This window comes from Sturnus vulgaris, chromosome 4 (genome assembly GCF_052056855.1).
Source record: "Sturnus vulgaris isolate bStuVul1 chromosome 4, bStuVul1.hap1, whole genome shotgun sequence".
Lineage (NCBI taxonomy): Eukaryota > Metazoa > Chordata > Aves > Passeriformes > Sturnidae > Sturnus > Sturnus vulgaris.
Genome location: NC_142246.1, coordinates 61,348,766 through 61,925,481, shown reverse-complemented (window position 1 = coordinate 61,925,481; position 576,716 = coordinate 61,348,766). Strand labels below are relative to the sequence as shown.

The 576,716-nt window shown below is 41.0% G+C and overlaps 5 protein-coding genes and 2 long non-coding RNA genes across 24 annotated transcripts; 2 read left to right on the top strand and 5 right to left on the bottom strand.

Annotated features, from left to right (window-relative positions):
- Positions 1-93,607: 93,607 nt before the first annotated feature.
- LOC148224039 (uncharacterized) lies at positions 93,608-153,525 on the bottom strand. 12 transcript variants are annotated; one of them, XR_015803353.1, is made up of 7 exons: positions 139,276-152,546; positions 138,663-138,743; positions 128,115-128,690; positions 118,788-125,070; positions 114,553-116,018; positions 112,800-112,922; positions 107,631-109,645 (listed from the first exon to the last, which is right to left on the bottom strand). It is a non-coding gene; the product is annotated as an uncharacterized LOC148224039 (long non-coding RNA). The 12 variants fall into 12 exon arrangements; XR_015803356.1 differs by lacking the exon at positions 107,631-109,645 and adding an exon at positions 153,319-153,380 and having other exon boundaries at positions 110,847-112,922; positions 139,276-139,352; XR_015803360.1 differs by lacking the exons at positions 107,631-109,645; positions 112,800-112,922 and adding an exon at positions 93,608-94,021 and having other exon boundaries at positions 115,459-116,018.
- Positions 153,467-341,699, top strand: NR3C2 (nuclear receptor subfamily 3 group C member 2). Of its 2 annotated transcripts, none has more exons than XM_014880533.2 (9): positions 153,467-153,570; positions 158,391-160,158; positions 262,686-262,825; positions 291,309-291,425; positions 309,376-309,714; positions 310,112-310,256; positions 325,941-326,071; positions 329,627-329,784; positions 337,984-341,699. In XM_014880533.2, the coding sequence occupies exons 2-9, from the start codon at positions 158,393-158,395 to the stop codon at positions 338,137-338,139; spliced, it is 2,952 nt and encodes a 983-aa protein (XP_014736019.2). In that variant the 5' UTR covers positions 153,467-153,570; positions 158,391-158,392; the 3' UTR covers positions 338,140-341,699. The 2 variants fall into 2 exon arrangements, with proteins under 2 accessions (XP_014736019.2, XP_014736020.2); XM_014880534.2 differs by lacking the exon at positions 153,467-153,570 and adding an exon at positions 154,995-155,208.
- A 4,115-nt stretch (positions 341,700-345,814) lies between these two features.
- On the bottom strand, positions 345,815-483,898 carry ARHGAP10 (Rho GTPase activating protein 10). Of its 2 annotated transcripts, XR_015803351.1 has the most exons (24): positions 483,602-483,898; positions 443,368-443,463; positions 443,219-443,280; positions 430,310-430,381; positions 426,913-427,014; positions 423,869-423,979; positions 421,746-421,850; positions 418,075-418,204; positions 416,687-416,793; positions 414,942-415,036; positions 412,169-412,250; positions 411,123-411,165; positions 409,794-409,859; positions 403,546-403,620; positions 398,540-398,627; positions 397,297-397,355; positions 394,696-394,801; positions 393,916-394,075; positions 380,436-380,586; positions 365,646-365,808; positions 355,445-355,576; positions 354,383-354,474; positions 352,007-352,149; positions 345,815-346,792 (listed from the first exon to the last, which is right to left on the bottom strand). XR_015803351.1 is itself a non-coding variant. In XM_014880541.2 (23 exons), exons 1-23 carry the CDS (start codon positions 483,753-483,755, stop codon positions 346,704-346,706), a joined length of 2,340 nt encoding a protein of 779 aa, XP_014736027.2. In that variant the 5' UTR covers positions 483,756-483,861; the 3' UTR covers positions 345,815-346,703. The 2 variants fall into 2 exon arrangements, 1 of the variants encoding a protein (XP_014736027.2); XM_014880541.2 differs by lacking the exon at positions 352,007-352,149 and having other exon boundaries at positions 483,602-483,861.
- Positions 483,899-485,189: 1,291 nt separating this feature from the next.
- Positions 485,190-489,086, bottom strand: LOC148224038 (uncharacterized). The gene is made up of 3 exons (XR_015803364.1): positions 488,541-489,086; positions 487,223-487,303; positions 485,190-485,229 (listed from the first exon to the last, which is right to left on the bottom strand). It is a non-coding gene; the product is annotated as an uncharacterized LOC148224038 (long non-coding RNA).
- Positions 489,087-489,345: 259 nt separating this feature from the next.
- PRMT9 (protein arginine methyltransferase 9) lies at positions 489,346-504,896 on the top strand. 5 transcript variants are annotated; one of them, XM_014880540.2, is made up of 14 exons: positions 489,346-489,465; positions 489,749-489,851; positions 490,389-490,601; positions 491,019-491,167; positions 492,041-492,277; positions 492,785-492,952; positions 494,033-494,135; positions 495,167-495,273; positions 497,152-497,344; positions 501,027-501,210; positions 502,324-503,035; positions 503,713-503,866; positions 504,266-504,388; positions 504,582-504,896. In XM_014880540.2, exons 3-14 carry the CDS (start codon positions 490,416-490,418, stop codon positions 504,795-504,797), a joined length of 2,532 nt encoding a protein of 843 aa, XP_014736026.2. In that variant the 5' UTR covers positions 489,346-489,465; positions 489,749-489,851; positions 490,389-490,415; the 3' UTR covers positions 504,798-504,896. The 5 variants fall into 5 exon arrangements, with proteins under 5 accessions (XP_014736026.2, XP_088020216.1, XP_088020213.1 ...); XM_088164090.1 differs by having other exon boundaries at positions 489,749-489,855; positions 504,643-504,896; XM_088164087.1 differs by having other exon boundaries at positions 489,749-489,855.
- A 2,315-nt stretch (positions 504,897-507,211) lies between these two features.
- TMEM184C (transmembrane protein 184C) lies at positions 507,212-516,833 on the bottom strand. Its single transcript, XM_014880604.2, has 10 exons — positions 516,457-516,833; positions 514,559-514,689; positions 514,425-514,461; positions 513,491-513,696; positions 512,531-512,605; positions 511,669-511,762; positions 510,633-510,745; positions 510,063-510,162; positions 509,435-509,606; positions 507,212-509,014 (listed from the first exon to the last, which is right to left on the bottom strand). Exons 1-10 carry the CDS (start codon positions 516,571-516,573, stop codon positions 508,722-508,724), a joined length of 1,338 nt encoding a protein of 445 aa, XP_014736090.2. The 5' UTR covers positions 516,574-516,833; the 3' UTR covers positions 507,212-508,721.
- Positions 516,834-532,932: 16,099 nt separating this feature from the next.
- On the bottom strand, positions 532,933-565,986 carry EDNRA (endothelin receptor type A). The gene is made up of 8 exons (XM_014880589.2): positions 565,546-565,986; positions 562,264-562,765; positions 548,144-548,271; positions 542,465-542,663; positions 538,548-538,700; positions 536,645-536,778; positions 536,164-536,272; positions 532,933-534,861 (listed from the first exon to the last, which is right to left on the bottom strand). The coding sequence occupies exons 2-8, from the start codon at positions 562,663-562,665 to the stop codon at positions 534,721-534,723; spliced, it is 1,266 nt and encodes a 421-aa protein (XP_014736075.1). The 5' UTR covers positions 562,666-562,765; positions 565,546-565,986; the 3' UTR covers positions 532,933-534,720.
- Positions 565,987-576,716: the final 10,730 nt, after the last annotated feature.

The following is a 576,716-nucleotide window of genomic DNA, read 5'->3' as shown; positions in this document are numbered from 1 at the left end:
GAGCACTGTCAGGTTGAAATATAGTATTTTTCCAGGAGCTATATTTCCCTATTTTTTAAGTGATTTCATCTCTTTTTCTTTTATGCAGTGAATCATCTGAAACGAACAGGGAAAGCTGACTGCATTATTAATTAAAGGAAAATTGAAATGTAAAGTGCTATCAAGTACACAGCACTAAAAACCTAGAATAAGCATACACATTTCCACATCTCTGTCAATTACAGTAGTATTAAGAGTATTAAGAGTATATATTGCTTTCCAGTGGAAAAGGAAATCACAAAAATTATGTTTCAGTATCACAGTGACCCTTTTAGGCTTGAAGTTCTGGAAAAAGAAGTTGACTCAAAGATAGCACAATGCTGCCAGTCAGTGAGAAAAGGTCATTTTTCTGAAGAACTCTCTGAAATTTAGCCAGGTTGATTGAAAAGCACAGTGTGGGTCACCAGGTTCAAGAGCAAGACTACGTGAGCAGTCCCAGAGTGAGCAGCAGCTATTACTCTAACCACAGACAAAATGGAAAACTGAGGCTGCCCTGGAAATTACCAGCTCTTAGTTATGGTCATTTCTGATGGGAAGCATCCACAGCATCTGAGATGGGATCCTATTCTAAAATGAGCATGGGAAATACAGTGTCCATTTAAAATAAATCAAAGGTCCAGCTGAATAAATCAAATATTACAGCTGACCCCTCTGTTGAGATAAGCCCAAGAAGACACTATGGGTCCAAATCCTTCCTCACTTCTAGCAGGAATATCAATCTGAATTTGAATGCTATGGCTGGAGCCCATATCTCTTAAAAGGTTCTTCTGGTTTGGTTTGGAAAAGCATCCAAATCCCAAATTATCTGAACTTCCAATTAAGTTCGAAATATTTCCAGCAGGATTTCCTGAAAAATCCTGATGCTTTCTGATTCTTAGTAGGCCAAAGAAACGGAGGACTGGGTATTCTAGTATTTCCATCCCACTGAAAAGTGCAAATCCATGAGTCCAGGTAAAAGACAAAAATATGGAAGATTTTGTCTGAACAGTCTCAAATTTCAGCAAAAGTTTCTGCTGGCTTTCTCTTTGAGTATTTGAGTATAAATTTAACTTATTTCCTCCCAACAGACTCATACACTATGGTAACAGTCAGTCAGTGTTGGAGCGCTTCCCTCTGTATTCACATGTGCATGTAAATAATTCCAATAATTTCCCTGGACACAAATTCCAGCTAATGGTTTGTTTCTAACTATAATGTTTGTGTACACTCCCTCCCCAACCTGCCATTTCAGAGATATAAGATTTTTTGTTTATTTAATCTTGCAAACTGACAATGAAAATAGATTCCCAGGTTAAAAAAAAAAAGAAAAAGCCCAACTTTTTCCATCAGAATTCCCATCTGAAACAGTCTTCTCTACCTGAAAAGGTATAAATATGCATCTACTGGCTGAGCTAAAACCTACTCAGCATTCACTGTATAGTTTTTTCCTGATGGGGCTGTTCTACAAAGACAGAGTTATTTTGTCTATGCACTCACAGTCCTGACTCTTCAGATTCCAGTGTCCCCGAGACTGCTGGAGGCCAAAGCCTGAACTTATTGGTGAAACTTTTAAAGGATAATTTACCCTGTATCTCCATTTAGGTGTTCAGCCTAACTGCTGACCACTACTCCTAAGAGTATTTGCAATCTTTTTATAGCTGGTGAGTGACAAAACATCCTCTTTTATTCTGCTCTTTTTACATTTGCTAAAATGTCTCTGAGTTACTGGATGAATCTTAATGAGAATAATTCATTCACTTGAGGTTATAGCTTCTTATAAAAGCAGACAGATTTACTGAAGTGCTATGTTTCTATATATGAAAACTAAGCTTAAATGTTGGCTTTGAGATTGGCAGTCCAAAATGACAATACTTGCAAATGGACTGCTTGTACACCTATGTGCTATAGCTCCACTGGAATAAAATATGGTCAGGAGGGCTATTTTCATGATATACTGCATTCATAATCAATTTTTATATAATCAGTACTTCTGCTCAAAAAAAATAGAACCTTTCAGAAAAGGTAAAACACTATTGTTTAATGAAAAATATATAATAACTAGCTTGGCAAATGTTGTGTGTGAAATTTCAACAGAAACCATAAATTATATTAAATGCCCAATAAAAATGTTCAATCAAAAGCTCATTTTAAGATACATTGTTAATGAACTGTATGAAATGATGCTTAATCAAAACCCGACACTTTGCAGGGGAGAGAGATTCCACAGGACTTCAGAAGCACAACTGTTCTGAACAAAAGATAACAATAGAAGAGGGTAATTAATAGTCTGCACTCCTGTGGAATTCTCCAGGGTATTCCAATTTCTAAATGAGCTCCACTGTTTTTGAAGAAAGCAGAAATTATGCTGTATAATACCGTTAATGCCTTGAACTTGATCAAACATTAAGACATCATTTGTCAGGCAGGATTTGGTTGTTCCAGAGTATTGATCATTCCCCTGTTTAAAGTTATTGAGTGAAAAGGAGAAAAGACTTGTAAAAGCTCATTTTGCAAAAGAATTGCCCTGTCCTTATCTTTTCTGTCTGCAATTTTGTAATTCTCAAATTGCATAAAACTAGTTAAAGAAACCCTCTAGGAAGAATTCTTCATCACAGTGGTATTAATGCGAGGTTTATACTTGGTTATACTGATATGCACAACAGATTTTCATATTTGGTTCCTTTTCAACTGGCACCCTATAATGAGTATGTCATATTCATCATATATAAATTTCTAAATTTTCCTAGCCAAAGATAGAAAATGCTACTCTTCCTAGCAGAGCAGAAGAGGGGGGTAAAGTACTACAAGGACAGAATACTGAGATACTCAAGTCATCCTAATTATTGGCAGCATTACAGTTGTAAATAGTTTCAAATTCAGTTCTGTGTGTATTTTTCCTCCTCTTAAATCTTCATTCCTTGGAGCAACTTGGAAACATTCATTTTCTACAAATGCAATTTTTCAAAACAGTCATAAGCTGCTATTATTATTAATCACGATATTCATGTTAGTACAAAAATGGATTTACTGAAGAGCAGAGGAAGATATAGCCCCCTCCCCTTCTCTTCATTACAGCCTCCCACTCGGAGCTGTGTTCCTGCTTGCTCAGCCTGCAACGTTTGCGACTAGAAAGAACACAAACATACTATCACCAACAACGCCTGAGAAATGTTAATGCCTTCAAAATTGTGTTTCTTAACAGGAAAGTCAAGTTTTCACACTGGACTTGTGCTCCCTGGGACCACTAGCAGGTCCCAAGGAGAAGCTGGGGTGTGAATTTGTGGCCCATTGGCAGTGCCATGGTTCTCCTCACACTGACACTTGTTTCCCCTTTCCATGGGGACAGTCACTGACCAGAGACCAACCAACATGACACAGATTCCTTTTTCTTTACCCCTGGCAAGGTTTCTGCATCCTTAAGCACTGCTGAGATGTTGTCCCACTCTCATGAAAGTGGAGCAGCTCCACTCGGTGGGGTCAGAGGTGAGAAAGCCCCAGTGGAACATTCCTTCTTCTGGTGATTTCCAAGTCTGCCACAGTGCTAAGTGTTAAGAAAACACACGTTAAAAATGGATTTATATTAAACTACAGTTAGATGTGAGAAGTTCCCACTGTGAAAAGCCCCCCTTTAGTGCATTTTCTGCTGGACTGGAGACAGCTGTACTGAGACGAGCAAACCAGGCTGAGCCTGAGGCTGGGAAAGGTATTGTGTGTCTGCACAGGACAGCTTTCCCTGTGCCTTGATGCATGTGTCTCAGTGCACAGAAATAGCTTGGATTATTAAGCTTGAAAAAGCACGTTTGGATGTTGATTTTTTTGACAGAGGTATTACTGTGTCACTGGCACTTAACAGCTTCAGTGGTCTGAAAGCAAGCAGTGGTCTTATTTTGGTGTCTCCAGTGCTGGGAGTGGCACCTGGGGCCACTTTTCACTGTGTGCCTGGTACAGACACAGGAGATGCTCCTTCCACCCACTGCAGCCACAGCCCAAAACCCATCCCTGCAGGGAGAGGGGCTGGCTGGCTCCTCACCTGCTGTAGTGGGCATGGCAGCAGCTCTGCATTGCCAGAAGGGCTGCTCCTGCTGGCCTCCGGGGTCTCTATTCCACAGCCAAGAGCAGGCAAACCAAGTAAAACCATGTGGAAATTCAGGAAAGACAGATTAAGTCGAGGAATTACTGTGCTCATCAATCTTAGTGTATTTTTCTGAGAAGATACTTCTTTTTCTTCACTTTTGCTCCTTATAAATGAATGTATGTATGCAGAGAACTGTGAAGAGGTTAGATATGCAGCCAAGATTTAAAAAGCCCTTTGGAATGTGGCAAGGGATATCTTATATCTCAAAGCTGTCCTTTAACAAGACCACTTTTTGCTCTGTCCAGCTATCAGTTCCAACTCTTTCCCTCAAATTTCTGCATGGTAAATATGATGCCATTGCTATCTTTATCCCTTAAATATCTAATATAATTGCTGTTTATACTTTCCCAACTAATAATTTTAATGAATTTTCACGTTTTTTTATTTCCAGTAATGAATGGCACTACATTTTTTCTTATTTTTAATTTCAGGTATGATGCACCTTCCTCTCCCATTTTTAAACCTTTACTTATGATTTCTTTTTCATACCTTGCAGCATCTTATAAAATATAAAATAAAAAAATGTAATGAAACATTCAGAGGTTTCTTCTCCTTGTGGGTTTTAGGAACATTGTGCTGAATTTCCAGCCTGCACTTTATTACGTCCAAGAAGGTGCAAAGAATAACAATAAACACCTACCTGCACTTGGAAGCTGACAAAGAGAACATGCTCAAAGGTCTCTCACCTCAATTTCGAGTCACAACTGGATGCTTCCAAGGCAGGGATGAGGACATTATGTTGTGCTGTCATTCTTTTTTTGTATACGGAGATTCCACAATCATTAATTTAAATATTTACTGCTCATACAGTCTTTATTCATATTGAAGTAGACCAAAAGCTGTTGTATTCTAACCAGAATGATTTGCTGCTACCCCCACAACCCCAACTAGCCTTGCTCACTTTTCTATTTTCTTTTAAGGAAAAATGATGTTTACTGTCTGTGGTTGTCTGGGCCTCTGTGGTGATTTCATAGCATATTTTCCCACCTGTCTTGTTCCACTCCCTTTTTCCTGCCCATCAAGATCTTCATTTCAACATTCCTTCTCTTAGTCGTATGCATTTCTTCTAGGTTATTTGAGCTGTTCATTTCCACCATGAAACTAAATGAGATACCATCAGAAAACTGGTTCTGAGTAGTTCTATCCCTCTTCCTCAATTGCTCCAGGTAGGTGTTCAGGACAAGTAGCCCTGTGCAGAGAAAACAGACCCTGACAGGGAGCACACCTGTGTATGATGCTGGAAGTACCACGAGGGCACCACCCTCCACAGGAGAGATGGGTCTGACAATGAAGGACTCTGGGAATACAGCACTTCCCTCTGAAAAGGAGAGGTTCTGGATGTTTGAAGAGTGGTGCTCGAAGAGACTTCCAGATTCAAAAATTAAAAGGGCAAATGGTACTGGTTAATCTTTTTTGAAGTATGAAAAGACATTTACATGTGTATATAAGCTGAAGAGGAAAAAATAGCTGGTGGCATACCATATCAATCCTTTTAATGATGTTGTGATATTAACAGGCTTAATACAGGCCATGGCACTGGGTTTGGAATTAAATGATCTCTAAGATTCCTTCCAGCCCAAGCCATTCTGTGGTTTTATCTTCTTGGCATCCCAAAGGTAATCCCAGTGTTCAAAACAAAGGAGTCCATAAGACTGTAACATTTGACTGCCCCTGCAAAATACTTCGGGAGATAATTAAAGTTTCAAGGTCAGGTGTGTGCTTTTATTGATGTATATGAAATACCGTTCACAGAAGACAAGTCCCGTGGAAGTTTATGAGTCAATCATGAACTACAATGCATTCAAAATAAATCAAGGTTCAAATGCAACGGATTTAAATATGCCACTGTTAAAATATGTAGAATTCCACTGAAAATCCAAGTCTAAACAGAAGATAATGCTTTTCGGATTGTTTATGTAGATTATGGAAAAAAACCTATTCCAAAAGCAAGCAAAAAGTGAATCTGAAAACAAAGAGGAGGGAGAAACACAAAACACATATGAATGTGTAAAAAGGACTGGAGTGTTGGAAATGTGAAGATCTGAGAGTCAATGCAGAGGACTCAGGGTCACAGAACAGAAGGAATGGTGCCGTGGACACACAGTGGTGTATGAAATGGAAATAACAGAAATACGTAGCAGCACATCATAGCCACAATGGTTAGCAGCATAGAGAAATGGCACCAGGATAAATATTAGTTGATAGTTAATGCACATAATGTTTTAATATCCATAAAGATATTTGAACAGGTAAAACTATTCAAGCTTACCACAGTCACTGCCTAAAAACCAGCCCTATTTTGCAGATCACTCATGAATGTACAAGATGTGTGTATGCATTAAAGCAGATAAAATGTTTACAATTCTAAATTACAGATACAATGTCCCACTACTGCCTGCTTTCAAACCATGCCTGAATCTTAAATTGATCATGTAGATATTAGGACTGGGAACTATCTGACTTCCAGTGCTACCAGCATTAAACCAGAAGATGGAATGGAAGGATACAGAGATTCACTTCATAAAGCCCAGCAGTTTCCTGGGGAATACAAGATTATAGTGAATCCTCCACTATGAGCACCAATAAAATATCCTCTTGCACTAAGGCAGATAGGCCAGCAAGACTCTTTGAGACAAAAAATGTACAAAAGGTCCATACCAAAACCAGGAAAAGGCTTTCATGGAGAGCTGTAACTGCTCTAAGTCCTTAAGAATATGTCTAAATGACCGCACCTGATTGTATATACATTTATATATGCAATTTAGGCTGTGCTAAATATTTCAGATGATGGATGTAAATACAGCTCTAGTTTATTGTTCTGTGCATTACATGCTCTTAAATCTTATCGCTTGTCTGCACTGAGTCTATAAATTTCCTTTGCCTGCAGTGCACTTTCCAGAGGACACTGTGTCTCAGACACTCAGCTGTGGCAAAGCCAGCTCTTTCTTTCCAAAGGTTTTCGGTAGCACACCTTCCCTCATCAGAGGAAAGTACCCTCAGTATCCCCATCTCCCCACAAGACCATATAGCCATCATTCACCTTTGGGATAATTTAAGCAGACTGAGCTTTTAAAGCTCTTGGATTATTCACCAGACCAGGCTGACTATACACTACAGCACTTATTGGCATCACTAAACGAAAAGTCAGCAGCAGGATTGTACCCTAATGTAAGTGAAAACAGGCACCACAAATATAAGCTTATTTTATGATAAAAGCATGGAAAAATACTAAACTTGTTTACATAAAGACTTGGGAGTAAATGGGTCCAAGAGGACAGTCAGTAATTGATACAAACAAACTCCATATTTTCAGAAAAATATGATGTGCAACAAAGAGTACATTTCAGCAGCACTTCCACCAGCAGAGTTACGCCTGAGTAGGACTAAAACCTTACTCAATTTTGCAAGGCAAAATCCAGAATCGAGATAATAATGTTATGACGGTGAAAATGGAGAAATGTAGGTACAGCAATAATGAGAAATTCAGACTCAGCAATGGATATGCCTTTAAATAATGAATTAATTAATTAATTAAATTGAGGCAGAGCCATTTCTGATCATTTTAATCAGTGGATCACAACAAGGGGCTAGAAGGCCTCCAGGCTGGCCGCTGCTCCATGCCACTTCCAGGGCCTTGGGCTGCTGATGGGGTGCTGGGCTGGGCCCTTTGTGACACAGGGGCGTTCTATGGGCTTCCTGGGTGATGTTGGGCATTCTGTTGCCCTGGTGACATGGAACAGCCCCAACCTGCAGGGGTATATAAGGGGCACAGGGCCCTGCGCTGCCCAGTCCCAGGAGCGGCACTCACGCAGGAGGAAGCAGCTCCCGGGACCTCTGTGCGCCACAGCGCAGCACATGGAGAAGGCACAGGAGAGCCTTAACTCCAAAGCGGCCAGCCCCATGCCCAGCAGCCTAGAAGACCAGGCCCTCAGCGGGCAGTGGCTGGCCGCAGGCGACGCCGCGGGCCTCCCACCATGCAGCGACCCAACCACCAGCTGCCAGGAGAGAGCTCAAGGGGAAGCCTGCATTGGGCAGCTGCTTCCCCTTGAAGAGGTCTGCAGCGACCAGGACGTCTCCCTGTGGGATGAATGTGGCCACGAAGAGGTGTCCCGCAGCGATGTCACCAGCTATGAAGAACTGTCAGACTGGGAAGAATCCATCAAGCAAGCGCTTACCGTTCAGGAAGACGCCGTTGACCGGGAGGTGTCCGGAGGAAGTGGCAACGGTGCCTCGGTGGGATCCAACTGGGAAGACGACAGCAGCCCAGACCTCATGCAGCACACCTGCTGGGAAGAGAAGATCGGCGACAAGCCCCTGCTGCATGAGGAGGATGAGTGGGACGGAGTCAGCGTCCTGGAGCTCTGCGAAGATCCAGAGGAGCGAGAGCGCAGGTGGGCAGGTTTGTCCGCAGGCGGGTTCCCCGGGGCTGCCCCTCGCGATGCTTGGGTTGAGCCGGCAGCACGTGAGCCGGGCTCCCCAGGGCCGTGCTGCGCCTCCCCTGCCCGTGTGGAGGCGCCCGTGGCCATCGAGAGGCGCCCATCGCGGCTGCGGCGGGCACTGCGGGCACTGCGGGCCCTGCGCCGCCTGTGCCGCTGCCCCTGCCTGGCTCCGCACACCGAGCAGTAGGGGCCGCGGCCGGCGCCGGGCCGGGCCTCTCACATGGCGGCCGGCCCGCAGCCATGCCCGGCCTGAGCGAGCCACACGGGCTGCCTTGGCCTGCGCACGGCCCTGCAGCCTCAGCGGGGCCCGCCTGCTTTGCACCATCACAAGGCATTCACCCGGCCCCAAACCTGCCTGCCGCTCCAGTCCCACCCACCGTCTGGCACCACCAGCGTGGCCCTGAGACCGTGCCCCCAAGTGCCACAACCACACATCGGCTCCAACACCTCCCGGAACAACTTCTTCCCACGCCTGACAGCTCTTCAAGGGACCACCACACCGACATCCCTGGGGAGACAAATCAAGGTTGCCTTTTAAATAGTAGTAGGAATTAAAAAAAAAAAAAAAAAAAAAAGCAAACAGCAAACAAAAAAAACACAAAAAGAAAAAAACCACAAAAAAAACACAAAACGCTCAAAAAGAAACACACAAAAAAAATAGAATAGGGATAGGAATAGTTAGAAAAGTACGAAGAAGAAACATTAGCAGTAGATAAGGATAGGAATTAAGAATAGGAAAACATAGAAATAGAAATACAAGTAGAAGTAGAAGAAGAAGTAGAAGAAGAAGAAGAAAAAGAAGAAGTAAATGAAGTAGTAGTAGTAGAAATAAAGAATTACAATAAAAATTAAATAAAGTTCTGATGATAATAATATTATGATTCATGATTATGATTAATGTCAAGTTGAAATACACATCTTTTTGAGTCCTGGTATACTTTGGGTTGGGATCAAAAATCATCTAGTTCCATCTGATTATCCTACTCACTCTTTCTCTCCCTCTGAGTCCTCGGAACTCATTCTTGCAGGTCCACGTCCTCCTTATGCTGGGCTCCCCACACACGCATGTCGTGCTCCAGGCAGGCTCTCACAAAAATGGCCCAGAGGGCCACGCTCACCTCCCTTGGCTGCTGCCCTTTGCCCCTTTCCATGCAGCCCAGCCCACGGCTGCTTTCTGGGCTGGCAGCACCCACTGCCGGCTCGCACTCGGCTTCTCCTCAGCCCCTGCCCCGCTCGGCTTCCTGTCCCCTGCACAGCCCGAGCCGAGGGCAGCTCCAGCCCCTCTCTGCGCCATTGGCAAAGCCATTGCAGAGCCCCGGGGCCGAGGCAGAGCCCTCCCTCAGGGACACCCCTCTCATCCCCGGCCTGCACCCGGCCATGGAGACGCTGACACCACAACTCCCTGCCCGCGTCCATCCGGCCAATTCCTCTGGCCCCGCACGGCCCGGCCTGCAAAGCCAGGCCTGGCACTGTGGGGCTCGGGGGGTCTCTCCCGGGCCACTGAGCCTCACAGGCCTCTGGGCACAGCAGCGGTGTCACACGCTGAAATGCTATGGGGAACGGCTTCAACACTGCCAGGAAGGAGATTTGCACATTATGGCGAAACTGAATAAAGAGGCCGAGACCACCCAAGACCACCCCTCCTTCACCTGACTGCAGCTTTGGTCCGGGACTTGAGCTGCCTAACGGCACCTGAGGAACCATAAAGGTGACACCATTGATCAACTACCTCTGGTCTAGGGACAAGGACACAAGACGGAGGCAGGAGAATGTGTCCAAAGAAAGCCAAACCCAGCAGCCGTCCTGAAAATCAGCTTGGGCCAGACTGGGGCTGGGGGAGGCCCCAGCCCACAGGCTCATCCGCTGAGGCCACCTTGGCACACACTGCCCACAGCCAGACAGGGAAGAGGAGAGTTCTGGGGCTGTGGGGAACCTCTGCTCACAGGCAGTCAACACCCATCCTCCCTCACACAAAGTGGCTCAGCTGGAATATCCCCAGCCCGGGAAGGCCACATCCACGACACGTTCCCGTCAGGGGCAGCTGAGGAGGTGCCAGAATCCATCCAAGAGCCCCAAAGCGCTGCCCAGACTCACTGCTGGGGCCTTGCAGCAGAGCACTGCTCCTGATGCAAAGGCATGCAGCAGAGCCAGAGGCTGCTGCAAGAGCCTGTGTCAGACTTGTCCCTGCCAGCAGAGGTACCTGGGCCTTCCCAGCTGGCCCAAGTGTGTATGGACCCGCGGCACTCCGTGTTTGTGGAGGACCCTGAGCACCAAGAAGACAGAGATGTAGAGCATCCACAGTATGCCACTGGGATCCATCCCCAAGGCATCTGGGGATGCTCTCCTTCAGAGAGCAGGATTCCATTGGGATCCACAGAGTGGCGAGGTTTTCTACTTAATCTGTCTCCGTCACTCCCTTTCTCGCCCCCCACCTCTATTCCGTTTCCATTTTTCTCTCTCTCTCATTCTCTCTGCCTCTCATTTACTCTTCAGTAAAATCCACACTATTGACTTGGGCACATGCTCTCATTTGCACCCTAATTGAGGCACGGCAGCCATTTTAATCATGGATTAAAATCATGATCATTTTAATCAGTGGATCACAACAAGAGGCTAGAAGGCCTCCAGGCTGGCCGCTGCTCCATGCCACTTCCAGGGCCTTGGGCTGCTGATGGGGTGCTGGGCTGGGCCCTTTGTGACACAGGGGCGTTCTATGGGCTTCCTGGGTGATGTTGGGCATTCTGTTGCCCTGGTGACATGGAACAGCCCCAACCTGCAGGGGTATATAAGGGGCACAGGGCCCTGCGCTGCCCAGTCCCAGGAGCGGCACTCACGCAGGAGGAAGCAGCTCCCGGGACCTCTGTGCGCCACAGCGCAGCACATGGAGAAGGCACAGGAGAGCCTTAACTCCAAAGCGGCCAGCCCCATGCCCAGCAGCCTAGTACCTGGCCCTCAGCGGGCAGTGGCTGGCCGCAGTGACGCCGCAGGGCCTCCATACCCATGCAGCGACCCAACCACCAGCTGCCAGGAGAGAGCTCAAGGGGAAGCCTGCATTGGGCAGCTGCTTCCCCTTGAAGAGGTCTGCAGCGACCAGGACGTCTCCCTGTGGGATGAATGTGGCCACGAAGAGGTGTCCCGCAGCGATGTCACCAGCTATGAAGAACTGTCAGACTGGGAAGAATCCATCAAGCAAGCGCTTACCGTTCAGGAAGACGCCGTTGACCGGGAGGTGTCCGGAGGAAGTGGCAACGGTGCCTCGGTGGGATCCAACTGGGAAGACGACAGCAGCCCAGACCTCATGCAGCACACCTGCTGGGAAGAGAAGATCGGCGACAAGCCCCTGCTGCATGAGGAGGATGAGTGGGACGGAGTCAGCGTCCTGGAGCTCTGCGAAGATCCAGAGGAGCGAGAGCACAGGTGGGCAGGTTTGTCCGCAGGCGGGTTCCCCGGGGCTGCCCCTCGCGATGCTTGGGTTGAGCCGGCAGCACGTGAGCCGGGCTCCCCAGGGCCGTGCTGCGCCTCCCCTGCCCGTGTGGAGGCGCCCGTGGCCATCGAGAGGCGCCCATCGCGGCTGCGGCGGGCACTGCGGGCACTGCGGGCCCTGCGCCGCCTGTGCCGCTGCCCCTGCCTGGCTCCGCACACCGAGCAGTAGGGCCGCGGCCGGCGCCGGGCCGGGCCTCTCACATGGCGGCCGGCCCGCAGCCATGCCCGGCCTGAGCGAGCCACACGGGCTGCCTTGGCCTGCGCACGGCCCTGCAGCCTCAGCGGGGCCCGCCTGCTTTGCACCATCACAAGGCATTCACCCGGCCCCAAACCTGCCTGCCGCTCCAGTCCCACCCACCGTCTGGCACCACCAGCGTGGCCCTGAGACCGTGCCCCCAAGTGCCACAACCACACATCGGCTCCAACACCTCCCGGAACAACTTCTTCCCACGCCTGACAGCTCTTCAAGGGACCACCACACCGACATCCCTGGGGAGACAAATCAAGGTTGCCTTTTAAATAGTAGTAGGAATTAAAAAAAAAAAAAAAAAAAAGCAAACAGCAAACAAAAAAAAACACAAAAAGAAAAAAACCACAAAAAAACCACAAAACGCTCAAAAAGAAACACACAAAAAAAATAGAATAGGATAGGAATAGTTAGAAAAGTACGAAGAAGAAACATTAGCAGTAGATAAGGATAGGAATTAAGAATAGGAAAACATAGAAATAGAAATACAAGTAGAAGTAGAAGAAGAAGTAGAAGAAGAAGAAGAAAAAGAAGAAGTAAATGAAGTAGTAGTAGTAGAAATAAAGAATTACAATAAAAATTAAATAAAGTTCTGATGATAATAATATTATGATTCATGATTATGATTAATGTCAAGTTGAAATACACATCTTTTGAGTCCTGGTATACTTTGGGTTGGGATCAAAAATCATCTAGTTCCATCTGATTATCCTACTCACTCTTTCTCTCCCTCTGAGTCCTCGGAACTCATTCTTGCAGGTCCACGTCCTCCTTATGCTGGGCTCCCCACACACGCATGTCGTGCTCCAGGCAGGCTCTCACAAAAATGGCCCAGAGGGCCACGCTCACCTCCCTTGGCTGCTGCCCTTTGCCCCTTTCCATGCAGCCCAGCCCACGGCTGCTTTCTGGGCTGGCAGCACCCACTGCCGGCTCGCACTCGGCTTCTCCTCAGCCCCTGCCCCGCTCGGCTTCCTGTCCCCTGCACAGCCCGAGCCGAGGGCAGCTCCAGCCCCTCTCTGCGCCATTGGCAAAGCCATTGCAGAGCCCCGGGGCCGAGGCAGAGCCCTCCCTCAGGGACAACCCCTCTCATCCCCGGCCTGCACCCGGCCATGGAGACGCTGACACCACAACTCCCTGCCCGCGTCCATCCGGCCAATTCCTCTGGCCCCGCACGGCCCGGCCTGCAAAGCCAGGCCTGGCACTGTGGGGCTCGGGGGGTCTCTCCCGGGCCACTGAGCCTCACAGGCCTCTGGGCACAGCAGCGGTGTCACACGCTGAAATGCTATGGGGAACGGCTTCAACACTGCCAGGAAGGAGATTTGCACATTATGGCGAAACTGAATAAAGAGGCCGAGACCACCCAAGACCACCCCTCCTTCACCTGACTGCAGCTTTGGTCCGGGACTTGAGCTGCCTAACGGCACCTGAGGAACCATAAAGGTGACACCATTGATCAACTACCTCTGGTCTAGGGACAAGGACACAAGACGGAGGCAGGAGAATGTGTCCAAAGAAAGCCAAACCCAGCAGCCGTCCTGAAAATCAGCTTGGGCCAGACTGGGGCTGGGGGAGGCCCCAGCCCACAGGCTCATCCGCTGAGGCCACCTTGGCACACACTGCCCACAGCCAGACAGGGAAGAGGAGAGTTCTGGGGCTGTGGGGAACCTCTGCTCACAGGCAGTCAACACCCATCCTCCCTCACACAAAGTGGCTCAGCTGGAATATCCCCAGCCCGGGAAGGCCACATCCACGACACGTTCCCGTCAGGGGCAGCTGAGGAGGTGCCAGAATCCATCCAAGAGCCCCAAAGCGCTGCCCAGACTCACTGCTGGGGCCTTGCAGCAGAGCACTGCTCCTGATGCAAAGGCATGCAGCAGAGCCAGAGGCTGCTGCAAGAGCCTGTGTCAGACTTGTCCCTGCCAGCAGAGGTACCTGGGCCTTCCCAGCTGGCCCAAGTGTGTATGGACCCGCGGCACTCCGTGTTTGTGGAGGACCCTGAGCACCAAGAAGACAGAGATGTAGAGCATCCACAGTATGCCACTGGGATCCATCCCCAAGGCATCTGGGGATGCTCTCCTTCAGAGAGCAGGATTCCATTGGGATCCACAGAGTGGCGAGGTTTTCTACTTAATCTGTCTCCGTCACTCCCTTTCTCGCCCCCCACCTCTATTCCGTTTCCATTTTTCTCTCTCTCTCATTCTCTCTGCCTCTCATTTACTCTTCAGTAAAATCCACACTATTGACTTGGGCACATGCTCTCATTTGCACCCTAATTGAGGCACGGCAGCCATTTTAATCATGGATTAAAATCATGATCATTTTAATCAGTGGATCACAACAAGAGGCTAGAAGGCCTCCAGGCTGGCCGCTGCTCCATGCCACTTCCAGGGCCTTGGGCTGCTGATGGGGTGCTGGGCTGGGCCCTTTGTGACACAGGGGCGTTCTATGGGCTTCCTGGGTGATGTTGGGCATTCTGTTGCCCTGGTGACATGGAACAGCCCCAACCTGCAGGGGTATATAAGGGGCACAGGGCCCTGCGCTGCCCAGTCCCAGGAGCGGCACTCACGCAGGAGGAAGCAGCTCCCGGGACCTCTGTGCGCCACAGCGCAGCACATGGAGAAGGCACAGGAGAGCCTTAACTCCAAAGCGGCCAGCCCCATGCCCAGCAGCCTAGAAGACCAGGCCCTCAGCGGGCAGTGGCTGGCCGCAGGCGACGCCGCGGGCCTCCCACCATGCAGCGACCCAACCACCAGCTGCCAGGAGAGAGCTCAAGGGGAAGCCTGCATTGGGCAGCTGCTTCCCCTTGAAGAGGTCTGCAGCGACCAGGACGTCTCCCTGTGGGATGAATGTGGCCACGAAGAGGTGTCCCGCAGCGATGTCACCAGCTATGAAGAACTGTCAGACTGGGAAGAATCCATCAAGCAAGCGCTTACCGTTCAGGAAGACGCCGTTGACCGGGAGGTGTCCGGAGGAAGTGGCAACGGTGCCTCGGTGGGATCCAACTGGGAAGACGACAGCAGCCCAGACCTCATGCAGCACACCTGCTGGGAAGAGAAGATCGGCGACAAGCCCCTGCTGCATGAGGAGGATGAGTGGGACGGAGTCAGCGTCCTGGAGCTCTGCGAAGATCCAGAGGAGCGAGAGCGCAGGTGGGCAGGTTTGTCCGCAGGCGGGTTCCCCGGGGCTGCCCCTCGCGATGCTTGGGTTGAGCCGGCAGCACGTGAGCCGGGCTCCCCAGGGCCGTGCTGCGCCTCCCCTGCCCGTGTGGAGGCGCCCGTGGCCATCGAGAGGCGCCCATCGCGGCTGCGGCGGGCACTGCGGGCACTGCGGGCCCTGCGCCGCCTGTGCCGCTGCCCCTGCCTGGCTCCGCACACCGAGCAGTAGGGGCCGCGGCCGGCGCCGGGCCGGGCCTCTCACATGGCGGCCGGCCCGCAGCCATGCCCGGCCTGAGCGAGCCACACGGGCTGCCTTGGCCTGCGCACGGCCCTGCAGCCTCAGCGGGGCCCGCCTGCTTTGCACCATCACAAGGCATTCACCCGGCCCCAAACCTGCCTGCCGCTCCAGTCCCACCCACCGTCTGGCACCACCAGCGTGGCCCTGAGACCGTGCCCCCAAGTGCCACAACCACACATCGGCTCCAACACCTCCCGGAACAACTTCTTCCCACGCCTGACAGCTCTTCAAGGGACCACCACACCGACATCCCTGGGGAGACAAATCAAGGTTGCCTTTTAAATAGTAGTAGGAATTAAAAAAAAAAAAAAAAAAAAGCAAACAGCAAACAAAAAAAACACAAAAAGAAAAAAACCACAAAAAAACCACAAAACGCTCAAAAAGAAACACACAAAAAAAATAGAATAGGGATAGGAATAGTTAGAAAAGTACGAAGAAGAAACATTAGCAGTAGATAAGGATAGGAATTAAGAATAGGAAAACATAGAAATAGAAATACAAGTAGAAGTAGAAGAAGAAGTAGAAGAAGAAGAAGAAAAAGAAGAAGTAAATGAAGTAGTAGTAGTAGAAATAAAGAATTACAATAAAAATTAAATAAAGTTCTGATGATAATAATATTATGATTCATGATTATGATTAATGTCAAGTTGAAATACACATCTTTTTGAGTCCTGGTATACTTTGGGTTGGGATCAAAAATCATCTAGTTCCATCTGATTATCCTACTCACTCTTTCTCTCCCTCTGAGTCCTCGGAACTCATTCTTGCAGGTCCACGTCCTCCTTATGCTGGGCTCCCCACACACGCATGTCGTGCTCCAGGCAGGCTCTCACAAAAATGGCCCAGAGGGCCACGCTCACCTCCCTTGGCTGCTGCCCTTTGCCCCTTTCCATGCAGCCCAGCCCACGGCTGCTTTCTGGGCTGGCAGCACCCACTGCCGGCTCGCACTCGGCTTCTCCTCAGCCCCTGCCCCGCTCGGCTTCCTGTCCCCTGCACAGCCCGAGCCGAGGGCAGCTCCAGCCCCTCTCTGCGCCATTGGCAAAGCCATTGCAGAGCCCCGGGGCCGAGGCAGAGCCCTCCCTCAGGGACACCCCTCTCATCCCCGGCCTGCACCCGGCCATGGAGACGCTGACACCACAACTCCCTGCCCGCGTCCATCCGGCCAATTCCTCTGGCCCCGCACGGCCCGGCCTGCAAAGCCAGGCCTGGCACTGTGGGGCTCGGGGGGTCTCTCCCGGGCCACTGAGCCTCACAGGCCTCTGGGCACAGCAGCGGTGTCACACGCTGAAATGCTATGGGGAACGGCTTCAACACTGCCAGGAAGGAGATTTGCACATTATGGCGAAACTGAATAAAGAGGCCGAGACCACCCAAGACCACCCCTCCTTCACCTGACTGCAGCTTTGGTCCGGGACTTGAGCTGCCTAACGGCACCTGAGGAACCATAAAGGTGACACCATTGATCAACTACCTCTGGTCTAGGGACAAGGACACAAGACGGAGGCAGGAGAATGTGTCCAAAGAAAGCCAAACCCAGCAGCCGTCCTGAAAATCAGCTTGGGCCAGACTGGGGCTGGGGGAGGCCCCAGCCCACAGGCTCATCCGCTGAGGCCACCTTGGCACACACTGCCCACAGCCAGACAGGGAAGAGGAGAGTTCTGGGGCTGTGGGGAACCTCTGCTCACAGGCAGTCAACACCCATCCTCCCTCACACAAAGTGGCTCAGCTGGAATATCCCCAGCCCGGGAAGGCCACATCCACGACACGTTCCCGTCAGGGGCAGCTGAGGAGGTGCCAGAATCCATCCAAGAGCCCCAAAGCGCTGCCCAGACTCACTGCTGGGGCCTTGCAGCAGAGCACTGCTCCTGATGCAAAGGCATGCAGCAGAGCCAGAGGCTGCTGCAAGAGCCTGTGTCAGACTTGTCCCTGCCAGCAGAGGTACCTGGGCCTTCCCAGCTGGCCCAAGTGTGTATGGACCCGCGGCACTCCGTGTTTGTGGAGGACCCTGAGCACCAAGAAGACAGAGATGTAGAGCATCCACAGTATGCCACTGGGATCCATCCCCAAGGCATCTGGGGATGCTCTCCTTCAGAGAGCAGGATTCCATTGGGATCCACAGAGTGGCGAGGTTTTCTACTTAATCTGTCTCCGTCACTCCCTTTCTCGCCCCCCACCTCTATTCCGTTTCCATTTTTCTCTCTCTCTCATTCTCTCTGCCTCTCATTTACTCTTCAGTAAAATCCACACTATTGACTTGGGCACATGCTCTCATTTGCACCCTAATTGAGGCACGGCAGCCATTTTAATCATGGATTAAAATCATGATCATTTTAATCAGTGGATCACAACAAGAGGCTAGAAGGCCTCCAGGCTGGCCGCTGCTCCATGCCACTTCCAGGGCCTTGGGCTGCTGATGGGGTGCTGGGCTGGGCCCTTTGTGACACAGGGGCGTTCTATGGGCTTCCTGGGTGATGTTGGGCATTCTGTTGCCCTGGTGACATGGAACAGCCCCAACCTGCAGGGGTATATAAGGGGCACAGGGCCCTGCGCTGCCCAGTCCCAGGAGCGGCACTCACGCAGGAGGAAGCAGCTCCCGGGACCTCTGTGCGCCACAGCGCAGCACATGGAGAAGGCACAGGAGAGCCTTAACTCCAAAGCGGCCAGCCCCATGCCCAGCAGCCTAGAAGACCAGGCCCTCAGCGGGCAGTGGCTGGCCGCAGGCGACGCCGCGGGCCTCCCACCATGCAGCGACCCAACCACCAGCTGCCAGGAGAGAGCTCAAGGGGAAGCCTGCATTGGGCAGCTGCTTCCCCTTGAAGAGGTCTGCAGCGACCAGGACGTCTCCCTGTGGGATGAATGTGGCCACGAAGAGGTGTCCCGCAGCGATGTCACCAGCTATGAAGAACTGTCAGACTGGGAAGAATCCATCAAGCAAGCGCTTACCGTTCAGGAAGACGCCGTTGACCGGGAGGTGTCCGGAGGAAGTGGCAACGGTGCCTCGGTGGGATCCAACTGGGAAGACGACAGCAGCCCAGACCTCATGCAGCACACCTGCTGGGAAGAGAAGATCGGCGACAAGCCCCTGCTGCATGAGGAGGATGAGTGGGACGGAGTCAGCGTCCTGGAGCTCTGCGAAGATCCAGAGGAGCGAGAGCGCAGGTGGGCAGGTTTGTCCGCAGGCGGGTTCCCCGGGGCTGCCCCTCGCGATGCTTGGGTTGAGCCGGCAGCACGTGAGCCGGGCTCCCCAGGGCCGTGCTGCGCCTCCCCTGCCCGTGTGGAGGCGCCCGTGGCCATCGAGAGGCGCCCATCGCGGCTGCGGCGGGCACTGCGGGCACTGCGGGCCCTGCGCCGCCTGTGCCGCTGCCCCTGCCTGGCTCCGCACACCGAGCAGTAGGGGCCGCGGCCGGCGCCGGGCCGGGCCTCTCACATGGCGGCCGGCCCGCAGCCATGCCCGGCCTGAGCGAGCCACACGGGCTGCCTTGGCCTGCGCACGGCCCTGCAGCCTCAGCGGGGCCCGCCTGCTTTGCACCATCACAAGGCATTCACCCGGCCCCAAACCTGCCTGCCGCTCCAGTCCCACCCACCGTCTGGCACCACCAGCGTGGCCCTGAGACCGTGCCCCCAAGTGCCACAACCACACATCGGCTCCAACACCTCCCGGAACAACTTCTTCCCACGCCTGACAGCTCTTCAAGGGACCACCACACCGACATCCCTGGGGAGACAAATCAAGGTTGCCTTTTAAATAGTAGTAGGAATTAAAAAAAAAAAAAAAAAAAAAGCAAACAGCAAACAAAAAAAACACAAAAAGAAAAAAACCACAAAAAAACCACAAAACGCTCAAAAAGAAACACACAAAAAAAATAGAATAGGGATAGGAATAGTTAGAAAAGTACGAAGAAGAAACATTAGCAGTAGATAAGGATAGGAATTAAGAATAGGAAAACATAGAAATAGAAATACAAGTAGAAGTAGAAGAAGAAGTAGAAGAAGAAGAAGAAAAAGAAGAAGTAAATGAAGTAGTAGTAGTAGAAATAAAGAATTACAATAAAAATTAAATAAAGTTCTGATGATAATAATATTATGATTCATGATTATGATTAATGTCAAGTTGAAATACACATCTTTTTGAGTCCTGGTATACTTTGGGTTGGGATCAAAAATCATCTAGTTCCATCTGATTATCCTACTCACTCTTTCTCTCCCTCTGAGTCCTCGGAACTCATTCTTGCAGGTCCACGTCCTCCTTATGCTGGGCTCCCCACACACGCATGTCGTGCTCCAGGCAGGCTCTCACAAAAATGGCCCAGAGGGCCACGCTCACCTCCCTTGGCTGCTGCCCTTTGCCCCTTTCCATGCAGCCCAGCCCACGGCTGCTTTCTGGGCTGGCAGCACCCACTGCCGGCTCGCACTCGGCTTCTCCTCAGCCCCTGCCCCGCTCGGCTTCCTGTCCCCTGCACAGCCCGAGCCGAGGGCAGCTCCAGCCCCTCTCTGCGCCATTGGCAAAGCCATTGCAGAGCCCCGGGGCCGAGGCAGAGCCCTCCCTCAGGGACACCCCTCTCATCCCCGGCCTGCACCCGGCCATGGAGACGCTGACACCACAACTCCCTGCCCGCGTCCATCCGGCCAATTCCTCTGGCCCCGCACGGCCCGGCCTGCAAAGCCAGGCCTGGCACTGTGGGGCTCGGGGGGTCTCTCCCGGGCCACTGAGCCTCACAGGCCTCTGGGCACAGCAGCGGTGTCACACGCTGAAATGCTATGGGGAACGGCTTCAACACTGCCAGGAAGGAGATTTGCACATTATGGCGAAACTGAATAAAGAGGCCGAGACCACCCAAGACCACCCCTCCTTCACCTGACTGCAGCTTTGGTCCGGGACTTGAGCTGCCTAACGGCACCTGAGGAACCATAAAGGTGACACCATTGATCAACTACCTCTGGTCTAGGGACAAGGACACAAGACGGAGGCAGGAGAATGTGTCCAAAGAAAGCCAAACCCAGCAGCCGTCCTGAAAATCAGCTTGGGCCAGACTGGGGCTGGGGGAGGCCCCAGCCCACAGGCTCATCCGCTGAGGCCACCTTGGCACACACTGCCCACAGCCAGACAGGGAAGAGGAGAGTTCTGGGGCTGTGGGGAACCTCTGCTCACAGGCAGTCAACACCCATCCTCCCTCACACAAAGTGGCTCAGCTGGAATATCCCCAGCCCGGGAAGGCCACATCCACGACACGTTCCCGTCAGGGGCAGCTGAGGAGGTGCCAGAATCCATCCAAGAGCCCCAAAGCGCTGCCCAGACTCACTGCTGGGGCCTTGCAGCAGAGCACTGCTCCTGATGCAAAGGCATGCAGCAGAGCCAGAGGCTGCTGCAAGAGCCTGTGTCAGACTTGTCCCTGCCAGCAGAGGTACCTGGGCCTTCCCAGCTGGCCCAAGTGTGTATGGACCCGCGGCACTCCGTGTTTGTGGAGGACCCTGAGCACCAAGAAGAGAGAGATGTAGAGCATCCACAGTATGCCACTGGGATCCATCCCCAAGGCATCTGGGGATGCTCTCCTTCAGAGAGCAGGATTCCATTGGGATCCACAGAGTGGCGAGGTTTTCTACTTAATCTGTCTCCGTCACTCCCTTTCTCGCCCCCCACCTCTATTCCGTTTCCATTTTTCTCTCTCTCTCATTCTCTCTGCCTCTCATTTACTCTTCAGTAAAATCCACACTATTGACTTGGGCACATGCTCTCATTTGCACCCTAATTGAGGCACGGCAGCCATTTTAATCATGGATTAAAATCATGATCATTTTAATCAGTGGATCACAACAAGAGGCTAGAAGGCCTCCAGGCTGGCCGCTGCTCCATGCCACTTCCAGGGCCTTGGGCTGCTGATGGGGTGCTGGGCTGGGCCCTTTGTGACACAGGGGCGTTCTATGGGCTTCCTGGGTGATGTTGGGCATTCTGTTGCCCTGGTGACATGGAACAGCCCCAACCTGCAGGGGTATATAAGGGGCACAGGGCCCTGCGCTGCCCAGTCCCAGGAGCGGCACTCACGCAGGAGGAAGCAGCTCCCGGGACCTCTGTGCGCCACAGCGCAGCACATGGAGAAGGCACAGGAGAGCCTTAACTCCAAAGCGGCCAGCCCCATGCCCAGCAGCCTAGAAGACCAGGCCCTCAGCGGGCAGTGGCTGGCCGCAGGCGACGCCGCGGGCCTCCCACCATGCAGCGACCCAACCACCAGCTGCCAGGAGAGAGCTCAAGGGGAAGCCTGCATTGGGCAGCTGCTTCCCCTTGAAGAGGTCTGCAGCGACCAGGACGTCTCCCTGTGGGATGAATGTGGCCACGAAGAGGTGTCCCGCAGCGATGTCACCAGCTATGAAGAACTGTCAGACTGGGAAGAATCCATCAAGCAAGCGCTTACCGTTCAGGAAGACGCCGTTGACCGGGAGGTGTCCGGAGGAAGTGGCAACGGTGCCTCGGTGGGATCCAACTGGGAAGACGACAGCAGCCCAGACCTCATGCAGCACACCTGCTGGGAAGAGAAGATCGGCGACAAGCCCCTGCTGCATGAGGAGGATGAGTGGGACGGAGTCAGCGTCCTGGAGCTCTGCGAAGATCCAGAGGAGCGAGAGCACAGGTGGGCAGGTTTGTCCGCAGGCGGGTTCCCCGGGGCTGCCCCTCGCGATGCTTGGGTTGAGCCGGCAGCACGTGAGCCGGGCTCCCCAGGGCCGTGCTGCGCCTCCCCTGCCCGTGTGGAGGCGCCCGTGGCCATCGAGAGGCGCCCATCGCGGCTGCGGCGGGCACTGCGGGCACTGCGGGCCCTGCGCCGCCTGTGCCGCTGCCCCTGCCTGGCTCCGCACACCGAGCAGTAGGGGCCGCGGCCGGCGCCGGGCCGGGCCTCTCACATGGCGGCCGGCCCGCAGCCATGCCCGGCCTGAGCGAGCCACACGGGCTGCCTTGGCCTGCGCACGGCCCTGCAGCCTCAGCGGGGCCCGCCTGCTTTGCACCATCACAAGGCATTCACCCGGCCCCAAACCTGCCTGCCGCTCCAGTCCCACCCACCGTCTGGCACCACCAGCGTGGCCCTGAGACCGTGCCCCCAAGTGCCACAACCACACATCGGCTCCAACACCTCCCGGAACAACTTCTTCCCACGCCTGACAGCTCTTCAAGGGACCACCACACCGACATCCCTGGGGAGACAAATCAAGGTTGCCTTTTAAATAGTAGTAGGAATTAAAAAAAAAAAAAAAAAAAAGCAAACAGCAAACAAAAAAAACACAAAAAGAAAAAAACCACAAAAAAACCACAAAACGCTCAAAAAGAAACACACAAAAAAAATAGAATAGGGATAGGAATAGTTAGAAAAGTACGAAGAAGAAACATTAGCAGTAGATAAGGATAGGAATTAAGAATAGGAAAACATAGAAATAGAAATACAAGTAGAAGTAGAAGAAGAAGTAGAAGAAGAAGAAGAAAAAGAAGAAGTAAATGAAGTAGTAGTAGTAGAAATAAAGAATTACAATAAAAATTAAATAAAGTTCTGATGATAATAATATTATGATTCATGATTATGATTAATGTCAAGTTGAAATACACATCTTTTTGAGTCCTGGTATACTTTGGGTTGGGATCAAAAATCATCTAGTTCCATCTGATTATCCTACTCACTCTTTCTCTCCCTCTGAGTCCTCGGAACTCATTCTTGCAGGTCCACGTCCTCCTTATGCTGGGCTCCCCACACACGCATGTCGTGCTCCAGGCAGGCTCTCACAAAAATGGCCCAGAGGGCCACGCTCACCTCCCTTGGCTGCTGCCCTTTGCCCCTTTCCATGCAGCCCAGCCCACGGCTGCTTTCTGGGCTGGCAGCACCCACTGCCGGCTCGCACTCGGCTTCTCCTCAGCCCCTGCCCCGCTCGGCTTCCTGTCCCCTGCACAGCCCGAGCCGAGGGCAGCTCCAGCCCCTCTCTGCGCCATTGGCAAAGCCATTGCAGAGCCCCGGGGCCGAGGCAGAGCCCTCCCTCAGGGACACCCCTCTCATCCCCGGCCTGCACCCGGCCATGGAGACGCTGACACCACAACTCCCTGCCCGCGTCCATCCGGCCAATTCCTCTGGCCCCGCACGGCCCGGCCTGCAAAGCCAGGCCTGGCACTGTGGGGCTCGGGGGGTCTCTCCCGGGCCACTGAGCCTCACAGGCCTCTGGGCACAGCAGCGGTGTCACACGCTGAAATGCTATGGGGAACGGCTTCAACACTGCCAGGAAGGAGATTTGCACATTATGGCGAAACTGAATAAAGAGGCCGAGACCACCCAAGACCACCCCTCCTTCACCTGACTGCAGCTTTGGTCCGGGACTTGAGCTGCCTAACGGCACCTGAGGAACCATAAAGGTGACACCATTGATCAACTACCTCTGGTCTAGGGACAAGGACACAAGACGGAGGCAGGAGAATGTGTCCAAAGAAAGCCAAACCCAGCAGCCGTCCTGAAAATCAGCTTGGGCCAGACTGGGGCTGGGGGAGGCCCCAGCCCACAGGCTCATCCGCTGAGGCCACCTTGGCACACACTGCCCACAGCCAGACAGGGAAGAGGAGAGTTCTGGGGCTGTGGGGAACCTCTGCTCACAGGCAGTCAACACCCATCCTCCCTCACACAAAGTGGCTCAGCTGGAATATCCCCAGCCCGGGAAGGCCACATCCACGACACGTTCCCGTCAGGGGCAGCTGAGGAGGTGCCAGAATCCATCCAAGAGCCCCAAAGCGCTGCCCAGACTCACTGCTGGGGCCTTGCAGCAGAGCACTGCTCCTGATGCAAAGGCATGCAGCAGAGCCAGAGGCTGCTGCAAGAGCCTGTGTCAGACTTGTCCCTGCCAGCAGAGGTACCTGGGCCTTCCCAGCTGGCCCAAGTGTGTATGGACCCGCGGCACTCCGTGTTTGTGGAGGACCCTGAGCACCAAGAAGACAGAGATGTAGAGCATCCACAGTATGCCACTGGGATCCATCCCCAAGGCATCTGGGGATGCTCTCCTTCAGAGAGCAGGATTCCATTGGGATCCACAGAGTGGCGAGGTTTTCTACTTAATCTGTCTCCGTCACTCCCTTTCTCGCCCCCCACCTCTATTCCGTTTCCATTTTTCTCTCTCTCTCATTCTCTCTGCCTCTCATTTACTCTTCAGTAAAATCCACACTATTGACTTGGGCACATGCTCTCATTTGCACCCTAATTGAGGCACGGCAGCCATTTTAATCATGGATTAAAATCATGATCATTTTAATCAGTGGATCACAACAAGAGGCTAGAAGGCCTCCAGGCTGGCCGCTGCTCCATGCCACTTCCAGGGCCTTGGGCTGCTGATGGGGTGCTGGGCTGGGCCCTTTGTGACACAGGGGCGTTCTATGGGCTTCCTGGGTGATGTTGGGCATTCTGTTGCCCTGGTGACATGGAACAGCCCCAACCTGCAGGGGTATATAAGGGGCACAGGGCCCTGCGCTGCCCAGTCCCAGGAGCGGCACTCACGCAGGAGGAAGCAGCTCCCGGGACCTCTGTGCGCCACAGCGCAGCACATGGAGAAGGCACAGGAGAGCCTTAACTCCAAAGCGGCCAGCCCCATGCCCAGCAGCCTAGAAGACCAGGCCCTCAGCGGGCAGTGGCTGGCCGCAGGCGACGCCGCGGGCCTCCCACCATGCAGCGACCCAACCACCAGCTGCCAGGAGAGAGCTCAAGGGGAAGCCTGCATTGGGCAGCTGCTTCCCCTTGAAGAGGTCTGCAGCGACCAGGACGTCTCCCTGTGGGATGAATGTGGCCACGAAGAGGTGTCCCGCAGCGATGTCACCAGCTATGAAGAACTGTCAGACTGGGAAGAATCCATCAAGCAAGCGCTTACCGTTCAGGAAGACGCCGTTGACCGGGAGGTGTCCGGAGGAAGTGGCAACGGTGCCTCGGTGGGATCCAACTGGGAAGACGACAGCAGCCCAGACCTCATGCAGCACACCTGCTGGGAAGAGAAGATCGGCGACAAGCCCCTGCTGCATGAGGAGGATGAGTGGGACGGAGTCAGCGTCCTGGAGCTCTGCGAAGATCCAGAGGAGCGAGAGCGCAGGTGGGCAGGTTTGTCCGCAGGCGGGTTCCCCGGGGCTGCCCCTCGCGATGCTTGGGTTGAGCCGGCAGCACGTGAGCCGGGCTCCCCAGGGCCGTGCTGCGCCTCCCCTGCCCGTGTGGAGGCGCCCGTGGCCATCGAGAGGCGCCCATCGCGGCTGCGGCGGGCACTGCGGGCACTGCGGGCCCTGCGCCGCCTGTGCCGCTGCCCCTGCCTGGCTCCGCACACCGAGCAGTAGGGGCCGCGGCCGGCGCCGGGCCGGGCCTCTCACATGGCGGCCGGCCCGCAGCCATGCCCGGCCTGAGCGAGCCACACGGGCTGCCTTGGCCTGCGCACGGCCCTGCAGCCTCAGCGGGGCCCGCCTGCTTTGCACCATCACAAGGCATTCACCCGGCCCCAAACCTGCCTGCCGCTCCAGTCCCACCCACCGTCTGGCACCACCAGCGTGGCCCTGAGACCGTGCCCCCAAGTGCCACAACCACACATCGGCTCCAACACCTCCCGGAACAACTTCTTCCCACGCCTGACAGCTCTTCAAGGGACCACCACACCGACATCCCTGGGGAGACAAATCAAGGTTGCCTTTTAAATAGTAGTAGGAATTAAAAAAAAAAAAAAAAAAAAAGCAAACAGCAAACAAAAAAAACACAAAAAGAAAAAAACCACAAAAAAACCACAAAACGCTCAAAAAGAAACACACAAAAAAAATAGAATAGGGATAGGAATAGTTAGAAAAGTACGAAGAAGAAACATTAGCAGTAGATAAGGATAGGAATTAAGAATAGGAAAACATAGAAATAGAAATACAAGTAGAAGTAGAAGAAGAAGTAGAAGAAGAAGAAGAAAAAGAAGAAGTAAATGAAGTAGTAGTAGTAGAAATAAAGAATTACAATAAAAATTAAATAAAGTTCTGATGATAATAATATTATGATTCATGATTATGATTAATGTCAAGTTGAAATACACATCTTTTTGAGTCCTGGTATACTTTGGGTTGGGATCAAAAATCATCTAGTTCCATCTGATTATCCTACTCACTCTTTCTCTCCCTCTGAGTCCTCGGAACTCATTCTTGCAGGTCCACGTCCTCCTTATGCTGGGCTCCCCACACACGCATGTCGTGCTCCAGGCAGGCTCTCACAAAAATGGCCCAGAGGGCCACGCTCACCTCCCTTGGCTGCTGCCCTTTGCCCCTTTCCATGCAGCCCAGCCCACGGCTGCTTTCTGGGCTGGCAGCACCCACTGCCGGCTCGCACTCGGCTTCTCCTCAGCCCCTGCCCCGCTCGGCTTCCTGTCCCCTGCACAGCCCGAGCCGAGGGCAGCTCCAGCCCCTCTCTGCGCCATTGGCAAAGCCATTGCAGAGCCCCGGGGCCGAGGCAGAGCCCTCCCTCAGGGACACCCCTCTCATCCCCGGCCTGCACCCGGCCATGGAGACGCTGACACCACAACTCCCTGCCCGCGTCCATCCGGCCAATTCCTCTGGCCCCGCACGGCCCGGCCTGCAAAGCCAGGCCTGGCACTGTGGGGCTCGGGGGGTCTCTCCCGGGCCACTGAGCCTCACAGGCCTCTGGGCACAGCAGCGGTGTCACACGCTGAAATGCTATGGGGAACGGCTTCAACACTGCCAGGAAGGAGATTTGCACATTATGGCGAAACTGAATAAAGAGGCCGAGACCACCCAAGACCACCCCTCCTTCACCTGACTGCAGCTTTGGTCCGGGACTTGAGCTGCCTAACGGCACCTGAGGAACCATAAAGGTGACACCATTGATCAACTACCTCTGGTCTAGGGACAAGGACACAAGACGGAGGCAGGAGAATGTGTCCAAAGAAAGCCAAACCCAGCAGCCGTCCTGAAAATCAGCTTGGGCCAGACTGGGGCTGGGGGAGGCCCCAGCCCACAGGCTCATCCGCTGAGGCCACCTTGGCACACACTGCCCACAGCCAGACAGGGAAGAGGAGAGTTCTGGGGCTGTGGGGAACCTCTGCTCACAGGCAGTCAACACCCATCCTCCCTCACACAAAGTGGCTCAGCTGGAATATCCCCAGCCCGGGAAGGCCACATCCACGACACGTTCCCGTCAGGGGCAGCTGAGGAGGTGCCAGAATCCATCCAAGAGCCCCAAAGCGCTGCCCAGACTCACTGCTGGGGCCTTGCAGCAGAGCACTGCTCCTGATGCAAAGGCATGCAGCAGAGCCAGAGGCTGCTGCAAGAGCCTGTGTCAGACTTGTCCCTGCCAGCAGAGGTACCTGGGCCTTCCCAGCTGGCCCAAGTGTGTATGGACCCGCGGCACTCCGTGTTTGTGGAGGACCCTGAGCACCAAGAAGACAGAGATGTAGAGCATCCACAGTATGCCACTGGGATCCATCCCCAAGGCATCTGGGGATGCTCTCCTTCAGAGAGCAGGATTCCATTGGGATCCACAGAGTGGCGAGGTTTTCTACTTAATCTGTCTCCGTCACTCCCTTTCTCGCCCCCCACCTCTATTCCGTTTCCATTTTTCTCTCTCTCTCATTCTCTCTGCCTCTCATTTACTCTTCAGTAAAATCCACACTATTGACTTGGGCACATGCTCTCATTTGCACCCTAATTGAGGCACGGCAGCCATTTTAATCATGGATTAAAATCATGATCATTTTAATCAGTGGATCACAACAAGAGGCTAGAAGGCCTCCAGGCTGGCCGCTGCTCCATGCCACTTCCAGGGCCTTGGGCTGCTGATGGGGTGCTGGGCTGGGCCCTTTGTGACACAGGGGCGTTCTATGGGCTTCCTGGGTGATGTTGGGCATTCTGTTGCCCTGGTGACATGGAACAGCCCCAACCTGCAGGGGTATATAAGGGGCACAGGGCCCTGCGCTGCCCAGTCCCAGGAGCGGCACTCACGCAGGAGGAAGCAGCTCCCGGGACCTCTGTGCGCCACAGCGCAGCACATGGAGAAGGCACAGGAGAGCCTTAACTCCAAAGCGGCCAGCCCCATGCCCAGCAGCCTAGAAGACCAGGCCCTCAGCGGGCAGTGGCTGGCCGCAGGCGACGCCGCGGGCCTCCCACCATGCAGCGACCCAACCACCAGCTGCCAGGAGAGAGCTCAAGGGGAAGCCTGCATTGGGCAGCTGCTTCCCCTTGAAGAGGTCTGCAGCGACCAGGACGTCTCCCTGTGGGATGAATGTGGCCACGAAGAGGTGTCCCGCAGCGATGTCACCAGCTATGAAGAACTGTCAGACTGGGAAGAATCCATCAAGCAAGCGCTTACCGTTCAGGAAGACGCCGTTGACCGGGAGGTGTCCGGAGGAAGTGGCAACGGTGCCTCGGTGGGATCCAACTGGGAAGACGACAGCAGCCCAGACCTCATGCAGCACACCTGCTGGGAAGAGAAGATCGGCGACAAGCCCCTGCTGCATGAGGAGGATGAGTGGGACGGAGTCAGCGTCCTGGAGCTCTGCGAAGATCCAGAGGAGCGAGAGCACAGGTGGGCAGGTTTGTCCGCAGGCGGGTTCCCCGGGGCTGCCCCTCGCGATGCTTGGGTTGAGCCGGCAGCACGTGAGCCGGGCTCCCCAGGGCCGTGCTGCGCCTCCCCTGCCCGTGTGGAGGCGCCCGTGGCCATCGAGAGGCGCCCATCGCGGCTGCGGCGGGCACTGCGGGCACTGCGGGCCCTGCGCCGCCTGTGCCGCTGCCCCTGCCTGGCTCCGCACACCGAGCAGTAGGGGCCGCGGCCGGCGCCGGGCCGGGCCTCTCACATGGCGGCCGGCCCGCAGCCATGCCCGGCCTGAGCGAGCCACACGGGCTGCCTTGGCCTGCGCACGGCCCTGCAGCCTCAGCGGGGCCCGCCTGCTTTGCACCATCACAAGGCATTCACCCGGCCCCAAACCTGCCTGCCGCTCCAGTCCCACCCACCGTCTGGCACCACCAGCGTGGCCCTGAGACCGTGCCCCCAAGTGCCACAACCACACATCGGCTCCAACACCTCCCGGAACAACTTCTTCCCACGCCTGACAGCTCTTCAAGGGACCACCACACCGACATCCCTGGGGAGACAAATCAAGGTTGCCTTTTAAATAGTAGTAGGAATTAAAAAAAAAAAAAAAAAAAAAGCAAACAGCAAACAAAAAAAACACAAAAAGAAAAAAACCACAAAAAAACCACAAAACGCTCAAAAAGAAACACACAAAAAAAATAGAATAGGGATAGGAATAGTTAGAAAAGTACGAAGAAGAAACATTAGCAGTAGATAAGGATAGGAATTAAGAATAGGAAAACATAGAAATAGAAATACAAGTAGAAGTAGAAGAAGAAGTAGAAGAAGAAGAAGAAAAAGAAGAAGTAAATGAAGTAGTAGTAGTAGAAATAAAGAATTACAATAAAAATTAAATAAAGTTCTGATGATAATAATATTATGATTCATGATTATGATTAATGTCAAGTTGAAATACACATCTTTTTGAGTCCTGGTATACTTTGGGTTGGGATCAAAAATCATCTAGTTCCATCTGATTATCCTACTCACTCTTTCTCTCCCTCTGAGTCCTCGGAACTCATTCTTGCAGGTCCACGTCCTCCTTATGCTGGGCTCCCCACACACGCATGTCGTGCTCCAGGCAGGCTCTCACAAAAATGGCCCAGAGGGCCACGCTCACCTCCCTTGGCTGCTGCCCTTTGCCCCTTTCCATGCAGCCCAGCCCACGGCTGCTTTCTGGGCTGGCAGCACCCACTGCCGGCTCGCGCTCGGCTTCTCCTCAGCCCCTGCCCCGCTCGGCTTCCTGTCCCCTGCACAGCCCGAGCCGAGGGCAGCTCCAGCCCCTCTCTGCGCCATTGGCAAAGCCATTGCAGAGCCCCGGGGCCGAGGCAGAGCCCTCCCTCAGGGACACCCCTCTCATCCCCGGCCTGCACCCGGCCATGGAGACGCTGACACCACAACTCCCTGCCCGCGTCCATCCGGCCAATTCCTCTGGCCCCGCACGGCCCGGCCTGCAAAGCCAGGCCTGGCACTGTGGGGCTCGGGGGGTCTCTCCCGGGCCACTGAGCCTCACAGGCCTCTGGGCACAGCAGCGGTGTCACACGCTGAAATGCTATGGGGAACGGCTTCAACACTGCCAGGAAGGAGATTTGCACATTATGGCGAAACTGAATAAAGAGGCCGAGACCACCCAAGACCACCCCTCCTTCACCTGACTGCAGCTTTGGTCCGGGACTTGAGCTGCCTAACGGCACCTGAGGAACCATAAAGGTGACACCATTGATCAACTACCTCTGGTCTAGGGACAAGGACACAAGACGGAGGCAGGAGAATGTGTCCAAAGAAAGCCAAACCCAGCAGCCGTCCTGAAAATCAGCTTGGGCCAGACTGGGGCTGGGGGAGGCCCCAGCCCACAGGCTCATCCGCTGAGGCCACCTTGGCACACACTGCCCACAGCCAGACAGGGAAGAGGAGAGTTCTGGGGCTGTGGGGAACCTCTGCTCACAGGCAGTCAACACCCATCCTCCCTCACACAAAGTGGCTCAGCTGGAATATCCCCAGCCCGGGAAGGCCACATCCACGACACGTTCCCGTCAGGGGCAGCTGAGGAGGTGCCAGAATCCATCCAAGAGCCCCAAAGCGCTGCCCAGACTCACTGCTGGGGCCTTGCAGCAGAGCACTGCTCCTGATGCAAAGGCATGCAGCAGAGCCAGAGGCTGCTGCAAGAGCCTGTGTCAGACTTGTCCCTGCCAGCAGAGGTACCTGGGCCTTCCCAGCTGGCCCAAGTGTGTATGGACCCGCGGCACTCCGTGTTTGTGGAGGACCCTGAGCACCAAGAAGACAGAGATGTAGAGCATCCACAGTATGCCACTGGGATCCATCCCCAAGGCATCTGGGGATGCTCTCCTTCAGAGAGCAGGATTCCATTGGGATCCACAGAGTGGCGAGGTTTTCTACTTAATCTGTCTCCGTCACTCCCTTTCTCGCCCCCCACCTCTATTCCGTTTCCATTTTTCTCTCTCTCTCATTCTCTCTGCCTCTCATTTACTCTTCAGTAAAATCCACACTATTGACTTGGGCACATGCTCTCATTTGCACCCTAATTGAGGCACGGCAGCCATTTTAATCATGGATTAAAATCATGATCATTTTAATCAGTGGATCACAACAAGAGGCTAGAAGGCCTCCAGGCTGGCCGCTGCTCCATGCCACTTCCAGGGCCTTGGGCTGCTGATGGGGTGCTGGGCTGGGCCCTTTGTGACACAGGGGCGTTCTATGGGCTTCCTGGGTGATGTTGGGCATTCTGTTGCCCTGGTGACATGGAACAGCCCCAACCTGCAGGGGTATATAAGGGGCACAGGGCCCTGCGCTGCCCAGTCCCAGGAGCGGCACTCACGCAGGAGGAAGCAGCTCCCGGGACCTCTGTGCGCCACAGCGCAGCACATGGAGAAGGCACAGGAGAGCCTTAACTCCAAAGCGGCCAGCCCCATGCCCAGCAGCCTAGAAGACCAGGCCCTCAGCGGGCAGTGGCTGGCCGCAGGCGACGCCGCGGGCCTCCCACCATGCAGCGACCCAACCACCAGCTGCCAGGAGAGAGCTCAAGGGGAAGCCTGCATTGGGCAGCTGCTTCCCCTTGAAGAGGTCTGCAGCGACCAGGACGTCTCCCTGTGGGATGAATGTGGCCACGAAGAGGTGTCCCGCAGCGATGTCACCAGCTATGAAGAACTGTCAGACTGGGAAGAATCCATCAAGCAAGCGCTTACCGTTCAGGAAGACGCCGTTGACCGGGAGGTGTCCGGAGGAAGTGGCAACGGTGCCTCGGTGGGATCCAACTGGGAAGACGACAGCAGCCCAGACCTCATGCAGCACACCTGCTGGGAAGAGAAGATCGGCGACAAGCCCCTGCTGCATGAGGAGGATGAGTGGGACGGAGTCAGCGTCCTGGAGCTCTGCGAAGATCCAGAGGAGCGAGAGCGCAGGTGGGCAGGTTTGTCCGCAGGCGGGTTCCCCGGGGCTGCCCCTCGCGATGCTTGGGTTGAGCCGGCAGCACGTGAGCCGGGCTCCCCAGGGCCGTGCTGCGCCTCCCCTGCCCGTGTGGAGGCGCCCGTGGCCATCGAGAGGCGCCCATCGCGGCTGCGGCGGGCACTGCGGGCACTGCGGGCCCTGCGCCGCCTGTGCCGCTGCCCCTGCCTGGCTCCGCACACCGAGCAGTAGGGGCCGCGGCCGGCGCCGGGCCGGGCCTCTCACATGGCGGCCGGCCCGCAGCCATGCCCGGCCTGAGCGAGCCACACGGGCTGCCTTGGCCTGCGCACGGCCCTGCAGCCTCAGCGGGGCCCGCCTGCTTTGCACCATCACAAGGCATTCACCCGGCCCCAAACCTGCCTGCCGCTCCAGTCCCACCCACCGTCTGGCACCACCAGCGTGGCCCTGAGACCGTGCCCCCAAGTGCCACAACCACACATCGGCTCCAACACCTCCCGGAACAACTTCTTCCCACGCCTGACAGCTCTTCAAGGGACCACCACACCGACATCCCTGGGGAGACAAATCAAGGTTGCCTTTTAAATAGTAGTAGGAATTAAAAAAAAAAAAAAAAAAAAAGCAAACAGCAAACAAAAAAAACACAAAAAGAAAAAAACCACAAAAAAACCACAAAACGCTCAAAAAGAAACACACAAAAAAAATAGAATAGGGATAGGAATAGTTAGAAAAGTACGAAGAAGAAACATTAGCAGTAGATAAGGATAGGAATTAAGAATAGGAAAACATAGAAATAGAAATACAAGTAGAAGTAGAAGAAGAAGTAGAAGAAGAAGAAGAAAAAGAAGAAGTAAATGAAGTAGTAGTAGTAGAAATAAAGAATTACAATAAAAATTAAATAAAGTTCTGATGATAATAATATTATGATTCATGATTATGATTAATGTCAAGTTGAAATACACATCTTTTTGAGTCCTGGTATACTTTGGGTTGGGATCAAAAATCATCTAGTTCCATCTGATTATCCTACTCACTCTTTCTCTCCCTCTGAGTCCTCGGAACTCATTCTTGCAGGTCCACGTCCTCCTTATGCTGGGCTCCCCACACACGCATGTCGTGCTCCAGGCAGGCTCTCACAAAAATGGCCCAGAGGGCCACGCTCACCTCCCTTGGCTGCTGCCCTTTGCCCCTTTCCATGCAGCCCAGCCCACGGCTGCTTTCTGGGCTGGCAGCACCCACTGCCGGCTCGCACTCGGCTTCTCCTCAGCCCCTGCCCCGCTCGGCTTCCTGTCCCCTGCACAGCCCGAGCCGAGGGCAGCTCCAGCCCCTCTCTGCGCCATTGGCAAAGCCATTGCAGAGCCCCGGGGCCGAGGCAGAGCCCTCCCTCAGGGACACCCCTCTCATCCCCGGCCTGCACCCGGCCATGGAGACGCTGACACCACAACTCCCTGCCCGCGTCCATCCGGCCAATTCCTCTGGCCCCGCACGGCCCGGCCTGCAAAGCCAGGCCTGGCACTGTGGGGCTCGGGGGGTCTCTCCCGGGCCACTGAGCCTCACAGGCCTCTGGGCACAGCAGCGGTGTCACACGCTGAAATGCTATGGGGAACGGCTTCAACACTGCCAGGAAGGAGATTTGCACATTATGGCGAAACTGAATAAAGAGGCCGAGACCACCCAAGACCACCCCTCCTTCACCTGACTGCAGCTTTGGTCCGGGACTTGAGCTGCCTAACGGCACCTGAGGAACCATAAAGGTGACACCATTGATCAACTACCTCTGGTCTAGGGACAAGGACACAAGACGGAGGCAGGAGAATGTGTCCAAAGAAAGCCAAACCCAGCAGCCGTCCTGAAAATCAGCTTGGGCCAGACTGGGGCTGGGGGAGGCCCCAGCCCACAGGCTCATCCGCTGAGGCCACCTTGGCACACACTGCCCACAGCCAGACAGGGAAGAGGAGAGTTCTGGGGCTGTGGGGAACCTCTGCTCACAGGCAGTCAACACCCATCCTCCCTCACACAAAGTGGCTCAGCTGGAATATCCCCAGCCCGGGAAGGCCACATCCACGACACGTTCCCGTCAGGGGCAGCTGAGGAGGTGCCAGAATCCATCCAAGAGCCCCAAAGCGCTGCCCAGACTCACTGCTGGGGCCTTGCAGCAGAGCACTGCTCCTGATGCAAAGGCATGCAGCAGAGCCAGAGGCTGCTGCAAGAGCCTGTGTCAGACTTGTCCCTGCCAGCAGAGGTACCTGGGCCTTCCCAGCTGGCCCAAGTGTGTATGGACCCGCGGCACTCCGTGTTTGTGGAGGACCCTGAGCACCAAGAAGACAGAGATGTAGAGCATCCACAGTATGCCACTGGGATCCATCCCCAAGGCATCTGGGGATGCTCTCCTTCAGAGAGCAGGATTCCATTGGGATCCACAGAGTGGCGAGGTTTTCTACTTAATCTGTCTCCGTCACTCCCTTTCTCGCCCCCCACCTCTATTCCGTTTCCATTTTTCTCTCTCTCTCATTCTCTCTGCCTCTCATTTACTCTTCAGTAAAATCCACACTATTGACTTGGGCACATGCTCTCATTTGCACCCTAATTGAGGCACGGCAGCCATTTTAATCATGGATTAAAATCATGATCATTTTAATCAGTGGATCACAACAAGAGGCTAGAAGGCCTCCAGGCTGGCCGCTGCTCCATGCCACTTCCAGGGCCTTGGGCTGCTGATGGGGTGCTGGGCTGGGCCCTTTGTGACACAGGGGCGTTCTATGGGCTTCCTGGGTGATGTTGGGCATTCTGTTGCCCTGGTGACATGGAACAGCCCCAACCTGCAGGGGTATATAAGGGGCACAGGGCCCTGCGCTGCCCAGTCCCAGGAGCGGCACTCACGCAGGAGGAAGCAGCTCCCGGGACCTCTGTGCGCCACAGCGCAGCACATGGAGAAGGCACAGGAGAGCCTTAACTCCAAAGCGGCCAGCCCCATGCCCAGCAGCCTAGAAGACCAGGCCCTCAGCGGGCAGTGGCTGGCCGCAGGCGACGCCGCGGGCCTCCCACCATGCAGCGACCCAACCACCAGCTGCCAGGAGAGAGCTCAAGGGGAAGCCTGCATTGGGCAGCTGCTTCCCCTTGAAGAGGTCTGCAGCGACCAGGACGTCTCCCTGTGGGATGAATGTGGCCACGAAGAGGTGTCCCGCAGCGATGTCACCAGCTATGAAGAACTGTCAGACTGGGAAGAATCCATCAAGCAAGCGCTTACCGTTCAGGAAGACGCCGTTGACCGGGAGGTGTCCGGAGGAAGTGGCAACGGTGCCTCGGTGGGATCCAACTGGGAAGACGACAGCAGCCCAGACCTCATGCAGCACACCTGCTGGGAAGAGAAGATCGGCGACAAGCCCCTGCTGCATGAGGAGGATGAGTGGGACGGAGTCAGCGTCCTGGAGCTCTGCGAAGATCCAGAGGAGCGAGAGCGCAGGTGGGCAGGTTTGTCCGCAGGCGGGTTCCCCGGGGCTGCCCCTCGCGATGCTTGGGTTGAGCCGGCAGCACGTGAGCCGGGCTCCCCAGGGCCGTGCTGCGCCTCCCCTGCCCGTGTGGAGGCGCCCGTGGCCATCGAGAGGCGCCCATCGCGGCTGCGGCGGGCACTGCGGGCACTGCGGGCCCTGCGCCGCCTGTGCCGCTGCCCCTGCCTGGCTCCGCACACCGAGCAGTAGGGGCCGCGGCCGGCGCCGGGCCGGGCCTCTCACATGGCGGCCGGCCCGCAGCCATGCCCGGCCTGAGCGAGCCACACGGGCTGCCTTGGCCTGCGCACGGCCCTGCAGCCTCAGCGGGGCCCGCCTGCTTTGCACCATCACAAGGCATTCACCCGGCCCCAAACCTGCCTGCCGCTCCAGTCCCACCCACCGTCTGGCACCACCAGCGTGGCCCTGAGACCGTGCCCCCAAGTGCCACAACCACACATCGGCTCCAACACCTCCCGGAACAACTTCTTCCCACGCCTGACAGCTCTTCAAGGGACCACCACACCGACATCCCTGGGGAGACAAATCAAGGTTGCCTTTTAAATAGTAGTAGGAATTAAAAAAAAAAAAAAAAAAAAAGCAAACAGCAAACAAAAAAAACACAAAAAGAAAAAAACCACAAAAAAACCACAAAACGCTCAAAAAGAAACACACAAAAAAAATAGAATAGGGATAGGAATAGTTAGAAAAGTACGAAGAAGAAACATTAGCAGTAGATAAGGATAGGAATTAAGAATAGGAAAACATAGAAATAGAAATACAAGTAGAAGTAGAAGAAGAAGTAGAAGAAGAAGAAGAAAAAGAAGAAGTAAATGAAGTAGTAGTAGTAGAAATAAAGAATTACAATAAAAATTAAATAAAGTTCTGATGATAATAATATTATGATTCATGATTATGATTAATGTCAAGTTGAAATACACATCTTTTTGAGTCCTGGTATACTTTGGGTTGGGATCAAAAATCATCTAGTTCCATCTGATTATCCTACTCACTCTTTCTCTCCCTCTGAGTCCTCGGAACTCATTCTTGCAGGTCCACGTCCTCCTTATGCTGGGCTCCCCACACACGCATGTCGTGCTCCAGGCAGGCTCTCACAAAAATGGCCCAGAGGGCCACGCTCACCTCCCTTGGCTGCTGCCCTTTGCCCCTTTCCATGCAGCCCAGCCCACGGCTGCTTTCTGGGCTGGCAGCACCCACTGCCGGCTCGCGCTCGGCTTCTCCTCAGCCCCTGCCCCGCTCGGCTTCCTGTCCCCTGCACAGCCCGAGCCGAGGGCAGCTCCAGCCCCTCTCTGCGCCATTGGCAAAGCCATTGCAGAGCCCCGGGGCCGAGGCAGAGCCCTCCCTCAGGGACACCCCTCTCATCCCCGGCCTGCACCCGGCCATGGAGACGCTGACACCACAACTCCCTGCCCGCGTCCATCCGGCCAATTCCTCTGGCCCCGCACGGCCCAGCCTGCAAAGCCAGGCCTGGCACTGTGGGGCTCGGGGACTTTGTCCTGGGGCCCACTTCTAATTTCAAAGCTATTTTCCGTTTCACGTAGGCACTGTCCTCTTGAAGTGATGATAATTTGTTCCCAGCAGGGTAGTGGGGAGAGCAGAGGCTGGTGCTAGCTCGGGGTGCAATATTTTGGGGTTTCACTAGATGGTGGTAATGCTGACACCCAGCATTAATGAATTTTGTCAGCTCCTCTTAGGCAAACTCCTCGTGCAAATCTTCAGCCCCTGTTGTTGGACCTCTCCTTTCAGAAACTGTCTATATTATTACTAAAACCTTCTTATTCTAACTTTTCTGACTATAAATTATTCCTTAGCTTTAGTTACTACCTCAGGCTAGATCTAAATTTTGAAATTTTAGTCTAGACTCTCCAGCCTTTCTTCTGTATCTCCACGAGCGAAGGAGATGCCAACTGCTCCTCTTCTGTATCCTTGGAGATACCAGATTCCCCCATGACTCTGCCATGGTTTATCCACAGCTGGCAAATAGGCCACACACAGGAGCTCCCTTACTCCCATTGGTGGAATGGGGCAGAGTAATAGTAAAAGTGAGAATTTTTGTGGATTGATATAACTCAGTTTGACAGAAAAAGCAAAATCCACATGTACAAGCAAAGCAAAGCAAGGAATTCATTCACCACTTCCCAAGGTTAGGCAGGTGTTCAGACTTCCCCAGAAAAGCTGGGCTCCATCACATGTAACAGTGACTTGGAAGACAAACTCCATCACTCCCAACATCCCCCTTGTTCCTCCTCCTCCCACTTTATATGCTAAGCATGACTGTAGGTGCTCAGGATTATCCCTTTGATCAGCTTGGGTCAGCTGTCCTTGGCATGTAAGGGTGGTGCAAGAGGCAGAAAAGCCCTTGACTTTTTGTTGTTCCAAACGCTCAGCAATACTAAAATCACCTCTGTACAGTCACTACTGTTTCCAGCACAACTGTGAAACACAGCCCCATACTGGCTGAAAAGAATGAATTCTATCCCAGCCAAAACCTGTACAGAGTCTAATCCAAAAAGTTCCTCATTTCCAACCATTTGTGATTGGAGACAGATGCGGGTCCAGAAAACAGTGATGGACACAGCTGTGCATATGGGAGCTGCATGGTCTGTTCCACACAAGGCACCACGGGTTGCCAGAGGCCACCAGTTTACACCCTGAGCAGTGACAGAGGAGGAGAAGGTGACATCTTTGTATGGAGAGCTGCAGCAATGTGGGAAACTCTAGCAGGAGCTCTTGGGGATGGTGCCTGGCTGCTGCCCCAGCAGCATATGGGCATGGGGAGATCCTCTCTGTGGTACCTGCATGGCTGTGGTGCACATCCCTTGGCTTAGACAAGCCTCATCTTCTGCACAGATCCCATTACTGCAGCAAAAAGGTACAAAAGTCTGCCCCAGCCCTGCACTTTGCTGTGGGGATTCATTCTTTTATTGTTCAACTGCACCAAAAACTGTTGTGTGTGAAGCTGATTGTGTCTTTGCTGTTTCTGTCAGTCGGGACTGGTCTTCTGGACTGGTACAGAGAATGAAAAGAAAGGAATGTAATGTATTGATTTCTTTAAAAATCTTATTTATGATCTCTTTCAGCATACTATAATAAAAGTTCTGCATCAGAAGACCATGCTTTGCTTTTTATTCCTTTCACAACTCTAAGAACTTGCTGCACCCTTTGCAATGAAGGCAGTGATCAGTCTTCCTGCTTCTGCTACAGCAGTTCCAAAGTAATTGGTTGGTTTAATCCTCCATCAACAGGCAGAGTATGAAATATGCTGTGAGGAAACAATATGTCTAGAAATGTATTTATAAATATGCTAAGTGCATCCTCAGAATTTTTTTTCTGATTCTTTAGCATTGTTTCAAAAGCAGTCTCCTTCACTGTTTCTTCAGAAATGCACATGCTTACCTTGAATAACTCATTATGAATTTCTGCACAAAGACCTTCAGGAGTTTAAAAGAAAAAAAAAATCTGTTATTCAAAATAACCTCATCTCAGTAGACAGTTTTCCTGTAGCCAGTCTGGGTGCAGTGTGAGTGTTTTTCAGGTGCATTCTTGCTGACCTTGGATGTAGCAAATAGGTGTAAATGACATTCAGGCCCCTCTGCTGCTGTCATTATGGGTTCTTTGTTATACTGCAGGAGTCACATTAGCATTACACTGAGAGTACAGTAATGCAGGTGAAAGAGAAAGCTGAACCTCATGGATATTACAGTATAACAGCTTTGGCTCAGACTCCTGAGGCAGTGAGCCAAGCGATAACAAAATGTAAGTCAAATTAAATACAAAAAACCCTCCTACATTAGCATTAAGGATTTGACTTGCACTCCTTAAGAAAAAATGTTCCAAGTTAAGTCTGCTTCTGTCTGAGTTTGGAATTAAAGCAATACAGACAATTTAAACTTTCAAAAAATGAATAATTGCTCGCTTGGTTTTGTGTTGTGTTTTGTTTTAATTCTGCTTTAGACAGTTTGTAAACAGGATATACTAGATTTTGGGTTTAAACCTTTATTTGTTTAATCATAATATTTTTTCAGCCTGGAAAAATTAAGGATCTAATCTATGATTTTTTGCAATCGAATTTAATAAACTTTGAAGCAGGAGATGACAACTCAGGAGTACACATGAAAAAAAAATTAATTGCCAAATGTATGAAAAGAATATATGCTGGAATATAGTTTCCAAAATATCTTTTTCACAGTGTTGTTCAGCTTGCATTAATTTCCAGAATTGCATTAATCCATTGTAGGTTCACATTTTTGCAGTAAGAAATATAATTTTCTAGTTGATAGAGTCTTGCTTAACCATATAATTAATTGGTAAACTTTTAAAAATGAGCTTATGTTTTAAAAGCCAGGGAATGCAAATTGTTAAGTGTATACAAATCCCCCTAAAAAGAATGGAAGGATGAAGATGAGCAAAGAACACAGTGTCAGGCTTGTTGCAAAACCGAACTGTAGATCTGATCTGCCATTCCTTTTTAACCACAGTTGCATGCACTAAAGCACAAGTAATCTAGACAGCAAGTTTTGACTTGGAATATAAAAAAAAGGGGCTGATAAAAAAGTACCTCCTCTTCTTCAAAACACGTAATGAAGAAAATACCAAAAGCTACATAATAGTCTATTCTGGTGTCAGGGAAGGAGCAGGACAAAAAGTTGTTCTCTATCCACAGGCATGGCAGGATTAAAATAGGATGCAATCAAACTATAACTCTGTGGTTTTTTGTTTTTTTTTTTTTAATTCTTAGTTTCTTTTTTTATTAATTACCAGATCTTGTGAACCGTTATATTTCAGAGAAATGAGTCAGACAAGATGTTTGCTTATAATTAAACTGATGAAGAAACATCGAAATAATGTCCCAATTCAATAAAACTTAATAAAAATGAAAATAGAATGCATGTGCTGTCAACAAACAGTGTGAACATGCTTGAAATACATCAGGTAGAAGTCAAAAAGGACACTGAAAAACCTGCAGCCTACTGATAGCCTGAACGGCCTTACACAGAGTGAAATGTTTACCTAACAACGTCTCCTATGGAAATTTATGTATATGAAGCCTCTGGGAAATGATCTCAGCTTAAATTGAAATTGTTACATCCACAGGGAGACAAAAGTGCCCATGGGACTTCCTTTGTTTATTTCCTATTAATTGAATTCTAAGTAGAAATGAAAAAGGTTGGCATTTATTAAAAAAAAAAAAAGAGGATTGACATGAAGAGAGAGAAATTTAAAACCAAAATCAATTTCTTATTGATATTGTATAACATAATTTCTCCCAACACTGTATGTATCTTCAAACTAGTGAAATATGAGAAGGGAGATTTCTGTTTCAATATTTTTACTGTTTAAAAATTTGCTTTTCCTGGCTGTCACAAACTCTCAAAGGTGACAGAAAAAAAATAGCTCTCTCTAACCAACACTCCATTTCTCCAATTGATCTTTGATCTCTTTTTTTTTTTTAATTGGGACCAAGCAGCAGACAATAAAATGAAAGTCAATAAACAGGTCAGCTTCTCTCCAGCCCTGTGGGCATTCCTGCTTTTGCCTAAAGAAACCCTAAACCTCCAGTCATATGGCAAATGTCCTGGCAAAAAAACCCAATGGTAAGTAATAAAAAAGGATTGAAGTGCTAAGAGAGTTTGAAAACCAGTCCTTGCAATAAAAGATTTCAGATTGGTGACTGTAAAATGGAAAGGCAGCAGGTTGTTTTCATGAACCGTGCACAGTGAGAGGCAGAACCAGGCGCCTGAGCCTGAAGCCATCCTGGGGCTACCTTGGCCTCATTGCCCATGGCCACATTCTCATGCAAGGGAGAATCCATGGCAATCCACGGGGTTTTGTCCATTTTTATAAATTCCAGCCGTTTAACATCCAGGAGACTCAGGACACCCCTGCAGCACGTTGTCCAAATACACACTGAAGGTGAAGTTGCGCTGACATTTCACAATCATTGACAAAAGCTCCAGTCTCCAGGGAGGTGGTGGAGTTCTTAGGTGAGCTCGTGTTTCCAGCTGGCTCCGGGGCTGACATCTCCTAGGGCATGTCTTAGATGCTTTCCTGTGTCTGGTGTGCCTGTGCCACAGTGGCTGCTGTCCTTGCTCATGCTGATGAGAGTGTGGGACAAGTCCATCCGCTGCGTGCTGAGTCACCACATTAATCAGTGGTTTGCTGCCTCTTGTCTCCTCCCTGCAGGGAGGCAGGAAACACACTTGATATCCTTGAAACTGGAATCCAAGATGTGAACAGGATGTTGAGCTACTCATCCTCTGAGCACCCCGATGCATAAATCTTGGAGCATCAGCTGTGCATGAAAATCCTTTTTCACCCACGTGCTTACAGTGGGTGAGCACTGATGTCTCACTGATGTCATTGCTCTGGAGCCAGATGAGATGCACTGTTTGGCTGAAGGAAGTCTCTTGGTTGCCAGCTGATTTGCAGGTAGCACTGACCTACAAAGCCCCAAACAAGCCTTCTCTGTGTTCATGTCTTCTTCTCTCCCTCTATGAGTCAAGGGCAGTGAAATAATTTAGGCATATAATTAAGAAGAGCTTCTGGGCTTGAGCAGGCTTTTTTACTCTTTTACACAGGGATACTTTGATCATTCATACAAAACGAGGAAGGAACAGACATTTCCAAAATTGAAATAGAGGCAACATTGAGAGTAGAGTATATACAGATTTTTGCTCTGATTAGGTCGAGCAGGATGCAAGCTCACCCCAAAATGCAGAGATTTCGGGGAGCTGTTGAGCTGTTGGGTTCAAGGTCCCTCTCAGACACCAAGTGGGAGCTGAGAGAGATTGGGGTAGAAATACATGTCTTTGCACCAGCAGAGTGACCTCAGTGTGGAATCTCTCATTCTTCTTCTGGCCTGCACAGAGGGTTCCCCAACCAACACATCCTTAATTAAAGGAGAACCTTTGAGCACCTTCACCTACAAGCTTTGGGCTGGCCCAGGAGGCTGCTCAGCTGTGTCATGTCTCCAGGCTTTCTCCCCACGCAGCAGTTGCTCCTGTAGGTGCAACATGCCAAGCATAATCAGTTAAACTAACTATGAGGTCTTCTGAGTGGCAATCAGGCTCTTTCCACACTTTCTTTCAGCAGCAGCAGCAGGGTGAACAATCCTGCCAAGAGGAGGTGGGTGAGCTGCACGACTTCAAGTTGCTGCTGATAAATTATTAATTCTCCAAGAGGCTTCTTAGAGTTGAGAGTTGAAGAGGAGATGTAACCTCCAAGCATCTAGAGATCATTTAAGAAGGACTTGTTCCTGATAGGGACAGGGGGAGAGACAAGATTATATGCAAAGTGCTGACCTGGGGGCAAGCTGAGCATGTCTTGCTTTCCTGGAAGGTTCTGAATTCGCCAGAGTTGTGTGCAACCATATTAAAAAATAATGGGGCTTACAGACTTCGGCCAGAAATGATGATAAACCAATCCTGATATCATTCCCTTAACAGACTACCATGTAATTGCTTGTTTCCCCCTTAACAATAATTGAGAAATCCCTCAGGTACACACCACCAGAAGCTGCTCCTGTGCAAGCTGTCCATCAAGGCAGACTGGCCCTCCTGGCTCAGGCTCAACAGCCTCCAGTCCTGTATTCATTGGCACTACAAGACAATAAGGTTTAGCAAAATAAGGCTGATGGCAGCAGCTCTGGTAATCCTGCCCTAACCTGTGCTGAAATGACACTATGTGAAAATGCCAGCCCTTGCAGGCACAGGCTAGAGTGTAAGAGGTTTAGTGCTTGATGCACACTAGACTGTAGGAATTCAAATTAAAAATGGCTGGAAAATCCCCATTATCATAGTAACTGAGAAGTAGGAGGATCTTAGCTCATCACTTCCCACCTCAGCACCCCCAGCCTCAGGTTGTCTAAAGCCCCATTAAGACTTCTTTTGAACTGCATGATGGGGCTGATGAATTAGAGAATTCCTATTTCCCAATGAAGATTTCAGGGCAACTAGGTACATTAGGAAATTAATTTTGTACATTGTTTGTGCCAGATCCTGGGTATTCCCACCAGTTCATCAGAAATTCAGTTCAAGCCCCCTGCAGGAGGTAGGGTTTTCTTATACTTAGGAAGTCACCTTCATGTGTTGATGCACCACTTAAAGTTCACTCAGAAGTGCACAGTAGAACCTGTGTAACTCAGAGAGAAACAACAGAGTTAAGGCAGAAAATCCAGATTTGCCACTAATGTAAATGATGAACACTTCACTGGAGCACTCTAAAACAAAGGCAGCTTTAAAATTCCAGATCACAAAGCCACACCCAGCTTTAGTTTTCATCCTCTAAACAATGAGCCACTGTCATCGTCTCATCATACCCAAGGGAGAAGAGAGGAAAGGGGAGTTCTGACTGCAGAGCAATGCTTACATTTGTTTGTATATTCCTAATCTGAAGACAGATGGTATGTTGCTATACATCACCATATACAATTCTTTACCTTTCAAGGGCCCCTGAAAATAGAAATGTCTCCTTACTGGTTTGAACAGATGCTGAACTAAACAGCAAGTATAAGTTTGTGAATTTAATCTGGAGGAGGCAGCTACTAAAGGAAATATTCAAAATGCATTTGGAGGGATGGTACAAACTAGTAGTACAGGCTAAGGTTGTTATGCATAAGGAGCATTTCTCTTAGAATATTCATGGCTTGTAGCTGAATCAACATTCCAGCCATAACAATTGGTTTGACCAGGCCAAGTCAAGTGGTACACTGACCTGTGGCTCAAGAACTGAGCATCAATAAAAACGAGAATAGCAGCAACTGGGTGAGGGAATTCATGGTCTAGGTCTGTTGTGTCACTCACCTTGATGAGAGAATCATCTTTATAGAGGGTGTTTCCTGACTATCATGAGGAATTTAAAATCTTGTACCCCTGCAGAGCAGCTGAAGGTTGGTTTGCAGCAGAGGTAAGAGAAGGGCTGTGGTTTTAACCCAGGTGAAAAATAACAGGAGATCTTCACTGCAGTCTCAGGTAGGCATCATGGGCTGCTGGTGAGGTGCAACATCCCAGCTCAGTCTCTGCTGCCATGCCCTTGCCTGGTTGTCAGCAAAGTGAATAAAGCACACTGGAGCACAGAGGCATATCCCACCTTCAGACATGCCCTTACACACCAGGGTGCAGCTTCATGCCATCACCTGGCCAGCAGAACGTGGCAGGTGCAAATCAGCAGCTCCTTTCATGAACCTGTTGGCCGTGCACAAGATCTCTGAGCATCGCATGGTACCAGTCAGCTGGAGAGGTTCCTGCACTGCACCAACAGTGCCCAGAAGAGCCTGAGAAATGTCAGCCCTGCAGAGAGACCTGGCAGGACAAAATCATTCAGTTCTGGCACAGGAAGACTTTGGGATGAAGGCCTGACTGATGTTCTTCGTGCAAAGCTGAGCAGAGCCTAATGTCCTTATAAATCTTCTACATGATTTTAGATCTGATGAAAGCTAGACTGTCAGCTCAGCACAGGAAAAATCCATCCATGTGCTGGAGTATTCTATGTGGCTGTGTGCCTTCTGTGCCAGAATGTGGCTTCAGTGAGACTCAGAGTCACACTGGCCTTTTCCAAGCACTCTGCCCAGGGAAGAATTCCTCTCTAAATAAAAACAGCTCTCCAGTAAGTGAAACCTCCTAGAAATAGTTTGCATGACTGATGTGTCACATGGTACATCGTGTACTGTATCTCCCCCCCAGGTGATCTGCCTGAACAAAGACTTGCTTTTGTCCTCAAGTTCTTTTACCTCCTTGTATCTCATTCTTCCGCAATGCCCTCCATGCTGAAGATATGCTGTGAAGATTTGCTATATTGTGCAATGTTGTCAAATAAATGTATGGTCTAATATTTTGGTTTTTTGGAAGGCTGCTCCTCCCCTTTCTGCTTTGGTAAAGTATTTACTCTGGTCAAGGTCATGTGAATTTCAGCAGTGGGGATACCTGCCTGACAGGATACCACAGTGTGCCCCAGAAATGTATTGCCTTTCAAAAGACATGACAACAAGGAATTAAACCCATACTCAACCTGCAGCTTTTTAATTCCAGGTTTGGCTGGATTTGCATGGTATACAGATAGAAATTTGGTAGTTGCTTCAGAAATTTAAAAAAAAAAAAAAAGAGTGAAAATTGATGTTAGAATAAAAGCATGAATCCATATCAATCACTCAAAAAGGTTTATATACAGATAGGTGTGTGGGAAAACTGGAAGAACTCAATCAAAACTGATGTGGAGGAGAAATGACTGGCTATATTGACAATGAGGGATAATAACTATAGAGATACATGGCAGGAAGACTTACAAAAGGGAGCCTCAGAACTAGTGACATAATTTGAATGAGAAATGTCTCAGGAAAACTTAAATGTCATTGCTGTTCAGGTTGTCAACAGTAATGCTGTCATTTAGGCAAATGCTACATTATTTTATTACAAGCCTTTAATTACTGTTCTTGCATTCTAAATATGTTTTGTTAAGCTCAACATTAAGGTGACCCATTATTATTTATTAAAGGCAAAATGGCAGCATAATAGCAGGCTAGTCCAAAAAATCCTTAGCATTGTGATGCATTCATGGAGCCCACCCTGGACAGCCACACTGAGTGCTTCAGTAACACGTCAGGTCTGTTGTTTGTTTTGTCTGTTCCTGTTTGTCACATCTTCCCACAAGTATGAAGCTCAGCTTCCCTCCATACATCAAGGGGATGATGGTGTATTTCTAAAGACTGTGGAAAACTGACTAAAAAGCAGTGGCCATCAGTTCCAGGATGGACTCGTGGCGTGGCCCTAGCCCTCCAGGACTTGGATTTGATGGCAATCACTGAAAGCAATCAGTGTGCTTTCCAAAAGGAGGCTTCACACGTCAGCAAGTACTCCTTAAGGAGAGGTTGCATCCCGTAGCTCTCCAGGCCAGGCTTCCTTAAGGACATTAATTCATCAGTCTACTTCATAACTGACAGCTGAACTGTGAACTTTGAGGTTTTTTGCACTGTCTGTGAGATTGCGCTTCCAAACCCTCAGACAATGCAGTGGAAAAAAACTGGAAAATGCAGTTATACCTTAGTCCCATCACATGACTCTTCTGTTCTTGACCCCAAGTTCACATTCAACTTAACTAAGAGAATGAAACAGATATATAACAAGGGAAATGGGCCTGGGGGAGGGGAGTGATAATGGCCACATGCTGCAACACAAAGAAGAACTGGAGCAAAGTATTAACACGTGAAAAATCACAATTCAAGGCAGGAATAAATCAAATGGGCTGCAAAGACTGCAGTGTATCCGAGATACTTTCTGTGAGGTAGAGAAAAGAGGCCATCCAGGGATTTGTAGAAGGGACAAGTTTCAGCCCTGGAAAAAAAACCAAAACATTCTATTGAACAAGTAATAAATATCACCCTCTGATCTAGTTTTCTTACTTTGCGATTTTTTTCTTGACCTGGTGCAATTTTACAATGAGCTCTACAACTTTGTGGCTGGTCTGTTCCTTGAAACAAACTGACTCATCAAATGATGCACTTTTACTGCTGTTTGCACTACTGTAACAGCCTTATCTACAGTACAATAGTTCACTGCACTACCTGAATAAACAAAAAAAGCTACCAAGTCAAAGCTATAAGCTATTACTCAAAGCTACCAAAGACAGAAGGATATTTTCACTTTAGGGGTCCATAACAGAACTTGCATAATGCACTAGGTCCTTAATAGACTTGCTGTGTGTTTTCTATTCAAAGTACAAAGGATTCAATCCTTGATGGATTTACATATGTGGAAGACTGCATATGAGACTGCTTCTGTCTTCCAGAAGACTCAGTGTGAAACACAGAATTCAGACTGGAAAGAGGAAGGATGTCAGGGAGAAAATAACCTGAATTTGGTCATAAACTACATTTGCACAGACCATACAGAAATGACAGGGCAAAGTGGTGAGAGGAACTGCAAAGAAAGAATGCAAAGAGTTGACACAAGCTGATATATAGAACATAATTAAGTCCCTCCAAAATTTGTTCTCCAGTATCTGTACAGAGACTGTTTTTCATGACATCCTAAATACTGCATAAGACTGAGCATAATTCCTGCATGTAGCTCTGCCCTGAATCTTTCAGGCTGTTTTGTTCAGTGCTCAGCACCAGGCAGGCATTTCAAGTGTACATGAGCAGAAATAGGAACAGGAATAAGTGGTTAATGGGAAGCACTTTTTATTGCCCAATTTCATCAAATATATCAGTATTTAAGAAAGCAAATTATGAATATAACTGACAGTCATGGGTTTGTTCAAGGTTGAACACAGCCCTGGAGTCAAAGATTAAATAGCCTTTGCTTGATATGATTCATCATCATGAACCTGTGGATATAATGGCAACCAAGGTGTTTTTGGCCAAGGAGAGAATTCATAACATACGACAACTCAGCAGAGTTCCAGTTACTTTAAATATCTTTTATCTTTAAGTATAGACCATCCATATGAATATCTACTCACTGTTCCATAAGGGTCAATTATCAGCCCTTTGCAATTATTCTTCCAGCCTGTGGGGCTCTGTGATGCCTTTTTTCCTCCCACATTTGGAGCACAGTTCTCAAGTGTTCATTTACAAAGAAACCCTCTGAAGTGAACAACCACATGATTTAATTTCACATCCAGGGCTGAACTAGACACACAAAAAAAGCAGGTTAACAAATGCAGGTTTTACACATAATGATGATACAGATCCATGTAAATGGGACTTGCAACAATCAATTAGTTTGATCAGTAAGTTTTTTAGAAAATCAAAATCACTATTGATATAAAAAATAAACTAGAATCTCTTTGCTCTTGAGAGAAGTGACTGCTAAGGTCTCTGGCTCCTGAAAGCAGCAGTACTATTCCTTGCTTGGAAAAATTTTGCTCCATGAAATGTAGCTATCCTCCATGCTATGAATATCTGTTTTTCTTCTTCATTTGCATGAAGAACCTCTCTTAAAAATATGCAAAGAAGAGTAACAAAACTTACATTGGAGATTAAAAAAAAAAAAATTACATTCCTAAAATACCTTAAAATTAAAACTGAGAAGAGGTGAAACAAAGTAAATAATTTTCATTAACAGAAATGAAACCCAACCTGTTGAGTTGACACCACTAAAAAACAGCAATAAAGAGGTGTTCATACAAGGTATACTAGAATATGATGTATTAGGACATGTATGAAAAACCAAGCCAGTTCTGAATGTATGCAAGTATTACTGCAGTCTTCTCAGGTGTTCATGCTGACTTTTGAAGGGGGTATTTTCCCCTCCCAAGGCAACCTGAAAATATTACTCTATCTAGTACAAATAGGCCATTATATACTGTATTAAACAAATCTTGCAGTGTTTGGTAGACTTGATCATTGTCTACTTTTGTGTCCTTTGGAGGAGTTATGCCATAAGCTCTCATTTTCCCAGCACTCCAGGAAATGTCTCCTCCATTTATGCACTGAGTTACTTCAGAGGAGACTTCTGTGTGCAAGCCTAATGAAAGCAGCAAAACTCATTTTGATGCGCCCTTGATGTGCAGTGGGCTCTGACATAAGTTCTCACAGCCATTTCAGCATAAAGAAAAAATCTTTCTCATGTCTGCTTTTTTTATTACATATTAAACCTCAGCTCCCAAAACTGTGATCAGAAACAGAAGCAATGACCAATTCTGCTACGTGTCTCTGATAGTAATGGAAATGCAGAAGCCACACATAGATGCATCTGGAAAGAAGGAAAAAAATACAGAAATGCTCTTCTGAGTCACTTGGGTAAAATCATATTTTGCAATATTAAAAATATATATATATATTTAGATTCCATTGTACAGACTGGAAAAATATTCACCAGGTGCTCACATTGAAATTCATGCTGACATGGCTGTTTAATTACTTATGGTGAATTAAAGGATCAAAGTCGTGAGGAACAGAAAATAAGTTCTCTTGTGCTTTAGAATTATGGATTTTACTAAAACATGCTGAAATATTCAACTTCATTCCCTTTGCAAGTCAACAAACAAGGCAGGGGCGAAAGCTCCCTCTCACAGGCGTTTGTTCTTTAGTATGAAATTAGTTTTCATTTACCTTAATTTGTTCTGTTTGCTGAGAATTACTGGAGTTATTAAAGCTCAGACTTGAATTTTAAGATCAAATGATTTTCTCATTAATTTAGCAGGATAATAATCTCACACACCAGTGGCATCTTCCTTTACCAACATCTACATATCTGCTGTTAATCTCTGGAGTGGCAAGCTGCCTATATTGTCTGTGAATATTTACATTTGTCTGTAGTCTGGGGAGTGCACATAACATTCCTCGTGGCTGAGCCATCCCAATCCTTGGTCTCAACTTTCAAGTTAAGAAAGTAACTGGAGAAGTAAATTAGGTGTTTAATATCTGCTTCCCAGACTTATTAATGATAATATTAGAAGGATTTTTCAAAAGCAATAGAATGCAGGGCATAGTCTTCTCCTGAAACTGGACATGGTGAAGCGAGAGGTATTTGAAAGTTTTTCCAACAAAAAGTTCCTGCTAATGACCTTAGCTATCTTGTTTGCCTTAAATAATTTTTTATAAACCTTTTACTATCCCAAACAAGACATTCCTTGTCAAGAATGCTGACAGAGCTGGTTAAGGACTCTTTATGAATGAAGAACGATCCCTTCTGATACCAGAACAGGACTCAGGAGCTGCTGGTGGGTTCCCACTTCAGCATAATGGGAGTAGGGAAGCCCCAGGCAGGTTTTGATTGCAAAAGACAGATTTCCAGGTAACAACAGGGATGGAAGTCCCCCAAACAGTTAATTAATTCATATGACTAAAGCAAGTGCTGTTACCACATACACATCAACATCAAACCACTGACACACAGGGGGATTGCAAAAATGTTAATATAAACTCCTGAACTCCCAGAAAAGAAAAGCATGAGAGTATGATAGAAACATGACAGACAAGAAAGCACAAATCTGATCTCAAAATGAACATGAACAAAACCATCATCAAAAACAGTTAGCATGTGAAATCAAAGGATTTTACTCTTATACTACACCACTGGAGAAAACGGATGGCTTTGCAACACCTGTGGGAACAGATAAGAATTAATGACAGCACGGGAAAGATGAAAGGAATTAACTAAGTATTCTGGCAATGTGTCCTCCTCACCTTGACCTACAGTGCAATGCAATACAACTCACTTTTTGCATAAAATACTTAGCATGTCTCATAAAATGTTTATAGGGAGTGTCACCTAAGGTAGAGGAAGACTATAGAGAAATGCAATCCCCAGAGCAAGTAAGTAGTTGAGATAAAATTTGCACAATTTCCTGCTCTCCCTTTTCTGTCCCCACCTCTTGTAAAATCTGCAGATTTTCCTTCTTGTTTTCCACTCCTTTATGCTTGGTTTCACACTTTAATGTCACAAGCTAATGTGAGATGTCATGTATTTATTATTTTAATTTACTTATCGCATAAAATTTTTTATTCTGGTTGCTGCTGAGTTGAGTTTGCAGCAGAAAGAAAGTCAGATTCCCTGCACCTGGCAACCTCCCAATTTTATGTGACCCTGGTAAATTCAATGCTGAAATATTCTCAAAATAAAGGGAGATTTATCCACTCTTCTGCAAGTGGAAGTCTTACAAACAATTTTATTTGGTATCTCCTCTCTATTCAAGACCCAGAAAATGTACATACTTGGTTTCTCCTGAGGAGGAGCCTTTCTACTTCGGCTGATTCCTAAAACTGGAAGGAGAAAGGGAGAAATTGGTGGGGAGAGTGTGAGGAAGAGAGAGTCTTTTTTGTTGACAAGGTGCAGGTAAATAAGGGGACACAGGTGAAACACCTTCACCTGCCCAAGTCCTTGCAGTGAGACTGTGGAGGAGTAGGAATCTGAAGCCATTCCAGCAGCAGAGCCATGTGGATTGAGCTACAGGAAGTTTTCATTTTTATAGTATCTAAGGGCGCTTTTTACAGTTGGGTTTAGATGCAGCAGCTGTGTGGGAAACAAGTAAAGGAGATAACAAAGTCTTGGGAGGTGCTCTGCATCCACAGTGCCAAGTCCATCCTGCTATAGTGCTCCTGACTCTGATGTCAGTGGAGCTGTGCTTGCATCAAGACAGACTTAGGCCCACTTATAGCTTTTGAACATGCTAAGCTACACCTGGTAAAATGGGGAAATAAGGAGGGAAAAGTGACAGGATTGGCGATAGGCTACCATAAAAAAAAATATACATATAGCTGAGCAAGGAGCAAAAGCCCAAAATCCAGCAGTGTGTTGAAACAAGTAACAAGGCAATGGGCCAGGCCAACTCTGCTGCAGTGTTAGAAGTCTGCCCCTGGAAAGAAAAGGGTGTTTTTCACCTGAAGCAGTTTAGTTTGGATGGAGCATCCCTGGGACCAGATCATTCCCCATGCAGTTGCAGAGTTTGGGTTAGAATTTTTAGAAATCAAGTTTCATTATGAAAGAAACCAAAACAGGCCACACCATGGGCAGAAATTAACCTCAACACACGTGCTCCTCATCCTCCTGGCCCATCACCAGGATTGACAAGGGTTTGCCTGAAATCCCAGTCTTGATAGGTACCAGCCATCACATCCTTCTGGAACAAGATCTCTCCAGCTGCTGGTCATCATTTTGGGATGTAGGTGGCCTGTAATCCAGTAGTTAGCTCTTCTAAAGTAGAGCAGCAGCTCCTTGTTAAATAAACTCTAGCGGCTGGAGGAAGAGGGAGAGAAAAGATTTGTACCTTTGCACTCCCTCCATCTAAACAGGACTTTGCATACAAAAATACAGGGATCTAACCAGGAACCAAAGATCCTCCTCCATTTCAGGGATGCATATTTTGCTAATTCTACCTGCTTACCTTCCTTGAACTGAGTGGGGCACAGAACCACAGAGTTATGGGGTCATCCAGTCATCTAGGAGCATGAATTGGGGAATTAAGTCACAGCCAAATTTTCACAGTGGGCTGCAGAGCCCTGATTGTGGTACTGTAAACATGAACTCAGCACCATGTGGGATGAACACTGGAGTATTAAATGCACTCCTTCACTTAAGGCTCAGAGTCCTTTCAAGGATTGTGTTCTGATAAAAACCCCACCTTTGCAATGTCTACTAGAGATATTAATGCTGCGTAATTGTGAGATTTCATGACTTCTGTGTTGTTTTGTTGGAAAATAAAACTTCTTTTCAGCCACTAATGAGAATGAAGTATTTATATTTAATAAAGTTTAAGTGGTAGTGGAGAAAAACTGAGTCTTAAATTGAGACTTCAGCTCCTAATTGGCCTTCTCAAACTGTATGAGACCATTTATATGCTGAAGGAAGTCACTGCAGTACCAAGCCATCTGTATAACCCTCCATCTCTATTTTGCTTATGTGAATTATAATGGAGATTTACAGGAATCTGTGGTCTGCAGAATATCTATGTTTAAAGTATAATTGTCATGTATCAGCACAAGTTCTCCTCTGAAGAGGCCCAAGCAGCCAGTGCAGATAAATATTCCAGACAGCATTTCTTTTCCACCTGACATTTTCCTGCTGGGGTGCATGGAATGGGACAGAGCAAGGCAGACCAAGGAGGTAATTTGTGAGGCAGCAGAAATTAGCTAGCCAATTTAGTTATCAAATAACTATCTTAAACCACAAGTATTGAACCTCTTATGACTTTTTGGGGATGAGACATATGCAAAACAAGTTTTATACGGACAAAGGTACAATGCTTTATGTGTCTGCTGGGAAAATAAATGGAAAGATGAAAAAAAGGAGTCAACACATTTGACTTAATGCAGAGGTTGGTTTTATTTCTCACTTCATGTAGTCTCTGAGGACTTATTTAATCAATAATGGTATCCCATTTGATCACAATATTCCATCTTTTTTAATATGGGAATAATAACAACTCCCCAGAAAGTGTCTGGAAAGGAAGAAGTTTGTTGAAGGTCAGCCTTGAGTTCTGCTAAACTTTCTGAATGTGGGTCTCCTTCCTAATGCTTCTCATTAAATGGCAATCATCTGATATAGAAGAATATGTGCTTTGTGTATCCTTGCTGGAAACAATTACATTCTTATATCACATGTATATTTGTATATATATGTGTGTGTGTGAATAGATATGTAAATAAATGCATATAAGTATTGACAAGCTGTAAAACAACGTGATTTCTCCTTTGTCTTCTGAATCCTGATATATTAAGCTTGTAGTGAGCTCTTTGAAGGTGAAGAGCTCTAGTGCAAATCTTCAAATAACCTTGTTTTTACCAAGCTGTCTTGTTTTCACAGTGGTCTGTTTGAAGTATCTCATTTTACTAAGAAATTGAGTCAGAGATGGAAGGTCACATTGGTTTTTCTTTTTGACTTGCTAGTTACATGCTGCTCTACTGTAGTAACAAGGTTAAGGCCCTGGAATCAAATATAAGAGCAGAATGTTTTCTCTTTGAGGGAAAATGAAGATTCTTTTAGATTTGCTATACTGACTTGCAGGGCTTGCACACCAGGATTTTTGCCATGACATCTGATCCCATTTTATGTATTTGTCAGTGCTGCTCTGCAAAAGACATATTCAGCTTGAATGCTAAAGCACACTGATGGCTGCTGAAGGGTAGATTGATTTAGAGTCTCAAGACAGACTTCACATGATTCATAACTCCTACAAAGCAAGAAGGCTGTAGGTCTGCTAAGCCCATGCTAAATCACATACCAATAAGAGGTGATGAACACACTAAGGAAGTCAGATTTTCACTTTTTAGATACCCTTGAGCACATGGTACCAAAGTGTTCCACTACCCCGAGAGAACTGGGTGAAGCTGTGATTTACAAAGGGAATAACTTAAAATTTGCAGTGCATTTGGAGTGCAAAATCATGAATTTGGGCCCAAAGAACAGTGTAGGCATATTTTAAAATATTTAAAACAAAATTATACTTACTTTTGTGTTGAAATTTTGATTGTCTTTATCGTTTTTTCAGTGGTTGCTTATGTTTTATGATCCTAATAAGTAAAAATGCTAAATATTTTCTGCAACTGAACATTATTTCCATTACAAAAATGTTCTGGAGAGCTAAAAGATGGGGAGGAATGCAAATTCCTAAGCCCATGTGTTTATTGCCATTTTAATTGCCCAGCAAGATGCTTTATTGAATGGGTCACCTAGAGGTCTTTTGTTGCATCTGTCAGCTCTGCATAGACCTGTCAGACACAGAGGGTGTAGAAAATGACAATAAGTGTCTCTGTTAGAGTCCTGAATAGTTCTCTGGATCACCTAAAAGGTTTTTTTCTAGCAGTAATTTTTTATTATTTTTAATGCATCCATACACAAATTACCCAAAATTTGACAGAAGTAGACTACATCTAAAGACAAATTTTTGACACTTCACATTTTATTGCATGTCAAGCTTGCCCCATGACATTCCCACCTCTCCAATGCAAAAAATATGATGGTGATGTAACTTGGATGAAAATTACCACACCATTTCAGTTCTTAAATAGAATAGCATAGTGCAAGCAAAATTTTGGCTAAACAAAGTCCTTGAGTACATAATTAATCCCACTACAGAGAAACAGAACTGCTTGCGTGCTCCAAGATAAACGTATTCTTAAATGCTGCAATAAGCTGGAGCCAAAAAAAATAGGTATAGAATAGAGACAAGAAAGACATGTTCATGGAAATGTAGAATAAGAGGAAAAACCAGTGCAAGAAGGTGAAAGCAAGACATTTCAATCAATCAGCAGGAATAAGCATAGGGAAAGAACTATTTTCTGGGAAGGAAAATTTGAGAGGTTTTTTAGCTAATTCTCATTCACGTGGAGAAAGTTCTCAGCAGACAAAAGGGAGAATTTGCTGAAGAGGCATTTTTCACTAAGCTTTATGAGATTTTCCTTTGAGATATTTCATCATACGAGTTACATTCACCCCATCAATGAGCTGCAATAGCATAGGATCTGTGGAGCCCAAATAAAACAAGATGTCTCAAATCAACTAAGAAACTGAGATCCCCTGCCAGGGGACCAAAAAAAAAAAAAAAAAAAAGAAAAAATTAAAAAAAAGAAAGACAAGACAAAGGATAAGTAATGAAGCAAATCACAAATTTTATAGTAAATACACTAAGGATTAACAAGCTGTTATGTTCTCTTCACAGAAAGGAAACTCTTTGGATTTGTCAAGCAGCATTTCACAGCAAACACTTTCTTCAGCTTTTAGTTTCTGCTGCTCATGTGGTTTGTTCTGGGTTTTGCAGTTGACCCCAAACATTTCTCTGAGCAAAGGTAAACCTCACTGTCTTGGTCCATGTTTGTACTGTCAGGGAGCTGAATCATGCAAAGCTTGGGTGCATTCACATGTACTTCAGAGGTAAAGCTGAAATTCCTGTCTCTTTTTCCAGCTGATTTCCCCTCCAGCTGTTACCCACCTACCAGTTGCTGCCTGCCAGAAAACTCCTTCCAAGACTGCTTTCTAATCCAGATGTGTTAAATTATGCCTTTGGCATTCACAAACTAGCTAGAGGTCAGGTAGCAAAGCCAGAGATGGAATACTGTATGGAGGAGAAAATTCAGATTAAAATGTGCCATACAGTCATGGTAGATCATTCAACCAGCTGGGCTAAATGTCAAAGTGACTGACACTTAACTCATGCAAAACTCCCACAGATTGGAATAAGAGTGATGCATAAATAGTGACTTCAGGATCAAGTCTGTTCTCGGGAGCTACCGAACACTTCACTTCTACTGCAGTCCTGGAATACACTCACCAGCATCCAAGAATCTGCCCCAAAGCCTGGCTGTGTTTTGCAGAGCACCAGACACTGTAAAATTCTCATTTTATCTCATTGCTGAACAAAGCCCTTCTTTTGCTTTCCTTGAAAAAAGAATCACATGTATGTTATTAATGGTTTTAAGGATAATTTAACTAGTAGAGAACAACAAATACATATCACCTGGAGTTTTGTGTAACACAGAAAGAAAACATGCCACTGTTATGGTCACCAAGGGGCCGAAGTACTGTTGTGCAGAGGTTGACTGCATTATTTGTAGCCATTTGTACCTAAATCTTCTTGTTTTCTTACTAAGAAACAGTTTAAGCAACACAAGAAGTGTGTGTGTTTCATCCTGTACTGCTTTCACCATAATTCCTTCAGGATCAAAATCTTCTGGACTGAAAAAAAAGCCTCTGTTCTTAAAATAAATTAATTTTAATAACTATACACATTACGGACAATAAAGATTATTTAATAATTGTGCACCACAGCTGTGCAGTGCAAATGAAGGCCGTACATATTTCTTTGTCTCAAGTAACTAACCTTAACCTAATGCAACTCAGAAGTTTGGAACTGTTTCTAGGAGGACCCTCATGAAGCATTCTTCATTTCTGCAAAACTAGAAGAGACTTTTGCATATTTTTTTTAATATTGCCAGAATTGCTTAAGCAATTTTTCAGAACAGAAACATCAATAAAATTAATAAAAAAATATTATTCCATTTAAAGATTAAACAGCTTCTTGTATTTCAGGATAGGCACCAATAGATTTCAAATATTTCTGAAGCTGATTCCATCACCTGCAATACAAATCATTGTATTTTGCCGTGGAATGTGAGAATACATGAAGATGGAAAAGGGAAAATATTGCTTTCCTCCATTGTCCCTGCTCAAACTTTTAACAGTTTCACCTTTTTCTGAAATTTTTTTTAAAACACTTCCCTGAATATGTAGTGTCAGCCAACTGCACATTTTTTTAGAATCTCAAAGAATAAGTAAATGCTTCAGTGTTCATATGAACCTGGGTTCTTACTTTCTTTGTGAGGGGTGCAACCCTCAAAGGATTTTTTTGCTGCTTTTCATAATTACTCCTTTTTTTTGGTGCTCTTTGTAAACATTTTGACAGCAGCTCTCACTTCACACCTGGATGTTTCAGGAGCAGCAACCTGACAGCTCTCTCTGTCTTCAGCTGAATAAAAATGTATAGTCAGTTTTCATGGCCTTGCACAGAATTTCACGCAGAGCTGCCCAAAAGGAATTCATCAGCTTTTGAGTTTCACCCCAACTTACACTTCTTCAAAGTAATTTCACCTCTGATGCCCCTTGCAGGTATCTGTTGGATTCACAAACTTCCAGCTGGCCCCAGTGCTGGTCTCCCAGCTCCAAAGGCATGCTGGCAGGCAGGAGAGCAGCCAGGGACTGCTGATGGTGTCACACTTTAAGGAGGGACCAAAGTCAGATGTGCATCTCCAGCACTGCCAGCCCTGGGCATGGGCTCTGCTCTAAGTGCAGCATCCTTCTGTGTAGGAACATTTGCTCCTTGTGAGAATGTTTTATGATTAAGTCAAAATCAGAGAGATGATAAATTAACGTTTGTAAGTTGTATTGGTTTTGCATGGCCTGGTTTTTGGTACCAGGGTGGGGGAGCTCAAAGAGATGGCTTCTATGAGAAGCTGCCATTAGCTTCCACCATGTCCAGCAGAGCCAATCCCTGCTGGATCTGAAGATGGACATGCCACTGGACCAGGCTGGGCCAATTAGAGATGGTGGTAACAGCTCTGTGATAACTCGAATTCAAAACAAAGGTCATGGTGCAGTTGTAATTCCAGTCTGAGGAGAGGAGGAGGTGAGAACATGTGAGGGAAAAAACATGGAGACACCAAGGTCAGTGGGGAAGGAAGGGGGGAAGGTGCTGCAGGCACTGGAGCCGAGATTCCTCTGCAGACTGTGGTGAGACCATGGTGAAGCAGCTGTGCCCCTGCAGCCCATGGGGAGCCATGGGGGATGCAGACATCCATGCTGAACTAAGGAAAAAACCCTACTTTTGCATTAGTATCTGTTTGCTTCAAAACCTAAGTAATGAAATTTCATGTAAAGAAGAAAATAGTTTGTTCTAATTTGAATAAACATTTTCTTTTATGTATCTTTCTTTAAGCAAATAACCATGGTTGCAGCCAACACACGCAGCCCTCAATTAAATTTTCAGAGGCTGGCTGAGCATTTGTGGAGAAGTATTTGTTCTCCAGCCTGCACCAGCTCAGTGCAGCACTGTTTACGGCAGCCGCTGTGCCAGTGACATCATTGGTGACACTGAGCGAGGAAGAAAGCAAAGGTCTTGTGGTTGAGGTGCAAAGCTGTGCACCTCAGTCCTATTCTTGGCCCCACCACAGATTTCCTGTGCAGTCTGGAGACAGTGTCATAACCTCTTTGTGCCTCCACTTCTTCCTCTCTGAAGCCTGCCCATGTTTTTATCGCTGCACTTGGGGAAGACCTGCTCGGGCCAAGGCAAACAAATGCTCAGCTGCCTCAAGCTTGAAGTCCCTCCTTTATTTCAGCAAGACCCTTGGTGGCAGAGTGCAAAATGCCCTGCAAACCTCCCAGCCAGTGGGGGCTGGAGGCTGGATCAGCAGCCCAGAGTCTTCTGTGATGCAGGGGATGTGAATTCCACCCAGCTGATGACAGAAACTGTGGTGACAGGAAGATAAGGACGGTCAATATTTCACAGCTGGCTCTGCTCTCAAATAGCAATGAAAAGCTGCAGTCTTGAAAAGGTCACTGAGGCACAAATCTGACCAAGTAAATCAATTTATAGGTTGCTGTTAAAATATTTTATATCTTTAAAACTGAATGGTTTGAAGTGAAAAGAGATGGGTTTTTTTCAGTGCATTCTTGAACAGCCCCCAAAACTGAGATTATGGTAAATATAGAAGTACAGTGTAATCCAAGGCCTGAAATTTAACTTGCACATCATGTTATGCCTTTCCTATCCTTATGAATTTAAATAAAAGATCACATAAAGAAGAAAACAAACTGAAATATTTAACTGAAACATTGCTTTTAGAAAAAAAAAAAATCTACTTTGAAATAAGAATGAAGTACAGAAAATCACAAGAGTAACCTGCTCTAATATTTTCTGTTGTTATCATGGTGATTTTCCAACTGAAGGGATTCTGATATTGCACATACCATTAAGTAAATATCCAGAGTTTTGGATCTATAGCTGAAATAAGCTCTGAGTGTTGTCTGGTGATGAGTATCATTACTTCCCAGATCCTCAGTTGTCCTGAAATGACCTTGAAAAGAAGCATCACAAAAATACATTGTAGATTTTTATGAGGTCGGTTTCAATTATATCCAGTCTGTTACTTCTAACACACTTTCCTCTGAGTGCTGTATTATTTGAAAACACTCCTTTGTATTTCCAGTGATATCCTCCAGTTTTTTAATAAAATTCCTTTGAAAATGCCTATTTATCAATTGCAGGCGTAAGTCTGATTTTTGCCTTGGGAAACAGTGATATTCCTGGAAGAATTACTTTAGGTAGCTAGAAAGATTAAAAACATAATTTAGTCTTATACAAACATGAAGTATGACTATAAAAACCTGCCCTTCTAGATATATGATTTGTTCTCTGGTCAAAATTAAAACAAAGAATAAAAATACTTAGCTAAAAGGTGTGCTTCCCATCTTCTCACTCTCTATAGCAGAAATCCACTTATCTTGGCTTTCTATATAAGGTCTTTTACATCATCTAGAATTATGGCTGGGGCTGTATAAAGGTTGTGTCAGCATTTCCATTATAAAACCATATTTTAGGGGGTGTACAACTCAGTCATAAAAACTCAGTCCGCACTGAAACTCAGCATGCAAAATCCCAACCTGGCTCATTTTTTATCATAATCATATTATTTAAAAAATAAATTAAAAAAAAACCCAGACATATTTGGCTGTTTTTCAGTTTTCTGAACAACACATGAGAAGAATTTCAGGTGAGGTGAGGGAACAGTGGCTGCCTGGTGAGAATGTTATATCTGATGTCAGTGTACCCAAGATATAACTGGCCTCATACTCTGCTACTGGAAGAAGAAAGGTGGCTACAGGTAAAAATGGCCTCAGAAAAGACAAATTCCATCCCAAAAAGGAGAGGTGCATAAATCCTGACAGGGTAAATGTTAAACCTCAGGAAGGCCTGCCAATTTAGTGAGGAGCAACTTATTAAAGGAACTCATTAAAGGAATAAAAGTTAATAATAAAACCTTTTTCAAAAGTTTCAGGAGCAGGAAGTCTGTCAGAAAGTCAGTGGGGTGAATCCCAGATCTGAGAGAAGAAAAGTTCTTGGTGACAATAAAACTCTCAGAAATGTTACATGAATTATTTTTATTTGAAACTCGTCTTTGTAGAGTCAGTCACGCAGGCTCCCAAACCAGAGCTGAACTCTGGGAGAAATGAATTGAAAGACCTGACTCCAACTGGATCTGTAGAAGAAGGCTTTTTTTTTTAATTTTGAGGAAGTGAAAAGTGTTCTATTAAGAAAAATGGTACTCCTCCTGAAAAAGCTGAAGGGACAAATTCAACTAAATTGCAAACCATAGTGTGGAAATTATCACTTAAAGCAACCTCTGCATGTGCCAACATCCCTACAAGACTGGAGCTAGATTGACCTTTGCTTTGAGCCAGGATGGAGGATCCTATGGTCTACCTACTTATAAGTATTTTCTTTTTCTTAAAATTATATACCTATATCTAATGCTTTGTTCCTTTTATGGAAGCTCAGCTTCTGGTGACCTACATACTCCAGCTACACAAGATTAGAGATACCAATACAAAAAATAGATTTTTCTTCCCTAAGTCTCCTTGCTAGAGCTTCCACCTAACATGTCCTAGTCTGATTGTTTTCACCAGGAAGTGGCCATTTTTTGGTGATAATATCCAGGAGATCAGTCTCACATGTTCCAGCTGCCTTTGCACCACTGAGCCCTGTGGTCTGGAGGGAGTGAGAGTCATGTTGCTGGGAAGGGAGAATTTAGGAATGGTACATCAAAAATCCACCACTGAGCAAAGAGACCCCTTCCACGACAATATTTCTGGCTCAGAGGAGTCTGTATCCATGCCTGCCTGCACTAAAAGGGATAATTACATTAATTAACATCTTAGCCTCAGATGTGAATCTGATTCCAAAGGATCAGACTGTGAATGCAGCCCTCAAGAGTGGGCTGTACTCTGAGGTCACCAGGGCTGTCTCAGCCACCTGGGATGCTTTTGAAGAGGACTGCTGTAGTAGCAGGGCAGTGGTGCTGTGCCATGGCCTCCCCCAGCCCCTGCAGGCTGTGCCTTTGGCTTCCCAGGATGCTCCCCCTGCCCCCAGCTCTGGCAGTGAGGAGATCTCCAGCCCTGCTTCCATGCCCTTCTCCCAAGAGATGATCATCCTGGAAAGGTCATGGGTCACAGAAGCAGGCAGTTCAAAATCCTGATGCCAGGTCACTGGTTGTAAAAACTTGCCTTTCTGTTTTGAAAAAACAACTTCTTAGAGCTATGCATGTTGTTGTCACTTAGCTTCCTTCACTGTGAGACACTTAATTGCTCTGCATTCCTAGAAATAATTGTTTGAAAGGTGGGAGCATCCTCCTCCCCAGCACTACAGCACAGTGTCACCCACACAGGCAGTGTCCTGCCCATTAATTGCAGTTATTGTCACTCAGGGAGAGCACTGGGAAATCACACAGCTCTGCTGTTTCTGCCACCTCCTGCAGAGGAAAACAAAACTTGCCTCTTTTCTGATGGTGTCCCTGATTACTTCTGCTTCAAAGCAATTTCTCACAAGCTTTAGCACTTGTTTTGAGTGTTGTTTTGGTTTCCTGGTTCCACATCTGCCAAAGCTGACTCAGACAGAGGGGACAGGTGGGGGGACAGGTGGGGATCTCACACATGGAGGCTGCCTTCCAGTGCAAGACTGGACCTCACATCACTGCTGCTTCAAGTCAGGAACCTTTACTTTTTTTTTATTCTTCCCTACTTTTACTTTATGAAAGACCTCATATAGTTGTGGTACTGAGAACAACTCATATCTTCATTAAAAAAAAAAGGCTAGCCTTTTTTCTGTCCTAAATCAAAACTGTGGACAGTGTGCAAGACAACATGATGACAGGCTCTCCTTCAAGGATGGTCTTGGTCTTGTCCATAACACACTTACACTCCTTCCAGTGGGGATGTGGAGGCAGAAACAGGGACCACCAACTCTCACACCCACCCACCTGAGCAAGTCCTGACAGGGGCATTCACTGATAGTAATCCCAGTTCCTTGTTCAGCATCTCCTGAGAGACACCACGGTTTTTAATAAAGGTTTTTTGACTTATCTTCCTGTAAGAGTGTTTTTTTACATTTATGATGCAGTGTTTCTCCACAGAATTTCTCTCCCAGAGCAGTCCAATTCTTAACCCAGGTTTTCATGACCATATCTGTTGCACACTAAAGCATGAGAAAATATGTATTCCCCTCTGGTAGGGAAATTGTTCATTTCTCTACTACTGTCACATTATCTCTCAGGCAGAGGGCATGAGTTCTTCCCAGCCTTCAGGCAGGATCAATACTACCCAAGTGCAAAACACACCCATGCTAGGAAACACAAGGAGTTAAAGAAAGAGAAGTTGAAAATGCTGCAAATCTCTGAAATACTTCAGTGATGCATTTGCTGCTCAGCCTTATAGTACTGCATATCACACTGCTGTTTTAGTGCTAGCTGTGCTTTCTCTTCTCCTTCACAAGTGTTTTATGAGGAGAGTGCCAGATAGAGTTTAGCAAACACTGACACTGCAGGGATGTCATTGGGGTCATCTCTAACCTGTGCTCATCCCATGGGTGATTCTGCTTTCTTAGTGACAAAGGTCAGGTGAATTGGTGCTCAGGCATAGCGAGAGATTCCTCTGTCACAGCACTGGTGCTTCCCAAGGCTTTGAGGAATGCTCCTCTTTCCCTACAGCCTGCAGGGGCCAGGCAGCACAGGGAACTTACTAGACCCTAAGTCCTTCCCTGAAGTGATCCTGGAAGCAATGTGAACCTAGATGATGAATCTGAAGGATAGACAGAGGATTTTGTGGTTGCCCTGGAAACTGAGACCAGAGTCCAGACTGTGTGTTAGAGAAGAGGCTGGGGTTGGACAGGTGAAGACAAGAGCTGTCACGAGCCCAGGATTATCTTTGGATCACCTACAGCAGATAAAACAAGAGATGCATGGGTGGGAAAATAGTAACACTAATAGGGCACTCCACAATAGGGCTTTTCTCCTCACAGTGAATAGCATGTGAGGACAGGCTGACTGCACTCCCAAAAAGCAGTCAATGACAACCTGTGAGTAGGTTAGAGAAACCTTCCCACCTTCACACAGGGCCCAGGGATCATGGCTTATAAATCTTACGGTATAAAAAAAATACTTTAAAGATAATTTCTGTTCAAGGGGGTTTCTCTTGGTTTATACTAGTTGAATTGCAGTCCTTACTGTAGCATAGGGAATGAAAATGTTTGATTTTCTCATGACACTAGATACTGAGATCTATAAAGGAAGTCCCCTTCGATGGAAGAAAGACATAATTAACAAATATCATAAATTCTGCTGATTTCTGCTAATTCTATAGTTGTTGTCATGGACAGAACCCTATAGTACTGTACCATTTTGAGCAGAGTGTCAGAAGAAAGGCTGCATTTGCTTTTTTTCCTCATCCAGTTTGTTGTTTCCTGTATTTTGGCAGAGAACAATCTGCACAGCTTCCAGATCACAAAGCAGAAGTAGCACTTCAACAAAAGAAGTGTTGGATTGCTCATAGTGGTAAGTAGTGGCAAATCAAAGATTAAATTGGGGGGGGGGGGGGAAACAATTGAAATAAAGATAACTTCAGATAGCTATTCCCTTTATTTTTTCCACTGTGTCACAAAAAAATACTTTTCAACTTCTCATCTGCTTTCTGTGTTTCCCCAAGGCCAGGTCGAGAGTAGAACATTCAGGTTTGTATTACTTTATGATACAACTTGCAATGGTATAATTAATGTTTGCAGGGACAGTTTCTTCCTACCCACCCTGAAAAATATAATCACCAGCTGTTGAGGTGCAACTTTCCTGCAACAAATCCAGAAGCAGAAGGGTTTTTGCAGACACAGGTACATCACTGAGCCCCTCCTCCTGGCACAGGCTGTTACTGCTATGCTGGAAAACACTGGTGCTGTAGATATGGTTACATTGCTATTTGTGAGTAATTTCTTTCCTATGAACCACACCAGCATCGAGAAGAAAAGCCTCACAAAACTAAGTGAAAACCAGTCAACAAGCTTGATTTTAATTATAGGATATAAAGAAGTGCTTTAATCTTTCCTTAATATGTGGTAGAAATACAGGGAATTCTAGGCCAAAAGCAAAAAATGTTGCTGTGTTTGTTAAATTGCAGCTCAATGCATGTGAGAAGATTATTTCCACAAGAGGAGAATGGTCCCCCAGGTACTGCCAATCTCAGTTATTCCATGGGACTCAGCTGTGGAAATCCAAGTCAGATAGGAATATCCATGTCAGATAGGAATATGTGCAACAAGTAATTGATTAATCGGTATCACAGCTTGCACAGGATAGCAAATGATTAAACAGATTGATTTGAACTTTGAAGGAGCAGCAAGTCTTCTGTTTTCTTGTGATAAACCCTCTCTCCATTGTGCTATCCAAGACATTGCCCTGTATATTCCCTTCATGCTAGAAAAATCAAAAAAGTGCTTTTTCTATCAGGAGAGTATTAGCAATGTCATTAATGATCAGAACAAGAGATGTAAAAATCACTCTTGTTTGAGTTGAACATTTATAGAAATTTGTTCAATGAGATCAATAGCAGAGGTTTTTTTAAGGCCGTTGTCTTTCATGTAAAATATGTGATGACATTAATTAAAAGTTTAAAGCTGAAGTAAAAAATTAATCAAAAATTATTTATGTGCTAGAATGTTTGTCCAAAGCCAGAACTAGATAACAATAGCAGCTGTTTACTTTGCAAGTGGAAACCAGTACAGCTCAATTGACTGTAAAAGTGAATGTCAATCAAATTGCACACAGAACGCTGTGGGAATCAATGGAATATACATATATAAAAAAATAAATACTACATACACCTCTGTTAAACCCATTTTAACCTGCATTGTCTCATAACACATATGTTCACATGTACATGCTGCATTGGGTTAAGTCAAAAGGGGAGGCCTAAACGGAAAGGAAATTTATGACAAATTCAAGGGACCACGGTGGAGGATGTCATGGATTGCTCAAAAAGGATAAAGAAGCACAAAAACATTCCTGCACCCCCCTGTCCTGGTGATATTTACTTGATAGCACCAAACATTTCTGTGCACAGCTACAAGCTTTGAGGAGCTGGCAGCAGCCAGAGAAAGCATTGAGAGAAGAATGTTCATTTCCAAGACAGAGCTGTCTCCCTGCAGTGGAACTCACCACTGGCTGCAAGGAAAAACTGAGGGTTTTATTTAGAGCAGAGATTGCTACGGTTTTAATCTTCTAATATGCCTTTCAGTAAGCAAATGACTTTGCTGTCCAGGAAGGTCTTCCTTTACCCTTATCACTGCCATAAAAAATTCCCAGGAAAAGACGTTCACTGATGTCATAGCCCTCTTGTCCTGCGTTTCCTCTACTGAAATACCAGAGATGGCAAGCTGCTAGAGCTGGGGTTCTTGTCTGACACCATGAGGATGGACAAGAGGCTTTAAAGCTTCTTGGCCTGTTATTGATGACAAGTAAACTGGTGCCCCTGCTGCTCCTGCCCCAGGATCAAGTCCCTGAACCTGCCCTGTAGCCAAGGGTAGTGTGGGAATGGGAATGGGAATGGGAATGGGAATGGGAATGGGAATGGGAATGGGAATGGGAATGGGAATGGGTGCGTGCCAGGTTTCAACCAAGCCCAGCCAACCTCAGCGTATATAGGATACCAGGATAATTGCCTATAACACCCTTACACTGGAAATTAATCCTGATTATTGTAAGATATAGAAACAACACAGTTCATCATTCACACAGCTGCTACTGCCCGCTAGCTGCAACTTCTCAGGTTTGTTGAAGAACATGTAAAGGTCAAAATAAACATCCAGGAGATATAAAATCCCATTTCCTTTTCACTTGAACTGTCTCCAAAGTACTAAAACATGAACATATGTTCCAGTATTACTCACTACATAAAAATACATATGTTAGTAGATATACAGTATAGTTAAAACACAAAATTATGCAATCTACATATAGTCACATAAACCTCCAACAAAATCATCTATCAACATGCTCAGTCAATCAAATCATACATATATAAAAATAATTTCTTATTCTCTAACACGAGACAAAAAGTTAGAGAACTTTCAAATATCTTGAAAATTTCATTACATTTGTAAGTGACAGGATGTTTTTAAATCAAAATATACAGTGTTGCCTCTTCCCATGATGTCAATGATTCTCATTAGTTGATGGTTTCTACAGGCTCAGCTCATGAAACTCCAGCTTTTTAAAAACACGAGCTTTTGTCTTTATCCTAGAGAGAAACAGTTTATGTCAGTTTTGATACCTAAGCATTCAATTACCAGAAATAAATAAAAAGAAACTCAACTCAGTATTTTGAAAATCTCACTCCTTACTCTAACAATGAACTTTGTCATTAATCCACACGAATCTGCTGATTCTTTTTTTTAGACACATTTCCTTGCAAATTATTGTGGTTTAAAATAAAATCTAAAAAAATGCTGGGGTATTTTAGCTGTTTTTTTAAATTATTTATTAGAAAGTAAAGTCAGTTTTCTAAGCCTACCTTTTCCTGCTGGAAGTTCCTTTAATTTTTAAAAAGCAAAGGAGACTCGAAGGTTCAAGTTTGGCAGAAATTATCGATTTTAAACCCTGAAAAGAATTTTAAAAAATATTTTGTCATTGCCTCCACCACAGGTAATGTGCTTCCTTTCTATCTACAAGTCTTGAAACTTCCTCACTGATGGCTGAGGTCAGAGCTTTCGATGCAAGAAGAGCACTTGCAGAAGGCCAACACCTCTTTTGCATTGCTCTAGGAAGGCACAACAATGAGCCATTAGAACTTTTCCCTTACTTCCTCTCTCCTATGAATCGTCTTAGAAGAAGCTCCAAAGCAGCACCTGTGTATAAAAACCAGGTCTTACACTCACTCCAAAAATAGCAGATACTGAATTTTTTTTTTTTTTTTTTTTTTTTTTTTTTTTTTTTTTTTTTTTTAATTTGCTGTCAGGAAGTGGAACAAAATTGATATCTAGCTCATATTTTTTGAGCTGGGTCTGTTCAGAGTTTAAGCCAAAGCTACTGGAATATTTTTTGGCAATTGGTTGGATTGGCAGCCCTGCCACTGATCACCAAGGTAGAGAAGGTGGTTGAAAAAATTTAGAAATTATGGCATGTAGAAGTCTTTTTGTATTATTGGTATACCTGAGGTTGTCTTAGACTGGCTGGTTTACCAGTAATTAAAACTGCTGGAAAAGTACAGTGTAGTCAGCAGGGATGTGAGATCAGTAGGGGAAGTTTAAGGAGAGCTTCAAACATTCAAACAGACACAAGGATACCAAGTGGTTTTGAATTCTCCAGGTGAAATTTGCTCTTTAGGAATTTAGCATCTAGGAAAATGACAGCCTTCTAACAGCATTTAGGTAAATAATATTATTACCAAAAAAACCCCAACAAACAACCCCAAGTCTTTGTGTCTAATGTCAAAGCCCCACATTTATGATCAAGGGGTAAGAACCCTGAGCACTCACAAATTACATCTTCACTGCTCTGAGGGATGGATGTTTGGCACTTCTCTGAAGAAAGATGCTTATATTTTTCTTACTCAGTTTCTATTACAGAATAAACCTAAAAAAGGCAGTCATCTTGTAAATGCTGCCAGTTTCCAACTTTCAGGCTTCTCGTTCATTTATGGTTTGGATGTCATTTACTTTCTTGGGCAATTTTTAGATACTTAACGATTTTTGAGAAAACTTCAAAAAGAAACTTAAAAAGTCTTATATAGCTCTGTTCCTAGGAGTTTTTAAATAATGTGTTAATAAAATAAATAAGTGGAAATTATTAAGTGGATGGGGGGAATGTGCACAAAGCTTTTTTCCTGCAGGGAATTGTTCCAATAACCCTAGTGATTTTTTTTTTTTTAACTAGCTTAAGCAGGATTATTACATAGTTAATTCTTGATTACTTTTTTATTTTGGAACATGATTAAATAAGTCAACAGTTGCCTTTGTCTGACCCTCTAAGGCCTACAGTTTACTATTCATAATGATGAGCAATAGCTTGAATATTTGTTGCTGCATAGATCTCTTATCTTCTTGGGCACAAAAAACAATGTAAATCTTTTCCATTTATATGCCTGATCATTTTTTCAGTGTACTGAAGTACTTGAGTTTCCAGGGTCAGAAAATGATTAATCTTATTAAATGTTTGACAGAATGAACTAAGCAAAACATCTTTTGATAGCATCAAGAGAAGATAAAAAGAATGAATTCTTATCATTGTAATGCTTTAGCTGCATGACTTCAAGGTTCTTAGGCTATCATAATATAATGTTTATTAGAAGCCAAAACAAAGAATTCTTTCTTAAAGGAATATTGGGATGTAATACAGAAGGCAATCTCAGAGATGTATCCTATTCAAAAAGAAAGTACTGTGCTTGCTAAACGCTAGGAATATTAAACAAAAAAAAAAAGTTTAAAACCAGTAAAATGAGAAATTTCATTCTGGGCAAGACCCTTGTGGAGACTAATATGCTAACAATAAAGATTTTCAGTGGAATGTATAACAAATCTGAGGGACTTTTATTAAAAAATGGCCATGGGCAGCCATATTTTGGTTTTGGCTAAGCCTCAGTCATCATGTTTTGATTTAGAAGGAGAAAACCCAAACCACCTGTGGTTTTCATTTTTAATTCATGGCCCATAGGAATATAGACTTTACACTTTCCAATTTTTCCTACCCATGTGCAGCCTGTTAATCAGAAAAATAATATTATAAAGCTATTCTTATCCATGTGTAGAATTTTAAAGAGACTGAAGTGAAAATACACAGAAGCCAACGTCAGTATTGTCCATGGACACACAGGAGGCACCTTGCAAATCCAGACCTCCAACCTGTGTGTTTTCTTTCCTTAATGAATAATGTTGGAGATAAGTGAAGTAACAGCACTTTTAATAGGACCAGGACTTCTCCTAGGTAAGGCTGATTTTCTACAAGTACATGGAGTGGTTTTGAAGAGGTTTTGGGCCACAAACTGCCTCACTCAGTGATCATCCATGTATTTAGCTGAAGGAAACAGGGCCATACCCCGGAAAATTAGACAGTACAAAACAGAAAAGGATGCACAAAATCTCCAGTGGGGCCAGGGGTGAGATTTCAAGGGAAATGGGACCACAAATATTCTTAAACCTGGCAGCTGAGGTGAGGGACCCTCACTTCACAGCTGTGCCTTATGTGGTCATGCCTAAAACGATGCACCAAAACAGAAATATCAGGCAAATGTTTCCCCCTGTTTTGTTTTAAAGGAAAAAGTACATTTTGTGTGCTGATCTGCCACAGCAGACTTCCAAAACCTTCACCCTTTGTCATGCAATGAAATGCTGACACACATTTCTTTTGTCTTAACCCATATCTAGCTGGATCTCCAGCTGGCAGATGTTATTGGCAGCTCTCTTTGAGAAAATACACAGGGTGAAATACAGATCTCTTTGAAGACAGTGGGAGATTTGCCATGGACTTTAGTAGGGCCATATTTCACACACTTCTTTTTGATAAAGGCAACAAACTAATAGAAATAATTCGGTTTTGAAACCTCTGTGTTCATTTCTTCATTTCTTAGCTAAACTAAACGTCACTTTTTATTCTATAGCATTTCCACCACAAGCAATTAGATTTATATATTTAAGTATTTGTATGGATGCACAAATATATATGAATATAAAAGATGCATAAATACAGTTTACATTCAACCTCTTTCAAGAACCAAATACATTTTATTAAAATCCAGTTATGCAGGCTTTTATCTCTCTTTTTACAGTTAAACTGCTTTTATAATAAATGGTCATCTTACCCAGAGAAATTAAAAATAAAATAATTAATAAGATAGCATGTAAATGTATATATAGCCATTATTTTTATATATATAACCAAAAATATATATATATTCAGGTTTATATATATATATATATATATATATATATATATCAGGTTTATTATATAAACCCTGAATCTTTTTCACTCTCATATATATATACATGTATATATGTGAACATATACACCTGACAGTAAAATTTTAAAAAATAAGTCCTAAATAAGGCAACTTCTCTGCAATATTTTTAATGAAACGGAGAGACCATACTGGCTTTATGAACAATTCTGTGGTCAGAGGCATGACCATGCAAAAGAGTCATGACAAAATTATAGCTTCAGGTCCCCTATAAAACCACCATAAATTCCAGAGACTCCCATCACATTAGTAGAATGACTAATATTCATGTTTGTAGGTGCAGGTCCTTTGTACTAATGAATTAAAGCAGCCTTCTGTAAAGTCTCTGTGGTCTGCCTCCCAATGGCATTTTCTGAAATGCTCCCAGAAGCAAATGAGAGAATCAAACCTGTAGTTAATATTTAGATATTTTGCTACTCTCCCTGGATTGCTCCTTCATTCTTTAAGTAGACATATATCCATTGGATTTTTATAGTGATTTTGCTCTAAGTTATGTAGCAGAATGAGACTCATTACATGCACTTTCCTTTTTTAAGGTTTTCAATCAATTTGTAATCTCCAAAACAGTGAATGACATGATCCACTGACAACAGCAGCATAACAACCATTTCCCCAAAAGTACCTAAGACATAAAATATGACTGAACCCAGCAGATTTGCTAGATAGATAAATATTATCCAAGTCTCATAAATGAGGAAGTCAAAGCAACAAATACTTGACAAGTACAAGATCCTTAGGGCAGCAGGGAGGGATATTGGGAGAGCAGACTTTGGGAGTTTAGGGGTCTGCTTGGTACAACACCATGGGACAGAGCCCTGGAGGAAAGAAGGTCCCAGAAAAGCTGGTTGATATTTAAGGATCACCTCCTCTAAGATCAGGAGTGATGCTTTCCAGCCAAGAGAATTTCAGGCAAAAATGCCAGGAGATCTGCATGGACAAACAAAGAGATCCTGGGCAAACTTAAACATGAAAAAGAAGCCTACAGAGGGTGCAAACAGAGGCAGGTATTGGAACTGGAATTGGAATTGGAATACAAAGATATTATCAGAGCAGCCAGGGATAAGGTTAGGAAAGCTAAAGCCTGATAGAATTAAATTTTCCCAGTGAAAATGTGAGCCTTCTCCACTAGGAAACAGGACACCTGGTCATCTGGGTATGGAGAAAACTGATATTCTAGAACATTTTTGCCTCACCAAAAAGCATTTTTATATTCACCAGAGAGCACTGGGAGAATGAAGAACTGGTCACTGTGGGAGAAGATCAGTTCCTAGATCATTTAAGGAACCTGAAGGTTCACAGGTTCATGGGACCTGATGAGAAGCATCCAGAGGTCCTGAAGGAACTGACTGAAGAAGTGGCTAAGCTACCATCCATCATATCTGAGAAGCTGTGGCAGTCCAGTGAAGTTCCTGCTGACTGGAATAGGGCAAAGATAACCCTAATTTTAAAAAAGGGAAATAAGGAAGACCCAGGGAACTACAGGTTGGTCAGTCTTATCTCAGTGGCCATGGAGCAAATCCTCCTCGAAACAAACCATGCTAAGGCACATGGAAAATGATGAGGAGACTGGAGACAGACAAAAAGGCTTCACTAAGGGCAAATCAAGAGCAGCATGGCCAGCAGGGCAGAGGTGGTGATTCCCCTTCTCTGTTCCACTGCCATGAGACCCCACCTCGAGTACTGTGCCCAGCCCTGGGCTCCCAACACAGGAAAAACCTGGAATGGTTGGAGCATTCCGGGGAGAGCATTTTTCCAGTACCTAAAGGGAGCCTGGAAGAGAACTGGAGAGGCACTTTTTATAAGGGCATGGACAAGGAGAAATGGCTTCAAAGAGGGTAGGTTTATATTAGATATTAGGAAGAAGTTCTTCACTATGAATGTGATGGCACAGGTTGCCCAGAGCAGTAGTGGCTGCCCCATTCCTGGAAGAGTTCAAGGCCACGTTAGATGGGACTCTGGGAAACCTGGTCTGGTGGAAGATTTCCCTGTCCATGGCAGGGGGGTTGGAAGTCAATGATCTTTAAGGTCCCTTCCAACCCAAACCATTCTGTGATTCTATGAATACCTGGCAATGCCACAACAGAAGTGAAACTAGGTCCAAAATCTCCATTTCTCATGGAGGAAACGTGGGCATTGAAGTTAGTCCCACAATTTACCAGACCAGAAGAATTGTGGATATCCCAGTAGCTCTCCACAGACACCATTCAGCTGCTTACCCCATTCACATTCAAGCTCTGTTTAAACATATTTATATGCCTTTATGCCTATTATATTTAATGTATTTATATGCCTTGATCACCTTCCATAGTAAACCAGGTCTTTCAAAAGCTCAGTTTCAGTCACCATTATGCCTTTCACTTTTTGATTGTAAGTGGAGGAAAGAAACACAGAAGTGAAAGTCAAACCAATTTTTGCTTAATGAATAGTCCAGCTACTAAATTTTGGGTGCCTTCCTTAGATGGATGCTGCCAAAAGGGATGGAGAGGGAAAAGAGACAGTGCAGATTTTTGGGGGAGAAGAGTTTGAAGCTGATTTGATCCAATGCAGAAAGCAATATTTAAAAGTTACTTGTAAAGACAATAAGAAAATAACACATGTACAGAGATAAATTTATAAAACTGAAAAAAATTTTCAAGCGTGCCTATACAATATAACTGAAAAATCTCCATCATTTTTATCCTGCTGACTTGCTTATATTCATGTGGTTTCAGTCTCACAGATGTTCTGGAGGCTAGAACATGTAATATGGCTCCATAGTTTTCTAACCACAGAATATCCAAAATATATAACCAGGAAATCACTTGCAGTCTGTGTGGGGTTTGGCAGATGGTATTTCTAAAAATGCAAATATCCAATATGGAGGTAGTGGAGAAGACGGATTTCACAAGGGAACAGTGTAACTCTTTATATGGAGTGTAAACTTTACACAGTATTCCAATATAGAACTGGTGAGCACTGTTAAAAAAGTTTCCAATGAATATTCATTTCAGTTTATAAACATATTCTCTTCAACTGTTTCAATGCCCTCTTTGTGTTTGCTTACTGTGCATGTTCTAGCTATTGCATTTACTGGCAAGAACGCTTGTAGAAACAGCAAATTTTAAGCAAGTATTAGAGAATATATATGGGTAATGAATTTTTCATTTGGAAATATAGGTGCCAGCACCAGAATTTCATTCCAAAAGGTATCCTCATCCACTCTAGAGAGGGATGTATATGATCTGCAAGATTGAATTTTCACAACCACGTGCACTAGCAGCGGCCAGATGAGACAAAAATCGGAAAGTCGTGCATTCTCCTGATATGAAACTTGCATGTAAGGAAGAAAATCAGGAATTGGGATGGGGTGAGACACTGGCTGGGCTGCATTCTGGTTTCTGTTGTGATACCAGTCAATCTGGTACAGTAATGAGAGGCACAGAGCAGAAGGGATGACCTGGCCAAGGGGCAGCCTGCTTAGGCACCACTGCCTTCTCTTTGCAGCACAGTTTCAGGAGGGAGAAGAAGAAAATCCTTCCAGTGTGCTGTGCCCCTGGCAGAGCAGGAGGCACCACCTGGGAGACAACACAGGGCACGCTGCCCACAGTGAGCAGCACAAAGGATTTGCTTCTACATTTGGTGGTGGGCTGGAAAAATCCTGAGATGAGCAGAAGGACCCTCAGCTCCTCACAGCTGAAAGGATTTCTGCCACTGATGTTCCTCACCTGGCAAGCCACTCAGCTTCCAGTTCTGAGGGCTTTCAGAGCTAAATGGTAAATATGAAAATATGGATACATGAAATACGTGACATATGAAAGCTATTTGAGCCGAGTTTTGCTCACATGGGACCTGAATGGCATGAAATCCGTGGTAATGATGGCTCAGACAACAGCAAGCACAGAGAAGGCCAGGCAGGCTTCATCTGAGGGAAGATTTCATATTGCATTGCACAAGTGCAGTCACTGTCTTAATATACCATAAAACATATAAACCCACGTTCCTAACTGATGCAAGCAATTACTGCTCCATCAAGCTAATTTACAGTGGAACTAAAACATATCATTCGCCTGGCAATTCTACCATAAACAGCCTGGATTGTCTCCTAGTATAGACTAGTAGGTTTATAACCCATAAATGTATTTACTAGGAAAAAAAAAAGGAACACAGAGCAGGCAGAAATGCATGTCCCCCCATAAATTTTTTGTGAAGTTTAACAGAAATAGAAATTTTTCTACAAGCTTTTTTAGGCACATGCCATGGTTTAACTATATGTGCATGCATACACATCTCAAGCACACTACTCTGTAAAACCTTTTAATCATTTGAAAGTGAGAATGTCAAACTTAATCAAGATCTGCACCATTTTAATGTAAGAGGTTAAGTTTAATATCTACTTCTTCTCTATTCTTTTTAGCTTAACCTTCTGTATGGTTTTTCAATTCATTTTTTGCCAAAGAAAAATCATAAAACTGAGAGGGAAAAAAGTTATCTGTGTCTGAATTGCTGACTTTACTAAAGGGTCAGTTTCTTTCCAAGCCATATCAAGCCCAGACAGATTTCTGGCAATCTCAGTTCAGCTGAGAACAGCCAAGATAATACAAGATGATCCAAAAGATTCCTGAAATATTAGATATGCCTGTATATGTATATTTCAGACTAAATATTTTCATGAATGCAACCACATGAAAGAAAAAAAAAGATCCCTCACACTTATGAAAGCCCAGCTTTACACATTTTAGACTCTGCTTATGAAACAACAGGCTGTATAGATTGGATTGTCTCTTTCCTAGTGGCTTGCATGGGCTTTGTCCAAAAAAGCGTGTTCCAGCTGCACTGACCTTACATCTTATCAATAATATTTCACTACAGTGAAGGGACCACACACTCTGTTACAATGAGAATCCACCTTCTGATCCATGGTCACTCGGGTTCCTTAAGCTGAGGTCATTATGCTAATTCCTTTCCAGTGTGTAAATTGTCAGTTTCTTCCAAAAATGTAACAAAATATCCAAAGAATTTTCTGTGTATCTGTAATTAAATACTTCTTTTCTAAATTCTTGTCAGCAAAACCCATATGAACATTTTCTTCACTTTTTTTCATGCAAATAATTACCATGAGATGGAACAGAAGACTTATCCTGTATTTGTGCACGTGTAGCATAGCTTTGGTGCAAAACAAATCTTCTTTCAATTGATTCATTGTTGTATATGAGTAAATTTTTTTATTTGCGGGAAGAAAATAATCAACTCACAAAGCCATGATTCCAGGTTACGGTATTTCAAAGGGATAATTTACAGCGATGCAGTTTTGCAACAGCAACACCTGGAGAAACTCAACTTACCCCCAGGCCCAGATTCCTGGGTTTCGCACTTACACCCTATTTCTGACTCCAGTTAAGCCAGAGAGACCTGTGAGCTTCCATGGCAGTGGAGCACTGCTGGAGCTGTGCACCATTTCCCAACCCCTGAGCACTCTGTCTCCTCTGCAGCAGCTGCTCAGCTCAGACAGAAAGCCATAACACCAAATCACAGACCAGAAACACACTCAGGTAATGCAGCACTATTATTCTTGGGTTTGAAATGCATTATCTAACAAAAGAGCGGGCGCAAATCCAAAATTATTTGAGGTCATGAGTTCTCTTCTCTGAAACAGAGTAATTATCATTAGCTTTTCAGTCAGACATGAGTATCTGTGACACTAGCACAGTTTAAACTTTTCAGTCCAGCCTCACACCACGGTATTGGAATTGGAACAAAGCTTTGAGTATTTTTTTTTCCAAGAAATTTTAAAGGAAGAAGGGCTGATCAATATGAGAAGCAAAACAATCAGTACCAGCCTGACTCATGTGCTGCTAATGCAGTAAAGAAGAGTGGTGAAGAGTTACTTATATTCCATCAAACTTGATTCTCCTGTGACTTACTGCACTTTTACTCTAAAATAACACAGCTGGACTCTTTGTGAAGTTTCTCTTTTTAGACTGCAACTGATAGTGTAATCCAAGTATGGATTTAAATGCTTTTTCTGTGGATTCAAACCATTAAAATAGAAATCGATACCTTACACTAGGAGTTTTCTTTTCAGTGTATTAAAGGCAGAATATTTTTTCTTCCATAATTTTGAAAGTGTTTATGTTTTCCCATTTACACAGTGCAGAAAGGCACAATGATATTCATTTCTGAATGGGTGAAGATAAGCCAAACACAAAACAGCACCAAAGCCCTGTTCCTCCTCCTTTGTCGATGGCAAAGCACCTTGTAGGAGCATGATCACACTCTACAGAAAAAGATCTCTGTTTTTCCCCAAAAGCCACCAGCAGAGATCTGGGTACCAGCAACTGTGGAACAGCAGAAATATGTGAAGAGCTCAAAAATATAAACACTACTTAGAATCAGAATGCATCACTTTTCACAGATCTAGGACCATACCACATTCTTATTTTCTTCCTGTGGGAGGTCAGTGTTTATACAGCGGATGTGTCTGCCAGGAAGAACATTTTTGCACTTGCTCCTCTTCCAGTTGCAAATCTGCACGTTCATTTGCCTCTGCTTGAAGAATGGTCCATCTGAGCATTTCCAGCATTGCTGGCAGTAGACCCAAACATTTTCACAGAATCACAGCATTTTGTAGGCTCAGGATGGAAATGTTATCTTCCCCTGATATGCCTTTCACACAGTACCAGGAGGTGGATGCCTTCTGTCTTGTCCTGGCTGCTAGGCTGGCTTTTGGAAGTGGGGTCTGAAATTGCAGGAGCTTTGACAGTGCCCTGCTCTGACCAGGAGGCTGAGCACCAGCTTTCCTGACTGCTGCCTTGCTTCCTCACTTCTAATAAATTCCCTGGGTCTCCCCACAATTCCCAATCTAGCTGCGTTGGCAGCAAATAAAATCTCCCTCCTGCAGCATCATGCTGGTGTTTCTACAAATGCTCATAAAGCCCATTGTTACCCCTGGCAATAAGCTGGAGAAGAAACACAGCACATTATGCCTCATCTCTTATTTTGTAGCTGTTAAGCTTGCCACAGTCTTGTCTTTGCTTTGTGTCAGGAAAATAGCAAGGTAGCTAAACACTGGAATTCACTTCTAGGGATATTTCCTGGAGGTATTCAATATATATTATTCCATGCAATGCATTTTATCCCAAATTTAACTGCAGTGCAGAAAGAAATGAAAGGTCAAGGTGGTGTCTCGTCTAGGTTTGCAGAAAGCTTGGAGCAAGGACAAAATTGTCAGACCTCAGTGTGGGATTTATCCCCCCAAACTCAAGTTTTAGCTTGTCTTAGTGGAGCTAACTAGTGCTGGATGCAAAACAGACCCAAACCAGCATGTCTAGGTCTTACTTTCATGCCTTCCTCATTAGAAAACCAACCAAAAAAAGGAAGAATAAGGAGGTGCATTAACTTCTCTCCCTGGTTTCTGAGCATTTCTCACAAGTAGCATCTGCTGCTGACTCCGTGGCCACACTGCCTCTCCCAGGCTCCAGCTGCACAGCCAGAAGCTCACAGTGGCACACAGTGGCTTTTCTGAAGGATCCTGTAGACACTAAGCTACTCTCAAAATATCTGAGACTGAAACCCACGGCTTTTGCCCCTGCCTGGTGAGTGAAAACGAGAACCTGCACAGCACCGTGTCTTGCTGCTGCTCTCCCTAACTGCGGTTTGCGGGGAGACCTTAATGGAGTGTTTCCTGGTTTTCTAATGTTTGTTTGGGGTTTTATTCTCACACATCCCAGGAGGTACAAGTTGAAGGAGGCATTGTGAGAAGCTGCAGCCAAAGCTCCATCTTGATAACATTTTTATGGGCATGAAACTACAAAGAGCAACTCAACAGCTGCCAGCAGGGCTGTGTTAGCGTGAAAGAATCGCCAGAAGCAGGCGAGTAACATTCATGCTGAAAATATGATTGATCACTTCTTCTTTTCCCTGCAACTCTGCCCTGGTACAAATCCAGTCTCGGTGAGAAGTGACTTCAACTAGGGCTGAGTTCAGTCTTCAGAGGCAGCTGCACTTATTTCCACTAAATCACTGGTTCACACACCAAGCCCAGGGCAAAGCTGAAGGCTTGGGGATGGCAGGCTGCCCCGGTCTTCGGTTTGCGTAAAAGTGACAGAAGCAGACATGGGTCATTTTTTGAATTCCATCCAAAAGACAAGTCAATTCATTTCTGGGTGTGCCAGCAAGCTGAGGTATTTAACTGTTCTCTTAGAAAACAGAGCTAATAAAGGTCACGTTACCTTTGTTTCCAGAGGAGCTGAGGGATTTTCCCGACAGGTAAAGGCTGGATCACCTCACCTGCCCCTCTAATCAACATTCACACTAAGAGAAAGCACTGCTAAAGTTAAGGGCACTGAAGTGATGTGCAACCACAACTGCTCTTTGTTTGGCATGCTGATTTGTCCCTATCACAGGTACCCTACACAACTTGTGTAATTACATTTACGTAATTTGCTTAATTTAACATCTTGTTTGCGTATTCAAATATCCACCAAAGAATTTGCCACAGAGTAGAGTTTTTAGAAAAAAAAACAGTATAGAATCTGGAAAATATATTAAGACCTTTTTCTTAATTCTTTAAGTTCCCTTGCTGCTTACAGGAATTAAGTATGGAAACAACATCTGTGTAATATTGTGAAAGATTTCAAAAGGGCTCCTCAAAAAGGGCTGACACAATCTTACTCCTTTTAGAAGAGGATATGAAATGAATTGCTTACTTTGGCTATTACATGCACTCCCTTCCCCCCAGCCTCAGAGCCAAGAACTAGTGGCACGTCTGAGAAATTTTTTTTTATGGGGAGTCCTTAAAATATTTTTGACTATTTGCAATAAGACCTTAGAGTGGTCCCCTCCCATAAACATAACAAAGGAAATTGCTACACTATAGCCCCACTTAAGTGAATGAATAATAGATTAATAGAAACTTATGATTAATTATTTATGTCATGTTTTGTCAGGGCATATGACCCTGACAGATGAAAAGGGTAAATGAGTAATATATAGAGAGAAACTTTAAAAAAATCATAGAAAGATGTTAAACCTTAGTTATTCAAAACTAAAAATATTATCCAATTGAGTAGATATTAGACATATGCTGGTAACTATCAGCAAGAAATGTCATTTGACAGTAGGCAACACCTCCATCAATGAAAATATAAATGGATGCTGGCCTCCCCCCCTTCCTGTGAAAATATTAGCCAGAGTCATATAACACTGCCCTTGAAAAGGCAGATACCTCCACTCTGGCATATAAGTCCAGGTATGTTTCCAAAGTAATTAATTAAAGTCTTAATGGCAGTATGGAGCTTGATTTGAGTTTAGCTTAGCTTAAAAGCACCTTAATAATACTCTCAGAACTTGTCTGGGCCTAATTACCTTTATTTTGTATCAGCTCTGAGGTTAGTCATGTGTGAACACACAAAAACATCTCTCCTCTACTTTCCAGAAATATTCTAATTGTTTTCAAGTGAGGAGTTTGCCTAAAAAGAGGAGATGTCTTTTTGAATAGAAAGGCCACAGGATGATTCGGGATGAAGCTGAATGTTACATAAAGACTCTTCCTACCTTAGGGAAGGTAACCACGAACTTAGCACCGACTTGTAATTAGAATGACAGGGCACACTGCTCTCTTTTAAGAGAAGGTATTTGCAAATGCTGTCTGTCTGAGGTAGGCGATGTGTGTCTCTCGTCTCCCCCACGCCCACATGCAGGATTGGCTACTCCCACAGCTCCTTTTATCACAAAAGAGCCTTGCTGCGCCCAACCCTTATTGAACTGCCATGTCCTAGAAAGAGGAAATACAGCTATTTCAGGACAGAGTCTCACAGACAGGACACCAGCATCCTAAGAGCAGCTTCTGCAATGATCATATCATGTTTTCAGGTAGCCACTTGTAAACACAGACTCTACTTATCAGAAATTGGCCATGATGGCAACTCCGCCTGGATGCTGTTGCATTAACAGTTCGACCAAACTGTCCAATGCTGTTCTTTAATTAAAAGGCTGTTCTTCTGCAAATGGTGAAAATTAACCAGAGTCGTGTTGTAAAGATGCAGATTCAAATTTTTTAGGTGTTTTGACCAGCTACCCTGGAAATATCATAAATGTGAAACAGGATGCAAAACCATATAAAATACAGCCTTGCATCCTAGCCCAGGACAGCTCCAGAGTCCACTCTGCAGAGAATCTCTGTCCTCCCTGAGGACAGGGGAGGGCAGACCTGGAGCAGGATAAAGAAAGGTGTCTTTTCCAGGAGTATTCCATCAGCTGCAGCCTGGCTCTGCTTCTCTCATCCCCTACCTAGCACCAAGCACTGCTTAATGCCTGGAAAACCCATGGTGGTGAAGTTCCTTGTGCTTGGTAAGACAAGGCTGCCTGATTTTCCATGCCTTCCTTTGGTACCAGGCACTGCAGTTTGGCTCACCCTTAACTTGCCAGTTTGGCAGGAACAGTGGAGTTCACTGAAAAGATTATTTGTAGCAAGAATATTTCAGTGCACCAAGCCAGAATCCAGCAATTCTCTGCAAAAATGATGCTGTCTAGTAAAATCAACCAGCTGAAAGGCATTTTACACAGTATCAAAAATGTAAATAGAATGGACAGTTGGCCCATTATTATGCATTTGTATGTATATATAGTCACTGGGAAAATCCAAAACACACATGTAGTTTAGAAAATAAAACAGTCGTATGTGCAAATGGATTGTTTTATAATAATTTTTCTGTACAATTATGGTGCTATTGTTCCTGTGTAACAGGATAAGGAAAGAGAAGGTGTGTTCTTCCAATGGTGTTTTAAAACTCTGTGCTTGCTCTCATGAACTTATTTATGGAAAGAATCCCCACTGAAGCCAGCAAGACTAAGTCTTCCAGGATCAAGCCCTTAATTTGTGCTTTAACAGAGTTTGTAAACCTCCAGTATATTTAATCTCCCATATCTAAAAATTCCCCAATAGTATTACAAACACTTTATGAAAAATAAATATTTAGACAAGTGTAGAACCTATTTAACATTGATTTTTTTTTCTTTTCATTACAACTCATCTAGTGTCATAGGCTGACTAGATCAGGCTGCATCCACGTCAACAAAGCTTGCAATTAGCTAATTTATCCTCGGGGTACTAACTCCTAAAATTGTAACATTTGGGAATTAAATGTAAATAAAATGCTTCCTATCTTCCAGTCAACATTTAGCGCCCCCCCCCCCCCCCCATTTCAAAAGATAAAAGTAGCCTGAAAACTAAAAAAAAAAAAAAAAAAAAAAAGCCAGAAGAGCACCAGCAGAGGACTTTTTCTTCACTGGCACCAAGGACTTCAGAATCAGCAGCTAAATCAGGCAGAAAAGCAGGGCAGGACATCGACTGTGCCTTTTATCCATGGAGCCTTTCAAGGGGATTGTGGAGCCCTGCCCTCAGCTGCATCCACATGTGCCTGTCCAGACACAGGATTCCAATCTGCTCCTTGGAATAACTTCTCTGTCAGCAGCCTGGGAAAGACTGATCCCCTTTGCAGCATTCTCCCTGGGAGAGAGCAGACCTGCACCCAGCAGGGCAAGAGGAAGGACGTGTGCTGGCCACATCCCCGGGACCAGGGCTGCCACATCATCCAGGATGCTCCATGGCCTTCCTGCTGGCAGTTCTGCCATCCTACACTCCTGGGGATGGCTCCAGGTTGGAGGTGGCTCGCAGAGGCTCTGAATTGGCATCACTCCCCTGAAATCACAGCGCTGTTGGTTGCAAAGAAGAGCAAGCAAAGGGTTCTGCAATGTGGAAAAAACCTCCTCCAGGGCCCTGAGGCAAATTGTCTTGGAGTCAGAAGCCCAGATAAAAAAGCCAAAGAAGCCTCTGAGCCCAGAAAAGGATTAAATGGATTTACTGGGTCCAAAGAAAAGCCAGGCAGAAACAAGGGGAAAAAAAGTATACTGTCTTGATCTCTTCAGCTCACTGCTATTCAAGAGAGAAGAAATATGAGTTATAATAAACTGGGAAAGGATTTTTTTGAATGTGCAGAAGGAAAAAAAAATTATTGTTCATGCTTATTTTATGTTGTCAAATCTGCCAGTCTGGGAAAGAAATAGCCATACAGATTTCTGTATATTAAAAGAATGGGAAACTGGAGCAGTGGGGAGAGACTGCTTCAGCCACCTACTATAGGCTGGTGCTGCAGATACAGTTCTTTCACTTTGTCAGTGGTCATTTTCTCACGTGCAGTATTTGGGTAAAGGCTGACTGTATCATGGCCATGTCATTCAGGAACCACCAAACTGCCAAAATCCTGATTTCAGCTGCAGTGGAGCATGTGCTAATGGATGCAATCTAAGTAGCTTCTCTGTTCCTCATATAATCTCTGAATTTCTTGAGTGTCAATAAAATTCCCATGATCCCCACTTCTTAGAAAATTCACCTTTGAAATGAGTGCTTGTATGCAGGCATTCTCTTTATTTATGTTTGTATTAAATTCCACATTTTTAATACTCTAAATCTGCTAATCTGTAGGAGACGCTTGCATAATCTGATGTGAATAATACTGATACCTAAGGATGGAGGGAAATTCATGATGCTATTTTGTTATTCAAAAGTGGGTTCTGAGATCGTGCATTTCTGCCAGTGTAATCATCTATTTGTTGGAAAAGCAATATAATATGGGCCTCCATTTTTGTTTAAATTTCAGCTGAAGATAGCAAAAGATTAATAAGGACAGATTTGCCACTAATTTACCAGAAAGTGTCATAAACAGAGCTTTGTAAAATAGCAGAAGTTGCTCTATGGCTCTCAGTACTGGATCTCCAGTAAAATTTTCTTTCATTCCTGTGAAGTATTTTTTTTATTTTTTGGTCTTCCTTCCAGAATATATATGGCCCCATCATTTCTGCTGCACTTCTACATCAGTACAAATACTTTGGTGGTGTGAAAACCCGTTTGTGTGTCTCTGAAGATCTCTTTCTTGCCTTCTTTGTGCTCTTCCTCCTTTAAGGCACGGACAGAAACTTGTTATGGAAGAAATGCATGTCTGCACATCTTTGTATATTCAAGGCCACGTTTGTTTGCAGCAATTTGCTGACACCCTGCACCGTCACGTGCTTATTTCCTCATTTTCAACTTTATGTAATCCATTTCTATAAGAATGAATATCTGGACCATGAACTCTCCTTTATCAAAGCATATATTTGTAGGCTGTGATATCTCTGAGTACACAGATCCCTGATTAGGTAACGTGTTTGCATTCGTGCTATTTGTGCAGCTATTGAGCAGCAAGAGCCACTGAAGCACCGGCACCGAGTGCCAAATTTGCTGAAGTCTGAGAACCCTTTATGGCCTCAGATAGCAACGCTTTGGTTCCCACTTGTGTGCAGAGCAGATAAATAAGTTATTGTGGTGTTCTCCACCACCAGTCAAACAGAAATCATTTTGCCATTACACGGCTTTAGCAGTAGGGAATGTGCATCGGGATTGCCTTACTGACCCGAATGAGAACAATGAATGTGGGTAGCACTTCAGTCTGATCCTCCTCTTCTTTTTCCTCTCGTCCATGTACTCAGCCCTACAAAAAGTGCATATAAAAGGGCTCACACCCACTCTGTGTGCTGTATGCAAAGGCACGTGTGTAGAAAACATGTTACTCTGGAAGCATGTCTGCCTTCACCTGTGTGATTGACTCATAAAAAAACGTTGTCTTTAGAGAGTTTCAATAATTACTTCTTTTGCTTAATATATTTCCTTCAGTCCCAAAACAGCTAAAAATTGCAAAGCAACTTCTGGTTTCATGGGGGTCTTTATGTTTTTTTTTAGGTTTTGATTTTTACCAGAGACCATCAACAATGTAAGAAAAAGTAATTCAGCAAAGGTATTTTCTATTGTGCCATGCTCCTTACAGACTTTCTCCATTCCTTTTCACTCCACCTCAAAGGAATAATTAGCTTCTAAAAAATGTTTTTCATTTTGGCTGGGAGAAGATAGAGCATGTTCTTAATTAAGGAAGTGTTATTAAAATAAACTTTTCTAGGAAAATGTACATGGGGTAATATATAACATAATTAGAAAAATACTTTTATTTCTTCTGGTCTGTTTTTTTTTTTTTTTAATGGCTGACTGAAAAGTTTTCAGCCAACTTAAGTATCAGCTCTATCTTCCCTTTCTGTTCTTATCCTTTTGACTGTACTCACTTCTTTGGCTCATTCTCTTCCTCAAAAAGCAGTTTCATAGATCTTGTTACTTCACCTTCTATCTTATTGTCTCCAAATTTACATCCAGAAAAATATGGATATTTTCTTTTCATCAATGTGTGTCTCCCAGCTTGGAGTCCTGCCTCTAGCACTTGCTGGTCACATAATTTTAATGCCTCATTCTTCTCTCTGATTTTACTGCATCTGTTACAGCTGCATCCACATGCACAGAAAGAAATTCCAAGATTTCAGTAAAATCTGCCTCACGTGTTTACTTCCACCAGGTTTTCAGCACAGGATCTCTAAGCTAACCTGCATTACTTTAAGCACACTGGCGTGCTGTCATCTTCCTTAATGGCTTCACCTTTGTGCTGATTCCTTTTCTGAAGTCTGAACTCCTCATCAGTAGCTCAGGGTTGAAGTTTATACAAACCCTATAATTTGTGCAAATCTTGTATTAGCCGGGCCCCCGGGAGCCTCCAAACCACCCAGCAAACGGTGTAAAATGCAATTGAACTGTAACTCTTATTCTCCGGTGCTGTCTCATTAACTTCAAAATATTGCTTCATCCTCAGCGTCTGTGTTGGCCAGGCCTCTCCATAAAATGTTATCAGAAGGCATCAGTTTTCCCAGTGTTCTCTGGCACGCTGTCAGCAGAGCGGAGCGAGCTGCGCTGTTGGCGGCAGGCGGTGAGCGCTGCCCAGGTGGAGGCGGCGGGCAGAGCGCTCCGCCGTGTCACACCGCGACAAGGGGACAGTGCCTGGGCTCACCCCCTGTCCGGGGGAAAAAAAAGGGCACAGGTCCTCATTTTTGCAGCCAGTGTACCTGGCGGGCTTTTGTGTCTAAAGTAGCCGGGTGCTGATTCTGTGTCTAATATCAGGGCTGGCTTGTTTGCTAATAATAGATGTCACTGGAGAGTAACCGTGCTTCAGTACAGGTCTGAATGTCATCTTTAAGGTATTTGGACCTGTGATAACTTGAAATCAATGAGATGCTCACTATTAAGCATTTTGAAGACCATCTATAAATGCTTTTTGCTTTTTTATACTCCCTATACAGAGCTGTGTTTCAGTTACCATCTTCCACTTTATTTCATCATACCACACAAGTATACTGTTATTTTTAACCTTTTTTTAAAATCTTCATCTGAGAGCTTAACGAACACACTGATAAACCCATTTATTGCAAGTTCTAGCATGTTCAGAAGTCACTTTTAAATAAGCTGTGGTGCACAGAAGTAAACACACATTTTAGGCTAAAGTGATGGAGGAGATTGGTGCTGTAACATAGCATTGATGTCAGGTGCTTTGCCATCTGCCACAATCCCAAGTGCCTAAGTCACTCTGGTGGCAAAAGGAAGACTGAGGAAAATGTGAGCCCCCTCTGGAAGCAAACAGGTGACCTGGTTACCTGGGACATGGTGAAGGTTGATGTTCTCCACCATGTTCCTGCCTCAGTCCTTACCTGCAAATGCTCCAGCCACACTGCCTGAGCTGCAGATGGCAAAGCCACTGTCCAACATGCCTGAGAAGATGTGGCAGTACAGTGAAGTCCCCACTGACTGAAAGAGAGGAAATGTAACCCCTCATTTTTAAAAGGGAGGAAAAAAGGAAAGCCTGGAGGACTACAGGCTGGCCAGACTCTCCTCTGTACCTGGCAATATCATGAAACACATGGAAAATAAGGAGGTCACTGGTGACAGCAAACGTGGCTTCATCAAAGGCAAATCATGCCTGACACATCTGGTGGCCACCTACGCTGGGGCTACAGCATTGGTGGAGGAGTGAAGAGTGATTATTGTTATCTACCTGGACTTGTGCAAAGCATTTGACACTGCCCCACACAGCATGCTGGGCTCTAAAGGAAAGATGTGGATTTGCATGGGGAGATGCTGATGTGCTGGCACAGCACGCCACTGGAGGCAACAAAGCTTCGTGTGAGTGCTGAGATGAAGATTTGTGCACCTGATTGTCAGGTCAAGGTCACATGCAGGTAAATTTATGTAAATACGTGAGACAAACTAAGGTTTATGTGAATTCTGGTGCTTATTTGACCATAAACTGTGAAAGAAGCAATAAAATGAATGAAATGGCATGCTTAAAGGAATGTTAATACAGCGACTAAGTAGAGTAATAGGAAGCTTATACAATTGGCATATGTTCCTATTTGGTTTTTATTTTATAGCTAAGCAGGGCAAGGGCAAGGCTTATTATTTCATCCAAAATACGGTTAAAAGTGACTGTAAAAATGGCATTAGACTGCTTAAACTTTATATTTCATTTATTTCCAGGTATAGTACTCTTTACTGTTTATAAATAAAAATACTCTCTTTCTGAACTGTCAGCTCAGCAAGCACAAGCTGGCCTCTGAGATCTGGGCATCTCCATGTCTGATATGTTCAATAATAAAAGTTACATGGTAGATCTTCAACCCCTGCTATGCTACAATTTGCACGCTGCTTTTGGATAAAGGTGTGCACTTAACCAGGGCCTTGAATTGCAAATTTTGTTTTGTGCAAACAAAGGAGATGTCAGCTATACAAATAAACATGTATGTAAATCCTTCTCACGCAGCAAAACGCCTTTGTATTTGTCAGCAGTTTGCAGAAGACAACAGCAGAGACAATCCTGCCTGTTGCTTGCCGTCAGACACATGGCCATGATCAGTATAGCAAAGGCACTGTGGTGGCTTCCCTCCTTTATTACCAGAACAAGGCTCAGCCTGCCCCTGGCCATGTAAAGCCCCATTCAGAGAAAAAGTACGGGGAGGAGATTCCAGGAATTAGTTTATTCCCTTTGTTGCCTGATATTCTGCCAGATGATGCACGTGGGGAGGGATTCACAACAACCTGAAGAGTAAAGCTAATCTCCTCCACGCCCTCTAGAGTGGTAGATGGCCTCCTCCGGGGCACAAGCAGGCATCAGCACCTTCCCACGAGGGAGCCTGCACAATTCAGGGATGATCCCTGCAGGTTCTGGCAGCAATCCTGCCCCTGGTCCCCACAGGGAGCTCAGGAGCCTGGGAGCTTCCTCACTGGACACTGCCAGAGACATTCCTCGTGCTCCCTCCCACTTCCACCATCCCCATCCACAAGAGAAGAGGGGGCCCCAGGTAACAGCACCTGGTTGGCTTGCAGTGGTCCAGGGGACAGATTTTACAAACTTTAACATTTGAGCTGGGTTTGCCTTTGAAAATGTATCCCTTGCACTTGAAGAAAATCGGTTCTCAAAGTTGCTTGAAAGAGTCAAGAGTCATTAAAATATGTAAATGGTAAAATTGTACATGGATAATAGTCTGATTACCATTTCAGTGACAGATGTTCTCACACAGAACCAGATTTTCAAAGGAGATCCGGGTTAAATTTTCAAGTATTCAGCCCCACATCTGGAGCTGAATTTTCAGATGAGCCCACCTCTTGCTGAGGCGCTAAGTGGGCAATTCTCTGTAAAGCCCTCGACGTGTAGTTCCCATTGTGGTCCTAGTCAGACTCTTTTTGTTGTTGTTGTTTTCAGTTGCAAAAGAAAATTTGCAAGCAACTGAACTTGTTTGAATATCTGGCCCTGGCTCTCAGTGCTGAGCATTTCTGGAATCCAGCTTCTCACGTGTACCTGAGCCCCACAAGCACAGCATCACTGAATCCTAAAATGCTTTGGCTTGGAAGGGACCTTAAAGATCATCTAGTTCTGACCTCCCTGGCAGGGGTAGGATTGCTGCCCACTGGACCACGTCACTCAGGGCTCCATCCAATCTGACCTCAAAGATTTCCAGGGATAAGGCATCCACAACTTCTCTGGGAAACCTGTTCCATGGAATAATACCTTGGAAGGCTGTCCCATGCACCTTCTCCTGAGGGGTTTGTCAGGGATCTTGGTCCAGCAGAGTGGGCTTGCTTGGCCTATTCAGGGGAATTGGCAAATACTACACTTCATGCTATGCACCAGTCTCTCTAGGGTATCAGAGAAAGGCCAAGAAGTGGGTGAAACAGTAAAAGCCACACTGAAACCAAAGGCAGGCTTCCAAACACTGGTGCAGTGCACATCAGGTGCCAGGATCTCATCTTAGTTGCAGTATTGGAACCACCATCAAAATCATGGGTATCTAAGTGTGACTGGGAACTGGCTTTTCTGTGTGCGTGTACACATCGTCCAAAATGGGACAGAATCTCCCAGGCAACCTCCATCTGTCTCCTTAGAAAGTTTCAGGTTAAAAAAAGGAGCCTGCAATGGCAGCTGACTTCAGGAAGAGCATCACCATTTGACTTGGGCACCGTGCAGGCATTCCCATGTAAAGCACTTCCATTCTGCCCAAGGCACTACAGAGGGAAGCCAGGATTGCTCAGCTGAGCTGCTGCTGAGCACCTTTACAAAGAGACCTGTGTCACTAAATCCCACAGCACGCAGCTATGGCAGCCCAAATGTATCCAAGAGCAAACAGCATCACCATGCTGCGGGGAGATGCTGCAAGGAAAGGTGTGGAAAAGTCAGGGAGAAGCTCCCAGAGGCCACAACCTCCCTGGGAGAGTGCAGGGCTGCCACCTGCACCATCAGCTCACGTGGTGGTATTGCCACCTATACAAAAAAAAAAAAAAAAAAAGTATCTGGGTTTCTGCTATTAAAAATAGGCATCTTTTATCAATGTATGTAAATTGCTGTAAGAGGGGGAAAGATGTTCAAGCACGAATGACTCATTTTCGCATTCATATCTAAGAGTATACGACTAATACTGAAAGTACAGAAATCGTTCTTGCACATTTGGTTTATTATGTGTTCAGTTTCTAGAGTGTATGAAACACTTTATAATCACTTACTGTCTGACTTGGGCTTCCTCCTTACTGGGAGGTACAACTCGCCCACTCCACTCACTCACTGCCTTGTCTTGCACCCGTGACCTTCACAGTTCACTCATATAATAATGCTAAATTAGTATTCTGGGGGCAGGCAATTCTGCTGAGACCTTGTTTTTCTTTTTCTTTTCATTGTAATTTAAGCAAATCCCAGAAACTAATTTCCAAAACCTGTGACTTTTTAAAACTAACATTTATTTCAAAGTGATGCATCAATTATTAAAAAAAAAAGTTTCTGGCAGGCATTCCCACAAACTCTCTGACCCTCAGTCTTTGCTGGCTGCCTCATTTTAAAAGTGAGGCATGCGTGTTTTCTACAAGAAAATCAACAAGCTTTATAACTGCAGGATTATGACCATCCTTGCTCACCATTTGTGGAAGGTCTGAAAATCTCAAATTCCGTTAATTTTTTCACCCTGAAAAAATTGTTGTCTGACAAGAAGTCTGCTGTTGGAAGGATTTAATTTTGAAAGCCTACACTCATAACCATTTATTACACTGTGATGGCAGAGGAAAATGTGTTCTATAAATGTGGCCTAGAACTCGTGGCAGGACACTTGGTAGTGTGGAGAGCTGGCTGGTACCTGATGGCTAACATCTGCATAATGCTGATGGATGCGGCAAAATGTGACATTAATGCGAGCCTTTATGACAAGCTGCTAGAGGAAGCAGTCTGAAATTTTGTTATCCTCGCTTAAGCTGCTTCTTACAGTTGGGAGTCAATGACAGGGAAGTAGGAGCTAATTAAGATGTGGGATGGGGAGAGATTAGAAAATTATTCTAAAATCCTGTAAAGGTAGGTAATTAGTGACATGGTGTCTAATTGCCAGAATTATATGCAAGTATCAATGAGAATCTCTTCCTTTCTCCCTAGCTAAATGCAAATATTTCTTGTGTTGGTAATAATTACTAGCTGTCTTTTGTCATTCTTATTTATGCCTGTGAACAACTTTTTCTATTAAAAGCTAAATCACAGCAAGAAGATGTTTATTAATTCTAAGTATGGTGAGTTTAACAATCACTGTTACCTGTTGTGAGGTGAATTTCATGGTCTGCATCTCGCTGCTGAGAAAGCTCCATCCCCAGTGTTCACAGATCTCTTATTTTGGTTGAAAGTTTTGCCTTGGCAGTGCATTTCTCAGTGTTGTGAAAAGCTGTGATGGAAGCAGGTAAATAGAAAATAAGTACCTCTAGCTAGAGACACTCCTAAAAGAGACACTGAATTGATTTCAGCCTTTAGCCTTAGTAATTACTAATGTTTTGGTGACTGAGGACAGACTTTTCATCTGAACTAGCAGCAGTTTTTTCCTATACTCTTTCCTATGAATCCAGACTCACAGAATTTATCCCACTTTATTTATTAGCAAGCCCAGACAAATGTTGCTGTTACATCTTATAATTGTTTCTGAGGATCAAACATGCAACATACCTATGATACATATGGTTTCTTAAGTAGAAATCTCCATACTTCACCCAAAATTGGTCCACTGGGAGCCTGACAAGCACCTGGTCACCTGTGCCTCTGCTCAGCAAAGCTCTCTCATGGTTAACAAGCCCCTGTAAAACGAGCTGTTTGTCGCTGAGGCTGCTGTCAAATCCCGCAGTGTTTTTCCACTTTGTCCAGGCGGTTTGGGGGGAAAATTGATCGCTCTCTGTCAGGCAGCATCAGGCTCATTCAGAGAAAGCTCACTCTGATTGACAGTAATCTGAGGAGGCACTGCTTGATCAGAAAGATACTTTCCTCAAAATGCGGGTTGAGGTGGGGGGTTTCCCAGATGTCACAGGGTAATCAGTCGCCTGCCCTGGAGGGGGAACGTGAGAAAACCAGCAGCTCTGGCAGACACCAGCCCGTGGCTGCTCCTCTGCGGCTGGGGCATCTCCTTCCTGAAGTGCTCAGCACTGCTGGGCAGCAGGTGATCCCCTAGGAAATCGTGTCTTTTCCGCCTGCGAGAAGACCACAAAGCCACCACCATCCTCAGCTCCCAGCATCTGCTCGCCTTTTCCTCAGGTGCTTCACAGAGCTCTGGAACTGAGATGAATCTGCTGGGAGCACAGAATGAAGGAAAAAGCTGTGGTCCTGCTGAGACACGTTCCAGTCAGCTTTTGCAGCACCAGCAGTGTGAATTTCTACACATGGCACCACCAGGACAAGGGGGTACCATGGTATTAGAAGCAAGCCCTGGGATGGAGGCAGTGTCCTTGCTCCAGAGAGGAAGAAAGTTGTGCCTGGCACCCACAGCAGGACTCATGCCCAAGTGTCATTGACACTGTTGAGGCCATTTTTGTCTTATTTATTTCTTTTATCTGAGGCCCACGGCCAAGAGGCAAAGGGCAGAGGGCAGTCCCACCCTGGCAGGACATTCCAGAGATGGTGAGCACTGAGCTGGGTGGGACTAGAGACCTCCTCTTTCCTGGTCCCAAGGTGTTGAGCTGCATTACTCTCTTCCTCTTATGCTTATTTTCACCAGCCATAAAATACAGATAGGGCATATTTAGCTCTTAATCATGTTGTGAGCATTATTTTACGAGAGTGTTACAGTGCTTTGAAAACTCAGTATCCCCTGAATTGCTGCTTTAATGCTGTGCTAGAGATCAACGACGCTGATAAACTGGGGTGACCTGCTCGTTAAGTCATAGGTTGGTCCATCACACAAACTGTGAGCTCTCCTCTCCATCATGCCTCCATCAGAGCAAGACGCTTATCTGTGTTTGCTGAATCATCTGCTGGAGCTGCATAATCAATGTATTTGCTCTGGATACTATTTCCTGTGAAAATAACTGCCCATGAGGCCACACCTCACACTTCTAGTGAGATAAGTGGTTAACCATTGTCTCAACGAAAGATTGGCACTAAGCTGATAAAGCTACTAAGCTAACTGAGCAGTAACTTCATTAACTCCCTACATGCCATCAACCAGGGAGTTTTACAAGCTGACCAGAAATTAAGGCCCCCTGAAATGCCAGGCAGGCCTTTCCAGCTGTTCCCAAGCGTTCATTGAGTAAATGTCCCACTGTCAGTGTACACACTGTGTCAGCTTGAAGCCTGACATTCATCTGTTTCAGCCAGCTCTGTGGACATCTGCAGCCAGCCTTCATCACAGCTGTGTGTATCCATCCCTTTGGGCATCCTGAACAACCATTCCACAGTCCCTGAAAATGCACTTCCCCATCTTCTTGTATCCCTCTTTTCTCCTGCACAGCAAGAAAAGCACAGCTCAACCACAACACGGATGGAGAACCACAGTGGTCAAGACAAAGTTACCTTCACCCAAAGGGGTTGTGCAAGTCCTCAAGACTTTTCTGGATGTGCTCAAAATGAAAATGTGGCACTTCAGCCTTTTGTCTCCTCCAGACATTGCATGCAGCTGCTAGCATGGAGACACTGCTTCCTAAAGAGCCTGAAAGAACCTTATTGAAACCCATTTGCTCTCAAACAAATCCCACTAAGCCTTTAGGGTTGGGTGGGTTAGAGGTTTGTGGTCTTATATGACAGACATAATTGTCATGCTCGTTTGCTGTCTTTCCAGAAAACCACGGTCTGAGAGGACATGCTTGTCTGACCCAAGACGTGCCTTTTCAGGTAGGATGGAGGCACAATGCCAGAATAACATAAAAAAATCCAACAAAACAGTGCTCTGAAAGTCCAATTGAATCCCAAGATTGAAGTGTCCCTCCTGCAAAACCTCCAGTCTTTGCCATTTAATCTGCTGAATCTTGGATGGTGATGAATAACAAGCTTCAGTTTCTCCAACTGCTCATCCAGAGTTCCATACAGGGCCCCAAACCTGCAAAGTGCAATTTCTACTGCTTAAAATATGGCACTTTCCCCCACCTCCCCATCTCCCAGCAGACTTAAGAACCAGAGAATCTACCTTGTATGTACTGTTTGTATTAAGTCATCAGGTGCAGAGAAAAAATATTTGATAGCTCCATCCTATCCATCAACAACTTGTCCTTGGACTACATCATAACATTTACAGTGTGCCTGTGCAAAACATACTCTGCAAAGGGATCCCTGACTCCTTGCACTTGTTATTCATACATTGTTTTCATCTTTCCTGTGAGGGAAATATTACTGAATCTTTCACACCCCAGGAGACAGGGTAGGATTTTTTTTTAAATGAGTTGCAAAGTAAGGAGTTCTGTACCAGAGCAATTATGGTTTATTGTTTCAGTTGGTAAGTGTTAAAAAAAGCAGCCGTCTCTTAAGACCATACCATAAAATGTGACTTGCACACAAACTGTAAATAAATAGAAATAATTGCTTGTGCTACAAGATCCATCTGGGGTTGGTTTCAGCTCCTCGTGTAGTCACAAACTTTCTGTGCATCTATGAGCAAACCAATTAATCTTCCCTGTATCTCATTTCCCTTTTAGTGCAATGAGCAAAGTTATCTCCACTGTCCAGAGAAAAATTCTGCAGCCTGACAGAGCCCCAGCACCCCTATCCCCTTACCCCCTGCCCCAAGGAGGACTTCAGCAGGACCAACACAAATAGCTTGCAGTGATTTCACATATTCCCAGCCCCATGGGCTTAATGGGATTTTTAAAAAGGGAATTAACTTCCAGCCAACCTGTGGTTTAGCTGTTACCCATTTATACTGAAGACCCCAGAAAGGGGTGAAGCTAAGGTGTGACTTGATTAGCAGCATTTCTTCTCACAGCCAGGTACACCACCCTCTTTTGACACTGTCACTGCCCAGAGGAGCAAAGGAGAATTTCAGAAGTCAGGGTCAACATGAGGGCCACAGACCACAGCTGCTTCTTGAAACAAGAGCAACCAGATTTACGCTCTGGTGACTTCCTATCCTTGCTCTGTCAGTTCGTGCTGGCAATCATGAAGCACTGGAAGTTAGAACCAGTGCTTGTTTGCCACCTGTTATCACATCTAACCATAACTCCCATAACTAAAGTGCATGGGCTCCTTCACCCATTTCCCCCCAACTTCTAGGATCCATCTGAAAAATCCTTGTGTCTCCACAGGGAGACACAGTACAGCCTCATGCTTGTGTTTTTCTGCAGACCTTTTCCTGCTGAGCTGGTGATCTTGTCATCTGTACAGAAAAAAAATAAAATAAAGACTCATTTTCAAGGAGAATAAAAAATGGATCTCTGCAATTACAAGGGACTCACCTCTCTGTGCTTCACTGGTACCTTCACTATCGTGACAGTGGCTACCTAGCAACCATGCCTTTTAACTCAAGCCACCTTTATTTAGATATATTTCTATTTCTACTGACATGGGGAAATGTTGGCCGTAAAAATATTAATTTACTTGGACATGGTAAGTGTCTTCTTTAGAGATATTCTTCTTTAGAGAATTTAAAACACTCCTTCAGCAGCAGCTTGAAGAAGCACCAGCAGCCCTTTTGTTGGTGTGGCAGCTGTGCCTATTTAACCTCGCTATTGAGACATGCTTCTTGTCAGGTTAGAGGGTGCAAAAAGTACTCACTGTAAAAAGTAAAGACCAAACCAAAACTAAAACCACTCCCCACCCCAAATCCCTGAAAAACAAGACCTTAAGGTTTTCTAGGAGCAAGTCCTCTTCCTGATAATGCACAGGAGCAATTAACCTGTGGGTGGTTTCTGGGCCTACCTTAACTTAAGCTTTAAATGTATGTACTTAATACAGTTACTTATTGCCTAGAAGACAGGGTGGAGTTAAATGTGCTTAAGATTTGTAGACAGAGGCAATCTAAGGCAATAAAGCTCTTTGGCCTCCCTTCTGTCTGAAGGCAGAGCTAGGTTAACCTTATAAAGCTGTGTAATTGTGCTGGTTGTTTTGTATTTTAGATCACTGCTCTCCATTTCACCCCTCCCTCCTCCCTCCCCACCATCTATGAAAAACAAAGTTAAGCAGAAGCAGTAAATCACTGTATGGGGCTTCCCTACCTCATCTCTCTTGCAGCTGACAAGAAACAAAATCTTGCTGATTTTCACATGGCAATACTTTTGTCAATTCATGGGACTAGATACCCTTCCAAAAATATTTCAATATGGTTCTGTATTCCTCCCAGTTGCCCTTTTGCTCCATGCTGTACCCTTGTCACAACACTCTTCTGTCTGGATTTGTTTCAGCCTTCAGACTGGCGTATTTAAAGCTTTTAATCATTTCAGTGTTATTTATTTAGTATTATCCCACTGACTTTGAGTTTTTCCCAGTATTTATTAATTAACCTTCCCAAAACTCCTGTGGAGCAGCAAACTGTTCCTTGTCCAATATCACAAGCAAGGAACCAGGGTTTGTATTTAGTATTACTGGGGAAAATTCCAGATTCCACTGGAACTGGGCACTGAATAAAAGGATTTTGTACAAGCAGACAGTATCTGCCTAACAGGTAGAAAGATTGAACCCAGACAGCCAGTAGGCAAATCAAAGGAAAGAGGTGAAATATGTTTCTGTAAAAGCAGACATGGTAATAAACAGATAATAAAAAAAAAAAAGAAAGATAATTCTATAGAGAGTAAGATGAGCAGGCAGTATTTTTGAACACCAGGCTACTCATCCCATATTTGGGGTGTGAGTTCAACTTCAGGCTCCTACAGGAGCTAATGGTCCTGTAAGAGGTTCACATTAACAAATAAATACAGAAAAGAAAGGTCTAAGCCAAATGTAGCCCCAGGTGAAGCGCTTGGACCCTTGAGAAGCTCTGAGCAGGATCCTAAACAGGTGTCACTTTGGGTAGGGACAGAAAAGAAACCGAGATGTGAGAGGAGGGCCACTGTCTGCCAAGGTCTGAGTCACCTCAGGTGAGGCTTTAGGAGTCACTTCTCTCCTCCTGAAACCCCCAGACCAGTGGACATATGGACTCTGGTACCTGTTAAAATTTTTTTTCTTCATTTTACATTGTTTGAAGGACAATATACAACTCTAAAATCGTGGATTATATCTCAGGTATTCACAACTAGTGTCTTAGTCATGTAACATCACTTCCTGTCTGCCTTTATGCTATCCAGCTGGATTACTCTGGAAATCTTTGTTTTACAAGAAAGGATGTGCCAGTGAGCCACCCAACATCTCCTGTGGTCTTGGCTGCTGGAGACAGAGTGAAGCATGGCCTCCTGTTGCCAGGTGCTGATCCCACAGGTCTCATCAGCTGGGTGACTCTTTAAAGAGGACAGACAGGGCAGCAGCAGAAATTTAAAACACAGCAGCTGCAGCTGTTCTCTTTGTGAGGTGCCCATCCCTTCAACATTTGAGACCTGCCCAGAGAAAGTGTTGAATTCCAGGTGAACGTTGGGAAAAAAGTTGGGATTTTTTTTGACACAAGGATTCAAAATCCATTTAAATCCTCCTGTAGGCACCAAGTTCTTGATCAAAATGTATCTTTGACAAGCCCTTGAAGCTGCATCACAAACTGTGGCCCCATTTCTTTAACAAGTCATGTAAAGGAGAGCAGTGCCCTGCCTTCACCACTGTTCTGCTTTCATTAAACCTGGTAGCAAACCTGTCGATGGAAAAAGGCAAAGAGACTCTGAGGCAAAGAGCAGGTTCAAGTTTAGCATGGGCTTTATCCAATGTCTGTCAAATGGGGGTGATATCACCTGCCTAAATCACAGGAAAGCTACAGTTTGCAGAGAGCTCTGCAGATGTCAGAAGAATCATAACAATCATTAATTAGAATATGATCATTCCACTTAGGCTTTGATTCTGGGCATACTTTATCCTCTACCCTTTCTATTACAACTGCAGAATTGAAATTTCATTTATCTTCATTGTCTGCAGTTTTGAAGTAATGGGAAAAGTTCACAGTGAAGGCTTTGAGGTGTCTTCCTGTTATCAAGGGTTCCTATTAACTACATTGAATTGATTTAAGCCTATTAGTTTATCGAGAGCATAATCCCATTCTTTAGCTTTCAAGGGAAAGCAGCAACTATCTCAGTTAATTACTGTTTCCTTGCTGGTACCCCAGAGCAAGCAAATGTTCCATGGTCCAAAGTAATTGGTAACGATTGGGAATGAATGTGTATGTATGGTCCTGCTAACTATAACTCCTAAGGTTAATTGGAAAAACTGGGAGAAGTATGGGGTGTAAATTAAGTGAATTTTCTTCACAAAAGATGAAGTTTCCAGTGTACTGAAAAAATAGACATGTTTGAATCCAAGACAGAGAGCACAGCAAAGCAGGAATCTTTCTGAATAATATTGCACTAAATTTTCCCAGATTCTTAGGAGGTTTCTAATAAAATAGTCCTGTCAACTTCAGTGAATCTTTGATTGATACTGACTGGGGATTTATCCTGCTGCTGGGGCATTTCTAAACTACCTATAATTTGGTTATACTAGCAAGTCAGAGTTATTCTGATGTATGTATTATTGGTTAATATGGACTGTCATCAACCCTTCAGTCAGCTGGCCATGATTCATGAAAGAAAATCACTTCTAATTAAACATTCATCTAATTATTCTTGCCAGAAACAAATGAAATATGCAACCAATATGTTCCATAACAGCTTCAGAAGGGTACCACTAGGATTTGTGAAGCCAGATGATTGAATGCACGGGGAAGCTTTTCAGCACATGTTGCATGAGAAAATGATCCATTCCTACCTTTTAACTGTCTTCTGAACATTTCAAGCAGTATTTAATGTCAGACTAGATTTTGGAACAAGGCACATTAATGACTACAGTAATTGCTCTTTGGGAGAACAGATTTGAGTGACAACACTTTCTCTAACCTCCAGGGTCTTACTTTCCTATGAACAGCTTAACGTTTAAACAAACTGATTTCTCAATATTTTACCAAAAAAAAAAAAAAATCTCTGCAGAGGCTCACATAACTATTTTTCTGTATTTAATTAAAAAGAAAAGCTCTAACATAACATTTCTCTTTGATGTGTCAGTGTATTGCCAGTCTGTTTCATACATACATCTAATAACAGGACATTGACCTCTAGAAAGACTTCAAAATTCCTATAGCTTATCATTCCTCTTTGTGCCTGAGACTATAAATCTATTTACCAAGTGCCTAGAATAGTTTTGTGACTCCTGCAAATTTCTTTCTTGCCCTAACATATCTTGGCTTACAACATCTTGAATATGCAGTAACTGAAGATTTTAACCCTGATGTGTAGACATACATGTTGCAAATTGCTTGTATATGTTTGATTGCAATCAGTTGAATTTCCCTAGCACTAGAAACTAGCCTAACTGAAGAGAGAAACAGAAACAAGGTTTGCCGGTATTTCCCTCATCAAAATGGCAAATGTATAAGGTTACCATTTAATTTTATTTTTTTACAGCATAATCCAATAACCATTAACTGATGAGTTGCAAAAAGAGATGTCATGCCTTCATGAAAACTACAGTAACGAGAATAAATTCTCAAGATTTGCTCACAATTGTAAGCAAATAATTTCTGTTAAGAAACCTTCTCCTTCTCAGTCTGAGAAAAAATAATTACAGGGAAATAGGTATCAAACTGGGGAGGATATGCTGTTCAAATATGTGGAAAAGCCTGGAGATTTAGCAGGTTGCTTCTGATACTGTCACATCTGCAGGTTATCAGGTTCTGGCATGCTACTTCTCTGTAATTATTTATGAAAAGACCTAAAATGAATGTTTCAAAAGGATTTTGCAGAGCAGTTGGAGTTCGGGTTCGTTTCTCAATCCTGCCACAGCTTTTATGTGCAGGGAATTTAGAACCACACTGGCTGAAGCCAGTGTGAAGGTAGGTGATGAAATCAAGACTTACAGATGTTTCTTATGAAATCAGTGGGAAGAAAACATCTAAGAAACTTCAAAAATCTCTTCTCTCTAGAATAATCTCTGGTTGGAAGCAAGCAGTGCAATGCCTGATATGGCTTGGGAGTTCAGTGTAAATTGATTGTATCTTGGGGATTTCTTGAGATCAGTTGGGCTTTTCAGAAATATCTTACTGTTACAAGGCCTTTTTCAGTAAACATAAAATATTCCAGTTTTTCACTGGAAGAGGGATATTCTAACCTATAGAACTGTTTAATGATACTTTGATTCCAAACACAATTTGTTCCATATCTGCTAGAAGCAAGTAATTCACCAAGACGAGCAGTTGTAGCTGAGAACAATTATTGGAGTCAAGATGCTGAATGGAGCTGGATGCCACTGTTGCTTTACACATGCTAAATATCTGTTCCCTGTGGTTCATGACAATTGTGTCAAGATCTGGACTCTACACTCCCTTGTCTCAGAGCCACAAGTGCATTACCTGAAGCTGGCACAGACTGCTGGCTGTACAGTATTTTATTAATATACATTTATATCATAGGGATATGACTCTTGAATGCCACCATCAATATTTCCTCTTTCTCATTCTGAAAATACAGGCAATTTAGCTTTATTTTTCGGTTTTCATAACCAGAGATTACCACTGACCTTAATGCACAAATCATGTCTCCCCGAATTGACCGGATTAGTCATCAAATAGTCAGATCTGTAGTCATCTTTCTCTCTTAGTTTCCTTATTATCATTTTATTAGCTGCAAATTTCTGCAAAACCACATCGACTTCCTTTCCAAATCTGACTACCACAGCTCCCATAATCTGGAGGAGTATTTTAGCAAGCTGTGACCACAGAAGAAAGGCAATTAAGAAATTGCCACTATGGCTGCATCCTTCTGGGATTTCCACCAGAGCACCCGAAGCAGTGAGAAGCTGAGGAAGCCCCAAAGGCAGTAAAACTGCAGCAGAGGGATGTACTGAGAGTCTGGATGTGCAGAATCCCTGGGAAGGCTGCCCCACACCATTGCTCACACATCCAAAGCACCCAGTTTTCTTCTCCTGCTGCCTCCTGCAGCTCCCAGAGGCACAAAGTGCATTTTTCCCATGGGAGATTTCTGTACTCACTTGTGCTGCAACGTGAACTTGTGAGTCACTCCTCACACAGCAAGAGCAGCACTCCTCTCCTCTCCTCTCCTCTCCTCTCCTCTCCTCTCCTCTCCTCTCCTCTCCTCTCCTCTCCTCTCCTCTCCTCTCCTCTCCTCTCCTCTCCTCTCCTCTCCTCTCCTCTCCTCTCCTCTCCTCTCCTCTCCTCTCCTCTCCTCTCCTCTCCTCTCCTCTCCTCTCCTCTCCTCTCCTCTCCTCTCCTCTCCTCTCCTCTCCTCTCCTCTCCCTGCACCTCTGGCAGCATTTCCCGATGTCCATCATCCCTCCTCCCATGGAACCAGCCTGGATTCAGACCCCATGGCACCTCCATGGCTGCCAGGTCTCTGAGATGGGCAAAATTAGGTCCATGCCCTTTGCTTACTGCTTTCAAGTTCACAGGTCTCCACTTAGCTGTGAGTGACTTTTTTTTTTCAACGAGCCCTTTCAATGTGCCTGTGTGCTGTTCAAAGGGTCCAAGCACTTAACTTCAGATTTTTGCTTCTATTCCAGGGACCAGTTGGCTAAATATTCAATTTGCAGCATGTAAACATATGGGCATCTACGTTCTTTATCACATGTAGCTGAGAGTCCACTGAGCAGTGAGACTTATTTATGCTAACTGTTCATTTTATATTGTTTTTAATACGGCAAAATAAGGATTTAAATTTGTTTGCAGACAGAAAGCAAATTATTTTTATGTTGTGCTGCCAGAGTAAAATTTTGCTGCATGCAGCTTTCCTCCTCTTTTCTCAGAAGCTATCTAAAAATAAATGTCGCACACCTGCCTTGTCTCTGTACACCATCCAGCAACTAAAGCTAGACATGCACACAGCACTCTGATAAAAGCCTCAGTGAAGCCTGGAGGGGGAACTTCACAAGCACTGCCTTTGCCAGCTATCCTCCTTGCTTCCCACATTGGAGAGCTCAGACCATCCTAGCCCAAGCTTCACCCAAGAAATGCCTTTAATGTAACACGGACAGCCTTGAAGTGATCGGGCACTTGGGCTTGATGGTCATTGCAAACCATGAAATATTTTATTCTACTGTATCCTAAACCAAAAATCCATTTCCTTGCTCTTTCCACCGTGGAGTTTTGCCCAGTGCTCCCATTCAGTTTATTTCAGGCTGGGTTCTCACCGTGGTGGCGCTGGCAGTGCAGGTGGATGCCGACGTGAGCCAGGGCCAGGAGCACATTCCAGCACTGGGAAGATCCCGCACCTCGCACCGCAGCTCCCGCTGGCAGCAGGGAATCACGAGCCAAAATGACAGATTCATTTTCCTGGGGTGTACCAATTGGCAAATTACGGTTTCTGAATCAGATTGGGCCACAACAAGTCTTGTGCTGTCAGATACACCTCAGTTTCTGGGATTTTACGTCATCCAGGTTTCTGTTTCGCACCAGTAATTTCTGTCTTCCGAAAGAAATACACTTTTTGTCTCATTCTGGAAAACGTTGTGACTGTTATGCTGCCACAACAATACGCCATTGGCTAAGAGCTATTTTGGAAATTCATGTCAGGTCTGTTCAACCATTTTCTTCTTTTCTTCTCCATTAAATCAGACTAGCATCCCTGGCCACAGAGAAATCACAACCTTTGATTTCTGACTTGTGCTAGTTAATGCAATTCCCCCCAGAACTTTCATGGTAACCTCATCTTCTCCAGTTGTTTGGTGACCTGCTCATCAGCCAAGCTGGGAGCAGCTCCTGTTGGATTTCAGGGACAGATTCTCAATGTGTGCACACCCAGCCTCTGGGCTCCTGCAGGTGGGAGACCATCTCTAAAGTTTGATCCAAGGAATACTGAGACCAGGTGGCCAAATCCCCCCACTAAACCGGGGACCAACCAGTCTGATCTGCCCCAGATGTGTCCTGCTGCCTTTGAAAGTGATTAAAAGGCAAGAAATACATAAATCTGAGGAAGTTTTTCCTGCATTGGATAGCCAAGCAAAGCTCACTACTGGCATAAAAAGCATTTTCAGGGAAAGGTTGTACTGTGGTATGGATTAAAAGTTTTTCACTTCTACCTGCTACATTGAAATGACAAGTGTCAATCCCTCAACTTTAAAGCATAAAATAAAGTCAGAAAAAGATTCCCTCAGGATGAAAGCTTTGCAAAGTTTTGTCAAAAAAAAGAGGCACTGTAGAGTAATTTTACCTTCTGATGGAATACCTATGAATATCAGTGGAGACAAGTGATTGGACTAGTCACTGGTGTGTGACATTAAGATTCCTACAGAGGGAATCACTGTAAAATTACTGAGAGACATGAGAGGTTCACGCTGTCTTCACTTATGAAAATAAAATTCTTGTAGGTATGTTATGGTATAAAACATGTAATTGCTATCAAATGAGCACAAAAAAGTTAATCTTTTATGATTATTAGCTTCTTTCGATTACATGTTTTGAGACAAGGAAATTCTTTTTGTCTTTAGTTGTTCAGATATTTTGCTTCGTAGGTCAAGAGCTCAAAAGGCACCAATAATATACTAAGGATTTATATTTTTTTCCCGAAAATGTGACAGCAAAACAATTCTAGAAAACCCACCAACCCGAATGATTGCAATAATTTATGAAAATAAAGAATGGATGTGATGGAAACTGAGATGCAGTGAGTTGCTGGAACAGTGGGGTAGAATGCAGCAGAATGCCCTACAAGCAGGACAAGTGCTGTCACCAGTCACTCAGCACAGTTTCCAGGGCAGTTAGAGAGTTGTGCCCACAAGAAAAATAAATCAGCAACGCAGTAAATGTTTCAGAAGGGTTTTGGACTGGAGTCCACAGTGTTTCAACATGCAACAATTGAATTAGCCTTCATTCTGCTCTAGAGACCTCAGAGCCCTATCCTGCAGTTGGGCAAAGTGTCTGTGAAAGCCAAGAGGAAAGTGTGGAGCTCTTTAGAATGAGGAGGGACACATAGTCTGTACTTTTTTCCTAATAAATCTACACATATCTCAGCCAAGCTTTAAATAATGCAGGCAGGCTCTTTCCTTCTTCCTACAAATTTGCCTTTAAATGGAAACACACACTTCCTAATTTGACACGGTCACTTCTAATGGAAATATGGGGTTACATCCAAGTGACAAACTTCTGATTCAAGAATTAGAGAAGCAAAAGAAAGCCTTCTCCAGAGCAAATGCAGCAACTTTAAATTCCTTCCTCGCTCATGCTGTTGTACACTGAGGGTTATCATTCAGATTTTCAACCTACCACCACAGATGAATCAACACATCGTGAGAGGCTTTGAAAGCTGTGGAAGTTGATCCCAGGTGAGGATGCACCCGGCAGTCTGTGCCTGTGTGTGGGCACCAGCACGTGCAGCCACAGATCCCCTCCAATTATTTATATTTAGCAGCTTCTCTCTTCAGCCACCCTTTAAAAGTGTAAGCTCTTTCAAAGCTTAGAGTCCTACTTTTTTTTTGAGAGACGTTTTCTCAAATGTCTCTCAAAAAGTGAGAAAATAACCTTAAAGGTGTCCACGCCTCATAAAAGAGATTTAACCACCTCTCAGTTATCACATAGTCAATCATCTAGTAAGATTTAATCCAACTATGAGACCAGCTAGGAAATTGTTCTGGGGGCAGCTCTTATAAATCAGGAAAGTATTTAGATAAATAGTAATAGTGGTGATTTAGTAGCAGTACTAAATATTTTTTGACCCATTTCTACTTTATCAGGGCCTCTGTCAACTCAATGTAAACCCCACTCTTACAGTTAAAAACTGAATTAGGAAATAAAACATAACAAAACATCTTTTTGATTACATAGGAAATGAGAGCAACCTTTCTTCTACTATTGTTCAACACCTACAAGTACTATTAACTTTAAAAGTTAAGGGAAAAAAACTGTCGTACTGAATAACTTCTATATTTAAGATGAACAAGTAACTGATTAATCTCTCTTCCTTTCTCATGGAAAAAAAAATCCACGTGAAAATAAAATTGCATGTTTCTTACAGCATGAAGCATATAACTGAATAGAAGAGCCTTCCACTAAAATGTATTTATCCTTAGGCAGAGCATAAGTACACATGGTTATGAAGGTCAGCTTGCTTTCTAATCTGAGTGAAATACACGTACCATATTTAGCAGGCACACGTACAAGTTAGCCCATACAAGAAGAGAGAGTGAGAAAAGCAATTATAATTGCTATTCTCCAAATATATAATGAATTCTCATGTTTCCATCTTATCCTTTTACATTCCAAGAACAAACCTTTGCAGGTCTTAGGGAGTGGAGGTAAGAGAGAAATTTCAGCTTCTGACAGCACTCTTGGCTTGGTTAGATGTTAAAACAAAAATTAAAACATCTTTGGTGTACTGAAAACTTTTGTGATCTTTCAAAAATTATATTAATCCAAAGAGCAAGTTGTATTCTAGGCAAAGTTGGATAGCAAAATTCTGCTCTCAGTGCAACACTTTGGATGCCCACGAATTGCGTGAATCTGTCACTGAAAGTTGAATTTAATGCCAAATATCTGTATTTTCAGCATCTATTGACAGGCCTACAAATAAGATTTCTAATTAGTCTGCTACAGAGAGAATAATCTGATCTTTGTACTTCAGGGAGCTTTTGCATTTAAAAAAGCCTTGAGGAAGACACCTTGACATAAGGATATTCGTGGTTTATGCATCCATAAAAGAAGCACCATTGATTCTCTCTTTGATCACTATTATCACTATTCGGACTAAAGCAAACCCATAATCTTCAGGCTTTTTTAGGCTTAATACCTATTTCATAGACAAGCTAAGTCCTTTGCCACGTACACCATCATTGTGGCAATGTACATGGTATGTGTTTTTAGGACAAATAGTAAAGACAAGAAGATTTTTACATATCTTGAAAGGGCGAAAATTGAATAAATTCTATGAGTGTACCAGAATGCCACAACTGTCAAGGTCTCATCTCTCTTCTCCTTCTTAATTCTATTGTAGCACAGGAAGAGTAAAAAAATTCAATAGAAAAGAATTAAAGAAAAATCATTACATTTTTTACAGCAGATGATGAACAATTGTGTGGTGTCACTGAAGAGCATGAAGTGCAGTCAAGTCTAAATGCTCTAAGTGCCCTATTATTCATTGCTACTGAAAATCCAAGAGGGCTTCTTGTAAATTCAAAATTTGTCGTGTGGCCCTTGAAGTAGGCCTTTCAAGATTTCAAAGAGTTGCTTCAGAACCCTGAGTTATTTCTGCATTTATGGGGTTCACAGCATTTATAGATGGCTAAAATGCTGTGTTAAGAAGCAAAAATACAAAGTGAAAACTGGATCTTTTTCTCTACCAGCATAAAACTACAACCCATATTCAAAATATAAACATATGGAGATTGAGGGAAAAATTGCTTTTCCTCTTCCATTTAAAGAGCTTGGGTGGTTTTGTGTTTTCACTTTTCTCTAGCCTTTGCGAGGATTACACTCGTAAACCAAAAGTCTCAATCTAATTACTGAAAGAAATTTCTTCAAAATCTGGGATATCCACAGCCCTTAGGTTAGTTCCTGATCTCAGGCAGCCCAAGCCATCTGGCTTGGTTCCTTATTGCTTGTAGTGATGGAGATGGACCTCAAGCATCAACTCGTGGCTATGCCAAATTCTGACTTTTTTTTTTTTTTTTAATTTAACTTCTTCTTCACTCTGTAATAGACAATTAAGAGCTGAAATTGCACCAAGTACATGACAAAATGCCTATGGAGATCTCTGCTTCCTAGGAAGGGAACTTAGAGCCTCAGCACCAAGCAGCAGCAGCAGCCTGCACCCATCCTGTATTCCACAATCTGTAATTTCAGCTACATATCTATTTATTCCAATGCTGCAGTATTCCATTTCTGAATGAGTTCCCACATCATGGTGACACATGCCTAGCATTATTGCATTTTAGACAGCCATCTGTACTGATATATTCAGCCAATAATTTGCCACCAGGAAATTGGTTCCTGGGAATATATTTTTTATGCGGAGTGCATGCATGCCTGTCTCTAATTTCTAAAATCCATATATCCTTGATGTGTCTTGTAGGAAGATGAAATCCTATTTCATCCTGAACCGCCCATAAAATGTAATTCTTGGTATTAATTAACGGTCAAGAAAATTTATGCCACAGCTCATCAGCAAAACCTTTGCAGCAGCATAATAATCCCCAAAAGGATAAGTAGCAACATGGTGATGCCAGTTAGCTAAATGTGGCACATGGCAGGGAAGAATGAAATGGGTCTAAAGGGACACAGATCCTCTCACTGATGAAAGACATGGGCTAAAAATATACTTCAGGATGGATAAATATAGAATAATGATTGTTAAGGAAAATAATCCAAACGTGGGTTGCAGCAGCGTTTAGTGGAGCGATCTTACAGGATCCTGGGAAAAAAAAAAAAAAAAGAAAATAAAAAAGAGATGGGTAGGTATTAACGAATAATCCTCCAGTATATTATCAGACTGCCTTATAATACCCTTAGGTAGTGAGAAATGGCCACCTAACTTCAGGTCATTAAGTCCATCTCCTGTGACACCAGAACATGGCCCACCAGATGGGAGACACATGAAATATTAAAAAGATACTAAACATGTACTTTAACTTCGGGCAGAAAGCCAAGGGTAGCAGGAGCATGGGCAGGCAGCTCACAAGGGGTCTGGGAAGGCAAGAGTTCCTCAGATGAAAACTGGTTCAAATTATATGCAATACAATGTTAATATCTGCTAAAGAAAGTGCTTTATTTTGAGGGAGGATTCCTTTTTTGGTCTGGGGAGGGTGGAAGAGGGTTAGAGGATTAAAAAGGGAAAGCTTTAAAGGATAGTTCAAAATGTTAAAAGATAAAGAAAAATTCTGTTACTTTAAGCTCAGAGAGACAGAGTTGTGGAAATAAAGTGGGTTTGGTTTTTTTTTAATTATCAGAGATTTTCCTGTCCTCACACAGACACCAGGCTGCTAATCAGGGGCATTCACAGCAGTTAATTCCACTTTGAGTAGGATTAGCTCTAATATTTAAATAAATAATCTCCACAGCTTTGCAGTTTTTGGGTAACAGGAGTTTGGGGAGGAAGAAACTTGTAATGAAGGCAAAAAATGAAGTCTCTGTCCTCTGGCTGGAAGCTAAGCAGCAAAACTGGGAGAACATCTCATAGGGCTCTACAGCCCTGGAGGAAATTTCAGAAGAAGTGGCCATCCAGTTGAAATAAATATAAGTTCTGTTTACTTTTGGAGGAGAGAAGACATTCACAAGTATCTCCATGTCTATTAAGTCTTTCCAGAGAAAAGACTTTTTCATAGCAAATAAGCAGCCTCCGAAGAATTTTTGAAACTGCATGTGAGTATTGTTTTGACTTACACAAAATTATCTTTGGTGTGGACTGATTTTCTCTCTTTATTTTGGCAAATTTACACAGTACTGCAAAAATGCCATGTTTTGCACTAGATGTCAGTTGGGTTTCATATTTCAACTAATTGTTTACTGTCAATTTAAATATTTTTACAAGAAAAAAAATAATCACTTAAATATTATTTGGGGTTTGTTCTCTTTCTGTATAGAATAACTTTTCACTTTTGTATGTTTTGAACTTCTAAGAGACCATCATAACAATGTTCTAAGTACGTCATGGTCACAAGTATTGCTGCACTATTGCCTTTTATAGTAGACTGATATTTTATGTAATATCCCTTTCCAAACACAAGAGAAAGATGTTTAAACCGGTTTGGAAAGGATAGCCCATTTCCTTGACTAACTGTAGATTGCATATAACAACAGCCTTTGAGAAGGAAGTAAATTTTGGTAGCAATTTAAATGGAATGTAAGATTTTGCAGTAGGAATCACATCTCCAGGATATTTTTATTTTAGAGCAACCTTGTTAAATGAAAATACAGCATAAGCTCTTGCCATAAGGGAGCAAGAGAAGTTAGGTCAAGAGAAGTGTCCAAGGCATGTACTTACTGAGGGCTCATCCATCCTAAACTGGCACCAGCAGAAGCTTTGGCACAGCCTTGGATTGTCTCCAGGGGGGAGTCATTGCAGATTAACCCCCCTCCCCAGCCCCACACCAGCAGGAAGAGGGAATTTGGCACCTTCAGGAAGAGCTGCAGGTGAGGGTCCTGCTGCTCCCACCTTGTCTGCTTTGCTGAACTGAGACCCAACACACACTCTCAGGACAAAAGGCAATGTTTTCTACTTTCTTCTGTCTCAAACAAAACTGAGAAAATACTGAGTCCTCCAGGATTCTTAGCTCTCCAGGGCCACAGATCCTAGGAGAATCATCCTAGAGGGAAAATTCTCGTTTTTACTGGAGTCCCCTCCCCTTATGCTGCTCTGGGTGAGGAACCATAGAGCTGATGTCAGCTACTTTTAGATTGGTTCTAAAGCCTTTTGGCAATATAAAAGAAAGAAAAAAAGAGAGAGAGGAAAAAAACCCCAGACACTCATGGGCTGACTTCTAGGTTGAAATTTGTTGCATATGTTCAAAAATACAAGTGACATTTGCTCCCATGTATTGCAGGCAGTAGTAACAGAAATTTGACATGTCAAATAGAGTACATGCCACTTAATCTATCCAGCTTGAGATCTGGAACACAGTGTGTTACAAAGACCTGAGGAAAAAAAAAAAAAAGGAACATTAAATATATGTGAAATGCTGTGGAAAAAAAGTGTAAATTCTGTTTTTCAGCCCCCAGCTTCACAATTCTTCCTTTCTGATGTAAATAGCTTCCAGCAGAAAGATTTGGGAGTGCAAATCTGTATGAAATGTTGGCAATTCAAAAAAAATGTTGAGAGAAATGACATAGTTTGTTTCCTTCAAAATTTCTAAAGTTCTTATATTTTTATGAAGTATCAGGAGAGGTTTCATAACAGATCAGAATTAAACTTCCCTTAAAAGTATATGTTAGCTTTCTGCTCAGCCCCTCAAGAGGACGATGTGTGGCAAAAGTCTAAAAACATGCTCTATATAAAAACAAATTGAAACTAATTCAAAGAGTTAACAACCACTGCAAATAGATTTACTGCACTTCATTATAAAGTTAAAATAAATGGAGCATTTAAAAAGAAATAACAGATGCCATCATCCTGGATGGATAATTAACAGCAGACTCTTTAACACTTATATTTAAATGGGACTGAAACATTTCAAAAAGATTTTTTTTTTCTGTTGCAAAACATTCAGATGAAAAAAAAAGACCATTCTCCTCCAACAACCTCTCTAGGGAAATGAACTTCTGAATAAAACTGAGAGAACACTTCAGGAGCTGCCTCTTGAGTTCCTGGGTGTAGAAGAAAGGTAAAGGTGATACCTAACCCACTTCCATCCCTGCTGGGCAGACTTTACCCTCCTCAGCCTCGCAGAGCTCAGCTTTCCTGCCTCTGGTGGGCTTTCCAAGGCAGCTCTGCCTTGCCTGCACCAAAACAGCTGCTGAGACCACGCTGTCACCTCCTGCACCATCAGCTCAGCTAGGGCTGAGTGGGGACACCATTCTTTAGCAGGTGCTCGATAATAAAAGTAATACTTGATTTCCATGTGCATTTTTCCTGCACCTTCGCTTAAACAACTCTGCCCTTTTTCCATCTCCCGGGTTTTTGGGAGATGCACAAAGCCAAGGTTTGCTCAGACCTATTCATTACAAAGCTACACCTACTTTGCAGTCACTTGGCACCTTCTTTTGGCTGCAACAGTAGAAAAACTGGCTCACGCTGACAGAAAGGTTGGAACCCTCCTCTGTTTTCTAGAGGTGATCTCTCAAGGTAAGGATTAACACATTGTTCAGACAGTCTGAGGGAACAAAGGTGCTTTTGCCGTTCTCTGTGCCATTTCGAGGCATCGGATAACACCTCTCACTTTAATTTTGAGGAACACAAAAACCTTTTAAAACACAGCAAAACCCTCAGCTGCCAGGTTATAAAACTCGCTCCAAGTTACCTCCTCTGAATGTTGAAGTTGGTGTGTAACACACGGCTGTTCAGAGGCTGGGTATAGACCCGCTGAGGGTGGATGGCCATCCAGGACCGTCAGGATATCTTTTTTCCCATCCTGGGTGCCTTCTGCACAGAGCACAGTCCAACCATCAGCTGCCTCAATACATCATTTCAGGTTCTGAGTATATGCTGCTTATAAAACGCAGCCTTTCAGATAAACACACATTTCTCACTATTTTTTTCTTTCGTTGTTTACCAGGCTGTATGTGTTACAGATTATCTTCTGAGTCAAGACACACAGATGCTCTCCTTATTAATGTGAGAAAATAATAGTGCCAAGGGGCATTAAAGATCTGTTCATTCAGGTGGGGGGGGGGGGGGGGGATTACACAATATGATAAAGTCAAAAAATACCAGGAAACTTAGGACTGCCCCTCCCTTCAACTATTTACTTGTCAAATTGATTTTGAGTATGTGGTTTGCATATGTAGTCTCCCTGCTAGCAGGTGCAGATTAATAATTGAGACTTTTGACAACCCTAGCACCAGAAAATGGATGCAAAGTGTGTGTGGCTGGGTAAGAAACTGAGCCGAGAGCCTAAACAGGAGAACAAAACAGGCTCCATCTCACAGTCAGCAACAACTGGGCTTGCCTGTGCCTACATAGAAAGCGAAGAAGCTCCAGCTCGAGGGAGGCATGCAGAGGGTAACTCATGAATATGAACATCCAAGAGCGACGATGACAGGAAGTTTACATAATGGTAACAGTATCTGTCATACTTTGCGATTCTCCCACATGTGATATCTGATGTCTGACAGTGACTCACGGGCCACGGCTCTCATGTGGCTGCTCAGTTAGGTATGAGCAAAACACAAACCCCCGGCCATGTACGAGGCACGCACGTGTGCCCCGGTGCTGACAGCGCCGTGGGCGTTTATTGGGGATGCTCTGGGACACCTGGATGCAGCACCAACGCCGAGAGGAAGGGCACACGGGCAAGGAAAGGCATCTTTTTACACACCCGAGATTTTTTGAGATGTCTGGGAAGAGAAGTGATACTCGGAGTCACAGTCTCCCCCTCCCCGTCTTGATAAGTCGATAAGTTAGCGTTTTCGTCTCATTTCCATTTTCCCAAATTTCTACGTGTATGAAATTGCTATAGGCAACTGCCCAATGCCTTTGCATCTGCTAGAGCTGTTAAGTAGCTGATGAGGTCTTTTTCACAAGATCTGGCTTTTATTTAATTAATTATTTAGATTTTCCTCTTTTTTTTTTTTTTAAACAATTTCTGAAGATATAGAATCTGTTGCAGCAATATGGCGAGTGCAAATGCTCCTATTGGAGGCTTGCTGATATCCAAGAAGATGTCTCAGTCCTGCTCTTAAAATTATCTATTTAGCATAAAGGTGTAAATAAGTACATGTAGATGCATGTGTAGAAAAGGGATATTAAGATACATAAATATCCAGTATCAGAGATTTTTCTATGTCTCCCATGACAGAGATTCATTTTAATGGAAATTGCTAAAGGACAGCCAGCTTCTTCATGAGATTGGTATTGAATATCAATGTCTTCAGTGATAAATAGGGAAGGTAGTGGGCTATATTCAGTCTTTAGTGCATGGTGAATCTACCACTGAAAATGGAAGCTGTTGACTACATAAAATTATGATTACATATTTCAGTTAACTAGAAAGATCAGGGGGAAAAAAAACCCACATGGTTTTCCTTAGTTAGCTGGATTGTTTTAATACCATTCACAGCACTTTCATGCCTCAGTGGCTTCCCAGGAATCCTATGAATTGTTATAGTTAATTTTTCAAAGATATTTTCTTACACAGGTTTAAGTTCTCTGAAATGCAGCCTCACTTCACAGGTTCCTTCCTTGTAAATTTATTTGTGAAGGGAGGGTCTCTGCGGCTCGAGGGCTGTCTGCTGGGGATGAAAGTGAGGGAAAGCACTGTAAAACAAATAAAAAAAGGGAGGAGTAAGATCAAAGTACCTCATTAAGGGCAGTGCATTACAGCCTTGTCCAACCTCTGCCTGCTGAGATTGCACACATCTGTCACCAGTTAGCTGATAGCCTGGATCTGCACCAGGGAGGAGAGGCTGGAAGCTGGAACATGTGGATGCTAAAATTGCCTGTGCTTCCCTACATAAGCTGTATTCTGAGCCATCCTTGCAGCACAGGGGCCAGCACCCTTGCTTGGTTTTTGAGCAAGTTGTGAGGCTGTTTGGGATGTTGTCGAGCAGCTGAGTTGCATTTCTACCTGAGTGCCCCTGGATATTTGTCATAACAGAGCTCCTAATTTTATTTGGTTGTGTAGTCACACATGCTTACACCTCTTCTGACAACTGCATGTCGAGGAAAAGATCTTGGAGGAGAGATCACTGATCTCTGTATTTACATCCTTTCCCAGCCAAATTAGTGCCTGGGCAGGCATGGCTGAGCTCTGCCCTTGCCCTCAGGCTTTGGCCATCCCTTGCTGATGCCAGCCTGTCCCCAGCAGGGATGTCCAGCCACATGGAGAACTTTCCATGGTGAGAGCCTGCATGAAGGAATGCCCTGCCTTTCCTGCTCTGCTCTGCTCTGCACTGCCAGAGCCAGGAGGACTTCGGACCCATCCTTCCCGCCCTACTGTTTTAATCTCTTTACAGGAGCCAGAAACTCTTCAGAACTGACAATTCCTCCTGGCAGGGCCAGTTTCACACCCACTCCTTGTGCCTGCTCCTCCGGGCTGGTAGGGTTTCCTGCAGGCTGTCACGTGCCATTAGGAAGGAGGAGGCACCCCTAGGATCCCTTTCCAGCAGTGTGGCAGGACTGGTCTAAGGAGTTTGGGTGGCAGAGGCACGTTGGGATTTGTTCCCCTGTTGAAAAGAGGTAATCGGGAGCAAAAGCAATTGGTTTTCCATTCTGCTGTGTGAGCTGGCTTCTGTCCTGCCTCGTGGAGGCACTGCACATCATGGAGCTGAATCCCAAACACCTGAGCATCTGCTCAGCCCTGGCATATATTGGCTCATGGGGCTCTGTTCATCACCTGCCACTCTGCAGATGGGCACCAGCTAACCTCAGCTCCTCTCTGAAACACAAAATTCGCGTGTCTCACCAAGAAGGAAGGGAAAGACGATGGCACAGCCAGCCGCCACTGCAGCTGCTCACTGCCACATGCCAGAGGGACACCTCCAGAGCCCCGTCCCAGAGCTGCCCCGCTGGGATCAGCTCAGGCCTCGCATGGGTGATTATGAATGGATTGCAAGTGAGGAATCTGGAGGCTCAGAAACAGGAGGTGGATTGCCTTAGGACTTGGCTGGTGGAGCAGTGATTAAGCAGCCTTGGCTGTTTGACACAAGTGGGAGAAAGGCACTTAGGTTTCTCTGCATGTTTGAATGTTGGGGTGCTGCTCTGCTTCAGATGTAATTTGATATTTATTTAGACATCTAGCCTTGGGCCCATGGTGACTATGGAAGCGAGAGAAATCACGAAGATAAATTCCTGCCAAACAGATGGATGACTAAGCAGCTTCAGATGCCTAAATTGATAAGATTAATCATATTCCTTGATGCTTCCTAGACATACTGGTTGCACCTACCCATGGCTCTTCAGCAGAGGTTCAGCAGGTCCTACATCCCTTCAAAGGTGTGGCCAGCATCCATGAATTCATTTTACACCCTACCCAAAACATTGGTGACCCAATCATCAGTGGTGCCTTGCAGACTGTATTATATAACTGTGTAATGTTATAGAATTGTATAAATAACTACTTATAACAACAGTTCAAATATTTATCAAGCTGTAAAAGTCTCCTCACCACACCCATGGGAGCATGATGTGATTCCATGGGAGTGAGATCTCACTTGTGAGCAATCACACCCTCAGCAGGTTTGCTCTGCCATGGCAGCCAATCTGGTGGAGACCAGGATACTTCTGCAGCATGGGCTAGAGGAAGATCATGTGTGGTCCTTTCTGGGTTGCTTTTTATTTTTTAATTACTTTTTTATTACCTACTAATAGCCTGGAAAAGAAAAAACTTCATTGTTTCTTCTCCAGTTGGACAGGTCAGCTTGTATTGTAATTTAGGAGAATTAGGCCTTCCATCAAAAGTGGGAAAAACAGCTCATTTGAGGTCTCTGCAGCAAAGAACTTATAAAGAGACTGAGCTCCACTTTTTAGGGAATACATCTTGAAGATGATTATGGATATATTCTCTCTCTCCATCATTCTCTTTCTTTTCCCCCCCTCTCCAGTCTCTTGCCAATCCAACTCCTCCAAGAAGACAGGAACCACTTGGTTCACATCCATATTCTCATCCTGGTGGTGGCTGTAGCACAAGGTGGCACTGGAGTGTTTTTGCATCTTTTAGGTGACTGCTGGTTTCCTTCTTATAAACCAGCATTTTTCCCATAGGGAATACAAACAAATTAGTGTACCATATAAATAATTACCTTTATGTAAATGCATGTGATAAGATAAATGGAATGTGAAATGATTAACTAACCTTCCATTTAACAGCATTTCTGACATTTGATTAGAGGAATGAAGTCCAACCAGCTTTCCTGTGCCTCTTACTGTGGAATACCAAGGATGTGTAGCTGGCATTAAAGTGACTCAGCCATGCCTTGTTCTTCTTCGTCACATAGGCTGAAAATATGTAAAACACCAGGGGAAAAAATTAAGGAAGCACACAAGCCAGCCAGTTCTGGATGTCCAACCAGAATCAGCTGCCACTAGGGCAAAAGCAACCTTCTTCTCACTGTTTGTCTTCATCGGATTCTTTTGATGTGTGCTGCAGGTTAGGCTCAGGTTGACTCAAATCCTTGGATCCCAGCACCATCCAACCAACAGCAGTGCATGGTGTCCAGCTGGGAAGTGGTGATCCAGCAGCATTTTCCCAGGGCTGGTCCTGGGCTTATTGAAGCTTGCTGTCAGTAGCTCCATGCAAGCGTGGCTGTTTTGGTTCAAGGTCTGGAGCTCGATCGTTCCGTGTTCGTCTGGGGATTTCTGCACCACACCTTCCTGCCCAGTGTAGACATGTCCCAGGTCTATCATCATTTTCATCTGCCAAGCATTCAGACAAAATAATTAACTTAGCTTTGCTGGCACACATTCTTCACTCTAAATTATTTGTATCAAAGAGCGTTATTTCAACAAAATCTTCGCATTTAAATCACGAAAAATAAACATGAAGAGATTCAAACGGTAACAACGCTGATTAAAAATATAGAAAAACTTGACTGTGTTTTCTGGCACAGACAGATAATTAAGAGGATTTTTAAGGGTTTTCTCTGTACCAGGTAGAGATTTAGTGGTATTTTGTGCTAATCACCTCTAGGCTGCAGAGACAGTACCACAGCATAACACAAAATAAATGACCAGAAGGCTTAATGTTTTTTGTGATTTTTATTTAAAGTGATTTCATATTGCGAGCTTATGCCAAAAGGTTCATTTGTTTCTGAGTTTCTGGCTCTGAGGACTGTTATCCATGCTGTGAATTTACCACTGTGTTTGTCCACACAGTTATTGCAGTGCATATAAATAGTTTTCAGGTGCCATTCAAGCTTTTCTCTCTTTTGGTCCAAAACACCACTTTTGACAGCTACCAATCAGAGCATTTTAACCACCTGCAATGCTGTATCTGCTGTGAAGATTACTGTGATTCATGAAAAAAGTCTTTTATCAGGCAAGGAACACCTTCTGCATAAGAGTATACCTGCTGTAGGAGTGTTATACAACACCTCCTGCAATAGGTGGAGGAGTCTCACCAGCTACTTCCCTACAGTGTGAATTAAGTCCTGAAGTGCTAATGCAAGTTATTTTATATACAAGAGATTTTTTTTGAGGGATCATTGGTTTTATGTTACCCAGCTGGAGTTTCAGCCACTTTTTGACTTCTGGACATTATGGTCTCACACCAAGATTCGTATGGATGCCTTTTGCCATACTCCTCTTCTGTTGCAGAGCTCCCAAAGGGCAGTCAGAGGCACCTTCAGGTAAGACACAAGGCCACAACCATCCTCAACGAATTCAGGTGTTCTTTGAGGCTGTTCCATATGCAAACTCAGCAACACACACTCAAAGTGTTTCCTGAGTATTTGAGGACCCCAAGAGTCTGGAGAGCTGGGTGTGTCACTCACTAAGTTTTCCCCTCTCTTCTCTGAAAGGCAGCACTAAACTGTGGCTCCTTCTCCTGCTTTCAAGAGTGGTAGGAAAGAGGGCACCAAAACTTTTGGGGATTCTGTTACAGGTTAATTATTTTGAGTCCTGCTGCTTGACGCCCTGCTTGTTGTGCCAGCTTTCCATAAACAAACTTTGGGAATCCTTGTTCTAATAGTATCTTTCCATCTTCTTAATGGCTATGTTTTTTCACTCCATATGGCCACTTCATCTGCATTAAGCCTCCGCACTTATAACAAAAAAAATCCTTCTGTCGTTTCTGTGTTTAGCCAGGTCTGTTGCTCAGATGGTGCAACCACTGAATGCATAAGCTGAGTCTGTGTAAAATGTTGTTTCTCTAGCTATAGGCAAGGTCAGAAATAAATATCTTTGGTACCATATCTATTTAACTGAAAATCTAACTAGACCTTCAAATCTGTGCGCTTGGCCACATATGTTAGAAACAGATCCTCCAGGAACTGATTTGTAATAGCCATTCCTACCTCCTCCTCCTCCCCAGAAGCCTGACTGCTGTTGATTATATCCTGACTGTGTCCAAGGAAAGTTGACTGGACTGAGTGAGGCTAAAAGAGAAACTTAATGTTGTTTCAATACCTTTGCATCTTGGCTGTAGTGGTCCCGTGTTTCCAACACTAGCTGACAAGGAATGTAAGTAAAACAGAGAAAAGCATCAGAGCAGAGAGAACATATGATAGTTATGTGCTATTTCCTCTGTTCCAGGTATCTCTGCCCATCCTAAGCCATGTACAATGTCCTTTCACCTGTAGGTCTTCCATGAATTTGTCAAATCACTTCTTTGGCACAATGAAATGACCAGCACACGTCAGCATGGCAAAATCCTTCATCCTGTTTGTTTCAAACTTGATGGATGATAATCTTATCTCACCAACCCTAATCTTATCACATGCTGAACAATGACCAGTTGTTCCTAATTCACTTTCTCTATTGCCACAACTAACTCCACAGATCTCTACTGTATTTTTCTCTAGGTTTTATTCTGTTATTTCTTACAGGACCTAGCCAATGTTTTTTTGTTCTTTTTTTTATCACTGTTGTTTCACAGAGGTTTCTCTTCCCCTTCTACTTCATTTTTTATGAGAAAAAGATCAAAAATGGATGTGGTAGCAAGAGCAGGAACTTAGAGTGACTCAAAGATATTTCTCTCCTCTCCTCTCCTCTCCTCTCCTCTCCTCTCCTCTCCTCTCCTCTCCTCTCCTCTCCTCTCCTCTCCTCTCCTCTCCTCTCCTCTCCTCTCCTCTCCTCTCCTCTCCTCTCCTCTCCTCTCCTCTCCTCTCCTCTCCTCTCCTCTCCTCTCCTCTCCTCTCCTCTCCTCTCCTCTCCTCTCCTCTCCTCTCCTCTCCTCTCCTCTCCTCTCCTCTCCTCTCCTCTCCTCTTTTTTTCTCTTTCCCTTCACTCCTCTTCCTTTCCTATTAACTCTAAATTAACTGTGCTCTTTGAAGTCCTTAATCCAAATTAGCTTTTACTCATGGAGAAGGTTCCCATTAACTTGGAAATGAGCCAGGTGTTGGCTTTCCTATTGTGTAAAGGTGGTAAAACAGAAGTGGGAAAACACATTATTGCAGTGATCCAACTGAACAAACATAGTATCACACCAGATAAAGCCCAATCCATAAATATAACAGACAGCCAAACCTGGATTTTACAGTGTTAACAAAATCCATGCCATTGACTTCAGTGTGGTCAGGCTTTCTCTCCAGGTCTTTATTTCTCTCTAAGAGCCAGTAGTAGAGTCATCAGGTACCCATGGCATCACACTGGTTTCCTCAGTCCCCAGGGGACTGGACATTTTCTCCATCCCTGTAAATAAGCCCAGGATATTTTAAATTCACTGATAGATTAGCTGCAAACAGACTGGTCCTTTTGTCATGGCACCCAGGATGAGAGTATTTGTTCTTTGAGGTGATCGTGACAGATTTTCTCTACAGCATAATCATCTTCTTGGTCTTTTAAAATGTTGTCTTAGATCTTTATTTTCAGCCAGCCTTCTTTTGCCTGAAGTCATGCTTACTCTTAACACATAGACTGCCCAATGGGACTTTTATTAGCAAAGGAGGCTGATTTAATTGGGCACTGGGAAGCTGTGGCAGTCATTTGGCCACTTCATGCTCAGAATTCTCCTCTCAGCTTCTGGTGATGCATTATTTCTGAATTTCTCATTGCATGCTTTCTCTTAGCAGTCCCATTTCCAGCATTAAGTTGCACCTTTATTACCTCAGAGCTGTAAATATGTCTCCAGCAGCCCCCGTGGCAAGGTGCTGCCCTAAGGGACAGTGCCTTTTCCCCTACATCACCACAGGTGTGGCTGGAAACTTTGCCTCCACTTTTCCCCCTGTCAGAAAAGCAGATTTTTCAGCCAGGGTATCTGTGCTGCAGGTTCAAAGGCAGGCTAATTCTTCAGTAGCACTATAAATAAGCCTGTCTCTCTCTCTCTGCTCCTCCAGCTCAGCAGCTCAGCCCTCCTGGTGCCATAAAAGTCACCGTCACTGGAACCTTTGCTCTGTGGCTGCACATTTTTGGGCAATAGGGCATGTAACACACTTTTGAGTCTTCATATGCCAAGATGCAGAAAATCAATTTTAATGTCCCTACAAAGAAGAGCTAGTGGAGCGAGAGGCTATCAATACTGCCAGGCACTCTCATGCGCTGGAGGTATGAGGAGAAATGCTACCAAAATAAAAAAGAGGTTCAGGGCTTTCTTTAGCCCCTTACTGCTGTGACAGGAATCAGCAGCATAACACAGCACAGAGGAATTGAAATGAAAAAGGAGTGTTGTCTTCATCACGTCCTTAAGAAATATTTGTCTCAATAAAATGGAAAATTGAATTATAATGCATTCTTTGCCTGTTATCATAGAATAATAAAATGGTTTGGGTTAAAAGGGACCTTAAATACCATCCAGTTCCAACCTCCCTGCCATGGGGAGGGTTCTGTTAGAAATTTTACTCTGCTCATGTCAGCACCAGATCAGTGATCGAATAGGAAAAGTGAAAAGTCACATCTAGAAACCTACAATGCCTGAAGAGAAAGTGTTGAGAGAAATTTCCAAAGACAGAAGTAATTAAATACTAAAGTAATGGTACTATAATGATCTCCTTGTAGTTTTAATTACAATCCATAATCAATATCAATCAGTAATAATTGGCTTTACCATATCTTGCTGCATCTGAGGCGCCAAACTATCCACATCTTGATTTTTTAAAGCCCTCATACTAGCTCCAAAACTCATAATGGTTGAACTCCACAGATGAGAAAATAGAAAGTGAAAAGGAGAGAGAGAGAGAGCACAAATCAAAGCAATCAATTCAAACGAAACTGTTTCTTACGTGCTGAACAGTAAATGTCTTCAGAATGTTTCGCTTCAGGGTCTTGACAGAGGCGAATTCTGAAATCTTGGAATACGTGGTAGAAAACAAGTCAACAGTTTTGTCAGCAAGTAACACATAAATGGGAATTATTTCAATCATATGAGAAGCTTAACCTTTGCGACTGTGCCTTTCGAGGGATATTTCGAGTAGAGCGTGAACTGACACCCTGTGGAATGCTCACACAAGGCATGTGCTTGTTCTTCCAGCTCTCCTCGGAGCGTCTGCTGCCTCTACCCTCCTCCTCCCCAGCTGCAGCCTGGAACTATTCCTCGGTGCAGCCCAGCCACCAGGCTATCTGCTGGGTTTATTTAGCAGTGGGCCAGGGTTGTGCTGGGCAAGGCTTCTCTGTGAGTGTGCAAGCAGTGATAGCCACAAAACACCAGCGCAGCTCTTGGCACGGTGAAATCCTTTCAGGCTGGCTTTATGACAAATATAAACGGGTGATCAACAGGTGGGTTTAGCTGGTCCTCTCCCCAATAACGGCTTAATTTAAGCAACTTCAGAAAAGGGATGATGCTGAGTGCAAAGAGAGAAATATAATAAAGCTGTGAGAAACACGTTCACACAGTGCACTTAAATGTGCACTGAATTATAAATGAGGTGATTCCATAGAAACATCTACAATAAAAAAAAAGTTTGGTGTGAATAGATTTTTTCTCTTATGAATCTGTTTGCAGAATTATGCAGGTATCCCTGTCCAACCTATTAAAAAATACAATATAGCTTGAGAAAAATTTAAAAAGAGCAAGTCTGAGGGATTGCATCAGGAGAAAAAAAAACTCAAGCACAAAATAAAATTCAAGATAATCACACAAAACAGGGACTTAAAATCGCTTCAAAAACACCACAGTATCCTATAGACTAACAAACATACAGACATGGTATCAGAAAAAGAAGTTAGGCATTTTGAGTGCTGCATATCCCCAAAATACATAAAGTTGAAAATAGATATTCAATATGCAATGCAAAACAATTCTAAATTATTAAATCTGTGCTGTTTCTCCGTGAGCACTGCTTGCTTATAACAGCTACTTCAACGAAGCTTCCTAAACCCACTGAAACCATCACAGCTTTTGCTACATTATTTCATAGAAGAATCATAGCTCAGTGTTCCGCTGTGGCATGTGAAATAATTTTAATATTTGCACTGCTGAAAAGACATGGTCAGTGTTCTGCTGTTACAAATGGTTATGTTTTGTTAGAAATCCACTGGAGATGGGATGATTGGTGGCTGTGAATGCATCTGTAAATAATGAACTCAGGGTGCACAGAGCTGTCATTTTCTGGAAATAAATAAATCACATGCCGAGTTATTTTACTAAATTACAGTGTGTACATCACTTTGATATATAAAGTAGTGTTATATTTTTATCTAGGATAGAGAAGAATTTCACAATAAGTATTTTAAATGCATATTGTAACTTACACATATAGCTGTGAAACACACTGAGAAATTTGGGATAGTTTGGCAAAGATGCTTTTCCCAACAATAGGAAAAACACATGTCCTGTAGATGAGGCTTTTGAAAGAAACTCCCAGAGGGAAGGGGGGGGTGGTGGTTTGCAGCAAGGGTTTAACCTCCCTGCTTCCCATCCCATCTCTGTTTTGACAAACATGCCTTATTTCCATTGGAAAGCAGTTTCCTTGCAAAATTCCTTGCAAAATTCCCAGCCGGCTGGAATTGGGAGCTATGGCTATTTCCTTCCAGAGTTTGCTTTCTACAACAAGTACAGGTTGGAAGGCTTGTGACAAATACATCTTTAACATCAATGGCGTGCCAGGCAACTGCTTTTCCCCTGTGCTTTTGCCAAGCTGTGCAGGATCAGGTGTTCGTTCTTCTTCTGCCACGTTCTAAAAGCGAGTGTTTGAGATATTGCTGCAAAACTCACCTCTGTCACTACAGGAACACTAAAAATGTGTTGCTGCTTTTCACACAGAATATTCTACCATTATGAGGCTTTCCTCATTGAGATAGACAAACTGGTTTCTGATATAAATCCAGAGACATCCAAGTTTGTTTGTTTGTTTGTTTGTTTGTTTGTTTGTGGAGGGTTTTTTCACATTAGGAAACAATTAATTTCATGGTGTTTATGAACTGCTAAAATAACTATATCCATTTTTTCTCTTTTCCACAGTCAATCCTCTGCAGAGGCTACCACATGAAAATTCAGTGATATAAATCTCCATGAACCTGCAGACACATTTATTCATGATGCATTTTAAGAGCTTAAAGCAGAAATGCAGTGCAGCTCATTAACTTTCCATTCAGTGATCCTGAGGCATATACCAACAGCTTATTACACTGATGTACTATACAGTTTGCTTTTTGCCAGTTCTCAAAAAAAACCCCACAACAAACAAGCCTATACAACCAAAATTTAAATGATAACTTTTTGGTTCACTTTCCTTTGTCTTTCTACATGCAACAGGTATGTACTGCATCACATTTGCTCTGTTCACTTGGTATTTATCAGCACTGTGAATAGCCCCCCTCCCCGACCTGTGTATTAATTTGGGTGATTGGCAGAAGCTGTACCTACCATGTTTTCAGGTGTTGAGTCAGAAATTCATCCTGTGGAAATGCCTACCAGCACTAATCTCTCAGGGCATGTACACATGACTATAGGTGTAGGCAGGATTAAGATTAGCTATTTTTTGACTCAGTGGCATCTGACAGCATTCCTTGCTCTGCCCATATACACTGCTGGGGTAGTTAACATGGTGCAAGAACTGGTATATGTGTGAGATTTTGGTTAGCCTCTAACTTAACATTTGTTACGTGTTTGCAGAAGCCTTACCAAAGTTAGGAACAAACTGACTATGTACATTTAACAACAAACCAAACCAAAGAAGTGGTGTGTCCTTTCTTTTGTGTTTTCTCCTCTCTGGTAGGTCAAATCTTATAAAACCATCGGTGAGAAATAGTGCCCGTAATGTTGGCCCAAAGGAGCAGGGAATGGATTGGAAGAAGAGAGATGGAAGGAAATTTAGAGAGTGCAGAAGACACCTGAGTGCAGCCTCTGCAGGTGTATGAGGAAAGGAATGGGTCTAAAATGGTTTCAATCCCAGCTCCCTTTCCTTTTACTGGCTTTCTTTTCAGTTTAAGAAACAAGAAAGGGGTCACAGTGCTTTATTTGAAGCTCTTCAAGCCATCAACCAGCTGTTTATCCATCAGGAGCCTCAGTGCTCTGACAGAGGCCATCAGTGAAATCAGTCACCATCCTCCTTTCTCCTTCTCAACCTGGGTTTGAGGGCATTCCTGATCAGAGGGGTAAAAACCCTTTCTAAGCATTCTGAGTCACAACCCCTCATTGAAAAGGCTCCCTTCAAAGGTGTAGCATCTCTTTATATAGCAAGAGGCTTTTTTTGATTTGGAAGGAGCTGCTTTGGCTCCAGAAAGCAGCACTGAACACTTGTCCTACATTGCTTCCTGAAAGGGAGCATTTCAGCTGTCACTGAGTCTGCAGGACCAGGGATGCTGCGGGAAGACTGCCAGAGGACAGTGAACATCAGTCCAGTGCAGGACAGCTGCAGCACCTCTGCCATCCAGCATGGATACCTGTGCATCCTGTCCTGTGGCTTAAAATATTAGAAAAATAAGAAATCTCTCTATTATTCAGAGAGAGCCTTCTTCCCTGGGTCTCTCTCCAGCTCACTGCCTCATCCGTTTTTCAGCCACTCCTCCTCCCTGCCCAGACACATTCCTTCCCAACCCCTCCCACACCTCAAGCCAAGGGCTGGAGAGCCTCCACAGGAGCCTTGGGTTCCTTGAATGAATGGCTATAAATGTTCTCAAATGTGGTGGCTCCCATACACTGAGAAGCGTTTTCTTTATCCTGAGGGAAAGATAATTATTCAGCCAAGCCTTCCCTAATGTTTTTATTCCTCTGTTTCCCACCTTACAAACAGCAAATTGAATTAGACTCTCAGACAACTGTTGATATGGGAGAGGAAGAGCAAACACTGACATGTACATACACACTTCTTAAGGATCTGCCTCTTAGTTTGACAAAAACAACCTTCTATTATTCAGCCTTAGTATGCCTGGATGATTTAAACAAAAGCTTTTGAGCATTGCTACTCATTCCCTAAGGGGGATGTGTGGAGAGCAGAAGCTTTCCATGCAACTCTAAACTCACAGTAAAGGTTTGGTTCATCGGAGAGGATGAATGGAAAAAAGCCTAAAAGCTTATTTCCAGAGCACAGACTTTTCTAGACATTTCCCATGAGAAATGAGGGACCCAGCTCAGCTCCAGAGGGTGACTGCAAAGCAGCTCCCAGAGGAACCACAGACCATGAGGACACACCATCCTGCAGCCACAGTGCAGCAAACAACCACTCACAGCCACTGCAGAGGCATGGGTTGTCCCAGACATCCTCACACCATTACCACAGATGGGAAGGTGTGGGATGGCTGGAAACATTTCCCTGGGAGACCCTTCCCAGGCAGGGCAGCCTCCCAGGCAGCACCATGCTGGGCGTCTCCTCTTCCGTCTCTCCAGAGGGCTGTCCATGGGTGTTGGTTTTTGCTTCCGTAGTTTAAACATTTCCTGAAATGTCAAAACTTGTCATCAGTAACTAGGTCAGAGTGGCTGGAGCGCTGTGTAGGCTCCTCCTGAAACCTCTCCAATGTGTCTCACCCAGTGTCCTTTCATTACTGGTCATTTTTGCCACGTCCAAACCCAAGCCATACCAATAAATGAAAGCTAACCCTGAAACTCAGACTCTAACTTTTGTCCTAATGTGGCTTCGAGCCAAAGGCAAAGAGTTAGTGCTTTAATCCACTTCACCATCTATCCCTCTGGGGGTTCATAACTCATCCATGAATGTTTGTTTTGAGCTGAAACCTGCAGTGCAGGTTCTCCTGCAGGGCAAAGGCAGCCGCTCTGCAGAGAGCACCCTGGCACTCTGGGGAGGGCAGTGGGAAAGCACTGAGGGAGAGGGAGGGCACAGCCCCTCTGCAGGGAGAGAGGTGGGCAATGAGGCAGGGTCCAGTCTGGAAGGGAAGGAAGGAGGGAAACACTACAAGACATGTATTCAATAGCACTTTCGTCTTTGACATGCATATGGTTTGTCTGGATTGACTTTTTACTCTTCAGACAGAGACTCGGACTTGCTTTGTCCCCATCCTGGTCAGGTAGTGTTGGTGACAGCATAGTGATCTGCATCATCATAATCCCAGTGATAATAATATCAGTGTGACTGTTTCATATTCCTAAAACTGACCACGTTTGAATTTGTGGGCGTACATTTTTACAGCCTTGCAAGTTTTATACAGATTTTTTAGAAGATTCAAACAAACACTGTACTTTATCTGAAGTCCTATCATTGGGATATCTGCATGTCTCGGGCTTTAGGGTATTTTTTAAATTTTTTTTTATTTTTCAATAATGCCCTTGAGAAGAGTGGGAATGTTACCTCTGTTTTACAGAAGAGAAACAGGGGCATAGAGCAGCTAAATGCTTTCCCTGAGGCCAGGTAGGATGTCTCAAGCAGAGCAAAGAATGAAAATGTTCCATGGAATCCAGACTGCTGAAGTCCTGTGGTGGATTTCCAAGCACAGGGACATTGAGATGTGAACTATGACCTCTACTGACTAAAAAATAACATTTGGCATTCTCTTATCAGAACACAAAGTACTTATATATGCCACGTTTACCAACTGTTTTCTTCAGTCCTGATTTCTAGAGTAACGTCTTTAATTGCTTTAGTGCAAATCTTGGTGGAATTATAACATTAATGGACCTAATGCAAGATTTTCCATTTCTAAAATCCTTTTTCTGACATGAACCTTCTAAACATGTCTTACTGAGCAGCTCTCTTCTTTCTCTTATGTAGCAACTCCTTATTTTAAAAGTCTTGCCATGGTTAGTAGTTAGTTAAACTGAATTTTGAAACCCCATAGGAAAATCTTTATAACCTAATATCCTCTTTATATGGGTACACCAACCACCATGCCTGATGACAGGTACACCACCAAAGATTGCTGTGGATGTGAGCATGTTAAATTATGTTTTACCATGCTTAACATTTATTTAACAGGGGCACAGTCACCAAAGCTGTAAATTTCCTGACAACTTTTTGGTTGATCCAAGCTGTTTGATTTGCAGCAGGGACCAAGTTGCAGTAAGAAAGCTCATGGAAAATCGGTGTTTTTTAGCAGCTACTGACAGTCAGTGTGAGGATATCCATGCTTAAGCAAGAAGCTGGAAAGCTGAAGGATGAACAGCTCCGATGAGAAAAGCACATCCCAGTTTCCCATGGCACCTCAGTGTCATGTGCTGTACAGGAAGGAATGACTGGCACACCCTACATAGTTCTGTGCCTTGTACAGGAAAATGGCCAAAAAAAGGTGTCACATGAACACAGCAGCCATAATCCACCACCTGCAGGGGCCCTTGCAGCAGAATGTGACCACCAGGTTTGCAGTCCTCGTCCCTGGGAGTCCCATCAGTGTGCAAACCACAACGCTGCAGATGTGGCCATGCTGATGAGGCACTCTGTGCCATCCAGCTCTGACCTCCTGCCATCAGCAAACCCACTCTGGCCAAATGCCTTGCACAAGAGTGGCTTTTGACTGATGCCATTGAGCAGATCAGGACCACAACAAGTGGTCACTCCCACTCCTTGAGCTGCTGAGTCATTAACAGGAAAAAAAGGCAGTGATTCACCCTACATGCATGGGATGGGTGCACTGCAGTGGCTACACCGTGCCTCATTACCAGCTGGCTTGCCAAAGAGAAATCTTTTCATAATTTCCAAACAGTATTTCACTACATGCTAATGACAGAAAAAGCCAGAAATCTTGCTGGGATATCACCAGGCATGGCTACAGAAGACCAAGGGGTCTGAGACTCATGGATCCTCATCTATAGGTGCTTTGCACTACAGGCACGTACACCATTGATAAATGTGGATGAGCACAGAAGAGACGTGGGAGTGTCATCCTAGGAATATTAACTTAAACTTCCTGAAAGATATGCTCATATTTCAAGCACATCTGATACTTGGAAATATAGGACTGATTTCTCTTCTGCATTTTACTCTGTCCCACTCGTGGCATTACAAAAAGTGGCTCAGCTTTACTCCCTAATGTATGCAATGTATACTTCACAACCAGCAGCCCAAGTGAGAAACTGAGCCTGCAGGCAGGCAGAAGAAGCCATTACTGAAGATTCCCTTTGAGATGGAAAAATGAACAACCATCAAACCCCAGTATTAATGTGGGATATCAAAAGATGCCTCAGCAGAGGTCATGCATCTTACCTGCCTTCTCATTTCCAAAGCCAAATTAGCACATTCTTTGAAGTACCAGTGTTTACCCAGGAGCCATTAAATCATCTCTGGGTACAGGCAAAGATCTTAATGACTAAGCAAAAACGTTTTACACCTCATTTCAGCTCTGCGTGCTGCTCTGAACTGATGCTCCAGTCACAGTGTGGGCTCTGGTCCCCTGGCACTCCACTGGGGAAAAGGGTGTGGGGCCCACCAAGAGAAAGCTGGCTCTGGGAAAGCCTTCAGGCCATGGGATCACACACGGGAAGTCACCACCCACTGCCAGCACAGGCAATCTGTCACCTGCCTGCTCTCTCACCTGTGTTTATCTGGTGGCTGGTCTGCTTTACTTTTCATTAAATAGCACAAGACCGATAAAAATTGATCTCCTTGCGCCCAGTTCCTGGTCCTCTGTCTAGTCCTCCACAGCCATGTTCTCATAAAAGAAGTAGGAATAACAAACAAAAATTATTGAGAGAGAGAGAAAGAGACAACTACTGGTGGAACCTCCCAGCTCCCCAAGTCCCAGGAACTAGCATTTGTTCTCAGAGTCCCTCTCTGAGTGCAGCAGCACTGGCTGGCATGCAGTGGGACTTTGTGCTCTGCCTTTTTCGGTGTTTTTCTCCTTCCTTTGGGGGATTATTAAGTGTTCACTTCTCCAATATTTGTCTCTTCGGTCTAGAAATAGCACAGGAATAATATTTCAGCTGAGTGAGAAAACGCTGACTTCTGATGTTTTCCACAATAGATGGGTTGATGTGAATATGAAAGATGATGTACTTGATTTGCTTCGCTTTCACCATCCTCTGGAGAGTTTAATCTATCCAGAAAAGAAGTGTCTGCTTTTCTCTTCATATGTGACTGGCAGTTCATCATCTTGTAAGAAGGAGTTATTCTAAACACAAAAAAGAAGAATTCATAAGGCAGCTTGATGAGTTTGACTCACCCTGTTTGCAGCCAACTTCCTCTACAAAGTTATGAAGGGATATGTTTAATTGCCAGGTACCATCAAAAAGGTGACACCTGAATTCTGTGCTTGGACTTTGAAAGAAAGGGGATTTCTGTCTGCTTATCAACATTTTCTGAATTGAAACTGTGAGATTCAGCTTTTAAAACTGGCCCAAAGCAACACATGTTTACTTTGTGTTTGCTTACGAATGTAAGTTTATTTTGCGTACTTCCTAAAAGTTGTTTCCAATCATTTTATTTCCCAAAGGAAAGAAGACAATTATTCAAATATCATAAAACAAAAGAAGTATTTCTCATGCCATGTTTTCTTATTTCCATAAAGTCTTTTTTGTAAATTGTCACTGTATGAAGGTTATGCACTGAATATTATTAACAAGGATGGTCCTGATTCACTTATCTGTGTGGATAAGTCTGGCCAGCACAGAAAAAGAGCTGTGAGATGGTGCAAAACAAGGGTGTCTTGCTTGATGATCACCAGCAGAGAGACTCCAGAGAGCCATGGCACCTCCTTACAGCTACAACCTGTCCTTTACCTGAGGGAGCACCACTTGCAGCCCTTCTGTCAGGCAAAAAAGGCAGGACACTTATTCTTCAGTTTAGTTCCTGGTACCTCTAGCTCAAATTCTGGTAAGTACAGCCTTTCCCTGCTTTTATCAGACACACAAAGCCTCAAATGGCACAAAAAATATGTAAGGGCATAAAACAAATGGATGTTGAGCAAGAGCTTCTGCTTTTCTTCCCTAGCCATACGAGGATAAGGTGACATTCAATTACATTAAAAATTGGCAGGTTTGACTAAAGGAGGTCCTCTTTCACATAATTAATGGATGGAAGTCCTGGCCCCAGGATGTCATTGAAAAGAAGTGCTACTCCTTGACTCGGATGGATCTGCAGGGATCTGCACATGCTCCCCACCCATCCTCGGGAATGCAATTGTCTTTCTGGAACCTCCCAGGATTTAGAGTCTGCAAGGTACAGGGATGCCTCTTTGAAGGATTTTGCAGAAAAAGAACCAGAAAAAAGGCCTCCTTTGACATGTCACTAAATGTTTCTTGCATACAACATCTGTACAGGAATTGTGGAGATTTGATTCTCTGGCAATAACAAATGATGTGCAGCTTTTCACAAGCAGCAGAACACTGACAGCTCTGCTAGGGCTCGGGGCTTCATTGCTAATGATTAAAGAATTTAAGATGATTAATGCTTTTGGACAACATTTATCAGCTACAAAATCTTAAGAAGTTCTACATTTTCATTTCCATCAGGGCCTGCATTTTTCCCGGACGTTGACGTTGGTGTTTATTTTGACGACCGAAAATCAGATCAGACACCCGCTTCAAGCAGCACATCGGCAAAATTAATAATAAAATAAGGAAATGTCTCCTGGCAGGTGGAATGTTTTGGAAGGAAAACTGAGTATATCCTGTGATTAGGAACAATAGCTAAACAGTCCTGGTTCCTTAGTTGCCAGCAACTTTTTTGCCATGCCTTAACAAATTTATTTCAACAAATATTTCCAGACACATCTATTTGCATGATAAAAGTAACATCTTCAGCAGGTTGGAAGCCACCCATGAAGCCATCCACCTTGGGTCCCCAAGACCTGGAGTGGCATGAATTTGGTCTCTTCTACAGTTTCACAGTGGTCTTTCATTTCAAATTTTATTTATAACAGAAGGAGGTGCCTCCAAGGGCGTTGGCATCTAGATAACTACTGGGGGAGATGAAACAACAGGTGGAGCCAATATCTGCCCAAATTGCAGCATCAGTGCACCAGAGTTGTTGACAGAGTGCTCTTTTGAGAGTATATGAAATCCCAGACTGGAATTTAATTTTGTGGTTCAAATGACATGAAAGTATTGTATAGCACAGTTTGGCCAAGAAGGGGAACAGATTATGTTGGATATCTGTGCTGGGCACTGCACCTATAAAAACTGGGGCACAGAAGCATTTTTAGCAGGTGTGACCAAGGTTGTGTTTCACCCAATGTCCTGCCACCACCAGCAGCTCTAGGAATGTCCACAGAAGAGTAAGACAAGCAACAGGTCCAGTACAAAGATATGCTAGCTTGGCTTAAAAGAGCAGCTCCTGAATTTCCATAAGTGTTGGAGCAGAAAGTTTTGGGAACCTCTTTTCCTCAGGAACATTCATGAGAAATACACAAGACAGATTTTCAATGCTGTACCCCAAGTAATTTTAAATAAGTACAGCTGTAATTTTAGAAGTTGAAAGGGATACATGACTTTAAAAAAAACCAAAACATCATTGTCTTCACCAAACCATTTATCATATTTTCTTCACTTCCAGGGCATAAGATAATGACAGTCTGATGAAGCAGTTGCTCCTGTCTCCTTGAAAGAATGACTCTCCAGGCTCTTTTGGACAGGGAAGAAAACTGCAGAGAGGTGCAAGGCACTGCTATCCCTGGTGCCAGCAGCAGGCACAGATGCACAAACTCACTGGACAGCCAAAAATTGGACAGTTCTTGGGAGTGTTGGTGAGGTGGGCAAACTTGTCCCAACGATCAGCATATTCCAAACATCAGCTTCTGCAAGAGCCCTCAATACTTAGGAGAACCTTATGCATATTAGAAGGGGTGGATGATTTAGGCAGAGCAGCTAAATATTATTTTAATCAATATTTGCCCTTTGTAGCAGTTCATCCCAGTGCCTGAAGTGCTAAAACACCAAGCCAAAATGCATTTGGCAGGCCAAATACAGCTGGTCAAGATAAGCACCTGAAAGCTTGGATTTCCACCCGAATTAAAGCACTTTCTCTTCTGAGGTTGGCAGCTCACTATTTATAGCACAGCTAGGTGGGTCCTGGTCTTAAGCACATGAATAGTCCCATTCACTGCTGCTGCTCAGGAGAGTGACAGCACTTTTCACTGTCTCTTTTCACCCCCAGCCAGGCCAGTGCCGAGGCTGCTGAGCAGATCTGGGATAGCCCACAGGCCGAGCTTGAGCCCAGCTCATGGGGGCAAACCATGGTTAAATCCACAGCAATCACTGCTGTTATGGCAGCACTCAAACAGCTGTGAGCTAAGTGGCATCAGGATCAGATCATCTGCTTACAGCCTCATATGTTTCCAAAACATTCTCTGATGGGGCTGAAATTTTCCCTGATTGATCTCTGGCCAAAGGCAACTCTTCTTCTTTTGTTGTTTTTGGTTTGTTTTTTTTCTTTCAAGTGTAAGCAAACCCTTCATTTTCAAGAGAGAAGATGTTGGAAAGAAGGCAGAGCAACTCTGTGAGGAACAATTCTGTAACCCACAGCCTTTTTGTTTCAGCCTTTGTATCCTCATAATGCAAAATGTGATTTATTACCATAGGATAGCTAAAAGGCTAGAAAAAGTGCAGTTGGACAAAACCACTAGTTTTATCATGCTTCTGATTAAAAAACAACTCCTACATACATTTTTTTCTGTAAGTGTATGCATTGTGTAACAGTGGAAATCAGAAAGTCATTGCTATTAGCTGTAAACAGAATGGAAGGTATTAAACCTGACTATAAAAGAAATAAATCTTTCTCTCTGTGGTTCCAAGAGTGTGAAAGCACCCTCTGCTTTGCAGAGCCTGTGCAGGGGTCTAATCCACACCAAGGAGAAAGAGCAAACTCAAAGCTAGCCATCAGAACAGACCCGAAGAGAAGGCCAGCTCATTTGCAAGTGAACAGTTTGCACAAACACCAAGAAGTGCAGACCCATGAAAAAAAGTGGTATTACTATTGAAAATAATTTTCAAAGGCAGAACTATGAATGCATCTTCTAGCATTTGCTGCTTGCTTTTGGACAAACTATCTCTTTGCTAACTCGGAGCAGAAGATGGAGAGCCTGTGTTAGTTTCCCCAGGTTTTTGTTTCCAGCTCAGTGGTTTCTGCCTGACTGCAGCCCAGATTCCCTGCGAGGTCAGCAGCCATTCAAAATCACTCCTGCTCCCAAGGACCAGCCAAGCCTCATTATATTTCTGTGCAAACATCCTCCTGAAATCGCAGCTCCACTGACAAACAGTTTTGCACAGCAGAAAACAACGGGGTAAATCACACTGAGCTACAAGTCACCACTTTAGAGTTCCCAGAATCTGAAAAAAGCATGTGACAACACAGAGGGACAAAATCCTTAAACATGACAAAAGCAGGCAGTGCCTGTGTGTTGGAATAAGGAGGTGTTCAGGAGCCACACAAGGGTTGATTTGGTAAGATAGTCACATATTTAGTGGGTTCCAAACACACACAGTGAGGACCCAGACCTGGCTCTAACTCAGTATGAGTTGCTCAGCAAAAAGTTGGTCTACAGTGGGAGCCTAACAGAGAGAGGGGAAAAAATCACCTTATTCTCCAATGGGAATCCATAGAACTGCTTGAAAGGGAGGTCTCATTTCAGAGAAGTGGTGGTAGGCACTGATGCCACCCTATGCTTCCCCTGCCTCCATCTCTCTCTGCTGGCACCCGTGGTCCCCAGGAGGTCACGCCTCCTTGCCACATTGGAAAGAGGAAGGATGGATATTTTTTTATTTCTATCCTTGAGTGTGTGCTTATCCAAAGATAGACATCACATTGCATTCAGGGCAAACACAAGAGGTGTATAGCAGACACTGTGACACAAATATTATAATCTGGCAGGTACCAATGAAGGAAACCTCAAACCTGAGGTTTGTTACCTACCTCACAGAATGCCTGTGAATTCTCAGGCAAATCCCACACCTGCCTCACAGGACCAGGGAGCAGGACTGTCCCAGATGCCTGTATCCCCAAATCCCTGCCTCACTGTCCTTTAAGCACTATTTCTGTGCCATCCCAGACTTTTGCTGTAGTGCTGATATCTTACTCTTAAAAGTCGCACAAGCTCGGCTCCTCTGACAACCCAATTAGACACATTTCACATTTTAACAGTTCTCTGAAAAGAGAGATCCAGTGAAATGAGGATTTCCTTCCCACCCAGGGATGCCATAAACAGCAGAGAGCCAGCCTCACTGACACTGAACATCTTTGTCTCTGCACTTCACTGCTTCAGCAAAGGCCACAGGGAATAAAACCTCCACAGAGCCTACAGACCCACAGATTCATACAAGGGTTTGGGTTGGAAGGAGCCTTAAAGATCATCTAGTTTCAACACCCCTGCCATGGGCAGGGACACCTTCCACTAGAACAGGTTGCTCAAAGCCCCATCCATCCTGGCCTTGAACACTTCCAGAGATGGGGCATCCAAAATTTCTTTGGGCAAGAGTTGCCAGTGTCTTAACATCCTCACAGTAAATAATTTTTTTACATATCTAATCTAAACCTACTTTCTTCCAGTTCAAAGCCATTCTCCCCATTCTATCACTACATGCTCCTGTAAAAAATCCCTCTCCATCTTTCCAAGGTTGGTGATTGTAGCCCTATAAAGTATAGGATGCTCATGGAAAGTCAAACCTTCTTCATTAAGGAAGAGGGGAACACAAAAATGCTGTGTTTCTCCCCCACCCAAAAGGGAAGAGCTGACCTCTAGGTGAAGAGCAGGAGTTGGGACTTCTGTCTGTGTGGGGCTGGGTGACAAAGGCTGTCAGGGGGTGGCCACTTGGCCACCATGGCTAGTGCCAGAGGTGTGCTGGAAGACAAGCAGGGTTGGCTGTGCCTGCAGTGCTTGATGGGCACAGCCAGTGTGGGTGGGAGAAGCAGTGGCTGCTGTGTTTGGGGGTTCTGGGAATATGGAGTGCTGCTCCTGTGATGTGAGCTGCTGCTGGAGTCCCAAAATCATGCCCAGCCATTGCTGCAGCATCACTCACATACAAGTCTTTCCTGCTGACTTGTAGATCTAATGTCAAGAGAGAGCTTGGGTTTGTGATTCTGGATTTCATCAAGAATCCTTCCTCAAGCCCAGATTGAAATTTCTGCCTTCTGTTGGCAAGCTGGGGAGAGCTGCCTGCTCTGCTGTAGGGACTGCGTGGCTCAGGGCAGAGAGGCACAAAAATAGTGTGGCAATGAGTGACCACAGGAGCACCATAGTTACACATGGTTTGTTTAGTGCCAGAAGTATGCAAGTCATTTTGCCAGACAAGAATCTTCCTCCCAAAGAGGCTCCCAAAGAGCCTATCATCAGTTTTTTAAAGTGTTTGCAGTTTGCTGGCTGGAGCTTTCCACTGGAGTTGGTCTTGCCTAGGGGCTGTAAACTTGCAGAGTTGGAAAACATAGTGTTGATGTATTCTTGCCAAATCCAGCTTGTTCCTTGGATTGTTTCCTTTCTCTAATCACTGTTTATCTTTACATGGGCCAGATTGGCCCATTTCTTCCACTCTTTCACTAGTCTCTGCAACAGATACATGATCTCTGAAATTCTTGGCTGACCACGGTTCATTCATTGGGGAATAAATTTATCCCTTCATTGGGAAATTAGTTACCACTCAGTGAATTTCCAAAGGCATTTCTCATACCTCAGCCACCTTGGATTTCCAGGTGTCACAGGAGCACTACCCTGGGTGGTTTCCCCTTTTAGCAAAACATCTGCCACCAACAGTCCACAAAAGCTCTGTATCTCTAGCTCTTGGACAGGAGTCAGCTCTTCTCCAATCCCCCCCAGTTTTATAGGCAAGGAAAAGGAAAGTGCTACCCAAAACCTGCCCTTAGCTGTGTAATTTCACTGCAGTTTTCCAAACTGCATTTGGAATTCCTACTCTCTTTCTCAAGATATTTGGTTTGATTTTTTTCTACTCACTTTGGTAATGTTCTAAATTCCCAGGCCCATTTGCTTAGTTTTCTGTTATTGTTAACTTACATTTTAGTATATATTCTACCTTGAATAGGTAAAATAGATGGACAAAATATTATCATCCCTTTTGGCAGATGGACAAGGGAGATAGTGGGAAATTAGGTTATTGCCTCACAGATTGCAGCACAGTCACAAGCAGAGCCTCAGTCCCTCGAGTTTGGTACCCTGATCCCTGATCCTGATTTTGATCCTGTAATTTTCCACCTGAACTCATTCCAGATTTTACTGATTCCAAAGGGCTAAGTGAATGTGCTTTAGCAACACCTTTATCTTCCTGGGACAGCAATACTTCCACACTGCAGAGAGGGGAAGTAACCAGCCACTAAAACAACGGGAGGCAGATTCAGCCCTTACATAAGTGAAAGCAACTCTCTTGTGCCAAGCCTGAATTTGCCTCTGTATCCATAGCATCGCATTTTTAGACATCCTCCAGCCAGCATGAAGGGGGTTTTGGTGACCCCAAGGCACCATAAAGCCCAGCTCTGAGCTGGCTCCGACACAGCCCGGCTGCCATCCCGGACAGCTGGAGAGCATCGTGCCGCGGACGCGGTGCCAGCACACGGATCCATCACCCACTGCCCCCCGTGGGGAGGCGAGGACCATGGCCAGGCTATTCCCGTCTTGCAGCCAGAAGCAGGAGGGCTGGAGCAGCTCTGCTGCTGCCTCACGCTGTGCTTCTCCCGGCCTGTCTCCGCCGAGAGCCTGCTCTCCGCTGGCGGCAGCGGAAGCCCCGCTGCGGGAACTTTCACACATTAGCCTCTGCACAACTCCCACTTGGGAACAAAAGACATCACAACTTTGGGGCAAAAAGGATTCGCCAAGACCCCCTCATTGGATGGGTTTCTGTTCAGTTTCCCAGCAGTATATTTAGATGCAATTTCTAGCTTCTTTCTTCTTGAGCCCACGTTGAACGTTTGGGGGTGCAGATCCGTATGGCAGAATAGCACTGTGACTTTATAAAAGTAAATATTGCCTGTGAAAGAGAGAACACAGGGGAGCTATGTCCAGGCAGATGGCATAAAGGGGTGGATTCCTGTCATTTCAAGAGTCCTCTCTGCCAGCAATGAGTTATATTTCATTCGAAATGCCCACATCTGCTTGCAGGTAGTAAAACCAGCAACATTTGCTTGGGACTGTCCTGGAAGTGTTCAAGGCCAGGCTGGATGGGCTTTGAAGAACCTGGGCTAGTGGAAAGTACCCCCACCCATGGCAGGGGCATTGGAACTAGATGGATTTTAACATCCCTTCCAACCCAGTCTTTCATGATTCTCTGACATCTGAACATGCTGTCTTGAAATCCCTGTGATACATTGTGTTACCCTGACCTGTGCTTCTCTCCATGCAAATAAAATTACTAAACCTACTTTTTTATATATATAAACTCTTGCCCATTTTAAAATAAATAATTAAAAAGAAAGAGCTGAGTCTATTTTAAGGCCCTTCATATAGCCTCCTTTCCATTTCCCACAGAGAGGCACAAATGCAGCATATACAAATGTGACAGCATTCACAAAATACAAAGCTCCAGCAAGCGTAAGACAGTGATCCAGAATAACTGACTCTCCAGGGAAAATGGGAGATAGAAAAGAGAAGGATGCTGAGCCCTGTGATTCTGAGGCTGACCATGAGTGAGAAGCAATGAAACCTGACCTTGGTCAGAAGTCCTTCCTGTCCTCTGCCCTACACCAACCTCAGCCAAATTCAGATACCACAGATGACAACATGACCCTTGTCCACAGCTCATGGCCAGAAGCCTACACCCTTTTGTGGCCATGGTTCCATTGGTCTCTCAGTTTAAGCTCTACAGACCACATGAAGATTGCAGAAGGTGACTGATGCACGTAGGAGGAAAGTTCCCCTGCCCCATTTCCTCCCTAAGACACCTGTGCCAGAGACAACTCTATAAAAGGCCATAGTTTTATTAAAAAGAAAAAAAAAACGCATTCAAGAAAGGGTCTAATCACATTCAATTCCTTCAGTGCTTGCTGGAATAATCATGATGAACTCTGTCAGTGTTAATGGGGGTGTTATAAGTATCTGTGTAGGACTGCCTCTGTAATTCAGCATTAATTAGCTGAATCATTATTTTAGAGTGTTACTGAATTATCTTATAATTACTACCTAACTTGGTGCTTGTAAATGAGGCAACAGAAGGAAATGGCAATTCTTTTAAATGTACTTAAAATTAAGAAGGCATAATAAACACTCCATTCTGTCCTTTTGAGAAGCTTTTTTATCTTCTGTGAGATGTAAGGCTAGTACAACTGCTTTCATCTGTGCCTTGTAGATTTATTACAATCATTATAACAAATGGAAATGAATATTATTCAGGTTTATTACCCCATAGTATATCTTTATGAGCACACAGGAAACCATGTTGCTTCTTTATCCACTTCCTACGAAGAGACAGAAAAAAATCCTGCCTGGGAAAACAGGCTATTGTGATTAAAAAAAGATCATTTTATTCTCCTAGTATAAATGTTTTGCTAATAACTTATCTGCTCTGATTCCCAACACAATCAGACCTAATTGTTGCTCACTAAGAAGCCTCATTATGGCTTGACTGGGAAGGTAGTTAGGAAATTCCATGTACATTTTTGTTGTCGCTGATTCTGCTCTGGAGGTGCTAAGTCTGTGCTACAAAGCCTATGGCACCACATCCCCCTGGCCCAAGTGTGCAGAAGGGAAGGAGAAGAAAGGGAATGTGTTTGTCTCCAGGCAAATCAGAAAGGCTGGATTGGGGTTCAGGTTCTTGGGATCATCTTTGAATGCTGGGGACAAGCCCCTTTGTTCAGACCATCATATATTCCCAAAAGACCACTCTGCATAATTTTTTGGAAGATTTTTTGATGGCACAGACACACATTTGTAAAATTATGAAGAAGCACGCTAAGACAATCTCTCCCTCTTCTCAGGCTTTTACTTTAAAAGTTCTTTTTGTAACTTCTCTGCTCAGACTACAAGAGATTGTCCAGGTCAAGAGCTCTGCTAGACCAAAGGGGAGTCAATGTTGTGCAACCAGTTGTACAAGCAACCAGACATTTCTGGCATGCTTTAGTTTTTCAGGGTGTATTCAGAGATTTGCAGCAGGCCCTCACAGTCTGCATTCTCTTACTTTTACCTCATACTTCGTATGCAGGACTCACAACTTACCTGTAACTTCCATTTTCTCCGTGTTTTGCCATCAGAGCTGAGGGCACGTTTGTACTTGACTTCTTTAGAACCTAAATGGTTCTAAATTTGAAACAAACAAACAAATATACATACATATATAAATATATATGTATATATACACACACAAAAGGAATAGAGACACTTGAAAAATCTTTGTTGTGAACAGATTTTCAGCTTGACTGTTCTCAAATGCATTGCTTCCTCAACACTAAATATTATACACAGTTTGAAATAGTGTAACAGTTTATCATGGATGACTGCTGGGAGTATGGTACTGATACAATGAAGGTGTGAAACATTAAATCACACTTAACTTTTACATCTTTGAAGAAAAGAGATGATTTTCATACCATGGCATGTTTATCGCTTTGAGACCTAGCCTGTTATTTATTAGGGTTTACTCTGTAGTTCTTAGAAATGGCAGAATATTACTATTGTTATTGCTCTTATTGCTAGAATCACGATGGCATTCAAACTCCATACAGAGCACTTTAAATCACAGCAAGAATGCACAGTATGGTTAAACAATTTTGTGGCAAAGATAGCCCACAAATAACCCCATCTTGCATGCGGTACACTTTAAGAACCTTACCTTAAGTTTCTCAGCCCTCTTAACCGAGATCAATCAATTAAAAATGTGTGCCATAGCTGGTCTTCAAAAGCAACATTCTAAATAGAGAGCAGAGATCCATTATTAGGAAATATAGCCATCTTGAGACCTAGAATATGAAACACTCAGAAGTTTAGATGATGAAAATATGATGGAAAATTTTTGGTTGGAAGGGACTTTGGGAACTGATCTCCTTCTCAAGGTGGGACTAACTTTAAGGTTTTGTCAGGCGCCTCAGGATCCCAAGTAAGAAAATTTTGCTCACTTCCCCTGCTCTCCAAATCTCCCAGAGACAAAATGCATCTTTCTGTTCAGCTTATATCCAGAAGAACCCAGTTTGGGTGCATTTAGATGTGTGACTCCTACCTGCACTGCTAATATCAGCACAGCAGTAGTTTTACATATTAATAGGGCTGCCAACCTCTTTGAAGAGCCCACTTCCAATTGGGTGTGACATTTCCAAACACTACAAAACATCTCCACAGTGAGTCAATTCTTCTCTTTGCTTTCACTTTAAAATACAAATTTCAGCTGATATAGCTGGCTGTTTCTAAGGAGCAGACTCAGGAACAAGACTCCTGCTGAAAAACCCAGTGCCCTCCCATAATTTCACAGCAAGGACAAGAAGCTCTGTCAAAGAACAGCTTCTCTGTGCAGTTTCTGTGCAAGTCCACCCACATTTGGTCAAAGGAAGAGCTTTATAAGAATTGTGATGGAAATCACTTGGTGTGGACTTGCTACAGCCTTGTACAGATGCTGCCTGTGAGGATGCCAGCCTTGTGGAGCACATCTGAACCTCTCTGCTTTTCTGGAGAGCAGAAGCCAGCTGTGTGGCAGGGTGGGATTTGGGCACAAGCAAGACAGGAGCTGACCTGACACCAGTCCCTGCTGCCAAGTACCTTGGTACCAAGCCATGGACCAGACAAGTGGGCAGAGTGCAAGGGCCCAACACCGAGAGGGGGAGCATGAAGACAGGAATGAGGTAGAAAAGACAAAGCAGGTGGAGTAATTTTCCAATCGCTACCAGTTCTGAGTACTTTACACACATCAATGATTTCATTTTCACAGCATGCTGGGAACTGAGGTGATACTATTAACAGCATTTTGAAAAAAGAAATCTAAAATCTGGGGAATAGTTCCAAAGTTTCTACTATTCTTGGTGTCTGTTCTGAGTCATTATTTGTTTTTCTCAGAGCATTTACCACTACATAATGTTTCAGGCATTCAGAGTTCATTACAGATGTAGCTGCTCATATGTCTGAAAACCAGAATTCATGGCCAAATGTCTGTAAAAGACTAAATTAAGGATAACCTGTGAAAAAATCAGTTTAAGAAACTACGCAATGTCCTAATGGGAGTCTTTGGCAGAGCCAAACGAGAACCAGACCCCACAGCTCAGCTGAGGCTCCCTGTGCTCCAGACTTTCTAGTATGCCTCCACTTTCAGCTGGGCACCTTAGAAAAATCTATTATGGGCTGGTCTAGAAGGAATTTGTCAAGATGGGAGGATAACTGAAAAAGTTATGAGAAGATAACACGGCAGGAAATATTATTAAAACGCTGATGAATGTGCTTAGTTTCCCCTGCTGCTACATCATCTCACCCTTCGGTCTGACTGGTGGCTCTAACTTACTCCAGGACAGGCACAACCCAGAGAGCTCTCCCTGACATCTTCCCTGCTCCCACAATCCATCCAGAACAAACCTCCCGGGAGACGTTTTTCTTCTCCAGCCCACAATTAAGTGACTTCTTCTTTCCTGCCTCTTCCTGTTTATGCACTCCTGCTCCCCGGCGATTGGGCTCGGCGGCTGGAGCGTCACATCTTTCTGCAAGGGATGGTCTCCTTCCTTCCCTGCCTCCCAAAACCTACTCCCTGAAGTTTTCTCCTGTGCACCTTTAATTAGCACTGTCCCTGTGTCAGTCCCAGTGTCCCTGCCAGCTCCAGGCACCGGGACACTTTCTGCTGCTTAAACCCTCCTCAAAGTACGATCACGTTACCTTGCCCATTACAGGGCATGGAAACGTTTAATGATGAAAAGCTCTTTTAAAGGTTTACTCTGTTGAACTTGATGAGATTTTCAGTGCCCCGCTGCGTTAAACCTCCGTGCACACAGACAAATGCAACAAAAGCTTTAGGAACGGAATAGTTCAGGCTACACAGTCGACATCTCAATTTGTTGGATTAGGGAAATGGCCTTGCACCTGCCCTGAGTTCAGCGCCGCGAGGTTAACTCCAGTTTCAAGGCATTAGCTTGAATGCAAATAAAATATGTTTACTCAGTTAGGTTTGAACATGTGCTGCCTCATAGTTGCCTGATAGCCTACCATGACATTTATACTTGTGTTGATTCTTACAGTTAGGGCAAATCTCTATAACTATAGGCTATTTTTTTTGTGTGCAAATGCAGAGAAAAGCAAAAAAAAAAAAAAAAAAAAAAAAAAAAAGGCAGGAATTCAGTATGTTTGATTTCTTTAAGATTCATGCTCAGATAAAACGACCCTATTTACTCCTGGGTTTCTCGTTGAAAATCTCATTTCAGGAAATATTTTACATGAATTTCACACTCTTTCAGGCACAAAACTGCCTGTGAGCTGGTAGCATCACTGAAAAATCCCTAATTTCTGATGATGATTTTATAGAGATATCCTATTTTATAGAGGGATTTACTTACAGCATAACCCATCCCAGCACTTTGCTTCTGCAGATCAGGGGTGCTGCCAGCTCTTTGCAGCCCACCAGAAGCAAAACTCAAAGGATGGTTCCTCTAAAAAACTTTGTCTGACAGATCCTCATACGTCACTTCTTGGCATCTATCTGTCAAATTATTTGGCAGTTCTCTCCACATGAATTGTAGCAGTTTAGCTGCAACAATTTCCAGATCAAAGCTGTCAATCACTAGGCAATTCCCACAAGGACATGCAAAAGGACCTGACAGGAAAATTAGCTAAAGCTGCAATAATCTAGAAGACATGAAAAAGATAAAAAAAGAAAAAGAAAGAAAAAAAGGGGAGGAAAAGAAAAAAAAAAAAAAAAGGAAAGCAAGATTTCCTGAATTATATGGATTGAAGTTCAATTACTGTTTTCCTTTGAACAATTTAAGACAGTGAGCTATCATAGCTGCTAGATCTGCAGGAAAAAATCTAGAAAGTGAGTTGCAATTCATCTGTTTCCTTGGCATTCCCTTCCTTTCCAATTAAATATGCTTTTCTTTTCTTCACCATTATTCTGAGGAGGCAGTAAACTTCAGTCTAAATGAGCATTTACATGAAAATCAGAGCTCTCCAAGGCATCCACTGAAACTCCTTTAATACAATATTTGCTTTAATTTGATTTTCTCTCTTGCCAGTGGGAGAGTTTCAATCGCATTTGGTATGATTTATAATTGCACGCCCCCTCGTCCTGCAGAGGTCATTCCTTTCCTAAAACTGCATCACTTGACCAGAAAGAATTCCTTTTACAAGTAAACAGCTCAGCAATCAATACTGTCCACAGATGATAGTAAGCACAGTGCATTTTTTAATAGACTCTCTCAAATGTCAGAAACCTCACTTTAATCTCCAAGAAATATAATCTGTTTACATCACCTGCAGCCTCTTGGTTGTCTCCTTCAGGAAAACTGCTCTCTTGAATAATCTCTTCTACTTTATTTTATGAAAAACCCAGCTTCATCATACATATTTCAAGCAACCTTTACCTTCCCGAATACCAGTGAATAGAGGAATTATATTATGTGATTCTCCTTTATTTATCTCTCCACTTCAAAATATGAAGCCATATACAAAGGGTTAGCATGCCAGCACCTTCTTAAAGATATTTAATCCTGCTTCCATGATATTGATCTCACTTTGTTTTATTAAAATAATCTGCTGCCTGCTATTGAAACTGCCTCTCAAAGAAACAAATACTTCTTCTAAAGAGGGAACATTGACCAAATGTGTCGTTCAAAGTATTAAAAATTAGTATTTATCATTGTATTTATACAGATATATTAAAACTTTACCAAATATAGAATCGTGTGCAAAAAAAAGGCTAAAATCAGCAGAAGAAAAGCAAAATTCTAATAATTTGCAAAAACCTATTATTTCTATTGCTAATCTCTGCTATGACATGCCAAAGCACTACTATGCTTGTTAGAATACTAAACCCAAAGCAAAAAAAAATCTGTTTATCTAAAACACATTCTCTGGGTTGGATTTCCTGTTCCCACATTTATATCCACATATTTTGTTGTAGGTCTGCACAATATTACATAGATACAATAAATTCAATAAAGTAAGCACCTAGGCACGTCTGCACGTGTATCTTCTGCTTAGCTGTGTATGTGTGGTTGTGTTCTTACTGATCAGACATATAACTGATGGAAAAATTGAGTCCATGTCTTTCTATACTTGTGTGTCCACAGGATCTTGGGGTTTAGATTTTGTGAGGTTTCTCTTTCTTGCAATCTGAAGCTCTTAACAAGCCATTATTTATCACCTCTCTCAGCTTCAGTACTTGGAGCTGAGGGAAAACCCAGGTGATTTCTGCATAGTTCTTTGGTTTCTTCTGAGGAACTTCAGGCTTTATTTCAGAAACGTGCATTACCCAGCCTCAGGTCAGCTATTCCATCTGTGTTGATTAATTTGGCTAAAACCATTTCCCTGCCTACACTGCAAATGATAGAAGTCATTCCAACTTTTTTTCTCTTCTTGGTCCTAGCAGAATATCCTTACAACAAAGACAGCAAATTTGCATATGCACGTTGCATGATGAAGAGCAATGTAGACACAAGTTTCCTCAAGAAACCAGGAGAGGGACCAATGTGTGTGTGGTTCCTCAGGAGTTAACATGGCCTGTAAAATAACCTGATATGCATTTCTGTAATGTATGTACTCTAACTTGTTTTACTTGCTTTTAGAGTGGCTACAGTCCAGATGTGCACAAAGTGTATATATATATATATATATTTATATATTTATATACGTATTTGCACACGGCTGTTTCACTTGACTGTATTATTAAGGGCAAGGCAGAAAACCACAGAGAAAACCTGCCAAGCACTGAGCCAGGGTAAGATCTGCAGCCTCTCAGGCCTGAGACACCCACATGAGGGGACATTCCCAAAGAATTTGCAAACACATCATCAGTCAAACATTCTCCTAAGCAGAAATCCCCTGCACTGCTCAGGAAATCCTGCCAGGCTGCGACAAAATGCCCAGAGCCACTGGCAACCTAAGAGCTGAGTGAAACCACTTCATGCTATGCCAGAGAAGCTCTTAACCCATGGCACTTGGGGAAGGGCTAAAACCACTGTAGCCCCCTTCCTGGGGCTATGGATTTTGGCTGGACCACTTCAGCAGACAGAACTTAGCAGTCACACCACGGAGGGTGAGAGTGAGACACTCTGAAATACATCACCCCCAAATCAAAGCTGAGGGTCCACGGTACAGCCGTGCAGAGGTCACTCGGAAATGAATGCTGGCAGTGAATACAAATGGATTTACACTGATAGCAAGGGGGAAATCCAGAGAAGAGGTGTCTCCTAATCCTCTGGGCCACCCATTTGTCTGACCACTGCCTGTCCCCTTAATGCACCCTGAAAACTATCCCACCAGAGCACTGGGATTTACCTTACAGCTTACAGTCTAACTGAAACCCCATCAGACTTCTCACAGTCCCAAAATGCCCCTCTGTTTTTTCATCATCCTAATAAGGTGCAGCTTCTTGTTTCCAGATGTGGCACTGCCCTGAAAACCCCCAATAGGATCAAACTTCCTTGTCCTGTGAAACTTCCTTGCCTGCCAGAAACTTCTGTGATGCATTTGATTGCCTCTATCAATGCCTTATCAATGCTCTTCCTGTGGTGAGCAGCATTTTGAACAGTGCTCATGTCCATCTGTGAGCATTAGATGTGTGGAAAAAATCTTCTGTTTTTTTCTTATGGAAAACCCATCGAAAAAAATTATCCATTCACCTGAACCAGGGCTATGCCAGAATATTATTAACTTTAAATCCAACAAGTAAAAATAGCGAGGGTGCACATCAATATCTGGAATCATATGTAATATTAGGTTCTACCGAGCCCTGAATCATTATTAGTATTATTAGAGGTATCATTATATGGCTAATGCTGCAATGAATAAGGAGTAACCATTGAACACACTTGAAGGTAGAGGCTGTCATTTACAGATGTGGTTTGGATAAGATTTTTAACATGCAAGTCTGAGTCTCCCCCTTCCTTTCAGCTATTGCAGAGGTGCAGGGAGCTGGGAAGCAGAGGCAAAGGAGGATGGACTGAATTAGATGGACTCTCTTATCTGCCACCTCCAACTGAGGTTTCTTTGAACAGCTCTCCCTACTGATTCATAACAAGAGTGGAGAGTCATGTCTTATTTTTTACCAAGGCCTCTGGGACACAGTGTTGGAGAGCCTCAAATCAAATGTTGGCTGTGAAAAAACACCTTTTTCACTTCACATGAGCCATATGAAGTTACCTCCCACCTGAGAACTGAGATGTCTTTGCCAATTCTGAAACACCTTCATGGAAATAAATTTTTGGGATAAGAGTTGTGAATGTTGCCCCTTTGTTACAACCCCTAAGGTGATACTGAAAAACAGCTGCCAGTTTCTTCCTGCCTATCTCCACACCTGAAGCTGACTCGGACCGAGCTAGAAGGAAATTATCAAAGGGATGCTTCAAATCTTGGTACTTCCCCAAGTACTGCTACTCACCTTAGTATATACCACTACTAAAACCTCCACACAGACACAAATGGAAAGAGAAAAGGACATGCTTCTGTTAGTGTGCTTCAAATGTTTATTGTCCTCTTCATTCCGCTTTTGCAGCTTAAATCGTAGCCAGCTTATAACGTCATTACTGGTATGAAAACCATCCTGACAAGTGTTTCATGTACTCTATAAAGGTCATAGATGCCCATTAATTTACACCACACTTCCTTTTTTCTCTTAATTGCCTGAATACTTTCTGCATTTTATATACACGCTTTCTGGACTTTGTGACACCAAATAACCCTTCAATGTCTGTCAAAAGGAAATGCATTCTTCATATCGCCGTAAGTATTAGAATTCTCGTATCACGTGTGGATTACCTGCAACCCTTCCCTTTCACTCTTGAATTTACAGATCATCAAACTAGATGGGCAATTTTTAAACTCTGTATCTATTTTCATGCATAAGGCAGGAGGTTGCATCATCTCTTTCATGAAGCATTCCAGTAATCTCTGGATTCATAAATTTCTTGTCCTTGTCAATTTGTATCTTTGATTAGTCTTCTTTTTTATTGTAATCAGAACTGGCATGGGGAAGTACCTTAGGCTGTTTTGACCAATTATACCTTCAATCCTTGAAATCATCTTTTTGGCATGTCTGATTAAAATGGATCAATTAAAAGGGACATTTTGCTATTCCTTGACATGAACTCCTCGTTTTTGGTCCCATCTCATATTTTAGTTCCCAAGAGTTACGGCACCATTAGAAGATATTTTTTTTCCTGTAATCAAACTATGATAATTCTTTTTATAATGGTGCAATTATCTCCTCTCATCTGGTTTCACCTTAGCTAGCTCAGTGAGTCATAGACCTTTACATCTACTGCATCTACGCCCACTGATGATCAACAAGGAGCGACAGTCCCTGGGATTCATTTGCTCTCCACAATGGATTTACAAGGAAGCAATTGCTTAGACACCCTTCAGTACAAGCTCTGAAATAAAAATGTGCAGGCAGAGTGTACTGCCTACTTTATGTATTCATTTTTTTAATGATCCTCACTAAAAGAAGGTCTAATTCTTTCTCTCCTGACAGTGTAAATCATGTTACAATCACTATTGTTGTGGTTTTATAAAAGTAGTATAAATAATGCAAATATAGCTCAGCACCTCTAGTCCCTTAACTGTCCTGTGCTTCCTCTTAGTAGTCTTTTTTCATTCTTTTTACCGAAAAAAGTAATGGTTAGGACTTGAAAAGTCCTGCAGGACTAGCACCACAGTGACAGGTGCCTTCTGCCTAGAGCAGGACTAAGTAACCACATTAAAAGGATCAGTACCTGCTCTTACATTTGGAAGTAGTCATGTCTTCCATGCAGCTGTTGAACACAAAAGATTTCTGATAGGCTCATGTTTTCAATTTTAAGTCATGCATAGAGGACATAAATGAACCATGCCAGGAGAAATTCTTGTTTGCTAAAGCCTCTATGAGTCCTGCCCTGAAACAACTTTGACTCTTAAACAAGATATCCTTTGAGTCCTGGCTGATCTTCCTTCAGAAATCTTGAGAAGGCTACATAATTTCTACTCCGTGAGTGTCCAGCCACGGCTGAGAAGAGAATGCAAAAGTAATAAGTAAAGAAAAAACTTCTGAAATTACTTTAATTTGGCCTCTTATATGCTTGTTTTATGTGTATATATGAAGGAATGATGTTTTTGGTCAGAATTACTCATGAAAAGCAGAGTTCAAAGTGGTGAGTGCTTGAACAGCATGCACAGAAGCCAAAATGCAAATGTGCATGTACAAGAATTCATGCCAGAAATTCTTGCACATTCATGGAATGTGACTCTTTTTGACCAGGTTCGAGCAGGCAGGGAAGGTAACGTCAATCTTCAGTGGCTGCTGCTAATCCATATGGTAAAATCCCCAACAATATGGGGTTTCTAAAATCCATTCCAATAATGAATCCATTCAGAGCATGGCACGTTTTGCTTCCCAGACAACAACCAGAAGTGCTTCAACTCTACGTCACTCATGCTCAGGCAGCATTCCTGGGAAGGCCATGACCGAAAAGGAACCCTGGTCCTGCAGTGGTTGGCAGTGATCTGTGATTTGGGAAGTAACGAGCTTCGTACTTTGTAACCTTCTTAGTGGCCCGAGATAAACCCTGCAATCTCTTTGTTCCTCCACTCCCTGCCTGTAAAAGGCTGATAACGCTGCTCTTCTTTCTAGAACTCAGAAGAAATGGGTCTGTGTGGTACTTGGATGCAGCAGGTGCCAGGATTGCACAAGCACTGACAGAGGGAGCACCCTTTGTGGAAACCAAGCTGAGTTGGTTGAAACCAGAAGAGAATGAACCAAAGCCAGGCAGCAGGGTTGGTGAGGATGCCTACTCTCACCTGTAAATCACTAGGGACAAACCAATCCAATGTGCCAAAATTTCTGTCGCTCCTGGCTTGTGAGCCAAGTCCTGGTGAGTTCAGTGGGAAAATGCTGGAATGCATGACTTTTCATTATCAGATATTTAGTCTAGGCCAGATAAATTCTGGTGTGACCTTGGTCTCCAAAGCCAGGACACGTTCTCTGACTTATGGTTCCTTTTTCAACCAAACCTGTGTAAATCAACGTGCATCTGACAAGGACCAACTCTCCATGTTGTGCAAGATCAACTGGCCAGTGTGGGCCCAGGGGACACATTGAATGAGCTCCTTGAGCTGGATCACAGCCTACAAAGGAAGCAAGAGTTTAATATATGAGCAAAATCAACAAAACACATCTGTTTAGGAAAGCAGTACAACTTCCACCAAAATCAATAGATTTTTTTTTTCCCCTATTCTATCTTGCACAGATTTTTTCCTCATTCTCTTAGCTTAAAGCATTGCTCTTCTCAGTCTCTTCATCACTGTATGCTTTGGGGAGAGTCCTGCTGAAATCCCTCTTCTCCAGGAAATACAGATTTACAAAAATTTAGAAAACAAAGGTTTTTCAAGTCTCAATATGAATTTGATCATGCAGGTTAATATCAAACCATCTCTCATTGCATAATATCTGAGAGCAGGCAATTTCAGGATTAGAGAAGAATCTGGAAAATTACATAAGAATTGTCCTTTTGCTGTAGGAACTTTAAAGCTGCACCTTCATTCAATCAGGAAGATAATTTCCTCTATGCAGCAAGTTTCAAATTCTGCTTATGACCTTGGTGTCATGACAATTTTGGTACTAACTTATTCCACACTTTAAGTATTGCTACTAGAACTGTGAATAATCATCAAAATTAACTAGTCTATAGACTGATTAAATAATTTCCTCCAATTTGCATTTGATATGTTTATTAAGTGCTGGAGGGTGCTATTTGCTCTTTTTACTGCTGTTAAACACTGTGTCTGGGTTTTTGGCACAGGTGCAGTACTATTATGGTTACTACAAAATTTTTATCAGATTACTGCATGAGTTACCATTTGATACTGTAAAAATGCCAGTAGGTAGTAGATAAATATTAAGATACAATTAGCTGCCACTACCTTTTATTGCTTGGGAATTCGTTAATGTTGAGATAAGGCTGCATTCTGTAGCAATGGCAATTTTTTTACAAATTGAATTTTCTTGCAATAAATAGTGCAAGAGCAAGAGAGAAGCTGATTATAAACGATGTAAACATATGTGGTAATATTAAAGCTCCAGAAAATACAAAGTACTGTCCATGTGTTATTCTTTATGTTTTGTTTGTCCTGCCACTGTCTACTAGACCTATTATCCACAGCAAGCAATTCCCTGTGGGATGTTATTATTTTGAGCAGATGAAGCTATTGGTGCTAATAGTCAATATAAACTGTGATTTGAAATGTATTGGAAATAGGTGTTTGTAAATGCATGTCTTGGCCCTTTGCACAAGCAAGTGGTTGCTAATGCCAATGTGCATTAGAAATGCACTTGTACTATACTTAGATGTGGTTCAACCACAGTTACAACAGGGCCATTAAAGAGCATTAAAAAAAAAGAAAAAAGAAAGTAGAAAAGAAAGAATACAGGTTAAAAGGGAACATGTTCTGTTGCTCAGCTAAAGGATTTATCTATAATTAGAAAACAAAATTGTTCAAAATTAGACTAAATAGATAAAATATTTATATCTCAGAGAGAATATAAACATACCGTACAGAAAACATGCTTACTTACATTTAGTCTTGTAAAGGATTCTAAAGACTTTCAGCATGGCTTGGAAAATTAGCTTTAATACAATTAACTGGAAAGTCAGAGAAGACTGTGGACTCCTCTCTTGGAAGACTCATGCCTGTTGGTCAGGGAAAGTAAACTCTCACCTGTCATCCCCAATGATTTTCCAGTGTCTTCCCAAAATGCAACTGCTTCTGACCAGCTGCAAATCTCGGCTAATCAAACCCATATGAGCCAAACGGCACAAAAATTAAATCTACGGTGAGTAATGTCGGGTAAAGGAATAATATGTGTGACCATGTGATTGCCTGCATTCCTGGGCTGGAGCTGGAGAGAAGTGGGAAATGCCCAGCTGCCTTAGTTGGAACCGACTCAAAACTTCATCCGCTTTGGTTCAGTTCTCAAAATAGGGCACATGACCTCTAAGTAAGACAGTACAGTAGGCTGCTTTTACACTTCATCGCTGCTCCTGCAGCCCCTAATACCGATTCACTCGCTTTTCCAAGCACGGGAGGAGGAACAATTTGACACTTGCCGAGTTCCAGCGTTATCTTGTTTTGTAATGCGTTATCCGTAGCAAATTTGCCCCTGTCTTTAGGAACAGAGATGACATCTGCTGCAAGAGTGCCTTAACACTTGTCTGTCTGCTGCTTTCAGTGTCATGTACCTGACATGAGTTAACCTCATACAAAATCTAATCTGAGGGAAGAGAATCGCTCATTGGAGGTGTCCGCGCTGCTCCTCTTGACCTACTTGGAAAACTATGACTCGACTCTTTGCGGCTTCCCCCATCGCAACACAGCTGCAGAAGGCAGCAAAACAGGACCACTTTCAACCAAATCTGAAATGTGCTATATATACATTGGTATGCCTTTGAATAACATTATTTCCAAACCTTGCAAAGCCCTTTCGTTACTTTATCAAGCCCACTGAAAGCATCCCCCCTTTTTTTTCCCCCCCCCATGGAATTGGCATAATGAGAAAAGATAGCCTTTTCTCTTCACAGATAAAGATCCAAATTGCATTTTATAATCTGACAATTACGTAGTCTGATTTTTTTTTAAATAAAACAGATAAACTCCCCTCCTCGTTCAAGATGGGATCGTATTTGTTAGTGACAGCTGTTAAAATGCTACTAAAAATAGATATAGTGTCAACCACTAAAAAGCTAAGTGCTCCTGTGAACCACAGGCAGAAAACAAATGAGGTTTCTACTGAATTTGTGGAAAATCTGTGAGCATCTTGCATATATCGTGAAAGGTGCTTTATTCTTCCAGCAGCCATCTCTGTCTGTACCACAGGGGAAAGGGAGGGGATCAAATGTTTGGTACTAAGGTAGTAGACTGGTATATTCCCTCAATTTCATTTTCTATTTCCTTTTTGTTCCTAAAAATATAATAAAAAAGATGATGCAGCACAAAGACTGAGGCTATGTCCAAGCATTTAAAATGCTTTTTTCATTTACAACTTCGCCCTGAAAAAAAAATCAAGAAAAGTAAAACAAAAAAAGTGCAACCAAAGAGCCAAATACACTGTAATTCTAAATTAATAAAAAATAGTTGTTCTGGCTATGCTACTTATTGAGAGAGCAGACAGTATGCTTGGATGCTTTTTGCATGGCTGTGACCAGCTGGGTTCCTTGCAGAGTTGTGTGGAACTTTCCTCTGCCTCGGAATTGCAGCCTCCAGCCCATCCGTGGTAGTTCTGTCCGATTAACAAATGAGCTGTATTCCAAACCAGATGTATGACACGAAATGAGTAGAAAGAGAACAGAATTGTTCACATTCGATGTTATAATACATCTCAGTAGGTTCATCCTTTTTAGCTAGATTATGGCTAAAAATAGAGCACTAGTGTAGGCACAGTGAAATATGATTTGCTTCCAATAATACAGTAAACTAATTGTGAAATTAAGCTATTGAATGTGCCGTTATCTCAGAGTCTGGCCTCACCAGCACTTTCTGCTTCCCTGTTTAACATTTATCAAGTTACCCACAAACTTTGGCGGATGCAAACAACAGCTGATAAAATATCACCTTTTCCAAGGCCCCGATCCTACAGACTTCGGCACAGGTAAAATTCCCGGCGAGCAGCCCTTTCCCACGTTTCAAGACTTGCATCGAGGCTATTAAAACAGGGCCAAGTTTTCCCTTCCTCCAATGCCTCATTTTTTTCCTTAAGATGTTTAAATGAAGAGACATTTAATGCCCTGAACTCAAACATAATCAGTTTTAAAAGACCTTAGCCACAAGTGAAACGTTATTTTAAAACCAGCATCGATGTTAGCACCGATTTTTCTGTTAATCGGGTTTGCCCCACCGCAGCCCCGCGAGTGCGGCGCGGATGCTCCCGCTCCTTGCCCGTATCCCGGGACACAAGGGCACGCCGGGGGGCAGCGGGGACCGGCTCCCCCCGCCTGGCAGCGCCGGGGACGGGGGGAATGGAAGGCGCAGGCCCGGCGGATGAGGGGGGGGGGGGGGGCACTGCCTCCTCCCGCAATCCCGTCCAGGGGCGCTCCGCTCCCCGCAGCCCGCCCGGGGGCCGAGCGGGGCGGTCGGAGCGCGGAGGGAGGGAGGGAGGGGTGTTCCGCCGCCGCCAGGGCCGGGAGAGACGCTCCGCCTGGGGAAGGGCACGGGGAGACACTCCTCCTCCCCCGCCGCCCGCCCTCCTTCCCTTCCTCCGGCGGCTCCGCGAACCAGGAACCGCGGCGGCGGCGGCGGCGGGCTCCGTGCGTGAGAAACCCCGCGGCGCCGGGAGCCGCCGGGAGCCGCCGGGGCGGGCGGCGCGGGAGGGGGCGGCGGGGGCGCCGCGGCCGCCGGGCGCTGCGAGGGGCCGGGCGGCACCGGAGGGGGCGGGGGGGGGAGGAAAAAGTTTACACCCTCGCCACTCTCCTCCCTCCTCTTCCTTGGTGGCGCAGATGGGAGTTTTACCTGGAATGACATAAGTTTAATTTTTTTTTTTTCGGGTTTGTTTTTTGAATTTTTTTTTTTTTAATTTTTTTGGAGGGTGTCTCTCTCGCTCCCTCTCCGCCCCCTCTTCTCTTCCCCCCCACCCCCAAAAATCCCCCTTCCTCCCCCACCGGTGCTGGATCCACCCCCCGTTCCCCTCCGCCGGCGGGCGAGGGTGTGACCCGCGGGAACACCCACCCACCTAGGCGTCCATGGTGGGAGCTGTCCGCCGATCCGAGCCGAGCCGAGCCGCGGGCACCCCGCCGCCTGCCGCCGCCGCCGCAGCTCCCTCCCGCCGCCCGGCCGCGCTCCCGGTGCTTCCTCCGCGTACTTTTTTTTTTTTTTTTTTTTTTTTTTTTTACCCTGGGTGGCGGTGCGGGCTCCCGGATGGTTCGCTGCCAGTAGCCGGGGGCCGCGCCTCCTCCCCCCGCCGCGCCACCATGTCGTAGGGGAGGTGAGTGAGTGCAGCGCGGAGCCTTGCGCGGGGCGAGCAGCGGCGCGGGGGGCAACGGGGCGGGTGTCCGGCACACCGGCCGGCGTATCCAGGTCACGGCTAGTCCCGTCCCCATCCGTGAAAACTTCGCGGGAAGGACACGTCCATTGCTCGCCAGCGCCCGCGGGGAAGCGCGGCGGCGGTGGCGGCTGCTCCTGCGCGGGTCGCGCCGCGGGCGCTGGGAGCCGCCGCCTCGGCCCGTGAGTGTGGGTCGATATCTGGCAGAATAGGAGAACGAGAGGGGCACGTGACACCCCAAATCCTGGGGATGTTGGCGCTTTCGCCGTGACTCTGGAATACGAGCCCGCAGCAGCACACGCGGGGTCCCTGCGGGCGCGCACGGGCGATTGCGGGAGAAGGTGCGCGGTGCCCGGCGCTGCCTCTGCCCGGCGGGCTCAGCCCCCCGCCCCGCTCCCGGGGGCACCGCTGTCACCCTGCGGGGCCGCGGAGCTGTCCCCGCCGGGCCGTGGGCGCACCTGGGGGCCGGGAGCGGGGCTCTCAGGGGCCGCTGACCGGGGGCTGGGGGCGGTATTTAGGGAGCGAGTTGGGAGCGCATCGCCTGAAAGTTTGCTCGGCGGCTTTTTTCTTTTTTTTTTTTCCGGCTTGTCTGGGAAAAGGGTATTCCTGCAGCCGGGACGCAGGGGGACACTGGGGAATGGGAGGTGGCAGCAACCCCGGGGCCAGGGGTCGTTCCGGCGGCTCCTCTGGCTGGGGGGAGGCAGCGGGCGGGGCGCCCGGCGGGATGCGCGGCTGCCGCGGAGCGGAGCCAGCCCGGCGGGGAGCGGAGGACGAGTCCTTGAACCCTCCTGCGCTCCGCCGCCGTCGCTCCTCCGCTCCTTCTTTTTTTTCCTCTTTCTTTTTTTTTTTTTTTGTTTCTTTTTATTTCCTACATTTTTCTTCTTTCTTTTCCCCCTCCACCTAATTAATTTTATTTTTTTAAAAATTTTCCCTGGTTGAATCACCGCTGCATCGGCGCGGTGCGCATTCATGCGCCGCTGACAGGCGGAAACCCCGGGCCGGCGGAGAGAGGCGATGCCCGGCCCTGCCGGCGCGGCGCGGGCACCGGGCGGGGGCGGCCGCGCCCCGCGCACCTCACCTGTGCGCGGGGGGCCCGGGGCTGCCGGCCCGGCCGGGGGTGCCCGGGGCGGCGAGCCGGGAGCCGGCGGGAGGGCGGGCGGAGCGCGGGGGCCGCGCGGTCCCTGCGGCTTTAAGGAGATGCGTTTCCCAGGCTGTGTCGCAGCAACTTTGTATCAGTCATGTCGCCCGGCGGGTGAGTGACGGCGCGGCGCAGCCAATGGCGCGCCCGCCTGGCCCCGGCCGCGCCGCGCTCCGCGCCGCGCCCGCCAATCCCGCCGGGCGGCGGGCGGGACGTAAACTTGAACTTTATGTGGGCATGTGACATGTTTTTAAAGGACTTGGCACCTTTTCCCGTCCCCTCCCGGGTGCCGCTCCGTGTCACCGGGCGGCGCGGCGCGCCTCGGGCGGGCGGGCAGGCGGGGGAGGCGGGGGAGCCGCGCCGCCCGCCCTGCCTGCCGCTCCGCGCCGCCCTGCGCTCCGCTCCGCGCCGCGGGGGCTCGGGGACGCGCCCCGCCGCAACAGGTACCGGGGCCGGGCCGGGGGACGCCGCGCCGCTCCCCGCACCGCGGCGGGAGGGGCGGCTGGCGGGCTGTGGTGGGAGCCGGGGGGTGCTCGGAGCGGGGCCCGGACCCTCCCCGCCGTGAAGGGCGGGGAGCGGCGTTTGCACGGGAAAAAGCGCTTTTCTGCATCGCTCGGGGGGCCGGCGGCGCGGGCTCGGCCGGGAGCGGGTTTGGGCTGTCGGATCCCCCCCGCCTCCCCCGCGCACTCCTGGCAGGGAGGGAGGGAATGGAAGGAGCCAGCTTCCGGGCACTGCTGGGCTCCCCCACGCGTGACAACCCGGGCTGCACCTGCGGGGAAGCGGACAGGGGGGCACAGCGGTGGCTGCTCCCTGGGAGCGGCGGTGATGCTCCTCGCAGCGTCGGTAAAGAGGGAAATCAGCGCTGCCTGCGTGGGTGTTAACGCTGGGGACGGGGGCACCCGCGCCCGGCTCCGCTCGGGTCCGTGGGCGGCCGTGCCGGGGCAGCGCCGCTCCGGTACCCTGGAGGAAGGGGGAAAACCCCAGCCCAGCCCCGAAACTCGGGTCCGCTGGGCAGTCTTGTGTCAGCGAGGTGGCTGGCAGACAGTGAAACTTCAAGGAAATTTCATTTACAAACACGTAGAATTAAGAAGTGGGTGGCCGATTGAGCAGCCGTTTTTGGTGGTGGTTTTTTTTTGGGTGTTTTTTTGTTTTGTTTTGTTTTTGTTTTTTTGTTTTTTTGTTTTTTTTTTTTTTGTGAAACTGGGCTTACTTCAGATTTTCCCGTATCTAGGTGACCTTTTGGTTGCAGGGATACCAGGTACCATTTAATTTTTTATTTGGCTGTTGCTGCGAGACTGGTTTCATGCCTGATTGATCGGAGATTTGTGCTGCAGAGGGCTGTGTTTGTTGATATGTTTGGGGTGAAATACACGAGTCGCAGTGTCTCCGTAGTTCTTCGGAGAGGGAGTCGGGATAAGCTGCTGTGCTTACAATGCTTTGTAAAGTGTCGGATAGAGATGATCGTGGTTCCGATATGGAACACTGCTGAGCTTTAGCTGTGGCTGTCCGTGGATGTTTTAGCCTGCAGTCAGGTTTGCTTGGCGAAAGTTTGTAAAAAGGCATGTGTGTGCAGTAGGTGAAGTGTGGATTCCGTGGATAAACGTGCTAGTCAAGTTATAATAAGTTCTACCTAAAAGAAGAAAACCAAACCCTAATACTACCAGTAACCCCTGAGATGCTTAATTTGGTTCTGGTATCCACCGAGGCACTTGGAGGTGACAGAAACCAGCACTCCCCAAAAAATCCGTTTTCTGCTGCATTCTCCCTGATTTATATCTGTCATTTTAAACTGGACTTATATCAGGCCACAAATAATCTCTGCTGCTTTTTGATCCTCTCGGCTATATTTACCAGCTTTTGCAAGTGCAGGATCAGGGCATTTTCTAATTTCTTTTCCTTTGTGTGACCCAGATTTTTAGTCACTGAAGTTTTAGAGTAGGCTTGCCTATTGATTATATATGAAGTTTGAATTTTACTACTGTGGGAAAAGTCGCTACAAAGCTCAAACACTGGTGTAATGTTAGGCCTGTAACGGAGATTTTCTGGTATGCAGTGGTTCTGCTGGTGTTTCTGAGATTTAATTTTAACTTACATCCTAATTTTAAGCCTTAACTAAGTTTCCTGGTTTTCATAAATGCGGGTCACTCACAGCTGCAATTGATTTCTCTAGGAATTAGGCTTGCTCAGCACTTAAATCAGGGGTAGGTGATTATCTGGGAGTGAGTTTGTGTGGAATTAGGCACTTCTGTCTGAAAATTTTAGACTATAGGAATGTGATTTGATATACATGATGATGTGAGACACATAATTCTAGGTTCTAATAAAATTTGTGCTTGAGGGAAATGTAGGCATTGGGCTATAGTTCCAGCTAAGTAAGGGCAAAGAAGTATTCAAGTAATTCAGTTTAAGGTTTTTTGTTTTGTTTTTATAATTTGTCTCAAAATAGCATAGTTAAGTAGTGTTAAGTAAAGGGGTTGAACACTAAATTAAATATTGAAAAATTAATACATTCTGAAAGGAAAAAATATTTGCATAATACTGGTATTGTAACTGTTGGCACTCGAGTTTCTGCAGTTCTAACGATACTATGAGCCAAATCCTTAAAAAGTTAAAAATTGTTGTTACTTATATGTGGTTTTCAGATTATTGGAGACGAGGTCATACATTTTGCTCCTCACCTCGAGAAAGCAGAATGTGGGAAGGCAGGGGGTTTTTTAGGATCCATTTTAGAGCAAGGCTTACTTTTCTTTATGTATTCCTTTTGCTGGCTGCCACGGAGGTTTGGAGAACTGGCAGAATTACGGATCTGTTTAATAGCCATGCATTCCCACCTAATCTGAGCCCCTTCCCCTGTGGCAGAAATGTTTCCTACTGATCTTCTGTCCTACTTCTCTCCCTACACTTTTGTGTCTCCTTGGGAGGTTGTACAAGAAGTCTGTACAGCTGGGAAGGGGCAAGTCATCTCCCAGCCCCTCAGAACCACTGGTTCCTTCTAAAGCATCCTGTGTTACGCTGGATGGTGAGGATGATGAAGAGAAACCCCCTTAAAACAGCAGTCTCCCTTGCCTTGTTGTCCCTGTAACATGGCAGTGGATTCTTGGAGGTTCTTGGAGGAGCAGAGCTGTAATGAGCAATTTCCACAGGCTTTGCATCCTGCCTGCTACCAGCATGTCCTTTCTGGATCCTTCCAGGACCTCTCTGGATCCCCTCCTTCCTTACTCCCCTTTTCCATTTTCAGGTGAGGGACAGTCCCTGGTACAGCTGGCACTGACCATGGGGCTGTGGCCAGCGAGGGTGGGGAGTGGTGATGACATTGCCAAGTCGTTCCTTTTGGGGCAGAGCTGGGAGCAATAATTTGGGCGTTTCCTAATTGCTGAGCTGTTTTCTCCCTGAACCCGTAGGACTGTCATATCCATGAGACCTTCTCCCTCGGTTTGATTGAAATTGGACAAATGGTTGAGAGATGATGGATGGGGCAGGGAAATGGGACTGGCAGGCAGAGAGAGAGAGGAGGATAGACAGAGAAAGCGGATACGCCTTGTTTCCTTAGGAAATTAGGAAATTTCCTTAGGAAGTCGCACTGTCCTGTCATTAATTTTACTTTTTTTATATATGTCTTTGCTAGTTATGGAGACAAAAGGATACCACAGCTACCCAGAAGGCTTAGATATGGAGAGACGGTGGGGTCAAGTTTCTCAGTCTGTGGAGTATTCTTCCATAGGTGCTGGAGAGCAGACTGATGACAGTAACTACATGGAGATTGTAAACGTAAGCTGCGCCACCGGCACTTTCGCAAACAGCAGCGCTCAAGGAAACAGCAAAGAAAAACCTGAGCTACTGTCCTGCCTGCAGCAAGACAACAGCCAGCCTGGTCTTCTGCCCTCTGACATCAAAACCGAAACGGAGTCCAAGGAGCTGTCGGCGACGGTGGCCGAATCCATGGGTTTATATATGGATTCGATACGAGACGCCGATTACCACTACGATCAGCAGAACCAGGGGAGCCCAGGAAAGATGTACCAGAACGTGGAGCAGCTGGTGAAGCTCTACAAGGAGAACGGCCATTGCTCCTCCCCCCTCCACAGCGCCAGCAGGCCCTTGAGGTCTTTGATGTCGGACTCCGGGAGCGCTGTGAACGGTGGTGCCATGCACTCGATTGTCAAAAGCCCTATCATGTGTCAAGAGAAAAGCCCCTCAGGCTGCAGCCCTCAGAACATGGCCTCCTCAGTGTGTAGTCCTGCGGGAGTGAACTCCGTGTCCTCAACCACCGCTAGCTTTGGGAGCTTTGCCATGCACAGCCCCATGGGGCAGGGCACCCCTCTGTCGCGCTCGCCGAACGTGGAGAGCCGGGGCTCCATGCTGCACAGCCCCGCGCACGTCAGCAACGTCGGCTCTCCGCTTTCCAGCCCTATCAGTAGCATGAAGTCGCCGATTTCCAGCCCTCCCAGCCACTGCAGCGTGAAATCTCCCGTCTCCAGTCCCAACAATATCACTATGAGGTCTTCTGTGTCCAGTCCTGCAAACCTGAACTCCAGGAGCTCCATTGCCAGCCCTTCCAATGCCAATAACAGGTCCACGCGCTCGAGTCCAGCGGTTAGCACTGTGGGATCATCCATGTGTAGCCCCGTAAACAACTCCATAGGGTTCCCGCCTTCCGGCACGCCAGTGGGGCCTAGCAGAAGCCAAGATACCGTTCCTAGTCCAGAAACAAAAGACAAGGGTGCTCAGGAACTCACGTTTCCTAAGATGGAGGAAATGGAGAACGCCATCTCCAGCAACAGCCAGATGAACCTTGTTCAGTTCATAAAGCCCGAGCCAGACGGGTCCTTCGGCAGCGCCTGCATCGGCGACAGCAGCAGCAGCAAAATAAGCTCCGATTCCCCCTTTTCAGTACCAGTGAAGCAAGAGTCGGCCAAACATCCTTGTTCTGGTGCCTCCTTTAAAGGGAATCAAACAGTGAATCCTTTCCCATTTACAGATGGCTCATATTTTTCTTTTATGGATGACAAAGACTATTACTCTCTTTCTGGGATTTTAGGACCACCTGTTTCTTCATTTGATGGAAATTGTGAAGGTAGCGGTTTTCCAAATCCAAGCCTGCGTGTGGGGATTAAGCAGGAGCCTGATGATGGCAGCTATTACCAAGAGAACAGTATACCATCCTCTGCCATTGTGGGTGTAAATTCAGGTGGACAGTCATTTCACTACAGGATCGGTGCCCAGGGCACGATATCCTTGTCGCGGCCGGTTGCTCGAGAGCAGACATTTCAGCACTTGAGCTCCTTCCCTGCTGTCAGCACGCTCGTGGAGACCTGGAAGTCGCATTCAGAGTTGGCATCCAGAAGAAGTGATGGGTATCCAGTTCTAGAGTACATTCCAGAAAACGTGTCCAGGTGAGCTGGCAAATTACTACTTTTTTTTTTTTTTTTTCTTTCTTCCCCTGCATTAAACAAACAAGGCGTGAATTAAAATGAGGAGCAGGGTGGTATTTCTCAGTCTGGTGCATAATTCTTTGTTTGAATTTCAGTTATTATTAGATTTGTTGCTATCTTGCTGTATTTTACTCTGCCTTTAATAAAAACAAAGTGCTGGCTTTAATATTTAAGAAGAACATATTATATTCTGTTGTTATTAGGTTTGAAGGTATAGCTTTACTATGTTTATGAGCTCTTACTACTACAAATGTTGTTTTTCCCATAATGAGAGCTTAGTAAAATTGCTCTCTTGTGTCCTATAATGGTTATTCTTTCTTAGCTAGTGCTTGAATGTGTGGTACCTCAGATGAAATGTTGAGATGAGGATAAGAAAACGATGGTGTCAGGAATCTGTTTTTGTGAAGAAGCATAGTTCTGTGTTTGCACAAGACTTTAACTGGTTAAGTTTAAAAAACTAAACGTTACAAGCCTGTGGCAACATATTATTTCTGTATTTTAACTGTAGGAACATTTGGTTTATATATATAGAAAAATGCCTCCAGAAGGAGGAGGGCTGTTAAAACTTGATGCATTTGAAAGGGAGAAATGGATAAACTGATCTCCTCACTTTTGGTGGAAGAGAAATGAGCAAGTGTCATCTTAATTTGGGTTTCTTGGCTGATCTGTGGCAGCATATCCTTCTTCAAGCAGGTGTCCTTGTATCTTGTGAGGGATGCCTACTCTCCTAAACCATCTAGATTTGGAGTCAATGATACAATTTCTGAAGCGCCTCTGATAGCATGAGTGGGTTCAAATGGTTGCAGAGCATGCCCATGTACCCAGCAGGCTCACCAAAGGCATGTGCCAAAGCTCAAATAGCCAGCAGCAGATTGGCATTTACCTTTCACAAGTGTTTTTTTTTTTTTTTTGCTCGTCATGAGCTATGCAGCTGCCCTTGGTGAATGAAGCATCTGCCTTATTCTTGGAGTGGGGTGAGGAGGATGCGTGGTGTTTTCCATATTTGTATGATACTACAGATTTCTGAAAATAGTGTTGCAGTGAAAAACATAATATCTAAAATAATGGTGCTTTTCAGCAGGGAAATCAGCCTGTCTACCCATAAGGAGAAAACAACAAAAAAAAGACTTTACCTATTTTCATTTTATTCTCAGTTCTGTCCAGCCCTGCTACAATCTCTAGCATTTTGTAGGCCATACTTCACTTTTTCTTTGGCCATTTCCAATATGCTCTCAAAAAGAAATGCACTTCTTAATATACTCAACTTAAAAGGGCTGTAACCTATCATTATGCTGAACTTTGCATGTAGCTGGATATTTGTTATCATCCAGTCTTGGCTAAAATGTACTTTCTTGGATTAAGGAAGATGGAGTCACAGGTTTCTAGTCATTTTACCTGATGAAATTTTCATAAATTGCATTATTTATATAGTGAGAAAAGTTCTCCAGAAGACTGATGGAGTGCCTGAATACAAAGACCCAATATTTTACTGCTTTTGTGGTTGAGCACTGTTGCTTGGACAGGTAGCTCCTGCCAGCTCTGAGAGCTCTTGTGTGACTGAATGCTTGTGCTGAATCAAGGCTGTTATCCATTGCAGGGGCAGGCACAATAAACAAGGAAATAATGCAGGAAGCAGCATGGTTGGCATCAATAGTTGTGTTTGGAGTGACAGTTTCTCATAAGGCTTTTAAAGGAGTCTTCTGATCTGACATTAGTCCATGGGAGCTCTAGATCAGTAAATGTAATCAGATTTGATGATGACATAGGCTGGGTGCACTTTCCTCTCTTTGGTTCTCTAAGCAGGTATCTCTGTAGGATGTGCAGGTGAGTGTAGCTGCCACTTTGCAGGATTGAAATCCTGGAATGTTCAGTGCTCAGAGCTGTTACGTGTGGAATTCTGTTCAGGTGATGGAGATCTGCAGGGTTGCAACACTCCAGGCACCCTGATCTGTACTCCAGATTAGGACATGCCATCATTTCTAATCTCAGAACTCAACCCCATTATTTAACTAAATGTTTCTCTTAATCTGGCTGCTGATGACTCCATGCCAACAGTGCAGCCAGGGACCTGTGCAAAGCCCTTAAAATTTTCAAGATTTGTGTAGAGATAATTTTAGCAGTGCAGATTTGAGTGAAGAGGTGCCTGCTGAGATATTTGTCTGCTGGTGTGACAAGTCTTAAAGGCTCCATGTAAGGATGCCACACATGTAAAAGCTCAGCCTTGCTATTGAACCTCAGGCTAATCTTTATTTTTCTCTTAATTTCTGTGCTGTCTTGCAGCTAGAACAGAGGAAATCATGCTCAAATTAGTTGTTCCTCTGAGGTGTTATAATATAACACACATAGCTTAAAACCATGCCAGACCCAACATCCCAACGTTGGTTTCAGCTTTCTCATATCCATGTGGTATGGGGATTGCAAAATACTTCCTTCATGTCATCAGAGCAGCAGCATCACACCTCTGTCCTCTACATCTAAACCAGATCCTTGCTATTTGCAGTCAGGTTTTTTTTCTCATGTGTCAATCATATGAGGCATCACACATTTTGTGGACTTCTACAGCATGTGATTTTAAGCCTTCGAAGTTTGCAGTATTTTAAAGGTTCTGGTATTCTGTCTTGGACTTTTTTTCAGGGGCACTTAGCTTTCAATCTAAATGGCTGCAAGCAAAGAATAAGGGGAAGGGGAAAAAATAGGCTACATGGTTCTCTAAAGGCTGTAGATGACCAGCATGGAATATGTCTTGTTTTAGCAGCATTATTTTCTGAACCCTGATGTCATACCCTTTCTGAACTGCCTCAGACTTGCAGCTTACATGGTGAAAAGGCGTGGGTGGCCAAAAGAAGATGACTTTGACTTTTCATATTGATAATGAATGTTTAGGATATTGCTGCATTTTTTTTTTTTCATATTAGAGCGTCCCCTTTTTTGAATCAGTTACATTTGGTGGTAGTGCCTAATAACCATAGTAGAGGCATTTAAAATGCCTTGCTACCTTGTTGACTGTGCCAATCACCCACCGCCAACTAGAACATTTCTATTTTTCTCCTTCAGTTACTTTTATTAGATGTGCATAGTTATGGTTCTTTTCAAGTTAGTTGGTAGTAACTTTTTTATAACATTGCAGCTTGTGGTGTTTGGGGAATGAGAGTCTCTTAAGCAAAACCAAATTCCCTTATTCCCTTTTAAATATTTTTCTTCTGCTAATATGCATGCAGAACATGTCTTTGTTTTTTGAAAGATTTTACGTTTGTAATTTTTAATAAAGGGTGAATCATACTTGTCTGGCTGTGCGTATGGATTCCTCCCTCCACAAATGGCATTTCTAAGAAGTACAGGTTTCTAAACTAAATAATAACTAAGTGGGCTTGAAAAAGAAGATATGTGCAATTATGTGATGTCACTGATGGAAACCTACACAAAGAATCCAGATAAGATTTCACTTTAAGGTGATCAGTGCTTGTCTGAATTGGGGTGCTAGCCTAAGCCCCATGACCGTGCCAATTATGTGATTTTTCAAAATGGCCTACGAAAATGTCATGGTTGCTTAAAACAACAGTAAAAATTGAGGAGGGTGACCTTTCTGCTGCATTAGCTCTTACCTAAAGCTTCTTCTGTAAATGTGCCTTTCCCCTCTAATTTCCATATTAACTCCTGTATGTACACACAGGTACTCACTTTTCTCAGTGCTTGTGGTGGAAACAGAGGGCTGATACTCCTACTGTTGCTTCTTCCTGGCAATTTGACTGGTATAATCCAGTGTGGGAAGAACTCACAAAGTTAGATGTGCTGCTATTCAGAAAATTTAGTGGTTTTTTTATATGAATTGCATATTCATATTCAAGAAATTCTTGATCAGACATTGATAGTGTTTTAGGGATGACTGTCTGTTCCTGAGCCATTCACATGTGTCTCTGTCTATTTCTTAGACCCTGCTTGAAAAAGCCCCCTAAAAAGCCCTTCCCACCCAACCCTAAAAAGAAAGCAACCCAACAACGTGATCTTGATTTACCTGCAGCCTTTACTGGCTTGAATTGATTCTGGTTAAAATCTGATTTCAGACTATTGCAAGTATTTTTGTAAATAAACTTTTATGTTAAATATTATCTAGAATAGTCACTTATCAGAATTATACCTGCCAGAAAGATAAAGGTCTGGTAAATATTATTTTTAGAATTTATGAATGGCCTTGACCTCTGTTTGCTGACGGACTTTATGAGAAAAGGACTGTGCTGTTAAAATATTCTCCGTGCTGGCAGGACTGTATTCCCCTTTATCTTCCCAAAAATTTACTGCGCAAACCTTTTTCAGAAATGATTCTCTAATACCATGGACCATAGCCTCAAATCTATATTTTTCCTCTATTTCAACTTGAGAAGGTATACGTGTTTTTGTAGGTTCCTGTATAATTTTGTGTCTTTTTTTTTAATGCACCTTTGGGTATAGTCTTGACATAACTGAGACCTTGGCATATTCTTTATTTCTTGCAAAGAAATTCGAAGTCTGTATTAATATGTCAGCCCAGGAGGTTGAAAGGTTCCCTTGGGCATACCAGCATGCATTGAACAGCCTTTTACTTTCTACAGCTTTCTTTGTTGTTATTTTGGTGAGGGTGTGCTGGGTTTTTGTTTGGCTCTTTATTGAGAAGTTCAAAGTCTGCATAAAGTATTTTCTCTTAGAATATGAATGCAAATAATGTCTTATTTTCCCTTAAAATTACACTTATCTTTTGCCTCCTGTGCAGTGGCACAGAGAAGTCCCTATTAATGGCAAATTATGTTCAAGGGATGGGTGGATCTTCCCCATCTGGGGAAGTAAGAGCTCTGTTGTCAAGCTGGGTGCTGGGATCTAGGGCTTGGTTGTTTCTTTGTTCAGGGGTAAATAAAGTTGTGTATTTCCAAAACATTTCAATTGCTGGTTGATACCACTAAACTTTGCAGTACTTGGCTGTTGGAAATCAGTTTGCCATGTTTTATTCTGATAGTAGCTAATGGTTGTTGCCTAGTTTTTGTATCACTTTTGGTGATATGGAATCTCACTGTGATAATCTTGTTTTGATGGTTTTCTGAAAAACAGGAAGGTGGGGTCACCTTCAATACACAGATTTTAACAAGCAGAAGAAATTTTCATTATGTGTTTTCTGACAGTGTGGATCAGTCCATTTTCATGAGGACTGGAAGACAGAAGAGGATGTACTGTATAAAAATATTATGTTCTGCCCTGTTTTATGAAATGTGTGTTGCAGCAAGGCAGGCAGGCATGCACAGGGATTGCTGCAGCACATTCAGAGCTCGTGCAGTACTCGTGTTGTCTGCAGAGGGAGTAAATTGTTAAGCTGTGGTTCAATAACCTGGCCTTACTCAACCAGCACTTAACATTAATGGAGCTACAACCTGCTGTGGAGCGCTCTGCCTGGCTGAATCAGACTGCCAGGTGCTTTATTGGTGCTTTGCTGATCCCAGGCTGGAGCAGTGGCTGCTGTTGGGTGTCACTTGTAGCTGAACAATGTATTATTTGCAGTGGTGAAAATACTCTGTTGGGCCATGCCTTGTCTGCTCTGATTTTGGTTTTGCCCTTTGACTGGGCTTGTTGTATGTGAGAGCCAGATTGGTTTCCTGATCCAATTCACTCTGAAGCTCTAAAGAACCAACAGGACAGTGCAACTTGGTGAGCAGTGTGATGTGATATGGACATGAGGACAAACTGAAGGGATGGAAAGGGAGCAGAGCCTGTGAAATATCCCAAGTGCACCTTTCTGCTGAAAGATAATGAGCCATAATCCCAACGCTGATTGGGATATTTTCAGTATATAGTTTTAAAAGGTCTTTTCTCTTCTTCAGTTATATGTATTGAGTCTTTGAACAGAGTTGTAGGAGATGGAGTTAATAATGGACTTGTTTGGATCAAAACTTATTGGAGAACAATGGAGTGCTGTGATTTGAGATTTAAGATCTCAGAGGTCAGAAAATACCACAGTTAAGGATGAATATAGAACCGTAGCTTGTTCTCTGGCAAATGTGTCTTAAAATATGGCTGTCTAAGAGTGATAAAAATGGTCCAACGAGGAAACTAAAAAGAGCGTGTGAAAAACAGGTATTAAATCCATCTAAGTTTAGTACTTTTATCAGTTTTCACATGCAGCTGGTTGCTACACAGTGCCTGGTGCTCAGCATATGAATTACTTCGGTTGCAGTCTCCTCTGAGTGAGAGATCTGCGGAGGGGAAGAAAAAAGCAGCAGTATTTCCATCGGGTGCAGTGGACCAGGTTCTCACAGTGTTATTGGGCACGTCTGAATGCACCCTAAATAGACCATGGCGTGATTTGACTGCTGCTGCCCTACTTGTGTCACTGTCTGGTGGGCCCTCCGACAGCCCTGTCCTGCCGGAGACACCGTGGCTGTGCTGCTGGAGGAGTCAGGCTGACCTTGGAGGAAGGCACACTTCTTTGGTTTAGGCTGCAGGGGAAGGGTTCCCAGGTCAGGAAGTGCCTGTTCATCCCTGCCAGCAGTTCCCAGCGTAGCCTGCTCCAGTACCACTGCTGGCAAGAGGAGTGGCAGCATCTCCTCCTCTCTGCAGGGCTTGTGTTGGACTTGGAAACAGGATTTCTGTGCATCCATGTCTTTCCCTTCAGGGACCCTGGGATTTTACAAAAACCTTGAGGGTTGGTTTGCTTTCAGGGCAAAATTTTCAAATAAATGGTCTCTTTAAATGGGAGGCTTTGTGACCTTACGTGGGGTTGTGTTATTTTGTTTTGGTTGTTTTTGTTTTGTTTTGCAGTGAGGTTTATTAATGTGGTTTATCAGAGCTTAACGGTGTGTTTTTCTGAAAGGAAGTGATCTGGGGGGTTCTCTTTCTCTCTTTTGCTGAAATCAGCACTGAAAGATTTAAAGCACAAAAAACAACCCTTCCCCCCATGCCATCCCAATCTCCCGAAAACCCTCTCCTAAAACAGCAAAAAAAGTGCAGAAAACCAAATCCATGCTGTTCATTCTGGATTCTTAAAAATATAAGTAACGCTGGTTGTTATCAATTCGGTATGTGAATAAGTACTTTTGCAAGATGCTGTTTCTTTACTGAGTCATATTATAGCAGAAGTTCCCACACTGCTGGTAGATCACAAAATAGCTTGAATTTTACTTCTTTATCTTAAACAGTGAATTGAGCACTTGCAATTACATTAGAGTTTGTTATTAGCTGGTTGCTAAATTAAATTTCTCCAAATCTGTGATCTCTAAGCTGTGTATTGGCTTCATGAAAAAAACTAATAGCTTGAATTTTATGTTTGAAGGTAGGGTTACTTGGAGTTAATATGTAATGTTATTTTTTGAAAAGGAGGAAAAAAAAGAGTAAATTTTGGTTAGAACCTTTGAGCAGAAACAGAATCCAGTATTTGTGGATAATAAGTAAAATGGCTTATAGGAATTTGTACGCTCCTCTGAGATGCATGGGTATGCTGCTGATTGTGGTTAGTGATAATAATAGATCAAAGAGTTACAGCCCTGAGGTTAAAAAGCAAATTTCAGGCTAATTGCTGAATGTTTCTGACGATTTTTATATCACTTTACTTGTTTCCATCCTCTCTCCTAAAAAATACTTTCTGCTTGCATCAAGAGGTGAAATAACTTTTTTGAGTGAGCTTTCAGGCTAAAATTTGTGCTGAGTACATTAATCTTTTCTATTGTGCTTTTCGTTCCATGTCTGCTTTCGAGAGGTGTTACCCCAAGTTTCTAAAAGTGGCAACTTTATAGACCAATTGCATAGCAATTAGGTCTTTGAGAAAAAAAAATATTAAAAACCTCATACCATCTTTAATAATGCTTTCTGAATCTTTTGGATTTGTAAGAATATCTTACTTCCTTATTTTTGTGTGTGTATGACCTTTTTCGGTGCATAATCAGCCTTAAGTCTGCAAAACAAAGAAGTATTTTAGAGGTTTATTTTGAGCAGTGTAATCTATCTGTCAGTGGTCTGAGAATTTTTAATCAGAGGGCAGAATGGGGAATTAAATGGTTTGTCCCGTCCAGGATTTTGCCCGTCCCAGCTGCCGAGAGCTGTAGAAAATGCTGAGAAATGCTTGCCAGCATTTTTGGCAGTGCCTTTCTGAGTCCTGCGTGGTGCTGAGATCGCAGTGCAGTCCTGCAGACCCCGTTGTTCTCGGGGTTTGAAATCCCTTTGTACGGAGTTTCTTCTGCTCACCGGCTCCTCTCCTGAAAAACCTGGCTCAGAGGGTGGGCAGCTGGGAGCAGTCACTGGGCAAGGCAGCGATGAATTTCAGCATCGTGCTGTGCTCCTCTTGGCTGGCAGGGGCAGGGAAGGGGCAGGCTGAGCGTGGCTGGCCCGGGCAGGGCCCAGGGTGGCGCAGCATCCCCGTGGCTTGCGCAAGGAGCCGTGTCCCCGTGTCCCCGTGTCCCGGCGGTGCGTCACCTGCCGTGTCCTCACGGACACCTGCGCTCCCCCAAGCCCTTGGGAAACGGGCTTTCACAACCGGCCAGCCCCGGTTTACTCTGGCAGCGTCTCACCTCGGAAAAATCAATTGTTTGGGTCTTTAGCTCGCCCCTAGTGCTGCTGCGGGAAGGAGAGCGGGGAGGCGACTCTGCTCGCTCTTATGGAATGGGTTGGCTTGGGAAGAGACGTCAGAGATCGTCAAGTTCCAACCCCCCTGACATGGGCAGGGACACCTCTAACTGGACAAGAGCAGAGCCCCATCCAGCCTGGCTTTCAACACTTCCAGGGATGGGACATCTATAGCTGCTCTGGGCAATGTGTGCCAGTGCCTCGCCACTGTTCAGAGCAGAGAATTTTTTCCTAATACCTAATCTAAATCACCCTCCTTCAGTTACAGCCATTACCCGTTGTCCTATCGCTGTGTGCCCTTGTAAAAAGTCCCTCTCCAGCCTTTTGCAGGTGATTCACCATATTCCCCAGTCAAGCACCACCTCTTGTCTGACAGGAGCAGTGCTGGAGGTGGGACTTGGTCTCCTAGTCAAGTTTCATCAAGGTCACTGCCCTCAGACTGGGAGCAGGAAAGGGATTGCTACTGGAAGTGCCCTAAGGTTGGGGCATCACGACAGCAACCTTTCTTTTCTCTCAGGAGGCATGAGTTCAAATATGAGCTTCTCCAAAAGGTCGGAGATCTCACTTTTAGCATTGCTGAAGACTTGTCTCTAGAAACCTGTCATGCACTTCAGCGTTTTTGAAGACTGGAGTGCCAGGGACCTTGCAAATGAAGGTGGGTGGGAAATTTGCACAGTTTCCAGGCAGACTATCTGAGCTGTCAGCTTCATTATTTTGAACTAAATTAGATTTGTGCTAGAGAGTGCAGTATGCTGGAGCAGTTAGAAAGCTCTGCCTCTAATGGTAGCTTCAGAGCTACTTTGCTAGATATAACTGTGTTAACTTCCAAACTCACCTGGATAAATTAAAACAAAACAACTAAAACCTTGCAGAGGTGTGGATCCTGGGATATGGGAAGCGTCCCTGGAAAAACTCAGGAATTCCACTTGAAGACAATATACTTTAATGTTTGGTGTTTCTAAGGATCAAGGTCTGTTATTTTTTTATGGTTTGGTAGAAACTGAATGCGTTGTCATTTCTGGCACACTTCTGGACTGCTGCACTCCTGCAGCTCCCTGAGCACCTGAGCCCAGCAGGGAGAGAACATGATGCCCTCAGGGATGCTGCAGTGGAGGTCATTTTCCCCCGTTTCCTAAGGATTGCCCCCCAGCTCGTATCCCAGTCACTTGGATTTAGTGTACACTGTGGGTTTGTTTTGTTATTTCTGATTTAATTTTGTTTGGTTTTGAGCACTAAGGCTTTCTAACGTTAATAACTTAAAACAAATATTGGCCAATAAATATTCCTTAAGGATTAGAAAAAGTTATTAAATATGACTAGCTTGTCGAAATTCTGCATTGAACCTTTGTTGCAGGCTGCCCTGCTGGAAAATCCATCAAGTAAACCCACATTGCTGCATAATTAGCTCTACAAACCCTGCACCAGCTTTACCATTCTCTTCCTCCAGATACACAGTGGCAAAAGAGAATGATTCCAGTTGATACCATTTTAGGATTTTTAAATCCTTATTTTTAATCTGGATCCATGTAAAGTATCTGGAAGATGAACAAAGTGTGGGGAGTTAGACATGTGAGCTTTTGCTCAGTGTATGGAAGTAAATGTTGGAAGTGGTCCAGAGCTTTATGGCTGCTGCCAACTAATGACATAAGATAATGTTGCAGTGAAACAATGCACTTGATTTGCATTTGTTTCCCAACTAACCTTTCTGATTCTTGGGACTGCTTGGAATTTATGTTTCTGGAAATTTGACAGTAAAAAAAAAAAGGAGATAGGGCGTTGAAAACTTTGAATGATTAAATAGGCAGTAATGACAACTTTCAAACTGTGCATGCAGATAATGAGATAAAGAATGGTTACTCACTTCATATTAAACCTATTTGGTGGAAGAAGCAAAGAGGACGAGTGTTTGGGATGGACATGTTATTTTAGAGAGGGAGAAAATTCGGAGGAGCTAATATGTATAGAAATAGAAGTGAAAAAAGTGAGTTGTTGATTTACTTTTTTTTTTATTTCTGGAATCAAAAATGCGTCTTTTATGAGTCTGCAAATTGTCCTGCATTTTTTTTCTAACATAAACAGGAGTTAACTGGTTGCAAAAGGCTAATAACAGAGGTTGTAGGGTTTTGTTTACATTTTTATTTGGATCAGAAATGTGCTTTTGAAGAGAATCTTCCAGTTGCCCCCATCTTCTGTCCTGTGGTTCACATCACTGGGCAGCTGAGGGGTGAACATTCAGATATTTCTGGGCCAGAAGGGAATCAAAAAAGCACTCCAGGAGGTACCCAGGGCATTCCAGCCTCGACTTCTGTCCATGGGACCCTGCTGGAGCTGACCTGGAGCACAACCCTTGTGACACCTATAACTGGATGGTGGATCCTCAGGACTGACCACTCCTCTCCACAGATCTCCTTTTATGCCTGTAAAATGAGTGCTGCCTGCATGTAATTGCATTTTCACCTGTTAGCTCAGGCATCTGTAATTGAGGAAACGTTCAGAGTTACAGGCAGAGGAAATTGTTCCACAGAAGAATCGGAGGCACTGTTTTCAGCAGATGTGTTTGTTCCGAAGTTGTGACCAGAATGAGCAAAGCACCTACTTACTCATCCTTCACTGCAATCTAGAAATCCTAAAAAAAAGCTAAATTAAATCCTGGAAATAGGAAATGAAACTGGAGTGACAAATAGGCTGTATCCTTTTTTTTTTTTTTTCATTAAGTGAATTTCACTTCTTTTCAGCTAGATAGGGATATTCTGATATTTATTATAATACTATTCTGTAAAGGCAAACAGAATTGTTTTGATTATAGGCAGCTGCCTGAAGTATTTACAAGCAGCTGTAACTTAGACTAATTTAATGACTTATAATTGTCATTTCAGGAAAAAACCTACTCTGTGGATCAATAAATTCTTGTAAAGTAAACCTATTGATTTGCAGCTAATTGGATATTGTGGATGTCTGATAAATTAATTTTAATATGAGGCTAACTGAGTTGACTAGGTGATGTATTAGTGGTTGTAAATGACTTAGAGTCATTAAGTCTATTTATAAGATAGCTACAGGAAAAAAAGAGTTAGAAACCTCTCTTAATTTCTGATGAATCAGCACTGTAATACCAGGGCCCAGATAACTTCTGAGCTCGCAAGAGGAGCTTCATGCTTTTCTTGTTTTCATACCCTCCATACTGCGATAAACAAGATACTCCATGTCCTCCACTAATTGTTCCATGTCCTTCCACCTGTATTAGCCCTTTCCATGATCTCAAGATGCTTCAGGTTCTGCTTGCTTCAGCACAAACACCTGATACTGTGCTTATTAAAAGAAAGTCTTGCTAAGGTTGTGGCAAGGTCCGTGTTGCTGCACAGAAGCCGGGTTCTCCCTCTGCCCGAGCTGCTGTTCCAAGCTGGAATGCTTCAAGGCACAAGGGGGGTGGCAGCCCCAGCTGTGGTTTTTGGCAACTGCAGTGGTGAGGGTCAGTAGGTGTTCATGGGGGCTTCTTTGCCCCAGTGCTGGCAGCATGGGCATTTACAGTTCTTCCTAAATTTTGCCTGAGCTACTTGAGGCTTTGAGCTTGGGTCTGACTCCATAGGAAGAGTTGCTGTTGGTTGGGATATATTTTGGCTTTTTTCCATCACGCGGCGTGCCCCAAACTCAGAGGTGATATTGATGTTGGCATGACTTAAATCAGTAATTTAATACAAGTGAATGCAGTTTTCATGCTCAGTGAAAAAAAACCAACATATTCAGGACCAAATAGGAATGAGCTTGGGATCAGGAATGCAGGGGAATAAGAAATGTGATCTAATGGGAAAGAGGATGGTTATAGGAGCAAGAAAATAGCGGGTATTGGCACAAGAAGATGTAAGCTCAGTATAGTACCCTACGTCCTAGGAAAGCTTGTGCTTTTCTCTGATGAGACTGAAAATTAGGAATATTCATCATCTCATCACTTAAGATTCCAAAAAATAGCTTTGACTGATTTTTTATAGGTATATTTCATGGAATCAGTTTGAAAGGCAGCAGTAAATAAACTAATATTTCCCATTTATTGGTTTTGGTACAGTCTAGGCTTTTTCTGGTGTTTCATATGGGCAGAGGAAGGTACCATATATCTCTGTACTAGCCGTGAGAGCTGATGGTGGAAGTTGTTAAATTATCCACTGTTCACAAAAATGTAAAAGTAATATGCCCTTTGTAGAAGACTCTGCTTTAACACTGTAGCTTATTTAAAAATGAAATTTACATAAACCCAAGGAAAAGAACTTTGTTACTTTGTTTGCTCTACTTGCAGTGTCCGAAATACCAATGCTGTTAGGGGTCTCATAAGTAACTACATACCCTACTCTTAATTATACTTCTATATTACATCAGGTCTGTGGATTAGGAAAGTGAGATGTCAAGAGTAAATTTAGGTTGGGGCTTCTCTGCCAAGTCGCCAGTGCTCCCACCAGTAGCTCAGTATGAATGGGTCTGTTTCTTTAAAGACTTGAAGTAAATATTGAGAAGGGTTTCCTAGCAACATTTGTAAGGTTAAGTAAAAATCAGACTTGCCAGGTGTTGCTTCCAGAGCACACTAGCTTTTCTATTTCAGCATTTATACTTCCAATACATTATCTGCACTACGAAATGCTGAAGAGGATCTGATAGTATTGTAAATAGATAATTTTGCAGAATCATATGTCCGAGGGCAAGTCGGCTGCAATAGTATTCTTACTTTGGGGCACAGTTTTTCTTCTGCTGTGTATTTGTACTGTACTTAAGCTAATGGAAACTAACCTTACTTGGCTTCTGCAAGTATTAGATACAGATATGTGTGTGTATTCTAAAAGTACAGTAATAAAAGCCACTGTTCAAGCCTGCTTAAGAAAAAGTTATTGTTTTTTTCATAGAAAACCAAGAATTCATGTGTTTCCCAGCTGGTTTCATGAGTTTGCAGGGGTCTGAGGTACAGGTGGTAGAATCTCTGCAGAAATCTTGATTTTCCTTCAGCTTTGATTTCTAGTGACAGGAGGGAAGATCAGCCTGAATAATTTCTACAGTGACGTAAAAGCAGAGTTTTCCTGTTATTCTAGTCTGCTCAGTAAATTGCAAGCACTCTGCACAGGTGCTTTGGGATTTGTAAGAGGTGTGTGTGCCTGTGGCATACCTGTTGTGGGTAGGATAATTCCCCCTTGAGAAACACAGGAAGTTGGGATTTAGGTTAGTCCAGGATAGATGGATAGACAGATAGATAGCGGAGGGGAGCAAGGAGTGGAAAAATTTGGTTGGCTGCTTCCAGTCCTAAGTTTTTGAGTCTATAAATAGAGTCTATCGGAATATTTCTAGTTAGTTCTGGGGAAGTCAGCTGCTGTGCTGGGGATTGGCTGTGATCCCAGAATGAGGAGGGGAAGGGAAAAAAAAAAAAAGGATGATAGGAAGCCTATTGAAAATCTACCAACAGACACCAGTGAAATCGAGAAATTGGAAGATGCTGTATTTGGGCTTCAGTTTATTTTCCTGCAGCTTCTGTCAGTGCTGGATGCTCTGCAGAGTGACTCTCTCTGTCTGCTGCTGTGAGTTTCTGAGTCAGCCAAGCCCTGCAGGCAGGTCCAACCCACCAGGGTTCATAGTTCAGAAGCCACGACTAAAGCCTGATAGCAAGAATTAGCATGGAAGTATAGGGAAGCAGCATATTATCCTCATTCCATGCTGCAGTGGTGAGCCTGAACAGCCTGCCTGGTCTCTGGGTTAGATGCATTATATAAAGGAAAAAGGAGAAATGAAACTAAAAGCTGAGTTTTTAGATAATAAAATTAAGTTACTGTGTAAACCGTGACTTTTTCAAATATACATAGAAAGGTCCTGCTGATAATTGAGAGTGCAAACTAGTTGAAGTATTTTATGGTACCAGAAATAGACATTTAAGGGAGTCATGATGAGCTTTGCAAACAGTCGATGTGCTTTCTAGGAAATGTAAATGACACACTTGAAAAATATTCTGAGTTGAGATTCAAACACAAGGTACAGCTAGAGTATAAATAGCTAGTAAGTTTAAAAAATACAGTATTTTTAGAAAATGCTTTAGTAACAGTAGTAGATAACCTTCTAGCAAAACTCCTTCTACCCTCCCTTCCCCCAGCCCTGTAACCACAGAAGGGTGATCCTTCATACTGTAAGAGGAAAAAGTAGCTTTGGTCAAATAAACAGCATTATGTAGGTAAGCTGAACCAGAGTTCTCAGAGGAGCATTTATTCACATGTCAGGGTTCAAAGGAGCTGAAATTATCTGAGCAGTAAATGAGCTTTTCCAGTGCTGAATTAATCCCAGAAAAGTCTGTGCTCACGTTGAAAATAAAAATGTTCATGACAACGGTTTTGCTGCTCAGGCTTTGCTGGTAACTCATTTTTTTCCTGTGAAATTTTTCAGAAATTGGAGAAAAGGGTTGTATTGAATGTTTATGGCAGGAGGAGAATGGATAGAGAAGTGTCAGTGTTTCCCCATAGGTGCATGCTCGCTGGGATGTCCATTCAAGTCATGCACAAGTAAGATGCTTACTGCTTCCAGATTTCCTTAAATATTAGATAAGAAGGTCCCACCCATATTTTAGTGGTTTTTTTAAAATAAGTTTAATGCCTTTTTTTCATCTTTATGTTTGCAATAAATCATGAAACTTATAATAAAGCCATTTTAGCTCTGCATCAGTTGGTGCTGCAGTTTCTCTGCATTAGCTGGAATAAAATCTTGTACTAAATGACTTCCTGAGCTCTCTTACTAAGTCTTTTTGATTATTTAAATATTAATAGCAGTAGAACCATTTTAGACATTGTTGAGTGATATTAAATGGACATGTGTAGGTAAAATTTTCATTGGATGAACAGAAAAAGGCAAATGTTTTGTTGTTGAGGAAGGGATGTCGGTACTTGGGTTTTGATAGTTCTTGAAGAAGATTAGGTAAAAAGGTAAAGAACTATATATTTTTATCTTATTGGGATGTGGCAAAACAGGTCCTTAAAAAAAGCCAAAGAACTTCTTACCATTTGAATTAATAAGGAGGAAAATCTTTCAGGAGTTCGAAATCTGCCCTTATGAGAGTTGATGACCATTCTCACTCACTTTCCATAGAGCCAGTATTATACCAGATGATGGCTGTGGAAATTAAAATTCCTAATTCATTGTGACCATATATTTTGCCTTGAATAAATCCTGAGAACCAACTCATCTGTGGAGGGAGGAGGAGAAAATCATCCTGTGTATGGCCAAGGTAGATTTAATTTGTAATAATGCACTAACAATACCAGCTATCTGTGTTGGACAGGCTCCAGGAATATTTCAGCTTACAATTCCGTTTGTCAAAAACTGAGAAATTGGAAACAGAAGATAAACAACATATTAATATTTTATTTCTTTTTGGGATAAAGTTCTGTCGTGTTTGGAAACTTCATTGAAATATTGGTCTCGTTAGAAGAAGCAGCTCAGAATTGACATTAACTGTTCATTGTGCCACTTGTTAATTTGGATTTTGCAAACCACTGTGATGAACTGATCAGGAATGTAACTGGAATGGAGTTCTAAAATTTTGCTTGTAAATAGGTCTGATGTCAGCAGATGTTTTGCCTCTTTCCAGAGCAGTACATTTAAGATGTCTGTCACATACTGAAAAAAACCCAACCAAAACCCAAATGAAGCCCCAAGCCCCCTCCAAAAGTCAAATCAGCCCTGGATTTAATGGTGAATTAGAATTCACATTTTCTGATATAGCATCTGCTCGAAGTTTCAGAAGCAGACAGAATTGTGTCTTTAGAGGGAGGATTTGATCTCGCATCAGTTAGAGTCCTGACAGCTTCTCCTGACACGTTGCTTGATGCATGGTCTGGCAGACAGGCTCCTGCATGGAACTTTTTTACTTGCAGCAGTGGCCCCATTAAAATCAGTGGGACTGGCCACATAAAAAAGGCTGCTGCAGGTTGAAAGTTCCCAGTGTTTCTAACTTACATCAATTGTTTTATATTATGCTTTTTTCCTGAGTTGTTCTGGCACTTTGATTCTTGTCATGCACAGCATGCGTCTTTTCACACTCCCAATGCCTGACTGTGATGGCTCGAATCCTTCATTATTTTGTAATTAATTGTAGAGATGCAAACATTATCAAATCAAAATCCCCGAAAGGCCTCTTTTAAAGGATCAGCCTAGCTTTTTGATTGAGCTGCCCCACAAATTACTTATCTGGTGGCTGTGTGGTTTATAACATCCTGCTAAATTTGGAACACGTCCATTAAATACTTTCTGCAATATCTGGGGAATAGAAAAGCTTGATAAGTTATTTTGTCCATTGCTTGGGTCAAGTCTTTAAAGAGATGGCAGTGCTGTGTTGAATCCATTAAGTAGGAGTTGGTGGGTGAGCAGAATCATGGTTTATATTGTCAGTGGTTGCATTAGGGTGGTCAGTGCAGATTTTCAAGTGCTAGAAGTCCAATTTTTGTCTTTCCAATGCATGTAAACTCATAAACTGCAATTGCAACTGTACAGAAGAAATTGTGATGCAGGTGAGAAATAGCACAGCAAGGAAAGTGCTTTGCATTAGTTCTTTTGTGCATTGCTACATGTGGTGGTTTTTTAAAACAGATTTTATCCCTTGGGATCTAATAAAAGGCTGGAGAGTTATTTGGTTTATAAACCTATGTGGTATATTATTTGGATATTCAGAGGGAAAAGGTCAAAGAATGTCTCCTGTGTTATCAATTCCTCAGTGGGAAACTATATTAAAAACTTGAAAATATAATACTATATAATTTAGAAACACAATATATAATGTGGGTTGAGAGACAATTACTGTGTTGTATTTCTCTGTATTTTCCATTTTACTAAATGCATTTCAGCAACGATTGGGTTTTGGCTGTAATGCTATTTGTAGCAGTTTCATGAAGCTGCACAGCAAATTACTGTGGTGTACCGGATAAAATCAACTCCTCACTTCATTCGTGAAAGTCTCATTATGAAAAGCTCTTACTGCTGGCTTATGCAGGTGACAGTGGGTTTTGTCTATGTTCATACAGTTTTGTGGAATCTCCATTATAAGTTTTAGAGCAGTTTTAAGATGGATATATTTTACATAGCTAGTCTGTCATTTTTCAGAGTTTATTCATTTCGAATTGTAGTTAATACATAGATTCATAGAACATGTCTCTTTCTCACAAAGTACTGTTGCCTGGCATGCAAATGTAACTGGAATATTCAGCAGTTAAGCCTGACAAGAAATTAAAAGTGTATTGTTTGTAAGTGTTTAAAAACATAAATAAGTTTATTGTCGGTAGCCTTCTTGGTATTAGTGTTCCAGTGCACCCCAGCTGGTAGGTATTTTCCTGGTTTTGATGACCAGCCTTGGAGTGCTAAATGGCTCACACTGATATATTAGGAAAATGAGGCAGATTGGGTTAAAAAAGGAAATTTTGGTTGCTGTCAAGTTATGCTTTATCTCAGGAGCTTGGGGAGAGCATCCTTATCGTGTGTTCCGAAGAGGAATTTTTGTCAGGAACCGTAGCGATAGCATGAGGAGTAATGGGTACAAACTGAAAGAGGAGAAATTAGGTTAGGTATTATGAATAATTTACTCTGAGGGTGGTGAGGCACTGGAACAGGTTGCCCAGGGACATAGTGGATGCCCTCCAATGTTTGGTGGTGTTCAAAGCCAGGCTGGATAAGGCCTTGAGCAACCTGGTGTAGGGGGAGGTGTCCCATGGCATGGGGGATTGGGACTAGATGATCTTTAAAGTCCATTCCAACCCTTAACATTCTGTGGTTCTGTAAGTCTGATGGATCTGTTTAGAGAAAGAAGGCAGATGTGTTAAAAATGTGTCATAATGGGTAACAGTTTTCTGCTTCAATTTTCATCTGGCAGCTGCTTAACACTGTTGTAGGGAAATGTAGAAGTAAATTGTTTTTTCTTAGTAGCAGATTCATACTGGGAATTCCTAATGACATGCTGAAGGTATTTGGGCAGCAGTGGTCACCAGCCCTCCCTCATCTTTTGGTGTCCATGGGCACATCAACCCTACTGGTGGGCTTGGGTTAGTGGAGCAGATGTTGCTCTTGAGCATTATTGACTTCTGCAGATGTGTGAGAGGTGCTTGGAAACATCTCAAAAGGTTCTTGGTGCTCTCTTCTGGGGGAGGAGACAAAGAAGGGGTATGTGGTTTGGGCACACAAGGTATTGATTACATCTGAATAAAAGTACAATGTTCATTTTTTATGATGGAGTCGAGCATGGTTTGATTGGAGTGGGCAAGGCAGATACAGGAGGTTGCTAATGACTTTGGGTAATTTGGGATAAAGTGTGCCAAGTGCAATCCATATTTATTCTATGATCTGTTTCCCAGAAATTTTCCTTTTGTTCCTGTCAGTGTCTATGGATTTCAGTCTTCCTCCCTCTTCCTGCTCACTGGTGGCTGAGAGTTGTGCTCAGGAGGAGTCTGTATCCTCCACCACATGAGTGAGGAATATAACAGGACTGTTGGGCAAATATGACCTTGGTGAATGCTGTCTCTTAGTGTCACCTTCAGTTAAGACTTTGTGTGCTTCCCACGTGTGTTCTTTCAGGTTTCACTTCTGGATCAACATCCTAATGGCCTTTTAATTAGACCAACAAGGAACTGGTCTGTCCAGATTTTCTGGTCTCATCAGAAAGGCTTTAAGAGACTTTCTCTGCAAAATTTCCACATGACCTGGATCTGAAACACACTGCAGAAGTGTATTCCCCACTGGTAAAGCAAAATATATGCACAGAAGTTTCCTGCTGGTCATAGGTCTGAAGTTTCTCTGTGTTTTCAATCAAGACAACTTTGGATACAAAAATGTGATTATTTACACGTGAGATTCTATGTTGAGGTGTGTGTGTATGTTTAAAAAATACTTCTGTCTGTCTTCCTGGCAGGAGTGAGATGAGGTTGCAGTCCTTCTGTGACCCATTCCACACAAGGGCTCATGGGCAGTGTATCCCTTTCCTGCCACTTCACTCTCCTGAACTCAGCAAATGAAGTTTTAAGGCAACTATGCAACTTTTGTTTTCCATCTAAGACAAATTTTATGATATAAAATTAAAATTTATCTGATCTTGGGAATTAGTTTTGAGTGGGTTAAGGTGGATTTTGCTGCCACCTTTATTTATATAATGCTAATGTAGTAATGCTTGTAGATAACTTTCCCCATTATGTAAACAACTCACTTTCCTGGTGATACTGACATGAAACCAAGCCTGAGGGCTAGGGGAAAGTTTGTCTTGCACAACAAATTTCAGTTCTTCTTGTTGCTCAAAGTACATTTTTACTCTTACCAAGAGAGCAGTGTTGTCTTTTTTGGTTTAATTAAACCGAATTGAATTATTTAATTAAATAGATACTTTTTTTAGAGCATTAGATAGAGTTTGATTATTCACTGTATGGAAATACATGCTCTTTGTTATTTTTATTAATGCGGAATTTGAAGTAGCTTAAAATGAGTATGTATTTTAGTGCTTAGCCTTTTCTTGATTGTATTACTGCTCCTTTTCCCCCATAATGGCAGCCCTTTTTCAATTTTTATAAACCATGGTATTATTTGTAAGAATAGTTCAGGAAGTGGCTGTATTTTTGTATGAAGAAGGGGAGAGGCAAAAAAAGGGTTAACATAAATTTTCATGACATTTTCCATTTCTTTATTCTACCAGAATGATTTTAGATAAAACACGTATCAAACCATTGCAGATCTGTTGTTCTGGTCTTACTTTATTCTCTTTTTTCTTTCACCATTTCAGTGCAGTACACATGCGTATTTCTACTAATGAAATTTTAAATGGGGAACCTATCTCAAGTTGCTGATCGCAAAACAGTAAACGGGCTTTTCCTCCCTTACTCAAAAAACTCTTCTAGCTAATTTCCCCTGTGTGTGTTGTGAATCCTCAGCAGGGCATAAATGTGTATGGCCACAATGAAGGATAAATTAAGAACTGCAGATAATACCAATCTTAGCCTGCCCTGTTTGTGCAGCTCTTTATTTCTCCGGTAAACCTTGAGAAAGATTTTATTTACTTGCTAGGAAGTCCAGGAAATGTAATTAAATGGCAATTAAAGCATAGAAGTTATTTCATGGTGCTATCGCCTTGCTTTAACTCGGTGAGTTTCTTTAAGAAAATACTGAAATACTGTGCTTGAGTGAGCTGCTGCTGCAAATGAGACAGGAATAAAAATTACTCCTGCTGGCCAAGGAAGGGATGCAGTTGGTTGAAAACTTGTGTAGTTTTGTAGGAATACTGGAGCAGATGAATGCGGACACTCAAAATACTGTTGTTGAAGAGATGATGTGTAGAGTCCCAGGCTGAAGCTAGTGTGAACAGAATTAAAAATAGCAAGTATGACAGTCCCATTAATTTTTGAACATAATTTATGTTTTGGAAAATAAAAACAAAAGCTAAAGTTTAAACGAGATTTGTCCTTGAATCGGTAATAGCATTCAAATGGAAATCTTAGCAATGTGAGGTTGCTCTATGGAGCATAAGAGGAGCTCCAATGAATAATTAAACAAGTGATAGCTAATAAAATATACAGCACATTGCTTCAAACTTAGAAATTGTAACTCTGCCTAAGGGATGAATGTTTTTCATTACTTTTTAATTGTTGCCAGTGTTGACCTTCAAGGTCTTTTTCTGGCAGATAATTTGTTATGGTAAGGATGAGATCATTAAGTATTTTAGCACAAGCCGCATGATGCAAATAGTTTCCTAATATTATAGAATGCTGATGTGGTAAGGATTTGTTTTCTCAGGAATTTGTTCTCCATATTTAGTGATATTTGGGATCATATCTTAAAAGAGCAGTTCTACTGTAACCCTGCAGGACAGTTATTGTAGGTAGTACGAAAGCAAATGCCACAAGTTTCTGCGGCAAGATTTTCGTGATGGCTTTTGAATTGTAATGAAAAGACATTTCTCTAAAGTATCAGCATCGTTTTTTGGCCCTTAATGGTATTTGTATATTCCAAAAACAAATAGCAACTCTTCTCTTTTGCTGAGTTCATGAAAGCATCCACATAGCAGCCTGCAGGTTTTCCTCATGCTGAAGCTAACCTCTGTGGCATCTGAGGCACCAGGGCCTGTATGCAAGGAATTAAATGTTACTAAATTTTGCTGATTATATACTGTAACTCTGTTTTTACTGTTTTAGTGTTTGCATAGGTAGGCACTAAAAATACGTATTGTGCAAACACCAAATGCTCTTGAATTAATGTTGACAAATTTTAGTTTAAATTCTCTACAAGTAAACGTTTAATATTGATTTTTATTTTTTTTTCATCAGAAATGCCTGCTCAGAGGGAAATGGCAGTGGGGAGGAGCAAGCTGGCATATAAACTCTTTTCAATATTATTTTTCTAGCCTGAGGTGCTTGGAACAAACGGAATCAGTTGTTTGCTCAAATGTTTGTTGTTAGAAACATTTATTGCTTGCACGGTTATGGATGGAAGATGAACAGAGCTATTGTCTCGTGTTCATCAAAGCTCTGGGCAGTCACTTGCAGGAAGTCTATAAATAATTCTAAACATAAAATTTACCTTGGTACTGCTTAGAATCTAAAGAGAAAAGCTGGTGGTGTGTGGGACTGGGGCAGAGGGCTCCAGCTTGCAGGTCGTCCATCTGCAGGCAGCTCCCTGCAGCAAGGACGCTCAGGTCCAGCCTGCCTGTTCCTGAGGAAGAGCTGGAAGGAGGGGAGGAAGGGCTGCCAGCAGAGCCTGGACGTTGATGGATGGTTAAGGGTGGCCAGGGCCAGCTGTCTGTACTGTGGGGAGGGCATGGGAGCAGTCTTGGGATCGAGAGGCGAGCTGGGAGGGTCTGGCCAAGCAGGGGGTCCTTCTGGAGCGGCGTAGGTTGTCCTGAGATGTCTGGGCAGGATAAGGGATGAATGGCAGGAACAAAGCCTGCTCCCTCTCAACCACATCCCTGTGCCTGCCCTGTGCCAGGGGCTCTCTGGGAAGAGGGTGATGCAGTGGCTGGCTTTCCTCTTTACCAGAAAGGGAGGGAAGAGGGATCCCAGCTGTGTGCTCGGGTTGTTGTGTTGTCGGTGTGCTCTCATTTCCCCACAGAGATGAACCTCTGTGGTTTGAGTCTTGGCATGCCCGCACCAACTTTCAGGTCTGGGTCCTTCTAAATCAAGGAGGGGCCTCTTATTTCTGTTTATCCTGGTGTTGCCCATTATTCAGCTGCACATTAAATGAAGGTAGAGTTTTCCAGTGCTGAGAGATGTACAGCGGTGAAGTAAGTTGATAAGAACATGTAAATGGTGGTGTTTAGGTACCTTTGCTTTATTTTCAGAAATTTCCCACTTACATGTATCTCAGAAAGATTAAATAGATATTTGTCTAACTTATTTATGATCAGAATGAAGACTAGAAGCTGTAGGTTTGTCAAAGTTACTGATAACATTAGAAGAGGAGGTATTGCTGTTGAAAATGAGCGTAGTTTATTACAGATCTCTTGCATGGGAGACATGAACACTTGCAACAGTGTCAATATGTTGTATCTGCTGAGAAAGGAAGGCAGTTTAGCCATGAAAGAACATGGTGCATTATGGAGGCCAGCAGCCTCCCTGCTCCTCTCAGGATGTCTCATCTCCCCAGAGGCTGGAGATAGGAAAATCTGGGTGATGGTGCTGGCTGTGTGCTCCAGACTCTCTCCCTCTAGGTTGGCTGGACAGGAAACCACCACAAAGGGTTGTGTTGGAGTGTAATAACTGGGTCCTTACTGGATGCTTTCTAGCCCCATTGGCACTGTAGCACTGGTGAAAAAGCAGAGATGTAAAATGGGGATGAAATAGCATTAATGGTTGGCTGTGGCTTGAGGCTGCAGGGTGTCCATCTGCCCCCATGCATTTTTGACTTAGCAAGTGGCTGTATCAGAGGACAAAAGTAAGAACTGGAAATTAAGAAGCCCTGAAGACTTCCATTGCTGTTTGGTGGTATGTTACTTGTCATACCTTCCAAGGGTTTTCTTGTTTTTGTTTGTCTTCTGCAGGTTTGCATTCCTGATCTAAATCTGATGTGTATTGTTAAATTCAAACAAGAATATCTGAGGCTATCTGAAAATGTTCTATTTGGAACAATCACCTCAAAAGAAGCCAAATGCTGACTTTAGATAAAGTTGTGATTTTGAACCCAAATGATTCAGGATTTGAATAACATATTCTGGAAACATGCTTTCTCAAGTCAGCTAGGAAAAGGGTGCTCGGTGCAGCATGCATAATGGGGAAAAACCGAAGGAGCTATCAGGAATGCAGTCTCAGAGCCTGAGCAAAATTAAACGTCATCTAACCATGTTATACACCCTGCAAAACAGTAGATTAGAAGTAATGGAAATTTTTATCAAATCTATCATTGGATTAAAAATAGTGTTAACTCCTTAAGAGGAAGCACTGCTAATCAACTTGCACTTCAACAAGGAATTCAAAAACACTTGTAGATGTTTTATTACTTGCAGGAAATACACTACTGCAAAAATCCAGGAGCATAAAGACAATGAATTGATACAGATTCTTACGTGGTAGACAACTAAGATATCTGTATTTGTTGCTTGACTTGAAGCACACTTCATAGCAATGAACTGTCATGTAGTTGCTGAATTTATTCAGAGGTGAAACTAAAAATCACTTTTAAAAATCAAACTCAAAAGGCCATAAATGACACACAAGATCTGAGACTTCTTCAGGAAACAGTCAGCAGTTGTAGAAATGTCCCATTGACACATTAACAAAGGTAAAATATTCCCTTTACTTGTGAAATTGTTCAGTTAGCCTACTGACAATCCCTACTGTTTTTGCATTTAATTCTTAAACACTGCAAAGAATGTTGCTAAATTGGAACTATGATTTTGCGTGCTGCAATTAATTTGCATTATGGTTTTCATAGGAAAAGAAGAAATTTGCCAATTGTGTGTTTACTGGGCCTGTTAAACAGTGTCTGGTTTGCTAAATACAATTTTCTCTGCCTATGGTGTTGTAGGAGAGTTACCACTTGTATTTGTCTTGCAACCTTGGGGCTACCCTCTTTATCCCCCGTGTTCACTTAATGATGGACCAACTTGTACCTGCAGTCTTATGGGAGACCAGAAATGTATTGAAGGATGTAATGATGATCACCTTTTACCTTTTTCTGTGAGTAGTTTATTATTTGTGTTTATAAAGTGAAATGAACTACCCTAGTATTTGCTTACATGCATACATATCTATACATATCTATCCAGTGTCTCTGTGTGAGGATAGATGCCTGTAAAAGTTTTTTTCAACGGCTAGAAATACATATATTAGTTCTCAGTTCATGTGATCCAATAGCTCTTTCTTCTAATAAATCACAGCCAAAATGCAGTGTGGCTAGGGAAGAGCTGCTGTCCCTTTGGAGTGTGCAGTGCATGTGCTTGAATTCCTTCAGCGTCGGAGTGGCCTGTGCAGCAAAGGCTTCGTGTTGTCCCTGGTTCCCAGCTGAAGCAATTTCTTGCATTTCCCTTATTTTGAGCCTTGGGTGTTTGCACAAGCTGAATGCTTTTTTTCTTTTCTTTTCTTTTTTTTTTTTTTTTTTTTTTTTTTTTTCCCTGCCTGTGTTTATATCTGTAAAGTGGGTGTAGGGAGAGCAAATGCTGAAGTATCAGGAACTGAAACGGGATGTCTCAAGGCTGGCTTGAGGCCAAGATGAAATACATCTCTCTTGGCAGCAGGGGTGCTTGAGGCAGCCCTGTGATACTGGAGAACTTTTATTTTTTTTTTTTTTTCCCCACGTGGTTATTCCCATCCGTACCTCGGCTGACCTGCTTTGCTGAGGGGCGGGCAGTGGGTGCTCGGCCGTCAGGCCCTGCTGGGGTGAGGGCGGGCAGGAGGAGGCGGGGGCCGCCATCTCCTCATGTGTGGTGCTCCATGTCTCCACTGGGACATGGCCTGTGCTCCTGGGGACGAGCCCAGCACAGCGCTCTGGGCCCCACCTTCTCCGGTGTGAAGATGGTGCCCAGTGGGTTTGTGGTGCCTGTCCCGCTCGGCAGCCCGGAGATGTCCCCCAGGGCACTGTGCTGTCACCTGCGGCCCTGCCAGTGACAGTGACAGTGACAGCTGTCAGCGTCTCAGCCCTCCTCGGGACAGCGTCCGCTCGGCCCGGGCAGGAATGCACTTAGAGCACGGTTCGGTTTCTGTGCCAAAGACAATCAGTCAGGGATATGGCTCAGGTCGCTATTTTCTTAGGGGCCTTTCCAGAGAAATGCAGCGTGTGGCTGCTGGCCCAGGGGAGCTGGGCAGCCCCTGTGAGCCCCATGGCTGCGAGGAGCTGTGGCAGGCCCAGGAAGATGCTGCTCTGGACTTTTCGATGAGGCAGAAAGGACAAGCAAGGATTAGTGTCAATAAGCGGCTGCAAACAGTTTTCAAGGTTCCCCCTGCCAGCAATAGAGCCGAGCGTCTGGCCTGTGTGCTTGGCACCTTTCCTCTCTAAGCTTTGAAAATGTTGCTGAAAGTTGATTTTTTTTCCCTTTTTTTTCTTTTTTTTTTTTTTCTTTTTTTCCCTTTCTTATTTTCTTCTTCTGCATATGGATGCTGGCAGGGAGCAGGATTCAGGGCAGAGCAGAGAGCTGCCAGGGGCTGGGGTTCCTGGGAAGGCAGCAGGGTCCTCTCCTGCAGCAAATCCAGATGTTTTTGCAGCTTCTCCCTTCTGCACTCACTGCTTACTGCCAGGGGCATGATCAGCCAGCCCTTAATTATTACTGTGTGAGTTTCACCTTTCAGTTGTAAAGGAACAGACCATTACATTTACGATTTTAATGCTGAAAAGAAAAGGTGGGTCAATCAGGTATTAATAAGCTATTGCATTAACCTACTGATTTTAAATAGTTTTTAGATATTTCAGAATAGCTGCTGCAGCCTCTGTGCAACATAGTCATGCACATGACTGAACAAATGAGGGACAGAACCTAGTGAGCATTTTTTAACTAAAAATGTGAACATTTTTACTCATTCATTGCCTGGGGTGAAATCAATGGCATTTCATAAAATGTCTAACTGAAATCATTAGTAGAGTAGTTAGAAGTGTCAATATTTTCAAAAATATTTCTCATGTTTCATAATAATTTATATAGATTAATACTACAACTATTCTATAATAGCAAAATGCATATATTGCCTAATTGTCTAATATAATAATGCATAGTTATTTAAGTTTTTCTAGTTTTTCTCAGCTCCTGTTTTTAAAAAATTAATTGTTGCATTTCTAGCTGTAGGGAATTCTGAAAACAGCGATTACTGGATTAAAAACAAAACTTAGTCCCCACCCCAAAGTTTTGCAAGTACAAGAAATACAAAGAAAAGATTGCTTGTTACCGGCACAGTATAAGTGGGATTTCTTTAAAATGTAAAAGCCTGCATTCATAGGGGGACACTGACAACTTGAAATTTGACAGAACAGAAACATTCCTGTTTGTTTAAAAAAAAAGTTTGACTTTTATGAAGTTGACAAAGGACTGGGGTGAAAGAGAGGTGCAGGATAATCAAAATTGTATGCTGGTAAGATTAAGTGTGTACTTTGTAGGTCATTTGTTTGTATAAACAAGAACCTGTTGCTATAGCTGATGGCATTTCAAAGAGTCTTAGACCTCGAGAAGACCAACAAGAGTAAAAAAATCGTGGATTTCATGCATTTCCATGGATTGAAGTGCAGTTCCTTTCTCAAAGCTACCCAGGTCATTTCTCGGGCAGCCTGATGGGAGGTGTGCTGAAGTCAACTGGAAGCAGGCTGTTAACTTTCAGTGTGGTTTGGAGCTGAGCTCAGGTGAATTCCTTTGTTCCTCAGAGGAGACACTTCAGCACTGTGTCAGAATAATTAATAAAAGCAAAAATCTTTTCAAGATTTATTTCTTTTTTTTTTTTTTTTTTAAATTTAAGCAGTGAGGGAAATTTGTAATTGGACATGGTTATCAAAATATGTAAAAATGGTGCCGAGAAATGTGTTCTTATCTCATGTAATTGCTCTGTAATTGTTGGGGAGAGGAATCAGATTAGGGAGCCTAAGTATTTCCAATGCTGAAGTTAATGTATTTTTGCAAATAGTGAGTCTAAGTCTGCATTCCTTGAAGTCAGTGGGAGTTCGTGTGTTTTGCAGAATTGGAGCTAGTATTTGCAAGCTCTCAGCTTTATGTAAGAAAGTTTGAGGTTTTGGTTTCTTTTTTTTAAAGAATAATCAAAACTTTTAATCAAAGAATTCATTTATGTTTAAAATATTTTTTTAAGTAGGAAGTGTTAATCTTGAAGGTATAATTTATTTTTTCTTGACTTGTCTTTCTCTCCTACTCTCCACTCTCTCTTTTAAAACTAAAATACAAAAATATTTCCATCAAACTTAAAAATCAGTAAATTAGTAAATGTTTTAAGTTATTAAAGATGATTTTTTAGTTTGTTTTTTTTTTGTTCCTCGAGTATGTTGTTATGAAACTCACCAGCACTTGCCACATTTTGTACCCGAAGTTAAAATATTTGTGGTACATTAGGAAAGCATTAACTAGCTACTGTGATTTTTTTTTTGGCCAATTTCTACCTTTAAACTAAAATGTTGTATATGTGAAGTTAATGTTTTCATGTCAATAACTTCATTTGGGAGAGTAAGTTTTTCTCTAAAGCCTGTCATTCTTCTTAGTTCTTCCAAAGATAGAAAGAGCAGGCAAACATTCAAGACTTGTGCTGTAGGTTATGCTGTAGATGAAGATTAGACAGCTGAAAACCAACCTTCTGTGGAAGTTGTGCTTCAGAAGCATCATGGAACTTCTGAAAAGCATGCTGCTTCCAGCAAAAATGGTTTCCTTGAATTTGGTACAAGAGAAAGTATTTTTGCTGCTGTGGAAGCTGGTTCAGTTTTGTTTCCATGCTAACCAAATTTGCACTTTGTTTGACACTGTGTGTGGTGCTCTTGCTGCCGGGGAGCTGCAGCAGCTCTAATGTATGTGTAGTAGATACTGTGTCTGTGAAAGCAAAACCAGCCCTGGAAACAAAACAGTGATGGTTGAGTCCTATAAAACCTGCTTGGAAAAGTCCATGGGAGCAAAGGAGCAAAAGGGAATCTTCCCCAGTTCTGTGAATGCAGAAAAGGAGACATGGAGAAGGGTTTTCCTAAAACCATACAGGGGTGACCTGCAGGTTGGAGACAGAAATAGGATTGTCAGCTCTGTATCAAAGCACTTTTGCTATCAGCATCCCTGATTTTTGATGTGAAAAGAAAGTTAGTACTTATCCTGAACTTGCCAAAAATCTAATACTTGTCACAGCAAGATGCAGGTCAGACAGTGATTTTCATGTCTTTGCAACTTTTATCGGTATCTTTTAGAACTGGGATCTAACCTGAGACATTAAGTAAGATGCAAAGCTCATTTAAACAAGGCTGTTGCTGACTTGCAGTACTCTGAGCAATTTTACATTCTTAGCTAGGAGGGGTGGGGTGGGGTGGGGGTGGTGATGGGGAAGACTGTCAGGGACTTGAAAATCACTCCTTCCAGGACTGCAAGCAAAAGCTGTCCGTTTTATGTACTCTAAAAATTCCTCCATTCTCTTCTATTTAAGTTGAAAATTCATTTTTAGGCTAGAGAGACCATGATACTGAAGTTTAAAGGTTAAATACTATTAAATTCAGATGTAAAAAAATCCCAAACCCAAAACGTTTAATTTTTGGGAATTGGGCATGGAAGTACGAGAATCAGATAGAAATGCTAAAGCTGGGAGAAAAGAAAATAACACTATTCTGAAAGCAGGTATTTTTTGGAAAATATACTGATGCTTATGGAGATATTTAGAATGTCTCCAGACATAATATGGGCAGGGTAGGAGCGGAATAGTAGGAAATTTGCAGAAAGTTTAAAGGCTACGTAATAAAACAAAGGCAGGTCACATGGATGTTCACTTCTCATAGGTGCAACCAGTGCTCCTTTTATTTTAGTTTTAGGAGTGGAAGGAACACTCGGCTGTGCTTATTTATAATCGTTGATCCTTAACTCTCATCCATATTCTCTGTATTTACACGTGTTCTCCCTCATAATGCGGTGTAGCAATTTTCTTTGTCCTTTAATGACTTGTTTCCTCTTCAGTCATGCTTCCATTCACTTCCTTTTGGCTCTTTCTATTAACTCTAGCCTATTCTAATTCTTTCTTGTTGCTGCTTTTTACCCTGTCTTTCCTTTTCTCCCCAGCCCTTAATTCCTCCCATCATTCTGTTCCTCCTTCCTTCCGGCCTGCTGCCAATGGCTCGGATGGTTTTGAGTGACCAAGATGTGGGAATATTGTGTGATGCATGCAGAATGGAGCAGTGGCCTGAGAGATTTATCCCCAGAAGTCAGTGCTCCTTTCAGATTTCCCCCCTGCTGGCAAAAAGCTACCTCTGTACACTAGGAAGCTTTAGGAATAAGCCCTCAGAAGATGAGCTTCCCTGTGGCACAATCCTGTGGAAGCCCTTCTGGAAGCGGGTGCTGTGCAGCTGGCGAGGGCATGAAGCAGTAATGTACACTCATGTCATGAGGAAACAGAAATATGAACCAAAGTGCTTAACCCAGCAGCTTATACTTCTGCTGGAGTAACTTGATTTAGTAAGTTAAAATGTCAGTGCTGGGGCTGTAGTGCTGCTGTTTCCTTTCCCTGCCTTCTCGACGACGACGACACTCCAGGGTTTTTAAAAACATCTCCCAAAAGCGGGAAAGATCACGAGAAACATGCTCTCAATTGCACGCAGTTTTTAATATTCCTGGGATCTGTTTTGAAGGGTGCATTTGACAGAGAGAAACCCAGCAGCCCCACACTGAATCCTTTGTCCTTCCTGCGGGGTGAAACAGTAGATAGCTTACTGTAAGTGTGGCTGCCTGCCAACCCGTGGCGCAGATTCTTTTTTTAATACTGTAAACTGGCAAGAAATCAAGAATTGCCGTTCTTCCTTTTATTTACTTTCCCTTCTGTATTAAAGAGCTCAGTAAATAAGAGAAAGTTAAATGTTGAGTGAAGGTTTCATACTGATTAATCATTAAATAGCAAAGAGTTATCGGTTCGAGGGGATGGATTTGCCCCATTTTTTTCCATTTCTCTTTGGTTGAAACTGGAAATATCAGTTGCTTCATCTGGAATAGATTATCACAGGGAAAAGTCTGTGCAGTTTGAAATGAGGACAGAGCAGAATGCATCCATCATGCATAGTTTAAAATAATCTGCAAGACTGCTTCTGATTTGATCCTTAGATGTACTTCCTCCCGATTTTCTTCAAAACTTGTGTTAATAATGAGTACTCTGTCTCTAGAAAAGGCTTTTTTGTAGAGTCTGCCCCCAGCCTCTGCTTGTAAGTATTTTCTTATTTGAACAACTAAGCTTCCTGAAATAGCTGCTGAGTTTTTTTGTTTTGCTGTTATATTTAAAAGTGGTAGAGGGGTGTGGAGTTCCTTCTGCTGCTTCTCAAATCCAAGGCATGCCTTGCAAGCTACTTTGCTTTCACGCTAGAAAGGGAATCGGCGTTGCTGCTTTTCTCATGGTTGTGTTGCTAAATTATTGGCAAAATTATCCCCAAGCAAAAAAAAAAAAAAAGTTTGTATTGATACGGTGCACATTTGAGTGATTTATCTTGAGAGAAATGTATTTCTATGTGCATGATGCAGGAGGCCAAATTAAATTTAAAAATTACTGTTGCTGTTAAATACAGACCTAATGTGAAAAATTAGCCTGCAACAGATTGTTTTAAATCCCAAAGCGTACTGTGGTTCATTCAGAGGTCAATCTTGCTTAAAACATATTAAACATTTAATAATATCAATATATATCTGTTGCTGACTTGATGAACCTACCACATAGGTCATGTGTGCACAGCTTTATTAAAGGCATTGTTGGAAAAAACACGGATTCATGTTTTGTTTCTTTTATTCTTCTTGGCTAATTGGAATTTAAGGTTTCTGGAAGTGATATGGAATAGTTTTGCTTTAGAAGGAGTGGATTGTGGCTGAAGAAATCTAGACTTCATCTGGCAGATTTCTTGAAATAACTTGCTCAAGTCATTAGTTGTTTTGAGGAGTTTTCTGTTGCTTGTTTGTTTTTTTCTCTCTGAGTTCTTCATCTGTAAAATGGAGATAATCCTGTTCCCTTACCAGATGGCAGTATGTTATAGATAAATTAATGAATGTTTGTGGGACAAAGCAGTAGCACTTAATGGGTTCAGCATAAGCATTCACATTAATGATTCATATTAAAGAATAATTGAAAAACTGCATTAACTTGAAAGTTGAGAGTCTGCTGTCCCAGAGACAGAGGCTTAGTTTCCAATCTGCAATGCCCAAATGAGGGACACAAGAAATATTTATTCAGGAAATTTTGTAGTTTACAAGTTTCCTTCCTTTGGTTCCTTCCTTCCTTTAGCTAGAAAGAAATTTTTTTTCAGACTCTGCTGGACAAGTCTGGATTTTTGAAGTAAATTCTCTTTAAATATAAAAGGAATAGGCACATTTTTGTGGCTATTTGTGCAGGTGATCTGGCACAAAAATTAATGAGTAAATAAACTATTTAAAGATTATTAAATTTGAGAGATGATCCAAAGAGATGAGAGTAATTTTTCTAAGCAATTATTAAAAAAACCCAACCCTCTCCTGCAAAAGCACGGATCAGAAAACATCCCATCTCAGTTATAGCCATCAGAAATCTTGCCCCCATTCTCCTTTTTCTTTTAAATATTTTTTAGATTTAAAGATTTTTAGCTCGTTCAAGATATCTAAGAAAGTTTTCTTGCAAAATGACAGGTAGAACTCTCACAAACTTGTTACTATTTTAGAGGTGTTGGATAAGATGCATAATTATCTTGAATACAGTTTCGGTTTTGCTGCCTTTTCAGTGTAGCAAGCTACAGGGAAAATAACAAATTCAGTCTTCAAGGGTCCTGGACCTCAAAGGGAGAAATAAGTAGGTAACAACTCTACTTTCACTTGTGTTTTGCAGACTATATTTTTTATAAATGGGGTTGTTTATTTTAATTTTAAGTGGCATTAGTTCATCCCTGTTTTGTTGAGGGAAAATAAAGAAATATCTGCACAGAGTTGGAGTTATAATGGGGCCGTGTGACTTGAGAGGAGTCTACTAATACGTGATTCTCTGATACTGGGAGCAGATGATCTTCGATAACTAGCGGATTTCTGTATGTATTTTTAAAATGCAAGAATAAGTGCTGATATAAATATTACTATGGCTTTATTTAATAAACAGTGCACTGCAGTAGCATTTCAGAGTTACTCTTGCTGTGTTCGGGTAGTTCTCTTGTAGATCTCAAAAGCTAGGGTTTTATGCTCCTTTAGCTATATATTTGGAAGAAGCAGAAAATGGTTTTATCACTTGCTTCCTACTGAGATACTCGGTTCTTACAGTAACAATTTTCCTTGGCTGTTGCAGTGTGTGCCAGGAGATTGCAGATCCTGTGTCTGTACGTAGACTTGATACCTCAGAAACTGTCTTTTATCCGATATGCCGGTAAGGCAATTACCATGAGTCAGATGAACCCTCCACTCCAGGTTCCTTGTTATGGGTCAGGCCAGAGCAAGACCTTTTCTGGTCAGGGAGCCAGTCTGTGAATTAATGTCAGTGAGAATTACGGGTAAAATCCCCAGCAATGGCTGGTGTCCAAAATCAGTAGCAAGACTGGTAATTTAAATGTCTGCCGCTCCTGGACAAAAATAAGCTGCTTGTATCTCGCTCTTTCTCTCATCCTAACAAGACCATTTTGGATTTGTCCAAGTAAAATCAAGAGAATAAGTTTGAGGAGCAGGAAGAAGTGTTTCTTCCTCCTTCACTTCAGTAACTTCATGTTTGTCCATGTTTTTTTCCCCAGCTCCTTAAACCAGAGGAAGGATGTCCCACTGATCGTCTCTCAGCAGGTCACGGCATAAGCTGCTCCCTGTTTTATCCCTCCAATGAGGCCATATACCACTCACTGCATTCACTCTTTCCTTTGCCAGGTCACGTTTGATTTTCTCCTCTTGAACAGGGCTCAGAACAACCCCAGCTCCTCCCTTGCCAGAGCTAGGGGCTGCTGGGCAGAGTAACACTCACAGCCCCGTGACCTCTGTGGCCGCCTCATCTCCGCTGTGGCACCTGCGGCAGTATCGGCCACAAAGGGATTTTCTTTATTGCATTAAGCTTGCAGAGAGAAGATTTAGTAGGTGTGTCGCAGTGCCATTAGCCTCCTGTGACCCAGTGTCTCAGCAAATCCTTCCATGGCTGTGTAGAATTTGTTTTAGTTTGAGCAAATTCGTCTTCATTACAGCCATTTTGAGGGAAACTGTTCTCTCTACCCACGGGGCCATCTTCTTAATTCTAGGTGGCTGGACCTACTGCTGGTATTTGAATCATTATGCCAGACTTGAGTAACATCCCATCTGGCAATGGGAAATTCAAAAATACAATTAATTGAATTTCCTTATATCATATGGTTGTGAAACTTTTTTTAACAAACTTTCACACAGAAACAGAAGTTTTATGCTTGTGGTAATTATGTTCATAAAAAAATGTTTTGGTGTGCTTAGTGCAAAATAACATTTCAACTTTTGGAGGACAACCACAGAATCTATTAAAAAAATAAGTGTTGGCAGACACATAGGCAAAGGAAATCTATCAAAGTTTGTTGATGTTTTTCTGCAGTGCAGACCAGTTAACAAACTCTTTCCCTACGCAAACGAGCAGCATCTCGTCACAACACTTCAAAATCTTTAAATAACTTAAAGGCTCTTTCCTTTGATGTGAAGTTCACTGTGCAACACCTTGGTGCCAGGGAAGATAGTTAATTATTATCTTTATTACAGGCGTGGCCTGATTCAAATATCTGTATAAAATGTCTCATCTGTGGCACACTGATACTGCTTGAGCATTGAGTGCCTGTTGTACGTGAAGTCACCTTCAGCTGGGGTGTGTTCAAAATGAAGTACTGAAAATGTTTTTCCCTCCTTCAGATCCTAAATGGAGCTCTGCTGAAATATCATTGGAAAAGTTGGAAGAGTCTGAGCCTAGCTTGGGGAAAAAAAAAGTAAACAAAATAGGATTTTTAGGTGAGGTACGAGCACAATTTGCCTGTACAAGTGGAAAAGTGAGACCTGCTAGTTTAGACCAGCAGGTTGCCTCTTGCCAAATTCCAGATGACAATGACTGGAAGTGACTTGGTCTGGGTCTTTTGTTGTGAAAATCCCTGTTTCAGCTGTGACTGCAGGGTATTTTTTGAGGGGGGAATTGCTCAGTCATAGAGCCATAGAATGGTTTGAGTTGAAGGCAACCTTAAAGATCATGTAGTCCCCTGCCATGGGGGGGACTTTCACTGTCACCTTTCACTGACCAGGTTGCTCAAAGTCCAACCAACCTGGCCATGAACACTCCAGGGGTGGGGCATCCACAACTCTCTGGGCAACCTGTGCCACTGCCTCACCATACTCAGCATAAAGATTTTTTTCCTACTATATCATCATGCCTGTGTTATTGGATCCTAAACAAATACACAAGTGAGCTTTCTAGTTTCTGTGGAAAAATGATCAAAGGAAGGAATATCAATGTTTTGGATAGATGGATGCGCTGCAGTAGTATCTGCCCCATTATTGAGATCTGAGGTCCAGCCACTGCTTCTGCTTTAAGGCGTTCACAGACCTTTCATAGACTTGACATGCATTAGCTATTGGACACAATGTGAACCCTAAGTGAAAGGATGTACTACTGAGATAACCTCTAATTGCCAGATATGGGAAGGATTTAAGACCTGTTCCCAGCATTTTAATTTTTTTTTTTTTTCTTATAGCAAATGCAAAACAGCTTTCCAGTTAGCTTGACAATTTTGGGAGGGGTCTTGGGTTTCCATTCTTCTTGTACATTGCTTAGGAAGAATAAGCACGTAATTTTTTCTCTGTGAATGCCTGTTGATGGAATTTAATGTGTTTAACTGAGATAATCAAAGGGTCAAATAATTTTGTGAATTGTTAAGTATCATTTCATCTTTAGTACAGTGACAGTGGTCCCTGGGGTTGAAGAACAGTGATTGTTATGGTTCTTTTACCATCTGGCTCTGTGACAAAAATACCCGATCTTGTGTTGCTCTACATGATGAAAAAATAGATAAATAAATAGGATTTATGAGTTTTCTTTGCAAGGCTTTTCCACAGGGCAATTGATTTTATTTTAGTCTGTACAAGACAGACTAAGACAAGAAAAAAAAGAAAGAACATATTTCTCTCTCTTGCTTTCCCAGGTCCGGTGTAAATGAAAGAAGACTCATATGTACTTAGAGATCTTTAAAAATGCCTTAATATATTTTCTTTGGCTTTCTGAAGAGAAGATTCTGTATTTTTAATTCTAAAGAAGGAATTTTTTTTTCAGTAATTTTGAATGCCCTTGGGCCCTCTTATGCAGAACTCCATAATCCTTCGTGACAAGCACCTTGCACAAGGTTTTTTGGGGTGGGAACCTTCCTTTTTAATTAGGTTGCAGATAAAGGTTCAGCTCAGTCATGTTAGTGGTGGAAGTTCTGTGACTTTTCCCACCAACTGTATACTTTGTGTCAAGGCCAAAAGTATCACTGTTCTCCAAATATTATCCCACAGCCCTTCTTTTGTTTAACGAAGCAGTAGTCTCCTATGGAAGAGTCTTATGCAAAAGATTAAATTGGTAGAATCAGGAATTCAAGATAAATCAAAAGGCTTTTTGTAAATGTGAAGACATTCCATTTAATACTACGCTGATGTTTTCCACTTTGCATGATTAGTTAAATGCAAAATTAAGTAACAGAAGTCAAGATCAGACGCATTTTGAAGGTTTGTTTGTTTTTAAAGTGTATTCCTCTTCCTAGGAGAATGTACTTCAGGTAAATATTAGATCTATCTGTAAACTGGAAAATCAACTTCTCATCTTACTTGAAAGGTGCCTTTGTAGTAAGGGCAATATAATGTCATTAAAATAGTGCTTTCCATGAAGAGAAATACAATATAATGCTATATTTAACTACTTTGTAATAGCCAAGCTGCTGTGATGAGAAAATTTCAATAAAGTTTCTAATATTAAAATATATTTTGCAAGTCTATAACCTTCTTTGGCATTTATCACTTGGAATTATATACTGGTTGTCTCCTTGAAGGAAGGCTTAGAACTGTATCTTTAATAATTTTCAAAATATAATGATATGTTTCCCATTATAACAAAAGTACCAGTTGTGGAATTTTTTAGTGTGGAAATGGTTAAGAGTTGGTATATTGGTCATCACAGATCAACAAATATGTATATTTGTTTGTTACATGAAATATAACCGAGGTTTAAAAATTCCTTAGAAATGTGCAGGTAAAAGTTTCCTCATGTCCAGCTTTGTGCCTAAAGGCCTAATTCTGTAGCTGTACCCAGAGAGCACGGAGCAGAGCGGGATATAAATGAGAAGATGCTTTAGGACCGATCCTGTAGCAAGACCTGGCTCAGCCTCAAGTCACCCTTTGGAACATGGCACGTCCTGCAGGCTGCAGGAGGGTCACTGGTTCGGGAGAGTGGTCAGACCTCCATGGCAGGGCTGTGTTTCGTGGGGCACAGGTGTATGTGCAGGAGCGTTTTGGTGTGGGTTAGGAGTGTTCTCCTGAAGCAAGTCCGCTCATTGTCCCCGCTTCCTGCCGACGTGCGCGCCTTGCCGAGCAGCCTCCGAGCACGCGGGCGGGTTTCGTTTTGGGTGCTGCTGAACCAGAAGATGTTTCCACCTGGGAATACCATTCAGTCAGCAGGACCAGTCTGGTTCTGGCTGAAAGTGAAACCATCTGATGGAAGTGTGGACATTTGTCCTCGAGATCAACCCCCTGAGGAGCTGTAGTCACAGCCTGACTGCTGTCACTGTCCCTATCTCGGCCAGGGACTAACAGCAGGTGCCTTGGGAAGACTGTAAAAGTGCAAACATGCTTTCCCAATATATTTTCCTAGCTTTCAGCAATCTGAATCTCACAAACTTCCTGAAGCAGAGATGGTATCTTTAGTTTAATAGCCTGTGATAGATTTTTCTTCCATTAGTTTGTCTTATTGTTTTGTAAACTGTGTGCATTTTTGTCATCCACAATATCCTGTGCAATGAGTCCTAAGGTAGAACAACGTATGTGTAAAGAAGTACCTTCTTTTTGTTTATTTTGAATTTACTACCTGATCCTTTCATTTAATGCTCCTTTGTTCTTATCTTGTAAGAGACAAATGATTCCTTATCCACTGCCTTTATGGTGCTCCATTTATCACGGATCTCTTTGATACTACCTTGATTGTTTGTCTTCCAGGCTGGAAAATCCATGTCTATTTAGTTCCTTGATCAGAACCTATTTCATACCTTTGATCATCCTCGTTCTCCTCTCTGCCTTCCTTTGTTCTGTTGTGTCTTTCTGAGACTGGAGGACTGCATACAAGCTAGAAAACATATTCATTGTGCAGCATCTGTTGTTTAAATGCTGGCTTGAGGATGTGTTCTGTGGTGGTCTACATTTCCCATAATTTTTAATAGTATTTGCTTTTTTATTTGACTGCTGAAGATAAACCATCAGTTTTTTATAAATGTCTCCACTGAGCACAAGATCTTTCCCTGTAGTGGTAACAGCTCACCCAGAGCCTATTCTGTATTAACAAGCTTGGGGTTGTTTTCCTCCCCACCCATCCTCCCCACCACTCCCTGCAATTCTTTATACCTGCCAACACTGAGTTTTGTCTTCCATTTTACAGTTTAGTCTTTTGCTGTGTGAGATCAGTTGCAGTTTTCTCAGTGAGCCTCCATTTGTATTGCTATGAGCGACTTGGTATCAGTAGGGTACTCTTTCTACACACCATTCTTCCTTCTTCTTCAACCCATTTATCCAGCTGTGTCCTGCAAAACTCCTGTGGAAAACTGGTAACCTATTTTCATAGAGAAACTGAATGCTTTATACCATCTTTTCTTTCCCATCTTTTAACAATTTATGTATTTGTTTGGAGATCAAACAAGTGGATTGATCTGGTCATGCTTGTCCTCACATACAACGATTCTCTAGCAATGCTAATGGGTTTATGAGGCAATTGTTCAAGTGCCATGTGGACTCTTCTTCCCCAGCACGTGGTATCTAGCTCTCTGTTCTTTGTAACAGTTCCTATCAATTTGCTCAATGTGTACATCAAATTAATTGTTTTGTAGTTTTCCGGATCCTCTTGAGAGGCCTGTTAGGAGCTTGGCAATGTGTTTGCTATCTCACACTTCTCTGGTACAGAGATGGGTCTAAATCAGATTAACACGAGCAGTAATAGCTCAGCTGTGTGTACGTGAGTTCCTGCAAAAGTTGAGTGAGCACCATCTCACACTTGTGGTCTCTTACCATTTATATTGGCCATATTTCTCTGCTGACCTCTATCGCTGATGTTTAAATTATAGGCTGATTCTCAACCCAGAGACAAAAAAACCTACTCCAGTCAGGGGACCATCTACCTAACTTTTTCCATAGCAAGCACAAGTTTTGTTGTTATTTGTGGTTTGTTTGATTTGGTTTAGTTCTATTTCTTCTTCAGCCTTTTTAGCTTTATGTAGATTTATAGGCGGATCTGTTCCAGGGTTTCTTTTCATACAGAGATAGATTACATTATCCAGAGACAGAAGGGATAGACTTTTCTTCTTTGGGACAGTCCATCAGTTTTCTGTTCCCTTTAACCCCAGGCAGCAAGAAGGGACCAGTGCAGAACTCAAGCCTAAGTCCCTGAGTGAACCTCTTTCAATGATGCTCTGGTGAGGTGGAGAAACTTGATAAACTTTTTGAGTTGTGTGGGTATTTTTTTGTTATTCATTGCTGTTTGTTTTGAGTGGGTTGTTTGGTTTTTTTTTTTTTTTTTTTTGGTAGTTGTGCTTGATTGGCTTTTTGGGATGATTTTCTTGTTTTTGTTTTGTTTTAACTCTCTTTAATATTTCCCCTAAAGAGAGCTAGGAAACTAAACATGTCAGTTATCTTAGTGCAACTTTACGATTTCATAATTAAAGTCACAATGGCAGGAAATGCAGAAGTTTAGGTTTCAGTAGCAATATTGGCCACATATGGACTGTTAACTTCCTGCCTTTCATAATCAATTCTTATTTACGTACTTTGTGACCTACATTAAGTACCAAGGGTCTGACAAAATGTGATGATTGTTATCCTAATGATGCTCCTGGGAAGTTGTGGGGAAAATAATTTTTTTGGTTAAGAATTTAAGCACGAGAAGTTTTAAGTGATTTGCTCTATTTTGTATATGAAGCTTATGGAACTTGGGAGTGAATGCAGATTTTTGAGTCCTATCCCAAGGTTAACATGCTTGATTTTGTTTCCAGTAATATTTAGTGACTTTGCTGAGATTCTCTAGAAGAAACCTCCCTGTAAGCAAGGGAGAGTGAAGTGGAGAATAAAGGTGTGTGAATTATGAATAACTCTCCAAGGACACCTGAAGGTTGAGGAAAAGGGTGGGTACTGTGAATTCTCTGGAAGACAAGGGTGTGGGCATGTCTTGAGAGAGGTCAGTATTATCTCTTGGGAGACAGCAGGTGACTTACATATAACTGTGAAGCTTTGTCAAGGGGACCAGGTAAAAATGTGCTGCTCTGTTATACAGAAGGTCATTTCAAACTATGCTAGTAAGTTAGAGATCATACACTGTAGGAAAGCAGGAAATGAAATCCCTTAATGTGCCCCGTGTGTTAAAAAAATAGGCATGAACAAAAAGGGAGGGAAAATAAGTGGATTTGAAGCACATTTTTGGTTTTGTTTTCAGTGGTTCATTTAGAGGAGGTTTATTGGGAATCTGCATGATAGGAATTTGAGTTGTATTACTCTTCACTAACTCAGCTGACAGGGCAGAACCTGAAAGTGGAGAGGTTTGTGACAAACCTGGAGCTGAAGAGTGAGGGAGAGGATCAGTTGAAGACTGACTTTGAGATTGAAATCTTTGAAGTTCAGAGGCTATGCAAGAGCTAAGATTAACTTCACCAAACCATTAGAATTTGTGAGGATTGGACATGAGGCAACAGTTGGAGAGAGTGAAGTTGCAGGTTGCAGACCAAGGTTCTTGGCAGGTACTTGGGAGGAAGGTGTTTGTGCATTGGGCATGAGGCATGAATGTGCTCATCAGCCTAGACAAGAGAAGTTCTGGTCCTTTAGGAGGTGCTTGCAGGCATGCACAGCTATTTGAAGTCTCAGAAATTAATTGAACATTTTAATTTTTGTTTAGTTAATAGGTAATTTCTGCAGTGTGTCAGTGTCGATGGTTAATTACTTGCACATTTCATTAGGAAATGCCTGGTCCTTGGCATGATCTGGTTGGTGTTGGCTGTCATGCTGTGCTGAAGTCAGAATTGATCTTCTGCCTTAATATATTGTTAATACTGCATATGGTTCTGTTGTGGCCAGGATATTCAAGTCACTGTGGGATTTTTTGTTTCGTTTTTAGTTGTTCCATAGTTGTAACTCAGCAGTGAGTCCACAGAGCCATTCTTCTTCTGTCGTCTGTCATTTTCAAATAACCTCAAGTGTGACTCCTTTATATTATGAATGGTATGTATTTCCAGTTGTGATGTAATGGTTTGGCTAGTGGCTGAGATAATGAGCTGAAGGACTCAAGCTGATGATCTCATCTTTCAGCCTGCCAGACTCTCTAAATTTTTTTTGCTAATCACTGCTCATAATGAATACTTACTAACCTAGAATATTTCTTGGTACTTCAAAATCTTTCATATCAAGCATGGGGCGAATTTAATAATTAATCAAACGGGACTTCTTATTATTTAAAACAATTTTCTCGTACCTTTTAAGGTAGATTATTTCTCTGATTTCTACTGTACTGATACCTCCCTTGTTCCCCCCATGGCTTTAGAGAATTCTTGAGCAGTGAAGACCAGGCATAGTGTTTGATGAGGTAAAAAAAGGAGTTTTTTTCTGAGCAGAGTTTACATTTGATTATGCAGAGCCTCCAAGTGCACTAGATGTGCTGTATGGCATGTTTCATAAAAGTAAGATTTTAGTAAAGGAGGATCTCATATGACATTGCTTTTCATCATTGCTGCTTTTGCAGTGCCGACGTTCCTCCTTGGGTGGAAGCCATAGCACGCAGATTTGTAAAATGAATGTTTATAAGCCCAGAGTTTTCAGGTACTGGTGGGGCTTTTTTTTGCTCATGTCTGTTTTTTTTTTTTGGAGTTGACTGGATCAAGTTGATTTAACTCTGTATGTAATATGTAGATTTTTAGGTATATTTGAAGGTCTGTATTCATCCCACGGATGGATTATTGTCTGAGGCATCCAAGTTCGCAATGCAGCTGCTGTGGTCTGCATCTGTAATCCAGAGAAGCAGGGGGGTGCTGCCAGAGGGTAATTTGCAGGTGCCTTTGTTTCTGTTCTCAGTGCTCAGATAACGAAGAGGAGAGCAAATATCTTCCCTTCTTTTTTAATTCTGAAGTGCTGTCATCTTTTCAGCAATGGGGTTTGGCATCTACCTCCAGAGAGGTTTGCTCAGTCACAGCCTAGTCTGTGTAGGATGCTGTTCTCATACTGTTGTTTTTTCTTGTTAGAGCTTTGATAATGTGACTGTCAGGTTGGCATCTTGCTCTGTTTTGTATCTACAACCAGCAGAGCTTCATTTTTGCATCTCTGTCATGTACTAATGAACTGAGTCTTGAATTCTGCTGTTGCTCCTTGAAAACTAAGTGCCAAATTTGTTTCCACACAAAGCTCCTTCACTCAAGATGTGAAGTAGATTCAGATGTGCTAGCAAATACACTTTAAAAAGTTTGTCTTTCCCTGCTTTCTGGCTACTGATGGAAAAATTTGATTGCAAACCATTTTCTGACTATGCAGACTTCATCCATACAGAGGTTTGGAAGAGCAATAGGGTGGCTTTTTATCATCAATAAAAATTTCCAGCAGCATATGGCACTTGGAAATTTTAAACACTGATAAAATACAAACTTCCAGAAGGCACTGATATAAAGAGAGATGTTAATTTCCAAGCCATTTTGCCCTTGCATTAGTTCAGAAATGGTAATATTCAGGGACGATGTCTCTACTAAGAGTATGTTATGGATTGCTTTGTTTGTGGCATGCTCTGCAAACCCAGCCATGTGACATTTTTAATGAGACTGGACTTCTTGAATTTTGCTGCTCTTTCTAAAAATGAACAATGAAAACACATTAAAGGAATTTGCAAATAGCCTTGCTGTTATCAAGTGACAAGTCTGGTGGTGGCAATCCATGGTGCTTTTAGAACCCACTGTGGAGGGCATGATGTGGTTGAAGGTCGGTTGTTTAAGGTGATGTTAGGACAGCTGGGAGACAGAACACAGAAAGATTCTCTGAGGACTGGGTTGTTGATCGGTATCAGGGGCTGCATCCTCAATGCTGCTTCAGTACTTCAATGGAAACCCAGTGCTGATCTTTTGGGATATAGCAGATTGCCTGTTTTTACCTCCTTACACACACACTACTTATATTTGTTTTAGCTAAATTAGGAGATGAGTTTAGCCTTGCCTTTGTAGTCACCCACCACCTAGACGTGCTCCCGATTAATTGAGAGATGCAAAGGTGGAGTAATTCTCTCCTTACCCTGCTTGTGCTTCTGACTGATTATGTTTCTGTAATTATTTACAATTATATGAAAATTAAACAGTGTGAGAGGCCTAATCTCTCGTAATACAGTCAGTGCATTGGGCACAGGAACCAGCCATAAGGCAATTATTCAGCTCTTGGATGAAGAACTGTGATTTCTCTTCCTAGATCGCAGTACCGGGGGTGGGAATGATTATGGCATAATGAAAGTGCAAAAGTTTGCCTCTTGGCTTGTAGCTGATGAGGTTTTAATGTAGCCCTTTGATAGGCAGAGGAACAAAAAGCTTTATAATTTTGACAGATTGATCAGATTTTATAAAAGGGATGGCAGGACAGGGTTACCTGTAGTAGCAGGGAACTGGGCTTGGTTACTTGAAAGGTCTCTGCCAATCTCGTATTTTCTGTTTCTGGCTAGAGGAGAAAGATAACCTGCCTGCCTGAGGAAGGTTTGTGTTGTCAACAGAGAGAACCTCTGAGAGGGGAGCTCTTCTTTTGCAGAGAAAAATTGAACTTTTTCCACAATTCCCTGTATGCTCTATATTGATATACACTTGATGTAACAAAATAATTGTCATGATTTCATGGGGGGGGGAAATATTTTTCCAAATATTTATGAAGGCCGTTTGTCATTTAATTATCCAGCTGTTCCGCTTACATTAGTCACAGTAACTCACAGTCCCCCAATAAATACTCAGTCAAGAAAGATTTGCCAGGGCAGAGAAGGAGCATTGAAGTGCTAAAAAATATCTGAGCCAGGTAATAGCCAGCAGAAATAAAGCTTACCTGCACCTTCCTTTAAATAAAAGAGTTTGAGACTTTTAGCATATGCTATTCTATCTTATTTATTTTCCAAGGATTTGTATTTGCTCCAGGATTTTCTTCTCTTATAGGTCATTGAAAGTTCCTTAGAAGTGTTTTTAGGCTTCCTATGCTTAATTCAGATATAAATCTCAATGGGGAAAAACGGTGCTTTTACTTACTGTAAGAGTGATATGCTCCACAAATGGAAGTTTTGTTACTGACCTTAAGGGGCCTTGATTTTATTCATCAGTTTATTGTGCTTCACACATTTTCTTCTTATTTCATTTACAGGGATCAGTTAGGAGCTGAATCTTGTCTTGAAATAAAAAAATAGGTGCCACTTTGTTTTTGTTATGTGTATCCTTATATATTCATATATATTTTATAGTAATTTAGATAATTTCATAAATAAAAGATAAAGACACATTTCAAATGTTACAAAATTTCAAATTATTTAAAACAGTAATGCATTTAAGAGTGGTGAATAAACAGTTGTATTTGTCAAGTAAAGGGAGAATGTATGATGTGATACTGCTGTATATGTAAAAGATATCTTAAAACTTTCAAGTGGCATTTGCACTGTTTTGATTTCAGTAGAAAGTCAAATAAGTTTTAAAAGAAAACGTTCATAATATTTACTGAAATGTTGATCTTTCTAATGGAATGCATTTGTGTAGTTTGTAATACCCATTCTTTATTCCACTGAATATTATATTTTAAAGTATAAAATGCAAATGCATAAAGAAAGCACGCAGTCAAAATGGTAGGAAATATTGCTGTTTGGGTAAACTGAGAAAATATTTGCATTCTCCACTTGCCAAACATCCCCCTTTTACCAAAAAAGACAAAAACATACTATCTGAGTCATTGTACTGCAGTTGCTAATAGAACATTTTCCATTAAAAGTGTTTACCAGTGAATGTAGGAACTATGAAAGTTTTCACCAAGAACATCACATAAGGGTTAATGAGATTATGGATAAAATGTTAGTTCGTAATGCTCTTTATATAATAAAGATACCCTTTGATATGAGAAAAAAATAACTGAAAGTTAATCTTGAGCTTCATCGGAATAAAAATGCAGCTTTGCTCCTTATCACTTCGGTAAAAGCTTTTCAACAGAATCGAACTTTTTTCTTTTCCTTCATATATCAGAGGGAGCTTAGGATATACTTGGAGAACTGAAATAATTTTTTATGGCAAAAACTGAAGTTGAAATAAATATTTTGAAAAAAATGAAGTACCAGCCAACATTCTTGGGTTATGTATGAGATGTTTCAGGGGGTATATTGCTTTGTTTTGAGTTCAGGTTTTGCCATGTAGCCGAGTCTTGTGCCTTCTAAGTCATATTCACTCTTACTTACTGACTGATGAAATACATAAAAGCTCAATATGCTTCCACATGAAAACTTGCTGGCAAAATTAGAGCAGTCTTTGGTCAGAGTCTGAGCCTCAGCTGTTAAGTCATATCTAAACTCATTGGAGGAAAAAAATGGAGGTCAGTTTTCAAAATACGATGAATCCATAAGTAAGCTTATTAGTTATTAATCTTTTAACCTTTTGAAGTAGATACACATTTTTTGGAGGATTGGCTTCTTAGGACCTCTTCTTAAAACTTACTCGGCAATATAAAGATGTAGAAAGCCACTAATTGTTTTTTATGGCTGCATTAAATACTTCACTTGCAAAAAACCACAGAGATAAAATACCAGGCCAGAGTAACGTTTTCACATCATTTGGTCCCCACATGTGTGTAGGCATACAGATACTGCTGTTTTGCTGGCTAGTATTTCTAATGTGCTTTTCAAAATGGAATATAAATACTGGAGTATTTTCATCTTTCATGCTGTTTCCTGTGTCTAATCCCGTGGGATGTGATGTAGAATCGCTAGTAAAGTTTGTTTTTGTAGGCTTGGGGGGGCGGGGGGTAGGTGGGGGTTAGTTGCATTTCCTTAAGCATTGTTAACTATGTGTTCAAATGTTGGAACTGTGTCAAGAAATTCCACCTCATAATTACATTTGTGGTTTAGTGGCAGAACATAATACCACTGCCTTTAATAGCAGATAGGGGAGAACACACAAAACAACCCTCTTGTCACTCTGTGAAGCACGGACCTCGGGGATAAAGGCCTGGTTTTGGATGCAAAAATCACATTCCTAAATTTATTTTCAGTGCTTAAGGGAGATAATAGAACAAGTGGTTGATTAGCAAAGTAATTTTATGAAATGTTGATTGAAATATCTTAATTCTGGGTTATACAGTAATATATTAGATTAATAATAATGAGAAGGAGGCTGTGTTGCAGGAGGTGAAGTTGTTGACTTTCAGATTAGTTCTCTTCTATTTAGACAAAAAAATATCATCATTAAAAATGCTGGAAAATGTGTGTTCAGAGTAGTACTCTTAAACTCCTCATACTAATACTAGATATTGAAACATGGGTTATTTTTCCTTTATTTCTTTGCATTTAATTTCTGGATATGATGATTCATTACACTCTGTCTCTAGCTTATCAGCTGTAGGGAGCACAGAATATCAAGCCACCAAAATGAGTTTTCCTGCATTTAATCTGTTAGCAGCTGCCACACCACATTCAGTAGGAGCCTCCCAGCTGTTGTGCCAGAGGGGGAGCTCCCAGAAATGTCATCTCACTCACCTGAAAGTCAGAATTCTCATTCTGGAGCCAGCAAAGGTAATGCATTCATAATAAAATACGGAGAGCTGTACCAAAGCAAGAGGTTAAATAATCCCTTAGTATATATTGGTTGCACAAGTGGACTATTTGTGGATGGAGCAGCTCCATCCATGGGAATACAAGGGAATTAGTAACCATTCCTAATTCTATAAACCAAAACCAAAACCAAAACCTACAAAAGAGAAAGGGTCTGTCTGTCTCAGTATGGTCCTGTTGCAGAGCCCAAGATGCAGCAGGAGCCCAGTGTTCATGGGAAGAGCAGATATTAGTTCTGCACTCAGGTTTATTTTACTGTTCTTGTCTGATGAGCTCATCTCAGGCAGGACAGTTCCCTCTTCTGCCCAGGCATTAGAAAGTATCCATTAGATACTTTTAAAGTATCTATTAGAAACTAAATATTCATGTCCCTGTGCTAGTATTACTTGTATTAACATGTGAAAAAATCATTCTCCACATATGTCTTCATCAGAATTAATGAAAAAAAAAAACCAAAAAACCCGGATGAACTTAATGTTATCTTGTAGTTAATGTTTTTAGAATTATATTGTTCTCATACCTCAGGCAGATCTTCACCTTTGTGTTGATACAGCAATAGTCTTTATCACAGCTGTATCCAAGGATGGACTCTTAGGATCTAGATTTTTGACATACCCAGACACTTGCAGATGAGAGCAGTCCTGGTCAAATTTTTTAACGTACATAAGCAGAGTGGATGTGCTTATAAGTGTTTAGGTATCTAGCCCACTTAGACTTTTCTATTCCCTATATGTGCATTTTAAGGTACCAAAAAAACCTGCAAATCCAGTCCTAGAGGCCACATAGAAGCATATTAAACATTCCAAACAGTATTTGTTACATATTTTACTTTTAGCAGGAATCAGTGTCAGTTTTTGTACCTCCTGAACTGATTGGCCTTGCTTTGGGAGATGGGTTAGATCAACCTCTCTCCGTGGGAAATGTATTTTTATAACAACAACGTGAATTTACTTGGGAAAGCCCAAGTCGCTGTAGGATTTGAGGCATAATTTACCCCAGTCTGAGCTTAATTCAGCATGTAATTAAACACATTTTTAACTTTAAGCATATGAATAGTTCTAATTAAATTAATGGCTCTCAGTGCAGTTTCATGATCGTGCCTGCCTGAAACAGAGTGTGGGATTAGGACCTTTGTTTAAAGGTTGTGCTTTACGGAGTGCCAGAGTTCATCCCTGCCCTTGCTAGAAACGTTAGACTGTTGTAGCATCTGAGAATCAATATTCCTGTTACAGAAAATGATAAATGCTGCTTTTTTGTAGCTTTTCTGAAGACTTTCACCTATTCGTTTTACAGAGTGTTGGGAAAACAGCACTGATAAGTAATAACAAATGTGGTTTTGTGGTTTTCAGTCTGCCACATCAATGCTCTGCAAATGAGTTTGGTTTGCAGCAGGCACTGCATATTGTAAGCTGTTTCTGAGGCAATATTTAAATATACTTCCCTGGCAGCATAGAAATATAAATAAACATGCGGTGTTAACTTGTAATATTATTAATCTGAGTGAACTTCAAAAGTAGCTTACCAAAACTGCAGCATTATTTTTGTTGGATTTCAAAGGAGATGTGCTGTAGAGATAGCAATGTTTTATCAATCACACAATGAAATCAAAGTGGAAACAGTGTTTGAAAAAGCCTTGTAGAGTTTTGTACTGATGTGCTAATCCATTCAAATTTTATTGTTAGCATCTGTACTGAGTGATTGGAAGAATTACCACATTAGGGGCCCTTGAGACAAGTATTATTTACATTTGTGACAGTGAATTTGATAAATACATTTTCAAATTTAGGGAATCGAGGGGTTAAGATATTAATGAAAGTTTAATATTATTAAATGTGAGAATATGATATTACTACTTATGCCTGTTGTTATTGCTATTATCATTGTTGTTGTGGTTGTTATTATTAACATTATTATTATTGTTAGTATTAAGATAATATTCCAGGTAAACAGCCCCATGTTGTTTAGCTAGAGCTTCTGCATTTATTAAGTAATAATGATATTTTTGAAGAGCAAGGAAGAGTACATTATAAATTAATTAGCTGATAGACCTTCCACCATTTCAACCAGCTGCATCGATTCACTGTTGACTTCTCTCAAAGCTGTATCTTTGCTGCTGATACAGTTTTCCTAGAGTGTCAGGGAGTTTGTGGCAAAGTGTTCTAGTGGAATTTCCCTGCACATGGTGGCAGTGTGGAAGATCTCACCACACAGAAACAATACTTGCTCTATTTGCTTTTTGTTTGATAAGCCACAGTGTAAAGAAGTGGCCTTTTTTTGTTGTTGTTTTGGGGTTGGCTTTTTTGTGTTCATGCCCACTGATGAATAAGGTGCCTGTTGTCTGTGTGTATTTGCAGCATGCAAATATAACTCTGCTGTTGCACTTCAAAGAGGTTATTTGTGTGTCATTGTGATGTTTTTAGTTAGCAGTGCTACCTGACCGGGTAAGTTAGGCTTGGAGTGATTAACTTCATAAACATTCTAAGTGTATGTGGGTATGCTTCAGCCCCAAGTGTATTCAGGAATTAGAGAGTACTGAAAATCACACATGCTGGGTAGAATGCAGGATTCCCACACCATTGTTTTGCAGAGTGGCGTTGCATTCACAGCATTTGCAGTGCGTTAAGAAAAGCGCTTAACTGAACAAAATTAAATTTAAAAGCTGTCAGAACCGACCAGATATTTTCCTGGTTTTCTCCACCACTTTTGTGGTGTCTTAAAGACCTACGTTGCTGACATTTTTAAATAAAGCAAAGGTACTCAGTGGAGAAAATGCTAATTTATGCTACTTGTGCTTTATGTAGGAAAGGGTATTTCTTTAAAAGGTTACATTTACCAAAATACTTATGACATGAAGGGGTTTTTGTGTTGATGCATGCGGTGCAGACACCCCAGGAGGGTGCTGTGCAGCTGTTGCCAGCTGTGTGTTTGGGCAGCACTAAGACAAGGGGACCTGCCCCCTCCATTATTCTTTCTGCCAATAAAGTCATGGCTGGCCAGAAATAGTTGCCTATAACACAACAGCACATGATCCAAAAGCTAGATGGACTTCATGAACAGTTGTAACAGTTACAGTGGTGTTTCTGCATTTCTTTCGGATTTTTTTTTTCTGTTACTAAAAGCCTATTGATGCAGTCGATGCATATTTTAAAAATAAGCCCTTTAAAGAGAAAATGACTGTGGCAAGATTAAACACTGAAGACTTGTGCTGTTCAGTGGACTCCTCCCTTTGAGAGACGTATTCTAATAAGAGCTGTCTAATTAAGAAATTTTGTGGGGTTTTCAGGAAGACTGGTTTATTTCATGTTATTTTCAATAGAAAAATGAATGTATTTCTGTGGTGTGTTTTATACAAGGATGAGCAGACACATGTTCCTTTTCTCAGAAGTCTTCTTTGTGGCTTTGTGAGAGGGCTGTCTGTATAACTTTGGAATACAGAAATAAAATGTCTCAACAGTGGAGTTTGGTCTTGGTGCAAATATCTACAGACTAATTATGATTGCTGCCTACACTGTATTTCCTGTGGTCGTCTGTTAAATTATGATCTCTGTCACGTAGTTTAGAAGTACCAATTGCTTTCATATGGTAATATGGAAAAGAAACATAGTTAAATAAAATGCTTCTTTGGCACTTACTCTTGGAAATACATGATTGTGTAATTCCTAGGCAATTTTGTGTTGTGTCTTTAGGTATTTTAGGGTTTTTTTGCACTGTTGAACATCTCAGTCACTTACTTCTCTCACAGCACCCTTTTTAGCCCAGTTAAGCTGTAGATCTTCCCTACTTCCACACACCTTTGTATTTCAGGCTACTGAATAATTGACTGTTGTGCAAATGTTTTTGCCTCCCCTCCTCTTTAAGAGCCTTTCAGGCAGAAGCTGGGACAGAAGAGCCCCAGTTTCACAGAGGGAGCCTGGCCTTTCCTCCTTTACCCCCAGCAGATTTGAGAACTGGGCTCACAGTAAGGTTGAGAAGGAGCTTGGTGAGCTGAACTTTTCTTTCCATGCTTTCTTAGAAATATATTTCTTCTACCTCTCAGCTTCTTAGATCTGTGCTAACCAGCTGTATGGCTCTGGTCTTCTTGAAGACTGAGCATGTTGAAAGTAGGGCACACCTTGCTCCTGCCCAGAACCCTCTGTGCATGTGAAGGAGCAGCGGGGTTAAACACCACTCCAAGTCCAGGATTGAGAATTACTGAAATAGCCAGCACCAGCTTGGAAAATTGGTTTGCATCCTGGAATTTTCAGCTGGAGTTCATCAGCCTACTGGTCTTGCCTGCTGGTGTCTTTCAGCCATTAGCCCCCAGATCCAGCATCTTTGTCGTCCCATAAAAATCTTTCTTTAAGCGTTTTGATTACTCTCTGCAGAGAGATTGTAAATTCCCTCCTTGAATGAGCAGATAGAAATGATGTAACAGATACTTAATTGCCTAAAAGCTTGCAGAAGGTTTAGCAAACTACCGAAAATTCAACAGTGAAATAAATAACTGGAAACATTACACTTTGGTGCACCTGTTTTATTTGAACATAAAGTTACTGTTTTGAAGAGTTTATGTCTATAGTTTAAATTGCAATATGTAAAACTGTTTTGTATTAAAAACAAAACAGTACATTCTCACAAACTGGGCATGTTACACCAGAACTTTGACTAAGCAGTGATTCACAGCTATCCTCAAAAAACTGTGTCATGAGAAGTTGTAAAAAAGTATCCTACTAAAGTTTCATTTGGCAAGCAGAAATAGCTCTGCTACATTAAAATTTGTTTCTAAGTTCTGTCTAAAATGTATGGTGTGGTGTGTTTGTAGCATATGCTGTAGTTCAACTGTATTTTTAATAGCTTTGTAACTGTTTTTCTCTCTACTTTGCCATATGAATTCTTTTCAGTTTGAAAACTGTTTTGCTTGCATTCATCCCAAGAAAGGAATTATTTTGGGAAAGTTGAGAAAAAAGTGTTTAAGCATTCTGTGGAAAAAAAAATCAGTTTGAGTCCTTAATGGTTGTAATTGAAAGTTTCAAGGAATAAAGGAACAAAGTCTCTGGCCCTCCTGGAGTGGGAGGATGTGAGATGAAGCACAGCTATGGGTGTGACAGAGCTTTGGTCCAGGTAGTAGGAGGGTCTCTGGATGCTGCTGTAGGATAAACCCTCACCACAGCAACCTTGATCTCCAGTCCTGAGAACGGGCCAGGACTGACAAAAGGATTTTGTGTGGCATGGACTTAACATGAATGGACTTATGTCACTTCTTTTGGGCTGTAAGTTGTGAGGAAGACTCCCTCACCACAAGGACTTTTTCTTTTGTGTGCTGCCGTACAGGGATGTAGGAAAAACCTTCCAAGAGTCCAAGGAAAATCTTGTAGTCCAGTGGTCGTGAATAACTGAAGCTATAGCTTCTGAACCACCTTTGGGTTCCTTGATTTTTCTTCTCCTTTTTCAGGTTTTATGGATGTTTGGATGTTTTCTAAGTCTGCTCTTTTAAGATACTCTGCAGTCAGGAGAAGTGACTTTTTAATTCCCATGGGAATTTTCCCTCTCAAGGTTCCTCTGGAAGCTGATGTCCTTCACAGAACCCCTGGGCACCCCACTGGTGCCACAAGAATCAGTGTGGGAATACACACCTTGGTTTGCCTGTGCTGTTTATCAAGCTCAAGCAGAAAAGCCCAGGATAAACACACAGAAGTGGGGACTTCTGTGCCATCTGATGGCTTCAGCCCAGGTCTGCTGTCAGCTCATTTCTATTTGATGCTCCCAGTGTTCTTGTGGAGGGGAGGTGGGAGAGCAGTGTGGCTAACTGGAAATAGGCTGCTTAGGGGACAAGACTATATTGGAGGAGTGATTGCTTTCTAAATAAAGTATTTCTGTCTCTCTGGAGAGAAATCAGGAAAAGGACCATAAAGTTCCTGTTGTCCAGCAGAAGAGAACCATCTGCTGGAGTTACGAACAGTTGGCTGCATTTAATGGCCAGTGGTTGATGATCCCTGCTCTAACTAGGAGGAATTAGTTTATTCAGTGCAAGCGATTGGAAGTGTAGAACAACACACCAGAAATAAGAAAGGGGGAAAAAGGAAAGTGCATAAAAGGTGTTTAAAAACAAAGATGTGGTTCCACAAGGACAGTGTTTTTCTGTTTATTTATTTATTTGTTTATTTCATTATAAACTTCTCAAAGGTTAAAAGGCACTTGCACATGCCATGTCATGATGTTGGTGAGTCATTAACTTCGTCTTCAGAGAGAAACATGGCATTTTGGCACTTCCTTGTCTTTTTCCTTTCTTTCATTGTGGTTTTCCGTTTCTGTTCTGCAAACAGTTAGGATGAAGTAAAGCATTCTCTGTTTTCCACTAGGTCTCATTTGCTACAGCTTTCTGCCTTTAAATTACTTCTGAACCACAGAATCTGGCAGGGCTTGTTGGAAGGCATTTGAGGACAACTACTTGATCTGGAGTACAGCCATGTATGGTACTTGAAGGCATAGAACAAAGCAGTATAAATTGAGATTATTTTACTAAATGTTTATGGCTCTTCCAGGACAGCCAGTAGAATTACAGAAAAAAATTCTTAATTAGGGCATGGCATGTAAATACTCACTTTTTATTGCATCGAGGAATGCTTTTACCTTCTCTGTTTTAAAACAAAGGCCTGTTTAATAGCTTTCCTTTAGTTGTGTCCCTAATCTAACATTTCTTGTCTAATTGTTGGTGTTCAAGTACATGTAAAGAATTGCTAACGTCAGGGGCATTGAATAAATGATTTAAGGAGGACTGGCTAGGATAGGAGATGAATCACACTTCCACAGCCTTGCAGCCTGCTTAAAACTCAGTACTATAAAACAAGTAAATGCAAATATTAATAAAAATAATAGCAGTCATTTAAAATATTTTGGACCTGTTCTATCCTGATATATACCCACAAAGCCTCACTAGATCCTGTGTGCTCCTGCTATGTACTGTGGGTACACGTATGCAAAACCAAAGCTTATCATGGAATTGAGAAATTCAACCCGTGCAAACTGTTTTGCAAGGTGGTAAGTCATATTTTTTTGCCTCTCATAGCCATTAAGGTTTATGTTCTTCCTGCAACAAGCTGTGTGTATACTCAAGAACTTTAAATATTTAGAAGCATGTTTTCAAAACTTGGCTAGTTACTTGAATGCAAATGAGAGGGATCAAGGTCTTTTGTACAGTTTTCCACTGGCAAAAGTAAGTGCCCATGCAAATAAGGTAGATCAGATTATTCCTAGGTGGGTTCCAATTTGTTCACATGTTACAGGTTAAAAATCACAAACACAACTGGAGATTAGCTTGAACTCTTGTGGGAGTTTGCTAAATAGACAGTGCTGTGTTTTCTCTGTGTGTTATCTCTTGCAATAAAAGGAACAAATACAAACTTAAGGGCATTCTAGATGTAGGGAACATCTTTGATTTTAGTATTAAGATGAATCTGTTGCTGGCAACAGTATGTTTGTATTTAAAACACATTTTGAGGTCAGCGTGGTTATTTAGTATTTTAAATTAATGATACTAATTCTATAATTTTGTGGCTTCTCTGCCATTGGTAATAATGCAGTAATGAAAATGATACGCAGTGCTTGAAAGGTTAATGTTACCTGTTTGATTAAAATACAATGATTGCACCTTAGAGATGGATGCTGGTTGTTTATTTTCTGTGCTTCCTCTGTTAAGTTTACAGTCCTCCAGCAGAGGAAGTGCTGGCTTGTGAAGTGTGCCATCAGTACCCAAGTGTTCCCCCCTCATCTCTGTATTGTGTATTTGCCCCAAATCTTATCAAATGGCTTTTGAAGGGTCTGAATCCCTTCTCTTGTCGGGGATTTAGGACACACAAAGCAGTAGATACACACATGAAGCACCCAGCCTACTCCCAGGATCATGTCTCAGGTTGTAAGAGTTGGTGTTTGCAGGAATGTTGTCTGTGAAATCGTGAAGACGCTTTACATATATCCTTGTAACAATGCTTTCACTTGAGGAAGGCCAACAATGTTTTCTGTTCTCTTTGCATTGTGAGTTCCAGACAAAGACAAACGCTGCCCTGATGGAAAATGCTAAAGGAAGAAGCAAAATGACATATTGCTGATTTCAATTCACAGTCGTGTTTTTCTGCTTTAGTAACAGCATGACACATAATTCAGGTTCTCTTGTACATCTTCTTAATGAATAGAATATTTCATGGAGAAGCAGAGTTTAGTTATGTGGTGGCTAACTGGGCAGAAGTTACTGTTGTGTCAGTATTATTTGTGCTACAGCGAGTGGTTGCAGGGAAGTGAATCTGTTTGTACTTTAGTGAAGTCTAGAATGCTGTTTTTCTTACTCTCTAAGAACAGGTTGAAATCTTCTGTGTCTTATATTTCCTTGGGCCAAATGTGGAATTTATTTAGATCTCAGTCAGATACATAGTAACACATTCACATTCAGCAGTATGAAATTTCCCAGACTACTTTAAGTGATGCCAATTAAGTTCACAGCTACATGAGTCACCTAGAATAAAAGAGAGAGGAAAATGACCAAAAAAGCACATAGCCATCTTTGAATGTTAAAGATTTAGGAGGTATGCCTGAATAAATACATGTGAATTTTATTACTTTTATTCTCTAAAGTGCCAGTGAAATATATGCTTATGGAAAGCTGCTTGATTTTAAAAGGTAAACAGCAAATCCAGATATATTCTACTAATATTAGAGAGAGGACACTTAACAGGCATCAGACTTGGTTTTATGAAACAGGAAGCAAGACAGCTAAATGCAAAATTTTTCAGAGATGTTCCTTGTTTTGAATGTGCTGTCCAACAAACTGTATGTAAAAAGAATTCATAATAAGCATAAATGTGGCCAGGTAATGTTCACCTCTTAGCACAGGTGCTCTGGAAAAGGCTGTAAATGTTACATGATAAGCAAATTTAGCATAAAAAAGAAAGGTTTACCAAAAAATACCTCTTCCTTTTTAACCTGGGTCAAAATTCAAAGTAATTTTTTCCTGGGGAAAAAAAAAAACCAAACTGTGTGAAAGGTAATTTCTCCAAATGGTTTATATTTTCTGTAAAAGCAGAGAGCTGTTTAAATACCAGGGAGAAACTTGGCAATGTTCAGTTTGTTCCTGATTTCAGTTGGACTGCAAAAGAATGAGAGGGAGAGGAAGCAATAAGTGTCGTTATTAAAGATATTACTGTCCTGCCTGTAGTGAGATACAATGTCCGTGCCTGACTCAGTGTCAGAATTACTGTGTTTGGTGCAGAATACTGTGCAGGCATACATTTATGTGTACTGGCAAAATATGGATGTGGGTAGAATGTAACTATAAAGCTACAGAGAGATGTACTTTGCAGGAAAAAAGGGAATGAAACACGTTATTAATGGAATCAAAGAAAATATATCTGAAGTGCAAAAGCAGGAAAGGCTTTTGGTATTTTTGTTGTCTGCTCTGACCTTGGTGCGGGCAGGATAAAAAAAAAACACGTGGGATTTAGTGGATGACTGTAAATGAATGTGTGTGTACACACATAAAGGTGAGAACCAAGGAAAGGAATCAATCTGGAGAAAGGGAATTCCAGACAGATGAGGCAACACAGGCTGAAGGGCAACCCCAGCTGCATGGTCATGAGGATGGGACAGGGAGGAATGCATGAGTGGGCATATTGGGATGATGGACACAATATTGGAGAGGCAGGATGGAGGGGGGCCAAAAAGAGGGTTTGGAAAAAACAGGATGCTAAATATAAATAGGATTCAGACATTAACTGTGTCACTGTGATATAATTACGTCTGTTACGTTGTTTTGGTCTGGAAGGACAAAAATTCAGTCCTTAAGCTTCCAGTTTATAGGGGCTGAGGGAGAAAGTTAAAAGAAATGAAGAGTATGAATGGAGACAGGAAGTAACAAGACCATGAGTGGTGATGTAGGTGAAACAGGTTGCTAATGAATTAAGTAAATAAACCCAGTTCTATTTAGGTACTTTTAAATTTGGAGTAATTTGGAAAAATTCCAAAATAAACTTTCAAGCTTTTTCTTAGAAGAGATTAGTTTTTGTTGGTAGTTTTCTTTTTTTAGATCTTCATATTCACTAGTGTATTTTCAACGTATCTGTTAAGTTAAATGTGTTATCTCAAAGTCCATTAATTCATTTTAAAAAACTGTCGTTCAGATTCCATAATGTGAATGTGTTTTAAATCCCTAGATAAGTTTCTTAGGACAAATTGCATTTCAAATCTTGGACAATCATTGTCTTGTATTTATTGACTGGAGGGAAAAAAAGTGTAGAATAGCTGATTACTGTTAGTTGAAAAATGTACCAATCTAATTTTCAGGTGGTAAAAACGTACTCATAATTGAATTTAAACCTAGTCAAGGCACTTAGTGCCTTACTGACTTTTTCACCTACAAAGAAAATCGTGCAAATAATGAAATCACTTATCTCTAATATATTGTAATTGTAGTCTGTGTTCTTCAAATCACCGTTGTTGGTTTTTTTTCCCCAGGATCAAACTCACAGGTGTCTTACACTCCTTTGCTTGCTCTCCGCAGCTGGCATGATTTTATTTTAAAAACTTTTCCTTGTAGCTACTGGTACCGCAGACAATTTTCTAAACCCTCAGCGGCTGCGAGGCTGCTTTGCACGGAGTGAAGTGCCCTCTCTCGGGGTGGGCTGGCTCTGCTGCCTGACCCGCTCCAGCTGGGAAACAGGAGCTTGCAAAGGGGCTGAGCAGCATCACTGAGGATGCGGGGTGCAGGGCAGCTGTGGCATGCGGGGTGCAGGGCAGCTGTGGGATGCAGGGCAGCTGTGGGATGCGGGATGCAGGGCAGCTGTGGGGTGCAGGGCAGCTGTGGCATGCGGGGTGCAGGGCAGCTGTGGGATGCAGGGCAGCTGCTGATGGGGGAGGATCTGCAGCCTCCTCCCCGCATAACCTGCGGGGTCGGGAGCAGGAGCAGTGCTGCTGCTGGTTATCCTGAGTTGTGATGGGCAGCTTGGTAATCTCTCCATGGGAAGACCTGGAAATGTTGTTTGGCAGCGTACTGAGTCTCTCTAGGCTGGGATAGGGGTCTGCAGAGCTCTGATTCGAGCAAGCAGTGAATGCACCATGGTGTGGGGCCAGTCTTGGTGCTGCAGCTGATGCTTTAGGTTTGGGGGGGCTGCAGATGTGGCCAGAGTGCAGCTTCTGGGCTTCCAACTTCTGAAGGTCTGTTCTGTCACTGCTCCCATCAGTTCCTCTGGTGAGTAGAAGGTCAGGAGCATGGTGGGGTTTTTGTTGGCTGCAGTGCCATGTCCCTGTATGGGAGAGCAGCTCCTGAGCCAGGGCAGCAGCCTGGGAGTGAGTGGTGCCTTCCCTAAATTGGCTGGGAGGGTTTAGGAGAGTTCTCCTCCTCATTGAGCAACAGGTGCTGTGGGGGCAGAATGAAACTTCCACATCACCAGGTTCTTTCAGCAGTTAAAAAAAGGGTCTGCTAATGTATTGACCAACTTGGCAAATGGTGCTGGGAAGCTAAAAGTGATAAGAAATGACCCTCAGGACTGGATCACGGTGTGAGGATTGCTCTTGGCCTTGCTGTGCAGCCGTGCCAAGCTTCTTTCTTTACCCTCTCTTACACGGGCATCATATATTGTTTGGAAGCTTAAGACAGAGAAACTGTGAGATTTTTGTTGTTGTTGTGGAGTTTGTTTGTTTGTTTTTAATAAGCTCCTAGACAGAAATCCAAAATCAGATGTGACATAACATAGTACTGGGGGCCTCAGGCTCTACTGTATTCCAAATAATAGTTGAATGTCAGTGTATTCTGGTAGCCTGAAAAAATCTTGATGATTCTATACAAGCTTTTCCACTGACAGACTTGTAGTTTTGGTTTAGAGGTTTTCTGTTAACCAGCTGAAAGCTTGAGATAAGCCCACCTGATCTGCCTGCTCTTCCTGTGATAGAGCTACTTTGTCCATTAAAAACTTCACCAAACCACTTTAGGTTTTCTGGGCTCTGATTAAAGAACCAGCACAACCATCTTGCTTTTGAGGAGGTAGATTGTTAAATTTTACTCTGTATCCCACTCTGTTTTAATGCTACTACTACTTCACCTCCCAGTCAGAATGGAGGGAAATCGTGTGACCTCCCATGGCCTGGAAGGTCATTGTTACTGACCTTATTAAGAAAGTGTGGTGGTGTTTTATTTGTGTTTTTGTTCCTGATTAACACCAGGTTACCTATGGCCTTTGTAAGCTCCTGTGCTGTTGTTGCTGTCTGATCTCTCCTTTTATTCCTGCTGCTCTGAGGTATATGTTTATTTAAGCAGCAAAAGGGTGGTATTTTGTTATGGCACATGGGTGCATCCCTGTGCTAGCTCAGTTTAGCTGCCCTGAATAACAGAAATAGCAAATATGCAGGGACATGGGAGTATCAGGCTGGCACCTAGGACTCCCCAGGGTGTTTGGGGACATGTCCTGGCTGCCAGCCTTGGCCATTGCTGGCAATCCTGCAGAGCTGTGCCAGTGTCACTTCACTGTAGACATGTGCAGCAAGTCTGACACTTGTTATAAGCCAGAACAAGCTTACACCACTCCTCTTCATGTAGATGTGACTCCTCTGTAGATATAAACCTCTGTGGTGCCACCTCTGTTTTCTTTTTTATCTCTTTGTGCTTGTGTGCAGCCACCAACAGACTGTTGCCCTTTTTCCCCATACCTGTGACAATACTTCTTTGGCATTTTGATTACATTTAATTGATATGCCGTTAAGTGCATGGATTAAATACAGACATTGGTGCCAAAATAGTGTCTCCCCTCATCCACTGGACTTTATTCCTTCTTTCTGAAAGAAAAGTGTGCTCATGGTGCTCAGCCTGGTTATGGTGCCTTGCTGCTAAGTGCTTGTGCTGTGGCTGAAACCACTGTAGGGATCTGGTGTTTCAGCAAAAAGAGTCTGGAATGGTTTCATTTAGAGGAGGTTGCTGCAAGCTGAGCTGCCTGAGGAGGGCAGGCAGCCTCAGGGCAGTATTTTCAGACTGCAAATTCTTTTTCAAGTTTTTTACTGATGCTGCTATTGTGTTGCTGGTTTGCAAAACAACCTTTACTTCTCTTTCCTTATTTCAGGAAGTATCACTTGCCAGTTTGGAAATGCTGTTTGATTGCCTCCTCTGTTTTTTGATTCGTGCTCTTTGCATGTGTCCTCATGCAAGAAGATGGAATCACAAAACACATGGAAATACATCTCAGTACATTGCTCACATTGCTCAATCTGCTTGTATCATCTATGTTTAGCTTCTCTTCTACACTATCACTTCTGTCCCTGAGGCAGCTGTAATTTATATCTGTTAATTATTTTTCTGCACCCTAACATGTTGAAAGAAGAGAAAACCCAGAGAAAGGTGCTAAAGTGTAGATGAATGAAAATGTATACTCTGCATGTCCAGAACTTAAAATGGAAGCAAATAGAAATAAATTCTTTGGGATGTTATCTTCCTCTCTTTGTATTTCCAACTCGATGCTGAGGTATCTGATGACATACTTGGAAAAGTGAGAATACGTAAGTGCCTGTAAATCACTGTGGCTTGACATATGAGACTCCTCACGTCTTTTGGTTTGTAAATATGATTTATATTACGTTGCAGAGGATCTGAGAAGTCCTCCCTAAGCCAAAAATGTACAAACAGTTGGCATCTGCAGTTTTTCGGCGCATCACTGCACTTAATAATCCTCCCGGTTTGGAATATTATATGTTAATGGTTTCACGTGCAGGCAATGCCAGTAAAATTGCTCCTCTGCCGTGTAAAAAAACCTCAGTGCTGGGAACTTCACTGATGGGCCTTTCTTTGTTGTCTGAAGAGCATTTGTCAAAGGTGCAGATTCCTGATCTGTTTGTTTCCCTGCAACTTGTGCTCTGTCCAGTAGATTGCAGCTGGCTCTTAGCAGGCAGCGGAGCGGGTGAGTTAGCCCATCCCTGCGAGTCCATCTTGGAAAGGCTGATGTGCCAGCACGGCTGCTGCCCAGTCTTCCTGTACACAGTCCAGAGCTGGAATCCTGAAGTGACATTTGCCTCTTGACACCCTTCATTGTAACAGGCTTAAATGTGTGTGACACCTATTCAGAGTTTAAAATCACTGCAAATCCATCTAAAGGCAAGTTGGCCACGGCCGCTGTTGCTGTACGTGACGTGCCTTATGTCTGGGTGAGTGTTTAGTCCTGTCCTCCTGGCTGGAGGTCAGTTCTTAAAACAGCTGAAGTTTTTCCTCTCACTGCGGGTTTTTTTAGAATTGGTAGTGGAAAAACCGTGTGCAAATGCACGGGAGTGCTCTGGGGACTGTTGGCATATAAAGCCTGTAGTACCTCACTGTTTCAGCTTCTGCTTTCAGAAGTACATCCCTCATTCAGGCAGCTTTTCCGGGATGAGTGGAGTTTTGGGTTGTTTGTCTTATGGAACACAGTGAGGGCAACGCACACCTGCTGTGGCACCTTGGTAGGGCTTCTGGGCTTTTCTCTGAGTGATGGAGCACATGGAAATAACACAAGTCACAGGACCTTACTGCCGCTGCCCAGAGGAAAAAAAAACAAGTGGGCATTTTAAGGGAGGGTTGAGAAAGTAATCAAGGTGCCCTGAGTATGTAAGTGTGCACATGATAGGATTTCCAGAAACGCCCACCGTTCCAGATGCACAAACAAGTTACAGTTCATCAGCTGTTTATGGTAATTGCATGTGCATTATTCGCCCCTGGCAAAAGCAGGGTCACTTGAGTTAAAGAGCGAGCATGTGCAATTACTGTGTTTGGCGGTGGATTCACAGTAACTTGTTATCACACGGTATGTAGTTGAGCTTTTTTTGGTCTTTCCCAACTTCCAGCAGAGGTGGTGGTATATTTAAATAAAGGCTTTGTAAGCGTGCCCAATAGTGAGTGCTGCACTGAGTGCTTCCCCTCTGCAGGGACGGGAATTACAGCCTTGCCACCCTGCCGGGCACTGCCTCCAGAATGATTTCTAGCAGGAAAGTCCATATCGTTGCAAACAAAGTGAAAACTTGGCTAAACCACATTTGATTGCTGCATCTGGTTTTGGACTGTTGGCAGTGGGACATCAAAATGCTCACTTGTAGCATTCAGGGGCTGCGTTTCCACAGATGGGGCCCCTGTGTCTGTTGGAGGGGTGGGAGAGCAGGATGTTGCTCTCTTCATCCTGGGAAACCATCTGGGATGAGGCCAGTTTTATTGTGTGTGTTTCTGGATTAAAAGCCCCCTTTATCATTTTCTTTTGGAAAATAGAAGAGTCTTTCAGTTCCTATCTGAAGAAATATCTCTGAATGGTTCAGGATGTCAAATCTGGGGCTTCTGGGATGCTTTCTGCTTAATGTTTTAAACACAACTTCAAAAACAGTGGGAAAAGCAGCTACAGTAAAAGCAAATTCAATTTGTTTGCTGTACCCTGTCTTTCTGCTGAAGGCAGTTAATTCTGTTCCTGATTCATTATTTGCAAAAAAGTTACGTGAAAGCTCGAGTAGCACACATGCAGCATCCTTGCCTGATTCTCTCTACCATCCTTAGGGGGACTTGAGTGAAAGTATAGGCAGGAATTCTGGCATGGAGCACGAAGGGATGTTTATACAGTGCTTGGGTCAAGAGCCAGGTATGGCACTATGCTTTTGGGCCAATGTGGGAGGCATATCACCAAGGAAGCTAAAACCCCATAAGCTGAAAATTCAGTGTTGAATTTTTTTTTCTTCCTTTTTTTAATTTGACAGGCCATCAGCAGTCTTCATCAAAGCCAAAGCAAAGAGGAGGATTAAAATTTTTTTAAAAAATTATGTAATTGCATTTCTTGTTCTGATGAAAGTTGTTTTGTTGTGACATCTCTGAAAGCATTGGTATTTTATACCAGCTTTGTTGAGTTGGATAGAAAGCTGTAAAATAGGATGTGCTAGAGGAATAGATTGGTTTGTTAAAAATAATGTAGTGATATCATGCTAAAAGCAGTTTGTATTCAGATCAGCATGTTACCTATACAACAAACGTGACTTACTTCATAAGTTACCTAAGTAAGCTTTTTAAAGTATAGCAATAAAATAATAGATGAAAATAGAATTTATGAAAATATTTGGTTTCCATGTGGCTCTCTTGGTCTGACAGCTCGCTTTTCCCAAGGGTTTGCCTTCTGTAGGGATGAGGTCTATCAGCAAAAAGTTATGAAGAGGGAGTGAGATGAGAGCTTGCTTTTTCCTGCCTCGTACTGAAGGAAACCTGAAAGTTTTGAGCTCCTGGAGGGGCAGCTGGAGGGGTTGTTTTGGTCTGGATTTTGGGTGTTACAATTTTTTTGGGTGTTACAGGGGTTTTTTTGTGTGAGAGAGACAAGTTCCTATTAATCCAAAATTAAAAGGAGAGAAAAGCCCGTTTTTATAAACAAATGTTCACTTCACGGCTTACCTCAAATCTGTGCTGGGTCATTAATTAATTAATCACTGTTAATTTTTGCATCCTTGGAGAATTTTTCCTCCTTGGACTCGTTACTCCTGCATTTATTCTTTTCAGCTATTGATGCCCATGTTGCAGATGTGAACTAGTTTGATTCTGTTTCTGAGGTCTTGCCTTTGCATAGTGCATTTGACAGTTTCATTGTGCAAATTAAGGGAAGGTGTGGATAGAGAGATCTTAAAAGCCCCAGCAACCCAAGAAAGGGTGGACAGTCTAGGATGCTTTCAAAGGTACTAAGAAGTGACCTTCATCTTCTTTAATTTCAGCATTATGATGATAAAATAGGGATGTAGAGACACCTGGCTTCAGGCAGTCTTGGCTTGTTCTGGTTTTAAAGGGATATTCTACATGGGAAGCTTTTACCTAGTCAGAAGAAGGGATTGTATTGTTGCAATTGCTAGAGTTTGTGTTTTCTTAACTCCTGTCTCAGTCTAAATAAGACATCTGCTTGTTTTGTGTTAATAAAACAATATTTTGGTATCAGAAGGTATTATTCTGGCTCTGTCCCAATTTCTAGGGGCTAGTTTGTAGTCAACCCCTAGCTAAAGAATGTTTATAGAGAATGTTGTAAGACCTGAATATAGTAAATTTAGGTCATACTTAAGTTTTCTTTTTTTTAATGTTGTTTTTGTGAAATGCTCTTGTATGGATCTCCTCGTGGATCCATCCACTGTTGCTATGCATTTAATTTACTTCACAAGTAGAATGGCAATTTTTTGATAACTGTCTTCAACAGTATCCCATAATTTGGTTTTTAACTGTTTTTAGCACTGCAACGAAGTTGTTTTTTTTCTGTTGTTAAGATAGTAAAAAGCCTAAACAGTTCTTGAACTGTTTTCCACTCTAGTAGATCTAATTTGGATCAAAATTATAGCCATCCAGCAGGCTGATTGCAAAAATCTTTGTCTGATTGCTTTGAATACAAAGAGGTGGGTTGTTTCCCCCTATAAGCTTGTTGGAATTGTTAATTTCTTATTTGATGGAGCAACTAACATGCTTTGAAATCCAAAAATCCCTTTTTCTTGTCCAGCATGTTGAATTTCCCACGGGACTCCTTAGTGTTTTTGTTATGTTCTAAGAATATATCAGAAAAAGTCTTTTGTTGAAGTTGTAATATCAGTATGTTTCTGTAGCACCTGTGCGTTAGGCGAAATTGTAATTATTTTTGGAATTCTAATTTAGTTTCACTTCCACCTTGAAATAAAACCCTGAAAAGGTTGAGGAGGCTTTGCTGTATAGTGTTCACTGTAAGAAAAAGAAAGTAATTAAGTTGCTATCCAGCTGTGTGGTGGAGCTGAGTGCTGGAGGGAAGGGATGCCATCCAGAGGGACCTGGGGAGGTGGGCCTGTGTGAACCTCGTGAAATTCAGTCTGGGGAATAGCAGCCTTTCTATAGCTTTACCTGTTACTGATATATCTAAAATGCGGGTTTGATATGTACTAAGAGCAGCTCTACTGTTTCCAGAGACCTTTAACTTCAGAAACGTTCGTATTGAGGAAGCATAATAACATAAAAGTCTGATGAGGTTGTGTTTTAGCAGGGGTTCTATTATACAGCTCGATGCTCTGACAATGTATAATTTGGTACTATTTATGTTAGTATTTAGTCACACTTCTGGAGCTCAAAAAAGACAGACATATACTTTTCCACCAGGTATCAAGCTCAGAGTTGGAAAACCAGAATATTCAAGCAGTTGCAGATGGTTTCATTTACTTTGTTTTAGCCCCTGTGCAGTAATTTCATATGACAGGTCCCTCAAACTTCTTTTGAATTTTGCAGTGCTATTTCTGCCTTATTTCTGACTGTTTGGTTTTTCAGTTTCTTTTGGCTTCTCTGCTCTCAGTTTTGGTTGTGAGTGTTTAATCTTCTGGCTTAAAAGTCACCATTTTGCCACTTGAAAAGCACAGACCAGATGGAAATTGGAATCACAGGATTACGGAATGGTTAAGGTTGGAAAAGACCTGTGTATCTGACAGGTAACCCAGCTCTGCCACCACTAAACCATGTCCCAAGTGCCAGTTCTTTTGACCCCTTCCAGGGATGGTGATCCCTCCACTTCCTTGGGCAGCCTGTTGTTGTCTGGCAACTCTTTCTCTGAAAACATTTTTCCTAATGTTCCATCTAAACCTGCCCTGTTGCAACTCCAGGCCATATCCTCACATCATATGGAAATAATTCAGGACAGGATTCCTGCTGAAAAGATGGAAGCTTCCAGGCTTCTTATTCTGATGAGTTGCATGGGTATTTAATATTTAATCCAGTCAATATTGTCTTTTGAGGTACATTAGGAGGATATTGTGAAAATTAGAATGGCAATTACATGCAGTTGCACAAGCAAAAGAGAATTGTCCTCAGCTTTTGTTTTCATTTCCAGGTTTGTGGTTGTGTTTGGGGTTTTTTTGACATTTCTAGACAAATGCATCGCTATTGCACAGTACCTAAAAAAACTAGTTATCTTCCCATTTTCTTAATCAAAATGTGTGGAACTAAGTCAAGTTCTGTGCAGGAGCAGCATATCTCATCAATGCTTGTCTTTGCAGCTAAAAACAAGTAAAAAAATGAAGTTCTGTCAAAAAAAATTAATTAGTTTGACAGGACTTACTTTTCATGAGCTTGTTTGATATTAATTGCTTTAATTACTTGATGCTTATTAATTAAAGTCTTATTAATAAAATCCTGACTCAAACTTCTCACTATTTTGATGGGCTCAGTATTCAGATGACAGGCTATCATAAAGTTATTTTCTGCAATTATCATTTTAAGTATTGCAGCAATCCTAGTTTTCTTCCGGGCTTTTGGAACTTCCCTGGTACTCCAGGACTTTCTGAAAAGGGGTGTTAATAACTCAGACAGAATCTCTTGGGTGTTTTTTTGTTGCCAGTTATTTGGACGTAACCATCTGAAAGAGTTAAATGTTTAGAGCCACTCTCTAATATTAACTAATCAGATACTAAACAGAAATACCTCTTGCATGTCTGCTTTTTTTTCTTTTCTTTTATTGTTTTTGCCATTTTTTTTCTTTTCACTAGTAACAGCAATTCCATGATTTTAATATGGCTATTGGTACCCTTTTTGTTTGTTCCAGTGAAGTTAAATGAGGTTTTTCTTCATGTTAATGATGGTTTATACTTCGCCTTTCTTGTGTTTTAACACTTCTAATTAATAAAACTTACTGTTGGCTTCCATTTTTTTCGCATGTATACCAGGGTGAGAAGCGTAGTTGGGAGCTACTTTTTCTGCTGTGCTTAACTAAGTTTGTCTTGCTAATTTTGCAATGCAGTGTTTAGTATGAAAGTTCCAAGTTACCATTTGCATCTCTAATTATGTCCTCAGTAGTTTTGTCTCAGAACTGTTCTCGGTTTTACAGAAATGCATGTGATAAAGTGCTGTGTGTGGATTACAGGATTGGATTTATTTTACTTGTTTGTGCATGGACCACTAATTGTTACACTGTGAGAATTGATATTTTAGCCAGGGTGGGTGGCTGGAATAAATTTTCTGCACATTGATCATTAAGGTTGCTTCCAACCCAAACCATTCTCTGATTCTATTCTTTTTGTTGAGGTAGAAAATGGGTACCCAAATATAAAGGGATGTTGAGTAGTGCAATTGTTTGCAGCACTTAAATTCCAATTAACTGTGTGAAAGGTTAAAGCAGTGTCTTGGCCTTTTCTCTGACAACCTGTGTCTGAGGGAGATGGTCATGCTGGACTGTTATTGTGTATTTTGGGAAGGATGGGTGTGGAGGGTGTTTGATCTTTATCAAAAACAGCTAATGTTTGGACTGCTTAGCTCCAGCAATGAAATCCTGTAAAGGCCCCACACTGTCTCCTGCTTTTCTGTGCATCATCTCCTAAGCAATCTACAGCCCTTCATCCTTACCATTCCACTTGTACTTTCCTTTGCAATATATAGGGATTTCCCAGCAGTTTCCTTCTGTCCTTTTCCATGCTATTATTAGGTGTTTGTGTTGAGAGCAAGGAGATAATGCTGAAGAAAAGATCAGGATTCAGACCGAGGGTGATGGGAGCTGGCTTGGTCTCCCGGCCAGGAAGAACTTTCGGTTGTTTTTCTTGCTTTTTTTTTTTTTTTTTTTTACAAGCTTTATTTATTTTTCATTGAAAAAATATTTCTGGTGGGTTTGTCATTTTCATGAGCTGACAGGGAGTTTTCTTTATTTTTAATGAGCAGTAAATCCATGGAAAATATTTTTACAGAGGCTATTATTTATTTGTGTGTGGAAAGAGACACTTAAAGCAATCCAAATAGTATTCAGCACCTTAAAAGTTTTATACCACGAGCAAAGCAAAACTTTGGAAATAGGCCATAAATGTATTGTCTTATTTTATTTCAGTTTTATTTTTTGATGTGGTTTAGCTGAAAGATGAGCTAATTCTGCAGAGGCATAGAAATGTTTTTCTGCATGTGTTGAGTACCATCCTTAGCAGAATGAGACCACAGTCCAGATTTTGACGAATCCTGACGAGCTGCTGCAATTCTGCCTGTATAACTATAACAGAAACCCAGGAGGATGCTGCAAAGCAAAAGCTGACATTTGTGCAACGTTCTGCTTCCTCATCCATTATTTGCAAGGTGTCGTTTCTGAAATCTAAACCACATTTTTACATATAAAATACCTGCTTGACTGTATTTCGTGCTTTACCACTGCAGTTGAAGGGCTTTTCAAGGACCAGGTGTTTTGGGGGGGGGAGGGTTGGAGCACTGGGCATATCTAAGGGAGAATATATTTTAGAGAATATATTAATTAACATTGTTAATAGCATGGACCTGTTTTCTCTGACCGATACTGAAGCTGTGTAACCTCCCTGCCAAGCCCGAGCATGTGCAGAAAATAAACATTGGGCAGCTTTACCCCTGCAATTTCAGGGTAGTGTTTTGGGATATGCCTGGATCTGCTAAACAGGCATCTCTAAAGCACATTTGCTGGCACAGCGACACTTACACTTGTGCTGCTTAAAGATGTTTTTAGCTCTGAAGAGGCAGTCGCTGCTGTCCTGTCTCAACTTCCCAAGGCTTTTGTAGAAATACCTCACGTGGCCACTGCTCACCTTCTTCTTTCATTTTCTGCATGTGATTGACTGATGCCAGTCAATAGGCAAACTAGCTGCAAGTGATATTTCTCATAAATATGCATGTGAACATCCTCGGTAAATCTTCAAGGCTGCTCATATTTTGCAGTAGAGAATAGCTCCTGTTGAGGCAGCATGCATTTTTGTCTAGGTCATAACAGGAGGATTTGACTAAGTTATTTATAGTGAATTTCAAAATAATAATTCTCTCTCCTTTAATGATTTATCTCTTATATTTTTAAGAGGCTCTTTCTCATCATTCTGATATTATTTTACAATAAGTTCTCCCTAAGTCATTGAAGTATATGGAACTGACCTGTATTTTTCTCCATTCCTAAATGTAATGGCTGAGGAAAGGCAATGAAAAGATGCAATCTGTCATTTTTCTTTACTGTTGGGCTGTTGTTTTGGATTTCTTTTAAATGAAAAGCTGAATACTGTAGTACTTCCTGTATGGAATACCAGCACAGCCAAGGTGCTTTTCAGTGGCATGGGCCACCTCTGCTGAGGGGCAGGAGGTGGGTGTGCACAAACACCTCTTCTCTCCTAATTTCATCAAATACTTCTCAGATTTACACCTGTGCCAGGTGGAGTTGAGGCTGATTCCAGCATTGAGGAGTCTGAGGTGGGTGTGAGTCTGGTGAAGGAGGCAGAGCAAGCTCAGAGCTGTAGATTGCACTCCATGTGCTCAAAATGCTTTGCTGTTAAGTTTTAGGCTATCTTTAATACTTAATTTTAAGGGTCTTTTTTCAGACTCACTTTTGAAATACATGCCAACACTGTGAAAATTGAATATATTTCCACTTCCGAAGGTTCATAAACCCAATGTGACGTTGGCAGTTGCTTTCATTTGATGTCCTCTCTCTTCAGCTTCTCAGGTGATGTTTTATCTTGCTGAAGTCTGATTCTGAGGTCAGAGAGTCAGGTTTCCATCCTTCAGTCAGTGCTGCTTCATCAGAAATACAAATTCTTCAGATGAGCCTTGTCCCAAGCCAACTCTGGACATCTCTCTGGTCTGCAGATTGTGCTTGACCCACTGTGCAACCCTGTTGACTTCAGTATAGATGCTTTCAAAAAGATTTTTTTCATGTGAAAAACAGTATTTCATTCGTTCTGGAGTGGCACTGGCCTGCACAAATAAATGATAAGATGTTTCTGGGGTTAATTTTAATTTATTTATTATCTACTGGTGAGTGATCTTTGTGGTGCCCACAGGAAGCCAAGTTGTTGGTTTCAAGGTTTGGTTTTTTTTTTTTTTCCCTAAATGACAGCTTGGAGACTGCTATAGTTGATGCATATGGACTTAATGCATATAGATGTGTTTTATTTTAAGGAAGTGTTAGTTTTAAATTAAATATTAGCAGTTAAATATTCGTTCTACAGCAGCAAATATGCACGGGCTGCAAGTTTTGGTTGGTGTTAGAGCATCAGCAAATAATCTCAGCCATGCAGTGCAAGATTTTAACTCCTTGTAGCTTGCACGAGCTGCTGGCAGGCAAAGGGACATCAGTTTTTGGGAAAAGGTTGTGGATTTTTACTGGGAGACCTGTCACTGGTGGGTTAATTTTTGTATATTGATCCCATCCACTGAAAAAGTGTTTACAAAATGAAATTTCTTTTTTAATATTGGAATCTGAATATTTAGGTCATATTTTAAATGTTAGACAGGAGGAGACCTGGTGAAACTTTGATAAGGTATTTGCAAATTCAAGAAGAAAGTCTTTCTTGAGGAAATCTAACTTGAAGCTTTTATAGTGCGTTTCTGTTGTAAATTATGCTTGAGATGCCAGGCGTAGCTGGACAGAAAAGTAACCATATCAATTTAAAATTATTTCAAGGATTTTTTTCTGCTGCTTTGAATGCAGGATTCACCAGAACACTGCCAATCATGGGGATTTAACCCTACTCAGAAAACAGGTGTACGTGTGGCACACACTTTAGTTTCTCTTTAGCATGGTGAAATGAGCTCATTTCTAGCAAGTCTCCTAATGCTGTCTCTGAAAAACTGAGAAATAATGGAGGTTTAGCAAAAGACTTTATTTCTCTGCTTAAATATGTTCTGTAACTTAGAAAGTATCAGTTTTATGAATATTAAATTACCATTGAATGTAGTTCTGTAATACACTTTCTTCAGGCTGTGGAAATAGCATTCATTTGGCTTTATTCATCTTGTGGATAGAAATGAAGCAAATAATAAATTGGGAGTAATCTTTTTATTCTTTGGGAGAAAAAAAGAAAGAAAAATTAGTCAATGCAGACAGCTTCAGCCAGAAAAAAACCTGTTGCTTCCATGACATCAGCTGATGAGGGTGAAATAACTGAGATGGTATTCTACCATTTAAACAAGGCTGTGAGACCTGGGAGAAATCAACCTTCTAAAGGGAGCTGGGCAGCTCAAAGCCTGGGCTCTTGGCAGAAGCTGCCTGGGAGCCTGATGGCTGCAGAATTCTGCTGAATCCTGGCTGCTGACCCCACCACTGTGCAGCACTGAGCTCAACACTGTGTCATTAACAAAAGCACAACTTCTTTAGCTGAGGTATCTTCCAAGTGAGATCATATGTCTTTTTTAGAGTATAATAAAAAAGTGAGGATCTACAGCTTCCCTTCTCGCCTTGTTTCTGTGGTTTATTACCTTGCCTGTTAAAAGCTTTTCTCCTGATTTGGTCATAGATGCTTGTTTAAAAGCCCTTTAAAAGTCATTTTAGTATGCACAGTTTCTCCTAAGAAAAGTGAAGTGACCTTTTTTGAATTTTCTGTTATCTTCGATGCTCAAAGAGTTCTTCTTTGCACCTGTCCCACAAATTGTGGAGGTTTGTATTGTGTATTGCATATTAGTTTGCTTTTACTCATTTCATCTGAAGATTGCCAGTGTCTGGTTTACTCTAACAGGTCATGGTGAGCTCCTTTTGAGTGGCTCTTGCCCATTTTAGCCACCCTAAAGAAAGACAGCAGCAAGAAGGAAGGGAGATGCAGTTTCATGGGTGGCAGTCCTTTCTAGGTGGATATAAAAAAAAAAAGTGTTTGGTTTACCAATCCAGAGCACTGCCGTATTAATGCTGTGTCCTCTTCCAGTCTTTAAATTCATTGTTAATCGAATATCCAGAGAAATATTTGTGATTTGAGAGTCAGATGTGGCAGCAAGCAGTGTGACTCCCTCACCTGCAGCTGCCTGTGGAGATTGCAACCTATTATTAGTCTGTTGTGAATGAGTACTTTTTCTCGTTGGTACACTGATAATTTAAGTTGAAGTATGCTGAAGAATGTAAGAACCTATTTTCTAGAAACTTTGAATCTGTACTTACAGGTAAAGCTGTGCTCAGCCTCCATCAGTAATGGACTCTGTGCATGTGATTTGAGGCTTGTCTTCCAACAGCCTCGAAGCTTTTCATTGCATTGCTTTCCCCAAAACTGCTTTTAAAACTATATTCTTTGGGGCAGATCTCTCATTCAAACTCCTGAATACGGGCTTGTTACAGCCTAGTCAGGCTTGCTAATCTCTATATGCATGTCCCTAATAGACGTAAATTAGGAGGATGCTTAAACAACCAATGGGCTGGAAATTATTTATTGCCCTCCCATGATACAAGCCTCTCATTCTGGAGCTGAGTAATCTGCTGCTTTCTGTTCAGCATGCCTGTCCTATGTGCCCAGTTGCTGACAACTTAGCAAGGGGTTTGTTCTTTCAGGGTTTTTCTGGGCTCTCTATTCTTATTGTCAGTTTTGTTCGGGAACCATGTCATTTGGGGAAAATTGGCCAACGTCTTTATTTTTTCCTAATGAATTTCCTATTCTTTTTTTTGTTCTGTTGCTTGTAACTTGGTATTCTTTATTTTATGGGGCAGCCTCTCATTTGTTACCAAACTGGGATAGGCTTTTACCCAAATTCTGAGCCGTTATTTTGCAAAGCAGAGCTGTTGGTTGGAGCCCCTGTCTGGTTAATTCAGAGCTGGTTCCCCATCTCTCATGGCTTGTTGGCAAAGCCAATGCTGAACTTGCTAGGTTAAGTCTTGACAGGTCTGGGCATGACCCTGCATGAAGCATTTGGGATTCCCTATCTATGGTTGCTGGTTACTAATGCACTACCTCAGTTGCTTATTATTTTGCATCAGAAGGCAAGCCATGCATTTAGAAATTCAGATGACTTGTTACAGGCTGTGGGAGGTCTAGAGCACATCTCTTCAAAGCTGAGGACTTCCGTTTCTGGAGCATAATTCTTCTCATTTATTTGTGAGCTGCTTAGCTGATGACATCCATTCTCCAGCACAGTTGGATCACAGACTCCCCTCGGTGCCCCTGTGCTTCAGAGAGTTTTCCTGCAGATCTGTCCCACTGCAAGATCAAGTAAGCAACTCTGAGTCATCCCCATATGCAAAACAGAAAAAGAGCTTTCACATAAAACATCCTATGTATCTCGTAACCTTTTCAGGAAGGGTGGAACCTGGAGATTTAATATTTGAAGGATGTGATTTATGGCACCCTTTTTCTCACCCTGTTTGTGTCACTGCTTCTCTAAAGGAAGAATTTTCACTTGCTTTTCCCTTTTAGCCAAACACCTGGGATTTGTGTAAGCAATTGGGGAAAACATGGGGAGAATGTTAATATTTTTGGCAGAATTGCTTTGTATGTTACAGTTTTTGTGCTGTAACTTTGCCTTCAGTCTGGCGTCCTCCTGGCTGGTGAGCTTAATCCTCAACTGGAGATTTTAGGAATAATGGAGATGCAACCAGAAATCCAGAAAATGCATCTCGTCTCACGCCATGCTCATTTTTGGTATGAAACAGTTGACTATGGATTTCAATCAAGGCAAAAAACCAACAGACCTTAGTCTGTGAAATCCAAGTGGTTGCATTTGTGCTGTTCCTTTGCATGCCTAAACTTCAAGAAGTGGTTTAATATTCTCTGTTGCAGTTTTCCCTTTTAATTTTGAAAAGGAAACATTTTAATTGCTTCCATACATGTGCTAACTTAAAAGGGTAAAATTATTGCATCATCATTTTATAGCACTTGGCAGAGACTACTCTTGCTAATTTTATCCCAAATCATACCAACTTAAAGCACTTTTCATGCACTCTTGATTTTTTTTTCACTACATTTTTTATACTAAATGCACAATTTAAATGCTCTCCATAAAGATTCAAGTCTGAATGACCTTGTGCCTGTTTGGATGTCCTTCATTTTATCTAGTACAGATTGTCAAATGTAATTCTGTAGCTCTTATGATAGAGTAGTCCCAAAAGTGATGGTTCTGTGAGAAAAATACATCAGGGTGACAGTGGTGTACAACGGAGGGAGGAACTGATGATACTTCATACTAAAAAAATACCAAATGGCCTCACTAGAAATTCATTTGTAAAAAAAAAAAAATAGTTGGGGGAGGGGAACATGCCTCTCCAGGAATTGCTTTGGATTCATGAATTCAGTTTTGATTTGCCTCTTTTTTCTTTCCTGATGATTGCAGAAACTTTCCCAAGAATAAATAAACATTTGCTTTGAATAGTCCAAAAAGTAGCTACTGGTTTGTAGAACGTGGGGTGTAACATTTTCCTGCTGGTCTGAGTGTAATAAACCCCCCAACACCTTCAAGGTACAGAGAGCATATATATAAAATCTCATCTGTATGGGGTTTTTTGTTTGCCTTGTAATTAACCATTGGCCGTTGTCCTTTCCCTTCCTTGGAAACGAACTTCCTTAATGTCCCATGTTTAAAGCCAGCCATAAAGATGGAGCAGTTGGTGTCCTGAGCTGTTTGAAGTATGTGTTGCACAGCCAAATGTGGCTGGTTTCTGTCCTTGCAGCAATGATGGAAATCCAGGGCTGAAGTTCACCAAGCTGGCTGTGCTGAGAAGGCTGCTTTCTCTCAAATTTATTCTTGCTTTCATTGCTTCTGGGTGAGGTAATGCAGCTTTTTATACACAATGAATCTATGAGTTTTCTCGGGTTTGATAGAGACATTAATGACTTTGGGGAAGTTTGGCAGCATATTAGTGCTTCAGCAGCCTCTCTCTTCCTTGTCAGTTGTTTTATTCCTGTTTAATTTTTGCCATGGCTTTATCTAATTTCAAGTAGCTTTATAACTTACACGTTTTATCGTACAAAGAAGAAAATCCTGTGCCAAAGAGGAAGTGAGAATACTTTCATTTGAAGCAAAATCATCTTCCCAGTGATTGGGTTTCTATCCTGCACAGGTGACTAAAAAACCTATCACTTTGCCATTTGTGTACTACATCTCTTGTACTTCCACTGTTGAACTTCAATTGCTAATGTTGTTTAAGAGTATAATTCCTGTGTTAATCGCATAGCTTCCTTCATTAGGGAACAGAATTAATAAAATGTTCTATTTCTTGCTTTTGTAGCAGTTGCAAGTGAAACTCTTGTGTGTGTATGGGTTTAAGCAACCTCCAGAGAAAATCTTTATTACCTGTTTTTTTGGAAGCAAAAGTTTCTCAGAATGAAATTTATCTTCGAGGAAGTAATAAAATATAGTTGTGGCTATTCCAAGGACTAGTCTTCCATATGTGTGCTGACGACATTTTAGGGAGCTTTGCTGGCAGAGGCCTTCATATTTGATCAAAATCAATGGACCTGTTCCTTTTTTGAATGAGCTCAGACTGGAAGACGAGGTTTCAAATTCCCCTTGAGGCTTATTTAATTAGAAAATATGAGAAACCTTTACCATGAAATATTGAACTCTGAGAAATGGAGTACGTTGTTCCATGGAAATGCAAGCCTACAAAACTTAAGTCCATCATATGCAAAGCATTAGAACCACATTTGCTGGAGAAACAGGTAGATACAAAGTAATTGAAATAGAGTGTTTGCCAAAAGTAATCCTACCAAACTAAGATAAAATTTTAGTGGAGCCTTTGGTAGGGTGGCAAATGGAAAATACATAATTTCAAAGTAGAGAGGAATTTTAGAGAGAGGTGTTGGGTTAAGACTGTCTCATGGGCAGACACAAATGCATGTGCCAGGGAATGCTCACCAGTAGAGAGCAAGTAGTCTTTGTCTTCTGCCCAAGCTTATGGCAACAGCTGAGAGTCAAGAGTAACTAAATGCACTTCCTTCATTTCAGCTTTGTTCCACTTCTTTAATTAGGTATCCAGTGCCTGTCCATGACTCTGATCCTTTTGTGTGATGATGATGATAATCCTCAACAGTGTGCTAAGGGATATTTTTAGTAGGACAGTCCTATTTTTATGAAAATTTAAAGAAGAAGGACTTGGGCACCGTCAGACCACATACAAGTAATGTTCTGAAAATAAATAAGATGATCTATGCTGTAAGGGTTGTACAATATATACTTGTAAACTCAGGAAAAGATCAGCTCTCTTCTGCCTTGAGGGTAGTAAAGCAGGTGATAGCTGTCTGGGGAAAAGGAAAGCTGGGAGAATGTATGGGGGGGGTGGGTTGTTTTGTTTTTAAATAAAGCTTTTGGAGGGAGTAGAACTGTTTTAAAAAGTTTCACAGTTGCTTTTTTGTTTAAGGTTGAGATTAAAACTGCTGGGACAAGGGTGAGTGCATATAGCTTGGGTTGGGTGCATTTAACCTGTAGATTAAAAGTCTTGTCATTGGCAAGGCAGTGCTCAGAAACAGCTCTTTGAAAAGGCATCATAAGATCAAAACATTTGATTAGTTCTGAAATAAAGCTTTTCAGTTTATGAAAGTGGCTGCCTTGTAAGGATGGAGGATGGCACAAACCATGGAGTCTCATCCAGTTTCTTAATCAGAGTTCCAAGTATGCAAGAACTTCTATGCTATAACAAAAAGGTAATCTGTCTGCTGCTTTCTTCCATTCTGGACACAAATAGGGAAAAGATGAAATTCAGCCTTGTAATTAGTTACAATTCAGTGAGACAAATATCTGTTTCACTTCTTAAGAAGCTGCCCCAGAAAAAGTCTACTCTTGCACAGTTTGGACAATTCAGTTGTGGTCAAACATGTTGGGATGCATTTGTATTCTCTTTTGTCCAAATACGACTTGCAAACCACATAATGGAACAGTTCAGACAGTCATAGTGGACAACTCTGTAGCCATCTCACAGGATCACTGAGTATTCTCAGAGTTTTGCATAGACTTTTGGAATAGTTCAGTGATTGCTATATTACTGTTTTTCCTAACATCCTACCCAAGATTAATATTTTTAATCCCAGAGTGAACGAGGTAATTCCTGTATCATTTCATAATTGCTTCTAATTTTTTAATGGCTGTAAAGTGTGTGAGTAGGTTCTTCTTATGTATTGAGGTAGTGTAGTTGAATCTAGTGCTTCAGTTTTGATTTGAGACTATTTCTTTTTCTGGATTACTGCAATGACCTAGCAGAGATGGGAGGGGGAAAAAACCCTGATAGATTAATTTCATTCATTTTACTTCTGTGTTTTCTGTGGTAGTAAATTTTGTGGTTTTGGCTCAGTGCAGGAACATGCAGAATTGTATTTCTGGATTGATTATCAACTTATTTTTTTCCAGTAGGAACTCAATATGAACAGGCAAAACTTTTAAAGATGTTTGAGGAGCAAGGTTGAATGTGTATATGAGTCTTATTTTTCTGCAATGCAGTTAGAGGGCTGTGCAGAGAATGTGGAAAACCTTTGGCAGAATTTTCAGAGCAGAGCACTCGTGCTGAATAGAAACTAAGCAGTCAAGGAAAAAAAAGGGAACAAGAGAATTAAAAAAAAAAATTGCCTTCCAAATAGAGCCTGGAAAGCTAATGAGCATATGACATCATTTAACTAGTTATAAAAAGATTACAGCTCCTGTGATCCAAGAAACAGACCCTCAAGGTTTCTGATGTTCCCTAGATGAAGGAGGTCTAGAGTTGTGCTGCTGAAGTCTGTCCTTCCCAGGAGCAGGGCACAAGCCCCTTGGTGCTGGCAGCGAGGGTTGCTGCTGGTTCTCCTTAGGAGCAGCACCTGTTCCCAGGGCTGGCAGCAAAGGGCTGTGGCTCATCTCAGCTGGGACAGGCAACTGCAGCCCGAGATGGCCAGCCAGGAATAGTCTTCTGCTCTTGGAGTGCCTCCATCTGTGCTCAGAGAGCAGCAGCTGCTGGAGATGACTTTGTTTGCTGCTTGCACGTACCTGTGGAGACCCTGGGCCCCTCCAGGGCCGGGAGGGACGTTGTCTGCTGTGGGTACAGCACCCACCCCAGGGGCCCTCCAGCCACATCCTCTGCCCCTGGTGACCAGAGTGAGCACCTGGTCCAGGGTGGATCATCTCCTCTGGAACTCAGCCAGCCATGGAGCAGACAGTGTGCATGTTTGCTGTGCCAGCCCAGCTAGGGGAGCAGGTCCCCCAGACTGCAGGGGAGCAGTGGCACAGCAGCATTTCAGAGAAAAGCCAGCACCTGTCTCTGCATGATCCTCAGCTCTGGGTGCTGTGCTTCTTCCTCCGTCCCGGTGGAATGCTGCTGCCTCTGTAACCTTCCTGCTTCCCTACAGCAGCTTTCTTCCAAAGGCCTCCATGTTTCAGCCTGAGAGCTAGTAAAAACCATGGAAACATCATTTTATTTTTTCAGACTTAATAATTATGTTTCAGGCTAGGAATGTATTTTTAGGAGGGGGAAGAAAAGAAGTTATGTAACTCTTGATTTATTGCATTGGCTTAAAGAGCTAGGGAACCTGGGATTTTCCTCTCTTGTTGCTGTGCTGGGAGCATTTCCCTTTATGGCAGCAGGGAGGCCGGTGGATGACTGTTCTCAAGAGCAATTCAAACTTTTTATAAATCTGCTGAATGTGTTCCTCACCATCACATCTCGACTGCAGAGCAGGGAACAGCCACCGTGGCAGAGTGAACCTCGGAGTGCAGACATACCTTGATGTGGAGGGAGCACCTGGGGAGGCAGGGAAAGCATCCTGGTCCTCTCTCTGGGGGCAGAGGTAGTGTCAAGGCAGGAGGTGGTTTGTTCTGAATTAGAGAATTTTTAAATTGATTACGTAGGAATTGTGCGCTTACCTGTAATGTGAGTATGGAGATAATTGGGAATTACTCTGCGGAGGAATCCTGAAAGTTGGACAATGTGTTGGAGCAGAGACAGGAGTGAGTTATGATTCTGTAAAAACAAACTTGCAGGTTAGGAAGTGTGGTTGCGTGCATGTGACTCGTTGGGAATAATTTGCATAATAGAAACAAGTTGAGGAAAGCAGCGTGGAAGTCAGCATACATTTTGTCTGCTTCATCTGAGGTTTGCTTTTATTCTTGTCCAGCAGCTACAAACCAAAGAGAGAACTTCCAGCTTCAAAGAAGGGACATGGTGGAGGGGGGATACTACAAAAGAAAAATAAGTACTGGATATAATTCAGAAAAGACACGCAATCAAACCGAACAGATTGCTCAGGAAAAGATCTATTCTGTTGCTGAAATCCAAGAAAATGGGGGAAAAACAGGAAATAGTGAAATCTGTTATCGACCATCTGCTAAGCCTAGGAACTTGAGAACCATTCCCATGACAAAAATACTAGATTGTGAACTTAATTTATATTTCATAATACTTAAAGTATAAATACAAAAGTCCTATGGAGAATCTAGTATTACTAAATGTTTAGAAGATATTTAAAATCCTACTTAAAAATCAGAGTATTAGCTGGTGATGCCTTTTTTCTGAGATCTTCACTGATGGATCTAACAGATCGTGCCTTGTGAGGATAAGGCTTTTCAAGCTTGGAGGAGGAGATGGGGAGTGGGCTAGCTGAATTTCCTTTGGAAGGAGGCAGTGGTCCTCCTCTTGCAGCTCCTCTCACCCTCCCCTTCAGATTGTTGCCACCACTGTGGCACTGTTGCCATCCTGGGACGGGAATTCTCTGGGTGCTTCCCGCTCCTGGTCCTGCCCATGTGGAGCACTCCATGTTTGTTCTGGCCTGCTCCCTCCTCGCCTCTCCTTTCACACAGCACAGCCAGAGAGACACCATCCAGAATAATCCCAGCGGTTCCGGGGGCTGTGAGCCAGCCATGAATTCTCCGCGGTGACTCCACGTGTGTAAAGGTGTAAGCGCTGTTTCCTGCAAAGCGTTTTTGAAGGACGTAAATGGAGTTTAATTGCTGAAAGTTGGGATCAACGTGGTCTTTCAAAGGCTGAGTCGTTTGTTGAATTGTCAGTATTAATGAAGGCGGTGTGCAGTTTGCAAATTGCCTTAAATGTGGGCTATTGGCTCGTGCAGCTTTTTGGAGTCTTTTCACAGTTCAAAGATAAAAGTGAGAGAAGACTTTGGCAAAAGCATATGTTTGCATGAAAAGTATTATTATATAGCATGTGGAAAAGTTATGATAAATTCAGTTCTTTGTGGTGATATTGTACTTTTTTAAACAGATTGGTCATTTTCTGCCAAAAGTTTCCAGCCTTGTTCAGGTTTCTGAAATGAAGGAGGCACAGTCTCCTTCCTAATGATAGTTTGGGGTTTTTTTTTCAGTTACAGAATATACTTGGATTTTTCTCTTCCAAATTTGCTGTCCAGCTTATAGGCTATTCAGCCTGTGCACAAAGCAGAGCTGTAATAGGTAAGATTGTATATGGTCACAAGGCTTTATAGTCACAAGTACTTCTGGGAGTTCTTAAGAAAGCAGGTGGAGTGAATTCCATTTCATGGAAGAGTGTTACCATCCATGTGGCTCACTGAACCTTAAAAATCAACCTTGCTGCTTCTGCTGACAGACTTGCTGTAGAAAGAGGCTGTAAGTAGCAGTAAGGCACAGGGAGATGTTTGTGATGTCCTGAAATTTTCACTGCTCTGCCTCATCTCGTGCTCTCTTCTAAATAACCCTGTATTTTCACCCACATTGCTGCAGAGCCCTTCTGCTGCACTTCCCAACAGTCAGTCTCCTTTCTTCTGCTGCTGGCACATTTCTACCTTGCCCTTCTCCTTGTAATCCTCTGTTTACAACCACTCGTTGCATCTCAGCAGCCTCGAGTAAATATAATTGTGCTGCCTGTCCTGGTCCCTTGGTGTTTGCTTTGGGACCTTCCCTTCCATCGCAGTCTGCATTTGTAGCAAGGTGTTTGCAGAGATGAGGTGGGATTCAGGTGTCCTTCATCTCAGTTCAGGTGCAGCCCTTCACAGGAAGAATGAGCATCTGTGCAAAGGGAGGAGAGTGAACTTTGCTCAGTGTAGCTAAAATGGAGGGAATGCTGCTGCCAAGTACTGCAAACCACTCCTGAATACATGCAAACACTGCTTTTAGGTGGGTTTGAGTGGATTTTCCCTCTGCTGGAAAAAGCACCACCTCCGGCTCCAAGGTTAATTCAAAGTCTGTACGCTAAAACATGGAAATACTGGTTCTCAAAGGATCAATTGTAGGAAAGATGAATACTGTCCAAACAGTGTTCTCCCTTCACCTCGCTTTTTCAGAAACGTCCATAGCATTTTTCTTAAAGCACGGATTCTTTTGGCCTGAAACACACCCATGTTGTAAAATGTTAATGCTTAGTTTTATGCAAAGTAAATAGAGAAAATTTTTTGTATCAGTAAAAGGAGAGTTGTTTGGCAGCTTTAGTTGTAGCTGCTGTTCCACTGGTATTGCTTTGCTGCAAAAGTTAAACAATGCAAGATGGGTGGTGGGAACAGTTAATATATTATCTTTAACGTTTTATGGTGTTTTGCAGTTGTAACTGTAGAACCTGTAGTCAACCCTGAGCACATATCAGATGTTAGTGTTAATGAGGTTTTGAGGGTTTTGCTCTTCTTTGAATTCTTTCAGTTGTGTCATCTGCTATCCATAGCAGGGCAGGTGGCTGGACAGGGATGTTCAGTAAGGGTAGTTCTGTAATGGAATAATCTTCTGGAGAGCTGTGTACCAGCATTGTGCAGTTCAGGTGCAGGGGGCCTCCGTGAAGCTCCTGCCCCTGGGCCAGTTGAACTGCAGTCTGCATCATAATGGCATTCAGCTCCTGGCTCCCAGCAATGACAGCATGTGCCTTCAATGGAGAAGTAAACTGTGCAGATAATTTATTTGGTGACTTTTCTGTATATGGTGTGTGTATATATACACATATACATACCATTTTAGAAAGACTTGGATGTAGTTCACGTGTAAGCTTTGTCACACTGCAAGTGCTTACCTTTCTGCTTGCTCTTAAATGCCAGCTGCCATGTCCTTGAGTGTGGAAGAGAGAGAATAAAACATCATCTCTGCCACTTCAGCCCACTGCCCAGATGTACAGTTACTGCAGTTGCTCTTTGCATACTGTAAATTATAATTACTGCTTAACTATTCCCTAGCTTTAACCAACATTGTATGCTTTAAAGAAACCTGTATTCTGAATCAGTTTCAGGTTTCAGTTTCTGTTTTTGGTTTTTGTGGTGCTTTTGTTTGTTTGTTTTCATTTTCTGACTCTGAATCAGAAAATACTGCAGTATGAAAGGGGAAATATAACTTGAATTTGAGTTAAAAATCTATTCCCTTGATCATAGATTTTTAGGGGAGGAAGGGAGCAGGGGACATATGTGCAATTTGCTAGAATTTAATATATTTAAGCTTCTTTTTGTCCAATGGCAAAAAATACTCTTTTTTGAGGATAAAATTTTGAGGATAAAATGTGTGTGCCTCCTGGCTGCTTGCTTGATCGTTGCTCATGTTCTTGCTCTGGCTTTGTGACTGGGGGTTAGTTTAAGGGAAGGACTTAATTGTGATGCAGCCCAGTAGCTGCTCTGGGATTCTGTGTCAGTCACAAGATGGATTTCTGGCCCACCTCGATTTTGTTAGGAATTTTATCATGACTCTTGGTGAGACTCAGGTGTTTAAGACTGCAAAACCAAGACTTCCCTGCCCATCCAGCTACTGGATTATGTCATCTGAGATTATACACTTACACTGCTCACCTCTGTGATGCCATGGCTGGACCACTCTCCTGGAAGCAGTGGTTGGCCCCATAGCAGAGAGCAGCTGCAGAAGTAGAGGTTTGAGTTTGGTTGTGCTGACAGTCTCTGTAAAAGTAAAATCTTCCATGTTCAAATTGAATATTCAATTTGGTTATAATCAATAGCTTTTTAATTCCAAGGCTCGGAAATCAGAGTACCCTAAGTACAGGCAGGGCAAATTCACATCACCATAAACCAGGAATGGAAATGTCCCTGGAGATTTTAATAAAAAGAGCTCAAGATTTATCTGTCAACTTCTTTAGCTGATGAATAGAAATAAGAATCCTTGCAGAAGATTTCTAATATTGTTGTAGAATGGAGGGCTTGGGATTCTGTTCCTATTCTTAACTATACTGATGGCTTATCCCATCTCAAAGGACTGATAACAGAAAGAAATCACATCCATTTGGCACAGGGGAATGTTGTTCCTTCGGAACTCAGAAGTGTTTCACAGGGGGAAGCAGTTCCTTGACATAGTTTGTTATAGTTTGACATTGTCTTGCTTTTTGTTTCCCCAGGAACACATTGGTAGGTTGATTTTTGTTGTTGTGCCATCTTCCTTAAAATGCCCAGCATGGGACCCTTTCCAGTATGCTTAAATGTTGATTAAAAAAAAAGTAAAGTTATTATTTAGTTCATATCTGGTGAGGTGGGAGCATGTGACTGTCAGGGTATCTGATACCTCTCACAAACCTTAGGAAGATGGATTCTTGTGGATGTGTGGGTTTTTTGTGTCAGTAGAAGTTCCTTGTGATACTGCGTTGCTATCTCTATTTGATGTCTTGGTGGTCTGTTTCAAAATAGAGGTTAGGAGGAAAAAAAAAGAAGAAACAGACTCCATATTTTATAGCCACTTAATCAGATCATTATTTATGCAGTAAGAAGGCAGCATTAAATTTATAAGTAGCATAGGATTGAGTTGATTTAAGGGCTTGTGTCCAGTATTAATCTTAAGGGACCCAATACGAGAAAGGAAATATTGCTGTGTCCCACCTGTCTCTATAATTACTTCTTTTAATATTTTATGTTTTCCCAGTTCCAAGACTTAGAAATAAAATGGTGCTGTGCAGTAAAAACACCCAATCAACAAAGTATGGTAGTGTATCTCATATATACGTACATACTAATGTTTGTTGTTGTAATGAGGGTTTTAATTATATATTTTTGTGCTTATGAAGTCTGGCCATGATCACTGAGCCTGATGATATTCCATCCAACTTGATGTCCCCAGATTCTGGACTGGCCTTTTAACTGGCTATAAGCTGCACCAGGCTTGGGGTGACTTGTATTTGTCATTAGAGATGATGCTAAAAAACCTTGGCTCCCTCGCTTGGAGTCACTTGGAAAATTTGGCTCACCAGCCTCCTTTGTGCTCTGACTTCCCAGTGCTGAGGGGTGTTCCCAGAGCTCATGGGGGACAGTGCTCCTGTGTTAACCACGGGTACCTACAGAGTGTTTGGGTAGCATCAGAACTGATTTGTCTGGCTTCATGAACCTTCAATTCCTGCTTTTTAGTAAGTGAATTTGCAGAGTTTTGGCCTTGGTTTGTGTCAGAAAGCTGAGCCGCCAGTCTTCATTCCCAAAAATGTCTTTTGACTATCCAAGGTAGATTTTTGAGTTATGCATGTGTCGGTCTGTGTAGTGTCTTTGCATTTATCATTTAAAAACGGGAATGGTGAAGAACTGGCACTATGCAGAATGTTGCATATTTATTCAAATATTGCATAACTATTTTCTGCATGGCTGCCTGAAAAGCAGTGCCCACCATGGTGACTAGGTGTTGTTCTTGGATGTTCTCTGTTGGGAACTGAGGAAATGTTTGGGAAGAGGTAAAAACGGTGGTGGTATGAGAGTTGTCTCTTGTTTTAACAAAACTGGTGTCCTAACTTTTCTAAGCATATCTTTTTTGATAATCTTTTTTAATATAAATTTTGAACATCTTGCCTGGAGATTATCCTGTTCATTATGGTTTTTTTGGAAGTAAAAATACTGGCATAATTTATTGAAACCAATCTCAGTTCCATCAGTCTAGGATATGCTAGTGCAGGGTGTTTTTGCTGGCTCCAACTTCAAAGAGTTTACTTAAGTATCGAGTTGTTAGTACAAACCCAACAGGTGCTGCCTCTGAATTATGGATGATTACACAGTCACTTTAGTCTGAATAAAGGTCTGGGATAAACTGCATTGGGTTATACACAGGAGTCAGCTTCAGCAGACAACCACAAATGCCAAAGTATTTTTACTTTAGTGCAGACATTGCATATATAATTTCTGACTGAGTTGGGAGGAGGTAAAACAAGGTCCAAGTTTTGTATTTAGATGAAAAAAAATCTAGAAGAAAGCTGGGAAACTGTATTGAAAAGTATATAAACATACATAGTGCAGTATATTCAAATCCCATGATGACATACTTAAGAAAAAAATAGTAAATGAATACAACATTTCTTATTTCACCGAAGCCAAGATTATCAAGATGTCATTGCTGATAAATGAGAATAAAACTCAAAGGCAAGTTTCAGCCTCAAATGCACTTAGCTTTGAAACAGCCTAATGTGCCAATTCTGTTCTTAAAGGAAAATAGTTTACATACCTGACATCTGAGCCCTTTAAATCGTACCCTAAGATGTGTTTAGCATGCAGAAGAGTGAAAGAAAATGTCTGAATCTTGAGAGAAAAGCTTGAGGAAAAAAGAGAATACAAACTAAGGCAGTCACAAGAGAAAAACTCTTGAAGTGAAAGCTTAGAAGTGAAAAGTATATGTAACTCTTCTGGTCTCCTTAACATATTGAAGTTTAATGCTTCAATTATGCTGTAACACTGCAGAAGGGGCAGTTCAAGCTGAAGTAATTAACACATACTGACCAAAAACTGAGGACAAGTCTTAAAAGCTTTTATGTATTCATCCCTAGCCATAATAGGGAGATGGAAAGAGAGTGAAGGATTGTTTGCAATTTGTAAGGTCTCCTCAGATAACTGGAATATTAGCTATAAAAGCAAGTAAACTTCCAGTGAAGGGCTTTCTTGCCTGTTCCAATTCATACATAAATTCGCAGCAGAACTTGCACAGCACTGCAGGCACTGCTGGTAACTCTTGAACGGGACATTCAATCCCTGTCTCAGTTGAGCACATTCAGCTTCCAGCACTTGCAGATTCTGTGTATCACGATAGCATCCTTGTCAATTCTTACACAAATGTCTTCAGGGAGCACACACAGAGCCAACAAGTGATATCTCTCTCCTGGGGAACCAGTAAAGTCCCATTTGTGCACACAGTGATGGGCTCACTTGGAACGTCACCAAGTATGTTTAATCCAAAGTAAAATGGAGTTTTGCCATAGACTGTCATGAACTTTTGCAAATTTAGTATTTAACATCCTTCCAGATCTGTGAATCTCACTGTTAGGGAAGGGAGGAAAAAAAGAAACAAAACCATACAAATTTCATGAAGTATGCAATTGTATAAAGGATAAATGATTATAAGCATATGGTACCTTTCCATGAACAGACTTGCATATGTATAAAACTTTCTTTAGAAGTAGCCTTGGAAGCATGTAGAGCATCCAAAATATCATTTAGACCACTAAATTAGACTTTCTCCTTTTCCTCCCCCTCCCACCATGTTATGGTAAAATGGTAAGAGATAGGACTCAATATACTCCTTAATTTCTTTCTTCTTATCTTTTCCCTCTCTTCTCCCAAGAGATTTCAGGGAATCCTTGTTAAACATTGTTGTACCTATTTTGACTCCATGATGCATAAAGTGTGAGGGGATTGCCTTCAGCTGAAAGGCAAAAGGCAGAAAGATTATTAGAAAATAAAGGAAAAGAAAAACTATATTAATGGTAGTACACTAAGGTGCTGACCACACAGCTCAACACCGATTTTGTCTTTCTAGGAAAACCAAGAACAAGTCATTATTATTATTACTGTCTTTGTTTTTATTCTATTTTTCTTTCAGTGGGTACCTATATGACCTCTCCTGTATTTCCTATACATCCTATGTAGAGAATTAAGGAGGTTCATGGTGGGGGAGGATCATTATTCTTCATGCATGTTGTTTGTTCTCTGCTCTGTTAGCACCCCTCTGCAGGCTTGCAGTGAACTAAAAGTTCTGGAGCAGCTCAGAATTGTGTTTCTGGTATCTAATCTGAGACAGTTTTGAAGCTGGCCCTAACAGGATTGGAGTTAGCAGCATGCAGCAGCTGAAAATGTCATACCTTGGCTCTGCTGCTGGGCTAAGTCTCACTATTGCCCTTTGTTGTTCTCACATAGCATTTTATTTTTAGGTGGCATTGTTTGTGAGAACACAGAGAAGAGAGGTGAGGGAGAGCAGGGCTGTTGGGCTGTCAACATTACTATACAGAAGTAAACTGGTGAGGTGTTGGATCCCTCGAGTCATCCTCGAAGATCTGGACACGTGGGTGGGTGAATGCAAAGATCAAGTGTGAGCAGTGAGTTAACATCAAGGTGTCAGCAATTTACAGCAAGGTTTTCCACTTAATAATTTCTCTGCATAACGTGTCCTCGTGCAGGTGATGGTTATTCACCATCACCTTTGCTTTGTTGCAAAAGGAAAATGTTGTTTTGATGGACTCACAGTATGGGGGGAGGATGCTGCAGAGTAAAGGGAGGGCTTGAGACAGGTAAACATGCCAGACGGAGTTTCAGATGGGCTCCATCACGTTACCTTCCAGGAACAAATGTGTGGGATGCAGCAGTATTTTAAGCTGCAAGCTCATTTGGACTCACAAAGTGACATGCACTTGAAACAACTGGGTAGACAGTAATTTAGAAGGTGAAGTTCAGTAACAGTTTGACAGGTCGTGCTTTGGTGTCACCCATCAATCTGATAATTCAGTCACAAAAAATATTTTTTGTGGTTTGTCCAAAATATCTCTTCCTGGTAGAGCATTAGGTAAGATGGCTTCTGGGGTGCTTTGAATAAGAAAATTGCAGAAAAGTGGGAATGAAGGACACAGGTTCAGGTAGTAGTGATTGTTTAATATGTGTGAATTTCTTGAAAGACTTGAGGACTGTAGAACACAAAAATACTGGATATAATCTTTCTGTGCTATCATTAATAGCCAGAGCACCTCAGAGCAATTCTCAGGAGTTTAGAGTGGTTGATAGAGTTGGTTGACTGGGACAGGTTTGCCATATTCTCCCCCACATCTCCCCATCTGCTAGCATAATCAGAAGAGAATAATCTTGCCACTTATTCACTTAAATTATTTAAATTTTGCTCCATTTGAGAGAGGAATTTCAGCTTTGGAGTTATTTCCAGTAGTGCTGTGGAAATAAAGGGAAGCTGTGGCAGAGATTCCCTTACAGGAAGAGTCACCTGGAAGCAGCACCCAGTCCTTTTTTTCTCTGCCAGTGTCGGACTTATTGGAAGCATATGCATACTTAGGGTAAAAGGGCACAGGAATAATGGGAAAGATTTGCAGGATTATCTTAACTACATTTCTGTTAACGAGACGTTGTTTCTTACAATACAATCCTAAATCCTTTCTTCATTAAAATTTTAAACCACTCAGCTCCAGAGGAAAATGCTTTGGTTCCTTTTCTCCTTAAAAAATAATGTGCATGTGTCTACTGAAATTGCACTGTTATATTTAAAAATACCTTAACAGGCTGCTTTCTAATAAGCAGGTTTTTTTCTGATACTGCACTTTTTCTAGAGCAGTGGAACAGCTCATAAATAGTTAATTGGAGCCACTGCTCTACTTGTGCACTTGAGTAACAGCCTTGGTGGGGAAGTTCTCAGTCGTGCAGACAGGCCACTGCAGCCTTATCAGCAGCAGGAGCAAGATGTCAGATTTTCAACAGGAGTAGGAGACACTGACAAAATTTGCCATCGACTTCTAATTAAGTATAGAGCTGAAGTGCATTTGCTTGAGACAACAGTATCCAAAGTAATCCATATTTTTTTTCTGTAAACTTATTTTTTTCAAGGCATAATGCCCATTAGAATAAATTTGGACTAAGTTAAAATGTTGAAGCCTTTTCTTTGTGTATAAGGTTCTGATTTTTTTCTATATCATCTGGATTTCAACTGTCCAATTTATCCCTGTCATCTCTTTCACAGCATTGGAATTTAAATATGTATATCATGTTATGTTAATAATATGTCAGTGAATTGAATTATTCTCTATTCTTAATGAAAGTTCTTCAGGTTTAATGAGTAAAGAAATAATGTAAAATATAATAACCCAAGTCTTAATATTTTCTTGATCACAAGTCAAGCCTTCTATATAATTTATTAAAGTAGCATAATGTCCTTACATTTGAGGTCAAGATTTTGCAGGCTTAGCAGAGATTTTTATGCATAAGGGAAAGATGAAACTTTAAAAATATTATTTCAGCAGTTTCATAATTTAGGATTGTGACCTCATGCTCTAAGAATAATTATGGCGCATCACGATCAGCACTTTATCAATATTCATTCATGGACTTAGACTCTCTTCATAGTCTGTTGGGTGGGTTTTTTTTCTTTTCATGCAACCATAGTAACTTTAAAATAGATGCTAAATGCCTTAAGGATCATGGGCAGTTGCGTTATTTGTGGGTTGTGCTTCAAGCAGTGTCTACAATATTTATGAAAGCCACTGTTATTCGGCTCTTTACCTGAATTTTTGTGTAGTTGTTGTACCTTCTGCTGCCAGGTAGGACCAGTGTTTCTAAGGACCTCTCACTGTTTGATGTTTGCCAGCTCTGCTTTCACTGTGGCCACCGTGAATTTGAATTTGTTGTGGCTGCATGTACAGTTCCTGCAAAAATTAGAGGCATTGTGGGGGGGTTGCCATCAGTTTAAGCTGAAACTGTAATGGCATTAAAGGCATAAGAACAGACGTGAAGGTCTGTGACTGTAAATTCAGTGGTGTTGCATCAGTCCTTAGTCAAGATGGTCGAATGCTGAGAACCAGCTACAAGGAAAAGCCAAATCAGTGAAGGGAACACTCCACCAGTTTAATAAAATTTCCATCTAGCATCTTTAATGAAGCATTAGATGAAGTTTTCCGACCTACCCAGCCTTTAGCAAAACAGCACAAGCTCTTCTGGCTGTCCTGTAAATACTACAGGGAAGAGCAGTAGGAACTTGTGGTACTTCTGGTCAGAGAGCACCACCTGGCCTGACCACAGTGCCACTCTTTGCAGTCATCAAGGACAAGCAGATGATTCCTCAGGAGTTCAAGTATGCAGAGATTCAACATTACAAAAAGAGTAGAGCTCACACCTTGGGAAATGGTGTATTCATTCATTTCTTGCAGGAAAAAGAAACTTTGCTGGAATAATGGTCATCTGACTGGAGGTTTAGCTTGGTTGAGGAGCAGTTAATGCAGCTTTTCAGCCAAGGAAATCTCAAAAAAGCTGAGAATAAAGGCCTGTACATTTTCTCTGTCAAGTAAACCAAAACCTGTAATACCATTAATCTCAAGGGCTTCTTCAGGCTTCAGCAAAATTCAGCTGTTTGGGCAAGCCCTTGAGTTGGCAGCTCTGGTGTGTGTGCTTTCAGCTGGGGCAAAGCATCTCAGCTTTCCTCCTTGAGACAGGCACGAGGCTCCATCCCTGCCCTGATCCACCTTGGCATCTCATAGGCAGGGCTGCTTCTTGACCTGTTTGGTGACTGCGGGAGGGGAAACTGCACCCTGTGCCTCCGGCTCGGGGGAATTTCCAACTTTTTGCATCGAGTGCGAGGTTGCGCAGCCGATACCCTGCAGCCTGCCGCTCCCTGCCAGCCACTGCTGCGGGTTCCTGAGGGGCTGAGAGCAGAGGGACTGACCCTCCACGTTATTCTGCCAAAAGCAGCTTGGCCTCAGCACTTGGGTGAGGCAAACTTGAGGTGCTGCTTCAGCCTGGCTCTGCTGGGAGGCGTCCGTGGGCTTGACATTTGTCGGCAATCCGTGCTGCTCCTGCAGCAAGTAGCCTGAGCGCTGCTGTGCTTGACAACACAGTCACCAGCGAGGGTAACAAAAGGCAGAGCAGCATTTGGGAGATTAAAGCAGTGTTTCTGGAATGAAAGAAGCGTTGAACTTCAAACAAGTGCTTGGTATGCATTTACTTTTATTAAAATTCCTCTGTATGGCTGTGAAATTTGGATAACAGCCTCGCTTCTCCCAAGCATTAGCGAGTTCCTCTTGGACTGTCTTTGAGTCCTTGCTGGTGTAAAAAGACTGGAAAAGGTTTTGGCAAGCTCTTACAAGTGTGTTTAAACAGCTTAGAAACACTGTTTTTGTAGATACAGGAGCACAGATAGATTTTCAAGGGAAGGTAGGGACAGTGTTGCCTGAAGCTGCTTTGTATAGGCTCATTTAAATCAGAATGGCTCTGAGGCAAGTCCAGGAAATACTGCAAGGATGTCTTCAAGGAAAGTCCACATTTGGAGTCCAAAACCACAAAGACAGCAACACTCTCCAGTGTGGTCAAGCTTTTGCAAATTCAATAACTAGCCATCTATAGACAAATGCAAAACTACAACACTTTATTTGGGGAAAACAAACAAGAATAGGTGAATTAGATGAGTATCTGATAACTGATAAAATGCTGCAAAAAGTTCTGGTTTACATTAGCAGGTCCAGCAGACACCTAGACAGCCTAAGGAGATCTTTATGTAACTGAGCTGTGTGTTCCCACCTAATAAGTTCTGAATGTCAGCCAACTCCAACTAAATTTGACAGTGGGTAGCTATTACAGCTATTCCATTTTAGCTGTTATCTCTTACCAGTTCCATTAAAAGAAGTGACTGGAAGGAGGAAAGGCACCCAATTAGTGCCCCCACTAGAGGAAAGGGGCTAGTTAGCATTTTTCTTAAACGTTGCAAGCAGGAAGGAGAAAGACCTAGGAAACAAGGTTTAATTATTCTTGCTCCTGAAGGACAATATTTTTTTTTAAATAGCAAAGCATTTTCATATTGTTTAGAGCTCTGCTCTTTATTTTGTGTATGTTATTTGGGAGCATGGAAAGTAGATATATAAGTGGGAAGCTCTTGGTCTCTTACAGCTTTGTGACAGCAGTGGGCTCCCACACCAGGAGCTGCATGGGGTGAAGGGTCTGAAGCCTGAAGGTGCTCAGATGGAGACTTCTTGGATCCTCCATCTGACTGGTAGAACTGAGTTAGACTCTGGTTGCTGCAACGTTTGAAACCATGGGTGCTCAAAGCTTACCCTTTGTTGAGTCATCTTCTTTCTTCCCCAAGTGCTTATTCTGCATATTGCACACCTGTTTTTAACAGAAATAATTTGGATGGCTACAGGAGGGGGCGGGGGGGGTAAAGCAGATTGTTTTAGAATAGGCAGAAATTCAAAGCCAGGTTAAATAGGGTTTGAGCAACGTGGTCAAGCGAAAGGTGCCCTTGCCCATGGCAAGGAGTTGGCACTAGATGAGTCCAAGGTCCCTTCCAACTCAATCCATTCAGTGATTTGATGATACTGCTTAATGAAGCAAAGAATGTGTCACCAGGTTCTTTGGTTTTAATTGGCTCTGTGTGGGACCTGTTGTGTCAGTGAGTAATATTTGTGGTATAACAATAAATGCAAATATTGCAGTTCTTGCTAAAGTCTGTGCCACAAACAGGCTGCATAAGTGAGTTCTAGGGGGGTGATGGATTAGCAAGTAATAATGTTTGCTCACTCTGCTATACTCCTTGATTTCTATATAACTTGTGTAAATTCATGCCTGAGCACTTTGTTAAGCACATTCATAAACTCTGTCTGCCTCTACAGTAGTGTGCCTTTGTGCATAAACAGTTAAGCATCCTTTTCCTGAAATGGGAGGGATGGTGGTACTTTTAATTATTGTACCAGCTCTTATTCCCACTGAACTTAAGTGCAAGCTGCCTTCCAGAATCAAGGCCTGCTATACATTTCAAGAGAATTCTGGCATTATGCAGCAGAGGATTTAGGAGATGAACTGGGACTGTGTTAGTTGTAGAACAGAGCTCTCCTCGTCTGTGTCTTGCTTAGTGCTCCCATTTTCCTTTAGTCTTTGCTGTTGGGGTTTCAGCTACTCAGCCAGAGAGTGGTAGGTACAGTCCTGTGTATCATTAGTATGTGAGCAGTACAGTGAATTTCAGCTGAATAAAAATGAATTCTTTGACTTGCAATTGTGAACGTTTCTAGTTTGCCTTGACAATCCTGTCAAGACAAATTTGAACTTTGTCAGCAATTGTGATTTCTTGTGGGAGAATTACCAAAAGCCTTTGCTCTAAGTATCAGTCAGTGATTGCAGCCCTCATCTGCTATTTGACCAAAATTTTCCATGGCAGTCAGCAGGCTATTACTTGTCACTCTGACATATAATGGAGGAGTATTTTAATTGACTTAAAAGTTAAAATTTATGGTTACTTAATACAGTATAGCTGTATTGCATGTCAGTGGTGATACTTGCTGTGAAAATAGAGAAAGGGGAGTTGAAAGGACTTGGGGTTTGAAATATTTTTAAAACACATACTATTGATTTTACCTTCTACTTCACCAAGCTATCCGTAGAGTTTTTATTTAGTTAATGGAAGCAGAGGTTTCCTATTATGTAATTATTGTTGATTTTAAAAGAGATTCTGGCATGTTAATTGCGCATCTCGTTTCTAAAACTGTTTCTTCCAAGATTCCTTACTTCTGCTGGAAATTCTTTGCTGTTGTGTTGAACTTTGAATAACTGCATTTTGGATCCAATGCTGTTCTGTTTTATCACCTAAACCATTCCTCTGTCATGGTTTTCAGATGCCCAAAATAGGCACAGTTATACATAAATCCAAGGGTTATGTGAAATTGGAAATTTTAAGTCACTCTGAAAGCTGTACAGCCTGAGTGTGGTTGGTGCATTTGCACACATGCAGGTTATATATGTGCTGGGCTATGGGATCAGATGCTCTGGCAATACTGTCTTCCTAATTGCTCTCATGAATGCAAGTGTGCAGTGACTTTCTAACTGGTGCTGATGAGGTTAAACCATCTTTTTCTCTGTGTCCATTCCAAGACAAGACCTCTTGCAAGCAAGTGAAGAGAGAGAGGAAGGCACTACAAAGACGAGTGACTTGCATTTCTCTTCTCTCCATACTGCCCATTGTCAACTTATCTGACTTTTAAAATTAGGAAGAAGTATGGAAAGAATATCTGCATTCCTTCTACAGGAATAGGATGGGAAATTGAGCTGTTGAATACTTATTTATGTACCTCTCTTTTGGCTCACACTGCTTGATCCTTCACATAAACCACGGGAAAGGGAAAACAGAGGAACTTGAAGTGTGCAAATAAATGTGGCAGTCGACAGTATCACCACCAACAGGACTGAACTTACCTTGGGGTAAATATAAGAGTAGGATCTCTGCAAATTGTCACTGTGCATGGAGGTGGGACCAGTGGGAAGTGATGTCCCTGTCTGAACTGGAGCTGCTGCTTGCTGGGTGCTCTGCTAACCACCACAATTTTTAAAAGCATATATGAAGCCTGAGAAGACTGTTTCACCTGTGACAAAATTCACAGGTTGCACTGAGATCATGATTCCTGGAGGGGATCCAATTGCAAACTGTTGGTAAGCATCCTGAGAGCCAGAGACTGGGAAGGAAAGTGATTCTTTAGGCAAGACAGGATTAGTAAAGGCAGGTGTGGAAACTCTACCTTCTAGTTTTAGGAAGATGTTTCGTTTGGGCCATGAGACCAGGAGGGTGGAAAAGACAGATTTACAAGCTACCTCCATATCTGTATACCTAGAGCTGCAAGAGTCATCCTATTTCATGTATCAGGTGATAGTGACATGCATTAAAACACCATGAACAGGTTGAATTTCCTAAAAATGGACAAGAGTTAGTGAAAAGGAAGCCATCATTATTTCTAAATGACCACCAATAGTGGTTTTAGAAGTTGACAGAAGATGTTTCAAAATAATGTGACTATTAGTCTATTAAAGAATCTGTTAATGAGAGATGGTGGTAAAGTTGAAGTTTGATTCTCACTGTATCATCTGAAGCCAGTGCCAAGCTGCAAACTTCCAGTAAAATATAAATACCTGTGCCCAATCTTATTAAGGATTATTACTTTTTGATTAGTGAGATCTTTTTAGGGGGATTATTTATTTTTTCAATCTTCCTTTTACAAATGTGCACAGAACTCCCTGCATCTTGAAAGATCCTCAGATCTGTTATTTTCAGGAATTTGTCTGATAAACTCATGGGCTTGAGTCTTAGCTCTGAGTTCTGTGTTGGTACCTCATACTAAATGATTCTGTGAGCTGCCTCTCATTCTCTCCTGTGTCCTGTTTATGGAGTTTAGATTGGTGTGCAGACCTTCCTACTTCTCTTTTCTGTTCCTGTGTGGTATTTTAATATAGCAGACACTAATACTGTAGTTCCAATACACTTTCAACATCCACCCTAATTTTGTCTTGGTGGATGGAGGGGAGGGGGGTATGATGGAGTTAAAAGACCAAACCCTCACTCCATTCTACCCTTAGATTTTTTTCAGATCAAGCAATAATTGTACGTGTTGCCTTCCTAAGCCTGTGGGATTGCTCTTATGAGTAAAGGTCTGCCATACTGGGGCTATTATGTGACAAGTTGGAAAATAGCCTTTGTTCCCATGGTAACCTTTTTTTTGTGCTTTGGTGCATTTTTTCCCTATGGTTTCATGGTTGCTCTGGAGGCTTTTCTATTGTGGTATTTTAATCCCCAGTAGACAGTGGATGGCAGTTCAGTTTACTTTTTGCTATTATGAAATAATTTAATTTTGAAAAAAATTTATTTGATTATGGAACTCTTGTAAACTTTTTATGTTGTGGTTAGGGTATTAATGGTGTGGTAGCTTTCTCTGTAAGCATGTCATGCACTCAGAAGTCAAAGCAAACAGTTGGTAATAGGAAAGTACATTCAACTGGACCAAGCTGCTTCTGCTGTAAACTAATATTTTTAACACAGTTATTCTTTTAGGACTTTTGGGACCAAGCCATTGCTATCAGATTTTTCTTTTCTTTTTTTTTTTTTTTTTTTTGTTTTGTTTTGTTTTGTTTTGTTTTGTAAGGTCATTAACAGTCAACACTCTGGTCATCAATGTCATTTCAGGTTGCTGTAATATGAGTTTCATTAAATAAACTTTCAAACACAGGAAGGTTTTTTAGGAGTTACTTGTTTAGACTCTGAGGGAAGACCTTCAACAGAAGTTGTGAACTTACTGCTAAAAGGAGGAGGCTTTTTAAAGAGATGCTTTTATTACTGGTAGCATCTCCCTGCATTTGCCTTCTTTGTGCATTTTCCTCCCTTGCTGGTTCAGTTTCTTTTTGTCTCAGAAGCATTCAGTAGCAGAGTGATGTACTCATGGAGTCTTGTCTTGCCTGGAATTCCTCATGGTTATGATTTCCCACTGGTGCCCCCATCAGCAAGTGAGCCTCACTTGAATCATGGCATTTTATGCAGCTTTGAAATGTTTCTGACTGAGAAGGCAGCAGAGCCTAACCAGGTAAACACTACTGTGCCCTGGCAGGAAAGTTATCAGGGTGCATGATGGCTCACATAGTTTTCAGTAGTGGGAAATGAGATGGTGCTATGAAAAATTGGATTTTGCAAGCTGTGTGTCTCCTCCTAGTTAGGGCAGGTGAGCAGGTGCAGGAAAAGAAAGAGTTAAATGTATTCCCTGCCCCCCTCAAACAAACTTTCAATAATTAACCAGATAATTTTCCAGATAAACTGTTCCTGCCTTATCTTGCTATACATAGCAATTTATAATCAGCAGCACAAACGCCAGCATTGCATGCATTTAAACTGCACTAATTCTATAAGTGAGCCAAATATGAAAAGCTAGAGCAAATGCACTGTGAGGCTCACTAGAGTTCTCTGCCTTCCAAAGCCAAAGGCCTAATCCTGATAGGAAACTCCCCTTCTGGGTTAACCATTCCATTTCAATAGATAACGATATCTATGTACTAAAAAACCTGCAGAGCAAGGAAATTTTATTTCCCTGGAGCAGTTGTGTCTTGGTAGGTTGTGACAGCAGTTAGAGGAGAAAAGTGGATTGCAGAAGAAAAGTAGGAGGATGTGATACTTCTCTGATCACTAAATCACTGGATAAAAATTAGGTTTATTTCCCTAGGAAATAAGTGCTCTTCAGTTTCAGTCCATCAGAACACACTTTAGTTGATGCTTAAGCTTACATTTTTCTGTAGTCAGACGATTATTTGGGGGTAAAATTTGGATTGCAGACCGTAGTTGCTACCAAAATATTTCAGTAGAGAAGGTCAAGGAAAAGTCAAGGTTTACAGCTGGATGGAGGAAAATGCTGAGTCTTGTCAGCATCCACTAAGGTAAATGGGAACTGAAGGAGCATAGCACACTTGCTTCATTTTGTAAAATCAACATATGCCTTAAGGTTAAGCTAAATGCAGGAACCTGTTCACTTTGACTGTGGCACAGAACACATCAGATTCTATTTGCCGAATAAACATTGGAACTTAAATGCTTTTTTTTAAAATCCTAAGTGTATCTTTTTAGATTTGGTGGGGCTTGGAAAAAAGGTTGGAGCCTTTTCTATTAGTGCATGTCAGAGTTTGCTTGTTATCATAATTAAGATCCAGGTATGAAAGTGTGATGTGTGACCCTTAGGCATTGCTAAATAAAGTAACTTAAAGTGAAAACTGGAGTTGCTGAGGAAAAACACCATCCAAGTTCTCAGTTTGCTTTTCCTTAACTAAGTGCACTTCCTTTCCAATTCCTACACATTCCATCATACTAAGCATTTCTTAATATCAAAAAAAGATTGTAATGTTTGAAGTTCAAAGAATTGTAGGGTTTCTGCCTTGAAATACAAAAGCTCTGTGCTTTAAAAAAACAACAACTAAATAACTAATCGAGACTGATTTAAATGTAATATCACAGTTACTGAATTCTCTTTGTTGGGATTTGCTGTTTGGTTGTTTTTGTTTTTGAAATTTCTTTAAAATATACCCTCCAAGAGGGTAAATGTTGCTCTGCCTGCTCTGGGAGTGTTGCTGCTGAGGCTCAGGGGTGGTTGGGTTCCAGCAGTTCTTCCTTAGCTCAGTGTTCCCGAGGTCCCACGTGACTGCCTTCTCCTCCAAAATTCTGATCATTTCATCTCTGCACCTTTTCACTCTTCTCTGCTTTCTTGGTCTGCTGACAAGAAGATTGGTTTATATACTCTGACATTTAAGAAATACCATTTTCCAGTCTGCTAATCTGCTTTATTCAAGTAGTTGTAGGAGAGAGCCAGAGTTCCTTCCCACAGTGAAGCCCTTTAAAAATTCAGGTTATACAACAGAAACTGATGCTGGTCAAACATTAGTATTGACAATTAAAGCAGGCAGCATGGAGCAAAATCTGAGAGCTGATACGTGGCACTGGGGGAGGTCGTGACTGCCATCACTGTGGAGTGAATTGGTTTAATAAATAATCTACTGGACAGTTTTTGAGCAGGATGTCACTGTCTGAAGGAGTAATAGAGTTATCTTGGGCAATGAAATGATTGTTTCTATGTGGACATGCACAAAAGCAATGGAGGCAGTGTCCACACTGGTGTCCATCTGTGATGGTGAGGGAGCAATGAGTTAGAGAAAGCAGCTCTCCCAGTACCTTTTCCTAAGGAAGTGAAATGCCACTGAAATACCCAGCTGTTGTTTTGGGCCACAGGAATGTTAGTTTCAGTATTTCAAAGTGCAAAGTTGACTATCGTGTTTTTATGTGCTAGTTCCCAGTAGAAGATGGCTCCAGCTGGAGGTTATACCCCTTCAGAAATGAGGTGAGAGGGTAGAAGTAAGCTGCTGGCAGCCTCTGAATCTTGAATATCCTGATTATTTTTCCTCTTCAGTTACTTTTTTTTCCTTCTTGTGGTAAAAATATGATTCTATAATCTAAAATTCTTTTTACCTTTGTTTTTTCATACCTATATTTATTGAGGTGTACCCAAGTTCCTTCTGTTTGTTTTACTGCCAGAAAATTTCAGTATTAAAAAGAAAAGTCAATGATGTGGAATTAAAAAGGGCTCATCTAGATCTCATAATAATAAAAGTGCTTGGAACAAATGACTTTGGAATTCATATTGTGGCTTCTGCTTCTTTGGAGTGCTTCATTTTATCATGAGAGAAGCATCGTTTGTTTAAACTGTGCTCCTATATGACATGTGGTTTGAAAAACATAATAACCTATATAATCAGCTTTTTAAATGCTGGATTATCTGTGGGTTTATTGACTCTTCTTTACAAAATCTGTTATTTCTAATTAATTCTCCATATTACTAAAGCCAACTGTGAGAGGCACAAATGAGCTGGATGGCAATGGCTAGTCAAGGTCAGCATCTAACTGCCAGCATTTGCACTGTTAGGGATAATAAATCAGGATTACTCTTAATCACATACCCTACAACGTGACAAATGTTACTGGAGCCATCGAAGCAACCGTTTTACAAATCATTTAGGAGATAGATTTGGCATTGTTAAACTCTCCATGCTGCCCTTGGCTGTAGCAGCATTGGGATAAAATATGTGAGCTCTGGTAGGTCTCCTCTCTTTGAATCCTGTGCTGTTTTATGGGGGGGTGGTATTTGAGTGTGTTTGCCTATTCTTGTCTCTGTATTAGAAATAATGAGAGAGTCATGAAAGCAATGACACCTAATCAACCTATGTGAGCCACTGGCTTCTGTAAATGTGGATGAGTGGCCAGCTCTATGGCACTATTTCATATTTCTGGTATTTTCTGTTAGGAGTTTATATTGAAACTAGCTTCCCACCCACAAGGAATGTCCTGGCTCAGCAACAGTTTGTTGTGTAAAAGTTTTTTTAAAAAACCATGTTAAATATACTAGTAGGGTTTAGGCTCTGATTTGGTTTTGTGTAAATACAGTGTTTTCACTCGATCTGAATTTTAAGACTCAAACCTGCTGTGGCCCATATATGCCATTAGATTTAGCATGTCATTCAAATAGATATTTGGCACTAGGCTGATTACCCTCCAGGGAGTCAATTGTAAAGTTTCTAATCTTTTTTTTATGGTATTCATTCTTGTGTGGACTAACTCTTGGATATTCCAAAAGGGAGAATGACTTGTTACTTAAGTAACTTGGATTATTGTAACAAAACTTCTCATCTGGAGCAAAAAATCAAACTGAGCTCCAAAAAAGGAGCAAAAAATTAAATTAATGTAGATATATCTGTTATAATCAACTGAATTTAACACTGATATTTTGCTTATTAAGTGTTACCTGTCTGTAACTTTTCCCACATGCCTGTTGGCACTAGCATTTTTACTGGGCAAAAATTTATGGCATGTTGCTGTGTAAAATTAATGCAAAGGGAAATATTTAACTTGGAGCATGCATGAGAAGTAATTTCAGTGTAGGGGGTTTAATGTAGTTTTTCTGCTTGTGCATATTATAGAATAGAGAGCTATAATGATTAATAAAAAGAATTGGTTTAATAAAAGTGATAAATAAATGAAGTGTCTTTTTATGTCATCAACGCTGGATGTCTGGCCAAGGGGTTTTTTGGGGATTTCCAACACTGGAAATAAAGGCCAAGAGGTTGGTTCCTCATCAGTCAGATCTTGTTCACAGTGGTCACTAAGGAAAGGGATGACAGCCTGAAAAGAGAGGGATTTAGGAGGAAAAGGAACAACCATCTTGTTTGGAAGGAAAAGCATCCATGGAGAGAATGAATTATCCTGAGGTTTAGCTTGTGATTTGAGCATATTTTTGGGCTCAGCCTTTTATTATTTGCACCACTTTACCTTTATGTGAGGTATTACAACAGCACTTTGAATTGGCAAATGCTCTGGTATAGCATGGGTGAAAGAGAACATAAAAGATTTTAAAAACAAGCCAAACATTGTTCATTGAGGACAATCATAGCCAGAGCTGGCACAAGTTAGTACCCTGGAGGAGATTGAAGTACCAAGAGCAAATATCAATGTTTCTTTGCAGTAAAGTATTTGAGAACAACTCCATGTTTGATACTCCTGTTAAGAATGAAAATGCCTCATTTGTGTTTCAACTTATTCCACTTTTAAACTGAATAAAAGAATGAGTTAATTCGATTTAATTTCAGAATGTTAAGCTTCCACCTGTGATGCTGTGGCTGAGTAGCTGAATATATACTTTGTATTCAGCCTCTACCTTCCAGTTGTATTCAAGTCTTCAGTGGAGAGGAGCATTGCATAAAATATGCTATAGATTGCATCTTAGGTAGGCATTTAATAATAGTCGTGGATCAACTGGTGTCTTAATGTGTCTTTGCTGACTTTTTTTTAACCTAATAATTCTGTGAAAGTGCAATTTTGTAGGGTAGCTTGTATCTAAAAAAAGGCTCTCCCACCTTCTGCAAATCCTACATGACAATTTATTTTCAACTAAAAATAATACATAATTACATATATATATATGCAGTATGTATATATAGAGAAGCATGTGCGTGTGTATATATATAAAAATAAAAGTCATGCACACTGCTGTGATACCCTGGAAACCTCCATTTCTCTACAGGAAAAGCTCTCTAATAAAATTACCTCTTTTTTAGATATAAAAAAAAACTACAGTGACCTCTTTCAGGGTGGAAAGTTTTTGCCAGTCTTATGAAGAAATGGGAACACGCAGCATCAAAATTACAAATCCCCTGAGACATTTTGGTCTTATGTCAAGATTGAAGTGTTTCCCTTCTCAGGAAAAATACTGATGTTTGTAATGAAAAAAAGAATTTTCAAGGTTAGTTTTCCGGCTTATTGGCATTTTCTCTAGAAGGCACACATCTTTTAAAGAATTTTGTTTAATGGGAGGCCTGATATTTTTTCATGCAGTATGAAACGTGCTGGAGGGAGAAAGTCCTGTTCTTTGCCTTAACACATCAGAGCTGAATACCAGCACAGGCTGGGCAAATCCTGGGAAAGTTACTTTTCCTGAGGGTAAATTAATGCAGCGTGTGCAGGTATGAATGTGACTGGAACACGCAGAACTTATTTTAACATGAATTTGGTGAGGCTTTCTCTGCTAACAGATGAGCTAATGCCATCACCTAGCAATTATCATGTAGTGTGATGTTATGTAATGAGAGTATAAATAGCACAAGGACTAAAACTAGTAAATCTAACAGACTAGCGAGCAGACAAGAGCAGGAATACTATCTGGAACATTTTGATTAACATCTGAGCACTGTCATTTAAACAGATGTTTAGATTTGATGTTGCAGTAAAGCTGCAGGCCAGGAGAGCTGTGGTCCCTCATTTGGAGTGACATTAGAGCTGTGCCCCGTGGATAAATCACTGTATACCTCTTTAAAGGAAGTTAGAAATTTGGAAAAAGGCAAAGGGTTAATACTTGAGGTTTCTTAAACATGCTCATTATCTTATATTTGAATTAAGACTTCCTGTGGACTTTGTTTTCCAGTGGCTGATGGACAAATAGCCTGTGACCTGCAGTTTGAACTACCTGATGATTTCCCTATTGGTGTGAAGCCTTTCAGGGTTGTTTTTGTAGTTGTTCAGAGAGATAACATTTAAGAAATGCAAGAGGTCACGTTTACCTGCAGAAGAGAGACTGTGTGGAAGGAGATACTCTCTCTAGCCCCATGGAGACCGTGGGAGGGATCCAAAGCTTTCATCTCCTTCAGGATCTGGCATGTTTCTCCAAGCATGCCCATTGCTTTAGGGTGGCACTTTCAGTTCATGGGGGTAAAAAAGGAGGGAGGAATCACAGGATCGTGGAATGTGACTTGTTTTTGAAAAGCATTGTCTTTGAGAGTTGCCAGTGGAAAATGTTTGCTAAAGGTGCCCTGGGGTTTAAGACAGAGGTGGGTGATTGAAGCAAGGCTTGCAAGGTGCATCACTCTACAAAACTTCTGAACTCCAGTGCTGCTTTTCTGGCACCTACAGGCACATGGGAGGATCTTCTGCACTTGCAGAATGTACAAAGGCTTCTAAACGACATCAGAAGTAAGCTGATAAATGGCAGGAATATTAGAAATAAGCTCATGGACTACTGCAGTGGTAAGCAGGAGCACAGACAGGGGAGTAGATACCACCTTGCTGCACTACTTCATCAAATGGCCTTAGAGGTTTCCTTACAGGTACTCTTTAGCTGTGAAGGCTTCAAACAATTAAAGAAACACAAAGAAATTTTATAGCTGCCAGGTTGTTGCCAGAGTGGTTTGTTAGTTAGTTTGTTTTTTATTTTCAGTTTTAATCATCTGCTACCAATAAATTCCACTGCCCTTGTGGTAATTTCTCACATTAACATTGATATATTATGGGTGTTTTAAAACAGACAATAAAAATATTGCACTTACTAATTAAAGAAATCCATGTATTCATCCAGGCACTGCCAGAAAGAGTTGTGGTTTCCTAATTATTAGGTGCCTTGAGCAATATACCTGTTATAAATTCTTAATTGAACTTTGTGTTATGGCTGTTGTGATTTGAAATATTCATGGGCGTTTTGTTTTGTTTGATTGTTTTCGCTCCAGCTCTTCATTGAGAAGTGTATCAACTGGATCTTCAAGACCTTCCAAAGTGTGTTTGGTGTGTGGAGATGAGGCATCTGGATGTCATTATGGGGTGGTTACATGTGGCAGCTGTAAAGTTTTCTTCAAGAGAGCAGTAGAAGGTAAGAAAACACAAAGCAAAAAATACCAGCACAAAAGACAGAATAGATATATATTTAAAGAAATATACATACATACATATAAATTTTCCTATGTGCTTTCTGCTGTTGGTAAAATTCTATGTTGTTAGTTTGGAAAAAAGAATGTTGAGCGACCTTTACAGACTTGGTAAGCAACTTCTTCAGGCAGAAAAAAGGTTTCTAATATCTGATAATAAGAGTTCGTGGCATGCAAAGGGCATAAATACTATATAGTTTTTTGGGAGTCTTTGCTGGTGAGTAAATGTTCTTACAACCACAGATGAACTAGGAGATAGCTACTTACTGATTTATCTTCATGAAAAAAACCTCGAAGGAAGAAAATAGGCTCTTAATATGGTGTCCAGCTTGTGCACTGAGAAGAGTGAGGCAGTGTGAGGTGTGATTAATTTCTTTTGTGATCATTAAACCTGCTTCTGATGGCAAGAAGGATTTAGCTCTCAGATAAAGAGACCTGGAGGGCTTGTGCGTCATTGAAGTCAAGACTTCATGTAATATATATCAATCTATTTATCTATCTATCATCAAAAGTGTCAATCTAATTGAAATTAACTTCCCAAAGTTATAAGGACATGGAAGAGGTTTCCCCTTGCTGAAAACATCTTCTCTTACAGTTGTGCAGTAGCTGACCTTGATGTCCTCATTCCCCAACTTCTTCTTGAGAATTCAGTTGCTTGCTGTAGCACATGAACTGGAAATCCTTCCTGGTTTTGGCTGAGGGATTTCCTCTGTGTGCTTCCACTCCACGTCATGGATGGCTCCTCAGACATCCATGTGTGAGCTGAGCCCTGAATCATGAGAAAATATTTTTTTGGGTGGTTGAGATGGTGAAGCTTTCCATTTACATGCACATACTGTGTGAAGTGACAGCACCTTCTGTTGTCTTCCTTCCTCCTTTCCTGCTTCCCAGGAAAGTTTCCTCTGCAGTCTAGAATCACTGTAATTTCAAGGTACTGTTTGTTTACATCTCCTTTCATGACCATTCCAACACTGTATGATGGATGTTCCCATCCAGATTTAGAGGAATTTATGAAAAATTACTAAGGAGTCTCTTTAGGAGTTAACAGAGCAGCAAGACTGTGTTTTCAAGCCTCAGAAGCCAAAATTATTAGGAAAGGATTACTCTCTGATCAGGCACAGAAATACATTTAAAAAATGTAATTAAAACTGATCAGTAATTACTGAAAGTTTGCAAGTTAAGCAAAACAAACATAAAAAAAATGACAGAGAAAGCTACCCTGTCGTCCCTAAAAAATTGATGTGTTTTCAATTAGTTTAAAATACATTTTTAGAGTGATTATAGTAACATACATGTACCCACCAGTGGTATGTGAATACTGCCTAGACTTCTTGCTATGCACATGACTGAGCTCTTGATGCTACCAGTAGCATTGCTGTTAGGCAGACACTGAAATTTTGTCTTGGCTTGCACTTTTTTTAAAATATATTGTAGAGTGTTAGCCCCAAAAGGGCATAGCAAAAAACATAATACACATATTGGCTTCAAACATCCTGGCACCATTCATATAAATAGAAGTTTGTGTAGGTAGTTTTGTAACAAGAGCTTTCTTCTAGAGCCATCATAAATTTTTCAGTTAGGAACAGGACCAATAAAACACCCCCTCCTGAGGTTTCCTATTTGAAATAATTGACACAATTAAATATTTGTGGCACAGGGACACACACACTTCTTTCAGGATCCACTGAATATTCCTCAGTTGAAGATATCCCTGCTCTTTGCAAAGACCTTTAAAGGTTTACTCCAACTCAGCCCCTCTATCAGTCTATGGAGTGGGGAGACAAATAGGGTCAAAAAGCATGGAAACAGAGAAAAGAGGGATTTGAAGAGAGAGAGACAACTCTGCACACCACCCAGCTTTTTGGGTCTCAGCTGGAATTGCTGACATTGTCAGCACACCTTGAACAGCTTTTGAATGTCAATTCATTCGTGCTCCTCTGAAATCCTACAAAACCAGAGGTATTATAACAGAAAGTAACAGCTGTACTGGAATTTAAAACCAAGAAAAGAAGAACAAAGAGACTAAAGTTTGCATTTCAAATTATAAATCTGGTAATTGTATTCGCAGTTAATCGTATCTTGGAACTTTCAGGAAATGTCTAATGGATTTATGAGAAGGAGAGCTGTAAACAAAATAAAAGTATTAAAATGGGTTTATTGGTGAAATTTCAAGACTAATTTCAGATGGCATTAAATCCAAGGCTGTAAATTATCCAAGTGCTAGTTTTAGTACCAAGTAGGCATGGACCTTTTGATGAACAGGAGGCTGGTTTGAAGAAACGTGATTTTGTCATTAACATAAATTTGATCTGCCTTGCAGATACTAAAAATCCTTAGACTGTAAAAGCGTTGGTAAATGGTGTCACTGCAAAAGTTAAGGTATATACATTTAGAATATATTTCTTAGATAGGTTAATTTTATTCTATGGGCTTTTTCCTCCTGAGAGAATTACAGATATGGCAAATCCTAAAGTCATTTGAACTGGAATTTATGATCAAAATAGAGTCATATGCTGAAAATATTCTGTACTGTGAGGGAACCTAAAGCACCTGGCCAGGCTTTTCATCTCTTTTTCCACTGAAGCAGCTTTCTCCAAGGAGAGTAACAGGCTTGAAGTCAGAAATCACAGCTGTTCTTGCCTATGCTTTGCATTTTCAGTCTTCATTTGTTCAAGTTCTAGACAAGTATGAGGTAATCTCTCCTAAATCAAAATTTATATTGTTTCGTAAGTTGCTAATCTTTTATTCTTCCTTTGGCTTGGAAGTAAGAAAAAAGGAAGGCATTTTTTCATCTCCATATGGTGCCAAAGACTACAGCAAAAATGACCATTTTCTTTAAGTTATTTTGCATATTTGCTTGGAGATTTTTGCCTACTTAAAATGGGAGCATTAAAAATTATATTGGAGGAGTTATAGGGAAGCTTGACCTTTTTTAAAAATACAGAGATGGAATAATTCAGTAAAGATTAGTTTCTGTTCCTTGATTTCTGTTCCAGGAGGTTCACCTTAAAGCTAGTTCTTCAATTTTAAGTCAAAAAAATAGATTTCAGCTCTGAAGTAGAAACACAGGCACAACAACAGAAGGTTCTAGGGCTGTGGGGTTTGTTTCTCACCTGAACTTTTGCCACTTTAGAGTAGAGGGATAATTTGGCTGAAGGAAACTTTTCAGTCTGATCTGATGCCTCCTGGTTGTAGCAAACCTTCTGTGCCCCTAAGTGAGCAGCATAGGAACAAAGAAATCCTACCTGCTTTTTCAGAAACAGCTGCTTTTCCTATGCACTGTAAGTGAAAGAACTTCCCAAGGCTTTATAAGCCCTAGTACAAGATGAACTACAGCCTCTCTCTGTGTGCCTCCCTCCCTTGTTTTTTGGTTTTGTTTTCATTTCGGTTGAAGTGGAAAGCTGATCAAGGTATGAGAAATGCTAGCATACATAACTCTTGAATAATTTGCCTGAGTTATTAGCATTGACTTTTTACAGAATGCTACTGATGAACAGGGGAGTTTACTGTATTGATCATTTAAAAAAGCAGTACTTTTTATGCTGTATGAAATTGAAATTGACACATAACAGGCGTTTTTGCACACCATTTTGCAGTGTGTGCAGCCATGAATTTTGTAGGTCTGCATTAGTATAATTAATTATACATACAGTTCTTCACTCTCCACTCTTCTGTTCATTCACTGTAATGGAGTCAGTGTTTTTCCATAACAGGCTGCAATTTTCCTTTTATCCACTTTCCTAAGGTCCGTGGCCTCTCTAAATTTGACATCACTCAGTATAGATGTCCATATGTTTTCATAGAAATTTTTATGTGGGATTTGAAGTTGACTCTGTTCCTGACCTGTTGCAAGAATCTGTTTTACAACCTATCAAACAGAAATATTAGGTGAAGAGCAAGCAGATGGGTGATCTGCTGAGGGCAAGTGAGCTGGTCAAATTCATGTAGCAGCTGCTACTTTTACTTGATATGCTATGGTTAATAGGTGTAAAATAAAATTTAAATAATTAAGTCATTATAGGTTTGAAGCTGCCACCAGCCTTCCATGTTTTCATAGATACATGAAAAGGACTTTTCCTGGGTTTAGCTCTGGCAGGCAGTATTGCTCTGTGAAATGAAGTCTTCATTCCTTCTCCAGGCTGGCTTTAGTAACTAAGGGCTTGGAGTTGAGGAGACTGGTAGGAGGAAGGTGCTAAAAAAAATTTGCAATTTTTTGGGACCCCAAAAAGAAGAAAAAAAAAAAAGCGCCAAGCAGCAAGAGCTGAGACATAAGAAAAAAAGGCAAGAATAAAGGATTGAGCATATATTGCAACTGAATATCTTAAAGCTGGGGAGAGGTGAAACGTGAGGAAAAATCTTTCCTCGTGGCCCTTTGGAATATGTGGCCTGCATGGAATACATTGTTCAGTAAAAAACGCTGGATGCATTCAGGTGAATGTGAAGTGGAACACCAGTGGACCAAGCGGAATGTGGTAGCATTTCAGATAGGAGGGGGGAGATTTGGGAGCCACCAAGGTGGTGGAGTGCCTGGCTTTGAAAGCAAGCACAGAATGAGTGGGTTTAGCAGCTGCAGTGCCACAAAGAACATAAGTTGGTTAGTAGCTGTGAAAACGATACAAAAAATATTTTATATCAAGGAAGCTGAAAATCTGCATTCATTCCTTTCCAAAAGCATTAATAATTTCTTCCCTCCCCCAAGACTTCCCAACATTTGCAGTTTTTTTGAGGGTAACTTATTTACTGTGTGAGCTGGTGTTGCTGTGGAGAGGGATAGATGAGTATGAGGATGAGAATTTAAATATGGGCAGCTGTCTGGCCTTGAAAAATGCACGCACAGGGCTGCATGCAACTATTCTTTTCCTGCACTCTGTCATTTGTCTTTTGTTCTTTGTTTTATGAATATTAATTTCTAGCCTACTTCATCTGTAAAATGATATATTCAGTAGGTGATAGCCAGCCTGCACATGCACAGATACCCAGTAACTGGAAATGGATGCAGTTGTAAGATGGGTTTATCTTGGGCAGAAGCCTTCCACTGCCACAAATTCAAGAACCATACAGACTTTCACATGCTCACCTTCTACAGCCTGTTAAGGGCAGGGAAATTTTGGCATTCATATGATGTGACAGGGAACTCGGTTGCAGTAATTTGTTGTTGTTGTTTTCTTTTTTAAGACATCACAGGGTAGCATCCCATCAGGTCAGAGTCTTCCTAGAGGGGGGATGGCCCTGTCAGTGCACGCTGATTTAAGGTGGCCACAAATATTTGGCTAACAAATGTTCCAAAGCTGCAGCCATTAGTTTAGTGTTTTCTTGAATATGTCAGCTGTGTTTTCCTGAAAAATGAATGGACCTCTTTTGCTACAGGAAAGGTAGACAAGGAAATTGATCTTCTAGGTATTAGTTCCAAGCTGGCTGAGCCACTTGCGTAGTGTAGTTGCACAAAATGGATGTGTAAAAATTCAGATGCACCAAGTACTTCAAGCCATCAGGGAAGTATTCACACTGTCATGGTATAAGTGATGCTGGGAATGCTTATGTGGAGTGTTGAGTATACTTCTGGTCCACCAGTATGTTAAAGACAGCTTGATTCAAAGGCAAGTAAACACATGAGGAGAGCTTTTGAAGTGATCTGGGAAATAAAAATTTATCTTATGTCAGGTGACTAAAAGCTTTTAGCTTTTTTTAGCCTTCCCAAAAAGAGTCTGAGTTGGGACATGGTTGCTGTCTATAAATATTTCACAGTTGAGGGATAGACAACTGAGAGGGAGGAGAATTTATTTTGAACTAAGAACTGTACTGAAATGAGTAGATGGGTAAAAGTACCATTAGTTAGTTTGCTATTTTAAGAATGCTGAAAACCACCAAAAAGAGGGACTTTTGTGGGGGCACTTTCCTGAAAAGAGTAAGAAGAATTTAATTGCCTACTTTGAAATTGCTTATAAGAGAAGTAGATGATGATATAATTTAGTTCTCTGTGGTTGTAAAGGATAAGCCACAGAGGTCTCTTTTGGTTAATGCTGTATCCTGGTGGGGATGGATATTCCAACTGACTCTGAAAATGGAGGAAGTGTGAGTAATAGAGAGGGTGGACTAACTAATCCGTTTTTAGACTATTCCATTTGTAATGATGGTGAATGACTAGATCTTCACAGGAATACAGAAGTTCAGTTTTTAAAAATTGATGTAAAGTGTTTAGATCTTGCATAAGGCAGAACTACTTTGTATTTGTACTAGCAGGTAAATATCTCCTGCAATGACTTTTCTCATTTTGAGTTCAAAAAAAAGCTCAGGAGAGTGAAGTCCTTTGGAAACAACTCCATCCTACCCAGCTAAGCCTCTGTAGGTACCCCCCAGGCCTCATCAGGTCTGATGGGTTTTTGTTTTGTTTTGTAATGCCTGATACAATACAACTAAAAGGATAACTAAAGCATGAGCAGACATTTAAATTGGAATTTGTAATTGGACAGAAATAGATTGACAAGATCTGTATCAAACTGCATAAAACATATCAAATGTCATAAAACATCCTTAATCAGATGCTTTAGCTCCTTACAGCTATGGTAGTGCTTCTTAAAAGAGATATTACTTTATAAAATGCTGTTATCTGCATGCCTTGGCAGCCTCTAGAAGCAGTGTTAAAATTTTCACTTTTAGGAGCAAATAGCACTTCCCTTCTTCAGCCCTCAAGTTCCTGAAAATTTTTCAAGCCTGAAAAGGCTCTTCAAGTCTCAGGATAAGTAGTTAAAAGCCAAAAGGGGATAATCCTGCAAGGGGCCTTCAGCACGCCAGTGTTAGAGATAAGGAATTTTGTAGTGTCGTGGCTGAAAGAAATTCTTAATAGATAAAACTGGAAAATAAATATATAAGGCTAGAAGCAAAGCATCTTTTTGTGCCTCCTAATCCCATTTTAAATAAGGGGATGGGAAAAAGAGTCTTCAGACAAAAAAATAGATTAAAAAAGAGAGAGAAAATGTACATACAGATCTGTCTGTTGTAGACAGAGAGAACAAGGCATCTGCTAGCATCTCGGATATAAATAGAGTGGGAAAGGTAATGGCAAATCTCCCATTGCCTTAAATGAAGCCAGGATTTCATCCTTTTTTTGGAGCACAGTTTTAGGTTGTTGAAGTTTGAGAGTGTCTCTGTTAGGTTTGTAGTCTAGACTTCAACAGAGGCAGTTTTGTCAGGTTTCTAAGAAACAATAATGGCCCATCATCAGCATTGAAGCCCATAGGTCCTTATTGTTTAAGGAGAGAAAATTCTGTTAGACCAAAAATATATTGGTGCCATTTCTCACTGAGTTGCCAAATCCAGGGCCCTCAAATAGGGAACATGAGTTAGTCAGTTGTTCCCACCTATTTCAGGATGTTCGCCTTCTGTATGTACCTTGTCTATGGTAAGAGCAAGTAGAAACAAGCAGTTTGGAGTTACTGCTCCTCGGTGGGGATTCTTATATTAGGTGCAGTGGTGGCTTTCAGGGGGTTTGGGCTGGTTGATTTTTGTTAAGTTTTCTATTTTTAAAATCTATCGGGGAAGGAAAAGAAAAAATCAAGTTTCCAAAATCGTCACTAAGTATGAAAGTAACGAACCTTAGTGGCTTGCATCGTCTTTGTTCATCTGCACCACATGTAATGATTCCTAATTCAGCCTTAATTACACAATCCCATACAGCTTTTTCCATTACACCTCTGCCTTGTTCATTGAACAGATTGGATGGTGTTCAATTAATGAGCAGCTATTCAATATCTTATATTCTTCTCATTGCTCCATGTATGGTCCTGTGCCTTCGCTGCTGATTACTATTCATCCTTTGCTCAGAATACATAATTACTCATTTCTTACAAAGCTTTTTTTGTGGTGCTTTCACTAATATGTAAGTACTTCACAAGCATTGTTTAATTTATGAGATGAGTGGTTATTACCCCTATTTTACAGTTGAGGAGATAAGGCACAGATTAAGCTCAGCCATACCCACTGATTTGGGATTCATGATTTATGATATTTAGGACCTCAGGGGCAGAAGTACATGGCATTTTATTGCACTTAGTATGTCCAAAGTGCAGTTTGCATTGATTTTATTTACAGCTATGGTCACACCACTGCAAATCAGACTCTGGATCACAAGTTGGATATTCAGGAAACAGGGAGGATGATTAGTGGTTTTCTCTTGCTTATTATTATAAAGTAAGTCCATGGCAAAGGAGATGCCAGTTCTCCAGGGCACCTCCCTCATGCATTGACTTTCTCTCTTCTCCCTGTCTCTCTTTCTTCTTGAAATCTCTGTAATCTTTGGTGTACTTTGTTCTCAGTAGCATGTGGATGTGGACTCCAAGGACAAGAGTCCTTTTGACTTTGGTCCTGATTGATCCTAGATCACCATCCACATCCCCAGGATCAGCTAGAGGTCTGGCAAGGCAGGGCCAAGGGCGTAGAAGTAAGATATAATGTAGTGAGAGACATGGAGAGTTAGATCAGAATTCAGGTTTTGAGATTTCTAAGATTTCTTACCTGTTCAGCAGGAGCACCCGGAGTGAGGTTCCAAGGATGTGGTCATGTGCAGGAAACATGGATAATGGTGGTGCTTCCTAGGAAAGCTGCTTGGAGCTCAGTTAGGTGCCTAAACTATTTGATGGAGTGGATTTGGGAAGGCTGTAAAGCAGCTTCTCTAATACATGCTGAAACTTCCATTAGTGGGAATTCCTCAGGGCAACCTATCCTCTCCATTAAAAAAAAAGTATTCTTGCTCTTCTTAAAGACAGAAGTGACACCTGCATCCTTCTCGTCTTCCTAACAGATTTTTTTTTTCTGATTTATTAAATCATAACTTTTAAAAAGGCCCATCTACAGATTTTCTTCAATGGTAATGCCAGAGGATCTGTAATAAGGGCAAAAAGCTGTAATGGAATTACTGCTTTAGGCAATAGGTTTTTCTGTTTAATGAAACTACTCAGTGCCTCCTGCCGGGAAAAGAATGTCTGAAGAAATTCAAAAGGGCTAAATAAATGCCTCAGAAAATAAATGTGGAAAGGTTATGGTTTAGAAATTTATTCTAGACGTTCAGAACGTAGGCTGACAAGTCACAGGGTGAGAAAAAATGCCAAAATGGGAATAGTTTCTGCAATAGAAAGACAGATATATTATTTTAAAACACAATTTGATGTCCGTATTACAGAAAAAGGGAGTAATGATGGTTTTGATGAAAATTGTTCTTCTTTGAAACTTTTGGACTGTTCTTGTAAGATGCCAACAAAAGGCATTGCCATTTGCATGTTACTGAATATTCTGGTAAATATTTTGAATATTTTTTTATTCTTATAATTTAACATTTCACACTTTTTCCAGAAAAGGTGTCATTACTTTCAGCATTAAGGCATTTGTATCAGATTTTTACAGCTCATTTCATTTGCCTTTAATTCTTCTTGATTCTTGTGGAAAACCATACCCAGTATAGTGACATTTCCCCTACTCATTCATAGTGTATTTGCATTCATTTTGGGCTACCAGGCAGAAGACCTAGAGCATTTTTCCCTCATTTGTACCTTGCCTGTTTATTTTGCTTCCTCTGGAAATAATTTTATGATGCTGTCCAGGACAGAGGATGGACATTTTGGAACTCTCTGCTGCAAAACCTGCTCCCTCACGTGGCAAATCACTGATGTGATCCTTTGTGCTGGAAGGGGACATACGGCCAACAATTCCCACCTGGTCACAGCAGCCAGGCTGATTCCAGAGCAGGATGAGGGGTGGTGTTAAAAAAATTTCTTTCCCAGGTGCAGTGTGTGGGAGCAGGGCTGGAAAACCGAGCTGGAGGGGTTTTGAACAGGAACATTCCAAACTGTGATTTGAAGGTTTACAAACCTTTTGCATGTTCTGTTCTCTGATAAGCATTTTCTTGCTTAGGCTAGAACAGCTTTTTTAATTTAAAGCTAATGCCTGTGGGGAAGAAGTGCAATAGTTCTGTACTTTCAAAACTTGGACATTTATGCAAGTTTCCTATAAGCATTTTAGGAATCTAACTATATCATTCCGTTTCTGAAAGGACATTTTTTGTATTGGGTGTTTAGCTGTAGATGAGTATTATTATATGTATTTCACAGACTCGTGCTCTAATTTTTTTTTCCCTAAGAATAATTATATATTTGGAGCTAAGCATTCAATTATTTATTCATCCATTTTACCACGTGGACTTAGCAAATGGACTTGTGTTAGCCTATACACCATATCATGCATGCAAATTCCACTCTTAACAATACTGCTTGAAATTATGTAAGCGATAGGTGCTAATTTTCTCTGATACAACAGAATGATAATGATGGACTATGGGGAAAAAATAATAATAAGTACTTCTTAGGTTGTGTGCACTGGCATACTAAACTATTCATAAAATTAAAAAAAGGAGAATGAAAAGACACTAACCTACTTAAAAAATGATGCCTTTTACTTGCAGTCTTTTCAGTGATAACAGGAATAGAGTATTCCCGCAGTAATAGCACCATATTCCTGAAACCATCAGGTTGTATACTCATTTTTTTGGGGGAAGGCTGGTTGTTAATGGCTTCATATTCATGGTGTAAACAGCCAGGCAGTTGAATTCTAGATGTTCAAGTGGTTTATAGAGCCCTGAGAACTATGAGTAGTATTCATATTCCATGCTTCTGCACTGTCATCGTGCAGGTAACTCTGTGCTGAATGTAGGGCAGCAGGCAGTCCGTCAAGTACACTATATTTTAATACAGCAACATTGCATACAGCTTTATAAAATAAATTATGGTGCTGGAAAATAGTGCAAGCACTTGGACACAGTGGTTTACACTGAGCTGCATCTCTTCTTGCTTCCCTTCTATTTTGTGAAGGAATCCACTTCCATGTAAGAAATTTAGAAAGAATACCTAGCAATTATTCCATGTTAATTATTCATTTCAAAGTAGGAAGAGGAAGTATGGCAAGGATGAGATCTTTAGCTGACTGTTTAATAATAAAAGATCCTTCGTGGAAAGCTTATGAAAAAATGAAGGACATAAAAGCACAAGCAAAACATGTGTATTAGTACATGCTAAAAGCTCTGTGATGAGACAAAAGAGGGTTGAACAGCAGAGGAGTTTTGAACAGCATTTGAGTAAATTTGCTTACTTGAGCATCCCTTTTTCCATTGAGTTAGAAAATGTTCCAGAAATAGAAAACTGAAGGGCAGTATCATCTTTCTGAAATTCATTTCAGCCCTTCCTATTGCCATTCTCACGCTCACTGTATTTTCTATTACCATCCCACAAAGAAAGTGAGAGAGCCCTTGTTACTGTCACCATTCTTTGTGTCCTTGAAGCCTTCAATAACAAGCTCACAATGCAAGAACACCTGTTTCCCACAAGGAATAAGGTGGGAAATGCAATGTGTGCTTCTACAGACCAAGGTGCCCACTCAGATTCCACAGGGAAAGGTGGATCTGAGGTATTGCTAGATAATGCAAGTGGGACTAATCCAAAATCCCTATGCAAGTGCATTTACAGGGATTATGCAATCCTTAGTCCTAAAATCAGTATGCCTGGGAAAATCTTGGAGGCTTCACTTTGTACGAAGGCTGTCAACTGAAAAAATGAGGGAAATCCTTAGGATCAAATTATTTCCATCCAGTTGTGGGACGAATGTTAACATTTCAGCTGGAATCAGAAACAAAGGGTTAGGAAAAGAGGGGAGAAGGGCCTCTGGCATCCAGCAAGGGCCACAGCAAGAACACTTCTCCCATTCCAGACATGGAGGTCACGCCTTACAGTGGCACTTGCCAAAACTAATAAAGGAAGATCAAATTTAAAGTGAGAGGAAGATACTTGTGCAGAAAAAAGCCCTGGTGCTCAGGCCCATCATATCTTTGTCACAGACTGAGCTGGCATGTGCATGTTTAGCTTGTGTTCTTCTGCCAGGCTTTTACCATTTGCTCTCTGCGCTTCCTCAGCTCTGTGGCTCTCATGGGAGAAGGGTTTACAAACAGCAGATTTGGGAATGTGAGGAGCGTGTGTGATATCCCAAGTCCGAGGGACATAGGGGTCGTGTGGCTGAGCCTATAAAAGGCCAGATTAGCAAACCTGTCTACAGGGGAGGGCAGTCAGAAGGATTTTGGGGACAGGGATCCAAACAGGGCCACCTGCTGCAGTACAGCAGCTGTCCTGGAGCATGGTTTAGTAGGCTGCTGAAGGCAATCTGCTGCTTTCCTTTTGTCCTTTGCTCTGGGACTTTCCCTCAGTTAATAGGTACAATGCATGTATTCTGCTTATTCACATTTAGTCAAATTTATTAAGTATTCATTTTTATTAATCAGCCCATCAGGGTTTGGGTTTTTTGGGGGGGAAGTTTTTGAAGTGTTCTTTCCCTGTATGTAAACATAGTGTACCTTTTGTTTCCTGGGAACCCTTGACCTCAGCAGAAGCGTGGCTGCTCAGTGCTCGATTAGCTGGGTTAATGCCATTTTGCACAACTATAACTAATGGCCATTTAAAACTGCCAGGAGCCCGCCGTGGGTTTCTCCTCGTGCCTGACCCTGGTGGGGAGCAGCACATTAATCAGCGCTCTCTGTCACGGTTTATTGCTTAATGATGGGGGTTAACTGGCCACTTCCTAGGAATAATGAAAAACAGAGGTCAGCAATCACTGGCTGAGCAGAGAGAGGAGCTCTTCCCACTTGTGCTTCTACTCTTTCGTCCTCGGGCAGCGACAAATGTGTCCGCTGCACCGCTCCAGCATGAGCACTTTATCTTTAAAATTCATCTTAATTATACATCAATCCCTGTCACGTGCTCACCCAATTGAAACAATCAAAACCACTGAGCCAGTTACCTAATTAAAGTCGGTGTAATCATATTTGCGGGAAAACACTGTTGGCTTTGGCAAAGCCTGTTTGGGGAGGGTGTTCTTGCAGCCGCAGTGCAACGTGTGGATGCAGCACTGGAACTCCCCAGGCCAAACATTTTGATGATGGCTCAGTAATCCGTGTCCCTTCTGAGCAATGAGGTTTAATTTTTTTGTGCAGATAGAGAAACTACCAGAGTAACCCTTGCTTGCAGGTGCTGGGTCACAAATTCGTGCTGAAGGATATTTTCTTTTTCTCGAGTCCGTAGTTTTACTGCTGATTGTGGTTTGTGCAGGCTTCAGCTGCTGGGGTGGGTGGCCTTGCTGGCCATTGGCACCCACAGCAAGGTGGGCAGAAGTTACCCCCTGCCTGTACAAGAGATATTTGAGCAGGGAATATATCCTGGGAGAGACAACCCTCGTTTGTCTTCCCCCCTTCAGCTATGGGGTGTGCTTGCTCTGCCTCCCAGCCTGGGCTGCAGGGTGTTGGGATATGCTCCTCTGCTCAGTGGTTAGGGTCTTAAAGCCCCATTTCCTCTTCCTACAAAGTTTTAGAAAAGCAGAGAATGTAAGTTACAAGCCAGGGATTGTCATCATTTCCTAAGGTTATGTTTTTGCCAAAAGGGGAGGGGTGAGATGGGATGTGTGTGTGGGACATCCATCCCTTGGATGTAGCACTCCTCTGCTGCAGCAGCACATGACAGAGCACTGTGAGGCCATGTAAGTGTCTGCTAGCAGTAACCTGGGGGCCAAACAGGTTACTGGGGACAGGTTTTTGGGGACATTTTTGCATCCCTAAGTTTTTATGACTGCCACTAGCTGTTTTCCCTGTTTACAGAGAGCAGCAGAGGGTGGCATCCAGCTGTTTTGAGCTCACCCCTGAGATAGACTCAGCAAGTCAAATCCCAGGGGCCATGGAAGCTTGTAGGCAGAGCTGGGAGCACAGGGCACCTCGCATGAGACCTATACCCAGCCAGCCTCCTTGGAAAGCAGTCTCTTAAAAATGCTAAACAATCAGAAAAATCAAGTTATGGGAGTGACAGGTCAGGCTCAGTGCATTAAGAGACATTTATTTTTTGCCTTACTCTTTGCTCGCCTTTGCTTTTGCAACCTGTGCCTCATTCCTCTTTCCTCCAAGCTGTTCCCTTGCAGCATCTTGAGAGTGTGATGGGGATTTTCTGCACGTAGTCCCTGTGCCAAAGCATTGCCTGGCACATGGAAGAGATGGCTGGAGCACAAGCTCAGCTCAGACCCTCTGCCCTGGCCATGCTCTTTGCAGAAGGGAGCTTTGGAGGTTGGCAGCCAACCTCCACCAAAACCTTTGCAAATCATATCACGTACAAACTGCAACTTTTCAGTGTTTTATACTGTGATCCGTTATAATTTTAAGTGATAATGTATGAGATGGCAAAAGGCACAGCTGTGGTATCAGAGCAGTGATGCTTCAAAGGGTCTGTCTCAAAGTGTGAAGGCTCTTGAGCTTCTCAAATATGTCTGTGAAAAATGTAACACGGGAGAAAACCAACATGTTCCTCCCTAGCCTTATTCACAAACTTACTTTGCACTAAGCTCGGTGCTTCTAGCTGATACATTCTTACTCTCACAAAATAAAATTCAGCCTCAGGCTGACACACAGCATGGAAAATTTCAGCCCTAACTGCTAATGTGTGGTAAAGTTATAAGCAATAGAAAATGAGGTCTTAAAATGAGAAGTGTCAGGCAACCTTAACTATATGTAGGCCTACCATATTCACTGATGATAATTTGGTTTTTGACAGATTTCAACCAATTTGCAGATTCATTTTGACATATACTATACAGAGAAAGGGGGGGGAAAGAAGTCCCTGGAGTAGGACTCTCAGGTATGACTTTGTAAGTAGTCAATGCAATGATCAACCACACAAGTCATTTTACCTTCTGCCAAACCTTCAAAACTGTGCTGCAGAAAGTCCATTAAAAAAAAAAAAAATCATAAAGTAAAATCAAGGCACCGAGGAAGTGAAGCTGGGACCTGTTGACTTTGTGCCCATTCTTATCTCGTTCCGTGAGTCCAAATGTAGGTTGCAGAAAAGTGTTGAGTTATTAAAAATATTGCAAAAGTTGTAGCTTAAAGCTTGCATTGCTTGCATAAACAAGAGCCTCAGCTAGCATGCTATTCAGGTATGCACAGCCAGCACAGTTTCAATAACAAATGCTGACTTTCCAGTAAACACTGCAAACTTCCATTTTGTCTCTCACTTATGGACTAAGAAAAAATCTGTCCAGCGTATTTTTCCTGAGTAGAACTGTGGACTTTGCTTATTTGGAGCATCAAGAAATGATTTTAAGCCCTGAAGGGGTTTCAGGCAGAGGTGTGGGGGCACAGGGTTACCTTTAGGAGAACATTTCTGGGTGGCCTCACCTGCTGGTACAGGGGAGGGAAATCCAGTGTGCCCAAACATGGCTGTTGGCTTGGAATGTTGCTTGGAGATTGAGTTGCATCCCAGCTTGCTATATAATCTCCAGGCTTGTTTACAGGCTGCCTGCAGCTGGGCTTTGCTGGTTTTTGGATAGTTTTTTGGTGCTTGGTTGTTTTTGAGGGGTTTTTTTCCCAGATCACATGCAAAACCTGTGTGAATGGTAATCACCCGTTCCCTGGATCAGGCTCTGGCAGTCTTTACATGACTTTTAAAGTGTCTTTCACTAGAGCCTTCCTGACAGCTCAACAGTTATATAAAATGCTGCCTTCCTAAAAATCACTTCACAGCAATGTCAGTGTGTGAGGAGCTAGGTTAATCCTGTTACTTTCCTGCTGGGATATAATTTGTCATTTTGCAGAACCGTTCCACCTGGCTTACACGGTCTGGGGTAAAAATGTTTGCTTAGTAGGGTGTCTTTCCCTGGACAGGATAACTTGGTGCTATATATGTTTGTGGCAGAGACTTGTATGGGTAAAACTGCTTTTATTGAACAGTCCTGTTGTTTTACGGGCGATAAACTTTAGATGTGAATAACCCTTTTCATTATCAGCAGTAAAATGTGAAATTTCAAGCAATGCAGTCTCCATCTTTTATGGTAGCTCGTTTAGTCATAATTAATTCCTGGTAGGATTTTGATGGTATGTAGCCTAATTTTTTTTTTTTTTTTCCTTAATCTTACTCTCTTCATCAGGCCAAAAATCTTTGGCTACTCAGTATTCTTAAAAGTAGGCACATGCTTAGGTGCCCAAGGCAAAAGGGCAGAAGACACGTGACTGGAGACCTGAACTGGGCTGTTATCATTTCCCGTCTCCAATTATCAGAGAAGTTCCAGGCGGGTAAAGGGCTACTTTAAATTTTCTTGGTAAATCAGTCCCTGCGGCTTCTAATCATTTCCGTTCCACTTCTCTGGACTTCCTCCAGTTTGTTTATATCTTCCAGTAATGAAGTGCCTGAACTGCATGCAGTATTCCAGGTGTGGCTGCAAAAAGAAATGCAGAAAAGAGAGCACTGCAGTGCCAGCCTGCCCCACTGGGTAATGCTTCTGCAGAATGAGCCAGGGGTCTCACTGGCACTTGATTCTCCTCTGACACATTGCTTCTTAGAGCCAGATTATCCTCATATTCCTAGGTCTCTTTCAACAGCAATGGTTTTCCAAATTTTGCTTCGTTGCTGTGCCTTGTTAACTCTTTATTCTGGATTTCTCCCTTGGTACATGCAGTAGCATTTTTTCCAACTGCAGTTTTACTGCTTGTTTCATATCTTTGCTTCCAATTGCGCTACACCCCTTTGAATTATTTTTCTTGTGCTGGCAACTCCTCCTCCTTTCTTCCTACTTCACTGACGTCTCTCTGATACTTCACAGGATATCTTCACAGTGTGATAAACTCTGAATTTGGCAGTCACTTAGCCCCAGTAGGAATTTGCTGTAGAAATACTTAATGACAGAATTGGTATAGGATCTTTTCAACATGTACATCTTGCCAGATAATAGCAATGAAGTGGATTCTAGATTTCCTGCTCACTATATCAACAGGCTTTTCAGGTGAGGAGTACAGGGGGAGAGAAGTTAGTGGATAAGAAATGTAATGGATAAAATGAACTGGGCATTGTGCATCAATGAATAAATAAAATCCATTTTCTGCGTGAGTGCATCTCCCAGTGGTGTTTCCATATTTGTGTACCTCACCTTTTAAAGGAAGTATTCCTGACCTGCTGGGTGGCTCAGCATCTTCAGGGACCATTGCCTTGGAGCTGTGAGGGGTAAGGATGCCCCTGGAGGCAGCAGGAGTGTGCTGTGCCCAGGAGGGAGCTGCCAACAAGCACTCTGTTTTTCTGCAAAGGAATAGTGGATTTCTTACACTGATGGCCTGATATCCCCTTCTACTCAGTGCAGACATCTGAACTTGGGTAGATGGAGTTTCCCTGGTTGCATCAGCAGTAATGTAGAGAGGTCTTCTGTCTGTACCAGCTTCTCCAGGCTTGGAGGGGCTGTAATGGCAGAGCAAGTCAGGCTCTGGTTATCTTTTTGTAGTTTCCTACTCCCTTTCAAAAATAAGTTCACTTCCACACTTTGTCTTGTCTACTTCAGCTTAGGTCTTCTGGTTAACTTAAAGTCCGTCTGTCTCTTTGGAAACCCCTCAAAAACCAGCAACCACCAATCTTTCCACATAACTTTTAAATTATTTCTGCATGTGAGTTTTGGCTGTGCTCCAACGTTGAAATCATTATGCTGTTTCAGAGTGTAAATAAGTGGGACTGGATTAATAAATTGTATGAAACATGGTGCCACACTTCATTATAATCCACTTATCAAAGTGGAAAAACCTTTTAGTACATAAAGTGCATCTGCTTTTAATTTTCATTTTGATCTTTTCTTTATGTGTTTTCAGACACAAGTGCACATTTTCAGGGAGGCTTTTAATGCTGGAGCCTGGCAGTTTCAAAGTTACTTCTGAGGATGGCAAAACAGCCTAACAAATTTGGGATGTATAAGGAAAAGCATAGGATTGGATTATTCTGTCGTAATTATAAACTGGGGTGCAGTACATCACATAGAAATCTGGCATAAGCAGAGGGCAGATTTGGTTTTTTCAAGTTAGTGACCGTTTTAAAATTTCCATTTTCCTAATGCATATTTTGTCATTTTTTCTTGCAAGGTGTATTTCAGACAAGTGGATTTTGCCTTTAGTCACCATCATTTTCCCATGATAAAACAATTGCTTTTGATGCCAGTGGTGAAACTCCCCTTTTCCAGAGTGCAAAACCACATTGTGAGCCACGTGGAGCTGGAGTTAAGCCCGTGCACTAAGGGACCACCACCCTCATCATGTCTTTCCTCCCCTGACCTTTCCTGCAAGCCTCAGCCCCAGCAGCTGCTCCTGAGGAGATTGAGCTCTGTCCCTGGCTGATTTCTATCACTTTAAGGATCAAATTGCTGTCTTTCATGAAGATGAATCCAAAGTATTTTCGTGCTGTTGATAATATTTCTTGTAAGCAATGACATTTCATTTCACGTGAGTTTGTATTAAATAGCTACTTGCAGGAGACTAAAATGAATTCGATCTGCTTAGTACTGCCAGAATTCTAATTATAAAAAATGAACTCTAAAAAAAAAAAAAAAAAAAAAATCTGTGTCCAGACCTGCCCCTTGTGAAGTTAAATGGGAATAGACTGAGGACTTTTTGATTTTGTTCTTTTTAAATGAGCTGAATGCAAAGGATGAGGATACATACCAGGGAGGAGCAGCCCTAATCCAGGGGGGAATTCTGGATATAAATTATATATTAAATGGTCTTTAGCTTTCACTGAGAAAAAAAAAATTAAATACCAATTATAGCAATTAGGCAAAATGCTCTTTGAAAGTAATTATATTTATGGCTGAGTTATGATGTATTTATGTCCCAAGATAGTTATTTTTCTATTGTCTTAGGCCTCTTTTTTCATTTTTTGTTCCCAGAGGGCCATCATCGTTGGGGCTGAAGTCTGACACATTCAATTTTACCTGAATATCCATTCCCTTGTAGCAAAAGGAAAGGCTGATCCTTTCAAGATGTCACTCTGGCATATGAATTATGTCTCTGAGAAGTTTTGTGTGCTTTAAAAGATGTCTGGCTCGTTTGCTTTTAACTCCCAGTGGCAACTTTATATGTGTTGAAAATGTCAGATTTAGAGCAAGTCATCCATGGCTTTAGTTATTCAAGACCTAGGATGATTCCAGTGTGAAAGGTCACTCCTTCATATATTTCTGTGGCAAAGCAAGCTGCAATTCCTATGGAAGAGGTGCAGAAACGAGGGCATGGCTCCAGCACCCAGTGTGCTGTCTGTCATCATGGCAGATTTATTCATCTCTTTTTTCTCTCTTTGAGGTCATTCTTGTGCCACAGTTGAGGTGTCACACCCAACATGCCTGGGTGAGGGGGGCCATGGGGGTTTTACTTTTGAGATGAGCTCTAGTAAAATTCGGGGTAATGAGGCAAAGCTTTGGTTCATCAGTGCTTTTGCTGCTGTTTTTGTGAAGTGTTTGTTTTCAGGTCCTGTTTGGGGGTTTTGGGAGCAAGGGCTGGAGGGGACCAAGACCTGCAGCCTAGAAACTCTGCACCTATTTTGGGGAATGGTACTTGGAAAGACCTGCTCATCCAATTAAAGATGGAAATAGTGATTGTTATTGGTGGAATATCCGTTCTGCTACTGAATTTACACTTTTTGTTTTAGGTTGTTACAGTATTTTAACAGTAAACATACTGTGAAATTTCATTATAATTGCATAATGATCTTCTTTCTACAACCCCCTAATCCTCTTTCTTCTTTCTTCACATTTATCTGTGTGACAGAGAGCTGGGGTTCCTGATAAAAATAAACAAATGGAGAGAGAAAAAGAAGAAAATAAATAGGGAGACGAGTACATAGTTCAAAGTGTAAAACAGACTCCTTCTCAAAAAGACAGCAAACAAATGCAGAGAGTTTTTAAGTTCACTTTGGTGAGCATCTGATATTACTTTGGTCAACATTTCTGTGTTTGAGATCTCAAGAGACTGTGCTAAAAGGCTCTCTTGTGGTGGTATTGCTTGCAGCCTTTAAAAGAAAATTATTACTGACCAGAGTTCTAGAGGAAAATATTTGTCAACGTATGTGCTGGCAATATTTTAAATTGTTGCTATTATACATAATAATATTCATTATTATAAATTTAGCATATTTCCAGACTGAGCTGTAGTAAACTGTACATGAAAAATGCAAGAGAAAAATATGCTTTGAAGATAATGTGTCATTCACACAGAATAAAATTTGTGATCTGCTGAGCATGCTAAATACAAGAACACAGCAGACTTGAACATCAAAATGTTTGCAAAAACCAAGGGGCAGCTAGTTTTAAAAACAAAAAAAAAATTAACAGAACATTTTCACTGAGATCAAGAGTTGGGGAAAGTTTAACTATGTGAAACAAGCAGCCTATTTTTCTAGCAATATCTTGTATAAGTATTGTGCATCTTATTGAAGGAGACAGCCTGGAATTGCAGATTTTTAAATGGAGGTGCAAACCACAGAATTAATACTGTGCATCTTGGGTTTTCTGTTCGTCCTATGAGAAGTTATCTTGTTTATTACTGCAAAGACAATTTGGTACATTAATATATCAGCAGGATGGTGGGGACAGACACAGAAGTTTGGAGGAATAAATAAAGTGCAACAGGCTTCAGGTATACCTGCAAATACAAATATTTTTGAGAATATTTTCAGTACAGTGTTCACTGAAGGATCATGGCTCAGGGAGCCAGAGAGTCATTCAGAAATCCTTACATTACCAACTAGTGCTCCATATTCCAGAATGCTCCCCCCACACCTCACTCTCAAACATTCCCTTAAATGAACTTGATATTTCACACAAATCTTATTTTACACTGAGTGCTTCCTGAGATCCAGTTGAAACAGTGAGCTGTTTGCAGAGCAGGATATTACTACATCTTGTATCAGTGTAGCACACTGGCTGGCCACTTTATGTCAGCAAAAAATGGAAGGGCATTTCAGTTGCAATTTAAGATTTTTGCATGACACTTATTCAAAAAAGACTTTCCAGACCTTTTAGACCATTTCTTGTACATTGATATTTTCCATTAAAGCGCCTGGAATTTTGTAGTATGTCAAGAATGCCTTATCAGATTCGTAGCATGGGAAAGCAGAATTAGCCATCATTCATGCAGCATGATCTCTTGTAAATCTACCTCTGCAGATAGCAGCATCTAGAGACTTCAAAAACATTCAGTTAAAATTTAAACCAAACTGAAAATTTGGAAACTTGCTGCAAGAGAAAATGCTGTAAAGTATTAGATGTGTGATTTTGTCAAAACATCCTTTAAAGCTCTAATTCTCACTCTCTGTATCACTGTATCCATTATAATCTAAAATCAAAAGTAATTGAGCTGAAAACTAGTTTCAAAACAGAAACAAAATTATTTCACTCGATAACAGGATTATTTTGGTATTTGCAGATATTTTTCTTTGGTTTTCATCACAAACAGATTTCCAGTGCTGTGTGATTTCACTGAATCACAAATGCTTTGCAAAGATCAGGTTTTTCCTGTTCCTCTTCTGTGCTAACATCATTCAGCATGTCTTTGACCACATGCAAAGGGAATTATCTTGTCTGCCATGTGGCTGTGTTCAGTTTTCCAGCAAGCTGAACTGAAAGATGGTCCTGGGGATGGTCTCAGCACCAGTTTGGGACATATCTTGTGTTAGTGGCTCAGGGTGTCTGAATAATGGGATGGCTGGAGCCCCACACACAGGCTTGGAGGAGCTTTCACAATTCTGTGATGTGTTTTAAGTGTGGCGTAAGAAAATGTGCATGTGGACCTTAAATATGAGGTGCTCACAAATATTTTTGTGCTCACTCATCTCACTGTCATTACCAGGTTTCATCCCTGCTGGATGGCTTCTCCTGCAGAAAATAGGAGCCTCTTTTGGGCTACATCCCATGCTCCCTTGCCAAATTTCCTCTCTCTCTCCTTGATCCCTATCATCGGTGCCCTTTCAGTCTGCTTAAAATAGTGAGTGAGAATCATTTTTATAACTTCTCGTCTCCTTTGCCAGGATCACCAGACCATTCCAATTGTTGTTGTTAGCCTGGTCTCAGCCCCATGTGAAGGCAAGCTTCCAGAGAGCATGAAGGAGCAGAAGAAAGGCTCCATGTTAAGAATGGCAGAGCATTGGAGTCTGTGTTCTTAGCTGTGTGTTCAGGGAGTGTGAAAATGCCAACTTGAAAAGTTTTGCGTATAAAGCATCTGGAGACACAACCCTCCTTGCTCCACTTCCAGAAAAAGAAAGGGGAATCAGCTTTGTATGTGTGGTCACCTTTGGAGGAAGCTCTGGTAGCTCATCTGTGAGCAGCAGTGGGTGTGTCTGTGCTTTTAAAAAAGCCCTTGCTGGGTTTTGTGCAGGAAATGATGCTGTTGGGACTTAGTTTTTATCCCCTGCATCAGTAATTTTAATATACTTTGCTTCAGTATATTAAATCAGGTGTAGCCATACCTTTAACTGCCCTGTGAAATCACATTTCTTGGCTGAACAGAGGAAATAATTAATTTAGAAAGTAAATGAGAAGAATTAAGAAAGAGTTACAGAAAAGGAAAGGAGCAGAAGTCTTGAGGATGAAAGTTTGGGTTAAAAAAATATTTGGAAAACAATTTTTATTGAAGGAAAGGAGAAGGAGGGGGGAGTAGAAAGTAAGGAGACTTTAGAAAAATGTCATTAAAATGGCAGATAAAAGATAATCTAGTAATATAAAAAGGTAGAGAAAGTGAACGATATCTTGGGACCTAGAAGTAGCAGAAGGTAATTTAGAATGAGAAGCAGGCAGGAAATATCCCAGATGTGATGAATATTTTGCCAAAGTCAAAACAAATTTTAATTAAGCCTCTAATTTATTATAAAGGAGGGAAAGCTCTAAATTCTTGCTTCAGGGAAGGATTTAGATTATACCTATGCTATAAGCATGCTGTAATAATGTTAATAATAGACCAGTATTGTCATCTTGTCAGATACTGCCTTGGTCTGCAGCTGAAAAGCAAGTTGTCTGGGAATGATAGGGCTGTGGAGTAATAAGGGAGATAAACCCTGAATTTTGGGAAACACTGAGATTCAATATCTAAAACGCAAACCCAGATTATTCTCTGTGTAAAATGAAGGGGCAATATTCATATCTAAGTCCTGTACCATGGCTGTGGCATTTATAGGCTTATTCTGCTGCACATAAATCTCAGCATGAGGAATCGAGTTTATTAGTTTACCGTGGTCAGACTGGACTGGTTTCAGCAGAGCTGAGGAAGTTAATTATCCAGTGTCTCAGGTGGGTCTGGCAATGAGTAACTAGCCCTGGAGAGAGGCACTGGAGCTGTGCTGGGGGGACAGGTCCTGCTGGGGCGTGTGGATGGATGGCGGCTGGGAGGGACTGCCCTAATCTCTTTCCCAGGTTGTTCGAACCAGTTCAGGAGCAGTTAAACAAGGTTATGTAATTGACATGTGATGTAGCCTAAAATAGTGACTGCAAACATAGGCTGCTGTTGCTGGGCAGTTGTCAACTGCTTGAAAAAAAAAAAAAAAACCACACCAAAACCCAAAACAAAAAAAAGTGCCCTCAACTGTGTAACAAATGGACATTTGAAATGAAAATGTAGTTCTCATTTCTGTTGGCTAGCAGGCTTTTTTTTTTTTTTTTTTTAATTGTAAGAAATAGGAGCGTTGTGAAAACTGAAATTTGAAAAGAGATTCATCATCATACTTACCGTGCTGATCTGTTTGAGAATACCTGCCTGCTGCAGATGGTGAAGTGAAAACCTCAGGTATATGCAGTTTGTCCCTTGATAGTGTGATACGGCTCCTGTCAAACAGGAAATCCTTTTCTGGATGTGGAAAACCATTGTGGCAAGTCTTGGCAGTAATTTTATTTGTATACTGGCCATCAAAAGGTAGAAGCAGTTCGTTTTTAGTAATTGAAGGAGCTTGTATGGATACGGAGTCAAAATCTGCGAGGATTTCAGAGCTGGTTTAAAGGAACACATCACATAGCTCAGTGAGCACAAATCAGAGGTTGGGATGTGCACATTTTGTGATTCCTTGCAAAGCCCTTCATTAGGGCTATACCAGAAAGCAGAAAAACCTGGTGTTAAGGTCTGTTTGCTGACCAGATATTGCTGAGGTGAGAGACTTCCTTTAGAAAATCCTGATGATTTTCTGCAGCGTGTTTGCTTTGTCTTCAGCAGGGAAGGTCTGTGGCTCGGGGTGGATGGGGATGCAAGGGCTGGGCTTGTGCAGTCTGACAGGCTGATGGGTAAAGGGAAGGGACAGTGTTAAGAAATAAATGTTATTTATTCCATAAGGCTTTTATATGTATCGCTTCTGCTGCTGGGGAGATAATCTTCCAAGTTGGGAAATATTCCAGAAACTAAGCACTTATTCCAGCCCAGAAAGCTGCAAAAGGGATCCTAGCTCTTACATGCAGATCTGCAAGGCAGGGTGGTGGAGGTGGCTTCCAGCTCCTCTCTCCTCAAACCCTGGAAGAAAGCTTGGCTTTCTGGCCACCTGCAGGGAGGAGACAACTCTGCCTGTGATTTTCCGAGTCAAAGTATTCATTCTCATTGTGGAGGAAGAAGGGAAATTGGGACCCTTTATATGCATTTTGATGTGCCTCAGTGAGACGCTATTTTAAAAGCTGAGTTTTTTCAAGCTACTTCTGCTTCATTTGGTCCTCAGCTGCTGCTCCTCTTTTTTCACTTTGCTGTTCCTTTGTGAGGCTTCCTCAGTTTTGGGACCTAAGGCACATTCCCGTTTCAGACATTGGACCCAGAGTGGATTTTGGACTTTTTCTTTGCCTTTCTCAGTGAATGCGTGTATGTGTGGATCTAGAAGAAGAATAAAGAGAGCTGCCTGCCCAGGTAAAAGCAGGAAAGAACATGTGGAAGGCAGCAGTGCCCCAGGAGAGGAGCTGGTCGTTAGTGACACACAAGTGAGCGTGAGTCAACAACCTAATGCCATTGCCAAAAGCCAGCTCTGGTCCAGGATTGCATTAGCAGGGCTGCTGTGTGTGCAAGATGCAGGAAATAACCATTTTATTGGCCTTAGTGATGGTGAAATTCAGCAAGAAAAATGTGCCCTGTTTTAGGAAAGAGGCTGGAGGAGAAGAGGAGGAATTGACGACCTCCTCAGGAAACATGACCTGCGAGGAAAGATTGAGAGAACTGGATTTGTTTAGCCCAGCAAAGAGATGGGAACATAAATCTTTTGATAGGCAGGAGATTGTTGTAAGAAGCTGGTGATCTATTACTCTGAATGTCCATGGGGGGAGTATGAATATCTCTTCCTGTCAAAAAGTATTCCCATTTGAGTGAAATGCAAAAAACCAAGACTTTAAGGGTGGCTAATCACTAGCCTAATCACACAGGACTTGTAGGTTGTAAGGAAGCTGCAGAACACCTTTTCTCAGAAGATTTTAATACAAATAGAAAGAAAAGAGAAAAATCTGCCTGAACTGTTAAGCTAGTCTTACCATGCTTCCATGAGTGGGCTTGAATTAAACAGTCTTTGGATCCTCTTCCAGCACTACGCTTTTCTCCTTACAAAATTTAACATTTGATCACAGTAGTTGCTATTTTAACAAGAGAGCAAAAATGTGGAATACACATTAATGACTTGCAGTTCCTGACTTAGACTTCAAAAAACGGGGGGGAAAAGTTTTGGGTTTTTTTTAGGAGGAAGATAAAACATGTGGAATGTTTCGGGAATTTATGTGATTTTCTAATTTTGCCCTAGACAGGAACAGAAATAATACTGACAAGAAATATCTGCATCTTATTCCTTTTGCAGCCTTACCTGTAGGGGAAGCATGGCAGCCCTTGGAGTGCAGCAGTGCTCTGCACACATACATAAGTTCGTCTTAGCAAGTCAATTTTGGGGACTGGTGACTCACTGTAGTGGAGTTTTGAAATGGGGGAAGGCACAACTTCTGCTGTAGCTTCATTTTGGCAGTAATCTGTAGGCCAAATAAGAACAGCTTTTCTTCCTCCCCTTCTTTACTGCTGAATTTTGCTTATTCAGGAAAATTCAGTAAGAGGGAAGACTGAATTTCATAAATACTTCCTTTTTGTTTTCTTTTGCAAGCCTACAAAAGCAGGGAATTCTAGAATCTTTGGAGGTGGGAGAGTTAGAAACATTCAAATATTTTTGCGTGCACATTTGGTCGTGCCATTCTGTGATATGTGGTGGCACAATAACCTGGAAAATGAAAACTTCAATATTCCTCTAGCTCTACTGCTAAAAGAAAAGATCTCACTTTCTTCTTACTGTGTAACTGTGTGTTACCTATTCGTTATTTATTTTGAACAGGAAAATCTTCCTTGCATCTTCAGTAGCTTTGTATTTCAGATGGAACAGGAATTAGCTGGTGTAAGTGCTCTTAATGATGGCATAAGTAAAATTTACTTTCATCTTAATGCACTTAGCACATGGGAGATGAGAATTCAATATCTGCTCTGTCACTTTCCAGCCCACTTGTGGGTGATTGAACGGGATAAAAAGAACAACTGGATTGAGCTGAACGCAAACTGCCCAAGGCAGATCAATACATGTCTTGAAAGAGTCGGAGATGTCGCACCACAAAAACATCAGCCTCTCCTCAGGATGGTCTCCATCCCTTCCTTGAGGTCTCAGCCTCTCCTCAGGATGGCTTCTATCCCCTCCTTGAGGTCCTGAGGAGCCCTGGAGGTCCAGGAGCACTACATCAGTTTCAGATATGTCAGGTTTTGGTTTGATTCTGAAGTTGAGGGGCCATAGTGAGGCACAAATGGGACATACTGATTCATTATGGCTGTTTTTGCTTTGCTGACTTAATTTACAAAATCGGTTTTATTTGAAATGTACAGTGTTTGATTGCATGGAAGACTGAAGCCTTTTTTCTTTTTTCATTATAGATGTTAACTGAAATACTGTTCATTATTTTACAGCTGCACTCTACATAGAGGGTTTGTTGGAATGTTGATCTATTCTGGTTTTTTTAAGGGTTTTTAAGTTACTTCCGTTAATTTAAACCTTATGATGGCTGTGGTTGTTAAGGAATTTCTAGAAATAAAAAAAAAATGAGACAATGATGTTTGCTGTTTGCCTTGCTTCCTAGAAAAGCTAGTTATAGATTTTGTACCATACGTTAGTACTCAGAGATGCATGATTCAAAAATTGATGAACCTTTACTAAGTTATGTTTTCTGAAAGTATTTGATCTAGAGTAGATAGGTCACAAAGCAGTAATTGCAGACTACTTAAAGCATTTGAAGGGTGATTTATGGAATATTCTGCTGTTGTGGGAATATTTCCTAGGAAGTCCATTGTGACAGTGTTGGAATCGAACATTACCACAACATTTAAAATTGCAACCCAAGTAATTATCCTGGAGTGCATAAACGGGAACTTTTTATTAAAACCATTAGATTTTTAAAGCACTAGTGAAAAATGTTGACTTAACAGGTATACATTTTTTTTTAGCACAAACTGCCTTCAGGGTAGTTCTGCAAAGGGGTTCATTTTGCAGTGTTGGAGCTGACTTGTCTTATTAATAGCTTGCACCCGCCTGTGGAAGCCTAAAAATGGTATTGCAGTAGTCTGATGTACAAAGGACATTGTATGAGTATTGAGCAAGTGCACCTGCATTCCTGGCAGAAAATAACCATTTTTCACTTCTCCCCATAAAGAAAGGGTTATATGCCAGTATTTTTAAGGACATATAAACCATCTTTATGCTGTGTATCATAATTTTAAATGCTTTTGTTTTCTCCTTTTATGTTACTTTCGTGCTGTCCACATGATGGTTCTTTAGTTAGTTCAGAGCAAGAATATAAAGAGGAATTAAGCTGTGTTTGTTTTTGTATAGATCACATCACAAAATAAACATTGTGGGATATCCAGGTTTTCAATCTGTGTTAGCTGAGAATGTTATCTTTTTCTTTTTTAGCAGGCCTACTTAAAGGCCAGCCAATAGATCCCGGTGCTGTCACTGTATTGTACAATTTGATTTTATGCCTTACATAATTTTTTCTTGAATTATTTTGCTGAAGTTTTGTTCTTTTCCATGTGTGTCACAGCGCTAGGTAAAGTCCCTTAATAAAACCCTTATCTGCTTGTTCTTTAAGCCTGATTGAACTGGTTGAAGAGAGTGGAGTATATGGGGAAAGTTAACCTCTGCTGTGTATTTCTACTTTATATCCTCAACTTCTTAAGCATGAAAACATATCCAAACTTTGTGCTGTTACACTGTGCTGTGGGACAGCACACCTAAGAAGATCTGAAAAATCTCAAACCAATTGTTTGTTTTTCACTAGAAGAAAAATTCCAGTCCTGTTTAGGAAAAAAATAAAAGTAATGAGATCTCTCTTGAGAGTGACACCAAAGCTCCTCAAATTAAAAAGAAGAGATGCTCATAATAGAGGCGCATGGCAACTCACCAAGATCATTTGGAAAGGGTAAAGAATGGAATTTGAAATGTCTTCATTAATAAGAATCTCAAAATGAGTGCCAAACAGCAGAGAAGAACAAATTGGAATTATGTAAATACAGCCTCTAATAATGCATTTTATTTTTGGTTCATTCAGGCCAGCACAATTACCTGTGTGCGGGAAGGAACGACTGTATAATTGATAAGATTCGGAGGAAGAACTGCCCAGCCTGTCGATTACAGAAATGTCTGCAAGCTGGAATGAATTTAGGAGGTAAGCAGAATAATAATAGTTTGGTCTCTTAATTTGATTAGGTGAAAACATTGGAAACGTGCAGCGTTTGTATAGTTCTGGCAGCTGCATAATCTCAGAAGATTTAAGGTGGGATTATCCTAAAGAAGTATTTAATAGCTGTCATTCCAAATTGGGGGTTTGGAGGTGTGTATTTTATGGCACAGAAAAAAGAAAAGTGGGTGTTTTATGATGACAGTAATTTTAGTAGAATACCATAAGCTAAAAACGTTAAGGTTTCAACTATTTCATGGGGTTGGGTTTTTTTTGGTGAGCATTCTCTTGAATACCGAAAAACATGTTACACCATCATGAAAACAAATTCACACATAGTGAAACCTCTCAACTTCTTTGGTGCTTATTCAGCATTTTTATTGATTTTTTTCCTGTGGCTGTAAGGATGTACAATAATTTTGATGGTGTTACTATGTTGTTCCTATACCAACAACAACAAGGAAAAATGTTTTCTTACTAATTATCAAAAGCATACTGAAAACAGTGTGGTACCAAAATTTATAATAGTTTTTTTTTCTGTTGTTTTAATTCTTCTTTGGTAATGGCTATGTGTTTCTGGCTGTGCTTCAGTAGATATCCTATCTCAAACCATCATTTGAGCAAATATTATTACAAATGCCTTTTTCCCACCACTCCTGTGTTTATGATGTTGTCTGTGAATGGGGATTTGGGTACTGCTGCAGGTCCTTCCCCTGATGTACAGAGTTACCCTTCCCTTGGAGTGTTTTCACTGTACAGAAAATTATAACATGGTCACATTAATTCCTCCCTATCTCAGAATTCGCTTTTTGTCCTCCTGGACCTATTCTCCTGGCAGCTGAGTTGAGTTCTGCAGACTGAGCTGCTTTGTCTTTCATAGGTTATGTGCAAGCTGCCTTTTTCTGCCTCCCAGACTTCTTTTTCTGTCTTGTCTCCTGGCAGAAATACTCAAACAAGCCACACTTTGCTTTTTCAGAGAGAGTAGCCCTGTTAGGCTCTCTTTCAGCCCCCTTCCCAATTTTGAGATGCTACATGTGCCCCAGGCCCCTTATTTCGTTTTCCCCAGGGAAAACAGGCCCAGACTGTGGGATGCTGGGGAGGTGACAGCTTTCCCTTGGTTTTGATCTGCTCTGTTTAACCTAGCAAGGGAAACACGATGCCTTTGTTTGATGAAACAGGAGCTCCATGGTAGCAGCTCCTTCATCCCAGAAAACTGATAATAGCTGAAAATCGTTGTGGAGCAGGAAGGTGAGCTCTCTGCAGTGCTGGGAATGTTGCTGCATTCTGCTGGCAGCTGGTCTAGGGTATCCCCCCCCGGATGTGTCCTGTGCAGTGCCAATGGAGCTCCATCAAAACCCAGGGCTTGAGAACCTTAGGAATCAGCAGCAGGGAACACCTCATCTGCAATGTCATGAGTTCATTCCTATGATGTCCAGGTGGGTTTCAAAGGATGTGCTCACATGATGCAGAATAGGATGTGTGTTCCTCTGCAGAAAAGCAAGGCAGGAGGGAAACTTTGCTAGAGGGATTGCTTTTTTTTTTTTTTTTTTTTTTTTTCTTTCCCCCTCAATACTGATTGGAATGATGTAAATGAGGAATGCATTGAAAAATCTTCTCTTTTGTTGGAGATTGGCAGACTGCTGGAAATCATTTGGACCCCTCAGTACAAGAAAAGACATTGAGGTGTTGGGGCATGTCCAGTGAAGGGCGTGAAGGGTCTGGAGCCCAGGTCTGAGGAGTGGCTGAGGGAGCTGGCTGAGTTGTTTAGCTCCTTAGAAAAGGAGGCTCAGGGGAGGCCCCATCACTCTGTACAACTCCCTGGAAGGAGGATGTAGCAAGGTGGTCATCAGTTGGTCTCTCCTCACATTAAGTGAGCCACAGGATGAAAGAAAATGGCCTTAGGTTGTGCCAGGTGAGGTTTGGATTTTAGAAGGAATATCTTCATTGAAAGGTTGGTCAGACACTGAAATGGACTGGTCAGGTTGGAATTACCATCCCTGGAAGTGTACAAAAAAGGAGGAGATATGGCATTTGGGGACAAGGCTTAGTGGTGGACTTGGCAGTGCTGGGTTAGCAGCTGGACTCGATGTTTTTAGAGGTCATTTCCCAACTTCAACGTCTGTAACTCTGTGACCTGGAAGACCAAGTCTGTCTCTGCAGTGTACAGCTGGCACGCAGCTGAGATTTGCAGTTCAGCTGTTTCACTGATTGTTACCACAGAGAGAAACTTCAGGTGAAATCCTCATTCCTGATTTGATCCCTTTATGCCATGTAAAGGAACCAAGCTGTGATAAGGGAGGTGTTTCCATCACTGTAGGGGAACAGTTCTGGATTTCCATGCCCTGCAGTGCCTTCTGCTTGGTCAAAGAGGGAAAGGGCAGGCTGGAGGGAGAGGGGAGGGCTGCCAGAGAGAGGTGAAGCTCCTGCAGCCCTGGGGCAGCATTACTGCTTAGACAGCCCCAAGGGCTCCCAAATCATGCTGATGGACCTTCCAGCCTTTGAGCCAGCCCAGCTCTGGCAGGAAATGCTGGGAACTTAAGGATTTTTATCTGCTTAGGCCATCTGTCTCCAGTGGTGAGCTCTGCATTGGGCACCTACAGAGGAGTGACACAGCATCTCAATTTTGGGAGCTTCTGTGTGCTGCTGCAGGGCATTTCTGGTGTGTTGGTGATCATCGCAAAAAACGGAGGTGGAAATGACAGAAAAGAGATACTACATCGTATTTGAATGCTGTGGTTTTCATATGAAATGCCAATGTTTGCTACAAAATAACACTTTTTCATATTTAGCGGGAAGAGAATGGATACCATGTATCTTATGAAGATACACTGTGGATTATAGTTTCATGTGGTCAGCCTGGTTTTGCCAAGCATAGACATTACTCCAATAAAAGTGGGCTTTTACCTGTTTCTAGCTTGGACTTAAAGGCAAAACGGGAAGGTATTTTATTAGGTAGTATGATCAGTAAGGAGCTGGAGAAAAATGACTTTATAAATGCATTTAGTTTAAAGTTGTCTTTGCAGCATAGTACTCTGTAGCTGTGGCACACTGCACTGTGCTGTGCTCTTAGTGGAGGAGGGCCAAGCTCTGCTCTCATCCCCCAAAGAAAAGCAAATGTAAAAACAAACCCCAAATTGTATCAGAGGTGCTTGGTCCATGGGAAATAGAGTAAGATGATCTGCAAAATGGTCATCAGCATAGCTCAGGGCTGGAATGTCTGCAGGGTGCTGAAACCATGGGCATTCATCTTCCATTTGTACATAGCTGTGATGCTTAATCCCCTCGTTTAAAAAAGCACCAAACCTCCAGCTGATCTAGAAGAAATGTTGCATTAGGGAACAAGGTCCTGTCCCCCCTGGGCTGGGAAGGAACTCGACTCTCCTTTGCCACCCCCACCGTGTAGAGATGGGAGTGAGGGACCCCAGGCTGCCCCCACCCAGCTCCTCCCTCTTACTGAAATAGGGGGCTAGGAACCAGATTTGGTAATTTGACAGTGTGAGATTGTCTTCCTGCCCTTACTGAAGATACTAATCTCTGTAATGGAAAACTGAAAATCAGAAATAGTGTTCCCTGTTTCCTGCAGCACGTTTTGCACAATCTCCGATTAATCTACTGATCTTTTTTCTTAGTGTTTTTTTTTTTTCCTCTTTTGGTAATATTCTTTCTCAGTATTTTTTAAATAGTAAAAAAACAGAGTGCTTTTGTACTCTGTCAGTTTTTCAGTTTTGTTTTGATGGCATATCTTCTACTTTCCAGCATGCTATTTTTTTTTCTAAATTAAAAAAAAGTATTATTTTGACTGGTGGCAGCATGCCAAGATTAGGCACCTTGTAAAAAATACATGTAATTCAGTGATACAAAATACACCTTCTGTGAATGCTCAGCCAAAATAATTTGGCAGTTTTGTTGTTTACCTCCTTTTTTTGTTTGTTAAAAAATTGGAGCATTTTCTAAGCTCTTACATCCTTTAATAATCTTCAGAAAATTATTCATCAAGTCAGCAAATAATTTACCTAATTATGTTATTGTCTTGATTTTTGTTTTGATTTTACAAGAAGCATCTGCAACCTGTAATTTCTGCAAAGTTGAAGTTGCCAAGTATCACATTAAATCATCCTTCTCATTTCTAGAAGGTGTGTGTGTGCTCTGCAGACAGCTATATCCCCTTTGGCAAGTAGGACTCCAAAACTTTTTTGGGAATCATACTTTGTTTGCTGTTTTGTTATCTTTTTTTTTTTTTTTTTTAACTCCAGTGACATATGCTAGGCTTAATTATTGGAAGAAATTCAGAGTGAGCAACTGCACTATGAAGGTATGCTGGCCCATTTTTGGTTTTTGCTCTTTTCAAGATTCTGTAATTAATTTTCAGTTAATTACGGACCAGAATGACTTCACGGATTTGGGAAGTTTCTTCCAGCATCCGCTGTGATTGGACTTGGCGAGGATCTCGTGTTTTCATTTGGCTCCCACCTCGTGCTGCTGTTCCTCACTTGTGTCTGTCACCCAGTCCCACACCTTGGCATGGGGTCTCATGCCACCCCCAGGGACATCCCATAAGGCAGCAGCCCCTGGGATTGTCCTGCACTGCCACCAGGGTGGCACAGAGCCTGCTGGTGTCACTCCCTGCGCTGAGTGGGAGATTTGGGAGAATGGGAATGGCAACCCCCCCTTTCCTGGGCAGGTTGTTCCTCACACCTTGGATGTGACCCAGTGACCAGGCACCCCTCCCTGTTCTGTGTGTTCAGGGAAGGTCCCTCTTCTGCCATAGGATGTGCCATGCCTGCAGAGGGGACAAAAATGTGTGGAAAGATCAGTACCATGCAGGGCTTCAATCCGTGAAACGCTGCCAAGACTTCCCAGCATTGGTCTCCCACAGCAGTGAGGAAGGAGCAGCTTGCTCAAGGACCCTTTGGATCTGGAAGGGACATAAAATAGATTTCACCTTGCAAATTACACAGTTCATCATTCTGTCTGCAGAGGCTGCCTGTGAAATCTCGGGCCCGTGTACATTTACATATGTAAGGCCCTTGGTGCACAAGATGCTGGGTGTGATTTGTAGGCTTTGCTGGCAGATACCCTTATTTTTTATACATTGAAGTATTCCATTAATCTGAAAAATAGATTAATTAAGAAAACCAGTAATAGACTATAGTGCGTCACCTTTTTGCCCAGCTTTCTATTTTCTGTTTAAGCACTCATACTAGTAGGGTTTTAAATTGCACTATTATTTTCAGTTAGTGGAGCTTATGTGATTTATATAATCATTGTTCCTATCTTTTTGAGAAAAAATCTGAAAACTTGGGGAAAACATAAGTATAGCAGAAATGTATCCTCTTATTTTTCTTTAAAATTTTCTACTAACCAAGATTTCATAAATTTTAAAGGAAAATAAACCCCTTTGTGTAAGGCACAAGCAATTTGAGGTATATGTATGGTCAAATTTTATTTGTCATTTAAACTTTTAACTGCAAAGTATTTTGAAATGCCATTAACTTTAATGCATTTTTATTTGCATTTATTATGTAGCATTTTCTTCTGAGGGAATCCAGGCAATAATTTTTTAGCCTGAACGTTCAGCTGGGTTTTTATCAGTTCTTTCAACAGACTTTTGCAAATACTAGCAGGTTGGAAACAACCTTTAAGTGGTAAACAATATTATTTAAGTAATCAGTAAGAAAGAATATTTAAGTAACTAAAAAATAAGTAATAGATAATTTTCCTGTTGCTTATAAACCTGCTGTTGAAGATGTTGTAGGAGCCAGTTTGTTCAGCAATTAACTTTTCCTGCTTTTATGTCCATCTTACTCCACGTGTACTGCTCTTGCCCTGCTCTGGGTGTGACCCTCTAACTCTCCAACTTGAATTATCTTCATTAATGGAATGTTTAGATTGGATGTTAGGAAAAGTTTCTCCACTGAAATGGCTGTCAAGCATTGGAAGAGGCTGCCCAGGGAAGGATGTTTTCCTTCAGAAACCATGTGGATCTGATGCTTAGAGACATGGTGTAGTGGTGGACTTGGCAGTGTTGGGTTAATGGTTGGACTCAATGATTTTAAAGGTCTTTAAACTTAAATGATTCTGTGATTTTTGAATATTGTAGATAATTATGAGAACAGTCATATGCAGCAACTATTAAGAAATTATTTGTGAATGTTGGTTAAAAGTGCAACATTTTGAAGAAGACTGCTAATGTCAGAGTAAGCTCTTGGGCATAAATTAAAAGCAGTATTGAAAGTGTGTCCTTGTAATTGGAATTTTGCTGATGATTGTATTCCATGTGTGAAGGCAGCTGGAGAAGGTGCACTGCAGTTGTCCAAGAGCCCGCAGCTCCCATCCAGCAGTCCCTGATCAAACTCCTAATCAGATTCATGCATTGTCTTTTCACGTTTTCCTGGTTCCAGCTCTCCCTTCTGCAAGCTCCCAGCTGCCAGCAGCATTTGTCTTTCCTCCAGGAACAGCCTTTCAGGCTTTTGGCGTGGGGCTGCTGATCTCCAGGCTTCCCATTCTGTCTTCTGGACTCTCCACTGCACCATCCCAGGCACAGCACCCTTGGTTGGCAGCCTTGCAAAGGAGCTGCATCCCTGCTGGGAGTGCATGTCCCAGCCTGCCTCGTGTCCTGCAGTGGTGCTGTGCACTCGGGCTCTGGGGGTGCTGTCTGATTTTGGCTGTGCAGCCTCAGAGGCTGCTCTTTCCCCAGACCTTCATATTCCGTGCATGGTGCCTTGCTTTGGTTCAAAGCACAAGATGGGTGATCACAGTTTTCTGAGAGGAAGATTTTCAGCATTTCTGGAAGTTGTTATGTGCAGCTCTTGGTGATGTTTTGTTTTTTCCTGAATCACCAAATTGTCACTTCCACAGTGATATTATTATTACAGCTTCCTTCCACAGTGCTCTAGGTCCATATCCTTTTTACTCTTCCTCACAGTAAAAGCGTAATCTTTGCTGTGAAAACCTGCCTGTGTCTCCTGTTCCTCTTTTTCTAGAGCTGCTGGTTGTCACCAGAACCCTTTAGAAACCTGCCTCTGTGGTTTGTGATGATGTGTTTCCATTACTCACTTCCCCATCATGAGAGAAGCTGTAGGACCAGGAGGAACTTGTCCTTTTCACCAGGCTGTTGCTTCAGAGAGTTTCCACCTGAATAACAGGGCATAAAGATTTAACTTGCCATGCTTGTGACAACCTTGGCCAAAAGTAGGGTGGGCTGACAATGCTGAATTGTGGCTTTTGTTATTAATCTTATTTCCTGCTTTTTTCTCCCCACCAATTCCCAAGTGCATGGCTTTCCATTTTTAATATCTCTGTTTTGCTAAAATAAGTGTGAGGTGTGGCCAGCATACCAGGCTCAAAAAGCAGCCCCTGGAGTCTGATGGCAGTAGAAAGAACATTTCCCAGCAGGTTATGAAGGGAATGTTGAGTACATTTAAGCCTTAGAAATACACAGCAGTGAGAAGCTGGTGTTTAACAAAGAGAGAAGCAAGGTGAAGGCACTGGATGGAGTGTTTCTAAACCACCCAGCACACATCTTCCTGCACACTGGGGCTGGTGATTTGTGTGCTTTTGTGGTTCTCTGCCATCAGCTGTCCCAGATCATACAAATGGGCAATGGTGGAGAATTGCTGTTACCCCAGAAAAATGATTATTACATGTACAGTGTTTTCATATGTGTTCAGGGTGATTTATTGAAGCAGGAGATTAACAGGGTTGTATTATTTTTTTCTTTTTTAATGACTAATCATGAACTAGATGGTGAAAAATATGGCCAAGATGACTGCAGAAGATAAACAGCCAGATTGTATTTCACAGGTAGCATTGCTGTTCTGGGAAGTGGGGTAGATAATTTCTAGAAGATGAAAGACCAGCAGCATTCAGTGTATTAGGAGTAAGGTCATTTGACAGAAATCAGAGTTGATTAAAACTGGGGATATGGAAGTCATACAGATGAGGAGACAAAGTATCTCAAAATTTTTGTTGTTTGGGGGGGAAAAAACCAAGTGGGAATGTGGTAATGACACACCCAGAAAGACCACAGAGGGAAGGGCAGCACTTACAAAACTTAATTCTAGCAAAAACAAAACTGAAACACTCTTTAGCATGGAGTGGAAGTTTGAGCACTCCAGATATGGAAGGAGAGGTGCTGTGGCACAGTATGGTTTGGAAGGACTTTGGAATGCTTGCTGAGAACCTGTGTCTCCAATGTAAAGGCAAAGTTTTAGACATGGTGAGTGTCTATCAGGGCTTTATCGTGTTGTGATCAGGATGGAGGGCACATAAATCATGTAACAGACACAGAACATTGGGTATCAACCCAAATAAAAGCAAGAGAGAAGACTTGGATGAGGAGTGCCTGCAGAAGGTTGGATGGGAATGGGTGTCTTGGGAGGAAAGTTGTCTCTTGGCATAAGGCAGAAACCAGCAACCATAGCCAAGAGTATTCAGTCTGGTACAGTCAAAATCTGTTCTCCAAAGTTTCCTTAACTTTCTTTTTATTCAAATTATTACCAGTGCTTGCAATTCAAGCTGCTGGTGTTTCATTCCAACAGGTGTCTTGGAGTTGTAGGCAATCTTATCTTCTCATTTGCTGTTGACATTTTGCTACTTTTCTTTACTTGATGTCAAATAGAATAATCAAGACCACTGATGCATTTAATAGACAACTCTTTACTCAAAAATTACTGAATTTGCCATTCGCTTGAAGAATGAATAAATAATCAGTAAAAAAATTAGTTTTGGGAGCATCTGAAAAGGACTGATTAAGATTGGCTTTCATCAACATTATAATTTACTTTAGTAAGCCTTGTTTTTAAGGCTTTGTTTATTGGATGATTTAAATATTTAGTAAATACATTTCTTTTGAAATTAATGAAGAAGTACAAGAGAGAGTTTGATTTACCAAAAATGTTAGATGTGAGATTGTGTTATGTGATTTTGGGATTTTAATATGAAATATATGTGGGGAAAAATTTTCATACTTTAGCCATTTCTCATTAAAAAGCTTTATCAAAACCAGCTTGATTTGATTTTAACAGGAAACCACTAATTGGCATTTGGTGAAAGTTGTTCCCACACAGGGAGGAGTACCCCTATGAAACTGTTATTTTTCATTTAATTATCACTTTGAGGATTGCTGAGAAACAAGAAAATGTGTTAGACATTTTCCCTGACAACCTAAATATTCCTGTAAAATGCACTTTGGATCTCGGCTTTCTTTTGTCACTTTTGTCCGCTGTCTCTTCATGAATGCTTGGCCTGAAACACAACTTTGAAAAGGGATTAATTCCTCTGCCTCTTACTCAAACACTCCCCAGTGCCTTTCCTTCTTAACTGCTGTGCTCATCACTGTCCCACATGCTAGACAGGTGGCTAAACTGAGCTTCATCCTTGGGTCAGACCTCAAAATACACAAGATTTGATCTGGGCTTTCACCTGAAGATTTTTGAGACAACTGCTGTGTGCAAGCACTGGTGTGAGGTGCCACTTCCCTGCAGGTGTTTGCATTTCACTGCCCAGTGTCTCGAGCTGTAAGTGTAATCAGAAGAAAATGTGGATTTTTCATTAAAATATTGTAAGATTTCTCATTAATTGGGAATGTATTAGTCAAAATAATGTTCTTCCAGAGTGGTTTCTTGTTATACTGAAAGGACATCTGGAGTAGAATCCTGTTGAAGGTCTAGTAGTAATTGTAATGAGTGCATGCACAACAAAGTAGAGAGTAGATATGGAGATGTACAGATTTGGATCAGAACTCAAAAGCATCTTCAGTTCCAGTGTTGGAAACCGTGATGGCATTTTTGGTACAGACTGGGATGTTGAGAAGTTGAGGCATGGAGAAATGGGATACCTGAGAGCAGCTGCTGAGGGACTGCAGGGAAGGAAGGAGCACAGTTGTGTGATGATCCTGAGTTAATCTTAGAGTCAGCGAGGTGAAATTGCTGCAAAAATAGGCAAGGCTTATGTGATGCCAAGGAATCACTCTGTTTCTTGTCAGAGCTGGCAAGTGTGGGCCATGATTGTGTCTGGTTTCAGCACTTCTGGGCAGGGTGGTGGGGATGGGGCAGCCTTGCAAAATTGTCACGTATGTCCCTGTGCCAGTTGGTGGGATTGCAATACCTGTGGTGCCTTTGTGAGGTGAAGGACATGTCTCTCATCTCTTCTGGGACATGTCCAGCATGAACATCTACAGGTCCCTTGATAACCTATTCTGTTTTTTCACATCAGGTCTTTAAATTTAGAAAGGTTCCTTAAAGATCTAAACTGAATCTTCCTGAAATTTCATACCATGTACCTGAAGAAAGATGTATACAAATTAGAGACTGTCCAGGAAAGAACAAGGATAATAAGATGCTTAGGAAAAGAAAAAAGAGTCAAAGAAACTAGTTTCATGTTAGTGGAGAAGAGAGAGACTTTAAGAAAGTCATGATACCAGTCTTGCAATTCAAAAAGTGGTGTAAAAGAGGGCAGGAATGGTAAGTTGTTCTTTATGCCCACTGGGGGAATGATGGAGAGAAATCAACTTGACTGCAGACAAAAACGATGCAAGATTGAAGAGTTTGGGAGAACACTGAGTGGTTAGATGTTGGAGAAGATGTGGGATATTGGGAATTCCCTTTATTGGAGATTAATAACTTCCTGAGTTGGGCAAAGTACAGTTGATCCTGCTCAAGGCAATAGGATAAACTGCCTCAGATTTATTGTTTCTGTGCTTTACAGGCCTGTGCTCCAGTAGCATTGCACTGCATCATTTATTAGAATCTGTTCCAAACAAAGCAAAATGCAAACACTTCTGAGGTTGTTCCATAAGTAACCAAAGTAATATTTACCTAGTTGCAGTCTCTTTTATTAGGAATTTAAATCTGACTAGAATAAAGAACCAGAATGCATCTAGGTGAACCATAATGAAAATAGTACACAATTACTATCAAAATGTGCATCAGAAGCTCTTCTTCCATCTGTGCTGTACCTCCCTTTTTGGTATCCAAATGTAAACCAAGAATAAGAATTGCCATTTTGGATAGTCCTGGCTCTTTGTAGGGTCTGACCAAAGGCAAATAAAATGTGACATTTCCATAGATCAGACTTCATGCACGTTTACTCCTTGTCTTTAAGCTGTCCTATCCTGTCAGATTAAAGTGTTATTTATTAATTAGTAAACAATATGCCAAACTGTGTCATTGTTTCAGTTATGCCTTCAATTTCATTCTACTGAATTCAATCATTGGATTGGAGCTTATTGTCCAGTAAAAACTTCCTTCTGCCAGTAGAGGATAAGAAATTAGGCAATTTTCTTTGCTTTGTTAATTAGACTACTGATTCCTCAGGCTCAACAGCAAGTGATAGCATTTTCTATCACTTTCCCCTCTGGGTCACAGCTGTCAGAAACAGACTTGAAAATTTATTTTGCCATGTGAAGCCAGGACCTTTGTTTTCTTCCTCACCAGCTGCAGTCTTCCTTTCTTTGCATATTTAGACAGGCTACTGGGTCTCTTTGGCATATCCCAAACACCACTGCAGAAATCACCCTTCAAAGGCCTCTGCTTTGCAAGAGTCGAGTCCTTTTGGCAGCGTGTCTTACGTGATAAAGTAATTTTGTGCCTTCCTTTTTTAAGTCCCTGTACAAGTTGTCCCTGCTTCAGTAGTTGCTTTTTGTTTGCTTCCTCACCTTGGTCTCTCCAGTGACTCATCTGCTTGCCCCTGTGCCTCCCAGATTTGTACCTGAGCCTTCCTCTCGCATGCGGCACAACAGGAGTTGGACTCATGGATCCTTATGGGTTCCTTCCAACTCAGGATAATTGGATATTCTATGATTCTAACACTTGGGGTCACGTTTAGAGGTTCTTCATCTTCTGGAGATACCTGAAAATTGGTGGTTTGCTTCCCAAAGTGGGTAATGGGTTTTATGGAAGCTTTGTCGTGGTTGTTCTTTCTGTGTTTCTGGAAGAAAAGAAGTGTGCCTGAGTGCACTTTGTAGGGAAAATAGGATAATGCTGTAAGATCTCACTTGCATTACTGATTTTCACTTTATTCCATGCATTCCCAGGCATATGTGTGTGTATATATATATGAAGTCTGTATTATTGTCTAGAAACTTCTCAGCAAAATCTCATTCCCATTGTGCTAGACAACTAAGTGAAAAACGTCTGTACCAAGATAGCTCAAAATTTTCATGTCAAGATACAACAGATTTGGGGGAAGGGAAAACACTATTTGTGGTAGCAGTAAAATAGCTAATGAGAACAGATGTCAGCTCATTGAAGTAAGTGAGGCAAAGTCACCAGGCAAACATGATGAAAAGATTCAGAGGAGGGAAAAGTGGCATTTTGATGGAGCATTTATCTGTACAAAGGTGGAGGCGCTGAGTGAGGGCTCAGAGAAGAATCTACCACGAGTCAGAGCTGCCTCGAGGGGAGAACTGTGGTGCAGCAAGGTCCTGGAGGTTGTTTTTGGAGAGCAGAGGCAGGGTGTGCAGGGAAACCCTCAAGCTTTTGGCATGGGGTGGAAGGGAGAGGAGCTGGCAGCTGTGGAGGCTGGGAAGGAGGTGCTGGTTCTAGCTCAGGCACTGGACCTGAGTGGAGGAGCCCAAGTGTTTGAAATGCAGATGTTCACTGGCATGGGTGGGTACAGAGCCAGCACAGCTAGAGGTGGCCACAGTGGGTTTGTTTTGCAGCATATTGTCTACCCCTCAGGCTGCCTGGACCACTAATGGTACAGCACACACTTAGAAATAATCCCAAATTATACCTTGTTTTAAGTGCATATAGTGATTTGCACCACCCTCCCCTTATCTTTTTATGTTTCATGTATTTACTCCAATTGCTGCTTTCTCTTCTCCCTTACATCTTTTTTAAACCTCCACCACTTTTTGTGTCCTCTGCTGTGTCCATTCTGGTTTCTCCTCTCCCTCCACTAAAGTTCTCTGCTTCGCTAGAGACAGCATATATTCTTGTAATGTGCTTTTGATATTTTGATATTTGGATTCAAATATGCACAGAATATAATAGAGATATGTTGGGTCAGGATCAGCTTGGTCCTTGCTCTGGCAGATCCTTATAGATGTGATTAAATAAAGATCTTAGTCATCTAAATCGTGGCTTCAGGTATACAAACAATAAATGGTTTTCTGATGGGCATTAAGGCAAGCTCTGATTATCATCTTTAAAAAAAAATAAATTTAGATTCCAGGGGATTGTCATCACAGGTCTTGTGATTCACCCTACATAGAATTACAGCTAATTTTCTAAACTTCAGATTTAGCTTACTTCTTTACTTTCAGAGCACTGGAAGCGAGCATGAATCTGCAGAGCATTTTACATTGTTTGTCTTCTAAATTTGAACACTAGAACAATTCTACAAACAAGATACTACTTTCTTAGCATTCTGTTGAATTAAATAATAATATTTATGGGAGTTTATCTACTATTAAAAGCATTTAGTTATTTGATGTTTCTAGATCTTATTTTTTTAACAGTCATGCAATGAGAATTATTAATTTTGAGCCTATTAAAAATAGTGATTGGGTGTGTGGAGTCCATAACTTGTGTATATTCCCTGGGCACAAAGGAAGTATATAATATATATAATCTACATGTATTATCTCCCTCTAGACCCACTTGTATAGCATGTGTAAGTTTACTATGATATTTTTAAAAAGAGAATATGGTAGTTTACCTGTCTTGTAGCAAGCCTAAACCCTCAAACTTCACCCTTAGAAATAAGGAATGCCATAATTTGTAGCTATAGTTCATGTTAAATTATATTCCAAAGCCGCTTTACAATAGGGCCACATCCAGATAAACGTCCTGTTATGGGACCTAGAGCAGCATTCCCTGTTGCAGATGAGTAGAAACCTATTCAGCATTTTACAGATGGCCCAAAAACTCCCATCCTGATTTGGCAGGATCCCTGTTTCAGGTTTGGGACAGGAGACTTCCATGTGAGGGGTTAATTCTAAGGAACCAGCTGTCTGATGACTTGTATCTTATTTGTTCCACTACTTATTGTTAGAGCTACAGAGAATGGCTGTTGGAAGTGCTTTTCTAAATTCCAGGTTTGTGACTTTTCAAATGTTTCACCTTATTTCTTTTTCTCATTTTTTTTTAATTGGAGCATAAGGACCACCTAAAATACTCAACAAAAGTCATCACAGATATTTGAGATTTCAACCTCGGGTATATCTGCGGTGTCTTTCTCTACTGTTTGTTTTCTTTCACCTATTACTTTGTCTCAGATATTGAAAAATAGGAGAATTATAAAATGATGTTGTGGCTGCAGTAGCACTGGAGAGGAGGACAAGAAGTCGTGCAGTCACTTGTGCACAGCCATTTGGATGAAACTCTTGTCCTGACCCCAGGCAGGCTTCAGACTTGAGCTTTGTCACTTGAAATGCCCCATGCTTGCTCCATCCCATGGCCACTGTGGTGAGCCAGGGATTTCCTGAGCCTTTCTAGGGAGTAATCCTGATGAGCATGGCTTTTACTCTGCATTTCAGAGGTGGCTTAGTCGGTTTTGTAGCTGGTATAGGAGTGCGGGAGGAAATGTGAAAAACAGCTTTTAAAGAGCGACTCGGAGTATGCACTGCTCAGTTTGTATGTAATCTTCACTTGTTGGTTTCTGTGGGAGTTACCAAACCAGTTGAGCTACAGCACTGGCATGGAGCCAAATGAAAAATACAGTTTTCTTCACTGTAAACATGACTGTCAAGCAGTAATGTTTTTCTCAGCTTCATTTTAAAGGCATTATAATGGAAGAAAATGAAACTAAAACACATTTTTATGCCAGTTTTATACGTGGAAGAATTTTTTTTCTTTTAATAAAAAGCTCTTGGAGAATAGAACATACAAACTTATGTCTTAAGTATGTGATCAGTTATCTGTGCTGCAAGATACTTGATGGAGTTGGCAACCCAATGCTTTTTTTATTCTGGTGTAATTATGGTGCAAATGCATTTTTTTGCCTCTACAAACATGAAAAATGAGTAGAGTTCTTTATTTTTAGGCTTGTTTTGATAACAGGAAAAAAAAAAACCAGTGCCTGATAAACTTAACGAATAATAGCAGCAAACGCTAATCTCTGTCCACTCCTTCAGGCTTATTTTTAAACTTTGTTTTCAGTGTCCAATGGCTCTGTTAACTCATCATTAGACATTCAGCTGAGCTTGCTCATCGTTGCTTTGCTTTTAGGATTTATTTTGTTGAAAAATCTGTAAGTCCAGCTTTGCCTTTCTAAGATAAATGCAAACTGTATTTAGTGCTCACAGTGATTTCACCAGGACATCCTCATGTAAGGTGCAACTGCACCACATGGGGAACAACTGCATTTTTATTTCCTTTTCAGGACTGAACTTTCCAGGGTTGTCTGCTTTGCCTGTAACTCCCTCTGTTTTTTGTTTTTTGTTTTTTTTTTTTTTTTTGCAGAGTGATGAAAATGCTTGTTTAACAAAATGATCAGCTGCTGCTTTGTTAAATAAATTTTTGGGTACTAGAGTTGAAAATTGCATCTTGAAGAATGGATGTTGCATCCATGTAACTTGATGCCCCGGAGGATAAAAAAAATCCTTCGGTTGTGCTTCATTGTTTGAATGATCTTTTTTAAAAATTTCATAATAGAAAAGTAAGAAATCGGATTTGAATGGACTTTATGAAGGATCTTCTCACAATTCCTGTGTCTTGAGACAGAATAAGCTGCAGTGAAACCTTTGCTGACTTGTCTCACCCCTTCCTTATAACTTCAAATGGACAGCCATTCCTATGTAACCTGTGTTAATGCTTTTGATAATTAGGAGGTTTTTAAGTAGATGTGGTTATCTGAGCAGAAGAACTTTAAATTTTATTAGGAGCAGTACATTTTTGTTTGCATATTCAATCCTTCTATTAAAAAATTCAACCTGCCTCACTTGGTCTGCAAGTCTGCAGACGTGGAGGAAATAAGGAATTCTCAAAAGCAGACATACATCTTGTAGGTGAATCAATGAAATTAATTTCCTTCGCCTAATTTCCTCCAGGTCTCAGAAGGGAAAGTGATAAAAGTTAAACAGAGATCTCTGAAGTTCTCTGTAGGCTACCTGAGAGTTGTTGGCTCTTAGATCAGCCAGGAAGATCCTTCATGGTGTGATGGAAATGACTACAAACTGATGATGGGATTTTGGACATCCCTGCTCCATGCAGGACGTGCTGCAGTAGCAGTGAATTTTATTTTTATCTTTTGAGTGCTGTAGTCAAGGATCATCTCTTTGGGCACCTTCAAGACCTTGTGTATGAGTAGTCACATCACTGTTTTCTGTTTACCCTAATAAATATTTTTTTCCTTTGAATCTTGGGATGAACCATCTCCTCTGAGTTCAAGGTACTGTCCCAGCAAGGAAGTGTTGAAAACAACAGGCTATTGTTGCACTTGGGTGTGCATTGTCCTGGACCCTGGGCGTCTGTATCCTGCCTCGCTCTTTCCCAGCCGCTGGCTCTGGGCAGGCAGTCCCAATGTCAAGGAAACAGGGAAACATTCATGGCTGCTGTCACCAGAAGTGGTCTGAGGGGGGAGTTTCCTAAGACATTGGTTTGTAGAAGGGTAGTGAGGTGGTTCTGTGGGTCTCCTCGGGGAGTTTTCTGCACTGTAAATAAGAGACGTAACAAGAGCGCAGAGCAAGCTTTGAAAGCTTCCCAGGAGGCAGAGGCATATCGTGCTGGAGTGGAAGTGAACTTTTTGGAGAGGTGGAAGTTGTCCAGAAAGGACCCTGGAACTGCAGAAAAGGAATTTTATTTAAGGAAGGATAGGGGAGGGGAATTGATGATAGGAAAAACTTGAGGAGGTAAACTTGGGAAAGGATATGGAACTAAGAGGGGGCTATTTGCAATAGAATTCCAAGTGGGAGTGAGATAGGCTTGTATCCACTGATGATAGTAAAAGGAATGTTGTAACAATCAAGAGGCAGGAAGATAAAAGTGCAGACAAGGGTTTTAGCTGTGTCCAGATAGATAGGAAAGACTTTGAGAGAAGTTGCTCTGAAAGATCTGCAAAGACTTAAATGTAGTTCATTGTTTATTGATTTTAAGGAGTTGTTGTTACATTTCCCTACTGCAAAAAGGATAATGATGGCCTTTTGGTTTGGTTCTTCGTGTGTGGGTTTTTAACAGAATTGTCTTGATTTTTAATTCCAGTTCTTTCCTCATGCTATGGCAAAGTTGGCAATGCAGCCCACAGGGAATGGCTGGCTTCTCTTCAAGGAGTGGAAGCACCATAGCACTGCTGGCTTCTAAGAGTACTTAGTAAAGAAAAGTAGGGCAGGTAGAATTAAAGAAAAAAAAAAGGAAATTAAAACAAAAGGGAAGACAAATCATCAGAGACATGTTGATAGCAATGAGAAAGGTGTCACATGAGGTTCAGTCTTTCTTCTTTAAGTGGATAAATATTTAAGCATTATTTCAGAATTACTCAAGAGAAAGAGGTAAAGCTGTTATGAACATATCAAAGCAGCCAAAAGCAAGGGGGCTTGACTAACTTGGGCTGTTCAAAATGGATTGACTACATTTCAAGTTGAAGCAAAAGCTTAGGAGGGCTCTGGATCTGCTAATACTGTGCAGGTTTCTTTTGATGAGCAATGCAATGGAGAACCTGAATTGCAGTCTTGTAGGTGATAAGTGATTACAGTTCTGAAATGTTTAGCTGGCACTGACCATGGTAACTTGGATGTTTTATGCATGTCTGTATGGAGGCAGATACTGGACATTCTGTCATGTATAAAAACATCCAGTAAAGCAGTGAAAATGAGCTTAGAGGTGTCTTCTGGTCCTTTTTCCAGTGTGACGATGCTGCAGGCACTGAGGTATTTCTTAAGGTCCTGCACCTGTTTCACTTAAGAACTTTGAGATTAAGCTTTGGCTTTCATTTCCTGTATGAAGCCCGGGATTTTCCTGCCTTTCTGACTTGGTTCTCACGTTGCTCATCTTCGCAGCCCGGAAGTCCAAAAAGTTGGGGAAATTGAAAGGGATGCACGAGGAGCAGCCCCAGCAGCGGCAGCAGCCGCCCCCGCAGAGCCCCGAGGAAGGGACGACGTACATCGCGCCCGTGACCGAGCCCTCTGTCAACACTGCACTTGTCCCCCACATGTCTGCTATCTCACCAGCACTTACTCCCTCTCCTGTGAAGATCCTGGAAAGCATCGAGCCGGAGATCGTGTACGCGGGATACGACAGCTCCAAGCCGGACACGGCGGAGTACCTGCTCTCCACCTTAAACCGCCTGGCCGGCAAGCAGATGATTCAGGTGGTGAAGTGGGCAAAGATACTTCCAGGTGAGTCATGTGCTGAGATGTCACTTCACACTTTCCTTGAGCTCAAAGAGGTATTTGCTTTCCAAATTGCATCTTTAATCCGTGGACCGTGCAGAGAAAACCAGCAGTTGTGGGGTGTGAGATGAACCTCTGAGAGAAGATAGTTGGGATTTTTCCTTGTTTTATGTAATGTTTGTTTCAAATGTCTGTGATTGATATTTAAAAAGCTTTCATTTTCAGTAACAGCCTCTTTAAGAAGAAAACATATTTTGTCACTGGAATGAAAAATTACGGTTTTATTTTTTCTGAAGTGGGAGTTGCTTTTGTTTGTGAATACTGGAAAAGTAAAAATCAATGTGTTTGGTGATGGTTTCACTAGCCCTTGTAGTTCATGGGTATTTTCTGGTTTGATCTCTAGGATTTAGAAACTTGCCTCTCGAGGACCAAATTACTTTAATTCAGTATTCATGGATGTGTCTGTCATCGTTTGCCTTGAGTTGGAGGTCGTACAAACATACAAACAGCCAGTTCCTCTATTTTGCTCCAGACCTGATCTTCGATGAGTAAGTATTCCTTAATGGCCCTTTTCAGTTCAGGCTGGAAGGATTGCTGTCTTTATTTGATTTTTCAGGCATTGTTGCAGTATAAGAAAATTTCAGCTAATTCTGGCTTAAAAAGAAGCTGAAGTTTTAATTTTCTTCAGTGACTCACATTTCAATTGCCAAAGTTTTGATTACTGCTGTCCTTTTCTCCTTATGTATGGGGATGTGTTCTCAAACTGGGACCATCCCACTGGTTTGAAATGTGACTGATACACAACCACGGTTTATAGAAAAGAACATTTTTTGGTATCTACTGGAGCTTGGAAAAATATCCGACTTCTAGGAAATGTGAATGTTTAAATTACTGGGGTTTTTCAGAGCAGTCATATAATGGTGCTTTTGTTAACAATATACAGCTGTTCAATGTGTTTTCTTGACAGTCTTAATTACCCTTCTTTGCAACCGTGAAAGAAGCCAAAATGTTTTTTCAGTAATGAAACATAACTTCTTTTATGATGCATTCAGACAAAAAGAAGGATCAACCATTCCGTCTGAGTATGTGTTCCTTCATATTTTATGTTTGTGTGTGTTTAGTGCTTTGCTTTTGATGACTATAATTTAATTTTTGTTCCATTCTCCTAGTGTTTATTACAAGACAGTAAAGTCAAAAATCTGAGTGAATGCACAGGCTGTCAAATGGGGCTTGCATCATTTGCTTATCCCAGAAGGTTGGGGCTTTTTTCTAGCGGTAAAAAGGAGACATGATCAATAGGATATGGGTGCACTTGAGGGGAAAAAAAAAAAAAACAGGAAAAGAATTAACAAAAAAATAACTTACCACTAAATCTCCTGATGCATTCTGAAATCTTTTTCTTGGAAAAGATGCTTTGTCGCTGTTCATCTTAATAGTCTGGAATCCCTACATAATTAATGGGTCTGAGATGGGTCTCAAAGCAGTGAGCAATATCAAAGAAGGATTGTTTGGTTTGGGTTTGTTTTTTTTTTTTAAGAGGAGGAACTGGTGATTTACTTCATGTGGCCCAAAACGTAGTGTCAGCCATTTTCCTTGTTGAAAGCACCTCCATTATGACTTGAACATTAGAGAATTGTCACAGAAAAAGGAAAAAAAAAAAGGTGTCTTTAGCTAGAGCTGAGTGAACTTTGAAGAGTTTAGTTGTCCTGGGGGAATGTAGACTAAAAGTTCAAACACAAAAGCAGCTTTCCCTCATCTCGAGGAAGTCAGTCAGGGGGTCAGAATTTATTTGACAGAGAAATCAATCCTGCTTGCAAATAAAAGTGTGTGCATTGCTTGCTCTTGTTATGCTGCAGCTAGAAGCAATTTCCAGAATTTGAGATCAATTTTGCAGTTTTATGCTGCAAGGCTTGAAGATAGGTGCCTGTAGAATTACACTGAGATTGAGGCAGGAATCCAGTTGGAAAGAGGAGTGCAAAATTAAAACATCCTAAACCAGATAAGTTATTGAGACAGTGGTTTGGTCTCCTGCATATTTGGCAATATCCTCATTGCAGAGAGAAGGCAATTGCTTATAAATAGAGAAAAAAAAATTGCCAGGCGATGTGAGAGGGGGACAGGGCCTTTTGAAGTAGCTAATCAGGGCAAGAAATTTCCTTGGAGGTAAAAGAGTAGGACATTTGGTGTTCACTCTGAACCAGTAATGGACACATCTCTGGAATGGGAAGGGTTTTCTTTCACACTCACTTTTTTTGTGTTTCATACTCACTGCTCATCACGGCAGGCATTTGTTCCCAGTTTCTCACATTGCCACTCAGGATGGTGGTTGAGATTGCATTTGGAGCCTGAGTTCAGGTAGGGCTCTCTGGCAAAATAAAGTTGTTGAGGAGCTGCAGAGAGCCAGTGGAGGTTGTCCCAGGTGGTCAGGGCTGACTGGGACAGTGAGGGACCTGATGGTGCAGTGCAGATTTAATTGCACCCCTCAGCTTCCTAATGAGTTGCAGGAAAGATGAAGCCTGGCTCTTCGTGGAAGTGCTCAGGGGAAGAAGGAGAGTTTGTGATCCCAAGTTTGGAGCAGCACACTTCTGGGCAGCAGGAGAAGACAACATTTCCTGTGGAGATGGTCAATCAGCCAAGCAGGTGCCCAGGGACACCTTGGAATCTTGGTCCCAGATGATGTCCAAGCCTTCACTGGGCAGAGCCCCAACCAGCTGCTCCCATGCCAAAATTAGCTCTGCAGGGAACAGGGGCTCGGACTTGAGACCTCCAGAGGTCCCTCCCAAGCTACTGGTTTGTGATTCTAAGTTAAGAGGTGCAGTGCTTTTCCCAGTCCTGAGGTAAGGCCACAGGTTATTATTTACTAGAATTGTACAACAGAGTTCAGTGTAGAAACCATTCTTGTAATACAAAATACAATACTTATTCGTGTTCATGAAGTGCTTTGAAGCTTTGCTCTGAAATTGCTGAAGGCTGGTCTTACCTTTACTTTTTGAGTACTGTGAACTTGGAAATGTGCTGTGTAATTATCAGCACTGGCCTTTGTTTCTGTGCCACAGGGTTTATTAGACCTCCCTGAGGTTTACTTGGTGAAAGTTTCTGAGTGTTTTACTGCCCTTGGCATTTTAGGACATTTATTAATTGATGCAGAATGAAAGGGGGTACTTTACAATGCCTTTCCTTTTACTGGTTTGAGAAAGTTACATTTCTGTTATCACCTGGCCAAAATTTTCTTGGTATTTCTTCATATTGTGTCTGGAGAGGTCATTTCCTGTTTTCTACAAGAAAAAATAAGAAATGTCCTTGACCAGACCCTTGGTGCCCCAGAGGGTTCAGCGTTTTCTTCAATGAACAGTTAAAAAGGAGTGAAAGTAGAGGTTGGCATTGGTGGAATTATGTGGCTTTGTTTCATGTTAAATGAATTTTCCGTTTACTCTTAACTACTGTGAATAAAAGGAAGTTGTAATGTTTCTGGAGGGCCATGATATATGATCTTGTTTTCTTTTGTGTTCTGAAGACCTGTAAACAAGGCCAATAGCAAATGAGGATTCGTGTTGTTAATAGCTGTTAAATGTAACTTTGATTGTATAAATACAGTGCAAAATGCCTCCCAACTCATATGTGGTTTGATTTCCTGTTAGCCTTGTGGAAGACTGGAAATATTTGTCTGCCTTCATTTAGTCATGCTACATATCTAATTAAGTGTACTGTTTGTCTTTATGGTTCAGGCATATATTCCATTGATTTAACTGGGCTTAACTGAACAAGATTTTAACTGAGGGATAAGAAAATGGCTGCTGAGCCTGCGACAGAAATGCCTAAAAAACAGCTTGCAAAGAGGCATAAAATAGTGTTTTGTATCGTGTTTGTGTAAGTTATGGCATGTGCAGTTTTTAAATCCATTTCTTTTGTAACGTAGTAGTTGTGGTCAAAACGAATATTCTGTAGATACAGCTTTTATTCCACAGTAAATCTTTAGAAGACCATCATACACATAACACCACATAATTCCTGCTGAGGGTAAACACTAAAAGAATGGCTGCTACATATGGGATAAAACTCAAAAGGTGTTGTAGTTATGTTTGTAGGCTGTGCAAACTCAAATTCAAGAAGTTGGAAAATTCCAAAATTAAGGTGGTCTGCAAAATCATAGTGTAAGACCCTTTGGGTATGTGCTTTGAAGACTGTATCCTTAACAAAACCCTTAAGTTATGCTATCCCATAATATTTTTCCCATGTGACTCTTTTGATCAGGTTGGATGAGATGTAAGGATTATGTAGGGAGAGACTCTTGGAAGTTTTTCTTCATTTGTTGTCATTGAGGAAGCCTTACCTTGAATGGATCTAGGGATTTGGGAGAACAGAGATATTAATGGGGAAGATTTTCTTAAGACATGGCAAAAGACTGTCCCTAATTCAAACCCTAAGCTCTGAGATTTTTCAGGTTCCTACTGCAAAAGTAACAGAAATCCTGCAAGAAAGAAAAAAGACAAAAAAAAAATCCAAAACAGTCTATTTAACTCAAGGGAGGGAGAAAATTTCTTTTCAAGATTTAACCAAGGACTTTAGCTAAAATTTTCTAATCTAATTCAACCTGAGGCAGGCACATGTGTGGATAATCTAAGTCCAGACCATTAAATGGGTAAAATCATACACAACTGAAAGCAGAAAACCAAGCAGTTCTGGCTGGAATGGGTGCAAGAACAAAGCCAGGGATGTACAAAACCCCATGGTTTGTAACACCAGATTAGTTTCAGGGATTCTGGCTGAAGCTCTGCAAAATACTCTTTACTACAGGGAGCAGCCTTAAACAGGATTTCTAAGACATAGTTCTGGAAGGTAGGGCAGTTAGTTGCAACTTCCATTGCTCTTTTCCTGACTGGATGAATTAATCATAGAACTAATGGCTAAAATGACTCTTCCCCTGGCTGTGCCCTTTTGAGGGAAAAATCCTCAACATTTTTGAAAAGAGGTGGTGTGACAGTTCGTGTCTTCAAGAAATGGGCCCAGCCTTTCAGAAGCAGGAGTTTCTGTGTTTGCAGTGCAGAAGTCAGATGCCCGAATTCCAGAGCAAGGCAAGGGATGCTCCTTTTTGCTCAGGTTTTAACGGGCTCAGGCAGTTGCTGTCCCGCCGGCTACTGGTGACAACATCCCAGGTATCTGCTTCCACCCATCCATTAAGTCAGGGCATTGGCTGGCTGCCTTTCAGAGGGCTCAGGAAGGAATAAAAAGCATTTACAAGCGCAGCACTGCCAACAGAAACCCAGCAGGAGCCAAGACACGGAACGGCAGGGATCCTCACTCACACAACGTGGGAAAGCAGTGGGGGCGGTGGGACATGGGCTGCCTTGGGGGCCACGGCATCTCCTCCTCCCAGCTGGAAGCCAGGAACTGCATCCCTCGTGGCAAGCTGCACTGCTTAGCCATTCCTTCCCCTAAGGAAGATGCACGGTGGCTTCTTGTTTCTCCTTAAGGCAAAAGCACAGCTGATGGCATTGATGATGAATATTAAAATTCGAGCCCTGCTTCTCTTCCGTATATTGGTTTATGCTCGCATAAAAGCCCCAGAGGGACGGCCCAACGCTGGATTCCCCCACAGGTCTTGATTTATTTTTTGCTTTTAGGTTTAACAGGGTCTCTCTGTAGATTTCTGAACCTGCAGGGACTTCTGAAAAGACTGAAGATTTCAAAATAATTTCCTACTTTTAGCAAATCTACCCAAATTACCTCATTTACCATTCCAGTCTTACCTGGCTGTAAAATAGCGGTGATGTGGGGATACTGAGAGAGTTCAGTGATGCTGAGACACACTGTGTGGAGACTCTTTAGTACCTTAAAGTGCAGCATCAATATTTCAACAGTATTTTGCAAATGCACTGCATGACTAATGTGCTGTGTGTTTTCTTGCTCCTTTGATTTTTCTCAGTTTGTCATCTGCGGCAGAAAGAATAAATCAGAAGTGTGCAGGTTCTGAATTTCCTGGCCATTGCACTTCATGCTGTCATTGTTTTTTTACCCTAGTCTTGAGGCACTTGAGGCTTTGCCTAATGAAAACTAGCACTAGGCGTTGTATGAGGTACCCAAAATTATTGGACTTGAAAAACTGAGTTTAAAACTGGGGCCAGCTTTCATGACCATTTTGATTAGTTATGACATTTTTCCATCTCTGAAATTATTGTATTAGATCATATGCAGCTCAGTCCTTACAGTAAAAATGCTTCAATAGAGACTAGACTTAATATTATGCACAAAACATTAAGAGCAGAATATACTGATGGATATATATTTGTTTTAAATTTAAAAAAAAATACATACTATGGATGTAATTAACTAAGCTTACTACAGATTGATATAAATAGATTCTTTAAAGCATAAAATTTTGCTCCCAGTAAAATTAAAATGGAGTATTGCAAGCATCTCCCATGGTATGCCTTTGGTAATTGCCACAAGCGTGAAGTTTTTAAGTTTAGAAGGAGACAGAGGTTGATGTTGGCAATAGAAGAACAATAGAGAATACATTTTTCAAATGAGACAGTTGAGGTAGAGCAAATGAGGTAGAGAGGGGCAGGAAAAAAACAGCAATACAAGAGGATTTCTAGGAAGTTTCTGTGCTAGTGTTGTCACGGGATGTGGATGGGCAGAGGATTTTGTAACATTGAGGAAAGCCATAAAATTAAATTAAAAATTATGATGTAGCTCAACTGAAACAGCTAAGATTGTATTAAAAAAATCTGCATCTAATAATTATGTACATTTTCTTAGTAAATACCATTTTCATTACATTCCTAAACCCCCTCATGGTATGCCTGTGGAAGCTGGGACCATTGGGACTTGGTGTTGCATAAGGCAGGGCAAGGATGCAGCAGCCTCTCTGTGCCCTTTCAGTGCTGAAGCCTGTAAGTCTTCCTGGTGTTCTGATTTCTATGGTAACAGCAGGAAGATAAACGTAATAAAATAAGCTGAATATTTAAAAATGCCTCTTTATTATTATTTTTTTTAATTTATTTATTTAACATCATATGCTTATTATAGTTAGATGATCTGTGAATGGTGACAAAGCCAATAAGAAACTTCACTTATTGTTTAAATGATTACTTTTTCGCTTTTACATTTGGCAGGATGATGGCTGTTAACCCTTTTGTCTTCCCTTGCAATCTGTTAATCCTGTAGTTTCTAAATTTAGGTACCTTTTTGTAATCTCTGTCATCTGGCAGTCTCCAAATCCCTCATTTTTTAATTATTATTGCCACAACCAGAGTTGGTAAGAGTCGTCAGTGTTTATTTTTGCTGATAAATTGTGTGTGCAGTCACTGGTCTTGTTGAAAGGTCAGCAACTGCTCCTTGGTGATCCTCCCTGCGTGGTTTTTGCTTGCATGTATTATTTTGGTGAGGAATACTGAATTCATGCAAAGTATCAGTGCAGTGGGAAGTGAATGTCTTCATCAGTAAATTTTTTATATACGTTGTTACTGCTATTTACTTTTTCATAAAGTGTGGCTCAGTTCCCAGCCAGCGAAGTAGATAAAGGGATTTTGTTACATACCCACCCCACAGATGAAAAAATGAAATTTTTGAAAACTGCCGTCATACATGTACATAATAAATGTAACATGCTTCAGCTAGATTTTTCAAGTCTATCCATCCTTTAAATTGGCCAGAGAAAGTTTAAGATCAGGACAAGGGTCTTCCTCATTTGCCCAGTCTAGCAATTACTTAGGCACTTTCTGAATATGAGATTGCATTCGGACAGTTGTGCTTAATAACCCTTCTGTGTCCTTCTTTGTGAATTTGCTTATTACCTCTTTGAATACGTTTATAATCTTGATATCTGAAATGTTCCGTGGCAGTTGCTTCTGCAATTCAATTGTGCATATTTGTTTGTTGGAGATGTTTCTAAAGCAGGTGGCTGATAATTTAATGGAGTGCCACTTCATTCCTGTGTTTGCAGTAATAGTGGATATAATCCTTCCCATCCCATGCATGCCATTTGTCACTTACATCTCCATCAAGTCTTGTTGTTTCTTCTGTGAGCTGAAGAATCAGTGAGTCAATTTGATCTCCCCTTGTATATCAGTTGTCTGCTGTCCCTGGCCATCCTCAGCTCCTCTCCTCATGCTTTATATTAATTTTGGGAGGAGACCAGACTGACACCCTGGATTCAGAGCACAGTGGAAGCAGCAGCAAAATTACAATTTCTCTCTTACTCTTGACTCTCCTCTCACATCTTTGCTTTTTTTGACGAATACTGAGCAAGCATTTTCAAAAGGCAGAAGCCCAAAAAATCTGTCCCAAGTTACACCTAGGGCTGTTTATTGTGTGATGCTTGTTAATCCAGTTATTTTGTATGTATGATGGGAGATGATTATACTGTCTGCATTGTCCAATCAGTGATTTTCACCTTCCATTTTGTCAGCCAGCCACACAGACTTTTCAGCAGGATTTTTCAGCAGCCTCTGACAGGCAGCTCCTGATTTCATCATCTGGAGCCATCAGCGAGCTCTGTCACCTCCAGAGGTTTGATTTTTCTCACATGATGTATGAGCACAGTTCTCAGCCCAGGCCCAGAGGAGCTCTGTGAGACCTCCCTGGTAACCTCCATTACCTGTGAGAGATGCCCATTTGTTATTACCCTTGGCCTCCTACTTCTAAGCTGCTAATAATCCACAAAGAGACGACCTCCTCATCCCTAAGCTCTCTTTAAGAGCTTTCAGGAGATCTTTTTAATAGCTTTAAAGTCCAACCCTGCCGTGATTGCATCCTCCCATACCTCCTGATGCAAGGCAGTGTGCACATCCTAGGCCAGTAATTACCCACGCTGGCACGCTGACAGAATTTATTAGAGCCCATACCCAAGCTGCATGCCCCAGTTTCCTTTCTGTGGAAACCAGGGCAGGGGAGAGGAGGAGGAGGAGGAGAGGGTTGGTGTTTGCTTAGGTCTCACCCCATATGGCTGTGGGATGCAGCTAGACCTGGCATGTGCAAAGCCTTTCCATCGTGCAGACGTCGCCTGGATGCACCAGAAGGTCCTCGTGCAATCATCAGAGTGCCCTCACAGATCCGTGAGACGTGACCTCTCTCTGCCAAGAGTTGTGCTGACTTTCTTCCCTTACAGCATGTTTATTTATCAATTCATGCTTCTCTTTCAATGGTTCTGCTCGATATAGAACTGGAGCTTACTAGCCTGTGGTCTCTAGTGCTCCCTTCCCACCCTCAGACCCATTTTAAGAAATCAGTCACGTTTGTCGCCTTCCACGACTTTTATAAGGGCAATTTAAGCAATAAGCTGCACAGCACAGTTAGTAGTTCAGCAATTCTGTATTTAAGTTGCTTTACAGCTCGTGGATGGATGCCATCTGGTCTTGGTGATTTATTACTATTCATTTTACTGTAATTTTTTTTTTTTTTTTTTTTATAAACCCTCTTCTACTCGCACTTGAATCTGAAACTATTTCTCACACTTGCTTACTGAAAAGGGAGAGTGGTGCAGAGCCTTACTGGGCTCCTCTTCAGAGAGCACCGATGCAAAGATTTTATTGAACTTTTCTGATCTCTCTCAAACGCTTCATTTTCATCTTGCTCATCAGTTGGCCCAGTGGATGTTCTGGCAGATTTCCAGCTGGTGATGGGTTCAAAAGGATTTGACTGTTAGCTTTTACGACTTTAGCACAAAGACTTGCCCAATGACTTTACATTTAGCATAGACCATAATTATGCTCTCCTGGTGTTGTCTCAGCTTGCCTTTGGGACATCCACAAGCATTTTGGGAGGGTTTCTTCTCACTTCTGTCGAGGTCTTAGAACAGAGGTTTGTTCCTTGCAAGTGTCTGAATGTGGTGCTGCTTTAATCTTCCTGCACATTGATGAGCTGTTTGCTGGCATCTCCAAATGCCTTTCACATGCACAGTGCTTGCTTCTGCTGCTTCCCCTGTAGAGTTAAATATGAGTGAAAGAAAAATTAGGAAGTAGTTTTTCTAAACTGGCATGAGAGGAAGACGTGCCTCAGTTGACTTCCAGAAAATGCCAGGCTTTGCGTGACAGCATGAGCAAAGTCTTAATTTTTGAGGCATTGTTGGCATAAAAGGAGAATTGCTGCTGCATGTGGAATATAGCAGTAATTTTGTTGATGAACCACTGCAAGTGACAACGAGCCTTGGCAGAATGGATGTATAAAACAATACCTAATGGGCACCTCTTCTGGCTCTCAATACCTTTCTCTGATGAACTTTGAAATGGGGTATTTGTTGCCATGTGTACATTATCATCATGTATTATTGAATATGTTATTGAATATGTTATTGAAAAAGCATTTTGGTAAAGGCATAATTATGTATTTTCTCATTTAAAACTGTGATTTGTCTCTTTTGAAATGCAAATGCAAACCAAAAGAGAGTATTTGGTATCAGCATTCTGCTAAGTGCATAATTAACTGTTAATACCAGCATATACTTGGGGTTTTTTGCTATTGATGTGCTTAGGATTTTTAGGGTTACATAACTGGGTGATTATTAAGTTGGATTTTATCACAAGTTCTCTGTTAGTGATTGAGAGCTGAAACTCTCCTTTGGCAATCATTATCCATGGGCTGTTGCCAATTCCTTTGTTGATAGGCATATAACAGGAGGACACTTGGCTGGAACTTTTAAAGCAGCTCTAAATTTCTTAGTATCACTTATCCAGGATGGTATTCTCTAGGGTCACCATGACGATTTTCTTGTGAGAAAGATAATTTTCAGACTTGACTTCTGTAAGTTCAGTTTAAAATTGCCAAGTTGAATTTAAAAATTGCCAATTGCCTGGGTGGCTAAAGGCCTCAAAGTAGCAGCTTAATGTCTGTAGATCTGTTTCACTATGAAATTATCTTCCTTGTCTGATTATCAGTGTTCACACTGGTGGTCCAGGGTCCAGTCACTATTTTGTCCTGGGTTTGGCAGTGCCCAAACTGGCCATTGGTGCAAAGTGACAGGCATTTTTGCCTTCCTGGAAGATGACTCTAAAGCTTTGCTTTTGGAGTTGAAGGCAAAGTGTTGAAGGGAGAATGTTTTGTCTGTTTTGCTGTGGCTTGCAGACTAAGCAGAGATTAGAAAGTGCTGAATAAAAAAGAAGTACTGAATGAAAAGTCACAATTGAATTTTGCCTGAATCCTGCATGTATTTTGGCTTGGATTTTGATCAGTGTGTTAACTTAATGAGGCTGCTCCAGTGCAGGTGACTTTGGTGGGGTTTTTAATGGCTCCAGGATGGGACACAGGTGTCTGAGTGCAGTCCATGGAGCAGAGGGATGCTCAGTGTTTCCTGCCCCTGTGCATGGAAGGATTGGTTCAGGTAGTGGCATTCTGTCACCACTGTTGGAGCTGTTGGAGTAGAATAGTCCCTCAAGAGACAGTTGAGTGTTGTGACAACAATATGGTTTTTTTTCTTTCCTCAAGAACCTCAAAAGTTTTTCCAGTCAAGAAAGCCCTCCTAAGGCAGGTAAAATAATTCAGGCCAAGGGCTTTTTTTATGATTAGATGGTTTGAGCCACTGAGCAAGGGCTTCTGTAGTCCCATGTCCTGGTCTTTTTCCCTTTTTATCCCCAGTATCTCTGCCTTGCCCTCAAGGTGTCTGGTGATGTTTTTACTCTTCTCTCTGTCAAGTTCAAACTGACTTCTCTTGGCATGAGGGAAAGCATGCCTTGTTTTCAGAGGCTTCCAAACAGATTTTGGCTTTCAGGCCTTTGGCAGGTTTTCTTGTTGGGCTGTATTTGTTTGATTGGTTGTTTTTTTTCTTACAGTGTAAAGTGCTTTCTGAAGGTCCCTGAAATCAATTTGATCGGTGGGCAACCTTCAAATGGATACAGGTTTTAGTCTAGCAAGGGAAAGGCTCTTGGTTATAAAATTGGAAATGGTTCTTACAGTGGTAAAAAAGTGTGAAATCAGAAGACACGAAAGCTATCTTTGACAGCAGAGTTTTGCTACAAATATTTATTGGTCTTCTCCTAAGTCTTTTCTGGGCTACAGAGGCCTAGGGACAAACTCAGGTGCTTTTTGTTCCTCTGAGGTGCACTGAAAGGGGATTGGCCTTGGCCAATTTTTTCTTGGGATTATCAGCAAGTCACTTAAGTCCTGATGAAATCTCAACACACCCACCACAGCCTTCCCTTTATTCACTTCTCTGTCTAGTTTAGGAAGATGCCTTGTGCTGCAGCTTTGAACAGTACCCATGAGAAAGTAAATAAAACGTGGTATCAGGTTTGGTTTGGGGCCGAGTTTCTCCTGCCAGTGAATATTTCGTGCTGCCTGGGTTCCTCTTTTTGGTTACGGTCACTTGAGTTGCAGTTTCCATCCTCAGCCAGGAGATTTACGATGCTGGGCTTTATGATGACTTCAGGAATGATGAGTTCCTTACTCATAACAAGCTGTTTCTCTTCTGCCTGCCTGTAGCTCCACAGCCTTTGATGCAGCTGCTTGGTGTCTGTGGAGATCTCATAAGGGTTTTATGGGCTGTATGGCTGGTTTGGTATTTAGGGTTATAAATGGTTTCCTCAAAGCATCCCTGCTCTCCTGGGATGACTGGTCAGATCCTGCGTATCTGTTGTAGGTGGGTGGCTCCAATGGGAATCGGGCAGAGCAGTGGGAATGGCTGGTGGGAGCAGTGGGAATGGCTGGTGGGAGCAATGGGAATGGCTGGTGGGAGCAGTGGGAATGGCTGGTGGGAGCAGTGGGAATGGCTGGTGGGAGCAGTGGGAATGGCTGGTGGGAGCAGTGGGAATGGCTGGTGGGAGCAGTGGGAATGGCTGGTGGGAATGTCTGGATGCCCTGCCCATCCACGGGGCTGCGGGAAAGGTCAGACAAAAGGTGAGCTGGGCATTACTTTAAGCCCTGTAAGGAGACACTCGGGAACTTAAGATGGATTAATTGAAGGTGTAAAGTTTAAAGAGTATTATTATGAAGGAGGATTAAGCTGAACTGAGCTAATGACACCACTTCTGAATGCGTATCCAAATAGCGGATTCAGAGCTTTGGCTCCACGCCTTTTGTTACTTAAATGTACTTAGCTTCTTAAATGTCCCCAGAAAAATACATTCCCTTATATTCCAGATCTTCATATCCTCTGTTTTTCATGTTGAGAGGTTCAGATGCTGTGTCAGAGGTGGGACTGGGTTTGGTTGGTTGGGATTTGTCTTTTTTTTTTTTTTTTTAATCTCTCCCTTTTTTTTAAACAGAAAAGTTTGTTTTAATTTTTCCTTGTGGTGATAAAAGCATTTGTGATGATTTGATGGCATTTATTCTTAGCTGATGTGAGGAAAAAAATAACTTCATTCATGTTATGCTGCCATGCTTTAATTTCTCTGTGCCTCTTTGCTTTTATCATATTTCTATTCTTTATTTTGTTGCTGCTCTCAAGGTTGGATATCTGTGATGTCAGCATCTGAATTTTTCAAAAGCTGTGTACCCTCTTATTCTACACAGTCTGGGTTGAAAACCAAATGCAAAGTTGAATACTGTAAACTCCCACAAAATGCTTATCTTTCATTAAACAGAGTTGTGAATTAACTAACATAATTTTTAGTTGGTAATATTTTGTAAATAAGTAATAAATCAACTTAATTGATTTTTCAGGTGGCAAACTGATTTGAAATAATGTGTGTGCTGTATATTAAACAAATCACTTAGTAACTCATTCTGTGCATAATTGTATTTCACTACAAACAATACCATTAGGTTTTCCTTGAGGGTAAGCCTAGAAATCAATATTTGTAAGTAGATAAAAGAATGAATATTTAAAAGACAGAAATAAATAACTAACAAAAAAAACCCCTGACTATAACTGAAATCCTTCTGTTTAGGCAATTACATATAAGCACGCCAAGTACAAAGAAAAACAAAAGGCAGAAATTTGGATGTCAGAAAAAGTGCAATGCAACATAAAAAAAATTAAGTTTTTGAGTCAACACTTTTACAGTTAACTTGCACAGAGAATGTTTTGCCACCAGAAAAAAAAAAAAGGGCATAAGAAACCTGAGACAAAACATCATAATGTTTTATAGGGTTTTGGTTTTTGGGTTTTTTTTGGTTTTTTTGTGTGTGGCTTGTGGTATCTTTTGAAAAATCTGTCACTTCTCTCTGTGGAGGTCAAACACAGGGATGGTGGCAGTGGCTTTATATGCTGAGGCTGGAGCAACAAACCTTGGTGTCCTGCAAAAGTAATGATGGATGTCATAGATGCTCTTACTTCGAGTGCTGCTGTCTCTGGCCATCTGAGATATACTTTAACATGTAGAATTTAAAATACAAATTGCCTTTATTAATCATTCCCCTTTTGACTTCAGTGTGTATCTCTCAGAGCCTCCTGGGAGCAGTCCATGATGCATAATAAAAACAAATACATATGGCATTACTCCTACTATTAAATTTAATTTAAAAAAAAAATGAAGCTGGAAGTTCTTAGTTCTCAAGAAAAGAGGGTGGAGCAGGGGAAAAGTGCAGAGCCCATCTAACAATGGGGAGTCTGCTTTATTAGTATTAAGGAGGAAAATGAAATTGTGCTGGCAGTAGTGCAATAAAACACCAGGAAGATTATGTCAGTCTTTGTTTGCACACAGTATGATTCTTCTCTTTCACCAGCCAATTTGTATATTTGAAAAAGCAGTTGCTTGGTTAAAATAATGAGCTGAACTTCATCCAATTCCCCAGTTATATGAAAAGATGTTAGAAGAAATACAGACAATTAGTTTTGAGCAACTCAAAAAAAGAAGAGTAGCGGTCACTGAACAATTACAGGACCTTGTCTGCATACCTGCATATACACACACAGATACACTCACTTATATCAGAGTTTCTGCATTTCAATTCTCAGTGACTCTTTGCTGTAGCTGTTGGGGTTTGAGATGGCAGCTTCAGAAATCTAGCAAAATTCTAACTAATTCTGCCTGAAACTTGAGCAGGATAGGTTAGCCTAGGATTACTTCAGAGAAGAGAGACAAGGTCTGAAGTTAAATTTATGAAAGCATATTTAAAGATACAAGTCATATATCCTAATTATTTTATGATTTAACAGACAGAAGTCTGTGTTAATGAACAAGTTCCTTTTTTATATATATTCCTTTATTCCAGATTGTTTTAGTTTGCTATTTTGGGAATGATTTTTGAATATTTCAGTGTTTGAACAGGAGATGTCAAATGATGGGGGAGTGTATCATCCAGAGCATGCATTCAGTGGGTGTAGGTTCCCCTGTTTCACCAGCTCTGACCTCTTCAGCAGGCACGTTCCCATCAGCCAGGGCAGAGCTGAAGAAACACTGAAATTCAAATACGTTTTAAAACATTTTTGCCACTTCATTAACACCATCAGTGACAAAACTCAAGTTGCATTTGTTGCGTTCCTTTTGCTTGGTCTGCTGGGTAGCAAGATGTCTTGGTTTGAAAAACAGGCATCTGCCAAGAAAGGCAGGAGCCTCTTTTTTTAAAATGGAGAATGTAAACCCCCCCCCCCCCTCCAAATTTTATAATTTTGAGATTAAGGGGCTCTCAGGCAAAGATATGGGAATAGGAATAACAGTTCTTTACTAGGAAAATTGAAATAGAAATGCAGTATTACAAAGAACAAACCCAAAAACACTGACAGAGTCAGAATCCAACCTGACACCCCGTCAGTCAGTCAGGGTGTTGGTAGCAGTCCCATTAAATGGTGGCTGCAGTCCTCCTGCAGGGACAGATGTGGTTCAGCTGAAGCAGTAATCCTGTAGAAGGGTGCAGTTTTCTTCTGAAGGTCTAGTGATGATGTAGAAGGGTCTGGTTCTCCTCTGGGAATCCAGTGGAAAAAGGCTGCCTTGGTGTTCCAAATCTCAGATTTTATCTAGGTAGGAAATGCTTGGCTCCTCCCCCTGGGTGGGGCATCTCCCAAAGGGATGATGTAATTTTAGCAGTCGTGCAGAGGGACCTATTAACAGAATGATATTTCCCTGGAGGAAGGATGGGTTGTGGAAAAGGGAAAGAGCACTGCCCCACCTGGTTTTAATAGAAGGCCCATTAACAGAGGATGTCTCCCACAGAGATAATGATCACTGCATCATCTGGTTTCAGCAGATGGTGATGGAATACATACTTTTGGTCACATCCTGTACTACAACCTGAGACATGAGGCCTGCTCAGCCATGCACTGCAGAGGGTGAAGGGAGCAGGGTGGTGCCCAGGTGATGCCCCTGCAGGTGTTGCTCTCCCGTATTTATGGTGTGGATGTTGTTCCCCTGTCCCTGCAGGGAGCGGATGCGCCAGTCGGCGATGTTCGAGCTGTGCCAGGGCATGCACCAGATCAGCCTGCAGTTCGTGCGCCTGCAGCTCAGCTTCGAGGAGTACACCATCATGAAGGTGCTGCTGCTCTTGAGCACAGGTGAGTTGGGCCCCTGGTTATGTAGGAGTGCTTGGAAAATGTTCCAGCTCACAAAGAGATGCGGTGATTTCAATCAGCTGGACAAAAAGTGGCGAACTGTTTCCAGCTGGGCTGCAGGAATGAGCCTGGGTTTGTGCCGTGGGGTTTATCTGCAGTTAGCACAGGAAGTGTCTTGTGCATTGGAGGGACAGGAGCAGCCAGGCACAGGACTTTGGCCCCCCCTTCCCAAATAGGGACCACACCGACAGACATGCCAGGCAAGTGCCACAGCTGTGGGGATTGAGGGGGAAATCCCTGCTCGCCATTCAAAGCCACCAGGGTTTGGCTGACTTAACGTGACCTTCAGGATCAATAGATGTGCACTGCCTGTACTGCAGAGCAGTGATCTTGTAATGCCAAGTGACTTGAGAATGGAAAGCCCTTTTACGGGCTTCTGAGAGTTTAATACATGACAGTGTGTGCTTCCTTTTTCTCTTGAGCATCATGCTTTGAGTTTTAATTCACAAAATTACATCTTGGTGCTTGTTACAGCACTGTGTAGTAATTAGCAGATCTCTTGATCTTACCTTACTGAAAATACTGAAAACCTTCTGTCCCACTACGATTGTATAAATTCACAGGCAGTCTGTACATTACTTTTCCATTAGTAACAGCCTGTAAACAAATGTTATTCTGTGGAATCCTGCTCCTTTTTGTGGGGAACAGCTCAGTGATGCCATGACAAGCCAGCTGTGTGGTTAAAGGACTTGCCTTTGAGGGGGGACATGAGGCTGCAGTTCCTGTCAGGGCTGGAGGGGATTTGGATCCTCTAACAGAAACCTTCTCGGGCTGTTTTTTGGGCTCAGCCATGTCCCTCCCTGCCCTCTTCTGACTGAAGCTGTTCCAGCTTGCCTGGACTGGGAGAGACACCACTTTTTGGGGAGCCCTTTGTGTCCTGGTCTGGGGAGCCTGACCCCAAGTCCTACTCCACCAAGGGCTGGAGATGGTCAGCCAGTGAACCTGGGACATGGGGAGGGGGCTGTGCTCCAGGCTTGTCCTGAGAGGTACATGGACTTTTTTTTTAAGGTTGTCGCTCCTGGTGTTCCAGAAGCAATGTGCTCAGGGAAGTTTGGCTCCCAAAATGTTCTTGAGAGTGTCTGGATTGGAGATCTGCCCCTGCAACATTTTAATCAGCCTTAAAGGGGAAGAATCTTTAGAAAAAGAACCTGAAGGCATTCTAAAAATGCCGCAAAATGTCTTTAAGCCAGGTATTTATTTATTCTACCCTCTCGAGAGTGTAAACTAATGAGTTATTGCAAGAATCTGTTAGGTGAGATCAGTCTGGCCAACTTCAGTGAGCTGAGTCCCTTTCAAACACACCACAGTCACTGAAAATCTGCTAAAAATAGGTTTTTTGGGGAGAATCAGGATGGTGATATCAGTCGTGATAAAGCCCGGGAAGTGTCAAGTGAAGGGCAGCAAACCTTTTTTTTTGAGTGATTGCACCTTGGTACAGTCTTATGACAGAAAACACCAGGTTTGTTTTCATTTAAATTCTCTTATTGAATCATGTGATGAGCAGAGTACAAGTTATTCTGAAACTTTCATGGCGACCACATCAAGGAAGTTTCACTCCATTTACATGTGGAAGAAACCACACATTACAACTCAGTTGTTTTCTTGCTTTCCACAGACCATAGATTTTGGGAGCTTGCCAACAGTATTGCTGCATTTAATAAGTAAAATCAGAAACACTGGGCAAATCTCCAGAATTTCATGTTTTGCTTGAGTTCTCTTTATTTGTGGTCTTTCTTTCTTCCTTAATAATCTGGCTGGGGTGATAGGATAATAATTTTCAGACAGAACAGTAAAATACATAGTAGTAAACAAAGAAAGAGTGACTCTAACAGTCCATAAGCACTGTACTTACTAAAGGAACTGTAAAGTCTGTGCATTTTGTGTGAGGGCCACAGCATGCTCTGATGGCTTTACTTATCTTGATTGGTGCCTCTGTGTTCATTCACCTTGAACTGAATTTGTAGATTTGTTCCAGACAGTTTCTTTTATCTGTCAGCTGACTGAGGGAGTTTGCATCTAGAATTTGAAAATTAAATGAACATATGATATTTATGCTATGATTGTGTAACATAAATGTATAATATTTACCCAGCAGCGAGCAGGCTGGTGTGTCCTAGGCTTTTTTCTAAAGATTCTTCCTTCTGCCCCCTTCTAGCACTTGGTGGCCTCAAAGTCCTTGCTGCTCTTGTGGTGGTACCAGCTCCTCCTTGTTCCCCATTGCTACATTGCTCTGGTAGATACTGATGCTTTTTCTTAAAGCTTCTCCTCTGGAGCCATTTAGGGCAGTTGTTACATGCTTCTGATGTGATTTCGGTGGGATAGGGGCAGTTGGGAGGATTTAGAAGAGAGGGGAATGGATGAACAAGACAGTTTCTGTCAAGATGTTAAGTCAGGGTAAGATAAATTGGAAGATCACCTTTTTTTTCTTTCTCTTTTTAGGAGGTAACTCCCCATTTAGCTTAATCTGACATAGTTTTCTGCCTTGCTTAGGAAATAAACTCATTCCTTTACAGACCAGTATTTTATTTTCCTTCTATGGACTATGCCTAAGAGATGCAGTGAAAAAAAACCATTTGATGGTTAAGCAGTGTTCAACCAATTCAGATGCTAGACTTCAGAGTATTTTGAGCAATGTTGTTAATAACCTCTTTGGAATTTTCATAGGGATCTGATCCTCATAAGCCATTCCTGTTTGGGGCAGACCCTGCAGGAGTGCAAGGGTGTTTGCAGTCCAGAAAGAAACAGAGTGTTTGCTTTTGTAATCAGCCTTGCTGATATTGGTGACAATAAAAAGTATCAGAAAACTGCACTCTTGACCCATTCATAAAATGATGATTCCATGATCATGATTCTACCTCCCTCTGGCAGATGGAAACTTTAACAGCACACTAGAAATGCCTGCAACTGTCTGTCATGGTCAAGCAGAGGGTCAGGATGCCTGTTTGGAAAACAGGCATTCTGTTCTGTGCAGAAAAGTGGCTCTGTTTTATTCTAGATGCTATGCAGATGCTTGCTAACATTCAAAGAAACTTTAGATCTTACTTGATGGCATAAAAATGTGTCGCTTGGTCTAGCATTTCTGCAGATAAAAGCTGTGATTCTGTACCTTCTCCTCCTCTGCCAAGTGTGGGGAATCATTCTGGAATGATAAATCACGTTTTCAGCTTCTAACAAAATACCCTTGCTCCATCTGCCTGGTTTTTATGTGGTTGGATTGAATTGAAAGCAGTTTGGACATGAGGTTAGCATGTGTCGTATTTCTGAGATGTTATCTTGTCCTCTGCCACAGCTTCTGCAATCTCACATCTGGAGAGGATGCCTGAATCGCTCGAGAATCTGTGTGATGTTGTTGATCCCTCACCAATGTCTGTAAAATTATGGACTTTGCTTAAAGGTTTCATTCCTTCATCCGTTGACTGGTGTAACTGTTTAAGTATGCACATCAAAAGAATAAGCAATGCAGTTAATACTAATTTCAGACTGTCTTTTCAATGACAGTTCCCAAGGATGGTCTCAAAAGCCAAGCTGCATTTGAAGAAATGAGGGCAAATTACATTAAAGAACTAAAGAAGATGGTAACTAAATGTCCAAGTAACTCTGGGCAAAGCTGGCAGAGATTCTACCAACTGACTAAACTTCTTGACTCCATGCATGATGTAAGTATAACTCCCCAGGGAGTGCAGAAAAGTTAAGCAAAAAATCTCTCCATTAAGGTAAAAAAATAGTCTTTAATTGTGTTAACTAACAGGGAGATAAAAAACAAACATACTCTTTCTAAAGGGACATCTGAGAGAAGTTTTTAGATGAATTTAAGAAGTTAAAATAAGAAAGTAGAAGTCATTAAGGTGAAAGGTGCAAGGTCAGTGTATTACACATCCAACATGCCTGATGTGCCAATAAACATAGAATTCATTTGGTGATCTTTTACAGCTGGGTTTGTAATAATGATGACTTTAAAAGATGTATTGAGACCTTGGAGCCATCCTGGATGTTTGAAGCTTTATTTGAACTTTTGAAGTGGAAGATTCCTTGTTGGTTTATTTTTGCCACCCTGCCTCATTCCAGCACAAGTTTTTTTTACACATCTCAGCTGTGAGATGTGATGAAGGACACAAGAAACTGAAAGTTTGGCCTCAAAGCAGCTGATGTGCTGCTGATGCCTCTGCCCAGAGTGGTGGTGGTGGGTGTGGTAGGTTCCAGGAGGGGTGTTCATACATAATGCTGAGCTGTTTAGCTGGGAGCAGCCTGGTTCTGTCCAGTGTAATGGTAAGTGTAAAGATTTCCCTCTGCAGCAGCAGGGCTGTATCTCCTTTAACTTGCTCTGAGGGAGCCTGCAGCCTCTACAGAGGAAACAAGTGAACCCAGCTGGTAAGGTCACCTCAAGCTGAGGGTTTTCCTAGTACCCCCTGAGAGTTCCACGGGGAAAAGCCCATTCTGGCACCCATCCTCTCTGAAGCTGTGCCACGGTGGAGCCAGTGATGGGAGACTCCTGGCGACAGTGAAGGTGACCTTTAGTCATGTTTGGGTACGTGAGAGGAGGGCTCCCAGCACACTCATCACCCTCCCAGTAAAATTTGGCAAACTGCAGCAAAGGAGAAAACTGCCCTAGTCTATCCTGGATGGACAGGGAAGGATCTTTGCTGCATGAAGAAACTACAGCACTTGATTTCAGAGCCTGCATACAAATGCATGTCTTTGTGCTCAACTTAAATTTCATTTTGCAGAGACAGTACAGTACAGTGCACTTCAGGTCAAATCGGTGTAAGAGCCTGAGGTCTGTTTACAGAATGTACATATGGAATTATTTTTCAAATATTGTTCTGTTGTTCATTAAAACATTGCAAACTTTAGTGGGAGGCAGGGAGAGTATTATTAGTACTGCAGTAATAGCTCATTCTTCAGAGATCAGGTTTCACTTGCTCAGTGCCAGCAAAGGAAGTTGTAGTGTTTTAGTGGAAAGAAAAGGGATGGGTGATAAAATCATTTGTAAGAATTCACATCTGAACCTCGAGGCAGCATAACAGACCCCTGCATTTATGGAGTTTTCTAATCCTCTTCAGGATAGGCAATGTCTGTGATTTGTTGCTGAAATGGGAGTGTTTGTGTGGTTAAGGTGACTGGATGACAGGCTCGTGCTTACTGAGAGCGCTCAAATGTCCTACAGACATTTTCCAAAACACAGCATTAACCATTGGGAGCTGAACTAACCAGAGGAAGCAGGCTGCTCTTGCATTTTATTTAATTTTTAATTAAGCTATTTTTGCATTACTTTTGTTTTAATAGAGCACTTTCTTTCAAAGGACTTTTTAAAGAAAGTCCTATTGTCAGCAATCTCTGTTAGAAAGGCTGGTTGTCTCCACAACAGTGCTTCCTTTTAGAGATGATACTGGAGGCTTGTTCACAAGGGCACTTGTTTATTTTTTCCTCTTTAAAATTGTCTTTTTTTGCGTTTTGATTTTTGCAATCCATCAGAATAAATTTAGGCTGGTGATAATATTAATGAGAAGTGAGAATTAATATTCTCTCCTCACTGCCTGTTAGTGCAGAATCTCTCCGTTCAATCGACATAATGCAAATTTTCTGCTCAGCTCCTTAGTCTGGGAGGAATGCTTCTTCAGCTGTCACCTATGTATTTTTAACTTACTCCATTTTAATTTTAGAGGATCAGAATATGTTTGGTGCTGGGCAGTCCAACTGGAGCTGAGGCCCCATATTTACATACTGCTGTAGTCTTGGCATTTTCAGTGCAAGCCTGAAGGGGCTGGTGCACAATTTGTGCTTGTTCAGCCCTCCTGCTCTATCCAGCTTGTCCATCTGAGCAGAGCAGCATCTCATCACTCATGGAATTCACTTTACCTGAGTGTAGAGGCAAGCAATAAAAAACCCTGCTCCTTTGCACTTCCAGACTTGCTTTCACCAACCTTATTTTGGAGACATCTGTCTGAGGAATATATGAAATGCAGTGCGTGGAAATATCAAATTACAGTATGCTTGGCTTATATAGTATGAGGAAAAAACAGAAAACCCCAACAAGATGGTTTTACATTGCTCAGTATGCTAAATCATTCATCCACACAGCAAACATATGTGCAGGTAGAAAAATGCCGAGCTCAGGAAATAGAGAAATTTTCAAGAAGGCCAGGCAGGCACTTAAGTATTTGAAAACATCAGCAACTTTATTTAATGATCCATAAAGCCTCAGAGCACCTGAGAAATAAGAGATGGAAACCCATCCTGGGCAGCCAAGATGAGCAGGGTTTTGTGCATGTGCACACCTGTGCTGAGCCTTAGGAGCCTGCCAGCAGTCTGCCCTGTCCCCTGTATGTGCATGGTGCCCTGGGGAAGCCGTGGGTGCTGAGCCAGCAGGACCTGGGTCAGTGTTGGACATGGCAGTGCTGGGTTAACAGCTGGACTCAGGGATCTCACAGGTCTTTTCCAACATTAATGATTCTATGATCCCGTGTTTCCTTTTTGTAGGGATTGTACTTCTCTTATTTTGGGTGGCTCATGTGTATCATTTCCTGGAGGAACACAGTGTAGCAAGGACAGCCCCCCTCTCCACCTAGACCTCAAAGGTTTTGGTCTTGTGCCTGTGAATGGCTGTGGGCATTTCAGGGAGAGATGCACTTGGATGGAGGTGAAGGGCCTGACAAACGCCCTCGGGAACATTAGAAACAGATGTCCTGCACATGGTATCAAAAACTTCATTTGGATCCTCCTCAGCATCTCCTGTTGGCTTTGGCAGGAAGGGCTGTGTCTTGCATGGCAGGCCTCGTTTCATATAGAGACTGTGTAGTGTATGTGTTAGGCAGTTTGCAGAACAAAAGCTGAATTTGGTTTCAATCTGGCTCATACTGAACAGGCTTTGAGTGAAGAGGGCTTTTGTTTCGATGCCATGACATTAAACCCTAATGTGAACCTTCCCCTTGTCTTGGCAAGGCAGCACCCTGCGCTGTCATTTGCTTGTTGACATTTTCTGCCAAACAAAAATAAATTCTTTAAGGCTCATGCTGCTGAATAATTAATTTTTTATGGTTCCTTAAGGGAATATTTTATAGCTGAGGTGGATCTTTCCATAGGCTGAGAGCGCCAGGATTTCACTCGTTGAAAAAGCTGACAGTGGGAATAAGGGCACGGATCCTCCGGGGGCCGGGTTGCAAGGGATGCTGTGCTGGATGCAAATGTACCTCTGCAGGTTCCTAATCCTGCAGACACGAAGCTGCAGATGAGCCCCTCAGCTGTCACCAACACCTTTGGGTACACTTACTTCTGCTACTGATCTGCCCAAGTTGTGTGCCACAGATGATGAGCAGTTTGGAGCCTCGTTCCAGTCCCAGTGCCTGAAGTCTCAGGGCGAGCATCTTCTCTGTTTATTGAGAGGATAGATCCAGCCTCTACTCCCAGAGCAGCAGCAGTGTGGGAGTGTGCTAGGTGTGTGTTGCAGCAGCTAATATGCATCTGTCAAGTGAGAGATTGATTCCCAGCTCCCTAATGTAGACAGAAGCTACTCTGAGAATCGTCTTGCTCAGTTTGTGATGCTTGGATCTCTCTTCCTTCACGTTAGCTGGGGAAGGGCAGAACCCTGCTACTGTTGGAAGAAGAGCAAAAGAGACTTGGCTCAGAATTTGGGCTGGCCAAAGGATGAGGATGTTTCATGGGTGTGTGATGCTGTGGGTGCATCCTCCAGGCACAGAGCACGAGTTGAACTCGGGCTCTCCCGTGGCATGTGCAGGTGTCAGGTGCTGTGGTCTGGCTGAGCGCGTGGTTATGAAGGAAACCTGAAGAAATGAGTGCAGTTCCTCAGTCAGATAAATGCACCTGTCCAGGCAGAACCAGGGTCCATGTTTGCTCTGCCAGATACTCTTAGTGCCTAATCCATATGTATTTTACCCAGCTTTTACTCCTTACTAGCATGAGGCAAATACTCTGCATAGGTATAACCAGAGACTCCATCCCTTGTTCCTTTGTACTCCCTGTGATGATGGAAGATTTTACTCTTGGGTTAGAGTTCAGGATTTCCTAGGCAGCCTAGGAACTGGCCACTGTGGGTCACAAAAGGACATATGGATCCCACAGGGAATAACTTAAGGGAAAAAACTTCCTTCCTGAGCCCTTGGAGTAATAATTATTTTACATCACAGGATTTTCATAGGACTGGGAGCAAAAAAAATACAGCGGTAATGGAATAATGAAGACCTGGTTGGCAGTGGCTTTCCTTAGCCTTCCTGGTTGTTGGAGCAGGAGCTTTGTATCCACTGCACGAAGTTTAAAAGTTAGCAAGTGACAATAGTCCTAAACTCAATGAGGACTCTGCTGGGTGAGGAAGGAGCTGGATGGGCAGAGACCCATTCCTGAAAGGGACAGAGACAGATAATTTGGAGTGTCTTTTTTTTTTTTAATATATAGGAGAACACTGAAGTTTCTGACAGTAATAGCTGTAGCTAATAATAGGAAGAAATTACTCAGCACTGTGTTGTTATCCTACTGCTGTCTTAATTGCTGTCTCAGTAGGCTTAATCACAGAGATGCTCCTGATAGAGAAGTGACTGTGGGCTTTCATACCACACTCAGAGAGTGTGAGAGAATTTGGGGAAAATGAAGCACAGAAACGTGCACCTTTGCAAATCCAATAGTTCTTACCATTTCTGGAAATGCAAAGGCATCATGGTGAGATTGCCAAACTAAAATAAATTCTTTCTGCTCTAAAAATGGGGCAAGTGCTGAAAGGTCACTATAACTGTATTAACTTCAGGGACTTCATTAAAGGATTCATTTTTTTTTAATTATGAAGAACAGTATGCGTGAAAAGTCCATTTTATGGACACCGCACCCTAATAACAGAAAATTACATTTGAGTAATACTCCTATTTCTCAGAGGTGCTCAATACAGCATACAAATGCAAAAATTGATTAGGTAAAAATATCAGAATTGCTAAGACTGCTGTGGCCTTGAAAATGTTTGAAGCGCAGCACACTCTGCAGGGTAGTGATGAGGGAATTGGGAATTGTTTTAGTTGTGGCCTTAACTGCACTGCCAAGCTGTAAATCTTCAGAAGTGTGCTTCAGTAGCTGATATAATTGAGATTGTAGAAGCCAGGATGTTTCTAGTCACCGTTGCACTGCTTGTGCAAACAGCAGTGCTTTCACTCTCACTGCTAAATTGGAGTTGCCTGTCACACTGCTGGACTGGGGAGCTCTCAGCTTTTCCAGTATAAACCACCAGAAGCAGAGGGTGGAAGTGGTCAGCTAAAGTGCAGTCAGGAGCTCTCAGAGCACAGGGATTTTACAAGGCTTTAAAGAACAACCAGGAGTACATTTGATCTAGGAAATTCATAAGGCACGTTCATTGGTGCTGGATAGCTCGTGTTACCTTGCTTGTCACCTGCGGTGCCTCAGTCACTGCAAAGACAGAGCTCGTGTGTTCCAAGAGAAAACAAACTTTTTGATATCCTTACTGAAGAGGGAATTTCTCTTTTAAAGCAAAGGAGCATCTAAATTATTTACCTGTTACAAATCAAAACTACATCAGACAAATGTTGTTTGGGATGCAGAAGTAAGGACTTCAATTTCAAAATTAGCATTGCCACTGGGACCTGTTTTTCATCCTTTTAGTGCATCCTCATGCCAAGGCTGCTGAGCTGGCAGGCACTGGTACTTTTGAAAATGCATGGGAGCACACCTGCAGAAAATAACCTGCTTGTGGCTCAGCTCTTGGTCTCTCAGCTTTATCTGTCTGACCTTAGCACAGTGTTTACATTTTTGTACTTCTGAGCCGCTTTCAATTCTGCCACATTTGTACCTCTTTATTTTAAATTAATGCTTTCCCAGCCCCTTTCAAGGCTGGAGTTAAAAAGATCCTGACTGCAATCTCATGGTCCTGGTGACACGTGGGGTCACATGTGTGACACACATGCTGCCTAGTCCTCCCTTTATCTGGATGACTATTGTCAAGTATGTTAAAGATGACAGCTTAAGAAAGTGTAACAGAAGTTTTAGCAGACTAAATAGGTATAGAAAATACATTATCCTTAGGGATTCAAACCCAAGTATGACATAATAGGAGGGTTCTAGGGAATTTCTTTTAAACTGTTGTGCAAACTTAACCTTTCTCCTCTGTGGTGAGATTCGTAGTGTGCTGTGCTATGATCGTATCCATGATATCACAATCCTGGTTTTCACCCTCTGGACTGCTGACTTGTTTATTGAATAGAATATGCTTCCTTCATTAATTTTATTTTTTATTTTCCCTTGTCTGCATATTCATCCGTACATAAATGTGTACTTGGCACTACTAAAAGCTTGCAAAGAAGTCAGAATTAGTAGTTTCTAGGTAGGATTTCCTGTGACCTGTCTCACTGAATCCAGAGGCTCCACACGAGCGTGACGAGGCAGGAATTCGCTTGAGCTGCACAGAAGGCATTGGGACAGAGGTGACCCCAACCCCCTCTCACTTTCAGTGATGTGAAAGAAGTTTAGGGAAAGGAACACATTCACAGGGTCATTGTCAAGGCTGTGCTGGGGTGCAAGGCTTACTTTGCTTAGGGCTGATGTTTGATGCCAGAGGTAGGGAGGAGGGAGTGACAATCACACCAAGACACAGTTTCCTTCACTTTGGTTTTGTGCTGTTCAGAGTATTTTTGGCACACAGTATATGCAGTAACAACCTCCTCCTCATGGGTAAAGAAAACCTTTGAACATCAGCATTTTTTCCTTGAAAACCGGATTGTGTCTATACTACTTATTTAGCATGCATCTGTTTAATTAATTAGTGTTGCTTCATGACATGCCAGATCATCAGGAATGACCTAAGCCCCAGCAAACAGACTCATGTAGTGCTCAATAGCAGCGAGTCATGTGTTTGAGTGATCTCAGCACTTCTCTGGGATGTTCATAAAGTGCTTGCATGCTTGCAAGAACAGCTGTGAAAGTCCTGAAAATGAGCAGTAAGGTATGGTGCTACAGGATGGAAATGTTGCTGCCCATATTTTTTTATTCGTTTCCTTTCCTGCCTTCCAAAAGTCCACTTTTATTCTCTAACAGGGGCTTTATGGCAGAATGCAATTCTGCATGGTAAGAATTGAAATGACAAATTTGTGTTTGATAAACTACACAAGCAAAAGTGTTTCAAGTCCTCTGCAAGGACACAAGGTGCCAAAATTAATTTAACACTTGGATTTTTAAACAGCAGAGGCTCTTTCCTTCAGTCACACAACAGTGGAAGTTCACATGCTCACTGAAACCTGGATGTGCTTCATTCCTTCACATTTCTTAAAGACTGGGAAGGGTCCAACATACTGTAAGGCTTTAGGAGATGCATTTAGGTCACAGCCACCAAAAATCCTGTAGATTGTGTTGCTGTAAAACCTGAAATGCCACTGTGTGATGCAGGAGTTGTGCTGTTGAGCTGCAAACATCAGCTGCTCTGGCATTTATAGGTCGCGGGCCCTGGAGAATGCACTGAAGTTAACCAAATAATCTGATTTAATGAATGTGTATCCAGCTGAAGCTGAGAGATACAATAGTTTATGGCTGATCTTTTCCCTCTGGGCAGAAGGCTTTATTTTTGTAGACCTGGAGTTCTCATGGTGGCCAGTTGCTGTTAGTGAAAGGAAAAGTGCAGCTAGGCTGAAAAATCAAATCTGCGGTCTCTTGGGTTTTCCTAGTTTGCTGATTTTTAATGAGTCAAGTAGCCCTTTGGCATTTGGGTTCTTTTGTTTGCTTTATAACCCCTGTAAATGGACTGTCAGGTCAGAGTAAGATGTTGTTTCTTAGAAATAATCAATTATCAGCAAGCTGTTGTTTGCATGCAAAAATCTTGGTGTTTTTCCTAAATAGTGTTTCTTTCTGTATTTCAGCTTGTTAGTGACTTATTGGAATTCTGCTTCTACACCTTCCGAGAGTCTCAGGCACTGAAAGTAGAGTTTCCAGCCATGCTGGTGGAAATCATCAGTGACCAGCTACCAAAGGTGGAATCTGGGAATGCCAAGCCCCTGTACTTTCACAGGAAGTGATAGAAAATGTCTTAAATGGAAGAACTTTGCCTTAAGTTTCCCTGTGTTATTCCACACCCATGAAGGACCCAAGAAACCATATTTTAAACATGCTCTTTACACTTGTTCAGCAGTCTCTGAATAGTCTAAAATCATACAAAGGGTTTGGGGGACTGGAAAGCAGTTGACTCGGATTTGGCAAGACCTAGATGTTTGGAAATTACCCCATAACCCTAAAACACTTAGAAAATGTTCCTGTTCCTCTGGATGAAAAGCCATATCTAGTCAATAACTCTTTGATTTTGATATTTTAACAGATGGAGTTTTAAATATGCCATGTAGTTTCTGGTATTGTTTGCTTGTTTTAAAAGGGTTCGAGAACTAATGAGAACTTTTTAAAGCTTACCCTTGGTTTGCACATAAAACGTAAAGTCAATATGGGGCATTAATATTCTTTTCTTGTAAAAAAAAAAAAAAAACCAAACAAAAACTATATATATATATATACACACATATATACACACACACAAACCCTAACGTGTAAAGTAATAACAGAACATTTGGTGTGGAATACTGTTATCCCCACCTGTGGCATTTGTTATCCCATGTTATCCCATCATAGATGATATACACTGTGTTAAGTGTCCATTTACTATTTAATTCAAAAGGATAAGATGTGAAAAACAAATGCCCTGGTATCAATTTATAGTATCTATTGTGCTGGCTTTACAAATAATTTTTTGCAGTCTTTTGCTGTACTGTACATTGCTGTATGTATAAATTGTGAAGGACCTGAAATAAGGTGTAAGGAACTTTTGTAAATGAGACAAAAAATCTTTAATGGTTAATAGGATGAACGGGAAAGTATTTTTGAAAGAACTCTATTTTGCTGGAGACTATTTAAGTACTATCTTTGTCTAAACAAACAAGGTAATTTTTTTGTAAAGTGAAATGTTCTGCATGCATAATGAACCGTTTACAGTGTATTTAAGAAAGGGAAAGCTGTGCCTTTTTTAGCATCATATCTAATTTACCATCCTACAGTATCTGTTGTAAATAACCACGCTTAACCTTTTCAGTTGTGTTTTAAGCCTTTCTATTTCTCTCTCTTTTCCTCCCCTTTTGTCTCTCTTGCAAGCATATGTGACTCGAGCACATCTTAGAACTCCTACTTCATGTATCTGTAGGAAACTACACATTTTTGTGTTTGCCACTTTACCAAGGTTTCATTTAACAAGACAAATTATGGTCTCTCTCCAAAGCTTTTGTCAGCTTAATGATCTAGTGAGTTTTTGCCCTCTATTCCCTTTCTCTCTCAGGGGAATGGGGGTGAGCAACATGTTGAATGATTTTCCTTTTTTTAACTAAGGTTTCCCAGATTGTTTGGTTTTGGTTTTGTTTTTTTTTTTTTCCTTTGAATACTGGATCTATGAAACATCTTAAAAGGTCAGATTATTATTTCAGATGGGGGAGAGCGATTTCTGGTTATGCCGAAGGGAACATGCAGATCATTACAGTAAGTATATCAAAGAGATTTGTACTGGTGAGAGAGGGATGGTGAGGGATGATAAGGGCAGATAAGCTGAGTAGAATTTTTAGTGATAAACTAAAAGTGTCTGTAATTTTGTAAGCATTTTTGTAATAATCAGTATACATCCAAGAAGACAAATGTTCACACTACAAGTTCAACTCAGTTGGTCTGATTTTGTCTCAAAAATGTTTTCTCTAGAATAAGACTGCAAAGAAAAGAATTTTTGAGGTGATTTTCACAATTTCACGATTTATAAGCAACTACAAGATTTTGGAGTAGAATAGAGGACAGGTGAACTTTTCTGAGGCTCAATTGTTGCTACCATATGCTCATGTTTAAATAGAATAGTTTTTCAGAGTCCTAATCTGTAGTGTTCTCTCTGGGTGCCACTGGTATTTTTGAGCTATAGTGTGTCCCTTGGCCGGTCAGAATGTAGCATTTCTTGTCAATGGTGGTCGAATTAAGAATCCTACACCCTTTCTGAACCCAAATTTGGAGGTGCGCTGTGGTGCACTGAAGACAGTCAGCGCTACTTGTCTTTTTAAATGACACCTGCCTTATGCAATGGGTAATCTGTAAAGACTGTATTCAGAGAGGTTTTTTATATATAAATATATAGATACATATATTATTTGCATTTTGGAAGTCTAATTCATAGGCAGATCTTTCAATACTGACCTGCACAGCAATATGAAAGCCAAACTTCCAACGTGAGATATACAGCATGCAGACTGGTTGTTTACAGTAAAGACACAGTCATACATCCATCTTTTAATTTACTTTTTTTTTTTTCAAAGTCTAAAATAGAAGATTTCAAAGCCAGGTTCTGGGTGAATACAGTCTGCAGCAGCTTTTTATATTAACAAAGTTACTGCCTCCTTTTCTGTCTCAGAGTAACTTTGCTTGACTAAAATAGCAAAGCCATATTCTACACTTCACTGTTAAATGCCTGTCCCAGTCCAAATTGTTGTCTGTTTGCTCCTATTTTTGTACCTTATTACTTTTAATCTTGGTTTGGTACAATTCATAATTCACAGAAACTTCATATAATTAAACACACTAAATTAGTTTTAAAAAGCAATTTATATCTTTATGCAAAAACGTATGTCTGTCTTTGCAAACAACTGTAAGCAGATTATAATAAATCCTTTACTTTAATCACCTGTTGTTTATGAAACCATTCATTGATTATTATTTTTTTTGCTAGAGATCATTGAAGTAATAGATACAATTGGATATAGATGTTGTAAGAGGCAGTATTCTCTTATCAAGGACACTTAAGCAGAATAGCCATCACTTTTTTTATCTAAACCTGTGTACAGAAAAAAAGAAAAAGAAACCACAAAACCCAACCCTAGTTTTTAGCTACTGGGAAGTTCGTTACATTCTTTTGAATTTGTTTAGAATGAAATAGGCATTTGTCTCCTGCAAAATACAAGACAAACTGTAACAGCTTTTAGGAAGTGGGCTTTTGTTCATTGAGCTAAATTATTTTGTTGTAAGAAGGAACAGGGATATGCAGCAAGAGCATTGTATACACAGTTAAAATGTAAAATAGTGTAATGTACTGCAGTGGGTATTTCAGGAATACTACACATCGTGTGACTGAGCAGTTGCACAGAGTAAAATAGAAAAGACTAAAGTTTGCAATATCAAAATCTTATTAAAAAGATACTTTACAATCAATCATGCAAAAAGCTAATTCACAGGGTGGTGTTTTTCACTGACTTGTTTAAACATTTATGAAATTAAAAAATTCTACAGTTAATGCACTTTTAATTGTTTATTAAAGATTTGACTTTTTTTAGAGCAATGTTTTCAGCTGGAGGTCAATGACTTGATAAGAGAGACAGCAGTTCTGAGGCCAGGAAGCTCAGAGGAATGTTTAAGAATTCTTGGAGTTTAAATAGATTCCTGGATGAAAAATAAAAGCAGCCAGCAGTATGGTGTAAACAGTAAAATCTATGCATAATGATGCATTTATAATTAGGGGTTTGCTTCTGTATGTTTAAAGCTTTTTAAATAAATAGAAAATATTGTTTGGTCTTTATGTTAATGTCTGCAAGTACCTATTTTTCTTTTTTTTTTATACAAATTGTACAAATATAAATGAATTAAACTGGTTTGATTGCAAGTATTTCTTGCATTTTAATCGCAGCTAGCTGCTGGTGCAGTGATATCCTTAGATACAAGCCTTCTGCTCGTGTAGGAACAACACAGAACCAGAGAGTGGGTTTGGTTGGAAGGGACCTTAAAGATCATCCAGTTCCAACCTCCAGCCATGGGCAGGGACACCTGCCACTGGACCAGGTGCTCAGAACCCCATTGAACCTGGACATGAACATTTCAACATAAAGTAAGTCAAAATGCACTGTAACATCTTTCTTCAGCTGGAGTGTGGGTTCCAGCAATCTCTGTCAGCTGGGTGTCACCGTGCCTGCGATGGCTCTGGCCAGGGGGCAGCTCCTCAGGCTGGAAGACAGGGAATGTCCAACACTGGAATGTGGTTCATTGCACCTGGGCCCCTGTGCTTGACAGATGATGTGCTGACACTGTTCTGGGCACCAGCTCCGTCCCACTGGAAGAAACAAACCTTCAGTAGGCCAGAGCAGTCTGGGCTTTAGTTTTTGTTAACCTCCTGCTGCTCTTCCCATTGACTAAAATTAGTGAATCCCTCTTGCCCTGAGAGAAATTCTATTTTATATACACATCATCTCCCCCTTGACCCTGCCTTCGCAGGGTCAGGCCTTTTCCAGTTGTAATTACAGTAAGATAGCAGGAGTTTTATTTCCTCTTCTAACTATCTTGGTTTGGGGTCTGGGCACTCTCTCACCAAGTTCTGCACAAAGCCTGGTCCATGCTGTAAGACCACCATTTAATTACATTTTGGTCTTTTAATAACAAGTTGCATAAACTTTTTTATTGCCAAAAAATCCTTGCACCTGCTTTCTCTTTGCTGAATTGTCAGAAGGAAAGAATAGTAGGGGATCAGCAGTGTTAAGAAAAAATTTCCCATATGTTTACAAGCAGATGCATCTGTCATATGCTGTTCTAGAAATAAGATGATGCTATCACTACTTATAACCATAATGAAACTTGTAACCTGACCTCAAGCTGGGGCACTCAGGTATCTGCAGAGACTCGGAGTTCATGAGGAATACAATATTATTAAGAAAGGAGTGGAAAAAATGCCCTTTCCTGTCACAGATTTTGCTTGGTAAAGCATGCCCTGCCGTAAAGGTTTGGAGGTGTTCTTACTTTAATTGTAGATGTTGACAGGGTGAGGTTTATTTGGTGCTTACCTGTGGCTACTGCAAGGACAGATGAGGGCAGGCTGTTGGTTTCTGATGTAGAAAACAATGTCCAAGGCACATTCAGCTGAAGAGGTGAACCTCCAGTGAAGACTTTCAGTGAAACCCAGTTTAGCACTGGTGCATTTACAGCCTACACAGGCCTTCTGTCAGCAGCTTTTCTCCTTAAACTGCAAACCAGGTAAGAGTTGTGAAATGGGTTAAGAGAACAAGAAACAGCGTTAAGGAAGGCAAGTTTCTGCCCAAGTCTCTTCTGTGACACAATTACAGAGTATTGGGTAGCAAAAGCTGCAAGCAGTGTGGCAGGAACATGTATTTTCATTACAGGACAGATAAATCAGCTAATGAGATTTTTCTTTGACTCCTCATAAAAGACAGCATCAGAAGGAAAGCTGCCATGAAGATCAGCTGGGACAACACTTAACGACCTTCAGCAGCCTGAAAACCCCAGGGCTTTTCACCCAGCAGGGTGGAAGTGCTGCACCCTGGCCAGTGACTAACAGGCTATAAATTTCTGCTGAGCCCAGCTAGGCAGGAGTCTCAGCTTGGTCATTAATTATTCAGCAAACACATTTGATCTTGATCCCCAGGCTGAGGGGTTCAATCTCTGGCCCCACAGTGATGGCAAGGCCAATGCCATTTTGCATAAAAAGCATATTTGGGTTTTTTCCTAATTCACACTCTAATTTTCAGCCCATGTCATGCATTGACTACCAGCAGCCTCAGCTTTGAAAACGGACAAGTCTGTGGCCATGCCCACAGTAACCAGCACAGAGCAAGGGAAGGGAATCCAAGCCAAGGATCAGTTCCTCTGTGCTGTGACAGGAGAGCAGTTCCATGAAAGAGGACAGGCCACACCCATGGAGAATGACCACTCCTGCTGCCAAGCCAAGAGAATGATCCTGCAACCAGCTTTCTCCAGACTGGACTCCCTGTCCTCCTTCCTGTCTCAACAGCACATTGCTGCACTTCTCCAAAATCTGCCAAGCCATGGATAAGAGAAACAAGAGGCATGCCCTAAAGGCCACCTTCAGGAAAGCAAGCAATCTCAAAAGCCTTTCTTTGTATTTTATTTAAATTTAGCATCTTTTTAATGTCCACTTCCAAGCAGTCAGTACTGGGGGCATCGTTTACAGCTCTGCTCAGCAGTGAGGATGAAGAGTGAGCTGTGCCATGGCTACTGGGCTGTGCAAGTCTATACTTGGCTCTGGTGTAACTGGGCTGATGTGGAAACCCATCTGGTGGGTAGCAGTTCCCACAACTGAATTCCTCAGAGGCAGTGTGGTTAGCCTGAAAGCCAAATCTGATCTGGCTCAGCTCACACCACTGCCTTCAGACAACGGCTGGGACGTGAGAAAGTTTGGATTAGTGTTACCTCTGTTCAGTGTATCACTTCTCAGTAGGAAAGTTTTCTCCTTGTTTGGGTTCTGCGTAGCTCCAGGAGTAACAGGAGTCTCAAAACATCTCACCTAAAGGTGAAATAGGCTGACAGTACTGGATGGAAGAGACACTAGGACTATTATTCCTTCTCTATATACCTGCCTTTTTAAACAATCTCAGTTATAAGGAAAAAAGTCCCACCACACAGAGCCAGAGCTGAGAAGCACATTGAGAATTTTGGAGGACAGCAGCCAGAACAAGATCAAACACGCACTGCAGGTTTAAAACAACAACAAAACAAATGGAAGCAACTTCCAAAGCTTGTAAACTTCAAGTTATCAGAGCTTCACCATCTGACGAGCCAGCATACCTAGCTGCCACACCTGCAAGGTTAACACCAAAGATTTATATTCTCCCTCTTCTTTCAACATTTTCTACCAACTGGTAGCCATGAAAATTGAGTTTGGCACACAAATAGCATCCTGCCTCCAGAATAAATCTTTAAGGCCACAGATGAGTTGATAATAGAGCTGTGGGCCCAGGCAACATGAGAGCCAGCCAGAACAGAGCTTTGCCACGTGAACAAAGCTGAGCAAGGAAACCTGCAAGCTGTTGCTGCAAGTACTGGTGCAGTTATTTCCTTAACTCTGAATCAAGGAGCAAATCAGTCAGAAGTCATTTTCAGTGCTTGGATCACTTAGCCAAGACAAGAACTGCCTAAAAGCTTTGTGGCAGGGAGTCACTGCTCCAATACACCAGGAGAATTCACCAAATGAAACTCCTCCAGGCAATGAGGGTCAGTGCTGGAGAGCTGTACTGGCTTGGCTCACCCTTGCTCCATCTGGAAATGATTTGTGCATACTCCAGTGGTCTGTGCAGTCTGGGCAAAGGAACAAATGTATGGCATAGAGTTAAATCCTCAGGGGAGAAAAAAAAGCCATCCCAACCCCAAGGCAGCATTAACCATTAACTGGTTTACTAATCTCATTTGTTAGGAAAACTTGCAAGCTAAGTAGAGCTGCAGTAAATGACTCAAAATCCACAGAGTCCAGTTTAACAAATAAGTGAGCCTGTATTAGCATGTGATCCTGTCACACTTTCCTGCATCCTCTCCACTGTCTTACTTGAAGGAGAGAAAAATAGAAAAATTACCGATAAACTTTCTTAAAGTCTACAAATTTTGCAGCATCAGTAACACTCTGCAGTTGACAATTAGAGGCAAGAAAGATGGGCAAGGTGAACAAGCAGCTAAAACAGACAACAGATAAAATGCAGGAATTCTCCAGGATGCAAAAACATCACAGCCGTAGATTCTCTTTTCCCTTTTGGCTTGAACTTCCAGAGTTGCCTATTTTGTGTGAGGAAAGCTCCCCATCCCTTCTGGAGCCTGCTCAAGGCTGACTGCACAGAGCTGCCAATAATTATTTCATGCCACAACTTCCAGAACCAGAGTAAATACTCTGCAACATAGGAATGACAAGTCAAATAACAAATAACATTTTATTTCATTTACAGTGATATTTTTTGAGTAGCAAAGGAACCATGACATATAGGAGCCTGTAATAAAAGTTCATGTGTCTTATCTTTATAAAATAAATGAAATCATACACGCAACATAAATGAATGTGCTCTTTGAAGACATTTGAAAAATGTCATGTCTTGATAGCTATTATTTTTACTTACTGATGTCTGTTCTGCACTGGCTATTCCACTCTGAAATACAATTTAATTGTCAGCATGATAGCTTTTTTTATCCATCAGTATCTTCCAAACCTAAAATGATCATAAAATCATAGAATGGATTGGATAGGGAGGGACCTTAAAGATCATTTAGTTCCAATCCCCTGCCATGGGCAGGGATACCTTTCACCGGACCAGGTTGCTCAGAGCCCCATCCAACCTGTCCTTGAACACTCTTCCAGGGATGGAGCAGCCACAGCTGCTCTGGGCAGCCTGTCCCAGTGCCTCACCACCCTCACATTCTGTTAAAAATTCTGGTTATCAAAGCATAATCTCCAGGGCATTAAGTTGAGTCACAGATCAACCAAACACTTGACTTCAAAAGCTATTTATCTTGCAAACAAACATACTACTAATGCTCTTTACAACTGAAAAGACAAGCACCCTATTAAGAAATTAACCTATCCCTTCATCCCTCCTTCTTGCCCCCCCACCCATTCCAACCCTCAAAGAATTTTTTTTCTCATTCATATTTGGCAACACAATGTCTTTATACAGATTAAGATCTTCAATCCATAGTCCAGCTCTTCACTGATTAAAAGCAGTCACAAAAGTAGAGACAAGTGACTAGAACAAAAATCCATGGATACCATGTACACCTTCTTGGCGTTCAATGCACAGAGCTATAAAAACTGAACATAATTTTGTGGAATAAGTCCTCTCTTGCCATTTAACGTGCCTTCTAGCCATCCTGGCTCTCTGGAAAATTGCACTGCAAAAGAAAAGGAGAGAAAATTACTGCATCTTTTTATGTTTGAATTAATACTTTGCAGCTTTAGTTCCATGACACCAGGCAAAGCATCCATAAAAACATCCCATCATCTGCAATGACCAGTTTAAGAATCTGGCTAGGAAAGATAAACAGGATTATTAACTTGACTTAAATACTTCATAATATACTTCTGCAAAGCCTACATGGTGAAATAGCTTTTAGGTGCAGGAGACTTCATTAAGGAAATGGTTAATGGAGCTTAGGACATATTTATAAAATAGAAAAATCTGTGCCTTAGGGGAAAAGTCAGAATTCATATCAAACAGTGGAAAATATCTTCAGTAGGTGGGGCAAAACAAGAGCAAAAACCTGTCTTGAGCAGAAGTTATGACTCTGGAAGCTCAGAGCCACAGAAGCACAGCATAGGGCCTTACTTTTGGCATGAAAAGTAAGCATGGAAAGGATTACAGGGGAAATAGAAATGAGCCAGATGTCACTCCAAGTATCATCTCTTCAGAATAGAGCTGCTATTAGAAGTGACCAGTGGACAAAATCTGAATCATTCTTCTGATTAAATCCTCTCTCTGAAATTCAAATACATAGTGCAATTCACAAAGCACAGAGCAAAGGCTTGAACGGCTCCTTGTGCCATCCTAAGTGTTTACCACTGCTGATCCCGAAGTTTATGCCAGCGTATCCATGAATATCAAATAAGAAGTATTTCAGCTTGGACTCCCAATGCCCCAGAAGTTACTCTGTGAGCAAGAGAACTAATGAAATCTGACTTCCTCTATATATATGTTGACCACATTTGACAGGAAGTTAAAAAAGAAGCATAAGCCTCCTTTCTTTGGAAAACAGACTAAAAAGTCCTCAAATTCCCCTTTGAGGTGTCTTTTAAGGATATAATACAGATACCTATTTACCTATGTAACTGTAAAATCTCACACTTTTTAGCAACCTACGATACTCTCTACTGTATTAATTTATCCTCACAGTGCTTCTGAGACAGACAGTATTTAGGGAAGACATCAGACAAATGCTGAAACATGCTGCCAGCCATGTCAGTGCTTTATTTAAAACACATTAACACATTGGGAAATGTGATATTTGTAGCCTTCTACATATCAGGAAAATAACAGTTGAGAGAGAGCAACATGTTAAGTCTCACTTCCAAGACCATGTAAGGCTTTTAATTTGAGGACTTAAAATCACTTTCCCTGTTTTTTTCCTTGTGTCCTATTATTGTCAGACAGCTATGCACAGAAACCACACTTTGAACAGCAGCTATAACTTCAAAGAACCCAGAAAACAAAACTGCTTTCAAATGATACTGATAGTTTAGATTCAGCATGAAATGCTGGGCTTATATTTGTAATAAATGTGTTCAACAAAAGGATTCCAAAGGAAAAACGTGCATAGACAATTACCTTTTAGGATCTGTGCTCACACAGTAACTTACATTACCATTAGTAATTAGCAGGCCCTCCTTTCCCTTTGTCATTTCTATTCCACAATTACAGAGTACACATGCATTTGAAACTGCATGGCTGACACCACCACAAACCTCCCTCCAGAAGCTGTAATTCTACATTTCCAGCAAATGCACCAGCAGCCAGCCAAACCCCTCCCTGAGGTCTCCCATACCTACTGAGCACATCTGTATTACAGGAAACAAACTCCAAAAAAATGACAGATTAGGGAGAAAAACAACTAGAAATCCTAGAAGTAAGAAATTTCTACCCGTCCTCTGGTGCTTAACCTTAATTTCCATTAGAAAGAGGGTAGGTACCACTGGCATGTCTATAAATCCAAGGCCTGTTCAAACTGAGGGGATGACACTGAAATGAAAATTTCCCTAAAATTTACACAGGGGAGGAAATGCTCACACTATGCTGAACCCCATCACTAAACATAACAGCAAACTTCCAAAGAAATATTTTCTAAGCAAGTTTGATAAGATAATGGTGAGCTCTGCACACTGCAGCACATTCATGGCCCAGCAGTTGGGTTTGAGTGGCAAACACTATTTTCACCCCAGAAGATGAGACCTAGCTGGTACAACTGAGCTCTGGGCTTAGGAAATTAAATATTGCACATGTACATTACACAGTTCAGAGCCTCGCTCGTTGGCAGACAGTTCTTTTAGACACTAGGAAGACTGAAGAAGGAATTACCACTAAATTACACCTAAGGCTACCATTTCTAGAAATCTGTGCTTTTTAAAAAAACACTGCAAAAAATAATTCTTACCATTCAGCAGCCGTGGTGATTGTCACAGCAGGGAAGGCTTCTGCCCCCACTCCAATCACCTTGTGCAAGAAGGGGTAAGATACTTGTGTACATCACTGACTGCTTCTGAAGGCAAATGATATTGATGAATCCAAAAGTAAAGCTGCTTTAAGCTCCACTGATCCTGTGTTCTTTGCTAATCTATTTCTCAGGTACAGCATACAACAGCATGCATTTCTTTAAAATCAAAACCACTTAACCACACAAACACACAAGTGTGGTTTCTGGGCACAGCTGTCTGACAATAATAGGATACAAGAAAAAAACAGCATGCATTCCTTTAAAATCAAAACCACTTAACCACACAAACCCCATTCCTCTATCATGCACAGCTCTTAAACTCAGGACACAGCCTATTTCTGAAAAAATACTCTGCTCAAGAGACGACTTCTGTAGTGTCCCCCTTCTGTCATTTCTTCTCAGTCTACAACAATTACAGTTCTTAGCACTTTCTCAGGCCTGCCTCAGTTAAAAATACCTTGCTGCAGAAACTACACACTTGGCCTTAAAACTACAACTCATTACTAGAGAAATCATCCCATAGGACTAAGGCTCATGTTGGCATGGGAAAGGAGGGGAAAATACTTGTAGTATAAAAGATACAGAGCAGAGAACTAAACAGTAAATATTTTCAGCAAGATTTAACAAGTGTATAGCAAGACTGCACAAAAAGACCAAGCACAGAACCACCACTAAAAGCCATCACCTCTTAGTACAATGCAAATAGCAGCCAAGTTGAGAGCTCACAGGGGACAGTGACTTCCTCAGTACCTGCTGCAAGGCCTTTTCAGCAGTCTCACTCATGAAGGCAAAGTGCAGAGAAGGAAGATGTCTGAGCATCAGAACAACAGCAAGTGCTACGGAACAGTCACCCCAACTCAAATGGGCCAACCAAATCTACAGACTTGGAACTTGCAGTGAGATCTGATCTCTTCTAATCAAGAAACACTATCAGGTCAACTTGGCATCTGCAGCACTGCCTCTTACTTTTCTGTATTCTCCAAGGGAAATAGCTTTGATATTGCCATGCTATTATTTTCTAACTGCAAATACATACAATTTGCAAGCAGCTCTTCCCAGAGACCCAATGCCATAAGCAGATTTTGGTCTGCTCTGGCAGCTCAAAAGTTTCACAGGTCTCAACCACAATGAGAGTAAGACTCACTTCCTCGCAGTATTAGTTATTGGCTGGGTGCCACTAACTTCAGCAAGACTGAATCAGACACTGATTTCCACATCTTGGTGGAAATTGGCTGTTTTGGTAGCACATCTAACCTGCATGGTGTCTGGCACAAGAGGGCCTCCCTTTCTCATGGACTGTCAATCAGAGTAAAAACCTCAAAGAGCAACATAAATGAGGATTACTCAGGACAACAGAAATCTCACTGCTAAAACCACTACAGCACTAGAACTCACTTCCATAGAACCCAATTATGCTGGCCAATTTTTAATCAGGAAATTCAGTTAAAGCAAGCAAATGTGCTTGCAAACCCTCTGTGTTTAGAAATCCCTTTGGTTTTTTGAAACCATCCCTGTGGGTTGAGTTGATCACAGATATGCAGAAATATTTATCATGCTTAGGGTTAGCCTGGAATTTGAAATTTCAAAACTTGCTGTTTCTGCTGTGAGAAGCAGAATTATCTTGTGGACAGAACACAGGACTAGGAGTTAGGAGGTCTTCTCCCCATGAATGTTTCCAAGTGCTCTGAAATACACAGATGAAAGGTGCACCAAGAAGTAGCTCTACCTCCATTTTTACCTCAGCAAAAGAATTATTTGCACATACAGTGCCTTACAGTATTTTGGGAGTACCTCTTCTCTTTGATGTAAATCCTGGATTGGTCAGGACCATAATGACAGACAGTCCAGGAGCCACAGCATGAATTAGAGGGCAGAGAGTGCCTTGGAGTCAAAACCAGGAACATTAACTAAGGCTGGAACTTTGTTACAGTGGGAGAGAGAGATGGGGATGACAAGGGCTGTGTGAATGTGGCTTTTTGTGTTCCTCTTATACTTGGTGGAGACAATGGGTGCCCCACTTTTCCTTAGGAACAAAACTCTCTCAGTTTTACTGTTTTCTCTCCCCTAAAATCGGATTTTAAAAATTGTAAAAAGCCTTGATAAGAGCTATCTTGACAAGTTTTCAGGAAGCCTTCCTGCTAGCAGTTCTGCCAAGGAATTTTTATTGTGTAAACACCATTTAACCTATCTGAAACACTTCTCCCGAGTGAAATTCCCATTCACTGACTTTTAAGCAGTCTCTTTCAAGAAGCAGAAATTTAATAACACTTGGCTCCAAGACTGGCAAAATTCCAGTGCCGGGCAGTCTGATTATTCTTTCCCTGATTATTGGGAATATCTGCCTCAACGACAACATACACAGCCAGCATATGTCTCTCTCAATCTCAGATTCTACTCTGCTTCTCCCCGTATGTGCCCTTATCCAGCTGCAAACTCTTCAAGCTTTGTTTCCAACCACTTGAATTATATTGTTATGTGCTGTCAATAATATAGCCTGTAACAACTGGGAAATAAAAATATTGGCACAGCCTAAGGCAAATTGAATTGAAGATTTAAAAAAAAAAAAACCCAGTGGATATTGTTCAGATTACATTATTCATTTTCTTAGACAATTCAATTAAATAGAAAACTTTGCCTTTTCTTTTTAACTTACCAGATGGTGCCTTAGCATTTATATTCTATGGCACTTTAATGGAAAGACTGTGGGATTTGGGGAAGCACAATGCACATGCAATACTGAAAACACCTGAATGTGAAAACGCTACGGTTCTTTACAGATTCCTACCAGGTGATGCAAAGCTTAACTTAAAATATTAGCAAATCTAACCTTGGCAAACTGAGACAGATTTTTTCCCCCATTTAGAAACAGGAAATGGAGATGGGAGCAAAGGTTAAACTCACCTTCTTGCACCAATATTACATTTAGCAGCTATGACAGGTGCAAGACTACTTCCCTAAATGCCATTATCCTGTCTGAGACTGGAGCAGCCAGAAAGATTCATCCAGAGTAATGACAGGTGAGAGAGAACCACTGCAATCAACATCTATGGACCAAGAGAGACAAATCAAGAACAGGGAAGGAAACAGGAAAAAGGAAACAAAGCAGGAGAGAGAGGAAAGAAAAGGGGGAAAAAAAAGAGACAGGATTAGAAAGGGAGACAGGCCGGGTGGAGAAAGGAGAGACAGATAAAACACTAATGGAAGCAGCACTTTTTAGTAGACATTAATTTAACAGTTACTTTAATGGTTGATACTAGCTGTATGTCAACTTGATTGATGCATTGTCACTTTGATAGTTAAGGTTATTGGTAGAGCTGCAGAATTGATGTATTATTACTTTAATTCTTCATTTGGGGGCTTTATTAGGGCATATGGGAATTTAAATTGAGTAACTAAAGAACCTGAATTGATTCCCTGCAATCTGATTTCAGCACAGACTCAGGGGTGCCTGATACAGAAAGAAAAGGCCCATGTCAAGGCATTTCAGAGGTTTCAAATGTGGAGACAGGTCTGTACTTGGCATGAAAAGAGCCATCCATGACATAACCTACCAGGAAAAGTTATGAAATGACCATTACATACAGTTACTGCCTTATTACTTGCATACTCTTCCCATTTTTTTCTGCCAATCCATAGCCTACCTGAGGGTAAGAGCCCTGCAGGGCAAGGACAACACCTGTGAAATAACCAGGACACAGCAGAACAAATCAAAACTAATGTGTTTAAGGAAATGTGAGCTTTGCCATTGGAAATCTGCAATTGGATTTTCCAAATGCAATCCATGCCACCTTTTTCCCAAGCTTTGAACCTTATTTGATGACATGGAAAAAGTTACAGTTCAGACATTTCTCCACAGATGCCAGAGTCAAATCCCATACTTGTTTTGGGGAAATCCAACTCTCCAGTTGAAAACTCAACTGAGGCTGCAATGAACTAAATCATGGGAGTTTTGTGACCACTTGTTGAGTTCTCATACAAGAGAGAATCTCAACATTGCTCTCACACAAAAACATGACACACAAGGAACTAGTTCTTGAAAGACTTTCTTACCCCAAGCCAACAAAACCTTTGCTGTTCTGTAGCAGAAATGCCTCCCCTCAGATATCAAATCTTTTCCACCATGCACTGGATTGTCTTTCCTGTACACAGTTTGATGTCTGCTGAAAAGCCCTATCAGTCATGTTTTAAAAAACTTAAATTAAAATAGCTGGTGTTAAGGACTTTTAAAAGAGCAATCATTTAGCTAATTTATCTTTAAAAGGTTTCCCACCTAACTTGATTCAGACATGATTTGCCTTTAAGGCAGCTCTAATAGGAAGCATCAAGGATGATTTTGTAAATTGGGTGCTAGTAGGGAAGAACCTAGTGGGGATCCCAGACCACTTTATACTGGGAAAAAAACCAAAACAAACAAAACAGAACTGAAGTCTGGACCAGGCTTGCTATTTACTTGTTTGGGAGGAGACAGGGGACAGGAATATCCTATTATACATACTAAAAAAAAAATAAAAAAATAAAAGGATTTTGCTGAGCTTTCCCATTCTGCATCTTCAGAATTTGTGTTACAGTATTCATTGGCATAAAGTTTATAAACTAAAACCTTTCCTATCAGTTTGAAGTCCCTGTACATTTGCTGAAGGGTAGATCCATGGAAGCTCACTGAGAACAGTCTTAAGCACAGGAATCACCTTCTGGATGTTCATATGTAGTGCTATATTTGGATCCACAGAAATCATTAAAAACAAGCCTTCATTCCACACCTCAGTGAATATTCCTTTTTCTACAAGTACAGGCATACACTAATGCAAACGTTGATCTAAATCAGTAAAAACACTGTCTTTTTTCCTCCATTGCTCACCTGATTTACCTGGCACTCTGTTTACTTGAAAATCCTGAAATAGATTTTTTTTTCTTTAAAGGAAAACCCCTGTGTTATTTTACAACAAGGGTTCACATTGTAAAAAATTCAGTTTTGCAGGCCAAGGTGTTCTTCTATTACTGAATAACAACTTTTTTTGGTACTACAACACATTTAAATGATGCTAAAAATTATACCAGTTGGGAGAGTCTATTCACCCAAAAATCAAAAGCATTGCCTCACAGTGCTAAGGATATGTTAAGTAGCTTCTTCATACCAGAAAATATCTCCATCACCAACTGTGTGCCATCAGCAATGTTGGCAGAATAGCAGTCAGGCTTGTATTTTTATCCAAAGCCATTTTAGCAGTTTTGTCAATTTGTTTTTCATTGCTTTATATTTACTCAAGCAGTACTTACCATCTTCAAATATTGCTCCTATCTGAAATGACAATTCAGAGCTGTGTTCTGCTTCACATGGATAAACTGCTCTTGCTTTTCGGTGGGCAACACTGAAAAATGAAATTATGAATTATAGCAACTTTTTACTATTATGAAGACACTGTCTCAACCATTCTCTCTCCATTCACATTTGGAGATGACTAAAACTTTAAACACAATCTCACATGCATCATTACAGGCTTATAATTCATACACATAGCCAAAGCTGAAGCTTCACAGCTTACTGTTGGCATTTCTGAATATCATACTCCCAACTTTCTGCACACTTATTTTCATGACAAACTCGAATTTCAACTACAGTTAAATTTTTTTTCATGTGCTAGTCAGCAATGAACTCAATAGCAGGCAAAGCATAACATACATCAAAAATACCACCAGTAATGAGAAATAGGAATTTTTTACCAAGTGTTGGGAAGAATTTGTGAATATACCAAACTACTTTAATTAGAAAAGCAAATACTACTAAATTTGAAGGGAAAAGCCAAGATGGTGAAGACCTTCAAAGAAAAAACTCGAAATACTTCAAAACATGGAAGCAAACGTGGAAGGAAACAAACAAACATGGAAGGAAACAGAAACAGGGTGGAAGGAAAGCTGGAAAAAAGAGTGAAAGAATGAAACCACAGAGAAAGGTAAAGATGGAAGAAAGTCTTTCAGAGGCAGCAACACTAGGATAAGAAGCTTAAATTTGGCAAAGGTGGAAGAATCTATATTTTAAAAGACTCTAAGAGAAACACTTGAGGAGAGAGACACCATGAACTGTCCAATCAAAATAAATCCCTCCTGTATTAACCTATGAACCAACAGACCACTGGCTCAGTGTACAGCGTGTCTTCCACCAAGGAAAGTGTTCAAGGAAAAACAAGATGAAGCAGACAGGTATTTTATTCTGTCAAAATTGCTACGGTTGCATTTCCTGGTTTGAGACAATCATTCACATCCCATGGGAGATTATTTTTATGAAGATGCAGAAAAAGGAGGCAAATAAAGAGCCAGCAAAAGTTGAAGTGCAGACCATACCTTTCCACTGTTGTGTCAGTGCCAGTGGCAGGGTTGGGGAAGAAGAAATTGGGTAGTGCAGCATTTGTGGCAGCCGGGTTAGCAGGTGGAACATTCATCCACGAAACCATCGACGGGCGGCTTTGAGCAGGACTAAGAGGAAACAGAGTCAAAGCAGAGTTAAAAACATGAATAAAATTTCTTATTGTACCAAAACATTTCAATCTTTATAACTGGACAACCTGTTAGATTTTCAAACTCAAACCAAATCATATTGTCAAGTTGATTTTGCAGAAATGGCCATTGTATGAATCTGCACTCTTCCTTGGATAAGCTAAAGAGAATTACCTGAGATGCATGACATAAGCAATGAAAGGGCAAAATTCCCCATTCCTTATCTCATAAAGACAGACAAAGTGAAATTGCATAGAGCAGGCTATTATTTGAGCTGCCACTCTGCCTTTACAAGTTTTGATGAATCTATTTAAAAATCTCCTCAGTGCTGTACAAAGGCATGTGCAACTGGGAAGATTTCTAAAGAGGCTGCAGCTATTACAGCATTGGGATCAATCTCTGGATTGAGATCTCCTTCATGAAGCTGTGCAAACACTGCCTCAGTGGCTGCCCTCACCAACACACTGCTCAAATAGGTATCAAGTTAATGGCTGAACACAAAGTTGCCACAAGAGGAGAAGAAATAGCAGGCAAAATTTAAAACTTGTATTAGTAAACACACAGAGTTGTCCCCAACATAAAGAGCATTTCTAATCTTACACCTTGAAAAACTGAAGTGTTCCAGCACTGGAAGGTTTTCGTTCATTGCATGGACAAAACAACAAATAGTCCAAAAGCTGGCTGTCAGCATCTTTGGAACAAGCAGTTTCCAAGCAGAAACAGAATTAAAATCATTTGCACACAGCAATTGTCCCTCAGAGGTAGAATTCCCAATACAGCATTTATGACTTTGTCTTAATCCAAAATTAACCTCTTAGAGATGGCATTGATATGAAAAAGCACCACCAAAATCTAAGAATTCAGCCAAGAAGGTTTTTGTGGGAGTCTAAATACACACCTGATCAAGATGGAGTGAACACAAGCAAAAAGAGGAATCAAGAATTGGCCCAGTTATAATTTCAGGTGAATAAAAGAAAGCAGGAAACCTTAGATAGCTAATTTAAATCTTATTGTACACTGGGATATTTAATTTCTAGAAGAAATTATCACTATTTATTGGTTTGCATACCATGATTAACAATCATATTCAACTTTTACAAACTCATTGTATCTCATAGCCATTCTAGCAATTCTATAGTTAAACAGGCATTTATTTTGATTAATTTTTTTAAATTATAATGTGAATGTCACATTCCTTAGTACAAGACAATGGCTTTTCCTTTGGAATTGTGTCAGATGGCCTTTGAATAAAAACTGGAATTCACAGTTTATAAAACAGCATCTACAGTTAATTCCACTCGTAAAAATGAAACTTAAGTGTGCTGGAATCATACCCAGAAGGGTTTATCAAAACATGCTCTGCTTTTGAAAATTATCACATTTACCAAATAAGGGAAGGAATCATATATATTAAACTGAATGATGGGCTGGATTATGCTGTCTAGAAACATATTTCATGCTTAACTTTGGGAAGAGGATATCCAGTCATCTTTTCTGCCTGGGAATCTTCCACTGCACAATTTTTTACATCTTTGAACAGCATCTATATAATTTTAGGGTTTTCTTTTACTTGTCTTCTTCCTCCCATTTTTACCTAATAATTGAAAAATTTTCCTCAAATAAAAGAAAAACCTTCAGCTAAAAGTGACTTCATTCAGAGACAAACCAATAAAATTAACATCAGCATTTGGATCATTTTCTCTAAATGCTGAGGATAAAAACAATTCTCAATGGTACTGTAAAGTTTATAAAGTTTGCCAGAAAGTAAATGATTTCTTCATAATTCTCCACACATAATGTCTACATGCAGAATTAATTTTAACTCAGAAGGTGAACACAAGACAAAAGTTTTTCAAAAGTGAATTTTAAAAAGTATCCTACTTGCATAGACTAAACTCTTCTACTTAAAACAATCCTGAGACTTAGATAAAATATATTTTCCTTGCTATTTATTAAATTCAAATCAATCTCTTGGAAGGGGGGTTGGAATGATATGATCTTTAAGGTCCCTTCCAACCTAAGCCATTCCATGATTCTGTGATTAGGATTGGTGTTAGGCTCATTTGTGAAACCTGTAAAACTACTGAAAACAGAAAAATAACAGCCCAAGTATATTGCCAAAGGAGTATTAAAATGCCTCTAGTGCAAACTATTCATAATTCAAGAATATTCTACCAATGGCCTTTTGTAATGTAGACCTCAGATGTGTGGTTTGATTTTCAAGGAATGAATATTAAAACTTGCCTTTATTAAATATTTCATTGATAGATGCATCATGTTAATCTCTGCAATTTACTCAATCAGCTCTAGAATAACACACACCACCTGCACCTCACACAGAATTAATGACTTCAAAGCAATGCTCAGAACAGAGAGAACACAAAAGGAACCCTCTGACCCAGGGAAGCATTGGTCATTCATAAGAACACTCAGAATAAATACCAGATGGTTTCTTGCTGAGACTTGGAGAGGAAAGAAAGAAGAGGGGAAAAAAAAGGAAAAAGGTGTGCACATAGAGGAACAGAAGATGAAATAAAATGTTCAGCTCCATGCCATGGCATGTTAATTTCTCAAGTTACAGAGACTCAACAAGAAGCATAATCTATCACCAAGTAAGACTACACTGTCCTTTACCAGACAGTGTATATTATATAGAAGCATGTTAGAATTGGCAGGTTTTCTACAAATTCTGAGCCACTCCAACAGTTGTAGTGGAAAAACACTCCAGAAGTACAGGTATGTGGAGTGCTGGGCTGCTCCCTCCCCCACTTCTTTGATGAATTCCCTTAATACTTTTCAGCTGTAGGGAAAACACTGCAGCAGAATTTGCCTGTCACTTTAGGCTCCTGGTTACCCAGCAAGAGATCGTGCTCTACAATCCAGCAGGAGACAAAAAAACCCAACTCATTTTTCAATAGCAATGGTTTCACCATGGTAAGAAGAAAAAAAACAAAGAAAAAACAAGTTAATAGCTTTAACTATTAAGCACATCCTAGAAATTATGAATTTGGTTGTGAGGGGGTTTTTTTATTTATTGTACTTGGTTACCTCAGGAACCACTTAATTCTTGTTATTGAAACAGAAGGTTTCACTCAATAAGAAAAATAATTTCCAATGTTGCAGTGTGTAAGCAACAAAAAGTTAGATTTTATTGTTTTTTCCTTGAAAAGGTTCTTGTCATAGCAAGGCTACCTTGCTACAAAGATTTGCACACCTTATTTATCAAGATGATGATATATTAGAAAGTATTGCACATGTTATCACACAGCATCTCAACTTTAAGAAGGTATGTTGAAGAAATCCTTTCTCCTAAGGCTAAAATGAAGGCAGTGCATTTCCTGTGGGTAGGAAAAAAACCCAAAAAGGCTGACATAACCATCTCTCTTTGAGGGAAAAATGCTATTGTCTAGCATAGTGAACGATGGGAAAAGGGAGGAGGGGGGAATGGCTTTACTGAAAATAAGCTAGAGATTTTGTGCTGATATTCAGAAAGAAACTTCTGAAAACAAGATTTTATTGGATGTTTATCTGGCTGGTTCCTAAGGTAACACAGCTAAAGAGCAGCCTCTTATCTTGAGAGCAAGGAAAAGAGTCTGTGAAAAGAATCTACACTGCAACTCTTGAGAAAAAAAGGGTTGTTTCAGACAAGTTTGGCAGCGCCACGGCTGTCGTATCACAGTGTCTGGCTGACAAACTCAATGAAAGCGTTCTTGAAAGGTTTCATTACAAGAAGACAGTGTGTATCAGAGGGTGTTGGCTCTTTCTGCTTCTATATCCAGTAGTGACCACCACCACCACGTCTCCCTGCACGTTAAAATCCCCTGTGCCTTGAGGAGTGGGGAGCAGAAGAATATGTGGCCAAAATTCTAGAAATTGTCGTAGCTGCAGCAAAGCTGGAGACAAACAGAAGACCAGAATTTCCCCATCTGTGTTCCCCCTGGAAAGAAACTGCATCCTCAAAATTTCAAGTATGTGACATGCACGCAGCTTTCCTGAACCCTCATTTATACAGAGCACATCAGTCAGCACTGAAATAGAGGCTTTTTTAACTTGGATTGTGAAGTCTCAGTGAAACAGCTAACACATTAGTGAAATAATCTTTCACGCCAGTCTGGTAAATCCAAAGTTAATGTCTACAGCACCTGTCCCAAATTAAAGCATTTTAAAATGATAATTCAGATAAAGCAAAAGTGAAATATGTACATATATAAGCTTATAGCTCACTGCCGCTCCTTTCAGGGGGAAAAAAAAAGAGGGGGCTGTGCTCCCCTGGAAGCATGAAAAGAAAATAAAATTTAAAAAAAATAATAATAAAAAATTTTAAAAGGGAACATTAACTCATGCCAGTGGTTGCATCCTCAGCCCTCCCTGCCCTGAGCACACACACCATTTATCCTGTGCTCATACAGCAGTGCTGCTGTCAGGCTCCAAGGAGATGGCAAGGTCTGTTTTGTACGAGCCACATGACTAAGTTATATTATGCCTGTCTCAAAGAAGCTGCAAAATGAGGGCTCTTGCTCTGCTTGCATAACGAAAGGGTACAAAAAGAAGTGCCTGCTCCACTAAACTCAAAGTGCTGAGTCACTGGAGAGGTGGCAGCTGAAACAAAAACAAAGTGCAGAATAAGCACAATGACCCAACAGCAGCTAGAGTACCTTCTTTCAATAAAACAGGATGATGACATTAGATATTTTAAAAAGTTTTCAAGACAGTGAAACCAAAGTCACTCATCATTTATGTAAAACTGCAAATTCACACCACTGCCAGATACTACAAAAAAGAAAGTATTACCATTTTAAGAACACATGCAGTCAATGGATGTAGATATAACAAGGCTGATGGGAATTCACTCAGCAGTCAAACAAAATTAATAACTATCTCCAAGGCTTCTCTTACGAGCAGAACACCACTGTCTCTGCCTGCCCTTGCCATCCGATGGCCCTTTTAACATCAGTTTGCTCACCAGCAATTTGAACAGCTTGAGATTTCATGAAGAATGAGTAATGTCTTCCCAGCCTGGTTACAAAGATCCTGGATGCTGCACCAGATCTTGTCACCATTTTATTTTAAAAAACCAAAACTAGGTCCAGAGTGTAACACTTATATACCATTGAGCTGAGTGACAGAATATTTTATATACCATATAGCTGGGTAACAGTCAGGAGAACCAATTAAGAAAAATTCGTAAGGAATGCGAAAAAGGACTGAATTATTTGATCTTCCTTTAGTCCCTTGCATGTTCCTGAAAATCCATTTATATTGGTGCTTCCAGTTCTCCTCTGGGCTTTGAGCACCTTTGGTGTTTGGACTGTCAGGACTGTACCTTGCATGCTTCTATAGAAGCATCCAAAGTGGGATTCAGTTTGGAAACTATGAATCTCATTATTCTTAGCCCAGAAATGTAATTGCTTTAGCAAGCCCTGTACCCACCCACACTAATGAAAATGCTTGAAGGACAGGAATGCTTTCCATCCCCTCCAACTGCAAAATCCCAGAGGCTTAGAGAGGGAAAGAAGAACAAGCAAGGTAAACAGAAACTCAGTATCATCTTGAAGAAGGCTATTCCATATCCTGCATCATAACTCCATCCAGAACAACCATCAGAAGTCACCATGTTCCAGCCCCCTGGGAAACCCAGATACCCTGCAGTCTCAGATCCCAAAAATGAACTCTCCAGCTGACAAACAAGACATTAGTTTTCATGATTTGAATGAAGAAGTGATCATGCAGTAAGTGTAGGATACTTCCAACAAAAAAAGGGAAGACTGACCCAATTCTGAAAACCCAGCACTGTGAGGGGTAAGTCTGTACATGAGCCCTGGCACAGGGCATTGTACTGTAAGCACAAAGAAATCTCGTGACAACAAGGGGCCAGTTACAGCAACAAATCTTTCCTTATCAGAAAGAGGTCCTCAGAAAGATTAATTACAACACATAGTGAGTCCAGAGAATACCAAGTGTTCAGCTTTTTTGGTTCATTCTGAGGTCAAGTGAAAACAGACATAAGGCAGCCCACAGTATTTCAGGACATGACTTGTAATCCACCTTTTGACAAATCAGTCATTGCAAAAGGGAAACCTGTACTAATCCATCAGAAGCCAGAACTCTGGAAAGGCTGAATAGGACAGGCCTCACATCAATAAATGATTCTGTAAGTAAATTCTATAATCAAACTACAACAGCTGCAACAAAAAAGTTTCCCTCACCCTTTTTTAATTTAATTACATGACTCCACATCTGATACTGAAGGCAATACCATCTCCTTCACTATAAAAGGTTTAAATCACATTTCATCTTTACTTGCTTAGGTATATTTATTAGACATCAAAGTGTACACTCAGTTTAGCTATCACAGTTCTCTTCTGCATGTGCAAAGCCATAGTGCAATAGGGTGAAATTCAAGCTTTGTATCATTAACTTTCAACTGTAGATAAAAGGGAAGATTGACTACAATTCCACAGTTCAAATGCAGTTTAAGAACTACCAATAACCCCTTCTAATCCGTATCTCCAAACCCAAGACCATCACTTTTATCAAAACAGTTTGGGGACTAGCTTAGAAAGGGTATCCAGCCTCTTAGTATCTGAAATCTTGAACTCCTCTTAGGAAACTAACATTTTGAACAACTAAAAATTTGAGTTTCACACACCACAGGAATAAAAATCTGATTGATTAGGGTGCAGATTTTTTAGTGCCAATTAGAAGGCACTGAAAGTAATGTCAGGGTCACATCCTCCAGCAAAAAGCTATCAAGCCTCATGAAGAAAAGATGTGGCAGATTTACTTGCTTTTTGGGCAAATACAATACAAAAACCAGAAACTGCGTAGGAGAGAGTCTGTATGGACACTTAAACCAGAAAGGAAAAAAGGAAAAATGCAAATGCTGTGGTTAACATTAAACTGAGATTGCTGTTGCTGCTCTACCTTAAAGGGAAAAAATGTCCATACTATTGCAGCTCACAACTATAATTATGAGTTTATGTTTGAGATCACCTTGTGCAAAGCATCCTTAGATATAAGGTATTTTCAAACAGTACATGTTTATAACAGTGCTCCATCAAGTAGAAGTGGTAATTTGCCCATCCTAAGCTATTTGGAGTTTGAATCCTCTGTCTACAAAACCTACTCTGTAACTTGGTGATTGACAGGGAAAAAAAAAAAAAAAAAAGCTATATTCTACCATAGAGTGTATGTAAAAATAAAACATATTTATTTTTAGCATTTGGCTCTAGATGGAAGTGTGAAGTTAAAAATAACTACAGGAAAAAGGTTAAAAAAAGTTTAGGGTGCATAATAGTCCTACAGCAGTAAACTCAGGTCTCCACTGAGAACCACCCCTGCCAAGCATCACCCAAGTCTCTACTCACCCCTGCAGCAGCACGTGACAACACAGGACATATGTCTGATCCACACAGATCTTTCAGAGAAAATCTAGCATCAGGCAGACACACACTTACAGACATGAAAACCAACAGCTTAACGGGGCTTCAGAATGGCACATATGTGAAACATCACCTTCGAGTTACACCGTATGCACAGCACATCTTTAAATGCTCACATGACAATTGAGCAGTCAGGGCTTTGTGAGATGTTTCAGATTGGTGGCACAGCCCTTGCTCTCAGCTTCTCTCACCACTCTGGCCATCAAGCCTCTCCTACAGCCCATCAGGAGCGAGGGTGCATTTGCTTCCATTTGGTGCTCACCTCACCATGCTGGAAGCTGTAGCTTTTTTGGCTTTGGAAGGTGGGACAAGGAAAGGGCATGCAGCACAAAAATCTCTGCCAGAAAACATCATGGTGACAACAGCTATCATTCTGGAAAAAAAACCAAGCTTCTTTCTTGAAAACAAATACCACAGAAAGTATTTTTGCTATCTATCACGTACTCTTGCTTAAAGCAAACTACTGGTGTAAACCAGCTCTTGGAATATCTGACATATCTTGACCCACAATGCAACATCCCTCCCCTGGGAAACACTGCAAGCAACTCTTCTGCCACAAAGAAGTCACCATCACCTTGTTGACTGCATAACTCCAGAGTGATCGATCTCTGACAAGAAACACCCATGTGTTACAAACATCAGCAGAAACTTGAGAAACCGGATCCTCTGGTATAATTCCATCTCCCCTAGACTCAGGATGGCCTTTGCTGTAGCTCGGTGAACACCTGCAATACCATTTGAGGAATGATACTGTGCCTTCAAGAACTGATTTTGTCCCATTTTGGCTCAAAATACAAACCATTTTGAAATCCTGCACAAACAGAAAGGATTGCTCTTCACCTAACTCAAAAGATTGGTCCAGCTTATGAGAATAGTCTACAACCATCACCCAGTGCTACACTTCCTGGAGCTGAGAGAGCTACCAGAGCTTCATTCTGCCATTACTACACTGGAGCTGCTCTGTGTTTTGGTTTGGGTTTTATTTGTTAAGGCAGGGCTCTCTGAGTCACCCGAACTAGAAGGGGAAGAGCAGCCAATTTGAGGTGAGAAAGCAGAGGAAAGAAAGAATGTAACTTTCACAGACTACTCTCTGTCACTGCCCAGGCTTGTTACAGAGGTAGCTCTTAAGCAGACTTCAGAGACAGGCAAGTGGAAGAAAGAAACTACTTTTGACAAATAATCTAAATGCACATACCATGCACCTTTATTTTTTTCCCTTCCAAAGAGAACTCTAAGTACTGCTTCCAACTGAGCAGAAAACCTCAAGCCATCAACATCAAGTCAGGTTTCCAAAACACCAGTGCAGGATAATTTCTGATGAAAATTAACAAACGCAAACAAAAAACTTGCAATATTCCTTCAAATACCTGAAATGCCCAAACCCTATGGATAAAACCAACACTCCTCCTTTTATTCTCTGAAGTGTCATTATCATTGTCCTGCTAACCCTGTGTTCCTTAATCAGCTTTCATTGACAATCCAGTTTTGTACCAACTACTGCATCTTTTCCACACATGCACTTCTCTTTGGTAAGTACAATTTATTGCTAATTCTACTCATTTCTAGAGAATAGTACAAGAGGATATGGGAAGAGTAACTTCAGACCTCTACTGAAGAAACATTTATGGAAAATACCTATAAATCTGGAATTCTTTCAATACATATGAGAGAAAAAAAAAATCGTTACAGTTAATAAACACTGAAGTCAGCAGTTAATTTTTATTAATTATTCTATGACTATCTATATATTCTCACGTGTTACATACATCTACACGTATATTTTACACTTGTTTCACCACCAGACCTGACTAGTCAGAATGCCATTATGGAAAATACTTGTAACAGATCTTTTCTCCAGACCTGCTCCTTCCACTCTTTTTGGCACTAAAGGCTGGAAAAGTTTGTCTTGATAGTGGTTAAAGTCTGAATGAATAGCAAACCAGAGAATTCAATTCAAGTTCAACTCTGATTTAAAACCAAGTTACAGTCTGCTTTTTGTGTATCAAACCTGAATATGTATTAGAGAGATAGGATTAACATTCCTATGTCAATTTTTGCTAAATTTAAGTCATGCTCAAAAACAGAACACTTACAGCATCTATTGAAAGTGAGAGACTGCACTTCCCTTGGAAACCAGGCATTTAATTTGTTAAGAGATTAAAAATTATAATGTTCTTTGACAATAGCATCTGAGCACATACTCATTGCAGTGTGTTTATCCAAACCCAAAGTGGGGCCCAAAACCTTAAAAGTATGGCATCTAAGTGTACTTTAATATTTTCTTGAAATAAAACTAGGGTAATACATCATATAGAGAATAACTTTTATACTCCCTGCTTAAATAAAAAAAAATTAAAACCATTTAAAATGTTATAACAGGTCACAGGAAAATAAAGTAGATTTCAATGGAACAAGAACATATTTTTCCTAAAAGCATTTAAGTAGGCTCTAAGCTCCACCACAACATACAAATATATCTTTTTGTAGCAGAAGAAAAACACAATTACATGCAATTTCTAAAAATCACTCCTCACCAAACTGAAAAGGGAAATGTGTTTCACAATCATACCAGTGGAAACATCCTTACTTAATATTCAGATACTTACAGATTTGTTGTCCAGCCTGCAAGATCTCCGCTGTTCATGATAAGGTGATTTTCATCCAAGAGCCCAGGGGGACTGCTGGAAAAGGCAAGTGTTGGAGACTGGGAAGAAAGAGAATCCATGCTCCCAGTTGGGGTGTCTTCTCTGGGAGAGCTGTGACTGTCAGCTAGAAAAGAGAGCACAAGTTAGGATACTCAAGGAATTAGCTCATAAAGCCAGATAATCTGCCTTGGAGATAATGTCCTGAAATATGTAAGAGAAGAAACCTTACTGTCCCATCTCCACTGGGTATTTTGGAGGACAAGAAATCTCCCAGTATTTTCCCAAAAGGTATCACTGCACAATTTCCCCCACTGTTCTCACCAGGCTTTCTTCACATTCAACATATTCCCAGTCCCTTTTCAGTTGTGTTTTATGTGAATGAAATGCTACATTTTGGGGAGGTATTTTTAGACAAAGGCATCACCTCTGATAAGAAAATTGTTTAGGCTATGCACATTTGCACATCTCATAAAAACAGTTTCTGAAGATAATTTAACATATATTGAAGAAATGAGTGCTCTCAAATACAATAAGCAGAGTCTTCTCAGACATGAGACAGTGACATTTAGAAAGGTCAGAATAAGCAAGAGATCTCTAACAAACACACAATACCCAAGAATGTTACTTTTATTACCCCTTTTTAATGGTGTTACTTTTAAGAAAGCTCATTGTATTCTGATCTACAATTTGTTTTCCTAGGCTAGTCTTAGGCTATCACTCAAGAGGCAACATATTCAGATATGACTGCTTAGGAAAACATTAAAGGAATAGCATTCCTATATTCCTATCCCAAGGACCATAAGATAGTTACCAATGGGTCAAAGCAGTCACTGCAAACCGTGCTGACACATCAAACCAAACAGCACGTTCCTCACTGAAAAGCTAACCTTCACCCACATGGCTTTTTCCTTTCAATCTTTATTTTCTAAACATCAGCTGTACATTTCATAAATTCTAAAGGAGGTGTGTGAAATGAGGATGTTTGCAAGCACTGAAGTACCCAGCACAGCTAAGCCAGCAGTCTCAATATTGAGCTGTTCTCAATACATTAATGTTTAACAGTAATAAGGATCAATTCCAGCCACCCTTTACAAGGCTCCCTGCCTCCTTTCCTGCATCCATCCCACTCCCAGTAGCACTCATGAACACAACCCACAGGCCTGCCAAATAACACCACCAGAAAAGTCTAGAGTGGGTTAGAGATCGCTGCCCGCACCATCTTTGTAAAAGAGTTCTGCCCTTTTGGGGAGAAAAGTTTTAGGGGAAAAAAAATTCACAACTAAGTCCTAACACAGCATCAAAATAATACAATCAAAAGCTGTGCTGGCTTGACAAGTCATGTCTCCCATATATAGTAATAGACAAGACAAGTCCTGTATAACATTACTTTCTATTTCTAAATTAATTAGCATCTGCCCAGGGAACAACTTAATTCTACTCCATCAAGCTAAGCGCTACTGTGGCAAAGATTGCTTCCATTTATGATTTTTTTCTTAATTAACGAAAAGTGCAACATCACCAAAAAAAAAAAAGTGGACAATGAAAAGCCACCCTTGCTGGATAAAAATCCTTCTCATAAGTATCACAGCCTCAATTCCATCTGCTACAATAGCTTAGGGTTAGCAAAGCCCTCAGCTGCTTCCTCAGCCATCTCATCCTCACCCCCTCTCAGCAGCTCTGAGAGAACAACTTCCCTAGAGAGTAAAATGACATACAACTAAAAACAGTGAAATTATAAAAGTGATCATCTGGAAATTTCTCCCCAAGCAGCTGCTAATTTAAGGCTCTAAATTAGCCCGTAGTACCGAAGAGTGATATGCTCTGAGGAGAACATTAACCTGGCAAGGTGAATCACTTGCATTGTGGCCCAATCCTGCTCACCCGGCACCTCCCCACTGCAGCAAGGCCATGGTGCTGCTGCTTCACATCTACATAACATGAGAATTACAGGAGTGTCAGGTAAAAACTAATTAATTACATCTCATTTGCAGATGTATGTAACACAGTGATAAACATCTGAGAAATTAGACAGTGGTACTGCAACCTTACTTCATAAATTCTTTAGAACTAGACTTAAGTCCTTTTCATCTATCACAAATTCTTTTCAAAGCAGAAGTAGTAACACAGTCTAGATTATCAAACTATATATACCATATTAGAAGGCCACATTTACCTCAAGCATTCACTTAGCATTACTAAAATACATTTGAAAGTAATATTAATCTGGTTTTTAATATTACAAATATAACCAACTCACAGCACCACCCTACAGAAAGCAGAGGATATTCTGTTGAATTGTTTCTCAGAACACACAGAAAAAGTAAAAAAAACCCAAAACACTTCAGTCACGCACAGCAGAGTCAACACTGGAGACTGTAGTATACATGTTTGACATTATCTTAAATTAAACTGTGTGTTAAATCTTTCCTCAAATTTTACTTCTTCCTTCCTGAGCCAGTGTTTTCTCACAGTCTCTACTGGACTGAACTCACAAAACTAAGACTGGGTTTTGAACACTAAAAACGAATCAGGTATTTAAACAGGAAAACTGCTAAATTCCATGGGATTAAGTAAAAACCCTCTAAAAATATGTTCAAAGACGCTTTACATTTCTGATGTCTTCAATTATCTCCTTTGTAAAGTAAAACAATATTTTTATTCAGGAAGAGGCAATTCAGTGTAACTGCAAATACAGAAGACTAATGACCACCTAGCACATTTTCATGATTAAAAACAATATATGCTCCAAACCTAAATCTTCAAAATACAAGGTCATTGCTATGATTCCAACAGCACAAAGATCTCACCCTGTATGTCAGTGCCAAAAGTTCTGCTAACTTCAGAAATGATAGTAACTCCTGTACATGGCAGAGGCCACAGAGCTGTGCCTCATTATCTCTTCATTCAGCTTAATAACCTCCTTTTGATTAATGCTCATCTCACATTGGGGTCAAACTACATCTTCCAAATAGTCATTGTCTGAAAACATCAGTAGATGATAAAGGGAATGAAGAATCAATTGGTTACTAATTAACAGACTTGCCAATCAATGCATGTACCTTCACTTTGTTAGGCCTTATTTTCAGGCATGACCCATGTAATATGTACTACTAATTATTATATTATCTCTCACATCAGGTTTTTGTGCTGTGAGACAGTATTTCAATGATCTCCTTTTTAAGTTAACACCGAATCTCTTACTGGCAGAGATTTTGCAGCTTTGGAATCACACACCAGTTTTATAAAGCTGTTACAATTTCCCAGTGTTCTCTCTGAGGAGGACACATCAGATGTGATTCTGTGGGGTTTTGTTGTGGTTCCATCAGAACGGCATTAAGCATTAATTCCACCACTTACTATTCATCAGTCCCATTTGTACATCCAGGGCTGGCATTTGTTTTTGCCATGAATTTAAATTAATAATATGATGAGCTGATTGGCCTCCGTGGCCAACAGACTTAGCAGAGTCGTTGTTTCTAAGGATGTGCTCTCTCCTGTAATTCAGGGCTATGTTTTCCCTCTAAAAATCTGTACATTTGTTTCTCAATACAACATGTTTATTTTGTTTGAATGGGTGCAGCTTAGCACACAACCACAACTCCTACTGCCTGCCACTATTTGCAATTCTCCTAACTTTGTCCCATGTGCAAATATATTGTCAAAGATTTGTATTTACCTTTCTAAATACTGCTACTCCATCAGCATTCCTCCAGTTGCTTCAAACTTCTTCAGCAAGCTACAAGATGTTTTAAAAATGAACATTGCCAAGCTATAAAATCCCGTGACTAGAGACCTTTTTTCAGACAAGTTAGGCAACTTTGCATTATTCAAAATATTCACCTAGCAACAGACCTGTGCACATCTCTGCTTGATTACACATTGATTATCATAACTCAATTCTTTTTGATACTTCTTCAAAACTTGTGACATACATTGGCTTCTAGCTATTTCCTCTTTCCCCATCCCCCTTCTCTTTTCCTGTACTTTGCTTTGTAGAACCAGTAAAGACCCTAAATTGCTGGAGACCTGTCTTTTAAGTTTTGACATAGTTTGTTTCTTAAAGTGGATGTTAAGGACATTGCTGGAATTGTATCAGCTTTATAGGTTTCCTTTTGCCTCAGAAGTCTGGGGCTCCTAATATTCACAGTCCAGTATTTTTTACTGTTTCTCTCCTCTCACTCCTCTTGATATCCACCATTGTTCTCCAGTGAGCAGCACTGTCAGATCTCCCACTCCTATGAAAAAGCTGACTGCCACATTGGACTGACAGGTCCTCTCGAAGAAGAGCTCCAGAAACTTCCTATTCTTCTTTCCCACCACCTGAATTCTAATAACCTTCTACCTAATAAAACATGCAAGATGTGATTGCCTTTAAAGCTCATTTATATTATTCTTTGAGCATACAGTCTGGTGTTCTTGGTGCCTTCACCTTCTCCTTCTAAAAATGTCAACCCCCCTCCTCTTTCTCTCCCATTACACTCATTTTTGGGTGCCAAAGAGTGCCTGAACAGATGAAGGACACGAGGGTTCTCAGTACAAAAGCAGTAAGTCTGTATGACATCTCACAAATTCCTGTCAACTTTCCAACCATCAACTCTTCACCTTTCCTTCGTCATATTTGAGTGCCTTCAGCTTGGCCATCTTTCTAGAGCTGCCATCAAGCTGCTTCTACAATTCGTGTCCTCATCCTACGCAAATAGGTGTAAGATCCAATTTTAATCTCAAAAGAGTTAAAACTTGTTTCACATTCTCATCACCTTTTGCATACTATTTAAATTTTTTTGACTGCTTGGATCCTTTTAAACTGTCATGCAAATTATCTTCTTGTTTCACTGATCTAATCACAACACTCATCCAAGCCTTTGAGCTTTCACTGTGCCTCTGCAACAGACACCCTCTGCTCTGCCTTTATGGCTGTTCATAGTTCAGACCAGCCCCATCTAGAAAATAATAAATATCTTGGGCTGATCCTAACAGTTTACTGCTGTGTCTAGCTGGTACTACTAACCCTCAGTTTCTAACCCAAATATCCTTCCTCCTTTCCCCCTTCCCTGCCTCGTGTCACTCTTTCTCATAATGGCAGATACCCCCAAAGTACCAGCACACAGTAAGATCTACCTCATATCCAGCTTTTCTCTAGCAAATACATATACCCCCAATTCCTTCTGCTTTTTATCTGGAGGAGCTTCAGATAGTAAAAGCTCTCAGACCCTCCTTACCAGAAATCTGAACTATGCTTCTACCTAACTGAACATGACATGTCTCCCCACTGCCTTTTTTTCCTCCTTTTTCCATCTGGCTAGTCTAAGAATATTTTTTGTTGGCATCCAAAGTTGAAAAAAAAACCCTGAAATACTTTGGCAGTGTCAATAATCAGATCCTTACTTTACTCTGAGAATTCTAAATAAGAAAAAAGCATTTGTATTAACAGCCATGAAAAGCAGAGTTAACACTATCAGTTACTTGCTTATGTGAGTTTTCTTCCAACTTCAGCTTGAGCAAACTGATGAATTACATGCTTTAATGTTAAAAGCAAGACTAATCTTTAATGCCAGCAGTACAATCAATGTCTGTAGTTTAAGGGTAACCAGAGAACGAAAAACAGGTTATAAAAGAGAATTTTTCTTCAGTAAATGAGGAATATGTGACTGTTTCTGTTGAGATTACACCAAACGGAACTGTCATATGTGTTTTAAATGGTCATTGCAAAGGCAAATCATAAAATAAGATGATAAAATCCATCTGGCTTTGACACAAACAGAGTCATAGACAAGGGATGATGGGGACAATTACCGAGGAGAGTAGGTGAAAGATACTGCAAAATCCCTGTTGCCACCTTCAAGTGTGCCATTTTCTGCATCACAAGGTGAGGAAGCAGCAGCTGCACTGCTGTGCAGCCACCCATCCTCCCCCATCAGCATCACAGCTGCATCCCACTCTGAGACAACAAACATTCGTTCCCCATAAATAGCTAACTTCCCACAATAATGCAGAAGTTCAACCAAGCAGAAAGTAGCTCTGCTCTTATGTTAATTTGTGGGTATGTACTATATTTTTATTTTAACAGGCATCTCATAGATCAAGGATAGAGAAAAAATATTGGTATCATGAATATCCTTGATCAAGCAAATACTTAGTTCCAAGAGTTAAATCTTCAGCATGTACAGAAAACAGACACAAAAAGAACATAACCAAAGTTTCCTCACACAGTTAATAAATCTTTAAATGATCCCATGAAACAATGTACCAACTACTCTGGAAAGGATTCAGCCATTCCTGGAAAGGCAGAAGTAACTCCATTGCAGAAAGTTTTCTGTGACAGTTATCAAAGGACTCTGCAGTCAAGAACAGCCTTTTCTGTTTTGTCTTGTATAAGTTTACCCCCTTTATTCACAGTACCACTCATCCTGTAGTAAACCACACCAAACACCAGGTGAATTCAGATATTCTCTTCTGCAGACTTTTTAAAAGTTTTCTGAATTAATGAAGCCAAGTCATCTGTCTCTCAGTAAATTAAAACCTGTGTACTTTCATTTGGTCTGCCACTAAAACTGGTAAATTCTTTATTACCTCCAGACCACCGAAATTATGCTTTTTAAATACATTTCCAAATCAAGGTGAAACTTGATTGAAAGCTAATAGTGACCCACTATTTGGTTAAAAAAGTAACCGTAGTGAATGCTAAAACTAAACAAGAGACTGCTCCTGAACAATGGGTATTTTTGAGTTCAGATTCTTGTAAATACTCAGAAAAATAGATTTGCATGACCACATTCCATTATCCAAAAGTACATTAATAACCCCAGCGTGTAGCAAACCCTATACACTGCAGCCCTGCCCTGGTATGCAGTAAGTTCTTACATAAATCTAGACATCATAGACTCATCCAGCCCCAAGCCAGCAGAGCAAATGGACAGCAGACAACCCACATTCCCATCAGTTTTATGCTGCCACACAGAACACATGCAGCAAGAATCAGATCCCTGTGCCAGCTACTTTTTTCTTTCAGACAAAATAAAATTAACACGAGCTGACTGCAATTTTTCCCTAGATAAAGACCAACTTTGATACATTTTTCAAATGTGTGCATGTAGCAGCATGTGTATGTTAGCACAAAGCAGTTTTCCTGCAGAAAGGTTGTTTTCCCCAGCTCCATAATGGTTCAGATACGTCAGGAAAAGGAGGAAGCTGTTCTAGACAAAATTTGCCTCAAGACTGGATGATGCAAGTCAAGAATTGTAGCCAAAAGGGCCACATGGTGTTTGAGTTGGGGTTAGGAAAGGGAAAGAAATCTTCTCATCTGCAAGTTACTTAGGGGCAAGTGGAGTTTGGGGACCACCATCCTGTCCTTCATGGCCTCATTATTTTTTGGTTTTTTGTCCATTTTTAAAATGCAAAGTTCAATTTTAAACAAGCATCTTTCTAGAGATATACTTATCTGGTATCATTAAACAATTAGCCTATAAAAATTAAGCTATTATTACAATAAATATCCCCCTTACTGCAGGTCATCTTTCAGAAGTCAGAAGAAATATTGCTTGGATTATTTTACATCAATAAAATCCAACAGATTTTGGATTGCTCAGCCTTTCGCTGAGCAAGCTAAAACTAAAATGGGTAAAGAATCCCAATTTATTTCTCAAGCTGTGGAAAAAAATTTCAAGACAGAGTCACAGATAAAATGCTGGGATGTTAATTATATCACGTAATTAAATTTTGAAACAACAGAAATCAGATACAACCATGCAGAGGGGTTCCTCTTTTGATTTGTGTACACCATGATAACAAGAGCAGTATCTGAACTCAAAGATTACTCATTTTTACCAGAGCTGGCTTGGCAGGAAACCACACATGATCACCAGCCTTACCAGCCTGGCCAGATGCCAACCAATTTCATGGCTGAAAAACACAACGATGAACTGAAGCTACTTCCCGAAAATCCTGACAAACAGTAAGATAAACAGACTGTCCCACTGCTTTCATAGTTTTTGGTTTTTTTTGTAGCACTGAGTATGGGTTTCCACCAGTCCAGGCAACATTAACCTATGGTCCAGGCCTTATTGAAACACACAGGGAAACAGCTCTAGTCAAATCCATGAGAATGAGAACTGTGAAAAGCCAGAGCAGATCAAAAAGGGGTACAATCACTAGACCTAGAAGTTCCCTAAGTCAGAAGCACTTTTAAACACCATCAAAAACTCCAAGTCCTTGAAGATATTTTTCCAAGTTTCCTTTTCTGTTTTTCTGTCAATTCAGGCACCAATAAACTGGAAGATGTGTCTGTAAGGGTGCTTTCACCCCCAAAAGGTAAGGTGCTCAAAAGCTCTTTCCCTGAGCTTTTGAACTTTTTATTGTCTCCTCTTCTCTTCCTATTAATCTTGCTTCACTTGCAGTCACTTCCTATGACTTCTTAAAAGAAGTTTCTCACCAATAACTCCACCACCTGTCCAATGACAAGGACTAACTGCTACCACATTGTGTACATGATGGGTCTCCCACAAGAAAGCCACTCTAAAATATTTTCACTATACTCCTGACACTTGGCTGTGCCTCCTTCCTCATTTTGTTCACCTCTCTCTCCTTTTGCCATAACAGTGACTTTAGTAGAGAAATGGATCAAGTTGGATACCTATGGCTTGTTAAAAATCTACTGAAAACAAGATAAGAATCCCTTAGGGAAGTTTTGTCAGTTGTTTCAATTGAACATCCAGGTGACAGGTTTGTTGATATCCCCTAAGAACACCTTCAATCTCCCTGTTGGTTCAGCAAGTCACAAGAACAGCTGGGAAGGAAAGAAGTGACAGTAATATAATTCACCTTGCACTAAATGCAACTTTTAAAAGAAGAAAATAGAAAATTAGAGAGAAAAAGAAGAATAAATAGGACAAAGACTTCGAGAAGCTAACGGGCGAACAAGAATCCATTTTTTTATGACTGAATGAAAAACACTGATGGAGTGAGAGCAAAACAAGAAGAGGAATATTTTCTAACTTGCATATCAGCCATATACAAAGTTCACCGGTTCTCCCCTGGAAGATCTCTGTTATCCTTGTCACCAGTGAAGAGAAGCAAGAGCATGTGAGGAAACCCCTCATTCAGTGCAATGCATGTCCTCATCCATGGGAAGGTGACTGAAGAGCTGTGTAAGTTTTACTCTACTTACACTCTTGTGTGCCAGGTGAGAGAATTTACTTTTACCAATAGAGGATGGCCAGGGCACAGCTGGCATGTAGCAAAGATATGTCAGTGACTTCCATGCCTGCGATTAATGGCTTTTAGCATGCCAAATTGGCCTTCTTACAGCATTATCTGCCCCTGCATGTCTGTGTGCAGAAGGTAGAGAATTAAAGAGATGAAAGATTATTACAGGAGATCAGAGATTTTTAATAATGTCTGGCCTCAAGGAAAGACTGACCCATTCTCCTAAACTCACTGTTCCTTCTTTCAATTCAAATTCTAGTTTTAAGTCTATTCAAGTACCCTTCCTCTGCCCCCGTGACTCCTGTTGTATGAATGTGTGTGAACACGTGGATGTGTTTACTTTGAACATTTCTACAGCCTCTAGATTTCATACACTGAAAGCAGACAAGCACTGGCAGTGAAACTAAGGCAATTCTCACACCAACCATGAAGATCTGATACACCTCATTCAACAAGATGTAAAAGTTAGGAGATGTTTACTACATCATGACACAAATGTGATTTTTGCTACCAGCGCAGCAAGTAGACTGTAGCAAAAAGATGACTCACAGGACAAAATGGCCAGACAATGTATATTGTGCATGCAAAGTATGGACCAAAATGATCCTATATCTCAAAAAAACCAAACCAAAACTACCTCCTATGGATCCAAAGTTTTCCAAGCAGAAGTCAATTCGGATAGGAAAGTAGGACCCACAACTACATAAGAAAAAGCTTTACCTTCACTGGCAGTAGCTCAAAAAGACTTTTAACTTTGTATAGCACACATCTTACTTGGAGCCATCAGGTGGGAAAAGCTGTGATGAATCACATAGAATGCAGGAACTACTCTTGCAGCAAGATGAAATACAAACTGTCTAAAATTCCACATGGCAAACAGCAGCCATCCTGATCTTCCCCTCATGACTAACACTGCTGCACTTATTTTGTGACAGCATAGCTGTGCTCTGCTCAGCTGTTAACAATAGCTTTGTAAGCAAGTATTGCAGGGCCCTATGGCTTTTTGATATGCCTATGTAGCTGCTTTTCTTTCCATTTCCCCTACTATGTGCCAGGTTACAGAAACACTTCCAAGCAGCAGATTCAGAAATAGAAAGAGTTCAAGGCCAGGTTTCACACCTGCAACCTTGCAGTTCTGGGCTGTTTCAGCCCTCAAGACCAGTTTCCTAAGTCCAAGGCTTCCTCTAACATCCAGGTTTTCTGTTCAGTAATTCCAAGTGAAGTTTATGATTTTTAACTCGTATTTGGGGCAGGAAAGGGTGAGGGGAGTAGGGAGAGGGAATATTGCTATGTAGCCATTACATGTATCACATTCTACTCTGATAAAGTAATTTAATTGAATGCCACAGCAATTCAAGCAAATTAATTTATCGTCCAAATTAAGACACTGTCTCACTCCAATCCCCACAAAAAAATCAAGACCAGCTACTCCTGTTCAACACTACCATACCATTCATAACTATGCTTCCCTAAATACTTCAAAGGGCAATATAAGTTAGCACGAAGTTTTGAAAAGTTAAGTAGCAGTTCTACTTTTTATTTCTTTTTGAATTCTGCAGGAGAATCTGTTTTTTTAATCACTATAAATACAGTATTTTTTTACAGCATCAGCAAGCTATCACACACAGCTCACATGATTCCAGAGTGGAGGTATAGGACATAAATGTCCTAAAAAAAAATGCAGCCCCCCTTTGACACTAATGTGCTATGTCCATGTGTATGCCATGGAGAGATTTTGGTCCCTAGAGGGTATTAAAATAGAATAAGGCATCGGAAGGCCTGTGGTTTAAGATTTATATTCTGGTTTGTTTAGAAAAAAGTTGCTCTGTAGTTGGACAAAGTGCTATGCATGACCCATTTCTTGACTCCAGGTGTGACTTATGCAACTTGTGCTGATTCTCTGTTCATCCTGGATGGACTGCATTACACTGCCTACCTTACACAGGACTTTTCTTCTCATATTGCTCTAACAGCCCTGCAAAATTGTTTAATAATCTCTTAGTCTCTGGCACTGAAAAAAGATACAAAAGAATGAAACAAACAAACAAGAGAAATCTCAAACTTGTTGCATTTGCTACAAGACAAGAAAGGTACATAAAAATCTAAATAAAATTGTAAGGGAACAAAATTTTAAATCTGCATTGCCCTCTAGGAGAAATGTAAATAGATCTCTCCTCTGATATATACTGACTACCCAAATGGAAAATAAAGACCCAGTGACATGTTTAGAGCAGGATAAACAGCTCCCAGTTCTAGCTAGAGACACAGAGAGACAATGAAAAATAATTTGTACATAGGTGAGAGTGTAAGTCACAGGAGTGCTGTGTTATTCACTCTAAAATTCATTCAGATAGTGAGGAAGAAAGAAGAAAATTTCCATAGATTTAAAAAAAAAACAACCAACCAACCAACCAACCAAAAAAAAAACAACAAAAAAACAAACAAAAAAACCCAAACCCTTTAAAAAAAAAAAATCCCAGATCTTCATTTACAAGGCTAGAAACTCTGGAAATGGTCCCAATGTAAATCTCAGACAAATCTGCCTTTTCCTGAAACAAGAACTTTGGGTCTAGGCCACATATGAAAGTAGTTCAGAGTTCCCCATTAGACCCAGTTCTACTTAAGACACTAGGATGTCAAAAAACTTTAGAGTGAAAATTTAGTAACTGGCTTACCACAGAGCAAAGAGAGAAGTTGAAAGAAAAACAGACAGCATCATCTGTGACTTAAGTTGGTCTTTCAGGAAATAAAGATCCTCACGGCAGTAAATATAATCCTTGGATTGTTTGCAAATAGGTTTAATCATCTAATTGCCATGTACAAGGAAGGAAAATCTATGCACTATCTGAATTCAGTAGAGCTAATTACTAGAAGGCAAAATAAAGATTTTTATCAAACTCGGTGTGTGTTCTTCAGCTATTATATCTATCAATATTTATATATCTTACAGCCCTTTCTGGGTGGTTGCTGCATACATTTTGTGTGCAGTCAAGAAGCTTCTCGACTGCAAACGTGCTTTTAAAAAGAAACCTGGCCCGAACTCTGCATTTCCAATTCAAGCAGTGGATTCTGAAGCCTGTTAACTCCCTGGAGCAGCTGATAGCTAAAGACTTGTTTCCGCTTTTCTAACAATTTCCTGGTTTGCATAACAATCCTAAAAGGAACACACTCAAGAAGTTTTCCAGCACAGAGAGATTTTGTCTCCAACATAGTTCTAGTTTCAAGGCATAGAGGATATTTATATACAATTACAATAACTTTAGAGATATATTTGTCTACAAACATATTTACATATAAATATGTATCAGCTGCTTGTTTAAAACAAGATTATGATAATTTTGCCATATCCAGGAAATACAAAACACTGGCTTGTGCCTGGTGCTTAACTCATGCCATTGTGAATAAGGGGGGGTGGGGGGGAGGGAAGGGGTTTAATGTTTAATTTCCTGTTAAAAACACACACAGGATAAAATCTTCCAAAGAGCAGTTATAAAACATGCATTTGTTAGCCAAGAAACTAGGTAAATATGGAATGAAGCCCAGGCTCACTTCTATTCCTTCACCCCCTCTCCAAAGAAGAAAGCGACTGAAGGCCACAGAGTGTATTTGGAGGCACTGAGCTCTACTCAGGGACCAGATAATTCACGAGCCTGGCTGATCCTCACAGCTGCTCCACACTGGGGCAGTGGCTGAGTGTGCAGTGACACAGCTGGGCTCGAGGCTCTGCAGTGCTGCATGTGCATGGCACACGTGCCCAGGAGCCATTGTCCCAACTGCTCACCACTGTCCTGACACAGCTGGCTGGACAAGGAAAAGAGCCAGGAGCATGCGGCCAGCAGCTGCCAACAGCCTGAGGGTCCTGCTACCTTTGGTAGTGGCTTTACAGACCAGCAGTTACAAGGGGAAATGTTATTTCCACATCCCACCGAAATTTCACCTGCAGCAGTTCAGCCTTCACTACAGTTTTAATATGTACTATGATGTATCAGGCTATTCTGCAGTTCAGCCCACTGCAAGTCCCAGACAAGCACCAAAGTTCTGCATGAAATATAAGTATATAAGTAATATAAGCCTTTTACAATTCCAGCTCTTTGCCAAGAGGCTCAAATTAGACAAGAATATGGACTGCATTTAGGCAAAACAGAATCTTTGCAACAGTTTTCAACAGTAACCCTGTATTTTTGGCTCTTAGAATAAAAACAACCCACCAAGTGCTTTCTGTCTGCAGTGTTTGGGTCAAAGTCAACTCCTCAGTTCATACCTTGCTCCACAGATTTGGAGAAGTTGTGGTATATAATTAGATGTAAACAGCTCTGTGAGTGGCTTCAGTTTTGTTTTGTTTTTCAAATGAGGATAAATTTATTATTGCAGATATAGCTTGAGAGCTTTCTTAGCTTTTGAGCATATTATTCAAATTAACACAGCTTAAGCTCTTTAAGCAGATACACCTTAAACATCTTCTAGTCAAGGCATTTAGTTTCACGCTTGATGCAAGGAAAGAAAGACACAGATTATGTATCTCTCTGGTGAATCAAATCTGATGGCAGGAATGCTGAGTTTCTTGCTGACTCTTTGCAAAACTGGCTTTGAAACTATAAATAGTCCTGAGTTTATTTCTAAAACCTGCACTTAATAGCTTTTGTAGGTATTTGTGTTATTGCCTTACGAAACCAACCACTGTTAACCACCAATTTAGTGACAGTTCACCAGAGAATCTCTTACTACTGCACAAGTTCAAAACCTTCCTGTTTATTTTCACTTGTTGTAACTGGACTTTGTGCCCTGATCCCATGCCCTTCATGTGAAAAGATGATTGGCTAAAAACAATAGGAGAGAGAAAAGGAATAGGGTGGAGAAAAACTGTAACACAAAATGAGCCCTGACTTGCCTCCTCAGTACGTACCCCCAAGCAATGAAATTTCAGGAAAATTATTATGGTTCTGGCCAACAGTCAGAATATATAAGATGTTATACACCCTTTCCCCTCACTGTATGCTGCTACTGCAGACTCTATGCAAAAGGAAGACTTTTCCTTTTTTTTTTCATTGCTTTTCAGTGGTAAGGCAAGTTGACAAGTATTTACTGCTAGTTACAGCAAGGTATTAAAGATTCAAGTGAAGCAGTGGTATTCTCCAGTGCAGTGCTGACCTGAGCCTTTAATCCAGATGAATTTAACTGTAAAGTGCATTAGCTCTTCTCATAAAAGATTTGCTTTAATTTTAGTTCTCTCTCCATTTATCTTATGGCTGTGTAATCTTCAGTAGAGGTCAAAGAGATTTCCCCAAAGAAACAGGAGCTGCTTCTTTTTTAGAGGAGAAGAGCACATTTAAGACAGCCCGTCCTACTTTTAAACATAAGTCACAGGACAGTACTCCCTGCTGTCCTCTCTCTGTAGCTCTCCTTGCTTCTTTGCATGTTCCAAAGCAATTAAACCAGCATGCATGTGCATCCACACATGTATACAAATGAAACATGAAATGAAAACACCTCCTGGAGATAGGATATACATCCCATCTGATGCAAGGACTGAAGTTATTACTAACATCTTACCATCATCCAACTCCAGGCAGAGATTGTAAACAGCCAGAGGCCTCTTATTACGCTGTCCTTGTCTTCTTGACTGCCTTGGTGGGGCATTAGGAGGAGATACTGACATAGAGATTGGCTCAGGGAAAGTAGCATCAGGCAGGGTTTTGAAAATCTGCAATCAAGAACACAAAGGGTGTTAATTATTTATCATGAAGAGCAACCTGTGCAATGCAACTGTGAACCATTATCAAACAACATTTGTTTTGGATTTCATTCAAAGCAGACAGGAGCCAAAAAATCCATTCCTTCAAGTTTGGGAGTATGCTGTGGGTTTTTAATGAGTGCTTTTAAAATAAATAAATAAATAAATAGATAAATATAATATGGAAATAACCAAGAGCACTGTCTACACATTAACCAAGCTGCCAATCAGTTAATTCAAACACAAAGCATTTGCAGCCACACTTACCAGCTAGGATGGAGGAGAAGGAGAAAATGAAAGTACTAACTTAGGAACCAGCAACCAAAACACCTTATAGCTTTAGCTAGATCCTGTAATTTTTCCAGAATACCCATTTTAATTTTCAAAGCTTGTGATACCATTACAGCAGCCATTTTAATTAAAGAAACGCCACAATCTTGAAGAGAACAAGGCGAAAATTTTGTGGGCAGGGGTTTTTAGTGAGAAGCACCATAGTAACAAACCATGTAAGAATGTTTTCTGTTAACTATTGCATATTGAGACAATTTTATATTAAATACTGACATTCACAAAGATGCATATAAAAAGGATTGCATTTCCAGTCATCATTTTATTTTTTGAGTATGACCATCCACCACACAGAAAACCACATCATTTCTCTCTGAATTAACCCACAACAGAGATTCTCTGTACCTGATAGCACTTTTACTTTAGTTGTCACACAGAGGGGACAGTCTAACAGTCCTGATTTACTACTAGAAATTATCAGTATGCTGGCATGTAATTTACCAGCAGCTTTCTACAAGTGATCATGGCATGAACAAATTGGCTTTATATGTATTTTAACAAAGACAAAGCAGCAGATAAAGAAAAACACAAACAGGAGCTGTCTAAGAAAACTCCTGTGACTGTACAGCACCTCACAGCAATGCAGCACGGTGATATAACAAGATATAATGAAACAGCATATAGATGTTCTTGTATTCTGCAACTTTACAATATTTACTATACGGATATGTGGCTAAGAGGAGAGCTGTAATCAATATTTGAAGGGGAAGCTTTTAATGAAGGAGCAATTTATGCAGAAACTATAAAGGGACAACACAGATAACACACTTTTGGAAAATAACAGCATGTGTCAGGTGCAGTATGACACTAAAAGCCAGACAGGTGAGAAACTATGCCATAAGCATCCTGTAGTAAGGCACTCAAAACACCACGTTAAAAGTACTAGGAACCCTAAATGCCATCATATCCTGGTCTGCTAACACTGAATATTAACGAGTAGGAATAAAATGACCCAAGAGCCTATGTATGCATTGACTTACAACCACTTAATCATCACTTTCAGGCTAGCAGGTAAAAGACTGTGCTGATACAAAATAACCAAGAGAGGACAATTATTTAATCATCATCGAAATAAGGAATATTCCACAAAAACAGTGGAGAAATTATCATATTCCCAAAACTGGGCAGCAGTGGACCAGAAGTCCATGTATAGTGTGCACAGGAAAGCTCCAGTGGAAACATTATCTTCCTTCCCAGCAAGTGAATGTTGCCATGGAGGAGTTAAAAACGCTCTAATTTGAAGTTCCCCATCCCAGTGTTAGGAAAACTGTCTCCCCCTCCTTCACATGCCTACGAACAAGGGACTATGAGAGAGCGCCAAAATAGCAACTCTCTCAAAACAAAATGTTTACAAAGAAGAGAGGAAGCTGTCCAACCTGGTTCTCCCCAGGACAGACACAGCAGCACTCTCAGGCAGTGACAAAGCTGCAGTTGTGCTCAGAGTCCTAAAGCCATGTCTTAAACATGATGCAATATATAATAGTGAAATCTAATGTGCACCTCCGTGGCACTTGGCTAACAGTACCACACTGCCCCCTTATGTGTAAATACAAGGCTAGATTGAGCAGGTTTAGGGATAAATATTTGCTTCTGAAAAATTCAAAGGTACCAAAACTTGAAATGCCATCTTTTCCATGGACCAAGCGTTGCATTTGGGCTCTCTGGAAAACAACTCTCTGCCAAGAGGTTTCAGCGTGTTGTTTACTATGTCACATTCCACAGCTGTGTTTATTTCTACAGCCTCATCCACAGATCTCTGCTGAAATTAGTGATGGTGAGAAGAACAAGTATTTCTCAGGAGTACTTCCTAAGAGATGAGCTTTCTTGTATGCTTCTAGGTGACTTGCACAGGTTGCAGTGAAGTTCTTCAGTGTTTTTTACTTGTCTCTCACAAATATTGCAATATACTCTTCCAAAACTATCAGCATGAGAAACTAAGAGTCACAAAGGCAAAAGACAAAAAGACATTTTGCTCTTTCAAGCAGTTCATAGTTGTGTTCATCTCTACTTTGATATCTTTTTTGGCCTTTTTAGTAGGAAAATAAAATCCAGCCCAGCCCTAACTAGACATTTTTCAGCAGCAGCAATCTCTTTCTGTTGCAGGCCATAACCTCAGCTCATGCTATAGTTTTGCAAAGGGGAGCATCTGAAAAGCATGCAGGACACCAATCTCCGCCTTCAGAAGTGCATATACAGCATTCAGCTTATTCTTACTTTATTTTCACTTAAAGAGACAAATGTGTTTCATCGTGGCTTGGATGTTTGTGTGCTGCACTGACAGAAGCACTGCTAGGCCTGCCTAAGAATGAGGGCATGGAGACCTGCTTTATTTAAACTGTGGGGAGAAAAGTTGGCTTTGGTTTTATTCAAATTTGCTTATAACCTTATCAACTATTTAAACACCACTGAAGTATAAATGTTTCATGGCTAATAGCTAATAAGAGTACTGTCCTGCACAACAAGTAATTGCTATAAGATACATGACAAGGCAACCACACATATCCAACTGGAGGGAAACTCCCCCAAGGAAGAACAGATTGGAATATGCTATTTAAGAGATAATTGCTGGCAACTCAAAAAAACACACTCCCTTAAGGTCAGATCTACCACTATCACTCATTTGGCCTGCAGACGTCACCACAGCTTAGAATAATTCCTGTAATAAAGGCAAGAGTGAAATACACTCATTAAATTACATCATTCTAGAAGTGATAAGAATATACTAAGCCAACCTCAAAGTTTAAAGATTTCACAGTCACCTCCAGTGTTAACACAGTCTTTGAGACTGTGGTCAAATTGCATGAGATTTATAGACTATCAGATCTACAATTTAGTTCTCAAAAGCACTGGCATCCTTCTATTGATCTACCTGGGAGTAACCTCTGAAGCTAAGTGTAACAATTTACACTTGGGAGAAGACTAATATATGTAGCACTCAAAATTTTAATCCAGCAACAAGCCCCTCTGTTAGTCAGTCCCAGTTAGTCCATTACTGTAAATGGTTCTTTCGGTCTGATCTTATATGAAAGCAGAATTTCCAAGTGCACACTGAATGAACCAGAGGATGAATCTCCAAACCTGGAGTGCAAAAGTTACAACAGAAAAGATGAAACTCTGGTGAAGCAATTTAAAACTCTGCTAAGTCTGACCTATTTCTTTCTATGTAGGAGTATAAAATGGATGCTTTACAAGGCTAAACAAACCACAAACCAGCTTGGGCATACAGCACTAATAACAGCTCTGTCTAGAGCAGGGAGCCCAAGATCATCCTTACATACAACCATTCCAATTCCTAAATCTGTGTCCCACAAAATCTATGGCAGCATTTCTTGAGAGTAATGAGCCAAATTCAACATATTATCGTACTGTATTCTACCAGCAGATCCACATGGCAGCAGCCCAAGGAATTTTGCCAGATTCCCCTTAATCTGCAACAACAGTGTTGGACTCTAGATCCTGGGCTCTTACAAGGGACAGTTTCAGATATTCAAAAAACCCACGGCTAGGAGGATTTAATTGACTTATTCCACAAGTTTCTGACTAGATGTATAGCTGTACATGGAAATGTAGATTAGATTCTGCTGCTACAAGAGAATACTGATCTGTTTGTTCTGGTCTCAAGCAGAACTAATTAATGAATTTCAGTATGTTTGCCAGGAATCACTTTAGGAAAAGACCCAGACATCAGGTCATCTCTGTCTGCTTTGTTTCACTGGGGTAATTAAAATTTCCTCTAAAAATCAGTGGGAAACAAACAGCAAGAACAAAGAGGGATGAAAAAGAGGGGATAAAATACTGGAGGCTTAGTAATAGAGCTAATGAGGATAAACTTATAAAAAAAATCAGCTTAAAGCTGTGCCATGATTTTGCTGCAAGACAAAACCCCTATCACACTCATAACACCAACCACCCAGAACATGCATCTATCTCCTTGGAATACACAAACCAGAGCACCAGAAATCACTGTGTAATGCAAAGGAAGCTAGAACATGCAAAGTCATTCCAAATTCTTTGGAATTCCACGAGTGGGATAGGCTCCACTACTACATTCATATGTTGTGGAGGAGAGTAGTTCTCAAGGCAAGAACAACATAAGTTTCTATCTGGGCAATTTCCCTGCAATACCAACTTGATTTGTCATTGTTAAATAAAAGACACAAACACAGGTACTACCACTAATGTTCCTTGAATAATATAAAATCCATCCAGCTATGGCACATGTACTTGCTCTCTCCTTACACATGGTATCCCTACGGTACCCTAGCATTTCCATGACAACTGGCTATAATATATGCTGATCAAAGAAAATTTTATACATTAGCAGTTAATGGGATAGTGCAAGAGGAGCTTATCACCATGGTCTTTCCTTGACTGAGCTTCATTTCAATGTAATGTAAGCTCAATTCAGGTTAAACCCAGCAATCTGCACAAAACCAAAAATCATATATCTATATTAGAGACAAAAACATTTAAAAAAGGCCAACTGTCTTTGTGGTTCACAGCGTGCTCTTGCTCAGATAAATTTTCCATTTTTTTTTCCTCTTAGGATAATGAAGACAGTGGTCGTACCCTGCTTTTTGCCATTTTCTGAAACCAAAGCAATGGTGTCTTTTATGTCAAATTACAATTTTACTGTAGATAAAAGCATTTCAGAAATTGCAAGGTGAAAATAAGCATTTTAAAACACTACTACAGTAGTTCAGCCACTAATTATAACCACTAACCACTAATTGTAATCCATTTTTTAACAGTAAAAACCACATTCAATAGCATGAAAAGTTCTAGGGTTTTTATTCCCTATTTGAAGGGATTACAGAAGCTAATTGGAGCTATTAAAAGTTGAATCACAATAGAAGTTACAAAATATCAACTTCTAGAGAGCTAGGACAGAAGTTTTATTCCAAAACTGATTTCTGAATCAATTCTAACAATTTTATAAGACTTCCAGAGTACTGGAAAAGGATCTAAAAAGATCCCTTGCTACTGTAGTTTCTTACTAGTTCATATTTTTACTTTACTAAGGACAATGTTAGATCAACATGTTTCATTCCTGGTTTTAGTCAAAATGATCTATTTATTTTTCTTGTTCGCAAACACAATTCAATAAATAAATAAAAACTACATGCACCAGGAATTTTTGATATCTAAACAGAATCTGTGTTCAGTGTGCAAAATTTGATTAAAGCTTATTACTTCTAAAACTCATATTCAATATTTTAAACGTTTACAAAATTCTCCAATAAAAATTATGAACAACTTCATCAGAATTCTTAACTTACCTCCCAAGGTTACATCGTGTTCACTCCAATACAGGTGTGCCTGCCTCAAATTAGTTATCCTGACTTTTGCACTTCAACATTTATATACTGTAAAATATGATTTGCTGTGCACTGCTTTCCACGAGATTACACAAGATGTAGATTTTATGATGCTTTGGATTCTGAGGCTTGAATTCCACTACAAACCACAAAACACCTCTATACATTATTCACAATCATTATATTGGGGGAGTGGGGGGTAGAATCAGATCCAGAGCTGAAAACTACCTGTGGCTCAGTCTCTAGAGGGCCACCAACCAGAAAGCATCAATAATGCTCTTGATGCTGCCTGGCACATACTGTTGAATTACAGTGCAAGAGTGGATGCAGCCTGGAAAGTAACCAGGTACAAGTCAAAACGAGAAACAGGAAACATCCTTGGCTGTGAGCCAAACCACGAAGCTCTGAAAATAAATAAATTAAAATTGAATCCATCCAAGGCAGCCTTTTCTTCACTGCAAAGACATCACCTGCAGCCGGACCACCCCTAACTAAATGAAACATTGCTTGTAGGGGTTTGTGGACACTGTGAGCCTCAATCTCCTTCTTGGAGTATCTGCTGTCTGCTCTTCTTATACAAGAACAACTATAGATCTGGACAACCTGCAAACTAAAAGACTGACAAAAGAACCCAGGGAAGTTTCAGACAGACCTGATGTGTCAGTAGACAGACTTTAATAGCCACTCATTTGCCCTGATTGCCTTGAACGGTGTAGTTCAAGTTTTGAGACGTAATGAAGAAACTAAAAAGCCTGCAAAACACAACATTACAGTCTGGAGGACAGCTGTGAAGGAGCGGGGGGAAATAAAAAGAAAACCATACCAAGGTTACAAACGCATGTCCTTTGATCGCTCACGAATTATGAGTTTGTTGAGTCAGCCTTTCTAAAAGTAGCACTCCTGATACAGTGGAAGCTGCAGTCTTTGTATCACATAGCACTCCACCTTTTAACAATTCATGAGAAGAATGCTCCTGATGGCAGCCCTTTTGCTGCTATCAACCAATCCACTTCAGCCATCGAGGGAAATGAGAGAGTTAACCACACACCAGGCTGGGAATACCTCCACGTTTGTCCACTGCACCAGCAGGAACAGCAGGTTCACCTTCTCTTCTGTGCTCACCTACTCTAACTCACACCAAGGAGAGTACTCTAGAAAGGTTATCTTTCCCTTTACACACAATAGCTATGTCTATCTTGTTAGTTACAGGAACTACTTAAAATAGGAGAGAAATACCTTAAAATTAAAAGATTGAATAGACAATCTAATTACCTTGATTTCTAAAACATGACACACTCTTCAAAGGAAAATCATGCAGAAGGAGAATGCTTGCATGTATTTTCTCTTACAAATAGTATGAGAAGTCCTAAGAAAATTCAAGATGGCATTTGAAAACCTAAATCAAGACCCAACAGAAACAACAACTATGGCCAAACACAGCACAGGTAACATTGATCTCCCCTTCATTCGTAATAAATAAATAAATAAAGCCTATATATGCATGGGCATATACACATAAAAACACCATATACATACACATCTATTTTACTACAGAATTTATGAACAGATAACATAGTTGAGTATAAAATCCCATATTGACCCCCTGCCACACTGTCATTATGCAAAGCATCAAATTATTTCATCAAAGAATGAAATAACAAGATCTTCAACATCATTGCGAATTACACAGTTCCAACCACAGCCTCACCAGCATTTTCTTTTTCACAGATATCCTTGCTGCCATTACAAGGATTCATACCACCATTGCTTTTTCAAGTATTTTCTGCTCATTGTTTTTGTTAAAATACTTCTTTTACCTTGCATTATGACTATAGGCTCTTTGGAGGCAAAGAACACACTGTCCTATTGTATGTCTAAATGAAATATTGATGTTTTATTAGTGCAAGTAGCATGCACTTGAAAACATTGAAATCAAAGTATTATCAGCTGACTGCCACATATTTTTAATACAAAAATCTGTTTAATACACTTGCTCTTCTGGTAAGGCAAAAGCCTACTAGAATTCTAAAGAGTACATGCAAAAAACATTATGTCACACAGTTTCTGCATAAGAATTTACTTTTTAAACTTTTAAGAAGAGCAACAACTTTTCCCCTCTTCATGCCCCTTGCAATATTTTACAGAATATTCTCTTTTACTAACAAGATTTTATTTAAGAACATCCATTTTAGCAGTCTCCATAAGGACTTCTCCTCCACACATGCACACACAGCACGTGACCAACAAAACTGATGCAAATATTAGCTGAATTCCACTCTTTTCTCATCCTTTCTCTTTATTCCCTTAGGAACATTGCTTGTAGGCAGCAGAAGATGAGACCTCTATCACTCTGAAATATTATATAAAGTAGAGGGAAGTTTTCCAAATTAACTGTAAATAAGGTAGGCAAATCAAGAAGTCAGAAATCTATGCACTATTTCTGTGTGCCATGTATTTGTAGCACAGCATCTCAGCAGGTCTTTTCCACCCTCAGATCACGACTTTTGTTTTGATTTTCTTTATTAATACAATATGATTTCTCACAGTGCATGTTTTGTTTCTTTTGGACCAGTCTAGCAGCATACCAATCCAGATATTGATCCAGACTGTTTCTAATATCATCACTGCAGTCACAAACGTGAGTAGAGATTTGATATTCAGTCTTCTTACTATGCATAGACCACATTTAGCAAACTGGAGTCTTTTAAATAACAACAAAAAAATATTTGCAGTCAATTTACCACCACATGTGTGTGTCTCACATGGAAGGGCTTTATGCTATCCAAAGGGCAGAGAAAGGATTTAGAGTTTGCTTACACTACAGTGGAACAAAAGAGCTGCTCTGACTCCTACCAGAATTTCTTTGTTGTGTCTGTTGCCCTTTCTGCTTGAGACTCAGCCAATGATTAAGGCATGTAATTAGAATTAAGTTCAGGAACAGTTTCAATGACACTTCTGATTAGTTACATGCTTCAAGTTAAGCACGTGCTGAATATCCTCCTGAATACCCTCACGTGTTTTTACCACAAACTCTGCACTAATGGAGATATTTTAATGTCATTTCTTCCCCCTTCCAAGTCCAATGTTTGTTGACTTGAGAAACATTCAGCTTGTGGAGGTTTCAAATTGCTGCACCACAGCAAACCACCATAATTACACTGCATTGCTTCTTGGTCCTCCTTTGCAGCCAAAGGCAAAGCAACAGGAAAGCTGAAACAAGCCCTCTTTAGTACCTTTCATGTGTCCCTTTGGTGGGCCTTCAAAAGATCTGCCCTGTTGCCAAAAAATAATCTTAAGTTTACGTGGTGGCGTGGCATTCCACCCTAAAGCATTGACCTGCAACAGAACTGCTGGATTGCCAAGGGGAGACTGTGCTGCTTCATGCTGTAAAACAAACAACTGACTTCACCCACTTCCATTCCTTATGTCTCACGAATATTGCATGTATTATGAACTGTAATACACTTTAAGACAAGATTTTTCAAGGATTACTACATGAGGTTGATGTTGGCTTAAGAGCTCAAGAGTATTAAATTCTTCTCTTTCTGTTTTAGTTTAAAAAAATAAAAATCATGAAAAGTGCCCGAAGTACAAAAAAAAAGTATTTCATTAAAAAATTCCCCTTAAAACTGTTTTGAACAAATCAAAGCTAAGCCACAGACATTTTGTCTAAAATATGTAAAATCTTTCCCCTTTATGGAAAGATTGATAGAGAAAAGGTATCTGCCCTATATATAGGAACTACTGAGATTTTCAGCATGAGTGCCTTTGAGATAATTTTGCCCATAGGTTGTTTGAACTTGAGAAAAACGTATCTTTTATGAAGCCTTTCCTCAGATTCTGGCCTTCCAGTCTCCAGAAGGAACTTCTGTCTAGCCCCTAGCTTTTCTCCTTCTAATTTTCTTTCACTGTAATTTTCATCTTTCTGTTTTTATAATCTTGCTATTTGTACTCACTATTCTTTCCTCCCCCATACGCTGGTTTAAATATTCCAGTCCCACTGAGATTTTTATTCCAACCTCCTCCCTCATCTTCTTTCATTTCTTAGACTTTTTTTATCCTGGTGCCTTTTTTTTACCTTCTTAAAATAACGTTCAGGGAATTGAGAAACCAAAATGGCTCACATTACCACTGAGGCATCTCTAAATGGCAAATAAATAAGCCCTTTGAATAGTGACATTCACCCCATCAAGATGCCAAAACAGACAGCAAGATAAACATGTGCATGCTCTTCATGCTGCCATGACATGGACCACCCTTCTTCCTCACCACAAATCAGAGAAAAGACCAGAAGAGCTGAAATGTCCAAGATTTCCAATCTGTTAAGCCCATGGGAAGAAAAATTAATTGAAACCCTTGAAACTCATTTGGAAGAGGCAGAGAAATCAAAATCTTTTTTTCAGGGCCAAGTTGACTAAAACTTTTCATTAGAAATTACCTAAAGGCTGAGATTATTCCAGGCACTGTACAAGCACAGCTGTAGTCAGCTCCTGAGCTTGTTACCTCAAAGCAAAATAAACATAATGATGAGACACAAACATTAATTTCTTGATGCTTCTTTAGTGAAGGAAAAAATACAGGACACAAAATCTGGCTAGCCTTCCCCATCTGGCTGTCCTTCCCCTGTAACTATAGGACAGAAGCAAAGCAAGACATTTTACAGGTCTAATTATCCTCTGGATTGTCCTTGCTTCCACAGCAGGTGATTCTGAGGGTCCTGAGTAAAATATCTCAGCTTGGGTCTAGTTTTTATCTTTTCTTTCAAAGCAGAGACCTGCTTTGCAGCTTACCCTCTGAGTGGGCACTGTGAAATACTTTGCCTGGCAGAGACTTGTCTAGAACTGACAAAAGCTAAACAATTCCTTCCCAGGTGCTCTTCTGTCCCTTCCTACTCTTAATCATTGTGCAATTCTAATGCCATTTAAGCAACACATCAGGCTGTATGGTCTAGTTTCAGTGTTCCAATCTCAGCATTTTGCAAAACATCCCCTCCTCAACACACTGTAATTGTTTCACAGACATGGTTGGGATGTACAAGGGTGGAAGTGGTGCTGACTGGTTTCTAGCCAGCAGGAAATAAATGTACACACCAACAAAGCTTTAAAAAACCACAAAAAACAAACAAACAAAAACAGATTATTCACAAAGCACGATTCTCTTATCTTATAGCAACTCATTGTGTTCAGGTTTCCACACATCAATTGCACAGAAATTCTCTTAATTAGAACCCAGCAAAGTGATGATACTGGAATGACTGCACCAGGATTTCAAAGCCAATAGCCCAATTATATCTCCTCCTAAAAATGAGAAACGATTCTCATTCAATAAAGCTATTCACAAAAGACATAATGGTTATTGATGGAATTTAAAAATATTTGAGGAATCCTAACACTTTTTTACCACTTTGCCTACCAGGTTACTGTATTTATACCAGAAATGCTGATGGCTACTTCTACAGTTGGAAAGTTTGTTGGTAATTTCCTTTGCTACAGGGGAAAAGAAATGCCTCTCTGCAGAGTTCCAGAGCTGGAAATTACATATGCACTGAATGTGAAGGGTCAGTGCACCTCCATCTTGACTCCATCCTACAATTCCAAATTTTGCTTCTATCAGCAGAAGCTGCTAATTTTTAGCAGTGTCGGAGTAGTGGCTGAATGAAATATTTTAAAATATTTTAACCCACAGCCAGTGACTTTTCCTAGGACTTCACTAGGGCTAGAAATAAAAATATCTAATACAAGACTGTCAGAAAGTCTGAAAAACATAGAAATTTAAAATAACAACATAAAATGAATATTAGACCAACAATGACCTTGCTTGCCTTTAGAAGCAGATCCTTGCTCTGCCCTAAACAAAGAAAAGGTCACTCGTAAAAGCAGCATACTTGGTTTGACTATAAAATTTTTGTAATGCTTCAACACACCTCTCCCCTGCCTTTGTTATAAACACACAGAGGTCACACTTGGGGCTGCCTCCCATTTTGGAAGCAGCTCTAGCATGGGAGAGGATGCTGCAGGCAGACCACTGATGGCAAGTTGACTGTTAGAAATGGCAGTGAAACGACAGAAATCTCTTAAAAAAATTATACCCTTCCAGTTCCAAAGGAGGCATAAAACCAAGGAATTATGGAAAATGATGCAGTATTATATTGATGTACTTTCCATTCCTCGCTGCTTTGCATTTTCAGAGGAGCAAGAAAGGCCACTAATGTTTAAATGTAAAACTGATGTCCAGCTTTTAGAGACATGTGACTGAGCTGGCATGAGAATGCCAGGAATAGGATGGTGCTAATCTGTGGTGACTTGAATAAACACAACTCAACCTCCACATGTTATTAAAACACTCTGGCTCTGCTTGCTCTCTCTCGACTTTCTTTAATTTGTGTGGTCACCTCAATAGCTTTAAAATCATGAGCTCAACTGCAAGGTTTACTTTCATTTCTAAGATCCAAAATGAATACTATGGATTACAGCTCTTGGAATATTTATTGCTTAGAACTTGAGCCACATGTGCAGCCCAGTATTTTTCCAGCAGAACAATATCATATCTGCTCAGTGTGTGTGTGAGGACAGCATTACACCCTAAGTCAACTAAGCCAACAAAACCCACCATGTGGACACAGCTATGCCAACAGCAGCTTTGCCCAGCCTGTATCAATCAAGGGGGAGTGTAATTACATTGTCAGAAAAACCTGAGACATATATTATTTAGAGTAGATAACACTTGACTTAAATAGCCAATTTCAACACTGTTAACCTTTAAAGGAAATAACTATTTCAATGCTCCAAGTGCTTAAGAAAGGAGAGAGGAAAAAGCACATCTTGGGATTTTTCCAAAGCACTTTTTTTTTTGACAGTAAGAGTTAGGGAGATGCTGTCCATCTCTCAGTATAAAGTACCTTAAACATCCAGTTACAGAAGCCAGCTTAGACACAAGGGACTCCCAAAGGAGTATAATATGGAGACAAGTAAAGGACTTGCTTACTATTTTTATTTTTAATTTCAGATCCTCCCAGATTACATGCAGTGATATCCTGGACAGTACCTTGTACATGTGAGGCACTTTAACTGGCAACTTTAGTAACAGCAGCAACAATAACTTCTATTTTCAGTAGTACCTCAAAAACATAGGCTTAAAATAACACACATTCAGCTGAAAACAAAGGAAGTGTTAATACCTGCCTCTCTCATATACAAAACTTAGAGTACAGTAAAGTCATCGTTTTTACTCTGGGAACTCTGAGATAAAATGAAGACATAAAACAGTGAATCCAGACCCTGGTCAAAGTACGTGATGGAAGAGCTAGAAACTGAACCTGGGCTTTCTCTTTTCCAGTTTTTTATCACTTTTGCTCAGGAAAAAATCAAATGCAAATATCATAATGCAAATCTACTGCTGTACTATACACACAGAAGCACTACCACTGCCAGGAAATATGCATTCTGAAATGTCAGTTCACCTATGAACAGGAATGATTATCAAGGATAAATAACCAAAAGTTTACAATGTGTAGAGAATATTCTTTAGAATTAAACTATTAGTTTAATGTCATGTCTAATTCCATGCTTAACCCCATTAAGGCTAGCAGATTCTTTCAGACTGCTCAGAAATGTGAAAACATAGCAAAACTTACCTTCTCGTGATTTTCTATCAGGATTTCAACGACAATATTCTGAAACTTCAGGTCCATGATGGCTGCTACAGTTTCTTCCTGTGGCCTCATTAAGGTTGGTCCAAATACCACCCCTAGGTTTGCCACAGTCATTAGATTCCTCTTGGCATGCTTTGAAACACTTTTTGAAAAGAATTGAAGGAAAAAACAGGAAATGGGTTATGAAAAATTTCCATTACTGTTGGAAACTGCAGTCTACAAAGAAAACATTAGATTTCCTTAATCTATGTTTTAGAAGTCTGTTTAGTGCAAAGTTTCTTCATATGAAGTCTTACTAAATTCTGGAAAACTGAAAAGCCATTCTTCCTCTGGCAACTTAAAAACAAAACCAGTCTCTTACTGAACTTAAATACATAAAATGCACTTAGCCTTGGACCAGGGCAAGTGTGAAACCAACTTAAATTTGCTAACAGATCTCCACTATTGCCTCTGCCAGAATTTGCAAAAAGAAACTATAATGTTCCCTTTCTCACTTCAATCAAACCCTCAGCTGCTGGCAGGGCTGCTAAAGTAAATACTTCTATGGCTTCATTAACGTCTTCGATTTCTGCCCTTCCCGCCAAAACATGCACAGCGTGAGTCAAACGTCCTGTCTGCTTGTGCACCTTTGGGTCTTGGGGCTGAGGATGACAGCATCCAAATGGGCTGCAGCTCCAGCCACACCTCACTAAACCCTTTGTAGTTAAAGAAAGATAAAGACAGGAATTCTGACGGGGTAGGAAAGCAGGTCATAATACTCACTTTGCTAAATGCTTCACCAAAATTTCCAGCATCTCTCTGTTCTTTTCTGGGAGTTTGTGGACCAAGAAGTGAACAGCATTGACTCGAGATTCAGGACTCCCACTTTCTATGGGATATAGAAATAAATATCTCAGAAAAAAATTAAAATAAAATAAGATCCACAGAAACATAAACCTTCTCCCACCCCTGCACGGAAACATACTGCACACATTTTACCACTTCTGTATCTCCAAACATAGCAACACGGAGCATATGTGCTTGTTTTCACAAGTAATATTGTTCTAGAATTATCAACTTATTTACTTATTTTGAGAACTTATCTTTCAATCCACCTGCAAAAGGATGCCTTTGCTCATCTATTTTTAAAGACCAATAGATGCAGGTATTGTTTTGCTGCATTGGACTCATCTGCTTACAAATACACAGCAAGGTGAGCAACGATGTTACTGGGTGCCACAGAGAGGAACTGTACTGCTTTCCACTTTAGCATCATTAACTGATTGTCCTCATGATTAGAATTCAGTTTTGTTGGTACTGTGCACCTAATGATACTGCATTTATGCTACCTTGCATTGGAAACTGCATGCAGATCCAAATGCTTAGAAAACCTAATGACCTCTGAAGACATAGAAGAATAAGCAAGCAAAAAAACCTACTGAGAATAGTGTGGCAAAGGTTCTGAATAGCAATGGCATCTCTAGTACAGTACAGAAATAAAGAGAGGCAAAGAGCTTTTTCTTTTTGTCTGTTGCATGTTAAATTGAATTATTTTGGCCCCTACAGGTTTCACTGTACACAGATGAAAACAAGAACCTGTAAAAGATGAAAATAAACCATCTTCCCACTCCAAGTTGGAGTAAATAATAAAATTACATCTCTGTAGTGGTTATAATGAGAGGAATAGAAGTATTTCTATTGCCTATAATAATACTTACTAGAAAGTTTTACAATTTATTCTGAATGCTAGAAGTTTTGACATGAGGACCACTGATGAGGTCCCATTTTCCTCTTAGTCAACTTTGATTGTTAAGGGTATTTCCTATAAAATACCATCAGATTTTTTCAGTGCATATTGCTTCAGATTTGTTTTCATTGCATATTGCTGTAGATTTTAGGGCTGTATTCCATTCTTTTGCAGTGAAAACTCCTGCACAGATTGCAAGAAAAAAGGCTACCAAAAAGCAAAATATTTAATTTCTAGTGAGCTTCTCAAAATTCCCATGGAAAAAATAGGCCTTCTTTAAAGTGAGGCTATTTTATGTATATGTGAGATTACAAATTCTAATTAAAGAATGGCTAAACAATTTAATTACAAGATACAGTCAAAGCTCATATAGTTTCAATCTATACTGATATGTATAAAGAGAACAAATTGAAAGAAAACTTTTTAATTTTGGCTCCACCTCCAATAGTTTCAGGGAAAAGGATACTCCATGCTATTTCCAGTGGTTTTTTTATAGCCAACATAGGAAACAACACTGACTACCTATTTTTGAGCATACTGTAACTCAGATCTGCAATGTTGACTGAATTTCCCTCCTTGGAATCAACTGCTTTACTGAGCTGTTTACTACTTATGAACACTGTACTGTCTCAAACATGTAACTTCAACTGAATTCCTTTACTGGAAGAGATTATAAAATAAAGAAAAATAAAAGTGAGAAACTGCTGGCAAAACTTCAGAAGTAGAGAAATTATTTTAACACTTTCCAATACAAACGTGAAGACTCACCACATAGGTAAGGATGTCGAATTTTGTTTAAGCACTTGCCTGCTAGCATGTGCTTTGGCAATGAATTTCCTGAGCTAATTCTCATTTTGAATTAAGGACCAGAAGAAAACACATTCTGCAGTTTTGGAAAGTCATTATAGCAATCTGAAGATGATAAAGCAATTGTCTCAAAGTTTATTTTAATTTTGCTTTTCCACAGTTTGCCAGAAGTGCTACAGGCTGGAAAGAAAATCAGCTAAATATCTGTTTGATACTTTGCCAGAAATTTTCTTACACAGTTTCCCTCTATCCTCTTCCAAAAAAATTCCATGTACACTAGATAGCATACAACTGAGCTACAAATGCTGTTGTGTCTTCTCCAAGTCTGTATTTGAACTGCCACAGTGTAGTCTGGCCTGCTCTTTCCTTTCTTCTCATACATGAGGATCATTCAAGCCAGCCTACACACAGAGCCAGCAAGGCACTGAAAACAAGGGTCAGGCAGCTGTGCTTCAAGGACTCAAATGAGCTCAAATTAGTGTACTTTCTTTTGCTAAGCTTCATACTCTTTATAAATGGAAGGAAAAAAAAATCATAGATTAAATAGATGCTTATCATTATACAATTAAGATAATAAGAATAAATGTTTACACTGGCTATCCAGAAGTTTTTCCATAAAAGTAAAAACCATGCTAGGTTGTCACATTATATATGACACATACTAGAACTAAATACTGATTAAAACATATTCTTAAATCACTTATTATTTCTTATTCCTGTATTTTTACTGGGATGAAGCATTTTTCTAAAATTGCATTTGCAGAGTTCTCCTGTGGTCACAACAGCACAAAAACAAAAGATTTCTGTTTGAACTATAGTCATGTATTTACTGGCAGGAACGATGAATTCTCCATGCAACTCATATGTCATCAGTGGCTCTGGAAGGCTTCTGTAAAACAAGGATGACATAATAAATTTAACTGTATTTTCTTCTAGCTGCATTTACTCTAAGCAGGAAACCTTTTAAACACTCAGTAGCATAATCCTCATAGTGGAAGCAACCATTGTTACAAAGGCCCTTGAATTCAATGTTTTCTAGAACAAAAGGAAAACTTGCTATTATCAGGAAAATAAGAATAAATGCAACCATACACCTTCCATGAGCTGAAGTGATGCCTCTATCATAAGATACCTTTCCAGTTTCAACACCAAAACTATACACAAATACTATGCAATTCCTTCTTCATTAGCACTTTTTAATGCTAAGAATGAGTAGTCAATACCTTACTGGAAAGACACTAAGGTCCTGACAACAACCACCACCACCAGAGTTAAAACCATTTATTATATTGACTTTACTGATGCTCATGAAATATTGAATATCTGAGTAAACACTCAGATGGGAAATACTGTAGAGGGGAAATACTTCATTGTGTATACTTTTTCTTTTTTATATATATATTTTTTTCTATACTCTGTAAGAGTTGTATCCTTATGATATTTCTGCAGCATTCATTGATAGTGATTGTCATAATATTTTATTTAACAAAAATAGCAGATTAAAAGTAAAGTGTTTGTGTTACACTACAAGACATACACAAAAGTGCAACATTTTATGTTCTTAGGCAATGTAGTGAAATAGCTTTATCAGGAATTGGCAAAGCCATTTGAATACTGAACATATTTTAAATTATTTAAAAATCTTAACACTTAAAATATTATTAATATTGCACACAGAATATCAGAGTACGGGTCAGAAGGAAAAGAGGAAAATATTAAAAATTTCACAGCCTTCTCCCTTTTCATTCCACCACACAAACATAAAAAGGAAAATTTTAACAATCTTCGCTAACTTTCAGTAATGGCACTCAGCAAGTTTAGCAACACTTCAGGTTTCTGAACCATCAGTGAAATTCTTCTGTATCTAACACCGAAGTGTTTGGGGGCTTGTCCCATATGAACATGAGTATTAGTGTTATTTAAGTATTTTACTTCCCTCAAAACAAATAACAAGGATGGTATTTGTACAAAATGAACACCTATTCCAAAACGTAGCAAAACTAACTTAGTGTAGCTTCGAACAAAAATAAGAATTTATAGTCTAAAATCCAAATAAACAAGAGACAGCCTTACCGCAGATACTGCTTCATAGCACTAGTAATTGTCTTCACTTCCCAATCTACAGAGTTTTCCAGGTCAACTTCATTGCAGGTTTTTGAATCTAGAAAATAACCAGGAAGAGAAAAGGGACGTGAAAAAAGGGAATTCTAAATCAGTATGAGCTACGTGAATAGCAACACATTGACTTTTAACACTACGTTTGCTCACATGAGCAGAGAAGAAACCTCCTTTTTATTATTCTTCAGTGATATGAAGATCAAATATCCAAATCTGTTTTTAAATTCAATTTTCTTATTTTGGTTTTAAAACTATTTACTGCTGGTTTTTTTTTTTTTCTTTAATGAAGGATTAAAAATCACCCTCATGTAAAAAGATCTCTATAGCAATTGAAATTTTCACACCCTTAATTAAACACAGAGATGTTCACAAACACAGAAAGATGTATGAAAACAGTTTAGGGAAAAAAAGACCCTCTAAGAAGAATTTATCTTTTACTCTTTTCTTTCTTATTTAAAATGATAAATTATTTCCATAGTTTTGATTGTAAACTGTTGATGAGAGCAGTCAAAGTGCAGCATGACCCTCTGCATTGTGTGAAAACCTTTAAGCAGTGCTTCCAAAGTAGAAAAAGGAGTCTTTGCTGAACGTTTGCTTTACTTGATCAGTTTTAGCCACTGGAAAAGAAAGACTGGTTTGCTTGACCATTTGTCAGGACTACAGAACTCCCACCTTCTCTCAGCTTAGAGGGTAGAGTCTCAGAACAAGACAGACCACACTAAAATTTGCCTGATTGACCCATCAGGCTGAAGACTTCTTGGCAGATTGAAAACAACACAGCACACTGGAATGTCTTGCAATAAAAAAAAAAAACCCTTTTGGCCTCAAAAGAGGAAGCCATAGCTAGCTGACACAAGAAAACACCTCCTGTATATGGCCAGCCAATGTGTTTGCTGACTTTCCTTTTATTATTTACTGCTCCGTGTTTCTGTCAGTCACTGCACTGGCTTACGTGTGGACCCGTTCATACAATTCAGGATTCATTTGTTACTTGGCTTGTCAGACAAACGACAGACACGTTTAAAAAATCAAATTAGGATCCCTGATTAAAGGTGCAGTCCTTTTACCGGGACTAAATAATTTTGTTCTAAAAGCTGTGCCAAGCAATTATTTCTGTAACTGAATATTCTCCCTCATTATATCAATTATTTAAATCTCATTTTAAAATACAGGTCAGATAACATTTTCTAGCAAACTGTTACTAGCCAACCACCACCCAAAATACTCAGGATTGTCTCAGATATAAGCTTCTCTATTTTTTTCTTTTTAGCATGCTAGCTGTTTCCATGTTCAAATTCTCTTTTTTGAGAAGAAAATTTTCTCCTGAATTAATTAAATAAAAACTGCCATCACATCAGAAGCTACAAAATCTATGGGGGCTTTGTTACTAAACCACTATGTAATATCCAGTTTTTAAATAGCTGCTTCATAATCATCAACCTCCTTTACATTCAAAGTATGCACTCTGTTCATTGAAATTTGTTGATGAATTTTGGGAGGAAAACAATAGGCGTCTGAATTCCAAAGCGAGCCTCTTAAAATAAAAAATAGAAAGTATTGTCGAAACATTTCATTATCTCTTGGAGAAAAAAGAAAAAAAACCAGCTCTGCTACAAGCCCCTGGATTGACTGTAGAAGCCATCAAGATTTAAAGACGTGTTCTTCATTTTTGGTTTGGCATTTGCTTTACAATGCTCTCTGCTCTGTCACCCAATTGATTATGCTATTCCTGCTCCTTTTTTCCCCCTCTACTTCAAACATTCCATTTCAGTAAGAACTGGAACTTCAACCAGATTTTAAGAAAAATTATTCCAGCTGTTTTCATACTACTTGTTCACATAACAGTCACTGTGCACTGAAGGGCAACTTTATGCCTGAAAAACTGTGCATGTTTAAGGAACAGCTTTTGACAGTTCTAAATTTTTCTGACAATAAGGTGGCCAAAGTTTATAAAAACTGTCCAGTTCACTAAAGTTGGTTAGGAGGATATTCTCTCTGCTTTCACATGCAATATGTGAAACTGCAGATGTGCATGTATACTGTCATCTACTGTATATAAAATAACAAGGAATTTCATGTCATTGTTTTGAAACCTGCTAGTTTTGGGAAGGCAGAAGTACCTGAAAGCTTCCTGCCACATCCAATATCTGGTATTTTTCACACCAGACAGCATCAGAAATCAAACTTGAACTCATCAGCAGAAACTGCAAGTCCTCAACAGTCCCTTCCTACAGGCAATGGTCCATCTGAAAGCTGATCTATGCAGTGGCTTGTACCAGATCTCTGTAACAGCGTGTAGGAAATGAGCCATGGCAGATCCATAATGCAGATCATCGATGAAACAGGGACTGGGCCCTGATGCACTTCCAGAACTGAGACTCCTGACAGCTGACAACTCACACTGCAGTGCTTGTAACACATTTCCATCATACTGGAAGTTCTAGCTTTCTACCCCTGTTTACAATGAGATATCCGGTCAATTTAACATTTTCTTTAAAAAGGTAGAGAGTGTTTTCCTCACCAGGTTCCTCCCTTTAAATTTAAACAAGATCATTGCTGCAAAATAGCACAATACAGTTACAGGTAACTTCATGGGCTAAGTTAATTGTAAAATTAATTTTTGGGTTTTTTAAGTAGAATTGTATATTTGATTGCTAAGCCTTATTTTGCAGAGACTTAGCTCCACAAGATTTTTGCAGTACAGATGAAAATCTATGCATTCATAGTATGAGAAAGCATATGTTGGTCTTCTCATACTCTCTTGACTCTCAGTCTACTTTCCAAAATTCTACAGAAAATATTCTGAAAAAGAGACAAAACTACCAAAAAAAAAAAAAAAAAAAAAAAAAAAATTACATCCCTGGTTACCATTTGGAAGACTTTTTTCACATCAGGCCTTTCCAACTGTGAACCTCATGGTCAGTGATAGGTAGCTTAAAACACTTTGAAATCTTATCAAACATTTTAAAATACAGAAAGTTAATATGAGTTTTTATGATTTTGAAAAATCTTTCATATAAAAGGGTATCTAAGAGTATGCCCAGAGACAAAAGATTAAAGATTAATCAGTCATTTTAAATTCTCTGTACCACTGTATATCAAAAAGGAACCCTCTTTGTTCTCCTCTGAGGAAAGATAGATAAAGAGCAGAGATAGGATCACTTTCAACAAATCATCAGAAAAGAGCACCTGCTTGCACCCTAACTTTTTCCTGTTCAGTTTTTTGCCTCATCTTGATACCACTGTATTCTTCCTATGTCAAATAAATATATGAAACTTGGGAATGACAAAAAAATGTTCCTGATTTTAAAAAGTAACTAAAAGCAGATGCTGGAATCCCCAGTAAACTCTTCCAGCTGCTACTGAACCATTGGCAACCTGAGTCTATTTAATTTGGATACCAATAATGGCAGCAAGGAAAATCTGCCTGCCAGACCTGCACACCCAAGCTAAGCCAGCAAGAATAAAACTGAAAAGCATCTTGTGATACCAAATGCATTTAATCAAGGCTCTCTGAGTGACAGCACGTCATTCTTCCCATGGTCAATGGCTAAAGATGGTTATTGCTTACTGAGGCTAACCCCAACACAGATAAACAACTATGAAAATCTGTTATGGATCAGTCATTTTTATTAATCCCAGTTCGGATTTCCAAGAGCCTTTTTTCTATAATACTTTTAAGGTTTACTAATGGAGTACTTCAGGGTGCTGTTAATATTGATTAAAGTAAGACATCATAAATTAATATTTAGCAAGGTCATTATGACAGATTGATACGACATGCAGGTCCTCAAGTCTCAAGATGTCTTATCATTTCTGAGGAGACAGGCTGTTTGAAAAAATAAAGGAAGGAAAAGAAAAAGTCTTACAGGTGGCACTGAACTGACAGCAGCATATAATATAAAAGCGCTTTGTCATTCACATAATGTCTGGGGTAACGAAATGAATTCACTTTCTGGCTTCCTTCAGTTTGCAGTGCCAAAGAACACTGTGTTATCAGCACAGATGGAGCATGCATGGTTCTGGAGAAGAGCCTGGTGCAAACTGCAAACAAGCTTCTTTGCATACCAATGAATCCCTGAGAATCAGACCTTTGCTGTCAAGTGACAGGTTTGGAAGCTCTATAAAAATGAACTAATCCCAGTGGTCTTGTCTGACTGCATGTACTGTCAGTGCTCAGGACAAGACGGGGGGAACATGGCACATTTTGCAGTCATGGCTACTACTTTGGTGAGAGATATCAGGCAGATAAGGGATTTCATCCAGGTGCCAATATTTCTCTCTTTTTTCCCTCCCCCAGGGACAGCAGAGTGGCAAGAGAACTTTAGTCATTAGAATTAAAGATGCATCAAAATTCCCCGAAAGAAAAGGGAGGAAAAAGTTCCTACAAATTATTTTAGCTAACTGGGTATAAAAGAGCGTAAGATGTTTAAGTTTACAAAATCAAATCATTTCTCCATCTGTCTCCTGCCTCAACACACAGTTATTATTAATACATATATCATATCCCTCCTCTTAAACCAAATATCTCTCTAACAGTAGGCTTAAACGGTCTTATTTTGCACAGTGATTAACTAAAGACACATGGTATGTACACTTGTACATTCTAGATAAGGGAGAAGGAAGATGGAAACTTTAAACAATGAAAGAACCAGTTTCAAACTTCCCTGATTTTGGTATTTTGAATTTTCTGATCAGATCCTTCAACGTAGGCTGCTTTAATACCACTTCCATCAACTTTGCAGAAGCACATTCTTTGCTCCTATATATCTCATAGCAGTTCTTAATTTATTCATACCAACTAATCCAGGTCTTTCTAAAGTAGGGAAACTTACAATGATGTGGTGATTATTTGCATGGGCTAGACCAAACTAGCAGCAGGTGCTTTAAAAAATAAGTATTGACAGTAAAACAACATGAAATAAAATACTGAAAAAAATAGTTGTAAAATAGAGGCATACCCATCAACAAACTCAGAAGTCTCTGGACCTTTGAACTCACCCCCACAACTCTGTACAATCCTTGGTCATTTATACCTATTATGTGGAAAAAAAAAAAAAAAAGCAGCATGAGAACAACTACAGTCAAATTTAGCATTAAAATTTTTGCCCCAGGCAACAAATTTTCTTCAAAGACAGAGATTACATAGTATTAACAGTCCTGAGAACAACATTATGAATGAAGTATTACAAGAATCCTTTTGTTACTCTGTTTTTAAGAGAAGTTCATGTTATATTTTGATAAAGATTTCATGTACCTCAATTCCACTTCTGAAAGTGAGAGGAAAAGCAAACAGGAACAAAGCTTTGCTTGAACATAAATAAACAAATATACCACTGTCTAATTTCAAATTTTTTTAATTGCATTTTGGATACATCAATAGCCACATTCTAATAATGCAAGAACTGAACTAACAAATGATAAATTAAGACTTCTTCAATAACTTTAACATTTCTTTTTTTCCCTCAATATGTGATGACTAAAACACTTCAAATGAAGAAAAACTTAAGCCTACTCCCAGTGCTCAAAACCAGGACTTTTTCAAGTTTATAAATGCTTTTCATTTAAGATACAAGGCCTCATTCCAACCCACTGTGGTCCACATAGGAGTTACATCCAAAGGCACCACCAAAAGCTACTGAACAGTTTTGCTTGGGATGAACAGAGGAGCCACAACCAGCACGGTATTTTCCCATTCTATACAGACACTGGACCACTTTCCTGGCATTCCTCTATGCCCTTCCATCATCTCACATACATTCACTTCTCTACCCCTTCTCTTCCCCTGCTTTTGCCTTCCATTACATGACCCAGGGCAGTAAAATTGTGAATATAAATTGAAAAAAAAAACGAGAGGGAGAGAAGGGGCAGGGAAGAAAAAGAGCAAAATAAGGTAGTCTTTGTCTGCTGCATTGTTTCAGAGCCCAGATAGTGGGAGGTAAAATACTACAGAGTACACAGATGTTTGAGAGGCCTCATTACAAACACAATCTACCTTCATAATCACACTGGCCTGGAAGAGTAGAAATGCCACAAAATACCTGTGTTTCTACTCCAAGGAAACCTTTTCAAATAACAGATTATGTGGTATTCTTATTCAAAATATCCTTCAACAAAGGAAGAATTGTGGAGAATTCCCAGCTTCAATATCAAGCTGTTCCAACAGAGAGAAGGAAAATTAAAACCAGTCATATGAGAAAAAGTTTCTTCCCAAATAAATATTAGATGAAGTATGTAAAAATCATTAGCCTTTTAATGAATTACTGTCAGACAGAGCCATAATACACAGCAATAATTCTCAATATGGTAGAGAGAACTTGGCATTTTCTACCTCCTCCTCCTCCTGCCTAGCCTTGCTGCATCTTTTCTCTCTTCTCTGATGCTTTCCTGTCTCTCACACAGTCTACAGCTCCCCTGGCCATCCCAGATCCTTGAGCCTGCTGAACTCCTCCCTGCCAGCACTGCTCTTTCCTCTGTCCCAGCAGGGAGATGCCAGCTGCAGCTGCTCCTACCCCTGTTTGCCCCATCTGGGCCAAACTGGCCCTTTTTCCTCCCCAGGATGCAGGCACTGCTGCAATGGTGCTGAGCCTTTAGCTAGATGCCAGGTTCAAAGCTGGCACAAATTTACAGAATAATCCAGATCTTTATTTTATGTGTGCTCATCTAAACACACAACTCTGGAGTATGCTCACAGTTCAGCTGTACACAAAAGAATGAACTGAAAAAAACCCAGCTATGTGGCCACAACACTGCTCTTCTCAAAATAGGAAGTTATCAACACAACCAAATAAGTTTTCCAATAATCCTTAGAACAAGTATGATGGCATGCTATGCACCACTTGGAGACACTAAAAAAAACCTCAACAATATAGTCCTTGATACACTCCAAACAAAAATGCACTGCAAATCTGTCTTGAGAGCAGCAAATAGTTTTGCTTCAAACTTCTCAGAGGCGTCCAGGAAAATTCTGGTACCAAACTAACACCAAGCTTTGCCAAAACACATCACACTTTTTTAATGCAATGTCTTCTACTAGTTTCAGTACCACAGAACAAGCCTTCTGCATCATATGCAAGATGCTAAAAGCTGAAGAAATACTGTCACACTCAGCTTTTGCTTATCTCAGAAGCTGATTTGTGATTTCCTGTGCTTCTAACATTAAAACTGGCGGGAACCAACTGTGCTGATTCCAAACATACATTTACTGGCTTAGAAATAATAAAGGTCAAACCACAAAACTATTCCTCAGTATTAAAACAGACATGATAATGCAGAAGAGTCTCTGAAAAATGGCAGTATTGAAACTATGACAATCCTCCAGCAATAATCATGAGTCTGTGATAGAGATTATCAGATAATTGATCAGTTTCAAATTCATCAACCTGAAAAAAGCACAGCTAATTGCTAGCAGACATCAAGAAGTGCAAAGAGGCATTAATATTTCAACACAGTTTGAGATGATACCTTTAAAAATACTTTCAAATGATGTTTTATTTAAAATATACAAACCTGGTTTGAAAGAATCCTATTTCTGATTTAATCTGCACATTTCAGATCTTCAGCACATCCAACACTGATAATGCTTGGCATTTACAGAACACAATTGACAGGATGACTCATGGCAAGGAATGGCTCACCAGTGCCTGAAATGCTGAAGGGTTCAGACGCTGTGTCTGCCGGCTCAGCCACTCTTGGCAACCTGGAGCGCTGAAGCCCCGCAGCACAACTTCCTTCATATTTACATTAACTCAAGATGTTTGGCTGCCTGATACCAGAATTTGGCACAGCATGTGAAGCATGCTTAGAAATATAAGGTATTATAAGCAATATGGTAATTTATACTATTGTAAGGAAGGTATGGAATAGGTAAGTTTTCTTTGTGATTGGCATTGTACATGAGGCTGACACAGACTTGCAATATAGCTGCAAACACAACTTTTATACCAAAGTCCATGGCACAGAGACAGCTTTACAAGTGAAACTCTAAATTCAAGGTAATGACAGAGGGTTTTTTGTCACTTGCAAAGGTTTTGTACTCCCTCCTCACCATGTGCTTTCTGCCTGACACGCAGCTCAATGCTGCCATCTCTCTCTGCAGCTCAGATTGGCAGCTCCGGTAGTTCTAAACTCAAGAGAAACACAACTCTGGCAAACTTCACCCATCACATCCCCTCAGAAGATACAACCAACTACTTGCACACAAAAACATGCACAGAGCCTTTACTAGTGGAACAAGCAGCTCTTTGATATTTCTATAAACATCTACCCCATTCTATTATTCTCAGTAGAGAATAATAAATGAAATATTTCAAAGAGAATCCCAAAAGACAAATCACAGGGGTACAGCCAGCCAGCACGGTGCCCAGTATGTGAGATGGGATGCATATCCTGATGCCTCAGCATTTCCTACCAGGTAAAGCACAGCAAATCTCTTGTAAGACAATGATGAATCAGAAGCTCACATGCATTTTAACCAAGACACTGATTTTTGTGCTTCTGTTCATTCAGAGCAAATAATTCCCTTCTTGGCTTTATAAAAGGGAACATAACTGAGAAAAAAATTATCCAGCCATTGACAAGTTTATGTTCAATAGCTCTGTTATGCTCTTCTCTCTCTGAATACCAGACTACTTCTGCTGTGACATGACAAGACTATTCTCAGTTTCCACCCACACTAGACTGTCCTCTCTTTCCACCCACGCCAACCTCACACCCATTATGATTAAAAGAGATAAAAACATGGCACACAAGCATCGTCTCTGAAGAAGCATCTGTCCTGTTTTCTCTTGCTGAATATAACTTGCTTTTGATGTGCTATCATTAAAGTAAAATAACCAAGTAAAAACTGTTTTCAAAAAATAGTACAGGTAGAAAATTCTGCAGCATGAGAGATAGATTTTCTTCATCATACAACTAGTTGTCCAAACTCTTTTGAGACACACAACTGAATGCTCTCCTGACCCTCCATTTGTTTGCTCTGCAGACATCAGCAGAAAGTCCTTTAGAGGCTTTTTTGTTTTGTTTTGGAGTTGTTTACTTGTTTTGTTTTTTAAATGCAGTTGAGTTTATTTTAAGCTCAGAATCAGTAAACAAAAAATCATCAGAGACTTCTTGAAATGTAATGGACAAATCAAGTGGATTGAAACTGAACTAAGTGGATTGTTGAGTTCCTGGAAGGTAGTACCTCACCCAAATAGATTCTTGGAACACCAGGGTAAGAAATATTCATTGAAAACTGATTTATTTTCTTTCTTGAGTACTTTACAAAACTAAATTAATAGACACAAATCTTTTACATTGGTAGTGTACAAAGGGACAAAGCTGCAAGGTCTCCACAGACTTGGGGAACTTTAACTCTTTCCCAAGTATGTTTCAGGGCAGATCCCCCTATAGGGAGACGATGCTGCTAACCTATGAAAGCCCATTTGTCTTGAACAAGAGAGCTACACAAATACTTTGCAGCACCCTACACACCCCTAAATCAAGGCATAAAGGACACAGTGAACTTAAACCTCTGTTCAGTTTAACCTATCCACCCACAGCTCTAAGGAAAAAAAAAAGGCAACAAAAACTATTTTTCCAAATAGTCATTTCATTAAGAAAGTGTTCACATTTTTTCCACTGTTGTGTTCTTGTTTCACTTTTCTTGTAGGGTATCAGAAAAAGGAAAAAAAAAACCAACCTACCACTTGAAGAAAACTATTTGAACCCATTGATAAATAATAATAGTATACTCCACACTGCTTTTAGTAAGGAGAATTCATGAAGTATTGTAAGGCAGCCTGTAAATGTACTATAAGCCTAAACTAGCCTTTCATTACATGAGCACATGCCACCCTTTTTATTTAATTTGCCTCATTCACTGTAAAAAGAAGATCCAGACTATACTGAGACAAGGTTTTACAGTGAAGACAACTTATCTGCAGGACGGCAGCTTTATCTGCAATGTTTCCCAGCTCAAATATTCAGATTGCAAATGCCAGTAACTGAAATTTTAAAGTGATGAGACATGCAAACTTATCTGAAAAATATTCAAAAGAACAGAATGAACGAAAATAGCACCAGAGAGAATATGGCCTAATCTGGAATAACATCTTTAATGCATCAGACAGGCCTGATACAAAAAGGTCTAAGAGAAAAAGGACTTCAGATAATTCTTGCTGTTTAAATGCAAAATTCCAAGTATCACAAAGGCTGCCTGTGTTCCTAATAATATTGTATAATACGTGTATACATGGAAGACACATTTTCAGTAAGATGCTGCACTGACAGCAACTTGCTCTTGAACCTGCTCTTCTGTTCATCTTATTTAAACTTATATTAAACTGTGATACACAGAAAATAAATATTCTGTCCTGTGCAATGCCAGATCACTAGAAGAAAGATATAATTCCTGAAAAATTCTAAGTGTTTCCTTTGGGAGTAGGAAGCAAAGTCAACAATTTCGGAGAAAAACAAAATGCAAACAGAAATTACAACATCTCTTTTAACAAACTGAGGAATATACTGCAACCTTACCTACTTTCATGTCTTCACCTCTTTTTTTAAAAGCCACAACTAAACAAGCTGGATCTCCACACAATGCCATATACAGCACAGTGAGTCTCAGAGTGCCTGGTCGCCACACACTTCAGCAGAGCCTCTCCAAAATCAATCCTAAATACCTCTTGAATTCTGTGAACACTGACCTCTCCTCCATCTCCTGCTCTGGAAGTACAACAATGAGTATATGCAACAATAATTCCTGACAGCATCTTTGTCCCTGGGCTGATACTAACTCCACAAAAAGTACGTCAACATTTTTTGTTAATCACCTGCCTGCTCAGCTACTCTTCTTCTGCCTTAAGAGAATGAACAGAAATGAAACACTGAAACAAATTACTCTTTCCAACAGCAAAGCAAAGGTGCAGGCCCTGCCTACAAAACACAGATTTCTCTTAGCTATTGTGCACAAAAATTGGATCCCTTTGTCAACAGAGGTGCTATTCCCCACTTGTGAGCACTTCTGGCAAACACATTTCTTGAAAGAAAGCCATGCATAAAAGGATGGGACTGGACAGACTCCTGTCTTGGTCAGTGTAATCAGTGAAATGTCTTCCATGGTAAAATCTTTTCCAGAGATCTACAGGAGAGTTTACCACACAAGCTTTCTTCATAGAGCAGACCAGCTGCTTCACCCTTTTCACAAACAGGTTGGGTTGATTTTTACCTCGTGTTTCAACAGCACTGATGCACTTTTTGATGATGGTAAACCCAATCTTATCCAACTGTGCACCTACAAAAAAACCAAAAAGCGTTGAACAGTTTTAAAGCATCATTACAATTATGTCTTTCACTGAAAAGAAGGCTGGAGTTAATCATAAAGCTAATACTTTTGAGGCAATGCTGTAAATATTCTGAAAAAATTTTATAGAGAAATTCTGCTTTTCTCCTTTACAAGCCTGCCTAGCCAAAGTAAAGGCTTGTTCTGGTGATAGTGGCTTCAGTGAATCTGTTCACAGCAGCATCCTTTGAAGAATGGGATCTCTGATTAGTTACACATGTTGGCAGATGCAAGATGGAATTTAACAGCACTTACTGCAACATCGACAACATCTGAGAGAGTTCACCAAATGGGACAAGGAAGTACTTATGATGAAAAAACATAATTATCAACAGCAGGGCTTTTACTGAGTCCTACCCTCAGCCAAAGAAATTCCCACACTAAAGATACAGGACACATGTATATCATTTCACAGCAGTTAATGATGTGACTACATGAAAGCAGATGCATGAACAGGACAACAGCTGAGCTCCAGCATTCCTTTGTTGTTCCTATCTTACTCTTTTTCTTCACATCAAAACTTCATTTAAAAGCTGATGTTGCAAAACTGCCCTTCCCCCAAACACCTGGCCTTCTTGCTCCTGGGGACCTGGCCTTGCACCATGAAAAGACAAATCTGAGGAAAAATTTCTATTAATAACACCAGGAACCAGCTTTAATCAGCAATTTCAATTTTTTTAAAAAGCAAGCACAAATTGTCTCATTATTGCAGAAGGATGCCTGTTTTCACTCTGTGCCAACAGAAGAAAGCTAATGTCTAAAGAAAGCCATGTCTTCTACTTCCATATTTTGGTTTATCTTTTAAATGCACAAATTCAGCTTTTTTGCTGATCTTGACATTCAGCTACAACTGCTTTTAAAACCATACCTACACGTTCTAACAGCAATATACACACAATCTGGATTAAGAAATTGAGATGCATTTACATAAAAATTCACCCTTGAAACAACTTCAGAAATGAAGTAAATTGGCAAAACCAATCAGACTGTTTCTCCAGCTTATGTCCAGTCTTACAGTTCTTAGATATGTACTGAGTTAGTGTGAAAACCCATTAATTACAAAATCCACAAGTAATATTCACAACTGAAGACTTAAAAGTAAAATAATTAAGATGGATCCAGAGGGGAAAGAAAAAAACACCAATAAATTACCTTTGCCTTTCTCAATTGTAAAATATTAACAAAATCAGCCTTAATGATAATTCAAATACTTACTTCCCTCTCGTTTTGCATTCGCTTTATTCAAGTTGATGAGCAGCTAACAGAAAAAGAGTAAAAAAGACAAATTATTTTAAAGACTTACATGAAACCATGAAAAAAAGATACTCAATCTTAATGCTCAGTAGGCACAAATGCAGTTGTTTACAGCCAGAACATAGCACCACCAGCAGCAGGACCAGAAGTCTGAGCCCCTGAGAACAATGTAAGCTACAGCCATTGAAATTAACTGGGATTTATGTGCCCCATGTTCCTCTGCAGGTTAAATTCCCACAGTTTCAAGGTCATTCAAATTATTAAGGAGTTGATGATTACTGGGACTTATGTCCCAGTTTGGCTTTCCTAGAAGTTGTAAACTTATTGGGGAGTCCAGTTCAGCCAACATGTCATGGTAATAAACACCTCTGCAAATGAAACCAGATTACTGTAACAATGAGCTCAATCCAACCTACAACTACTGGGGCAGGCACGTGATGGTGTCATTGCCTAGAAAACCCCATTATTTCAGCCCATAAGACCAATATACTTATCATTGTAAGAATAAATAGTGTGTTTCAATTCGACGTCTCAGACCCGTTTCCTGATGTGAGGCAGAAATTAAGCAAGTTCATGTACAACCTCAGTCCCATTGACAAGAACTTTTTTGATTTGGTTTTAAAAAAATAAAATAATACCATGTAACTCACTCATGCAAGTTTTGCCACTGGAATGCAGCATGTCAGCATAAGACTAAGTGAACATGCTTATACTAGACATTTTCTACAACACCAATATTATCATTGGGATGGGAAACCATTTATAAAGATCGATCCTGTCATTACAATAAAAAATTCTTATATCAGCATTAGCAGTTATCTACACTGAGCTTTACCAAGTTACTCATCTCTCCTGAGTTTTATTTCACTTCTATCCTTTACTCATTGAGTCTATCATTTTGCAAACTACATAATCCCAGTTTATTAAAATAGAAATGCGATCAGAAAGCAGAGAGTAAAAGAATTCCCCATTACACTATAAAAGAATATTTTAAAAATTATGCTTACAGCTTCCTTTCCATCCAAGGCTTCCATCCACAGCTTCCTGTCTTCCTCAGAAAATGCCTGCATGGTCACAGGAACACCAGGTCTGCAAATGTACCAACACATAAAGTAACTGCATTCATCAGCAACTGAAAAATGCTTGTCTAGCTCGATTTCCAACTACAAGCAAAAGCCCACTGTCCTAAAATTCAGGGTTCATTTCCTTTTGCTTAATAACTGAACGCTGTTCATCTCAAAAATAAAAGGTATAGAAGTGATACATGCAGTAAGAAATAGGGAGAACAGGGAGGAAAAGGGAAAGTGAATGTAATCTGCAAACTATCTGAACTAGCTCATTGCTGATCTGAACCTGCTGATTCTAACACTTGCTGGAGTTACTGAATTTTGTGAATTGTAAATGAACCTGGACTTGCATTGCTGTCAGATGACAAATGGCATTTGTTAACTCAATATATAATCTCCATCTTTAATGCAGCAACTATCATCATAGCTTGCAAGTAAGTATCTTATGAAGACAACCATCTCAATTCAATTAAAATGAAAACCAAGCCATTTAGTTCTTGTCACTAAATTACAATTGTCAGAGTATCAACCTAGAAGCAATACATCAAACTCACTATATTCTGTATGAAATATCATTTGTTTGTCTTCAAAATAAAGTCAAAGGAAATAAAACCTTCCCTCATGGTCTTGTATTGGAAAAACTAAAATCTAGGTAGTATTTTGGAAGGATAATGCTTTTTATCAATAAAATAACTTTTTCCTATCCTAGAAGACCTTTGCTCTCTCCTTAAGATTTAAATTTCTCTTTACCATTAGTCACCTTCAAGTAAACATGATGGAGTACTAGAAGCAGGAAAAAGTATCACTTCCCAGAGATTTAACCAGAATCTTAGCACCCCCAGAGCCATAAATATCAGAAGAAAATACAACCATCTCAGCTTTCCTTTTGAAAGAAAAATATGCAAATTTTCAGCTAGCCCCAAGTTATGCTTAAGTCACACACAGGGCTGAATGTTTGTTACTTAAAATTCTTCCCTAAAATTTTACAATCATGCCTCCTTCCAAAGCACAGCTGTCAATCCCTGTGTTATTTTTTAACTTGGACAAGCTGAGGGATAAGTGTGCCCTGAACTGATACCAAGGAAACAAGCTAATGGCCTGCAGCACAGAACTAATCTCCATGGGAACATCTCAGTACTACACACATATATTATTGAAAGAAAAACGTCTGATATCAAGGTCAGAGTGGATCAAATTGTGTCTATTATATCAAGACAGAAAGATGAACTAGATTTTTTTCTCCCTTTTACCAGAGAAGAGAATTAAAAAGTGGTTTGCAGGATCAAGGAAACCCTGCTCTCCATCCATCTCTGTATAAACTCCAGATACTCCACTGAGCAGATGACACAGAGAGGGACAGACTGACATTTCTCACGCCACTTTTTATCAACTTCAGACTCAGTTTGAATCTGTTATCCCTACTGACCCAAGAGGAGCTGATGCCTGGAGTATAAACCTTTACTCCCTTTCATACTGTTGAGACAATTAGAATAGCTAGAGCACATCCTCCTCAACTCAAAAAAGCAAGTTCAAACCACGTTGTAGAGTGATGACAAACATCACCTGAGCTGTAAACGAGCATCTTGTCATCTGCCACGTGGGCTAGAAGTTTTCTGATGCAGTGGGAGTTTCACATCCCTTTACCCATTGCTTGTTGTAGGAATGACCATGCCTCAGGCCAGTCTGACTGGTCACACAAGCTCAGTATAGACTCTGATTAAATTTTGAGTACATAATCACAGACATCTGCAGACCATTAGCAATCATAGGACAGGGGGTCTGACAGCATTGGCCCCACTGCTTTTGAAGTGAAAAACACTAAGAATCTGATGAAAAAAAACCCCAAAAGCCTACAAAACTTGAAGACCTACTATATTATAAATTAGCATGTAGTTAATTGGTATAAGTGAGCAAACATATAGATTAAAAGTAACTCAGAGGGGGTGGATGCAAAAACTCAGCAGCAATCCACTAATTTATATCTAGCATTTAATTCTAGACATGATCCATTTCTGCATCAAAATAATGTAGCATTACCACAGCAGTATTTATTTAGAGTACCTTATTAAGGTGGATACCCTCACTTCATAAATAAAGACTAGAATGCTGTTGAAAGATAATATTTATCAAATTTTGAGATCCTTTAGAGAAAAACATTATCAAGTATTTTCTTTAGAAATAAAGCAAGAAGTGGTGCTTCAAAAAGACAGTGGCAGCAACATTCAAGATGCAGTGGATGATTAAACCAGGCATAAAAAGCCTCAAAATCCCAATAACCTTATTTCAATCTGAAAATCCACCCTATCTCCTCAGCAACCCATCATTTTGGAATTTATGACTGTGATCCAATGTGGTCATGCCTATATGAATTATTACTGCAATCAGTCTTTCACTATGGCTGTATGTACTTCAATTTAAGCCATGTTTCTTCACTATGGTAACAACTCTTAATAGCTCCTCTTAACTTTGGCTGTGCTTTTCCTTAATGTGAGCTCAGGCAATGCCTACATTTCAGTTTAATTCATCTCTGCTTCTGCTACCAACAGGTAAAACTCAGTGAGCCATTGCAGTGCTTGCCTGCTCCTCCAGTGACCATTCCCATTGGAACTCTGGCTGAGGATTGAAGAAATCAGAAGAAAACACAACAGTAATTTTGCAATAGTTTTGACTAATACTTAAACAGAGCTCTTCCTAGTGTGCATCACAAGCTTACCTGTCTGAAGCTTCTAAGTCAAAACAGAATCGCCTGTCTATTGTATCTGCATTTCTTTTGGTACAATACGTAAGGACAAAGAGCTCTGCATCACCCTGTGAAAACAAAGTTTTTATAAGCTTGACCCAGTTTTTGTAAGTTTTTATAAGCTCCAGTAAACCAGCTGTACAAGGCAAGTAAGGTAAATTTATATTAAATGGCAAAAGCTATACTGAAAACTGACACTTGCAAAAGAATTCGCCCATGTTTGCAGTTCACTTTTCTACACAATAACAAATTCTGTGGTCATTAATCTAAAAATATTGAGTCCATTTTAGCTGGTACTTTACAGAATGACTCAGTACCACAGTAAATTAAAATAACAAAAATATCTTGCACTGGTTACAATATAAATACACAAAGAGATGTTTCCCATTTTATGTCAGCCATAGTGTTTTCCATAGTAAAGACCACAGTAAAGGCTACAGTAACTCGAACAAAAGAAGTGTTCTTTACTATCTGTAACATGTCTTACAGAACCAACTCTCTTTCTTTCTTCAAGACCAACACCAGGATCTTATTTAATCAGAAATCACAAACTCATCTGTGAATGCTGCCTGAGTTGTACCAGATTAAATCAGGATTAACTGCACATTTTAATTATTTCTTGTCTTATTCAACATCTCCAGACATAAAAGGCTGTCAGTGAAGGAGTAACTGCAGGGGTTTCCAAATGGGAGATCTTTTAATACAGCAGAAATGGCTTCATAGGTGTTTTAGAATGCTGAATGCTCAGACACACATACTGTATACTATGTAATATACTAATTAAAATGTCTTATTACAATTAGAGTAAATTAGGATAAAAAGAATCACAGAAGTACTGAATGATTAAGAAAACCAAATACCACTAATTTTCAGTATATCAGGCTTTCCAAAGCTTTTGAAAGATTCTTCCCAATTCAATATACTCGTAAATATACAGAGTCCTCAGAATTATGAAAGCCATCTCCCCTCTGCTGAAACTAATAGGATATAATAAGTTGATAAAATTACAACAGGATTTTCTGATCCAATCTGAAAACACGACAGGGTGCTGCATTTACAGCATATTGACTCAAATCTTAGTTTCCAGGTTCAGATATCCTTTTTCCTTGCAACAAAATACATTTTATCCCTATCAATACATTCGTTTAATGTGTCATGTTTAAAGGCAATGAGTGCCATCAATTCCCAACTATTTCAGTAGAATTAAAGCTATTTAAAGATAAACAAAGCCTTGGGTCTTGAATATTTCAGATGCTTTTAAAGATATCTGAAATTACAATCAGTTATCAGTACAGATTATATTCCTATAAAAATCCACTTTTCTAGTCTCACTTCTAGAATTTAAATTTCCTAAGGAGAATTCTAACTGAATCATTTAATAAAGAAATTTCTAGGTCTGTTATATTTTCCTGATTTATACTTTAGAAATGTAAAGGCCTCACAGAAAAACAGGGTTCTAAATAATGAAAATTCCATGTTATCTGTGCCAGGTCCTCTGGTCTTCTAAAAGGAAGCAACTGAAAAGTTTAGAGAATTCTTACCTATTAACCCACCCACTACTTTAGGTTAATGTCCTTCAATGGCAGACTGAATTGCATGAGGAAAGATGGAAAAAAGGGGCAAGGAGGGTAAAGGGGGAAAGTATTTAACACATCTTGACACATTCTCTGATCTTAATACAGGACAAGTGTAAGAGTAGAATATAGAAATATACATACAACTTTCCCTCCTGATCTGTGTTCAAATGGGATCATGGAGAACTTCTTTGTCTCTTTCCTGTACATGCAATAGTGCTTCACCCAACTGGAACCAAAGGGAGCAGGCCCTACATAACACAAAAGCAATAAATAGCATGTACCTTTTCCAGTTCCTGCATTCTCTTCTCCTGCTTTCTAAAATGATACTTAAGAGCCCTACTTAATTCCTAATAATGCAGTATTTAAAGCAAAGGTACAAATTAAGAATAGTATACATCATACAAATGTTAACCACTGCTTACTATTCTAAAAACCGATGCATGTTGTACTTCCCTCTTATGCCCAATGACAAATGGAAAGAATTATTCATGTATCTTTCTCTCACTACTACAGACAAAATAATTTTTGCCTATAAAGTAAATATCCCCTTGAGACTTTAGCAGAACACAGAAAGCTAGATTTACATTTGGTAACTTGAAGCTAAATAACTACAGATTACCACACCTCTGTTGCAAGTTTTAAACAATCTCTTGATTAAGGTCTGATCACAACTTCTGACACCAGAACTCTCACCTATTAATCAGTGCATACCCAATATAGAAGACACTTAGTTTAGAGGCCAGCTTACTGCAAATAGTATTGCTGAGATTTGCACCATAATGCTAACTGGTCAAACTTGGATTCTGTCCCTTTGTATCTCCTCCCTTCTATTACTTAACTTTTCCTAAAAAATAGGTCTGCAAATGAATCTTCTCACTCTATAAGGGCAAACATCTTAAAATCACGATTTATGCAAAACGTTTAAAAATAAATAATAAATTACAATAAATTGTCATTCCTTGAGCAACAAGAGCTCTGCATCTTGTTTGGCTTTTTTACTAGTGTGAGAAAGATTTATAATTGTTTGAAGTGTTGACAGGATATGATTTATGCAACATGCACCTTCACAGCAAGAATTTTAACACCAGCTACCTAACATATAGCCTGCTTTATCTGACCCTATCATCACAATTAGGTAATGAAAGTGTATCAATGAATCAAGGAAATGACACTCAATTTCATCATACTCAACAAGCCAAATTTTCAGAGGCTAATTTGACAACTCGTGTTGCTGGCTGACAACAAATGTTTGACAGTTCTAGGAAAGGTCATTAGTAAGGGCTTAAAAATAAGATGAAATCCATTCTTTGGTCAAACAAAACTTCCCTGCATCCAGTCACTTTTACAAAAAACTGTCACATTTTCAGCTCCCTATTCTTTTTATGAACCACAGTAACAATGATGTTAAAAACTTTGAAAATGTACTTAGATGACTCTTTAATCAACTGCAAATTCTTCCTGTTACCTGTAGAGATAAGACTTGCTCATATGCCCAATATAGGCACTGTGGAATACAAAATACACCTTACTTTTTTCCTGTACATAGAGGTAGCCTTCCATTGTGAAGTGATTTGCTCTTTTATGTTCCTGAGGATTTCTTCTGATCTTGTTCATGAGCTCCTCTACCTCTGACCTTGTTCCTTCAAAACGATTCCGTGTCTAAAAAGAGACAGCAAAAACCCTTTGGTAAATAGAGAGGAAGAAAGGCTTACTCTTCCTGCCTGATAGGAATCATGCACTGGGTCTGCACAGCAAGGTTTTGGTGGTGGGGGGCTACAAAGGAGGCCTCTGTGAGAAGGTGATAGAAGCTTCTTCCATGTCCCATGGAGCCAGTGCCAGACAGCTCCAAGATGGATCAGCCACTGCTCAAGGCTGAGCCCATCAGTGACCATGGTAGAGCCTCTGGGGTAATGTATTTATGAGGGGAAAACCACACAATGCCAAATACAGCCCGAGAGTGGAGTGAGAATATGTGAGAAGAACAGCTCTGCAGACCCCAAGGTCAGTGCAGAAGATGCTCCAGGTGCCAGAGCTGAGATTCCCCTGAAGTCCCCATGGACATTGGATAAGTCCATGGAGGACTGTCTCAAGCTAGAGCAAGGGAGGAATGTCAGGAGTCCTCCCCTTGAGGAGGAAGTACCAGTAGAAGCATCATGTGAACAACTGACCATAACCTTCATTCTCCTGCACCACTGAGGGAAGAAGGGAGGGCTGATGAAAAGGTGTGTTTAAGATTTGGGTTTTATTTTTCATTACTCTACCCTAATCTGGTAATAAATTAAACTGAATTCTCCCAGTCAAGTCTGTTTTGCCTCTAACTGGTCTGTAATTGTCTCCCTGTCCTGTTCTTGATCCACAAACTCTCCAGCTAAGGAGGGCAGTGATAGAGCAGCTTTAGTGGGCTCTGGCATCCAGCCAGGGCCAACCCACCACAAATAACTATAAAAGGAGACAATGATCCAGGCTATTTTAGGATAGTCAGTGCACAATTTCTATATATGTGTTTACTCTCCAAGTTTTCTGATATTCTTCAAAATCAATGTAGGGTTTAGATGTCAGCTGCTGTGACTGCCAGAGTAGGTTTCTAAAGCAATGCACTGAGTTGTTCAGAGAAATAATGACTTCAAAATTAATTTGAATATTGAAATTTCCTTAGAAAAATATTACTACCTCTATTGGCTTAATTCATGAGACTTTTACTTGTTGTCAGGAAGTAGAGGATTTTCTGTGGTAATTGAGGAAAAAAGTGTCAGGAAGGTCATCAACAATGTATACAGATTGAGAGTATATGTATGCCAAATGTTTTGACCACACACAGGCAGAAGCATACACAAAAACAACCCAAAAAAACTTGGAAGTCCAGTTGATTATTATTCCTGAATGTCACTTATTCCAAAGTCTGCAAGCATCCGGAAAAGAAATATTTATCACAATATTAGCAAAAACAATCAGAAAGTAACCATGCCACCCACAAATTATGACAGGATTACACAAAGCAACTGAGTAGCTCATCCCTGACACAAGAAACTCTTTGGTTTGATCTGAAAAACACTGGTAATTGGTCAATGAGCAAATAAAACCACAACAATCATGGTAATAGCTGTTTTTCTCTACAAATGCACCTGTCCAAGCTGCAAACACAAAAAAATACTTTAAAATCCAAGCTGGTACATGTGTTTTGAGGAAAGCACATAATTCCAAATGCATACTTATGTGGCTTTTTGCTTTGTGAGAGTACCTTTATTTTTCTGCAAATGCGGCCTCACCTATTTTATCTTTTCCCCGGGACAAGCATACAAGATAACATGACTTTTGGCAGAATCAGATTTCTACAGCTTGGGCTACAAGTCTGGTGTGTTTTTCTTTCTTTCATTTGACAGGAGGAGATGGGCAGTGAGAGGAAGGCAGGGTTTGTGGTAGGTCATGGAGAGGAAATCCATAGGATAATTGTACCAGTAAAGACAACCTGAATGAAAGGAAAGGCAACTACTACAACTATACTGGCAATTCTTAAATCATTCTCCATATCCAGCTAGGCTGTCAGTACTGGATCTTGTACCCTGTAATTTCTAACACATCAATCCAGTGTTCTGCCAGCAGCTCAGGCAAACCTCAGCTCATTTTCTCTTTAGGATGTCTTGTTGATCTTCAGCACACAGGAGAATGTGTCACGTCCTCTCACAATCTTTTCAAATGCTTCCTTCTATTCTCCTTTTACCTCAGATAGTTGTTGAGCCTTGTTCTGCCTTCTTTCTACAGCCTCTATCTATTCATAGAACTTGAGCTGCAAAGCTCAGGCTCTTTAGAATTTGGTGGGGCACACTGTGATACCATTCAGTCAATTTGAAAATGCAGCTGCTGAGATTAGCTTACTTTCTTACTGCTCATCATTTCTTCAGATCACTCCACTGGCTCTTTTCCATCTGTATTCTGAAACCCAGCTCTTCGAAACTGTATCAGAGTTTCCCTCTCATGTTTCATCCAGCATCAGCTCCCCTCTATGCTGCTCCTCACCCTGTTAAGCATACAGAAGCAGCAGGTCTGGCCAGACATTTCCCCCACAAGCACTGACTTCTGCCACAAAAGCCTGCTAATGAAGTCACCACTAATCAGTTCCCCTTCTCAAACCAAAAAACAGCTCAGAAGGAAACTTGACACTTGAACATAGAGGAAGAAAATTAAAGGCATGGTACGGTGGCATGTGAATCACGTCATTACGCATTACAACTACTGTAATCCTCCCTTCCCCTCCCGGCTAGTTAAGCCATTTCTAAAAACAGACTGTCCTCTCCAAGAAGGAGTTTCTGTGTCTTAATTCCTGATGCCTTCTGAGGTCAACAAAACAAATGCACCATCAGGAGCTGATTGTTTGCTGTATGATGTGTGGTTTGCTTTCTACCAAGAGACCTCTGGGCACACCCAAGTTCCTCTGAGCAAGCTTTATCCTTTATAAATCTCAAGGAAGCAAACAGAACATCTGACTAGTGACTCTGCCAGTCCCACTGCTTCAGCCTTCACCTTGTTTTCTGCTCTCCCAGTCCAGATCACACTGGGAGATTTGTGATGAGGGCACACTAAACTAGTGGTGGCCCCGTTTGCCTGTCCTTGAAGGAACACATCATATTGTCAAATATGGCATGGATGCCAACCCCAAGTCTCCTTACACAGTTCTGCACCCCAAACCAACAGGGATGTTCTTGTCTGAAAGGGCTGGTGCAAGACAAACTCCACACTGCTGTGACCAGCTGTTTTTCTTCCCTTCTCTTAATTATGGATAATAGGGATATGACCCTCAGACATGATCACCACATACTCAATTTCAAAGCACACCCAAAATGCTGAAAGCTTTGTACTTCATTACCCATACTCTGAATTATCCAGTGCTGTATGCATTTTTAACAGACTTCATTCGTTTTTAAATAACCCTTGCATTATTTCTGTCTCAAAAAAAGATTTAAAAAAAGGAGTGGAGGCCTTTTACTTCATGCTTGTTTTTTAAAGTATTATTAAAAATTTGAAAGAACTCACTGGAATTAGTAATGATTTGTTCAGTGATGTGGTTTGGTATCCAGGAGATGGCAGCATATCCCCAAAATTCACAGGCAATGCACTCACATGGAACTAAATGTTGGCAATACAGATATCACACATGCAGCAACTTCAGCAAGTGATTTTACTCACAAAAGTAGACTTAACTTACATTTTGTATATTTATCTGCAAGGCCATTTTGTAATGATTGAAGTCTTTAGCAAGTTCATATCCCTGGTGATAGAAAGTGAACAAACCCTGAAAAAATGATAGCACCTGAAATAGAAATAAAAGACTTGTTAGAACAAAAACCTCCATTTTCTTCAATACAATTACTGCACATAGGCTTTTATGGAAAGATAGATTAAAAAATTATTATTTTTAAATAAATTTCCACGAATGCCTACACTTTATGAGTAATATTTAAATCCAAATGATGATCTATGTATACAGACATTTTGGATGGTCCTATCTGTGGAATTTCACAACTGATCTCTACTTTCCATTTGACCACAGGGAATGTATATCCCGTGTCCCCAAACTTTCCTATGTAACATTTTCCTACAACTGTTCTGCTATCAGTGATGTCTGGAACATTATTTGTGCACAAGGAGGTAATGATCATTCTGTCTTTTAGTCAACACTTCCCTGGTCATCCTTTTCTTTGCTAATGACCACGTGGAGATGACTTTCACTTCAGTCATCTGGTTTGCTGGAAGAAGGAAGCTTTTCCCACTGCTGCCTTCTGGGCACAGATCTGACCTTCTGTCAGAACCAGCATATGCTGACTTTAGTATTTCAATTTAAAAGAACAAACAAGTTGTACTACACTGGGAGCAGCATGAATTGTAGTCCTAACTCTTGTTTAGTTCAGGTTGCTGGAACAAAGCAAGTGAGACATAAAAGAACAACTACCTAAAGAGAACAAGCCAAAGAACGTATTTAATAAAAGTCTGAAGTCAATACAGCAAATAAATCATTTTCAAAAAATGCAAAACCACAAACTTTAAGTATTATTAAGGGAAAAGGAAATAAGAATTTGGTACAAAATAATTTCAGCTTTCTAGGCTAGTAAACTTCAAGTACAAATCAGGCAACAAAGTTCAGCCCCATCCAGAAAGAGCTTTCAGAAATGAGAGGGAGACATATTGCAAGAACATAATTTGAAGATTCATTTCTCTAGTCTGGCTCTGAGGAAACTTCAAATGGTCTGAAACACAATAACCAAATGCAAAGCTATTTAGGATTAGAAAAATATTTTTAAAAATATTTTTTTAAAAAGCCAACATATCTACACCAAAAACCCCCACACAACATTCTTTTCACAGCATTTTGCCATTCTTTAAGCAATGCTAATATAAGTGCAGTCATTTATTCCCCCTTAAGTATTTTAGCAATTTCTTTTCATACAGGAATTATCTATATTAAAATAGACAGTTCTTACTAACAGCACAATGACCAGCTATTTTGATTAGGGTCATTTGAAACATTTTTTTCATTATTACATTAAAGTAATTGTATCAGAATAAAAGGACAGATTTAGCCCAAAAGCACAGACTTCAGAGCATGAGAGAATGGAAGTCACTTCTACAATCCATCCTCCCTTTATTCTCAGTATTACACTTACAGTTCTCTTGTTGTTTGATAAATTTACATTTATTATACCAAGCTAATTTACATTTCAGAAAATTTTAGAATAAGTTCTTCTCACAGATTTAAGAAAGTCTTGTCAGTGCATGCACTATTTTCACCAAAATTCAATTAAACCCCTTGATTTCTGCACAGATTCAATTGTAAGTGAATTAAATATATCAGGCTACCCAGTAACAGGCTTCTTATCCAGCAGCACTCTCCTAAATTATTTATATCTGCAATTAGCAGACCTCTAAGCCCAATCTTCATAATTAAAATTGGATTCTTTGCATTAGTCAGCAATAAAATTTCGTTGGTTAGAAAACCAAAGGGAAGAAACCCGACACGAACACCTTGAATCCTCTATTCTAGCTTACAATGTGAATTTAGGTTTTTGCAGTACAACAAAAGGTTTCACACATTTTCTGAAAATCCACACTCAGTGGGTCCAAATCAGCTCTTATTGCCTAGGTAAGATTTGACATGCCTGGTTAAGTTCATCTGCACTAGGAATCTGTGCAGATGTAACAAGCTGGTTTAAATTCTGTTAAATCATGGAACTGGTTTGTGTTCTCCAGAAAGCAGAGCTTAACTTTTGTCCAAATGCATTCCTTCTCCATCCCTTTTGAAAGGCAGAGTAGGTTGAATTCACTGATACTTACAGGCTCCACACACTCAAATTTCTTCCTCTCCTGTATCTCCTGCAACTTGCACACGTACTCAAGGGACAGGTCATAGAAGTGTTTCCTGTTCTGCTCCACTTGGTTATCTGCCTGCACACAGAACACACCTCATGAATTTTCACAGACATTTTGCAGGCAGCTCAAGGGACAGCACACACACATAAGTGGCAAGCAGGTAATTTCCACCATATTTGGGGGATTTGCTACAACACAGATCATTCATTTACTCTCAAACGGCAGCAGCAATTCCCTTTCACTAGGTAATCTATATTGTTTTGAATCATGAGGCTAGATTTTTAAGAAAAATTCCAGTAACACCTCTTCAAGCTTCTTTTCTAGGGAATCCAATTTTCAACAGCATTGCAAAGGTACCTGCCAAAACAGAGAGTGGGAGCTAAGAGCATCTTCCATTAGAAAAGGAGGAAATCTCTCCAATCAAATTAAGGAAGAAAATGTTATTTCTGAAAACTGCAGTGCTGGTGCTGTAAGTTTTACCCTACAATCCAAATAACTGTTGTAAATAGCCAGAATGCTGTTGTGCCCATCCCACACCTGTGCTCATTCTGACTGGCAAGAAATGCAATAGAAAAATTGGTACAACACTCCACAAGTTTCCCCAGAGCATCAAGTATCTAAAAATGCAGCCTTTCTACCTGCAGCTGCTATTTAGCACAGCTTTGCAGAAATGCCAACACCATATTGATGCTAAACAGTTGCATTTCAGCTGCCATCCATCTGCATATAAATATTTCACTTTCTAGTGTCTACATATTTTATGAAGTTATTATTTAAGGTACATGAAAGATTCGTATAAATGAATCTTAAAACCTGGTAATAGAAACTGTTATTAAAATACATTAAAGAAAAGGTTACTCTAAGTCACTAACAGTCTTAGCCCACAAAGATAATACAAAATGTTTTTCTACAGTGAATTACCAAATGAAGTGGAGAAAGGGTTAGATGAGAGGACAAGACTAACTGTCAGACTCTGTCTTAAATACTGGGTTTACATCCCTCAGGCAGAACAGTGGCTGCTGTGCTTTAAGAGGATAAGCCAAATTAGCTTTAAGACAGTTTTGCCTTAAGATGTGCTTGGCTTTACTGCTTTGTGCTGGAGAACTATCAGCACTTAAAGGGGCATAACCACAAATGCCATTAAATAAATAAAGCCCTGATAAGTATTTCAGTAAGCAAATGTGTTTCAACAAGCCACGGCATTTTGATGCACCACAAAACTGTGGAATTGTTTGAGATGTCAGCCTATAAACACAGGAATTGTTTGAGTTGTCAGCTAAGCTTCTAATCTTATATACATGAAGGGTACCACAATACCCTAGAAAGAGACTCTGAAATGGATCTTTGAGGACATCTGGCTCACCACACAATCCAGAATACATTATCACATCTCTCATTTTTTTGAGGCATGAGCCTCCCCATGCACCCAGCGAGTTGCATTGTAGTTTGTGTACTGTTGAAGAAAGAGAAAAGTAAGACACACACCGTGCCTCAGTGAAATTACAGGAATATCCCACCACCAGGAGGATCAAAAGTTGTATTCATGTTAAGACACATTCCACAACATGGCATTTTTTTCATCGAATTTTTGTCAAATTTATCCCTGCACTATTTACTCCAGTCAGGAGTTGACATAACTAGACATGAATAAAATTAAATTATATACATTATAATGCAACTATATACACCTGTTCTCTAAGCTTGTGCAAGAAATTGTTTCCTATTTCCTCTGACAACATGCTGCAAGGGCCTTTTTACTTTAAACTGCTTATACATTTATACTCCAAAATTAAACATACAAATGCAAGAGCCTGACTGACGAATTTCAGAATTTTTGTCCATGAAACTTTGAAGGACATTTAAAACAAATCTACTTGCTCATTCTAGATTGCACACATGCTCTAAAGCTTCAGGCTATATTTGCTTCAGAACACCTCTTACAGGCATTATGTATTTTTCCATTGAGGTTTGATATTGAGAACTATATTTCAACAAGAGATCATAATCAGCCCTTTATCATTTTCTCTGCATCAAGTTCTTTGGCAGCTGATCAATTTGACAAAAGTACAGGTCCTGACACATAAGCCATGCCCAGTAACTTCACTGGGACAACTCAACTCCCCAAAAGACACTTGTTTACACCTTTGAGGGTCTGTGTTGCAAATGCAGCATGGTGAAGTGACATCTTAGTGAAACTCAGGAGTAGAGAAGCTCCTGGGTAACTTTACCAGTAACATGAAGCATTTTTATGAAAAATGGCATAGAATATTTGGAATGGGGTAGAGGGCAGGGACAAGAGTTATCCCTGAGGAAAACATTACCGTTTTTTATAGACTAATCATTAATAATTCTGACATAATTACATTTCTCTGGGAAAAAAAATTCCTTCTGGCTACAGCAAGTCTCTACAAGATTTCCTGGCAGTCTTCTCACATACTATTTGCTGTTGCTTCAGAAATAAAAACTATTACAAATAAGTTGATGATGATAATAAGCTCAGAGGGACAGAAGGAATGCCAGGCAAAATACATCTATCAGTTATAAATTGTCAACAAACTATTTTAAATCACTACTCAAAAAAATCCCAAAACAAATCTTCAAAACATGACAAAAAGAAAAGGCACAAACTCACTTTATTTGGGAATAAAAGTCTTGCTGTCCTGTGCATAAAGTGTTATCACAGGACATTCAGCCAATACTCCCAATGCAATGCAAATTACATGAGTGGTAAAGCCTTGTAAGAAATGCTGAGTTTTTCAGATTATGTTTGCACTTCACTATTCCCTCAATTACATTTTAAAAAATGACATGATGCTCAGTGCTTCATACACACAAACTCTTAATTCAGGTGGAGCTACTAAGTTCAGCAAATAGTGATTTTCTCACCAACCTTTCCACATGAGAAAACTGGTTTGTTTTACCACTAAGAATGCTGTTTCTGCATTTGCATAAGTATATTTACCTATTCCAAAGACTTCAGCTTGCATAAAAAAGAGAGGCAACAATACCTCTTGTAATTGTAGCTCTTTCTTCTTAGCTGATAAATTCAAATGTTTTTCTAACAAACTGTAGTTCTTCTCTGTCTCTTTATCAAACTTCTTCTTTTCCTCCTAGACACAGAAACAAAGTAGCAACCATGTAAATATAAAAGTGTACTATTTTTCTTCTTTTAAAATTCTAGTTCATCAGGAACAAAGAGAAAAAAATATCATAGCTCCATAGCTCCAATAAGCAGACAAAAATATGCTCCATCTAATTTTAAAAATTAATTTAAAGGCTAACTTGAAATGAAATCTCATCATATCATTGTGGTGTAGCTTATCACACAGATGCTTACATCTTCTAAGTTAAAAAAGCATAAAACCTGACCTCTTCTTGATTCATTGCATTTTTCATTACTTTCAGGCATCATCCACACCACACCTTGTTTCTGAATAAAAGGCTTTACATGGAAACACCAGCTTCATTGAAAAAATAACTTTCTAAAATTGACAAGGGAAAAGTTGCAACAGCTTGAAACCCAAAGCAAACACACCTATACATTACATAGGATTTCTTAATTTTAAAGCTATACAACAACCTTAGTGCTGAATTCCTATTTCTTACCAGAGTTTTATCACGCCCATGATAAAAACTCAATAGAAATAAAAAATATCCATAAAACTTAATATCATAGTATCAAAAGAGAAACTCCTACAGACACATAGGAATATCATTTGCACAATGCAAATCTATTTTTCTGGATTTCATCATTTTTCCATTTCACCAAAAGGAATGTATTGGAAGAGGGACAGTCATTAGATTTTTTAAGGAAATCTGAGTTTCTGAATCTAATTTAGTAGAAGATATTGTAAAACAAATTGATTCCTCAGCTCCAGTGTATTAAGGCAAAAACCAGTATTCATGAATTCAACCAATCAGTTTTGAAGGTATTTTTAGTTTATCTAATTGCAGTTGAAAATAACCTCAAATAAGTAAAATCAAGTATTTAACTACATATTGAAGAACTGGCAGATTTATTCATCAGAAAGATACTAGTTCAGTGAAAATATTTTTCCTCATCTGTACATTTGACATCACATTTAAATGTATTCTAACCTAACCCCTAGTTAAACTTCACAGACATTTTTATCTCCTTTTATCTCTTTTTATCTCCTCTTAACCCCTCATTTTGAATAATACTATATATATTATATTATAAGAGATACACAGTTTGTTCTCTGAACCATTAGATTCTGAAGATGGCATCACATTAAAGAGGCTGTTTAGGATTGCTTCTCAGCAAGGACTTCCACCAGAATTTTTTTCCATACTCTGAGACTCAGAATTTCCTTTAAAAAAGGAGTTTTTAAAAACATTTGTTATCAACTGAGAAACATGAAGATATGCATATAGTATCAGGGTGATTAGAGACAACACATTAGCAACTTGGGGAATTAGGAATAAAGAGTGCAGGGAAAGAGGTGAATTTTTGTGTTTATATTAGCAAAACTTCCATTGATGTGGTGAACATTTGAATGCTCCCAGAATGAAAATAAAATAATACAATTTAAAAAATTAATTAAAAAAAAAAAAAGTAAAGGCAGTTAACTTAACAGGCAAATCCAGAAACTTCACACACATAGCTCTGAATTAGTGCAGCAACACCTTTCATTAAGGGGTAATTCTCAGCTTCTAGCTCTATGAAGCTAAACTTTCCTCCTCTTCTTTTTCTTCTTAAGCTTAACTCAGCCTATTTCATCAACAAAGGTATGTAAGATGCAGAAAAAAAATCTGAGGCAGCAGATTCAACTTTTATTTTGTAATGGTAGAGCATAAATCTTTGCTACAGCAAATACTACACAATGTTGCAGATTTATTTCACCACTAGATGCCATAGCTTGGTTTTCACAGCTAAGCAGAGTAATTTTTCCAATGTCAATGTTTTGATTATATTGAATGGATATTCAGTTAAGAATATTCCAAGAGCTAAATGTTTTTAGAGGGTTTTTATTTATACATTATACAATTATGTAAGACTTCTATTTAAAGGTCATTGAGAATTCTGTCAAAAAAAAAAAAAAAAAGAAAGTTTAGATCAGAAATAAAAGCTACAGCTTCACAGAAACAGGGACACAAGAAAAGAAACATCCATCCAAACAAAATGGGAGATGTAAGCTGTGTGAAATTTGTATTAGAAGCATCAGGGAGAGAATTCTGACTAAGAAATGAGTGAAGATATGAGATAAGTTAAAGCAGTAGGAGTTCTCACCCCAAAACCAGCAATATTCTTTAATAACAAAAATAATGCATTCATTAGACAGCTGCTTCTATGACAATTGGTTACATTCACAATAAATTCTCTCTTTCCTTGGAAGACTGGCTATATTACAGACCCATTTTTTATTGTGTGTTGGTGGGGTCACCTAATATACTTCTCTCAAGTCCATAAAATGACACAAAGCTCATTGTGGCATTGAACTGAAAGGATTTATGATCAACAGAGCATTTTCAGTTCATGAACACTAAAATCATATGCAGAACATGTTAATCATTCCTGCCAAGGTCAAAATGTATAGTGCTCTCATAAGTGAAACATTGTCTTAGCTACTAAATATCACTGGTGATGAAGTCATGAAATTTTAAAATAAATAATATGCAGGTATTTTGAAAATGTATTGAGTTTTACAACAGAAAACTATAATAAAATGCTGGTTTCTTTCTTTTCTACTTTTTTTAATAAGTACTTAAATTCTCAGGTCAAGAAGGAACGTAGATAGATACAAATTTGTCCTTGTTGCTTTTATCCAAATCTAGTCTGTACTTAATACATGAAGTTTACTTTGCTTTTTTTTTTTAATATGCACAACTTGACAATCTTGACATCTGACAATCTTTTAAAAATGACCAAATACTTTTAACAAAAATACTTTCAATGAGATCTTGGCCTTAGCTTCTTCATCCCTATTATTCCCATGCATACAGAGCCAATGAGGTATTTATTCAAAACAAAAACTTAAATAAAGGCAATTCTCATTAGCAGGAGGCAAAAATGCAATTAAAAGCATATGGATGAGCAAGCTCCTTTAGGTAGTTAATATTTTTCAGCCTTTGATTGTGCAACTGCAGGCAAATACAAAGCAGAAGAGGGTTACCCATTAGGAAGGGGGGGCAGGCTGTTAGCAGAATTCTTCCTATTCCAGACAGGGGAGATAAGGGAGGTGGGGAGAAGGAAGGGAAAGGACACATTCTTCTCATCTTGCAACATTCCATTTGCTTCTGAAGCAAGTTTTCAAAGTAGAAACAAAAAAAGTGTGAACACATGAAATATAAACAATAATACATTTCTGCCAATTACATGTCATTATTACAATGCAATCCAAGTAGAGAAATTAAACAAACTTATAAAGGCAAGGAGGGACAAACCTTTACAGCTCCTAGCTGCTCTTTCCTAAATCTTTCCAAAGGTTTGATCAGAGTTTCAGTAACACTGAGTGCCTAAAGAAAAAAAAGCATGGGTTAGGTTTCTGTAGCCAGATTGATGAGTCACATCAGCATTTAAAAGAAAAAAGCAGGCAAGCTCTGGGGTAAAATAAAAGAAGCATGCGAGTTAGAACTTCTAACTCAAAAAAAAAAAAAAAAAATCACATCTCCAACCAAGTTCATTCAAGCTTACAAAATTTCTTAATTCAATCCACTATCAAAAAAACCTAAACTAAAACAAATGGAAAAATTTCAGAAATTTCCAGGTTGCACCCACAATTGCAACTTCTTCATTTGTGCCAGTCTTGCAGATCAGGTTGAAGGCCTCAATGACTGAACAGCAGAATGAGATGGAGGACAAATGGGTTTCATTAGGGGATGCAAAAATTTCTGCAACAAGAAGCACTACAGACAGCTGTGGAATAAACCAGTGAGTAGCAAATAATCTTTAAGACATTTAAAGCCATTAGGCATTCATATAAATCTCCAAATATTTACACACTTAAGTACATTAAGAAGACCTTAAGTTAAATCATAAAATCAAAGAGGCACAAAGTCAATAAACAAGGAGTTGAGATGACTGGGTGAGCATCCACCAGGGCACTTATGATGTACAGTCTTATGGCCATAGTAAAAAGAAAAAAGGAGGACACAATATTCCACCATAAGACAAAAAATTGCAGCTTATTAGATCTGTAGAGCTACTAATTCACATGGAATTTCCCTGAAGATGGAGCAGGGTTCCATTTGGTGCAAACAAGACTTGAAATTTTAAAAATACTTGAAATTTCAGGAAAGGCTGATATTTTTTGAAGACAGCAGCAGCATGGAAAAGACAGCAAGAACATTGCAGGTATGGGAGAGCAGGTGGGATCCTTCTGGTCTGTTCTAAGGCAGATCCACAGAATAAATCATGCCCAGGACTGGGCTGAGATGCCAAGAGTTCAGGCAGAGCTCCCTAGAATCCCCCTAACATACAACAGAAAACTTTCTCTCTCTTTCCTCCCCTTTCCCCTCTCTTTTTAGTGAAAAATCTTCAGATAAAACATCACAGGCTTAAACCGGCCTTCTGGAACACTTCTGAAAAATTCTTATCATAAAACACACATGGGATATCCTGGAGATCTGAGCAGCACTGTCTGCTCCCACCCATCCCTGGAGCCATGAAGGATTACGGTGGGAGTCATCCTGCCAATTCCCTGTAACCAGAACAGCCCACATTTCTAAGCAGCCAGCACAGCACACTAACCTGCAGCTAACTGGAAACCCAAAGGGCTGGCAAGTCTGGGCCAAACCGGGTGATGCACAGTCATCCATGTAACAGCTACATCCTAACTTCAGAGCATGTTTTCTCAGCACAAAACTTCCTTCTGCATCCATTTCCTGACTTTGCCAAACACATTTTAAAGCACCCTTCGGTGCACCCTTAGTGGGAGCAACAGGAAAAAGATCTCTCAAGTCAGATTGGAGAGCATGAAAACCACACAATCAGTCCAATATTGGAAAACTTTAAAATTGTTCCTCTGTTCTAACAAAGTGAAGGAGAAAGCTCCTTGGAGGAAAACTCAGAGAGGATGGCACAAACTTTCACAAGGTAGAGCACCAGAGTTACTGGAATCTTCTCAAAGCATTTAAAGGTAACAACTGAGCACTCACATGGTTAGTAGGTAAAGAATAATTAACAAATGAAAAGTTGCTTATTAGTTGTTTGAACTCTTACACAAAGAAGTGTAAAGTTAACACACATTGAGTGTATGCTGAAGACAAAGTCCAAATCAAAGAAAACCATAGCACCTTGATGTAACACAGGAAAAATTTTAAAAAAAGGAAAATAGATGCATAAAAGGCTGTGTTTCATAAAACAGCAGCATTGACTGTAAATCACTTGTTCTGCTACTCCTGTGCAGGATTAACCATGGGAACCACTACAGGAATTTGTTTGAAGCAGAAAATAATCCTTAAATCAAAATGGGATGTTCTCTTCAGCGACTGCCAACAAGCAGATTCCACTGCTGCCAGTGGGATGATACGCCAGTAATTCTTTCATTAAAAGAAAAACAAACTTCCCCTCCTTCCAAAAAAGACATTTCTCATTTTGCACTTAAACTTTTGTTAACATTTTGGTTTTGATGCATTCCCAGGTGCCTGCCATAAAGGTACTTATGATTTGTCACCCCTTTTGCTTTCTGTGCCTGGGTTAAATAACAGGACTCTATAACTTCTGGGTGGAGTGAGATTTTGCAGATCTTTGGTCATTCTCACAGAGCTTCATACCAGGCCATATATTAAAATACAAGACTGGTAAATTCAACAATGAATTACAGAGATGTTCTTCTGACTGACAAAGTTCATAATTAAAATATGTCCAATACAAGATTACATAGAGAGGCAATCCTGCTGTTTTCCAGTACATAGAATCCAGTGCTTGTCATGAAAAGTTACAAAAAGATGTATTGTTATTTATAGAAAAAAAAACATTATTTACACTGCTGTTCATTCTTATCTTATTTATAACTTGGAAACTTGAAACAACTATTTTTTAAAAACTATAGATAACAAATTAGCAAATATGAAATAAGCATGGGATTACCTGAATAATATTTGCAATTATCACTTGTACCTTCCTTTAGAACTAGAATCACGTTAAAATGTAAAAATTTCAACAAAAGTTAAACTAGGCATTTAAGTTCATTAATATGAAAATAGATGTTCTTTTTTTCAACTTCTGTCTTGAATCTTACATTCATTCTCATCCCTCTACTTCTCTAATCTTGACAGGAATGTACTATTTAAAAGGATACTTTAAAATCCCTTTCTTTACATCTCTGATCTATCCAAACCTGCAGGAAACAAATGTATATTCAATTATATGTGGCATGCAAGTCATAAGTGAATCAATCTAACGAGGTGTCAGGCAACAGAATCTTAACCAGTTTTGCAAATGTCAGAGTCTCAGGAATGCTTTGAGAAATGTTTAACCCAATGTGCACACGTGTCTTGGGCAGTCTCAAACTGCTTACACTATTCCTGCTCTGTTTGCAGCACCTACAGAAAGGTCAAAGAATTGACTTAATTTGAACATAAACCTGGCAACAGCAGCAATAAAATCATCAGTGCCATCACCACCTCAGATCTCTGCATCGACATCACCAACATCCTGAAGCACATTGTCAGCTTTGTGTATACCTATTTCAGATGCCTTAACAAAACTCCACTTGCTCAAGCAGAGAAGTTGTACAGAATAGTGATCATCTTGCCTTTTCCAGCTCCATTTCCTCCAAAGAAAGACGTAACAGCCATAGATTAAGGGGCCTCAAGCACTCTTTCCAACTGCAGCCCTCAAAGGCACAGGCTGAATCCATCAGCCAGCTCATTCACAGCTGTTGGATGCTTCCTCAGTCAAGTCAACAAGACCCAACAGGTCACTGAGCAGTCATTGCCAGTGCACAGGATGACTCCATTTAGACTGTCACTTCTTCCTTTCCCAGAAAAGGTGGAAGGAGAGGTGTTTAAGGAGAATCTGCTTCCACCAACACCTCCTCCTATGCACTGTAACCTGACAGAGAAGACCAGGCACCAGCATTCAATGCTCCTCTTGCTTTCTCCTGCAGTAGGCAGGAGCAGCTTCCCCAAGTTTCCAATCCCTTTCCAGGCACAGCTAGGCTTACATTGCAGAGGAGGAAGGCTGCTTGCATGGCCTGTAAATCAGTAGCAACCCACAAGAGCTCTCTCCAAAGTTCAGTGGCTAAAAAGGTTAAACCAACCTAAGTTAATCAAAGTTTGTTATTAGACAAATGCAGCGCTGGCTTCCCAACCTTCATCCTAAAAATGTTCTTAGAGCTCAGCCTTTACTTTGAAGCACTGGAAATTGCACACTGCTCATCAACAACTCTGATGGTGAGGTAAATACATATCCTGACTCTGCTCCATTTTGAATTGAAGCATTCTCCCATTAAAAAAAAAAAAAAACCACCCAGATTTACTGAGACAGAAAAAAAAAAAGCCATAAACATACACCTTCCTGCAGACTGCACTGCAACACAGGAGTGCTGAGTTCCCAATTCCCATCTCAGGAACTGGAATGCAGATTGGATGCCTTGCATAACAGAAGAGGTTCCATTCCTGAGCATACCAACCAGAAAGATTTATTTGTAGTCAGGGGCAGGATTGTTTCTGCCCTCAACAAAGCTACAAGGCAAGCCACCAAGTCAGTAAGGCAAAGCTCATGAAACTGAGCAAGTGTCAATGAAACCAGATCTGGGAAGGAAGCTTTGCCTTAGTGAGTGCAACAGAGAAGGCAGAAAGGAAGACATACCTAGCAGTGATTCAATAACAAAATAGTTGACAATGCTGCTAAATAAAGAAGATTACTTTCCAATAAAGATATTTACCACTACAGCTGCTCTTCTACTTACAGAGGATACAGTTGTGTTTTCCCTAAGAAAATGCACCATTCAGCCTAACAAAAAAAGCCAATTCTGATACCTCCAATGTTGGGGGAGAGAGAAATATATAAAAAATACTATTTTCTCCAAAAAGCTTTCCTACTTCACATATTGATTTGCTACTGAAATTTCTCAAAGCATTAAGACCTATGCCTGAAACCCTGCATTATTAAAAACTGCAGACACAAATCCACTACTGAAGACATCAGATGTTACTTGCAAATCCTGAATCTCTATTCTTTTTCTTCCCACGAGAATATGATTTGCTCTTATAGTTATACATGCCCCAGTTAGCTGCAGAGCCAACTGCCCTGTCAGACCTACAGACAGAGGTATTTCTCTATAACCACTCCTCAGCACTGGTTTTGTATTCATCTGGAGCACTGATGACTGCAGACAGTACAACCCACCCCCAAGGCTCATTATTTTGTTTTCAAATCAAGTTTTCTTCCAGTAAACATGTCTGGATTTTCTCCCTGCTCTAGAGCTTTCCCATTAGCTTTACAATCTCTGATAATAATGAAAGGGCTTCAGGCACACATTGGGATACAGACATAGGATTTTTGGTTTTTAGAAGGCCTGCAGTATATAGACTAAAGGATCTTTAAGAAGGTCTCACAGCACATTAATACTTGCGTGTCTTTGCAAGTGTGCAGAGGCTATAAAAAAGAAGTGACATCCATTGCTGTGGATTCATTTCCTGTGGAGGAATCCATCTGCTAACAAAACAGCCAGAGGGATATATCTGACTTAGAGACAACATATTTTTTGCACTGTTGAAGCATCAGGAGGCTTCTGTAACAAAACACATCACCTCCCTCTTAGGTGTTCCAGAAGATTACCCTTCAGGGTTTGGTAAGAAGACAAGAAATTTCTCCAACTGTTCCAAGGGGAATTTCCTAGACCATTGAGCCACTGACTCACAAGCCTCAAACAGGCAGAATCCTATGCTCTGCACTTCCTAATTCTTTCAAAAGCAGAAGCCTTGGATTGCAGGAAATACAAGAACTGGACGCCTGAGCTCACCCTTCTACAGAAAAGTTATTTCCTGTTCATCTCCTGGAAGTTCATGACTGACCTAAAGGACAGAGCTAAAAGGGCCTTCTATGATCCATCTGTTATGCTGTGCCCTACTCTAAAAATGCTGCCCTCATTGAGCCTCTTGTTATGAAACCACTGGCCTCCAAAATCAGACTGGTATCATAAGGAAACAAATAATTTCCTTTTTTAAAAAAGAATAATTAAATAGACAGTGGGTTTTAGTAAAATTATTTTCTGAAAGCTATTTAATAGTCCTGTCTTCTGAGTAAGTTTATTCTTATGCAATACATTCCACTATAAAGAGAAAAATACTACAAAGCCATAATCATAACAAACAAGAAAACAAAAAAAGAAAGAAAACCAGACTTTCACACATTGCAACAAACCAGCTTCCCCCATCTGCAGTGAAGGAAAGCTGGGTATAACTCCTCTAAGAAAGACCCTCCCTTAGCAAACCACAACACACCACAACAATGGTCTGCTTCTCATAGACATACATGCAACCATAGACATTGCATGTGGTCATAGGATGATCCTGACCAAGCAAAAAGGCTGCTCAGAAAAGAAAACTGCATAATGCCCATTTTCTTAGTGCACGGCAAAGCTCATCACTGAGCAAAAAGATGACTCTGAAAGTCAAGGAATCCAGCAGCAAACAATGGCATCAGTGTTCAATCAAGAATGAATTGCTCAATTGTCAGTGCTTTCCTCCAGAAGAAACAGTGGTGTTATTAACAACCAGCAAAATCCAAACTGGTGGCAGTTTTACAATGCAAATTCCAAACATTTCCCAATGATGAACTAACAGAATGAAAATTCTCTAGTGAATTATGTTGATGCATATGAGACCACAGAGTTATCTGGAAGAGGAAGCCAGTGGTAACAGAACTTGTCAGCTGTCTTCACTCAGAGGTGGGAGGACACACCCAGATCTGGCTTTGCACTTCTTTTTCCTATTGCACAGGCAAGTCATCTTTGGTTTATAGATTCATGTGGTCAAGTTCATATGCAACTCACAAAACTATTTCAGAAGACTCTGTATGACATTCAAAACACATCAAATAAATGAAACATTCAATGTCAGGAACCACCAAAACAGAGGAAGATGTGCCTGAACACAGAACCATAGTTCTCTGTTCATGTTCCATATTCTGATAATTACATGATTGTCATCTGGTCTCATACCCAACAGAGGAAAAGGGAAGGCTGGGCAATGACATATGGCAGCAGTTGCTTTGCTTGTTTCTAAAATTGGAAAATGTTTTATTAAATTGGAAAAATTGCACAGGAAAGAAAATAGTGTAGATCTTGCAATTAAGGTACTCAAATGCTGTTCCATCTGTACCTCTATGTCTGCAGCTGAGATATTTAATGTACTGTTGGCAGCCTAATTTTTCAGAAGTGGTCAACAATTATGTCCTTTCCACTGTCTTGGCAGATATATTTAGCAGTCTGCACTGTCAGCAGACTTAAAAGCATCTACCATACGGAGCACTACATAATGCCTTGAACTCCTATTGAACAGATCTTGAATGCATCACACATCCAGGACTATTGGGTATTCTTTTACTCTACATCAGTGAGTAAACTGATTGCTCCTTCACACAGATTTCTTCAGATTACTGTCAAGACAGATTAAGATTTACAAACCCCTAAATACCCACACGCAGAGTGCCAAAGAAAAGCTTAGAAAAATTAATACCATCATCTTCACAGCAGTCAACTGCTGAATGAAATCCAGATACAAAAGTCACTGGACAAAAGGTAACAGTTAGCTATTCAGGAACACTGTGTGTTAAGTGAGCACTTCACCTGTGAAATAATACTCAAGCACTTCAATATCTAATCGTAAGAGGCAGTTTAAGTAAGAATAAATAAGTAAATGTACATATTTGTACAGATTAAAGTATATCTTTAACCTTTAGAGTGTACACTTTTGAATGTTAGCAACTTCTTTTAACTTGTGAAAGCACAACTGAGAAACCCTCTCCTCCCTTTTTTTTTTTTAAGAAGAAATAAAAAAAAAAAAAAAGACTACAAAGCAACTTCATGGGGATATTTCTTTAAAAATCCATAGAGAAGCCATTTCTTGTGCTTCTGATATATGCCAGGAATAACTCTGCTTTTCAGAGAGATGCTAATTTGGATTTGATTCTGCCAACCTGGTAAAACTGACAAAGAACGCAAAAGAATTTTTCAGAGGCCAAAACTGCAAAGATACCCACAGCACAAGAACAAGCCTTTCTTTTGAAAAAAAAAAAAATAGAAAGGAGGCAAATACTTTAAAGTATAGCTGTGTAGCACCTTTCCTCTTGAGATCCTCTTGAGACATCTGAAGGAATAGAAGTGTGCAAAAAATGTAGCAGGATATAGAAAAGAACGTATCAAAGTAAAACATAGTTATAGTGCCTTGGGAAATCACAGGAAATAGAGTAAGGTGAATATATTTGTATCAGAAATCCTATACAAAGAGAAATGTGATGGAGTAAAAAGGAAATAGACAAGTACTTAGGGGCAAAGTTAGAAAAAAGGCAAAAAACATTTTATCTGGTAACAGGAAAAAAATAAGGAAAATAGGTTCTTCATATGTATCTAAAAAGAGAGAAGAAAGAAGCTGTAAAACCATTATAGAACTGAAATCAGTGTTCAATCAATGATGGAGTATAAGACAAGAAATTTTAATTACCTCCACAAAGGAAAAAACCCTCAGTTAAATTATAGCAAACTATCTAACTATAGTTAGTGGGGGAATAATATAGAGGGGAAAAACAGGTGTTGAGGGAAGTAAGGACTCTTTAAGAGCAATTAGATGTATTCCTACATTACACAATGGAAGTATTAATTGCAGTCAAGTCAGAAGAGGCTTTGCTTCAGAATAGATTAGGAAGTCAGCAAAGCAAACTAAGGGGAGAGGAAAGCAAGGTCCCAGAGGATGGTAGAAGAGCAAATATAGAACAACTTAAAAGCAAGAAGAGGAGGAGAAAGCAGTAATTCTAACATAAAAGACTGAAGGTCTAAACACAGTATAATGAAATTGAACAAGGAAAAAAATAGATGTAAAACACCACTTGGAAAGGGTAACCATGAAAATACTACAATGAAGGAAAAGGGATCAATTTTATTCCATGACTACTGTGGAAAAAGTCTCAAAAATTTCCCAGCTTAACTTGTAGTAAAGGAGACTCACTGTGAACATCAAGTGAAACAAATGAAGACTAAAAATCAGAATAAAGAGAAATCCATGTTCCTGGAACTTTTTTAAGGATAGGTTAGATCAACCCTTGACAAGGATCATGTGAACTCCAGAAGCAGATAAAGGGCAGGACAGAGGAACTCCAAGGAAGGAAAGCACTCAAAGCCAGCACAGCAAGGTGACCGCAGCAGGAGTGCCAAGCACTGCCAAGATTACTGAGGGAACAATTCAAGAGCTATCAAATTTGGTTATGACTTAGCAAGACTGGAATCAACAGAGAAAACTAATTAGGGGCAAGCTGATTGTGCAGAAGCCTAGGATGGAGAAAGGGAGGTGTGAAGGAAAGGACAACAAGCTATTGGTACCCACCAGGTAACTCTTGTCAGCACAGCTCAAATTAGAGCAGACAGTGAAGCCTGTCAGTCCCTCCCAGGAATCCAAGCTCCTTTCTGCTGCCAGGAAAACTGGAGCCAGGAGGGAGGGTTTGGTGCTCTCCCTGACAAGCAGGGGAACAGCTGGGTACTGGGACTGAGCATCTGAGCATCACCATGCTGGGCCTTGCTCATCCTCACTTTTTCCTACCATCTTGCCAAGTTCCTTGTCATCCCCGAACTTCCCCAGCACTTCTGCAATGCCAAAGGAGCAGAATCTAAGTCCTACGACTCCATTCACCCTCAATATGTAAAAATAATTTCCAGAATATTCTCAGGGACAAAGTGATCTATTTCTTATCTGCCCTGGGGAGCATCATCAAGCTACAGTGCTATGGAAAAATGTAATTTGGTTTTGTATTGACTCTAATAATTTCAGTGAAACGTTTGGATTATTGCCGACTTCCCTTTTCATATGCAACTAAATCCTTTGACATCTGGGATATAATTTCAGCAACCTTTGAAGGAGATGGAAGAAATGGTAAAACCATGAAGTGCAAGACTCCAACATCTGAATGAAATGATATCCACCAAATAAATTTACCTCTTTGGTCATCATGCATTGTAAACACTGACAGCAAGTTTTATGGACTCTGGATTCACCACAATTTCAGAAAATCATGAGTAGTGTAGATGATGAGCATTTACTTTCAGACTAGAAGGCATTTTAAGTGCAAATTTGTTTCATTTACAATGTGGTTCTTAACAAAATAACCTTTTCTCAAGTATCTAAAAAACTAAAATGCACATCAGTGTCTGAAATGCTCTTAGTCCTGTAATTATTTCACTGATTTCTTTAATATTACTTTATGGGACTGAAATTTATCTATTTAGCTATACACTGACACTGAAGAGAGCAGTCCAAAATCCTCTGATGATGATCAAAATAGTAAGGGGGGAAATGCTCAACAATGAGCATTCTTAACAAAGACTGAATGCTTTTGAAAAAAATATCCTGCTATATACTTTTCATCTTAATGGAAAGTCTTTGGATCCCTGACCTCATTCCAAACATCTGTGAATGCAACATGCCTGTTGGGGGTTGAATGCTTTGCTTTTCTTTCTGTGGAATTTCTCCCATTGTTATGCTAATTAATTGTGGCTACACCTTAAAACGACAGATAATGTTCTCTCGTAGGGGGGTGGCTGGAGGGGGAGGGGGGGGAACCGGAAAAGGAAAGGTGGGATAGGGGGGTCTGGAGCGGGGGACGCCCTCTCGCTTGGCTCCTGGAGTGGGAAGACCACCTGGGCTCTGCTCTGGCATCTTCCCCTGTCATCCCAGCGCTGAGATCCACGCTCCCTGCCTTTGGACATCGCTCCGCGGCTCTCCCAGCTCACCCTACTACCTCCGGACACTCTGCTGAGCACCACGACCGACACCGTGAGGGGGGAGTAACTTTCCCCATCCCCTCTCTCCCCTGGGCCGCGGCCGCCATCACCCAGCCCTCTTCAACTGCGCGGGACCTGCCCTGTCCCCACAGCACCGGTAACAGCACAGGGAGACGGCCTGCGGCCAGAAGGGACTGGAGCGGAGCTAGACTGTTTCTGTTGCCAATTTTTATAGCTGTTGTTGTTTTTTTCTGCTTTGTTAAATACCAGTAAAGAACTGTTATTCTCATCCCCATATCTCCTGCCTGAAGGTGTCTGAATTGGACCTAAAATAATTAAAAGGGAGGGGGATTGCACTCTGCATCGCAGAAAAGGGGCTCCTGCCTTTCCTTAGACCATACCTGTCTTTCAAACCGAGACAATGCCCTAATATTCTCCACGGGAGTATCTCTAGAGCTCATGCCACTGTTAAAACATCCACTGAGAAGTCAAAATTTTAAAAAAGTCAGGAGCAGATGCTGGAAATTATCTTTTCCAGTCACCACACAGTCATTTTCTCTGAGACTTATGGCCATTGTTACATAAGCTCATTCCAGAAATGATACATAACATTTGCTAGACTACAGATGCAATAAAAAGGCCACGCATCTGGTAACTCAGAGAATAGTTTCTGTTTCTATTTGGTATTAAATATTTTCCCCATTACAATTTATACTCCCTGTTTTTCATCAGTCACAGTCCTAACAAAAACTGCATTTCATCCTTTCCCTATCAAGAAACTAACACTAGTCAGCTTTCAGTATGATAGCATCTTCTGTGTAAGCATGGGCACCATACCAAAAAAGTAAGTTAATACAGTTTCATGGTATTTAATCTGAACAATAGAAGTGTTTTACAATCCAGACAGACAGCACTGGATTCTGCACAGCCTGCTGTGGTGGTGATCTATCCCTAATGAAGAGCTAGTGATACAGTCACTGAAATATGCTGTGTAATTCTTAAGTCATCCCTCAAAAGTCTGATATCAAAATAATGTGGCAGTTCTGAAGTATTTTTTGTTTATAAAGCTTCATAAAGATTTTGACTAATTAGATTTGTGCAATGCATTAAGATAAAATACAGTTATGGATGGCAGGAAAAAGCAGAGTAAAGATGATATTGTAGAATTATGAAAAACAAAAAAAGTATTGAAACATACTTGGCCAATACCTACAGTTTGGCAAAACAACTCAAAACTCTGAAAAATTGTCTCTACTATGCAAAGATAGTTTTTAGGAAAGTGTGAAGAACCACACTGACTCTAATACAGACTCAAATGTGGTTTCAAGTCAGAACAGGATACCAGAAGATAACACAACAAGGAACCATGACTATTACTGGGATCAGGACTGGAGAGAGAAACATGGAAAAAGAATTATTCACAAGCACTTATCACTTATCTATATATTCCTGCACTTCAGGCACAGCTTCTGGCAGAAAGAAACAGGGAAGAGAGCTTCCTCTCAGTGATGCCAAGGGATCACTGATTTCCAGGAAGGCAGAGATATAATCACATGACAAATACTGAGAAATGCAATTGCTATCAAGTCAGATCTAAGCACATTTCCCAGATGGAGATTCTAGCCTGACTCAGAAGAAAAGTGGGTACACAGCTGCTCTGTGAATCCCTGCTCTGAAACAAAAGCTGGGCATGCAGCTGCTGAGAAGAACCAGAAAGAAACCACCCAGAATGAAATCCCTCCATCTTCTGGAAAGTTAGGAAACCCAGGTAGCAAGGTGTTTTGCAGAGCTCTCAGCCCCTGCTCTGTGTGCAGCCACCATGAGCCACATCTCACTAACTACACCCCAAGCAATCAAAGGCAACAGAACAAAGAACAGAGAACTTTTACTCAACAGAGCAACTGTCTGCAGCTCCAAGCTCTCACTACAAAGTTCAAACACAAGGCAAAGGTTTCTAAGTCTGCTGCTTCATAAATACAACAGATTGCATCCCAGATCCATGTAAGCATTGAAGCCAGAGCTACAGAGATCCTGGATCCAAAGTTGGCAAATCGCCAAAACTTGAGTGTTTTCTCCCCCCCCCGCCGCAGCATTAATTCTTTCATTTTGCTTTTGACTAGAAATGGTAAACAAATTTATGGTGGTTTTCCCATTCATGCCAGCCATAATTAATCTGGGCATGACTATTTTAAACCAACTCATATTTATCCATCCCTACCATACAGGTTTCTTCTTTAATGAGAACTAGCTGTTCTCATTAACATACAGAGCCAGAAGCTGCACAATGAGAGCTCCCACTGTTAAGTCAGTGATATCAACACCTTGGTGGTTACCAAAGCAATAAAACCAACTTCACCTAATGTTGATCTCTTTGCTATGTGCACAGCTTTTTAAATCATTCATTGCAACTCACCAAAATTTCTCTTTGTTCTTCAAGATTTTTTAAAAAGTTTGAAAACTCATGAAGTGATGCATCTGTAATACAAAACAACAAAAAAAAATTAATCATGTTGCAGGGTTGCATTGACAAAATATAGCCACTCATAGTCATTTCTTACCTACCTATGTATCTTTCATCATCAGTCTCTGCATCACCAATGAATTCAAATTTAAAGTCTCTCAGAGAATGGGCAAATTTTCTCTGGGCTGCTGAAAGGTCTGCAAGAAAAAAAGGACAGGTTGAAAGGTAAGCAGTCATTTTAAGTAAGCCAGAAGATCTCTCTATGCCTAGAATAACCAACTTTTACAAGAAACTCTTCACACAGGCCTGCCTAAGGACACTACAGGACATCCAGTGTTGCCTAACCCTCTTCTGCTAAGGAATTTGTCACACAGATTTCTTCATGCAAGGCTATAGAGTAGAAAACACATGTGACCATGTGTATAGTATTACACCCATCCTTACAGTTCACTTCAATTTAGGCCATGAAAAGAGATCTGTAATTACAGAAGCTAAGGGCACAACACTCAGTGTAAGTTGTACCAGTTGCCTTGCTCTGCTAACCTAAATTCACTTGTATATTCATCAGCACAAATACACAGCTCGGAATTTTCTAGATACTAAACATAGTATCCCTGCTGGTGAAACCTTTATACATAAATATACATAAACCAAATACAAAAGAATTGTTGCACTTGAACTAGAAATTCCACAGAGTTAAACTCTGCCAAAAGCTAAAAGTTAAATGCACAGCATTAAAATAAATTTTATAAAATAACTTTTTGTAATAGATATAAAACATTTTCAGCAGCCCAAATTTTACCCACTAATGTTCTACAATTTGAGGTCAAAGACTGTACTCTTACATTTCTCAGGAAGTAATCAGACTCCATATTCAGTCACAATATCATCATGACAAACCCTCACTAAAAGTCATAAATCTGTAAATAAACAGTGTACACACAGTTTTCTATTGTGCTGACATGTGCAGGTTGGGAATGCAACAAGTTCTGGAAGGATTTAGTTGCTCAGTAGGAAAAAAAAGGATGCATGTCCTGGAGTACCTCTACCCAGTAGTGAAGGTTTTACTCACATTTTTGTTTTCAGCCAAAGTTAAGGACAACTTAAAGTATTTAGTTAATCTATAATCTTTTTCTTATCACATGCAGTTCTGAAGGTTTAAGAAGAACTCCTTTAACAAGCCAGCTAAGCATTTTGCTCTTTAATATTAACAGGCACTAAAAGATTACCAGCTTGGGTTTTTAGGTTTAGTTTTAGGAGGGAGGCAATTTGTTTTTTTTCTTTTGCTTTTTTTACCAACAACAAACAAAAAATCACCCAATTTTATTACCAGTCCTGCATCCAACACATTATGTATTTTATCATATGCCATAGTACAACCTCACATACTAAAAGTTCAGTTCAATCACTTAAAAGGTTAAATCAAATACTCTACAAACAGCAAAACACAGTCTAAAATTTAAAAAAAAAAAAAAAAAAAAAAAAAAGAAGCAAGCTTTTGGTTCCTTTTCATTTGTTTTCACCCATTTCTCATTAGTCCTCTCCTTACTCATTGTGTAACAGAGCTGTTCCCTCCCAAACATGTGCATGTACCCTCCAAAACATGATGCAGCAGGATGCTGCACAGGGTTGGAATAACAAGGATAAGAGGTAGAAGGAAGCAGTAACGCAACTCCCGTGTGAAAGGAAACACGGGTGTTTTAATTCAAACTTCTTGTGGCCTGAACAGCTGCTCATAAAGCAGACAGCCAAAGAAACAAGTTCTGTTGGCTGTGAAAGGCTTAAATATGGAAAATAACAAGGTTAACCATCTAATGTTATGCTTTTCTGTGAGCCAGGTCACAGCACTAGGCTAAAGAGAGTTTATTTATGGGAGAACAGTTCCAACAACACAAACTCTCCCAAACTTATTAAATTTTCTTGAATCCGATAATCCCCTCCCAAAGCCCTGTCACATGAGAGCCAGCCCCATGCTAGAGAAAGGAACTGTTTATTGTGTTTTCTCCTACTTGTAGAAGTGAAGCATTCAACTAATGTTGAGCAAGGTACTTGCTAAGAGACTCATGCAGCACCACACACATCCCATTTCCCTCCACAGACTGAATAGGTACAATATTAGTGAGCTTAGGAGCCTTTCTATAGTGCTGCCACCTCTCTTGTGACAGTGACAGCAAACAAAACCTGTGGCCACACCCAGACTCTTTCAGTGCAAAGTCCAACATCTTCACTCACCTCAAGAATGGGCTGAATTAAAACACTCGGTTTCTCACAGGATCAGACACCCACATTTATGCATTTCTCATTACTGAATCTGCTCAGAGATTGGACATTACTGACCCAAGGACTGACTGTTTTTGGAAGCCGTAACCTTTTAATACATCAAATCTATATTTGCAGAGTTCTTCATTAAAACCATGAAGACACATTAAATTTTTGCAACATGTTTCCACAAATAATTTCTGAAATGTTTAAGAACCATTACAGAAAATTATGGAAACCATCAGTGAGTGGGAGGGAGTTGGGGATCTGGGTCACAGAATAACAACCTGATGGGTCAAGAAAAGCTGCAGATACCTGACTACTGAATCAACACCTGGAAGAAAACGAGAAGAGATTTTCTGGATTTTAAGAACTTGGCACTTTCAACAAAGGTAAGAAGTCACTGGAGCAAAGTCAAAACTGAGTATCAAGTAGCAATGGAGGAAAACCTTCTTCAGAAAGTCAGAGCAAGAACACTGATTTCTTTTTTTGTTGAGGCACAGGAAGAATTACAAGGATGGTGGTTGGAAACCACAAAAAAAGAGGTAACATAGCTTTGTGGTGGATTTCCTTGCCATCTGACAAACCACAGCCAGAGTGAGATAGCTGAGACCACCTGCAGCCAAACCTTCCACTGTGGGACAAACAACATGAAACTGCTCTGATAAATTCCAAATGTCCTACACTACATACACAGAAGTTCACCCAACTATAAGCATTTATAAAAACAAACTAGATGCTGATATCACCATAAGTATTATTGCCTCCGACTATTGTGCTACAATTTAAATGCTGAGCATTGTTGCTTAAATTAGAAATTTCATAAATGTAACTTGGCTTTTTTCCACCATGTGTCAGAAGACCTTTACTAGAGCAAAATGATTTGTCTGGCACTGACAGATACATCCCAGCATTGTTCCACAGCAGCGTGAGAGCCTGCAAGACCAGTATGTGTAACATGGCAGACTGTAAACCCGAATGGATTTCAGCTACAAATGCTAGAATCACACAGCACTCGAGTACAATCACGTATCAAACAGCATGACCAGTTACCCTGGTTATGTGAATAATGCTGGGGCCTACTGAAGAGTAACTATTTTATTCCCTTTAATCTCCACATTTTACAAAGTAACACCAAACTGAAAGATAAAGGATGCTGCAATAGGGTTGTTGCTTGTTACAAGCTGCTGTTATCATTGAAAGGGAGGAACAGGGCATTCAAGATCAAAGAGTGCTTTAAATATCAACCAAACACTAACACTGCTGAATACAATGGAATCCTGGCAAACCCATGAGACACAGTCATTTCAAAGATTCATCTTCTAAAACACTAAAAGAAACTAAGCATCTGCTAAACGTTATGACCAAAAGGCTGAAGACAGAATTCCAAGGAGACAAGGGAGGGACTCAAGGACACTAGGGCTTTTAATGTTTTCTTTGGCATTGTTAGTATCAGTACACTGTACTTCTTTCATGTTTGGATGCAACTATTCAAAAACACAGCAAAAGAGACAGGAGCAGCTGCCTGTTTCCTCACTTTGCTCTGAAACACCTTGGTAACAAGTGCTCCTGGGAGTTTGTCCAGTGCCAGATGCCCTGTCAGTACCCCATACGAAAACCTCAATATTTTTTCCATTTGGATTTGAAAGAAAATACTTTTGTTTCTTATCTGAGTCGAGCTGAGCCAATATGACACCATTAGTTGCTGGGTGGTGGCCAAGCCTCACTTAACAGCACCAGAATCCTATGATTCCCTTTAAGACAGATCAGACTAATCTCAGTGCTAGCCACACAAACCAGAAGTCTTGCACAAAGCCAGACAATATTTGCCTTCTGATGCTATTTCTGGATCTCTTTGGGAAGGCAGAAGAATTACACCAGTTTGCATGAGTGTTAGTATTTTTCTACAATACTATATACATTTCTGCATCAAGCTTTTAAGAAGGACTGGAATTCCATCACCATTCTTCATTCCTAACTTCAAGTTTCACTGATTCTTAACAGATATGCTCCAGAAATGACAGATTTCCAGCAGCTTTATTTAACCTGGAATAAAACTGCTCTGGTTTTGTTGAACAACATCCTCCCCAAAAAGCTAAAAGGTTAACAAACACTTAGGTTTAACTACCAAGCTCATCTCCACGCTACTTTAAGGACTAATATTAGACTCCTCAAGGGATTTTCTTGCAGTGGGCCAAGATCAGGCAAGCCACACTCCAGCATGAAACAGGCAAGAACAAGCTGAGCCAGAGCTGGCCTCTCTCTCCTCTTCTTCCCAGGCATCAATTTCCTACGAGAGCCAACAAAGCAGCTTCAGAGGAACACAGCACTTAAAATAGTTTGTCCAAGAGCTGCAGCACAGACTCATATGACATTTTATACAAAAAATGCACCATCTCAACACTTTAACAGTAACTCTGTGTTCCTTTTCTGTGTCCCCTTTCACAAGGTGAACAATGAATCTAATATAATCCATGCCACTGAGAACATGAACAGGATTTAGTCACTACCTTAGCAAGGTGGATAAACAGGATTAATTTAGCAACTTAGCAGATGCAGGCCATGTGGCAGAATTCCTAAGAGCAGTAACACATTCCAACTCCCTAAAACCAAATAAACTTTTTACTCCTCATTTTTATCTGACAAATATATTGAAAGAGCCATCAAAACAAGAAAATTTACAATGAAGCTAAACCACAAAATTATTCATTCCCATCCAAAACCTGAATGGAAATCAAGTTCAAAGTCTAAGAGGTTTCTGGAGCCCCATTTTAATCATGTCACATTACCCATGGCAGCTCACAAGCTTCTGAAAGCTTAACAATTTTGGCTGTGAAGATTAAAAAGTAACGTATTATTGACTTGTCAACTTCCCTTCCCCCTGCCTCCCCTGCATAATACAGTGCATTTGGTCCATCCTACACCTTTAAAACAAATGACGAAAACCTCAATCTCTCACTATTTCAGTTTAATCCAACCAGCATCCTGCTCCTGCTGGCCCAAAGGCTCCTCTCCAGCTTCACACCCTCCTCATTCATATGCTTAGGTCTGAGGCAACTCCACATTTACTGTACCAAAGTTACAAATTGTTTTATTATTTTGGAGAAACTCTCAGGAATTTTTCCAAGCACACAAGTGAGAGTTGAAATTTTCAAAATACAACAAAAAAGGGGATGGCAGCAGCAACATTTTAGGAAAAGTCTTTCAAATTTTAACATGGAAAGGGTTTTTGCAAGTTGAAAAAAAGCCACACGCAACCAAACACTTTGCATCAAACAGAAAAAAAGGAAATTGCAAGACTAAAATGAAAAACAAACAACTCCAAGGTAATTTATATGTAAAAACATGCAATCAATAAGATTTCTATCAATCACTAACGGAATTTTTCTTCTTAACTTGACATAGATAAGGACCAATGTCATTCTTCTACTGTGCTAAAGCCCAAATTTTGTCTCGACTCTCTCCACTAATGACAACCGAGAAGCCGAAAAAAAACCAACAACATGTTTTTAGTGTTCAATCTAATAAAAAGAGAACAGCTAATATTGGGGCAATGAATACCATTCTTCCAAACAGTGCCTTTATTAGAAACCTACAGCTTCCAAATGTTTCTTCCACAGTGTTGGACATTGCCTATTACCAGTTTTACTGCCCACTGAATTATGAATTATCATGAATTATGGTGTAATTTTGGGACAAGTAAAACCAGGCTATTTAGTCTGAACGAGTCACATTGAGTAGCACCAAAGACACATCCTAACCTTCCCACTTCTTAAAAGAGAACCCAATTCTTGCAAGAATTCTACTTCATAGGTTACTTCTGTGATATTTAAAGATTTTCCTTCTTTCAAATGCATAATCCCATGGTCTATACACCATTATTTCCCATACCAATCAGAACAGGCAAGTTAAGAAATTTTTCAGACGTCAACATTCTTTTCATAAATATGCAAAACTGTTTAGATGCCACAACCTCAAACCATTGTTTTCTCCTGTAGAAAGCACCCAGCACGATAACATAAAATATGTATCCATTGATCTACCTTCTCTAGTTCTACAACTTTTATCAGTGAAAACAGACTGGACTCATTTCTCCTCTTTCTATCCTTGCAACTACAAGGATACAATCTCCATAATCCTCCACATCCAGAAACATGTAATTAACATGTTAATTACCGTATATGAAACAAAGTAGCATCTTATGAGAGTATGGGAAAAGTGCCAAGTCCTGTTGGTATTGTCCCTCAGCTGCACCACACCTTCTTGGACTCTAGTTATTTGCCTTTTTAGTTGGATCTCTGAAATCTGCCAGCAGCCCTACTCCACCCTGCCAAGGGCATTTTCCTCTTTGCATCACAGGCATTAGGCAAAAAAGCATATTTAGTATCTCAGCAGTGATTAAGGTTTTTTTAAAGCGTCTCCAACAGCTCTTAGGAAAAAGAGGGGGGTGCCCTCACCCCTCTGCCAGCTCAGATGGTGACTACATCTTCCAGTTCTGCTTTTCAGGAACACAGCATAAGTTACATTATGAAACCAAAAGAGAAGCTCCATTCCTGGTCCTACAATCCTGCAGATAAATTCACTGCTTCAGTGGTGAAGAAATATTCTTGCAACCGCCCTAACATAAGACTTGTATCCCAAAGTCTCTGCTGAAGGGTCTTGCAACTCTGAGGGAAGTTGCTGTGAAGCACCACAAAGATAATAAAGGAATCAGAATCATCTTCCTGATCCCCACAAACTCTGTGCCTCTTACAATGAAACAGAACAAAAGAAATAATAAATTAGAAAGCAAAGAATAACGAAAAATTAATTCATAATGTTTAAAACTGTGAGGGCATTCCACCAAATTCACACGGTTCCCAAAGATAAAAACCAGCAGTTCAGAGTTTGCTGCAAAGGTTTCCCTTTGCCATACTGAACCAAAGGGCAGCAAGAGGACACCACTGCTCTCTACTCTGCTCCCAAAGGAAAACTCTTCATCAATGCTGGAACACACGATACCAAGTACATGTACAATCAAAACTTTCCTGATAAACTTCCTACAACATCTGCAACTCTTCAGGTAGCAAAGACCTGGGAATTGCCTTGCAAAAATGGCTGCATTAGAAAACATGAGATGAAAAAATTCCTTTTCAGAGATCAGGATTTTACTATTATTAATGTGAAGATGCATGAATTCAGAAGGTGAGATTACACCACTGCTAACAAATTTTGAAATGTAAATTTAAAACTGATAGCATTGATAAGACAACTCTGATCACTAAATAGATCATAGATTTCCAGATGTTTTATTCTTCAATTAAAATTCTTGTCAAGTACCACAGAATTGAGGGCCTTCATGCTTTACTGCTGTTCAGTAGCAAGTAAATCAGAGGACTATACTACTTAAGGATGAAAAATTGTGCTAGTTAACTGAAAACATTCTCAACTGGGAAACTCTGTGAAAGAAATAAAGCACTTGGAGGAAAAAAATGTGTTTATTCTACAGATACTTATCCAACATCAGCATTCTGAATGTTTAAATTCTGGAGCATTGCTTTCATTCCCAGACTGAGTTCCCAGACAACTACAATGTTTACATAAAGAATATATTGCACTGAAATACTGTTGTGGTTGCAAAAGAAAAATATTAATCCACTGTTGGTCAGAAGCTAAATTTTGCCATTATAGTCTGCAAATTATACAAAATGTTTTTGGTCCAGGGACAACCTCACATAATCAAATCTACACTGTGAAAATGGGCAATGAAGCATTAACCCCACACAACTCACCTTAAGTGAAATAACCACTGAATTCAAAGCACTTTTCTAAATCCAAATAACTGATAGGACACGTCTACTTTCTTCAGTCAGCAAAATTTGCTCATGGCAGTCAGGTCAAGCTGTGACATCAACCCAGCAGAGGTCTTGACCCACCACCAAGGCACCAAGGGGAAACTCCTCCTTTCCAAGAAACAGGACTGACTTCATTACTTGGAGTCTCTTGTTGCTGATAGCACGCATGGGACTGAAATCTCATCTGGTTGGGAAAGCTGGAGGGGAAGCCCAGCTCAGCCTGGGATGGGAAGGGCACAACAAACACACCAGCTTGCAGGTTCTTCACGTGCCACATCTGCTGCCACTGGGAAGAACATCATCTCAGAGAGTTCACATCCAAGAAAAGTTTTCAGCAAGACCTTTTTCGGCAGAAATGTCAACATTAAACATTAAATAAATTTGCAGGAAAAAATAACATTCACAATGTTTTCTCCCCCTGAAATGGCAGATATCTCAAAACTTTGTCACTTTTATGGAATTACTACCTAAATATTTGTATATGTAGAGAAAAACCCAGAAGAAGATCAAACTTGCACTGTGATACTGTGATTTCTCCACAAGAAAACATGTCCAAACATGCATCCAGCAGAAGTGCACACCTATAATTAGGGTGTTCTATGAAATGGCTACCAAATACTTCATCATCAGTAAGCTCATAAAAGGCTCAGAAAATAAAGTTATATTTTCACCAATTCCTCTGCTTGTGAGTCATGAACATTAAGCAAAATGCTTCCAGTAGGCAAAGACTTGAGACAGCACAGCTTTATTTTTCCAAGTGCAACAGGATTCAAGTGGGAGAGGAGAGAAGAAAACACAATGAGAAATCAGATACATGAGCAGCTGAGATCTATAATTCAACACATAATGACTAAGTGCCCAATCCTTGAGCTGCTTATTTCTGTATTTATTAAAAGATTAATCTTCAGCATCAAGGACAGAATGACCACAACAGGCCCTAAAAGATGGAACAGTTCAAGAATAACTTTGTTGCAGCTTGACACAGAAGTGAAATAAATCCAATTTTTGACAGAATAAACAGCTGGCAGCAACTGTGGTGCAGAGGACAGCCTGTACTTCTGTCATATCTAATTTCCAGAAAATGCACCAGACAGCATAGCAATAGGTAACTTAAACAGAGACCCAAATTAAAAAAAAAGAAAAAAAGTTTTATTCCACATCTTTCCAAAACTGTCAAATAAGGATTTTAAGTGGAAAGTGACACAACAGTTGTGTGTCAAAAAAAAAAACCTTTCTGACAGCTCTCATGAGTTGTTTCTGACTAAAACACATTAAAAATTAAACTTCTAATTAGGTCAGACTAAAGCCTTACATGAACACCACAGAGCATTTCAACATCTTTATTGTGAATGCAAGATTACTTTAAATAAACAAAAATTGCAGAAAGCACCAAAATACATTAAACATTACTTTAAAGGATGAGTTTTATACTCCCCTTTCCCTGCTCTCACTGTTGCTCTTTTAAAAAAATTATTGCTAGAGAAAGCCAAGACGTTCCAGTATCATTTTACCTGCCAGCTTCTCCAGTTATTGCAATTTATTTGTCTGGGCAAAAGAATAAAATTATTGCTTCTGCCACCAATAACTGCTAAGAGAGCTTAGCAGGAAATACTGATTTAAATAGTCAACCATGTAGTATGGTACATCCCAAAGGAGAAACCTCACTCATCTTTGGTCTGGACAGTTGTGCAAGAGTTGGACTCTGTGTACAAAGAAATCCTGTAAACCTTCTGACAGTTTCAGATTAGAAATTTTACAAGAGGCCAATGAATCAAATGTAGGCTAATAATGTGTATTTCAAAAGTGACACACAGTAAAACTCACTGACTCTGACTGGGAAAAAACTTTTGACCTTAAAGCTTCCAGCACACAAGCACGTGAAAGCCTCACTGCTTTGTGTTTTCAGTACATTTCTTCAAAATGAGTTTCCAACCCTAGATATCAGTGGCACTTGGTTCCTGAATCAAAGATCACCAAACGATCAAAAAGCAAAATAACTGAGCAAAAGCAATTAAGGATAGGCAAGAGCATCCACCATATCTTCATGAGAAGTACAAGGCATGAAAAAAATACCTTACAATACTACACAGTAGAAAACAAAATATGTTTTTGTCTCCTAAAGCAATACCATATTTCATTCTGTTTTCAAACAAAAAGAATATTTACAGTATATAACACAGTGAGAGCCTTTTTTATATTATTTATATCCTTCATGTTTTGACACGCGAATTAGCTTAAATATACTATTATGGTTTTGGGGAAAAGTTGAGCTGGTTTTGTTTCTAAATAAGCATAACACATAAAATTTCTCAGTGAAAACACAAGCCTAAGTAACTTTTTGCTTTTTCCCCCTCACTTAACTGTCCCAGTTGCATTGCTATGTATTATGCATTTTGTAATAAGTCATTCTCATGAGAGAGCAGATAAAGCAGTTTCCTGCCCAAGACAAGCCCATGAAAGAATTCACAACCTCCCTTAGAAACTGCTGTGTGTATCTCCTGAACTGGAAGTGACAATTCTCCCCCCTCTGATGATATGAGGAAGACTTCCTCTAGCAGAGTAGGAATACAGAAGTTCAGGACTTGGTTAAGTCATGTTTGAGTTTCATTGATGGAAGCTAAGGGAAAAGGAGTGAGCCAGCATTTCCAAATAGAAAGATGTTTTCTAAAGTGTTTCCATTGCCATTTCTGGAGTTGAGGCATTACTAAGCCTGGGGAAATTTACTTATAAAACACAAAGAATTGATTTTTCCTTTCTCTCTCTTCCCTGGATCCTGTAAACAACAGCTCATATTCAAATACTGTCCCTGCTTATCATCAGCCTAAGGATCCACAACCTTGCCCTCATAGCCCGAACACACTTGAAGCTTTAACTGCATGTCAAAACAAGTGAAAAGCAGACAAAACCAGAGCAGAGACTAAAGCAACCCATGGCTGCCAACAATGTTGTCAACTTAATCTAGATGTGGGTTCCCTTCTCTAGAACATGACAAAACGAAGGAAAAAAAACCCAAAACATTTTGCCAGGCTAACAGCTGAAATGAGAAACTGTTGGGACTGTGACAGTCTATGTTATAGAGTCAGAGAATCATTTTGGTTGGAAAAGACTCTTGAAGATTGAGTCCAACCAAAACCTAACACTTCCAAGTCCACCACTCAACATGTTCCTGAGTGCCAAATCTACACATCTTTTAAATACTTCCAGGGATGGTGACTCCACCAGTTCCCTGGGCAGCCTGTTCCAATGCTTGACAACCCTTTCAGTGAAGAATTTTTTTCCTAATATCCAACCTAGCCATACCCTGGTTCAACCTGAGGCAGTTTCCTCTTGCTCTGTTGTTAGTTCCCTGGGAGAAGAAACCAATCCCTACACCTGGCTACAACCTCCTTTCAGGGAGTTATAAAAACTGATGAAGTCTCTCCTCTTTTTCTTCAGGCTAAAAACCCCCAGCTGCTCCTCACAGGACTTGTGCTCCAGATTCTTTCTCTTTGCTGCCCTTCTCTGGACATGCTCCAGCCCCCCAGTGTCCTTCTTGTCAGGAGGGGCCCCAAACTGAACACAGGATTTGAGGTGTGGCCTCACCAGTGCGCAGTACAGAGGGACAATCCCTGCCCTGGTCCTGCTGGCCACACTGCTGCTGATCCAGGCCAGGATGGCATTGGCCTTCTTGGCCACCTGGGCACATTGTTAAATGTACTATATTCACAGAAGAACCCCAAATTCCAGATTTGGGGAATGATAAATATATCAAATTATATATACAAATATGGGATGATAAACTACACAAAAGTTTGAAGGAAAAGCTTCAGCTTTAGCAGTGAGAACACTGCATCTGCACAATCCAGGGAAGGGACACTGCACCTACCTACTCTGAACTGCTCTGCAAGGACAAACCCCACTGTGCTCTGAACTCCAACTGGACTGACTTCATAGCTCAGCTTCAGCACTCACTGGTATAAACTGTCTTGCCTGCTCACAGAACTTGAAATGCCTTTTATATCTGATTATTTATTCATAGATCAAGCTTGGAAGCAAGCAGAAAACAATTGAGATGATGGAAGAAATGAAAGCATTTAACTAATAACAAGCACCAAACAAAACAAAACTTGGAACAGGGCATCACATGTGAATTATCATGACAACTGCAGGGTATAATTGCTTGTCTAGGTCTAGATTTTATCAGACTGATAAGGATGACTATGTAGTTGTCCTCTCTTTGTCCCACCCTCTGCCACAACACACATTACCATAAAAAAAGAAAAACTTAAAAATATTAGCAGTTAAAATAATCATTCAACTTACCCAACTGCCATGTGGTTTATACATTTAGAGTACAAATCAACAAGAAAGAAATTTGTTTGGCTGACATTTCAGTGAAAAGGGCTCTTTTGTAAACTGTCTTAAAAATAATAACCAGATTTAAACTGGTTTTTGTGGATGGCACTAAAGAGGTGGTGCTTAAATACTCTCTGATCTCTGGTTTGGAGCAGAAGAAGGGACTCAGTCTCAAGTGACCAGGCCTGTGTCATTTGAAACAGAAGATGACAAGACTGTTACATGGAAACTCCTGATTGCTGAGGGAAAAAAATCATAGGCTGTTAAGGAAAAATACGCCCTTTATTTAAAACAAACAAAAAAACCCAAACAAACAAAAAAAACCCCAACAACAACAAAAAAATATTTCTTCAGGATATCACAGGCCTTTAGAAAAACAAACACTTTGTTTATTTGAAATAAACTAGGAATTACTCTGGACTCTTCCTCTTTTTTCTCAAGCACTCTATCTAACATGTGGTAGGAATGGTCACAGAGGAAAAGAAGGATATTTATTCATATATTCCTGAAAATATGTAAAAGTACTTTAGGAGGGCTGGGCAATATTGCACACAGTTACTTATAAAAATTAAAAAGAACCTGATCCTGATGATTGGTAAGGCGGGAAAGGGAGGATTTTATTTGTTTTTTCAGTCCTCTCCCTTCTCTTTGACCTTTTCCTTTAAGAAAACAAAGCCATGTCTTCCCTAATACAATACCTCCTTAACAGTTTTACATTGCATTTATTCCAGCTGCAAAACAGAAAAACCTTTAACAAATATTTATCAAAGCATACAAATTAACCATGAGATAAGAGTCACTCAAGCAGTGAAGAACACCCTGAAAGTAACTTAAGTAATAAAACTGAACCCCACATTTCAACAGATATGGGAGTGGCGGAGTTGTTAGACAATGTCTACAACATACATATTTCCCAAAATTACACCTTTCCATCTGACTCCTTCAGCAGCCTGCTTCTTCCCACACTCAAGGGAAAAAGTATCTTGTTCTAGAGAACTGAAATAATTGTATTCTCCTCCTTTCCTCCTTCAGAAAGATTAAAACCCAAGAGAAACCATTACAAGAACTACCTGAACAAGTTCCATAGCTAGGGAAAGAGCAATAGTAACACCAGACATAAAAGAGTCCCCTCAGGTTTTGGTCTCTGGTCTCACCACAGCCATGCTCAGTCTTGCTCAAACTACAGGGATTTAATGTCCCTCCTTTCCAAGTGCCACTGTAATCTAAACTCCTTTGTTTCAAACACACACACGAGAGACACACATGCTGATGTACAGCAACACAGTTATTCTGGTTGGACATTCAGCCATGCTTTCTATAGCAAAAACAAAGCCCAAAAGGAACAATAAACAAACAAACAAAAAAAAAATACAAAAATAAAAAAAACATTAGGAGAGCAAACATTTTACAGCTGGGCTCCTTAATGCAAGATAACCATCTATTAACATACTTGAAAAGTCTGTTCTTTCCCCTGAAGAGCCACCAGGAATGATCGATCACAGGATCCTTGGATCCAGCTCATGATGGGCTCTTTAACTGGCAAAGCCTGTCCCTGAAATTCTGCTACTGCTTCTCGCAGGTAATTTCTTATGGATAACTAAAAGAATCCATGGAGAAGATCTTTTTAGCTTTGGGAACAGTTTATTTTGTGTATGTGGAGCACTACCTTTATGAGAAAACTTCCAAGCACCTGGAACAATAGCTAGGCATTGTTGTTCCAGAGCACTGACAGATACTCTGACATGTCAAATTCAGTCCTGCAACAACAGCACGCTCAAGAGCAACTCAACACACAAGTATTTAAAAAGCAAACGTAATTAGAGGAGTATTGTGAAGCACTTATCACATGGCAAGCTTCTGAAAGGCTGTCAGTAGTTTTCTGATTAAAGAGAAGAGCCTACAAGACAAATCAAGTATACTTTCATTTGCTCAAACATTATTTTGGATAATTCACAGCTCATTTGCCACACAGACCAGAAGGAAGGAATCAGAAATCCCAGTCTTGTACCTCATTTGTGCTGCACTGCTGCTTTGTAATTGTAGGACTATACTATCAGTGAAATATCCACAAACCCCAAACCATAAATGTCAATAAAACCTCTCTACACCAAAGGAACTGGTCTCATTCAATCTACCACATATGAAAATAAGGCAGGGAAATACTGGAAACCCCAGTGTTCAGTGAATGCATTTGCCAATGACAGCTGGAAAAAACCATTTGCTGATTTCTGTAGGACACAGGGGATTCTGAATGAGTCCTAGTGATGTACATCAGAACAGTTTCTAACAATTCTGGTCCATGGCAGACTGCACAACAAAAGTGGCCCATCCACATGTGGTCCTCAGACCTACAATGAACAACTCAGCATACTGTACTGGCACCAGCAACTTCCCTACCTACCACACCATATAAAGACAACATTTTTATGTTGGGATAAGTGAAATAAGTATTGAAGACAAAGTGTCAGTTAAAATCTTCAAGCTTTTTCTTCTGCTCCTCACAAGCACAAGCTCTTTAGGATTGCTGCAAAACTCTGCAAGATGTGTGAAAGATCCCTCGGCCAGCTAAGGCATATGCCTTAAAATTCTTCCTTAATCTCATTTTCTAGTCCCAGTTAGCACCAAAAGATAATTCCTACATTGGAAGTTCCTCAATTCATTTACCAACATTTCTTCTCATGTCCAGGTTTATAATAAAATTCTTGCTGAAGCGGGTGAAAAGAAAACCCATTCTGACACATTAGCTGTGGTATTTCAAACTTAAGAGGTTTCTTAAGCACTAGGCTTTACATTGATGAGTCAAAATCAAAATTTTTTACTTTGCTGTGCTTTATAGGAAGATGCAAACATACACACTACAAACTCAGTAAAAAGCAGCTGTTCAAGGCCTTGGCTGTTTCAAAGTCTTCCACTGCTGCCCTGAGTATGTGCAGCACAAAACAGTATTAAGAGCCACAGACCACAGCAATCAATCAGCACCTTCCAGACTCTGAGAAGAGAGGGAGGGAGGGAGGGAGAAGCAGATGAAGCAGCTCAGTGCTGCTCAGCAGCACAGGCCAGATCACATATACAGCCACAGTAGGTTTGTATTTCCCCCTACTATCACCATAATTTAGGACTACCTGCATGTTAAAAACATTACAGTATCACAGCAGTATTGTTTCTTACTGTCCTGAAGGCCATGCTGGCACAAAAATCTCAGAGAGGATCAGTCAGAAGCTACGTAACAAAGAACATTAAGCCTTTAAAGATGATTAGCTTCAACAAGTAAGGCTGCTGTACTTTTGAATTGGCACTTTCAGTCACAATTCACCCTGCTGCCAAAGCTTTAGAGCTGTATACCCACCCTACACTTGTGACTCTCCAACTGCAGTCCCCTGAACCTCTAGGGACCTGCAAAACCTGTTAAATGTGGTTCAGTTGCAAGTCATCTACCTTTCTACCCAAAAGATCAAAGTCCATGAGAAATTTTGAGGGGTGACACCAGCCAAAACAAATATGGAGAGGTTTTTTGAGTGGTTGCATATGGTACAGACTTCACTGGAAAAAGAAAAAAGAAAGGAAAAAAAAAAAATCAAAACAACCCAGCATGTGCAGACCTGTAAGTGCCACTTCATCTTATGACAGAGATATTTTGCAATGCTAATTCACGAGCAGGAATGCCCAACTGAGAGAAATGCAACAGACTCGCTGACTTTTATTTATCTTTCTTCTTATTTTTGTTGACTGAGAGACAGATGAGAAAATCCAGAAAATCCACAGGACTGCTGGAGAACAGACATCAAGGAGCTTTGCTGGTCAGTAGTAAAACTTCCCATACCAGCAACTCTCCAGAAGTAATATATGTATTGAGAAAAAGGGCTGTAAATAATTTTATTGGTTGGGTTTTTTACTAAATTCTACTAATGTCAGCATACTTGCAGCTACAGCAGAAATAATTAGTTGGATGCGTAGGTAAGACACATTTTGTTTACATTTTGCTTGCATTTTGCTTACATGGCCACAATCATCTTCTAGCTATCCACAAAGGGAGTCAGAACAAAAGCCTTTCACTGAATACAAAACTAGTCCTGTCTTTTTGGACTACCTGAAAAAATTTCAAATTTAATACCAGGAGAATAGGGACGAATAAAGAAAAGTGAAGGTAGGACACAAGCACAAATTGAGTGTAGTGGCCTGGCTCCACACGTAGATGGCTAATTTTAATGATATATAAAAATGTACTGCTGGTGTAGTCTATTCATAATATACCTTTAGGACCATGTTGAAATAATCAATTAGTAAACTCACTTTTTCCAATTCTGTAATCTCTTTTTTTCATTATGCACTCTAAAGTATTGTATGAAATTACACTTCAGTCACTATCACATATTTCATAGAATCATACAATGATTTGAGTTGGATGGGACCTTAAAGATCATCTAGTTCAAAACCTCTTCTACAGGCAGGAACATCTTACATCTTACACTAGACCAGGTTGCTCAGAGCTCCATCCAGTCTGGCACTGAACATTTACATGGATGGGGTACCCAAAACTTCTCTGGACACCCTGTTCCAGTGCCTCACCACCCTCACAGTCAAGATTTTTTTTCTAAAATATAATCTAAACCTCCTGTCTCTCCATTTGAAGCTGTTCCTCTTGTCCTGTCACTATATGCCCTTGTAAATTCTCTCTCTCCATCTTTCTTATAGATTCCCTTCAGGTACTGGAAGGCTGCAATTAGGTCACCCTGAAGCCTTCACTCTTCCAGGCTGAATAATCCCAGTTCTCTCCACCTTTCCTCATAGGAGAGAGATGCTCCATCCCTTTGATCATCTTGGCATCCCCCTCCCCTGGACTCACTCCGACAGGTCCATGACGTTCCTGTGCTGGGACTCCAGAGCTGGATGCAGCACTGTAGGTGGGCTCTCACCAGAGCAGAGAGGCAGAATCCCCTCCCTCCCCCTCCTGATGCCCACGGGGCTCTGGATGCAGCCCAGGATACTCTAATAATAAGCACACAGCCCAACAAAGTGCCTGTGACCCAAAGAAATGAAACTTTCTTTTTCCCTCTTATTCTCATGCTACTAGAAGATGCCACCTAGCCATGATACAAACATGAGAACCACTTACAAAAGGCACACGGAAATTTATTGCACAGCATTACACTGAGCAGCATCTTGAACTACACCTGCATCACAAAACATCAAAGACCACGTAGCTCCTCCCCACCTTTCTCTACCAGTTCGTTCAGCTGAAAGCAGCCCAGCAGCTCTGAAGAGCAGAACAAAGAAGTCCAGGCAGATCCCTTGCTTCCACATTACAAAGTAACAGGAAATACATTTCACCTCCCACAGCCAGTTTCCACTTCAGAAACAAACACTGATGACCTGTAGCTTGATTAACTGCTGTCATGTTGATCCTGGAGCATTTATCACATCCAAAAGCAAGAACAAAGTTCAAACCAGAATGATAACCCCCTACACATGTGACTGCTGAGTGCTTGAACTGGAAGAAGGCCAAGACACAGACAACATTCTGCCCCGGTTCACCAAGAATTTCCAGAAGCAGATCAGGGAAAACATAAGAGTGCATTTAGTGCAAACAAAAAAAAGCAGTCGGAAACACAACATTCACTTCCCAAGGAGCAGAAATACAAGCAAAAGAGCAGACAGCATCTACAGCCAGTATTTTCTAAGGCATTTCCAAGTCTTTGTATTCATCACTTCCAACCCTGCAAGTAATGTTAAATCATGATGATGGGGGAAATAGATTTTTAAAAGTCCAAAAGAACAATACTATTTTTTTGGTTTTTTAAACACCAACTGACACTATTTTGGGACATAATGCACATACACATAGTATCATACATAGTATCTACACATAGCAGAATTTATTTTCCAAGAAAGACTAAGTATTAGAACCAGCGAGCTGGTAATTTAATTTGACCAAATTGCACATTCAACAGACATCACTGAAATCCCTGATCAATGGCAGCACTACCTTGATTTCTGCTACCTCACCATGTGTAAATGTAATTCCACAACTAAAGGTGGGACCAAGATGTGAACACCCATGCTGGGCTTGTGCAAATCCTGCAGTCATGGGAAAAGGACCACCAAGGACACACAGCACACATGGAAGAAGCACATCACATATCACACTCATCCTTTTAAGAACCAAGGGCAAAGTGATGGCCAGTATTGCAAGGAAAACTGCATTCAAACATGAAGCAAGTCTGACATGCTGCTGGCTGAAGACAAATCATGAACCCACACCAAGACACAGACAAAGTGTGACTCTGATGTTATCATTTACAGCAGCTCAGGAGCTGGAAAATGCCACACACATTCATGTTCTCTGCACACATCAGCATGGCCACAGCACTGGAAACACACCTTCTTCCCAAATCAAATTGGGACCTGCATGCTGGCAACCTCCCAGCTGCAAACTATCTGCCTAGCTTCATACACCTACCACTGTCTGAGCATCCCAAGCTCAAAAGAGTTGTGGTCAGACAGGAATTCTGAAGGAGCAGAGGGCAATGATTTCATCCTAGTGAAGTGCCCTGAGAAAATAAATAAATAAATAAATAAATAAATAAATAAATAAATAAATAAGCAGTAGTGCATGTCTGCCAGTACTCAAGCGTCTTGGCACAAATTGTGTTTAAAAGCAGAAACAAATATACTGAATTAGGAAAATTGGCTTCATGCACAAAACAATAGAACCGGGCTCAAGAGACTTTGCTTCATGTTCCAGCCCATGAATAGACTTTGATAAAGGCACTGACTCATGCTGTGCCCCAGCTATTACACAGGAAGGTACCTCAGCTTCTTATCAGCAGGATAAAATCTATTAGTGAACGACATACTCAGCTATTCAGGTCACCACATTTTCCTCTCACCACTTCTGCTACAGGTGTCCTGGTAACGAAACAGGGCACAGCTGTCTCACAAGAATACCTATGAACCTTAAATGCTTGGGTTTTATATCTTAAAGGGAGCATTAGTTATTCTTCAGGGTGAAAAACAAGATGCATAAAACCACAATTAAAACCTTTGAAAAGACATTTGTATAATGAAAAAATCAGCACTTTTGGAACTCGGGAATTTATCTTTTCAGGCAAATCAGTCTACAGGCATTGTCATAATCCCAATGCAACTTGAAGATGGAAATACAAAAATAATTTAATCAGATTTTTCCATTATAAGAATAGATAGCCACTATAAATCATAACCTTGATGACTCTATACAGCATGGGTAAAGAAACAGTAGCTTCAACTACATAAAAAAATTTGTATCCTCATCACTAGTCTTCATTCTTTTTAAATGATGAATGACCCAAACATAACCTCAAAGTAAGTCAAGTGTCTTCATGTAGATTTCTGTTTCATTTCTTGGCTGTATTTCACAATAATTCTTTTTAAGTTCTCTTTAATACTACAACAGAACAAAAAAGGATGATGCTGCAACTTTGCACTTGTATATAATGTTAGACAAATGCTGTAATTTATAGTGAAGCTCCACTGCAAGCTAATTGTCAACAAGTTGGGGGTTTATTATCTAGATCACCAGATTCATATCTGACCTAGATCACAAGCAACTAGGATGATGTTGAATCCTCTAGCTGCCTAATTCCTCATCATGCCATGAAGACATGCCCATTAAGTCACATTCACACCGTGCAAGTATGAGATAAATCAGTCCATATTTATTAAAAACTTGAACAAGTTAGCAATTAAGGGGTTATTTTAGGAGCTTAGGACTCATGGGAGTTGGAGACAGTTCAATTTGCTTATAGCCACACCTGAACTTCCTCCAGCATTTTCTAAGTATTAGTCTCTAACTGGAGACAGAAGTTGTCAGAGATTGTCTCTTGCAGTACTGACATGATTCAGCTGATTGAGGGAAGGGAAATTTCACCAGGCATCAGGCAATAAGTTTCCCCATCCATTCTGCATACACACAGTTTAGCTAAGTATGAACTGGAAAAACTAAAAGGCATTATAACACTTCTGGGAAATGCAAGCATCTTCAGGGAAAAAAAAGTGTTGAAGTCTGTATAAATAATATTCTAATTTTTTTTATAGCACTAATTCTCTCATGGATCATATCTTCACTTCTGTAAAGTAGGAAACTCCCTTTCCCTGACAAGTTTGCTTTATCCTTGGTTAAAAAAAAAAAAAAATCACAAAAATCAGAGAGAAACAAAAGGACAACAAAAGAAAAAAAAAAAGAGAGCTAGCAATACCCTAGGGGAAAAAAAAATACCATCATACTATCAACTCCTGTGACACAGTTCAAATAATATGCTGTGATACAGCCAGACCAAATAAAAATAAGATACAAACATTTGTTCCAGTTTATTTTCTATTTATTTGAAAAGGCAATGGGGTTGATGACTCCATAAACCAGAATTAACACTTCTTCAGGGAAGCTCAACTCTAACCTCCCATGGACTGGACCAAAGGAACCTCTGGCTGCTGCACAGCACTGCACCAAAGCAATCCAGCAGATTTGTATAATAAGGAACAGGGTGTGACAAAGCCAGGCTAGCTGGAAATTGCTTTAGACAGCTGCAAATCTAGCTTTTCTTTGGCTTTCTTCATGCTTTCAAAGAGGTTTCAGTCATAGACACTCAAGTTCTTTGTCCAAGGCTTGACAGTTAGAAAAAATTGGAAACACACACAAAAAAAAAAACAAAACCAAAACCCTACAGATAACACAAGTCACAAGCTCATCCTATTTTTTAATATTTTGTATCTTTGAAGTTTCATTCAACTCCAGGAATTTCATAATCTGCTCTGTGGCTCCAAGCAAAACATCAATAGGCAAAGTTGTTTGCTCAACTGGTGCGACTCCTGCTACCTGCAGGAATGTACATTTCAGAAAAATGCCACCAACTCTTCCAATTCCTTCTTTCCTTGAATTGTGAACTTTCTTTTGGAGCTAGAAAAAAAAAATAAAAAAGGTGCAGCCAACCAAATTAAATAGCAGAGGAAAGAATTACGAAGGCAATTGAGCAACTGGCCACATTTGGTTGAAAGCAACCACAACTATTTCTGACTATACCCATTCAGCCTGTTTGCCACAGTAATCCAGAAAGACTTCCTCTGATACTAGGAAATTAAAATTAAGAAAATCTTAAAGCTAGAAAGCAACAAAACACACTCAAAACAAAACAAAGTTCTTTGAAAGGAAAGAAGAAGAAAAGAATCTTTACTTCATGTTGCATCATGTATCATTACCTTCCCTACCTCTCTTAGGAATTTGCCTATAATATGAATAATTTCTGAAGTGCTTTAAAGAGGCTCTCTCATTTATCAGCAAGCCAAATATATTTTCATTTCTTAATATAAATGAGCAAATTTTGATCTGAAGAACACAGAGAGGCATTAAGGGAACAGAAAATAATTGTTTATGCTTTTTCTTAAAAGACATCATTTGCACATTGTGTATTTATTCTGTAGAAATGATGCTCATAGAAATCCCAGGTTGCTTAAAGAATTCTTCCAACAGTTAGATGATCTTGGTCATGTTATCTACAATTACAGCAATCAAGCAGAGGGACAGTTCTGCACACTCGTGTTTTAGTCGCTTTCTTTTTCTAAATTGCATCCCTCCCCAGTCATTAAAGAAAGTAACAGCAGCACCTAATTCATTGCATGACAGCCTCACCTAATCCAACATTATAATCCATTAAGAAAAAAGGAGACAGGAGACATGAGGTCAGTATTAAACTAAAGAGATAGATGGTTAAATGTTGTGTTCAGCCCTAGGAAGGATTGACAACATAAGCTCATCCTGTAACTACCAGATACTCAAAATTAAAATGTTTGAAGTATTTTACAATATCTGCACATCTCCCAGTCTCTTCTTATCAAACAAGGAAAGTTCTTATGCTTTAATTAAATATATGAATAACCATTTGGCATAGCAAAACTATAGCCTTTTATTTCAGCACAGAATGGATGAAGCATCTACACATTTTTTCCTAGATGTTCTTTCTGCAATGCTCCCTTCCCAAAAACAACACTGGCAACCCAATACAAACACATTCACTGCTGACAAGCCATGATTTGGCCACATGACTGTCCTGCTTGTATTTCAGGTATTAGCTATGTCAAATCTAATTATCAGAGACAGCTTGACAAGGTCTTTCACATTATTCAGGAAAGGTGCACTTGCCAAAACCCTAGTGGAGGCTGTGGTATACAACAAATCTCACCCAGCTCAACTGAGACTGGCAGTTCTGCTGACAGTTTTGCCCAATAAATCGCTTCACATAAATAATCTCAGTCTAGCAAGCCTCTGTGAGTACTGTGAGGAATTTAGTGACCCACAATGTGTAAGAAATACTGCCCTCAATGTTTACAGTCAAATGAATGAGGTTTTCTTCCTACATGATGACTGCAACAGAAATTATACTGGTATTAATTGTACCAATTATGAAAGCTTCTGTGTTAGTACAACAGTGCTTCAGGCTATTCTGCCCTCAACTTCAAATCCTGCAATTCAAATAACAACCCCATCTAGGAAGGGACAGCATATCAAAGAAGGTGTAAGGACTGAATTACAAGTTTTTCTAGTTAGTGAGTGGCTCTTTCCTTCATTTCCTGTCATGGGTGAAGGGTGCAAAGATACAAGGATGGAACACACAAGCACACATACAAATATCCGGAGTTCATGGGAGTACAACATAAGCATAACTCATATTATCATGATTTTCCTGCAGAAATACCCATCCAAAGCAATTAAATTTTCAGGCAGTGTTTCAAGCAGAAATGCCTAACTTAAAAAGACAAAGAAAATTACCCAAGGGTAAGCTCATTGGCACATCTGATTAAGCAAGTGTCCAGTACAGTGGAAAACAAGAAAGAAAAGTACAACATCCACTTTCCTCAGAGACCCTACAATAAAAATTTTGCAATAATTTATACTTCAACTCTTTTGTTTCTGTGTACAGAAATTGTATAAATAATTGTTTAAATAGAAATTACAGTTATATGTTCCACGGGTAGAGGCAGAGTAGGCAGAGAAAGCAAATGTTCTGCAGGGACATAGGAGAGCCAACAGGAGGGAGTTGCAGTGCCTGAGACTTTGCACCAAAACTCCAGGACAGGACAAAGTCTCTCACAGACAGGTTCTGGCCATTACAGAAGTATTAACCAGGGAGGTTGCACTGGCAGCAAGAGATAATATCAAGACCCAGTGCTGCAAAGCAGCAGGAGCTTTTACTCTGGAAGCTCCAGCAGGGCTTTCTATATTCTACCATCCCAGCTTTGCACCTGGTGTGTGCAAGGCTCTGAATACAAACATGCACCCAGGTGAATATGGGCCCTCAGTGCTGTCAAGTATTTGTTTATTTTTTGATCTTCTTTAGAGGCACATTTAAAGCTGGAAGTGCAACTTGTACTAACATACGTTACTGACCACAAGAATGCTCACCAAAGTACTGTGTAATTGTGGGGTGATGCAAGAGATAGAAGAGATGCCCTAGGACGTCAAGAGACAGAGTCTGATGAGAAAGAAACCTTTAAAGAAAAATAGAAATAAGATCACTCCTTTGAGAAGACCTCTCTGTTCCTGTGGCCAAAACCCTCAGCAAAACATTATGGCTTTTCTCCAGCCCAGCCCACTCTTCCAAAACACATGATTTATCTCAAATTTATTTAGAGTGTAGAGTTAGCAGTAACAGGCACCTGAAAAAAAACAAACATGAGTATCACAAGCTGATCCTCCCTATTTCTACATCACAGCAACTTATACCAAAACAAAGTAAAACATACCAAAGACCAGTGTAGGATTTCCAGACAAAGGCAGTACAGTTACTTTTGAACAGTGCTCACAGTTGCACAGATTATATAGAACTGAGGACAGAGGATGATGGTGATTTCCTAATTACAACCTGGTAAATGAAGGGAGTTTTCCCACAAAAATTAATTTCTCTCAGTAGAAGATATATAAAATCATTACCTAATCCTTCTGTATTTAAAACTTTAAATAAAGTGCCATCAAGACAGATGAGATAAATTGTTCCATACAATCATCTATACGGATACAAAGGGAAAGGAAAAGCACTCATGTTTCCTATCTCATGTATGGTTGTGGGAAGGAGGAGGGGGATCTTCCCCTGATATGTCTCAATCCCATAGCAGACATCTGCAAATGGGAACCTCTGTATAAACAGTCTTCTTGTATTCTTGGTCTGATGTCAACTCAAAGCACAACCATCTTCTTGTCCTTATTAGTAACAGGGATTTACAAAATGCTTTATAAGGCAAGTAAAATTACTAATACAAAAATAGCTTAAAGATTGAAAACTTTGTGACTATTGGCAACTTACAGTTAAGCTGCCTTGCTGACTGTTACCCATAAAAAAACCCAAATCCTTTCTGATTCTCAATTTGTCATCTTCTTTAATAAAAGGCACACCGGCTTTACATACATTCCATAATCTTCACTCCTGGTTTCCAAAGATTCATGCTACTCTAAGACATTTGTCCATAATTAATCAATATAAAACAATGGAATCAAGTAAGATTTAGTTCAAGCCTCATTTAGCAGTTCAGTGGGAGCCACCTGCTTTGTATTAGGGCAAGACTTGAGCTAGGATCCACTTGCAAGCCTTTCAGATAATTTATTTTTTTGTTATTAGTTACCACTGTCAACAGACAGAAAGAGAAGGATCCAAAAATTCAGTCTATTACTTTTAGGGCTGGGTAGCAGCCAGCAGGAATACTCAGTGCTGGGTTCAGCAGAGGTTTGCCAGATGATGAGAGATGTTACCATCGGCAGGGAAAATTTCCTTTCTTGGCCTGTATCTGCTAAGGGCTACAATCACCAAATTAGGACTAAGGATGGGTTCAGAAGGAAAAATTTAGGGCTAAATTTAGGACTGGTGTCAGTAGTAACCATCTGTAAGGGCAGAGACTAAGTTGTGTAGGGTCACTGATAGGAAAAGGAGAAAACAGAGTCAAAACTGGCAGTGAGCTTCAAAGGGTGCAGCTGGCTCTGGCTCCGTGTGAGGCAGACTGATGCAAGGAGCAGCAGAGAGGCAGCACTGAGCCAGGGGACACTGCCTGCATGGGCACAGGGTGGCACAGCCACCTGCACCTTCATCCTCAGTGGGCTGCTGGGCACAAGGTGAGGTTTGGACAAGCCAAAGCCACTGTACTGTGACTAGTGCAGTGTATGGAGATTGTTGCCTGACTGGATGTAGTTCTGGAACCAATTGCTGAAGTTGGGGTACATTTCCAACCAGCACAAGCCAAAACATTCCCAATTCTATCAGAGCACCAGGGTAAGAACAGTCCCATGTCCTTCATATTCCAGAAAGTACAAACAATCAAACAGATGGGTTCAGCACCTCGCTGGAACATTTAACGTAACTACATGATAAAACTGAGCATTTAAAATCCAACACACTGTCCTCAAATCTGCAAGAACATACACCAAAACAGTTCTGATCATTGGTTAGGGAATTTAATTAGGGCAGTCTGAAACTCTCACAATTCACAGCACAATCCCAATGTCTCCAAGCTGTCTTACAAAACAGAATATGCATGGGTAAAAAGGTTAAATGTCAGGGCCTCCTAATAACTAACTCCATCTCCAGTGAGGGTTTGATGTGCAATCCTATCTAATCACTTGGCCTCTCACTTCACCATGTGTAAACAGAAACCACAGCCCTAACTACTGCACAGGATGTTGAAAGGTTCCCATTTAAAATGCTTTACGCTCTTTGGATTTTTAACTGCCTTATAGGCTAAGAGCTTTGTTTGTTTATTTTTAAGAATAATCTTGTATTAATGTGTTTTAAAGTGTACATACTTTATCTGACAAAAAACCCCCACAGTGCTACAAATAGAACACAAGAAAGCATTAGCAAGACCTTAAAATGGGTTGTGACTTGGCTGAGCATAAGTAAATAAACTCACCTGTAGTTCTCCTGATGGCATTTCCTGCGTGACATAATCCTTGTACTGGGTTTCTCTAGTGGTAACCCTAAATAAGGAGCTTCATGCTATCAAGAATCCCACTAACACAAGCTGTTCACTGCAGGAGTATAGGGAAAAGCAAGGAATTTCCCTTTGACTTGAATTCCTAACTATCTGGTATCACTAAGAGTATGCAGAAGAATTAGTCATTGCCAGGCAGACGAGCTTCATTTTGCTGGGACACAAAACAACAACTCTTAATTCCCTCTATTCACATTCATTACCCACTTACAGCTGTAACTATGTATCTTCTTGAAATAAAAACAAACATTAAACCAGCTCACAGACAAACATCATTATAACTAAAGAAAACAAACATTAAGGGAACTGTTTACTACACCAAGGAATTCTCAGCTCCCTATACTGCACATACCACTAAAACATTCCCATGGGCTTTGATCCAAAAACCACGAGAAGTCCATGAAGTATCAAATGGTAGGCAGAAATCAAATCCAACAGGTTTAAGCAAATAAAAAACACAAGGGAAAAGAAAACAAATTAACGAATTCACTCAATAATGCTCAATAAATGAATGCTACCATTCAATATTATGCAATATTATAATGCTATACCAAACAGTATGGAATTTTTTACCTTTTTCCTCTGGAAAAGGTTAGAGAATCCATCACCTGAAAAAGCTGAGGCAAACTGCACTAGAGAGCAGTATAATGGTGCCTATCTTAGAAGCAAAGCAACTGGGAATAAGCAAGTGTTTTAAAGCAAGCAAGCAAGAAACCCCATTACAACCCTCCCCAGAAGGGAGCTGACATGCTCTCTTCCTCTGACATTACTAAATACTGACATCAATCTATTCTATCCACTTTTTACAGAGCCACAAAAGACATGTCTTTATCCCTTCTAATTGTTCTGCTGTGACTCAAAATTTCAACTCACATTGGCAACACTGGTCTGAGCGTATCTTTTCCAAAGTCCAGCAAGGAATTAGAGGTACGTACTTCAAAGAAGATTTGATACAGCTGTTGTTCTGTCCTGCTCATCCCTAATACTCAAACTCGAACATTCACCTGAGTTTGCTCTAAAAATGTTCACCAGAAAGCCAGCTAAAAACATCACATGAGGTAAAAAGGCAGCAATTTCTGCTGACTGCGGCAGGAATCATCCGAAAAGTTACACTGCTCAGACCCGTCAGAGAGGAGACAGAGAGAGAAGAGACAGAATCACCAGCCACTGAACTCATGTCAACTATTTTCCAATCAAAATTCCTTCCTGGCATCCCCCAGTGCCTCTGCTTGTCACTGGGAATGCCACCTCAACACACCCATCCAGGCACTCAGAACAAAACTCAGCAGCTGCTCATATCTCTCTTGGCCACTACACTAATAATAGTGTCTAGGAAGCAATGCTCCAATAAGGCTATTCAATAATGTCCTCATGATATGTGAGATCATCTCCAGACCACTAATAAATATGGAAATATTCTATAGTTAAAATAGAAACTGGAAGAAAGGGTTTCAGGAAAAGAAGTCAAAACCAGCATCCTTATTCAGAAGATAACACTCTTTAAAGATAAATTCTCTTAACACAGTTTTGCTATCAAACCTGACACATTAAAAGCCTACAATCCCTTTCATCTATTACAAGTCTTCAAGATCCTAAAAGCAAGCAAACCATAGCTATCACTACAGGAACAGGGAGCACATACAGAAAGCTTTATTTATAAAGGACTGAAATTGAAATAAACGTTGAATTATTTGGGAGATATTTGACATTTTTGTGGTATCAGAAGGTTTTGTTTCAGGAGAGGCTTTGATTACTTGTTCTGGTTACATGTTGCTTACAAACACAGTTAAGTTCCACTGAAAGAAACCTTTCTCTGTACCAGAGAGAAGTAGTGGAGGAGGCACTATCAGATAATTGCCCAAGTGGTCCAGTTGCTTCCTCCAAGAAATTGCTACTTTTCCTGCCTGACATCTTAGTTTCCAATTCCATTTTTAAATGCATCAATGGTAATTATACCAAGCTAATTTCCAAGAAGGTATTAAAGTCAGCTTCCTTCTAAACACTTTCATTTCAAGAACAACAAAAAAACATATATAAGAGGAAAAAAAATCCCTCCTCAGTGAAGCAAGCTTTGCAATAACTTTACCAACCTGAAGTGGACTTCAGTACATTCATGAAATGTTATAGCAAAGTTGGCATACCTGTTTTTCTTCACATCTGCATGCTTTCTGTAAAAAAGAAATTGAATGACGAAGTGCTATAAACTTTAGAAAAGCCAAACTGCTGACTGAAATTTCCACTGGAATAGTCTGCACAGTAAGGGCAGAACAGCTGCTTTCTGAGCTCATACTGCTATGCCCTCCATACTGAAATGTCCACCACATGACTGCAGGAGAACATGGAGCATCCTCCTCTCAGATTCTATATTAAACTAATTTACTTGAAGAGGATAAAAAACAGTTCATAACTACTTCTCAATTCAAATAATGACTACAGAAAAAGAGCAGTGTGTACAGCCTCCCTTAATGCAGAAAGGATCATACAGAGCACTTCTTTGTGACATTTCAATATTCATGAAATGCTTAACAGATAAATAACCCTAAATTTGAAGCAACAGATTAAATAGTGATGGAAAGAAAGATATGAACAGGTGAAGGGTTTGCCCAAAGCTGCTCACAAAGTCACTTCTCTTGGCACAGCTTGGTTTCACATACACAAAGAAGAAAAATGAAAAGAGAACTAACTTTGCAGACATGAACCATGTCCACTATAGAAAGATCCTCAAGAATGACAGCAACCTATTAGCAGCAATTTTTTTTAAAAAGTGCCCTATATACAAATTACGTCGCACCAAAATATAATGTATTTTTGTAAGTTAATAAAGAGGAATTCATACCTAAAACACGTTATAATTACAGATACATTAAAGTGGGTAATGGAGGCAGGAAGGGAAAGGGAATTTCCAGATAAGTGAAGGCAAAGAATCATTTCTGTTCAGTCTCAAACCTACGTTTTCCAAATAAAATTTGCATATTGGATATCACATATTACATGTGCCATGTAATATTTGTATACACACAGAAAAATTTTCTGTTTGGCTATGTGTGACTGACCTTTCTCACAGATCTTCAATCTGCTTGTTTTCAGGTCTTAGCCCTCTAGAAGGACATTTCTAGTCATCAATACCCTCAGAGCTGGTTGCACTACTTGGCTCTCTAGGTTCCAATCTCCTTCAGTTTTGCTACAGGCCGTCAGCAAAGTCCATCTAAATAGCGTGCCAAGTTCTACACATTCAAGAATGCAACACAAACATTTCCTTAGCTCATCAGACTAACTACACAAAAGCTTGAGGTGGTGTGTTTGGAGCTTAGAACTATTCCTTCACAAAACATTGCAAAAAACTGTAGTGAGAGGAGAGACACAACAAGGAGGTGGCAATAATAAATTTCCACCCTTGACTAGCTAGTTCTCTATCCCTCAGGATGGCAGCCTTCCCCCTCAGGTACAACTCTACCCGTGTTGGACAACCAGTAATGGTGTTGGAAGACACACAGATGTGTTCTGTGAAACAAAGCAAAAACAGCCATGGGAGAGAATCTTTTCTCTCCCAAGATTCTTCTACTTCTTTTGTTGGTTTTGGCTGGGATAGAGTAAATTTTCTTCGTAGTGGCTGGTATGGGGCTGAGTTTTGGATTTGTGCTGAACACAGTGATAGTAATAGGGATGTTTTTATTATTGCTGAGCAGGGTTTACACAGAGCCAAAGCCTTTTCAAGTTTTTGCATAACCATGCTGGTGAGGAGACTGGGGGTGCATGGGAGGTTAGGATGAGACCCAGCTGGGACAGGTGACCCCAACTGGCTGAAGGGATATTACACAGAATATGCTGAGCTAGAATGGATCCACAAAGATCACCGAGTCCAGCTCCTGGCCCTGTACAGCACTGTCCCCAAGAGTCACATCATGTACCCAAGGGTACTGTCCAAACACTTCTTGAATTCAGTTGGTGCTGTGACCACTGCCCTGGGGAGCCTGTTCCAGTGCCCAAACATCCTTTGGGGAAATAACTTTTTCTTGATAGCCAAGCTAAACCTCCCGTGACACAATTTCAGGCCACTCCCTCACATCCTGTCACTCAGCACCACACAGAAGAGTGTCTGCCCCTCCTCTTCCACTCATGAGGAAGTCATAACTGAATGAGGTCTCTGCTCAGTCTCCTCTTCTCCAGGTTGAACAGACCAAGTGACCTCAGCCACTTCCATCAGGCTTCCCCTCAAGACCCTACATCATCTTTTGTGCCCTCCTTTGGATGCTCTCTAATGGCTTCATGTCTTTTTTATACTGTGGTACCCAAAACTGCCCCAGCCCTGGAGGTGAGGCTGCCCCAGAGCAGAGCAGAGGGGACAATCCCTCCCTTGCCCAGCTGGCCATGCTGTCCCTGATGCCCCCCAGAGCAGAGTTGCCCTCCTGGCTGCCAGGGCACTGCTGGCTCACATTCACCTTTCCATGGAGCAGGACCCCCAGGTCCCTTTGCACAGTGCTGCTCTCCAGCCTCTCATTGCCCAGTCTGTCCATACATCCAGGGTTGCCTCATTCCAGATGCAGAACCCAGCACTTTCCCTGGCTGAACTTCATATGGTGATGATTGCCCAGCCCTCTGATTTGTCAAGGTCTCTCTGCAGGGCCTCCCCGTCTTCAAGGAGTCAACAGCTCCTCCCATTTTTGTGTGATCTGCAAACTTGTTTAACATCCCTTGTAGTCCTGAATCCAAGTTGTTAATGAAGATGTTGAAGAGCATAGGGCTTAAGAGAGAGCCCTAGTGACAGGTCTCCAGGCCACTCCCTTCACCATAACCTTTGTGCACAGCCCATGAGCCAGCTGCTCACCCATTGCACGGTCTGTTTATACAGCCTGTGCAGAAGGAACCTGGGAGAGAGAGTATCCAAAGCTTTACTAAAATCCAAAGCTGGCTTCCCTTGACCAGCTAGGTGTGCTAACTTGTCATGAAAGGAAATCAGGTTTGATAAGCAGGAATTTCTACACCTATGGTGTCATGCTCCATAGAGAAAGAGGGGCAATATTTGGAGTAACAGCATTTGTCTTTCCAAGTAACCTTTACATATGATTGGACCCTGCTCTCCTGGAAATGACTGAACACCTGCCTGGCCATGGGAAGCAGTGAACAATTCCTTGCTTTGCTTCATTTATGCACGTGGCTTTTGCTTTCCCTGTTGAACTGCATTGATCTCGACCCAGGAATTTTCTAGCTTTTACCCTTCTAATTTTCTCCCCAATTCCAATGGCTGGGAGAGTGAGCAAGTGGCTATATGATTTTCAGCTGTCAGATAGGGTTAAGCAATGACACTTCTAAAAATTTTTAAAAAATAAGAAATTTAAAAAAGGCAATAATTCCAGGTAGTTTGATTTCTTTTAGCAAATATGCTGAATACCCTGGAATAAGGGAATAGCTAGGAAGAGGCACAACAGAAATTTGAAACTCTGCATTTTGAAATTACTGAAAGCATAAAATGAAGCACAATAAAAGAACAGTAATATTACCACAGAGCAAGTGTTTGAAAGCAGACTGGACAAAGTCAGCTTTGTTCCTGAAAAGCTTGCAGGGTGAGGAGTTGAACAGACAAAAGCTTTGGAGAAACAGTCTTCTGGCTCTGAGTTTGTCAGTCAGTTCAGGCTTCTCCAACAGAGAGAGCTTACAACCTGGGATTTTAAGAGGAAAAAGGTATGGACAAGTTACATTGCTCTGCTCTCAGAGCACTGATGTGTTCCCAAGGCTGACACTGTGCAGCACTCACAGTCTCTTAATCCACATAAACTGCAAGCTCAGCCCCACAACAGGTTTCTAAGAAATGGGACCCACTGTCAAAGTGATATTTTGACAAGTTTGTATCAGGTCCTCCGTGACCTGGCAGCATGCTCCCTCCACCTGTTTGCCAGACAGCAGGATTTCTTTTGAAGAAGCACATTCTAAGCAATTATATTTTCATGCAAAACCGCTACAAGTTTCTTTTTTTTCTTTTTTTTGTTCCAACACACCTACATTCAAATATTATTAACATTTTTCAAAGCAAGCAACTCTAATGACTGCCAAAACGACAGATTAAACAAAACAAACAAAAATACGATGCTCTCTCGCTGCTTGGGAAAACATGCCAGTTTTTGAGATTTGATACATTACAATCTGATTTTTCTTAAGGCTTAAACACTTAATGTATGACAAACTGAATACACCTCAACATTCACTCATTCATTCATTATTTCTAATTTCATCATTTCCTCTAATGGAGGAAATGGACACGTTTCAAAGTTAAAAACCATTCTCTAGCAACAAAGTGGCTGAGAACCTATTCCTGGACACCACACACACTACAATGTCCTTCAAGGCCCCAGTTCTGGTACAAAGCCCTGCTCAGTTTCATCCTGGATACTAAATTTTCCCTGCCAAATTAAACAAAGCATTGTTTTTCCTCTTCAAGGACATGCAGTCCCAACCAGCCAGGTGCACATACAAAAGCTGACAAGGACCCAGGGAAGCTGTAACAACCAGATCTACTGAGAGACAAAGCCCCTCTCTGACCTACCTATTGAGCCAATAACCTTCACCTGCCCAGTCCTCTCATTTAAAGAGGCAACAACAGGAGGTTTATTCAAAGGTCTGGGCTGTATTAAAACCACAATCTGTTTAATAACACTGTGACTTTCCATCCCTGTACATTATTTTTCCCCTTGTGCTGCTCCTTTCCCACGAAGGACAAGCCTAGCATGAATGATTTACAGGAACTTCTGATTTGGCCTTGGCCTGTGATGATGGCCACATAGCTTCTGAGGGCCTGGATGTTTTCTCTCTATTTTTATCCTGAAAGATGAGCAAACACATAGGATGGAAGAGAACAACAAAGCGAGGAAACAAAAACAGAGCAGAAGGAGTAAAAGAACATGGTATCTTCAAGAAGCTCCATCCATGGCTACAAGCAGGTATGGAAAACAATGTGACATTGACGTTATCTGTCAAAAATTGCCAAAAATATCTGTTTAGAAAAAGAATTGGAAGATAGTGTAAACCAGGCCACAGACTTCTCCTTCCAGTATCTTATTACCCAATGAGATATCAAAACAAGTGCTTTGGACAGAAGGTACACATTTATCTCAGGTGTATAATATGGGGCTTCATAAATTACTGCCCTCTCTCCATCAAAGTCACACCCAGAGGAAAACAACCTCCACAGGAGCTGCTGGGATGGAGTAAAAGTGCCTGCTTCAACTCATTGCAAAACTGATGGCTGAGTTTAAATTTGGCAAGGAAGATGGGTTTGACTTAGCAACAAGGCAGATTTTGGGTGCTGATTAAGATTGACAACTACAGTGGGTGGCAGCAACCACCAGCAGAGATGTTACATTCTCTGAACGGTAGTTCTTAAACTGTTCTGCCAATATGTGCCCAAGTTGGTTTGATCATATATTTTACATTCATTAGATATTCCAGAAAACATTCAGCTGCACCAAGTGTCTTAATTAGACAACTCAGAAACTTGAGAACTTTTAAAAGATAACCAAAACACTGAGCATATTGTAATATCTTAAGGGCAACTGTCATAGAACAGTAAATATGGTATTGAAACTAAGAAAAGTGACATTAGACACAAAAGGAAGCCCCATCAGACATGAGCAAATCATAAAAATTATCTCAAGAAGCCACAAGCCACACTAGCAAAACATTAAGCATATTGCTAAGATTCACACTCTCTGAACTCTCTCTAAAACAGCCAAGCCCCTGGTTTTTAGGTTAATGTGATAAGTGTTGCAGTACTGACTGAAGTTGGAATTGTAAAACAAAAGCACTACAGTCAATGTCAACTTTATACATTAATTATGTAATGTTACAAAACACCTGGGAAGGAGGAGACAAGTACTGGGATGTAGCTCTTCAGTGCCATTCCAAACGTGTTTCCACGTGCTCCCTATCTAAAGCAAGGGCAGAGCACCCAGCCTGTTTGCTACTTCCCAAAAAAATAAAAATCACCAAACATTCTCCTTCCTGCGTCTTGGAAAAACATCTGTGCCAGGCAGAAAGAAATATTCTGCCTCAATAAAATTCACCAAGTTATTTTAGACTGGACTGGAGAAGTGTTATCAGTGTCATAAGGTCAGCTTGCTAAAATTCGCAACATTTTTGCAATTCAGAGCAGGCAAGCACAGGATAATTTTAGGAAAGCACACACCTACAGCCTTAGCAGAGCCTATTTTTCTTTAACTGCAGGTGCTGGCAGTTTACAGTCTGTAGAGAAAATCCACTCTTTTTTACAACTCCTTAAGATAGACTGAAATTCCATAGAATTCTAAAATTACCTTCCTAAAAGTCTTGTCATTAAAAAAAAAAAACATAACGGAAAAAAAATCTTCTCAACGTGATCTACCAGACAACTTCTCTAAAAATTATAAACTTATTTCTGTTGGTTTTGTCCTGAAGACTGACAATTACACCTATCAGTGATGGTCTCTTTAAGGAGCACTCACACATTTTATCTAAAGCTGAAAACTGATAACTTTTCCCGAAATGATTAAAAGAAAAAAAATCACTTCGTTTAATGACAGCTTTTTTGCATCTCTCAGAACTAAAAAAAACATATAAATTCATGAAATTTCATATTTTCTGATATCACAGATGTTCGGTGGCATAATGCTCTGCTTTCAATACAGGGGAAAAAATGAACAGTGGAACATCTACAGGACAAAGACAGTAATGGAGCTAGTTAGTAATTCAAGCTGAAGAGACGAGATTCAAGCTGACAAACTGGCATCCTCCACAGAATGAGCCTGACACTTTTTATAGCTACTGACACAGTAACGAATGCTCTACTTGGGGTGGAGCGAAACAAAATGTTCTTTAGAGTACTTTCTTAAATATAAGCATTTCCCTGGTCCTTGTACAGAAGCAGTTTTATCTACAAGCAGAAAAGAAAAAAAAAAATAAAGAGCTGTCATAGTTAATTAGGCCCCAGCTGGGGCAATTATCTTGAAGGGAAGGGAAAAGCAACATTTTGTTATTATCAGCAGCTCTTTCTTAAGGGAAAGCTCTATTAGATGGGCCCCAAAGAACCTGTTTGCCTTAGTTTTCTAATGAGCTCAATAATGGAAACATTTCCAATAGAAAGTTGGGGGTTTTTAAAAGCACATACAGCTCAGTAGCCTTTGCAATACTGCCCTTGAAGTAAGTTTTATCTAATGTGACCCTAGCAGAGTATATTTCAAATTTAAATCTCAGGGCATCCATACATAGCATTGATTTTCTTATGGTTATCACATCTAAAGCACACCTTACAATAGAAATAAAGCCTGGCTTTGAGTTACTAATTGAAAAATAAAATAGCTTTCTAAAATGCTAAGTGTAAAGATTCATTAATTCAGAGGTCTCACCGAATTGAAGGCAAAATAATCAAATATAGAGCCTGAACTAACCACAGTTAACTTAGGAAATTTTGCACACAAGTTCAGCTAAGACCCTCTAGCAATATTCTCCCCTTCCCCATTAAGAATGTCATTAAGTTTCTACTCAATCTTTGGATTCTATCTAAATCTTTAGTGAATGTCCATTTCTTGTCTAAAAGTTATTAATAAGCTCTATATTAGTGGTTTTATGCTACTTCTTTAACATGCACTGGAGTATCAGTAGAACATTTTTGTGCAAAAAAAAAATTCCTAAGACTTTGAAAGCTGGCACACATTACACATGGTTTCATAACTGCAGATTATATTAAGGAAAGCTTAAAAAAAAATAGACAATTAGTGCTTAAGGAAAAAATGCACCACAGCTCAAGTGGTCTGAGAGGTTTTTATGTGGTGTTATTATGTGGATTACCACAGCTTTTATATTTACATAATATATACAACAGGTCAGGCCAAAATCTAACCTAGACCAGTGTCTGGAAGGTCAACTACCACCAAACACCAAGAGAACTGTCCAAGAAAAATAATACAGGTTTGGACAACTCAGATATCAAAATGGGGCTTGGGATTAGGTTCTTCAGTTATCTTTGTTAAAAAAAAAACAAACCTCATCAGTTACTCTGTATATTCCAACAAACTCTTTCTACACATAAAATAAATTTGGTTCTCATTTTGTGTTCTGTCTGGAAGAGAGCAAGAAATTACTCTTCCATGAAAAACACAAAATGAAAATAGCAATAGGAAGCAGTCACTGAGCATACTGGACAGCCAGGATGCCCACTGCACCAAATACATCCATCTTCTGTCTTCAGCAGCCCATCACAAAGTCACTGCAGTCGACTCAAAACAGAATTCTGCTCCAATTTGAGCCTAAATCCAAGAATGGGGAGGCTCTGCCTTCAGGCACATGGAGCAGCTGTGAGCATGCACTCACAAGTATCCTGTGCAAAGGCCCTGTGAGATGCCCAGGGCCAAAACCTATACTCATCATGACTCTTCCTACTTCACCTTGGCATCTCATTGGCAGTGGCAGCTCCTGCTGTAGATATACAAAAAAAAACCCCTTCAAAAAATATTTTCAAAAGCCCCCCATAAATCTCACACTCTTGTGAAGAGACCAAGAGTTGGACCAATATAGGGAGTGAAATTACAGTATTTCAATAATTTCAATACAATAGTATTTCAATAATTTCAATACAATAGTATTTCCAATATTCAGACTGAATATAGAGTATTTATCCAGTGTGTTCTTTAGCTTCCAACAAATTGCAATTGCAGATTTTTAAGAGCTCAGAACTAAACCTCTTACATTGCTTTCATGATTCAGAATGAGGATTCTCTTATCAGGAACCTTTAAATTCACTTCCATTGAAGCACAACTACCTCCATCCAGAAGTTCTTTATAAACTCGGTTGATCCTAACTTGTTTAGCTCAACTGGAATCCTCTAAGAAATATTGCATTTCTATTTTTAAAAAAGTGTATACCACTTGTATTTACTGATCAGCAACAGTAGAGGGAAAAAATAAGTTTGTACTCCTTTTAAGTACATTTAGCTGTCATAAAAAAAAGGAAGAGCCACCTATTGTTTATTCATCCTTCCAATATTTAGCTTGAACTAGACAACTCGGTGATTCAAAACCTTAAACAGGAAACAGATAGCTTTGAGTCACTCTTGCTTATCTTCGAAACTACTGAAACTTTAAAGTGTAAAGATACACTTGAATTATGCTTTACTCTGGGAACTCAACAATTCGAAAATGCAAATTCTTTTTTTTTTGTTCTCTTTTTCAAGCAGTATAGATAGTCCTGTACTAACAAAAATCAATTCTTTCAAGTTTTAAGTGAAAAATACGATCCCATGCAACCGAGGAGACAAATGGAAAGGAGCCAACGAGAGGATCCACATCATGTTACTGTTGTGCCCTGCAAGGCACTGATGGTTCCTGTGAATTAGAGGGAGCAGCAGCTGTATCTGCTTTCACCTGTCAAGATGCAACCCAGAGCAGGCAGCAGCAAAGTCACTTACAGGGCTGTCTGTCAGGCAGGAAGAAGGCTCTATTCAATTGCATCAGTTATTCACACCTAAAGAATCCCCATAACATCTCCTGCCAGCTTTACAAGTGAAATAAGGAAATTGCTACGGGAGGGAAATGCTGACAGTGTCTCTTGCAGTCCCACAAATTACACATTTCCCACAAATTCAAGAAAAACAGTGCACCTACAACATTTTATACTTTACATACCACTCAGAGCAGCTTATCACACTTACATAACAATTACACAAGGTGCAAATCTCAGATTTTACTAGGTTCTAGAAACAGGGAAATATTTTAATTATTATCAAGATGATATTTTTTGTTCAAAAGACTAAAACAATTTTCTAAAAACTGTCAGCAACTGTTGTTTAAGAGGCAGTCATCTAAGCTCACTACACCCTGCTTTATTATCACATTCTCAAAATTGCAGTGAGACTATCTTTGTGCAGAAAATGCAGTTTGGACACAAATGAATAGACCATTGTGTCTAGACCACTTCTCAAGCTGGGTTTTTGGAACAGATATTAATCTCATTTGGTTTCCTGACAGCAAATGAATCAGGTTCCTCAAAGAATTTAGATTATAACATTTTCTTCTGAAAACACAAGGAGGGCCAATACCCTAACCACAGGGATTTCAGTGGGTTTTAACCATTGGGCTTCTTGTGCTTCCTCTGCTTCAATTTGTCTTTAAATGTCTGTTGAACAGTGGCACTCCTTCACCAGCACCAGAGGAAGGCAACTCAGCTTCAAACCTGTCATTCAGAGCACTCTAAAGAAGAGAGACAACTGCAGAAACCTGAAATGTGGGAACAAGGGTCTAACCCGTTTGTACTTTTCAAACAAGTATACTGAAATGTTTGTTAGAATAAGGTACAGCAACTAAACCCAAGAATAAACCTTCTGACTGTCATCTCAGAAAGGAAAGCAGTGCTCAGACCTGAATACCAGACAGGATCTCAGACAGCTTCTCTAAATATTCCTCATGGGCTAGCCCTAAGTATTTCACCGAGCCCTCTCAGGCCAGGTGGCTCTGGACAGCACACTTGGCTTCCATCACAAAGCAAAGCACCCTGAGCACTGCACACAAAGGCAATTTACCAGCACAGGATTCTGCTGTGCTGGGGACAGGACGTTCATGTGAGTTAGGGCTTTCCTCACCACAGCCAGCTCCATGCTTTCAAATTAAGTTCTGTATACATTACCATACATGAGCAACTGAGCGTTTGGGGTAGTTGCCAAAATACTGTCTAGATGCTTGAGGAAGAGAAGTGAAATTATTTCCCTCTACTGTTCTAATCCAATTTTCAGGATACTTTTTTACTTTACACTCCAAGTTAAGATGATTTATACTAACACTTCAACTCACAGATTTCGAATAATGCTCTAACATTACAATTTGCAGTAACTGAATGTTAACTGGCCAAAGAATAACAGACAAGTGAAATTTGATACAGCATTTTCTACCAGAGACAAAATCAGAAAACAACGTTCCTTTATTTACATAAATGAGTTAATTCTGGTTTTAAAAACTTCACCATATCCAGGCAGCTACACTGATCAAACGACTGGCCAAACTCCTATCAGTTTAATGGAAACATCCTTACAGCACGGTTTCCTGGCTTTCAGAAGTTTACCATACCAGAGGTGCTGTACACTTCCAAGAACAAAGTGCCATGGCAGTGTATTAGAGGTTTATTTGAATAATTGGTACAGCAAATCATCCTACTCAGTATTTAGGTGGCTACACAACTGTGTCTTATATCAAATGGAAAAGACACATTAGCACAATACTACACTAAGAACATGCATGAACGTAGTCATTCAAGGCAAAATACATGATTCCCACATAAAACACATTAGAGTTTACTCTCTATATAAATACACTATGTGTACACTCAACAAGTAAACGTAAAATTAACAAAACACTATCACATTTTAAGAGGCTAAAGGCATAGAGCTGGTTACCAGCTCTGTCAGCACAAAATTAAGTCTGATAATTCCGGAACATACTCCTTTTGACAGAGGTATTTTCCAGCAGCCTCCCCACAGGCTGCAATGCACAGGCACGACATGGTTACTGCCGGGAACGCGATTCGGAGCCGCTCAGCCCGCAGCGCACCAGCAGCACCTGGGACCGAGTCCTGCCGGCGGATCTCACACGGCAGCCGGGGCTGCTCCGGGCTCGGCACCGCCGAACACAGGAGCCAGGCCCGGCCCAGGAGCCGGGCAGATGCAACAGGAGTCACCCGGAGCTGCCACCACCTCTGTCCCTTATGCCCCTCCGCGGAGAAGGGCTGGAGAGGACCTGCGTCTCCAAGCGGCTGATGGGGAACCCAAGGGCGAGGCTGGGGAACGCCAGTGCAAAGCTCCGTGCCACAAAGGCGAGCGCCGCCGGCTCGAAGGCGAAAGCTGCCGGCGCCGGGCAGCCGCCCCCGCAGCTCCCCCCGCTCCCCGCCACTCACTCTTGGTCGCGGCGATCAGGTTCTTCCCATCCTTCAGCAACTCTTTGATAAACTTATTGGTCTTCTCCAGCTCGGCCTCGTGGGCTCTCACCCGCTCCCTGAACCAGGGGCTGTCCAGGTAGCAGTCGCTGAACTCCAGGGGCTGCAGCCCCATGGCTGCTGCCGCCGCGCCGGGGCTTGGCTCCCCGCGAACCGCAGCACCGCCGCCCTCCGCAGCCGCGGCCACAAAGACGGAGCAGCAGCTCCCCCCGCGCAGGGCTGGGCACCGACACACAGAGCCTAGCTCGGCGGAGCCGCCCTCCCGGCAGCCCCGCCGGGACACGCCCGAGCGGGGCGGGCAGAGCCCGGCGCCCGCCCCTTCCGAGCTCCCCGCGGCGGCCGCGGCACCGGGCGGGGCGCTGGGGCCGCTCCGGTGCGCCCGGCTCCCAGGGCAAGGCGGCTCGGCTGAAGCTCTGCGGGCGTCCCCGAGCGGGGAGGGTGGGCAGATACCGCTACCAAAGAAAGCCTTCTGCTCCGCAGTGACACCTCGGCAAGTCAGAGATGGACAATGACCAAGCGACAGGGGCAAGCGCAGGATTCTGCACCTGGCACGGGACAGCCCTGGCTGTGTGTGTAGGCTGGGGAACGGGAGAGCAGCGCTGTGCAAAGGGACCTGGGGGTCCTGCTCCATGGAAAGGTGAATGTGAGCCAGCAGTGCCCTGGCAGCCAGGAGGGCAACTCTGCTCCTGGGGGGAATCAGGGACAGCATGGCCAGCTGGGCAAGGGAGGGATTGTCCCCTCTGCTCTGCTCTGGGGCAGCCTCACCTCCAGTGTTGGGGGCAGTTTTGGGTACCACAGTATAAAAACAACCTTAAGCTATTAGCGAGCATCCAAAGGAGGGCTACGCAGATGGTGAAAGGCCTTGAGGGGAAGCCATATGAGGAGTGGCTGGTCACTTGGTCTATTCAGCCTGGAGGAGACTGATGAGAGACCTCATTGCAGTCTTCAAATTGTTCGTGAGGGGAAGAGGAGGGGCAAGCACTGATCTCTGTGGTACCCAGTGACAGGACTTGAGAAAACGGTATGGAGCTGAGTCATAGGTGGTTCAGGTTGTGTATCAGGAAAAGGTTTTTCACTCAAGAGTGTGGTTGAGCACTTGAACAGGCATCCCAGGGAAGTGGTTAAAGCTACAAGCCTCACAAAGCTCAAGAAGCATTGGGACAGTGCTCTCAGGCACGTGGTGGGATTCTTGAGATATCCTGTGTAGGGCCAGAGTTGGACTCAATGATTCTGATGGGTCCCTTCCGACTCAGCATGTTCTATGCTTCTATGATTGTACCAGCCATTGAGTCCCCTGCACCTCATGAAAAGCTCTGTGAGCTTTAGGAAGGGCTGAGCAGACTCTCAGAGAGAGGATGCACAGAGCAGCACATTTTGCATGATCCAAAATTAGCCATGGTTGTGGTTGTCTGCCAGCCGTGAAGGCTGGTGTTGCTCACTCTGTCCCACTTGTGTCTGCACGTAAAATACTCAGTAAAGTAGATACAGACTCACCTTTATGTCTTCATTCAATAAACTACTACAGTCTTGTGAACAAGAACTACACCAAGAGTGAGACTTTGAGAAGACCACTCAACGCTGAATTCTTTCTGTTAAGAATATTACGAAACTCATGAAGAAGACAAAAAAGGCTTATAGTTATATTTGTATTAGTAATTTAGCTATAATTTATGGTTTCAATGGTTTGACAGTAGTGCAATTCAGAGTGCTTTTGTGAAACTTTCTCAGATGATATCTTTTAGTCATGAGTGTCTACTTTGGGAGTCAATTCAATCTATTTTTTTCCTGAATTTTGCCAAATTGGGTGTTAGTTCTCTCTCAATTTGAAGAAATGATCTTTGGTATCAATATTGTTGACCCCACAGTAAAGCCTAAACTGCATCTCTCAGATGAAGATAACTCGTGGTCTAACTATCAAGCTTTTTCTGTATGACCCCATTCAATGACCTGCAGAAGACAAGTACAGAAATAGGTGGGAACTTTACAAATCTCATTTTTAATTCCTCCTGTTCATAGAGCTGTGTATTGGGTAGTATTCAATTTTGAAACATTTGGGTTTTTTAATACCTGTCCACTTCATAGCCAGCTACAGAAACCAGACTGAGGATGTGTGTTACTCATCTGGCAGCAATCACAGGGCTCAAGTGAGTAAACACAGAATTTCATGATCCAAGGCCAAGATAATGTCTTCATTGTTTGTGTAGATAAGGATGATAAGAAAACACAATTATGTAAAGACAGGGGCAGGGAGGAGGGGCTTGACATGAGTAAGTGTAGTTTCTGAAAATAGTCTGAAAATGAGTATGGCCCTTCCATATGAGATGCTACCTAAATGTGCAGATGATTTGCCTGAAATCACAGCAGACCAGGAGGGGGTATTGAGAGCTGATCCTGAATGTTCAGTTTTTCAGCCAAATGTTCTACCTGCTAGATCACATTATCTACTGATACTTATTTTCTAACATTACCTAGCTGAGAAGTTTCTATGCTACTCAAAAATCAGTTTTAAAAGAATTAGAAAAAAAAAGAAAACCACCTTAAACAAATAACAAACAATCCCATCTCTATTTAGATTACTGGAACAGCATTTCAAGAATAGGTATGTCTTCCATGGATAGTTTGTTTACTTTGTTCTGTAGTTGCCTTCAGCATTAAAGTTAGAATAATATTTTTCATGGCTGTTTACAGTTATTTATTATAATTCCACTGAAGTGTTATAATGTAGTGGGGTCCCATTTTTGTGTGAAGTTGCTTGCACTCGGAATTTTTTTTTTTTTTAATGAATGTTTATCTTAGTCCTGGGGTTTTTTAGCTGGGAAAAAAACCCCACCAGGTCTGAAATTTTGATTTCTCCTACTGTGACAGGGCCATCAAGGGAAATAGGTCCACCTCCCTCAATCATGTGAAGAAAAAACGTATTCTCTTCTAGTTGCCAGTAAAAAGAGCAGTCAGTCCAACAGAAATACATACATAAAAATAACACTTTTTTTTCCCAGAATAAAGACAATCAACTTCTATTTACATAACAAAACAAGAAAGCAAGATCACTACTAAATTGATATTCTACACTGTTTATCCAGTTAATCAGTACAACATACTGGATTCCTACCATCACAGTTATTAAATATATGTTTTCCTAAACTTGACCCACCAGTTCAAAATATTCAAAATATGTCACACTCTGAAACAGCAGAATTGTGATTTAAAACGAAAGATGGAACACTGAGGAGAAATAATACCCTATTAATTTATGCACAACAATTACCTATCTAATGAGCAATAAAAGGAGTTGCCCTTTTACCACTAATTAGGGTTTGAAGTGGCTTTATATCAGAAAAATTTCTGCTTTTCTGCCACTCCCTACTCAAGGTCATCAAATTTTACAGCCTCTTTTAAGAGACCATGACATAGATTGACTATGTGAAGCTGTAGCAATATCCTGTCCATGAACTGTGTATTTATCTTTGCTTTGGTTATTTTCCTTTGACATTCACTGCAAGCGTGGTTTCAGGAAATGCCCTCTTCAAGTCATTTTATACAATAGACATACACCAGCATCTCATATGTTTTGTTCCATCTTACCTTCCTTATGTTCTTTTCAGATCACCATTCTGATTTTTATGAAAGATGATATTCTGATGTGTGGCTGATTGTGTCTCTAGGCTGCATGTTAAGGAGAGACAGGTTAGAAATTAGTGAATTTAACTTTCAGTTTTACTGACGTTTTGTTACAGAGCATTGATATCAGCTCTCACAATTTCCAACACACAGCTGTGTTGTTCAAAACATCATTAGCAACAGCAGCCTTCCAAGGAATTAAAATTTTTTCTTGTCTAAGCCCTTTTATCTCTGTTAGTCGTGTCATGGATTTAATAGAGAGTTTAGAGAGTGACCTTCTAAATCCCGTTTTGTTTATGACTGTGTCATTACAGTTGTCTTGCAGGATCTTAGGGGTCTGATGCATATGTGAGAAAACTCGAGGCTGCATGCTCCCTCCCTCTCCTCTCATCCATCAGCAGTTCATATATATAAACAGACTGGTCTGCAACCACCCACAATGCAAACCAACATTATTTATTCTTCTGTCAGCCAATTTGATGATTATTATGGCAATCATGTATATCTCTGATGGGCATTTCTTTCTGGCACTCGTTTACAGCACAAGCTTTACCCAACAAATTATTTTAGAAAGCAGCTGTATGCTTTGTCAGAAGCATTGTATTCTGGGGCCATTTTTTCCTGAAGTATTCTATCAAAAAGTTGTGAGTATGAAATTAACAAGTATCCTCCCCAGCCTTTGAAATGAATGGACTCTTGTGAATTACACTGCCATATTTTAGTAATCTCCCTTCACAAATGGGTCAAATTAGCACACAGTATTATTTCATTTATGCTTTAAAATAATGCTATAAAAAATGTGTGCTATCCACTAGCATTTATTTGCTCTGACAAAAATACAGCTGAATTAGTTTGAAGAACTATGGAGTGCTAGAGATAATTGCTCATTACAGAATTTGATACAGTCCAGCTCTTGTTACACTTCACTGACCACAAGTGATAATTGAATTGGGTTTTTTCTCTCATTCTCTCTCCTGATATACCACAAGTACTAACATTTTCTTTGCCTCATACCATCACCTTCTAGCTGGAAAGCGTAATTAAGCCAAAGTCCGAGAAGGTTGTTCCCTGTCTATAACTAATTTAAAGTTCAGGGTTTTTTCTTTCAAAACTGAATGAAGGGTTGTTGGTACCATTTGATTTAAGAAGGTATTATATCCTCCTTTGGAGCTCAGTCCTCAAATGAAGTATACTTTTTGATACTGATACTTGCACATCCTCATGGACTTCATTCAGCCCAGTGCTTTTTTTTTTTAGTTATGTTTCTTCTAGCACAACTTACAGTTTAGCAGCTGCAGTATTCCATTTAGACTCACACTCCGTATGGGCTCTTTTCATCTTGTTCAAAATGCTGGCCTGGCATTTTTACACAACGCTCATTTGTTCCTAAAAAGGGTGTGCACACACAACATCCACAGCTGTAAAAGCATGGAAGAGCTGCATTCATGCTTTAAAACGGCAAAGTAAAGATGAGCAGCTTCTAAACACTTCATAATTAGTAAACAATGGCACAGCCTGTTCCTGTCCCAGAAATAGGACGTGACCCAATGAACTCTGCCTGTTTCGAGCTGCACTCCAGGGCTCTGAATGGGGCTGTTCCTGGGAGCAGACAGCTCCACAGGGAAGGTAAATTATGTCACAGGCACGGGAGGGAGCAGGACACGGAATTTGAGATGTAGAACAAAGCTCTGAATTTTGCTCCTCGCCATCTGCTGCTGCCGAGCAGAGTTGTCAGTCAAAGGTCCAAGAAAAGCTTTTTTATGACTTAAAGCTTGTGTTGTTCACATCTGAGGGTCCCGGCACTTACCAGGAGAAGAATTAAAACTAAGAGTCAGGAGCACGGTGATTACAGGGCAGCGGAGGGAGGCAGTGTCTACACAGCGCTGGGCAACATTTAAGGTGGTGGCTCTTCCGTGCTGGCCGAGCAGCCCTGCACAGCACAGACCGCCAAGGGACCGCAGCGGGCATGGCTGCGGATCCCTTCCACAGCCCTGCGTTAGCACGAGCGGCACTGCCAGCTCCCAGAGGGCTGGATGAGGGCTGGGAAAGGACGCGGGTAATGGAAGCACCTTTATCCCACAGGACGGGCTCCCGCCCGGCGCCTGCGCGATGGCTCCGGCCCGGCAGCGCAATGGCCGCGGCCTGGGAGCGCCGCTGCGCGCACGGCCCCTGACGGACGGCGCTGGAGCCCGTGATGGACGGAGCAGGTGGCGGACGGCCCTGGAGCGGGGGATGGATGGCCCTGGAGCGGGGGATGCACGGCCCTAGAGCAGGGGATGGATGGCCCTGGAGCAGGGGAAGCCCTCACCTTCCCCCGCAGCTTGCCGGGGCAGCGCCCGGAGCCCCGCGGCCCCTCGGCCGCCCGGCCCCGGTGCGAGCGGCGAGGCCTCCCCGGCTCTGCGTGTCCTGAGCCGCGCTGTTTTGGCAGAGCTTTGTTTTTGGAAAAAAAAAAAAAAAAGTCTAGTCGTGATGGTGTTGTGTTTCTTGCAGTCCATCTCCACGAAACCTTCGTGTTGTTCAGCTTTGGGACCCATCTCTACATGCTGTAGCCGTGCTCGCCTGAGTTCCCTTAAAAGTTGCAACTGTAACACAGGCAGGTATAAAAACGTGTGTATTGGTTCTAGTCGCTCTCTTTGACGTTTTCTTAAGGGAAAAAATAGCCGTGCTATCTTAAGTAAAATAAACTGCGAACTTGTTAGCTCTTCTGTGAGACTTTGCTTTATGGAGATGCTGTTGTTCAAGGAGAAGAAATTTAACCTGCAGATTTTGTGGTTGATTGTGAAATTTGTTGACTGCACGAGCTTCCGGTCTGCAAAACTGTTTGGTCAGAGACATGCTCAAATGTCTGTTACCAAAATAAATTTTACAAAGCTAGAAACGTAATTTGTTTCCAGGACCTGGTTTAACCTAGATGTGGCACGCACTTGACTTTTGAATGGTGAACACTCAGAGCTGATGGGTGAAGATTAGATGCTTTTAAATCTTTAGGACTTGATGAGAGGAGAGATGTCTTTACTACATTCCAGTGAAAACTGAAATGTTTTTTGATCTGTCAACTTTGTGTACAAACATTTTGGCCCACAGTATATAGTATGTGTGACTGTTTTTCTTTTTTCTTTTTTTGTTTTAGCATAAGTGAGTATTTACATCTTTCAGAATGCCCAACTCCAATGCCAAGCTTCATTCTAACCACAGGGGTGGCCGAGAAGCCAGCAGACGGGAATTGGTTTCCAGATCTTTGCAGAGTGCTCAGCATTGCCTAGAGAACCAGGATTTTGGAACTGCATATGCTCACTATCTCCTGGTACTAAATCTAGCTCCCGAGTTAAAAACTACTGTCAAAGTAAGTGCTCTTTGAATTACTTGAAATTTTATTTATTGTAATTCTCTTGAGGTCTTTGTGACGTGTTTTGTACTTGTGATTTGTCACATCTAACTGATTTTTGCTTTTATTGAAGACAGAATTGGAAAATCAGTAATAATTGGGATGGCCAATGACTTCTTTAATAAGCTCTATATAAAGGGAGTTCATAGAATCTTCTTTTAGTCTGTGTATCAATCACATTTAATAAAAACAAGGCCTTCTTAGTATTAGAGTATGCATTAATGTACATGCAGGCTCTCAGTAAACACTGCTGGGTGCTGATCCTTGTGTGTGGGTGTCCAGGTGTATGTCAGGACACCTCCAGATGTTTTCAGGGCTCAGTTCCCTACTTCTGGCAACTCCCAGCACCTCAGTGGTCTATGCTTTATTTTCTAGGAAACATTTCAGTTTACTCTCTTTAAATGGGCAGAAGAACTGGATTCTCTGGCACGGATTCAAGATCTGTTTAACTGCTATGAGCAAGCACTTGAATTGTATCCCAATGATGAAGTGATCTGTAACAGTATGGGAGAACATCTCTTCAGGTTTGTAGGGATGTATATACAGTTTTTGTGAGGGTCATGTTGTAAACACAAACACATTCAAATCTGTTTGTCTTAAATAGCTTAAAAAGAGTAGCCAGTGCTAAAATAAATGTTATTAATCACAGCAAAAGTGATTAAGCGCCACCATTTTTTGTTGTTGCTCAGGTCTTTGAAGGCTGGAATCCTAAGACTGAAATCATAGATCATAAACCAGGTGGTTTTAGTTAGGTTTCATTTTTGTTATTTCTTTGCTTTAAAGGAACAGTTCTCTGAGCATTGTATTAAAATGTATATAAATATTTTCTAGATTTAGGGCTTTTTTCAGTGCTATCTGATTTGAGGTTATGCTGTAGATATAATTAAAACTTGATTCAGATTCACAATTTGGTTTCTTTTTGTCTCTTTTAATTTCTTTTTTCAAAACTGGCACTTGATGCAAAAGCTGGCAACTCAAAATTTGGTGGTTTTGCAGGATGTTAAATAGAATACCAGCAGTTTTTTAGCATTCTCCTGAGTTTATAACATTCTCTTGATTTGAATAACTGTGAGACTGGATTGCAGAGTTGTTGCTGTCATGTTGTAGCAGCGAGTTCTTGTAAATAAAACCTATTTTGCTTTGTCAAAGGATGCAGTAGTGGATGAAGGTTGGTGCACACAATGGCGTTTCTGAACTGGCTTTGCATTTTACAGTAACTTGATGTAAAGCTATAAATCATTCTTTTTCATAAAGTAATGCCACTGTTTCTAAAGATAATTCTTCTAACTAAGGCAAAATATCTGTTGCCTTTAAGCTGACATAAGACCTCTTTAGAGACCCTCAGATGTTCACAGCTGCATGCATACTTTCCATTTGTTTGTCGTTTTTGCTCTTAGGATGGGTTTCAGAGACGAAGCAGCTGGGTATTTTCATAAAGCAGTGAAGCTCAACCCCGACTTTGCCGATGCCAAGGAGAATTTTTACCGCGTTGCAAACTGGCTGGTGGAGCGCTGGCACTTCATCATGCTCAATGATGCCAAGAGGAACCTCACCTACCTCAGGGCCATTGAGAGTGCTGTGCTCTCAGGGAGCAAATCCGTCCTGGATATCGGAACAGGAACAGGAATTCTGAGGTGTGTTTACCACAAATGCACTTTTCACGTGAATTTAATAGAAAAATTATTGGTTGCCTGACAAAATTTGGCTGAGAGTGGAAAAAATAACTACTTTGATCCTTTTATGGAGACAGAACTTAAGAAAGCAAGCAAAGCTTTCAGAAGCCAGTGAGTATGGAGATTAGTGTCTAGTAGTATTTTTTTAACCATTTTCGTTATTTGTTGCAGATACTTTTGTGCCAGTAAGTGCTGTTTAAATTGAATTATTCACATGGGTTTTGAAGTTGTAATGTTATTTCTCCTGTCTTTAAATATTGACTGTAAAGAGTGAGTTCAGCATAGCTGAGGGAGTCTCTTTAATGCTAACTGTGGTGGTTTTTTGCTGATAACATATCAAGAGGATATAAACTCCTGCAATAACACACAAGAGATACCAGTTCCTTTAAGGATGGTTTTTAGACTTGAACTGGTAGAAATATGAAGCAGATGTGGAGGAGGGGAAAACCACTGTTTCGTGTTTTTCAGTATGTTTGCAAAAAAGGCGGGAGCATCTTTCATCTATGCCTGTGAATTATCCAAAACCATGTATGAACTTGCCCGTGATGTGGTGGCAGCAAATAATATGGAAAGAGAGATCAAACTTCTGCATTTGAAGTCACTTGATATAGAAATCCCAAAGCACATACCTGAAAGGTACGTTGTTGCTTTCTCTTCTGATGGTGTTTTGAGTTTGCTCTTAATTTCAAGAAAATAGGAAATGTCTTGTGACCTAAACAGGAAATAACACTGCTGTGATATTGCTCATAATGTGAGAAGGTTCTCTGTATCTTTTATGTGTTTAAAGAGCAGAAGTGACAACATGTTCTTCAGATCATCTTAATTTCTATGATAGATCAACAAGATCATTAATTAAGAAGTTTAATTCTTCGATGGTAGGAGCTTTGGGGCAGTATGCAATATATCAGAAATGATACTGCAGCAAGAGGGAAAACATTTGATTACTATGTCATAAAAGTAATTTTAACACACTTTTTACTTTTAAGATCTTATGGCTCATTTCTGCAGCCTTTGAATAGGATGGAGTTACTAACATGTAATAAAGTTATGGTGATGGTGCAGGCTCATGATCTGAAATGAGGAAGCTCCTGGTTTTGACCAATCAAGCCTTTCCTAATTGTGTCAGCTGGGCTACTGTAACATATGTATCCCTTCAGTGTATATAATGAGTTACTAGATGTCAACTATTAATAAAAAAATTACTGCAGTTCTAGAAGTGTCTCCTCTTATTATGCTGTATGTTTTTTGGTTTCATTCCAGTGGATTTAAGATTTTAGGGTTGTCAATCTGTGCAGGAATTTTATTGTGCTGTGATTATAGTTTTGGGGGTTTTAATTCCTTTTTATACACATGCATAAGTACATACTATTGCACAAAATATGTATTTTGCAGTATCATTGGCTGTGTGCCCAGGCTGAAAAATCTTCCTGTTTTGGCTAGATTCTTCCCACACAATTTATTTATAAATGCTGAGCAAGAAGCTTTACAGTAAGTTCTTGCTCAATATTTGCTTTCTTTTATCTGCATCTTCAATAACTTCTAACAACAATTCAAAACACATAATTTTTTGGAAGTATTAAATTGCCTACATGTACTGAAACTCGAATGCTGGTAAAAGTTTTGCTTTGAGCTCATATTGGTATGGTGGGGTTTTTTCTTTAAAAGAATGATTGATTGTTGACAGGAGTGTTTGTTATACATATTTTTCTTGTCTAGAGTTTCCCTGGTTGTCACAGAAACAGTCGATGCTGGCTTATTTGGAGAGGGAATTGTGGAGAGCTTGATACATGCTTGGGAACATCTTCTTTTACAACCAAAGGTAGGTGATGTGGGTACCTGTGCATGTGCACACGTTCCAGATATATGGGAATGAGAAACAATTGTCTTGTAAATATTTCATTCCTTTTGGTATGCTAAAAATGAATGATCTGGCTTGCTCCATGAATTTGATTATGGCGAGTGGCAGTTAGGCAGAACATACATTGTATTTTTGTGAGCCCTGTGTTCTGAGTAAACAGCTATTTGCAAAGCATGTTTCCCTCATGTAACCTTCCTTCATCATAGAGGGTTCACCCTTGATCACTGTTCATTTATTTTAAATCTTTCTTGTCCCCCACCTTTGTAAGTAACACCAAAATGGTTTGTGTGGATTTTAAATGTATAGTCAGTCTAAGCAGAAAATGCTGAATTACGATAGAGTTATTTCTCATTGTAACATTTGGGAACACTCAGTTATAATTTGGTAAATAAATTAATTTATTTTTGCTGATTTGAACCTTTATGGAAGACAGCAATTCCATTGGGTCTCAGATGTTACTTTATATTTTGTGGTTTTGTTAGTACATTAAGCAAAGTAATATGACAAGGAGTCTTACCTAGCCTAATCTCGGTTAAGCTAATATTCTTCCTAATAGAAGGACTTCTCTTTACTTTATCCTTGCCTTGATTCCAACTAATTTAAAACGAAGTTTTAGCTGAAACATTTTGTATTGTACTGAACTGAAACTGATGACCTCTAGTGTTAAGTACAGGAATGATGCATAATGGAAAAGTTGTCAAATGTTTCAGTACACTCGAACAGTGATTTTCAGTCTGCATTTTGTTAGAGGTACACAGAGGAAGTAGTAGACTGAAGAGTAAAGCTGATGCCTGGTTATATTGAAACACTACATTTAAAAAACTCCTTTAATGGCCAGCAGAATGCCAAAAACTAGTGACTTTACCAGTCACCAAGAACTTAGTGATGTTTTGACTGTCACTTGAATGGCTCACTAATATGTAACTTAGGCTTTTCAGTAATGATAGGAATAGGCCGTATCTCATTGCATGTTGTTGTTCATATTTTCACAGCCTAAAAACCAAGACGTTAGTGCTGGAGACTATGGCAGAGTTATTCCTGCCAGTGCTACAATATTTGGGATGGCAGTGGAGTGCAAAGAGATACGTAGACATCACAGGTATGTTTAAACTCTAGAACAACTCGAACCTGCATTTTTTATTTGGGAAGAGAGACTGGTTGTTTTTATTGACCATTTCTCATTTACTTTGGTTTTTAGTTTTTGAATGGCTAATTATCTGTTTAACTAAAAAGATTTTTGTTCTCACCATCCCCACCCCTTTTCCAGGTTGTCTTTTTTTTTTTTGCCCCACCTCCCTACCTCTTTGAGGTTCAGATATTCTGGATCCGTTAATCATACAGTTCTGCTGAAATACCTGGCTCTAACATGCTAAAGAAATTTAATTCCTTCATAGTTAAATTATTTCTCGATGTCTGATTCGGAGATTCTTAGATTAACGCTTGGCCTTTATCCTCATTTTACCCTGTTTATAATCTGCTCCATAGCTCACTTCTGGATCTAACCCTGGATCTAACCCCTGTAAAGCCTAAGTGTTGATAACCTTAGCTGTCTTTATCTGTCTGAATGTTCTTTGCCTAATTCTGAACTGGAATACAGTAGAGTTTCTTTGCTGAAACCAGTTCTGACTGTGTATCAATTACTTTCATATTTATTCTAATATTTTAGAACAGTATCATTGTATGGAGACAGTCTCTGTCTGAAAGGTTTGGACTTGGTGTATTTTGTTTAGGATTATTGTTGTAGATTAGAGAAAATATTAACTTCCAGAGGAGCTCCACTGCACTGGATGAAAAGCAGCCAGGCTGCATCAGTGATTCCTCTAATGCAGTAGACCTGGACAGTGGCCAGAAAGAGAAAGAAGTGGTAGATGGTCGCAGAATAATTTCTTTTATAAGTTAATTATTCATCAATTAGAAGGGATATTGCCTTGAAATTGGGTATTGACTGTTCCTTACAAAATTTAAATAGAATGAAAGTTAATTTGCTGTTAACTTTGGATTCTTGAATTGACGTTCCATTTTAATAACTTAAGGTCAGGTGATTAAGCAGGACTGAAGTGATTGTCACAAATTAATTATATGCTATAGGGAAAAAAAATTGTCACTTTAAAATTTCTTGCCTTTATAGTTTGAGATCTGTTTTTGTTCCAGTAAGAAGATTTATGACTATTTTAATAAGTCCTGTTTTTATGTAAAACCCTGCTCTCAGATTTAAACTATGCAGATCTCTTTGAATTATTCAGATGTTCACACCTTCACATTTCCTTAAGTGTTTTAATAATCTACAGGAAAGCTTTGGGGTTTGGATGGTTTTTTTTGAGCAGGAGGCCTAATGAAATAGCAGTATGGAAGTATCTCTTTTCTGATGATTTTCATATCATTTAGCACATTTTCTGCCTTGAACAAATAATACAACTTTTCTTTGAGCTTTTCTTCATGCTTTTTTTTTTTTTTGAGTGGTTAGAAGTAGACATAGAACCCAGAATTAAATCAAAACATGATTTTTTTCTTGAAGTACATTTAAAAGTGTGTTTAATTTATCATCAAACACTGATTCATCTTGCTGAGAGAATCCCCTTTCAGTCCGATGGTTGATAATCTTGTATATCACAGCCATCTCTCTGTGTCTGATCTGATCTTCTACTTCCAGCAATTTTAAGTTATCTTCATTGCTTTTGCTTTGATTGGTATTGGGTTTTTTTTTCCCTAGGATATAGTGAAAATATGTATTGGGCTTTTTCTTAGTTTCTGGTGACAACATTTAGTTCTGATTCTTGAAAGTGAGGTGTATTTTCTGTGCTTTAGAGCTGCTCTGAACATGACAAAACCCCACAGAATTGTTTCAGTATTTTTTAACTTGTCTATTCTAACACTATGTACATTTTAAAATAATTAGTCAGCCTAGGGAGAATTTCCCTTAGGTATTTGGTCAAATTACTTGGAACTGAATTTCTCCTCTGTTTGCCTTTACTCCCAGAGTGGGAATGCAAGAAGTTGCTGGTGTGTGCTTGTCAAATTCAGTGCAGTTCTTCAGTCCCACATACGCTGCTGCTGGCTCAGAGGAAACTGTGGAGCCCTACACCACTGAGAAGCTCAGTCGTATTCCTGGGGGTTACAGAGCCCTCACAGAACCCTGTCAAGTCATGACAGTAGATTTCAATGATCTGCAGGTAATGATTTTTCTTACACGCTTCTTATATAATCTTTATATGGTAGTGAAAGTCCCATATCTTAGTTGTTTTTGGGTTCAACTTCAGAACAGTTCACAAGTGCCAAGTGGGCAGAGCTGCACTGAAATCCTCTGCTGGTTTTGATGCTTGTCTGGTTGAGTGGTGATGTGATTTCTCAGATGACAGTCTGTAATTTTTTTGAAGGTGGAGTTTTTTTGTTCATTGGGCATAGCTTAGGGAACTTTATAAACTACCTCACCATAAGATCAAAGAGCTACTGGCCTCAGTACAGGGAGGGGAAGGAAGGATGCAAGAGATCCATCCTAAATGATTGATGCAGTTGTGGAGCTGACTTAGTTTATTCCTCTAAAGTCAGTCTTCACAGAGCTCTTGAAGACAGGAGAAAGGCTGTTTTCCATCTGGCATAAAAATGTAAATGTTAGTGGGTAAGTGTAAAAGAGGAGATAAGGAAATTATTCTATTCAACCATTTGATTCCACCCTTCAGTTCCTTTGTATCTTAGAGTATTTCTGTAATAGGGCATTCTAAAATCTAGTAGCATGTATTTTGTGCTAAATACACAAAATTATTTGTATGTGTATGCTAAATAGGCCTGAACTGGAAGGCAAAGAGCTCAGCCCCTGCAGCTGAGCTTGCTAAAAAGATGATACATCTGATCTCTGGTGTGCTTCTTGCTCATTGACCTGTGGTGAGGAGCTAGCATTGAGTCAGAGCTTAAAATAGATTCTGTTATATAAATGAAATTATTCTTGGCTGCTGCTTGGCCAGGAGTTGCAGTTTCTGAATCAATAGTTTTTCCTAGTTGGCTTGTCTGACATCCTGAGATGAAAAATGAAATAAGACAAGGCTCTTCAGTATACTATTGGGAGCAATCTCTGTGACCTAATGTTGCTTCTGCTTCCAGCATCAATAAGAAACTATTGCTCTCATCTGAGAGATGTCTGTTCTTAAGCATCTGCCTGCTGGCAAACATGTAAAGATAATTTTAAAGAGTAAAGAACAGTGTTATTCTTTAAATCATATTTCAGAAGTGCTCCTTTGAAGTTTCAGTTAGACTAATGGAGTGCTGCTGTCATGAAATGTTAAGATATCATAAGTAAAAAGGAAGAAATGCCACTATTATGAATCACTGATGTGGCTGGGAATCCTTGGTTACTGTTTGTTGTTACTTTGTCACTGGGCAAAGGTGGCAGTTTAAACACTGGTAGGTTACTTTCAGCATGGATTTTTTATTGCTGTTTGTTTTTGTTTTGGGTTGTTTAATTTTGTGTCTTATGTCATGGCCACACCTGGATGGTCAGTCAGTGCAGCTAAAAATGAAAAAAAAAAAAGTCTTTGTTCCTACTGTAATAAGAAAAAATCCTCCTAAACTTAAAAACAGTAGTAGAATTACCAACTAAGAACAGAAATTCAGATAAGAAATCACTTACCTAGTAAGGTAATTACTAAGACCTATTTTCTAAACTCCTATTTCCGTGAACTAGAGGGATGTTGCATTTATTCTGCTTGTGCTAACTATCCAGACCTAAACTAGCAGAACTGAGAAGAAGGCTTAAAATACAGAAATACAGTGCAGCAGTGTTCTCAAACTGAGTTGTAGGAGACTTCAAAGCCATCAGTACAGATCAGAGATATAAGAAGTCAAAAATCACAAATAATAATAATTTTTTAAAAGCAGCTGCTTTATGGTGATTACTTTTTTACTGCTGTTATTAGCAGCAGCAGCTCAGTCCCTCCCAGGCAGGGGAATGAGGTGTGGCTGTAATTATACTTGCACCCAGTCAGGTGCTACCTGTGTACATGTTTGCTGGCAGCAGATTAGTGCCACTGGCACGGGAAGTGTTTTTACCTCTGCAGCCAGTAATTAAAGCTCAGTCTCACTTTCAGGCCCTAAAGGAACTGTGCTTTTGCCAACAGTTACAGATTTTGGCTCTTCCTAGGAAATCCTTCATGAGAAGTCGTGGTGTGGAATATGTGAGAAACTGTGGATCAAGAAATAGAGAACTCGATAAGTGCATTCTTTCTGTAGATTTTCCTTCTAATTTGTAGGCCTTTCTCATTCAGAGGACGTGTAGCATTGAATCATTTTGGGGTTTTACTGCCTATTCTTGTGCCATTGCTTTATTTCCTTTGCTCTCTCTTTAACAAGACTACTCGATAAATTGCCATCCTGATGTGCTGTGGCTGTTTAAATCTGTAATTGGCATAAATAATAGAAGAAGGTTTATAAAGTGGCAAATGTGAGGAATAAATATGGGTTAAGGAGCAGGGAAAGCTGAAATAAGCCTTCAAATGGGTTTTTAAGTGATGGCAATGTAAGACTGCAGTTACTAGAGCCCAATGGATGAGAACCTTGGGACTGCTGCTTTTGAGGAATAATCAAGAAGAATATTTCTAATATCAAATACACTTCTATTCCTCTCCAATTTCCCAGAAACCAATAACCAGATGCATGCTTGTGCTCTTGCTGTCTTATTTCAAGGAGCTTGATGCCAGCAAAGCTTCAGCTGACTACTCTTTTCTTCCCTCGCTGAGGAGGTACCAAAAGATGACTGGCAGCAAAGCACCTCTATTGAAGAGCAGTGAGATCTTACTATGGCCTTTGTTACCATCCAGTAATTTTAAGTTGCCCATTGTTCAGCCATCTCAGTTGTGAGAAGAGGGATAGACAAGCTCTTGGAGAACTCAGAATGAAGAGGGAAGAATAAGAAACACAGCATGTGACAGCTACTCCTGTCCTCAGAGCAGGACGTGAACTTTTCTTTAGCCATGTGTATTTTAAGAAACTTAAAGAGAACAAGTGTTGCATAAGCAGATCAGGAAGTTGATAAATGTTTTGGAAGGGTTATTACTAAGCAGAATGAGTGACTGAGAGAACCTTTGGTCCCTTGTTCTTGACCTCCCTTTAATTGGTTTATGCCGGAACTCAAACATTAGTGCTGGTCCTTTTGTGCTTGTGAATGTTGGTAGCAGAAGGTAATTCCTGAGAAAAATAAATTGTTCATGGAAAAAGACTTAATTCCTGTTGCATATTCAAAACTTTCTAGAAGTGTTGGAGAATTTATAACTGATCCCTTTAGGGTAGACCTTAAGGTCTTCCCAGTAGTGAGATTGTACATGCCTGAACTTTTACACAAGGCCTACACAGCCCAGACAGCAGATAAAACACCCTCAAAGGTATTTGACTTCCTGTTTTTATAATGACTCTGCAGGCCTGTGTTTGAGCAAATTCACAGTACACAGTATTTCTAGAAGTGATTGAACACAGGTTTTAAGTGAAACATGTGGCTGAGCATTGGCTTGTGTCCAGCCAGAAGCCTGGCTCTGTTTTCATTCCTTCCCATAAGGCTTGCCCGTCTGAAGTCTTTCTTGCAGTTTTCAGTGTGTTTAAATGTGTATGTTCTTAGATGTAGGCGTGTTTGCTTCTCATGGATGCAGGTTGTCCATGTGGGAAACGGCTCTTGCATGTGGGAAGACAGTTCCTATGTTGGTGACTACTAATGATGATAATTGGTATTGTAGAGGTTTGGTAACTTCAAGTTTCTGTTGGGTGCCTTCATGGATTGGTGCAGAAATTTTGGATGATTTAGTTTAATGAAACCAAATTTTTATTTATGGAAATAAACTCCCCCACTTTTTTTTCTCTTTCTGCTTTTATCAGGAGCTGAAAAGCCTGGCAGATAGAAAGCCCTGGAAGCTCAGGCTGCCAGTCACTGAAGGAGGAATACTGGATGCTGTTGTGGTGTGGTTTGTACTGCAGCTTGATGATGAGCACTCTCTATCCACAAGTCCCAGTGAGGAAACTTGCTGGGAACAGGCTGTGTATCCTGTGCAGGGCCTCCTTGGTATGTCCTGTGGGTTTGTTTGTTGTGGTACATTAACTTGCTTTCATTTCGGTTTTTTTTTTCATTTTGATAAGTTAGCTTATCTCAGAGACTAGGAAGTCTACATAGGATTAGAAGTTCTACGGCAAGTAGCTGAGAGATGGTTTCTGATCATGTTTCTGATCTGTAGAGCCCAGTCCCTGCATCAGGGCTTGTTTGTGGGATTTTGCTGTTAAGCACATGAGATCTAGGAGAATACTTTTCATTAAGTTGGTTTTTTATCTATACTGAATTTAATGCATTGTGGAGCATCTCCAAAAAGTAGTGCTACTGACTGGCTCATTTGGTGAACATGCAACTTAGGAGAGGAAGGGGGGCAAGGTGAGGTAGGAATTGCTAGCTGCTACTGCCACGAAACCAAAATGAAACATTCCTACCTACCCATTGCCCTATGTGGGATTCATCTTGAATACTCTCCAGATACAGGTATTGCCAGTGTAATTTTTAAGTGTCTATTCTCTATTCATCCACCTTTTATTTTCCTGTTTCCTAGAATCTTAGAATGTGTCAAGCTTAAAGGGACCCATAAGGATCGTAGAGTCCAGCTCCTTGCTTCTTGCAGGACTACTTAAAATTAAATCACCTGTCTAAGAGCATTATCCAGGTGCTCCTTGGACTCTGGCAGGCTTGGTACTGTGACTACTACCCTGGGGAACCTGTTCCACCATCCTGTGGGTGAAGCACCTTTTCCAAATGTCCCATCTGAACTTCCTTGATGCAGCTTCATTCCATTTCCTCATGTCTTTGAGAGAGATCAGCACCTTCTCCTCCCCTGCCAGCCTTGCAGGGGTTCTAGACTGTGATGAGATCTTCCCTCAGCCTGCTCTTCTCCAGGCTGAACAAAACAAGTGCCCTCAGCTGCTCTTCCTAAGTCTTGCCCCTGAGGCCTTTATCTTGGTCACCCTGCTCTGCACACACTCTGATGGTTTGATGTCCTCATAGTGTGACACAAATACAAACAAAATGAGATAATGGGGTGGGTTGGTTGGTTTGTTTGTTTCAATCACCATAAAGCTCTTCAGTGATGAGTCTGTAAAGTAACTGACACGACTTTTTTTATGCTCTTTTGCCAAGATTATTCTGTGAAGACTGGAGATACTGTGATGATGGAAGTTTGCTGCCAAGACTGCTACTTGAAGATCCAGAAGATTTCTTCTTTGCCTTCAGAGTGTGGGATGGATTTCAGTGACAGAGACAACACGCTGAGTTTGGGCAATGAGGCTGAATTATGTAATGCTCTGGCTGGACTTCAGACAAGCACCAAACAGGATGGCAGCACTCCAGTGTGTGTGCTGGAATCCACAGAAATTGCCCTGCTCAATGACGTAGCCTACCATGAATGCTTTAAAGCTGCCATGAGCAAAGTGCTGCTGTCTTTAAATCCAAGTAAGGACTTGCACTCCATGGACGTTGATGGACATGGCAGCGGGATAAACCTCCAAGAGCATCAAAACAAGAGCTCTCTAGGTGTGGATCCTGATGCTTTGTACATTTTAGATGTATCCGAAGGCTTCTCCATCCTGCCAATTATAGCTGGCAAGCTTGGACCAGTTAGAGCCTACAGTTCTGTTGAGAAAGAACAGCATCAGGCAGCACTTCAAGTCATTGCAGAAGCAAACCATTTCCCTAAGGAAACATTAGAGTTTTGGCTCAGCCACTTAGAAGAAGAAAGTGTGGTGCTACAGAGACCCAAATCAGACAAATTGTGGAGTATTATTATCTTGGATGTTATAGAGACTTCAGGTTTAATCCAGCAGGAAGTGATGGAAAAGGCTGCAATATCCAGGTACAGTATAAAAGGACAAAAATCTTCCTAGGACTCTGTAGCTACCTGATAAATTTTAAGAATATTCCATGTAACTGTGTAATTACTGTTACATTGCTTCTGTAGAAAAAGGTTTTTTCCTGGGATTAAACCTCACAGTGCTTCTGGCATGACCACTGTATACATTATATATTTTTTAAAAGCATCAAGATTTCACAATCTCAGATTCCTTTATCTTTTTTTTAATGCAAGAATACAAATGGATGGTCATATTCCTTGGTCTGTCAGAAGTTTGCAAGGTAGCAAAGAATAACCAAGGTAGCTTTAAGTGTAAGGTTGGAAAAGCCCAGATTCGTGTACATGTCAAAGGGTTGTGGGAACAAACTGGTCCTGCTAAAAGACAAACACGTGGTGTTGGAGCAGCCAGGGAGGCAGCAGCAAAGCTGCTGTTCCTCACAGCAGGAGGAGTGGGAAGGAAGGCAGGAGAGAAGTAAAATAATGGAAATGGGTAGCTAAGTGTGGAATGGATTTATCCCCGTTTGTGGGCCTAGGGAAATTTTATTGTTTCGTGATGGCACATTATGCTTAGGAGCAGGACTTCAGAGGAAGAACTAGTGTGCCTTTCTTAAATGTAGTAACTGTTCTTTCACTGCTGTTGATTGATCAGCTTTACAGGTGAAATCCCTCTCCTTTCACAGGTGTTTACTTCACAGTGGAGGGAAGATTTTCCCACAGTATGTGCTGGTATATGGGATGCTTGTAGAATCGGAGTCTCTGTTGCTGGAAAGTGCTGTTCAAGGAACAGAACCAACCCTGGGGTTTAATATAGCCCCTTTCATCAACCAGTTCAAGGTAGGAACCTGGTGGGTGGCTTCCAGGCATCCTTTCAAAACTGCAGCTGTTTACTGTTTAGATTTGGTGTGAACTGTAAAGAAAACACTGTTGAAATTATCAAGAGAGCTTTTTGTGACCACACAGGAGTCTTGAGATAAACTAAAACGGGTGGTGTTTGTTTTAGAACTGGTGTGGAAGTTTTGTCCCATTTACTGTAAGGAAGAGTGACTGTGCTCTTACTCTTCCCAGGCAATTGTATTCCAATGTTTCAAAAGGGATTAAGAGTGCTGTATTTTGCATTTTTTTCTATCTCTGACAGCCATTCCAGTAATTCCTGGCAACTTTTGTGTTAGGATTTTTCTACCTTTTCCTTCTGTAATGGCTGTTGCTGGCTGAAGTTCTGGTCTATACTTTCAGGTACCTGTTCGTGTGTATTTGGATCTCTCCACATTACCTTGTGTACCCTTGAGCAAGCCAGCAGAGCTCTTGAGGCTGGATCTCATGAACCCTCTGCTGAACAGCCCCAGCAGAGAAGTGAAGGTGAGTTCTGGGGCCCAAAGTGCATTTAACTACACTTCTGCAGCACTGCTTCTTAACTTTTCCTGTGGGCTAAACACTTCAATACAGGATTTACTTGTCTGCAGCTGTCTCTGAAAAGGATTGAAATGGTCTGAACTACTTCCTTTTCAAAGAACAAAGTAGTATAACTGATAATTATTTTAAATATTTTTAGATACAAATTTGTAAGTCTGGCCGGGTCACTGCCATTCCCTTCTGGTATCACATCCATCTAGATGAAGACCATAGCTTGAACACATCTGATGAGTCCTCACACTGGAAACAAGCTGCAGTTGTTCTGGATGAGCCCATCCCAGTTCAGGTTGGAGATGAACTTGTACTTGATGTCCAACACCATAAAAGCAATATCAGCATTTCAGTTAAAAGGTGAAGAATGTCCTGTGTAATTACCTATGCATAAACTGACTGTTCAGAACAACACTGCTGTTACTTTGTATTAAAGTCTAAATTTTATTTACTGATCAAAAAATCTGATTTGTTGTTTTTATAATAGATATTTAGGTTCCTCTGGTGGACTAAAATTTGTAAGGGTATCTTCTCAAGCAGTTTGAGGAGTTGTTTTTACTGTAGCACAAAGCTGATTGCTGGCTTGTGTAGTGACTGCAGCAGTGGGACAGAGTCCTGCTACCAGGTCTGCTGTAGGGAGGGAAAAAATCATCCAGGCACCTGTACCAGCAGTAAACAGCTGTGGCTGTTTGGGATAGAATCCTTGTTTGTCAAAGTGTGATTCCAGTTCTCAGCTGCCAGAGCCTCCTACATCAGTGGATGGAGATGTTACCCGTGTGGGAGGACTGAGCAGCATTCCAGCTGCACTATCACAAATCAGGGCTGCACACAGAGCATTGTGAAAAGCTGTAGAGGAGTGCTGTTGAGTAACTCAAGCTATATAACAGAAGGTAAAACTGGTAAACTTTTTAGAATCCCCCAGAGAACTTGTCTAGGAACACAATGGGCATTAACTTGTCTGTAGAAAATTGTATAAAATACATCAGCCACTGCAGTGCTCCTGACTATCTTCTGTAGTATTACATCTTGGTTTAATGCAGGTAACCAGTTCCTTCTATTAAATTTGTATACAAGTGGAAGACTAATAAAAGTTTTGAACTCAGCACTGATTTTACCTCTGCAGAGAGGAGGAGGAAGACTGTTAGCAAGATTTTTCTGTAGCTAAGCTGCTTTTTACCGTGCACTCTGTTCAGTGGAGAAGAGGCAATTCTCTGATCTTTGTTTAACAGCAGCCTGTATAATGAGCCATCCAAAAATGATTCTTCTAGAAGTTCTGGGCCTGCTGAAGTTCTTATAGACTCTTCATTAGATCAAACCTTAACTTATTTCTATCTATCAATTCCTATTTATTTCTATGAAGTTTGCTCAGTTTAACTTCAGGGACTGTTAGTGCTGTGGTTGGCCCAGCCTCAGCTGAACCTGCACCTGATAAATTGCTGTAATAAAGCTCATTTTGGAAGGGTAGAGGAAACATCTCCATTTTATTTTTTCCAAGGCAGAGGCACAAAGTCATGTTTTCTGAAAGTAACTGGATACCATCCATTATCCAAGGGGTACAATGTATAATGAAATGCAAGTGAATTAAGAGTAGGACAGAGGCTTTTGATGCTACTTAAAAAAACAGTGTTTCTTAAACCCAGAACCTAAAACCGTGATCCATAAAATTTTAAGTTAGTCTGACACAACTAAACCTGGCAGATATGTGGTGATTTCACCCAAGTGCAGTTTTATAGGAAAGGTTTCTTGTGCAGGAAGACCTCGGATAAAAACAAAAACCTTAGCGAGTGGGTTAGGTGTATTTATTAAGATTTTAGTAATTAATATGAAAGCAAAATGACTTCAAGACAAATGAAAGACATTCTAGTCTCCTTGAGTAAGGCAAGAGCAATCCTTAAGACTTCTGATTAAAAAACTTGGGAGGAGATTTGGCATGAAATAGCAGAGGAATAAATACAGTTAACAGGAAATTAACTATTAGCAAATGAACTTTTTATATAATTGTGTAAGTTATGCTGTGGAGTACTGTGGGAGTAGTTTTCAAAAGACAGGCTAGCTATCATGGCAAGATTTCTATTTATTTTTTTAAATTCAGTAGCAGTCTCTAGGGAAAGGTATGATCTTATAAGCTACTGCTATTAAAAAAATAATTTTTCTCCCAGGAAAAAACAAACAAGCAGGAATATTATATAGAGCAAATAGAATAACTGAATAATAATAAAATAACTTAGTAGCTTTCAAGAAATACTCTGAAAGAAGTAACCAAGACACTTAAATAGCTGTTTTCCTATCAAGGTCCCCTCTGAACCATACTTTTACACCCAAAAGACATAACTTCAAGTATGAAAAAAAAATTCCTCAGGGTGAGGTTTTTGAAGAGCTAGAGCACAGTAGCTACTCTGCTTGCAGCAGCCCTGCTCCCTCAGATATTGGTCCTACCCCTGCCCCTTTCTACCTGTATTCATGCAGGAAATCAGGTTATAGTGGCTGCTGTGGGCACTGAGGTCCCAATGCAGTGTGAACCTGTACAAGTCGTTTCCTTTTAGAGCAAAGCTATGACATGCATAAAGTGATACCTGGGATCAAGCATGGATTAGAAGATTCTGATTCTTCATAAGCCCAAACAAGAATTCCCTTTACAGTACAAGCCACGAAATACTGAAAGCACAAATTCTTGCATTAGTTCTACTTAAGATCCTTTTCTTCCAAGAGGACACTTGTAGTCATGTGTCATTCACACTCTTAAATTACTGTAGCAGTAAATCAAATTAAAAGAAGGTGTACAGTTTAAATAAAATCTTTATTTGCTTATTTACAACCAAGGCAATGAGTTGGCAAATTGAAAATCATGATTTTCACTTTCTCACTAACTTCAGATACAGCAAGTACATACTCAGCTATAAAATATGCAGCCTAGTGAGTAAGGCGCAATATTTACATCACACTAGTACTGCAAAAAAAGCACTTAAGATGAATTTACTGACAGCCAGAAGTTAAACATTTATCCTGGAAATGCTAACAATGCTGAAAAAGAAACCTAAGATCTTGTCGTTTAAAAAGTAGTGCTCTACTGGTTTGGGGTTTTTTTTGTCAGATTGCAAACATGCAATAATAGTAAAAATCTGATAATGGGATAAAAACAGTACCTCTCTGACATTGTCAGTTTTTGCAAAGTAATATTTTTATACAAGTGTACTGCTTCTTGGGCTGAAATCTAGTCCTAGTAACTCCAGTAGTAGACTAGCTACAAAGCTTTACCTCAGCAAAGGTCTTCTCCGGGGGAAAAAACAGCCATTACATTTGAATCCAGGCTATACTAGAAGCATAATACAATCACACACAGACACAAATTTAAGAACACAAATTACTACAGACACAAGATATCCTGCTTTAACAGCTTAAAAAAAACTTAAGTGTTAAAGAACTTATTGCAGCCCAAAATAAAGAAATCAGTTTTGTTTTCTACTTCCTTTTCAATATCCTTCATTCCCCCTCCATGTATTTTAATGTAGTAACCGTTATTCTTATTTTAGAAGGCTAGGGAAAAGAATAGTCAAGGTAAAGTATTAATCCAAAACTTACCATCCTGGCTGTCTCTTCTGGATATAAAAGACTTACAAACTATGATCCTCAAGGACAACAGATACACCAACCATATGATCTGGGCATGGACTTTGAGAGCAAGGCCTGCAGGGAATGTTTTCTTTGTAGAGGTTCTTTACTATGCATCTTCATGAAGGGATTTGATTTAACTATGTAGGAATGGGAAGAAGGTGGCATCTGTACAGAAGCTATAATTTCATCCCACACTCCATTCAGCACTGGGTATGGAAGATAACCATCATTAAGACAAACCAAGTTAACACAAACAGTTTTTGCTACTGCTCTCCTTAAATTACATTCTTGAAATTAGGCTTTCCCATTGCTAGTAGTACTTGCACTTCATTTTTATATGAGCAGAGGGTTTTTTTCAAATGTTTCTTTTGCACTAATGAAATCCAGTGTAATTTTGATATGATGTGGAAGCATTTAGCAGTTTAAGGAGATGATGCTTAAATTTATGCAGAAACCTTTACAGTGTGTGTGTTTCATATCCATGGGGTACTCACAGATGCTCACATCCATTGCAGATTCTGGATTCAGATGTCAGTTACAGCCATACCATATCCTCTTCCTGTCCATGCAGCAGCTTTCCCAGGCTTTTCAACTTTCATCCTTAATAGTACATGTTAACAGGACACATGAGGCAAGTACATGATGATTCCTTGACACATTGAAAGAAAAGGCGAGTTTAACTTTTGTCCAAAGCTTTCTCTGCTAAGTTGTTCTCTAGTTCAGGTGATTCCTCAGCATCCTGACTGGCAGAAGGGTTAAAAAGCCCATCGACTGCAGGGGCTGTGGTCGGTGTTGTGAGAGGGGTCACAGTGTGTCCAAACCCCTGATAGTGACCCATGGGTGAAGATGGCATTGAAGAAGCATCAGAAATTGGGTCTTGAGTAGATGAAGACAGTAAACTGGTATGCTCATTTTGTTCATGATCCTCAGCAAAAAACATTTTCCTTGGCTGGCCCAAAACTGTCCTCCCTAGAATTATGCAAAATGAAAAGATTTTTTAATCCTTCCAACACCAGTCTTTGAACACATCAACTCTAAAACAGCCATGTTAAATTAGAAGGTGAGTGTTTTGTATTGGTTTTACAGGGGTATTGTTAGTTTTAATAAAGGAAAGTATGTCTTTCCATTTAAGAGAAAAACAAAGTACATTCCTTTACTTACCTACCTTTTATCTTTTTAAAAGAAAAATTAAAAACTAGACTCTAAATCAGTCAGGAATTCTGGAAAGAAAAAAGTGCCATATAAACCGTTAAATCCTCTAGGGATGCAGCTGCCACTGATTTGGTAATAGAATTTCTCAGGCTACTGTAAAGGTAAGCAATTGTGTGACACGAAGTTGGAAATACAGATGCTGTTGACAGATTGTACACATCTTGTCTGTTAACTTACCCACATTTCGAACCTGTTCAGAGATATCTGCCCTTAGATCAGAAATATCCCACATTGCAAGGAAGGAGTCAAAGCATGAGCCTTCTTCAGCTTCTTGAACGTAAGGTTTATAGGAAAAACTGTAGTGATGTGCAATAGCAGCCAGAAACATCTCCACACAAATGATAAAATCCTGCAATGACAGAGACATTGACTTAATCATTCATAAATGGAGAAAAATAGTTCTGGGTTATTTCTACAACTGAAAGGGTGCGATTGCCCTGAGATACTGACATCAGCTACTTTTCCACCCGGATATTCTTGGCAGCTTTCAGAGAGCCATACATACAGGACTTGGACTTAAACAGGTAATTTAACAAGCAGCAACTCTACAATGAATACCTGCAAGAAGAAATGCAAGGCTATCCAGACATATTTCACTGGAGCACATTCCTTCTGCCCAATACATGGCTATAGAAGTGTTGAGCATAAAATTCACATGGGCTCACTGGCTGAAACTTAGTCAAGCTTAAAATAAATCATTACTAATCAAGCCTGTCTTAATTACAGTATGATAATATTTTCTTGAGATCAGGTATGTCATCTTACATATAACCATTCCTCCCCAGAAATGGCCATCTGCTCCTACCTGTAATCCTGTAGCCACAGCTTCCACACTTTGCCAGTCCCAGGTGTGTTTCTCAGAAATAACACCAACTTTCACCAGCAATGCAATGAGCACAGCCTGCCTATAAAGATGAATTATTATAGGAAGTATTTGTATTATAATTGTAACAGTAGTGCCAAAAATCTGCAAGCAAATCTGGTCATACGTATACACGGAGGAAGAATCTTTACAAAAACCTTTTCTGTTTATATACTTAAGATTTTAAGAGGAGGAAACAAATTTGACAAGAGATGTCATTCATCCCTGACCCTTAAGGCCAACAGAATGAAAAGAGAACCAAAGCAGAGCTTATTGTTCCAGTCAGTCATTAGAACAAGTTGCTTCTCTTTCGGGATGTTGCTGTAGCTCAGAGAGTAATGCTCTGATAGTCAAATACACTCCCTCATTAGCAGCTAAGTGTGAGCAATGCTCAAACAGCAATTTTTATTTCACTTACAGTAACTTACTTTGAAAAAGTAAAATTTTTTACTTCTAAAAGAAAAACTGTTTTGAAATAACTGCAAGAAGTAATAAGTAAAAAAATCCACTTACCAGAAAGAAACAAAAACTACCATCTTCACACAAAGGAACTTTCCAACAGGCTGGATAGGATTCAGTTCCTCTCGCAGTACTTTATAAAACAGCACCAGACAATACATGGCAAACTGACAAGGAAAAGGAAATTAATGAAAGCTTTCAAATCCTTGCTATTTTGTGAGGGAGTTACGTTACACCATCTCTACAGTTAAAGTATGTATCGTACTATGATACAATCTTAAAATGCTATCTGTTTTTTTAAAAAAGAGACTTTGGTTTTATGGAATCTTTGCCTTTCTGTTTTCAAGCACTTCTTTTTTTTTTTCATTCCTGAAATTCCAGTCATTTCAACCAGGACGTAGACTGGGACTGTTGTCACAGCAGAAAGCAATTACAGCTCCTTCAGTGACAGTCACCCATCAAACACAGTAAGAGGAGGACAGAATTTCCAAATTATCCCAGTTGTTATATTGTTCTGACTCCTGCTGTTGTTGCCAAGAGAAGTAAAACCAATCCATGGACTCCAAAATGAAACTCTCAATTTTAGGGGCTGACATCTTACCCTGACATTATCTGACAGCTGACCCAATGAGAAAAGGTCTTGGGCAGGACCAACTCTCAGCACTGCACACACCATTTTCATTTTTTCCTGTGAATGTTATCAACATTTTAAACACAGAATTTTTAACATTTATTCTTTGTATGAGTGCTGGGAGGAAGCTGTAGGGGCAGGTGGAGTTACCTCTTCCCAGAGAGGGGCAAGTCTGCAGCTCTAATGCCTGGGCCATACCACCTCACCCATCAAATAATCTGGGGTAGAAAGGTGTTTGCTTTAAGGAGCTTCATAGTAAAAGTAATAAAAGTTTTAGATTATCTAGTTTTCCAGTGTTTTTCATACTTAGTATTTAACAGACAGCAATTTTTACAATGGAAAATATTCAACCTGTAAGAATTACCAGACATTAACACAATCACTGCCAGCAGTTCACATAGAAGATTCACATAATACTGATGAATTCAAAGAGCAGAAAGATGTACTGTTGATACTCACTAGTTGTGACATGTTGTTGAGTATAACCAGGTAAGTCCATGCATTGTTGAAGCTGAAGTTTCCTTCATCATACACTCCCACTAGTTCACAAATTCTGGAAGAATTTTTAGAATTAATCACTAGAGAGTAACAGATCACTTCCCTCAAGTGCTACAGCTTCACTGTATCCATCCACCCTTAGAATTCAAAACCTCTTCTGGTACTCAAATATGGGCACTGGGGGCCTGCACAAGAGTCAGTTTCCAGCAGCTCAAATATATATGTAAATATAAAAAATATAATAATATTTATATGGATATTCATTGTGAGTAGCGACTTTTTCCACAGTCCACAGAATTAACAGTAATGACCATCAATGCAAAACTCATGAAATTAAGCTTTCAGCATCATCATGCATGAGTGCCAACTGTCACAGGCTGTATGATATGTACATACATATGTATGATAGGCACATAGTCAAACTTGTCAGATGCAGAATTTAAAACAATTTTAAAAGTTACATGAGACCTGCCTTTAAAAATACTCAATTGTTGAAGTAAATTAAAAACGGGAGGAGGAAAAAAAAAATCTAAAAACTAAGAGATCATAAAAATGCATTTCCCACCCCAACAGTATTTCACATTATATCCTACTGATTATGGAAGCTGGCATTAAGTATTTATGATTTCCATTCTGCAAATAGTAATTTGCTATAGAGAAGTCATAAAGAAATCATAGGTTGATTCAAATTGTTGGAACTCATTTAGCATGTAACACAAGTCTGCTTTCAAACTGCCTTGATCCAATACAAAGGGCATGAAAATTCTTTCCAGTGTAACTCATATCCTGAAGATCAATATTAATTATTTATCACTGTACTTACAAAGCAATAATGGTAGTAAATGGTCTGACAACAGTGTACTGCAAAACACCCAGTTTACATCTAAATAATAAAACTCTGAAAGAGAAACACAAAATTCATTGTACAAGGACTTAAATGCAATTCACTTAAGGAAGATTCCTATTCTCAGTAGATTTACTAAGGTAAATTTTAATTTTATGGTAACTTCAACTTCTGCATCCAGGACTTCAGATGTTACAGCCTACAGTGTGTATACACAAAATACACAGAACAGCTGGGTTTTTACAGACACATTACAGGAAATACTCAATGATTCACTTATTTTAGCCATGAAAAGCTTCTGGCTGGGCTAAACAAAGAGAATGCAATTTTTGCTGTTTTTGAAGATTAAGAAAAACTATTAATCTAAATGTAAGAAACTTAAAAATCATGATAATTGCACTAAACATTTAAGAGAACCAAAGCTCTCTGCCCACTATGGCAAACTGTAAAAATAAGCACTGACCATTGAAGCCCACCTTTCCCTCCCCTCACCCCAAACAGCTTTATCAAAATCTCTAAAGAGAGAGAGAGATTTTTTCAGTTTAAGTACTCAGAAATAAACAGTTTAGGTGCACAAGGCTTTTCACCCTTCACCTGAAGTAAAAACAAAAGGCTACCTAGTCTACTCCCAATTCCACATGAAGTTTGTGGCAAATATTTTATGATAGCAAAAGAAGCAGATTGCAGGAGACAAATAAGGAAATTTCCTTCCTTCCCCTGAATCAATCAATGCATGTTAGTAACTAAGTCACAGGATGTTTTATAGCTTGACTGTCACTTGTCCACAGCTGCTTTCAGCAGAGGTTCACAGCTGATCAAACACATACAAACCATAAACTGACTCTGTCAAGCAGCAAAAGTTAAGCTGCTAAATATGAAAACAAAACGTTTGGATCTGCCTAAACAGCTTAAAGCTTGAAGATGCCATAATATACTCACTCTCCCATAGCCCACGACGGACAGCAACAGAGAGGGGGCAGATGCCTCTGCTGATCTTTCGCTTCTATTATTAACACGAGGTTTGGGTACCGGTTGGTTAAGTAATTTGAAAGAAAAACCATAAAGTTATAGATGACATAAGCTTCATAGCATTCTCGACATGTATCCACATATATTGCAATCTTGGGGTATTTCAAAGCTATCCACTGCAAGAAGAGAGGTACACAAAAGGTTACGTGCGAGAAAGACAAAAGGGATTCACACGACAACACTGGTTCAGCAAACTCTTGAGCCAGCAGGCACTGATCACACAGGGCTGGGAGCACTGGGCTAACGGGAGGGCAAAGCTACAGCTACAAAATAGCACACACAGAACTTCAGATTCCACCACTGTAGTAGCCAACTCTTTTGAGTTTCAGACCAAAAACGGATTTTTTAGTTTTAGTGAAACTCTGGTTATGGATCAGCTGTCAGAGCTCTCAGTTTCTAAGTATCACACTGCTGTTACACTCTGCAAAGGATATAATCCTTTGTCCCCCGAACCAAAAACGAATCATTTTAGCACCAAGCATAACTCAGGAAAGAATTCTAGTAGTAAACTAACTTGGCTAGGGAAGGTACAGCACTGAATTTTGAGTCAGTACTTGGATCAGTCCAGTTTCTGCCTCTGTTATTAAGATGGAAGGGGAAAAGCCAGGCTTCTGTCTCCACATCCATCGTAAAGGATACTCAAGGACAGGCTTAAGAAAGGTTATCAAAAGCAACCCCACATATCCAGAAGAATGTGGTATGAACTATGTTCCATAAACAGGAATGCCCAGAAGTTTCCAGGACTAGCCCTCCCCATGCAGCAGAGTTTCTGCCGTGACTGTTTTCCCTCCCTCCCACAACAAACAGAATTTGGTTGAGCTGGTAACAGCAAGAGAACACTTACACTGTCTAAACTGTAAATCGGCACCATCCACAGAATCCTGTTACAACAACAAAAGAACATTTTATATTACTAAAAGGATTTTTAGTCTGAATTAAATCCTATATTTGTAGCATAGGTAAAACGTGAAATATTACCTTATTATTGGTTTCTGTAATTCAGGTTGAGTATAATGGACTAAGTGTTGTAGTATCCCCCAGAGAGATATTGGTATAGTCATTAGCAGAAATATCCCAGCGATAAACCATGCCTTGGTATGAATTCCAACCTTGCAAGATCAAAGTTTCAGTCTTAATACTTTCACGTATTTACAAGTAAACAAAATATTCCACAAAAAAAAGAGTAATGCCCAGTACTTAATTTACTGAAACCCACAACAGATTCCTTGCTTTGTGTGTGGAACTTATCTTGATTCAGTGCTGCATTATGAAGTTTCTGAAAACCTGTGGATTTGAAGACTTTTTAGCTTTAAAATCAAGTTCCAAGTAGAAATCAGTTCGTTTTCATTTAACAAACTGAAACAGACATGCATGTAGATACATAAAACCACAACGCCTGCTAAAACACAGGGCTGAAATTTTAAATCAAAGCTTTCTGGAAAACAACTAATAACCCTAAGTACCAAAACCTGAGAAACATAAGAGACTCTTCTCAGTTTCCTTTGATGAGAATCTTTTCTCTGATCCCCTATTTTACATCAACATCCCATGTGTCCTGTTGTTTTCTAGTTTTACTTCTGATCAGTTTCTCTACAAGTATCAGACTTAATGGTATAAACATCTATTATGCTGAACATGCATTATGCATCAGAAGAGGAATTCAAACCTGAAAATTTTAAACACATTCAAGACAGATCTTACTGTCATTAAGTCCTGAAAATTATACCCTGAAAAAGCATACCTCCAGGGGCACAGGCCTGTGCCACATTGAACAATACATGCATTTTAAGGTTAAAATTTTACTTCTTGTTAGAGAAGTGATGCAATCATATGTGTGTGTCACATATGTGGTGTTCACACACCACAGTTATGGTACTACCAGCATGAAAGAAGAGCTTCTCTATCTGTAGAGATGCTCTGCTAGATTCTCCCAAAACCGACAGAAATACCTTTATGAATGCCAGCATTGGTACTAAGTTTCAAAATCTAAGTTCTGGGATGAACTTATGGAGAGAGCCAGACTCTACTTGGTGGTGCTGGACAATTAGGACCAGAGGCAATGGGCAGAAACTGATACACAGGAAGTTCCACCTGAATATGAGGAAGAACTTCTTTACTGTGCAGTGATCACACACTGGAACAGATTGTGCAGAGAGGGTGTGGAGTCTCCTCTGCTGGAGATATTCCAGAACCATCTGGACACAATCCAGTGCCATGTGCTCTGGGGTGACCCTGCTTGAACAGGGAGGTTGGACCAGGTGACCCAGTGTGGTCCCCTCCAACCTGACCTATTTTGTCATTCTCTGACTCCCGGCTGACTCGAATTTCTTCAGTATTGTACAACTGTTCAAACACCAACTATTATGGAAAAAGAAGGGGAAGAAACACTGTCCTGTTCCTTCGAAGTTCACTAGGGCTTTAGCAGCAGGACAAATGTGTATAGCACCACCATGGCACTTCTCCAGCCTCTCCTTTCAGGGAATGGGTCAGGTCGGAGGGGACCAGCCTGGGTCACCTGGTCCAACCTCCCTGCTCAAGCAGGGTCACCCCAGAGCACATGGCACTGGATTGTGTCCAGATGGTTCTGGAATATCTCCAGCAGAGGAGACTCCACACCCTCTCTGCACAATCTGTTCCAGTGTGTGATCACTGCACAGTAAAGAAGTTCTTCCTCATATTCAGGTGGAACTTCCTGTGTATCAGTTTCTGCCCATTGCCTCTGGTCCTAATTGTCCAGCACCACCGAGCACAGCCTGGTTCATTCTCCTGGCACCCTTGATTTCGATACTTTTATACACTGATGAGGTAACACATTTCCCCGCCGCAGCCCTGCCGGGGCCGAGCCCGCTGCCGGCGCCCCCGGCCGCGCCCCTCACCTCCAGCTTCTGCAGCTCCCACACGCAGAGCGGCACCACCACCAGCAGCCCCACGATGTAGAGCAGCACCACGAGCGGCCGGATCCATCGCCGCCAGTTCCCGCATGTGCACGGCATGGCCGCGGCGCCGCCGCCGGCGCTCCTCGCACCGACCTCAGCGGGCCGGCAGCCCCTGCGGAGTGCGCATCACCGGCGAGGCCGCCGCCTCAGCTCCGGTGCTCGGCTCCGTATCCCGGCCAAGCAAATGCGTACCTCGGCTCGGCTCCGTATCCCGGCTCGGCCCCGTCCCGCCCCGGCGCTCCCAGTCCAACCCAACCCAGCCCAGCCCAGCCCAGCCCTGCCCCGCTCACGCCCCCGCGGCGCTTCCGCCAAGCGCCGCTTCCGGCTGCCCCGCCCCGCCCTGCCGGCCTCTCTGATTGGTTTCGCGCCCTGCCCATCACCGCTGCCCCGCCCATCGGGGACTGCCGGGGGAACTGCGCGGCCCCCCCCCAGCTCCGGGAGGGTTGGTGTATTCCATCCCCCCCCCCCCCGCCGCCGGCAGTGGGCTGGGCCGTGTTCCCGGAGCGGCTGGAGTTGAGGGAACGGGAGCCGGGGAATGTGCGGGAATGGCAGCGGTGCCGGTACAGCGGAGCCGCTGCTCTGACTGCGCTGCTCAGCACGGCCTCTGCCCTCAAACACCTCCCCTGAGAGCCGCCCGGGGTGGGGGGTGAGCAGTGCCCTGCAGAGCCGCCCCTCAGAGTGCCAGGAGAGGAGTGCGACGTAGCCGAGACGTGGAGACTCCAGCGGGCGCACCAATAATGCAAAATAGGTGTTAAACTTCCACTGTTTGTTGAGCGTTTGTTTTCGTGTTTTGGAAGTGCCGTGTAAAAGCTGCTAAATTGCCAGCCGAGCCCGTAGTAGTCAGTGGCAAACACAGGCCCTCAGGTGAGGAGCTGAGTTAGGACCGCAGATGATAACTCTGCCAAATGTCCAAGGAACTGCAGCTCCAGATCCTTGCGAGATTTTACTTTGAGGCGTCACTAAAACGTGCTGGATGAACCCCCATGAATGAAGAGGTACTAAGGAGCAGGATGCGGTATTTCTGTGGAAAAGCTGTGATTGACATGCAAGAGAAGCGGTCTGTTTCCCCAGCGTTGTGTGGGTTGTCAGTGAGCGAGCAGCTCTGTGCGGCACTGATTCCATCTCCAGAACACAAATACTCTTCCTGCTTTTCAGCAAAAATCTGCTTGTGAAATATTGGTTAAAACCAAATCGACAAGAGTTCACCTGCACTATTAGGGCTTCTAATACTAGAGAAAGATTAACAAAGCTATTCCCCAGAACTTGCAGATATCAACTGTGCTAGCACCATTCCCTGCTGCTGGAAAGAGTGATGTGAATTATTGTTGGTGTCAATCATTATGTACATTCTGCTCTCATGAATTTCAAATTTATTTACAGGAGAGTTCTGTCAAAATATAATAAACTGGGATTATTCCTTACCATATGGAACCCCATAAAAATGTACTAAATTAAAATGGCAAAGGAAATGGAGTATTTTATAATTGTGGTTGGAAAACTATGTGGTATTTATTATTCATGAATTATATTTTTATTTGTATGCCATTTGTTTCATAGGTTTCATCATTTTTTGTTCTTGCTTTGTGCTATGGAAGTGCAGATGCATGGTAATAACTGTGCATCTGCATTTGTCTGATCATAATTTCCCTGTGAGGTGGACAGTAAAGATTAAATTCAAGTTCTCCTACAGTGAAAAACCACAGATTTCCCCTCAGTTATAGTGGTCTTACTGCCAGCTCTTTGATATCACATCCAACAACAAACACCTGATCAGGCCACTCTCCTCTCTGGTGCTTACTCACAATACCAACCTTTCCAGAGCGTTTTTATTTCATTTTATTAAAACTTATTGAAAGTTAAAAATTCAGTTTAATTTCTTTTTTCCTTTCCATCATTATTTCTGTCCGAAGGCTGTCATCAGTTATAAGAAATGGATCTTTATAACGGAAATGCTGCCACCACATCCTGATTACTTCCTTGTTTCTTTTTGGGGTGATCAGGGAAGAGAGTGACTGGGTTTTGGATCTAGAAGCATCTGTAAGCAGTAGTTTGGGTGGTAACTTTAGATGCAGCTTTTTTTTCTTTTTTTTTTGGTCACTGCCTTGTGCATGTTAATTAGCTGGGGACTTCTTAGCTACCTCCATAGGTCCTTTCAAACCTCAGCCATTCAGATTATGGCATTCATGGAAATAAAATTGCTGCCATAATAATATGGGAACAAAATATGGTGGAAAAAGTTGTTGCTCAACACCTCAACAATAAAATTTTTCTGCCTGACAAAGTTTATGGAAACAAATCCCTCCCATACCCCATCATCTGTGAAGAAAGAAAACTGTAATATGGACCATGACCAGAGGTCCCTTCCAACTAAAAATTCTTTCATTAAGCATAAAAATATATTTATTTCTAGCAAATAGTATTACCTGAAGAGCACCTTTTCTACTTTACATATTATGTGTCCGTCCTTCTGTTGAGAAGTTAATAGATTTTTACTGAGGAGTCCTTCTGTTAACTTTTATTTACAGCAAGGATTCCTGAACTCTGGTATGGAAATTATTCCAGAAAATGGGCAGTATTGTTGCTTAGGCTGTACCTGCTGTAACAGCCACTCTCATCTAGGAAGTGTTTGGGGACTGACAAAAAACCCTTCTGTTATCTCTCACCTTGCAACTACAGCTTTAAAACACAGTGTATGTACCCAGCTGGAGTTGCTAACAAAGCTGAAAATGCTGGAGCCTTTCCCTTCTTTCACTCTCCTTCTCAGGAGAGAGTTTTTGAGACCTGCACAGCGTTACAGGGAATGATGGATTCGCCTGTAGGTGGGGCACCGGGACTGTTTCTGGGCAGCTTTTCCTCTCAGACAAATTAAGACGTTAGCGCTGGCAGTAATACATCGAACGTGAGTCAGGCAGCAGAAGACCATGAACTAAAAAATGGGAATAATTTTAACTGACTTCTGATTTTCGAGCCTTTGGAAAAGCCACATATTAGTAGCAGAAAATCTGTTTCTGTAATATTTAAACACTTTAACCATAAACAAAATACCAAAAATTTATCAGGTGATAAAATTGCCCTGGAACAACTGAAACTGATTCAAGAAGGTGAAAGAAATATGTGAACCCAAGTACAGAAGGGTCACTGTCTTTCTTCCTGCATGGTATCAGGTTCTACTGCAGATGTGTGCTTCCTGCTGATTATTACAGGTGTTCAGCAGGCAAGTGATAGAATGGAATGGGATGGAATGGGATGGAATGGGATGGAATGGAATGGAATGGAATGGAATGGAATGGAATAGAATAGAATAGAATAGAATAGAATAGAATAGAATAGAATAGAATAGAATAGAATAGAATAGAAGTATTTCATGTGCAAGGGACCTACAACAATCATCTCTTTGACAACTTCAGTGCTGACCAAAACTTCAAAGTATATTATTAAAGGCCTTGTCCAGACACCTCTGAAACACTGACAGGCCTGGGCTATCAACCCAACTGACCAGGAATCCTGCTCCAGTGTTTCACTCCTCGCTTGGTAAAGCAATGCTTCCTGATGTCCAGTCTAAACCTACCCTGAGGCAACTTGAACCATTCCCAGCTCTCCTATCACTGGAGGCCAGGGAAAATAAATCAGCACCTCTCTTTCTACTCCCCCTCTTCAGGAAGCTTTAGAGATTAAGGGGATTACCCTTCAGCCTCTGTTTTTCCAGACTATACAATCATGGAGTTCTTAGGTGCTCCTCATAAGATGTCCCCACAAACCCCCTTTCACCAAAATTCAGCTTATTTTGGTGCCTGTTAAGGATACAGCACTCCATTCGCAAGTGTGCTTCTTTAAGAGACACACGTCACCTCATCTTTCCTATGGAAAATATATGTCATGAATATGACAGTACCAGAGAGAAAAATATGCTGAAAGTTTTGCAGCTATGCAAGATCGTGAACTTATTTGGGACAAAATATCTTGAAGATTTTCTCTGTGTGTATCCCCTTCCCATATGAGATTGTTTAAAAATCTCTAAATGAGACTATTATAAAATGTGACAAACAGCATTTGCTTTCCATTTTTTCTTCATTTTTGTCTGCTTCAACAGACAGCTCTCTGATTGTGCTGCATGCTTGACTGACAAAGCTGCTCATTAAAATGCTGTAATAGATGGATTTTTGCTTAGTATATATATAGTTTTATTGATTAGCCTAGTATTTAGTAATATGCACATATTACTAGGCTCATATTTCCCAGGTAAATCTGCCCCTATGAAACTGAAGTTGTTTTTTCCTACAAACTACACTACAGTTCTGCCTAAAATTGGTTAAAATTATGCATATTCAGAAGCACGTTTTTGCTTAAAAGATATATGGAACCAATTATAACGTCTGCTGTGTTCCTGAATTATCTCAGTTTTGTTAATTGGCACATACTTCCAAATTCCTAACTTCATTCTTTGTTATTCCATACAGGGAAGGAAGAAAAGGACATGCACTGAAGGATGCCACAGGAGTATTTATGCAGCTGTGACTGAAGTATAGTTTAAAAGCCATGGAATAGTGTGAGTACCCACTAGGATGTGCTGTCGGCCTAAAATTGAAGGTATTTAAGAAACTGAAATTTCAAGATTCTTAAGTGTGATGTAAACATAATCACCATAGCATTCTTATGTGGAGATTTCAGAGAAGTACAAAATACAGAATTTTGTAAGAAAACGCATTGGATGGTTGAATGATTGGCAAATTTTCCTATCATGCAACTATCCTTAGCTGGCATACTTGAAGTGAGAGTTTCCCAAAGGAGTGTCACAGCCATGACCATATTAAATTTATTCAATATCTAACATTAGAACTTCTGCAGCAGGACATGTTTATTGGAAGGTATGGTCTCTGTGCTAAGATCTCCTGTATATATCATATGGGCAATAAATGTATAAACATATATCAAACAGTGTTTAGCTAAGATTTGTGGATTTAATCTGCTATATTGTATTACTGGGTGTAAAACAATGTACATTTATCAACATGTAGAGTTCTGAAAACTGACATGATGGAAATATTTGATGCATCATTGCTAGAGTTTGTGGTTTGTCATTTCAGTAGTACTGACATGTATCAGTTTTGGTACTTTAGCCTAGAAATGGTTTCCTCTGTAAGAATTTTCCAGCACTTGCAACTTTAAGCGGTCAACAAACTCTTAAGTTGTGTTTGTAGAAAGTAGATGGGTAAGTGTGCAAGAGAACTTAGGGAAAGGTCTTTTTGAACTGTTCAAACCTAGAATGTGATATGAAGACCTTGGTAGCTGACAGTCCTTTCATGCCAGCAACAGTTTATGCAGGCACCCAGAACTTTAGAATTCCTTCAGCCACAAAGGGAGAAAGAATCCTCCTATTAATTTTCTTCTGGATTTGCCATCTTAAAAACAAAGCAGGAGTGTAAAATGTTAAGGATTCCTAAAATACTTCCATGTCAGTGTAGTAGAGACAGTGCTTCCAGTGGTAGTGACTGAGTATTCTAATAAGTCTTTCCTTTAATTTGAGTGACTGTCTAACTGATGCATCAGGCTGGCACAGTATTAAATATAATATTTCCAGTCATTCCTTTCTAACTCCATATAAAAACTGAGTTTTACTGAAAGTAAGTTTTAGTCATGTTTTCTCAGTTCTTTACCCATCAGTGTTGCTAATAGTTATTAGAACTGAAAAGTAATGCTGCAAAGTTTGGTGTATACTCTGAAAGATCCCCAATCTACAACATAAACCACTTAAAAAGGTCTTGGTCAATTAAAGCCTGTCAACAGCACAACTCTTCTTCCTGAAGAGCAAGATTTTTTTTCTCCTTCTGAGAGCCATGAACTAAGGTCTAGTCTGAGAGCCAGGAATTCCTCCATTCTCATTCTGCTACTGACTCTGCTGTAGCCTATGGCAATTTATCACAATTTTTTGTGTACGTAAAATGGAAATATTTGCCCGGGGCAATATGAAGATTAATTACTTAATGTTTATAAATCTTTCTGAAAATCAGCATTATGCAGATATTATGATTATTTCTGAGCTGTGGATTATAACCTTGGATGAGGCCCAAAAATGGACATAAACAACTGATGATCAAGTCAGGTGGAATTTAGATGCTCTGGGTCAAAATTGCAGTCCTAAAAATGTTTACACACCTGCTGTGAAACCCTGGAGGTTCATTAGGTTGAGTGGAAGCACTGGCGTTTTTTATGGTGAGGTGCATTTTGTAGTCCAGCAGTGCTCCTTCATGCTCTCAAAGATACTTAAGTCCTAATTGTAATTAACTCAGGCTAATACCCAGTAGGTGTCCAGAAATGAGGCATTCCTCTGCGTGTCTCCCCAGAGAATTCAATCCAGTAGGTGAGCTCTGAAAATATTGCCTCCACAGTGGAAAAATATTTCCCTTCAGGCTTTAGCTCTGTGCTTAGTACAGACAGAAACATGGATGAGGTCCAGGTTCAATTCCCTTGTCTGTCTCAAAGGATCCAACCCTTCCTTTGGACCATGCTTTAGTCAGCAGGCAGAAGATGTTTTGGAATGTGGGAAGGATTGTCTTTAATTCTACTTTCCAAATAAAATGCTCACTATTCACTGTCGGTGTTTCAGTCTTGCAGCGATGGCACTACTGGTAAAAAAGAGGAATTTTTGTGAAATTTTACAGAAAATAGAGAAATATTCAGTTCTGGAGAAGTACAAAAATAGTTGTAGGAGCTGGGACTAGAACCTAGTGCTCCTCAGTGAGTGCCTGCTTATATTAGTCTGCTCTCTGTACCACATGATGGCTTTGTGGGTGCACCAAATGCAAAAAATGTCCTCCATGCTCCGTATAAATACCCTAACCTCTGGATTCAATTATGCAGATGAAAATCAGATGGTGTGGTACTTGGCTGTGCAGTGCTTTGTCTTCTTCCCAATCTGTCCCAGGTTCAGCCATTGGGATCTGTCAAATATAGAAGGACCAGACTCTTCCTCCCTTTCCCTCTTGCCTTGTTTCTCTGCTTCTCTGCAGGCTTGTGGTCACTCCTTAAAACGAACAGACAGGAAACATAGTCTGAGCCTGACCTTTTTCTCCAGAAGTCAAAGGGAAAACTCCTTGTGATGTTCATTAAATTAGAATAGGGCTCCAAATATTAATGGAAGAAGATTTTTTGGAGAAATTTCCTGTATAGTACACATCACCTAAAACTCTTGCACTTCTGCTCTGATTTCCCAAAACTGCTATTCCCATCAAGTCAATGCCTGCCTCAATATTTTAAAACAATTTAATTAAAAAGAAATTTTATAGTAATTTAAACTCAAATGCTTTGAGATGTTGTCTGTTAAGTGACTGAAAAGACAGATAAAAAGGAGGAAAAGAAAAATAAATAGGCTTTTCTTTCCAGAATACATGCATGCTTGTGCTTTTATCCTTGCAAGGATATGTTTAGCAAACATATTTGTAACAGCTTGTGTCTATGACTAGGCAGTCATTGTGTCACAAAATTGTGAAGACAGAGTTTTCACTTGTTGAGAAATGTTCAACAAAGAGTTGAAGATGTAAATGGACTTTAATCCCTGCCAAATGTAAACAGTGATGTATGTGACTGAAAGAGTCTTCACACTAAATACATTTCTAAATATCTACAGATAGATAGATAGATAGATAACTATTATTGGAAAAAAAGCCCGGTTTTTCAATAATCAGTGAAGACCATAAGCCCAAATATTTTCATTCTAAACCAGCATTTTTATTTAAACATGATAATTTTAGAGGGTTTTTTTTCTGCATTGCAGCCTAGAAAAATCCATGAGACAGACTGAAACCCCCTGAACTGGGCCCCTGGAAAAAAAAAAAAAAGGAGCTTTTCCATATTTCAAAGTGGCTTTTTAGGCCTCTCGAGTCTTTCTGGCACATCATTCTCAGACCCTTATGGACTGGGATGCTGCCAAACAGCTTTTTTCCCACAAAACTTTAATAAACTTTGAGTGCTGGACAGAAGAGTAGTGCAATTCCTAAAGAGAGATTTCACTACAGGATTCCAAAATGTGTACAGTATAGAAGCTAGCCTCTGAATGAACTCAGCAATACTTTTCCTTGGATTTCTTACAAATACAAGAAATGCAGTTCTGTATCTTAGACTGGTTTAGCATTTTGCTTTTTTCTTACCACCAATATGATTCCTAACACTGTTTTACAAATTAGATGTGCTTATTCTAATGAGAGGGTACTTTGATTTTGCCAGACATGAAGCCATACTTATATTTACCTACAACTGCATGAAAATACTTCCAACTACAAAGTGTTTAGACACAGAAGCAGAAATTTACAGGAGGTGACAAAGAAAGAGCTACAGCAGAAATTCCCATTAGTCACCTCAGACTCCTAGTCAGTGCTACAGCTGTTACTCCAGTTGTGGGCAGGAAACTGAAACTGATTGTTTCAGTTAATTTATAGAGTGTTTATACATCAATACACATCGATCATTTATGCAGCAGGGGATCATTATCACAAGCTTGGTCCTGTTTTCTGAGCCAGCATTCCCAGGTGCATGTGAGCACTCCTGTGGATTTGGCTGGAAGTTGCTTTCACATAATTCAGAAAAAAAAAAATTGAGTCAAATGGTTAACTCAGTTCTGAAAGACACTCTGACAATATCTGAAAGAAGACTTCGACTCATCTTTTAATTTTCTGGTCCTTACCTTGCTTACTCAGGCTAAGCTTCCACCGACCTCCAAGAATACAGTTTAGCATGTAAACCAGAAGTTAATTCTATTTCAGTGTGAGCTTTGCTAGAATGAAGAGAACATAATTACTTAGCCCCAAAAGAGAAATCCATGGAGGAATATCCATCATTTACCCAAAATGTACCGATTCTCACCTCAACTTGGTGAAGTTTGGGCACTCCACCAGGGAAGTGTTGTTGTATCCTTGTAGTGTCCTTACATCCTTCCCTAGGTGTCTGCTTTGGATCCTCACGGGTGACAGGAAGATCTGACCCAGAATGCTGTTTTAGGTTTTTAGATCCTTTTCATCATTATGTACAAAACAGAGCTGGTCAAGAATGTGTTAATTTTACATTGAGAGTTTTAAACTAATCTATTTTTGTAGCATTAATTTTCTTTTCTGTATGATTTCTTAAACAAGTACTTTTACTGTTGACGGGCCTCTCAAGAAATGGGCTTGTTCACTCCCTAAACTGTATGCTACCAAAACTGAATGTTTTAAATCAGTTGTGCAGTCTGAGTGCAATTATTTCACATATAATCACACTACAGTCACAAATTAAATCCTTACCTTGTGATGCTTAATATCTCCATGGATTAATCCCAAACTGCACTTCTCTTTCTCGATGCCGTATTTCAATTGCATACACATCCCTTTCTTGGTGTTCACAGTCACCTGGGGGTCTGTTTCCATGATTCCATCTTCCCATTAGACAGTAGCTTCTGATTATCTTCTTTAGATGCATTCTTACTCTTTTCCACAAATTGATGCCATTTATCTTCTGTCTATATCTATCTTTTTAGGCTTTAATCTGTTCCATGATGTTATTATAAAATTAAATTGATTTACTTACTTGTTTACAGCAAATCCTTTATCTTCTAAATCCCTTTGGGTTTTTTTTAAGTAATACTTCTGAATGGTGTCAGGCTGGTTGTCCTAAAACATAAATCCTCCAGCTATTCTGGATCATGAACAATGGAGAAAGAGCTGTAAACTCCTATACTGTTAAATTTCACACATTGCTTTATTAATACACTTCAAATTTGACTTGAAAGTGCTTTTTCTAAGCAGTGTTTATATTAGTGAAAATTCGAATGCAGCACTCTTGCCACTCCACAGATAAAAACTAATGGTTTAGGTTTGGGTTTTCTTTCTTTTTCTTGTAAGAATGCAGTTTTGGGACAAGAAGCTAGTTTGTATTTAGATTCCTCTTAAAGGATTCATTTTTTAATTGGAGTCCAGAAGAGGTTTTGTGTTCTGGACCTTTGTTCCTTTCTTAAATTTTATAGCACAAATCATGACTGCCAAAGCTATACTTGATCTTTTCCTGAGTTAAATCATTTGGATACCTGTAACCATGAATTGTAGTTGCATGTCATAATGTTTGCTGTGGTGCTGAGCAAAGTTTGAGCTCCCTAGGCTGAGATTTTTGTCTGAGTAGTGGGATTAAAAATACTGAATCTAGATAAAAATTACTTCAGCTGTATCTCTTTCTATCTGTAGTTCTGAAACAAATCCATTGCAAATTAGGCATCGAAATCTTCAATACTATGTATATCTAAAAGTTTAAAATGCTGTGTATTACTCTTAGTTTAGTGTAAAGGCTACTTAAAATCTTTTGCTTCCTTGATGTGAAACAGAAGCATTCATCTTTTTATTGATTCTGATTTTGAAGAAGCTTTGAGAGAACAGTTGTGGAAAATTGATAGAAAGCCATTTCTACAGGTGGAAAACTCATTTCAATACAATCTTTAATTGGTTTTCCCTTGTTAATTTTTCACTGTTTCCTATAATCACCTTCCCTAAAACTATCACATTTTGATCACTTTATCATCAGAAACTACCTGAACAATTCAATGTATGTTCACACAGGAACTTCTGTTATAGGGCAGTAATACTTAAGGCCAGTTTTAGGCATGGATAACACTAAAATCTGAAGCAGTAGAAGCAGTCAAGAATTGAACATAAGTTAATTCATCCTGCTTATTGACAGCAATAAGTCAACAATAAGAAAGGATCTCAGAGAAAAGGACTAGATAACAAAAAAGATTTCGAGGGCAAACTGTAAGCACCAAGTCATAGAAACTGGAATTTTCAACTTCCAATTTCTTGTGCATTACTTTATTTGGAAAAGGTTTCTCTTACCTTTGAATCTGTAGAGTTCTCAGGGTTCTGTAGAGTTTGGGTAAGGAAACTCAGTTACCAGAAAATTTCTTGCAGGTCACTGCTCATCATCAAACTTGTAGGACTAAACACTATGAAGTTACATTTTTAGTGTTCCATGAAATTGTTATGCAGCCTATGTTGCCATGGGCTTGCAGAGCATAGTTTTGGAAAAAAATTAATGAAGTATTTTTACAACAGGCAGTTAAAGCAGCATTTGGAACAGATTTTTCAGCTCCCTGGTGAGCTCAAAATTGTTCTTGAATTGTATTGTTTGTTTATTTGGGTTGGTCACTCCTTTCCATTTTCCATCTTGGCACCCACTGTAACAAATTGTTGCTAACACGTCTGGAACTGTTACCCAGTTCTGTGGGTAGCATGGCAAGTCAAAGTAGCCTCACTTGAACTAAGACATAATCAGGAGTTAAATTAGTTGTCTGTGTTCAGTTTTGAGACTCAGTATGGAAAAAAGTAATCTGCTATTACAAAGTGGCTGTTTAGAAGTGTGTCAGGTTGGCTTAGTTAGAGAGCACTCCTTTTCTTGCAACATCTAATTATTTTTCATGTAATACATTTTCTATATTACTTTACTTGATTGTTTTATTTGCTTACAGAGCAATCCTTATGAAATCTCATCCCCATGGCAAAAAAACTGCAAAGTGGAAAGGGCTTGTACATGAGAGTTCTCATACAGTGTTTAGGTAGAGCAAACTGTGTTTTCCCAAAGCCTAGAAAAGACATTCCTAAAACAGCTAAATATGTAATCAGCTACAGGACATGAAATTTTCTGAAAGGAGGCAGATCTCAAAGGCCTGCATATTGGGAGAATTGTAAGGGCTTTCAGTTTGACTCAGCAGGGTAAGCTCCCACAGAGATATTTTTGTTCATATGGAATTCTTCAGGAATAGAGCATGCTACATCCCCTGCAGTAATAAATATTGATCCACGATTCCTCTGACATAGGATCTCTACATTTTTGAGATATGTGTGCTCATGCTATAATATGTCCACATTGATTTCAGTGTAGGCCAGAATTGGTTCAGTAAAACTGATCTGCATAATTGCAGCAGGCATGTCAGGGATACATAGTGTGAGGATATTCCAGCCAATGGTACTTTCCCAATATTTGCCTGAACAGGGAGCAACAGCAATAAGGACATTGACATAGATTATTTCATTGATATCTGTGCAATAACTGGTTTAAGTAAGAGTCACATCTTAGAGGAAGTACAGGATCAGGACATTACTCTGGATTTTCAGAATATGAGCATTCTACAATGAGAATTGCTCCTTGCAAGTAGACAATATTCCTTTTCTTCCATTCTGTCTCTGTTGGTGGAGTGATGTGAGAGGAGAACATTGTTACCTCTGACTTCATTTATTAAACTGATTTTATGGGAAACAAAGTGTGCCAATGCTTCTTCCCCGACCTGAGCATATGAGATGATAATTTCATAATCATTAATCCAGCCCCTCAGAATCTTTTACTTCTCTCCTCCTTGGCTGTAGTGTGCTTAGTCACATTGCCACAGTCACCATTCCAATGGGCTCCATCACACATTCTTACTGAAATCCCAGTTCTACTGAAGTCAGTAGGTTCAGCACTTTATCCCAAGTTACTACTTGAAACTTGACATTATTGTATAGTTTTAATTTTGCTTGAGGTCTTATACTGCTAAAGTAAATGGAAGAGAAGATTTGTTTGAAGGGGGATATATTAATAATGCAATTTATATGGAAGAAAAAACACTTTAAGATTGCCAAGCAAATTCTCAAATGTATGTACATATACATACAAATATACATATGTATACAAATATATACAATCATAAAAAGGAACTAATTCAACACTAGATTCCTTGATTTTGGAGTAATCCTAGGTATTGCCATCATTGCAGTTCATTTGTGGTACAGGAAAGCCAGAACATGCATGATATTATGAAAAAGGTCAGTCAAAGATTTTTTGCAGTGCAAGAAGGCAAACTCAGTAAGCTTCTCCCTTTCTTCACAGTTATCTATGAATATGAGATGTGTCTTGAAACTAATACTTTAGAGAAACATTGCAGGAAAATCAAAGAATCTTGCATTGGAGAGTTATGTCTTCCTAATCCTCAGAATTTAGATGTATTTTATATAATGGAGCGTGAAGATTTATTGTCCTTATGGTATTTTATTCCAGCTCATGAAATGTGGAGTTTCTCATTATTCTTGTAAACACCTGCTCTTTTTTGAATTAGTAAAAGTGGTATGGTTTCTTCTTTATCTATTAAAAAATAAATGTATTTTTCACTACTAGTATTGAACTGTAGTCATTTGTCCCAAGAGTACTCTCTTAATTTTCTGCTTAAAACTTGACTGTAAAAATTTGTGACTTTTCTGGTAGTGTGGTTTAATTGTGCTTCTGTGTTGGAATATACTGGGTGTCTGGAGATGAATGCTTTATTATCACTGTGTAGATATTGGAAAGAAAGCTCATCCAAATGTATACTTAATTCAGAGGCAATATCAAAGAGACCACTGTACAACAATTGTAGAGGGGAAAAGACAAAAAAAAACCTTGAGACACAGACGTTTCACTAAATATGAAGTGTGGCTACAGGATGGCACGGTGGTGCCATGATGGATTTCTAATCTTCCTCTCTGTTTAAAACATTAAGCAGGAGGTTTGTTTTCTTGGAGAGCTTGGAAGTGCTTCTCATTAATTGTTCTGCATGATTGATTCAGTAACTTCTCAATCCTTTTGCTCCCAAGGACTAAGACTGTAAGATTGAAGTAAAGGCCTTATTCTGAGATGCACCAAATCATTGATTTCAGAGCAGTTGGCAGACACTCATTTACTCTCAGAAGTGTGGGCAGAGTGCTGCTGAAGTTCAGATTGTTATTTTCTTTTTTTTTCTTACCAGTTGTAACACTTACTCTGTTGAGCTTTATTATTGTAATAATAAACTACTGTAACTAACAGGACTGCAAGGCTGTGACTCAAGTGACAGCTCAGTTCAGAAGCAGTGGTGTTTGTACAGGGGAAAAACTGATTCTAGATGAGATTGTAGAGGTCTATTAATTTCATCTTCCTTTAGAGAAACTGGAGATGACCTACTTTTTTTATGTAGTTCATATCTTCCTTTCCCACACTTGGATTAATGATGAGCTGTGTTTCTTTTAGAGCCACGTTTTAAACATGCCTGGGTTTGGTGTCTTTTTATTTTTTTTTCTTCTGTCCAACTTGAGAGCTGCTTCTGGTCTGTAAACTTTTTATGTGTCTTCTTTTACTCTGATTTTGGAGATTTGCCTTTATTTAGTCTTTGAAAGAGTGAGGAGTGTAAACTAGGAATACTTTGCTGAACCAATACTTTGCAGCACTGATTGTGTGGAAGAAACTTTGCAAGGCAATCTTAGCATGCAGTCCTGGTGTTTCTTCTAATGAAAATTCGTGCTTTGCCTCAGGGACATTTGAGCAGGCATCTGTTCATACAAATGCAGCAGAATTTGAATTTGTACCGTGTCTTCTCACACACTGAAACCCATAAGGCTTCCCAGAATCAAATTACATAGTAACAAGATTGCAGTAAATATGTAAATGATGAAAGAGAGGCAGGAAAATAAAAAGAAGCAGCAAGTAATTCCACAAGCAAGGGAACTTACAAATACTGGTTTCCAAGAATTTGTGGGCTGTGGTTTGATACTCAGATGTCTTACAAGTTACATGCTTTGATCAAGGTTTTTTCTGCGTCTGTAATGTTTATAACATCTTTCTGTCAAGTGAATTTAATATTATGCACAAACTACATTTCAGAAATTTTCTGCTTAGAGCACAAGTAGAATTTTGTTCTTCCTGTCATCCTGCAGTTCTGGTGAAATTATCTGTAGCTTCATAATGATGATAACTCTGTTCTGTAAAATTTATTGAAATTGGACATAGGGATAGTTAGTTTGGAAGGATGGAGGGACAGACAGGCAAACACCTGAAACTGACTGTATTAAAATAAAAAAATAAGCATATTCAGATATGAGCGTAGCATAGGTATCTTTTCTCAAAACCAAGCTAATGGTTTTATCAGGTGAGATTTATGATAAACTATATAAGTACTTTTTTTAATGCACAGGAACTGGCTAGGTCAGGTCTGAAGCACAGAGTTTCATATGTGAATAAATAAATACAGATATAAGTGAAAACCCATGTAATACTGTCTCCTTGAAGAAAATAAGTATAAAATATACCAAAGAGGGAATGTTTAGGGAGGTAGTTTGAAAAAATACATATTGAAAACAAGGAGAACAGCTGTATTCTAAAACTAAGTTAAGTATTGACACTGCCAATGAAATTTTACACTGAGTGGTCTGACAAAAGTTGGGAATTCTGAAGTCCACAAAAAAAGATTAATGTGACAGTTAAATAGATTTTAATTGTATTGAACAGACAAAAAGTTTATGAAGTTAATCTTAAACTTGTGGAATAGACCCTGTTATCTGCAGAGAAAAGCTAGGCTTGGTTCAGTTGAGATGAATGCAAACAGCAGGATTAAAAACATCTATAAAATAAGGAGAGAATGGAAGGATACTTGTGGAAAGCTGTACTGATGTAAAGGAGAAAGCAGCTTCTGTGTGACACCAGAATTGTGGAATACTTTTGTTGCTTCTTTTCGAAAGACAGCTTTTTTCAGAATTGAGGGTGGATACTGTACCAGGAGGAATATTTACCATTCTCAGTGGGAAGAACAGGAAAGAATTTTAAAAGTACCTTGGGAAGTTTTTCAGAAACATTTTTCCCCCACTCACTGCAGCTGCCACTTCACAACACCCTTTGTTCTTACAGTTGGTTTGTGAGTGGAAGCAGCAGCCACCAGTAAAAATACAAAAAAGCAAACATGGCAAAAAACAGTATGAGACCTCCCAGAACCCCACTTGTCACTGTTATTTAAAAACTCTGTCCTTCCACAGGCTGAAGAAATGGAATGAGGGTCACCAGTTAGTTTTTTGCAGGCTCTGACCCCTAAGTAAGCTCACAAAAACAATTCTAAAAGCTTCTAAAAAGCCCTTCTCACCTCTGTAAGATAAGTTACCCTCTTCTTTTCATTAGTTAAAAAGTTTTGTGTATCTTTTAATGCTGCTGCTAAGGTCAGTCAGCATTATGAGGAGTAGGAAGATAGTTTTTCCATCTAGGCTGAGCTGGTTTAAAGGATTCTTTGTGAGTGTAAGTTCATCTATCTCTGCCACATAATAGAGCCAGCTCTTGGCTTGAAGGCAATAGATGTTAGAAATCTCAGTGCTGGAAGGAAAAATTTTAAATTTTCATGACTCATGGTTTGCATCAGTGCTTGTAAAGCATAGAAGTGACCCATAACGTGTATGAAATTTTCTGGTTCATCTAGCAATCAGATAAATAGCAGAAAAGGGGAATGCACACAAAGCTTTCTCCCACCTTGAAATAAAGAAGGAGCAATTTACAACTTAAATCCATTTCTCATGTATTTTTTTTCTGTTTACCTTTGTCATCTCCTTGATATAGCAGCAGGGAAGATTTCAGGATGTAAAGAGACTCAGTAAGTCAATATTCTTGAAGGAGAGCCTTGTCATTCATTTACTATGATTTCTGATACAGTTTGAGGATGAAATGTTGTAAGTGAAATTCAGCCAAGTCTCATTCCATACCATGCTCTTAGGCACTACCACAGAGCACTGTCAGAAGAATGTATTTAGGTTTGTAACATATGAACATAGATTTATATATATTTATACACGCATATATGTCACAGAGACAAAAGCACACAAAAAATACACAAACCAATTTAAAGAACCTTTTTAAAAATATACTTCAGAAGATTTGTGTGAATGTAAACATTGGGGAAACTTGTGCAGCAGAAGTCACTGTAGGCCCTAGCATTTTGACCTCTTAAATAAAATTATGCAGGATTATATCTTTCACTGGAAATGAAACAGATGTTTGAAAAATGGTGGAATTTTAATTACTGCTTCTTAGCCTAGCACAAAAGATGCTATAAATTGCCTAACAGATTTGTGCATGAGACTTATTATATATGGCACCACACTATTGAGTTCCACTAGTTAATGAAAGGCTACCTGTTAAAAATTGTTATAGGCAAACCAGAAATCTCTTGCTATGTAGCCTTAATGGATGGAAATAAGGAAATCATAAGTTTACATATATGCAAGCAATAGTTTCTATATATTGTTAGTAGCATTTGTATGGTTAACAATGCTGATAACCTAATAAACCCCATTAAAATCTTTGAGTGTTGTGCAAGACAGAGAACTCTAAGAAATAAGGCACAAATATCCTTCTGCACATCCATCTGTTATGGACTTCCGCATTTCTACATTCACTCTGACTATAACCTCATATTCACAATGTGAAAATAGAGTGCATAGCTGCTCTGATAATAACCGTATTCTCAGAATGCTGTGGACAGCTTTAATAATGTTTCACTATGTTCCACTGACCCTCATTTCAAATTAGATTTAATGCAGCTATAGTCTAAATAGATTAAAAGGTTCATATAGTTTAAGAATTAACATGTCAGGTTAATAACACATTGTAAGGTGCCCATCTGTGAGCATCTTCCATTCTTTTTGCTGATACAGATTATGTTTATTTTGTACAGAGCATTAGAATAAATAACACAGTATAATACTGTATTATTAATACCTCTTTTTTTGGTATTAATCTGTGCTTAAGTGCCAAATGTTGATGCTGTTTAAATGGTCTCTTCCTATATTTGTATACTGAAGTGCTACAAATGTGAACTGCCCAGATAATGTCCCAATCCATTGTAACATAAGTAAGTAAAATGCTGGTGTGGACCAAAACATTTTCAAACATAAACCTGAAAAACAGCAACAACAACAACATGCAAAACAAACTGGTGCGTGGACTTTATCCACCACAGAAATAGAACTTAAAAGACAAATGGGAAGAGAGAAAATATAGTCACAGATTCCATTTTGATATCTTCTCAAAAGTTCCAGAGTGATTAATTCTAGGTGACAATCATATAAAAAGATTGCATTCTACCAGTCACAGACACTGGACAGTTCCTGCCTGCTTCAGAACAGCAAAACCACCTGTGTAGTTCAAGCCAGTTTGTTTGTGTCACAATCACATCAATATCCTTTTCAGAGGCAGAATTACCATCCAGTGGATCTCAGTTCACAGAACATCACAGTTACACTCACTCCATCTACTCAGTCACCTCTGGTTAGGTACAATGGTGCACATGTCTGAATTCATTATGGAACAGTCACTGGGCTTCTTGTTGTAATAGCTTTGTAGTGACTTTTCTTTTCCTGTTTCATTCTGAAACGGTGTGAGAGTCCTTAATTTTCAGTTTATGCTGTCTTTATGGCTGCTTCGGTCTGTATTGTGATTGTTTAGTTCTTGGTTTTTCCATTGAATGCTGGTTCCATTCATGGGCACTGAAGTCACCAAACTCTTAGACTGGGAGCAGCAACAGCAAAGACATGACTGAAAATGAATAATAAATAAATAAATAAATGTTATAGGACAAATGTCTCAGTTCTATGCAGATTGCCAGCTTTATTTTTCATTCAGAAATGACAGATAATTCTAGCTGAAGGAAGTGCTAGCTATATTCAGGGAAATTTTTATCCTAGGACATAAATGATTCTTGGACTCAAACAGGCCTAGCCTGTGTCTCTTATTTACAAAAAAATTTCACAGTATGAAAAGGGAAATTTGTTTGACTAAGGTAAATAGATTGAGAACTGACAGAATTCAATACATATTTTTAAGTGCTGGGTTGATTGTTTTTTCCTCCCTCTTTATAATTGTACTTGACAAACTTACTGATCAGCATTCTGCTTGGCATGGAAAAGAAAAGAAGTAAAATTCCTAAGCCCATGACTTAGGTCTCTTCTCACATCTTAGAAAAAGACACAATTGTTTCAGAAAAGATTCAGTGAACATACTGAGATGTAACATCTTGCACAGTTTGGAAAAGAAGCTAACTTCTTACTTATCATGTGAAAATGCTCCTTTAAAATAGTTTGTAAATCTGACCACAAACAGGTATTCCCTAAGTCTAATAATTCTTTACATTTTTCTCAGTAGTTTGGGTTCTTCCTATTCTCAGACTTAAAGTTTAGTGGTACAGTCCTGTCATCTTTTGTTTTTCATTGCAGATAAAGCTATTTCAGTCTTCCATTTTATTACTTTCTTTACTCTCATTTTTTTGCTTCCTGTGTTGCCTTTAATAGGTGGACAGGGACTTGCAGAGGCACATTGTTACAAGGAAATTATTTTAGCTTTAAAGTATGTTTGCATATGCAGGAACTAGAAAATGCAGGTAGAAGACATAATGCATATTTGATGGCCAAAGTCAACCGCTGTGCCTGACCTGGTATTCAAGCCTGAAAATTTTAGTTATTAATGAGATTGTTTAATGAGGCAGCTTGCTGTCATCAAGAGTGGAAAATTGTAATCAACCAAATTCTATTTCATGTGCATGTCACGTGCAGATAAATAGTATTTCCAAGAGCATTTCTATCTCTGTTTACATGTATGAGGACTATGTCAAACTTATTTATTGGCTTAGTATTTCAGATAAAGTGGATAGTTAAAGTGGATAGAAAGTTTCACTTTCAGCTTGCTACATGTGTTATGTGAACTGCTAGCTGCTAAACCAGACAATTTATGTTCTTTCATTCCTTTGCATGCCTCTTCTCCCAGCTGTTAAAAATAGTTAACAGCCAAGTGGTTCAATACAGTTAGCTAACTGGACATAAAATCTTATCAAGAAAAGCTTACCTGGAAACAGTTTTTAAACTTCTTGCTCACAAAATACAGAGCTATGGGGTTTATACAAGAGTTCATGGTTGCCAGGTTGATGCTGATGTAATCCAAGGGCAGCAAGAAACTAGGAAATAGGAAGAAAAACATTTAAACAGTTCATATGCTACAGAAGCATCCATGTTCCTTGTGGTTACAGCCTCTTCAGTCACACAAACTAATTCTTTCTACTCCCTCAATCTAATCTTGTACTATGCCATGTCTATAATAACCTGTCTCACAGATGTTCAAAAACTCCAGAGCAAAGTGATTGAAATGATGACAGACAACATTTGTTGAGATTATGCTACTCCATTAAAATTGAAACCTCTGAAAATGGGTGCAGCTTGAAATTAATGAACACCACAGTTGCATTGCACAGTGACATTCCTCATAGAAATTCTAAGTGTGCAGCATTATATTTTTTCAGTACAGGCTATTGGCATAGAAAATCAAGTACCTGAGCAGTTCACATCTGCTGGGGTCTTTTTCATTGTATACCATTTTCTTCAAAATCCGGCTCAGATGGAGAGGGAACCAGCAAAGAGCAAAAATCACAACTAAACAGAAAACTGTCTTGGCAACTTCTCGGCGCTAGAAAAAGGAGATAAGAGTATATACTAAGTGCCCAATTCATACTAGCAGGTGATTGTAGTTAGTAATGTTGGCAGCAAAGTCAGTAATGTAGATAAATTATGAAAGGATTCCCAAAGTGAAGTTTCCAGATTATCTGATGTAGTACTGTTTTTTTATGGGGTTTGTCATGTTCTTGATCCTGCTCAACAGAACCTGCTCATCACTGAGGCTGGAGCAGCTGGGCACACAGGTGTTGGTATTGCTAGAATATTGTAGGATCCTCTCTGATGTATTGTTCTATAAAGGGATACTGCCCAGTATCTTGATTTTGCTATGTGATCCTTTACGATGAGATCTTGATGTTCTCAAGTAAACAGTTCCTCTAGAAACATTTTAGAAATGTTGGTATTACAGCTTAATCTTGTAATACTTAAGAAATAATTGCAATTTGATGTGTATTTTATGTGGCTCTAGAGAGTTACAGATGTTTTAGTGGATTTTTGACAATGCATACTAGCGGTGTTTGATAGGCTTGGGTTTGATATAGAGAAGCATAAGAAGGGGTAAAGATTCCATTGTAATGTGGCAGTGACAAGCACTGCAAGGCTCTGTCATGAAAGAACTTGAAGTCAAATGAGTGATTACAGTCTTGTTAGGCTTTGAATATGGCTACTATAGTTTCCTCTTTTTTATAATAGCAGCTTTTATCAGAATATGAAAATAATTGTTATTAGACATTAATGTGGCCAAGGAAGGAAAGAAGGAAGAGGGGCAAAAGACGAGAGTTAAAATGGCAAGCATTTGTAAATTGTGACATAAAGTCATCCTGCAGCAGCTGATCTGAGAAGCTTGGTGGGCACTGCATTTTAGGATTGGAAAGGGTGGATTCCCCCCTCTCCTAGTACATACCATTCTAGGGGGTGGAATAGCCTGTGTGTGGCCCTAGAACACACTTCATTGCAGTCCCAGGGCCTGATGAGGGAAAAAGGTGGAGAATCTGCACAAGGGGAGGATTTTCCAGTCAGCCCTGACCTGGCATGAACCAGCAGAGGAAGAACCTCTGTGAGGAGTCACTCTGATGCAGAGAGGACTGCTTTAGGGATTCACATCTGCGAACATGGAAGTTAAGAGTGGAATTTGAAGGGCTGATGTGAACGCAGGAGAAAAGCTCCAGATTGTTTTTAAAATTTCAGTTAAGCATTAAACATCAGTCAGTGCTGCCAAACCAGCAAAGAGACCTGATAGACTTTGTTCTGTGATCGTTTGTTTGTTCTGTTTTCCTGTTGCTCTTTCCAAAGCAGCTACAGCAGTGCTACTGCAACAGTGCAATAACCCTGAGAAACAAAATCCACTCCTTTCTAAACTGGGTTATTCTACAATTGCTTTTTATACGAAACTGCAGTTACATATCAAAGAGTGCCAAAAGGAGGGAGGATCCATGGAGTCATATCTTTATACAGAAAAAGAAACATTTTTTGGCAAATCTTTGTAGTTAAATTTCAAAGCATTTAGCCAGTTGTGATTTGAGGGTAAAGAGAAGGAGGGCACAACTGTCAAAATAAGAAAAGAAAGAAAAGAGTTAGTTTCCTGAGCATACTGTCTTCAGTGCCTCCTTATTCTATGTTTTGTTCCAGGTTTAAATGAATGCCTTTACATCATAAATAACCCACATCCTCACTTTCTACTTCTGTAGTTTGCTGTATTCATGTACACTTTGAAATATTTCTAATGTAAGCCGTAGAGGGAAGAACAATATTTTCAAGCATTGGTGTTTCTAATATATTTACCTGCTTCAGGTGTTCACTGAGAGCAATTCTCAAGTTGCTGTTTCTTCTGTTTAACATTTCACAAGTCATTAGCGTATAAAAAATGGCAGTACATGCCAGTGGCATGCAGAAATAGAAACCAAACAGCCACCAATCCTTTGCATCTTTGTAAAACTGTAGATAAGGGAAAGAAAAGAGCAGATATTTTCTTATGATGCAATGCAAAATTGAATTGAATTGAAAAGCATGACAATTGATACACTGATATCTGTTTGCTTATTATTGATCTCTTTTTGACCAACATCAAAATAGGAATTGTGACAGTGTAAACATTTACAAATATCCCACCTGTACCTTTGCTGCAATCTGTCTTGGGTTGAAATTAATTTTTTTTGTTTGTACTTTCTGAACATTTATATTCATTCATGAAAACTGGAATACAGCTGCATGAAAATGACATGCCAAAATGTAGACAGTGACAGTCTCAGATAACAAATCTTACTAAAAGCCTGTCTCAGGAAATGCCATTTACCTCTACAGCTTCTGTCCTGATGCCAAAAAAGGAAAATTCAAAATGTCTTGTAAGTTTAATCACCTTTTGTTATCAGTGCAAAGGTTGGCAGTTGGTTTGCTTATGTACCGGGCAGATAGGAGCCACTTCATAAGTGTTTGTCTGATATGTGCAGAGCTTAGGGATGGCTTCCAGTGGTACAGTTACTTTTAACCCCTTGACTGCCATTTCCACCATTTGCTTTTTGTGACAGGACACTGAGGTATTGATAGAATAGCAGTACTTTGCTCTGTGTAATTTTAAGTATTAGCTGTGATGTAAGCAGTGCTGTAATTTATGTATTGTGGGAAATACTACATTTGAGAAAACATTTAAAATAACTCTTTTCTGTAGAGGATCATGTTTTCAGACTTCAGAAAATATTGTATCTTGGTTTTTAACTTTCATGCTCAGCCAAAAGTATGCACTGCAATATGGCATTTCAAATACTTCCTGTGTCTAGGTTATTAGTATAAAAGGGATGTGTCACTCTTTCCCCAGCTTGTTTGTTCCTAGAGGATGTGCTTTTGTAACATCACAGTTCCCACACCAAATGTCAAAATTCTTATGCCTGAGGATTTTATGAATCCTGTTTGAAAAAGTCAAACTTTTGACATTGTGTTTACATTAAACCAAACAGCACTAGACTTCGAAAGATGAAAAAAAGTTGATACCATTAATATACTGGTGTTTAATAATATTACTTTAAAAATCTACTTTAGTTACATTAGAAAGTTGATTTACTAAGAAAAAGGGAATGCTTTTGATTTTTTTCTCTCAGACCCAACACAGCTGCATACAGAATTTGCTAGTTTAGATTATGCTGCTGTTTTCTAGGCCACAATCTGACCTCACTCTGGGACACTGTGTTGTGTTGATTAACTTGTTTCCTCCTCCTCATTAGCCCCTTCCCTGAGGAGGGGCTGCAGTCTCCTGCATAGCTGCACTTTCCTTGGGGGCAAAATTTCCCCCTCTGGGAGCAGAGCTTTTGCCAGCAGAAAAGACGGAAAACAATATGCCTCATATTTGAGGAGTTTGTACTGAGGGCAAATGTAATTACTGCTCCTTCTGCAGAGAAAAGGATTACAAATACATGGAGACAATTATCTTTTCCATGGCAAATTCCTCCAAGTCAGGCTGGAATCACGTTGGCTGGGCAGCACAACAAAATGTGTACTACGTGAATCCATGTCATGTTTACAAGGAAAACTTTGTGTCCTATCAGTGTTCCAGCCTCCATGAGCATTGCCTGTTGGTCAAGAAAACACATGAAAGGTCTGTGTCACAGCCCTGACCAATACATCACTTCTGGATGAGGAGTTGACCTTGTGGAGTTATAAAACCTACTCTAAAATGTCTGTAAATGATTAATTGAGGAATCTGAGTTTCACAAAGCTTACATCAAAGCACAAAAATGGGTTGATTGAAGAGAAGTAGACGTTCTTTTGTTTGTCTTGAAAGCCCACATGGAACTGGTTTTCTACAGGAAATGTGCATTTTAAACAAGTTTCCTTGTGCACTCAGCCTCTTGGGAATCACGGTCTAGCATGAATCTTTTAAATCTTTCAGAGATAGTTTTAAACATCTATAAAGCTCCTATTAAAAACAAAAGTTCATAATAAATCCTTCCTGAAGTTTAGTTATTGTTTATTGTGGTGTTTGTGGTAGTAAATACTATCGTTAAGGTTAAAATGGTATTTCTACTTTAATCTCATGTTTGTACTTGCTTGCAACACATTGAAGCACAAAGCTCTCCATTTTGACTGACACATCCAACATTTGCTCTCGGCTTGGACATAACTGCAAGTTTATTTCCTTAAAAATCAAACTGCTGTGGGGAGATTGGCACTTCTGAATTATACTGAGAAAGTAAGAGATACTACTTTCTGTTAGGAAAACAAACCAAGCTATTCTACTTAGAGCATTAAGAACAGAGCAGTAATCATTAAAGTTAGCATGCCTATGGAAGACCTGAACTGTAATGGTTTTGAGAAGAGGGAAAATTATTCTTTTTCTTAGGGTGAGAGGAAGTGAAGATTGTCCAGGCACATTTGAGGAGAAAAACAGCCATTAGAGAAGGGAAATTTTGCTGCAGCGAGTAATTAATAAATCACAGTCTTGTAACTACAGTATCTACAGTCATATAGGCTGTGGAGTCAAGAAACAAAAATATAATAAGCTCTGGGAAATTCCACTCCATCTTTGCCTGCATTAATTATTTCTATTGGGGAATTCCTTTTGTCTTCTCTTTCAATTATCTCATGCTCTTTTTGCCATCCCTATAGTCTGTGTAAGTCTACCAAAGTTGGGGATGTTCCTCTGAAAAAATAATCATCCATACGTTTTATTTTCTAAAATTCCTAGCTCCACTTTACCCTATCCTTCCCAATTCTAGGCCAAGTTATGTTCTGGTCCAATAAAAGGGGAAGCACCAGACATTCAAAAAAGAGAAACTTATACTCTATTATGAAAAATTCTAGTCCAGAAAAAACATACCGAGTTTTTCTCAAGACTTAAAACCTGGCGCTATCTGCCTTCTCTGCAACAAATCAGAATATTACTCTTTCATTACTGGATGAATGGCACCTGTCCTTTCTCTGGATTCAGAAATTTAAAAGTTAAGATATTTTCTCATTGTAAGGCCAGGTAGAAAACCACTATGCCCCTATGCAGTAATCTATTGATTCTGTAGTGACTTCTCACCTGAGCTGCTCTGCAGAGGCTGATGTGGGTATTGCCAGCTGTTAATCTGCAGGAGCACAGAGGGTTCAGGGTGGGAAATGTGCCAAAGCTGCCTGGTGTGTCTCAGGCACTCCTCTTGCTCTTGAGCTGCTGTGTCTAATGGCAGCTAACACTGCACAAGCACCTAGCTGGAGGTGTGGGTATGTCAGCTTTGTAGTCATGATTTCTTGTAAACTAAAGGATCATTTTTTATTTGACTTTAATGCGTGTAGCATGGCCCCACCCTTTTCTTTGTGTGCCAAGAGAGCTGACTACTGCATACAAAAGGATGACTAATCATGATAAAACATGAGTTTTGACATTTACAAGCTCCAAGGTGTTGTACCTCGAAACTCAAAACTTTTCAAGGCTCTAGCTACCCTGATACATCTCTTGATTGTAATTTAAGCAGGTGTGAATTGCAAATGTCTGTAGTAAGAATCCTCAGTAGCAAAGAAATGAAAATGCTATAAAGAAAGCCCCATTTAATCTCTCTGGCTGAAAGCAGAGACAAGTCACTGTAAACATAGGATCCTCTCTGCACCAATGCACGTTAGAATACATTTTGCAGTTTAATGCACGAATAAACTCTATTATCATCCAGTATCTTAATTGTATAACCCATGTGCTATGGGTTTCAGAAAAGAGAAGACAGGATGTTGCTTACCAACATGAAATCATTTGTAGGTTTGAGCATGCAGGTAACATAACTTGCATCCTTGTATTTGAAAGGTACCACAGCAAAGCCAATTGCTTCTGGAATGGCCAGTATGAAGGACAGAAGCCAAATGGAGAAAATTTCAATAGCAGTGATCATCGGGATTCCAATCCCCTGCACACGGCTCCAGGACGCGACTGCTCTGTACCTGAAAGAGACAGGTGTTAGTTTCCAGCCCACAGTTTCCTTCTTAAAAGATCATATTCCGTGTCATATAGCAAGTAAAATCCTAAAGCTGACATCTGAGACTTGTGTTACTTGATTTTTCTGCCTATTGCAGGGCCTCTGCCAGCTGTCAACTTACCTAGGATATAACAGGGCACATGAAGGGGTGGAGAGCAGAGAGCCGGCTGCTCCTGTTCTGCTTGGGTGTGGGATTGTGTGGAATTCTGCTAGGTGGACTGCACTAATGATTTCTAATTAAAGTAGGCAAGGTTTGTGAGGACAGGCCGTATCTTTCACTAAATCACTACCATAACAGAGGGAAAAAAGCTTCCAGGCACACAGCCATTCTAACAGATACAAAGCATCCATCTCCTTCAGCTATCTCAGCTGTAGCAGCAGTGCTATCCAAAGTGAAGCTGTCAGCTTCCAGGAAATGAAAGACCAGGAAAATACTCTCAAAGTGAAAATGCATTTGTTCTGTTTACACAGTTCAGTGAACTGGGAGGATCTTTCTCTTCTCTCAGTTTCAATGAGCTTGTAGAAATTTATTAGCTTTGAGACCTCAATCTCTCGGTCAGCTCTGGTCAGAAGGTTGTAAAATTATTCAGAGAAGACTGATAGGCGTAGAATACAGAGTACAATCCAGTCTGTAAATTATATTTTCAGTAGTAGATTTAACTGTTGTGCTACAATGACTGCAGTGAACTACTTAATTAGCATTTCCAACAATTTAGCAAAGACAGAATCAGTGGAAAGAACCAATATTGTTTTTTGATCTTATAATAATCTGAAATTCATTCTAGAGCACTCTCTGTCATTAATGATGTAACAGCTTCTGAATTGCTTCTTTTACTTCCCTAATATAATAGCACCTTCCCATTTGGAATGATAGTGATGCATGGATATATCATGGCATCCACTGATGAAATAGCCTTCTCTAGTTGAGGATAAAAAAAGTCAAGAAAGGTTGTTCACCTGCTTAAAAAAATATCAGATTAAGAACGGAAATACTGGATTTTGAATTTTTTGAGATCACAGAATCACAGAATTAACTAGGTTGGGAAAGACCTTTTGAGATCATCAAGTCCAACCAAGATGGAAGGAATGAGAAGCTTCCAATGGGAAAGCTTTTTGAGGGCTACAGGACCTAGGCTAGAGAGATCAGGAAAATTTAGTTATTGAAGGGCTTTCTCAGTCCTCCTTTAACCAATACAGTAAGGTTGGATTCACACACAAAGCATTTCTCCTGATTTCTTATATCACACCCCCTTTTCACTTTGGAAGTGTGCTTATTAGCTGGATGGAAGACTTGGGAATTCCATCCCCTGTAGCCTCAGTGGAATGACAATTCCTGAATGCAAATCCAGGCTTGAGCCCCTCACAAAAACTTCAGCAAGCATTGTTACCAAACATCACTGGAAGGTGCCTGACCTGCCACCACCCAGCAGAAAACAGACTGGAAAGCTTTGCCTCAGCATCTACAGCAGTCACAGGTGTACTACAGACAGGCTCTCAGAATCCTTTCTACAGAAATGTCTGTATAAATACTTTGAGCATAATAAAGCAAACTGCAACGTGGAATTGCACATTAAAAATAAAAATATCATCTAAAGACATCCTTATCTTCCAAGAATGTGAAAAAGGAGGGAGTCAATGGTTCACTGATGGGGAGGAGGTCTCTGAGATTAGAATTCTGAGACCATCAAAACAAATAAAAATATACTGGGAGAATTAAGACAGAAATATCCAGTATCATATCTTCTAACAAATATTAATATTAAAATACAAATTTAATTTAAATAATTTGTCATCCTGTCATATTTCATTTTGCCAAATATCAAATTCTGGCTTTCATTGCCAAATGGAATATTCATAGAAACTTAACCTTTCACAAAATGCTCAAGTATTTGTGAACTTTGGAAATGTAACAATCAGTCCAAAGTTTACTTTCCAGACTGGCATTTTTACAATCATTTCCATCAGTCAGCTGTACAAGGTACTACTCCATGCTTGACTGACTGATGCTCTTAGCAAACAAACAGGGGCTTGTACACACTGTATATACTTTTCAAGTAGCAAATGTAAAGTTTGTTTTGTGTTTCCTCTGTAACTATATAAGTGACAACCAATGGCTTGCAAACTCTGAATCCAGTTATTTCCTTTCTTGTATTTTTGTACCTGTTCTTTTGAGTTACATCTGTTTTGCACATGAGGAGATCACTATGCACAGTAGCAAGGATTTGGGTCCTGTATGTATTTTACTTTTTTTTTTTCAGTTTACAATTCAAATAACTCCTAAATAAGGAAATGTTAGCTGAATAATTTTATGAATATTTTCAGCTAAAACATAAGAAGCTCAGTAATTCAATCAGAATTTGCTGAATATGTATTAGCCTGCAATTACTCAGTCTCTTTACTCACTGCTCTAGGAGTGATTTGAAAAATAGTGGTAGTAATAATAATTTTAGTAGTAATAATTTTTCAGGTGGGTGTTCTGTGGGTTATATCATTTAGAGGATCTTTGTCTAGCCACAAACCTCCCACAATTGAGAGTGAGAAAGTACTGCAGGGTTTATTTCCCTCATACTTGGAAAACATAGGATGTCTGCCAGGGAGCTGACATAAAATACATGCATAATGCATTGCATTTAATTCTTCGCTCTAAAATCCGTGTGAGATTTGTCTAACTTTCTTTTTTTTCCTGTTTATTTCCCTCTTATCTTCAATCTTGTCTTGTTCACTTTTTTTCCCAGGTCACTTCCTGTTCTGTTTGATGTTTATGTTGTGGCTCCTCTCTCCCTTTTTCATTTTCAGCTGCTCATGCATACGTGCTGTCAACTTGTACACATACACAGAATTAAATATTTTGCACTCCTATCTAGTTATAACATGCTTAAAGCATTTCTTTCAGAAGGACATCTTGTCTGAATCTGAGAAAATCAGAGGGTGCTTTTGTTCCCCTATTTCTTTTAACTTAGGTTAGAAATTAGGTGTTAATTAGAAAATTAGGTGTTCAAATGGCCAATAATATAACAAGTGTCTGTTGTGCGAGTATCATCAGCCTTTTGTAAGAGTGAAAACAATGCAGGAAACATAAGGGACAAGACAAGCAAGCATGAAACAGTCAGTCAAGATAAGTGCCAGGACAGCTCCTAAATGTTCCTGCTGTTGCTGATACTGAAGTGTTCTGCTCCTTTATTAACAACGACAGCTGTTCTTCATTTCATGCAAATATCTTAATACAATAAAGCTCTTAGAGTTTTATTTTAGTGGCAAAATCTAGACTTGTCTCATATACCTACAGTGAATTGGTCTAGATAAAAATGTCTACTTTAGGATTACTGTTCTATGCAATGTGTTTTGCAGAGGAGACAAGAAGAGGGTGTATACATGTGAAATGAGATCTATATCTTCATTTTTCTTCTTCAACGCATTTCTTCATCAAAATCATTATCAAGACATAAGCAAGAGTAAAAACTCAGGCAGGGAAATATCCTTCCTCTTAGTCACACTCAGGCACTGTTTAGAAAGAGTCACACTATCGTCACCATCTTGACCTAGAGTTTAAAAATGCCTGAGGGGCATCTGAGGCAACTTCGAAGTGAGCTTCCTCCAAAGAGTGAATGACTGCTTTTCTGTCAGCCTCTTAAAACCCTCTCCACATGTGAGTGGCCATTGTTCCTCTTGGGCATGCACAGTTAAACCTTAATACACTGTCAGGGCAAGTCACTCCAGGGCAGTAGTAATAAGGAGAGTTTCACAATAGGATGTAGTCAGCACGAGGATTTTCCTGATAGCAAAAAAAAAGAATCCTAACTTAAGGCTGTAGTCTGCAATAGGGACAGAGTTAACGACTAAAGATACGGAGCTCTGGATTCACTCTGCCTATTGACTCCATTTTTTCTGTGTCATAGAATGCAAGGTATAGAGACCCAAAATAATTACAAACAAGATAGCTTTCAGGAGCTTTTTTAAAAGCAAGAATTAACTTGCCTATAGACCAGAAACAGTCCAGCTGTGACAGCAGCCAATTTCATATTTACTAATTTTCCATTCTAAAAAGCAACCATCACCTGATGAGAAATTTTGTGTTAATGTGCCCAACATTCAGTGTCCAACCTAATTTTTTGAAGGTTCTTTGAGTTTTCATGGTGATTGAACCTAGATTCAGTTCTTGTTAGCCAATATCAGAATGTGGCTCTATACATCTGTTTTCTAACTCACATCCTCTGCAACCACTTACTGGAGTAGCAACAGATGATAAAGAATATGTCCTTGGCAAAGTGTCTAAGCTAAGGGAGGAAATTAAATAGTCTGAGTCTGATCCCATACCAGACGTTATACTAAAATGGAAACAGTATTTGGTTGTTGTGAGGATTAGCAAACCTCCCTTGTAAAAATATGTATGCATCTACAAAAGGTAACTTCAGCTGAGTTAGTTCCAATTTATAAAATGTACATAAGAGTGGAACTTCATCTTGTGAAATTGCAGTTGTCAGAATTTGTCTAACAAACTATCTGTTTCATGTGTTTGATCTATGATTTATTCCTTAGAGTAGTCCAAGGGATTTTATTTAATGGTGGGCAGATATTGTTTGAGAAATAGAATTATTTTTTTAGTTCTCAGACTCAAAAAATGGAAGTAGAACCTGTAATGGAAGTTGAGGTACTAATGCAGTAAGGAACTCTATTTCAGGTATGGATAATACTAAGTGATTTATCCACTGCAAACCTTGTGCATTAACTTTTTCTGTAAAGCCCAACCAAGATTAATTTTAAAACTTCTTTTATCCCTGTAGTAATACACATACTGCTTTTTGTTTAACAGTATTTCTGTATTTAGAGGTACTGATATTTTAGAGTAGAACACGATCAAGTAATTCAAGACATGACCAACTTTTACAGAAGTCAAGTGTTCATCCACTATTGCATTTTATATATTAAGAAAAAATAGCGGAGGCATTAATTTTCAAATTATCAATGTCAAACTATCAAAGCAAGTTTCCACCATGTTTTTCAGTAGAGTTCTTCTACTTTTGAAAGTTATCAGAATAAACCCTTGTTTATGTCCATAGGCAGTGAGTTGAAAAACTAATTTTTAAGCCTAAAGATTATGATCTTGTTCAAATACAAAACAAACGTGAGTTCATATGAAAGAAAGAAATCTGAATACTCAGACAAACCCCAATAAATTTTTGTCTGGTAAAAGAAATTGAAGTAATGCTTTACTAGAGCATTAATACCTTTAATAATACCTTTAAAAAACATGTAAAATTCATTAGTCCAAGGACTTAATATACTTTGAGCCACAACTGTTGTGCTTGGCATTAGCCAAAATATAAAAGACCAGAATCTAAGTTAGATCTATGTTGTAGTCTGCCTGCTAAGTGCATGCTTAGTGCTCCCAGATTTAGGAAAACTGCCGGTGCAAGAACAGTGCCAAAAGAGTAAAACATACTGTACCTGTCCACACTAAGGGCACACAGGTTAAGGACTGTGATTCCCACTGATGCCTTCTGGATAAAGGGAAGGAATTTGCAAAGAAACTGTCCAAATTCTGTATTTCCAAAAGGCCACTTCTGAGCGAGGAGCTAAAGAGAAGATACAAAATAATCAGAATACTTAAATAGTAACCGAGCAAGTATGTCACAACTGTAGTTATTTCTTGTCTTAGGCACAGCCATTGTAACCTTGAATTCTCCATACCTCAAACATATCCTTAGTACTGAGTGAATCTAGGAAATAACTGCTACTGTGGAAGCACAGAAGTTGAAAGTTCACGCTTAAATGTTGACCTTGTGCTGTTGCAATAGTATATTGCATTGTTAAAAGTTGGGGATTTTTATTATTGTGTATCTGCCAGCAGTACTGAAGAGTGAAAATCTAACTCAAGCCTGTTATAAATGGTTGTGATTGCCATGTCCCAGAACCAGGCAGTCAAAACATAACTCAGGGTTCATAATGAAATGCCTCAGAGCCAAGTCCTGATGCTGCACGCAAGTAGATTCTTGTCATTGTAAATGTACCATTGTGTAACTCATGGCAATATTCAGTGCCAGACTCTGAGGAGTGTGAAGAAAACACTGTGCATGCATAATTGGTTCCATATTACATTTTAAAGGACAACCGTGCAAACATGTGGGCTGTGCTTCAAGGCAACAGAAAGGCATCCATTGGAAAGATGTGAGTTACTGAGGTTTTGAGTAGTATTTCCAAGGAGGCATTTACATAAGAAATATTAGTACAGTGATTTATGTGCACAGTTGTGAAGAATTAGCATATAAATAGTAATATTTCCAGCTTCAGCTGTTAAGGCTTTGGACATGTCTTTGAACTGAGCTTTGATATCAAGTATACACACAAAATACAGGACACAAAATTATTCGAGATAGTCAAATCTATGACTGGCTGCAGAATCACAGAAAATCACCCTTTATGTCTGCTGACAGTAAAATGGCATATTACATTCAATGTAAGTAAGTGTAATAAATGAAAAATTATTGAGTCCATACAAAGTACTGAGCTCTAACTTAGCTATTTTAACTCAAGTAAGGGATATTTCAGCCCTCATGAATAGTTCTTTTAAAAAACAAAGTCACTAAGCCTTCCCACTCTTGCACTACCATTTTGTTCATCTTCTCTAAATCTCTGCTGTGGTAGGATGTTCATGTTTTCAGAGTTAGCTTTGCAACCACAAGTACTAGAAATATTTTTCAGTAGGAACTTAGGTCCTGGAACACACTTATCTGGTAAAAGTGGGTGTATTCTAGCTATAGAATTAGAAAAACAAATTCTGGTTGTAACTCAGGACTGTAGTATTCAAAGTAAACATTTTATTTCTATTTAAATTAGTGTTGAATTGAAGCATGCTAATAATCACTACCTTTAGCAATACAAATGTTAACTGTGGGAAGTTCAAATTCACATCTATCTTTATCTCAGTTAAGGTAGGTGTCACCTTTCTGGTTTTTCATAGCATGAGTTTTTCAGAGAACTTTGCTGCAGAGTACAGATGTTTATCACAAAATTCTAGATTAGTAGGAATTAATCTTCTCATAGTCCTATTGTGGATTTTTGCACCTCCTCTGTTTTATAGTCATTCATCACCATGCTGAATTACTTTTGACTTTGTCCCCCAGATGGTACCTTAAATTGCTGGAAGCAGCCATCCGTCCACATTGCCTGTGTCACTCTAGGACTATATTAATGTTTTCATTTGATTACCTGTATTGCAGGACAGATTTTAGCAACTCACAGCTTTCAGCCAACTGGGTGGAAACTGTGAATCAAACCTACGTGTGCAAGCACCTTTGCTATGGTATCCCAGTTTAGGATAGTCACATTTGATGAAAGGAAATTCCCCTTTTCTCAAAAAGCTAGGGATTGGCTTGCTAGGATTGGTGATTTAACTGTAATCAGTACCTTCAGTAGCAAAGATCAGTTTATATCTGCAAGCTCTTGATTAGTTCCTCTGATTTTATCTGTATTTATAGACTGAGTGAAGTACTGAAAGCTTCAGCAGAATTGTTTTCCAGATAGGTTTGCAATAGTGTAACAAATGTTTGCAGAGCATATTCTGCATTTTGCCTAGAACTCTCATATGAGGTTTTAGTTTTTATCAGAAAAAAAAGTTGAAAAAAGAAGGGATGATCAGGACCCGTAGTAATTCAACCATATTGGAGTCACGTGGAATTTCAGTTCCAAACTCTTGGCTGGGTTTGGGTAAATTCAGAGTAGTTGTCAGGCTGAGAAGGCTAAATTATAAATGGCACTGCCATGGAAAAGCAGCTCTAGCAGACTTCTGTCAATCCCTGGTGCCAGCCAGAGCCCCCAAATCCATTTATCACACTTTAAAAGGCAACTGAAAGCCACCTATTCATTTCAGTGCCCTGACTGTGGCTGTAGCTACACCAGCAATAAAAACGAACAAGCACTTTGTAGTGACTGGGAAACTCTGTTACTACAAGGCAAATATTAGCTTCAAAAAGAAAAGTGTTGTACTTGAAAAAGGTTCACTAACTCATTACTCCTCACGGGGAAGCTTTATCATGCTTCCAGCATGTACTCTTCAGCCCCACACCCCAGGAAGCTCTCCTTTTTTGAGATTAAAAGTATTTTATTCCTTTTGTTTCTTACACTTTCCACTAATTGAAATAATATCAGTACCAAATCATTAGACATTCTTTTCAAGTGGATTTTAATCAAAATCCCTGGGACCAGAAATAAGGTTTTTTGATTTCAAGATTCACTTTGCAATCATTTCTGGGGGTGTACTCCATTATCACTCCACATCAGCTATGCATTCATTACTTCCCCTTGGATCAGATGCCAATTTTTTTTCTTCTGTAGATATTTTTAGTCAGCAAATCTGATCCTGTCTTTAGTTTTACTAATTTTTGCATCCAAACAAGTCCCTTTCCCTCTGTTCTGCCCTAGCATGGTATGGAAATTTCATAAGGAAATAGTACAATTTTTTGTATTAAAAAAAATGAGCCCAGGAATTTAATTTAATTAATCTTGATTTTTTTAGGTAAAATACAAGAACTGGAACTACTGGCTTTGCTCTTCGAGTGCTTTTGCATATTTTAATATCCAAACAAAATGATTATAAAATTCTAGAAAATTACATTTTCTCTCAAAGCCCTAGGATAGAAGAAATTAGACTGCTCCTACTTGTGTCTCAGTTAGAGAAGTAGGAGTTGTGGAAGTGGATTGTGCATTTGCAAACCCACTTAGAAAATCTCTGAGGTTTCAAAATAAGACATGTGGCAAAGGAAACACACTTTTCCCTTGTGCAGTTGCAATTGTGGTGCAATTCCTGAGAAAAGAGTGTGGTCAACATGTATTTTTGCACTGAAATCAGAAATCAAGACTGCTCTTTAAAAACTCAGCAAAGTGACCAGACAGCCACAGCTTCCTTGAGCATCCTCCCTTCTCTGCTGCTTTATATGGCCTCTCTGCCCCGAGCTGCAGCTGAAGACAAACAAGACATCAGCACTGAGAACATTCCTTTGCAGTGATTTTTAAATGTCACTCCGTTGATTTTATTCTGCTGCTGCTATTTTCTAACCCCCCCCCCCCCTCAGTATGGTAGCTGATGTACAAAACATCAAGTCCCACTGTGCATCCCAAGCAATTTATATATAGTCTGAAAGACAGCATGTTGTGACACCACCACAGGAGTGTTGGCCAGAGCATGCTCATGTGCAGCCACTGTGTTTATCTCATGCCAGGCTGATACTGTGTGCTTGCAGGCACATGATGGCCCTGAAGCTCAGCCCAAAACAGATGGACTTGGTTGGGTGCTGGATATGAACTGACTCTGAGCTGCTCTATGAAAGCTCCTTCAGCTCAACAAGTGCATGTCAGGAGGTCCCTTCTCTGCCATGTGGCACTGAGGATGGCAGCAGAGGCTTCATACCTGCCCTTCCCTGCTCTGATCTCATCCTAGTACTCTAGAGACTGCCTCTTCCTCTATCCACTTGGAACCACTGTTGTGCTGACACATAAGATGTTCTTCCCAGAAACTGAACTGTGCTCCTTACACACAGTGCATGTCCCTCATGCTGCTGCCATCTAGGACACTCTCCTGAGTTTCATGGCATTTAAATGTTCCATGATACTGCTGGAACAACTCTGGCACAGCCATGGAAGTCAGCTTCTATTCTGTCTTCAGGAAAAATAGAAATACCTTCTTTATTCCATGACTGAAGTTACACTTGTGCAGTAATGGAGAAAGGGGTCAAGCCAGCAGATTTTGTCTGTATAGATACAATTCAGTCATACAAGTGACCAATATCTCCTAACTGGGGAGCAGGAGTTACAAAGCCACTGTAGTCTGGGGAGATTTTCTTTGCTAGCCACATAGCCCAGAACAAAAGATAAGGGAAATTCTTTTCGTTTTGTTACATCAGCACATTTGGTTTGGCTGGGTTATTTTTTTCCCATTTATTTATTTATTTTAAGGCTAGTTTCCCCTAGAGATATTGAGCTGTCTTGATAAAGCTCTGTCTTAAATTATGTTCTACAATTATATATGCCCTTGTCATGCTTGCCTGCATGGGCCAGACAAGGTATCTGCTGTTTTGGGTGGAATCCAGGTGATACCTGGCTCAGCACAGAAGTGTCTAAGTTCTATACCACTGAGCTGGCTGCATTAAGTGACAAAAGATGATGATTCCGACTGAAGTGTCTCAGCTATCTCTGATCTGCAAGGTTGCTTAGTTAGAAATAAGGATGTATTGAGTCCTCAGCAGTGGTATTTTGGTTGTAGTGACTGAAACAGGACCCTCCAGTCCTCATTGTATGTTTTCAAGCCTTTCCCTTCTTCGTAAAACCCATATATACGGGAGAGAATTGCATTGCTAGACAAAGCTCATCTATTTCTTGCTTCACAACTCAGCTGTGCTCCACCACTTTGCAGGAAAGAGGGAGAACTGTCAGGATGGAGAGGAACACAGCCTGTCTCTAAGGATTCCTTCCCACTGCTGAATTGAAAAACCTCAGGTTTTGAAAGGACGATGACTAGAGGAAAACAAAGAGTAGAGGAGAACAAGAATGAGGGTAGCCTTTATAATGCAGGGCATAAGACCAGTATTGAGTACATGGTAAAATGATTGCTCAGGCTTCTGCCAGCTTTGGGATCAATTGTTTATTTCCTTATACTTAGATTCTCGGCCCTGGCATGGTATAGAAAACACACTGTAACTCTTCAACTCTTCTTTGCAGGAAGTACATTCCTGATTTTGCTGCAACCAAGAACTTGGTTTTTTTCCACTTTGAGTGGATAAAAGACTGACTGGTTTTCTTCCTGTAAGGAAGAAAGGTTATGTGGGGATGCATGAGAGCCGTCAAAGACTTTTTTACTCTGAATTACCCTGCTGCAGCTTTTCCTGCTATTTTACTTATCTTAGCCCAGCTGAGTAAAGGTGAAGGTAGCAAAAGGTCTCATGCCATTCACTGAATGCCTACAGTGTTTTTCTCCTGCTTAGGCAGCTATGGAAGAGAATGTATAGTTTTTACACAAGGGAAAATAGATTATACTTCAAGAGATCCTGAAAAGTGGGGAAACAAATGCCATGGTTTTGCAGCAGAGCATTCTGTCTCAACTAACAGTAAAAAAAGAAATCCTAAGTTTTAGGTTCTTGTTAAAAGTCTTATATTTATTACAAAAATCTACTTAGCAGTAAAGCATTCCTAACAACTCTCCTGTGGTATTTTTGCTGTTTACAAAGCAGGATTACTTTCCACGGTGTTGGCTATCTTCCCATCCTGTTAGGTAAACTGTTTCACAAGCTGGGCTGCTCTTCTTCAGGGAAATGAGCTGCAAGGTGTGCTTATGTGCATGGTGATTTGTTGAAAGGAATTTTTTCAATCCCTGGGCATAATATTTCTTTTGTTATTCTTCCAGCTGTGTTTTCTTTTGCGTGTTGCTAAAAAGGGTGACAGGATTTCTAAGAAGTTACTGCAGAACCGGTAAGCCCTGGGTATGCACAATCAAAACAATTCCTTGTTATCTGTAGAGTTCAGCTGGTTGAGAAATAAAGACAGAAAACACACTAAAATATTCTCTTAAACCTAGAGTCTCTAAGTACTGTACACTATTTCAAATCCACAGAGCAACAAGGCAGGCATGAGAAGCGGAATTGAAGATGAGGGAGGAGCTGTGCATTGATAGGAACATATGTCCCACGCCCCAAAACACAGCCATGAGTTAAAGGCAGAGTGGATCTTGAACTAAGATTTGGAATATAAAATCTCTTCCTTAACTGCTGCCCTGGTATGCACATAAAACACACTCTGCTGGGAAGCTGCAGTTTGTAAATAGAACAGATTCCTGATGGATTTCCGTTCCCTGCTCCATTTTGGGAAATTTCTGCCTTCAAGACTCAGTGATCAATTCCTGTGCTGCCTCTGGGTTTCTGCTGTCATTATATGGAGACATACATCCAAATAATAGATCCTGCTTGGAGCACATTCCATGGATTTCTGCATCACACTGGGCTACCCAATCATTGCTTCTTGGAATCCCTGATAAGAATTTATTGAAAACCAGAATGTAGTTGTCAAGTTGAGGCCTCAGAATTTCCTACTTGTGTTGGTACTTCATTGAGAAATACACACTACACATATGAAAAATTCTGCCTTTAAAAAAAGGTTTCTTTTGAAAGTGCCCTTAACTTTTTGTGTGCTGTTGGCTTGGCTTTATACTCATTTGGCACAGAAGTTGCCACTTGTTCTATCAGCTACAAAATCAGTGCTAATGTCGTTAATTACTGTCCCCAGGTAGGTATAATTATTAATTCTGTTGGTGAACATATTCATATATGCCAAATAATTTTTGATTCAGAAGGGATTGCTCTGACACTTATGCACGTGCTCTGATGTTAGAAAATGTCCATGACTAGAAATGTCCATGAAATGTCCATGACTAGAAATGCCTTAGCTGAATCTTCCTTCACTGGAGACAAAATGGATGAACATGTTTGCTTGCTGTCAGCTACCTTCTATATTTAGATTTTCAATGTTCTAGGTGGACTACTCAGATTTAGATAATTTTGCAACAAAAGTAAGTAGGAATACCAATTAACTAACCAAAAATCTCCCTGCTTTATTCAATAAAACATCTTCTTGAGCTGTCTGAGCAGTGAACACTTGCTTTTTTCCTGGGTAGATGTCTTCCACTTTATACCAGTAAAATTATTAGGAAAGTTTTATTAAAGAAACAGGTAAAAAGCTGCCTAATTTGCTTCATATGCTTTATAAACTAATGGTTTAAGGAGTTAAGCATATTCTGATCTAAGGCAATGCAGTTTATATAGGCCAGTTTCCAAGAAATAGAGCTCATTTTTATGTTTCTCTCTAAAGTGCATAAAACTGGAAGCAGAGACAGCTCAGGACTTCCCAATAACAGTTAAAATTTTGCCATTCTAAAGGTGAGAGCCTTGGTCTAGAGTGTTTCAAGCTCAGGGAAGAGCTCAGGGAAGAACAGTGGACAGCAATGTCTGCAGTGAGTGCCTGTTGTTGTTCCTGTTGCTCTGCTAAACTTCAGCCATGAGAGCAGCAGCAGGAACAGCCATAAGGGCTTGCCAGAGCTCAGGGCAGCCAAGGCAACAGTGGTGCTGTGGATGGATATTCTGCTGCTGCCTTTGTACAGCCTTAGGAAATAATGGAAAGCCTTTTAGAAAAGCAGCCCTCTAAAGAAGTTTTCTTGCATTGCATCTGAATTTATTTGCTAAAAAATGCGAATGGCAGTGATGGGTGATGCAGGTGATCAGCAGCTTTCAGTTGTGTGCTAATTCCACCTGATACAAGAAAAGGAACCTTTCTCTTCTTCAATGCCTTAGCCCTACCTTTACAGCAGTGTGAAATACGAAACATTTATTTTCTGATCTTCTGTTTCTTGCAGAGAAATAAATCTTATGGATATGGGGCTTTAGGCTTTCACATCTTGAAAGTCTGAGTTGGGTATGTTTTGGGTAAAGAGGAGACTGTTTGGGTCCTGGTGGTATAAAAATGTGATTGAAAATTAAATTATCTTAGTTTGTTCTATTGAGGTTGGATTTATAACTGTCACTCTTCCTGTAAAACTCAATTTATTAAGATTTTTAATACTGATTTGATACTTCAAGTGGATATATTGTGGTAATTAAGTGTAATGGGCCACCGTTAATTCATCCCGAATATCTTCAAAGGACAGTGACTGTTACTTCACAATCCACTTAACAGTAAAGGAAATCCACTATATAATTACAGTAATAGGAGAAAGTAAGGAGTGAGTTTTTGAGCCTACTCTACCACAAAGAAAGGTTAAAAATGTCAAACACCTGTGACCACATCTTTAGTCAATGTAAATTATATATATATATATGTTTTTCCCAGCATCATATCTTTGTTAATTGTAAACACATAATAGAAGAAAGGACTCAATTCTCCTGGGATCTTACATTGGCAATTACTACAATTTTAGAGCTGCTTCTTTCTAAGGGTTTGTAAAATGGTTTTGAGTACCAGTAGCATTATCTACTTCTCTTTTGAAAGGTGTTTCAAAACAGTTAAGGCTACATTATGTTTCAGGAAAGTGATTATAACTATTTCTGATATTCACTTATAATGACAGGTATTATACATTTTGTTCTATACAATGTGGCCATCTTAACACTGTACTATTTGTTATTTTAATAAGCAGCTGAATGCTTGTTTACTCTGATTTCAGTCTTGTTTTGTCCTAAAAATGAAGGTCTGATCTAAAAGATATGAAGTGTTTGACACCATTTATTACGTAGGATACTAATATATGGTTCCATATGAAGAACGAAAAGAATATTTTAAAATAAAGTTCAGCAGAGTATAAATTACTTTAAAACAAAAATTTAAAAACTTGATTTTTTTTCCTTAAAAGTCTATCACTTCAGTTATATCCAATTGTGATATTTCCAATGGGTGCCCTCCACACTCTCACTCATCAAGAGGAGCTGAAAGGTGACACAGATTTTAGGATCCCGAGTGGTGCAAACAGGAATGGCATTTAACAGACTTTAAACCCAGCTCCTAATGTAAGCATCCACATTCCTGAATGGTTGATATGAAAAATGGCCTATAATAATAATAATAATAATAATAATAATAATAATAATAATAATAATAATAATAATAATAATAATAATAATGATAATAACAATAATAATTGCATTTCATATCAGATGTACCAGAGCTCCCTTATAAATCCATAAATGCTTCCCTGTGTCACAATTCTTGCTGCTAACTTCAGACAACAAGGTGGTTGTATATGGTAATTTACAAGTAATTCATTCTGAAAGCCAAGTAACTGAAAAATAACTAAAACCTAGAATTAAGCTTTAAAGGTTATTCTGCCTTCTTACATGTGGGAATTGACAGATACTGGTGTCAAGGGGCTGCAGTTTTGTTCATAGCCTTTGTTTATCCAATACTTCTCTGCAGCACAAAAATAATTTCTCATGTAGGCTAAGGAAATTTAATTCATCAAATAAGAACCATAGTTCAGCTCATCATATAAGATAGAGCAAGACAAATGCACCTGTGGAATTCCTGAGAAACAACAGAAAATTAATAGAAAAAATGTATTGCAAAATAATAAAAAGAATATTTAAAAAATTGTTTGTTACTTTCAACTAAATTTCTAAAGAATTTTCAGAAGACCATCAAAAGGCAATTCTGAAAGGCAAAATTAATTCCAGATTTCTATTCCTCTTTTCAAAAAAGACACAGAACTCTTGAAAGGTTAGAAGAATTGTGTAATAAAAACATTTGTTCATTCTCAAACTTGGGTCTGAAAAGAAGTCATGCTATTTTTCCTCAAAATGTACTATCAGATATACCATGAGAAGTGAGAATGCTGCCTTAGCAATATTCCATAAAGAAAGACATCAGGGTAATTTACCAGGGAGGAAATTGTTATATATTATGGGAGGTGCAGTCATAGAATCACTGAATGGTTGGAAGGGACCTTAAGGATCATCCAGTTCCAGCTCCCCAGCCATGGACAGGGACACCTCCCACTAGCCCAGGCTGCTCAGAGCCCCATCCAGCCTGGCCTTGTGTAGGCTCTGAGTCCAGCTAAGAACCCCAGTCCAATGTCCCATTAGGCATTCACCCAGCTGTGAAAGACAGATGAATCTCAAATTAGGCTGAAGCTAATCTTTCTCATCAATTTGTTAATCCAAAATACTCTGCAGATACCAACAAATTGACAATTTAACTTTCCAGGTGGAGTATTGAAAAGTGTAAACTAGAATTTCCATTAAATCACATCCATAATTATTTACAGTCATCCTAGTTTCAAATTCATTTTATATTAAACCCAGCTAAAGACTTATCTGCAGTTTATACAACTGGAAGATCAGAACCAGGTGCTGCATTTCACCATAGATAAAATCACAGAATCATAGAGTTACTAGGTTGGAAGAGATCTCCAAGGTCATCGAGTCCAACCCATGCCCTAACACCTAAACTAAACCATGGCACCAAGTGCCACATCCAGTCTTCTTTTAAACACATCCAGGGATGGTGACTCCACCACTTCCCTGGGCAGACCATTCCAGTACTTTATCACTCTTTCCATGAAAAAATTTTCCTTAATATCCAACCTATATTTCCCTTGGTACAGCTTAAGACTGTGTTCTCTGGTTCTGTCAGCTGCTGCCTGGAGAAAGAGACCAACTCCCACCTGACCACAACCACCTTTCAGGGAGCTGAAGAGAGTGATGAGGTCACCTCTGAGTCTCCTTTTCTCCAGCCTAAACAACCCCAGCTCCTTCAGCCGTTCCTCACAGGGTTTGTGTTCCAAGCCCCTCACCAGCCTCGTTGCCTCCTCTGGATGCACTCAAAGCATCTCAATGTCCTTCCTAAACTGAGGGGCCAGAACTGGACACAGCACTCAGGGTGTGACCTCACCAGTGCTGAGTACAGGGGAAGAATGACTTCCCTGCTCCTGCTGGCCACACTGCTCCTGATCCAGGCCAGGATACCAGTGGCCTTCTTGGCCACCAGGGCACACTGCTGGCTCAGGTTCAGTCAGGTGCTGACCAGCACCCCCAGGTTCCTTCCTGCCTGGGCACTGTCCAGCCACACCATCCCCAGCCTATAATGTTGCAGGGGGTTATTGTGGCCAAAATGCAGGACTTGGCACTTGGATTTATTAAACTTCATCTTATTGGACTCTGCCCATCCATCCAAACATTCCAGGTCTCTCTGCAGAGCCCTCCTCCCTTCCAACAGATCGACACACACTCCCAGCTTAGTGTCATCTGCAAATTTACTAATGGAAGACTCAATATCCTCGTCCATGTCATCAATAAAAATATTGAACAGAACTGGCCGAAGCACAGACCCCTGAGGGACACCACTGGTGACTGATCCCCAGCTGGATGCATCACCATTCACCACCACTGTCTGGGCCTTGCCATCCAGCCAGTTCTTAACCCAGCACAGAGTGCTCCTGTCCAAACCATGGGCTGCCGGCTTTTCCAGGAGTGTGCTGTGGGAGACAGTGTCAAAGGCCTTGCTAAAGTCCAGGTACAACATCCACAGCCTTTCCAGCATCCACCAAGTGGGTCACCTGGTCATAAAACGAGACCAGGTTGGTCAAACATGACCTACCCCTCCTAAACCCCTGCTGGCTGGGTCTGAAACCCCAGCCCTCCTGTAAGTGCTGTGTGATGACACTCAGTATAAACTGCTCCATTACCTTACAGGGTACTGAGGTCAGGCTGACTGGCCTATAGTTACCAGGATCCTTCCCACCCTTTCACATTGGCCAGCTTCCAGTCATCTGGACCCTCCCCAGTGAGCCAGGACTGCTGGTAAATGATGGAGAGAGGCTTTGCCAGCTCATCTGCCAGCTCCCTCATCAGCCTGGGATGGATCCCATCTGGTCCCATAGATTTATGAACATCCAAGCAGCTCAGCAGTTCTCTGCCTGCCTCCTCCTGGATAGCATGGGGACCATTCTTCTCCCCAGCACCATCTGCTAATCCAGGGAGGACAGCTGTCCTGAGGACAAGCCGTCTTCCCACTAAATACTGAGGCAAAGAAGGCATTAAGCACTTCCACCTTTTCCTTATCTGCAGTTACTAAATTCCCTGCCACATCCAGTAGAGAACAAAGGTTGGTCTTACCCTTCCTTTTGCCATTAATATATTTGTAAAAGTATTTTTTATTATCCTTTACAAAAGTTGCCAAATTAAGTTCTAACTGAGCTTTGGCCTCCCTAATTTTTTTCCTACATGCCCCTTAAAACAAACCCCTTAAATTCTTCCTGAGAGACCTGACCCTCCTTTCAAAGATGATGCATCCTCTTTTTATTCCTAAGTTCTTTCAAAACCTCATTGCCCATCCGGGCTGGACGTTTGCTTCATTGGCTCATCTTTCATCACACAGGGACAGGCTGTTCCTGTGCCCTCAAGATCTCTGTTTTGAAGCATGTCCACCTTTCCTGGACTCCTTTGTTTTTAAGGGCTGCTTCCCAAGGAACTGTCTGAATAAGTCTTCTAAATAAGCCAAAATCTGCCCTCCACAAGTCCAACATAAAAGTTTTTTTGATGTTCCTCCTGATTTCACCAAATATCAAGAGCTCTATAATTTCATGATCACTCTGCCCCAGGTGGCTTCCGACCACCACATCTCTCACCAGCCCATCTCTATTTACAAACAACAGGTCTAACATAACCTCTCCCCTCATGGGCTCACCCACCAGCTGCGACAAAAACTTGTCCTCCACGCACTCTAGAAACTTCCTGAACTGCCTCTTTTCTGCTGTATTAAGTCCCCAGCAGATGTCTGGCAGGTCTTCCCTACAAGAACAAGGGCTGGTGATCCTGAAACATTTTTCAGCTGCTTATAGAATAAGTTGTTCACCTCCTTTTCCTGGTTGGGTGCACAGTAACAGGCTTCCAGTACCTCTGTACAAATGTAATATATGCACATAGAAAGAATTTTTTTCCATTACTCAACTCACATTCTATGATCTTGTCCTATGAATACCTGTGTTAAAATGCAGTTATTATGTCAATGTCATGAAATGGCAAAATGCATGTTTTAAAATCATTGTTTCTTTAATTTTAAAATCCAGTTTGAAACCACAAGGCACCAGTTATTATAAAACCATGCATTAAAATATTTCATTTAAAACACATGTAAATAAGTCATTAGAATCTTTAAGGGCTGAAATTGTGAGGAACATTTTTCCATAATTATATGACTTATATATGTTATATGACTTAGGGTTTTATTTACAAACAGAAACACCTCATGTTTCTGCTGAAAAAAGAAAGAAAAAGTCAAATATCCTATCAGCTATGCACCTGTGTACAATCCACAAAGAGACAAATACAAGCTTACAAAATTCTTTGATTTTTTCTCTAAGATAAGTTAATATCAATGAAATATATTTTAAAAGGGCTCAGTTCTGTTCATTCAAGCATGTTCTGCCTTGAATTATATTAGTAAATATAAATTGCATCAGAAAAAGCACTACTTGATGGCTTTATTTAATTAAAATGGAAAATCAAACACTGGGACAAGATAACTTTATACTGGATAAAAGAATTACTGAGGAACCTTTTTACACTTTGACAAATCCATGAAAACCTTAAGGCTCAGCTTAACTGATATAATCTCTCCCTGCAATGTTATAATATGAAGCCTGCATATCAGAGGGAGTATTTTCTGTAAAATATAAAGTAAGGCTCGGATAATATAAAAATAGCAACTAGTCCATCAAGAGGAGAACAGTTTATAAAAAGTCTTCCTGCATAAATTCTTTTGCTAACTGTAGCAGCTATGAGAAATGAAGAGCTCCTGTGAAGTGCTCAAGGCCACACTTTGGTTAAGAGCTAAGAGCTGTATAATCTTTAATGGGAGATACACTTTTTCTTGTTGGAGGTGAGACTTGAGAGCAAGAGTGTTGCAGAACTAAAAGGAGTTGTGTTGTTTCCTCAAGTGCACTATTCATTGACAAAAGAGCACTAAATAGAGGAAGAAGCCCAGAGAACAGCCAGGGGGCTGGTAAGGAAGTGCAGTTGGAGTGGATCGTGGTGTCCTACCTTGTACACGATGATGGGGATGTCAATGACAATGTAGATGAGGTCTCCCAGGGCCAGGCTGGCTATCAGTGCGTTGGGGCCGTTCCTCATACACTTGTTCTGGTAAATGATCCTCAGCAGGGTTGCATTGCCAACCATGCCAATGATGAAAATAGCACAGGATACCACGGTGTTAATGTATTTGAAAGTTTCAGCAATCTTAGTCTGCTGGGAACATTTGACAGTTTGGTTGGACACCGGGGGCTGGATGGTGGTGAGGAGAATGCTGGATTCAATCCCTGAGAAGGTGGAAAGGGGGTTTCCCGAGTCACTCCGATTGGAAACGTCTCTGTCGGAGCTGTCACCGAGGACAAATCCTGGGACCAGCAGCAGCAAGGAAACTCTTAAACACAAGGCTTCCATCCTGAAGTCCCCAATGGGCAAATTCAGTGAGACAAGGGTTTAGCTTTTTTCTTCAGTATTTCAGTGAGCTACTTCTCACTTTTTCACCCACAGAGAGAAACTGTAAGCAAAAAAAGAAAAAGGCACATAATCAGTACAGCAGGTAGTCTAACACATCCTGTTTCTCATTTAGGGAGGATATCTGAATGTTCAGCCTCCACAGCACGTATGTATAAACACCTGTTTATACTCGCTGTGCTGCTCTGAAATCTAGATTACCCCCATTACCTGTCTGACAAGAGGCAAACACAAAAAATTCCTTAAGTAAGTGATAGCTTATGCAAATAAGATCCCTCAAAACCCTGTTAACTTGAATTTGTATAGGGATGGAAAAAATAAGGTGGATGAAATTCTGTTTTAAAATATAGTCATGCAGGAAAAGTCAACCTGTCTTGGAGACTGCTGAATGGTATTTTAGTTAAAATAAGAACTTATTGTTTTTTCTTTGAAAAAGAAAGATGAAAGCACTACATTCAAAATTAAAGGTAGTAAATTCATCAATTTTCTCAGTATTTTTGATGTGCTGCAACATTAGTCTTTATATTATTTTTGTCTGACTTATTACCTGGATTTCAAATGAAAACTGAAAAGACATGTATTTCAAATCAAAATCTGGACCAAATCCAAAATCCCTAAATATTAGGAGGAAGCTTTTATAGTCCTAGGATAGACTTCTGGCCAGGAAAATACCTTCAAACTTTGTCTTTTGGTCTTGAACGTAATTGCAACTCATGCTCAGTTCTTAGCCACAGTGAAATTAATAATAAAAAAGTAATCTCTTTAAGGATAAAAAATACTTGGTTTAGTATTCTAAGCAGCAACTCATGACATTTCCAGGTAGGGAAGAAAGCATCATAGAATCCTGCCCTAGTAAGTGTGACTGCCTGTGTGTAACCACTGCCACAGGAATTGTAGATACCAAACCTCTCCAGTGAAACCAGGGATGCCACTTCAGTCCATTTTCCTGAAGCCTTGTTTTAATTTAAGATTTTTTTTTTTTTTTTTTGCATGGCTTATGTCTGCAAAACAAGACAAAGTGCTACAGTGTTGACAAAAGAAGAGTAGAAAATAAAGTATTTCTATCTTTCTGATTTCCAGGGACTCGCCTGAAGTATTTGGGAGGATCCTTTTAAATAAATGAATCCTAATTTCATTCCCTGTGGGGCAGTTAAATCAGAGTTTATAGCAAGACGTTTACCAGAGAAGGAGGGAGAAAATTTACTGATAGTACTTCTGGAGAAGATACAGTATAAATATTTATTAGTAATGCAGGCTGCTGTTCTATGTGGTCTGTGGAAGTGTGTGTGTACCTCTGTAGAGCAGCAAATGTGATGCTAACCCAAATATTCCTGTCTGGCATGCAGTGCTGTCCCTCATAGAGCAGGGATCCACCTTTCAATCCTTGTTCTGCTGTATTTGAGATACGGAACTGGCCAACTATGAGTTCCCATGGGCTTAATTTCAAAGTTTAATGTACTAAGTAGTGAATCCTTCCTTATGTAATTAAATTAAATGCTGGTTATGACAGTATCTCAGGGCACTTACCAGCAGCATGGTGCAAGTGTGTTCACTTTAGGTTTCTAAATCTTACCAGAAGCAACAGAGATGTTTGATTGTAATTCTTTTCAGGCAAGTATTAATACTTGTATTATTTCCTATGACTACGGTTCCTCAATTTACAAACGGGAAATGTGCATCACTATTAAATGTATTTCCCAAGTAAATGTTATAAAGCTGTGAACAGAACCTATAGCCCTAGGTTTTAGTAGTTATATCAGTTTCCTCCTTCCTTTGTGACCCTTTTCGTGAAAATTTGATGTATGTATCATATAAACATGACGGCAGCATGACAGTCATGCCACCAGCATGCAAAGCTGCGAGCAAAATTGCCAATTGCCATCTTTTCCCTAAGAAGCAAAACTAGAAAGTTTTTAATAGGTTAACTACTAAGGGTACTTTTTATAGATTCCTGACAGCCCTTCATTCCTCTGTGCATATTTTCAAAGTATTTATCTTGCTGCAGAATATAACATGCAGCCTGCCTCGTATGAGTAACACACTGGCATCCCTGATAACTTTCTGTGATAATGTAATCTAGGATTGTCCTTCTTCACGTACAGCCTGGAGGGTGTGAGGGTGCTCTGTTAATGTGGGAGCCTGTGTTGTTCCTGTGCTGCTGCAGTGCTACAGAAGCAGCCTCGGATGCAGGGAACTGAATTCCTGACTTGCCTGGAGTATCAAGCCAGAAAAATTCCCATGCCGAGGTTCGCAAGAAGAGACCGTACTAGTGGAAACGCAATTGTTCCGAGTATTAAAGACCACTAAAACGTTAACAGAGCTTGCTGAGTGTGAGGCAGCTGAGATGTGAACGGGAGCAAATGAAGCGGAGCAGGGCAGGAAGGCACTGAAGGGAACAACGCCGGCAAGGGGGATTCTCTGGGCTGTTCCCAGCCAGCGCTGCCGGGGAAGCCGCCCGCTGCTCCTTCTCCAAGGCGAGAGAAACACGCTCCTTGCACCACCAGCGAGGGATCAATTCCAACATGCATTGGCAAAACCGTGCAGCCTGTATGGAGAGCCTCTGGCAAGATCCATACATTGTTAAACTTTATGGAGTAACAGTTCCCCCAAGCTGCCTTGTGCCCGTCTCTTGTTCTCTCTCCCTTCCGCTCTCTCCCACACTCACACCCGCACACTGAGGTGCACCACGAATCCCTGTGCGGGGCGTTTCCAGCGGTGCGGAAGGTGCCCGCGGCTCGGGCCGGGCTGTTCCCGCCGTGGGATCGGGATGGGCTCCCGCAGCATCCCGCACTTCCCCCCGCCGCGCCTCCCCGCCCGGCTCACCCTCATGCTGGGGCTGCTGGCGCCGCCGCCGCCGCCGCCTCGGAGAATTTCTTCGGAGTGGCTTTTCCTGGGATAGTCTTACCAGATCCTCCTGCCTGCGTCTGACTGGGTGGAATTGAAAATCTCCACCTCCGCTAGATCAGTGAACGAAAGAGACAGACTGAAGAAGTCGGAGCGTCCCCTCTTCTCTGCCCCCTCCCCCAATTAAAACAAACCTCCAGCCCGAACTGAGCCCCTGCCAATGTTAAACACAAAGGCTGCCTCCCGGGCACAGGGGAACACGGAGCTCTTTAACTCTTTCCTCGCTGAAACTGAGCGCAAATGCTTTGCTGGACTCCTCTAAACCGCAGCCCCGGGAGCCCACTGCTGTAGCTGCTGCTAATGGCAAGCAGGATTCTCTGCCAGGGTCTCTACCTGATCCCACCAGACGGCAGAAGAGCCGTGAGCAAAACGGGGAAATCTGATTAAATAAACCGCTTTTGCTTTGCATTTGCCCCGGGGCTGGCCGGGATCACTCTCTGAGACAATCAGTAAAAATCATGTGTGTGAGTTTCAAAAATGCTGGATCCGCAAACAGAAACTGCTCCAGAGTGAAAATCTTTGATCCATCCAAGACACACCTTGCTAATACGTTTTAGTTGCATTTACAAGGATAATAAGAGTGTGGCATTTTCTGTCATTCCTATGTTTCCTATTACTGTTCTGTCTAGACCGAAGTGCGAAAAAAAATTGTGCAGAAAAAGTGGAAAGTTCATTTATACCTAGAAATATTTTCTCACAATGAGAAAAAATGCCAGTGTATTAGAGGGAACAGCTTGTCCGGGAAAGAATTTCAAAATCCCTTCCTTCATGCTGGCAAGTTTATGAAATTGAGTCCTTAGTTGAATCATTTCAGATTTCTCATTTCCTGGCAAGCTTTCATCTGATTATACCACATACATTATTTTCTAAACATATATGGGCTTCTTCTGAATAAAAAAGGCGACCTTCCTAAATAAGATGTAAAAATATGTCGTCCTAAACCCGCAAAAGCAGACTGAAAAGAACAATAGAAAATGCGATGCTAGTGGCCTGAAGAATTAAAATATCTGGCACTAAATCATATAAGAAATTTTTTTTAACTTCTTCAGTTTTGCATAGTTAAAAGTATGCTTCTGTAATATGTTTGAAATCATCTGATAAATCTTGAACAGGAAAAACCAGCATCTGGATTGACTGGATTAGCAGAACTTTATTACTTCTAGAAAACCATCTCAGTTAAATGAAGTGTCAAAGCACAGGATCTTTGAAGGAACATGTTCAGGCTCAGAATCACAAGGAGCTTACTGTTTAAAAATTGGGTAGAAAGTTTAATTCAAAATATCAGGTTTCTGTGAAGTTGAATAAATGCTGATAAGCATAAGTATATCCATATACTACTAAAAATATCCACTGAAAAGCCACTAAGTATATCCATATACTACAAAAAAATTCTTACAGTTTTGTCATAGACGCTTCGTATTAATGATTTGCTTTGTCAAGAAACATCTTCATAGTAACTTGTTGGAAAGAAAAAAAACACTGAAGAGCTGGAAATACTGTTCTTGAAGACCATGTGCACTTTATGGAGTGCTTTATTGGATGCAATTCTTAAATCTCTTGTGTATTCTCTAAACATTGTTAAGACCCAATTCCTTTCCTAGGATCATTTGACCTTTATGTCTAAACAATTAGAGCTGTAACAAAAAAAAAAAAAAAAAAAAAAGACAAAACAAAGCCAAAAAGTATATTTTGGATCTCACTCAAACACACATTTGTTCTTTCAACTCATAATACCATGATTCCATGCATAACTCTATTTACTATTACATGAAATAAATGTAATGAAATTATCAAATTTACTATGCTTTTAAAGATCTATTTTTTAGACAGCCTCTATGAGTGCTTCTTTTACTGCCAACTCACATAAGTAGTATTAGCTATAAGAAATTACTGATCCATGTTTTTGTTATTTTTATGTTGCCGATTTTTTTAATGAACCTTTGTTTTTAATCTTCTAGGTGTCTAAAGCTCAGTTGATATCTTGTCTTAAACTAAGATAAATTCAAAAATTATATTTAATTGTTGCTGCTTTTATAGTGTTCAGGAAAGTAACATGGGAAATGAAGTTTTCACATAGTAATGATGCAAAAACTACAGTTGCAAATGCAGCTGGTCTCAGCTACTGAGAAAAGTGCTCACTTCTTTACACCAAGATATTTTCAGCTTTTAGAGACACTTCCACCATCATTGTAGGACTGCTGTCCTGTGCAAGGAAGAGTTCTTCACTGAGGATTCTGTGTACCAATTGCAGCACAGTGAAAGTGTTTCCTCTGACCTTTTCTGTTTTGTGTCTTCAACAAACTGCTTAGCTTGTCTTGCACAACTCCAGAGATTCAGAGTAAGGGCAATGTATCAATCTCATTAGAAAAAAAACCAATTGGATTTGCAGCTGGAGTCGAGAAGACTATCAGCAAATATCAGCTTTTGGAAAGCTATTAATTTCCATGCAGCCTTCAGGTATTAGAGAGAAATGCTTTCATGTTCTTGGATTGAAAGATGTGTTAAGCAAATGTATTACCTGTTAAGCCACTTACCTCCCCAGATTTGGTATGAAATAGGAACATCTGATCATTAGGTCATGGAATCCTAAACTGAATTGCTGAGATTCAGAAGACTGAAATCAAAACCGGGCATTGTCTATAATTGGCATTTCCATAAGCAGTCAGTTGGCATATTTATAATCAGTAGCATTTTCAGAAAATCAGAAGTTATTAATCACAAAGATTGCAAATATGTAATTACTGTGAATGCTTTCACTAGATTTCTGATACAGTTTTAATCAGAAACAATACAAACAATAGAGAATAGGAGCCACTTGGAGAATTCAGAAAAATGCACCTAAATACTTTGGTTACAATACTGGATAACCATTTCACTTTGAATTCAATATCTAGATCTAGTGAATGAGAAATCAGCAAATACAAAACTTCTAAACCGTAGAGAGTACTTCTGTCTTGTGTAGATTATCTGTTCTTCAGTAAGAGATGCACTTACGCAGCTTCTTTAGAAGAATTCAGTTAAAAAGGACACTCTCCAGAAAATCTAAATTCATTGAAATTCAGGGCTCATTAATTCCAGTGATCACTGAACCAGTTATTTGCTTCTATTGCATAACATTTCTGTTTCCCAGCAGCTGCTTTATTTAAATGGTATCTCTACTAATGCCATATCTATAACTCTATTTATGTGCTTAACACAAATAAATCTTGTTCCTGGCAAGGCTGTTTTGCTCCTCCCTCTCTTCTTGCCCTCTCCTTTCCTCCCTCCATCTTTCATCCCTTTCTCTGTCGCTCTCATCTGTTTCCTTCATGTTAATAGAAAATTCGGCAATTTGCAATAGGAATTTATAATTCAAAGAGAATTATAGTGAGAATACCATTGTATTAGTTTATTCTTATAAATGGAAAGGTGTTTGTATTAGAACCACTGAAATATTCCTGCCCTTGGACTATGGGAACCTGAAGCTGTGATAGAATCAAAAGAGATAAACGATTGAAGTTTAAAGGATTAAATTGGCTATGGAGGCAAACAATTAATGCAGGAACAACTACAGGAGCTACTGCACCCCAAAAGGGAATATTAGTCAGGAGCTGTGGATTGGGTGTATCTAAACTTTGCAGAATCTTGATGGAAAAGTTTGAGTAAGAAGTGAGCTTCCTGGGCCTTTAGTGTGCAGATTGGAGAAATAATAATGTGTTGTTAATTCCCTTCAATTGCTGAGCATTTCAGATTCTTCTGGGGAGCATTTGCTTACCATGTTAAATGTGATGGACTAAGAACATTTCAGAAAAGATTTACTGGGAGAGGTAATGCTAGTGGTAGTCATTTCCATAGATGGAAGCCCTAATTTTTAAGATCTGGATCTTATCAATCTATTTGGTGGGAGGCAGTAAAGAAGAGCAAATCAGAATCTTCTCTCTGATGCTCAGTGATGGAAGAGGAGGCAAAGGACACAAGAAGTGCATTCTTGAAATACAAGAAATTAAATTTGACTATAGGAAAAACCACTTTCACTGTAAGGATCATCAAAGAGTGGCACAGGGTGCCCAGGGAGGCAGAAGAATCTCCATCCTTGAAGATATTCAAACCCCAACTGGGCACAGTCCCGAGTCCCTTGCCTTAGGTGCCTGGGCTCTGAGCAGGGCCACGGGCCAGATGATTTCTGGGAGTCTTTTCCAATATCAAAAGTCTGCACAACCGTGATTCTGTGACTCGGGTGAAGCTTCCATTGTGTCAAGAGTATTTTGACATGAGCTCTGGAATTATGGTGTTCAAAATTCTCTGAGTTATGTTGTTTGCATTAGGCACTGATATGGTGTTGAATTGAACATGAACTACACACACACACACATACACACACACACAAGAAAGAGTGCTTGTAAGTTATTCTCCTGTGGCAAGTTGGATACTGTCCAAAAGGATAATGAGTGATGGTAACTGAAATATTTAGCAAAGGATGCACTTTTAAAATATCAGTTCTATACAATTAAGAAATTATCTTCTTCTTCCCTTTTGAGGCCCAGACAGCAAAATGAGTGACTCTAGGGAGCATTTGGGGATCTTCATCCCCAGTGTTTCAGACAGCCCTGAAACTAGATGGGAGCTAAGGAACCTGCTCCAAAAAGACTAGTCTTCAATGGTGACAAATAAAACTATTTCTACATAAACCTCTCAACAGGCAGTAAAATATATATACATGAAGAAGAATAAAATAGCAATATATCACAGAAAATGCCTGTTATGTAATCATGCAATAAGTGAAATTATGCAATGAGTGATTATAAGCACACAAAAGAAAACAGAAGGAAGGAAAACTAGATATAAATTAAAATTTGATTTAAAGACCAGTAAGAGGAAGAGAATGTCTTAGATTAGAAAATCTTCCATAATTTACAAAAGGATCAATCTGCACTTGCAGATGTGAGCCTGTGCAGAACACAAATTCTGTGATAGAGGAATGCTGTTCTGCTGCCAGATACATCTCTTATTATCTTAAGCACTAATAAAATTATCTAGATAAGATAGTGAGATATTAGAATGCCATTTTATCTTAATCTAAATAAGGTTAAAATTATTTCTATTGGCTACTCTGCAGTGAAGCTGTTTTTCATGGAAAACCCTGACTCATCTCACTTCTTTCTAATGTTTCTACATTATCTAATTTTTTGTTAGTGTAACTAAAGCTGAGTTGAAATAATCTGCTTCTACATTTACTTTGATTCAATTAAGTCTCATTCTTATATTATTCAATATTAAATGGCTAGCATAAAGTCTTCCATATATTATCTTACTCTAAACCATATATGTAGGCCTATTTGCAGACTTATTGAGTGATAGATTAATTAGAAACTTCTGAGTGTTTTTATATATGTAAGGAATTCTCGGCAATGCAATTTTGAGATAAATGAGCAAGGTTTCTGGAAAAAAGGTTCACCATTCTTTTCTGCTATCTAGAAAATATTGTTTATTGGAACTGAAGCACACATTTAGGTAACTAATACAGCATTAAGACAGTGTGAATAGAAAAATCTAGATATATAATATTTGAGAGAGAAGGAGCTGACAGTTCTTTAGATTTTGGTGATAGAGGCTTTCAATCCTTTAAAAATGGATCCTTCTATTTTTATATTCATGCATGATAGTATTCTGTCTGTTTGTTTTAATAGTACAGCTGGCTCCATCCCTAGTTTAGAAATGCTGGGTTGGGATATGATTGTGTTCCTGGCTATAGGATTGGTATGATGTGCTGATGTCATGGCCTTAGTGTGACCTGGATTTCCACTGCAATGACTTGAACCTAGCGTGTGGAAAAAGTGCTTTTACGATGTTTGGCTGTGCTAATGCAGTTCAGTGATACTAAGTTTCGGAATTGTCAAGAAATCTGAATTTTGTCTTAAGGATTCAGAGGGTTGGGAGGCAATTAACCCTGGCTCTCTTCATTCCTCTTCCACCCCAGCTTCCTCACAGAGAGCCTTTTCTCTTCTGCTGTGTTCTGTCTAATGAGAGCCCCTCACATCTCCACATGTGGCTGGCTGTCCTCAGCCACCGACACCAGCGTTCTTCAGCTGTCCTCCTCTTCCTGATCCTTGTCCTGCTGACGACCCACTGCAGTTTCTCCAGCAGCTGGGAATGTGCCCATTTCTTCATACACTGAACAGTAAAAGGTTGGGTTTTGCTGTTTTACCCTTAATCCCAGTCACAGTGCTGGGGCCTGCTGGGGTGAGGACAGACAGACAAGCACAGTGGGAGGACTGTGGCATCCCCCTTGGCTGCTGGCCATCCCTTGCTGCTCCCTGGCAGAGGGAGGGTGTGCTGGGAAGAAAAGAGAGAACAATTTTAGTGTCTTAGTCCAAGTATCCCAGACAAAAGATCCAACTCAGTTCTGCTATCTTTGGAAAGAAATATTTCTTTCTCTGGTAACAGCAATTTTATTTGGTCTTATAAAATAGCTTGAAGCTGAGATGATTTCCATGTGTCAACCCACTATGTCCTTTCAAATGAAGGGAAATTATGAAAAGGTAAACTAATGATTCTGTTAAAACATACCAGCATATAATAATACATGTGTATTTTTAAATTTTATTTTTATTCTTGTCACAGTCACTACTTATAGATTGTTCAGAATATGAAATGAAAAGGAACAAGAGATATTGTGGCCAGTCTCCCCTTCCTGGCTGATATTCCACTCTAGTTGTAAGGACTTTCATTTTATGACATTGGATTTTTGTCATAAGTAACATACAGAAGTGAGTATACAGTAAATCCTTTGTATCAAGCTGTAACACAAGACTGTTCTGCTTGTATAGACTAGAAAAATAAAATTTGAGACCAATGCAATTCCTAGGCACAGTGAGGTCAAAAAGATAGTAGTTTTCTATGATAATTCTTATTGCTATAGCCAAAAGCAAACTATTGTCAATAATTAAAATCATGTATTTAAGGTATCAAGCAACAGTAAGCTCAGGTTTTATATTTTTAACTAACAATTATCCTAGTCATAAGTTTTCATCTCCTCTTATTTGATTTAATATGCTATTCAATTAAACTGTTTAGGAAGGAGGTTAAAAAATACAGCCAATAAATGCATGCAAATAGAAGTTTATGTAGTCTTTGAACTAGCAAGTTTATTATTTGCATCATACTTTCCTGGGGAAGAACACCTGGAAAAATGCTTTCCACTTACTTCCAGATGTAAAACTCGTTTTTTCTAACCCATAAATAAATGGTATCTGCTCAACTTGATCAGATCTAAGATGGTGGGAATGTAATGTTCTGTTTTCCCCATGAAGTCTCTGTAGTTATTTAGAATATTGAATTATGAATATACTAAACCCTAGGAATATGTTGTGAAACAGGTGCTGAAAGCATACATACCAAGCTTGTGGTCGTGTTATTTCTTGCAGACCCAATGAAATCAAAGATTTCTTGTGGGACGTTTATAGCACTGTTGGATCAGATTCTCAGCTGGCATAATCAAGTGAAAATCACTTGTTGGAAATGAAAATACATTTATTTGTATTTTCAGGGAATGATCATAGATGGTGTAATTATTTTCATGTCACATTAGTGGATGTTGAAGGGACCCATGCCATCATGTGTATGTTTCTCAAAATATACCTGAAACAGAGCAACTGCTGTAATTTTCTGCAAAACTGATCCTGCTTTGTAAGAATTTTTCATTGATTTGAATATTTTTTTAGTACTTGCTGAATTTTTAATGATTTTTAATTTACTAGTGGCTATAATAATCTGATAGGCAAGTTTTCAGTAAGTGTTGAAAAAAAGTTAAAAATCAAATTTGGATTCTGAAATAATTTCTGATTTGAAATATTCACCTGAGAATAAAAATATTTTTAAAAGTCTGCATCCAAACAGGCTTTAAACTAAAATAAGACCACTTTGTACTGACATTCTGAATGGGCCCTACAGCTTGAGTGAGGCCATTTTTAAAATTACTTAAAAATAATGTATAAGTGTGAGGTTATATTGATCACATAAAGTTTATAAGCAAAGATAAAGTTATTTTAAAAATGTAAACCAATTATTTATGCAGTAGCCATATGAAAATGAAATGAGTGGGCAAGGCTGGATTCTTGTAAATAAAATAGTTTAGCTGTTTGGCGTATAGTCATAGTAAAATACCTGGATCAAAGCATCAGCAACTGCCTGTGGTTAATTTATAGTATACAAGTAGCTATCTCCTTTTCTTTCTGTTTCTAGTAGGTGATATTTAAATCTCACCTATGCTATTACTTTTGAAGTGATGGCCAAGAAGAACAGAATTGTGAACCAGAACTGTAGGACAGAAATGCGTTTTGGATTTAGGTCTAGAATACAGTGACAGTCTAGCAAAATGCAAGAGCTTAACCTAGAACCTTTATTTTATATCTTAGACTGAACTTTATTTGGGTCAGGACCTGTGTGATGACTTCTGGAAAAATAGGGAAAGCTGTACCAAAAGCCTCAATATTATTGTTGTAATTTTGTAATGTTTTCTTGGAATTTTGCAATATACTGAAATACTTGAGGGAGTTGCTTGTGAAAAACTCCTGGTGAGATATTTTGGTGTCTGCAACCTTTTTATTTCAGGTCGCAAAACAAATCTATGAAAACTGTCCCACCTCTGTGGAATGTTTGTTAGCTCCGCTTTGTGTTTGTTAGGACCTTTATTTCTAAATAAGTGCCCTGAGATTAAGAAATTTTTTGTGGTTCTTTGAATACACATCTGTACATATATATCAGATACAGAACACTAGAACTCATGTATTCATATCTGCAAAGAAGACTTTCAAGTTATGCAGAAGTAGGAACAAAAAGTGTATGATTTTTGCTTCTAGCATTTGGCGAGACTAAAGGGAAATGAAACAAACAGATGTCCTAGGAGCTGTCAAGACCTAATAAGTCTGGTATTAATAGACATGTCTGGGCCAAACACTCTCCAGAGATAGTAACAATAATTGTTGCCTCCAGATAGTCACATGCCTCATCTCTTCAATTTTCTAAAGGGTTCAAATTCTCAATTGTTGTGTTTTTAGTTTTTTTAAAGTTAATCATTACTTATTATAATACTGTCTTTAGATTTAAGTTCCCACCCCTAATGAGGTGTCTCAACATGAAACAAATTTTAAGGGTTTTCTTGGTGGTGAGTAGGAACTGATAGTTTAATTCCTTCTGCCCTGGAGGGCTGGTATCATTTGCAATATTAAGAAATTCTAGTTTGAGCAGATGTGTTTTCTATCAGGGTCAGGCTATCTCTTTCTAGAAGTTTGTCCTATGATAGCACCCCTTGCTTTCCATTGTCACCTGAAGGTGTGGACAGTGTACACAGAGAGTCTCCACTGAGGACTTTGGATGTGTAATGATATTGACTCAACTTTTAAAAAATTTTATTTCTTCTGGTAGACTACAGCAATATTTGGTCTCTTATTTAACCACTGTCAAACCACTTATGTGAACACACATTGGCCAAGTGGAGGATTTCAGTTTCGTATCACAACATTCCTTCATGGAATACGTGCTCAGAACCGCTGCAAATGCAGGTAAAGAGAGGGAGTGACACAGAGCATTATTGTGTTCTAATATTTTCCCTGGCTGAGCTTCACACCACTTACTTTGCTGAACAAGTGGTGGCATCACTCAGTCACCATCTTAGGAGGGTTCTTCTTCAAAGAAAGCAACTCTTTATTGTGCTTTCTTATTCTCTAATTTGCTTTTGCATTCTTACGTTTATTATATTTTCCTTACTTCACTTATGTCCTCTATCATGACCTACAGTATTCTACACTCTATATTGAAGCATGTATCACTCTACCCTGTTTTCTAAAGCACAGCTGCAAAAGGTACCATTGCAGTATATTATTGTCTTCTTTGATTAAGCTCTGCTTTAGAGGCCATGTGCTTCTGAGAAAATGTTCTGTTATTGCATTCGTTACAGACTTTCCTTGGGGTTTATTGACAGTGTCTTGTTTAGCTGCCAATTTCTAGAGCACTTTACTTATTGTTAAGGTTTTATGCTTCATTGTTTCAAAAATGCAGTTCTTGAGATTAACTTTGAGTAATGGAGAGCAGAGATACATCCAAGCCTCTAATGAAAACCACTGCTCTGTTTGGAAGGCAACACATATCATGATTATGCATTGAATTTATCTGAAGGGCCGGGGGTTCATTGCCATTTGCTTTATTTATGCATACATAATAAAACTCAGAGAAAAATTCATGGACTGTGTTGATCCTGGAAAGCATTCAAAAGACTGAATTGTCAGTTTAACCAGATCCTTCATTAAACGTATCTAATTCTCTCCTCCCTCTACTCACTAACAGCCAAGGAAAAAAACTATCAATGTATTTTAAAAATGCACTCTTTGTATGTAACATTGCTGTAGGTGCATGTGAAATTCTCTGTGGCAGTCCTGTGGGTTTTTTAAAGAAATAAAGGATTTTAGGTTTTTATGATTTCAAAATGATTGAGTCAAATGTTTTCAATCACTTAAGGAAAACAAGCTGGTACTAAACTTTTAAAATGGCTGGCACTAGGGAAAAAAAAATCTTTGCACAGAAATTAGAACATTTCTGCAAGGCTGTGGTATTCTTCTGGGGTTTCGGTAGGAGGAACCAGTACACAGAATCAGCTCTCTGCTTTGAAGTAAAATAGTTCCTCTCTCCCAGTTCAAAGTAGGCCACAAGCAGGCATCTTGTGAATGTAGTTACCCAAATTTCATGTGGTGCTATGTTGAAGTCAGTAAGTCAGGAGTCTCTCTGAATTTTTCAGAGAGAAATAAGAGTGCAAGGATTAAATTAAATTAAGCCTTTGGATGAATTGAAATATGTTAAGCCACTTACATATAAGGTAAAGGTGAAAGTTTAAGTTTCAATGTAAGAAAGTAAGTAAGTGAAGTAAATAAGTGAAATAAGTTTTAAATACTTTTAGTGAGTAAAGGTTTTGGATGCTAGAGTAGTAGTACATGTTCTAGTAAAAGTTGAAAAACATAGTCCTAAATACTAAAAGTTCTGTGGAGGCTCCAAAAACATAGTTTCAGATATAAAAAAGCTATAGTGAGAATATTGCTTACATTTTTTAGGTAGAACAAGAT

What these genes read in the sequence shown, in the direction of transcription:
- TMEM184C (XM_014880604.2), bottom strand. Translation starts at nt 516,573, where the DNA reads ATGCCGTGCACATGCGGGAACTGGCGGCGATGGATCCGGCCGCTCGTG. An exon ending in CCGTCGTGGGCTATGGGAGA is followed by an intron (nt 512,606 to 513,490) that starts GTGAGTATATTA and finishes TTTCTCTTTCAG; the next exon opens with AGTTTTATTATTTAGATGTA. An exon ending in GTAGTTTTTGTTTCTTTCTG is followed by an intron (nt 510,163 to 510,632) that starts GTAAGTGGATTT and finishes TCATCTTTATAG; the next exon opens with GCAGGCTGTGCTCATTGCAT.
- ARHGAP10 (XM_014880541.2), bottom strand. Translation starts at nt 483,755, where the DNA reads ATGGGGCTGCAGCCCCTGGAGTTCAGCGACTGCTACCTGGACAGCCCC. An exon ending in ACTGACACAACAGTGGAAAG is followed by an intron (nt 354,475 to 355,444) that starts GTATGGTCTGCA and finishes TTCATTTTTCAG; the next exon opens with TGTTGCCCACCGAAAAGCAA. An exon ending in AGGAGCAATATTTGAAGATG is followed by an intron (nt 346,793 to 354,382) that starts GTAAGTACTGCT and finishes TTTCTTTTGCAG; the next exon opens with TGCAATTTTCCAGAGAGCCA.
- PRMT9 (XM_014880540.2), top strand. Translation starts at nt 490,416, where the DNA reads ATGCCCAACTCCAATGCCAAGCTTCATTCTAACCACAGGGGTGGCCGA. An exon ending in ATGGGAGAACATCTCTTCAG is followed by an intron (nt 491,168 to 492,040) that starts GTTTGTAGGGAT and finishes TTTTGCTCTTAG; the next exon opens with GATGGGTTTCAGAGACGAAG. An exon ending in CTTTCATCAACCAGTTCAAG is followed by an intron (nt 503,867 to 504,265) that starts GTAGGAACCTGG and finishes CTATACTTTCAG; the next exon opens with GTACCTGTTCGTGTGTATTT.
- EDNRA (XM_014880589.2), bottom strand. Translation starts at nt 562,665, where the DNA reads ATGGAAGCCTTGTGTTTAAGAGTTTCCTTGCTGCTGCTGGTCCCAGGA. An exon ending in TGTGCCCTTAGTGTGGACAG is followed by an intron (nt 542,664 to 548,143) that starts GTACAGTATGTT and finishes TGTCTCTTTCAG; the next exon opens with GTACAGAGCAGTCGCGTCCT. An exon ending in CTACAAATGATTTCATGTTG is followed by an intron (nt 538,701 to 542,464) that starts GTAAGCAACATC and finishes CCTTATCTACAG; the next exon opens with TTTTACAAAGATGCAAAGGA.
- NR3C2 (XM_014880534.2), top strand. Translation starts at nt 154,995, where the DNA reads ATGTGGGCATGTGACATGTTTTTAAAGGACTTGGCACCTTTTCCCGTC. An exon ending in GTGGGCAAAGATACTTCCAG is followed by an intron (nt 309,715 to 310,111) that starts GTGAGTCATGTG and finishes TTTGATCTCTAG; the next exon opens with GATTTAGAAACTTGCCTCTC. An exon ending in TTCTTGACTCCATGCATGAT is followed by an intron (nt 329,785 to 337,983) that starts GTAAGTATAACT and finishes TCTGTATTTCAG; the next exon opens with CTTGTTAGTGACTTATTGGA.